At 44.7% G+C, this 576716-nt stretch overlaps 2 protein-coding genes across 3 annotated transcripts; one reads left to right on the top strand and one right to left on the bottom strand.

The window, feature by feature from the left end:
• Positions 1-214031: 214031 nt before the first annotated feature.
• HESX1 (HESX homeobox 1) lies at positions 214032-219374 on the bottom strand. The gene is made up of 4 exons (XM_086936853.1): positions 219075-219374; positions 217798-217994; positions 217127-217228; positions 214032-214518 (listed from the first exon to the last, which is right to left on the bottom strand). Exons 1-4 carry the CDS (start codon positions 219328-219330, stop codon positions 214420-214422), a joined length of 654 nt encoding a protein of 217 aa, XP_086792979.1. The 5' UTR covers positions 219331-219374; the 3' UTR covers positions 214032-214419.
• Positions 219375-280527: 61153 nt separating this feature from the next.
• On the top strand, positions 280528-530220 carry APPL1 (adaptor protein, phosphotyrosine interacting with PH domain and leucine zipper 1). Of its 2 annotated transcripts, XM_086939118.1 has the most exons (22): positions 280528-280715; positions 339824-339922; positions 346774-346833; positions 351798-351869; positions 375050-375137; positions 380185-380226; positions 386450-386508; positions 398398-398544; positions 400086-400168; positions 406155-406313; positions 407480-407668; positions 408131-408173; positions 422487-422543; positions 422814-422905; positions 424028-424210; positions 426627-426676; positions 441907-442081; positions 442170-442206; positions 443310-443456; positions 462936-462986; positions 474830-474919; positions 526753-530220. In XM_086939118.1, the coding sequence occupies exons 1-22, from the start codon at positions 280662-280664 to the stop codon at positions 526900-526902; spliced, it is 2127 nt and encodes a 708-aa protein (XP_086795244.1). In that variant the 5' UTR covers positions 280528-280661; the 3' UTR covers positions 526903-530220. The 2 variants fall into 2 exon arrangements, with proteins under 2 accessions (XP_086795244.1, XP_086795245.1); XM_086939119.1 differs by lacking the exon at positions 474830-474919 and having other exon boundaries at positions 280540-280715.
• The last annotated feature ends 46496 nt before the right edge of the window (positions 530221-576716 follow it).

The following is a 576716-nucleotide window of genomic DNA, read 5'->3' as shown; positions in this document are numbered from 1 at the left end:
TGATCTGACCAGATGCACGGCGAGACAGTGGGGGGAGAGATGTCAACGTGGGTGCTCCAGACTTGGTCCAAAGTGTGCCCTCCAACATGGGTCGCGACATTGATATGAGGCAGAAAGTTGAGTCCAGCAAGAAGCTCCGTGAGCTCCGTGGCTGCAGGGCCTCCCTTCGTACAGTTGAGCCAGTAATTAAAGTCGCCAATGTGCAGTATATTGGAGTAGTCAGTGACCAAGGAGGACAATTGATCACATAAGGAAAAAGGAAAAGACGGCATGTTTTGGGGGGGTCTGTATAGCAATATGCATACAAGAGGTCCCGAGCTGGATTCTAGCTTAATGACCAGGTTTTCAACTTCGGTAAAATCAAGCGGTGCCATCTTAAAAAAGGTAAGATCCTTATTAATAATCGCAGCGACTTCCCCACCTGCTTTCCCTGTTGCACGGTCTGCCTGGAGGATGTAATAATTGTCGGGTAAGGCAGCTAGAACATCAGGAGAGGAGCCGGTGTTGAGCCACGTTTCCGTTAGGAAAAAGATGTCCGGTTTATGATCAGTAAGAAAAAGGAAAATGTCCAGGTGATGTTTGGGGAGTGACCTCGTGTTCAGATAGGCGATGTTGAGGTGTCGAGTAGTGGTGGAGATAGGCTTCAGAGATAAGGTTTGGTGACACTGGGGGGACGAAGATGGATGAGTGCTGGTTGAGGAGAGAGAAATACCTAATGAGTTCAGCATCCCTTGGGTTGCCAGGGGCAGACAGCAGGCAGACCCGCGAAGACTCAGCAAGTTTTCAGAGGAGTAGGCGATGCGGACAGCGGATGGCCTGGGCCCTGGGCCCGTCCCGGCGCGGACGGGCGCAGACGGGCTTGCCTTAGGCGCGCCTTCGGCGCGCCAGCGGCGCGTCCGCTGCGCGGCCGGGGGGGGGGGCACATTATATACAGTCAGGCGAGCGAGTTAAAAAAGAACTACAGCGCCGACCCTGGGCTACTCCCAAGATGGCTGCTGCCCTCCCAGTCCCTATCCCTGTCACAGCGTTCAATCGGCTGCAGCGAGGGAGAGACAGTAAGAGAGAGGAAAAGTCGGGGAAGGCGGGCAGATTCAAAGAAATAGAAGCGCAGTGCAGATAATGTGCAATAACACTGTCAGAGCGGTAAAATGCGGGTAAGTCCGCCGAAATACAAAACCAAAGTTAAAAAGTACAGCAGTAATTTTTTAAAACATAAAACAGGCAGAGACACACAAATGCTCCCGGCTTTCCACCTCAGGAGTGAAGAAAGTAGCCTACTAGTGCATACCCATGCCATCCACATTTGCCACCATCCCCTTGGCCCTTTCGACATGGTCGCCTTTCGCTACCCCTACCAATGCACTTCCAACAATGGTGCAGACCACAAGCCTGCCTTTGAAAGCTAAGGCAACACACTGGCTAAGCTGGCCACAAATTCTGGTTGCCCTGCCAAGCCCTCTGGTGCTGCCTCACTTGAAATAAGACATTTCCCAGTCTGTACGCTGTTGCCGTTCGCTCGCGACACTGCAACTGTAGGAGCGCTGACGTGCCCTTCAGTACCACTCCCTCTACCCACTGGCACCACCTCTATTAGAGCATTTCCCCTGTTGTGTGGATGGCCCCCGTCTCCCCGCCATATCGTCAGCTCTCCCGAGGAGGAGAGAGCCTCTGTCAGTGTATCGCTATACAAGATTTTGCCAACAAAAGGCCCAGGGTTGCAATTCTGTGTTTTTTTTCCCTGTTTGGGCTTGGGTACAATGCTGAGTAGTTAGTGTTGTAATGTTAAGTGTAAGGGACCTTTGATTCTTGTTTGAGTTTAGACACCACCTCCTTCCAGTATCTCATGAACTTGTTCCATGTCCAGACTACGTGCAGGAAGGTGGCCTCACGCGCTTCACATTTAAGGCAATCCGATGTATTCTATTAGGGGCCAAATATATGTGATGCAAATAATTGAAATCTGTGATTTTTTAATCTATCCTTGCTAACCACCACTTGAACTGTTGCGTGCACGTCCTAGGCCATTCTGCGACAGGGGGGTCTGCAGCCCTCTGTCCTAGGCCACCATGTCCTAAAAGACACAGGTGGTTAATAGTTTTCAAGCACTTAGTATATATGGAGCTTTTTCCAAAGTAGCACCAGCTTAAGGAGATACTCAACCTTTCATCTGCATATTAAGTGGAAGGCAGCAGCTTGGCTATAGAAAGGATTTTTTTACGCACTTACAAAAGAAATGAGAATTATTCACTGCATCTAGTCCAAAACAGATTACAAAGTCAAAAAATTATAAGATCTTCTTGCGCCATTAATCGGGGAGGATACAGTTTTAAAATAGACTTTAGCATTAAAGTCTACAGATAACCCTGTAGTCTCTTACGTCGTTCCATTTTTGCTGGAGATCCCAGGATAATTGAGGGAGAATTTGAATTCCCCAACAGTGCATTTTGTTTTCACCCTGCACAGTTTTTTATGTTCAGGCCAAAGTTGGATACGTTATTAACAGTCATACTTTACGTAGTTTTGCTTGGGTTTTTAACTTTAGCAACAGATTCTGTTCTCTATCTGGAGAGTTACACTGCATTTATACCTGCTTTCAAGAAGATGAGCATCCTGGTATTGAGTGATCCGCTCAGGAGATAATATTCATCAAGTAATTATGGCTGTACTGACTTATGGGACTCCTTTTCACCACTTGGCTACTGAGACTACTTGGACTTGAGAGGACCAAAATGACATTATTTTGATGTGGGGTAGAAGAAAAGATGAAGAATGAAATATTTCTTACTTATCGTTGTAAGAAGGTGAGTTTCTGTTGCAGTACCCCCCACTTTTTGCCTGATACCTGATGCACTTTTTCCTTGGTGCGCCCTGGGTCCCTGCCAATCAGGTACCCAGGGCCTGTGTTCCTTCCCTAAAACTGTGTTAAAACTAAAACCCGATTGGCATCTCTGGCCACCTGTCTGCCCCTAGTAAATGGTACCATAGGTACCCAGGGCAAGGGGACCAGAGAAGACCAGTACGGACTGCAGCACTTATTGTGCCACCCTTAGGAGCCCTGTACCCTGGCACCCACACCCTGCCTTTGCAGGCTGAGTGCCTAAGTACAGAACTAAACAAAGAGTCGACATGGCACACATCCCAGTGTGCCATGCCCACAAACCCACTGCCCTGGCATACACCAGTCACCCCTGTGCCAGTGGTGGGGGCACAGGTGCATGAGCCCTGTGCCCCTACAGTACCCAGGGCCATTCCTAGGTACTGTAAGTGTAGTGGTACCATTAAGAGTATATGGTGCTGGGGGGTCGACATTACGAACTCCACAACACCATAATGGCTACACTGAAGACTGAAAAGTTTGGTATCAAACTTCTCAGCACATCAAATCAACACTGATGCCAGTGTGGGATTTAATGAAAAATGCACCACCGAGGGCATCTTAGAGACGCCCCCTGAAACCTAACCACAATCCACTTCTGGACTGAGAGGCTGCCTAGGCTGCCTAGGCTGCCACACAGTAGACATGTTGCTGGACCCCTGGGTGGAGAGCCCCCGCTCTCCGGTCCTGCAACGGTGCACATCCTGGGCGAGGTGCTAGGTCTCCTCCCCCAGGATGGGCAGGGGGAAGCTTCAAAGGCCTGCCGCCTCTGTGAGCTTCTCCAGACCATTTGCTGTACCCAGCAACTGGCCCCCACCAGTCCTGACCCCCACTCTGGTTGGAAGACTGGCGGGAAAATCTATGTCAGCCTGTGCCAACCCCACCCCTCAGGTGGGGGAGACGAGGTGAAGCACGACCCCGGGATTCGGCAATCTTGAAGATGGGGAGCCCTGCCCAATCACAGCTAGGCTCCTGCCCCCCTCCCACAGGATAGAAGCAGGCTAGGTGGTGTACCCACCCCAGGACAGGGACCCATTGGTCTTTGCCCTTGTTGCCCTACCTGTAACGCCCCTAAATTTAGTATTTAGGGGCACCCTGAACCTTTTTCCACAGATCCAGATTATGAACAAGAAAGAAGATCAAGGAACACAAAGACCTGCAGTGCAGCTGCTAAAAAGAGGAAGACACCAACTGATTTGGCCCCAGCCTTACCGGCCTGTCGACCCCCGAACCTGCTCCTGTTAAACCCCAGCATCTTCAGTGGTCAGCAACCTCAAAAACCCCAGAGGACCTGACTTCCTTGTGACTCTGACTACCTGGGTCTCCCACGAGCAATGGTACTGCTCAAAGCAAGTATCAAGCCCTGACATCAGCCCGGAACCGCAAATCCTGCACATTCTGCATTCGCCACACTGGCCTGTGCTGGAGTGAATCAAGATCCTGAGGACGTCTCCCCGGCGATATTGACCTGGAATCCAGTGCCCAATGACCGTCCTCGATGACTCCGACGACGCCTGCAGCCTCAGGACAAAGGACCCCTCCTCCGACTGCGACCAGCAGGGGGTAAGATTTCCCAACCTCAAAAGACACCCCTGCACCCGGCGCCCCGCGGACCCCTGTGCGGTGTGTACAACAAATGCTTTACACTGTCCTCTGGTACTGCCTTACTGCTCGACCAAGCTACCACTTTAGAGAGTAAGGTCAGACCTGACTTTAATCTCTGTTATACCTCTGGGGTTTGTGGACTCTGTACGCACTGTACCTAATTCTGGTCCAGTGTATATAGAGCCACTTTCTCACAATCGTCCTACCTCATTGTCTGAACTTATTGATATCGTTTTTTATTTTAATTTGCACCTTAAGAAAGACATAAAGAAAGAAATAAGCCTTACTTTGGGGTTTCAAACATTCCAAGAGTTTATAATTCTCTAAAATTAGAAAGCAACGGTGACCCTTCCCTTTCAGAGGAACTAATGCAAGTAGAGATGGCCAGGGCACCTTTGACAGAGAATGAAAAGAAAATGATGACAGGTTGTGACCCAGCAACAATGGGAACAGTCTAGCCCCGAACTGTCGGGCCAGGTCCACCCTGAATTGGGGCACAAACAACCCAGGAACTGTTTTGCTCTTATCAGTGCTCATCAGCCAGGTGTATGCCCAGATGTGGGTCCCATACACATTCTGTCACTGGAACCAAACTATACCTGGCTGATGAGCCCTAACTAGGTGAAAACGGTCCTGGGTTGCTTGTGTTCCGGTTCAGGGAGCTCATAACCTGGCAGTTCGGGCTGCGCTGTTCCCAATGGAGCAAGGTCAAGACTGATTTGCATGTGGCTGTGTCCAAACTGGGGTGGCATGGTGGGCAAAATAAGAATGGACTGGGATGCGGCCCCTAGTGGTTACCACTGGCTGAGATTAATTTAAGCATTCCATCCATCACTTTTTTGTATACTTTCGTGTATCGCCCTTAGTTGGACGAGTAATAATAATAATAATAATCCACATTTGCAAAGCGCACAATCACCCGTAAGGGTCTCTAGGCGCTGGGGGCCGTCGGGAAGAATAAGCAAGCTATTGCCCAGAGTCACATGGTGCTGGGCTAATCTGCCGCTGGTGCCGGGGATAGAACCGTGATCCCCAGGTTCCGGAGTCAGTCGCCCTAGCCACGGCGCCACACCTCTCGGCCCTGTGCACACTGTGTGACTGAAACCAAACTATACCTGACTGATAAGCCCTCAAATAGCACTAAACAGATCCTGGTTTTGTCTCTATTTTGGTTAGGGGGAGACCTGGCCTCGCAGTTTGGGTTGAACTGTTTCTAATGGAGCAGAGTCAAGATGATTTGCATATGGCTAAGGCCAAACTTAGGTGGCACGATGTGCAAAATAACAATGGACAGGGTTGCAACTCTAAGGGATTACTCTTGGCTGAGATTGATTAAAGCATTCCATCCATCCCTTTTTTGTATATTTTTGTGTATCGCCCTTAGTGGGACGAGTATGCCCAGATATGGGCCCTGTGCACACTGTGTGACTGGAAACTATACCTGACTGATAAGCTCTCAAATAGGACTAAACAGGTCATGGTTTTGTCTCTATTTTCGGTAGGCTGAGACCTGGCCTAGCAGTTCGGGTTGAACTGATCCTAATGGAGCAGAGTCAAGATGATTTGCATATGGCTAAGGCCAAACTTAGGTGGTACGATGTGCAAAATAACGAGGGACAGGGATGCGACTCTGAGTGATTACTCTTGGCTGGGATTGATTAAAGCATCCTATCCATTACTTTTTTGTATACTTTATTGTGTTGCCCTATATGGACGTGTGTCCATATATGGGTCCTGCGCACACTGTGTTACTAGAACCAAACTACACCTGGCTGGTGAGCACTAGATAGGGCAAACGGTTCTGAGCTGTGTTCAGGTTGAGGAAGACCTGACCTGGCCTGGCAGTTCGTAATGGACTGTTCCCAATGGAGCAGGGTCAAGATTGATTTGCAAATGCCTGGGTCCCAACTCAGGTGGCATAGTGTGTAAAATAACGTTCTTTAGCTCACCTTGCCACCCCAAACCGAACTGCCAAGCCATGACCGTAAATAAGCATCCTGGGACCGGTTTCAGGCTAACAACCCTCATCAGCCAGGCTAGCTTGAATCCAGTGGCAAAGTGAGCAAGGGACCCACGTCTGGGCATATCCTGACACCTTATCGCAAACAAAGAAAACACAAGAAGATGATGGACGGAGCGCTGAAACTTTTCATACACTTAATGCTTCCACATTAATTACTGCATTCAGATACTAATTGCATAACATCAGCAAATTTTACCTCAAACTCAACATGAATTATCACTCAAACATCAACTTTACCTATTCTATGGAAACAGAGTATTTTACAAGTGTTGCTCCCAAACACTAGCTTTCTAGTTTAAGCAAATAAACTATTCCCAAAAGCAAAAGCCTGGCATGGTCTCTTAACAACCTTTTGCCTCCAAATACCAGGGTTAATTTGAGTAAATCAATCAATCAATCAATCAATCAATCAATCAATCAATCATAGCATTTGTAAAGCCCGCTACTCACCCGTGAGGGTCTCAAGGCGCTGGGGGGGAGGGAGGTGCTGCTACTGCTTGAACAGCCAGGTCTTGAGGTGTCTTCTGAAGGTGAGGTGGTCCTGGGTCAATCAAAGTTGGACGGGGAGGGAGTTCCAAGTCTTGACGGCCAGGTAGGAGAACGATCTTCCTCCGGTGGTGGTTCTGCGAATCCGTGGGATGGTGGCGAGGGCGAGGCTGGTGGAGCGGAGCTGGCGGGACGGAGTGTAGAATGTGAGGCGTCTGTTGAGGTAGTCGGGGCCTATGTCGTGGAGAGCGTTGTGTGCGTGGGTGAGGAGCCTGAACGTGATTCTCTTGCTGACTGGAAGCCAGTGCAGGTCTCTCAGGTAGGCGGATATGTGGCTGTGGTGAGGGATGTCGAGGATGAGGCGAGCGGAGGCGTTCTGTATGCGCTGGAGACTTCTCTGAAGTTTTGCTGTGGTTCCTGCGTAGAGGGCGTTCCCGTAGTCCAACCGGCTGGTGGCGAGGGCTTGGGTGACGGTTCTTCTCTTTTCTGTGGGGATCCATCTGAATATCTGTCGGAGCATGCGCAGGGTGTTGAAGCATGAGGATGAGATGGCGTTGACTTTTTTGGACAGTGTGAGCGTGGAGTCCAAGATGAATCCCAGGCTGCGTGCATGGTCCGTGGGTGTCGGTGCAGTGCCCAGAGCGGTGGGCCACCAGGAGTCGTTCCAGGCGGACGGGGATGGTCCCAGGATGAGGACTTCCATCTTGTCTGAGTTCAGTTTCAGGCGGCAGAGCTTCATCCAGTTTGCGACGTCCCTCATTCCTTCCTGGAGGTTGGTCCTGGCGATGGCTGGGTCTTTGGTGCGGGAGAGGATCAGCTGGGTGTCGTCGGCGTAGGAGATGATGTTGATGTTGAGGTTGTGTGCGCGGACGAAGGCGGCGAGGGGACTCATGTAGACATTGAAGAGAGTCGGGCTGATTGAGGAGCCTTGGGGTATGCGGCAGATGATCTCTGTGGACGCGGAGTGGAAGGGTGGGAGGCGGACTCTCTGGGTTCTGCCGGAGAGGAATGATGTGATCCAGTCCAGGGCTCTTCCTTGGATCCTTGTGTTGTGGAGGCGAGATCTTAGGGTGCGGTGGCAGACGGTGTCGAAGGTGGCTGGGAGGTCAAGGAGGATGAGGGCGGCTGTTTTCCCTTTGTCGAGCAGGGTCCTGATGTCGTCGGTGGCTGCGATTAGTGTGGTCTCGGTGCTGTAGTTTACGCGGAATCCGGACTGGGATGGGTCGAGGGAGCCATTTGCCTCAAGGAAGACGGTCAGCTGTTTGTTGACAGTCTTCTTGATGACTTTCGCCGGGAAGGGAAGAAGGGAGATGGGCCGGAAGTTCTTGAGGTCCTTAGGGTCCGGTGTGGGTTTCTTCAGTAGAGCGTTGATCTCTGCGTGTTTCCTTCTCTCTGGGAAGGTGATGGTCGAGAAGGAGTTGTTGATGATGTTCCGGAGCTGGGGTGCGATGACGGCGTCTGCTTTGTTGAAGATGTGGTGGGGACATGGATTGGACGGTGAGCCGGAGTGGATGGTGTTCATGACGTGGGTGGTGTCTTCAATGCTGATGGGGTTCCAGGTGTTGAGGGTGGCGGCTGGGTTTGATGGTTCTGTGGCTGATGGCAGAGTCTGGGCACCGAAGCTGTCGTGTATGTCAGCGATCTTGCGGTGAAAGAAGGTGGCGAGGGCGTCGCAGAGGTCTTGCGATGGTGGGATGTCATTGAGTTCGCGCTGGGGTTGGAGAGTTCTTTCACGATGCTGAAGAGCTCCTTGCTGTTGTGTACTTTGTTGTCTAGGCACTCCTTGAAAGAAGTCCTCTTGGTGGTGCGGATCAGTTGGTGGTGTATGCGGGTGGCGTTCTTGAGAGCTGCAAGGTTTTCTGCCGTCTGTTTACGGCGCCAGGTCTTCTCGAGGGCTCGGCAGGATTTCTTAGAGTCCTTGAGTTTGTCGGTGAAACAGGTGGCTATTCTGTTGCCGGGCTTGCCAGGAGGGTTCTTCAGTGGTGCGAGGGTGTTGGCGCAGTTGCTCAGGATTTGTTCCTCATTTCATCTAGTACCTGCAAGTACTGTTAAGTTATATTGATGTATTATGTCTCACAAGCCCATTACATGCCTAAATGGCCTAAAATATCTACAAAGAAAGAGGAGTTTCTAGCACCTAAAATAAAATTAGTACATTAGAAAACATATTTTGAAGGTTGCAAACCCTGAATTGGAGCATCTGCCACTGTAAAAATGCTTAGTACATCTGGCCCATTACCCCTGATTAGAAACCTACATTAGGATAAACCATGCATCCTACAACAGTGTTGAAATCCATAGCACTGCTGGTAACCTCCAATGTTGCTTTGCATGAAGTGCAAAAAGGTGTGCAGTGCTATATTGACTATGAATTGCTTGGTGATGCGGCCAGTGGCTACACTCCTGCTGAAAATGTTGTTTTCAATCAAAATTACCCTAAATGATGCTTTGTAATGGAGTGCAGAGGCAAGCGAGTACTGTCCTGCACAAGATTTGTACTTGACGCACACCATCCAGTACAATTATCCATGTGCAAACGGGGTTGGGGATGTGGACTTGGGGGGTCAGGGCATGAGCTTGCTGCTGACCAAGATGGCTGCTTAGCACAGAACTCTTCTCCTTCGCTCCAAAATACTCACTTTCTCACACGGTGTTCGTGCCTGCTGTTTTGAAAGTTGGTGTTCCTATTAACTGGACAGTGTGCTACTTTTAGGAAATTGCCTTTTGGACAGTTGTGTACATTACAGTGTGTATTTAGTTATTTGTGATTGCAAATCATTTACTCACTGCATACATTAGCGCCGGGACACCCCTTCGGGGGTAGCTGCGCGCTTTACAAATTCCATAAAATAAAAAAATAAAATAAATAAATAATTAGCGGCATGCGTTTGCGCACAGTGGAAGGATTTTCGCAATGGTTAACCGGTCATCTTCCAGTTGCCTATTTCTGTATTTGGTTGCTAAACTGGTATTTATTAGGTGAAATCTTTACCCAGACAAGATGAGTACAAAGTAAAAAAGAATGAATTAATACTATAATAAACGTGCCACATTATACTGCATAATTTGCCTTTTCTTGCCACATAATTTAGTCAACCCTGCTGCATAATTTGGTGCTCCTCTGCCGCATGATTTCAGTAGCTCTGGGTATAGGGAATAAGGACAGCATAAATAACAATGTACACATATACTTAGTTTATAGGACACAGAAATTGAAACATACCTGGGAAATATATGAGACTGTATGAGAGACAGTGCAGAGTAGAGTTAAGACATTCACAGAAACACTATCAGTGACGGTGAGTAATGTTGGGTGCACATACTAAATTCAGCATGTATTATATTAGTATTTTTATTTGTAAACATGAAAACAATACTTTTATAACTTTGTTAGCACATAAATGTTTGATGTAAAATAAGGAGTTCTTTTGTTCAGGCAATTCAGAAGATATTCCAAGTCACAGAACGTTGATGTTGTTTAGTAAATCCATCATGAATTATAGCAGAATTCTGGTAATATTCAATGATATTCAGTCTAAGAACCATGTGGTAAATATTCTCCTGTACTTTATAATTTTTTTAATCCACCATAGCCCATACAGACATATCCAACATGTATTTCGCGGTGATAAAATGCTTCTTCAGGGCTTGATAATGATACAAGTAATTTCTATCTGAGATATTTCACAAATCTCATTTGGGTGTCATTTATACCCTTATTATTGTTATTACTTAAGGCTTTGTAAAGTGCAACAGCTGCTCAATAGAGTGCCTGGCACTAAATTATAAGTCTGATGCCTAAATACCCAAGGTACTAAAATGTTAATGTTAATGTTAATGTTAATGTTATATGTGCTTATATAGCGCTCGGCTGCCCCAGCGAAGGGGCGTCCCGGCGCTTTCTGTATGAGTCATTGAGCGGGGCAGAGTGAAAGAGCCAGGTCTTAAGTCTCTTAAAGGTCAGAATGTCCCTGGAAGCACGGAGCAGAACTAGGAGGGCATTCCACTCCCTGGTGGCCAGATAAGACGAGGAGCTACCACCCCACTTTTTTGGTCTGAAATGAGGAACCGCTACCAGCAAGGAGTTGGATGATTCAAGAGACCGAGCGGACTGATATGGAGTGAATCTGTTTGACAAAGGGTCTTTGCAGTACAAAGCTCTGTGTGTAGGACCACACCTTTCAGTCTCAATCGATCTGTTATAGGCAACCAGTGCAGTTCCTTTACACCTGGTTGAATCTGGGCTCTTCGGGGGCGGGGGGGGGGGGGGGGGGGGCGTTGTAAGAGCCTGGCAGCATCATTATGCACCAGCTGTAATCTTTTCGGGGGACACACAAGTAGGCCCCAGCACAGAGCAATAGCATAATCTCACCTCGATGTAATCAAGGCCTGGATCACTGTTTTCTTCTGTGAGAGGGGAGGGATGTAGAGGAACTTTTTAAACGTTTTTAGCATGCCAAATCAGGTACCTACTACCCTGGCACCTGGGTCAGGAGGGGGGGGGGCACTAGCATAGAATTTATACACATCCAATATCTTTCTCCCTGTACCTCTTTAGAGGATACACGGTTTACCCCGTTCAAAGTGCATGTTATGCCCCATTCTGGGGACATGAACGTAGAACAGCAGGATTTAAGTATGGAGATACTGCCCTGTCCGGAATGGCAATTCCTGCCACATGATGGCGCCGCACCTAAATCTTCCCCACTCATAATAGGGTCTCGGAGTATAGCATTAGCTTTGGACAATATTGATGCGTACACACACACACACACACACACCCACAGGTTTTTAGGTCTCGACCTAAAGCATTGCTTTTAGCAATGCATGTTGTCGGGATTTCTAGTAAGCAGTCCGAAAAGTCTGCCACGGCGGATTAGCCACAGTTCATGTGATCTATGCGTGTGCACAAACCAGCCACGTCACAAACCACCATTTGTCTGTGCCTCGCATCAGACTTCAAAGCTGCCGCTCCCCCACTCCCTCCCCATCAGACTTCAAAGGAATGCGCTCCCGCCCGCCCCCTCCACAGCAATGCCGAGAGCTTGTTTACCATCCTTTTACCAAGCTGCCTTTTCTCCTACTGCTGCTTACATTCAGGAAATTGTTAACACTGTGAGATTGCATGCTTTTTCTTTCTCTCTCCCCGCGCACCCATGCCTCTTACCACCCACACTCTCCATGTTGCTCTCACCCCATGTTAGACGGGACCTGGAGGGTCGGCCGAGGACAAGGGGAGAGGTCTCCGGGGAGAGACGTCTCCAGCGATCGTACAGACAAGTAACTTCCCCCCCCACAGATGGACACTACACAAGGCTAAGATTTCACGTTCTTTATAAGCAATCGTAAGGTACGGTAGAATGGTACAAGGAGGTCTGGACTCAGGGGTCCCCTCGATATTAGTCTCTTGGATGGGAAAGGGGGTAGCGGGACAGTCTTATTACCAATGTGGTAGATGCGATGAGATGATGGATAGCTCACAATCCTCGAGCTCGGCGTTCTTAGGAGGATGGGCCGCGGCAGCGCCAGCAGGTCCCGGGTAGATCGAGGTGGTAACGGTCCGCGGCAGCGCCAGCAGGTCCCGACGAAGATGGTAGTTACAACGGGCCGCGGCAGCGCCAGCAGGTCCCGACGAGGATGAAGGTTGCAGAGGGCCGCGGCAGCGCCAGCGGCAGGACGATAGTTCACAAGGCAGGGCTGCGGCAGCGCCAGCAGTCCGTCAAGGATGAGTTCTTCACGGTGTCTCTCGACTCCAAGATACAACTGCCTTCCTGCTCTGGAGCTGCCTCAGTTATAGGTCTGGCGCCCTTTGATGTCCGGACCCTCGCACTTGGAGGTCGGGAGGTCCGGGATGAGGGAGTCCAGACACCCAGCAGGGGGGTGGAGCCAGCGCCCGGGGAGGCTGGGGGCGATCGGCACCTGGCGGGGGAGAGCCATCGACACTTCTTCTCTCCCATTGACCTGCCGAGTGGGCCGTTCACCTCCTGGGTGGATGGTGGTGCCGAGATGTCGGGGCCTGGCCAGGCCCAGGGTTGGGGTCGAGCTGAGGCCATGCGGCCTCGTGGTGCAGTATCCAAGATGGCGGCCGGGCTGGGCAATGGTGCTGATGGTGGCCCGGGCCCGGGACACCGAGATGTCCGGGGGTAGGCGTCCCGTAGGGGACGGAGTGTGGGTTGCTTCTGGGGGTAGCATCTGAGGCGCCGGGTCCTGGCTCCGTCATGCGGGGGGGGAGCGAGCCCTTCATGTGGCCTGTCCAACATGCGTCCCCCCCAGCTGAAGGCGGGGAGAGTCACCCATCCTCTTGGGGACTCTCCTCGGCGAGGCGGAAAAAGCGTGACAGGCCATCCGCGTTGGCGTGATCCTGGCCAGGGCGGTGCTCCACAGTGAAGTCCATCCCCTGCAGGGAGATGGACCATCACAAGAGCTTGGGATTTTCCCCCCGCATCTGCATTAGCCATTGCAGGGGGCGATGATCTGTTTGCACCCGAAAGTGGGTACCGAAGAGGTAGGGCCGGAGCTTCTTAAGGGCCCATACGACTGCAAAGGCCTCCCGCTCGATGGTGCTCCAGCGCTGTTCTCGGGCCAGTAGGCGTCTGCTGATGAAGGCTACTGGTCGGTCGACTCCCTCGGGGTTCAGCTGGGAGAGGACGGCCCCAATGCCGTGGTCGGAGGCATCAGTCTGGACAATGAATTCCCGGCTGTAGTCGGGAGCCTGGAGCACGGGGGCGGTGCACATGGCGGCCTTCAGCTTCTCGAAGGCCGCTTGACAGTCGGGAGTCCAGTCGATTCTTTTCGGCTGGTTCTTAGATGCAAGTGCCGTGAGTGGCCCCACAATGCTGCCATAGTCCTTCACAAACCGTCGGTAGTACCCGGTGAGCCCCAGGAAGGCCCGGACCTCGGTTTGCGTTACGGGGGGCTGCCAGGACTGGATAGCAGCGATCTTGAGTTGGAGGGGGGCCACCAGACCGCTCCCCACTTGGTGTCCGAGGTAGGTCACCGACCCCTGGCCAATTTGGCATTTGCTGGCCTTGATTGTGAGGCCGGCCTGTTGGAGGGCCTGCAGGACCTCTCGGAGGTGGCGGAGGTGGTCTGACCAGTGGCGGCTGTATACCGCGATATCGTCCAGGTAGGCGGCGCTGAATTCTTCGAGGCCCGCCAATACCTGGTTCACCAGGCGTTGAAAGGTTGCTGGAGCGTTTTTCATGCCGAATGGCATCACTTTGAAATGGTAGTGGCCATCCGGGGTGGAGAAAGCGGATCGTTCTTGGGCCCTGGGGGTGAGGCCGATCTGCCAGTAGCCCGCTGTCAGGTCGAAGATGCTGAGGTAGCGGGCAGCCCCCATGCGGTCGATCAGTTCATCGGCTCGGGGAATGGGGTGAGCGTCGGTTCGGGTGACAGCGTTCAGACCCCTATAGTCAACGCAGAATCGGAGCTCAGGGGTGGTGCCGGGGGCAGCAGCTTTGGGGACCAGCACGACTGGGCTGGCCCAGGGGCTGTCCGAGGGTTCGATGACTCCGAGTGTGAGCATTTTTGATACTTCCTCTTGGATGCAGGCACGTACCCGATCTGGCACGCGGTACACCCGATGTCTGATGGGGGGACTGTCCCCAGTGTCCACATCGTGCAAGCACCAGGGGGTGACCCCTGGGGTGAGGGAAAATAGGGCTGCAAATTGCAGCAGGAGGGCCCGACAGTCTTGGCGCTGCTCCGAGGTTAGTGCATCTGACAGCCGGACCCCGTCTACTGAACCATCTTTTTCCCCGGTCCTCAGTAGGTCAGGGAGGGGCTCGGAGTCTTCTTCCGCCCCACTGTCTGTAGCCATCAGTAGGCTGAGCTCTGAGCGCACAAAGTGGGGTTTGAGTCTGTTGGCGTGGAGGACCCGGAGGGGGTTCCGGGGAGATTCCATGTCGATGAGATAGGTGACGGGGCTCTTGCGCTCGATCACCTTGAAGGGCCCCGTCCACTTATCCTGCAAGGCACAAGGTTCGGTGGGGGACATCACCCATACTTGCTGGCCAGGTACGAACTCTATGGAGGAGGCGTTCTGATCGTACCATTTCTTCATGTCCTCCTGACTGGCTTCAAGATTGGCTTTGGCGGTTTCTCGGAATCGTCTGGTCTGATTGCGGAGGGTCAGGAGGTACTTGTAGACGTCTGGAGGGGTTTTCAGGGGGGCCATCTCCCAACCTTCCTTCACTAGGCTGAGGGGCCCTCGAACCGGGTGTCCGTACAAGAGTTCGAAGGGGCTGAAGCCGAGGGACTTCTGAGGGACTTCTCGGTAGGCGAAGAGGAGGCACGGGAGTAGCACATCCCACTGGCGGCGGAGGGGCTCTTCCAACCCCATAATCATTCCCTTGAGTGTGCGGTTGAACCGCTCAACCAGTCCGTTTCCTTGCGGGTGATAGGGGGTTGTGAATCGGTAGGTGACCCCGCACTGCTGCCAGAGGGATTTCATGTATTTTGAAATAAAGTTCGTGCCTCGGTCGCTGACGACTTCCCGGGGGAAGCCCACCCGGGAGAAGATCCCCATTAAGGCTGGGCCGACCACCGGGGCGGTCACAGTTCGAAGGGGGATGACCTCGGGATAGCGGGTGGCATGGTCCACCAGTACCAGGATGAATTGATGCCCTTGCGCTGTCCGGGGATCCAGGGGCCCCACAATGTCTATTCCCACCTTTTCGAATGGGGTGGTAACCACCGGGAAGGGTTGCAGGGGTGCCTTGAGTTTGCGGTCGCTCTTCCCGCTGGCTTGACAAGTGGGGCAGGACCGGCAGTGATTGAGGACATCATTTCTCATTTTGGGCCAGTAAAAGTGGGTCACTAGGCGTTGATAGGTTTTGTCCTGACCCAAGTGTCCGGCCAGGGGGACGTCGTGGGCCAAGTTCAACAGGAAGTCTCTAAAACGGAGGGGCACCACCAACACTCGGCTGGCCCCCAGCTCGGCGATTCTTTGTTCGCTATACAATAGACCATTGTCCCAATAGATCCAGTGGGCTCCGGAGGTATCTCCCATGCTCTGGGCGAGTGCTTGCTGTCGTAGTCCCTCGAGGGAGGGACATGTCTCTTGCTCTTGACGGAATTGTTCTGGAGTGGGTCCCCCTTCTTGTCGCCACTGAGCCAGGTCTGGGAGGTCCTGGGGCTGAGCGAGTTTCTCTTGTGTTGGTTCCGGGGGGGTCGGCGTCCCCCCCTGGAGCGATCGGGGGAGGAGGTGCTGGCCATTCTGGTTCTTCTGGTCGGGGGAGGGCGCGGGCCGCCATGGACCGGGTGGTTACGCACGCCCAGTCCGGGAGGCCCAACATCCCCAGGTGCTCTTTTCTTTCCACGGCGGCCCACGGGGAACTCTCGAGATCGTTCCCCAGGAGACAGTCCACGGGGGCATCATCGCGGACCGTCACTTTCAGCATGCCGGATACTCCTCCCCACTCGAAGGGGACGCAGGCCATCCGACACATGCTTTTCGAATTGTCGGCTGAACGGACGGGGCAGAGAATTTTCGGTATTATTTGATCTGGGGTCACCAGGTGACAGCGGACGGCCGTCACACTGGCCCCCGTGTCACTTAGGGCTTCAGCCTTGCGCCCATTTATGTTCACCCACTGACTGTATTTTCTGGTGTTGGCGGGTAGGGGAGCCCGCGGGATCATGTCTCTTCCCTCTAGGCACGCCAGGACCATGGCGGCCGGTTCCCACTCTTGTTGCTCTTGTTCGTATTCCTTCTGTTCTTCGGAGACTTGCTCTTCTCCTAGGGCGGCGGCAGCTACTTGGCGGGGCCTTGGAGTCTGGTTCTGTGGGCAGTTCGGGTCATTGGCGTAGTGACCGACTCGCTGGCACCGATGACACGTGACGTTGGCTCTGAACCCCGGGCGCATCGGGGGGTTGCCCCGACCGGCCGGGGGCGGGGTGCTGGTAGCGGGAGCGGCCGGGACGGTGTCTTTCCCCCGGCCCTGGCCTCCTCCTCCTCCTCGGGGACGGTGATGGCCTTGGTTGTTCCTGTTCTGCTCGTTTGGGCCACCCCGGCCCACTCGGGTGCTTTCCCATCGGTCAGCCTCGGCGGCGAGCTGTCGTGGATCAGTCAATTTACTGTCGAGGAGGTGCTGCCTGAGCTCGACGAAGCAGTTGTTGGAGAGGTGCTCCCACACAACGAGGTTAAAAAGCTGCTCGTAGGTTGTTACGTTGCTCCCCTTGATCCATCCCTCAAGGGCTCGGCTGAAATAGTTCACATATTCCACCCAAGTTGTACCCGGGATTCGGGTGCAGTCGCGGAACCTCTGGCGGTACATCTCGGGTGTCAGCCCATATCGAGTGAGGAGGGCGGCCTTCATGTGATCATAGGATGTCATTTGATGATCCGGGAGCTGTAACAAGGCATCACGGCCCTCATTGACGAACCTCCCCCATAGGCCCGCTCCCCAGTCACTTCAATCGATCCGGTGAGAGGACATGGCGATCTCATAGGCCTTGAACCACTGCTGTATGTCGTCGTTCCGGTAGTATTCTCGGACGACATCTTTGGGGATGTGGACCTTTGGTTCTGTAGCTCCTGGGGTGCGTGGTTGCTTGGGCACCCCCAGGTCTTTGCCTTGCTTACGTAGTTCTATTTCTGCTAGTTTGCGCTCGTGTTCGTATGCCAGTCTTTTTTCTTCGAGCTCTCTTTGTCTTTGTTTTTCTTCCCGCTCTTCTCGGAGCCGTAAGTGTTCTAGGTTCAATTGTTGTTCCGCTAGTTTTAGTTCTCCATCCATTTTGAGCCGTGCCAACTCTAATTCATGCAGTCTGTTTTTTTCTCGCTCTTGGATCTCTTCCCGGGAGAGACCCGTTCTCCTTTCTTCGGAAGGAGTGGTGCTAGTCTCTGGTGTTTCGATGCGTTGGTCCCGGGGACCAGCGGTATTTGCTTCTGTCCACGATTCCAGGGCATGTTTAAAGTCATCTTTTGTGCTCAGACCGGTGGTAGCAATGCCCAGTTCCATACAAAATTGTTTTAATTCTCGATGGTTGTACTCCTCCAGCTTGTCCATTTGGAATTTCTCCGTAGACCCGCTCTCTTGGGTCGACATTGTGGTTTAGTCGTGGGGTGAGTTGCTTTCTGTACGATTACGCGTTGGTTCGGATCGCGCTGCTGGCCACCAATGTTAGACGGGACCTGGAGGGTCGGCCGAGGACAAGGGGAGAGGTCTCGGGGGAGAGCCGTCTCCAGCGATCGTACAGACAAGTAACTTCCCCCCCACAGATGGACACCACACAAGGCTAAGATTTAACGTTCTTTATAAGCAATCGTAAGGTACGGTAGAATGGTACAAGGAGGTCTGGACTCAGGGGTCCCCTCGATATTAGTCTCTTGGATGGGAAAGGGGGTAGCGGGACAGTCTTATTACCAATGTGGTAGATGCAATGAGATGATGGATAGCTCACAATCCTCGAGCTCGGCGTTCTTAGGAGGACGGGCCGCGGCAGCGCCAGCAGGTCCCGGGTAGATCGAGGTGGTAACGGTCCCCGGCAGCGCCAGCAGGTCCCGACGAAGATGGTAGTTACAACGGGCCGCGGCAGCGCCAGCAGGTCCCGACGAGGATGAAGGTTGCAGAGGGCCGCGGCAGCGCCAGCGGCAGGACGATAGTTTACAAGGCAGGGCTGCGGCAGCGCCAGCAGTCCGTCAAGGATGAGTTCTTCACGGTGTCTCTCGACTCCAAGATACAACTGCCTTCCTGCTCTGGAGCTGCCTCAGTTATAGGTCTGGCGCCCTTTGATGTCCGGACCCTCGCACTTGGAGGTCGGGAGGTCCGGGATGAAGGAGTCCAGACACCCAGCAGGGGGGTGGAGCCAGCGCCCGGGGAGGCTGGGGGCGATCGGCACCTGGCGGGGGAGAGCCATCGACACTTCTTCTCTCCCATTGACCTGCCGAGTGGGCCGTTCACCTCCTGGGTGGATGGTGGTGCCGAGATGTCGGGGCCTGGCCAGGCCCAGGGTTGGGGTCGAGCTGAGGCCATGCGGCCTCGTGGTGCAGTATCCAAGATGGCGGCCGGGCTGGGCAATGGTGCTGATGGTGGCCCGGGCCCGGGACACCGAGATGTCCGGGGGTAGGCGTCCCGTAGGGGACAGAGTGTGGGTTGCTTCTGGGGGTAGCATCTGAGGCGCCGGGTCCTGGCTCTGTCATGCGGGGGGGGAGCGAGCCCTTCATGTGGCCTGTCCAACACCCCACCAAACTAGTCTGTTTATTCCTCTACCCATTCCCGCACTGCTTGGCTTTTTTTTATTTAAATAAACCAACCTACTCTTGTTTTCCCCCATTCCTATTTGCCAACCCTTGCTGCACTGCCCTTCCCATTTTTTTAATTCACACTTTTTAAAAACTTCTTTGGAGTGCTCGTCCGTTTAATTTTGCTACCATGATACTTTTTTTTCTGTATCTGCCCTTTCACATACCTTTTATCTATATTTTTTAATTACCACTCCAAGCGCATACACCATCTTGGTAACCCATTCACACCTATAGGTCACCATGCTGGGGTCACCATAGCAAGTGAGCTGACTGCCCGCTCACTCCGGTGCACTTCGCTGCACCACGGAACAGCACTCTTGAGTTCCCCCCATGCTCGGGACCAAGTTGTAATTTCGGGCTAGTCCCGCCTTGCCTGTATTCTTAACTTCCACAGCTTTCATTAGTTCTTGAATGGCCTTAATGGGTATGAGCCAGCATGCCCTTGCTTAAGAAGTTTGAACACCAGACCTCACACACCCCTCACCCTCACACCCCCCCTCACCCTCCCTCTCACCCACCCTCACCCACCCTTTCACCCTCACACACCCTTTCACCCTCACATACCCACTCACCCACACACCCCCTCACCCTGGCACACCCCCTCACCCTCACACCTCACACTGCTGCATGCCTCACACTGCTGCACACCTCAAACTGCTGCATGCCTCACAATGCTGCATGCCTCAGAATGCTGCATGCATCACACTGCTGCACGCATCACACTGCTGCACGCTGCACAATTCTGCATTACTCATAATGCTGCATGCTGCACGCTGATTAACGACACAATGCTGCACGCCTCACACTGCTGCACGCCTCACACTGCTGCATGCCACACACTGCTGCACACCACACACTGCTGTACGCCACACACTGCTGCACGCCTCACACTGCTGCACACCGCACACTGCAGTGCGCCACACACTGCTGCATTCTGCACACTGCTGCATGCTACACACTGCTGCATTACTCACACTGCTGCATGCTGCACACTACCGCACACCTCACACTGCTGCACACCTCACACTGCTGCGCACCTCAAATTGCTGCATGCTGGACACTGCTTCAATACTCACACTGCTGCACGCCACACACTGCTGCATGCCATACACTGCTGCACACCACACACTGCTGCACGCCACACACTGCTGCACACCTCACACTGCTGCACGCCTCACACTGCTGCATGCTGCACACTGCTGCATTACTCATACTGCTGCATGCTGCACACTGCCCCATGCCTCACACTGCTGCACGCCTCACACTGCTGCACACTGCTGCATTACTTACACTGCTGCATGCTGCACACTGCTGCACGCCACACACTGCTGCACGCCTCACACTGCTGCACGCCTCACACTGCTGCACGCGGCACACTGCTGCATTACTAACACCGCTGCATACTGCTGCATGCTGCACACTGCTGCACGCCTCAGACTGCTGCACGCCTCACACTGCTGCATGCCACACACTGCTGCATGCCTCACACTGCTGCATGCTGCACACTGCTGCATTACTCATACTGCTGCATGCTGCACACTGCCAAACGCCTCGCACTGCTGCCTGCCTCACACTGCTGCATGCCTCACACTGCTGCATTATTCACACTGCTGCATGCTGCACACCACACACTGCTGCACGCCTCACACTGCTGCAGGCCTCACACTGCTGCATGCCTCATACTGCTGCACGCCTCACACTGCTGCACGCCACACACTGCTGCATGCCATACACTGCTGCACGCCTCACACTGCTGCATGCCTCACACTTCTGCACACCTCACACTGCTGCATTACTCACACTGCTGCATGCTGCACACTGCTGCACAACACACTGCTGCATGCCTCACACTGCTGCATGCCTCACACTGCTGCACGCCTCACACTGCTGCACGCTCCACACTGCTGCATGCTCCACACTGCTGCACTACTCACACTGCTGCATGCTGCACACTGCTGCATGCTGCACACTGCTGCACGCCTCACAATGCTGCACACATAACACTGCTGCACGCATCACACACCTGCACGCTGCACACTGCTGCATGCATCACACACCTGCACGCTGCACACTGATGCACGCATCACACACCTGCACGCTGCACACTGCTGCATTACTCACACTGCTGCACACCACACACTGCTGCACGCCACACACTGCTGCACGCCTCACACTGCTGCATGCTGCACACTGCTGCATTACTCATACTGCTGCATGCTGCACACTGCCCATGCCTCACACTGCTGCACGCCTCACACTGCTGCACACTGCTGCATTACTCACACTGCTGCATGCTGCACACTGCTGTACGCCACACACTGCTGCATGCCTCACACTGCTGAACGCCTCACACTGCTGCACGCCTCACACTGCTGCACGCAGCACACTGCTGCATTACTAACACTGCTGCATGCTGCACACTGCTGCATGCTGCACACTGCTGCATTACTCACACTGCTGCATGCTGCACACTGCTGCACAACACACTGCTGCATGTCTCACACTGCTGCACGCCTCACACTGCTGCACGCTCCACACTGCTGCATGCTCCACACTGCTGCACTACTCACACTGCTGCATGCTGCACACTGCTGCATGCTGCTCTCTGCTGCACGCCTCACACTGCTGCATGCTGCGTACTGCTGCACGCCTCACACTGCTGCATGCCTCACACTGCTGCACGCCTCACAATGCTGCACACATCACACTGCTGCACGCATCACACACCTGCACGCTGCACACTGCTGCATGCATTACACACCTGCATGCTGCACACTGATGCACGCATCACACACCTGCACGCTGTACACTGCTGCATTACTCACACTGCTGCACGCCACACACTGCTGCACGCCACACACTGCTGCACGCCTCACACTGCTGCACACCGCACACTGCAGCACGCCGCACACTGCTCCATGCTGCACACTGCTGCATGCTACACACTGCTGCATTACTCACACTGCTGCATGCTGCACACTACCACACACCTCACACTGCTGCACACCTCACACTGCTGCGCACCTCAAATTGCTGCATGCTGGACACTGCTTCAATACTCACACTGCTGCATGCAACACACTGCTGCATGCCACACACTGCTGCACACCACACACTGCTGCACGCCACACACTGCTGCACATTTCACACTGCTGCACGCCTCACACTGCTGCACGCTGCACACTGCTGCATTACTCATACTGCTGCATGCTGCACACTGCCCCATGCCTCACACTGCTGCATTACTCACACTGCTGCACGCCACACACTGCTGCACGCCACACACTGCTGCACGCCTCACACTGCTGCACACCGCACACTGCAGCACGCCGCACACTGCTCCATGCTGCACACTGCTGCATGCTACACACTGCTGCATTACTCACACTGCTGCATGCTGCACACTACCACACACCTCACACTGCTGCACACCTCACACTGCTGCGCACCTCAAATTGCTGCATGCTGGACACTGCTTCAATACTCACACTGCTGCATGCAACACACTGCTGCATGCCACACACTGCTGCACACCACACACTGCTGCACGCCACACACTGCTGCACATTTCACACTGCTGCACGCCTCACACTGCTGCACGCTGCACACTGCTGCATTACTCATACTGCTGCATGCTGCACACTGCCCCATGCCTCACACTGCTGCACGCCTCACACTGCTGCACACTGCTGCATTACTCACACTGCTGCATGCTGCACACTGCTGCACGCCACACACTGCTGCACGCCTCACACTGCTGCACACCTCACACTGCTGCACGCCTCACACTGCTGCACGCCGCACACTGCTGCATTGCTCGCACTGCTGCATGCTGCACACTGCTGCATGCTGCACACTGCTGCAAGCCTCACACTGCTGCACGCCTCATACTGCTACACATCTCACACAGCTGCACGATACACTGCTGCTCGCCTCAAACTGCTGCACGCCTCACACTGCTGCATGCCATGCACTGCTGCCCGCCTCACACTGCTGCATGCCTCACACTTCTGCACACCTTACACTGCTGCATTACTCACACTGCTGCATGCTGCACACTGCTGCACAACACACTGCTGCATGCCTCACACTGCTGCATGCCTCACACTGCTGCACGCCTCACACTGCTGCACGCTCCACACTGCTGCATGCTCCACACTGCTGCACTACTCACACTGCTGCATGCTGCACACTGCTGCATGCTGCACACTGCTGCACGCCTCACACTGCTGCATGCTGCGTACTACTGCATGCCTCACACTGCTGCATGCCTCACACTGCTGCACGCCTCACAATGCTGCACACATCACACTGCTGCACGCATGCATCACACACCTGCACGCTGCACACTGCTGCATGCATCACACACCTGCACGCTGCACACTGATGCACGCATCACACACCTGCATGCTGCACACTGCTGCATTACTCACACTGCTGCACGCCACACACTGCTGCACGCCACACACTGCTGCACGCCTCACACTGCTGCATGCTGCACACTCCTGCATTACTCATACTGCTGCATGCTGCACACTGCCCATGCCTCACACTGCTGCACGCCTCACACTGCTGCACACTGCTGCATTACTCACACTGCTGCATGCTGCACACTGCTGCATGCCACACACTGCTGCACGCCTCACACTGCTGCACGCCTCACACTGCTGCATGCCTCACACTGCTGCACGCCTCACACTGCTGCACGCGGCACACTGCTGCATTACTAACACTGCTGCATGCTGCACACTGCTGCATTACTTACACTGCTGCATGCTGCACACTGCTGCACAACACACTGCTGCATGCCTCACACTGCTGCATGTCTCACACTGCTGCATGCCTCACACTGCTGCATGCTCCACACTGCTGCATGCTCCACACTGCTGCACTACTCACACTGCTGCATGCTGCATACTGCTGCATGCTGCACACTGCTGCACGTCTCACACTGCTGCATGCTGCGTACTGCTGCACGCCTCACACTGCTGCATGCCTCACACTGCTGCACGCCTCACAATGCTGCACGCATCACACTGCTGCACGCATCACACACCTGCACGCTGCACACTGCTGCATGCATCACACACCTGCACGCTGCACACTGATGCACGCATCACACACCTGCACGCTGCACACTGCTGCATTACTCACACTGCTGCACGCCACACACTGCTGCACGCCACACACTGCTGCACGCCTCACACTGCTGCGCACCGCACACTGCAGCACGCCGCACACTGCTGCATGCTGCACACTGCTGCATGCTACACACTGCTGCATTACTCACACTGCTGCATGCTGCACAACTCACACTGCTGCATGCTGCACACTACCACACACCTCACACTGCTGCACACCTCACACTGCTGCGCACCTCAAATTGCTGCATGCTGGACACTGCTTCAGTACTCACACTGCTGCACGCCACACACTGCTGCATGCCACACACTGCTGCACACCACACACTGCTGCACGCCACACACTGCTGCACACCTCACACTGCTGCACGCCACACACTGCTGCACACCTCACACTGCTGCACGCCTCACACTGCTGCACGCTGCACACTGCTGCATTACTCATACTGCTGCATGCTGCACACTGCCCCATGCCTCTCACTGCTGCACGCCTCACACTGCTGCACACTGCTGCATTACTCACACTGCTGCATGCTGCACACTGCTGCACGCCACACACTGCTGCACGCCTCACACTGCTGCACGCCTCACACTGCTGCACGCCGCACACTGCTGCATTACTCACACTGCTGCATGCTGCACACTGCTGCACGCCTCACACTGTTGCACGCCTCATACTGCTACACATCTCACACTGCTGCACGATACACTGCTGCTCGCCTCAAACTGCTGCACGCCTCACACTGCTGCACGCCTCAAACTGCTGCACGCCTCAAACTGCTGCACGCCTCACTCTGCTGCATGCCTCACACTGCTGCATGCCACACACTGCTGCATGCCTCACACTGCTGCACGCTGCACACTGCTGCATTATCATACTGCTGCATGCTGCACACTGCCAAATGCCTCACACTGCTGCCCGCCTCACATGGCTGCATGCCTCACACTGCTGCATTACTCACACTGCTGCATGCTGCACACCACACACTGCTGCACGCCTCACACTGCTGCACGCCTCACACTGCTGCAGGCCTCACACTGCTGCACGCCTCACACTGCTGCACGCCACACACTGCTGCATGCCATACTCCGCTGCACGCCTCACACTGCTGCACGCCTCACACTTCTGCACGCCTCACACTGCTGCATTACTCACACTGCTGCATGCTGCACACTGCTGCACAACACACTGCTGAATGCCTCACACTGCTGCATGCCTCACACTGCTGCACGCCTTACACTGCTGCACGCGTCACACTGCTGCATGCTGCACACTGCTGCACGCCTCACACTGCTGCATGCTGCGTACTGCTGCACGCCTCACACTGCTGCATGCCTCACACTGCTGCAGGCCTCACAATGCTGCACACATCACACTGCTGCACGCATCACACACCTGCACGCTGCACACTGCTGCACGCATCACACACCTGCACGCTGCACACTGCTGCATTACTCACTCTGCTGCACACCAGACACTGCTGCACGCCACACACTGCTGCACGCCTCGCACTGCTGCACGCCTCACACTGTTGCATGCCTCACACTGCTGCACGCCACATACTGCTGCTGGCCACACACTGCTGCTGGCCACACACTGCTGCTGGCCACACACTGCTGCTGGCCACACACTGATGCTGGCCACACACTGCTGCACGCTACACACTGCTGCACGCCTCACACTGCTGCACGCTGCACACTGCTGCATTACTCACACTGCTGCATGCTGCACACTGCCGCACGCCTCACACTGCCGCACGCCTCACACTGCCGCACGCCTCACACTGCTGCACGCTGCACATTGCTGCAGTACTCACACTGCTGCACCCCACACACTGCTGCATGCCACACACTGCTGCACACCACACACTGTTGCACGCTACACACTGCTGCACGCCTCACACTGCTGCACGCCTCACACTGCTGAACGACACACAACACCACCACATCACTCAGGGACACCACCATATCACTCTAGGACACAACCACATCACTATAGGACACCACCACATCACTATAGGACACTATCGCATCACTATAGGACACCATCGCATTACTCTGGGACACCACCATATCACACTGGGACACCACCACATCACTCACAGACACCACCACATCACTCACAGACACCACCACATCACTCAGGAACACCACCGCATCACTCAAGGACACCACCACATCACTCAGGGACACCACCACATCACTCTGGGACACCACCACATCACTAATACACCACCACATCACTCTAATACACCACCACATCACTCTAATACACCACCACATCACTCAGCCCAACCACATTATCACTCAGCATCACTCAGCACCACAACAGCATCACTCAGCACCACAACAGCACTGTCCTTGTTTTCATGAGTGTCCGTGTGGGTAGCCCCCTTGTATGGCCCTCATCCATCCCCTCGGTGATCCATTCTAGACAGCTAGTATTGTTCGTCCTATAGCCTACAACCGGCTTTTATGCGGTATTTTGCATTTTGCAAAAGCCAGATTACGTTTTTGGAACCCTTGACTAATTTAAAAAGAAGGCAACAATTGCGGCTCCTACTCTGTTAACAATCCATACCCCTGATTGTGTAAGCTCCAAGTGGTTCAATGTGAATTTAGGAGATTGTAAACAGATTTGATAGAAATGACATATATATTTGCAATTTGCACTTTATTGGCATATGTGCACAATCATCGATAAATCTGTCAATTCAATTAATTAATATACATCAGTCAGTCTATGTGGCTTCACGCGATAAATTCTTCGGAATTCTTTATTTTATTTTCACCAAACTGCCGCTAGATGGCAGCAACAATCTTTTGAAATACTAACTAATTTTCCAAAGTTAATTTACTTAAACTAAATCACAACGGAATTATTTAAAAAGTGTTAAGAAATTTGTATGGGGTCACATAATTAATGTAGAAACATATTTTCATCACTAACCTTGTAGTTAGAAAGATTTGAAAAACAGATGTTTAAATGTAACAGGTTTTGTATTGAATAACAATTGGGTCAATACCCACGGATGTCATGTTTAGTCAGTAAGATTGGAAGGCGGGGGCTTTCAGATTTCCCAACAATGATGGGGGCATATCATATAAAAATGTATTATATTAGATGCAGGGAATGAGTCGGACTTAAGCAGCAGGGGAGAAGGAGAGGAGTGCATATTGTTAGGGGTATTTAAAACACAATATCTTGCAAAAGAAGCAAAATTTAGGGAGTTAAGAAGTTGGGGGGGAGATGGGGTTTGGGGTGGGGGACAAAAAAGTAAAAGCGGACTGAAGAAATCCTGGCATGAAGATTACTAATGTTTAAAGGTTGCTGGGAATGGTGATCCATCGCTTGACGCCGCCCAACCTCCGGTTTGTGGGCTTACAGGCCGTGTACGAAGATCATTTGAACAAGAAATACGCACTAGCGTTGGCAGTGCAGGGTCTTTATGAAAGTATGCTGTATATCTTGGTTCTGCAATAAAAACGGTTAAAAAAAAAGCAATGTTTTTTAAAACCTTCAAAACAGAGAGCAAAGAGAGAGTCCCACGTGTTTGTTTTTGTCTGAGGGTGTATGTAAAAATCCTATGTGAAATCGACCGACATCACACAATACCCGACTGAGAGCACATGTACCCAACTACTTACTAGATAACATATTTATTAGGAGGGTGCACCCCAAACTCAGCGCCCCACCCCCGTTAACCCCCAAAGCTACGCCCCTGTCAATATCATAGACAGAGCTGTCATCCGCATTGTACAGAATTCCAAATTTGCTTTTCCCTTGCTTGATGCCATGCATGTTTTTTATCAGTTCTTATAACAGCAGAAATGTTTCTTGTTAGAGATTTAACATCATAAGTGAAAGAGGGTATCCTTGCTATGCCCCGTTATACATCAAAGCATTATCATAAGCCCCACAATGGTTTACATTTTTCATACGACCCTGTTCAGATTTTGTTAATACTTTAGCAGAAGTTGTGTCTGAATTACATAGAGTCGAACTGCATAAAAAAGTTCCAATTTACGTGGTCAAAAGCCTTCCCTGCACCCAAGCTAATGAATGATTTTAGGTAAATATGACTTTTTCATGTAATGAAATACTTATGAGCTGATGAATATTGTTGTTGCCATAGCCACCTTTTACAAAGCCTGATGTTTTTTTCCCCTAATATCTGTTTGGCAATAAACATCATCCTCTAGGCCAAGGTTTTTGGCTTAGAAGGGTAAACAGCCTTTACAACGAAACTTTTACAATGCACTACCATTACGACGCAACCATTACAACGCAAACCATTACAACGCATTGCGCTGGGGGGCGCTCTAGGATAGGGAATAGATTTAATTTACTATCCAACACCTTCCCTACTATCCACGGGGACTGGAGTTGGAATAGTAAATTAAACTATTCTCTATCCAGCACCCCAAAGCGCTATGCGTTGTAATGGTATGCGTTATGAAAACTGTGTTGTAACGGCATGCGTGGTAAAAGCATGCGTTGTAACGTCATACATCCGCTTAGAAGTTATGTTAATCCGAGATATTGGTCTGTAACTTTTGCAAACATGATGGTATATTTCTGGTTTTGGGGTAACAATTTTACCTTACTTCAGACAGACAGGAGATAGCCTTCATTTTTCATGCCTTTAAATGGAGTTGTAAAAAGAAGTATCTGGCGAAAATGTGATCTTTGTCTAGAGATTTCACATCTTTTAAAGAACCATTTGTAATCTAATTTTCTCCTCTTGGTCTTGATTTCACTGGGGCTTTTTTGCTATTGAACAAATTATGATAACATCACATAAACTAAGGAGTGCCGAGCCTGGCCACACAAGAAGGCTGCTCTTTCAATGAGTTCTGGGGTCTGGTACCTGCCTATTGTAACTCTCTCATGACTGCTCTCCCCAACACCACCCTAAAATCGATTTACACTTGCCAGTACTCTTCATCTACGGGGTCAAAAGGAATGACCATATTACACATATGCTAGTCTTGGGAAACATCACTTACAATGCAACTTTTACCACGCAGTGCCTTTACGACGCAACTTTTACAACGCAAACCATTACAACGCATTGCGCTGGGGGGCGCTCTAGGATAGGGAATAGGTTTAATTTACTGCCCTACACCATCCCTACTATCCACGGGGACTGGAGTTGGAATAGTAAATTAAACTATTCACTATCCAGTGCCCCAAAGCACTATGCGTTATCCCTAGTCTTGCTCCGCTGGTTGCTCATCGAAGCCAGGTTCATATCCAAGACTGCTTGCATGACTAATAAAGCCCCACACACACCCACGCCGCATTACGTGGTGGGCAAACTTAAGCTTTCAGGGAGTTCTAGACCATCGTGAAATACTGAAGCGTTTTTGCTAGAACTTGTAACCTTTAAAAAAGAATGACTCTTGGCGCAATCCTTTTGGGTAGCGCAACCAGAGTTTGGATCCCACTACCTCCGAACCTTTGCACTACCACCTCACTGTGACCTTCAAAATGGAACTGAAAGCCCTTTTTTCTCAAAGAGACTTTAGCTAAGACATTGCAGCCAATTCCCTTCCATTGAAAACATGTCCACTCACCTCTTGGAATCGAACTACACTACCTCTACTTCATCAGGTGCTTGCAAATGTTTCACCGCTGTGTACACCTACTATATATCTTGCTTCCTTTTTCTATTATGATTTGCCGTTTTGTGATTCTAAAGCTTATGTAACGATATCCTTGAACCCCTGTAACTGTACATGTAAGAAGATATGTCCGCTGTAAAGCATCCTGGCACCTTTGGGTACTGCTGATTAAAAATGTGATATAAATAAACTTTGCACAGCCACCGATACTCATGAGATGAATCAGTGCCTGAGATTGGCATGCCATGGAGAGACCAAACTACCATCAAACTTAACCACAAGGATTGACCAAGATCGATCCTAGAGCTAGCAGCAAACCGAGATTGTGTCCCATCCCCTCCCCGCTGACAAGCCCTGTTAACTAGGGGCAATGTTCACACAGTGGTGTGAAAACAGGAAACGGAGAGATGTGCTCAAAAGACCACACAATACAGGCGGTCCACACCCAATTCAGTGTGGCAAAATTACAGGGTTTTAAGCGGGATGAAAAAAGTGTGGGGGTGACTCTAAAAGGGGCGTGGCCTATGTTATTAGGTGCATAACTTAAACACGTAAAATAAATTGCTATGATTCCCATGGTGCGCAATCAGACTGGTATTTTGGTGCCTCTCTGAGCTTTTTGTTATTGCATCCAGATATATAACGCAACAACTGGCTTACACCTAAAACCATTTAACAACAAGGGGTGGTGATGGACAGAGTCTCCGAACCAAGCAGAATACTCTCACCCAGTCAAGAGATCAGGGCTAGATCCAACATCGTTTTTTAGCTCACTGCACCATCCCAGCTCAGAACCTGGCTATATGCAAATTAGTCTGTTCCTGTCCCAGTGCATGATGGGAACAGGGCAAACCAAACTACCAAGCCCATTCTTACACTGGGAAGGAAACAAGCTTCCGGGGACCGGTTTCTGGCATTTCAGCCGTCGTCGGCCCGGCTTGCTTGAATCCTGATGGTGCAATGAGCAAGGGACTCACGTCTGAGTATACCCTTCCACGCTTAGGGTGGACAAAATATTTAACAACAAGGGGTGGTGATGGACAGAGTCTCCGAACCAAGCAGAATACTCTCACCCAGTCAAGAGATCAGGGCTAGATCCAACACCGTTTTTTAGCTCACTGCACCATCCCAGCTCAGAACCTGGCTATATGCAAATTAGTCTGTTCCTGTCCCAGTGCATGATGGGAACAGGGCAAACCAAACTACCAAGCCAATTCTTGCACTGGGAAGGAAACAAGCTTCCGGGGACCGGTTTCTGGCATTTCAGCCGTCGTCGGCCCGGCTTGCTTGAATCCTGATGGTGCAATGAGCAAGGGACTCACGTCTGAGTATATCCTTCCACGCTTAGGGTGGACAAAATATTTAACAACAAGGGGTGGTGATGGACAGAGTCTCCGAACCAAGCAGAATACTCTCACCCAGTCAAGAGATCAGGGCTAGATCCAACACCGTTTTTTAGCTCACTGCACCATCCCAGCTCAGAACCTGGCTATATGCAAATTAGTCTGTTCCTGTCCCAGTGTATGATGGGAACAGGGCAAACCAAACTACCAAGCCAATTCTTACACTGGGAAGGAAACAAGCTTCCGGGGACCGGTTTCTGGCATTTCAGCCGTCGTCGGCCCGGCTTGCTTGAATCCTGATGGTGCAATGAGCAAGGGACTCATGTCTGAGTATACCCTTCCACGCTTAGGGTGGACAAAATATTTAACAACAAGGGGTGGTGATGGACAGAGTCTCCGAACCAAGCAGAATACTCTCACCCAGTCAAGAGATCAGGGCTAGATCCAACACCGTTTTTTAGCTCACTGCACCATCCCAGCTCAGAACCTGGCTATATGCAAATTAGTCTGTTCCTGTCCCAGTGCATGATGGGAACAGGGCAAACCAAACTACCAAGCCAATTCTTACACTGGGAAGGAAACAAGCTTCCGGGGACCGGTTTCTGGCATTTCAGCCGTCGTCGGCCCGACTTGCTTGAATCCTGATGGTGCAATGAGCAAGGGACTCACGTCTGAGTATACCCTTCCACGCTTAGGGTGGACAAAATATTTAACAACAAGGGGTGGTGATGGACAGAGTCTCCGAACCAAGCAGAATACTCTCACCCAGTCAAGAGATCAGGGCTAGATCCAACACCGTTTTTTAGCTCACTGCACCATCCCAGCTCAGAACCTGGCTATATGAAAATTAGTCTGTTCCTGTCCCAGTGCATGATGGGAACAGGGCAAACCAAACTACCAAGCCAATTTTTACACTGGGAAGGAAACAAGCTTCCGGGGACCGGTTTCTGGCATTTCAGCCGTCGTCGGCCCAGCTTGCTTGAATCCGGATGGTGCAATGAGCAAGGGACTCACGTCTGAGTATACCCTTCCACGCTTAGGGTGGACAAAATATTTAACAACAAGGGGTGGTGATGGACAGAGTCTCTGAACCAAGCAGAATACTCTCACCCAGTCAAGAGATCAGGGCTAGATCCTACACCGTTTTTTAGCTCACTGCACCATCCCAGCTCAGAACCTGGCTATATGCAAATTAGTCTGTTCCTGTCCCAGTGCATGATGGGAACAGGGCAAACCAAACTACCAAGCCAATTCTTACACTGGGAAGGTAACAAGCTTCAGGGGACCGGTTTCTGGCATTTCAGCCGTCGTCGGCCCGGCTTGCTTGAATCCTGATGGTGCAATGAGCAAGGGACTCACGTCTGAGTATACCCTTCCACGCTTAGGGTGGACAAAATATTTAACAACAAGGGGTGGTGATGGACAGAGTCTCCGAACCAAGCAGAATACTCTCACCCAGTCAAGAGATCAGGGCTAGATCCAACACCGTTTTTTAACTCACTGCACCATCCCAGCTCAGAACCTGGCTATATGCAAATTAGTCTGTTCCTGTCCCAGTGCATGATGGGAACAGGGCAAACCAAACTACCAAGCCAATTCTTACACTGGGAAGGAAACAAGCTTCCGGGGACCGGTTTCTGGCATTTCAGCCGTCGTCGGCCCGGCTTGCTTGAATCCTGATGGTGCAATGAGCAAGGGACTCACGTCTGAGTATACCCTTCCACGCTTAGGGTGGACAAAATATTTAACAACAAGGGGTGGTGATGGACAGAGTCTCCGAACCAAGCAGAATACTCTCACCCAGTCAAGAGATCAGGGCTAGATCCAACACCGTTTTTTAGCTCACTGCACCATCCCAGCTCAGAACCTGGCTATATGCAAATTAGTCTGTTCCTGTCCCAGTGCATGATGGGAACAGGGCAAACCAAACTACCAAGCCAATTCTTACACTGGGAAGGAAACAAGCTTCCGGGGACCGGTTTCTGGCATTTCAGCCGTCGTCGGCCCGGCTTGCTTGAATCCTGATGGTGCAATGAGCAAGGGACTCACGTCTGAGTATACCCTTCCACGCTTAGGGTGGACAAAATATTTAACAACAAGGGGTGGTAAATAAAGTTTTTTCTTTCTTTTTTCTCCCTTTCCCTTTATCTCTCTATATATATGTTAAATATCTTTTTTTTTTCTCCCTTCTCTTCTTTCCTTTCCCCTTTCTTCCTTCTTCCCTCTTTCTCTTTTCCCTTCCTTTTTGTTTTTTTTTGTACTCCTCTTTTCTTTTTTCAGACATGAGTCCCTTTCTCACTGCACCATCAGGATTCAAGCAAGCGGGGCCGAAGACGGCTGAAATGCCAGAAACCGGTCCCCGGTAGCTTTTCTCCTTTCTGGTGAAGAATTGGCTTGGTAGTTTAGTCTGCCCTGTTCCCATGATGCACTGGGCCAGGGACAGACTGATTTGCATATAGCCAGGTTCTGAGCTGGGAGGGTGCAGTGAGATAAATAATGGTGATGGATCAAGCCCTGATCTTTGGACTGGGTAAGAGTGGTCTGCTTAATTCAGACACTCTGTTCATCACCACCCCCTTTTCTGAATCGTACACCTAAAACCAGCCAGGACAGCTGACTTTGTCAATGGTTGTTAGCTCTTTAACCCTTTAACCGCGGCGGAAATTCCACTGCGATGCGGGCGAAATAAAAGGTGGGCGAGGTTCGGGCGGGCTTCGCCCGTCCTCCGCCCGTCCTCCGCCCGTCCTCCGCCCGTCCTCCGCCCGTCCTCCGCACACGCCCACCGTAACGTCGCGACGCATCCAAAGGGTTGAGACAATTGAGTAACAACAATGATTTTGTTGTAAATAATTAATATTGAAAATGTTTCAATTGTGAGAATGATCTAAACATTATTGATGCCTGTGCAAGGGGTAGTAGTCTTCAGAGTGTCTCAGTCTCTCAAGTTATGGTCACTCCATGTTAGATGTGTCCGTCCATTTAGGTCGAGCCTAGGCAGCGCGCATGCGCTGTGTGCAAGACCTGTTGTTATCTCCTCTATCAGTGTTTGGCATGCCCATGAATTGCCATTTGCTCGTTGTTCTGCCATTTAGAAATACGCCTTTATTTATTATTTATTTATTTCTTTATTTAGAAGTTTTATATAGTGCTGGCTAGACCCGGAGGTATCAGAGTGCTTTACATAGATAATTGCACAGATTACATACGCGAAGATGCAAATAGCAATGAACAAAGAAGAACATTGATAATGCGGCGGAGCAAGGGATAAACAATTGGTAAAAAGTAAACAGATGAGTAGGGGGAGGGGAAAAGGGCAGAGACGATCTTAGATGAAGTTAATTTCAAATTTAGCAGAAATCGGCACCAACATGAGGAGGTATCCGGGGCCAGTCCAACCCACCGGGCCGGTAATAAAGGCAGTCCTGATTCAAGTCCAGTGAAGAACTGCAGATGGGAAAGAGGTCACAGCACCGAAGCACTGCGGGACAGCATTCAATCCCCGAGTCGAGACTAGAGAATCCCCGAGAAGGCCAACCGATGGGGGAAACATGGCCGCATTGCACCCACCAATTTCACTGACGGGATGTAGAGAACCGAAAGGGGATCAAGATAGAGATCGCAGCAGTCCCTCCCAGGGACCCGGCAAGGACGCCGATGCCCAAAGTCAAACGGATGAGGCAAGTTGCAAACGGCGATTCTCACAGAAGCAACGTCGTTGCTGGAAGTGCACGGGGCTGCCACCTCGAAGGCAGGCCAAAAACAGCCATACACTATTTTCTGAGGTAGTAGATCACAACAGGAAGCAGGGCAACGACTGCAGTGTCCGGAAGGTAGGTGATGATCAAGGATCAACCCCCAAAAGGGTGATCCTGAACCCATCTCCTCCCAGCTGCATTCAGCAGCTCAACTGTACACTCGGCCATTACCCAGGGATTCCACTGGCGATGGTTCATTCATGTTGGTATGGGTGGCTTCCTCTCCTTCAGCCAATGCCTCAGAAAAGCCCAGGGGGTTCGTCGAACGAGGCCTTCAATCACTTGGGGGGAGATGGTTCAGAGGGAGGACAAACTCCGGGACCAAAGCCAAAAGGCGATATCTAGCTCGTAAGCTCCCGGCCGGAGCTCCTTACTCGTCGGCCATCTTTGCATGCCTTGGTCACACCCAGGCGATTTCACTCATTGTTTGCTTACCTTGGCCATCCCAATACGTCCACGGTTCCTCCAGGTCATCCTTATCTGCCTTTTTATTTTGTAGGCTTTCAACATCATTTTAGGCTTTTAGACTGTATCACGGAGCAATGCTCTGTTCAGCACCTGCAAAGTGGCAATTTCTGTCTGGTAGCTGTTGAGCTATGCCATTAGCTCTACTCAAATACATGCGAGACCTATTGCATTTCTAATGTTTGTTTCCTTTACTTCTCCTTCATCTGGATATCTTGCACCTCATCTCTTTCCACTTCAGCGCCCTATTTCACTCTCTTGCGAATGCACTTCCTCCCATCTTTCACTTCACAACCCTCAAACATGCAACGCACCCATTCACCTGTAAGCGTTGCATTTTATTTGATATTCGCTTGCGAATATTTTGGCAACTGTGTACCTCCGTCACAGAATCAATGTAGCAACTGGAGTATATGACCTTTGCTCTGTGGGTTTTGCAGAGAGGCCAAGGATTGGATTAAACATTTAGTTAATAATGCTGTAGCATTTTTTATTCTTCTCTAAATTTAAACCAAATATTTTAAATAATTAACATTAATATTTAACATTAACATATCTTACTATTTAATAGGTTTAATAAGTGTTTTAACTTTTCCCTATATTTTACGATAGGTGGTGGAAACCTCTGCCTATATGACAAAATTTACAAGCAGTGACATTACTAGCAAATTAGACACCACTCTTTTACGCTCATAAATGGTGAATAGCCAAACATACATGTGTAGATTTACTCACGTGTAAGTTTCCCATTGTCAATAGCCCCCTCAGCGTTTGGATGAAATAGGGAATCTCATCTGCCCACTTCAAAGTGCCAGAGAAAGCCAACTCAGTATCTGATTGTCACAAGCTCCCACTGCCCAATAGTAAAATTCTTCTTCGCAAAAAATGTAAGGGCCTCTCTGTGTTTATCCGTGTTGTGTATTATCTTTTTTTTTTTTTTTTTTTGTGTCCTCATTTTCGCCCTTGGTAATCAACTAGTAGCATGTGGAAACGATCTTACTGTCTCAGATATACTGGAAGGAGCTCCGGGGTATGCCGCTCTAATTACTCCACAGCAAGTAGAATCATAATCCAACATAGCCACATTGAATAACCATATGGGACCCATGCTGCGTTCATATACCCATCGTGCTGGGATATATCGGGTATAGTCAAATGGAAAAAGAAGAGGATGCCAAGCAGCGTAATCATTGGACCTTGGGGAAAAAAACAAAAACAAAAAAAAAAAACCAAGATCAACCATAGCTCTTTACCAACCATAGCTCTTTACCAATTTAGCAGACTCCAAAATTTTCTCTTGTTTTGATTTCCTGATCTTAAGAGGTCCATCTTTGATGTTTGTAGAACTGACCTTTTCCAATCCAGCAAAGTTGGAGGTGAGGGATCCTTCCATTTTTTACATATTTCCCTTCTTGCCAACAAAATACAAAAAAAAAGAAAAATTTTTTGCTGGACCAGTAAACTCTGGTGAAATTCCAAAAATAACAAGAGCAGGTGTCAAAATTAGTGGAGATCTCAACGAGGTAGATATTGAACTCGAGACGGAGTCCCAAAATGATGTTAGCAATGGGCATTCCAAGAACATGTGTAAGTCCGAGGCCTCTGCCAAACTGCATTTAGGGCATAAAACCTGCGTGTTGTCTATAAACTTTGACAGGCGTTGGGGCGAATAGTAGGCCCTATGCAGTGTGAACAGATGATTCCGGCGTAACCACGAGGGTTTTACTATGTTCCACAGGATTTTAAATGATTCATGCCACATATTCTCAACACTAATACCAGTCATATGTGTGGACCATAACTGATCTGGTAATAGGAACTCACCCTCTACTTCATCTAGTAACATATTATACCATGATGAGACTTCTTTCTGAAATGGGGGTTTATCCGTTAGTAGTGACACTAATGTACTATCATTTCCTATTACAAATCTACCTTTAACACGGGACCTTGCATTTGCCCAACCTTGGATTTGAAGATATTTGAACCTAGAGAGCCTAGGCCCCACTTTTGAACATAGAATCTCCCATGGTAGTAAACTTCCTTCAATAAAGATGTCCCCCCAAGTTATCAAGCCCGCCTCACGTAATGGTATTGCAAGACTATCCAGTAGACAGCTCGGAGAGCCAGGAGAGTTCCAAAGTGGGGCTTTAGCAGAATAATAGTCAATTTTAAGGGTACATCTAAGTTTAGTCCATGTTCTGCATGCATCCCTAAGCACCTTTAATTTTATTTTCTTAAAAAACTTGGGATCCCCAAATTTAAACAAAAATTCATGGTCAGCCACTTTTTCTCCTCTAAGTAGTGCAGCGAACATGTGTCCACAGGCCAAGTTTATATGGGATTTTAATAGCATCCTAAGATGGGACATTTGAAAAGCCCACCCATAAAGTTGTAAATCGGGTGCAGCTAAACCTCCCTTCTCTCTACGGCGCCTGATCTTTTTCCATGAGATTCTTGGGTTATGGTTATTCCAAATAAAAGAACGTATATCACTTTGTAATTTAGTTATCATTTTGGAATCAAAAAAAGGGGGGATGGTATTAAATAAAAAAGTGATCTTAGGTAAGATCGTCATTTTCACTAAATTGGATCTACCCAATAAAGATAACGGTAGGTTGGACCATGATTTCATTTGCCTATGACATTCTTTAGATATAAGCGAAAAATTTGCTGGAACAATCTCGTCTATGTTTTGGTAAATATTCAATCCTAAGTATCGAAGAACTGAACTTGTCTGGGCCCCTACTACAGGTACAGGGTCATTCCAGTACACAAAAATGGGAGTCAAGAGGGAAAGACAGAAGAGACTAGGATGCCCTCCACTCAGTAAGCTTATCAACAAAAAATCCTAGCTCTTATGGCAATATGTAATTAAAAGTCTGTAAACAGTAGCGGCGGCCATTCATCGCCCGAAGGTATCCTTTCAATGTTAGGATCAACCTATGTTTCAGTCTATTGCCTCTTTAAAACAACAACCTCTCTGATCTAAACATATAAGACAGCACAAACAAAAAAATGTGAGAAAAGCGAGATGGCACCTCACGGGCGAACCACCAATGGGACCCCTGGCTGGTATTCACCAGGTTGGCCCTGTTCTCATCATTGGTGCCATCAAGCTAAAACGTAAACGTGTCTCAAACCCCAAAAAAATAAAAAGACAGTGGGTGGTGCAGTGAACACAACTTATATGTAACAAAACTCACAGCATTAGACATTTAACATATAAGACACTGTACAACTAGGACTATCAACTTTACTTATGTTCCTATCTTTGTTGTAAACAGTGAACACACAAATAGTAAAAAAGGAGGGTGTGGATACTCCCTATCGATTCACACCCTACTTACAGCCGACATGTTTCATTGCCTTGGTGTTTATCAGGCAATTTCTTCAGGGCAACTTATTTTTAATGCCACTGCAAGAGACACTGATTCTCGAATGCTGTAATATAAACAAACAAACATATATGAGGTCACCTGGTGTTCCCCCCATTTATGCACATCAAAATCTATGTGTTGTCAAACAACCACGCTGTATGGGTAAATTTCATAATTACCCCTCAAGCAGTTATGCCTCTCATACCAGGACGGAGGACTTTTTAACAAAACGGAATCCAGCTCCCATTGGTGAGCGTGGTCCTATCTCCCCATAGTGAAGTAGCTAAAAATGAAAGACCAGAAGAAGATTAAGAATACTTAGGTCCCAGATCGCCTCTCACCTTGTTATAAGTGTGCTGTCAAGGGGCAAAGAGAATATCACATTACCAGTTGCAGAGTATGGGTCGGCGTCCTCTCAACACTCGAACGCCGCCGAGTGCAACCCTTTTCTTTTACCGGCAGCAGTGCCGGTATTCAGATGCTCTGATTGGTCCGCGGTGTCAGCTGACTCCCGCGCATCCCGGCCGCTGATAGGCTAGCGCGGACCGGTGACTCTCGTGTGGCTAGATGCCGGTATCTACAGTGAAGGAAACTGTAGCGGCCATTATTAAACGGACCCCCAGCCAAAGCCCGGATCTGTGTAAATAAACGTGATTTGTGCAATCCTGACGGGTAGACAGATGCAAAAACGTACCCGTATAAGAGCGGGTTCAAGAATGGAGTATCTAGTAATTCCGCACATTTCATGGCTCTCAACAATAATTGTAATTGTGTGTACAACGTGAGCCATTAAATGTACTGGGTATTACCACTACTACCTCTGTAGGCGGCTAAGGCTTCTTGCTTATTGACGGTGTTGGTAACGAGACGCCCTATTTGTAACAGTGTGTTGTAAAACTCAAGTCCAGCGGCAGACATATTTGTAAAGTATGAGGCTGGAGTGGCCCTTTCTTGCTCACAATTCTAGTCCTGGATTTTAATCTTCTATGGTATATATAGAATGTTAGGGTGATTTACTGCTGTAAATCAAATTCATAGGTTGTTAGTCATATGGGTCCCTGGGACATAGGATTGACTTCTATTAAGTTTAAGAAGACTGAGCGTTCAATCCACAGCTGACTTCTGCTAGGCCATTACCAAGATACAAAAAGACTCAATCTACAGAAAATGTATTTAAATTGAGTACAAATCTGTCGATTTCATAGTATTGTGTGTGCCTTCATTAACTGAGCTACCAAAAGGGGTACCAATTAGATTGAGTACAAGTCTGTTGATTTCATAGTATTGTGTGTAACTAAGCTCTCGGAAGAGGTACCAAATATAGAGGGACAGTAGTATACTGCGCACAGCAACAGCCACTGGAATCGGTCATCGCGGCTTATTCCACTCTAGGAGTTCGTTCAAGCCTTTCTGTTCACTTTGTTCTTGGTAGATCCAACGTGCCTCCCTAGTGATCAAGCGTCTCTCCACAGATTGTACGTCACCCGTCACCTTCTCCAACACCACCCACGTGAAAGTGTGTTTATTGCGGTGGCAGTGTTCCACTAATTTAGTAGTCAGTTTTCCAATCCTTATTGTGCTAAGATGCTCTTGAATGCGGAGTTTAATTTTCCGTGTGGTGAGTCCGATGTATTCTAAACCACATTCGCATTTTAGTCTATACACCACGTTGGTAGTGTTACAGTTGCTGAAATGGTTCAATGACCAAGTTTTTCCAGAACGGAGAGTCACAGATGTTGTTTTGCTTGTCAGTGGACACACTGAGCAACTTCCACATGGGAAATGTCCTTTTGGAATGGTGGTATTCTCCGCTTCTGGTCGACCGATATGTCTGGTGTGAACCAGTTTATCTTTCAAGTTACTTGCTCTACGGAAAGCGAAACGAGGAGGAGGCATCTTGAAATCCGCTGTTGAGAGTAGGTTCCAATGTTTCCTGATAGACTGGCGGATCTTTGTAGCCATTGGGTCATAAGTCATGACTACAGGTAGACAGTCTGCTTTCTCCTTGGTTCGTGTCTCTAATAAGACAGCTCTTGGTGTATTAAGGGCTCTCTTTTGAGCATGTTTGACAATTGTCTGAGGATAATCACGGGCTTCCAGTTTCGAACTCAGAACTTTTGCTTGTTCATTGTACAATTCAGTCGATGAGCAGTTTCGCCTGTATCTAAGGAATTGTCCCACAGGGAGATTGTCCCTTAATGCTCTTGGATGGTATGACCGATACGATAGCAGTGAGTTTCTATCTGTGGGCTTTTGATGCACACTGGTTCGGAAACCCCCTCCAAATGCCTCGATGTCCAGATCAAGATAAACTGCGCTTGTGTGATGATATTTCCAGGTGAAGCGGAGGCTCATATCTTGGGTGTTTAACCAGTTTAGAAATTGGATCAGGGATGTTTCCTCTCCTGTCCACAGGAGGAGCACATCATCAATATATCTCTTCCAGAGGCGCATGTGTCCTCTGAAGGGATTGTTGTCAGACTCGATGATGTGCTCCTCAAATTGGCCTACATAAATACAGGCCAGGCTAGGCGCCATCGTTGCTCCCATTGATGTGCCTGTCACCTGTAAGAACAGGTCATCTTTATAGCAAAAAAAGTTTCGTGTGAGGGCAATTTCCACACATTGTAACATGAAACTTTGGGGGGCATCGTAGAACCACTCTTGTGTGGCCAGTGCTCTTGAAGCCGCTACCAATGCGGCGTCCTGAGGAATACAGGAGTACAAGGACTCGATGTCGATAGTCACAATATATTCCTTCACAGGGTCATTCCAGACCATAATGTCTGTCTTGGCTGCATTAACCTCATATCCTGATACTGCTCCAAACTCTTCGGCCAAGGTAATTAGTGTTGGAAAAGCTGATCTTAACTCAGATGTAAAAATGAGAAGGTCATCTGCATATAAAGCGACCTTCCTCTCCCACCCTTCAAACACAAAGGACTTAATATTACTATTATCTCGAATCTTTTGTGCAAAAGGTTCTATATAAAGATCAAATAGGAGGGGGGAAAGGGGACATCCTTGTCGGGTTCCCCGAGTGATATTAAAAGGGTCCGATAGTTCACCATTGACAAGTAAGGATGCTGATGGGTTCTTATACAAGAGTTTGATTGTGCGTCTAAATTTGCTACCTAAATTAAATTTTTCCAGTACTTTTGATAGATAAACCCAATTTACTCTATCAAATGCCTTAGTGGCATCTAAGGTCATTACAGCTAGAGGTAGTGATGTCACTGTCGCCATATCGATAGCACCTATAAGGTCATATGTCAGTTCATATAGCTGACGCCCCTTTACAAATCCTTTTTGATCTGTGTGCAAGATGTTTGTTGCAGCTGCACCCAACCTGTTCGCAAGTACAGAGGTAAATATTTTGTAATCTGTATTTAGAATGGAAATTGGTCTATAAGACCCACAGTTCAACGCTGATTTGCCTGGTTTTAATATCAATGTAATTGATGCACTATCCCATGATTTAGGGGGGGCATCCCTTCAAGGAGGATTTTATTGAAGAGCTCAGTCAAAAAAGGAATAATGACTGAAGATAGGGCTTTATAAATTTCAGATGGCAAACCATCAGGGCCTGATGCTTTACCCTTTTTACTACTGGCCATGACTCGCTTAACTTCCTCTTGTGAGATCGGGTCATCTAATTTATTACTTTGTTCTGATGTCAGGACGGGGAGAGACACTTCCGCTAGCCAATCTTTGACCTGCTTTGGCTCCACCTGAATATCCTCACAATAAATGTTACTAAAAAAGTCGCGGAGCGTTCTCCTAATATCCACATCAGTAGAAACTATGATGCCGTCAGTCATGATAGAGTTAATGTTATTACGGACTAGCTCAGTCTTTGTTTTCCATGCGAGCAATTTACTGGCACCTTCGCCATATTCGAAGTGTGCCAGTTTGCTGGCTTCCCATCTCTCTTGAACCCTGGTATTTAATATCGAGCTTAATTCTCCTTTCAAAACGGTCATTTTGTTCTGCTTTTCCTGGGCCGTAGGCGAGCTGGGATCGGAGTGACTCATTAAATCTGCTTGAAGATTAGCTAACTCTGATTCCAGTGAATTTACTGCTTCCCTATAGATTTTGTTCTTATAGGATACTTTATTTTTTATCTGGCCCCTTAAGAACGCCTTAAGTGCATCCCATGTAACGTCTGGAGATGCTGATCCTATATTATCGTCCAGAAAAAGCTGGACCTCAATCTTTAGGGCATCAATAATGTTAGATGATGAGAGTAATGAACGGTCAAACGACCAATTGCCTGCTCGTTTCATTGGAAATCCTTCCAGATCTAAAAGAATTGCTGCATGATCTGAGAGATGAAAGGGTAAGTGGGATACTGATTTAACCTGGTGTACTAATGATTGGCTAATCAGGATAAAATCGATACGAGATTGGTGATGGTGCCTGTAGTTCCGAAAAGTGACTCCTCTTTGTTGACCATGCATTGTTCTCCAGATATCATTATAACCTAACTGCTTCATATTGTCCTGCAAGTATGCCCTTGTTTTGGACAAAACTTTGGCTCTGTTAGATGGAGATTTATCCAATACAGGATCTAGAACTATATTAAAGTCTCCTGCTAGGATAATTGGATCAGGGTATGAATATAGATGTGAAAAAAGAGCTCTCAATGCCGATGGATCATCCTGGTTAGGACCATAGTATCCTGTAATAGTTATTGGAGCTCCAAATATTATGGCTGACACTATTGCCCATCGTCCCCCTGGGTCTACTATTTTTGAAATCAGTCTTGCTTTAATAAACTTTCTAAATAGGATTGCTACACCTCTAGTATGTGTTGTTTGTGTCGTGTTTATGCAGGCATCAATCCATCTATTTCTCTTAACCAATATCTGTATTTCTGAGTCGGTCAAATGTGTCTCCTGAATTACCATGATCTGTGCGGTCGAGTCCCGAAGATATTGCATGATGTTATTTTTCCTGGGGCAAGTCCGCAGACCATTAGTATTCCAGGAGAGAATAGATAGTTTACTCATAATTACTCATTAAGATAGTAAATCCATTTCTTCATACCGCTCCCCTCCAAAAAGCAAGCTCTGTCGTGCATATACCCCTGCTAGAAACAGTTATAACTAGGACAGCTCTTGTCCGTGACCATATTAAACAAAAAACCAAAATACCACGAAAAAAAGGACTCTTTTTTGATTTTCTCCCCTGCAACCCCCCCCCCCCCCCCCCCAGTGCCCCTGACTCCCCCCCCCACCCCCTGGGAAACCCTTGTTTTATCTATCTGGAAAAAACCAGAAGATAGCACTCTGTTGTGAACTCCCTATCTAGTAGTGGTCGAAAGAAAAAAGAAAAAGATACGGGGGAAAAAAACCAAACAAAAAAAAAAACCAACAGGACGGATAGATGGATGGAGTAGTCACCCCTAAGGAATATGTTAAACTAACATATATACTCTTTACCAGAAGTTTTCGCTATGTTCATATGTGTGGTGTACTACTTTATTGTGTGTTTTAGCAACTAACCTTAAAACTCCCCTTTTTTTTTTTTCCTTCTCTTTACCTATCACATCCTATATACCTTTTTTCCTTTCTTTCTTTTTTGGAACTGTTTTTTTTCTTTTTTTTTCTTTTTTCCCTTTTTATTTATGTGTAAGACTTTTTTTTTTCCTCCCTTCCCTCCCCTCACCTCCCTCACCTCCGTCTTTTCTTTTCTCGACTTTTCTATGTCTAGTTAAGATTTCTTTTTTTTTGTTATCCTACCTCTATTTTCTTGCTCCCCTTTCTCCTTTTTCTCTACCTATAGTGAGAAGTAACTCATCCGCTGCTTGCACCGATCTTATATTGTGCATAGTATTGTTGTGCATTACTCTCAGTGCGGCGGGGAAAACCAATTGAGCCGTTGCACCATAACTTCTGAAAGCCTCTAACCTTTTTCCAAACTCCCATTGTTTGTCTAGTGTGATCCTAGACAGATCCGATCTTACTTGAAAGCTGAAACCTTTTGCAGTGACAGTTTTCTGTTTTAAGGCCAGATTAAGAATAGTTTCTTTAAGGGAGTATGTAAGGAAATTAACCAGAATTTTCCTGGGCTTAGTTCTTTGAGGGTTTTTCTTAAAAGGCTCTCTGTGTATACGCTGAATATCTAACGATAGTTCTTCTTCAGATTGGTCAAGTCTTAACGCCTCCTTCAGTAGCGAGATAACAAACTGCTTGATGTCTGAACCTTCTTTATCTTCTGGAATATTCAGTAGACGAAGGTTATTTCTGCGAGCATTATTCTCAAGCGTCTCCATCCGCTCTGAGAGAATTTGATCTTCCTTCCTAAGCGTGATGATGTTGGATTTAGCCTCATCTAAATGAATGGACAGGCCTGTCACTCTGTCCTCCAATGTCTCTGTTCTCATTGATAGATCGCTTAATTTTTTGTCTAGGCTTTCACAGTAACACCTAATGTCTGCTTGGTTAGCTGCTGAGGTTTCAAATCCCTTTTTAATATCCACTGATAGAGAAGTAAACATCTCCTCAAAAGACGCCTGCAAAGTAGTGATCAATTCTGCATTAGTAGCTGTAATTCCTTGTGTAGAACCCTGCAGGCCTGTGGAATCCTGTAGACTTAAGCCTGCTAATGAGGTCAGCGCAAGAGGGGGAGCCAATGGGGGTGCCAAAACCAAGGCCAGAGGTGGCAGTTGTCTTGATGGGTTCTCTGAATTATTACCATCTACCCCCCCTGCTCCAGGGTTCGTGGAGACATCAGAGCCCCCCGTCGCCATTTCTAATGGAGAGACGTTTTTATTAATCAAATCTTCGGAGTTTATTGGACCCTCAAGTTCCATCTTGTCTTCTGGGATCTTTTCTAATTTGTCTGACAGTAGTACTACTTGTGGTACTACCTTAAAGTAAGACCTCAAAGATGGTGTGATTCTAGAAACAGAGGTAGCGTTCTGACTCTTAGATGTTTTCGACCCCTTGGCTGATTTGCGCGTGTATACACGTTTTGCTTTAACCTGCCCGGTTAGATATGAGGAGGGCTCTTTTTTGTCAGTGGAAAAATGGTCTGCTGGAGAACTATGCTCTCTTTTAGTTTCCCCTGTTACTCCTGTTTTAATTATCGGTCCACCATCATGTCCTAAACTGGCTTCAAAATCGGCTATAGGTAAGCTCGAGTCGCTCAATGGAGCCGTGGTATCCCGTGACCACGTTATTTTATTTTTATCTCTGCTTTTACATTTCCTTAATGCTCCCTTGCTGACCTTGGTTTTACACAGATCGCCTCTCAAGTGATCAGCTGTTACCCTCTCGGTATCGCTGCCACTACCTCCGCTTCCCCTTAGCTCCCTCTGCTCCTGGTGACACGCTGCTTCCCCTACCTTCGTCGTCTTCTCGTCCGGTGATATGGGCGTCTCCACTTCAGTGACTGCAGCTGCAACTAACCCCCGGCGTCCGGGAAGCAAGCCACGAATTCGGCGCCCCCGTCTTAACTCTAGGGCGGCCAAACTCCACAGCAGGTCGCCTCTCCACGGTAACGTACGCCCACAGCCTGCGGACCCTGCAGAGATTAGCTTCTTGTAACAGACAAGGCGAGCCGGGTAAGCGTTCTTCACCTCCACAGCACTTGCACTTGCATTCGCATTTGCGAAGGAACACGCCCTCTTCTCAAATCCCATCGGGCAGGTAGTATGTACCGCGCTGATCCGCTGATCCGCTTTCACCAGAAATTACACCAGAGGTGTCGGGGGCCCGTAGTATAGATTTACCACGTAATAAACCGCATTAAAAAGCCGACCATAATCAATGCGAGCACATCAAGCCGGGAGAACACACACAGAGCGCTGCAGCGGCTCAAGCGGCCGCCGCCATGTTTCCCTCCGTGTTGTGTATTATCAGGGTATGACTCCTGCTGCAACACCCCGACCCCTTCAATTTCAGTACTTTAATATAGTGTAATGATTGGCATCCAGTTTGGACGTGCTATAGGAGAAATAGACTGCTGAGAAAAGATGGGCAGGTGTAAAGAAGTTACTCAATATACATACACCTCAAGCAGGAACTATTGCCATTTCCCTAAAAGGACAGGAAGGAACTGATCAAGGGAAGCAGAGGCAGTGCCTGTACAGGACACAAACAAAATAGAGGGTTATTGGGCGTCACAACAAGTAGAATTGAATAAAACTCTTTTTATTTGATCTCTCCAATATTCAGTCCCTCCTTCCCTCGCTCCATTCTCCTGTCCCCTCTTACAAGTAGACAAGCAATCTACCTATGGAATAGGATACGGACAGATCATGACACTAACAACCCAGCCCACCACTGGGCATGCGTAGGTAAGGTACTGCACTCCTACAGATAATACTACTAACCAATCCACCATGCTGCAACCTACCAACAATTGACACATTGCAGAAAACACTAAAGACCAAACCATTGATACTGACCTCTCCAAAATGTCGATTGATTGACACATTTCATCAAGCACTAAAAAAGTTTTAATTACTGGAAATCCAACCACACTGATATTGCCCTTCTCCAAGAAACACACTTGAGTGAACCAGAATGAGCCATACTAAACATGACTGGGTAGGGACGGTAATAAAAAGTAGTTGTATTACCAAAGTCAGGAAAGAGACTACAGACAAAACCAGAGGAAGCTGTGGAGTGAATGAATAAATCGCTCCTGCACAAAATGTTTAACAAAATGACCAATCCCTAGGACAGGTATGTGTTAGTCAAAGTTAAAATATTAGACACGTTCCTGATTGCTGGATCCATAGACATCCCCAGAACTGACAAAATATCTTTTTTCCCAAGTTTCAAGATTATTCAAGGAGGTTGGACTCTCATGAGTAATAGTCGGAGTAGACTGGACCCTGACACTGGGCCCCATACCAGAATAAACTGGATAAAAAGAAAGGAATGATGATAATGAAGGCGGTGCTTAAAGATGTGCTAGGTGACTATTGGTTCATAGATACATGGCGACTGTTATCCCCAACCAATCGTAAATCCACATTGATTTTGAAGGCCCATGAAATCTCGCCACGCATAGATTATTTCTGACCTGTGCATCCAAATTTGTTAGTTAGAATAGCCTTTTGTTTATGCTGAGAAACTGTTAGAAAATACTATGTTGAGGTGTACTTTAAAACTTTTCTCATATGTGTGCTGCACAGTGTACCACACATGCAATGTAGGAAAAGTTTGGAGAAATAACATGTTTTCTCCGTTATAATGCCTGCCTCGAGATAGTGTAATTTTTAGGCACAAGCCCCTTACTACCATTTTTAGTAGATAGGTCATTGCATCAAAAACCATGGGTGTTAGCATGGCAAAGCTCATGTACCATCCATGGGATGCCAGCTTTAAACAAAGCAGCACAAGCACTACTCTGCATAACTTTACGGCTACTTCCTAGAGGAGATAACGTTTTGCACTGGAAAGTAAATCCCATTTCTAAACTTTGCACAGGACGATTTAGTAAATCTGCCTATTTAGGGGCCCATTATGATGTCGGGCGGATTGCCCCCGCCAGGCTGGCGGTGGCAATCCGCCCGACATCTGCATTTGTTTTCCCTCGCCATATTAGTATGGTGGGGGGACCTCGGCGGACGGAAAGACCGTTTGCCGCTTTTCCGCCCCGGTCACCTTGCGGCCAGGGCGGAAAAGGAATAATATGGTGGAGGTGTCTATCAGACACCGCCAGCCATATTATGATGAGCAATTCTGGATGCCTTTCCGTCCATCACAACCCCCTTTTGTACCGCCTTTCCGTGGCGGCAATGCCGCCACAGAAAGGCATGTGGGGAATCCCTGCGGGGGCCCATTGCGGGCACCCAGGGACTTCGAGGGGGTGGTGGGTGCACATGGGGGATACCTATGGTACCCCCCAGCAGTTCCATGCACAGCATGGCAGGCACCGCGCAGTGCCTGCCATGCTGTGCATGGAAGTGCACAGCATGCTTTCCTGTCATTGTGGCGGGTGGTGCTAAGTGCACCGCCCGCCACAATGGTAGGAATGTGGGATGCGCCCGCCACTGTGGCGGGTGCATCCTAATGCTGCCGACGGGACCCCCGCCCTTATGGCGGGCGGTCCCTACTACCGCAAGGATTACGGGCTGGCAAAGCCCGCCCACCATCCTAATGCACATCCTAATGCACAGAGAAGACACTGCTTTGTGGCCTGCTTCTTATAGTGTTACTGTGGCAAACTTGTAAGTGTGTTCTCAGCGTGTTGCCTCTCTTGTGCCCCTTTCTGAACCCAAGTCAGTTTAATTTCTATGATTAACATAATTAAAGAACAACCATTATAGAGAATATAATCAATCTTCACAAAGGAGTCTAGGAGAAATTCATAAGAAATGTCAAATTTTTTAAAGCACATTGACACTACAGGATTTAAAACAACATTGATATTTTAGCGTATTTGGCGCTTTATGTGCAGTTGGCTTCCAAACAAAAGTGAAAGCTGTTTGTTGTTATGATCACATATGCTATTAAGAGGCACTGTTTCTGTTTCTGTTGAAGTCGCCTCTTTGCAGGACACTGCCCATCACATTCTGTGTGTTCTGGATTTTGAGGTATCATTTGTATTCGTTGCCTGCTAGAACACCATTCACCGCAAAGGAATTTCAAGGCAGCTACCTTGGTTGCCTATCCTTTAGGCCAGGTGGCTTCCTGTATTTACGTGTCTCGGTCATCTAATTTGAGAACTGCTCAATGTGGGGCAGGTGGTAATATTGCCAACTGATTGGCACCCACTTATTCAATCTTATGAGGAATGCAAGATGCTTTAGGATCAGACTTGAGACTTGCCAGTCACCCATTCCCAAATCAGGTACTTTTACCCACTAAGCTCAATATTGTGGGACATGTACACAAGTGTAGCCTCAAACAAGCATGTGTTGCAGCTTCCTGATGAGGAGAATGAAAAAGTACCTTTGGGCAACAGTCAGACAGGAGCATTTTTCTGGAGTTGGAATCAAAAATATTTAATGAGATCATCGTCATTTCACATAAGTAATTTTGTGAGAATTGGCAACAAGAGTTGTCATCTTGAAACAACTTTGGAAAATTGGTTGTTGAATGCTTTGTACTGAAATTTGTAGAAGCTGCATTTGAATGGTCAAGTCACCCATTCCCCCTTTTAAAGATCTGTCAGTAGCCTAACTGCATTGTCAAATTCACAAAAACAAGCTTCTTGTAAATAGTATTGGGCTTGACCAATATGTTTAAAATGTACAAATTATTCTTGTATTGGCTTCAGGGATAACTCCGCCCCATTAGTTAAAGTGTCAACCCCACCTCTAGTCGTTGATCTGATAGCCCCTCGCAAAGTTCGAGTCTAGTTGCGCCCCCGACACCTAGGGGCGTAACTCAGGACCCTGCAGCCCCCGCTGTGCGGTGGGCCCTCACCCTCCAGGGGGCCCCGTCAGCACCGCACTTCTGCTGGGGAGCTCTAGATTGAGTCCGGAGGGGGCCCCTTCACGTACCCTGCAGGGGGGCCCCCTCAAGGTTCGTTACGCCACTGCCGACACTATGCATCCTCCGTCACTGCAGACCTCAAACTGTACCAACAGCAGGCGAATGGCACTCTGAGATCACGAGGATCACACGTTGCATGCAAGTGATATACTAACTCAGTGAAATATGGAGCAATCCTTCACAGACAATGAAAACCCGAACACAACAGTGGGTAGGAAATATTAGAAAACTCGATTACATCATATTTAATTTAATTTAATTGCAGGTTTCTAACACGCTAGAATCGACTCCCGAAGGAGTATCTCTGCGCAATAGACCGCTGGGGAACCCGTCCTGGCTTTCCCAGTGAGATGGTCCCTACTGGGTATCTCCAAGGTGAAACCAGGCATCCCCGGCGTATGTGGGGGGGCCATTGTGGAAATGAGGCAAGCTAATGCCCAGAGTTGCCGAGTGTGATCTCTGGTTAGTGTAGGCACCGAGGTGAGAATTATCGAGTCCGCTGACCTATTAAGTACGCTGCACCCAAGGGGGAAGTAGGATGGAAAGATGGGCGACTTATTCATACAAAGTATTACTATCAAATTAAGAATTATTGTAAGATCGAAAATCGGCTGCCTAGTCTTTAATGCTCAATTTTTAACATATAATGCTGAATAGTAACATTAGCATTAATGTTACACTTACATTGCTGCAATTTCACTCAAAAGAAACACTTGGAATGTACCTTTCTGGTTTAAGGAATATTAGGTTCACTGTTAACTATAGTGCAAGTCAGGAGGAGTATGCAATGTAAATTGTAAGGTAAGGTAGTCAATTACAGTTTTGTATATGTGATGGTGAGTGAGATTTGCTTGTCACATTAATCATTCATGGAATGTTATTTACAATACTTTTAGAATAAACGAAATAAAAAAAATGATGCATGAAATGCACACTTAAACCAGGAATGTCTATCGTAATTCTAAGAGAGATGAATTAATTCTGCACTTATTAAAATATTCATGAGCGGTACATTTGCATTCAAGTAATTTAAAAGTGAACTTGTTTGCATGGTTTGTTTTTATCCTATCAAACTGACACGGGTCCAGCCCTCCTGGACCTACAAAGGAGAAACTTGATCCAAGCAGAACTTATTTTCTACCTGCTTTTCCTCTCAAAATCTCTTATGCCATGTACAAATAAATTGTTTTACATCGTCCTCAACCTATATTCCAGTCTATCTACACTTCTCTTTATTTCGCAATGTATGACTTCGACAAATACGTAAGATGTTGTCTGTTTATTATAATGTTTGTATATTGTGTCCTTTGTATTTTTAAAGGATACAATTTTTGTCCCCGACATTTCTTCCATTCCTGTTGTTGATGCTCGTTCTCATGAACGCCTATGTCTGCTATCCTGCTACATTGCTCTTGCTTCTCTTCATTGGGATATTTGTAAAGTGTAACACACACTTTACGAAATATCACAAAGAGGAGAAAAAAAACACACTATTTACAAAATATCCCAATGAGGAGAAAAAAAAACAATGTAGTAGGATTGCAGACAGAGGAGTCCATGAGAACAAGCATCAAACAACATTTTATGTGATGGTGGCCTCTGGCTTTTTCCCAAACTGGTGATCCCTTCCAGGAGGCATGTGTGAGGACACTTGTCTCTTCTGTGTCCCATTGTCCGCTAAATACCTTACAGGACGTGCCCTGAAATTCAACCACTGTGTAATAAGAATGCTGCTTTATGTACTGCTGCAGATATTCCTGGTATATCCATGGGGGAGCTTCATATTTGTGGGCGTCCTGTAGAGATGTAGAAGTTTCTAAATCCATGTGTAAGTAGATCATTTTACATCATTTCACAATTTCTATTTTAAGGATACAAAATCCAGACTCCAACACAGAGAATCTAGAATTGCACACATTATGAAACAATAAAGGTTCATGTTGGGACTTTAACAAACAATCCTGTTCCTGGCCCCCGAGGACCTGCAAGTTCAAACATTGTTGCTCATTCTGTGGTCTGCCATTACACCCAGAGTTAAAGTGTTTCAGAAAGTCCAAGGACATGGGTGCTCAGAAACAGGAATGACCACCCCCTGTTGGTCAAAACCCCCTCCCCGCTCAATTGGTTGGCAATGGTCCCATGGCTCAAAGTATATAATAATCCCACAGCACCACAGGTATTGTATCAGGGTTTCAAAGAGGCTTTTGAATCCCAGCTGAGGGGTATGTTGGCAGAAATCAGCAGTCACTGAGGTCCAATCATGGGTTGGCAAGGGCAAAGATCCTTAAGGAGTTGAATCTTTGGAGTGTGACAGGCCCTTCCGAGTCCGTCCTGTTAAACTACTTTGTCTGGTTCTTCCCTGGGGGTAGTTGCCAAAAAAGAGCCTGGGGAATGCAGATTGAGACACAACCTGTCAGTGCATAGGGACCAGTCAGTAAATGAGGCTATTGATGGGGGCTTATACTTGGTCAAGTATGCTTCTTTGGATCAGGTCATTCAGTTACTGTAGAAGGTGGGACCAGGGCCTTTCTAGAGAAATTAGACATAGAGCCAGCTTTCCCACTTGCTCCCGGAACATCAGGAGGATTTCCATCTTCTGGCTTCCAGTTTGAAGGCTCATTTTATTAAGACAAATGCATACCCATGGGCTGTATGGTCTCATGTTCCTATTTTGAGAAGTTTAGCACTTTTCTGTAGTGGGTCTTTAGGAGGAAGTGGGGTCATCAATGGGTGTTGCACTACTTAGATGATTTCTTGTTTCTGGGTCCCCCCAGTTTGCCCTAGTGTGCTGAGGCCTTGCAGACTTTCCAGGAACTAATGGAGATTTGTGGGGTGCTCCTAGCTCAGGATAAGACTTTTGGGCATTTGACTACCATTGAATTCTTAGGGATTGAGTTAGACTCTGCCGCTGGGGGCTCCATGGCTCCTCTTGGAAAAGTTTTACGCTTTTTCCCTATCCCTGAGAACATATCTTGGAGCTAGGAAGGTCATATTGCACCAATTGCAGATGGTGGTTGGCCAACTGAATTTCTCTTAACACATTATTTTCAGGGGTCATCCCTTATCAGTTATGACATTCTTGGGGTTTCTGAGGGACGAGGGACTGTCAGTTGCATGTGCCAGACGCCACACCGCGGTGATATCCTTCTTTGCGAGGATGTTGGGCTGCACAGACGGGACAACAACTTTCCTGGTCCAGAAGGCTTGAGGGGTTGGAAGCATCTGGAGGGGGCCAAGCCTGAGGTCAGATGCCCCATTGACGCAGCAAAACTAGCAGAAATCATGGCCCCCCTTGGGAACATTTGCAGGTCACCCGCTGAGGTCCATCTCCTTAGGGCAGCATTAGCCCTAGCCTTCTATCGGGCCCTCATGGTAGGCGAATTGGTGGCCAAAAGCAAAAGGGACATTGAGGGGGGGCTTGCAGTATAGTGACATCCAGTGAATTAATGTCGTCCAACAATTACTATTTCCCGCTCCAAGACAGATGAGGCTGGCAGGGGCAATCACATCCTTTTGCATAGCGTGCCTGTCACTTCATGCTGTCTGCTGGGCAACCTCAAGGTTTTGCCAGCACATCGAGCCCGGGGAAATGGGGTTCCCTCCAGGTGCATACGGTTGGGACACCTCTGACCAGGTTTTAGTTCAGTAAAATACTTAATTAGGCCTTGAGGACAGCTGGGTTTTACCCTACTGAATTTGAGTTGCAGGCACTATGTAAGACTGACCATGTTGTAGAGCCTACTGCTAATCCCCTTTTTTCTCCTTTTCTGTTCTCCAGTGGATGCAGGTATAAAACGTGTGGATTGGAGTCAGCCGCTGGGTTCCTTGACAACCACTGTTAACGCAGAGGCGACTGATCACAGAAGTGCTGGTACTGGAACATACTTTAAAAAAAAATTGTATTCATCATCATAAAGGGCATATTTTGTACAATATACATAAACTAAACATTAGTATAATTTTGAGTATCAAGCAAAAATTCACATTAATATACATCAAAGCTAAATAATATACATAAATGTAAAGAGTGTTTAGATATAAATACATTGAGCAAAGTAGAAAACCTTAAAGTAACACGATGTGTACAAGGAAATGTTTGAGGAGGGCATTTTACTACATTTAAGTCAGCCTACTATATTCCATCCAAAGCCAATGGTCCCCATAGTGTCTCTAGCTTGACCATTGATCTGATTCCCCTTGCCTTTGCTAGGGCTGCTTCTAAGCCATAAATATCCCTAATAATCGCCCACCAATCTTCTCCACAGGAGGTGTATCAGAGATCCACACCCTAGCAATAACCAGCCTGGCAGCAGCCATCAAGATTGTAAAAAGGCGTGCTATTGCTGGAGCATTATTTTTATATCCTAACATAGTTTCGAGATCTGTGAGCGGTTGATCCAGTCCTAGTTTAGAATAAAGTATTTGCTCAATGTTATTCCAATATCCCCTTAATTTTGGACATTCCATAAACATATGTTTCAAATTGGCCGGCATATAACCTGCCTTTTGGGCAATTTACCCTATCCCCCGTCTTGTTTCCCTGGGCCCATTTAGCTATTCTTGCTGGGGTATAATATTACATACAAGTAGTGCGTAATTGCTGGAGCTGCAAACGAACAGAGTGAACCGAGTCCTTAACATTAGATAAAACCTGTTCGATCATTTTCGGTGTAACAATTGTTCCCAATGTTTGTGTCCAATGTTCCGCCAGTTTTTCACTACCATCTGGCCTAAAACTATGTAGATGAGCATACATTAAACCGATAATAGTTTTAGATTCCCCCCCCCCAATAAATGCAATCCCAGATATCTGATTGTTTAATTTCATTTGCTCCCACATTGGACGTAAGATAGTCTTTAATTTGCATAGATTTAAACAAAAAGTAATCCGGGAGTTTATAACTGTAAATATTTGAATAGCTTGAGCCCTCTATCGTTATATAGATCGCCCAGACTAGTTATTCCAAAAGTCGCCCAGGATTTACCTGCTCAATCGTGAAACACAACAGGAAAGAAAGGATTGCCCCATATAGGGTAATTTTTGTGAAATGTCGGTAAATTGCACCTTGTAGCCATTGCCTACCAAATATGTACAATATCTTTAATGGTCTTAAATTTTACCCTTTTGTAAAAGTTTGGATCTCTGATTCCATATAGTAATTTTTCTCTCTGTTTTCCTAGCATAAGTGTAAATATAGAGTAATTCTGGCCTAAACCGAGCAAACTCCGAAACCGACTCGTAAAAGATGCCCAAAAGTAAAGCTTAAAATCTGGAAGACCCAGTCCACCTTGTTCAAATCCAGCTTCAAGCAACTCAATCGCCATCCTTTTGTTTTTTGTAACCCCAAATAAAGCTACTGAAAGCGCCTTCAAGTTTTTTGAAGAATACATTAGGGATTTTCAGAGGGACAGAGCGGAATGAAAATAGGAATTTGGGTAAGATTTTCATTTTTAGCAAATTGCATCTACCTATCAATCCTATAAGGAGCTTGTGCCAAATTTTTAGCAATTTAATAGTTTCTTTTAGAAGAGGTTCATAATTTAAATCGATGATCTGGTTATTCTTCGCTGCTAGCTTTACCCCCAGATAAGTCACAGTTCACAAAAGCCAATGTTAGAATAATGGAGCCCAGCAGTTGTGAGCACCTGGGTTTTATCTGCATTTAATTTGTAACATGCAACTTTACCACATTTTTCTGCTTCTTCCTCAATACTTATTACGGCCTCATCCAGATTAACTGCATAGACCGCAATGTCGTCGGCATAAGCCGTGATTTTAAGATGAATAATATCCGCTTCCAATGGTTTAATCTGTATGCAGTTTTTTATTTGGCATAGAAATGGCTCCGTATACAGAGCGAATAGCAGTGGGGACAGAGGACATCCCTGCCTTGTCCCACACAGAATCTGAAATAAAGGTGAGCATAGTCCCCCATAGGATAGCTTAGCCTGCGGATTGCAATATAAAGCCTTTACACAGGTCAAAAACCGAATTCCAAAACCAGTTTTAGCCATAAAAAATCCCATCAAACACGATCAAATACCTTTTCAGCGTCTAAAAATAGCATCCCAAATTCAACCCCCTTCTTATCTGCAGAGTCAAACGCTGCTATAGCCGTATTTACGTGAGTAGTGGTGTCCCTTCCCATAATAAAACCATGCTGCATATCTGAAACTAAATGAGGCATAAGTGGAGCTAATCGAGTAGGCAACATTTTTTAGAAGATCTTAGACTCAGTGTTAATAAGAGAAATTGGTCGATATGATCCGCATTCTGTTGGTGATTTACCCTTTTTCAAAAAAATATGATTTGTGTTATGTTCCACAATTTTGGTATTTGTCCATTACTTGCCACTGCTTGGATCACTCTACACATAGGCACCAACAATACCTTTTTAAATGATTTATAGAATTCTAAAGGTAGTGAGTCATCTCTCGCCGCCTTTCCCGTTGGCAGTGTCATTATCGCCAATTCCACCTCTTCCACTGATACTATATCCTCTATTGTAATTGCCTCATCCACATCTAGTACTGGTATGTTACTATCCTCAATATAACCATCAATTTCTTCCTGGTTTGGGGCCCATGCAAGTCAATAAAGCTTCTGGTAGAACATATGGATTTGCTCTAAAATTGTCGATGTTTCGGTATGCAGATTTCCATCCGTCCCCCCTTATAGCGCTTATTCTTGTTTTTGCTTTTGCCTTTGAGGTTTGATAGGCCAATACCTGCCCTATATGTTCCCCCTATTCATATTTTTCAAGTCGACATTTGGTATAGCTTATGGCCATTTTATCTCTTAGGAACCTCTTTACTAACACTCTAGCATCAATTAGTGCTTGGGGTAGAGTCTCCTGATTTATCTGGCCCTTATTCACTGCTTCTACATGCTGCAACTCAAGATTTCTTAAAGTGCTCAACCGAAGCTCCATTTCATTTTTGCGTTTCTTATTCTGGAGAAAAAATATATTTTTGTGTAATACCCCGGGCAAATGCTTTTATTGTATCCCACACAATTATTGGTGATGCTGTCCCTATATTCATTCTAAAAAATTCTTCTAAGTCTTGCGCCATATTATCTAAGTAATCATCATCTGTCAACAAGTATCTTGGGAAAGAGAACGGTCTAATCTCCCTCCTTACTGTATCGACCTTAAATAATAAAATAATAGGATTATGATCAGATGTTACATGGGGGCAGATTTTTGTTGTTCTAATTAGACCCTCTGATACCCATGCCATATCTATCCTTGAGTAGGATTTATGAGGAGCTGGAAAAAATGTGTATCCTGGTATTGTCGTACAGGACCATACCTACATTCAGCGCACAAAGGCATTTTTTTTTATTTGGTAGGTGGCTTTGCTGACAGGGCAATGCAGGCAGGATACCGGCTGACTTTTTGTGGACATGGAAGGCTTTGTTTTGGCCCATTTGCGGAGTACATTCGATACTCTAGTCCCACAGGGGTATATGCCTCCAGGGGTAATCATAGTTGTCGTGATGGGAGCACAAAGCCATGATGGAGTTGAAAAACCAATTTAAAACAATGTTTACAGTTGACAAAACAATCAATCTTATATTGTTAAAAAAACATTCCATCAAAACAAATAATAAGGTCATTACTTGAACAATAGAAGAATATCTCCTTCATATAAGATGTAAATGCCAATATATAAAACATTTAAGAATCTATCATTATAATGATGTAATATTGAAATATTGAACACCTTAAAAATAGTGAAGGATTAATTAGGAAGAATGATTAAATGTTAGGGTTGTTACGTCACACACCAATAACAAGGTATTTTTAACTAATCGTATTATATATAGATTGTAATGTATATATTTATGATAATTTTTTCATTTCCTTTTGATATAATTAAAGTATTGATTTTCATTTGTGATCTGGGCTTTGATAATTAAGTTTTGCGGACCACGTTCATTGTAGTTACTTGTATTTTCTCAAACAATTGTCATCGTGGTTCATCTCAGCGGCAATGACTTGGAGGGACGTGTGTGAACTGGTGAGGTCCGATTCGGTTGACTGGGGAGAAAATATCCACAGGCTGTGCTTGCATGGTCCAACATCATTCCCGGTTTGCAGTGGAGGCGTGGTAAGTCGGTCAAGGCCCTTAACGATTAGGTGAAGTGAGTAAATAATAAAATTGGTAAGTTATTCACATCGTTCAGGCTGTCGGCCATAACTCATGGTTGCTTGAAGAGTAAGCGTTTGTTCTTACAGGACAGGGTTCACTTGTCAAAGGTTGACACTGAGATGTTTCTGAGAAGTTGCCGGCTTGGTTGATTCACCGCCCACGGTAGGCTAGTTGGGGGCGGGGGGCAGATAGTAGGTGACTTTGCTGTCCTGTGGCTGATGAGATCATGATTGGTGGGACATTTTTGGGTTCATATAGGGCATCATTTTCCTTTTAGACAAAGATAAGCTAGGTGATCTCAACTTCCATCTGGATTGTGTGGAGTATAAGGATACTGAGTTTATACTTCATATCATGAATGCTTTCAATCTTCCTCAATTACTACATCAGCCCACCCACCATGCTGGTCATATATTAGACTCCATTTTTTAGAATAACTGGTTTATTTCTGTCAAAGAGTTTCTTCGTCTTACATGGTCCGATCATAAAGCTATTGTCTTTGAACTAACTGTTCCCTTCCCTACTCAAAACAGAACAGTAGACTCTAATCCCACTTCAGATCAACTCTGGATGAAAACCAACTATGATATAATGCAGCAACATGATATAATGTGCTACAGCCAACTATACAGATTGGCTAAACTCTGCTATATCCAAAGCAGTCCCTAATACATTTTTTCCCAAAACAGATCGAATCAATCTGCACCTTGGTTCAAAGAAACACTTTGCCTTGAAAAATAAATATGTAGAAGGCTCGAAAGAAAATGGAGATCTAATTACCACTCCTACGACAAAGAAATCTATAAACTTTCCCTTGCCAAGTATAAGGCAGCCATTATCAATGACAAATCTACCCTATTCACACAACAAATTGAAGCCTCCAAGCATTCTACAACAGAACTCTTCCAGGTCATAATTAAACTTATCAAGGCACCAGAGGCTAAAGGATTTATTAATAGCAAATCTTTCTGTGAAAAAATAGCTTCTGATTTCTTTGACAAAGTTGGTCAAATGTATAATTAATTCACTTCCTTCAGCACTGGTGACTCTAGCTTTAGCCCCCCCCCCATAGCTCAATCTCCTACTCATGACCTTCTTGTTAGTAGCTCCCTATCTAATTTCAGTCACCTTTTTTTTACCAAGGTATCTGAAGTGCTTAATTTGATCAATTACACCAAATCAGGGTCGCCCTATGACCCACACCCCTCCCCTCCATTCTTAAACAGATCCCCGTTCCTATTACCTCATATCTACCAACATTTTTAATGAGATGTTTAGTTGTGGGATCTTTCCTAATATATGGGAAAAGGGTTCTATTCTGCCACTTCTTAAGAAGCCTAACCTAGATCCAGATAACCCAGCAAACTATCGTCCCATTTTCAGGTTACCATTTCCTGCAAAAATAGTGGAAAAACTACTAAATACTCAACTGACACACTTTATTCATTTAAATCATTTATTGGACCTTACACAATTCAGCTTCAAAGCCGAGCATAGTACAGAAACGGCAATAATAAAGATCACAGATGAGTTAAGAAGTGTCTTGGACAGAGGAGGCTCTTCTGCACTTATTCTACTCGACTTGTCGGCAGCCTTCAACACAGTTGATCATGCCACTCTCATTGCTCACCTCAAAAAACTTGGCATTACCAACAAAGCTCTTGCTTTGCTTCAGTTTTTTTGATGGGCAGTCATGCTGGAGAATTTTTCATCTAGGTCTTTTTCTCTTCCTTCCGGGATCCCTCAGGAATCCTCATTAAGCCCATTACTCTTCAATATTTATGTCACCAAATTGGGTTCCCTGATTAGATCATTTGTTTTTTTTCCCACTTCTTACGCTGACGATACGCAGATCAATGTGTCCGCCACCGACAACGTAAATGTCACTATCTCCCAGTTTGTTAATGTTAATGTTAACTGTCATTTATTGAGCGCTCGTACGCCCGGAGGCTTCATGGCGCTGTAGGAAGGAACAGGGCGCGTCAGTCGTTAGATAGAAGGAAGCAGCTCAATGATGTGCCTGAGAAAAGAGCCAGGTCTTCAGAAGATGTCTGAAACTAAGGAGATTGTCACTTAGTTTTAGATGAGGGGGGAGAGAGTTCCAGAAGGCAGCTGCAAGATGGTCAAAGCAGCTGCCTCCGAGACGTTTCCTTTTGTACGGAGGAACAATCAAAAGGGATTTATGGGTGAACCGGAGATAGCAGGGGGGGCTGTTTCATAACTGTATGAGAGCTGTTAGAAATTGGATGGGCAAACACTGCCTTAAGTTGAACTCAGATAAAACTGGAGTCATTCTTTTCGGGAATAGACCACATTTCTGGAACCTGTCGTGTTGGCCATTGGAGCTAGGAACACTACCTAGTCTGGTTCAAAAAGTGAAAACTTTAGGACTCCTAAACTGAGAAAAATCCTAACTTTAAGACTTTCGGTATTCACAGAAGGCATTTAGGAGTCCTAAAGTTAGGAGTCCTAACTTTATTACTCCTAAACTGAGAAAAATCCTAACTTTAAGACTTTCGGTATTCACAGAAGGCAGAGGAGTCCTAAAGTTAGGAGTCCTAACTTCATTACTCCTAAACTGAGAAAAATCCTACCTTTAAGACATTCGGTATTCACAGAAGGTATTTAGGAGTACTAAAGTTAGGACTCCTAACTTCTATGAATACTGAAATGAGTACGTGCCTTCTATGAATACCAAAATGAGTAAGTGCCTTCTGTGAATACCAAAATGGTAGTAAGTTTAGGATTTTGTCCTACATTTGTTCTGTGAATCGGGCCCTTTGGCCGGGGGACAACTATGGGTGGCGGGGGGGGGGGGGGGGGGGGGGGAGGGGGTTGTAAAGGTCAAAACTATCCTGGCGATATCAGCGATACCTGGCTAGATGTAAAATTCTGATGTGATGTCACCGTTAAAAAACTCTAAGAAAGAAAACATTCCAAAATCTCAATACAAAATCCTAACACTAGCAGATAGCATGCAAGCCTCACAACTAATTCCTTCTCCAACCACCTGATGGCAGTACTGTGCAACGTATGAGAGCGTCTTCTACAGATTCACTTTGTACAACTTACTTATCTCTGTGGCAGTATTGAAATGGTTCGTCATCTGTTTTTCACCAATTCCTCTGTTTGTTACCACTCACATGTAATCGTCTTCCAAGGTGATATATTTGTTAACATCTTTATCATTGTACTCCCAGAGTTTTCCCTTTAGCTTATCAAAAGTAACATAATGCTGCAAGTGGAACATATTTCCAGAGAATTGTCAACATCAATAATCATATTTGAAGAATTTACAGTAATTTGGACGCCTAATTAGTTTGAACAGACTGCACGATAGTATAATTGGAGATTAGCGCCTCGAATTAACTTGGTGCAGGAATTTAGGCACAATAGCCTTGAGGATATACTGAAAGAGGAGTTGACTCTTAAACATGCACCAGACACCGGCTCGATCCCACAACAGCCCATAATAATTTCCGGGGAGAATGTTGCTTTCGCTGCTTAAGACCCTTTCTGGATTCAGTCTGAGGTTAGATCGAGGGGCTGGTAGGCAAAGGTTTCAGCAGAAAGACTTCCAAGTCTATTCAGGCCCATGCTTAAAATACAATGTCTGGTCTAGTGCCACACCACCGGAGCAAGGCGCTCATCGAGTGATGATCTGTCCTGCGCACAGGAGACCAGTGATGCAGCACCCTCAGATACTAGGAAAGCAATTTTTTTTAAATACGTAATTTAAGTCGTTTTTATTGATTTCAAAATTGATCAAACATATTAAGAAAATCAGCATATCAGAGGGCATTTCAGATGGGAGATGGCGGGTTACAATTCATTTTCTGGAGAATTGTTGGTTGTGTATAGGGGGTCAGCTCCAAAGTGTGGGCATGACATAGTTTGCATCAGATAAGTTATGTTGGTTTGAATGATCACAGGCACAAATATGGTGACAATCACATAGAGATGCTGCAACATGCACCTCCAGACAACAAGTGGTTTCTCAGGGGCCGGGTGACCGGTTTATCACAACCTTTGATAAATGCTTGTCTACAATAGCGCATAATGGAGAAAAACTATTTACCAGCGATGCATGCAGCCGTTCACTTTCAGCCAGCTTGGTTGCAGTCCTGTGTGTGTTGATAAACTGTGAGTATGGTGCTGGTGCCAGATCTTTCCATCTGGTAGTGATTTGTGGGAGCACCGCTGCTGTCAGTAGGTCAAGCACTTGAATTTGTTCCTATCTAAATTCCTGCAAGGGGTAGCGTGCTACTCAAATAGACAAGGGTTTCATGGGAGTAGTAAGCACAATATAAATGTTGCAATACAATTTAAGAGACAGGAGAAGGGGATTTTTTAGTGGTATTCTGGACTTTATGGGGCATATTTACTGAGGTTTTGCGTTGGGGGTTCCGTCACTTTTGTGGCGCAGCTTCGACTCAAAATCATTTTTGTTATTTACTAAGCTATGCAAAGCCACTTTGCATTGCTTTGTGTGGTTTAGTAAATACAAAGTAACGTAAGGCAGCACCGTGCGCTACCTTGTATTGGGAAGATGTTTCATGGGTGGAGTATGGGCGTTCTCACACATCCAGCCAGGGATTTTGGTGCATTCTCTGATTTAAAACGACTTGTGAGTCTGGAAATGCTTCAAAATGCTACGCCTTCGCCAGTGAGGCATAACAAGGAGAAATATTTTTATTTCACCTCATTAGTTCCTCTTTGCACATGTGCTGCATTTTGCACAGGAAGATTAAAACACTTTTAAGGATTGTCAAAAACAATCCTGCCTGTAGCTAAGGCGCCCTCGCACCATGGTGCAGGGAGGCCTGCATTGGTGCTATGCAGCACACAGTGAACCCAGGGGCGTAACACAGGCCCACGCAGCCCCCGCGGTGCGGGGGGGGCCTCTAGGTCCAAGGGGCCCCCTCGGCACTGCACTGTGGCCGGAGAGCTCCTGATTGAGCCCGGAGGGGGCCCCTTTAAGTACCGTGCAGGGAGGCCCCTCACTGTTCATTATGCCAGTGCCTGCACTTCGAGGCAACAGAAATGTGCCTAAGTTGATATGGCGCATTTCTGTTGTCTCCCTTTCACTCAACACAGTGCAGCATCTTTGCTTGCTACCCTGCCCTGGGTGAAAAATTAGTAAATGTGCCTCATAGTCTTTTGTGATTTGTAGCCAAAAGTTTCGCAGCTTAGAGCAGAAGACAACATTGCAGTGTCACTTGAAAGGCCAGCTTTGAAGAGTTTGCTATGGGACCAAAGGGCTCCGGGAAAATTCAGGATATCAGTTTTGGAGTCCAAAAGTGGTGTCAGAAAAAAATTAACAATTATGAGCAGGCTCAAATGTACATGCATGCGCATGCTCATAGCTTAAGATTGGAGAGTGGTGTTATATTTGGATTGAAGTCGTTTTTGGATGTCAAGAAGAGATTTGATATTATGACGGTTTACATCCACAATATAGCTAATTAATAAGCTGGGTGCGAAGGCTCAGTGGTCCATGTGGTCCAGTGCACCCAGCTGAAGAGATCTGTGTTTGACCCCGCAATCACGTGTACGAATGAAGGGGATCCTCTTTGCCTTAAATCTCTTCCCTCGCCGCACGTCTGTTAAGGTCTATAAAACAAGGACCATTAAGATGGTTAACCATAATCATAAACATCTGTTATATAGTGCCAAGAAGTCATAGAGCTGTATGTGTGCTTACAAGACATAAGTAGCCAGCAACTCCCTCTCCCATGGTTCTGTCAGTGGTGTTGAGAGTGAACTAGTTCTCAAGTTATGTAGTTGAAATGAGCAGTTTTTACCACTACCAATCTGGATTTGAATTGCAATTTCTTTATCCAGGCTTCTCAGGACAGCTCAGAAGGAGGTAACTGTACCAATGAGGATTTATTCAGCCACCCGAATATATTATCCCTGATTAATCAATCCTGATAATGCTGATGGTACCTTTCTTTTACACAATGGTTCCCACTTGCTTACCCTCGGTGGCTTTATTGGGGCGGGTGTTGCTATGAGGCACCCTTCCTGTTATCATTCTCCTATGGTTGATCACCTGTTATACCCCTCAGTTTCTAATACTTCTGAGCATGATTGGTGTACTGTCTACATGCTTGAACTTGAATTCTTCTTTCTCAATGCTTATTTTTGTGTATCTCTAACTTCAGTAAAGAAATTTGAAGAAAATGTATTTCATTGACAAAAAATGACCTTGAAGAGGTAATGCAGTTTCTTGTGCAGTATATGTGTACATGGAATGTACCTAACAAAAATCTTTCATTTGCAGGTTAGTGATATATTGTATTGCACAACTTTAAAAGATAATTAAGACCAAGATTTACTAACATATTGACTGCGCAACTGCATCACTTGTTTGGCGCAGCCTCGATGCAAAATGCTAGTCGAGATTTACAAGGACACATAAGTGCCTATTTACAACGCCATGTGTGTCTCTGTCAAAAAAAAGAATTGTCACACTGCATTGGCTAGGTGTTGCATGGGTAGAGCATGTGTGTTCCCGTGCATTCAGACTTATGGTTAGTGACACCTAGGGTAGGTGCCAGCTCTCTGAGCACAACCTCAGTGAAACAAACAAGTTTCTTTAACAAGTGCTTCAAATGTCGCAATAAATTAAACCAGTTTTGTGTTCATATTCTTCATGTTTAATTCACATGAATCTCTCATCAAAATCCATGACGTTCCATTTCATATGTAAATCCAAATTCATTGTGTACATAATGACATCATATCCCAATGCATTTCGGACACATGGTCCTTCGTCAGGGGAATCCTGAAAAAAATAATGATACAATCTAAGTATGATCCACCGAGCAAAAATTAAATGTACAAATACATTGCCTTAATCATACATGTGTCTAATGAATAGTAGCAGATAGTGAGCATATCGTGAAAATGAAAGGCACCCGAAAACGTGCTTGTCCAAAGATCAACGGTTGTGTAGTGAACTCAAAACGAACCCAAACTGTGAGTAAATACTAATGTCTAAACAAAACCAGATAAACCAAGTGTCATGGGAGAAAATATCCCAACTAGTTAAGCAATCACCGTGAACAAATAAACAAAACACGTTACATTCAAAGACAAAACCGCAAGTTAAGAACCAAGTCAAACGCGTAGCGTGGTGTATCAACACTTACGGAGAGAATGAAGCAAGATCACGCGTCCTGCTAATGCGCCCTTCGCCATTGAGTGTGAACCAGGCGTTCCGCATAGACGGAAGTGGGTTAGATGATGCAGTGTGTATGGAAAGAGGACTACAGGTGTGGTGGCCATGTTGGAATGGTGACAAGAAGTAACGAAAGGAAACAAGCATTAATGGACAGTATATCGTGTATAAAAAAGAAAGAGAGTGATCACAAGAAAGAAAAATTAAGTAAAACAAACATTAAATAGAATAAGACATCATGGTTAAGAGCAAAATTCGTAATGAAACAAAAGAAACAGTACATGTCAAAGTCACTTCTCTACAGATAACATTGAAATTCCATCCGATCATTGAGACCAGATGGTTTCATAGACTGAAGAAATTTAATCCAATGGTTTTCACGCTGCAATAAAAAGTTATTGTTGTCTCTGTCGTCTCGCTTATTGACCACTTCCACAGCAGCGAACCTGAGCTGACTGATATTATGTCTGCTGTCTTTGAAGTGTAGAGCCAAGTTGGATTTCATATTAACAGTTCTTATATTGCTCTTATGTTCGTTTATTCTCAGTTTTAATTTGCGTGTGGTTTTCCCAGTGTATATCAATCCACACGGGCATTTGATAATGTACACGACATTTTCAGTGTCACATGTAGCGTTCAGTTTAAATTTGACATCGGTGCCCTTCATAGGATGTTTGATCACAGGTCCTTTGATCATGTTATTGCAGTTCTGGCAATTGAGGCAAGGTTGATTCCCTTTATATTTAACTGTAGATGTAGGTTTAGGGTTTTTGATGAGTTCTTTGAGATTGTTGCCTCTTTTGTAGGCAAACAGTGGTTGTTCACAAAAGATACCATTAAAATCCTGTTCTCGACTGATGATCGGCCAGTGTCTCAAAATTGCAGTTTTGTATGCCCTTGAGGCCTCAGAGTATTTGGATACGACCACAGGTCTTTTCTTATTGTCCTTGGGTTGTATAACCAATGCGTCTTGTCGTTTGATCTTGTCACAACGTTCTTTGGCGTGAGCCAAGATAGTTTGAGGATATCCTCTTTTCGCAAAACGTTCCAGCATATTGGATGCTTGTTCCTCATATTTGGTAGTGTCAGATGCAATCCGACATGTTATTGCCAGACCTGCAATAACGGCCTGTGGTGCCCCAGGTGACCCAGGTTGTGGAGTCACAAGCCTCCATTCTGAGGTAATATGAATTTTCATGGTCAGTTATGTCCCCTATCGTAGACCCCAACGGCTCCATGTACATGCTTCTAGTACATGTAAGTTCCCTCCACAACTAGCTATGAAGACGCAAATACATTTGCGTCCAACGTTAACATGTCCTCTTTCAGATCCACCATGAATGGGTCGGATATTCCGTTCCTAAGTGTGCCTTGCCAACGCCTTTATATGGTGCACTTTCACGTTTTCTAGCTCTGGCGAGTTAGGCCCTGATTTCTGCCATCGAGCCTTTTCTGCCTTCTGTCTCTGGAATATTTACAACAAGGGGTGGTGAGGGACAGAGTCTCTGAATTAAACAGAATACTCTCACCCAGTCAAGAGATCAGGGCTAGATCCAACACCGTTTTTTAGCTCACTGCACCATCCCAGTTTCAGAACCTGGCTGTATGCAAATTAGTCTGTTCCTGTCCCAGTGCATGATGGGAACAGGGCAAACCAAACTACAAAAGCCAATTCTTACACTGGGAAGGAAACAAGCTACCGGGGACCGGTTTCTGGCATTTCAGCCTCTTCGGCCCGGCTTGCTTGAATCCTGATGGTGCAATGAGCAAGGGACTCACATCTGAGTATACCCTTCCACGCTTAGGGTGGACAAAAATATTTACAACAAGGGGTGGTGAGGGACAGAGTCTCTGAATTAAACAGAATACTCTCACCCAGTCAAGAGATCAGGGCTAGATCCAACACCGTTTTTTAGCTCACTGCACCATCCCAGTTTCAGAACCTGGCTGTATGCAAATTAGTCTGTTCCTGTCCCAGTGCATGATGGGAACAGGGCAAACCAAACTACAAAAGCCAATTCTTACACTGGGAAGGAAACAAGCTACCGGGGACCGGTTTCTGGCATTTCAGCCTCTTCGGCCCGGCTTGCTTGAATCCTGATGGTGCAATGAGCAAGGGACTCACATCTGAGTATACCCTTCCACGCTTAGGGTGGACAAAAATATTTACAACAAGGGGTGGTGAGGGACAGAGTCTCTGAATTAAACAGAATACTCTCACCCAGTCAAGAGATCAGGGCTAGATCCAACACCGTTTTTTAGCTCACTGCACCATCCCAGTTTCAGAACCTGGCTGTATGCAAATTAGTCTGTTCCTGTCCCAGTGCATGATGGGAACAGGGCAAACCAAACTACAAAAGCCAATTCTTACACTGGGAAGGAAACAAGCTACCGGGGACCGGTTTCTGGCATTTCAGCCTCTTCGGCCCGGCTTGCTTGAATCCTGATGGTGCAATGAGCAAGGGACTCACATCTGAGTATACCCTTCCACGCTTAGGGTGGACAAAAATATTTACAACAAGGGGTGGTGAGGGACAGAGTCTCTGAATTAAACAGAATACTCTCACCCAGTCAAGAGATCAGGGCTAGATCCAACACCGTTTTTTAGCTCACTGCACCATCCCAGTTTCAGAACCTGGCTGTATGCAAATTAGTCTGTTCCTGTCCCAGTGCATGATGGGAACAGGGCAAACCAAACTACAAAAGCCAATTCTTACACTGGGAAGGAAACAAGCTACCGGGGACCGGTTTCTGGCATTTCAGCCTCTTCGGCCCGGCTTGCTTGAATCCTGATGGTGCAATGAGCAAGGGACTCACATCTGAGTATACCCTTCCACGCTTAGGGTGGACAAAAATATTTACAACAAGGGGTGGTGAGGGACAGAGTCTCTGAATTAAACAGAATACTCTCACCCAGTCAAGAGATCAGGGCTAGATCCAACACCGTTTTTTAGCTCACTGCACCATCCCAGTTTCAGAACCTGGCTGTATGCAAATTAGTCTGTTCCTGTCCCAGTGCATGATGGGAACAGGGCAAACCAAACTACAAAAGCCAATTCTTACACTGGGAAGGAAACAAGCTACCGGGGACCGGTTTCTGGCATTTCAGCCTCTTCGGCCCGGCTTGCTTGAATCCTGATGGTGCAATGAGCAAGGGACTCACATCTGAGTATACCCTTCCACGCTTAGGGTGGACAAAAATATTTACAACAAGGGGTGGTGAGGGACAGAGTCTCTGAATTAAACAGAATACTCTCACCCAGTCAAGAGATCAGGGCTAGATCCAACACCGTTTTTTAGCTCACTGCACCATCCCAGTTTCAGAACCTGGCTGTATGCAAATTAGTCTGTTCCTGTCCCAGTGCATGATGGGAACAGGGCAAACCAAACAACAAAAGCCAATTCTTACACTGGGAAGGAAACAAGCTACCGGGGACCGGTTTCTGGCATTTCAGCCTCTTCGGCCCGGCTTGCTTGAATCCTGATGGTGCAATGAGCAAGGGACTCACATCTGAGTATACCCTTCCACGCTTAGGGTGGACAAAAATATTTACAACAAGGGGTGGTGAGGGACAGAGTCTCTGAATTAAACAGAATACTCTCACCCAGTCAAGAGATCAGGGCTAGATCCAACACCGTTTTTTAGCTCACTGCACCATCCCAGTTTCAGAACCTGGCTGTATGCAAATTAGTCTGCTCCTGTCCCAGTGCATGATGGGAACAGGGCAAACCAAACTACAAAAGCCAATTCTTACACTGGGAAGGAAACAAGCTACCGGGGACCGGTTTCTGGCATTTCAGCCTCTTCGGCCCGGCTTGCTTGAATCCTGATGGTGCAATGAGCAAGGGACTCACATCTGAGTATACCCTTCCACGCTTAGGGTGGACAAAAATCCCCGGTAGCTTGTCTCCTTTCTGGTAAAGAATTGGCTTGGTAGTTTAGTCTGCCCTGTTCCCATGATGCACTGGGCCAGGGACAGACTGATTTGCATATAGCCATGTTCTGAGCTGGGATGGGGCAGTGAGATAAATAACGGTGATGGATCAAGCCCTGATCTTTGGACTGGGTAAGAGTGGTCTGCTCAATTCAGACACTCTGTTCATCACCACCCCCTTTTGTAAATCGATTTTGGCCACTATAGGTGTGGCAGGGTATACTCAGACATGAGTCCCTTTCTCACTGCTCCATCAGGACTCAAGCAAGCCGGGCCGAAGAGGCTGAAATGCCAGAAACCGGTCCCCGGTAGCTTGTCTCCTTTCTGGTAAAGAATTGGCTTGGTAGTTTAGTCTGCCCTGTTCCCATGATGCACTGGGCCAGGGACAGACTGATTTGCATATAGCCATGTTCTGAGCTGGGATGGGGCAGTGAGATAAATAACGGTGATGGATCAAGCCCTGATCTTTGGACTGGGTAAGAGTGGTCTGCTCAATTCAGACACTCTGTTCATCACCACCCCCTTTTGTAAATCGATTTTGGCCACTATAGGTGTGGCAGGGTATACTCAGACATGAGTCCCTTTCTCACTGCTCCATCAGGACTCAAGCAAGCCGGGCCGAAGAGGCTGAAATGCCAGAAACCGGTCCCCGGTAGCTTGTCTCCTTTCTGGTAAAGAATTGGCTTGGTAGTTTAGTCTGCCCTGTTCCCATGATGCACTGGGCCAGGGACAGACTGATTTGCATATAGCCATGTTCTGAGCTGGGATGGGGCAGTGAGATAAATAACGGTGATGGATCAAGCCCTGATCTTTGGACTGGGTAAGAGTGGTCTGCTCAATTCAGACACTCTGTTCATCACCACCCCCTTTTGTAAATCGATTTTGGCCACTATAGGTGTGGCAGGGTATACTCAGACATGAGTCCCTTTCTCACTGCTCCATCAGGACTCAAGCAAGCCGGGCCGAAGAGGCTGAAATGCCAGAAACCGGTCCCCGGTAGCTTGTCTCCTTTCTGGTAAAGAATTGGCTTGGTAGTTTAGTCTGCCCTGTTCCCATGATGCACTGGGCCAGGGACAGACTGATTTGCATATAGCCATGTTCTGAGCTGGGATGGGGCAGTGAGATAAATAACGGTGATGGATCAAGCCCTGATCTTTGGACTGGGTAAGAGTGGTCTGCTCAATTCAGACACTCTGTTCATCACCACCCCCTTTTGTAAATCGATTTTGGCCACTATAGGTGTGGCAGGGTATACTCAGACATGAGTCCCTTTCTCACTGCTCCATCAGGACTCAAGCAAGCCGGGCCGAAGAGGCTGAAATGCCAGAAACCGGTCCCCGGTAGCTTGTCTCCTTTCTGGTAAAGAATTGGCTTGGTAGTTTAGTCTGCCCTGTTCCCATGATGCACTGGGCCAGGGACAGACTGATTTGCATATAGCCATGTTCTGAGCTGGGATGGGGCAGTGAGATAAATAACGGTGATGGATCAAGCCCTGATCTTTGGACTGGGTAAGAGTGGTCTGCTCAATTCAGACACTCTGTTCATCACCACCCCCTTTTGTAAATCGATTTTGGCCACTATAGGTGTGGCAGGGTATACTCAGACATGAGTCCCTTTCTCACTGCTCCATCAGGACTCAAGCAAGCCGGGCCGAAGAGGCTGAAATGCCAGAAACCGGTCCCCGGTAGCTTGTCTCCTTTCTGGTAAAGAATTGGCTTGGTAGTTTAGTCTGCCCTGTTCCCATGATGCACTGGGCCAGGGACAGACTGATTTGCATATAGCCATGTTCTGAGCTGGGATGGGGCAGTGAGATAAATAACGGTGATGGATCAAGCCCTGATCTTTGGACTGGGTAAGAGTGGTCTGCTCAATTCAGACACTCTGTTCATCACCACCCCCTTTTGTAAATCGATTTTGGCCACTATAGGTGTGGCAGGGTATACTCAGACATGAGTCCCTTTCTCACTGCTCCATCAGGACTCAAGCAAGCCGGGCCGAAGAGGCTGAAATGCCAGAAACCGGTCCCCGGTAGCTTGTCTCCTTTCTGGTAAAGAATTGGCTTGGTAGTTTAGTCTGCCCTGTTCCCATGATGCACTGGGCCAGGGACAGACTGATTTGCATATAGCCATGTTCTGAGCTGGGATGGGGCAGTGAGATAAATAACGGTGATGGATCAAGCCCTGATCTTTGGACTGGGTAAGAGTGGTCTGCTCAATTCAGACACTCTGTTCATCACCACCCCCTTTTGTAAATCGATTCTGTCTCTGGAAGCCGCAGCCTGCTGCTTCCTGACCCTTGACTTACTCCCTGTGTGGCGAGCGGTGCCTAGCTCGGCCTGCCTTGCCTGCCAAGACTGTATTCAACCTTCAAGTTATCTGCTCCGCTCCTCGAAAATACATTCCTGTCTAGTAGTTTAGGAAAACATCCTTCCCAGCTGCAGAGCAAAGGGCCCGGCCTCACTGTCTCCATGCAAGTAATTCATAGCTTCCGTTACCATGGTAGGGCCATGGCCCCCTTGCCTTACACGTAGACACGTAGTTGCATATGCACGCACTAGCAGTCAGTGTAGAATAGCCTCTGCCCGAGAGACCTTTCCTTCTAGATAATACAGTTCCTTAAACACAAGATATAGATATGATTTGGGTTTAGGTTGTTCTGACACTCCAGACTTCTGTCTCCTCATGTAGGGCTAAATGTCAAGTCCCCTTCACCCTCCAGTTTCACGTCAGTCACACGTCATACTGCTGCGCGCGCATCTCTGCCACATGTTTTTGCTGACACTGCAGGATTCTTCTAGGGATCCACCTACTTGCGTTACGTTTTCAGTGACGTTGTCTAGCATACACCTTCGTGTACGCCCTTGTGCACGCCTTCTGTTACGAACCCATGTTCTTATCTCGTTTCTCTCAGCTGTTACGCCTCCTGCATCAATTTCTATTGTAAATGCATTTACTATATAAATAATACTCTGTTAATAAATCATTGTACATGTCCTATCCGTTCCCTTGCACATGCTACCTGGTTCGAACCAATAACCAATTCCTTTTTAAGGAATAAAACCCCTTTAAAACCTCAACTACCCCGGATTCTGTCTCTTATTTTTGACTGAGTTATTCTTATTGATATTTACCGCATAAATTCCGCATAGGTAATTAAAATTTACCACATAATTGGCGCCCGAACAGGGACCCCTCCCCCACCCCACGCGCCGGAGGTGCGTTGCAGGCCCGGTCCCCTGCCACAGCCGTGAAGGACAATTACGCGTACCCGCAGGATTTCCTGTATCTCCCTCAGGCCAACGGAGGTGACTGAGGCTGCGATCGACACCCAGACGAGGCGGTGAGGAGTGCGGAGGATCCCGACCAGAGCCTAGCTGAGAGAGCAAAGTCCGAGGTATTTGGAGGCCCACCAATTCCGAAGTTCCGAAGTACCTGCGTCACGAACCGAGTCGAGTCCAGTCCAGTATCGAGTTTCCGAGGCCTTCTGTTCCGTGCTTCCCGGTGAGTACCGTTGCTGGGGACGCATCTAGACGAGTGCATTAATTTGTGCCCGGTCAAGACGGGGTTGGGTACACAGCCACGGTCTGCACTGTTTAGCAGTGTATCTGTACTGTTTAGCAGTATATCAAGTATGGAGGTAGCTAGTTTCATTTTAATTATTGTTGTTCGTTTTCAAAATGTTTAAATGTGTTTTAATGTCGTGGTATGAGTGATTGTTCGATCTATATTACTGTGCTTATCGTATTAATTGTGTTCAAATTCAAGTAAGTATCAAGTATCAAGTAGTACGGCTGAGACATGCCGCTATTCTCTAAACTGAGACAGATAGGAACTAGAAAAGGGATACTAGAGGAAGCTGTTCCCATTCCACCCAGGGACACTCCAGGGTACTTTATGTACCACAAGCACGGCTTAGACGCTGTATTATATCTCGATTTGTGGGTAGATTACACCAAAGATTTAGCAGAGAATCAGAGATGGCCCGCTGCAGGGACATGGGATGCCGAGTGCATCATGAGAGTAGAAGAAGCATTATGGAAAAAGAAAGCCAGACAGTCACAGAAAGATGCCATTGAACTATGGCGGAAAGAATCGCATAGACGCACAGAAAAAGAACTCAGAAAAGCAGAGAAAAGTAGAGAGGATTCAGACAAAGCCCGTGAAAATGTATTAGTTGAAGAGGGGATACGAGTAAAAACAGAACAAGTAGATCGGCAACGAAACGCTCTTATGAATGGTATGTATCCTCTTCTGGCCGAGGGTTTACCTAAGGCCACTTCAGAAATACCGTAGAATTTGCCACCTCCATTGGTCCCGACTAAAGTACGTCACAAGGCCACAAAAGACATATTCCTTTCTTCCTATTTAGACGATGTAGCCCCCGAATATGTTAATGTTCCGCCACCACGCACACCACCTGCTGATGGCACTCCACCGCGAGATAACCTACCACCACTTCCGCAACATCAGATTCCCCCACCCCTTCCGGCACCTATTCTCCCTACTATTAATCCACTCAATCCTTTTGGTCCTGGCACCTCGGGAGGTGCGACAGGTTTTCAAACACCGCCACAATCACACCGATTGACTTATAGGGATCTAGCACAACAACGTACACCTCAATCAATCGATTATGACATATTCAAAGAACGTCTCTCAGACTGTCGATATGATCCAGTACCCGGTAAAAATGACGACAGAATGATGCTCGCATCAGTACGATTACGACGAGTTACCAACTTTTTACTGCTACTACCAGGAATGGTTGAACATCTAGACAGAATATATCATTTCGTTCAAACGGGGGAAGGCCCTGAAAGTATTGGCGAGGCCATGGCTTTCCAGAAAGTTGACACTCAAGCCAAGATATTACGGTTTTTCATAAACTGCCTAATAAGAGAACAAGATAGGCCTGGTGTAGACCAGGAAGAAATGAAAGCACTCAATAAATGGGGTCAGAATATAGCCGATGGGAAACATGATAAACAGAGTTGTATAAAGAACATGTACCAAAGAATCAGAAATGCAGTAATAAAAATACATGAAAGAAGATCGCAAGAATCAGAAATAGATTCAGACAAGGTTGAATCCTCAGGGGAGGAGGAAACACCAGAAACTGCAACAGGACAATCACAATTACCAACTAGAGAAACGATAGCATATGTAGGTAAGGGAAGACCTTTTAATAATGCAATGCGCCCGGTACGCCCAGAAAGTAAGAGACTTTTTCAAGCAGCCATGTCAAATCCAAAAACTCCTGAACACTTATTTCAGGCTACTGATAAAATACTTCAAGAACGAATGGGGTACCATGTACTAAATTCCATGGATGAACAAGAATTAGCCAGGTCAGCAGTCCAATGGGCTGACAGTTCTGACACATATAATGATGACGGCTTGGCACAAACATTTTTAAATCTTTCCCCTGATGAACAGAAATTAGCCGGAATATACATGATTCAGCATCTCCTTATATTGTATAAAAGCCAACATTCTGATCCAGGTCCCCTACCTGATATTTTGATAGAACTACTCTCGAACAGATGGAGAGGTCTAGGTACCGACTTAATTAAAATAATTCTAGAGCATCGGCACAGATACAGTACTTTTCTGACCACACAGTCTGTTCCAGCTCCACCTCCAGAAAGACAAATGTATTACATAGACAGACAGAATCCCTTGCGAGAAGTACATCCAGTCAAGAATGATGATAATACTTTTAGACGTGTGTTTGTGTACACACCCATAACTAAAATGGAACTGTTAGAAATGAAGAAGTTAGTGCCTAGTCATGACAAAGATCCCGCAGGTTTCCACCGTGAAATAAAAGATATGTTACTCATGGGTGATTATACCTACCCCGACATCATGAAAATATTGAAAGTATTATTGCCTGCGGGTATTTACGAGAAACTCAAGGAAAAAGAATGGGAGGTGGGAGAGGCAAAGATTGATTGGGCTGTATTAGAGAACGAAGAAAATACTCGTACCCCAGGTCTAGGGCTTGGGGACAAAACTAAAGCATTACCAGGATTGTTAGTACAAGTCTTGCCACGTTTGTTAGCAACGAAAAAGGAGGACTGGGATGCAATCTCAGCCTGTAAACAGAAACCCGATGAAGACACTAGTGATTTTTATTCCCGATTTGAGAAATGTTTTGTTATTAATAGTGGCCTGAAACCAAGTAGCGAGTCATATCCACATCTTTTTGTATCTAAATTGGTCGAAAATTCCCTGCCCCAAGTTAAGAATCGTGTCCTGAAAGTCGAGAGCACATGGCAAGCTAACACGCCTTCACAAATGTTACAAATGTTACAGTACCACCAGAATAGAATTAGAGAAGAACATGAACACGAACAAAGACGTATGAAAGACACAAAAATGAAAATGTTAGTTGCTCAGTCAGTCCCAGCTGACGGTCAGAAAAAGGGTATGACACAGTCCAATAATTCAGCAGCTCCTGTTAAAGGGATATGCAACTATTGTAAACAGCCAGGTCATTATGTAAACGATTGTGCAGTTTTGAAACATAATATATCAACAGGTAAAACTAAAGAAAGGCCGCGTCCTCCTAGACAGGACCAGGCCCAACAACAAGTACCACAGAATATCCAGCCTATGCAAGCTTCACAACAGACAGTACAGACCGTAGCCGTGTCACAGCCACAGCCCCTTGCCGCAACACAACATGCAACACAACAGATGTACCAGTATGCGCAAACTGATTATCCCGATTATCAGCGATACACATGAAACAGCCTAGAGAGGGAAGTCGGCTTGCCTCTTATTGAGGTTCCTGTAGATCAAGAGGGTCCTTATGTACACAGCCAAGTGTTAGGAAAAGATAGAAAGTTTTTAATTGATACAGGGGCAAGCCGTACAACGATAAGTCATGACGAGGATCCAGGGGCACCCCTCTCAGGCTCACAGAATGTTTCCCTTGGATTTTCAGGCAAACCTATTGTAAACGAAGTATCACAACCAGTACCACTTTTAGTTGGTCCATTGTCTCGCACGACAGATTTATTGTTAACGAAATCATGTCCAGAAAACTTGTTAGGCATCAAGACACTGAAAGCTCTAGGAGCTGTGATATGTTGCTCTCCGGAAGGAGTGAGACTGTTTCTACGTGACTTTAAGGGTCACTATGTGTTGAGAGATATTGATCCCAGACTACAGAACGTTCCTGCACATTTATGGGCACAAGGCCCCACTGATGTAGGTTGTATGCACATTACACCATATCGAGTCACACTTAGACCAGGAGTAGTCTTACCACGAATCCGACAATACAAGTTACCACCAGATGCTATAGCGGCTTTACTGAAAATCATTGACGAGCTCATTGCACAAGGAGTGGTTGTAGAAACCGACTCGAATTTATGTAACTCCCCCATCATCCCAATTCTTAAACGTACTGATCCAAATGCACCCCCAGTTTATCGATTAGTTATCGATCTGCGCGAATTGAATAAATGCATCGTACCACAGTATCCTGTGGTCCCAGATATCTCGTCTCTATTGACTGCCATTGATTCCGAAGCCACGTTCTTTACTGTAATAGACCTGAAGAACGCCTTCTTTAGCGTCCCCATTGATCCGGAAAGCCAATACCTTTTCGGATTCTGTCTAAATGGACGAAGCTTCAAATTTGCACGCGCACCTCAAGGATTCACAGAAAGCCCCAGCATCTATAGTCAAGCACTGAAAAGACAACTAGACAGTATACACATGCCTGACAGCACTGCTCTGTTACAGTATGTCGATGATCTACTGATCACCGCCCGCAGCGAACCCGAATGTGAGCAAGCGTCACTGACGGTTTTGCATTTCCTGGCTGACCAGGGACACAAGGTGTCCCCTTCGAAGCTACAATTCTGTGTTCAGCAAGTTGTTTACCTTGGGCACTTGCTGACCAAAGGGGGGAGACAGCTAACACCTGACCGCATTCAGTTAATTGTAAACATGTCACAACCCAAGACACAAAAGGAGGTACGAGCCTTTATAGGCCTCACTTCTTACTGTAGACAATGGATCCCTCAGTATGCATTTCTAGCCAAACCTCTCATACAGTTGACAACCCAGGAGGCAGCGACATCGACTGTCCTCCCTTGGACTCAGGAACACACACAAGCTTTTGAGGACTTAAAGAAAGCCTTATGTCAAGCACCAGTTTTAGCGACACCATGTTATAGCAAGCCTTTTACACTTTTTGTCACAGAACGTGAAGGTACTGCATTGTCGGTCCTCACTCAAGACCAAGCAGGTTCACACAAACCGTGTGCTTATTTTTCTAGTACATTGGATCCAGTAGCCCAGGCTCTGCCTGCGTGCTTGAAATCAGTAGCAGCAACAGCCCTAGCAATCAGACAAAGTGATTCCATAGTGTTAGGACATCCATTGACAGTACAAGTTCCACACTCCGTGGAAGTTCTTTTAAACCGAACACAGACTCAGCATTTGACTATAGCAAGACTGACAGGTTATGAATTGACATTGTTTCAGCCACACATAGAAATCAGACGCTGCAACACATTGAACCCTGCTACACTTTTGCCATTAAGTGAGACAGACCCATTGGCACATGATTGTATTGAGGTCATTACCATTACGACGAAACCCAGACAAGACTTGACAGACACCGCATTACCAGATCCAGACCTGACACTTTATGTGGATGGTTCATGCATGAGAACAAGTACAGGGGACTTAGTGGCAGCCTACGCAGTCACGACAGAAACTGAAGTCATAGAAACAAATTGTATTGACACCTTGTCAGCTCAAGCAGCAGAGCTCATTGCTCTGACCCAAGCCTGTATTCTAGCCAAGAATAAGAAAGTTAACATATACACAGATTCCCGTTATGCATTCGGAGTCGTACATGACTTTGGTGTCCTGTGGCGAGAGAGAGGTTTTTTGACCTCTCACGGAGCCAAAATTCAGCACGGTTCCCTCATTCGTACTCTGTTAGATGCAATACATCTGCCTACAGCGATATCCGTCATGAAGTGCAAGGCACATACCAAAGTCACAGATATCATTTCCCAGGGTAACGACTTAGCAGACCGCACAGCCAAGCATACAGCTCAGACTCGGACTCACACAACTGACTCGACAAAGACAATAGTCCAGACACCGACACATTGTATGACAGTTAAGGATCCCGCCCTAGATGTAATTGATATACAGACACATGCTACACCGGACGAAATCAAGAAATGGACTGAACTAGGAGGGGTCCAGACAGATCAAGGATGGATGACGAAGGGGAAATCTACATGGTTTCTCCCCGACTCTATGGTCCAAGTAATCATTAACACAGTACACAGTCCTGCACATTTAGGAGAAAAAGCTATGTTAGACAGTATTCAACATCTCTGGTTCAATAAACACTTACGAGCAGCAGCCAAACAGAAAGTGCGTACTTGCATGATATGTTGTCAGTTCAACCCTGGTAAAAGCATTCCCGTAGAGCAAGGTGGATTTCATCCTCCCGATCACCCTTTTGAAGTCCTCCAGATGGATTATATCCAGATGGAACGTTGTCGAGGTTTCAAATATGTCCTCGTAGTTGCATGTGCACTTTCCCGTTGGACAGAAGCATATCCAGTCCCAGATTACACTGCTCCGACCACTGCCAAACAGCTGGTTCGTGAATTTTTCCCCAGATATGGTTTGCCCCGTGTCGTGTACTCAGACAACGGTCAGCCATTCTCGTCCGAGCTTATGAAACAGGTATCACTCCTGCTCGGCTACCAGTGGAAGTTCCACTGTGTCCGACATCCCGAAGCAGCAGGTCTCGTAGAGAGACACAATCAGACCCTGAAAACTCGTCTTGCAAAAATCTGTAAGGAGAAGGGTGTCGACTGGATCGTAGCTTTGCCGGTTGCCCTTTTTTACATGAGGATGGTCGCCCATTCCAGAACAGGGCTATCCCCGTATGAGGTGGTCTTTGGTAGACCACCGAATATGTGGGGGACGCCTTTGCCGAGAAAAATTACCGATGTCGATTGTAATATGTTGACAGATTACCTTGCCTCCTTGATGTCTGCGCTCCAATCATGTCGTTCACAGGTTGCTGCAGCCTTTCCCGACAACACCGATGTAAAGCCACATGGGATCATTCCGGGGGACCATATTCTCGTCAGGAACTTCGATCGGAGGAGTCCGCTGGAGCCCCGTTGGCAGGGGCCGAAACTTGTTCTGCTAACCACGAGTACTGCAATCAAGGTCGAGGGCCGCAAAGGGTGGCTCCACTCCAGCCACGTAAAGATATTTCATGGACTGCTTCCAGTTACAGACTCTCAGCCCTCCCCCTCTAAGGACTGCCCAGATTTCAGTGACTCTAAACTTCCCCTGATAGAGAAAACTCCGTCCGAGGAGTATAAATCCAAATTAAGGTCTAGCAAGTCAGACAGTTTAATTGTTTAAGTCCTCCCCTAGGTGAATCGGTTAAACCTGATTCTGACATGTATCCCCTAGACCCCAACAGAGAGAGAGATAGACAGAAACAGCTCAAGAAACATGAATATTGCAAATCTCTTCGCAGCCACTGTATTGTGACTCTATTGATTATGTTTTTTCTAAGTCTTATGATTATTGCTGCGAGTGTACTGCTACATGTATACTACCCTATTTTCATACATGCACATTCCTCTTCAAATGACACTGTCGAGCACTCTTTCAGTGAATTACCCCCGCATGAATTGTCATACAGACTTGCGCTGCGCAACAACACATTCATTAGCATGTTACATCATTCCCATCAGACCAGCAATGCTACCAATTGTTGGATATGTTGCCGACTCCCTCCCTATCAGAAATACAAGGGAGTTCTGCCTCTTTTTCCGTACCCGTTCACACATAATGGTTCATGTGGTGCATGGTTTAGTTTAATTAATTCCTTAGATTCAGATTCCGTAGTTTACCAGGGCAACTGGGTATGGGGAAATCTGAACACAGTTCTACATAGAGTATGTTTCCCTGACAAGGAGGGTCTTCCCAAAAGAACAGGAACTGATCTAGAAAATGAAGTATATGGATTAGGTAATTTTACACTTAACCTCATGATTCTGAATGTTGAATCCGAATCCGAACCAGTCTTGCCTGCAATGTCCGTACTACCAGTCAAAGGTGAATTATGTGTCAGAAAGAATGGTTCAGTACACCTGGGTCATAGTAAATGTACTACTGTGATCGAATTTAGTGATAAGGGCAAGTCTACATTTAAAGCTTCATGTCATTCCTACTTCGTTTGTGGTCTTACCGCATATATACGTTTACCTCTAGAATGGGATGGTACCTGTTACATTGCATTCCTTCTGCCACCCGTTTTCTTAGCCCCTCCTGATTATCATAGAGACATCCATCTAGTACACAATAGACCACAGAGAGATCTCCCGATTGTCGACTATACTGAAACGGCATGGGAGCAGTACACAGATTTCAATAAAGGTTTCTTTCCCTACATAGGTACTGTCTTTAATAGTAAACTGATACGAAAATTAACTAGAACCCTTGAAGCAGTAGTGAATGAAACTACATCCGCCCTAGGTAACTTAACAGAGGAGCAGTCTGCAATGCGGATTGTTGTTCTTCAAAATCGTCTCGTCCTTGACGTCATCCTGGCCGATAGGGGCGGAGCCTGTAGAGTCATCGGATCGAGCTGCTGTGTTTTCATTCCACAAAACGCACCTTCAGTATATAAAGCCATTACTCGTCTTCACAAGATTGCAAGTCAGATACACCAGAATCCAGGCACCTGGACTTGGTCCGGTTGGTTCTGGAGCGTGTTATCAGCCTGGGGATGGAAGATCCTATCCTTCCTAGGTATTGCCCTTCTCATAGTATTCAGTTGTTGCCTATGTTTGCAATGTGGGCCAGCGATTTGCGGCTTGTGCGCCACATCATGTATTCCTCATTCAAGTCCTCATTCAAAACGCCGTAAGAGGAAAGAAGAGCAAATGATGTTACATGAACAGATTGATAGATTAATGAGGATTGATATATCATGAAGGGTCCGTAGGGGACAAGGAGGGAATGAGGTAATATGAATTTTCATGGTCAGTTATGTCCCCTATCGTAGACCCCAACGGCTCCATGTACATGCTTCTAGTACATGTAAGTTCCCTCCACAACCAGCTATGAAGACGCAAATACATTTGCGTCCAACGTTAACATGTCCTCTTTCAGATCCACCATGAGTGGGTCGGATATTCCGTTCCTAAGTGTGCCTTGCCAACGCCTTTATATGGTGCACTTTCACGTTTTCTAGCTCTGGCGAGTTAGGCCCTGATTTCTGCCATCGAGCCTTTTCTGCCTTCTGTCTCTGGAAGCCGCAGCCTGCGGCTTCCTGACCCTTGACTTACTCCCTGTGTGGCGAGCGGTGCCTAGCTCGGCCTGCCTTGCCTGCCAAGACTGTATTCAACCTTCAAGTTATCTGCTCCGCTCCTCGAAAATACATTCCTGTCTAGTAGTTTAGGAAAACATCCTTCCCAGCTGCAGAGCAAAGGGCCCGGCCTCACTGTCTCCATGCAAGTAATTCATAGCTTCCGTTACCATGGTAGGGCCATGGCCCCCTTGCCTTACACGTAGACACGTAGTTGCATATGCACGCACTAGCAGTCAGTGTAGAATAGCCTCTGCCCGAGAGACCTTTCCTTCTAGATAATACAGTTCCTTAAACACAAGATATAGATATGATTTGGGTTTAGGTTGTTCTGACACTCCAGACTTCTGTCTCCTCATGTAGGGCTAAATGTCAAGTCCCCTTCACCCTCCAGTTTCACGTCAGTCACACGTCATACTGCTGCGCGCGCATCTCTGCCACATGTTTTTGCTGACACTGCAGGATTCTTCTAGGGATCCACCTACTTGCGTTACGTTTTCAGTGACGTTGTCTAGCATACACCTTCGTGTACGCCCTTGTGCACGCCTTCTGTTACGAACCCATGTTCTTATCTCGTTTCTCTCAGCTGTTACGCCTCCTGCATCAATTTCTATTGTAAATGCATTTACTATATAAATGATACTCTGTTAATAAATCATTGTACATGTCCTATCCGTTCCCTTGCACATGCTACCTGGTTCGAACCAATAACCAATTCCTTTTTAAGGAATAAAACCCCTTTAAAACCTCAACTACCCCGGATTCTGTCTCTTATTTTTGACTGAGTTATTCTTATTGATATTTACCGCATAAATTCCGCATAGGTAATTAAAATTTACCACAATTCAACAGACAATCAAGACTCTCACTCCTCCCTGGAAGGAAAAATCAAGGAGTTGAGCCTGGATATTGCGCTTCTTAGGCAGGATCTATGCGATACTACAGCTAGAGTCACGGAGGCAGAGGTGCAGATCTCGGGAGCTGAGAACACCATCCGGGATCTCCAAACCAAAATGACGTACCTGCAGAGAGTGGTCAGCAGCTGGAGGCAATGTAATTACATTGGAATGGTGCAGATCCCAGAGGGGCCAGAAGGAGTCTAGGGGCCTGACCCCATGACATTTATTATGAACTGGCTTAAAACCTGGGTCTGAACTAATGAAGGTTTCCCCTAGCTTCCTGGTGGAGTGCCCACCTGGATCCCTGGCCGCTCAACCGCCGCTGGGGGCACCACCAAGACCATTCATTGCCCACTATGCAGACAGGGGCTCTATGCTATGAGCTTGTTGGCAGCTGGGGGTCTTGACCGGTGGAACAGCTATGGTAATGGTGATTCCTGTTTACAAACTTAAGGTGCAATACCAAAGATGCTTGTTTTTAGAGATGAAACAGAAGGTCCGAGCCTTGAAACTTAAGTACATTCTACTGTACCTGGCTCAGCTCACAGTGATTTTTACATCCCAAAGACTGCATGGAACTGGGTGGAAGGGAGGCTGCGCCTGCGGCAACCGTCTCTATCCGGGGGACCATCTGATGACCATGGGGGGCCTGGCACGTGGCATCAGGCGACAAGATGGAACCGACGAGTTAGGCTCCTCTATCAATTGGAGGTGAGGTCCACCCAGGGCTCCAAGCAGAAGTGCCCACTCTAGGCGGAGCCCTCCTTGGGGTGAAGGGACCTTAGGACTGATAGGACCACACCTGATCTTAACACCTTGCTTACCAGTGACATGGAGCCCCTATGGCAATACGATCCTGTAGGGAGAAGGGTTACTCTGCTGTAGGTTGTCCCACCTCACAGGGACTATCAGAAAAAGTAAGGTCAGTTATGATTTTCAGTTGGAGGGGTGACATGCTTTTTTAGAATTGGGGAGCAGTCTGTTTTAAAACTACAGTGCATTGTGGTGGGGAGGGGAGTCAGGCTGGTTCACAGGGAAAGTTTGACATTTTGTACATGACCACACAATAGACCTAACTGCAGAACCATGCTGCAATACGTTAGGGCACATGCAGGAATCACATAATCTACCATATGCATGTCAGTCAGTAGTCATACGGTCAAGAAACAGTAATGGGGTGGGTAACAAGATCAAGAGAGGATTGGTCCTGGGCTACATAGAAAGGCAAGGGCCAGACGTGGTGGCCTTGAGGGTGACACACCTTCAGGGGACCTCCTACAAAATAAATAAAAGAGGGGGCTATAGAGTACTCAAACGTGACGGGTTCACATCCGACTCGAGGGGCGTAGCTGTTTAAATCCAAGAGACAGTTCCATTTCAGGAGTACGGAGCATGGGCGGACCCTCAGGAACATGGCAAACTACCAGAATCAATATCAATTCAGTATATCTGCCCCTACACCTTCAAGGTCCAACCTTAGATGTACCTTGGGGTGCAATTATTTAGCCTCCAGGAAAGGACTTTGCATCTGGCTGGTGATTTGAATCTACCGCTGTCAACCAAACTAGACAGGTCACATCCTAGCGACAAAGGGGCTAGGGGGGAAAAATCTAGTGTCTTTTATGACGGCTATGGGATTGGTGGAGATATGGTGGCTCCATCATCCATCGAATAAACAGTGCTCTTTCGTATTGGGAGCCCATCGGAGAGTCTCGCGCTTTGACCAGTATCTTACACACAGACACTCCATCTCCTGATTCCGTAATGCCAGATACCTAGCTAGGGGGATATCTCATCACTCCCATCTGTGGATGGATCTGTTAGGTGGAAAGACACAGACCCCACACCCCTGGCACATGGATCGTTGGATCTTAAAAAATAGGGAGGTGACGACGCAGCTCAGAGATTGTACTGAACACTGTTTTCTGGATTATGTAGCATCGGCGGTGTCATTATAGAAGGCCTAAAGGGTCAGGTTATATCCCGGACAGTGGCACTGTAAGGCAAGTTCATGACAGTGACTGCCCAGCTTGTGGCAGATATTCTCCGTCTAGAACAGATGTACTCCACTAACCAGGATGAGTGCAGTGCACATGCCCTTCACCTCAAGCAAACAGAATTTAAAGATCTATTACATGACAAGGCCAGCACCTAGTACAAGATCTCGCAGCAATCTTTGTACAAAGTTGGGGATAAGGGGCGCAAGCTGCTGGTTTGGTTGTGCAGACGTGAGAGGGGGCACAATGGGTGGTGTCCCTAAGGGGGTTGGATGGGGTCTGTATGGCGGACAACACTGTGATTGCAGAAGTGTCGCGAAGTACTAAAGAACCCTTTACGGTTCCGCAACAACTTTCTTACAACATATAACAATACCTCGGTTATTCAATCTCAATAGAGGGGGAACTTGATGCCCTTCGGACCGAGAAAGAAGTGGCTGATGCCATCCTGGCGCTGCAGCCGGGCAAAGCGGCTGGCCCAAATGGGTCTTTGGCAGAATCTTACAAGGGTATGGCAAGCAGGCTCACAACTGTTCTACTTGCTATGTTTGAGGGTTCTCAGGAGGTGTGAACACTGACATACGACCTACGCATTGCCACAATCGTGCTGATCGCCAAGAAGAGCTAGCAAACCGACGAGTTTGAGTCTTACTGGTCAATATCACTCCTCAACATTGAGACGAAAATACTAGCTAAAATACTGGCTCTACAACTTAGGCAAGCTATCACAACTCTAATACATTCGGATCAAACAGACTTTATGCTTGACTGGAGCACATGCCTCAGGTTGTACAGCTGTATGGCCTGCACCGAAAATGTAGGTATGCCAATGGCGGCTCAGTCCCTGGACGCTGCAAAGCCATTTGATACGCTCGAATGGGTGTACATATGGAGGTGTTGGGGAGCAAGGGTTTTCTGCCCTAAGTTTTGTCCTGGGTGGACCTGCAGTATGCAGAACCCCTTGCCAGAGTAAGGGTAAATGGAACATTCTCCAAGCCTTTCTGCTTAGAGTAAAGAACCCAACAGGGGTACCCACTGTCCCCAATGCTATTTGCCCTGGTGATTGATCCGTTTGCTTGCTGGGTGAGGGGCAATCCACTGGTCCGTGGGCTCAACTGGCACGACTCATGGCAGGAGCGCAAATCCCTGCATGCCAACGATGTACTATTGTATATAGCGGATCCTGAGCAGACTATAGACCGACTACTTCACATGTTGGACCTGTTTGGATCTTACTCTGGTTTATGCATTACCTGGAAGAGGTCGGTGCTGTATCCACTTTCGGGGCGTTCAATTTCAGAACTTTAACGCTGCTGATCTTCATGATGACTTGGGAATTCAAATACTTGGGGATATTTATCACAAGCGACTGAGGCAAATTCTTCCGATGGAGCTAAAAATTATCCTGCTCCTGTAATTCACCCATGTACACCAAACTACCCTCTACTGGGTACCGGAAGACTTCTTGCAATGGGTATAGGCCAAAATTCAGACAACTTTGTGGGATGGAAAGCCAGCCAAAATAGCCCTGGAGAAATTGACCAACGGAGTATATGAGGGAGGGATTGCACTCCCTGACATACAAGTGTACTATTGGGCCTACCAACTAACTGTCCTTAATGAATGGGCTTTTGCCCCCAGGAGGAACCTTCCATACGAATAGACAGACATGCAAAGGGAAATCGAGGATACCCATCTGCCATTTAAAAAAACGGAGGCTGAGCTTCACTCACTCAACATCGCTGCCTCCGGTGAAACGGGATCCTCATGAAAGAAACTCCCATCTGGGACAGTGACTTCCTCTGGGAGGTGGGGACTTAGTGGGGATTTCAGCCCTGGGATTTGCAAATTGGGAGACGTGTGGGGTACGGACGGACCAAAGACAACGGGTGAACTACAGGATGAGTTAATTTTATCACACTACGAGGCATTTAAGCTCCTGCAATTGAGTGAAGCACTGAGAGCACATGTCCCCTAAAACTCCCCACTTAAGGACAGACCTTTTGTACGTGGAATCCCGCAGAAAGCTATCCTCCTTATACAGCGCACCATTATTGTTCATACCCCATCCCTCTTGACAGACCCTAGGGTGAAATGGGAGTAGGACATGGGGCCCTTTGACGGCGGGGAGTGGGTGGAAGCTGTAGCCGCTGTCACTGACCTTGTCATGAGTGATTTGATATTTGAGGTCAAAAGCAGTGCATTGCGGGCGTAAGTTATATTTCACTAAGCTAACTATAACTTCTGAATTTCACTGGTTTTGTACAAGGGAATTCAGAGCCTAAATATAACGGCCCTGTAACCTTTGTTTTTTTCAGTGAATTTCTATGGTTTTTCAAACTCTATTTCCTAACTATAACTACCTTTTAACCTTTCGTTTTTTAAGTGAATGTCTATAATTTTTTAAGTAGTAGTCGCGTTTGCAGAGTGTTGGAGAAAGGGGGCAAGGCCTCCAAACAGCTCTCTGGAATCCTACTGTATAGGACTTACTGGATCAAAGAGGACTTCATCCTCCAATCAAGAGTGCTCCAGGAGTTGCGTTTGCAGAGTGGTGGAGAAACGGGGCGTGGCCTCCGAAGACATCTTAGCAATGCCGCTTTGTGGGACTTACTGGAAGCAACAGGAGGCATAGTTCATCCCCAAGTACCCTCTGAGTCAAGGGGACTTCACCCCACAACTAGTAGGAGGTCCCTCTGGAGAGCGGTGTAGAAAGGAGGTGTGACCACCAACAACCATTCGGTAATCCCGCTGTGTGGGACTTACTGGAGGTAACAGAAGGGTAGTTGTCCTCCAAGGACCATTAGGAGTAAAGTGGAATCATTCCCCAACCAGTAGTGTGCCAGGAGGCTCGTTTGTAGAGTGGTGGAGAAAGGGGGCATAGCCTCAAAAGACCTCTCAGCAATCCCGCTGTGTGATTTTTTTTTATTTGTGTCACGATTCACTCCCTGTGCTCTCAGGCCCACCACCAGGTGGCCATATTGTGGGGCTTTCCAGTGTTCTAATAAGCTTCCAGACCCTCCCCTGCATGCATATCCTGACTTCCAGCCATTTGGACACTTATTGTGAACTGACATCCATTCCCAATCCATGCCCGGTTTTGTGAAAGCCAGCCTGCTTATACTTGAAGCCAGCCTACTCGTGCCTGAAACTCCATTACCCAGAATTCCCTGCTCACTGCTTTGTCTCCACCCCTGCAGGCCAAGGATGGGTGGAGGAATTCAGCTCACCTGTGGCTGGCTGCTGCTAGCCTGCTCACACCTGATGCATATGATCACTGTGAGCTCTTTTAAGCCCCAGTTCCCTTCAAGCCAAGGTTGGTCATTGTAGCTGTTTACTGGTGAGACCGATCCTTGTTTCCAGTTTTGCTATTCTTGTTTCCAGTCTTTCTTGAGCTTTAGTTATGCCTTGTTCGTGACCTGCTGCTATTTTCCTTGTTCCTGATTTGCATTGCTTGCAGTGCTCTCTTGACTCTGTGTTTCCTGAGCTGTAGCTAATTCCCTGTTCCTGAATTAGCACTGCTGGCAGTGCTACCTTGACTCCTAAAGCCTTAGTAATTCTCTATTCCTGTACTAGCACTGCCTGAAGTGCTACCTAGACTCCTGAGCTTTAGCTCAATTCTTGTTCCTGCCCCAACTCTGCCTTCTTTGCTACTTTATTTTATTGATTCCTTAACCGGCACTATTCCAGTATACCTTGTAGTCTCCCCTTCTGTATATCCTTCTCCAGTCCCCGCCTTTCCTCCAATTTCCTTGGTTCCAGTTCCTAGTTGGCGGTCTTTATATTCTGCTGCCTTGCTTCTTTTGCCTTGCATGTTTGTTACCTGCTTCCTGCCAAGTGTGCACTGTGATTTCCTTCCTTTCCCGTTAAGCACTCCTCCTTGCTAGCTCCTTGTCTATTGTGCTTGTTTTTAGTTTTACCCCCTTGCTGTTACTTCCTTGCGTGTTCCTGTTTGATTGCCAGGATCTGTGGGCACAGCTGACTACCTAGGTGGTGTTTCTTGTTCACTGAGAGTATTGTCTTTGAGTTGCATTTATAACATCACCATAGGTATAAGCTCCACAGACCCTGCCTTTGCATGTATATTCTTTATGTGGGTATTTGCAGTCAGTATCTGTAACAGCAATTGTGGGTAAGAAACTTACTGAGCTTCAGTCTTACTGTGTGGAGCTCCTGAGTGCTTTACCCCACACGCCCCTTTATTGTTAATGTTGTTTCATATATATGTCTTGCACATGTGTCCTGGGTGTAGTTATTCTGAATACTAAATTGCCTAGTGAGTGCCCTTCCTTTCTGTGTTTTATCCATCTCGTTCACTTGTACAGGCTTCCCCTTTGGATCCCTTTTTCTCCTCTGACTCCCTGTATGATCCTGGGCAGCTCTGTACTCCTCTTCCTGTGTAGGTTGTCTACCCAGTTCCCAGTCCTTGCCCAAGTCCCTGACTGTGTTCCCCACATAGTCCCGGACAGTCCCTGACAATTTGTATTTATTTGTGTTTTATAGAGTGCGGACTTGACCCTTTAGGGTATCAGAGCACTTTACAGGCTTAACAGGTTGTATACAAAAAGACTTAGGTAGGGGGTTGTGTAGCATCCTGCTACAATAAATACAGACACTTCTTGTTATGTAACTCAGAGCTTTATTCACTGCTTCTTGCTCCTGCCCTGTCCCTACTCTGACTGCCCTCATCCTGTACTGACCCCTCCTCTTCCTCTCAGCCCACCTAGCTCCGCCCACCCCAGCTACTAGACTGTCAACTATATTACATCTCCCCCTTTCTTAACAAAATGAGCTTAATGTCTTCAGTGTTCGCAATTCTTCAATCCACCACACTGGTCGGCGGACAGTCTGTTCTTCAAACCTCAGTAGTGTCGAATCAGTGGTGGGCTTGGCTTTGGTCAGTCTTTCTGTTGTCTGGATCAGGGTATTCTTGACCACGTTGCGTTTGAACTGTTTACTCTCACACTCCGCAGTCATCATGTTTCCTTCCTGCGGTGTAACGGTTGGTTCAGATGCTCGATCTCTTTCATGAGTGGATAATGTTCGGGTCCTCTTCTGAGCACCAGCATCTACTTTTACTTCCTTTTGTCTTGTCCAGTCGAGGGCAACACTGCTCTCCAATCCAGGGTCATGCATACCAGACAGTACGGTGTGGCTCGATAACTCATTCACGGCCTCGGGTTGTCTGGCGAGCTCGTGGGCTATCTGTGCATAGGCATGTTTCTCTCTCATCTGATGATCTCTCTCTGCTGACATGTCCGGTTTTCCTTGCGGAGTGGATGGCTGGTCCCTTCCCGTCTGGTGATTAAGGTCCAGTGTCTCTGTTTTCTTTTTGTAGGTCCTTTGAGTCAGCCTCGCGGACCCTTTCAGGGGTGACGGTGTCTGATCTATGTCCAGATATACTTGTGACTGACATGACAGGTTGTCTTGTGGCATGACTGAGTATTCAGAGTCCTTAGTGTGTGACGTGTTGCTCTTGACGTGAAGGGTGTCCTGTGGTTCCATGGTGCGTTTGGGTGGTTGACGCCATGACTGTTGTCGGGACCATGACTCGGTCAACTCACGGGATTGAACAGACGAGCCCTCTGGGTCAGAGAAGTCTCTTGTCGACTTCCAGGATCGGACAGACGTGCTCTCTGAACCAGAGGAGTTCCTGGCCATAGACGTGCTTTCTGGGTCAGAGAAGTCTTTTGTCGACTTCCAGGATCGAACAAACGCGCTCTCTGAATCAGAGGAGTTCCTGGCCGTACTCCTTTTGAAGCGTTCCTTTGAGGGTGTATCGGGTAATGGATGTCTGAAATGAGTGGGCCGTGACACGTTGTTCGTTGACTCAGGGTTGTCTTTAAAATGATTCTCCGGGCGCCTTCGTCGACTTGTCTTTGGCATTGTTTCATTTGAGAAGTTGCTCAACAACCACGTGCTTGTTCTTTGTGTTTGCTCTTGAGATTTTCCATCTTTGCCTTTCTCACATGTCAACGGCGTCTTCTCAGTTTCTTCGTTGTCCCCGGTGTCATTGATGCGTTGGTCTTTTCCTGTTCGTTGTTGGGGAGGGTCAGTTCGTCTTATGCGACCTATTTCTTCTTCCCACTTATTTGGTGCTCGGATACACATGATGTGGGTGTGATGTGTTCTCCTGCTGGATGATGTTCCTTCAGACTCATCTTCACAACTTGACGAAGAGTGTTCCTGCGCCGACTTCCAGTTTTGACCATTTTGAGCTCTCCTTCTATAGTTTGTCTTCCTTACTCTCTTGTTGTGTAAGTTGCCATCTTGTCCAGGGGTGCGATCTGTCCCACTTGACGCTCCCTCCTCGTCAGACTTTGAATGACATCTTGAGGGTGAAGAACTCCTTGAGGTTGTCCTTTGACTGATTGACTCGGAGTATTCCTTGTCACTGTGTCTCTCCCATTGGTCAGCCTTTGAATGATACCTTGAGGGTGAAGAACTCCTTGAAGTTGTCCTTTGACTGATTGACTCAGAGTACTCCTTGTCACTGTGTCTCTCCCGTTGTCTTTTCATTGGTCTGCCTTCCCTCTCTCTCTTTTTTGTTTTGTCTGTTTTCCGAGTTTCATCTGTCCAGGCATCTTGATAATTTGCCTTCAGATTCGGGTCCTTTGAACTGTCTCTTGCCTTGACGTGCATTCCAATTTCAGCCTTCCTGATGATTTCTTCTAGCGACCACTTTCCTCGCAAGATCTTGAGCTTTGTGTCGGGGTTTGCGCAGCCTTCAATTATCCGGAGTCGAACTGCGTCCTCATTCGTAAAGGTGTTGAAGTGGCAGCCTTGTACCAGGTTTTGCAACCGAGTGATGAAAGTTGGCAATGGTTCACCTGGTTCCTGCCGAGCTGTGTTGAAAGCGATGCGCTCTTGATCCACTTCCGCTTGTGCGGAGAGACGGGCACATAGCTTTTCTTGGAGTCTTTTATAGATTTCTGTGTCTTCTTTGGAAAATGTTTCGATTGGGCATCGGCCCTCTGGACCCACCAAATGGAGGAGCAGCATTAGACATTTCCTCTCTCTTTGTTCACCATTGGCGTCCAGGAAGTCACCCAATGTCGCCAGCCATTGGTTCCGTTCAAGACACAGACTCCAGGTATCATACTGCATTCCTGGGGGTGGTGCTCTGATGCAAGGGTTGCGTTGTTGTGCTACTTCTTCCCTCGCCATGAGAAGAGGATTCTGATTGATTGTATTCGGGCGGGTTGTTCACTCGGCTTCTCGTAGTTTTAGTTAATCCTCTTTGGTCGAGGCGTTGGGTCTGGTCATCTGCTGGGGCGTTACTAATCCTTGCAACCACCACCGTATGCGCCAGTGACTAGAACTTGGATTTCCTGCGTTCCGAGATGTCCACTATCCAGCCGCACTGTGTTAGTCACAGGGCTCCTTCTCTTTTCGAATCGCATGCTAGTGGCAGGTGGTTATTGACTCTTCCGCGGTGAGGCTAGTGCAAGTCCTTTAGTCACCTCCGTGTATGTTGTGCTTGTTTCTGGGACCGTCCTTCGCAGTCTTGCCTTCATCTGAACCTCGTGCGGTTCTGTCCAGCAGCTCCTCCCCTTTACGCTCTTCGGTATGTGTTCACCATCACCTTTGTAGGTGCTCGTGATGGTTCGCTGTTTCTCGCCAATGTTTGTTTATTTGCTTTTCCAGTGCTTGTTGGTTTCTACTCGCCACTGCTTGTTTGTTGGTTCTTGACAGTGCTTGTTTCTTTCTATTAGCCAATGCTTGTTTGGTCTTCGCCAACGCTTGTTTGGTCTTCGCCACCGCTTGCTTGGTCTTCGCCAACGCTTGCTTGGTCTTCGCCAACGCTTGTTTGGTCTTCGCCAACGCTTGTTTGGTCTTCCGGTGTCAATGCTTGTTTGTTTGCCGATGCTTGTTCCTTTGCCAGTGCTTGTTTTATTTCTATCGCCAATGCTTGTTTGTTACCAATGCTTGTTTCTTTCTGCTGCCAGTGCTTGTTCACTTTGCTCAATGCCTGACTTCAAAATGGCCGCCTATGGACCACACAGGGTATGTCCTTAAAGCCTGCCTGACTCAAAGATGGCCGCCGTAGTTGTCTGCAGGCACTACTTTCTTTCACTGCATTCAGCCCTTTTTCTTCACCCAGGACTCACCGGCAGTCGTCTTCAGGAGCAGCACCCTCCAGATGTAGCTCCCTCTGGTCACCACTACAGTCAGGTGAGGTTGGGGTGGGCTCCCGCCTCACTTTGCAGGGTCCTTCGGCGGCGGCGTGCCAAAACCCACGCATTCGGAGTGAGGTTTTCCCGACGCCGGGCTCCAGATTTACCGCGCTCAGCAGCGCTTGACAGTGGACCTTCGCAGGGGCAGTCCACACCAGGAGGCACTCTCTTTCGGCCACAGCAGGCCACAGCAGTCTTCAGGTGAGCTTGGGGTGGGCTCCCAGCTCACTATTACAGTTCCCGCTCTCACTTATGCCGACAGCATGCCAAACCTCACGCATCGGGCGTGAGGTTTTCCGATGCCGGGATTCTTCGAGCTCCGTTCTGAGCTCAACTTACGTTGCGTTCGTTGGCGCCTGCCAGCGGATCCTCCAAGGGCACTTCCTTGTACCTTGGGTCCCTCTTCTTCACTGTGGGGTGCAGAGCAGAGTCGGGGTGGGCACCCGACCTCTGTTTCACTTGGGACACGCCAAATTACACGCATCAGGCGTGGGTCCCGTTTTTGGCGCGATGAAGCGTTTCTTTCCTGCCGACGCTCTGGCACTCGTTTTTCAGTCCCTTCAGACCTCTGGCAATCCCCTGGCTCTGGGGAGAGGGTCACTCACTGCTGGCCTTTCTTCTTTAGGCGGCAGCACGTCTCCACACAGCAGCGTTCTTCGTCCTTAAACACTGCACAGGACAGGGTGCTCTTGATAGGGTTCTGGGGCACTGGACATGCCTATCCCACCCTCGTCGCCAGTTGTAGCATCCTGCTACAATAAATACAGACACTTCTTGTTATGTAACTCAGAGCTTTATTCACTGCTTCTTGCTCCTGCCCTGTCCCTACTCTGACTGCCCTCATCCTGTACTGACCCCTCCTCTTCCTCTCAGCCCACCTAGCTCCGCCCACCCCAGCTACTAGACTGTCAACTATATTACAGGTTGGAACATTTGGGAAAAAAACAAGTACAAACATTTTTACAAGAACGAAGGTCCAAGAGTCTAAGGGTGGGGTGCCCGGAGGTGCCGGGTGGATAGCATCTGGTCAGTCCAAGGTGTGGTAGTAATTGAATAGAAACAAGGTTGCTGAGGTGAGCGCAATGCAAGAATTAGGAGAGGAATTTGCCCATTAGGAAGGTTTTGGCTTCCTTTTTACAATGTGCCAGAGATGGAATTCTTCTAATGGCAGGCGGTAATACTTACTAGAGGTAACAGGAGGGGTAGTTGGCCTAGCCTTTTAAAAAACAAATTCTTTTTTAAATTAAAGGGAGGGTGTCCACCCCCCTCCCTGGCTGATTTTGGCCCTTGGTAACCCCATTCCCGGGGGCCCGGCCTCTTTTCTGGGTATTTTGCTCCACTCAGGGCATCCAGTTTTTTGGGGGGGGTCACAGGGGGAGCCTAAAGGCCCCCGCGGTCCCTGCCAGCTTCCCGCCTCCTGCGGGAGTCACCATTGCTTTAACAGAGAGGGAGCTGCTGTACATGCATCTCCCTTTCTGTCAATACAATTGTGCTCCTCTTTGAGCTGGCGAGAGCAAAATACTCTTGCTTACGCAAATCAGAGCGCAGTTTGCTATGGCTTGTGGGGAACGCTAAAGCTCCCGCCAAGCCATAGCAAACAGCTGTGTCCTGGGGTGGACCCCCAGGGACATAGCAGGAGTCGGCCCGGGAAGGGGTGGTGTCGATCCCCAGTGAATGTATGGCTCCAAGAGGGGGTTGCACGGGCCCATCACCAATCTTTACTTTAGCCCCAGGGAGATGGCAGTCCCTTGGGTCGGGGGGCCGCAATGGAGCCACTTCAATATATTGTTTGAGCCCCGGGAAGGTGGCGGTCCTCAGGCTGCGGGGGCCAGTGTGGGCCCCCTGAATTTATATAACTTATTTGCCCTGGGGTGGTGGGGCTCCCCGGGGCTGCGGAGTGTCCACATGCACCCCCTACATCAATAATTTGTTGCCCCCGGGAGGTCGTGGTCCCGGGGCTGCGGTGGAGCTGCACAGCCCCGACATTTCAATAATTTATGGCCTCGGGGAGGTGGTCGTCCCCGGGGCTGTGGGGGGCCTGCACAGGACACCCTGAATTTCTATAATTAATTGCCATGGGGAAGTGGCACTCCCCAGCGCTGCGGGTGGGCCTTTCGAGGGCCCCTCTCAATTTCTATATCATACAATTACATATGCCCCTGGGACTTGGCCCACCCGTGGGCTTTTTTAAACACATGCACGGGAGCCCGCACTTGTGGGTGGGGGTTCGTGGTTTTGTCACAACCTCATTGTAATTTTGTTTTTTTTAATGCTAATTCTGCATGGTGGGGTTCCAGAGAGACCCCAAGATCTTAGCTTGCGGGTCAAGGTATTCCTACCCTGCTCCAATTTCTTTATTTTCATTTTATGTTTTTGGGACTTGGTGAAGCCAGGTCACAAGATGGCTACCAGCACTTCCTGGTTGAGGTGTTGGCAGACAAACAGAGCTGTGCATTTCCCTGCCTGAGCTCTTTTTTTTCACGAAGGCTTCGCGGCCACAGATATCACTATATTTTTCAACTTAAACTTCTCACGAACTACTGAACCGATTTCCACCAAATAAAAAAAGCACAATCTGCATAACATCTACCTTTCTGCCAAATTCAGTGCAGTCGTCCAGTGGTTCAGGCAGTAGGCTCGACGACGTGTCCTATTGGGAATTATCATGGGAAAAAAACGTTTTTTAGTCCCCTTTATCTAAGCGCCCGCTTGATGAATCACCCCAAAACTTACCATGCACAACAAGAGCTACTGTGACACTTCTTATTGACAATTTCATGAAGATTAGATATTTGCAAGTCAAAAACGTTTTTCCTATGGAAACTAGGTCCTAACCATAACTACCTACTGGTGACCACCATTATATATCTACTGGCAGTCATCAGTATGTAGTTATAGTTGGGACCTATTTTCCAAGTTTATATGTATAATATATATATATCTATATATATATTCACTGAAAAAACCATAGGTTATAGACCATATATAGTTAGGAATTAGCATTTACAAAACCTTGAAAATTCACTGAAAAAACCATAGGTTATAGACCATATATAGTTAGGAATTAGCATTTACAAAACCTTGAAAATTCACTGAAAAAACCATAGGTTATAGACCATATATAGTTAGGAATTAGCATTTACAAAACCTTATTTTACTCACACAAAACCATTGAAATTCGCATATATAGTTAGTTGCACTAACTATATATCGCGCACCCGCAATCCACTGCTGATGATGTCACATATTACATCATTCATTACATGGTCAGTGACATCACTGATGACATCACTGATGACAACTCAAATGACATCACTGACAACATCACTGATGACATCATTCATGTGATAATACGATGAACCTCTTCATACTCTAATATAACCTTAGATACACTCAGTGTAAACAGACACTCACAGATTGTCACTTATCCATGGAGTTAGCGCAACTGCTGCGTTCGAAAACAACATCGTGACGCGTCGCGTAAGCGCGACGTATCGCGTTGCCGCATAATGCGTCTTATGACGCGCCGCGTTAGAGCACTCGGAAGTGCTCCGGAGCACGAACCGAGGCGCGAAGCGCAGCACCCCGGAAGCGCTCCGGGTACGTAGCGGGACGCGTAACGTAAGCGTAAAAGGTCATGTGACCTGAAAATAACACTTTTCGTTGGTTTAGAACATTTTTTTTCGCCAAATGATGAAAGCCCCCACCTTTTTTCTCACTCTGACTTTCAACTTTGTGAGAGGAAGACCTGTTTCTCATTATTTAGTGATGGCATCAGTAGTAGCTGCAGCTGGTGGACCCCCACCACCACCACAACCACCTAGGAAGGAAGGACCACCTACACAGTTCCTTCCAAATCCAGAGGAAGAGGAGGAAGAAGAGGAAGAGGAGGTACAGCAGAGACAATTCTTGCCTGAACAGCCCCGGCAATCCCACCACAAAGACAATTTTATTTGGCAATTTTTTTCTTTCCCTTAAGGCCAAAAAAAGGTCAATGCCCGACATTTAACATGCCTCATTTGCAAAGGAGTTCTGTCCCGAGGCACAGACAAAAAGTATAGTTTCGGAAACTATACTATGCACTGCCACATGCAGAGGTGGCATCCAATTAATTACAGCGTGGCTGAGGTGCGTCACCTCCAAGAAAACCCACCAACTCCTGTGGCCAGCACCTCGACACAGGAAAGTCTATCGGGACCAGAGGCGAGGGAGACGGTCCCCAGTATTCAGAACAATTTTGCACACATAAAGCTAGTGTGTATTTATTGTGGGGCACTACTTTGTTATGGGGAGAGGAGTGTCAATTTAATGAACAGAGCATATGAAAACCACAAGTGCTCAAAACGCTCCTGTTGAGCCCTTTCTAATGCCTGTTTTTCGTTGTTCCCCCTCAAAGAAAAAACAAAAAAAATGTAAAATTGTTCAAAAAATACAAAAAAAAATGTTCAGAAAAATAATAAAAATAATATAAAACAACAAAAACAATAAAAAAAAGTTCTTTTCAGAACTACCTCCCATTTAAAAAAAATTGCTAAAATGTTTAGCACTCTGGCAATCTCTTTTTTTTTTGTTCGCTTCCTGGTTCGCGCGCCGGTGCGCGAACCGGAAGCGAACAAAAAAAATAAATAAATAAATAAAGAGTGAATATAAGGGAAGGAGACAGAGAGAATAATGTTAAAAGAAAGACAACTAGAGGGAGTAACACAGAGATACTGTATAATAGATAATTATACAAAGAAAAGATGTAAGAGGAAAAAATTGAGAAAAAGAAAATAGAAAAGGAAGTGAAAGAAAAAAAGAGAGTTGAAGAATAATAAACAAGAGTTACTTGGAGAATGTGAATGAATCTTCAAATTAAAAAGAAAGAGAGTAAAGGATGTGGAGTAAGAGGTAGGGATAGAACCGGACTAAAACAACAACCCTGAGGGAAGGTGTTAAAAAACACAGTGAGTGGAAGTAAATAGGATTAAAACAAGGTGTACGATAGTGAATAAGGTTAAAACATGTGGAATGACAGAGAGAAAAAACAGAAAGAAGAAAATAAGAAGTGATAGAAAAAGAATATTTGAAGCAGCAAAAAAATGTAAATAAGATAGTGTGCTTGAACTACAGGGAGAAAGCATAATGAACAACTAGTAAAAGAGTGAAGAGACAGAGACAGTGAGAGTAAGAGAGACGGACTGAGTGAAAAGGAGTGAGGAACTGTGAGAACAGAGGGACTGACAAATGGAGTGGAAGGAGTGAAGTAAGTAAGTAATTGAAAAGGAATGAGGGAAAAAGCAAAGGAAGGAAACTGAGGGTTAAGGAAATAAAGCAGTGGAAGTAATAGAAGTTGAATGTGATAGGGATGTAAGGGAAAAAGTACTAAATACTTACTTTATAGTTGTTGTTAACTCCATCACTTATCATTTTTTTACTATCAATCTGTGAAAGAAAGAACAAAAATTTGAAAAATATTAAAGCATGTATTTAAAAAATAGAAAAGACAAGGCATAAGGTTGAAAATCATACAATTTTACAAAGAAATAAAGTTAGAGATAAACATTCAGAAAGGAAAATAAAGTAACGGTGAAAGACAGACGGAGTCAAAAAGAAATAGAAATAGAGTAAATTACTAAGAGAATAAAAAGGAGGATAGATTCAGTGACAGAAAAGAAGGATAGAATAGAAAAATAAACTGAAGATGTGTAAGATACTAAAAGAATGTGAGTAAAGTAAACTAAATAAGGAAAGGGTGAATAAAGAAAAGAGAGTGAGGGAGAGAGGGGACAGAGAAAGTGAAGGAAAGAGTGTCAGATACAGACTGAGTGAAGCAACAAAGAAAGATAAATGAGTGAACGTGAGTTATACTAACTGATTGCAACAAAAAAGGAGAACCCCCAAAAATTTAATTTCTTAAACAAAGGGAGAAAAGATGGAAAAGAGAAGCAAAGCAGAGGGTCTAAAAGCTAGAAATGGTGCATGAGAGAAAAGAAAAAAGCAGAGTTGGAATAAGGAAACAAAGGTTGAAAGATAAGTGGAGTTAGAGAATAAGGGTCAAAGAGAATAAAACAAAAGGCAATGTGAGTATGTAAAGAGAATTGATATAAGGTAGTAAAAGACAAGTGAGCATGAGACACGATGAGTACAAATTAAAAATCACAATACAAAATATAGAAGTAATTATACATGTTAAATGGTTTATTTTTGCTGTTCTCAGAATATATCAAATTTCACTAAAAACAGTGAGTTGAAGGTATTCATCATATAACAGCGGGGAAAAAAAACACAATCAAAATGATTGTGTTTAAAAAACCCATATAATATAACAAATCAGAAATCAGAACTCATCAAAAGTACACTTACATTCCATGACGTCGAATGATATGCTATGAACAGCTTATACTCTGTTGTGCTCTAAAAAATCCGTGCCCGCCACTTTCTGAAAGAAAAGCTCTTTCTTTTTGAGTAATATGTTAGAAACAATAAATGACTTTTCGCTCTCTACCACACTTCTCCTCAAGGCCAAATAGTGTAAGAGCCATTTTAAACTCTTCGAATTCCTCAAAGCAAATCCCGTCATTTTCTTTTTCCCCGACTTTCAGAAAGAAAACGTCCAAAATCACTTTCACAATCTTGTACTAATAATATCTCCCCTTCTAGTTTACTCATGTTTCGCATTTCCTATAACATTGATACCACTTACTATGAGGTACACTTACACTACCTCTATGACTTTTCCAATTTTTTCATTCTCTCGATCTCAGTTACTAACAAAGCAATTTAAAACAACAGAGTAAATCATATCAACTCTTTGAATCATTATAGGCCAGTTATGTACCTCTATGACTACTTTACATTTTTATTTATTATGTTCACTCTAATTCACAAAGCAATTTAAAACAGCAGACTAAAATTTATCAACTGCTCCAATCTTCGTAGGCCACTTTCCTTCCCTAAAATTTTGGTTGTAAAAACACTAGGTAAGAATTTTTTAAGTCAAATGGTAAACGTTTTTTGAAAGTTAAAACAGAACCATTGCAGAATGACCAGCCGTTTCCAGATTTTAAATAAGCTGTGTAATGTCCTGAAGTTGTTGAAGGACCATCATGATATATAATTGCTGCAGTTACAAAAGTCCTTCCTGATATTTAATTAAAGTTGTCAATTTAGTTCCATCAGACCTACATCGTTGGAACATTAAAATGACATACTGGCCATAACTTTGTATAAATAATGTGGACAGCATTGGAGACTTACATTGGCTACACTCCATGTTTTGATCGGCTGCTTTTACTAGCTTATTAAAGGATACTGATTTACTGTCAGGCAAAGTTAAATATATAAATCTTTCTGAGTCTACACTAGTAGTACTTGATAGCTTACAGTTCTCGCAGTCATGCTGCCATTGATAAGAAAGGCCAAACAGATAATCTACATCTACACCTTCATCTTGCAATACATCAAGCATATACATTAAAAACTCCTGACAATCCTGCTGAATATTTTGAGAGAATTGCGTTTGACCTGAACATTTGTCTAAGAAATTTCGAATTTCAGAGACACTTTCTATTTTTCTTCTATCAGTGCTACATTTCTCTAACACAGAATTTAACAAACAGCAAAATCTTTGATCCGAATTGACCACAATCTGTTCTTTTAATGTTTCTAGAGAAAAGACAACATTAACCACTACATTAGCATAGCAGTTGACACCAGAACTATTTTCAAATTGAAAACCAGCAACATCTTGAGCAGCATCCATTTTCTTTCTGCTTACAATTTCAGGTTCATCGACTTTTCATGTTTTTGCTACAACCTCCCTACTATTGGTTACATTTCTTTGTTTCCGGCCTACCACACGTTTTTCAAACAAAGGATATTGAGGCAAATGTGGCGCATACTCTCTTCTTAACCTATTGTATTCCTTAACACAATCTAGATCTGCACAAATGTTTGTCTCATCACACTCAATCAAGTACAATCCAGATAAAGTTCTGACTCGTGATAATGCCACATAAGCCATACCCTCCTTGAACACAGAACTGCCAATATTCACCAAAGCACTGTCTACACTTAAACCTTGCGATTTATGGATTGTCACCGCATATGCCAAGCAAACAGGAAACTGCTTACAGCGAGCATATAAGTCTTTAACAAGCAAAAACCTAGCAGAGCAACGACCAATTTGCTGTACATCCTCAATTCCATCAAATTTAATTTTTATAAATTCAATTCCATCTCTATTTCTGTATTTCTCAAAATCAACAACATTACCCATTGATCCATTTACCAGACCTCTTTCAACATTTAAATTCCTTCTCAAAATGATACAGCAATTTAAGCACACATTCAGAGTCTTTTCAAAACCCGCAGTTTTAGATATAGTCTTCTCTAATGAATCCAATTTAGATTTCAAATTTTCAGACAAAATAATTGTTGCTCCCATATGCTCAATTCTGTCAATAGCTTCCAGTTTCACTATGTCTTGGTTTTCTAAATTCAACATTTTGTTGTTGAAGATGGAACATTCTTGCAGAGTTGGCATCAAACATATCCCAGATTTCTTCTCAGCAATTTTCTGAAAAATATTCTCTGGCAGAATGTCTTCATCTGGATACAAATTTGACAATAATCGTGCATGTAAAGCTTCCTTCCCATGCTCGTTCACTTTTCCGATTCTAACATCTTGTAGAATATTCTTATAATCTTCATCCTTCGCCTGACGCATATTTTCACGCAGTTCAGCATAATTGAAGTTTAACCATATATTAACGTTGCCAATGCTCCCTAGGCACTTCCTGGTATCTTCATGCGTAAGTAGTTTAAACACTGGTTGTCCTTTCACTGGTGTCAGCTGCAGAAGATCACCGAAAACAATGATGTGTTTGCCACCAAATAACACATAATACTCTGTTTTAAGAACTTCTTGCATTCTCAAATGCACAAAGGCAAGCATGACATTGGAAACCATGCTTACTTCGTCAATGATAAGAAGTTTCATCTTCTTTAGGACTCTTGAAACTTCACAACAAGCATCTCCAGATAACTTGTGGTATTGTAATTTGTTATCATGCTCCACTGGCAGCATCAGTAGACGATGCAAAGTAATACCTTTAATGTTATGTGCTGCCAGTCCAGTTGGAGCGGCGACAACACAAGACAGCGATGACTCAGTCCTTTTCTGCAAATAACATGAAATTGCTTTAATGAGAAAACTTTTTCCAGTTCCTGCTTCTCCACTCAGGTACAGTCGGACAGGCTTCAACGACGTACATGAGCACTCTTTCTTCTCATGACTTAATCCATAATCAATTTGGTTGGTAACTTCGTCATATATTTTCCTCTGCTCAATGTTGAGTTGTCTTTCCAAATCTTCTAAGTTAACCGCATCCTACTGAGCATGTGCCATGGCCCTTTCCACTTCAATCATGGCAGTGGCAGCTTCATTTTCGATAACTGGTCCTCCTAGTGGATCCTGACTCAATGAAGTGGAACTCTGACTGTCCTGAGAACTGTCTCTAGCAATCTCGGCTGCAATTGTTGCTTCCTGCTCGATTTCTGCATTCAACATTTCTAGATATTTTGGAAAAACAGGACATTCTATGGACTCCTTGGTTGCATTGAAAGAATCTTCATAACAGAGGAAATCACCAAGCAGTTCCTCTTCTGCACGCCAAGGCTTGAAAAGTTGCAAAAGAGCTAAATAGAAAAACTCTTTTCTTTCAGGAGATTCACAACTCAATTTTCGATGATTTACCAATTGGCATTTTCTTTGCTTGACCAGACATCCCTCTCTTCCAATTACAGCATACACTCCTTTATCAATATCTTCTTTGATGTTCCTCCTGAATATGTAATTTTGTAGAACCTCATACAGACAAACATTCTCGAGGTGACTGCTTCTATTTGGATAATATGTATCCAACATGTTGGTCTTCAAAATATCTGTACTGTTTGGCTCCTTCTCCGCCAAATACTCAATTTCTCGTACAGGTTTCAGAACTCGATTACGTGTTGCAGCAAGACCAAGACTCACCCAAATTATACTCCTAGATTTGGCATAGAGACTTGCTAAAGATAACCGATCAGAACATTCGTATGCTCCGATTTCTCGATGCGACAACATCTTTAGACTGAAACTGTACAACTTCTTACTGAGGCTCTTTTCATGTGAAATGTCATCCCACATATCCTTCAGTTCTGTCTTTTCTTTTTTTGTGATATAAGACGTCACATACCGAGCCACAGCCATACAGTTGTCAGCCACAAACTGTATATCCATGTTAGCATTCCACATGGACAAAATCACTGGGTTGTAGTAGTTGGTGTACCTGGACTCTTCGTTTCTTTTTAAATTGTATGTATTTTTGGGTGATTTCCTCGTCACATTATGTCGCAGCGAAGACATCAAATTGTTCACTCTTCCTTTAGATATCACTGATCGTGGAAACCCAAAACGACATTTTGTATAGAACTTGTTCTTGTTTCTGAATTTACAACGACAGTACTTTCCACAACGATGGTTTTGAAGGCGTAAAACTTGTTCTCTTAAACTTTTGTCTTCCTTTGTGTTTGGAACAGCACATGTAGAATACTGTTCTATGAAACTCATCACTAAGTCATCCGGATCTGTTCCAAATTTGGGTGCATCTTTGATCCATAGCAGCATATGTATATGAGGAGCACCTCTTGCTTGATACTCCTTTCTCCAGAAGAAATCCAACACCTCTCCAAGAGGTGGATTTTTCTTGTTCGTAATGAAAGACATCATAGCTTCAAATCTATGATTGAAGTACCTGCATACATTGACTGGATCCAAAGAGCACAGTTCTCCGGGTGTCTTGAATTCGATATTTTCAATGTTTCCATTTGCCTCTCGTAGAAATTCAAGTAAGTCTTCCCAGCCATACTCGGCACAGCTGAGAGTGAGGAACCATGTGGGAGTTCCTAAGTTCCTCAACATACATTTTAAGTCACCATGACGACGGTACCAATACTCATTAGTACCACGCTGACATGCCATGAGATTAATCAGGTGAGAATCCAAAATACTGTCTTGCACGTTGACTTTATCCATAAACTCCCTTGCCGAGATATTTTGCAGCTGTACACCACTTTTCAGGATGTGGTTCACTGCATAAGACAGTCCAGACAGGTCACTTTCGTACAGTAGATGAAACAAATAGGGAATGCATTCACGAAACCTAGGATCTTCTGCATACAATCTTAAAGTCCGGTATTCAGAAGCAGGAATTTGATCAGGGCGCTCATCATATCTTCCTCCTCGACCTGTTGGAAATAACTGTGGGAAACACTGAGCTTCCAAACTTTCCTCCCAAAAACTAATGGGACTCCCTTTGGCTTGTTTCATTTGAAACAACTCAATAGCATTCCCCATGACTTCTTTAGAATGCAAAGGATGAACACTATAATGTTCATATATTTCTTCATTTTTAGAGGCATCTACTTTCTCTATTTGTCCAGCACACAAATCACTGTCCTCTTCTTCACTTAGTTCGTCTTCTGCAACACATACATTCTTGTAGTACTCATTGTTTTTCATCAAATACAACGTTGCCTTTTTGACTTTCCTAACATCCACTAAATCTTGCCTGATTTTCTTACTCTTTGTCGGAACCCCATTAACTAGGATAACCAGAGGTTCCTCTTCCACTTTGTCTACACCAATTGTATCAATATTTTTCTTATAATCCAGAGGCAAATAAACAACTCTTCCCTTTAATCCTCTCTGTAAATCTGAAGGAGGCAATTTCCCTGTTTTAGGCTCCATTCGAACAATAGCCTGAAAAGGATGGACACTTTGAATCAAAATAGATTCATAAGTATTTAAATCCTTCAGTTCAGAAGGAATGTCAACCAATTCCAGATTATTATGAACCGCTCTAGCAGGCATCCGGTTTTGATTTAATTTGTTAAAACAATAAGTACACATACGTTGATCTGATCCCAAATCAAAACAATTTTCTACCATCAAGTATGTTGCAAAATCCTTCCATTTACTATTGTTTTCCATTTCACTTTTTGCATATAAATCCACTAACTTAGTCTGATTCTTTTAATAAGTCCGTCGACAACACACACAAGTGAAATTAGGCCTCTCACTTGATTTCACCGTAAACGTGGAAATTTCCTTGTGAAACTTATCTGTACTGGAAATCTGTACACTCTCTTCCACATTACCTTCTTCTACTGGATCAATTTCAACATTGTTCTCTTTACTAGCAAAGTAACAAAACTCAAATTCTTCACAAATATTCTTCACATCTACTTCAGAACCATGCAAAAGAGCAGTGCTTAATTGTTTAAGCATAATTGCTGGACTCTTAGCATAATACAACATTCTAACTAATTTCCTCACTTTATTATGATGCACTGCTAGCATCCTGAAATGATGAAAAACACTCTGGCATACTCTCCTGGAAAGACAAGCCAGTGAATGACCATGCAAACCTGTCACTTCTCTCACTCTGCAAGGATCTAATTCTTGCAACAACTTCATTTTCTGTTTTAAACTTTTCTTATTAAATGTCCGTACAAAATCACAAAGCAAATTGATGGAATCCTGTCGCACACTGCAAATACTACTACACTTCCAGGTGTACACTGGTCCCTTAGGATGTCTTCCTAAAACTTCATTACCTAACACCTCTTCTGCCTCTGTTGACACAAGTTTTTCTTTTTCAACCGGACAACCGTCTTTCACCTCATATGCTCGACCACTGGTGTCAACTGCATGCACCAAATCATTGTCCTGGAAATAACTCTCCTCATTAAAAAATGCCTCACAACTTGAACTATGCATCCATTCTCCTGAAAAAACTTCACAAAAATTAGTACGATTAACTGTTCTCCTCCATCTACTATTTGATTTGAAATCATAAATTGCCTTGTTTAGTTTCCTAATTCTATTGATTATCAAAATAAATAACTTTTGCTTAATTTCGAAAGCCTGATCAATCATTTTCTCTACATTTTCTTTCTCTTATAAAAAGCCACTTTCTGTTGACCTTTCTTAATATTTTTTAACAAATTGTCAATTATCCTGTTGCGGAACATTCGTCTACGAATGTCCCTAAACAGATTTTTCCTTCTACTACCATGCACAGAGTTATCTCCTACTCTAGCAGTAACATTTTTGAGGGGCCTTTCCTTCCCGTTTAAATTGGCTCTCTTCTTCTGGACTAAAACATGTTCTGTAGTGATACTTTTTCGTCTGCAAATGTTTCTTAAAAAAGATTTTGTTGTCTTACCCGGAGTTTTTTTTAGTGACTTGACAAGTTTTTATTGTAGAGGACTGCTGCAAAGGTTTACCAAGGTGGGGTGTAAGTCGCTTTGCTTCTTTTCTTTTTATTTGCCTTGAGGGCATTTTTGAATTTTTCAAAAGATCTTGAGTTGAATCTGTGGTAAATTTAAAAAAAAAAAATTATTAACCACTATTACCAAACAGTAAACCAATAACAGTAGGCAAACAATTAACACACTAGTTGTCAATTCTACCTACGGTAATTTAGCAGCATAGACAAATTTAAAACCCACAAATAGTAGCAATGGAAAGGAATGCTTCTACAATAATTTGCTTACTGGATGTGTTTAAAATCGTTTCTTGAAGTCACTTAGGTTTCAGAATATGTACTGCTAGAGTTTCATAGCCAGTATGGGGCATATTTACAAAGCCTTTGAGCCATTTTAAGTAAAAAAACACATTTTTAAAACACATCAAGTAAGTACATTATTCTCCCAGATTCATGGGGGAAGTGACTTAAAATGGCCTAACACACATGGGGACGTATTTACAAGGCCCTTGAACCACTTTTGCGTCACTATTAACATGGGGAAAATGACGTGAAAGTGACTCAAAGGCCTTGTAAATATGCCCCATGCTGGCTATGAAACTCTAGCAGTACATATCAAGAAACCTAAATGACTTCAAGAAACGTTTTTAAACATATCAAGTAAGCAAATTATTCTCCCAGATTCATGGGGAAGTGACTTAAAATGCCCTAACACACACGAGGGCGTATTTACAAGGCCCTTGCACCACTATTGCGTCACTTTTAACATGGGGAAAATAACGTGAAAGTGGCTCAAAGGCCTTGTAAATATGCCCCATGCTGGCTATGAAACTCTAGCAGTACATATCAAGAAACCTAAATGACTTCAAGAAACGTTTTAAACACATCAAGTAAGCAAATTATTCTCCCAGATTCATGGGGAAGTGACTTAAAATGCCCTAACACACATGGGGGCGTATTTACAAAGCCCTTGCACCACTTTTGCGTCACTTTTAACATGGGGAAAATAACGTGAAAGTGGCTCAAAGGCCTTGTAAATATGCCCCATGCTGGCTATGAAACTCTAGCAGTACATATCAAGAAACCTAAATGACTTCAAGAAACGTTTTTAAACACATCAAGTAAGCAAATTATTCTCCCGGATTCATGGGGAAGTGACTTAAAATGCCCTAACACACATGGGGGCGTATTTACAAGGCCCTTGCACCACTTTTGCGTCACTTTTAAAATGGGGAAAATAACGTAAAAGTGGCTCAAAGTCCTTGTAAATATGCCCCATGCTGGCTATGAAACTCTAGCAGTACATATCAAGAAACCTAAATGACTTCAAGAAACGTTTTTAAACACATCAAGTAAGCAAATTATTCTCCCAGATTCACAGGGAAGTGACTTAAAATGCCCTAACACACACGAGGGCGTATATACAAGGCCCTTGCACCACTTTTGCGTCACTTTTAACATGGGGAAAATAACGTGAACGTGGCTCAAAGTCCTTGTAAATATGCCCCATGCTGGCTATGAAACTCTAACAGTACATATCAAGAAACCTAAATGACTTCAAGAAACGTTTTTAAACACATCAAGTAAGCAAATTATTCTCCCTGATTCATGGGGCAAGTGACTTAAAATGCCCTAACACACATGGGGGCGTATTTACAAGGCCCTTGCACCACTTTTGCGTCACTTTTAACATGGGGAAAATAATGTGAAAGTGGCTCAAAGGCCTTGTAAATATGCCCCATGCTGGCTATGAAACTCTCGCAGTACATATCAAGAAACCTAAATGACTTCAAGAAACGTTTTTAAACATATAAAGTAAGCAAATTATTCTCCCAGATTCATGGGGGAAGTGACTTAAAATGGCCTAACACACATGGGGGCGTATTTACAAGGCCCTTGCACCACTTTTGCGTCACTTTTAACATGGGGAAAATAACGTGAAAGTAGCACAAAGTCCTTGTAAATATGCCCCATGCTGGCTATGAAACTCTAGCAGTACATATCAAGAAACCTAAATGACTTCAAAAAACGTTTTTAAACACATCAAGCAAGCAAATTATTCTCCCAGATACATGGGGAAGTGACTTTAAATGCCCTAACACACATGAGGTCGTATTTACAAGGCCCTTGCACCACTTTTGCGTCACTTTTAACATGGGGAAAATAACGTGAAAGTGGCTCAAAAGGCTTTGTAAATATGCCCCATGCTGGCTATGAAACTCTAGCAGTACATATCAAGAAACCTAAATGACTTCAAGAAACGTTTTTAAACACATAAAGTAAGCAAATTATTCTCCCTGATTCATGGGGCAAGTGAAATATTTGTTTAAAGAAGCAGACACCATTTTTTCCTTCTCATAAATTTAAAAAGCATTCCTTTTCCTTAAAAACGATTTTCAAGTCATAATTTGAAAACACAGCACAGCTCCTATGTACAAGCACACCCTGTCAGTACTAATACTTCACATTATCTCCAATTACAATTTCTCAAAGAAACAAAATCTTTTTGTAAAACACTTGACACAAAACAACATTATATATACACAACTTTCTTCCTAATTTTCTCCCTAAAGCATACTAGTCTCTATCTAAGTTAAATGAATCTTTTCTCACCTTAGCAAATGCTTTTTGAATTTCAAAACCGTCTCAGACACGCACCAATTTTTCTTTAGCAGAGCAAAGGGTATGCACTCCAGAGGCTGCAACCAACAATGGCACATAAATGCTGTAATTCATCACACATATCTCTCATGTCACCCAATCAAAACTCTTCCCTCACTTTTTTCAAATCAACACCCTTCCCCCCTCTGCCCTTTCTACCTTTTTCCATAGCAACTACCTCCTGACAGACCTCTCATGTTTAAAAGTTCACACAACAATGTTTCAACTGAACTCTGAACTCTCAGTACACCTGCTTATCCAGTGCAATGTTTCTTAAAATGATTTTTTCTTAACCATTCGAATTACATCTTTCAAAGAACACATCCATGCACCCTAACTTTCTGTTTTCAGCAATCAAAATCCACCAATCACTGCTACTGAATCATTAGCACTGAAACTCCACAGTTGTTTTCATTACAAACTCCTACTGTTTCAACTGCCATTTCATTCCCACACTTCATCTGACTGCAGCAGAACCTCCTCTCACCATGTTTTCTGTCTGGATTATTGGACATAGCTACATCCACTGGGCTCAAAGGTATGCTGATAACAGAAATTTACACAACCTCAATGTACAAAATGTGGAAATCAACTGGATTGGCCAGAGGGGATTGAGATGTCACCAATTGATACCATTGGTGAAAACCTTTTTGCATTTGCCAAACCCTGACCTCATAATAGTGCACTGTGGAGGAAATGATTTGGGCACTTTGACTGGGGTAGGTCTGGAAATGCTTTTAAAGGACACCTTTGAGCAATTGATGGCACTTTTTCCTCAAACTGCCTTGGTATATTCAAATATATGCCAAAGACAGAAATGGAGGTGGTCCAATCAATTTTGTCCACAAATTGAGAAAGCGAGGAAGCATGTAAATTAAGCATGGGCAAATTTTGCGAATCTCGCGTTCGCGAATTTTGCGGATTTGCGAACTCGCAATCCGCAAAATCCGCGAATTCTCGCGAATTTGCGGATTTTTTTTTTTTTGTGTTCGCGCGGGTTTCTGCCAGTTCGCGAGGGTTTTGTACAATTTCGCAAAACGCGAACTTACCTGTCGGGTCGCAAGTTTCGCGAACTTGTTGTTTCTACGTGTCCAGCCTGTTTGGGACACTCTTCTTCATCACTGCCACTCTCTGTCACCACTGCCACTCTCTGACTACTCATGCCACCCTCTGGCCCACCCATGCCACCCTCTGTTTCATCACAGCACCCTCTGGTTGTCCAGTCAGTGTACATTATTGTGGCAAAGCAAGCACACCTTCCCTGCCTCAAGTGACCTGAATTAATTTGGGGCTGATTAATGTGTCACAGAATATTTTTTTAGCTGGCACCTGCTTCCTTAGTGCTTCCTGATTAGTGATCTTTTGCACTTGCTAAGTGCTTTCATTGTTGCAAAATTAGTTACAACACCTGCCCTGCCCCAACTGACAATAATGAACTAGGGGCTGATTAATGGATTTGAACTTCCAGCCTGGCTCCTGCTTGTCTCCCTTAGCTGTAATTCAGGACCTTTGTGGCATATGTGTAACTATTCTGAGGTTCAGAGCAGGGTCACATAATAGTTGCAACTGGCAACTGAACTCTGGAGGGGCCCCTCAGGAAGCACTACAGGAAATGGCTACTATTGATGAGCCTGAACTTTTGAACCTGGTAAGTAGTTTCAGTTTTGCTAAGATCGTATTTCTGCAATTTTGCGCTTATTCGCGGGGCGCGAAGTTGTACTGGGAAGCCGCGAACTCACGCGAGCAGTGCGAGCAAGCCATAAAATCCGCTGCTCGCGGATTTGCGGATTTTGCGGGAGATTCGCGAATCTCGCGGATTGCGAATTTACCGAAAATCCGCAAAATCCGCGAGCGAAACGGATTTTCCGCCCATGCTTAATGTAAATAAGTCTGTTTCAGCTTACATGAGAGACCATGGAATGGAATCCATCTACAACAATAACTTGCGTTACTACATGCAATATATCTACAGAGGAGATGGTGTGCACTTCTCAGATGAGGGGAACATAGTTTTCATCCAGAATTTAAGACTGTGTATTGGTACCTACTTATAAGTACCTAAATCTTCCACAGACCCAAAAGCTCTTTTCAGAGCTACCCTAACTATGATCACTCTAAATACATTTTAAATGTAACTTTTTTTTTACTGATTTTCACGATTTACGGTTCCGGAGCGCTACCCGGTTCGCGCACCGGGCGCTAAACGCGCGAAAATTAGAATTTTTTTATTTTTTTTTGGACATATATGGGCCTCCTCATCCACCCTCACAAAACCTAGGGGGTCAGGATATGTCTCCCTTGCCCCCTTTTACACAATCCCAGCATTGTTTATCATCCATCTTGTGTCCAAATTAGACCTTAACGCAAGATGGCGGACTCCCGTTACGCTACCGGTAAGCTACCCGGTTCGAGTACCGGGTAGCGCTTCCACCGCGAAAAATCGAAAAAAACATTTTGCCCCGCAGGGCCCTTTAATAGCCCCCACATCAATCCTAGGGGGTCAGGAGGGGTCTACCTTGCCCCCTTTTATTCATTTCCCCCTTCGTTTATTTCCACCTCTTGTCTCTCGATCCCACCGAGAGACAAGATGGTAGCCGCACCGAACTGTTTAGAATGTTCACAGTCACCGGGGAGCCAATCCGCTTCTCCTCGCGAAGTTCCGTTACGCGTCTGGTACGCGAACCGGGGCGCTAACCGGGACGCAGTCACAGATATATATATTTTTTGGAACCTAAAATACTCAAAATCCACTGGAGCACATATCTTGAGACCTAGCAAAGGCACATCGGACTACCAGTCCCTACAATTTTGCCAAGTTTCATAGAAATCCATTCAGCCGTTCGAGCTAAAAGTGAGTCCAACTGCCCTATGGAAAACTCAATGTTAAAAACACGTTTTGGGACCCCCCTTTTTTCTCGGCCCCCACTTCACGAAACTTTCAGGGGACTCTCAGAAACAAAATGTGCCATTTTCCTGAAAATTTCAGCCGATTCCGTCCTTCAACGCCAAAGTTATTCAACATAGAATTTTCAGAAATCCCTATTCAAAAAAATCCTAACTATATATACCTCTCTCTCTCTCTGTCTCTCTCTATATATATATATATATATATATATATTTTCACGTTCCTGGCGTGTTATCCGTCTCATGAAACACCAGAGTCAAGGCCCAAGTTCAGTATTCAGTGGTAAGGTTTATTTGGCAAAACAAACAGCCCCTACGCGTTTCGAGGTAAGCCTACCTCTTGCTCACGGGTGGAGTACAGGTAAACCCGCCAAACTTTTAAAGCGATACACACATATTTTCTCCATACCACGTGGTAATAGAAATCAAAAACATACTAACAGAGCTACAATGTTGCGACTGCCAGGTGTTGTCGACTGCATTATAAAGATAAATCACAAATAATACAGTCTAAGTTACATGATATCCAAAACTTGATTAGCCAATATTCTGGTTTCCATGCGAATTTGTCTATAATTCTCAAGAAATCAGAAGTATCCCTCACATATGATGGTAAAGACTGGACTAAGGGTTGCAAGAAGTGATCAATATATCTAGAAGTATTTTCTAGAAGACTGCCCACCGATGAGACAATAGGTCTCCCCGGTGGCATTTCAAAGTTTTTATGCAACTTGGGCAGTAAATATAATGCCGGTGTCAATGGGTATCTACATAGGAGATACTTGTACTCCTCATCATTTATCGTGCCCATTTCCTTCCAATAATACAATTTATCAAAATACATTTGTTTCATATCATTGTATTGATGTTTGTTGGCCTTCACATAATTTTCCAGATCAGCCAACTGCCTGTATCCTTCCTTTAAGTACATGTCTAGGGGCCAGATAACAACATTCCCCCCCTTGTCACTGTTTTTTATCACCACATCAGACCAACTTTCCATATCTTTCAATGCAAGAAATTGTCTCCTGTTAAGGTTCATATTAAGCTTGGGTCTTTTCTTATCAATTCTACGCATTTCTTCCAACATCCCCTGTTCAAAGGTGTCAATGTAACTGTTCACGATATTAGGAACAAAGACAGATTTGGGTTTGAACCCACTCATGCTACTCAACTCAATCGCTTCTGTTTCAACCATGTTCAAAATGGGGTCATCTTTAACATTATCACAGCCTGCAAGTTCCTGAAAGGTTTGCAATGTTTCGGCATCATTCAAAGTCAACCCACTCGCTTTGTCATGAGTATCAGCATTTTTCAAGCGTATTTTACTAGCAAACCATTTTCTCAGCTTGAGTTTGCGGGTGAAGCGAAATAGGTCTATGCGTGAGTTAGTAAAATTAAATCTTGTGGTGGGACAAAAAGAAAGACCCCTTGCTAACACTTCCAATTGCTCAGATGTTAAAATGTGTTTAGATAAATTTACCACTGTTCTTGTCATCATTGCTTCGCAGATTTGCCCCTTGTACGCATTCCCACCGGGCTGGCCACATTCTTTGTCATTCCTCTTCCGATTGCTTTGTTTCCTCCTCTGCCGCCTCTTCCACGATTTCTTGGAGGCGTTCCCATTTGGCGTCCTTGTACCATCAGGGCAAATTCGTTTAAAATTCTGTCTTTTGGGGCCACAGTTTCATCTATGTCTGAGATATCACTTTCCACAGATTCACTTTCTGTTTCTACTAGTGCAGTTTCATCCTCCGTAACTGCAGTGGCTTCAGGGAAAGCTGATTTTTTGGCACCCTGTTTGGTTTTACGATCCTTTTTGGCAGAGTTCCTTAGAGCATCAAATCTCTTTGCAAAGGTTAGAATCTGACCTTTCTCATAATCGACCTCGTCACAGTGGAATTTTCTTTGTTTCTTTTCCTTTATTTCTTGTTCTATTTTTTCTAAACGTTTATTCAATTTAGCCATCTCAATTGAAAATTCTTCTTCGGAGTACTTTTCTTTCAATTTATTTATGAGGACTTCACTCTCCTCGCCCAGTTTGGCACACTCTTTTTCTGCATATTTAATCAATGTTTTTAACATGTTATTAGAACATGTGTTATTATTGTCCATCCACTCGTTTATGAGCTCTGGGTCTGGCTGCTGGAAGGTAGGTATGATAAATATGCGTAAACCTCTCGGTACTCGGTTGCATTTAAGATACTTGGTCAGCGCAGCCGCTTCCCACCATTTAGATTGTTCTCGTTTTAATACCTTCCATAGCGTGTCCCATAGTTTCTTCACATAGTCCACTGTTTTAACTGGTGGCATGTTCGCGCTTACATTCTCCTCACTGCTGGTCCCAGCATGAGTAAATAACTTGTCAGCCGCCTCCTTCCTCCTGCTATTTCTCAAATCCGCCATTGTAATCTGTACAGCGGGCTCCCCGGCGTGCCGCTGATAGCACTGAACAGTTCTGTATCGCCTATTTTTTGTGCTGCCGGTTCAGAAGCCGGTCTCCGAGGTATTTCAAACAGCGTGTTGATACTGGTGTGGAAATCCAAAGTCAAATGTTGTTCTTTGAACTCTAGATAACGTTTTCCACACACTGCGGTTACACGATAGTTCTCCGCTTTCGTTGTAAATCCACATACCTTGGTGATTCAGCATTTAAGTTTCAGGCGGGCAGAAGCATTTTACTATCAAATCGAAGACAAACTCAAATGGCGTGCTTCTGCCGCTTTCACAGCGGGCGCTTGACAGGGTCGCCAAACCTTGAAATTTTCACGTTCCTGGCGTGTTATCTGTCTCATGAAACACCAGAGTCAAGGCCCAAGTTCAGTATTCAGTGCTAAGGTTTATTTGGCAAAACAAACAGCCCCTACGCGTTTCGAGGTAAGCCTACCTCTTGCTCACGGGTGGAGTACAGGTAAACCCGCCAAACTTTTAAAGTGATACACACATATTTTCTCCATACCACGTGGTAATAGAAATCAAAAACATACTAACAGAGCTACAATGTTGCGACTGCCAGGTGTTGTCGACTGCATTATAAAGATAAATCACAAATAATACAGTCTAAGTTACATGATATCCAAAACATGATAATTGAAAATTAAGAAAAAACGCCACGTATTTATATACAATGAAGAAACATTTTCTCCAGCCTGAATCGGCATCAAAGGTATTGCCCGAGTGGGCATATAAACATACACCAAGTCACAGTATTTACTCAATACTATGTTGTATCATCAAACCTTAGTGATGTTCATTTAAAACAATATTGCAGTGGGGCTGCATATAAACACCTGCATCCACATGCAACCGAGTACCGAGAGGTTTACGCATATTTATCATACCTACCTTCCAGCAGCCAGACCCAGAGCTCATAAACGAGTGGATGGACAATAATAACACATGTTCTAATAACATGTTAAAAACATTGATTAAATATGCAGAAAAAGAGTGTGCCAAACTGGGCGAGGAGAGTGAAGTCCTCATAAATAAATTGAAAGAAAAGTACTCCGAAGAAGAATTTTCAATTGAGATGGCTAAATTGAATAAACGTTTAGAAAAAATAGAACAAGAAATAAAGGAAAAGAAACAGAGAAAATTCCACCGTGACGAGGTCGATTATAAGAAAGGTCACATTCTAACCTTTGCAAAGAGATTTGATGCTCTAAGGAACTCTGCCAAAAAGGATATTAAAACCAAACAGGGTGCCAAAAAACCAGCTGTCCCTGAAGCCACTGCAGTTACGGAGGATGAAACTGCACTAGTAGAAACAGAAAGTGAATCTGTGGAAAGTGATATCTCAGACATAGATGAAACTGTGGCCCCAAAAGACAGAATTTTAAACGAATTTGCCCTGATGGTACAAGGACGCCAAATGGGAACGCCTCCAAGAAATCGTGGAAGAGGCGGCAGAGGAGGAAACAAAGCAATCGGAAGAGGAATGACAAAGAATGTGGCCAGCCCGGTGGGAATGCGAACAAGAAGCAAATCTGCGAAGCAATGATGACAAGAACAGTGGTAAATTTATCTAAACACATTTTAACATCTGAGCAATTGGAAGTGTTAGCAAGGGGTCTTTCTTTTTGTCCCACCACGAGATTTAATTTTACTAACTCACGCATAGACCTATTTCGCTTCACCCGCAAACTCAAGCTGAGAAAATGGTTTGCTAGTAAAATACGCTTGAAAAATGCTGATACTCATGACAAAGCGAGTGGGTTGACTTTGAATGATGCCGAAACATTGCAAACCTTTCAGGAACTTGCAGGCTGTGATAATGTTAAAGATGACCCCATTTTGAACATGGTTGAAACAGAAGCGATTGAGTTGAGTAGCATGAGTGGGTTCAAACCCAAATCTGTCTTTGTTCCTAATATCGTGAACAGTTACATTGACACCTTTGAACAGGGGATGTTGGAAGAAATGCGTAGAATTGATAAGAAAAGACCCAAGCTTAATATGAACCTTAACAGGAGACAATTTCTTGCATTGAAAGATATGGAAAGTTGGTCTGATGTGGTGATAAAAAACAGTGACAAGGGGGGGAATGTTGTTATCTGGCCCCTAGACATGTACTTAAAGGAAGGATACAGGCAGTTGGCTGATCTGGAAAATTATGTGAAGGCCAACAAACATCAATACAATGATATGAAACAAATGTATTTTGATAAATTGTATTATTGGAAGGAAATGGGCACGATAAATGATGAGGAGTACAAGTATCTCCTATGTAGATACCCATTGACACCGGCATTATATTTACTGCCCAAGTTGCATAAAAACTTTGAAATGCCACCGGGGAGACCTATCGTCTCATCGGTGGGCAGTCTTCTAGAAAATACTTCTAGATATATTGATCACTTCTTGCAACCCTTAGTCCAGCCTTTACCATCATATGTGAGGGATACTTCTGATTTCTTGAGAATTATAGACAAATTCGCATGGAAACCAGAATATTGGCTAATCAGCTTTGACGTAGTGAGCTTATACACAAGCATACCACAAAATCTGGGTATCGATGCATGCAAGCATTTTCTAAAGAATCGGTCTATCTCTCACTTGGTACATACCAATATGTTACTCGAAATGATGTGGATCTGCCTCACAAACAACTTTTTCATTTTCAATAAAGACATGTACAAGCAAATCCGCGGGACGGCGATGGGTACTTGCTTTGCCCCCAGTTTCGCGGGGTTATACCTGGGCTGGTGGGAGGAGCTAGTAGTGAGTAACATCTCCTACTTTAGTACCCACGCCGTCCTGTGGCTAAGATACATAGACGACATCTTCTGTGTCTGGAATGGTACACTTAATCAAGCCAAGGAATTTGAGACAATTATCAATGATAACGGTCTCAACCTTAAATTCACTAGTCAAATGAGCCAAACACAACTTGAATTCTTGGATGTAAACTTAACAGTTAAGGATGGGACCCTTACAAGTTCTCTGTTCCGCAAGAAGACTGCTGGGAATAGTCTCTTATATGCTGAGAGTTGTCACCCAGCCATACTCATAGGCAGTATTCCTTTGGGGGAGCTCATTAGGGCCAAAATAAACTGCAGTACTGTGGACAGTTATGAGAAAGAAAAACAGGTGATGATCAAAAGGTTTACTGAAAGGGGATACTCCAAAAAAAACATTAAGCAGGCAGTAGCTAAGGTCACCCAAATGGACAGGGGGGATCTCCTGATCCCAAAAGAACGTCAGAAAGTGGACACTATTCGCTTTATAACCCACTATGATTGCCAAGCATGGGATATAAGACGTAGCATGAAAAAATTCTGGGACGTCCTTAGATTGGACAAAGATTTGCAGGAAATAATTGGTGACACCCCATCAGTAACATATAAAAAAGCTAAATCACTCAGAGACATGTTAAGTACCACACTAATTAAAGAAAGCTCCAAATCGAATGCGATACAAGGATTTTTTCCTTGTAAGAAATGCAAAGCTTGTAGATTTAGTAAAAGTTGTAAATCTATCAAACTTTCATCAGATCAAGAGGAACACAAAATTATCAAACATCTGAGTTGCACAACAGAATACGCTATATATGCGTTACATTGTCCCTGTGAGAAATTTTACATCGGTTGTACCACCAAACAAGCTAAACTTAGAGTCCTTGAACATCTCAGGGCCATTAAAAATGTCAATCAGCAGTACCCAGTGGCCAGGCATTTTGCCCTGGAACATAACCAAAATCCTAATTTGTTAAAATTTGTAGTACTGGACTGTGTAGGAAACAAGGAAAGAGGTGGCAACCATTGGCTTGAATTAAGAAAACTGGAATCCAGATACATAATTAAATACAACACAATTCACCCCGTTGGTCACAACCTCGGGGAGGAATTAGCAATCCATCTTCGCAATGAATATAGAAATCTTGCATCTGTGTACACCAATTTGTCGATAGCGCATTCATGTTTAATGTATTATACATTTTGTAACTTGTTGCCGTTTCTACTGTAGTATTGCTTAAACTTTTGATAGTATCTATCATTTTTAACGTGCACGTTCACAGTATTTATTAGTTGTCAGAAACATACGAGCTGAAAATACAGAATGTCAAATTTATTGTTGCAGGTGTTGGACGCTTTTGCCCACTTGGGCGGAATTGTGAAAATGGAGGAACTTTCTTCACATTATACAGGATACCGTACACCTAAGACACAAATTACCATGCAATGACTTGAAAATTGCAGGACTTTTGTTTAATGAGACATAGGGACATATGATACCCAACATGACTTTTGTCTAAGCATGCGCGTGTGGATGCAGGTGTTTATATGCAGCCCCACTGCAATATTGTTTTAAATGAACATCACTAAGGTTTGATGATACAACATAGTATTGAGTAAATACTGTGACTTGGTATATGTTTATATGCCCACTCGGGCAATACCTTTGATGCCGATTCAGGCTGGAGAAAATGTTTCTTCATTGTATATAAATACGTGGCGTTTTTTCTTAATTTTCAATTATCATGTTTTGGATATCATGTAACTTAGACTGTATTATTTGTGATTTATCTTTATAATGCAGTCGACAACACCTGGCAGTCGCAACATTGTAGCTCTGTTAGTATGTTTTTGATTTCTATTACCACGTGGTATGGAGAAAATATGTGTGTATCACTTTAAAAGTTTGGCGGGTTTACCTGTACTCTACTCGTGAGCAAGAGGTAGGCTTACCTTGAAAAGCGTAGGGGCTGTTTGTTTTGCCAAATAAACCTTAGCACTGAATACTGAACTTGGGCCTTGACTCTGGTGTTTCATGAGACGGATAACACGCCAGGAACGTGAAAATATATATATATATATATATATATATATATATATATATATATATATATATATATATATATATATATATATATATATATATATATATACCCCTTCTGCTTGACAGATCCCCCCAAAACTTTCCACGTTTTGTGGAGAGTCATCAAACGGGGCCAAAGTTATTTGCAAAACAAAAAAGGCATTTCCTATGCAAATTCTGACCTAACAATAAACTACCCAGTGGTGATGGCCAATGGATAATACGTATATAAATGTATGTGGGTGGGTGCAAGTTTGTGTGTTTGTGGGATTGTGACGCACACACAGACTTATTTCAGTTAGGCTTGTTACTGCTTCTGTTGTGTAACATTCTCCCTTCTGCATTAGGCAGGTATAGCACCAGGTTTGAATATTTGACAGGCTTCTGTTTATACTGCTTATGAATTAAGTGTGCTTTTCTACTGTTTAACTGTTCTACTTATGAGTGTGATTAGTTTAATATTTTTCTTTTGTATTTTGATTAAATGTTAGTATGTAGACCTTCTTTTTAAAATAATACGTTTTAAACTTTGTTTTAAGATTTTGGAATGCACATATTTTTAGGAGAATTGTACATCTATCAGTAATTTTTATTTGTTGTAATATTTTTATTGACATTTTTGCTGAGGGTATTTAAGTTTTTGATATTTTTGAATTTTACACACAATGCTTAAAAAGTTGCTATTTTGGTAGTCGATGTTTAGGTAATGATATTGTCATAAAGGGGGTATTTTGGTTGTTGATATTGTTACATACTACCACATTCATCTCAATTACAGTCACACATAAGAAATGGATTCTCTCATAGAGGAAATGACACCTGTCCCATCTCTTTCATGCAATTCAGGAAAATTTGCACAGATGAGTTGAAGACATCCCACCTGGCTGGCAATACCATTCATAGTGAAGTAAAAGATCAGTGCTCCAGAGATAACCAAGATGAGCATCAAAAAAGCCAACAAGTCGCCCATAGGTAACTTGCTAATATGAAATGGAGCAATCATAACTTGTGAAATAGCACAAATCGTAGGTCGTAGAGGACAAATCGGGCTGTAAAAGAAACAAGAGAGGCATTCATAAGGCTATTAACAGCAACAAAAAAGTATCTTTGCTTACTGCATCAGCAAAGCTTCAAATCAAATGAAGAAAATCTTCAATATCTATCGGGAACTATCTAACCCAGATGCTCTGTAAACCAATCAATGTGCGTTCCATCAACTTTGTGAAGATCTACTGGTGTTCTTCAACTTCAGAATCACCAAGATCTGGTACTCCATCGCGAATACACTGGTAAACCTCGCTGGATCCCCACTTTGCAACTTCCATTACTATCTTGTTTTACACCATTCAACCCGCTGGAGAGTCTTGAGGTCCTAAGATTAGTCCACAAGATTAAAGTGATCAAGTCACCCATGGATCCTTCGTCAGCTGCATGCTTCAAGAAATTATTTTCTTTGCTTGAAACTGAGAGAGCCAACATGATAATGCCATCTTTCTTTCCCAAGTAATTGATAGCCCTCTGAAATACGATATCATCACACCTCCTGAAAAAGGCATCTGCTGACTTGCTGAAGCTTAAGAACTCCCGACCTATATTCAACACTTTTACCATTGCACAAACATGAAAAGGGAGCTAAAGAGGACTCAGGGAATAAACGTAACACCATTTTCTACATAACCACCATTCAGGGTTCAGACCTACAATAGCCAATGTTACTATTGACATTTCTGTTTTTCAACACATATTGTAACTCCATTTCCAATAACTAGGACCACAACCAAGCAGTGCACAGGTTGCATCACTTTTTTCATCCAACTAGGAAATGATATGACAGCATACTAATACATTAACATACACCTTGACATGCACATGCATATATTATGTGGCTCCAAGAACCAATGTATAGTGTACATTCCTCGGAAAAAAACAAAATGCCTACCATACTTAAAATAGTCACATGCCCATTTCACACCACAAACCAGCTGACATTGGCGTAATGTACACATGCATTAGTATAACATGCATGCATGCATAATTATGTCACACATTCACATGCATGCAAAAGTGAGTGTTAGAAATTGAAGTTATTGGTTGAGGGGGTGAAGCCCTACTCAAACAGAAACTACACTCTAATGGTTGTCCGCTACAATGGCCTGGTGAAATGCATTAGGGACTACCTGCTCTGCTGTCACCAGATGACATCTGACAGTTGTCATGCTGGCTCCATTGTCTCTCAGAGCCTCCACAATCTACCCTTGATGGTGACCTACTGCCTGTATTACCTAGTATTACTAGGCATATGAGCCCATGGAACCATCTCTCCCTCACCCAGGGACACTAGGGTAACCTCAACACTACCCTCCATATTATTTGCGGCAATCTCCTTCCCAAGCTCTACACTACCCAGCCCCAGGGTCTTCCCACCAGTGGGGGGTGTGCCCGCTTGGGACACTTGGCATCCCTCTTGTTGTGCCCTACCTGTTGGCCCTCATACCACTTAGGGGGTGCTTTCCCTGAGGACTTATTATCAGGGAACAACTTATTGTTCCGCTCAGGTGGAGATTGAGAGTCGTGACCTTTAGAACTAGTTTTGGGACCTCTAGACAATTCTCTGTTTTTATGTTTGTCTCTCCCTCCTTCTTCTGGTGAGGACCCTGCCTACCCTTGTGTTGATCCCCCCCCAGATTCATTCCTGCAGACCCTGCTGCTGAGCCAACAGGCTGCCCCCTTAGCCAGCTCATTGGGGGCAGTGAGTTTACTGGTGTAGATCTGCAAAACAAAGACTGAACATGTGCTTTCCATCAATCAAGTTACACAGCCCCTGACAATCCTTTACTTAACTGCCCTTCAACCAACCATCCAGTGCCTTGCAAAAGGAATCCACACAATTCTCCCAGGATTGCCGGTCCAGCTTCCGACTGTCCCTAACCGTCTGCCTGTACTTTTCAGGGGAGGGGCCATATTTCCTGTCAAGGGCTTAATTCATGGTGGAATACCTCATCCTATCTCTCTTCTCTTGGGCCAGTAGGGAATCCCTCCCCTGACTAGGGATATTCTTTCCAGAGGCTAGCCCCCAATCCTCCTAAGGGATCCTTTGTAAAGCAACCTCATGGGCTTCAAACCACTTGTCTATGTCATCCGCCACAACAAAGTCAGGCACCAGACCGTAAAGAATTTGGGACCAGATGTATGACCCTTTTTTGCTGCCGCAAATGGGAGATCTTACCATTTGCGACCGCAACAAAGGGTAATACCATGTACAAATGCTATTTTGCAAGTCACTGACTCGCAAAATAGGATTTACGACTCTCATTATTTGGAAGGGGGGTCCCTTCCTAATAGCTGGTCACCATGCTATGTACTAATGTTTTGTGAGTGCATTTGAGCCGCAAAACACTCGCAGTTTACCACCTACTCCAAGTAGATGTTAAACCACTCGCAAAGGGGAAGGGTTCCCGGGGGCCCCTTCCCCTTTGTGAGTATATGAGAAAATATTTTTTAAGAGCAGGCAGTGGTCCCAGAGACCCCTGCCCGTCCTTAAAAAAATGAACCAGAAAAGTTTCATTTTTTCATTTTTAAATGCATCCCGTTTTCCTTTAAGGAAAACGGGCTGCATTTTAAAAAAAACTGCTTTATTAAAAAAGCATTCTATTTTAAAGGACAAGGGAACCCGCTAGGTAACCAAGGACCTGGGGTATCAATTGCAAGAAAAACAATGGTCCTTGACAAGGAAATTGACAACCATATTAATTATAGGCCACAATATGCACTATAATAACAAAAAAAGTCTAGCCGGACTCGCAAATTTATTCAATAGTTAAATAATTTGATTTAGAAGGAAACAATGAAACAGTGGGACACAATCCTGCATCCACAATGCTATACGTACATTAAGACAATACAAACATATAAGGTATTTCAGGCATGGAAGGAAAAACTGAGCAAAAAGGGCAGTATTTACAATGTATTTGCTTCACATATGTGGGGAACAGAACATTTTAGGCACATAATAGTGAACTAGTGTTAAGCCCACATATCATGTCGACGGCGTTTCGATCCAGTCAAAGATAGTGGATCATCATCAGGACAACCATTGCCTGCCTGAATTAGAGCATGAGCGCGAAGAGCGGTGTGTCTACCGCGCTGTCCAAAATTGGTCTGTTAAGGGGCTGGGTCCGATCTGATTGTCGACAATCAGATCGGACCCAGCCCCTTAACAGACCAATAATGGACAGCGCGGTAGACACACCGTTCTTCGCGCTCATGCTCTACTTCAGGCAGGCAATGGTTGTCCTGATGATGATCCACTATCTTTGACTGGATCGAAACGCCGTCGACATGATATGTGGGCTTAACACTAGTTCACTATTATGTGCCTAAAATGTTCTGTTCCCCACATATGTGAAGCAAATACATTGTAAATACTGCCCTTTTTGCTCCGTTTTTCCTTCCATGCCTGAAATACCTTATATGTTTGTATTGTCTTAATGTACGTATAGCATTGTGGATGCAGGATTGTGTCCCACTGTTTCATTGTTTCCTTCTAAATCAAATTATTTAACTATTGAATAAATTTGCGAGTCCGGCTGGACTTTTTTGGTTATTATGGTGCATATTGTGGCCTATAATTATTATGGTTGTCAATTTCCTTGTCAAGGACCATTGTTTTTCTTGCAGCTGTTATTAAAAAAGCAGTCACCGACATGGTGGTCTGCTGACCCAAGCAGGCCACCATCCCTGTGAATGCTAGCCATTCCTAATGGGGTCGCAAATTGCGCCTGTCTCATTAATCATTGATGAGGCATGCAATTTGCAATCCCATTAGGAATCACAGTGTCTTAGACACTGTTGCGCATTCCAAGTAGCGAGTGGCAAATGCGAAGCAATTTGCGACTCGCTGATTGGCGGGTTGTACATCTGGCCCATGGACCATCTTGTCGCCAGAGGACACTGTAGGTACGCTGCCATCATAACTGCTGGACGCGGCCAGCTCCTTCAGTCTCAGTTTATGAGCTAGTAACATATTTCTCTCTTACAAGGCTCTTTCAGCCTCCATGGTCAGTTTCTATCAATCCATGGCCAGTTTCTTTTGCTCTGCCTCCATGACCAGATCATTTCACTCTAATGCAAATTTTAACTGGGTCATCTGCAGCTTAAACTCCCTCTCTGCCTTTCTGTCTCTCAGCTCCTCTGGGGAAAGGCCTCTAAAAGACACACTGCTCTCTGCTCTGGCAGAAAGTTCCAATTCAGGGTCAAGTAATTCTCTTCAGGTGAATGATGCATCTCAGGACTGGTATCCAATCCCTGCTCTGGCTCCTCCACATCATCCTCTCCCGCCTGGTCCTCATTAGTGACTAGCAACTGGTGGGCCTCCGCCCATGCTCTCATAGCCTTTTGGAGCACCACTTTCTTGGTGCTCCTAACGGGGGGGGCAGGCCCTTCTCTGCAAATTACTAGAGCTCAGTCGCAGTGTAGCTCTCCAGATTAAAGAGCTCAAATTCCATCTTTGCAGATGAAGCCACAAGCACAGACTGTCAGGTAAAGTAAGAATGAATTCGGAGAAAAAGCAAAAAGGCCAATCAATAAAAATGTAAAATTCACATTTATCAAAAAGGAAAATTTAAAACATGAATTGGTCTCCGATAATTTCCTGAGATATTCTGTGTAACACAAAATCACTGTTTGACACTGCACAAGCACAAGTCCTGATCCTCACTGCTGATCACCAAAGTAAGAAACTGGTTTACTGGTTGAGGGTGGTAAAACTCTACTCAAGCAGAAATCACAGTTCTTGTCAAGGTGAAGTCACACGCTAAGCCCAAATTAACCTGTGCTCAACCCTCTGTTAATTTGGCACAGAGCAGTCAGACTTCACTTACAGGCATTGAATAAATTATTTATGTAGCACTTCAAACAGTATAAAAGTGAAAACTCAATGCAAGAAAAATCCCAAATCAATTGAGAAAAATATAGTAAATTGTAATAAATAAAACAAGGCCAAAATGGCAATACTCTAATCAGTAGAACAAGAGATATGCAACTTCAAAGATTTCAGTGAAGATAGCACCAAAAAGCAAAAAGCGCCAACTGTGGATATCTGGTCGTGCTATACTGGAATAAAGTCATAAATTCAGGCTGACGCAGTGGAGCGCTGGCTGGCTACAGTTAGGCTTGCTGAATAGATTATCTTCAATCTTAGTTGCAAAGAGTTGCGGAGTCTCTTGTCTAGGATGTGTCGCCAGCCGAGGTAATGCTTCAGGCCCCAGGAGCTGCGAGGCTGCAGTGCAAGATCCTGTGGTGTCGTCAACAAGCCTGTCAATGATGGCTTGTGATGCATAGTCCAGTGTTGAGGATGCGTCGAACAACCGAGGCAAGGCTTTGGTTCCGAGGAGCTGTGGGACTGCAATACGAGGTCCTGCTTTTCAACTAGGATCCCGTCCATAAGAGGCTTGCAATGCGAGTGCCTGTGTAGGAAGTGAGTTGCTCCGCGGCGGTGCAGATGGAGCTGCAGACTGCGATATGAAGTCCTTCAGTTGGAAAAGTCCACGCAGCAGAGGAGATACGTTGATTCTGCTGGGTCCACAGATGGGCTGGCAGAGCACCTTCAGGCCACTTCCAAGGGTCCAGGACTGGGGTGACACCACTTGGCTGGGTATGACTTACAGATGGCAGAATCCAGGTGCTGGGTTCAGGGTTGTTGGAACCTTATGTCCCTGAGGCTCTAGTCAGGGGGTCCAGCTAACTAGCTCTTGGAGTCCCTCTGGGGTCCTGGGTTCAACAGATGCAGGTCCAGTCCTTCTAACCCAGGCATGAGGTGATCAGGTCAGCAGTACTTAAGAGCAGCAGTCCTGCAGAGTGGCAGTCCTTTCAGCAGCACAGCAGTCCTCATTCTGGACAGAGTCCACAGGTGCAAAAGTGTACTGAAGATTTGATGTCTGAGGTCCAATATGTATACCAGGTGCCTCCTTTGAAGTGGATGAAGCTTCTAGAGCAGTGTTTCCCAAACTGTGGTCCGCGGACCCCCAGGGGTCCGTGACACATTCCCAGGGGGTCCGTAGTCAACAGTTTTAAAAGCACAGAAACATTTCTTGTATAATTAGCAGCTTTCCAGCAACAATAAAAGTGTCAAGACAATGCCAGTGATTAATGTACCTGCTGGAGCTGAAGAGAGTTGTGTTCAGTTGCAGCTTTGATTGAACTAATGTAGCACAGAGGGTTAATGTGCCTACTGCAAAGAACGTGTATCATGCATCTTAAAAAGCCGTATTTTTTGTGCGTAGGTTTGTGGTTACTGCTTTTGTCACAGAGATTATTTTGTTACTGTGTACTTCGTAAGTGACAATCGTAATCTAGCAGAGGGACCTATAGACTGTCATCAAAGAGCTGCTTGCAAACTGGATGGTACCAGTTAGTAACTTATATTTTTTCCCAGGTATTCATTATCCTGATGCTGCTGAAAAGATTTATTTGGGTCGAAATACATTATTAATGTTAAAGTCAGTGCTAGCCACTGTTTTATGTTCTGAATCCTTAGTTTGTGTTTTTCCAGACCGGGCACTCTTTAAACATTTTATATACACACTGATTTTTACATGTATGATTCAATGTCTGTATATTTGTGTGATGTAAAGTGCTCTGACATCCTACAATGGTATGAGAGATGCTATAAAACAAATGAAATACATGTGACAGAGGGGCTATTACTTCAATATAAAATACTTAGCGCCAGATGTACGATCTGTTTTTATATGTGCGAACAGGTTCACAAACCCGTTTATGCATGCAAAAACCTATTGAGCCATGTACATAGTCGTTTTGCGAGTCGCAATTTGTTTGCGACTCGCTAAACAGGTTTTGCAACTTGCTATTTGGAAGGGGCATTCCCTTCCAAATAAGGAGTCTCCAAACCATGTACAAATGTTTTGCGGTTGCAAACCAGTCGCAATTACCACCTACTTCAAGTAGATGGTAATGCATTCGCAAATGGGAAGGGGTCCCCAGGGGACCCTTTGCAAATGCATGCAAGATTATTTTTTATGGGCAGGCAGTGGTCCCAGGGACCTCTGCCTGCCCTTAGAAAATGAAACGAAAACGTTTCATATTCTTCTTTTTTTTTTTAAATGCATGGTAAACAGAGTGCATTTATTTATTTATTTATTTATTTTGGTGTTCAACTGTTTATTACATGTTGCATACAGTACACTGCTTTTGCGCCTACAATCCGGAGGCCGGCAGCATGATAGAACTGACACCGAGCAGATGTGCGATGAGATGACACAGCCTTGTGACCGACAGCCCGGAGGCCCGGTGGCGTTTGGCAGTAATGTATATATTGCAGTGTGCACCGTGTGCAATACAGATGTGATGTATCAGTACAGAAGAACCTTTTCTTTTTCAGGAACGTCATGAATAAACATACTTGTGAAATAGGTACATTTTTCCAAAAAGAAAAACCAAATAAAGAGAAGCAGACAGATGCAATATGAATTGATGATTCAAAAGGTGTCACTTCAGTCACAGTAATTAATTGTATCATTAACCAATCATACTCCAATTGTACAGCCAATATAGGAAGAAATAACCCACGTCAGGGGACTATATCTACTTTGAACACTCAGGGCAGCAGACCCACTCAGCGCTACCAATCGAGCGAGCACGCAGAGCAGTTTCCCAATCAACAAGGCACCCAATCAAAAGGGGGTCAGGGGCGCTCCCCCACAAAGTGTGCACATAACAAGTGGCCAGCAACAGTGCATATCCCTACCCTTCAAACAATACCCTCCGGGGCCATCTCGGGAGCTGATGCATTTTGAGTACTCTCAATGGTGCTCGCTATGTAGGCACGGTATGGGCCCCAGATGTCGACCGGTCTGGATGCCGAGGGGACCATTTCTGAGTATTCAGTGCTGTTGAGGTTGCAATGTGCCATGCTCCGGAGCCTGGAGCTGTGAAGAGGGGGACGCCGGTCGCACCATCTCCGCGCAACTTCTCGTTTGGCCAGAAGAAAGCCCAGCGCCGCTAGTCTGTGCACTGCTTTCGGAAACTCCGCCACATAACCCAGCAGAGCGATTTCCGGTATTAGGGCCAGGGTTAAGTTGAGCATGGTACCAAGGGTAGTGTGTACAGTGGACCAATAGTCATGAAGCTTAGGACAGGTCCAAGAAAGGTGAGCAAAATCAGCGAATTGCCCACCGCATTTGGGACAGTTATGAGAGCGTGTTGAGTCTATTCTGTGGAGGCGCGCTGGTGTAAAGTACAGCCTACGCAGGAATTTGAAATGTAAAAGTTTGTGTTTGCTATTGATAGATACGTTTTTGGTCGTTCTGCAGCACCACAGCCATTGGTCGTCAGAAATAGAGTATCCCAAATCGGCCTCCCAAGCAACACATACAACCTGATCTCGGGAGGGAAGGAGATCGCAGCACATTCGGTACAATTTGGAGACCAGGTGCGCACTTGAAGGGTGCTGAATGATAAAAGTGAGGGGTGTCATCTCCTCAGGGGGGAGGGGAAACGATGAGAAGGAAGGGCGTAGTAGGGAGCGTAGACTGGTAAGGACAAAAGAGTCCATGAATGTCCTCTCAGCAAATCTGTTATCCTCCATCAGTGTGAAAGCGTGCCCTTCCGGGAACAAATCTCTGATCGTGACTATGTGGAACTTGGTCAACGTTTGACGCACCACCGATTCCCCAGTAATCGGGAGCCAAGTGGCGTTCGCCAGTGGAAGAGCCTGGGAATATAGTTGTGGGAGGTCGACCAGACGGCACAGTCTCCCCCACGCCCAGCACGTAGACGAAACCGTTTGGATGTCAGTCGGATCCCTCGGGAAGCCCAACGGGAGTGTGGTAGATAATGAACCCGGCAACACCAAGTCGGCCTCTGGCTTCAGATATTGGATCCTGGCATCAGGGTGAAACCATGGGTATGCGTACGAGCACTGTGCCACCAGAAAGTAAAGGTAAAAGTCAGGGACGCCCAGTCCACCCCGTTCATATGGGAGCGTCAGCACTCGCCAGGCCACCCGTGGGATTTTGTTGCCCCACACCAGTGACAGGAGCAAGGAGCGAAGCTGCGTGAAGAAAACCTTGGTGAGGGGTATGGGTATATTGTTGAACAGGTATAGGAACCTAGGTAGTACTATCATTTTGATGATAGAGACGCAACCAGCCATGGACAGTGGGAGTCTATTCCATATTTCAATCTGCCCCTCCAGGGCCGTCAGTGCAGTGCCGTAATTCAATCTAAGAATGGAGTCCGTCTCCAAATGTATATGTATACCTAAAAATTTCACGGAGTCACGGCGCCATGTAAGGGGGAAAGAGTTGGGCCATTCAACAGTACTGGGCGTGAGAGGGAATATGACCTATTTGTGCCAGTTAATACGGAGGCCAGAGTATTTGCCAAATCTGGTAATTTCTAGGAGTAATGGCTCTAGGTTGGTTTGTGGTTGCCTGACATAGAGGATAGTGTCGTCCGCATATAGCGAGACCAGGAGTGGGCCCGTGCGGAATTGGAGGCCACGATGTAAGTGCCTCTCCTGGAAATGACGGACCAGCGGGTCCATTGCTAAAATGTATAATAGGGGGGATAGGGGGCAGCCCTGTCTCGTACCGCGCGCCAGCCGGAACTGGGCAGTGAGGGTACAATTGAGGCGGAGGCGGGCGTCGGGCAGAGTATACAACAATTCAACTGTGTTGACCAAGCATTCCGGGATGCCCATGCGGCGCATCACAGACATCAGAAAAGGCCACTCTAAGGAGTCAAATGCCTTTTCGGCATCCAATAATATCGCCGCCGCTGGCGTGTCGGGGTCCACCCGGTGCAGGACAGAAAACAGGGTACGGAGGTTGGGGGAAGTGGAGCAGTGAGGGATAAAGCCCGACTGGGCAGGCGAGATTATGGCTTCCATCAAGAGGGAGAGGCGCATGGCAAGAACTTTCGCTAGGATCTTATAATCAAGATTCAATAGGGACAGGGGGCGGTAGGATTCACAGAGCGTAGTGTCTTTGCCCGGCTTAGGTAACAGCACAATGACTGCCTCCCTCAGAGTCGGGGGTAGGCAACCAGTTTCGAGCGCCTCCGCGTACATTTCCACCAATTGGGGAACTAGGAGGTTCTTGTAGGCCTTGTAGAAATCTGCTGAAAACCCATCCAGCCCCGGGGCCGATGAGCTTTTCAGAGAGTCTATGGCCTCCTCAACACTATCCGCTGTTATGGGGTCTGCCAAGAAATCAATCATCCATCTTTCTAGGAACACCATGGCAATCTCATTCAGATAATCCCCTCTCTCAACGGCATCGTCAGTCAGGGTGGAGGTGTAGAGGTTGGTGTAGTAGGATAGGAAGGCGGCACAGATCTCAGGTGTGGTGCGTACCATGTCTCCCGTCGGTCCCCTAAGCTCAGTAATGTAGGAGGAGGAGCGGGGGGGACTGAGTAGGTGTGCTAGTAGTTTGCCAGGTCTATCCCCCTCCCCATATTGTCTGGCCGTATACGATCTGGACAAGAAACGGAGCTCCCCCTCAGCCTCTTCCCGAAAGTCCACCATTAATTGTAAGCACCTGCGCTCCCTGTCCTCCGTGTGTTGAAGCAGTTGTGCCGTGTCCAGCGCCGCTATGTTGCGCTCTATGCGTGAGAGGGCAGCCCTGACGTCACGAAGCATTCCAGTGTGTTTAGTAATGCATACACCTCTGATGGTTGCCATAAACCCCTCCCAGAGAACAGCCTGGGTGTCAACCGAGCCCGTGTTTAAGTCAAAGTAATCAACTATGGCCTCCCTGAGTTCCTCTGCGAAAACCCGATCCTGTAAAGCCTTCCCAGGGAAGCGCCATCTCCTCTCATAACCCCCCTCCCGAGGGATCCTCAACCGAAGCACTATGGGAGAATGATCGGACAGTGTGCGTGGGAGTGTAAGGAGGTCCGTCACCCACCCAACAACCTCTGGGGATAACAGCCAATAATCGATTCTGGTCCAGGTGTCGTGAAATCCCGAATAGTGGGAATAAGCAGGAGTAGAAGTGTGTAGTAGTGCTTCAATGTCCACCAGGGAGAAGCGCGTGCAGTTGTCACGAAGGGCTGGGCGTGAATGGGGTCGCGTGTCTGGGGTAGTCGCCGTGCTGTCCCTATGTGGGTCGAGGAGCAGATTGAAATCCCCGCCCATCAGTAGCAGGCCAGGGTCCGAGTGTAACAAGTGTACCAGAATGTCATGGAAGAAAGCGGGAGTGTCAGTATTAGGGCCATATATCCCAATGAGTGTGACCCTATGTCCCATCAGGGTTCCCGTAACTATTACATATCTGCCATCCTTGTTGAGGATGGTGTGATGTGGTTGAAATGGGAGCCGTTTGTGGACGCAGATCGCTACCCCCCGGGAGTGTCTGTTGTAGTTAGCGAAGAAGCGATGTGTGCCCCAACTCCTGGCCACCCTAGTAGCAGAATCAGCGGTCAGGTGGGTCGTCTGTAGGAAGACAATATCGATTTTGTGCCTGGCTATATAGTTTAGCACCTGTTTGCATTTTCTGTCATTGTTCAGACCTCTAACATTCCAGGTCATTTGCGACAGTTCCGAGGGGCCCGGTTGCAGTCCTAACGTGGCCATAGGGGCGGAGTAGGGTTAAATGACCTGTAGCATGAACCGGTAAATATCGAAACAGTATCAGAGAAAGAACAGGCATTGATCAGGCACCCTCACAAGATATGTAGTCATCCAAATGATTATTCAGAGTTTATAACAAACAGTTCATTGTTAGGAAAAAGGCTTCCAAAACACGGATCCAGAGCCAGGTGTTAGACTTCAAATCTTTTATTTCAAAATTATTAAAAATTGTTTCCAGCTTGTCCTGCCGACACGTGTTTCGTCTCTTTGGAGACTTTTTCAAAGCCAAGAAGACCGAAATATAACACTGGTAATAAACACCACGAATCTCGTTGTTAAGCGCAGATGAAGTCAACTTCTATGGTCACACCAGAAGTGTCAGTCCTAGAATAGATATTTCTCGTGGACACAATCTTTATGGTTCGAATTACTGGTGTACGGTCTTGAGGAGCATATAATAATATCCCAAGTTGTAGTAGTGAGTGATATAGAAAAAACTTAGTCAATTATAAATCCTGCTTCGTGGAGGTGAATTCAACTATTCCTATTTTTGACAGGATGACCATGATAAGTCACTCCTGAGACACAGCGTCACCCTGGCACCTCCACTGCTGTCAGCAGTGGAGGTGCCAGGGTGACGCTATCTATATATCTATATCACTCACTACTACAACTTGGGATATTATTATATGCTCCTCAAGACCGTACACCAGTAATTCGAACCATAAAGATTGTGTCCACGAGAAATATCTATTCTAGGACTGACACTTCTGGTGTGACCATAGAAGTTGACTTCATCTGCGCTTAACAACGAGATTCGTGGTGTTTATTACCAGTGTTATATTTCGGTCTTCTTGGCCTTGAAAAAGTCTCCAAAGAGACGAAACACGTGTCGGCAGGACAAGCTGGAAACAATTTTTAATAATTTTGAAATAAAAGATTTGAAGTCTAACACCTGGCTCTGGATCCGTGTTTTGGAAGCCTTTTTCCTAACAATGAACTGTTTGTTATAAACTCTGAATAATCATTTGGATGACTACATATCTTGTGAGGGTGCCTGATCAATGCATGTTCTTTCTCTGATACTTTACATTAGCAAAAAAATATTTTTGCTAATTTAACACTCCAGGTGGTGGGTGTTTGACAGGTTAACAGTGCACCTCACATTAGGAACTATATACTAGTGACAATACACGTATACGTGCTTAGGGAACTGTACCACTTATATGTGCGGACGTTTTCTCATCTACGAGAAACACTACCACCATATTCCTGTACTAAATATCGAAACAGTGACTGTATAGACTTTGGGACACCTGTAAACAAACAGGCTGCATTTTTTTTTAAACTGCTTTATTTAAAAGCAGTCCGAGACATGGTGGCCTGCTGAGCCCAGCCGGCCACCATCCCTGGGAGAGCTGGCATTCCCAATGGGCTTGAAAATTGCGAGAGGCTCATTAATATTAATGAACCTCGCAATTTGCGACCCCATTGGGAATCTCAAACAGTGTTAAAGACACTGTCGTACACTTCCTTTAGCGACTCGCAATTTACCACTCACAATGTGTCGCCAATTGCGAGGCGCTAAATTAAATGGTCGTACATCTGGCCCCAAAATTCTTAGTACTTTGAGTATTTGTTTTGTGTGCACACGTGTGTATTTTTTTTAATTACTGTTTTAATTTTGAAATTTAACTCATACAAATTGCTTGGGGGTCCCCGGCTTCCAGTGGTGACTCATTGGGGGTCCTCAGGAGTCAAAAGTTTGGGAACCACTGTTCTAGAGTCTTCCTTTGAATTTCACAGGTTTCCTGCTACCCAGTGCTTAATTTGAGCTGGTGGTTTCTGATTCTCGCCACCAGCACTTAATTGCCTGAACCTGCATGTATGCCAGCTGCCACATGGTGTCACTGTTTATGTAGTTTAAAGATGAGTACAAAAACTGTTGTTTGTTAATTCAATATACTTTAACAACAATGAATACCTGCCATCTAAGCCAGTCCTAAAGCACTGGCAGCCTAAACAGTTTGAGATATCACACTTCAGCGTGATGGTTAGTGTGTGGTGCAAAATGCAGTGGGCTTCTGACAAGGTCACCAGCACTTGTTTTTTTTTAACAAATTCAGCAATGTTGCCGCCCCTGCCCTGGTTCCAGACTATCAACAGGGGGTATGAAGACCTGTGTGTGAAGGCAGGACACAATCTATTCACGTGGAAGTAGGGCTGTGCCCAGCTCCGCCCTCTCATCCAGCCAGTGATGGCCATCTAGGCACACCTAAGCTCTCTATTGTGTGTGGCTGTCTAGGAGGAATACACAAAGCCCAATTGTCAGCTACACCCAGTCATGTGACCCAGAGATAGGCACTATATTCCTAAGGCAGGAAAATGCCAACTTTCTAACATTGGCATTTTCAAAAGTGTAAAATTTGACTTTACCATAAGAGGATTTTTTAATTCCAAAGACACCAAACATGATCTGTGATTACCTGTTCCCATTTAGAAGTTACAGTCTATTAAATGTAAACAAGGTAACTCCAATGTTATCCTCTGTGCGAGGTAAGCCTTGCAGTAGTGAAAAACTAATTTAAGAGTTTTTCACTACCAGGACATGTAAAACCTTAAGGTATATGTCCTACTTTTTTAATACATTGCACCCTTCCCTCTAGGCTGTCCGGGGCCTACCCTTGGGGTGACTTAAATGTATCAAAAAGGAAGGTTTGGCCCTGGCAAAAGGTTTTTTTTTGCCAGGCCAAAGTGGCAGTATACAATTGCTCACACAAGCTGTAATGGAAGACCTGAGACATGCTTGTAAGGGCTACATATGTTAGTGGCACAATCAGTGCTGAAGGCCCACTAGTAGCATTTAATTTACAGGCCCTAGGCACTTGTAGTATCACTTTACTAGGGACGTACAAGTGAATTAAATATACCAATTGGGTATAAGCCAATTCCACCATGTTTTAAGAGGAGAGCACAAGTGTTTTAGAACTGGTGAGCAGTGGTAAAGTGCGCAGAGTCCCAAGGCCTACAAATTCGGATTCAGAAAACATAAGGATTGAAGACAAAGAGTTAGTGGGAAAACCATGCCAAGGATGATAGATTTAACAGTGAGCATGAACACATTTCATAACTCCATTCTAGGACATCCAGGTGCTATCACCACAATCAGTTATGCAAAACACAAGATAGAATATTATCCCAAGTCTAAACAAGAAGCAGAGGGCCTCGAAGCTGCTTCTACCCAGGCGAAGGTTGAGGTGGGCACAAAAGTTCATAAAGGTGCCACCCTCGTAGTACTTACCAACTATGGACCGTTATTTTGTTTTCAGAGATTGGTGGGAATTTGGCACAAGTCGGCATCTGATTTGTCCAAAAGATGCCTGAAGTGTCCTTTACAAGAACATGCAAAGAAATTTAGAAATACTGGGATGGCCTCAAGCGGCAATCGCTCCAGTATGCTGAAAGTCCTTTGGGAAAGAGGACCACATCCACAGCTTCAATGCAGGGTCTGAAGTCAGACAGCTGACTGTATGCACAAACCCTGCATATCACGGCTCCTAACTATCCTTTATGCAAAGCTAGAGGAAATAAACCTCTTACCATTAATGTCATATGAGTACCTCAAGATTCTCTCTGTCATGGCATGCTTATATTTGTCAGACTATGCAGTGGTTACTTACGCAATGCATATGTACTCTGAACTCTCTACGGAAGGCTAACATTTAATTAAGAATATCATGTGCCTGTCAATATAATAACAAGACACAAGCAGGGACATATTCATGTTTCATTCAATGTCAGAATAAAGGACCCCCTGCTACTTATATAGATTCCTATGGCAGGGAAAATTCAACAAATGGAAAAAACATCCCTAGGCAACAAATGGCCTAAACAATAATAAGACCTAATCTAACACATACATGATGTCAAAGACTCAGTGTACACAAAATTTCATTAAAACTTCATTTTATTAATATAAATTCATTCGATCTGATCATAGAAAATGTATAATTAGTTCCACAAATATAGGCTCAGAAGAAGACCACCGTGTCTGCAGAGCATGACCAACAGCAGATGGAAGTGGTACACAAACTTGTCCCAACATAGAAAGAAAATGTGTGGCCACCACCCAGCCCGCTGACCCCTAGCAGTCACACATGCACAGCCAGAAGACATCATGCCCCTATCTAGCATGGAGGTGACAGTACCCTTCAGTCCTGTCAAGCGGGAGGATATCAACACAGTGGTGGCTGAAGGAGAGCCCTAGATATATACACCAATGCATGGAGCTGAACACAGAGGCAGGTCTTTATGAGGAGAGCAAACAGGAAGGGAGACAGACTGGACATATGAGAGGAGGCAGAGGTTACAGCATAAAGATCCCTAGGTACCAGGAGGAATAATTGTGTCACACAAAAAAGGAGTTCACCTTTATCTTCTATGTTGCTTTTTATTATTGTCATGTAATATTTTGAGTTTGGATAACTTATTTGCATGTTACATTAACACTTAGGACAGAATTCAGTGGTGTTGAAAATAATAATAATGGATCACAATCTCAGTCATTTATAAAGGTTTTTTCATATAAAAAGTATCCACTGTAAAGTACAAGGTAACATTCATTATGTCACATCATCCACATTAATGCATGTCACAGATGTTTAGCGTGCTATGCGAACATATGTACTTATTCTATGTATGAATGTGTAAGTTAGGTGATCAAACTTGTACTTTATTTTTAGTTAGATGCAAATGAACCATAACAAGGGGTGTTCTCCAACATGGTTCAGTGCTCTCAAAGTTATTACCCACTATTCATGAGAAGTGCTGGTCATTTGGATGAGAGGGGGTAGCTGGTGATTTCAAATTATTGGGATACACCCCAAGTTCTCAATTTTAAGAACATTTAAAAAGGTTTTACAGCACTTATTCTGGTGACCCTATCAAGCACAAGTTGGTTGACTGAGCGCGGGTGACCATGTATGAAGAAATTTCAATCACCCACATTTTGACAGGGTGGGATGAGAAAGAGACGCTATGCTATGGAAAAATATTTTGAAGTCAGAGAAAAATGTGTGCTTGTTTTTTATTTAGATAATTTTCATGTTTTTGTTTTTATGCCACTGGTCATGTATGGCCTGAGATAGCACTTTTCATGCACTGCAATTAATTAAATACAAGGAGATATGTGTCACCAAATCAGTGGCTAGGTCTGTCGATCTTGAATCTGGGGAACCGGGTTCGAGTCTCAGCAATGATGTTGAACATCCTGTGATTCTGGGCAAATCACTTAATCTCCCTGTGCCTAACAAAAATGAATGTGTCCTCATGTAACGCAACTGGTGCTATGTAAAGCGCTCTGATACCCGATACCTTCGGGTCCAGTTCGCGCTATATGAAACTCCATTAAAAAAAAAAGAAAATGCAGTGAGAACGTGTCTGTATCCTTCATGGAGAATCGTGCTACTGGGAATATGAATTGCTCACCACTCCTTTAAAAAAGACTAAATGCACACTCGCTCTACGCTCACGGCCGTGCCGTGGTGATGCTGTATACCTGCTGCTGAATCCTTGTGGCAGTGAGCTCTGCTCTTGTCAATCACTGGCTCGAGTTCCTCTCCTGCCGGTTTGATAGGCATTCGTTCTCTCAAAGGCACTGCTCGTTTAATCTGTGCACTGATGTTGTGTTGTCCAGTGATTTGACATCTGGCCTCGCGTCCTTCCGCGAGCGCCCTGCAGTCTCACAGATTAGGCAGCAACTCCGAGCTTCTGCGTCAAGAATTCGAGTTTGTACATTTGCCAAATACTATAATTGCTTTTCTTTTCGTTCACAATCTTCACCTTCGAGGGAATCAAGTTGAACAGTTAACTTTCTCCTTAAATCATCCTTCTCAGCCAAACATAGGGGCAGATTTACAAGCCCCTTGCGCCACTTTTGCGTCACTTTTAACATGGGAAAAGTGAAGCAAAAGTGGCGCAAGGGGCTTGTAAATCTGCACCATAGAGTGTTTGTACTGCTGCGCTCTCTGTATGCAGGTTGTCAATGGAGAGTGCACGCGCTTGAACAACGAAAGAATATTTCACAGTTCACCAGGGTCGTCTGACTTATCGGGCTATCGGGCAATGCCCGACGGGTTGGTCTGACAGGGCAGTGAGTGGGTCAGTTTTAGGGTTTCGCGTGCACAGCGCTGGTGCTGGGCTTGTGAAATCTCTTGCATTTAATATAAGTTAAAAGTGGGGGGGCTCTTATCAGTTCCCATAGCTGAATTACTGTGGTCAGTTGCTTTTGTATAGAACTTTTTTTTTGTTAACTTCTCTAGGCTGCACGCATTTACCATACTTCTAAAGCTGTTCACACTGTTTAAGCCCCATTTGCTGTCAAGATAAAATCTCTTCCCACTGGAGAAGACAGATGCTGGAATGCTTGCTTTTCATTACTTAGTTGTATAAAGTAGATGCTTTACCTTAGAACATTTGTGGCATATCCTATTCATGCCGCGGTTCCTCTCTTTGCACTTTGTAGGCATTATCAGATTGTTTTTTTCAACTTAGGGGCCTATTATGATGTCGTTCGGAAAGGCTCCGAATGGGATTCGGAATCTCAGAATTCGATTCAGATCCTATGTTTCCGACAGAATCATATACATTTCCATCTGACCGATTACGATGCACGGAAACCGTTCGGGCTGTCCGAATCAGTTCCGAAAGCCATTCGGATGGCCCTAGTCTTTCGGAGCCAATTTGTACAGCTCTATGGACACGGTTTCCGAGCGAGCGAATATGATGACCAATTTGGACTGCCGTTCCGATTCAGTCTGCCCGAAACGAAACGGCAGTTGGAATCCCTAGACTCTGAGGACTCCGGTCGGGGCCCGAGGGGGTACCCAAGGGACCCCCCTGGTAAACCATGCACAGTGTGTCAGGCACCATGGGGTGCCCGCCACAGGGTGCAAGGTTTTCAACCACCACTTTTATCAATGGGAGTCTGTGTTCTCATCGGAACACAGGCAATGCGAATCTGACTGAACTATGTCCGGAAGCATCGTAATCAGTCGGTTGGACTCGCAGAACCCGATTTGGTCGGAAACGATTCAGAAACCGATTCGGTCGGAAGAGTTTCTAAACAAAATTGTAATCATCCCCTTACTCTATTTGGCCATTATGATCAAATCTAAATGTTGTAAAAAAGAGTGCACATTAAAAATAAAGTTAATATACAAGAGATAAGCTATATTTTACTACTACACAAACAGCCACAAGTGCAGTAACCTTGCAAACAATAGGATCATGATTTGAATGGTGCAGCAGGTGCAGTATCACCAGGCCTAAAAGTTGGCAGAACTCCTCTAAACACATAATACTGCTATATTTAACTACTAAACAGGCAGTCACAATTGCAGTTACCTTGAAATTAAAAGGGACTTGATTTGAATAGTGCAGCAGGTGCAGTGGCACTGGGGCCAAACACTCTAGAGACCCCATTAAACCCAGATTATTGCTAAAATATCAAACTAAACGGGCAGTCACAAGTGCAGTTACCTTACAGTCAACAGGGTCATGCTTTCAATGGTGCAGCAGGTCCAGTGACACCAGGACCTAAAGCAATGGGCACCCCACTAAACACCTAAAACTGCTATATTTTATACTAAATAGGCAATCACAAGTGCAGTTACATTGCACACAATAGGACATGATTTGAATGGGGCAGAAGATGCTGAGGGACCGGTGCCAAAAGTTGTCATAACTCCACTAAACACCTTATATTGCTAAATTTTCCAAATAAACATGTAGTCATAATTGCAGTTATCTAGCAAGCACTAGTGTCATGATTTCAATAGTGCAGCAGGAGCAGTGCCACCAAGAATAAAAGCTCAAGGCACCCCACTAAACACAATTATCCCTACATTTTACAACTAAACAGACAGGCAAAGTGCAGTTATCTTTCAGGCATTCGGGTCATGATTTGAATGGTGCAACAGGTGTAGTGGCACCAGCCCAAAAAGCTCTCAGAACTCCTCTAAACACCTTTTATTGCTATATTTTACAACTAAACAAGCGCTCATAAATGCAGCTATCTAGCAGGCATTAGGATCATGATTTCAATAGTGCAGTAGGTAAAGTGGCACTGGGCCCAAAATTTGTCAGAACTCCTCTAAACACATAATATTGCTATATTTGACAACTAAACAGCAGTCACAATTGCAGTTACCAAGAAGTTAAAAGGGACTTGATTTAAATGGTGCAGCAGGTGCATTGGCAATTGGGCCAAAAGCTCCAGCGACCCAACTGAACCCAGATTATTGCTAACGTTTACTACTAATCAAGACTGTTACAGTGCATGTATCTAGCAGGCAATAGGATCATCATTTCTATGGTGGAGCAAGTGCAGTAGCACCAGGACCAAATGGTCTAGGCACCCTACTAAACGCCTAGTATTGCTATATTTTACTACTAAACAGGCTGTCACAAGTGCCACACCTTGCAGACAACAGGGTCATGATTTGAATGGTGCAGCAGGTGCAGTGGCACTGGACCCACAAGTTGTAAGCACATCTCTAAAGACCTAATATTGCTATATTTTACTACAATACAGGCAGACACAATTGCAGTTAGCTTGCTGCTAAAAGGGGCCTGATTTGAATGGAGCAACAGGTGCAGTAGCACCAGTGCCAAAAGTTCTAGGCACCCCACTAAACACAAAATATTGCTATATTTTACTACTAAACAGGCAGTCATAAGTGCAGTTATCTAGCAGGCACGAGGGCGAATCATTTCAATGATGCTACAAGTGAATTGGCATCTGAGCCAAAAGTTGTCAGAACTCCTCTAAACACCAAATATTGCTATATCAAATACTAAATAAGCAGTCACAAGTGCAGTTATCTTGCAGGCATTGGGGTCAATGTTTCAATGGTGCTGCAAAACCGGGGCCCAAAGCTCTAGGAACCCCTCTAAACACCAAATACTGCAATATTTTACTACTAAACAGGCAGTTATGTTATGTTAATTGCATTTTTAGGGCGCACAGTTGCCCCAGGGTGTCCTGGCACTGGCTACTGTCTTTTTGAATTACAGTGTGTGTATTGACCCAAGGAGCAAACAGCCAAGTTTTCAGCCCTTTCCTGAAAGTCAGCAGCTCCGGGGCGTTCCTGAGATGGAACGGAAGCTCATTCCATGCCCAAGCGGTGCATGTGACAAAGCTTCTGCTGCCCCAGCTAGCTTTTTTTGCTGGATGTAGAACCACCCTTTTTGCTTTGGCAGAGCAAATAGCTCTTCTGTGGATCTGCCATTGGAAACGCCGTTTCAGGTAGTCTGGGCCAATTCCTTGAAGGGCCTTGAAGACAGTACACAGTGATTTGAAATGAACCTGTTATTTCACTGGGAGCGAATGTAGTTTTTTTATATCTTTTTTGACAGAAACAAACTTTGGTGTTCCAGTCAGCAGTCTGGCTGCTGCGTTTTGCACTAGTTGAAGCTTGTTTAGGCGTTTCTTTCCGATATTAAGGTAAAGGCTATTGCAGTTGTCCACACGCGATAGGAACAGAGCTTATATCACTATCCTTTGACAGTCCTCTGGTAAGAATGATTTAATTTTTCTTATCATTCTCAGGAGATGGAAACTAGCTGATGTTACCGCGTTTACCTTGTCTCCAAAGGTGAGTTCATTGTCAACTATGACACCCAAGTTTTTTGCTTTCCTGGTTGGTTCTGGGAGAGTCCCTAGTTCGTCCGGCCACCAGTCTGAGGCCCATAAGTTGGTACTATTGCCAAAGTTGAGGACCTCTGTTTTGCTGGAATTTAACTTGAAACATGTGGTCATCATCCATGACTTGATTGCTGTCATGAAATCATGGAACATTCCCCTTTCTCTGCCTCCTGTATCGGGTGCAATGACACCACTATTTGTGTGTCGTCAGCGTGTCATCAGCTGAAATCTAAAGTATCTAATCACCGCTTCCAAAGGAGCCACATAAACATTAAAAAGGGTAGGACTAAGGGAGGAGCCTTGTGGTACTCCACAAGGTAGGGAGGCAGTCACAAGTGCAGTTACCTTATAGACAATAGGTTAATGATGTGGATGGTGCAGCAGGTGCAGTTTAAAAAGTAAAGGAGGACCCCGCACAGACTAATAGGGGACTGGGGGGATAGTGAACCTTAAAAATGAGAGACAAGGGTGTCCCCACGTGAAGACAGTCTAGGACTGTGTTACACACCTAGTGCTTGAGTTCTAGGGTGAATGATCCATTATAAGGGGAACAAATTTATAAAGCATGCCAATGATATGGCGGGAAAGGTAAAGTTACAGAGGTTTGTACTTTGTCCCTGTCCGTGTATGTTCAGAATAATATCTACTATTCTATTTTCTTAAACCCGTGAAGGTGCCAAAAAGATTATAGCCTCACTGTATCGTCAATTCATACACGCACATTGAAACAACAGTTTTTTAGTGATACCCACAATGGATCATAGAGGAGAAGAATATACAATATCAATATTTTTAAAAAAAGGAAAATTTACCACACCACGAGTTACTCTGTTACACATTTATTATACATACACATTTTAAAATATCATCATTACAAAATAAACAGTTAATTTAAGATACAATGTTAATACATTTGCATAAAAGACATTTTTTTAAAAAACAAAGAATCTCAGGTCGACGCGGCGTTTCGGTTTCTTGTATTTCTACCTTCTTCAGGACAGATTCTATATCAAATTTAAAAAACACAGAGTTACTCTAAATTGCATTGGTGTGGGTTATTCTGTATTTATAGCTATAAATAGGTACAAATGTGGTAGCTAGAACTTCATTCTTTGGCATCTTAAGTACACAGGGCATCATTTTTGGCACAGACCTATTCTGGTAATACTTTTCACACACTCAAGTTTGAAAAAATCTATTATAAAAAAAATTTTTATTATAAAATTTTTTTATGCATATTTGTTTTGAAGCCATTACTTTAAGAGAAACATATTGACCATATATTCGCTATCTATACACTTCGAACAAAACTAGTGATGTTTACCTTTCCCATGGACAATATGGTCCAATGCTTATCGAGCCCCAATGGAGGACTCCTATCAATACAACCGGGTTAATTCTAAATATTCTGCATACCTTAAAATAGGTGGAGTGACATCCCCACCAAACAGTGCTTTCTGCTCAGGACCTTGTTGCCATCTGGTTTTTGACTTATATTCAATTTCTGTTTGGTGTATTACCTCTGAATAGGATAAAAATATATAGGGATAGCACATTGGTAATTTATATAATTATGTCGCAATGGACGTTTCTTAAAGACTAGGTGGGAGGTAGAAATAAATCCAATCTCCAAAACAGTGTATAATTATTATTTTATACCTTATGATCACACTTCGTGCGCTTGGTCTTGGACTACCAGGAGGAGCCACCGAGTTATTCGTTATGGGTTTCTTCAATGGCCCTAGGGAATATTTAATTGTTTGATTATAGGTTCTTTTCTTGTTACCCCATGTCCAAGTAGTAGGTTCTGGACTCTATTTGTTTAACACAGTAACTCAAATATCACTCACCATTAACAATTATTGCTTGGTTCAGTTCTTTGGGTTGGATTCTGAATTCCAGGTCCCCCGTTGTGGATATCAGGGTTTATGCTGTATTAAGTGATAAAATAAATATTGTCTGTATTTAGCTGAGTTCTAGCAGATGTTTCCTAGTTACTACAGCCTTTAACTCTATTCTTACAAGAACTGTTAGATTTGTTTAAATTAAAGATAAAGAGATTGTTAGGTATTCCTGCTAAGGTCATTTTAAGCTGTCATAAATTTAAAACCTCTCTGTTGGCAGTCTTTACCTTCTAATTTGCAAACGGCCTCCCTGCTCCTGGATCCTGGTAGCCTTTCACAGCGTCTCTTCACCGGTCTGAATACGATCCGTCATGCGAGCTGCGTGATGGTTCTCATTGTGATGTTCTTATACTAACCGCGCATTGATTGGGTTAGTGTATCTACATTCCTGATTGGTTCTTTATGGACCAATCGGAGTGCGGTTACCTTGGTAACCGAATGCTTTTCGCCGTGGTATGGGGCCGGTGCTCAATTCGCCTTGCTCTTTGTTATTCAAGCCTTCTAATTGGACCGGGGGTTACTTAGTAACCTAACGCGTTTCTCGTACTGCACCCTTTATTGTTTCATGCTTTGCCAAATAGAGCCTTGCCTAGGTAGCTGATTGTTTACCGCAATATTGTGGAACCGGCGTTCGATTTATCTATTTCTTTTATTATAAACATCTCCGGTTATCTAATGCTTTTTACCGTGAGGCGGAGTGGGTGCACAATTCGCCTTACTTTTCCGTTTATAACTTTTCCGATCTAAAGCGAAGCCGGCGTACACTTCGCCTTCCTCTTTGTTTACAACTTCTCTGATTGGACCAGGGGTAACTAAGTAACCGAACGCTTACCGCGTTCGTCACTTATGACTGGTACTTACTGTGCCATTCACAAACGGGTTGCCTTGGTAGCCGAATATTCACCACCGTGTTACGGAACCTGCGCTCGATTAACCCTACCCCTTCTTCTAAGTTTAACCGGTTAAGCAGGAGGGTGACCTAACGCATTTCTCTTCCCATGTATGCACGTGATATGCTAGTGATATGATGTTCGTACCATTCAATTAGGGGCTAAGGGAAGGTTCACGAGAGGGGCATGAAGGATGTGCCTCCCGTTTTTTTAAAAAACCACGCCTATTTGGTAGTATTGCTCTTTTTACCTTCCAGTATTTCAAGTCACTTTCTTACTTTAACATACTCACTAAAGAAAAAGTTCTAACTGAATAAAACCATATTATTATTAAAAAGCATTATTGTTTTTGGAAAAATCCCTTGATTACTCCTAAACACCTATTTGATAATATTGCTATTTTTTACCTTCCAGTGTTTCAAGTCCCTTCCTTACTTTAACATACTCACTCAAAGAAAAAGTTCTAACTGAATAAAAGATTTTTTCTCATACTCCTGTGTTAGATGGTGAATTCACAGGTACACAAGTTTTGTACAGATCTTGTGTATATTTGCCTCATTGATCCTTATTATCCTTGAATGATCCTCTCCCAGTCTTCCTTGGAGTTTAAGCCACATCATTTAAGCCATGAACAGTGTCAGATGTGGCTTAAACTCCAAGGAAGACTGGGAGAGGATCATCCAAGGATAATAAGGATCAATGAGGCAAATATACACAAGATCTGTACAAAACTTGTGTACCTGTGAATTCACCATCTAACACAGGAGTATGAGAAAAAATCTTTTATTCAGTTAGAACTTTTTCTTTGAGTGAGTATGTTAAAGTAAGGAAGGGACTTGAAACACTGGAAGGTAAAAAATAGCAATATTATCAAATAGGTGTTTAGGAGTAATCAAGGGATTTTTCCAAAAACAATAATGCTTTTTAATAATAATATGGTTTTATTCTGTTAGAACTTTTTCTTTAGTGAGTATGTTAAAGTAAGAAAGTGACTTGAAATACTGGAAGGTAAAAAGAGCAATACTACCAAATAGGCGTGGTTTTTTAAAAAAACGGGAGGCACATCCTTCATGCCCCTCTCGTGAACCTTCCCTTAGCCCCTAATTGAATGGTACGAACATCATATCACTAGCATATCACGTGCATACATGGGAAGAGAAATGCGTTAGGTCACCCTCCTGCTTAACCGGTTAAACTTAGAAGAAGGGGTAGGGTTAATCGAGCGCAGGTTCCGTAACACGGTGGTGAATATTCGGCTACCAAGGCAACCCGTTTGTGAATGGCACAGTAAGTACCAGTCATAAGTGACGAACGCGGTAAGCGTTCGGTTACTTAGTTACCCCTGGTCCAATCAGAGAAGTTGTAAACAAAGAGGAAGGCGAAGTGTACGCCGGCTTCGCTTTCGATCGGAAAAGTTATAAACGGAAAAGTAAGGCGCATTGTGCACCCACTCCGCCTCACGGTAAAAAGCATTAGATAACCGGAGATGTTTATAATAAAAGAAATAGATAAATCGAACGCCGGTTCCACAATATTGCGGTAAACAATCAGCTACCTAGGCAATCCGACTCTATTTGGCAAAGCATGAACCAATAAAGGGTGCAGTACGAGAAACGCGTTAGGTTACTAAGTAACCCCCGGTCCAATTAGAAGGCTTGAATAACAAAGAGCAAGGCGAATTGAGCACCGGCCCCATACCACGGCGAAAAGCATTCGGTTACCAAGGTAACCGCACTCCGATTGGTCCATAAAGAACCAATCAGGAATGTAGATACACTAACCCAATCAATGCGCGGTTAGTATAAGAACATCACAATGAGAACCATCACGCAGCTCGCATGACGGATCGTATTCAGACCGGTGAAGAGACGCTGTGAAAGGCTACCAGGATCCAGGAGCAGGGAGGCCGTTTGCAAATTAGAAGGTAAAGACTGCCAACAGAGAGGTTTTAAATTTATGACAGCTTAAAATGACCTTAGCAGGAATACCTAACAATCTCTTTATCTTTAATTTAAACAAATCTAACAGTTCTTGTAAGAATAGAGTTAAAGGCTGTAGTAACTAGGAAACATCTGCTAGAACTCAGCTAAATACAGACAATATTTATTTTATCACTTAATACAGCATAAACCCTGATATCCACAACGGGGGACCTGGAATTCAGAATCCAACCCAAAGAACTGAACCAAGCAATAATTGTTAATGGTGAGTGATATTTGAGTTACTGTGTTAAACAAATAGAGTCCAGAACCTACTACTTGGACATGGGGTAACAAGAAAAGAACCTATAATCAAACAATTAAATATTCCCTAGGGCCATTGAAGAAACCCATAACGAATAACTCGGTGGCTCCTCCTGGTAGTCCAAGACCAAGCGCACGAAGTGTGATCATAAGGTATAAAATAATAATTATACACTGTTTTGGAGATTGGATTTATTTCTACCTCCCACCTAGTCTTTAAGAAACGTCCATTGCGACATAATTATATAAATTACCAATGTGCTATCCCTATATATTTTTATCCTATTCAGAGGTAATACACCAAACAGAAATTGAATATAAGTCAAAAACCAGATGGCAACAAGGTCCTGAGCAGAAAGCACTGTTTGGTGGGGATGTCACTCCACCTATTTTAAGGTATGCAGAATATTTAGAATTAACCCGGTTGTATTGATAGGAGTCCTCCATTGGGGCTCGATAAGCATTGGACCATATTGTCCATGGGAAAGGTAAACATCACTAGTTTTGTTCGAAGTGTATAGATAGCGAATATATGGTCAATATGTTTCTCTTAAAGTAATGGCTTCAAAACAAATATGCATAAAAAAAAATTTATAATAAAAATTTTTTTTATAATTGATTTTTTCAAACTTGAGTGTGTGAAAAGTATTACCAGAATAGGTCTGTGCCAAAAATGATGCCCTGTGTACTTAAGATGCCAAAGAATGAAGTTCTAGCTACCACATTTGTACCTATTTATAGCTATAAATACAGAATAACCCACACCAATGCAATTAAGAGTAACTCTGTGTTTTTTAAATTTGATATAGAATCTGTCCTGAAGAAGGTAGAAATACAAGAAACCGAAACGCCGCGTCGACCTGAGATTCTTTGTTTTTTTTAAAAATGTCTTTTATGCAAATGTATTAACATTGTATCTTAAATTAACTGTTTATTTTGTAATGATGATATTTTAAAATTTGTATGTATAATAAATGTGTAACAGAGTAACTCGTGGTGTGGTAAATTTTCCTTTTTTAAAAATATTGATATTGTATATTCTTCTCCTCTATGATCCATTGTGGGTATCACTAAAAAACTGTTGTTTCAATGTGTGTGTATGAATTGACGATACAGTGAGGCTATAATCTTTTTGGCACCTTCACGGGTTTAAGAAAATAGAATAGTAGATATTATTCTGAACATACACGGACAGGGACAAAGTACAAACCTCTGTAACTTTACCTTTCCCGCCATATCATTGGCATGCTTTATAAATTTGTTCCCCTTATAATGGATCATTCACCCTAGAACTCAAGCACTAGGTGTGTAACACAGTCCTAGACTGTCTTCACGTGGGGACACCCTTGTCTCTCATTTTTAAGCAGCAGGTGCAGTGGCACCGGCTCTAAAGTTGTCATAACTCCTCTAAACACAAAATATTGCTATATTTTACTACTAAACAGGCAGTCGCAAATGCAGATTTGAATGGTGCAGCAGGTGCAGTGGCACCAGGCCCAAAAGTTGTCAGAATCCTCAAGCACAAAATATTGCTTTTACTTCAATTAATTGTATTATTTCCCTCCTTCCTTTTTCAAATATTTTCTATTACTTACCTGCAATATACCATTAGTAACAGCACAATCTATTGCCTTGTTGTACACAAACAAGCAATAACACTTTAACAGACTCTCTGCAAATCATATTGTATAACTACTCAGCAAGCTACAACATACAAGAAAAAAGAGCTTATTATTAATCACATAGGCAAAACATAATGCATTTACCAATGTTTGTTTAGGTTGAAGCCAGCCAGACAATGTTGAAACCTACCTGGCTTCCTAAAGACATATTGGGGACATTCAAAAAGCTGATCTAGGAATGCATTCCACCTGTTGCTTACCATTGGTTTTGTGGTTTGTAACTCACATTTATTGCTTTCTATTTGCTGCCTTTATTTGCTTCAGACTGTCCAGCTTGAGTTTGTCCCTCCTGGTGCCCAAACTTTGTTTACTGTATTCTTCCATGAACTTGCTTTCTGTGAACAGTCCTTTAACCCCTTCCCTGCTGGGTACATTCCCCCGCTGTGCTGGGGGAGGGGGGGCGCGCGCAGCGCTCCCATGCTCATGACGCGCTCAGCTCGTCACGAGCTACAGTGCTCCTGTGCTCATGACGAGCTGAGCTCGTCACGGCCGCACCCGTTTCTTTAGAACGCTCAGCACAGCAGGGGAATTAGCCCAGCGTGCGAGCTTTCTAAAGGCCATGACGAGCTCAGCTCGTCATGAGCAGCACAGGAGCACTGTAGCTCATGACGAGCTGAGCTCGTCATGAGCATGCAAGGGGTTAAATCTTGTTCTTCTCTTGGCACATTTGCTGTGCATTCAAAGACAGATGTCAAATGTCACGCTCTCTCTTCCAAAGGAGCTTGGTGTTTACTTTCTTTTCGTTCCCTGACTTCAAAGTAGAGAATTTGTGTGGCAATGTTGCTAAGTAGCCGTGTAAGAAAATGCTTTTATTTCTAGCACAGAAAACAAATGAACGGTGCTGATGTTTCAGAATATTTCGGAATCAGTGTAAATGAAGCATCTTTTTTGTTAATTCTGAAGTGTGATGAAAAGAAATATTTGAATACGCTCAAAACATATCCATACACTAGGTGATGACATTTGCACACATTATTGTTTGTGTGCAGTAAAACCATATTTTGGTGCAGATGTAATGATCATTGCAATGAAAATGTGTTGTTTGTAATGGCAGTGCACTACCATACCATGCATATTTCACTCCACTCTATGGCACGCTACTCCATTCTACGACACTCCACTCTAAGACACTCTACGACACACCACTCAACTCCACGCCACTCCAATCAACAACACTCACTCCACTCTATGCCCCTCTACTCCACTATACCCCACTTAAATCTACCCCACTTCACTCCAGTCTATTCCACTCCACTCCAAAATACCCCAATCTACCCCACTTCACTCCACCCCACCCAATGTTCACCACTCCACTTAAATGTACCCCACCCCAATTTACCCACCCCACTCTACCCCAATCTTCCCCACCCCACTCTAATTTAACCCATTTTAATATACCCCACTCAAATGCAATCTACCCCACACCAATCTATCCCAGTGCACCCCACTACGATCCAATCTACCCCACTCCAATCTACCCCACTCATCTCCAATCCATTTCACTCCAATCTACCCCACTCCACTCATTCTTTCCCAACCAATCACACCCCACTCCAACCTACCCGACTCCATTCCAAGCTACCACACTCCACTCAAATCTACCCCACTCTGCTCCAATGTACCCCACTCCAATGTACGCCAAACCAACCCACTCCATTCTACCCCTATCCACTCCACTCCACTCCAGTCCTATTTACCCCACTCCATTCTAATTTACCCCACTCCACTCCAAACTCCACTACAATCTATTCAACTCCTCTCCACTCTAATCTACCAACGTTACTCCAATCTACCCCACTCCACTGCAATCTACCCTACTCAAATCTCCAACAACCTACCCCACTCCAATCTACCACAATCTACCCTACTCCACTCCACTCTACCACTCTCCATTCTACCCAAATCCACCTTACATCACTTCAATCCAATCTACCCCACTCCAATCTATCCCACTCCACTCCAATCTAACCCACTCCACCCTAATACACCCCATTCCAATCTACCCCACCCCACCCCAATCTACCCTACTCCAAATCTACCCCTCTCCAATCTACCCCATTCCAGTCTACCCCACTCCATCTACTCCTATCTACTCCACTCCACCCTACCCCAATCTATCACACTCCAAGGTACCCCAACTCAGTCGGCTCCACTCCCCCCCACCCCAATCATTACCCTACTATAATCTACCCCATCCCATCCACCTCATTCTAATCTAACCCACTCCAATCTACCCCACTCTACTCCCCTCCAATCTAGCCATTCCAACCCAATCTACCCCACTCTAATCTTTCCTACACCAATCTACCCCAGACCTCTCTAGCCAACTCAACTCCAATCTACCACTCTATCACACTCCAAACTACCCCACTCTTATCTATATTATTCCAATCTACCCCAGTCCACTCAAATGTAACCCATTTCACTCCAATGTACCCTCCCATAATCCATCCAATCTACCCCACTCCACTCTAATCGACGTCACTCCAATCTACTCTTCTCCACTCCAATCTACTCCACTCCAATCTACCCCACTCCACTCCAATCTACCCCACTCCACTCCAATCTACCCCAATCAACTGCACTCCACTCTTTACCAATCTATCCGACTCCACTTCAATCTACCCCAATATATCTCACAACACACTACCCAATCTACCCCGATCTACCCCTCTCCAATCTACACCACTCCAATGCAATCTACCTCATGCCACCCCAGTCTACCCCAAGTTCTAAACTGCCCCAGTTTGCAAACATGGGCCAATCTGTTAGCTATCTAATTCACTAATGTTTACCAATGGTTGGCTTTAATGTTACTCTTATTTGCTTAGTTCTTATTCTATGGCTTTCCTTGTCCCAGCTAGTCCACCTTGTGTTTGTCACTCTCCATAACCTCTTTAACATATCTCTGATTGGCTGGCGTCCACGCTTCCACTGCTCACTTTCAGGGAACTTCGGGTTTTTTTTGGTTAAGTGCTCCATGAGAAGGCATGTGTTTTCCGGCTCTTTCCTTCTCTCCACTGTGTGCTCCCCACAAATGCTCACCCCCAGGGCTTTAAGTGGGATGAAAGAACTGGGGGTTCTCTCAAAGAGTTGTGGCCAATGAAATTAAGGGCGTGGCCTAAAAACACCTAAAGATCTGTGCTTAGCATAGTGTGCTGCCCCACTTGTTTTTTGCTGTTTCTATCATTGCATCCAGATATATGATACAAGTAACATCATACCTATAGCATTGTGATTCATCCCCTGAAGCAAGGCTCACTGATAGCCTATGACAGATACGACCGCTGAGCGCCGATGTCAGAGCAGAGAGTGGAGCACGGTGCGCGGTGAGCGAGAAGCGAGAAGTGGTGAGAACAAACGGCGAGAGAAAACGCCGCAGCGGAGAGGCCACCGCCCGCTTGCCTGCCGTGCCCTCTTGTCCCACTATGTCAGACAACCCCTGAAGGCGAAGAAGGGGTCGCGTATTACCGCTGTTGCTGCCGTCGTTCTGTTGCTGCCTCCGCCGGTCCGCCGCTCGACTGGCGGCTTGACTGGCTTTACCGGCTTTCCTGGCGGCTGACCACACTTAGGGGGGAGCCGCGAACTACTAGGCAGCGAGCTCGAGGGGCTGAACCCTGATTTGAAGTGGGGAGAAGAGTTGAGTGGGCGAGTTCTGTGTGACCGTCATTCTCGTTCTCTTGTCTCGGTCCCGGCGGCACGCCCGCCCCGTTCAAGTCTCCAGAAACCTGTGCGAGGACGCAACAAGGACGCAGACGGAGTGAGTAACCAAGCCCCTGCCTTCTTGAGCTACTCAGGGTGTTGCTTCGGGGGTTGCTCCACAGCCCAGCGGGGCTCTGCTGCCTCTGTTTCCCCCCCTCCTACCTCCTACCTTTTACCTACCTACCTACCCATAAACAAATTGACTCACCCCAAACCTCTACCTGTTACCGCCTGTAATCGCCCGGTTTCTGACTCTGGACTCTGCATAGTCTCGTTTTCCCCTGCTCCTTGCCCTCTGTCCCCTCCATCCTGTCCACAAGCGTGGGGTTGCATCGTGCACTGACCCCCCCCCCCCCCACTGCGAGAGCCAGCGGAGAGGTGGATGTGGGGGGGCAGGGGCCACGAACCACGGTCCAAGGCAGCCTGAGCAACCAGGCCAATCGGGCCGCGTAAAAGCATCGGAGCCCAGAACCCGAGTTGTGGCTGAGGCACCAGAAAGGGAGAAAGAAAGACCCAGCAAGGGTCAGCAAAGCAACCAGCATTGTGTATTGTGTAACTCAAGGGGGAGGAAGACCTCCGGAACTCAAACAACCTAGCCCACCAAGCCACAGCGTCAAAAAAGGCAAATCAGCAAAAAACAATTACTCTAATCAAAATTTAAAAATCAGATCTTCTTAGCCGTCACCACTAGGCACGGCAAAAACCCCTGTTGCACCAGAAGAGCACCAAAGGGCAACAACAACGTTCAAAAAGGCCCTACAAACAACAAAGGGCGCCAAAATTCTGGGGGAAAAGGGAGAAAAAAAAGAAAAGGCAATCTATCAAACAAGTGCTATTATGGAGTAAGCCCCTCCAACAACTAACAGCCATCAACAATTAAATCAAATAATCGTCATCATCCCTGCTATCAAGCTACTATTAATCAGGAGCAGAATTGACCCAGTGCTGTAAAGACACCACTAACAGTTGAGAAAAAATGTTTTTTTAAAAGAAACAAAAACTAAAAGCAAAAACAGCAAAAATAGCTAAGGACAACTTGCCGATCTTCTCAGCCCAATCCATCGCAGGAGGCATCAAGCCGACAATGAGGTCTGGCAAGAAGAGGCGAGTTATAACAGCCGCTACTAATTCCAGGAAAAAGAAAAGCAAAAATACCAAGGGCCCAATAGTGTCAACCAACAGCAATCGCCAAATACCAACCACTCCGACAGTAAGGGAAAAGACTGCCTACAAGGACCCTGTAACACCCGGGAATAAGCTAGTAGATCTAGATTTGGACCAAGGAGAAGAAGTATTAATAAATACCCTGAAGCAATTAGCATCTCGGGGAAAAACAACACCAACCTAAAATTTACTCAAAATTTTCCTTTATCAAGATGCAGGAGCACTACTAAACTTTAACATCAATTATCAACTGAATCTCCCCTCTCCATTACATCCTCAGAACCAAGAAAATGTATTTGTCCTATCAACCTCGCCAGCATCTGGCCTGCTGACCAGGGGGGGGGGGAGGGGGGGGCGACACTCAGCCCGATAAACATTAAGCCTCTCCCAAGTTACAGTTCCCCCTGCTTTCTCTGTCCCAATGTCAGAGGTTTTTCACTATACAGGTCTCACAACCACCCTCCACAAGGTACAACTGACATAAAACTACCAAGTGCAGCAGCCATTCAACTACAACTGAACCCCAGCTCCACCAACTGCTATCATGAGTTTAACAATTACAAACCCAATCTGGAATGCAAAGACAATAAGAAGGAAACCACAGTCATCCAGAGGATATCAGATGACTCAGTTACCTCCAACAGAATAATCCACAAGCATTCAAATCCAACCTTGACAGAAATGTATTCAGTAGCTCCTCTACCCAAGCCAACTAGCAGAGCGTTAACCGTGGAGGGTGAACCCGACGATATAATCCTAGGAGGCAACAATATCTCGGTCCTCATAAAGCAAGAATGGGAAAAACTGGTCACCACATACACATCCGAGGATCAAAAAGAAACTGTCCTCCAAGGTGTGGGAATTACCCCCAAAAAGGCCGACGCCAGCACCCAGCCAAGTGTAACAGGAATATGGGCCTCCCTTTTAAACACCATGCAACTCTCTACCAAAGCTCTGGAATACCACTCTGAAAAAATGGACATCCAGCTCACCCTTCTCAACTGTCTGGCGCTACACGTCACCAGCATCGACAGCAAGCTCTCAGACATGAACAACTTCATAGAAAGAGCGCAACGTGAAGTGGCTATACTCCCACTGAGCTGTACCTGCCACCTAATAGTGGACAAAATTGCAACACTACCGACAGTGATGAATGATCTCCTCATCGACCTGAAAAATATAGTCAAAAATTCCAAATTAGATGGAGACAACCTAAACTCTAGTATTAGAGGTCCAGCAACTGACTGGCCAATCGCCTTAAATAAGTGTGCACATATGGAGATGCAAGAACCGGCTGCTCATGACACCAATCCAACTACCACCCCTAATCCATCTGGTAACGGCAAAGGGTCAGCTAAAAGAATAAATCATGAAGCAACCCACTCTACGGCCCCAAACCCTCACGAGGCAGGCCGAGACATGAAAGCCGGCCCCAAAGGTTCTCCCGGAACACCCAATTTGCCACTCTCCAATTCTGCAGGGGGTGTGGAGTCCACGAATCTCGAACTAAAGGCAGTGACCACCAGCAGCCCTAAAACACAAGAAGAAACTTTCAAAGAAGCAAAGGCTGCGCAGAACAATGGGCAAAACTCCAAGCAGCGAAGGAAACAAAGGAGGAAAGGGAGTCAAAAGAGCTCACTCATAAAATCATGTCACAAATCCAACAATTGGACCAGAACTCAACTAATGTTCGGATCCAAACAAGTCCAGTAGGAATAGTAGAGGACCACCCAACCGATCATAACCAGTACCTAATTAACCACCAAGACAAAGTGACCTGCAGTCATTGGTTTAACACTCATGGAAAGGAGGACCCCATAACGGGCGGACACCCAGCAGCCCGCGATATTAATCTAGCACCTACCCTTGGTTGTCAAATCCAACTTAGAAACAAAAAACAAAACGATCACCCCCCAACAACCAAGTACCGGAGAATACCCTAATCCCAAAGAGCAAAGACCCAGCAAGGGTAATGAGGCGGAAAAAATACAAACAATATCTTCAAGTGAAGAGTGAGGCTGCAAGTGCCTATGTAGCAGAAACCCAGTGAACAATTGTCAACCAGCAACTTCAAAATAATCCTATTCGTCCCAGAGTACAAGTCAAAAGGACGAAGGGATACCCTAAACCGTGGTAATATTCTCCAAATATTAAATGCAATCAGAAGTTTGGCCGGGATCAGAACCCAAGATCTGCTGTCAGTAGAATTTGAAACCTTCAAACATCTCTCGGACCAAGAGACAACTAGGACAGAATGGGCATCACTAGAACTAGCAGAGAGAATTCTTAGGGAAGAATCCCAGTTAGAAGCTTGGGGGATCCGAGTGTATCAACACCGACCAGTTGGCTACCCGGACCCACTGCTCCAACATCATTTAGACTCTAACAAGAGGTCACCCAACAGCTCGAGAGTGCGCAGTCAAGTCATCTCAGTCCTCAAGGGAGCCAGCAGCACCTTGGTAGCAGGTCCAGAAGCATCTAGCCACACAATTGGGGGTCGTCGGAGTCAAGAACAAAGCCATCCACCAACTGATTGGTCCTGGATATCAAAAAACATAAATCTAAGAACAGAGATCCCATGACCCAGTATTGAACAGGGAAACAAGCACAGGAACTTAAAACTCTGCTCATGGAACATAAACGGTCTTGGGACCAAAATCAGCGACAACTCACTACAGTCATATTTTCAAAAATTCGCCCTAGTACTCCCACAGGAAACCTGGTTGGAGGAGCCTCTACATCTCCAAGGTTATAAGACCTACCACCTCCCTGCAGTTCGTAATTCAAACCACGGCCACTGTAAAGGAGGTCTAACCATCTTTGCTTCAATCAAAGTTATATCTACAGGTAAAGAGCTAATAAGCAAAAAATGTACATCCCTTGAAATAATGGCAATTTGGTTTGAAACGCAGGGCCAAGGCAATCCACTGCATCTACTTTTGGTAAACATCTATATTCACCCTCAGAGTAAGAAGAACGGCGCGAAGCAGTTAATAGTCGAATTGACAAAGCTAATAACGGAGGAAGAAGACTCGAGCTACATTATAACAGGGGACTTTAACATGTTTCTTGCCGATGGCCCAGATCAAAACAGCCCAGAAGACGACAACCATTGAGCATGGGGGATCTTCTCACAGGATAAATACAAGTGGGGCAAACCAACTAAGACCTCGAAGGACTTGTTGAGAGAGCTGGAAAGTCTATCGCTGGTAGCGCTAAATGTACGCATGCAAGGGGATAGTCCCCAAGCTCCAACTTTTCCCAGCAACCTAGTTAACACTGCAATAGACTACACCTTCCTCGCCCTACCATTTTTTGGCTTAACAAAGGACTTTAGGAATGGGGTGTCAGATTATAGCGACCATCAACCGCAAGAGCTCATTCTTGGAATCCAGGGAACCGCCTTAACATATGCAAACCCGGACTCCCATTTAATGACGAGACACCAGCACAGAAGAATCAAATGCAAAATACATGAGCCAGAAAAGCTATCTGCCGCCGCAAAAACCCTGTGGGAGGAAACCAAACCCTCTCAAGGAAATATTGTCCCCTTCTGGGAAATCTTCACTAAATCCTTAGGTCAATCAGCTCCTTCAGTCGACTCACAACAACCTAAAAGTGAACACCACCAAAAACAACGTGTTGAGATCGAAACACGCCAATGTATCCTCCTTTCGTCAAGTGAGCATGTCGAACTAAGACAAATCAGGGGAGATATAAACAGAGCAATACGCTGGGGTGAACCATTCAAGAACTCCATGTACCAGAGTCCCTAGGGGCAATCCGGAGGAGGGGCTAGAGGTGTGCTGTCCATTTCGATTGTTTCTACAAATTGGCTCCCTTGAGCTTTGAGCTGACGAGCTCCTGCACGACGCACCTGCGTGCCGGTTCGGACATTGAGGCCTTTGACGGTTGCTTGGCGGCCTTCTCTTCCACCCCTAACTATTTTCTCTACTGATGAGGGAAGTTATCCCGAAACCCGAGCCATGTCTCGGGCGATATCCAAAAACCCGGGACATGTATCGGGTCTAGAGATCATCAGTTCAACAAGTACCTACTTGCACCCACTGGGGTGAACCACTCAAGAACTCCATGTACCAGAGTCCCTAGGGGCGATCCGGAGGAGGGGCTAGCGGTGTGCGGTCCATTGCGATTGTTAGAGCAATCCGCTCCCTCCGCCAAAACAACTTGATCGACGGAACCGTAGAGGCATTAAGAAAGCTTGGGATCAGGAAAAACAAAATCATTTGGGGGTCAAAAAAGGACAACGCAGAATCACTATGGGCAAAACTATTGTATGACGCTAAAATGAACAGCGCGAGATTCTGCCAAACGGTTAAGAGCATTGAGAACCCATTGGCATCTGGGATTAATTCACACATAATGGAGGATGTTTGGGCAAAACACTTACACACCTATTTCAACTCTGAACCACATAGCAATCTGCAAAAGCGAGCTGAGTACCACGCTGCCCAAGCACCCCATTCCTTCGAAGAGTATGGGTTGCCACTCAGTTTCTCTCCGAAAATGATTGAGAGCAGAATCAAGCAAAGCCACCAAGAGGGAACGCCCGGGCCCAACGGCTTGCCACCAATATTACACAAACAAGATCCAAAATATTGGTTCAGCGCATTACTTTCACTCTTTGACAACATCGCCGACACAAGAACAATCCCAGAATCATGGAAAGGCTCAATTATCTCCCCATCTATAAAAAAGGCTGTAAGAGCAACCCAAAAAATTACAGACTTATAGCTCTTATTGACATTGAGGCCAAATATTACACAGGCCTCATACTGGCCGAATTACAGGAATGGGCCAGCGAAAAAAACACTAATCCCAATCACTCAAACAGGGTTCCAGAAAAACGTGGGAACTACCACAAATATTCTGGCCCTCTCTCTCCTAGCTGACTCCACAAAAGAAACGAGACAACCACTATTTGTTTGCTTTATTAATTACAAAGCCGCTTTTGACAGCATTGACAGAGGGAAACTATGGTCAAAGTTAGCTGGATGGGAAATCCGGCCCGCTCTCCTGAATCAACTCATTCTATTACACACCGAGACATGGGTTCAAATAAAACTGGGGAGTGGCTCCACCGTGTCCAGGCGAATTCCAACTACCAGAGGGTTAAAGCAGGGCTGCGTACTTGCCCCAACTCTCTTTAACCTCTTTGTGGCCGACCACTCAATTGAGCTAGACAACTGTAATCATCAAGCACCAAATTTGGGCGGCCTCCCCCTTTCAAATTTATGGTACGCTGACGATCTGATACTAATCAGTCAAACCCAAGTTGGCTTACAGCATTTACTCAACACCACTAACAACTTCGCCTCAAACAATAGGTTGGAAATAAACCTAGAAAAGTCTAAAATGAAGATACTAAACCAGCGAAGCGCAAAAGAGCGACCGAAGTGGCAGCTGGGCGAGCGTGAACTCGAAGTGGTCAAAGAGTACAAATACCTGGGAATAATCTTTGACAATAAGGGGACATACGACCAACAAAAATAGACAATTCAAAGGCGAGGGACACTCCTAGCGATCACCTTAAAAAATCTTAAAAATAAAATAACTGGTCCAAACCTGCTCCCACTGCTCGAAGTATTCCGAGCAAAACTCTTACCAACGATAACCTACGGCAGCGAGGCCATGCGAGGGAGGGATGAAACAACCCTGGAAAAAACGGTCTCCAAAGCTCTAAGAATAATATTCAAGCTCCCAAAATACACTTCCCCAGCGCAACTAAGGCTTGAATTCGGATTACCAAACCAGGCAATCAAACGGAAAGGCGCATACGTTAAAAGCTGGTATAAAATAAGGAGCGCCGTTGCCGGATAATTAAACTCATTTCTAGGGAAAGAAATTTCAAGGAAAAACAACTCCCCCGCCATGGGTTATCTCCAATCAGGGCTCAGCGTGCTAGCTCTACAGAACATCTGGGAATCTGGCCTTTCTTTTAACAACGTTAAAGCGCTGGTCAATAAGTCGATAAAACTCTTCTCCACTGAAAAGACCAAGGAGACTTAACTAAGATGGCACATGGCTGGTTTGTGATCCAAAGTTACTCAAAATGCTCCCCACAATTGTACCTATGGTCCAGGTTCTCCAGAATGCTAAAGGAAAGTTTCTTGGCAATGAGAATGGGGATTTTTCCTGTTAAAACCCACATGCCCCCCCGAAAACGCTCATTTCCAACTACCCTGTGCAGATTGTGTAGAGAAAACAAAGAAGATGTGCTGCACTTTCTGTGTATCTGCAAGGCTCTAGACTGGGAGAGGAGAAAGCTGTTAAAGCCACAAATAAATGAAATGCAGATCCGGTCCTGCAGACAGGCAGTGAAGGCGTGCTTTGACGGGGCCAATATCAGACTAGTTTGCAGCTTTGTCCGTTTTATGAAAGAAGTACAAACAAAATTAGGCGCAGAAACCTGAGCCAACCACGCACGCCCATGTCCTCCTGCCAGGCGACTGTACTTGATTCCTAACCTGCATAGACAATAAAACTGGCGGGCCACGACCCAGCAATCAACCATTTGATCTATAGCCACAAGCGATGATCTAAGCCCGGGCTTCACAAACAGACTTTGCCTATACTAAGAAGTTTATTTCAACTTTATCACATGTATTTTTAACCAATTTAAACCCTTCTTTTTAGAATATAGTAACCTCGTTTTTAAGGAAATATGAAATTGTATTATATACGTGTTTTTTATAACTGTATGGACTGCTAAGATTTTAATTAATCAAGCAATAAAGACTTACCTTACCTTACCATACCTATAGCAAGTCAGGACAATTGGCTTTGTCAGTGGTTGCTAGTTGCATACGATAAATAGGCGGCAACTATGGCTTGTATATTAATATTGAAAAAGCTTCCACTTAAAGCCCTGGTGACAGACACTATGACAATGTTGCTGCTCCTGAGTTTCAAAAGGAGAAGGGAAATCCAGAGAGAAAATGATTCACTTTAAAGGATTTCCTTTCCCCTTCAACGCTCACCTGGCATGACTTCATGCCGTAACTTCTCCACTAGTGAGAAGTGAGCAGTGTGAGCACACGCATAGCATATGCCTGCTGTCTCGAAACGGGTCTCTAACAGGCTCTGTTTTGTGACCTGGCACTGTCACCGCAGTCCGGGGAAAAAACACACCACCTGTGCCAGCGAGCAAAACAGAGCCCGATAGAAACCCGTTTCGAGGCCTCCTTTAAAAACTGCTGGTGCTCAGACCAGGTGAGACCCGGCCCACTTAAAGCCCTGTTCATCCCCCTATGCTCCTTGTTTCTCCCTCATGTACTTCTCCTCTCCCCCTCCCTCGAGCTCTGTGTTGTGCTCTTCCTCTTGTGCTTCACCCCTGTTGCTGTCACTTTTGAGTGCTTCTTGCTCTCCTGTATGCTTCTCTCCCCCACCACTCGCATTCTGTGTTCCTTTCTCCTTGTGTTGTTCTCGCTCCAACCCTGTGTTGCGTTCTCCCTTGTGCAATGCTTTTCCCATCCTCAACCCGACCCACTGCCCTCATTCCCTTCTCTGTTACCCCTCTCACCACAAAGTTCTTTTTTTCAAATATGCGCTTCCGTGCTAAAAAAAAACATATTTTTTGCTATTTACTAACCTAAGTGGCATTGGCCATCTTGGATCTGTAAATATTAAATTAAATCTAATTGCACCCACATCATTCTGCTGGTGGGTAGTTTGACCTGGACTGTTCCCATGGACTGATTTGCATATGGCTGGGTCTAAACTGGAATTGCGTGGCGTGCAAAAAAACGATGGATTTAACCCAGATCTGTGACTGGGGCTGAATGTTTGATTTATTCAGCATCAGTCCATCATCTGTTCTTTTTGCGTTTGTTGCCCTAAGTGGGAATGGTATGCCCAGACATGGGTGCTGTGCTCGCTACGCCACCAGATTCAAGCTAACCTGGCTGATGAGGGTTGATACCCCGAAACCGGTCCCAGGATGCTTGTTTCTGGTCCACTGAGGACCTGGCCTGGCAGTTTGGGCTGAACTGTTACAGTGGGGAGCTGTGTCAAGACTGATTTGCATATGGCTGGGTGTAAACTGGAATGGCTTGGTGTGCAAAAAAACGATGGATTTAAACCAGATCTGTGACCGGGGGTGAATGTTTGATTTGCTCAGCAATCCGTTCTTTTGGCGCGTGCATACTGATACAAGCACAAGCATTTGTCATTATGCAGGCCCCAGTGGAATAGTGTGACTGCTACAGCAGTCCCATAAATGCACCTTTTTATCCTTTTTTTTAACAATGCTGCACAGCATCGGGAAAAAGTCCGAAACTGAGTGTAGAGAATCGCCAAAAGGCATTTCCAAAGCCAATAGGTCCCAAAGGCGAGACCTATCGGCTTTGCCAATGATTGTTTTGACTATTGCGGTTGCCACCGTTAGCATAAGATCACCCTTTATCCAATATTGCCCCGCTTGATTTAAAATACATGAACAAAGGGAGAAAATAAGTCCTACTACTGATTTTTGGACACCTCTAGGCTCTACGTGACCCGCGGAATGGTTGACAGGTATATGGAGAAAAGACAAAACGATACGGCAGTAGCTTTAATAGGTGGATAGAGCTGGGGCGGAGTCAGTGACATGTCTAGCCTATATACAAAACTCTCTCAATATTTATACAGAATCGTCTAACTTAATTTTTCTCAGCAAGAATGATCCAGTCCTACAGTTACATGCTCGAGGGTGGTGTGCGATCCTACCCGGAAGTCTCCCTGCCTAAAGGGGGGCTTTCGCAACGGTGAAACGCCCAGACCCCTTACCTCTTCTTCCTGTGAATGTCACCGCACGCCGTGAGCTGAGCCACTTAACCAATGAACCGCACCCCTCCCCCCGCCCCCCTTCAAACTGGGGGGCCACACTCTAATGAGGTAATGCAAATTAAAACAGCACTAATTACGGTGCCTACATGACAAAAACCCTTTGTCCGCCGATTTATGAATTGGCGGAAACGTGACTCCTTTTCAGAACGACCGAGTTTATTTAACTAGATAAACAGCAGATACATAGAGGTGGCGTCGAGGCTGAGCCCCGCACTCCGCTCCTTTGTAAAAGGCAGTCCCAGCCGACCCTCGCGACGGGCTCACGGTGGTAAACAATCAGGAAATGGGGGACGCTTAAGAGGTCCGTTGTGTCCGTATTTAGGTGCTCACTGAGAGGATAAACAATTCTGCCACCGTAATTATCCTTTTGTGTGGGCTTTTTAGCGACAATGAAGTGAAATTGCAATTAGAACGCCCAACGCAAACAATTTGGTTTTGTTCATATTACATTTCTAGTAGTTGTTGGTGCACAACTCTCTTTGTGGGCGGGGCCACTTTTCAGGATACACCGGAAGGAAGCATGCACATCTCGTAGCTCCCCTGGTGTTGGTGCCCTTATGAGTGATTATGGAGAAGGTGGTTTTGTTATTTGGCACATGGACTAGGCCTATGAGACTACACATTGGTGTCACACAATTCAACTAGACACGATTGACCTAAAAGATATTGGATTTATATTTAGATCATCAATTTTCAGCAAAAAGATTGATCAGACATTTACAGCAACATATGAACGCCATAGTTGACAAGACATCAAATAAAACATTGTAGGAAATCAAGGATTAACCCATGCAAGTACACTTCAGCATCTTCATCACCTCAGCCCTGCGGTTGAAGGAACGGTGGGCCTCCACAGAATGCAAGTGCCAGCCCTCTCCCACCTCAGCACTGCCAGGTTCATCGCATAGTAGTCAGAGGCTAATGCTTCGTGGCTATCCACAACATTGTCTCGGCAACCGTATACCTGTAGGAAAAAACACAGAGAGAAAAAGCCCAAAGGTGTTCACTCAACAGTAATATGTAGGGGAATATTTTGGCAATGGTTCAATCAAAGTGATCATAACCCACCACCTGATAAATACGGCCAAGAAGAAACAAAGAAGGTACATACACTGATAGTTCCATAAGAGGGGCCACAACACACTCCTTCCCAATAGAAAATACCAACATAAGGCTACTTAGGAGAAGATTAAGAAGATTGTAGAGTAAGGAGGAAGGATAAAAAAGATGGATGTCATCCTCATGCCGAAGACGTGTTGGTGCTGCAGTGGAGCGTGGGAAGGAATAAAAAGAAAGATCAAGGTCATCGGACCTTAAATACTTTACTTGTCTTTTGGCGGTCCAGTCTGGCCCTGATGTCACAATGCCCTAAAGAGCATTTCTAGGGCACTGATTTGGAACTAAACTGGTTCAAAGATGATGACTCAGGCACTAAGTCAGACTGGAAGGGTGAATCCATCCTTTCCACCTAATTTCACTGCCCTGCCCAAGCGGGTTGCACACTCCCCTGAATGCCACAGAGTAGGCATGATTGTTCTTCAATGTGGTGAATACCCGGTGCACCCCAATATATCAAAGCTGAATGGCAAATGTTTTGTCAAGATATTGCATTGAGTCTTGTTGATAACTAAAATAAATTACATCTGCAACTTTTTCAAATGAAGATTACTTGCAGTATTCTTAGGAGGTACAGCTAGGGCTTACTGGTGTAATTAACATTTTAGCACGTTTGCAACTGAATGAGTGGTGTAGCATTTGAATAGCATTTGAGTGGCTGAGTAACAATGCGGGAAAGTAATTGTTTTTAGTAGTGGTTATGTGGGAGACTGAGATTTTGGATAGGACATTCTTTAGGGGACAAGAAGGCTTTCGAGGCATTATAAATGAACTGTATTAAATTGTAATTTGTGGAGCTTTATCTTACCACTTACCAGGTCCAAATAGCTTAATCATTAGAAACCAACGGCATAACTTCAGATATTTTCCCAATTGCACATGCATAGAAAAACCTATCAGTAGCCCAAATCCTCAAGAGACAACCTATTCTAACATACTAACAGGGCCACCCATAATACCTCCCGTCTCTCCGCAACCCAGTCTGGAGTTCGAAAATTTCAGCTCTCCTCATCCCAATAATGAGTATGACAATATTAGCTCCCAATCGTGCAAAACATACAAAGCCATGCAACTGGCTATCAGAGACATGAAGAACCTACTACTCTTATCAGAAAAATGTCCATCAAAACTGGAGCGCCTACAGAAACTTGCTCACGATACCCATAATAAACTAAAGTCTATCCCAATGGCAACAACAAACCGATTATACTGCCCTCACAATCAACTCAGATATCTGACAGACATCGAGTTGCAAACACCTGTGCTATCATATGATCCTTCCTCCAATCTTCCCACTAAGTTAGACGAACATATCATTCAGTCAGTCCCAATTAACGAAGCAGAATTGCAAAGACTAGCCTTATAAGGCTAAACTTCAATAACCTAAAAAATGTGACTCTAATTCCCAAAAAGCAAGAATCATTAGCGATCAAACCACAGAATCCCATTCGGTGTCTACTACTCTACTGTCGGTCAGAAAAGAAACATGCCACTGACTTTGCAGACCTTATCTTAAAGCAGGAAATAGATGTAACTATCCTAACAGAATCATGGCTCTCCGATTAATCTTCCCCATGCCTAGATCTATTAGTCACCCTCAAACTATTGTATCGTGAGACTAGACAGACAAAACAAAAAGGGTGGAGATATCGCCTGTATACATAAATCTGACATTGCCATTACCAAAATACAATCAGACCCCTTGGAGTCTGTTGCAAGGATTCCGCTCCTACACAGAACTGTGCACAGAGACCCAGGACCTCAGTGAATTATGGTGAACCAAAAAACTCACCTCAGTACCTAGAAACCCTAACCAGCTAGCATCAGTGTCACATTAGCTCTTTGTCCTGTAGCAAAGGAACCAATGATTAGACAACCTAGAACATGCAACTTAGGTTATACTCAGGAATGGTGAGAAGCAAGAACACTCTTTCGTTGGTTATTCTCATACCAGTCCACAACAGTAGTAAAAAAGAGACACGGGAAAGGTTAAAATATTTATTTTAACGACGTGCTCTAAGATGCAGTATTTCTGCTAACATAAGCAGACATATGATTAGAAAAAGTATGATCAGCATTGTTACAAGTCCATAAAACACAAAAGGAGTAATCATATTACAATGATGGTGAAAATCGGTCTTATAGTTCCTAGTATAACACCCTCCCTAGATAGGAACTATGTTTTATAAAATATAGAAGGTCTCTTAGGTTTGTGTGGGGGACCCCATACCTCAAAGATCAGCAGGAGTAACACATCACAATCTGCAAAAGCTCTCTGGAAACGGAATTCTTCCAATTGCCTGAAATCATGCCTACAGTGCAATATTAAAGGCACCAGAATCTCAGTTGGCTTGCAGCTGAACGTACGTTATGTCTAAAACGTGAGCCGATCAGCCCGAACAACAGCTACCTTCTTATGATAACCTTGGAGGCTTTAGCACTCACTGTGCAGACTAGGGTCACAATGAAAGTCTAGGGATGGCGAAAACAATCCATTCTCATGTTAAGTAATTGACGCAGCCTAACTTACAACAACAGCTATATACAGTGTTGTGTGCAAAAGCAGCAAAAGGTAAAATGGCGTTTAAACTTTTAATAAGCCTATGCTAACATAGCAATGTGTGCAAACGAGGCCCAGTACTCACTACAAGTTTTGTGAATATCTTGGCCTGTCATTAAGATTCGTAGACAATCAAACCTGCAAACATCACACTTTTTACCACCCTCTAGGTAAAAACACCAAGTTCATAGACCAACTGATAGATATCATCACTGCAAACAATACACCTCATTCCAATTATATTTTCCTAGGAGATTTCAATCTCCACTGGGAGGATAATGCTGACAACCAGATCAATCTACTCAAAGCCTTCCTGGTAGATCAATTGCTGATGCAAGAATGCCATCTACCAACCCATTTGAAAGGCTCTACTTTAGATTGGATCATCTCTAAAGAAAAAGCTGTCGATAAAATCGAGATAACCCCCTGAGACCGTCCAAATATACCACATAAAAACGAAAACCTCTTTACAATCAATAAAACCCAGAAAACAGATCCACAACACCAGAGGGCTTAATATGGAAACTCACTGCACGATGTGAGAAAGAACTGCAACCTCCCAATAAACTGGTAGACGTTAATGACCTCATGGATTATTACAATAATACGATGACGAGCACAATATAGGTCATAGCCCCATTAAAACTCAAAAGGGTCCAAGACAAAGATAAAAACCCTTGGTTTAACGGATCCCTCAATGAAGAAAGACACTCACTCAGACTCACAGAGCGGAAATGGTGACAAAACCCTTCCTCACCCCATTTAATCCAACTAAAACAGCTCAGAAAGGTCTACAATAAAAGCATTCTAAACTCAAAAAAAGACTTTGTTGAGAACAGAACTGGATAATGCATCATTCTTGACATTATCTGAGAATCTTCTAATTTCAATATACATGCTACCACACATCGACCATGAACATCATTCTGGTCTTGTAAATATGATTGTTAAGCACAAATGTCTCACTCACAAATCAATGTACAATTAATTTATGACTTTGTAACATAACTGTTTTTAGTAACTTGCTGTACACTGTTCAGGTTCACTGAAACTGCATGACGCTCGTGGTGTTCTAAGCTGAAAGTAATGCAAATGTAGAGCGCTCTGATATCCTATTAGGGTCATATTTGCGCTATATAAAACACCAAATAAATAAATAAATAAACTTGTAAAAATTGGGTTGTTGGTTGAGCGTGGGTGAAACCCTTCTCAGAAGCGTAAAGTATCTAGAGAGGGAGGTGTGGCACTCTGTTATGTTAAATCAAAGTTTAATGCACTTCTGGTGGCTTAGGTGCTGACCGGTTAGCTCCCTCTGGCCTTAGGGGAGATCTCGATAACAAATGGAAGCTGTCAGGCTTGACAGGTTAGCCAGTCGCACTCTTTTGGGGAAATCAATCCCTTCTGTGTTCATACAGTTCAAACGTGATGGGTAATAATAACAATATACCAAGATAAACTGTTAATTGCACAGGTTTATTCTTCTGTTTCAATATTCAATCACTTCTCTTAAGGTTGAGCTGTTACATCACAGCTATGTATCGTTTCATCATTATTCCAATAAACAATTGTTTGTCCATAAATCAACCTTGGACCCAATGCATTTCGTGCCGTTTAGCACTTCATCAGGGGAAATACATTTCTGCAGGATAAAACCAAAGATGAAATGAAATCAATGACGAGGAAGCAGGCCACAGTCTTGTTCAAAATATTAAAGCTACATAATCAGGGAGTGTCGAGGGTCTATTTACAAGTGTAGTGAAATTATAAAAACGTGATGTAAAAGAAGTACATGCCCCAAGTGTTGTTAGGAAAAAGAAAAGAGAGTGGATGCGTTTTAAGGTTGGTCTAACCTGATGAAGACAATGATAAGATGTTAAAGTGCTGGCAGCGTGTATGCCATTAGCGGGTCAATGCGGAAAAGCGTCACAGTGGCGTGTGTCTCAACACTCGTATACATCGAGTGCAGGGTACGGGTGCAAAAAGTGCTCAGTGTCCGTTAAATACAAAAAGAACCTTGTGTACATGCAATATGGGTCTGTGCACGCTGAGTGTAACTCACCGGTCGATCGAACGGGTACAACGCGTCGCTGCTCTACCTTCGGAAAGGATTCTACTCGCGCATGCGCACCGGGCGCGATATAAGGAATTACTCTCTTTCCCGGAGGGGAACGGAATGTGGGAAAATTAATCGGAATACGTAAAATAAACGTGTGTCACATAGGTGAATGCAAAAGGAATGAGTAAACGATCTATTCAGAGTATAATACAATTGGTTCAACAGAGTTATTGGTGCAAATACGTGAATCGTCCAGATCGCGGCCATCTTGGAACGGTCAATAACATATCAACAAATGCATGAAACCACATAGAATTAAGCATTCATGATGTGAAAAAAACATAACCACAATTTGATACAAACGTCAAACAAAAACATTGCTCTTTAAAGTGAATTATATGTGTATCTAAGGCATGATTTTTAAGTAAAAGAAGGTGATGACCATAAACTTCATAATATAGTGGATTAGGTAGCCAAAGGCAACTGAGCAAATTACAAGAAGCTACTAAGTTCAAGACGTTCATTTAACCCTGTGGGGTTGCAGGAATTCAGTTTTTTGATCCAGAATATCTCCCTTTGGAGCAGTCTTTTTTTATTATCACAGCCTTGCTTCACAGGAACACACTCCAAAACCAGAAAACGGATCTGACTGATGTTGTGACAATTTGAGATGTAATGGGCGGCTACTGGGGCCTTGGTGGATCTGTTTCTAATTGTACTTTTGTGCTCTGTCAAGCGAGTCTTAATTTTTCTCTCTGTCTTCCCCACATAAGGGAGTCCACACGGACACTTCAGTAGGTAAACAACATTTTTGGTGTCGCATGTGGCGTTGGTGAAGAGGGTGATGGGTTTTCCTGTGGTTGGATGATTGATGCTGGTGCCACGTATGATATTGTTGTAGTGGCCACAGTTCGCACATGGGATTGTTCCTGTGTATTTATCAGATTTGTTACGTGCCTCCCTTTCTATTAGGTCCTTTAAGTTTTTGGATCTTTGGTAAGCAAACAGCGGTTTGCTAAACAGTCCTTTGAAGTCTGGTTCCTTCTCAACCATTTCCCAATTTTTTAGAACAATTTTCTTCATTTGGAAGCTTAAGGTGGAGTATTTGGATACAAAAACAGGCCTATTCTGAGTCATCTCCTTTGTGTGTTTTTTCAGTAATTCTTCTCTGGGGATAGTTTGTGTTCTTGTCTTAGCTTCTTCTAGAATGTTATCAGGATATTTTCGTTCTCGAAATTTAGTGATCATGAGATTTGCATTCTTTTCGTAAGTTTGGTCACTAGATGATATTCTTTTCATCCTTAATAACTGTGAGTATGGTAAGTGCCGCTTTAATGACATAGGGTGGCACATCAAGGTAAGGGATAGACCCATCGAAGAGTTTATCAAAGACATCAACAACATTGATGACCACATTCAATTTACCCATTCCATCAACACTGGGTCTATCCCTTACCTTGATGTGTTAGTTTCCTTGCAAAATAATCGGTTCGAGACTGACGTATATTCTAAAAAGACGGATAGGAACAACATGCTGATCTTCGACAGTTGCCACCCTATGTCATTAAAGCGGCACTTACCATACTCACAGTTATTAAGGATGAAAAGAATATCATCTAGTGACCAAACTTACGAAAAGAATGCAAATCTCATGATCACTAAATTTCGAGAACGAAAATATCCTGATAACATTCTAGAAGAAGCTAAGACAAGAACACAAACTATCCCCAGAGAAGAATTACTGAAAAAACACACTAAGGAGATGACTCAGAATAGGCCTGTTTTTGTATCCAAATACTCCACCTTAAGCTTCCAAATGAAGAAAATTGTTCTAAAAAATTGGGAAATGGTTGAGAAGGAACCAGACTTCAAAGGACTGTTTAGCAAACCGCTGTTTGCTTACCAAAGATCCAAAAACTTAAAGGACCTAATAGAAAGGGAGGCACGTAACAAATCTGATAAATACACAGGAACAATCCCATGTGCGAACTGTGGCCACTGCAACAATATCATACGTGGCACCAGCATCAATCATCCAACCACAGGAAAACCCATCACCCTCTTCACCAACGCCACATGCGACACCAAAAATGTTGTTTACCTACTGAAGTGTCCGTGTGGACTCCCTTATGTGGGGAAGACAGAGAGAAAAATTAAGACTCGCTTGACAGAGCACAAAAGTACAATTAGAAACAGATCCACCAAGGCCCCAGTAGCCGCCCATTACATCTCAAATTGTCACAACATCAGTCAGATCCGTTTTCTGGTTTTGGAGTGTGTTCCTGTGAAGCAAGGCTGTGATAATAAAAAAAGACTGCTCCAAAGGGAGATATTCTGGATCAAAAAACTGAATTCCTGCAACCCCACAGGGTTAAATGAACGTCTTGAACTTAGTAGCTTCTTGTAATTTGCTCAGTTGCCTTTGGCTACCTAATCCACTATATTATGAAGTTTATGGTCATCACCTTCTTTTACTTAAAAATCATGCCTTAGATACACATATAATTCACTTTAAAGAGCAATGTTTTTGTTTGACGTTTGTATCAAATAGTAGTTATGTTTTTTTCACATCATGAATGTTTAATTCAATGTGGTTTCATGCATTTGTTGATATGTTATTGACCGTTCCAAGATGGCCGCGATCTGGACGATTCACGTATTTGCACCAATAACTCTGTTGAACCAATTGTATTATACTCTGAATAGATCGTTTACTCATTCCTTTTGCATTCACCTATGTGACACATGTTTATTTTACGTATTCCGATGAATTTTCCCACATTCCGTTCCCCTCCGGGAAAGAGAGTAATTCCTTATATCTCGCCCGGTGCGCATGCGCGAGTAGAATCCTTTCCGAAGGTAGAGCAGCGACGCGTTGTACCCGTTCGATCGACCGGTGAGTTACACTCAGCGTGCACAGACCCATATTGCATGTACACAAGGTTCTTTTTGTATTTAACGGACACTGAGCACTTTTTGCACCCGTACCCTGCACTCGATGTATACGAGCGTTGAGACACACGCCTCTGTGACGCTTTTCCGCATTGACCCGCTAATGGCATACGCGCTGCCAGCACTTTAACATCTTATCATTGTCTTCACCAGGTTAGACCAACCTTAAAACGCGTCCACTCTCTTTTCTTTTTCCTAACAACACTTGGGGCATGTACTTCTTTTACATCACGTTTTTATAATTTCACTACACTTGTAAATAGACCCTCGACACTCCCTGATTATGTAGCTTTAATATTTTGAACAAGACTGTGGCCTGCTTCCTCGTCATTGATTTCATTTCATCTTTGGTTTTATCCCGCAGAAATGTATTTCCCCTGATGAAGTGCTAAACGGCACGAAATGCATTGGGTCCAAGGTTGATTTATGGACAAACAATTGTTTATTGGAATAATGATGAAACGATACATAGCTGTGATGTAACAGCTCAACCTTAAGAGAAGTGATTGAATCATTGAAACAGAAGAATAAACCTGTGCAATTAACAGTTTATCTTGGTATATTGTTATTATTACCCATCACGTTTGAACTGTATGAACACAGAAGGGATTAATTTCCCCAAAAGAGTGCGACTGGCTAACCTGTCAAGCCTGACAGCTTCCATTTGAAACCCTTCTCAAGCAGCAATAACAATTCTTCTCAGGGTGAAGTCACAAGCAACCCTAAATTAACTTGTGCTCAACCCTCAGTTAGGTTGGCACAGAGCAGCCAGGCCTAACTCAGACGCAATGTGTAAAGTATTTGTGCAGCACTTCAAACAGTAGCACAGTGAAAGCACGCCACAGAAACAGCCTACAACAGATTAGAAAAATAGCATTTTTTTATAAATAAACCAAAATGACAAAAATCTAATTTGCAGAAACAGAGATATTCAATTTTAAAGATTGTAGCAAAAATTATACCAAAATGTGTTAAGTGCCAGCTGTGAGTGTCTGGTTGTGCCAGACTGGGACAAAATCATAAGTTCAGGCCGACTGTGATGGAGCACGGACCGGCTACTAGGACCCTGTTACGCCTGCTTAAAAGAACATTTAATCCTGGTTTGTGGAGCATTGCATAGATCTGCGTTGAAGATGCGCCACGCCGAAGCAATGTATCAGTTCCAAGATGTGGCAAGGCTGCAGTGCGAGGTCCTGTTGTGTCATTTTCAAAGAACCCATCAATAAGGGCTTGTGATGTAAAGTCTGGAGTCGGGGATGTGACTCGCAGTCGGGGCGATGTGCCGGGTCGTAGGAGCTGCGAGACTGTGATGCAGAGTCCAGCATCAACATAGAACCTACCGTCGATGAGCAATGTGAGGGTCTGCACCGAGGATGCGTTGCACAGCAGCGGTTCAGAAGGCAATGTGGGCTGCGGTGGTGATGCTGGTCTTTGCAAAGGGTCTATTCCACGTAGCAGTGGAGATGCATGTTTGTGCTCAGGGTTGTGCCGGTCAGAAGAGGAGATGCGCTGATTCTGTTGGGTCCACAGAAGCTAGAAAAGAACCTTACACCCACTTCTAAGGGTCCAGTACTGGGGTGGCACCACTTATCAGGGTAGACTTACAGATGGCAGAGTCCAGAGGCAGAAGCGAGGTAGTTGGCACCTTCTGTCTCTGAGACTCAAGTCAGGGGGATGGTCAACTAGCCCTTGGAGTCTTTCTGGGGTTCTTTGTTCAAGAGATGTACGTCCAGTTCTTCTCATCCTGGCAGGAGGGCAGCAGGTCCGCACAGCAAGGCAGTCCAGCAGAGTGGCAGTCTTTCATCAGCACAACAGTCCTTCTTCCTGACAGAGTATCCACAAGTCCAGAAGTGTACTAAAGTGGTGTTGTCTGAGGTCTAATATATATATATTCCCAATTGTGCCTTTGAAGTGGGGGAGAAGCTTCTAGAGTTTTCCCTTTAAAGTCCCAAAGTATCTTGCCTCCTCTGGCTGGCTCCAGACTAACTACAGGGGTTATGCAGCCTGCTGTGTGTACAGCTCCTCCCTCCCATCATGCCAGTGAAGGCCGAACCAGTCACACCTAAGCTCCTTATTATGGATGGCTGTCTAGGAGGAATATACAAAGCTCAACTGTGACCGAGTCATGTGAACAGACACAGGCTGCAGGTACCAAATGGCTAAGGCAAAAAAAAAAAAACTTTCTAAAAGTGCCATTTTCAAATTGTAATTTAGAATCCAATGTCATCATATGTTAGAATTATAAATTAGGATTCCAGAGACACCAAACATGAACTGGTTACCTATTTCCATTCCACTTGTAAAATTTAATAAGGAAACTCTAATGTTATCCTATGGGAGAGGTAGGCCTTGCAGTAGTAAACAACTTCATTAAGACATTTTTAATACTAGTAAATGCAAAATGAAAAGCACGTTTTACTTTTTAAATACATGGCACTCTGCCCTTTGGACTGTCCATGGCCTTTCATAGGGATGACTTATATGTATTAAAATGGAAGATTTGGACCTGGCAAAAGTTTTATTTTGCCAGGTCGAAATAGCAGTTTAAACTGGACACACAGGCTACCATTGCAGGCTAGATAGACGTTTTAAAGGGTTACTTATGTGGATGGCACAATCAGTGCTGCAGGCCCACTAGTGGCATTTAATTTACAGGACCTGTGCACAGGTAGTAGCACTGCACTAGGGTATTACAAGTAAATTAAATATGCCAACTGGGGATACGCCTATGCTATCATGTTTTAAGGGGTGAGCACATGTACTTTAGCAGTTGTTAGCAGTGGTAAAGTGTGCAGAGTCCTAAGGCCAGTAGAAAAGAGATCAGAAAATGGACGAGGAAGGCAAAACATTTGAGGGAATCCCACCCTATGGCTGACAGGTCTAACATCACTTTTATGTTCAGTGAAATCACTGATGCTGTTATTTGTGATGCCATTTATTAAGTTATCTGTGATGCAATAGGATAGATCTTGAGCACTGCACGAAGATTAGGGTGCTGGGCATGCACACTTATTTTAACGAGCACATTCCTGGGTATGTGAAGTTAATGAACATAACCTTCTAATGCAGTCTTTTTTAAATTAATTTGTAAAGCTCTTCTATTAATAATGCTATGTTATTGTGATATGTAGTTATCTGAACAGTATCCTCACTCAAGGTTTTGTTAAGAGAATTACATGGATTTGGTATATGATGTACACCAAATTACATGGCAACACTGTCCCAGATAACATAGACTGTCATCCACAGCTGTTGGCTATGTTTGCTGTACCTTAGTTGTACACACAGTGCATGATCGCAAGATGTAAACTTGGTGTACCCTTCAAATTCAGATATTTGTTTTTCATTTGGAGTTTCTGTAAAGGGCTTCTAACCACCTTGTGGTGACCTCAGTCTTTGGTTGCATCCATGTTTGGTTGCCACCAGTTTTTATTTGCATACCTTACACAAGTGCATCAACTATGACCTGCAGGATTTGCTGAAATGTTCCTGAATGACCAACTACGGTTCTGGTGGTGGATACATATGCTACAGTTAGCAAAATTATTTTTTAGCACAGGAAACTATTTGGAACCAAATGTATTCAATGTGGTTATTTACACCAAAAGACTATCAGAAAGAGGCTCTCATATCAGTTCATAAAAATAATAGTCTCAATGGCTTTGCAGAATTGTTAGCAATTAATGACCCATCTTAAGTTCTTTGAAAACATTCTATTCAATAACAAATCTTACAATGGTCACCCAGTCGAAATTGGCTAAGCTGGCCTACTGTCACAAAATAACGTCCCCTTTGGACCAATTTCAAGCAGGCAAAAAAACTTGCATATATACCACACACTAATCAGTTCAAACTTTCATTGTAAGCAGCAAACAAGATGATGCAAAAATAGTCAAAAATTATAAAAAGTACACAATTTATTATACCATTAAAAATTCACAATAAAAAGGGATAAACAATATATCGTGATATAATACATGCAGACAATAATCACACAGTGGGAACAAAACAACACATTGGTTAAAAGATAGGACGGGATACTGTGGTCCGAATGGAGACGTTGTATAGTCCAATGATTTAGTGTATCCCAATACACAAGAGCATCGACGCGTTTCGGTTTTGGCAGCTTGATTTATAAGCCAACACCTTCATCTGGATACATTTTTTTAAAACATTCCCACAATACAAGGACAATCTCGTTTTATAGTGTCAGGCCTATTTAGGTCCTTCCAATATTTGATCTCGAGTTTAAGTGAGCAAATGACACACCTCCCACTGCTGTCGCCCGTTGGAACTTTAGTTCGGTTTCCGTTTCTCTGGGCTTTGTCACGGGTAGATATGCAGATACTTTATTGGAGGTCTTAATTTATTCGTGATTGTACGTAAAATAATGTTTCACGAGATAGCTTTTCTTTTCCGATAAAGCTTTCATCCAAAGTGCAAGACCGCCTGCAGTCTGCTCGTAGATAGCACACCTCCGTCGATATGGGGTTCTGTAAGGTCGACCGAGGACTGTTTTTGATGTGAACATGAATATTTGGACTGTGGTAACCTAAATAATTTCCTCCTTTCAGGAAGGTCTATCTATTTCAAATGAACTAACTACTACTAAAAAATTATTTAAGAAAGGTATCATAAATTCTTGCTGGTGAAGCAGATGCTGTGATGATGCCAAATCACCTGGAGGGGAATCAGAAAGCTTATGAACTGGCTATGGAGTAAGTAATGGTGCTGATGAAGAAAATCAAAAATAGCGGGGTACGGCACAGAATGTGGATCTTAGTAGGATCTATTTCATGTCAAGTCATTGCCTTTTATCGTTTGCTAACGGTCTCATTCTGCGTAGTGTATAAAGTAGAAAATTGGAAGCGAATAGCTTTTGCCCATGGTTTTACACTGTGTGTCCACTGTGGGACAAGTATGTATATATATATATATAATTCGCTCCTGAGGGTTGCACATGCAGTTTCCTTCAGTTTCTACCTGGAGAAAATGAAGAATGCAAAATGGTGCCACAGGGTCAAAGTCAAGTGTAAAAATGACAGCATTTTCCCTCTCATTACTGCTGATTTTGTAATTGGGTGCAACTGTACAGAAAAAGTATTTCACCCGTTGTTCTTGCACCCGTTGTTCTTGCACCCGTTATAACCTCCACACTTGGAATTTTGCCACAAAACTTCTCTTTGTATTTGTGGTATAGCAGTCAGATTTCAAGATTATGTGGGGAATAATTTGAAGATTCTCCATGTAATATCAAGAGATAAGGTTGAGGAGAATGTCTACTAGAAGTGGGATGTACTTTAACTACAGTCCTTCTGTCTAGCATCACCTGGAAAAGGTTGAAAATGTTGCTTTGAAAAATATTGATATATTATGCAGTGTCCTTCAGTGTCCTTCAAGGACTGATCCTAGCACCAACATTTTTCATTCTGTATCTGGAGTATCTGAGGTCTCTACTTCAGTGTACTTTAATGTACATACGTATGAAATACAAGTCATTCACCTTGATCAACGTTAAAGTTCAGTTGAATCTCTTAACTACTCTGTTAGTTTGTGAATGATACAAATGAACACCTCCTGTGTGTCATCCCAAGACTCTACAAGAATCAACACAACTGAGTCCCATTGTCTGTTAAATTCTTGGGTAGGCCCTCTCTCCCAAACACCACCTCCATAAACCGTCACCACATTTCAAGAGGTGGTCTCATTTACTAACTGCGCTTCAGACCACCTAGAAAACAAATCCACCGCACCAACAGATAAGGGGTGGCAGATTCTCATTTCAATAGACCAAGGCTATTGAAAGCTACCTCCTCCCAAGGACGACTCAGTTTGTTTGGTACCACCATGTGAAGAACTGTAAGTTTCACCACTTTGTCACTGTTTGCAAGCAATCCGCAATCCCTCACTGCCCTTTCCACCTCTAGATCTGATCCTGACCACTAAAATTCCGACTGTACTCTCTTTGACCATCACAATCCCCAAATGTCCCTCACACTGTCCGGATCAACTTGGTTCCTAACAGCTTTGGAGGAGTCTGGTGTGTACTCCAGAAAACTTCACCACACTTAGTTCCACCTTGATGCCCCAAAACAGCTTCACATCTTCCTGAACACTACTGTTCCCAGGCCAACCTTGCGTTACGTAATTCATTACTTCCATCTTCGTCCAACACCTTCCTCCACCTTTCCTCTAAGATCACACCAGCAGTGATCATGCACATATTCTCACTAAAAACATCCTTTACCCTCTCTCTTTATTCCTTTTATTTGCCCTCAACCAACCTGGAAAGACAGTCCGCAGTTACATTACTACTACCTGGAATATACTGAGCCTCAATTTGATATTCCCGTAGAGACAGTGCCCAACTTTTTATCTTTCCCAAAATCACATCCAACCTTCTTTTTCCACAAATCTCCTTCAGTAATTTGTGGTCAGTGTGTACTACAAACCTTGCCCTCACACAAAACATCTGAAATTTACAACTGGCCAAGTCACTGCCAAAGCCTAATTTTCTACAACCAAGTAATTTAACTCTGCTACTTTCAAAGCCCGAGATGCAAAAGCAATAGTTACACCCTCCTTGCCCTCCTCCTGCAATAGAACTGTCCCCAGTCCCTTTGAACTGGCATCTGGAAGAGTATTTCCAAAGATCTCTTTTTGCCTGCTAAAACTGCTCGTCACACTCCTTAATCCATTCAAACACCACCTTCTTCCTCAACATCTCTCGCAACACCACCATTGTACTTGCTAGCTGTGTACAAACCTAAAATAATACTCAGATGTGCCTAGAAAAGTGTACAGCTCCTCCCTGCACAGCGTTAAGTGCGAGTGCACTGGCAGGCAAGATCCTTCATGGCGCGGACTGAAGGTCAGACCATTCAGAAATGTAAGTGTCATGCAATAGTGTCCTAGAAGAAAGAGACTCTTGTCAGACACCAAGGTCGATACCTCGAAAGAGGCTGCCAAGGAGTGGACCAGGGACTTGTGAGTATCACATGCACATAAACAAACGTGCACAGTACCCTGCACACAACTGCACATTATCAAGTACGCATCATAACACACTAAATCAGTCCGACACATGATCACACGAGGTTCTCACCAGCATACATCTTTGCACACACAGAATCCTACATGCACCACCAAAATCTCTCACACCTATCTTCACACTGTCACTTGAACATGCAAAGAGCTGGATACAGACAAGCACACCAGGTCACACACATCTCATACTAAACACAGATAGTTTTGGACACCATCTCACACGTCATAACACCAAAATAGCACATCACACCAACACACACATCATCCTACCAACACAAACCTTCTCTCTCTCTTAAAACACACATACATCACAAAGGTTATCACATACATACAATCACACAGACACATAAACACACACACATACACACATCATGATACATATGACACCAACATACACAGTATCACATATGCACAATATTTTACACAAACACAGCCCAAGCATATGCACACTCAGCAAAAATGCAAACCATTTAACACGCCCCCAAACATTACACATTTTGCAGATACCATCACACATACACTCACAAATGACTCTATCACTTCATCGCACACTGCCACACAAACACAGATCATGACACACCACTAAAAACATGCAAGTTCACACAAGCCTTCTAATACCAAAAAACAGATGAAATGACAAACCATCTCCCACCAACAGACATATTCCATCACACACCCCATTTCCACACACACATTCATACACCATAACATTGTATGTGAAGAATAAGGCATGCCAAAATTCACCGGTCCTTTTGACCCAATATTATGAGCCAAAACAGAAAAAAGGCAACTGTACCACCAATCTTATTAGAGGTTTAGTGAAGTGAGAAGTTTCTCACTCACTGAGATGTTTTTTCATGGGTTTTACCTCTTCAAATTGTTAAAGATACAGTATGCCCAAGGAACCAAATCAACAGTCTACTTACACTATAATGAAACATAAAGATAGTGTGTTAGATTCAACATAGATTGGTTTGACTTTTTATAATTTATAAGCTAAAATATTTAAAAAGTAATACATGACACCAACGTTGGCACAACAGCACTCATCTTAAAACCTACATCTTCCTCTGTGACCTGAATTTTCACCTCGACAACCCTAATGCCACTAACACAGCCAACCTCCTCTAAAGCATAAACAACATTGTCCTCACCGAACTAGTCACAGACTCTATGCACAGCGCAGGTCACAACTAAACACCATCATCACAGCAAGCAACAGAGTCAAGTACAGTCATATCCCCGAGATCACCTGGACAGTGCATGCTTTAGTCCACTTCAGCATCGCAGGACCAAACGGCACCACCACCAAGCTGGCAAGCACCTCACACCGCAGATGGAACAAAGAGACAGATCAATCTATCAATCAATCACATGTTTGTTAAGCGTTACTACTCACCTGTGAGGGTCTCAAGGCGCTGGGGGGTGGGGGGGTTCGCAGGTTCCAGTCCATCAAGGAGGGGGTCTGTCGAAGAGCCAGGTTTTGCGGTTTCTTGTGAAGATGGGGATAGATGTTGTCTGTCTGAGGTGGAGAGGGAGGGCGTTCCAGGCTCTGGCCGCAAGGAAGGAGAAGGAGCGGCCACCTGATCTGGTCTTTCTGGTGTGGGGGACCAGGGCGTAGGAGAGCTGGGCTGATTGTAGGGTCCTTTGCGGTGCGTGGAATTTGAGTCCGCTGTTCAAGTATGCTGGTCCGGTGTTGTGGTGGGCCTTGTGAGTGTGGGTGAGCATTTTGAAGGTGACTCTAGCTTCGATGGGGAGCCAGTGGAGTGTGCGTAGATGCTGGGAGATGTGGCAGTGTCTTGGCAGGTTGAGGACCAGTCTTGCGCCGGTGTTCTGAATGTTCTGTAGCTTGTGTGTGAGGTCTTTGTTTATTCCGGCGTAGAGTGCATTGCCATAGTCGAGTCGGCTGGTGACCAGGGCGTAAGTGACGGTCTTTCTGTGTTCGAGGGAGATCCATTTGAAGGTCTTGCGTAGGAGGCTGAGGGTATGGAAGCAGAAGGACGAGACAGCATTGATCTGGCTGTCCATTTTGAGTTTGGAGTCCAGGATGATTCCCAGGTTGCGTGCGTGGTCCTTGGGGGTGTGTGGACTTCTGAGGGCAGGGGGGCACCAGGTGTTGTTCCAGGCATCGGGTGTGGGCCCATGATGAGTATTTCTGTTTTGTTGGTGTTTAGTTGAAGGCAGCTGTTTGTCATCCATTTGGCAACAGCTTCCATGCCTTCTCGAAAATTGTGTCTGGCGGTGTTCGGTTCTTTGGATAGGGAGAGCCCTCAACACCTCCCAACCAGACACCGCAACCAACATAGAACTGGCTGTCAAGAACTTTTCCACCTGGATCACTAATTGCGCCAACAGAGTCTCCTCAATCAAGCCCTCCAAACTCAAGAGATCCTGCTAACAGATCAGCTGGTACAACGCAGAAAATGGAATGGACAAAAGCAACTGCAAGAGGCTAGCACTCAAATGGCACTCCAGCAAGGAGCCCGCAGACCAGGCCACGTTCAAGACATCCCTCAACTAATACCATCTACTCCTGAAAAAGACGAAAAGGAGCACCCTTGCAGACCACATCGAAGCCAGTTCCAACAACAGCAAAGAACTCTTCAACATTGTCAGTGAGTTCTGCAACATCTCGGCCCTCGAAAACATCACCACCTCTTCACAAGAACTCTGCGACACCCTAGTGGACTTCTTCTTCCACAAGACCTCAGCCCACAGCAGCTGATTCCGAGCCTCCCCGTGCCTACAACAGACCCAAACCACAGCCACCTGCTCACCACCTGGGACCAGCTCACCACATGACACCATGGCCATCATGAACCCCATCCACTCAGAAGCACCCAGGGAACCCAGGCCACTCCACATCTTCAACTTCGGGAGCAAAATGATAAGGAAGATGCTCACCACCATTTTCGACTCATCCTTCACCACAGCCACCTTCTTCTCAAGAAACTGTCCACCGACACCAGCGATCTCAAGGACTACTGTCCCATCTCTCTGCTCCCCTTTCCCCCCAAAGTCCTCAAAAAGGCTATCAACCACCAACTCATGGAACACCTGGAGAACAACAAACTTCTAGACACCTTCCAATCCTGATTCAGCACCAACCGCAGCACAGAAACCGCCCTGATTGCTACCACCGATTACATCAGAACACTCCTTGACTGGGGAGAAACAGTTGCCCTGGTCCTCCTCGACCTCTCAGCAGCATTTGACATGGTATCCCAGTGCACCCTCATCAAGAGGCTTCACCACATTGGAATTCCAGAAGAAGCCCTCAGATTGATTGCCTCCTTCCTCACCAGAAGAACACAGAGGATCCGTCTACCCCCTTTCACCTCAGAACCCAAGAAGATCATCAGCAGCATCCCGACCCATGGATTAAACATCATATCTTACACCGACGACTCCCAGCTCATCCGCTCGCTAGCAAAGACCCCTCCACAGTGATGTCCAATTTCTGCATGTGCATGACAAACATCACCAACTGCATGAAAGACAACTGCCTACAGCTCAACACAGGCAAAACAGATATGCGGATCTTCTGGGAACAACATCTCCCCATGGAACCACTCCTGATGGCCTTCCGAGCTAGGATCCTCACCCACTCTGACATACCTAGCCCGCAACCTTGGCATCATCCTGGACAGCTAGCTTACCATGAAAAGCCATATAAAAGCAGTCTACACCTCCTGCTTCCTTACTCTTTACATGCTCTGTAAGATGTTTAAATGGCCTCCGGTCGACACCAGGCGTAGCGTCACTCAAGCCCTCGTCACCAGCCGCCTGGACTACAGCAACACATCTATGTAGGAATACCCTCGAACCTACAGAAGAGGCATCAGGCCATATGGAACTCAGCAGCTAGACTCATCCTCAACCTCCCTAAACAAATTTACATCAACCCCCCATAATAAACTCCACTGGCTCCCCATTGAGAAGAGATGTCAATTCAAGATGCTGATCCACACCTATAAGGCCCTTCACAGTTAAGAACCAGCATACACCAGCTACTGCCTGAACTTCCGCCCACCCTCCAGATACTCCCCTCCTGCATCCGCCAGGGCATCAGTGGAGGTCGCTCCTTCTCCTACCTCGGCACCAAATCTTGAAATGACCTCCCCCTCCACCTCCAGACATGCTACTCCTTGCTTGAATTTAGGAAAGGCCTTAAGACCTGGTTGGTCGAATGATCACTCCTGAAGCAGGAGGGTGCCCAGCACCTGGGTTCCCTCACAGGTGATTAGCCACACTCTACAAGTCCTGTTTGATTGATTGTTTGAATGAAAACCTTTCATAATATATAGTTTTGTCAACAGTAGAATATATGCCAAACGGGATTACATAGGTCTGATGAAAAATCATCATGAAAAAATATAATCACCGTTCTTAAGATGTTGTCATGAATGATGATAGTCTAGTAAATGACTAGTATTCTGATTCCTGCTGCAAAAGTGGCAGTGAATATAAGCATAACTTAATATATTAAGCACACAACACCAGTTCTGGTCAAAGCTCCTTGCTGTGTGGGCCAGGTTCAACCATGTCCCCTTTCCCCAACAAAGAATGGAACTAGAAATGGTCCTGATGCTGCATAGGCCAGGAACAGAAGGGGAAAATACTAAAACAATTTGCAATGTCATAAAAATATACTATCAGAATATACGTATTCTTAAGATGTATATATTTAAAGTACATAGATGTGAGTTTAGAATAGTAGATCTATACTTGCCACTATATACCTACCTTCACAATGTCTTGGCCGTCAATATTCTGCCTTCGATATTTTGGTGCAAAAATAACAATTGATGGACACAATGAATAACAATGTCATACATTCACCCGAGTACAGAGATCTTTTCCTAAATCCATCATTTTTTTGCTCACCATACCATTCCAGTTTGGACCCAGCCATATGCAAATCAGTCTTGACCCTGCCCCCAATGTTAACAGTCCAGCCCGAACTGCCAGGCCAGGTCCTCCCTGTACTGGAGACAAGCATCCTAGGACCGGTTTTGGGATTTCACTCATCATCAGCCAGGATAGCTTGACTCCAGTGGCATAGAGAGCAAGGGACCCACGTCTGTCTGGGCATACCCGTCCCACTCAAGTGACAAATCAAAAAAAAAACTCAATGGATGGACAGAATGCAGAGCAATGTCATTCATTCACCCCAGTGCAGAGATCTGGGCCTAAATCCATCGTTATTTTGCCCCACATGCTATTCCAGTTTGAACCCAGTCATATGCAAATCAGTCTTGGCCCTGCGCCCAATGGAAACAGTCCAGCCGGAACTGCCAGGCCAGGTCCTCCCTGGACTGGAAACAAACATCCTGGGACCGGTTTCAGGGTTTCACCACTCATCAGCCAGGATAGCTTGACTCCAGCGGCATGGAGAGCATGTCTGGGCATACCCTTCCCACTCAGGGTGACAAATGCAAAAAGGACAATTGATGGACAGAATGCAGAACAATGTCAGACATTCACCCCAGTATAGAGATCTGGGCCTAAATCCATTGTTTTTTTGCTCACCATGCCATTCCAGTTTGGACCCAGCCATATGCATATCAGTCTTGACCCTGCGCCCAATGGGAACAGTCCAGCCCGAACTGCCAGGTCAGCTCCTCCCTGGACTGGAAACAAGCATCCTAGGCCCGGTTTCGGGGTTTCACCCCTCATCCGCCAGGATAGCTTGACTCCAGCGGCATAGAGAGCATGAGACCCACATCTGGGCATACCCATCTCACTTGGGGTGACAAATGCATAAAGAACAATTGATGGACAGAATGCCGAACAATGTCATACATTCACCCCAGTACAGAGATCTGGGCCTAAATCCATTGTTTTTTTGCTCACCATGCCATTCCAGTTCGGACTCACCCATATACAAATCAGTCTTGACCCTGCGCCCAATGGGAACAGTCCAGCCCGAACTGCCAGGCCAGGTCCTCCCTGGACTGGAAACAAGTATCCTAGCACCGGTTTCAGGGTTTCACCCCTCATCAGCCAGGATAGGTTGACTCTAGTGGCATGAAGAGCACGGGACCCACGTCTGGGCATACCCTTCCCAACCGGGGTGAGAAATGCAAAAAAAAACAATTGATGGACAAAATGCAGAGCAATGTCATACATTCATGCCAGTACAGAGTTCTAGGCCGCAATCCAACGTTTTTTTGCTCCCCATGCCATACCAGTTTGAACCCAGCCATATGCAAATCAGTCTTGACCCTGCGCCCAAGGGGAACAGTCCAGCCCGAAATGCCAGGCCAGGTCCTCCCCGGACTGCAAACAAGAATCCTAGGACCGGTTTCGGGGTTTCACCCCTCATCAGCCAGGATATCTTGGCTCCAGTGGCATGGAGAGCACTGGACCCACGTCTGGGCATACCCGTCCCACTCGGGGTGACAAATGCAAAAAAAACACTGGATGGACAGAATGCAGCACAGTGTCATACATTCAACCCAGTACAGAGATCGGGACCTAAATACGTTGTTTGTTTGCTCCGCGTGCCATTCCAGTTTGAACTCAGCTATATGCAAATCAGTCTTGACCCTGCGCCCAATGGGAACAGTCCAGCCCAAACTGCCAAGCCAGGTCCTCCGTGGACTGGAAACAAGCATCCTAGGACTGGTTTGATTTGTTCTGCAATCCATTTATCAATTGTGTGTCTTTTGCTTTCTTTCCCTAAGTGCGCCAGGTCTGCCCAGACGTGTGTTCTGGTCTTACTGTGCCACTGGATTCAAGCTATCCTGGTTGATAAGGGGTGAAACCCCAAAACCGGTCTTTGGATGAATGTTTCCGGTCCAGGGAGGACCTGGTTTGGCAGTTCAGGCTGGACCGTTCCCATGAGGCACAGAGTCAAGATTGATTTGAATATGGCCAGGTCTGAACTGGGGTGATATGGTGTGCAAAAGAATGATGGATTTAGCCCAGATCTCTTGACTGGGGGTGAATTTTTTGATTTGTTCTACATTCCGTCCATCAATTGTGTGTCTTATGCTTTCTCGCCCTAAGTGCGCTGGGTATACCCAGGCGTGGGTCCCTGGCTCACTGTGCCACTAGATTCAAGCTATCCTGGCTGATGAGGGGTGAAACCCCAAAACTGGTCCTAGGATACTTGTTTCCGGTCCAGGGAGGACCTGGCTTGGCAGTTCGGGCTGGACTGTTTCCATGAGGCACAGGGTCAAGACTGAATTGCATATGGCCAGGTCTAAACTGGGGTGGCATGGTGAGCAAAAGAATGATGGATTTAACCCAGAACTCTTGACTGGGGGGTGAATGTTTTGATTTGTTCTGCATTCCGTCCATCAATTGTGTGTCTTTTATGTTAGAGGTAAACCAGAGCAAAGGTAAAGAGATGCCAGAGGACAGCTTCCTCTTTGCAAATGATTTCCACATGTGAGAAATATTTTGGTATTTACATTTTACTTCTTTGTATTGTGGCCACGCCCTATTCATTCACAAGGTACAAAGGTTTTGAAAAGCTTCTTTTAAATCTCACAATTAGGATTGCTAATAGGTACGTCTCAATTGCAAGTGAACAAAGACTGCTGATTGGCTACCGCCAGCTGTACCCATTGTATACCTGTTCCTTATATCCTGTACCTCTTACTTCCAGCTCTGCTAATCTTTGTATTGTTTACCCTTATTTTGTTATCTACAGCGATGCAATAATTTCAAGACTGTGCTACACATAGCAGTATAAATATCATGGTATCACAGTATAAATATATTTTGAAAACCGACCGCCTCAATGAATCAGATAATGAGCATTTATGTAGTGGAGGTCAGCCTCCCCTTCCTCTTTCCACGTGAGGGGAGACAATGCCTCAAACACCTACATAACAGAATCTCTGCTCCCTTGACGTTTACACCGGTAAAGAACCAAAAGCGGCATTAATTCTTCTGAGGAAAGCTTTGCCATCAAACTGTACTCGGTGGGACAGGTTATTACATATTCCTCATAATTATATTTATGAACCTGACAGATCATGTCTCCTGGCTGTGCTGTGCCGCTTCAGTAATTAAACACATACACTAAAAATAGGAAATATATGTAAAAATGCAAATAATCGTCGAACAACAGACAGCGTCAGTAGGCAGCGGTGGGAGAGGAGGTTTAGAATCTCGGAGTGGGGATGTGCGCGCAGTGCATGACGGGCCGCGGCGCGCATCATTAGCTGCGCAGATACACTCCCAATAACAGTAAGTAGCAGAGCTGCCCACGAGAATTAGAGGAGGCAGACAAAGGCAGGGTGAGGGGGGACGCGAACTAATCCCAAATAGCCTGTGAATGTGTGCAGCAGCGGCAGAGTGGATACATTGTGACGGGATTTAAAGATTGGGTAAAGAGTATTGAGAAAGCGCCGAGCCCTGAGAAGAACCAAGGTGGTATTACACACGCCCAGGGAATCCCCCTGACCCTCGAGACATGTATGATTCCATCCGTAGGTTAGCCCTTCTGCAGGTAAATCCCGTCCATTGTCCACCCTAATGCAATGAACACGCCCCACAATAGCAACAGATCGCACTAATCCAGTCAGGTTAATTCTTCTTCAGCCCCCCTCTATTATTTGGCACCGGCCAAAATACAGCTAATTTGTCCCCGATAATCGCAGGATGACAAAGCGTCGTGCACAGCGGGGTTAGTAACATAATAGCGCCATCTCCGGTGGGCAGCTGCTGTTTAATGAGATGTCGCAGTGGGAGACTGGCCCGTCCACTCCAGTGTGCGGCCAGACAGGGGAGGCCTTTCTATCAGACGCTCATGCCTTTTGCAGAAGAGCGGGGTGGTTTTAGGCTGGGAACCAGTTGCCTTGTGCTGCTTGGCACAGGTGATCAGGAGCTAAAAGCTCTGTGACTCTTAAGGTCGGTGTGGGTGGGGATGCTAAATCGCTGTGTGCTTCACCTGATGTCTATATGTTCCTTGGTTCAGTGTTTCCATTTTAAGGAGAACCAAAGGGGGTGATGGCATACAAACACTCACCCCCAGTCAAACAGATCTGGGTTTAATCCATCACCGTTCTTTACCCCACTCTGCCACCCCAGTTCAGACATGGCCATATGCAAATCAGCCTGACCCTGTGCCTCATGGGAACAGTCCAGCCCGAACTGCCAAGCCATGTCTTCCCTGGACCGGAAACAAGCTTCCCAGGACCGGTACCTGGCATTCCAGCCGTCTTCAGCCCGGCTTGCTTGAATCCAGTGGCAAAGTGAGCAAGGGACTCACGTCTGAGCATACCCTGCCAACTTAGGGCGAACAAAGAAAAAACATTTTAAGGAGACCATCAGTTATCTCTCTCTCTCACCCGATGGCTGTACGTTCCTTAGTTCAGCCTCAGAGGCTTATTTTTGAGAGCCCTGCGTCTCTTTTGCACCACGTAAAGTGGTACATCGGCAACGGAAAGCTCTCAATCCGATTTACGAAGCAACGCAAAGCCGCCCCGCGTGGCATTGAGTGGCCTCATAAATCTCGAGTAAGGCAACCCAGCGCAAATTGCTGCGTCGCCTTACTCTGCGCCTGTGATGCGTTCCACGGGCGTTGCAGTGGGTTTTCACGCGCAACACCTATGGATTTTGACACTACCCCAGATTTACAAAATCATGTAAACCTACGGAAGCGCCAAATCCATACACCTCGTGAGGTGAGGTACAATGAGGAGAAATTTAATTATTTCTCATCAGTCTCCTCTTTCTATGTGTACTGCATTCTGTAGCACACGAAGAGGAAAACGCCTCCTAGGATTGTTTTTGTGACCCTTCCTGCACAAAAAAAATCCTGCATGCAACAGAGGCACTGGTGCCTACATTGGCACTAGGCTGCCGAAATGGCGCAAGCGCTGGGAGAAAGGACAGGAATGCACCGTATTGCATAAATACAGTGCATTCCTACTCTTTCACTTTGGCATAGGGCAGAGCAGCAAGGTGCCTTGCTGCGCTGCCCTAACCAAAATCCTATAAATGAGGGCCTCTAATTTGAGAGCCATGCATCACTTTTGGACAACGTAAATTGGCATCTGCATCACGCAGGGCTCTCAATCCAATTTATGAAGCCATGCAAAGTCACCCTGCGTGGCTTCGAGTGGCCCCATACACCTTGAGTAAGGCAACACAGCGCAAATTGCCATATCACCTTATTCCGCGCTCGGAAGGCGATCCATGGGCATTTCAGTGGGTTTTCCCATGGATTTTGAGGCTGCCCCAGCTTTACAAAATCATGTAAACCTGGGGAAAGCGCCAAATCCGTAGCCTTCCAAGGTGCGACATAATAAGGAGAACTATATCGATTGTTTTTCCATATTCTATATGTGCTGCATTCTGCAGCACACATATAAAGAGGAAAACGCCTCTTAGGATTGTATTTGTGTAGGAAGGTGTCCCTTCCTGCACAAAAAAAAACCTGTATACAATGGAGGCATCCTTGCACCATTGTGCAAGAGTGCCTACATTGGTGCTAGGCTGTCGAAACGGCACCAGTGCAGGGAGCAAGGACAGAAATGTACTGTATTACATAAATACGGTACAAAAGGGGGTGGTGAGTGACAGAGTATCTGAATCAATCAAACACTCACACCCAGTCAAAAGATCTGTGTTTGATCCATCACCGTTCTTTAGCCCACTCTGCCACCCCAGTTCAGACATGGCTATATGCAAATCACCACCCCCCTTTTGTACCGCTTTTGGCCGCCATAAGTGTGGCAGGGTATGCTCAGACGTGAGTCCCTTGCTCACTTTGCCACTGGCTTCAAGCAAGCCGGCCTGAAGACGGCTGGAATGCCAGAAACCGGTCCTAGGATGCTTGATTCCGGTCCAGGGAAGACATGGCTTGGCAGTTCGGGCTGGACTGGTCCCATGAGGCACAGGGTCAGACTGATTTGCATATAGCCATATCTGAACTGGGGTGGCAGAGTGGGCTAAAGAACGGTGATGGATTAAAACCAGATCTTTTGACTGGGTGTGAGTGTTTGATTGATTCAGATGCTCCGTCCATCACCACCCCCTTTTGTACCGTATTACATAAATACAGTACATTCCTGCACTTTCACTATGGCGAAGGACAGCGCAGCAAGGTGCCTTGGTACGCTGCCCTATGCCAAAATACCATAAATGAGGGCCTAACAGTCGGAGCCTCACCTGAGATCATATTTAAGGCAGCCTTGCATCACATTTGCACCTCGCAAGGTGATACATGCATGTCACAAGGCTCCTAATCAGATTTATGAAGCCACGCAAAGCCACATTGTGTGGCTTTGAGTGCCCTTAAAAATCTTGAGTAAGGCAATGCAGCACCTAACGCTGCATCACCTTACTCTGCATAAGGGAGGAGTTCCATGGGTGTTGCCGTGTGTGTTCCTGCCCAACTCCCATGGATTTTGATGCATTTCCAGATTCAAAAGGATTTGTAAACCTGGGAATGCGTCAAAATCTTATGCTTCCCCAGGGCCGGCGTAACAAGATGAAATATGTTCAATTCTCCTTGTTTTTCCCTCTTTCTATGTGTGCTGCATTCTGCAGTACACATAGAAGGAGGGAAATGCCTCTATGGATTGTTTTTATGCAGGAAGGTGCCCCTCATGCACAAAAACAACCCTGCCTACAACTCAGGCCCCTTTGCACCATGAAGGAAGAGTGCCTGCATTGGCACTAGGCTGCCGAAACGGCGCCGGCACAAGGGGAAAGGACAGGAATGCGCCGTATTGGATAAATACGATGCATTCCTGCCCTCTCAGTTTGACATAGGGCAGCGCAGCAAGGTGACTTGCTGTGCCGCCCTATGCCAAAACCCCATAAATGAGGTTCCTGATATTAGTATGTCTCTTAGTTCAGACACTCCAAGCAATGAAACAAACAGTTCTGGGCTTCACCATGTCTGTACGATCCTTCGTTCACACTCTCCGTGCATGGGGACTAACATTCTGAGTCTTACCTGGGCCCAGATTTACAAAGGGCTTGCGGTGTCCTTGTGTTATGCAAAGGGATGCAAGGCACCACAAGCCCTTTAGTGAGATTTACCAAGCCACGCAAAACCGCCTTGCGTGGCCTGCATGGCTTAGTGAATCCAGAGTGATGCAAGATAGCAAAAATCGCTGCCTTGCTCAGAGAGGCGTTCCATGAGTGGAGCATGGGCGTTCTCATACATCCACCCATGGATTTTGATGCAATCCCAGATAACTAAGGTTAGTAAAGCTGAGATTGCATTAAAATGGTTCGACTTGTCAACAAAAGGCTTACGAGGAGAAATATCTATATTTTTCCTCGTTATTTCCTCTTTCTAAATGTGCTGAATTCTGAAACCCACGTAGATAAAGGAAAATGCCTCAAATTATTTTGTTTGTGCAGGAAGGTGTGCCTTTGTGCACAAAAACCATCCTGCATGTAACGCAGGCAGCCTTGTACCATGGCGCAAGGGTGCCTGTGTTGGCGCTAGGCAGCAATCACTGTGCCAGTGCAGGGAGGGGGCAGGAATGCATCATATCTTAGTAGCAAATCTGCTTGCTCTCTGTAATGCAACGCATGCAACGCAGCACAGCAACTTGTCTTGCTGTGCTGCGTGACGTTTTGATAAATCTGCCCCCTGGTGTCAGTTTGTTCCTTAGTTCAGACTCTCTGTGCAAGTGGTCAAACAGCCTGAACCTCACCTGGGCCCTGTATTGGCTGACCTTTTCTGGCTCCTTTAAGAGGGAGAATGATGGAGAGTGACTCCAGCCTATCACCCCTATAGCATAGGGATTAGGACTATAGATAGGATCCCTGCCTTTCATATAGTAGAATATTTTCGTGTCACTTTCTTTAGAGTAGGGTTTACGAAATTAAGCTAGGGGATAGATACATAAGTATTAATCATGATTTGCCTATTTGCTAACGTGTTAGGATATTTTCCATGGAGTTATGCATATTGCGGGCCCCGTAGGCCTTAAACGAGACAGACTCCATCTTGCTCTCTGCCTGGTAGCTCGAGAGGCCTTCTAGGTCAAGTGTAATGTTTTAGTTTCAAGCTGTTGTTCGCTTGGAGAGAACCGGCTCAGGCTGGCCCTTATCGAAGGAATGTATTTTTCTCCACTCCGAAGACAAAACTTCAGGCCGGCCGGCTGGGAACGTGTCCTTGGTACGGGGAGGTACAAGAATTTGGTGGGCGGCAGGTTGCTGGCCGTAGCTTTCCATGAAGGAACAGGCTTTGATATTAGCGAAGGTGTTAGTTAGTCGACAGTCATTCCGTAGGCGGCATCTAGCCGTTAGCATCTCTGCCATTAATTATTTCATGGCGGACAGTCGCAATCTTTGAAGTCCGAGAAAGATTTAAGACCGAAACTCTCTGAGAAAGACTGAAGGAGAATTAGCGTGGAGCGCACTGAAGCAGAGAGAGAGAGAGACGGTAGCTAATAACCAGCAAGGTTCCAGTGGCCTGGAGGGAAGCAGACGAGGTTAAGCCTAGCAGTGCAGACGTGTACTTGTGACGGCTGGGGTGTGACTGCAGAGCGAGCCAGGACACAGAGACGAGAAGGGAACCTAGATGACTGCCGAGTCCCGACTTCACATTAACAAGGTGACATCCGCCCTCTTTACAATAAGCGCGCATTCTAATCTTTACCTTTTCTTTGCATAATCCATGTGGCATAGTATTGTGTTGTGTGTGTTTATTGACAATAAATACCATAGTTCTTAGTGAACGGATGTGTGCCGAGTATTCTTGTTCAATCTTGGTAAACGTGGCTTCTAGGTGATCGGTGTTTATGTGAGTGGATGAGTAACCCCAATCAGGTAAGTGGTGATCACATAAATAGGGAGCGAAGTGGACCTCTGATGCCAAGGATAAGGGGCACATTATATTATGTGGAAACCGTACTAAATTCTATTATCATAGTTTTATCCCAGGTAGACAAAGGAGAAATTGTTCCGATAGGTACTCATAGGAATGTGGTCGTCGTTGATATACGACGTTAGTGAGAGCGCTGGGGTGGACTACCAGCGTGGATACCCACAGGATTGTGGCTTGTGTAAGTGAGAGCGTCAGGGGGGATACTGGCGTGTAGGTTTGCCGGATTGTAAACCGTTTGGAAAAGAGAGCATTGGGTTCTGCAGGCCCATGTGTAGACGCACCGGATTGTGTGTCATGTCTGCCCTGGGGTAGATCAGTCTGGGTCGGAGTGGCCGCGAGACTAACTGATGTGAATAAGATATAGTAGAAAACTTATGCATGTGTATTGCTATTTCCCCATCCTCAGGTACGACTTGTACATACATATATATATATATATAGATATATATCTATATCCATTGTGAATACGTTCTAAGGTGAGTACGTTTTGGCTGGGTTACAGGGGCCCCTAGGGGCTGATTCCATCTAAGCGGAAAATCCGGCCATTACAGGCCCCCATTAGGATGGCGGGCGGTCTTTGCCCGCCCGCCATCCTCGTGGAAAACGGGACCGCCCGCGAGCTGAGCGGCGGTCCCGCCATGCATATTATGATGCGCCCACCACAGTGGCGGGCACATCATGCATTTATAACATTGCGACGGGCGGTGTTTAGACCAGCACCCGCCGCAATGCTATAAATGCATGCCATGCATTTGCATACACAAAGCGGCAGGCACCGCCCCGTGCCTGCCGCATTGTGTATGCAAATGCAGGGGGGTACCACAGGTACCCCCCATGTGCACCCCACCTCGCCTTCACCATGGGGGCCCACAGGGGGCCCCCAAAGTAAAGACCGCCTGCCTTTCTGTGGCGGCATTGCCGCCAAGGAAAGGCATCTCCCAAAGCCCATGCTAATATGGCTGGCGGTGTCTGATAGACACCGCCACCATATAAACCCTTTTCCGCTCCGGCCGCAAGGTGACCAGGCGGAAAAGCGTCGGACGGTGTTTCCGTCTGCCGCGGTCCCCCCTGCCATAGTAATATGGCTGGGGGGGGGAAACGGGTGGCAGGCGGACAAGGATGTCGGGCGGATCGCCACCGTCCGCATGGCGGTTGCGATCCGCCCAACATCCTAATGGGCCCCTTAGTTTCTATAAGTTCTTTAGTTCAGACCCTCAAAGCAATGGCACTAACGGGAAAACACCTTTACAACACGCCCGAAATCGCACAGTACCATTACCACCCATGCATTAAAAGGCATGCATTTTTACACACATGCCTTTACCATGCAAATGCCTTTACTAAGAAAATTTGAGTATTTTACCCGTAGGTATATATACACGCAGCCATGCAGTGACAGTCTTGCATGTGCTTGGTGAGGGGTCCATTAGGGTGGCACAACCTGTGCTGCAGCCCTTAGAGACCCTCTTTAGTACCACAGGTCCCAGGTACCATTTGCTACAGACTTACAGAGGGTGCTAAAGGTTTTGCCAATTGGGGGGGGGGGTGCAATTATAACATTTTGGGAAAGAGCTCTGGCACTGGGAACTTGGTTAGCATGAACATAGTGCACTTTCAGTCTAAATCACATCATTTACAATGCCAAAATTGTGGGGTGACCATGTCAGAAAAGGGCACTTTCGTACAGGGTGACAAGGATATTTTTAGGGTTTAGGGTGGGTAGGGATATTTGGGTGGCAGAGGTATTTTTAGGCTTTAGGGTGGGTAATTTGGGTGACAAGGGGATTTTTAGGGTTTGGGGTGGTAAGTGGATTTGGGTGGCAAGTGGATTTTTAAGGTTAAAGCAGGTACTGGTATTTGTTTGGATTGGGTAATTTTAGGTTTTAGGGTGGGTAGGGTATCTGAGTGGCAAGGGGATTTTTAGGGTTTAGGGTGGGTAAGGGTATTTGTGTGACAAGGGTGTTTTTAGGGTTTAGGGTGGGTAGGGGTATTTGGGTGGGTAAGGATATCTGTGTGGCAAGGGGATTTTTAGGGTAGGTATAGGTATTTGGGTGGCAAGGGAATTTTAGTGTGTATTGTGTGGGGTGTTTGAGTGACTGGGGTAATTTTAGGGTTTATGGAGGATAGGGGTATTTGGGTGGAAAGGATATTTTTTGGGTTTAGGGAGGGTAAGAAAATTTGGGTGGCAAGGGTATTTTTAGGGTTTAGGGTGGGTAGGGGTATTTCAGTGGCAAAGGGTATTTTATGGTTTAGGGTGGATAGGGGTATTTGGGTGGCAAGGGTATTTTTCGGGTTTAGGGTTGGTAATGGTATTTCGGTTCCGATGGGATTTTTAGGGTTTAGGGTGGCTAAGGGTATTTGTGTGGGAAGGGGATTTTGATGGTGGGTAGGGTTAAGGGGTTAAGTCTGATAAGTTAAAAAAAGATATATGTATTTTTACATATTAAACGATATATATGTATATGTATATATATATATACTTTTTTCTCGGCCCCCCCTTGACGAACCCCCCCCCCCAAATTTTCAGGGGCTGCTCAGAAACAAAATGTTCCATTTTCCTGAAAATTTCAGCCAATTCCGTCCACAAACGCCAAAGTTATTAGACATAGAATTTTCAAAAATCCCATAGAGAAAAAATCCTAACTATATATACCTACTGGCGACCGCCAGTAGGTAATATATATATATATATACTTACATACATATATCAGTATGTGTGTGTGAAAAGGCAACAATGGCTGTGAAATTGAGAGCCAGTTGGAGGTGCAATGTCCAAATGACATAACAAACACAATTAATGAATTGCCTGTTAGAGTTGTTTACTGTTAAGCTCCTTCCCTGGGAGAATTAAGTTGAAATGGGTAGATACGATCATTCAAATATGCCAAAAAAAAACATTACTCACATGGAATATTTTTGCTCTGGCACATTTACAGTGGGCATATTGGTTGAAGTTTCGTTGTACATACCAGTAGCCAACACAATTATGAAGTTCATATATTTTTTTAATGGACAGACTGCAAAGCAATGAAGTGTATCTTCAATGTTGTTGAATTTGAGTATTTAAATGCAGCATCAACATGCGGCTGTTAGATTGACAAGGGCAGTTGATCTATCGAAACCTATCTCCTTTTTATTGCTGGGTCATGGGAGGCCCATCACATTAAAGACATGGAAGATATTACCTGGATTCTGCGTGTGTGCCCTCTTCTTTCAGGGAAGAAGGTGTGTTGGGAAATATACATATATACAACAAATCCACATCCGGATGCTAATGGATGCTATGGAGACATATTCATTTCGAAGAAATATGGCCTGGTATTGCCGAGTCCCCTCCCAGTTATCCCCTACCCTGAACCCTCTCTCCCCGAGGTATTGATAGTAAAGCATTCAACACAGTTATTTTTGGATTAGGGGTCGTATAACCCCGGCCGTATTTTATTAAAAATATTAAAACAACATTTTTTATAACAAATCACAATTTTGAATACAGTTATTGAACATGATTTTATGGCTAACCTTAACATGAATCTAATACATTGCCATACCTAACTTAAAACTGGAATATGTACATTTGTTTTCTGCGAATCCTGGATGAGCCTACGTGCAAGGTCATGACTGTTCCCCACTAATTGCCAGGTCCCATCTTTACCGGAGTGACCTTGCGCAGGAGGCCCATGTGCCCAGCAGATTCTTTTCACTGACACCCCCTACGCCCTTCCATCCTACCTCCCAGGGGCTGATGTTATACCACGTTGGCGCCCAATGCGCCTGCGCAGGAGTTGTCCCAAGTGCTCTACTGGAAGTGGAACTCCCTACCCCTGCGCCCACAGCCTACCGACAGCCCCCTGGAGTGTGATGAGGGACCACTGTCCCTCCCCCAGGGTTCCTTATTAAACAATGGGATGCCTACTAAGAGATGTAAAATATTGACATAGGAATCATGACCTTACCGCAGACCAAGGATACTCAGACATAAAATACGACAAGGGAAAATTGACCGTAACCTGTCAAGTAAGACACATTGAAATGGAATTTCTTAACAAATATTGACAACACATTTACAGACCTTAAACCTTATGAGCAAACAACCCATTAACACAAGCCTGACAGAAGCACTTTCTCGAAACTCGTTATCTCTCGGGATGGTGGGCGAGGAAACAAAAAAGGAGGCTTGAAGCGCCTTCCGCATGTGCAGGTGAGGTGCTGTGCTCGGGGGAGGAGTCAGAGTGGCGAAGTAGAGACTCTCCTGCTGCTCTGCTGCTTTTTAAAAAGCGCTTCCCCCAGAACAGGCTTGAACAACTCCCGGCTAGATCCGCCGTTAGGTTACCCCAGAAGCGCAGGTAACTGCTTCCGGGGCATGTCTGAACTTAGCCAATAGATGAGGGCGGGGAGGGCGGGCCTGGCACGCGTTACCAGCGCTGGCCCCACCCCTCCCTGCTGTGAAGAGGGCTCCGGGGACCGGCACAACCGCCATATTGGCGGCGTGACAGAGTTCCAGGTTGCGCCTATGAAGGAGTAACCCAAATTTTTAATTTGTGAACTTTATTGCCATAATAGATGATTAAACCAAGGCGTTATTGTGGTAACTGTATGTTTTCCAATTATGTATTTTATCGAAAGAGCAATGTATATGGTTTTAATAGATTTATTCTATGTTTGTATTTTTATATTCACATAGGGCCTGCCGTCACGTGATATTCAAGAAGCTGTCCACATAAAGAAAGGATAGGAGCAACCTTTAGGTTCTGGACACTTCTTTTCCCTTCTTCTCGGGGGCCTGAAGAATTATCTACAGACAGTATGACAATACATAAGTGATTTCACCATTCTTATTATATAATTGTCTCCTGTACATAGCATAATCTGAAAAGTACCTTATTACTTCATTATCAGTTTGGATACTATGTCTGGTTGGGCGTACACCAACATCACAGTAAAACATGGTATGTTAGTTACTGCCCACTGGGGCCAAATTGTACAGGCGCCCTCTGGATAAGTTTGTTCACTATTAGGATACATATCTATCGGGAGACCTGACTGATATGATTCATATTACTTTATGTTTCAATTATATCAAGCGATATAGGATGTACGAACACCCTGCCCACTCGGGTTTGATTGGATTCTAGCAGTCTCCCTGGATAAATAATTGTGTGATGATTCTCAGGATATAATTGTGCCAACCCATACAGTCTACTCATGCTGTTATCTCTCTCTAGTATGAATTTATATGTATAGGTAGCGCTGAGTATTTTTTCATTTAAATTGAAGATTATGTGCTTTGGGTCAATATGACAATTACATTTGTCTCTACACATACAGTATTACATAATGCGATTTGAACATAATATGTCCCAATACATCAGAGATTGATTAACTGATTGTAGGACTATACACATGCTGGCATTTTTTAACAGTTAACAATGCACATTTTATGTTATTTTGTGAATTTCTATGTAATCTACTCTCATGTATTCATGTTCCATGATGGCCGAAGTGTTTTCCCAGCGCCTCACACCACAGGATAGCAGTTGTCTGTAATTTATGTTTATGTATCACCAGTGCACTTTAAATATATGCCGGGAACAAATCTCCCCAACCCCTGATCAAGGCGTGTTCCACACCAAAACGCATTGGGTTAATGGACTATTATGGCAATAAACTTCACAAATTGAAAATTTGGATTACTCCTATCTTCAAGGCAAGTGCACAACCCCATACTCTTTTAGTGTCCCCGGATGTGGATTTGTATATGTTTAGGGCTCCTCAACCCTGATGTGCAGCGGTGCCGCTCCTGGTCCCGGCTTCATCGAGGATTCTGTGGCAAAACAAAAAACATATACATATATATATATATATATATATATATATATATATATATATATATATATATATATATATATATATTACATTTCACAAAGCACAGTGCAAGCTGTGCCGATGCACTCCGCTTCAGGTGGCACATAAATCACTAGGACAGTCGGGTGTGCTCATCAAAGTGATATTTTAATTCATATTGGTTCCACACACAGGCACATGGAAACAGCCCAAAGCGTTTCAGCGAACCAGTCGCCTTGATCAAAAAAAAAAAATATATATATATATATATATTATACGCTCAAAACCTCGACAAACTTTTCGAAGAGAAGACGACACAGCGTGGTGGAAAACCTTCTTTTATTCTTTAGTCGCTGTCAACGCGTTTCGCCTGACCCAGCAGGCTTGGTCACGATAAAGTTTTACAAACACATACAAACATTTAAAGTGCACTAGTGTCACGTGATGCATCACGTGACAACCGAAATCATAGAACTGAAAGAAAGATTCACATTGGTTTCCATGATTCTAGTTTCCATAAGGTGTGTATAACCATAAATTTCATTACGGGGTTAATTGGTACATAAACTTTCACCAAATATTAAATAAGGAACCTTAAAGTTAGTAGTCACAACGGTGTAAATTTAACAAAAATGCGCTAAAAATTCGCGCTCATTTGTTAAGATCTTAGTAGTGATTAAAGGTGCTTTCACAATTATTTTACATAAATTCAGCCCAAGTGGGCAAATTTACTGCCAAGACTACATAAGGCGGTTTATATTCAATGATTGCAATCATGTCCAATAATCCCCAAATATTTACACGGACACACTTAGGTAAACAAACCAAAGGGTTTTTCCAAATAAAGCCCTAGTGGGCAAATCTCATCAGTTCTATTACTCATATGTGAAAACAAAAAATTTCTAAAACCAATAACACAACATTTTTATAAACTCTAACCCGAGAAAATGACTCTCGCTATACAGGAAGCTAAATATACCACAAAATAATATCCTTACTACAGTTAAGTCAAAATTCATAGGTGTGTGTACAGATCTTCTTCGATATTCAATCCGTACGGGCTTTTTGTATTCAGTTCAACTATGTACCATGACTCCAGTTTGCGTAGTTTTTTAACCCTATCCCCCCCTCTTTCATTATATATATATGAAAAAGCAATCCCAGCCCGTCAGTGGATGACAGGCAACATCAGGGTGCAGACCTCATTACGCCACAGCAAACAGTCAAAGCGAAGCTCACAAAGGATCCAACTCGAGTGAGTAGCAGGAATAAACGTTTATTAGAAAATGACGCGTTTCACTCCACTAGGGAGCTTGTTACATACATATATAGGCGTTATACTTAGCCACAAAATACTTACATGTTTGTGGTAAAGGCAAGCGTGATAAAAGCATATGCGTTGTAAAAGTTTGTGGGGTAAAGGCGCATGCGTTGTAATGCTTGTGTTAAGGCATGTGTGGTTCTGTCTTATCCTCTTGTCACAATGTAGAGAGCAAAAGACAGTGAAACCAGTTGCACTCTCCCAGCATCAGTAGTTACAAACAATAGCAATTGGAATTATCAATGAGATAGGATGAGGAAAGAAATGATTCCTTCCAGAAGTGGAGATGTTCTGTCTTAACCTCTTGAATATCCAGAGAATTTAGATTAGAACATCTACCAAATGCTGTGCCCGGAGGTTCTGGACATTAATCAAAAACCAGAACTCACAGCACGGCATCTGGCGGGAGCCTTTTTGAAAAATCATGTGGCTAAAAAGACATCTAAATAAATGAGTATACAGATACCAAATTATGACTGAGGCCAGAGAGCGACATAGTACCATCCCTCATGTTCTTTATTATCTATGGAGAGTAGCTCCGACGGGAGATGAAAAACATGACCTTTAGAAACGTATTAAACTTTGCCGAGTATAAATCATACATATGTTCCAAAATCACAACATAAACTTAAACACCATCAAAAATGCATGATCGCTGAGTAACAGAATGTACGGCCCCTTTACCATAGTGAATGACCTGACTGAATGCATTTGAATCTAATCTAATAATCTAATAGGAAATATGTAACAACAAATGAAGAAATATGTAACAACGAATCATACCCAGTGACAAGTATGTGTATGCGACCCTTGACCCTGTTCCAGGCAGGTCACTCCCCACGCTGCAACAGCACCACCTGTGTGCCTGTTTTCCCCTGCTCGCTGCCAGTGGTTGGCCATAGGTTTGTTGCACTACATTGCTCCTGTTGTATTGTTTAATTTTCTGGTTTCTCTCCTCCTCTGTTTACTGTCATTTTGTTTCACTCGCTTTCCTTCCCGTTGTATTCTGTGACCCGAGCCCTCTTTTGCCTTCTGTTCCCTAGCCGTTCCTGTCCCTGTTTTTCCCGCTGCTGTGTCCCCTGCGACCCCGCCCCCGCTCTGTACTGTATTGCCTCTGTTTATAACTGTCAAGTGCCTCGTTTTTCCTCCTTCCCTGTTGTTTTTTGTGTCCTGTGCCCTCTTTTTGCCTTCTGTTCCCTCGCCCCCTGTTTTCCCGATGCTGTTTTATTGAAATAAACGTTAAGATATACATAGCGCTGAGATCATTAGAAACCTGCCTTGAGAAAGCCCGGAGAGGGCGAAACGCGCGTCGGCTGTGAAGCACTTGATTTTAAAAGAAAGAAAGTAAAGTATTTTGTCTACACTACGTGATTTCTTTGGATTGAGAAGGAGTGGATGGAAAAAGAATTTGCCTTGAAGTCTTGTGCAAAAGGCCAAAAGGCATTGGGATAAAAGTGACTTGATATGATGTGCACAGGTGTTTTTTGTACTTTATGGATGAGCTATTCTGTTACACCATTGGTGGGCAGATTATCTAATTGTCAATGCTTTAGGTGGATAAGCATTCCACACCCAGTTTGCACTCAATAGTGGGATGATATGATAGATTGTTTTGGATACATGAAAAGAGACTAAGAGCCAGATGTAGGTGGCCGTTTCAGGCCATTCACCGATCGGTAACGGCCGATTTTGGCCGTTACCGATCGGTAAATGGGTGACAGGTATGTAGGGGGCCTTTTTTTACCGATTCAGTAAAATTACCGAATCGGTAATTTTACCGAATCGGTAAAATAAAAATTCGGTAAATTTGCCGAATCTGAGGCTCCCAGATGTAGGTGGGACTCTTCTGAGTCCCAGAGGCTTTACAGAATCGGTATTTTACCATCAAATCCAATTTGATGGTAAAATACCGATTCCGGTGTGCATGCACATGTGTGCATGCACACCTATGCCATGTGACAGGCAGACCTGCCCTTAGGGCATGTATGCCTGCCACATGGCACCCGAGCCTGTTTTGGGGGTGCCAGAGGGTGTCAAAGTGACACCCCCTGCACCCTTGTGGAAATCGGTATTTACCGATTCGGTAAATACCGAATCGGTAATGCCCATTCATTCCTATGGGCTTCAAAGCCCATAGGAATGAATGGGCATTACCGATTCGGTATTTACCGAATCGATAAATACCGAATACTTCCGATTCGGTATTCCAGCACATCTGGAATACCTACATGTCCACAGCTTAGATTTAACAATTTTTAATTACCGAATCGGTAAAATTGGGTAATTAAAAATCGATAAATCTATTTTCCCTACATCTAGCCCCTAGTGTGATGTGCAGATCACATATAGCAAATCCGCCTTTTTGTGTGTTCATGTAACACATTCACTGGTACTCTCGCTCACCCTCACTCAATCTCATTCATTCGCACATCAACCAAGCTGTGGAATTCTCTTCCTCTTCCGCTTCGAGCAGAACCCAACCTACTGTCTTTCCGCAAACTTCTAAAAACTTTCCTTTTTCATTAATTCCTCTAACTTGGCCTCTCCTCTCCATTTACACGCTCTGTCTATAGTCCTGGGACGCCTTAGGGTAGCCATCGCGCTCTACAAATGTCATTTTAATTTCATTTCATTTTTTTCAGAAACACACTCATAAACATGCAGTCACTCACACATTCCCATCGAAGCAAAACTGGATTTTTACCTTGCTTCCTTTGCTGACAACTCTGAACGGAGTCTGGATTTCAAGCAGGTCTCATTTGGTTCTGATGGAGTGCTGTCTCTGAGTGCTCTAATTCATTGCAAGGTACAGAGTCACACTTAAAGAGTGATTGACAGTGACATTGAGCCATGAGCTGCATTCATGTTGTATTTGTGACTGGAGGTCTTCCTTACATGCAACACAGAAATTCAAACAGGTTCATGGACTAGGCTTTGGTGGCTTAAAAGTCCATGAAGCAGAATGCTGTCATATGGTACATAAAATAAAAAACAAATATCAAATTGAGTGTTTGATTAAGCGTGTGTGTTTGATAGCGAGTGACTTTGAGTGACCAGTTACAGAATATCAAGAGAGTGAGTGAATGATGGCGATAGAGAGTGACTTTGAGGGTTGTATGTCGTTACAACGCATTCCGTTGCAACGCATGCCTTTACCACGCATGCGTTACAATGGAATGCTTTTTGTTTGCATAACCTTTTCCACGAATATTACTTTACCATGCATAGATTTACACCGATTTTCGTTGTAAATGTATGTTTGTTAAAGGCATACTCGTGCTAAAGGTTATACCCCTCCCCTGTACCCTTACATGACCCCCCCAACCCCCAATCCTTCTTATATTTACCCCTGCCCTTAACCCGCAATCTTTTTTTAAACTAAAATTCCCCTTACCTCTTCACGTCGTCTCCTGTCTTTCATCTTCCTTTTTGATGTCAGACGTCGTAAAGAGGAATCAGAAGTTTCTTTCCGTTTCCTCTCAAACAACGCTGATTGCCTCCACTTCGCTTCACATCATTTTTTGGGGGGGGGAGAACCCCAAACCCTCCCAACCCTCTTTTTTATTCCCTCGCTTTTTTTTATTTTTGGGGGGAGACCCCCCAAGCCACCTTTTTCAAATCTTCACCTTTACCACACATGCCTTTGCTACGTATCTCGTAGTAAAGGTATGTGTGGTAAAGGCTTTCGTGGCATGCACGCGTTGTAATGCATGCATGGTAAAGGTTTGCGCCGAAACGGCCGCGGTGTAGTGGCCGTTTCCCGACTTTGAGTGACCAGTTATAGAGTATCAGAGAGTGAGTGAATGATGGAGAGTGACTTATGTTTAAATGTTTTTATTAGTTTTCAACCACATGAAAAAAACAAGAAGCATAGAATTTACAAAAGTGGAGATCATTTTGTAGGCACCGCATTTCGCTCCCACAGGTGGGCCCGCATTTATCAAGGATCAGCCATAGCTGCTAACTGTTGCCCCTTAACATGAAACAGAACCCCCCCCCCCTCCCTTCTCTATCGAATGTAACTTTGTCCCGTTTTTATTGAACCATGTCAGTATATACAGCATTCAACAATTGACACATCACATTAGTTCATGGTAAATCCTGTGTATATGCTACTTTAGTTTGCAGCCTAAAGCCTTGTAGTGACCATTGCTTCATATAGCAACCTGTCATTCTAGACAATATTATAACAACGCTGAATAATCAAACCGTGCCCATAGCCCTTCGGCCTCCCCCTCCCCCTCACCACTGTTACTCTTCGTCTTCCAACCACTATACAATTAGTCCTCATGATTGCAACCTACTCCTTCTGCACTGGATCTGTCTCCGCCCTTTCTTTAGGATTCGTCAACCTGAGAAGGCGAAGGTGTTTTGGATATATGATTTAATGGAATTCCGCAGATAACAACTCAATGAGCGGTTTCCACACATCCTTAAATGGGTCCTCAGAGTTTGTGAGGGAAGCGTGGGTTCATTCCATCCCCATGATGCACCACAGTCTCTGGAGCCAACCATTTAACCTCTTCGATGCTGATGACGGTTGGGAGCCGTCATGGCACACAGTGCTCGTGTGCTGATGACGGCTCCCAGCCGTCATGACCACGCCCACGATCGGAATGTGCCGCACAGGAATGGAATTCCGGCTGCGGCACCAGGGGTTAATGTGGGGATAATCTGCGTCTCCCAGTGAGTTAAGATGTTCTGGAGTGCAGCTCCAAGGACCAGACCCATCTGCTTCCTCTTTCTAGATTTCAGTGGGAACAATAAGGCATTAAGCAGAACCAGGACTAAGTTAGCCTGGAGTCTCGGGATCTGTGTGTCAAATCTTAGGTCAACCTTGTGTAAAAAGTTTTGCCAATATGTTTTCAAAAGTGGACAGTCCCACAGTAGATGTACTAATGTACCCTCTTCTTCACAACCACGCCAGCAGGTGGGACTGCGGTTCGGATTCCCTTTATTGAGGCGTACTGGGGTGAGATACCAATAAGTAGCTATCGTCATAGCTGTTTCCTTGCTGTGTGCTTGGCCCTATAATATATTTCCCCCATTCCTTTTTGAACAGTGTCCGACCCAGATCTTTAGCCCAGCGTGCCTGGCCTGCAGTGGGTGTTGGGAGGGGTTTTAGGCGTATCATGTTAAAGAGTTCCGAGATCAATCTCTTATCATGCTTTTTAGTCACTAGCCCTTTTTCGTAGCCCGTTAATTTCTGGCTAGCTTGTGGGTGCATATCAGGTTTGAGGACCCAGTCTCTTATTTGCGTATATCTAAAACGCTCTGTCTCGGCAATGCGTAGACTATTCCCAGCTGTGTAAACAGTATCATCCCCTCTGGGTCAAATAAGTGTCCTACTGCTTTGCAGGGTGTTTTATGCCACTCCGCGAAAGCTTTACTATCCACTCCTGGAGTGAACTCCTTGTTATCTAATATTGGGGTCATGGGAGAGGGAAATGTCGTCAGTTGTGCCTTAGTAGCTACCTTATCCCACACCTCCATAACGGACCTCGTTAGGTGACCACCATAGACTCTGCGGCCTATCTGCCTTCCCTAAAGGAATCTTTCATAAGGCCTGACCTGATAAAGCTCTATCTTGGAAGAGCCATCGTTTTTCGGACTCTTCTCTGCTCCACTCTATGAGGTATCTCAGCTGGGCTGCTCAATAGTAATATAATAGATTCTGGATCCCCAGACCTCCCTCCTCCAGTTTCATGTGTCCCAATTCTCTACGCATGTGGGGCCTTGCTCCCGCCCAGACGAATTGGGTGATTTCCGTCTGTAGTTGAGCTAGGGCCCGCAACTGGTAGTGTTTCAAAGAGGAACAATGCTTTGGGTAATACTGAAATCTTAACAGCCGCCATCGGCCTAACAATGATAGGCGATGATGTTTCCAGTAGCCCAAGTTTTTCCTAATTTGATGGTAGAGTTTTGCGGAGTTTAGTTTAACAATTCTTTGCACCATCAGAGCCAATTCAAGACCGGGATAAGGAATAGTCTCTGTCACTTGAATCATTGAAGCCCCATGACCCCACATTTCCGGGTCCAGTACCATCCCTGCCAAGGAAAGAATCTGGGATCTCCCCACGTTCACTTTGAAACCCGACACCCATCCAAAGTAGTCCAGTTCCTGCATAAAAGCCGGCAGCGGTCTCCTCTGTGCATGCAGGAAGGCTAGGATATCATTATCATAAAGGCTTGTGATATGTTGTTCCCCTCCAAATGGCACGCCCTCGATTTCAGGATTATCTCTTACTTTTTAGGCTAGTGGTTCTATACATAGGGAGAACAGCACGAGTGACAATGGGCACCCCTGCCTTGTGCCCCTTTGAATAGCAAAGGGGCGCGAGGATACCCCATTAACCCTGACTGTATCTGTGGGGGAACTATAGCCCCCAGTCATCCAAGATCGAAATCGGCGACCACCCCAAAGTGGAGCAGCGTGCGTTCCAGATAACCCCAGTCAACACAGTTGATTGCCTTTTCAGCATTCACCGTTAAGAGTATGGAGAGTGACTTAGAGTGAGTGAGAGTGGGTAACACAGTGAGAGATTGTGAAAGTGAGTGAGGAAGAGTGTGTGTGACTCAGAGTAAGTGACCGAGAGTGTCACTGTGAAGGAATGAGTGAGTGACTAGGAATGATTGAGAAATTGGGTGAAAGAGTGATTGAGAGTGCGTGAGAGCATGGCTAACACAGTGACAGACTAAGAGAGAGATATTTATGGCAGAAAGTGTGACATAGAGTGACTGAAAGACAGACCGAGGAATAGGAAGAGAGTGTGGCTGAGAGAGTGGAGTAACTGAGAGAGATGTGACAAAACATTGAGAGTGTGACAGGGAGATATAGTTACTGAGAGACTCAGGGAGGATCGGGCCTGGATGATACACAGAATAACAAGCATTGGTAGAACCAATAGTTCTGGCTTTATTATATCCACAAACGTAAACACAGCCATTCAAGAAAAAATTCTTTGCTTGATCTGTATGCACAAATGTTGCTTATCACACTGAAGTCTGTCCCGCTAGCTTTGCCAATGTCGAGAAAAAATAGCAAATACTATTGCTATGTTTGTGGAATGCATATAGGAGAAAAAGAAGTGAAGGTGACAAACAGCATAGTTGAGTTTGTTTTTAAGATTTATAAATAATCCTTTGTGCATTCTAATGCTAACTGCATCTGGAAAGTGGAATGATACATCGACAGCTGATAGCATCAGGTGAGAGAGTAGTACGCCTCTATATGAACCACGCTATGCATATTTTAAAGAATTGCTAAAAATATGTCATCCAGACAGCCGTGCTGTGAAGATAAACCTAACAGGGAATTTTAATTTAACTAGATAGGCTTAACATCTACATCGAACCACTTACCACTCTACTCAGGAAAGCCAACATCCCCTCCCACCTATATGCGGACGACACACAACTCTATCTGGAAACCTCCTCCATTGCTGACCTCCAGAGACTCAACGCCACTCTCAGGGAGGTACAAGACTGGCTCTCAAACAATCACTTAAAACTCAGTCAAGAGAAAACGGAAATACTCCTCATCTCCAACAAAAACGAAAACCCACAAATCGCGGAATGGCTCAAAGCCATCGAGGCCCTCAATAGCAACCTCATCCTGGCGGATTCGGTAAAATCTCTAGGTATCATCTTAGACCCGAAACTGAACATGAAAAAACACTTCGCAAGATCCGCAAAAAGTGCCTTCCTCAATATGAAAATACTGTATAAAATAAAACCCTCCTCACACCCAGAGACCTTCAATAAGCCACCTAAGCACTAGTGCTCTCTAGAATCGATTACGGGTTGCAGCCCTGACTGGGACATCAAAATCTCACCTCGCCCCCCTGAAAACAACCTTGAATGCAGCAGCTAGAATGGTCACTGGTACTAAGAAATTTGATCACATCTCCCCTGCACTCAAAGAACTCAAATGGCTGCCAATTGAATTGAGAGCCATATTCAGAACAGCCTGCCTCACCCACAAAGCCCTGCACACAGACAAACCAGAATACCTGGCTGCCAAACTCAAAAAGGCCGGCCAGTCCAGAAACCTCAGGAGCTCCAAGACTCTGCTACTCATCCCGCTGAAATCTCGTAAAAACAGAAAAACGGGACAAAATCGTTTGCCGGAAATGCCCCCAAAATCTGGAACTCCATCCCCCCCACATCAGAACGATCCCCTAATTTCCCAAATTCAAAAATCTGCTCAAAATACTCTTTCTTGACCGCTCTTCAACGAACCGATATAAGCCAAGGACACCCCCCAGCCTGCACTCTTTCTAACTTTACATTTTGACCAGTGACACGAACTCGGACCATGAAAATCTTTCTGGACATTTGTCCTGTGTGAACAAAGCATCTTTAGGGGGGCACGCCTTGTTTGAACTTCATCCTCCATGCCTGTTCACGTTACTGCGCCTCTGTCCATCCTTTACTTGGTTTGATCTTCATGTTTGACCATACTCTGTACTGCCTATTTGCACATAATTTACTTGTTGTAAAGCGCTCTGATACCCTCAGGTCCAGCTAGCGCTATATAAAACTCCTAAAATAAATAAATAAAAATAAGTATTTTGTCATTCACAGAAATAATACTTAGGGCAACATTTAGAATATGTGGTAAGCTTAAAAGAATCTGGTGAAATTCGTTTTTTGTGCATTTAACGCTATTTTATATTTAGAGAAAAGTACTCCAATCTTTGTTTAACAGTACTAGAGCACAAGTAAAAAGCTGGTGCTAATTTTGCATCAATATTTGTTGAAAAAGAGACAGAGAAAATGCTTGCACTTTTATATCTAAAATGATAGCAGGTTGGGGTACTGCTATTGCCAAATTGTGGTATAACAGCAAACCATCCAACATTCTGTGAATGGCTCCATTAGGGGGACAGTGTTCATTTCTCCCAAGTGGCAATCCAGCACAGCCTCAATGTACACAAACAGTAGCATGTAGTCCTGAAAGTGCTTACATTGTGTCCTAAAAATGTTCTTCTTGTTAAAGAAGTAGGCTTTTTCGTGTTTAATGCCATTAGGGTCCCAGACTTTTCCTGGTAGCTTCAACTTCAGAGTTTCTGATACTGGGGCATTTCATATATGCGGGAGGGAGTTGGCAGTAGAAATAACATGGATCACAAGTGGGACCCTGTGGATCTCCTTAGCAATGTGGAACTGCTAAGCAATCAGCAATTTGATTTCGGTAGGTCGGTCGAAAACTTTATTTCGGCCACTCGAGCCATAAAAGTACATTAATAGATAAAAATCTTCAGACGTTTACACAAACTAATCAATATTTACAATCCCATACATTTGTGCAAGACTAAATGACTGAAAGCCACACAAGAATTTTACATTCATAAAAACAGTCATTAAAATACAATGAACAAAGTTTACAAGAGTTGTGCTTCATTTTGAAAGCGCACAGAATATGACTTATAATGATTTTTTTCTGAATGATCCCCCCTATAATTACTTTAAAAGCCCTCTCCTAATGTGCCACATAGCATTTAAACAACGAGATACAGCAAATACAATTGGAGGATCGTATTATATTATTAAACTCAGTAGGCCTCTAAACAAGCAACAAGCCATACGTTTTTACATAGTTGGATTATCCAGTGTTTATGAAGCAGAACATATGCAGGGCAGAAAAACAGTACGTGGATTTCAGACTCGGCCGTGGGATTACATGCAGGACACACACTCGAGTTCTCTGGAGCCCATAAGTGGGTATGCGCTGCCAGTGGTAGATTCCCCAATCTGAACTGCAGATACAATTTCCTAGCGATAGGAGGGTAAATTACATCCAGAAAGAGTTCTGTATACCTCTTTTATTTGTAGAAACTCCATCGCCAGCCTGCCCTCTTTGGCATTTTCCTGGAGGAACAGCAGGTTGGATTGCCTATAGTGTTTTACAAGGTCCGACCTGGATTTCAAGGCACAGGATAGCTCTGGGGATGACCATAGCTCTGACATGCCAAGCCTAGCGGAGAGATTCCTTATATAGGCCAGCCACAGTATCTTACTGGGATTTAATCTTGGGAGGAACTCCTTTGGTTCGACTTTGTAGGAGGACAGCTCTGGAGCTACACATACCCGGTGCCAAAAAGTCTGAGGCCTAAGGGCAATCCCTTCATCAATTGGCCTTATGCCCAGATCCATACGGAGGGGAACTAATGAGGTGCTGCATGGAAGGCCTATAAGCTGTCTCATAAAGCTGTTTTCCAGCTTGACTAGATCAGAGATAGAACAATGCTCCCTAAGCTCCGTCCCATATAGTGTAGCCCCCCTTGCTTGGGCCTTGAATATCTCCACCACAGGAGCTGCTGGCTTATATACAGATGTTCTAAACAATATCATGATCCCGCCCACTGTCTGGGTTAGCCAAAGTCTTTTATGTTGTTAAGAAATTCAATAAGCCCATTAATGTAAAGACAAAATAGAGTGGGGGCTAGAACGCATTCCTGCCTCACCCCTTTTTTGACAGGAAAGCGTGTAGAGATCTCCCCGTATTTTCCACATCTTACCTGGGCATAGTTGCCAGTATGTAACCTCACTAACACATTGAGGAGGTAAGGAGGAATCCCAAGTCGCTAAGCACTTCCCAAAGCTTCTTCCTGGGTACAAGATAAAAGGCCGACTTCAGATCAACAAATATGAGATAGAGGCTGCCACCCTCCATCTTTACAGTTTTCCAGAAAAGTAGCTGTAATCTAAATATCTGGTCTACGGTTGACATGTTTGATCTGAAGCCGGCCTGATAGGGACTCAAAATCTCCTCCTCCTCAATACCCTCCTGTATCTGGGTCAAGAGGACCCTGCCCATCAGTTTTTAAGTGATGTCAATTAAGCTGATGGGTCTGTAATTAGAGGGTGGTAGAGGGCAGCCTTTTTTTAATATGGGTACTATCTCAGCGCCATTCCAAGTATCGGGGATATTCATGCCCTTCAGAATAGCATTGAACAGGGCACACAAATATGGGACCCATATGTTGGGTTCCTCCCGAAAGAGGTCCCCCAGGAGTTTGTTAAGACCAGGGGCTTTGGTGGGGTGCAGGCTGTTAATAGAATTTCCCACTTCCATCATAGATATATCCCAGCCCCACGCCTGATGATGCTCCGTAGTTATACTCTGGATGTCTGGGCTGGTGGGACCATCAACCTCACAGTCATACAGAGACCCAAAATGTGACCAAAACTTTGGGTGCTATGTTGGGCTCTATAGCCGAACGTCCTTCCCCATCTTCGGTGCTCACTAGCCCCCAAAACAATTTCAGATCGTTATACTTCAAAGCAATCCTGAGGGCATCCCACCTCTGTTTTCCATCTTTTCTTTTCCTGCTGTATAATTCTCCTATACCTAACTCTGGCTAATTTAATGTTTGGCCTGTCTTTAGCCTTCACCGCATGCACTAGCTCATGTTTTGCTTTGCAGCACTTGTTGTTAAACCATGAGCGTTTGGGTCCGTTAGTTTCCCTTTTTAGTATCACCGGATAGAATACATCGGTCATTTTTACAATTAGCTCCTCATGAATTTTCTTGACTTTGTCTATATCCCCTGCAGGAGCCTCTACTTGTCCCACCTCCCACATTCTGGTTATCATAGGTATTGCTAGTTGGTAAACTTTAGCCAATTTAAGGGGAGAGTGTTGGATACCGCTCCATCTAACTTTCCTTCTGTTGTTGGTAGTCTTTAGAGCGCTAGACCCGGTTGCTGGGTAGGGACAAATGGTGGACACACCAAGATTCCCCAGCTTCAGGATTGCTATCAAGGCGTGGTCACTGTCCTGCCTCTGCTGAACGTAGAAATCTAGAACTTTTTCCCAGGTTCTAGGATCCACCATGATGTAATCAATTAGCGAGGCCTGGCCATCTCTACTGAATGTAAATTGACCGGGGAGGTCAGACTTGGTCTTTCCATTGCATGCCCTCAGAGAGTGGGACAACGTGAGTGAATGGAGTTGCATGGCCAGAGGGGACCAAACTTTGATTGAAGTAATCTGAGGATCAGGAATTGACCAGTATAGATCTTCTTCTGAGGGAGCCTCGTGGGTTTGGTCAGTTAGTGGCTCAAATTGGCAATTAAAATCACCTCCTATGATCAGCAAGGTTCCAAGGTTGGAATAAAATTACCTAAATGGTCTATGGTGGAGGATTCTTGTCTATTGATCACGGGTCGTGAATAGACATTGATTAGGGCTATTTCATCTTAGCAGGGAATGACAACAAAATGCATTGGCTTTCATTAGTGGGAGTTATCACCTGCTCAGCTCTGCCCCCAAGATGCGTGCCTACCCAGATCGTGAGTCCGCCAAACGGGCGCCCCCTCCCCCCCTTGGTAGCCAGGATGTTGAATGGCGCAAAGCCTACCCTTTGATGTTCTTCCCAGGCCCAAGTCTCTTGAAATAAACAAATATCCTGGTTGTCCACAAAAGACCCCCCAGTCTGGACATGCTAGTTTGCTTTTTAGTCCTGCTAGATTCTGTGATAGAATCCGTAGTTCTTTGCTCTTGGGTCCTAGTCCTCTTAAAGCCTCCAGAGAGATTGTGCGAAATTTGATTTCTAATTCTTCAAGGTATTGCACCCTTAAGCTTGTGCTGTTTCAGCAGGCAAAATCCCTAAGTGAGCGTTAAGGGGTAGTAAGGAGTTTGCACAGTTCAAGAAAGGTTAAGGGGTAGCAAGGTGCTTTTAGGGTTCAGGGAAAGGTAGCATTAAGGGGTAGTAAGGGTTTTGAGTGGGGAGATGGCCATTGGTAAGGAGAGGTGATGGGTTTTTAGGGGTAAGGGAAGGGCAGCATTAAGGGGTACTTAGGGTTATGGGTGGGTAGCATTAAAGGATAGTAATGGATAGGTATGGTTCAGGGAAGGGTAGTGTTAAGGGGTAGTGAGGTGGTTATAGAGTTTGTTGATGGGTAAAGTAGTGGTGGAAGGGAATTTTTAGAGTTCGGGAAGAGTAGTTTTAAGTGCTAGTAAAGGAGTTTATGGTTCACGAAAGGGTAGCAATATTGGGAGTAAAGTTTTTTTGTTGTTTTTCTTAGAGTTCAAAGAAGAGTAGCGTGAAGGTGAGCAGGAGTTTGTAGGGCTAAGGAAAGGGTAGCATTATGGGGTAGAAAGATTTCAGGGATATGTACAGGTAATGGAGAGAAAGGTCTTTTAGGGTTCAAAGAAGAGTTGCACTAAAGGGTAGTTAGGGGTTTTACGGTTCAGGGATGGGTAGCATTAAGATGTAGTGAGGACTTTAGCGTCCTCAGAAGGGTAGCATTAAGGTTTGTGTAGGGTTCAGGGAAAGAAAAAGTTAAGGGGATTTAAGAATTCAAGGAAGAGTAGAATTAAGGAGTAGTAAGGAGATTGTGAGGGCCTTTACGATTCTTCTACTGGTGTCCCCTAGAGAGTCGTGTAGTTTGTCCTATTTTGCAGGGGAGACTCATAGTTGGCCATGAAATAGGTAGAAACCATGGCATCAGGCATAAAAAAGGCATGTGAATCCTGGATTGATTTGGCTTTAAATCTTAACTCAAGCAAGGACAGTGGTATTATGGTTTTTAAGGTGGGGCAAGGAGTGGGTGCTACATTGATCGTCCATAGCCCTTCATGGGCACACAAAAGCACTGCCCTGGGGATATTGGTGCTTGGATATGTGAGTAAAACCTAGGCCGTGGACAAATGAGGTGAACAATAAACCTGTACCAGTCGTATAGGGAACGATCAAGGGAATACAAAGTTATATAAAAAACATGTTTTTAATAGTCATATTTAAAAATCATATAGAAACTGAACAAAAATCAGACTATATGATAACACATATATACACAAAATTAGACCTATACATAAATAAATAACGGCATGTATACACAGGTTATATAATCTAATTACAAATATATAAAATCAATGCCAAAATTACTGAAACACATTAGGTTTTACTCACATATGTTTTCACCCTGCCCTAGGAGTTTGGATTACTACCCAGGGGGTCCTTGTTTGCTTCAGATATTGGTGCTTGGCCCATGCGACTAAGCTATGGCTTGGATGACCAGGCCTGTCTTCCGAAGTGTGCAATGGGGGACCCTTCTTATGGGTTTAATAATATAATTTTTGGTTAGGGGCTCAGCTTACATATTGATCTGGACTCCCTTGGTATTAAGAAAGCGGGTGAGTTCATCCTGTGAAAAGATACTTCTGGGTGACCCTGAGATTCACGAGGACCTGACAGTTCAACTGATGCTAGACAGGCCAGCTAGGTTGTCAACGATGACTCCAAGGAAATCTTGATTAGGGTATTCAGTATCTAGATTGCTGTCAAATTAAATCTGTAACAAGGTTGTGGGCATGTTCTATAAATATGAAGGAAAACATTGAGCACATTTTTTCTTTCTTGATGTATAATAAATATGGCCTGAGAATTTGTTATTCTCAAACACAAGAATAAATAGGTCTCAGGCTAACCACTTTTGTGTAATACTGGCTTAAATGTTTATTTTCTAGTGTTACGTAACCCCTTGGGCCTTCCTCCGACCTGTTGTGGGGTGCCCTGCTTGTATGGTGGCAAAAGGAGTTGGTAGTGTTTATACCGGACTAGCAATTTCCACTATATTTTGCAGGAAGTTCTATGCTGGGAGTCCTGTAGAAAGACCACTTGAAGTAAATGCTGTGAGAAACCACATTGGTGGAAAGTGAGCACAGCTGACCACCACACCAAATTTGTTCAAAAAAATTAGATACATTATCCACAGATGGTAACCACTGGTTTATTTTTGAAGTGGCAAGCTACAAGTATAGTGTCAGATATAGTTCAGAGCTCGTTCTGGCGTCTCGAATGGTCATTTACATTATATATGTTTACCCTTCTCTGTATCCACTAGGATTTGGGGGAGAGCCTTTCAGCAAACCACGCGGAATAGCCTCTTATGTATAAACAAGCTGGTGCAAATGCAACTGATTTTTTCACTTGTGGAAGTATTTGTATGAAATGTGTAACGTGCATTCCTGCCACAATTATGGCATTGTACTGTTGCACTGTATGTGGGTTATTTGTGCAAAGCACATGGAAATGCTGTGCTACCGGTGGAATGGCTGTTATGTCTGAGCCTGTACAGAACACTTATGTTTCTTCTGAGATATATACTGTCTACCCAATTAACCTTACGGGCAGAGTCTCTCTTTTGTCATAGTAAATGTTTTGTCAAACGAAAACAAATGTTACAATAGTCTACCTGTACCCCCTGATGCTCTTTAGATAAAAATAATCATTGTGGAGATTGAAAAAATATCCAGGCTGCCATATAAACGTGTTTTTATTCAGACAATGCACGTTAGGGATGGACATCACATTAAGAAGCTTTCCCAAGAAACTCTTCGTGTTTGGTTTTACTACACATTTCAAGTGTACATTTGGGATTCTCTAAACAGCAAATGCATAAGTCTTGCTTCATTAAAAATAGCAATTTCTCTGCAAACCTATAACAAAATATATAGAAAAAAATATGCTTTGTACAAAAGTGCATTTCCATGTAACATAGATAAAGTATTTACATTTTTACAGCGGCTTTAATGAAACGCAACAATCTTTCAAAACTATTGCATCAATTCAGAAGTCAGATTCTTAGATGAGCATCATGGGAGGGTGTATTCCATATTATGTGGGATGGCAGCTGTCTGCTGCGGTCTACTCCTGCAGTTCTGTGGAAAATGTGTTTTTCGCCATTAGGAACTGAGACTCGCGGTGGGACCGTTTAAGCTTTGCACGCCGGTTTTGGAACCAAATCTAAAAAGAAGCAAAAAAAGTTTAATGAAACTGATCATGATTCTGCCCATCTTGCTGCATATACAGGTTTCACAGAACAGAAAATACCACCCACAAATATGTACTTTGTGGGCGGGGAAGGAGGGTTGCAAGCACATGGAGACTGCAGCGAATGCTTTCACATACATGGAGTGGACCTCTACATAACAGTGCTGGAGGTGGGTATGCGTTCACCCAAAGGAGCCATGTGAACATGGCGATGGGGTCTGGTTCTCTAAGCAGGCTTCACCTCCAAACTCAGATCACCCTGGGAGCAGAAATGAGATATGTGTCTTCAAGGGACGTTGTTGTAAATTCTTAGCTATATGTTCTCATCCCATGTTAGAGCAGGGAATGCAGTTCAGTTCTCTAACACTCATGTAGAACAATAGAAGTGGAGCATGCAGGGACACTCCTCCGCTAAGGCAGAGGAGCGTCGCCCCACTAAGTGTAAAAGGGAAAAGAAAATGATAATAACGCATTGTTAATAACATTGCGTTATCATTGTCTTCTTCTGGAAGGAGCAAGCCAGGTTGGGGCGGGGCAGGGCTTGTCACAGGGAGAGAGAAGAAGAGTGGTTGCTGCTGCACCAAGCACGCATGACGGTTTGGCCGGCCATCTTGGGCCGGCCAAACCATCATGCGCACTTCGCTTTTTCTCCACCTGCTGTATTGTTCAGCCTGGGTGGAGAACAAGCACAGTCTCCCAGTCCCCGTCTAAGCACCAAACCACAGCACTCAGACCAATCATGACGCTGCTTGTCATGATGACAGCAGTGTCCTGATTGGCTTAGGAGAGTCTGGGAGTTGCCAGGAAACAGCACGAAAAGAGAAGAGGCTGCGGCCAGTGACCGGCGAAGACAAGGTAAGCCTTCTTTTTTTTCAAAAGCCCCCGTCCCCCTGCCACCTTTCCCTACCAGCTGCCACTGGGAGTATGTCCCTGGCCTCCACTGCACAGAACTATCACAGGAGAACCAAAGATGAAACCGGGGCATCTGAGGGCCAGAGTTACTATCATGTAATCACGTATCATGTATCACGCAAATGCAGTGCAGCACCCAAAGTTGCTGTGTTGCATGACAGGGAGAGAAAAGTAAAGCACCATATCTACAGAGATGTGGCACTCTCCCCCCTCTACCTTGCGCTGACAATCTGGCTGCCGACCGCTTCGCACACACCTTTGTACCATAGTGCAAAGGTGTCTGCGTAGGTTTACTATGCCTAGACATGCTGTAAAATCTTTCCTACTTTGTATGTGTAATGAACAGGCAGTAATCATGCAAATTCAGAAAAGAAAAAGAAAATTATTTCTCCTTTTAATGCCTGCTTCAAAGTGGCATTTTTTAATGCAAATCTCTGTCTACTATTGTTAGTAGATAGGATTTTGCATTAAAATACCTGGGTGGTAAAATGAAAACACCCATGTGCTACCCATTTAACACCCCTCTGGCGCAGGGTAAAGCAACGCAGCGCTTTCCAGCGCAAAAGATGTGTAAATCTGACCCTTAGAGATTTTGGGATGTGCTAGAATCAGCACTTCATTAAACGCCTCACGACTTAAGACAAGAGGCGTGTGCGCGCCTTATCTCACCGTATGAATGTACACAAGTTCCCTTTAACTTGGCGTACGGCGCCCACGTTGCGCTGTGTGGTAGCACCCCTGATTGCGTGAAATAGGTTTAAATGTGGTCTCATGGTGTTCATCCAGTGCAGTGTCGTAAAATCATAGAGGACATTTGCAGAGTGGCCGTCCTCTGAAAAGTCAGTGTAACGCGCAGTATTCGAGGGAGTCACCGCTTATCGCCGCTAGGCTGCACTATAAACAACTACATTGAAATCGCCCTTTATACTGCAATGATAAATGGGTGATTGCGGGCTAATTAGTAAAACATTTCAAAATAACGTTCTGTTTGGCCACTTTTAATGCTATTGACGTGGCGCACATGTATACAATAAATACACTTAAGCATCAGGGACGGGACAGCAAACAAACGAACTGACTGCTGATTTGGAAAAGGAGAGCAGCGGGTGCTGATTAATGAGAAGGACAAATGAACTCTAAATACCTATATATTTAAAACAATTGTGAATACCACATACAACTAGCTTTATATTCTTAAATGTGTCTATTTTTTATAACAAATATATTTTTGTTATTACATGGAAAAAACTTTCACATATATCAATTTTCATATACAAATTCCATTAATACGCATTCCCTTTATATTGGAATTTGTATATGAAAATTGATAATTCGCCGATTTCTCCAGTAATTCCACATTGCTAAGGAGACCCGCAGGACCCCTCTTGTGATCCTTTAAGTTAAACTACCACGTGAGTACAAAATGTGGGGGCAGCACGGTCTCTTTCAACACCACGCACGGAGCCTGAAGACAAATATAGCGATAAGGTATCCTACGCTATTGTACAATAGCGTCGTTATAACCGCGGCCTTCGCTACTAACTACAGTACAACGTAAAGACATTGCCAGCCTCGAGCGCGGGTGTGGGAAAGCAGAGCGCGCGCCAGTGACCTGCACCATCACAACAACCACTGCATAACGCTGCGGAGAGAGAGAGGATGGTTTTACCTGGATTCGGTCCTCGTCCAAATCTAGCTTTTCGGCCAGCTCCTCTCGGATGTCAATGCCGGGATACGAGTTCAGTCTGAAAATGTTCTCCAGAGTTTCAATCTGCAGAAGAGGAATCAATGTGTTACCTTCAATTCTGCCGCATAATGTAATTTCGAATTATTGAAGAATGGCGCAGAGGTGAAAGGCTTCAGTGACCCAAAAGATAGAGAGTGCAGCGCGAGGCATCTGTTCCCACCAAGTTATAAACATTTGTAAACACTGCACATTGTAAATGGTATAGGATGTTTTTAAAAGATGTCCAGATTTTGAACTACAGTTACATGGACTCTTACATGTCACCGGCTTTGGAGTCTAGTGGGCCGAAGTCATGATCAAGCAGCTACATTTCAGATTTAATGCTAGGGGACTCCTTTTTGTTCCCCATCTGACCACAGCACGTGGTCTCCATGTGATTCGACAGTCAAAATTCGGTAGCGCCTAGCGGCGATACAGTTCGTGGTGGGCGCTATTCAGACCATCATTCTTATGGAATCCATTTGTGGGTATACCATTTACGCGCGTTATGCTGTACAATATGCACGTCCAGTTTACTGTAATAAATACTACTAGTCAGACATCACCCCACTCACTGCCACCCCTTGCTCCTGGCGGACACCGGCGTCACCCACCTGGCTTCTGCTGAAGGCTGTCCGCGGCCTCCGGCCTCGGTACCAGCTGAGATCCCTGCGGCAAGACCCCCTCTCTGGGGCTGGGCTCTGCATCTCGTCGCCCGCACTCCTTTCCTTGGGCTCCGTGCGACCCCCGCCCTGCAGGGGGCTTTCACAGGACATCTCGAGAAGGCGGGTGTAGGGACTGCCCAATGCCACTGAGGGAACAGAATAAGACACCCAATGTAAGTAACAGACCAACAATACAGAGGAGGAAGGGGACTCGAATACTCCCGAGAAGTCAGACAAGATAACGATAATAACACACAAATCGAATACACAAGAGTATGGCTCTAGGTAACACGATAACAAATCAATAAAACAGCCCAACAGGCAATTCTTGTAATCAATTTCAAGTTTCACTGCTTTGGAGCCAATCGCCCCCTAGTGCATTAGATGAAATGGGAAGGGTGTTATCTTAATTATAGGCACATCGTCAGACAAAACGCACTTATGCCCTACACGCGGTCTTTAATATTGGCCATATACCAGTTTGTATCGCCTCCTGGTGCAAATAGAATAGAAGCCATGTTTCCCAGCACCTCAGTGAGCATTACACAATCTGTTATCATATACTAGAAAACATGAAGGCCTTGTGCAATGCCCACTGTTGAGCTTTCTTATCTCAAGTTCTGGCACACATACACAATACACGCTGCACGTTGTTTCTATGCTTCCAGTATTGCCCTGAACCAGGTCAGATGCTAAGGGTGACACCGGAAGTGATTGGGAAAAGGAACATCTGATAATAGGACCTGCACTCTAGCACACAACTCACGGCCACAATTTCAACGCTCAACTAGAAAAAGACTACCCATGTTGGCTGGGTAAACATTGTGTAATCACAATGTAATTCCAGGCCCTCTGGATAAATAATAATACAATTTAAAAAAAACACACTGTATGTGGCCCATTAATAGCGAAACCTCAACATTACTCACACACAATTAACTCATGATTATTCACATACCGGCAACACCCCGGGAATAAAAAGCAAAGTTTAAAATTGCATATTTAAACAGCAGCAGATTTTGAATTTACATTACTTCTTTTACTTAAGTCAAGATTTGACAGCCAGTATGTTATTCTGACTGGCTCGCTTTCTGCTATCAACACGAGTCTGAAGGCAGAGAGCAGTTAGTTGAAAAGTGCAGATCTCGACACAGGTGCTGATAGGGCCAGGCTCGACGTCTGTACAGAAGATAGACCACAATGCATGAGAGCATGAACTGACATACCAGGGCTGCTGCCAGGATCCAGCCAGGGCCGATGAGGCTTGAGGACAGCCGCAGGCTCCTTGTCAAGTCCTAGAATCCTCTCTATGGTGAAGGTGCAGCCGGGTGGCTTGGGACCTTCTATGCTCTTCTGCAGCGCGGGACGGAAGCCGCCATGCACCGCAAAGCCTGCCGGGCCGGGCGGGCTTCCGGCTGCTCGGCACCCGAGGCCGTTCTGAAGCGAGGACGAGAAGCCGCCGTAAGCTGCGCACAGGGCCATGCTCCCGCTCCGCCGCACCTGCTGGGCCTGACAGCAGACACACACACACCAAGGCCTTCCTGCAGGCCCGCCTTATAGCCATGTTGACAAGAAGCAGGGGCTGGGTTTACAACGTCATTAATTACAGCCCCCATTAGAAAGTTTTAGCATCTGAATGAGGACTCTCCCACCGAGGGGCGAGGGGGCTTAATTGTTTATTTGTTTGCAAGTAATTAGCAACTAATGGGGACACGAGGGGGCGGCGAGTGGGACATGGAGTGTTATCTCTGCCGACCAGAATATCTACTTAACTTTCCCAGGGCGACCCGGCGCAAACATCGCACCTCTCCATTATTCGAAATCATTAATGTATAAAATAATGCCCTTTCCAAAGTTATACCCTAATGGGCGCGTAAGCCACCTAAACATTCTAATATAATAGGAAATCAGTCAAGTCATAAGTAATCTCGTTTAAGTGAATTTTCTTCCAATGAAATAAAAAAAATAATCTCTTAATGCTATTAGGGTAATCCTCCTGAAAATGCCTCCTTTTTTCTTATGCATATGAGGAGCTGAATGTGGGTAATCAGGAAGCAATGGTGTTTGGCATAAGGCACGCTGCAGTGAGCTCCCAGTGTTGTCCAACCCCAGTATAATTGACTTCCAAGTGCTTGGATTAGTAGCAGAAACAGAAGCAGTCAGTAGCTAAATAAATAAGGCACATGTTTATTTGCATGATGACTGAAAACCGTTCTACCGACGGAAGGAAATAAATAGTTGTTAGTATTGTTAAAAGTCATTTGAATGCCGTCCATTTTTTTTACTCTAATCGTACGCCATTACATTTCATACATTTGGCATACTTATATGTTTATTACTGTTAAGAGTTGTCAACGCAAGCAAATCTATAGAACACACGATAATGTATGCTAATGGGCAGAAGAGGTTATAGAATATGATTCACAAATCAAACACCTTAGAAAGATGGACAGGAAATCATTTGATGTTACTAAATAATATTTTTCATAGCAATAAGAATAATCACATGTTGTGATCTTGGCCACAATACTTTATAACTTTGTATCCTGGGTCTGCAAATTGTAAAAACTCTATTTTTGGATACAGGCCAATGCCGAGTTGTGAATTTAAAAAACATGCAATGGCGATGCCAAGAGGTCTGGCTTACAAATGAAAAGGCCTTTTGTGTATTGCTGGGTTTAGGCCCTCTATAAGTCATCATAAATGTACTCAGTTACTCATCTTTGCAGTCATGCCTTCTTTCCCCATACACTGACTCATTCTTGTATTCACCCCTGACACAACTGAAAAAACACACACAAACTCGACAAGATAAATTAAAAGAATACAAGTTTGCAAAAGAAAACACACTTCCTTCTAACCATGAAGGGCATATGTTTGCAATAAGAAATCAAAGTATAGCAGGAGGTGTCCGTCATCCATCCATAGTGAATAGTTTATCATTGTTTTAAAGTTCCAGTAAGGCGACCAACATCTAGAACCAATGTTTTTTCAGAATTTTAGAATGGTAAAACAATGATACTCTATGTACAACAGCATTCTATAGTGGACTCCTTGTTTAGAGAAGTGGCCACATGGGATGCAGCACACTGCTGGTCAAATGAGCAGCAAGCAAGCAATCTGTTAGGGCTGCCTAGAAAGCCGGGGTATCCACTGAAAGAGCAATAAAATAAAGAGGCGAAACAAAGAAATAAAGGAACTATAAAAGAAGAACACTGAAAAGGAAAGGATTGGCTGACCAGTCTTTTTTTTTGTTGTCAAATCTGTTTATTGGCATTTTAGGGTTACATATTACCATAGGAACATCATCCGCATCAGCACAGCTATCTGGCACGTCAATCAAATATTCACAAACGTAGTAACATTGCATGTTGAGACCACAATGACTAAGTTGTGCAACCACTGAACCAGAGGGTATTCGCCCAAAGCTGGCTAGATCATGGGGTTCCTGATCAGGCAAAGACTCCGGAATTGTCCATGAAAGTCCGCGCGCTGGACCCTGTACAACTAGCAGGGTTGTGGGTAGGTCCCTCAACTTGGACTTACATACAGAAGAAATATTTATAATACAACAAGAAAAGAAAACTTTAACAACAGAGGCAAAACCACAGTCACATGCTAACCCTCTTCCTACCCCCCCCCCCCTTCCCCCCGCGCATGCGCGCAACCCCGGCCACAACTGCGCCTGCACTTTTAACCTTTATGCCCCATTGGAGCAGTAATTGTATATAGCAAACTCTTGTGGCAGAAGAACAGCCTGCGATATGCTCCCACCCACGGGGGCGCCCACCTGATCCTCTGCGCCGCTCGCGCCTCCCTCCCCGTCCGACAGCTGTAAGGTATTAAGCATGTGCTCCCTGCGCTCCGTTATAGATTCTTTTCGAAGCCCCAGTGTTTCCTCTCTTCGTATGGCGGTCCACTCCGCCCGGACCCATGCCTGAAGGGAAGAGGTCCACGCCCGCACACCAGGTGAGTCGCACACCTTCCACCTCCTCGTGAAGAGGCGCTTCGCCACCACTAGCCCCAGGTCCAAGAAACTGGACGACACCTTATCTTTGGGGGTTTCTCCTGAAATGGTGTAAAATGTACTCGGGCCAATCAAAGGGTATAGTGCGACCAGTGCATTTCCGGAGCAGCTCACTGATTGCATTCCATTAAGTGCCCAGGCCAGGGCATCTCCACAGGGAAAGGAGGAGTCCCTCACCCACCTCACATCACCTGGGGCAGGACGCGTCGGAGCGTCGGAAATACTTGTTGATTAGTTCAGGCGTGAGATAGGCTCTATGAACAACGTAAAGTTGTATCTGACGAAAGGGCATGTTCCTGGGAATGCGCACCAGACTTCTAAGGACTCTCTCCCACTCTTTGTCAGAGAGCGGCCTTCCTAGGTCTCGCTCCCATTTCCCTCTGAGAGGGGCTAAACTAGTCGCCGTGTGCGTCCGTAGTGACGCAGCAAACCAGCAAACCAGGTGTTTGCCTCTACCCATGACATGGAGGTACTGCATGGTTAAATGCTGTTCAGGCTCCTTTGCTACGTTTTCCCATCTGGCCATCAGCTTTGCTATCAAGGAGCGATGCAACAAGAACCCCCCAGGAGGGAGTCTGTCCTCAGTGACCAGCGTCTCATATGCCACGAGTGCCCCATCTCTATAGAGATCGCCAAGCGTCTGGACGTCAGCTTCCCTCCACTCCGCTAGCATGGAGCATGTGAGTACCCCCTCACCACCTGGGGAACCCTCCAAAGGTATGGCAGGCGCATATGGAATCACCCTACGTGTGAGGAACAAGGCCCTTCGGTAGCACTTATATGCCACTGCCAGCAGTAGCGAAGTGGGACGCTCAGGCGCTGCCAGTGGGTGAAAGAGCTTAGTTACCCGTTCTAGAGAGTATGGCGGCATGTCTGTGGCTGTATCGTCTCTACCCTTGTCTGCCAACCAGCGAGCGACCCATTGTAGCTGCGCGGCCAAGTAGTAATGCTCAAAGCAGGGGCCAGCCAGTCCCCCCTATCAGTTGGCAGGAATAGTTTCACCAGCTCCAGCCTGTGCCGAGACGCACCCCAGATAAAGTCCCGCAGCATCGTATTGAGCATAGAGAAGAAAGAGGCCGGGATAAATAAAGGCAGATTAACAAAATAGTACAGGAGTCGGGGGAGCATGACTATTTTAGCAAGGGCCACTTTGCCCGTGGTCATCAGCGGGAGTGTGGACCAAAAGCATATCTGAGACCTGAGTGCCGCAACCGCCCTTCCCAAATTCCCGTCAAATAGGTCAGCTGGCTGGCGGTAGATCTGGATGCCCAGGTACCTAAAGGTGTCAGATTTCCATTGGACTCTCGTGCCCTCGAGGCAGTACCCCAAATCCACTACTCCTTCGTTGAACGCATAAAGGCAGGATTTGCCTGCATTCACCCGAGTCCTGAGACATCCGTGAACCTACGTAGCAGCTGGGCTAGTTGTTCCGGTATGCATCCCCCATCCCTCACAAACACCAACAGGTCATCTGCATAAAGCGATACCTGATGGGTTGCATCGCCCAACGGAATTCTGTCACCAAGGGTCTGCCTCATGGCCGCAGCCAGGGGTTCGATAGCCAGCGCGAACAGTAGCGGGGACAGAGGGCATCCCAGCTGGATGCCCCGGCCCACCGCCACCGCCTCTGAGATGTAGGGGCCCAGCCACACACGGACCACCAGATTTTTGTAGAGGAGATCGACCATCTGCAGGAATTCTATGTCAAGCTCATAGCGCGCTAGTACAGCAGACAGGTAACCCCACTCCAGGCAATCAAAGGCCTTCTCTAGATCTAATATCATGCACCCTGCCCTGGGCCACTCCCGCGCTGCCACGGCCACCACCCTGAAGTACCTCCTGAGGTGCAAGGACGTGGATCTCGCTGGCACAAACCCGCTTTGATCAGAGTGTATTAAGTGAGGGACCACCGGTGCCAGTCGTTCGTAAGTATTTTTGCGAAGACCTTATAGTCCACGATAAGCATCGCCAACGGCCGATATGAGCCCAAGGCTGTGGGGTCTCTGTCCGGCTTAGGCAAGGAAACCAGGAATGCTTCCCGTATGGAGGGAGGTAACGAGCCCTCGTCTATTGCTATATTCTATAGCTTAAGAAGTAAGGGTGTGAGGGTGTCCCTGTTCGCTTTATAGTATTCGGCGGGCAGGCCATCCGGCCCTGGAGTTCTTCCAGATGCCATAGCCTGAATCGCATCTCCTACTTCTTTCAGCGTGAGAGGGGCACTTAGCGCGTCCCTCTGTTCTTCAGAGGCCACAGGCAATAGAACAGAATCTAGTAACCCTTCCAGCACGTGTCTGGGGCGAGTACCTCGAGCTTTGTAGAGCTGCGTATAATGACCAGTCAGGGCACGATGTATCTTGCGCTGCGTGTACACCATCTCCCCCTCTGCTGTGCAAAAAGCTCCGATCGGAGCACCACGCCCTTCCCGCTGTACCAACCAGGCTAATAGCCGGCCCAATCCATCCGCCCTAGCGGGCGTTCTGGCAGTGTGCGCCGCATAGTTATGGCACCTCAGCTGCTCCAAAAGAACCGCCTGCCTAGCGCGGAGGTCCCCTAGACTGCGCGAATGCTCGCCTACCCCTTCGCTCTCCCGCTCATCCTGTAAGAGCTCAGCCTCCAGATGCGTCAGGGAAGCAGAAAGTGTTTTGCGTATATTCCATGGGGCCCCATGCAGTGCCCCCGGATAGCTACTTTGTGTGCGTCCCACTCCACCGTGGCGCTACTCGCAGTCCCCTCGTTGACCTCAAAATAGGCAAGGATGGCCGTGCCCAGCGAGGAGCGGAACTCTGCATTCTCTAGTGCGGTAGGCTGTAGCCTCCACGTGGGAACAGGTGAGCGGTCCGCCTCCCGGCTAATCTCGAACCACAGGGGGTTATGATCAGAATGGGTTCTCCCCAGATACTCTGATTTTGCAAGGAGTGGGAGCAGGGACTGGGTGCCAACCATCCTATCTAACCGTACATGCAGGTCGTGGACTGATGAGTAATAGGAGTGGACCCTGTCTGTTGGATATTGCACTCGCCATAGGTCGTGTATCTCCCAGTGTGATAGCCAGCTCTGGAACGCTTGCGCATTGGACATCACCGCTGCAGCTCGGTGGGGAGGGAAAGAGCGACCTAGATGCACGTCCAGCACCATATTGAAGTCCCCGCCAAGTAGCCAGGGTAGGCCAGCATATGGGTGAAGGACCTGGTTCAAGTGTGCTAGAAAGGAGGGTTGGTCTGTGTTCGGGGCATAAAGGGACCCTAAGAGGACTTCCTGACCATTCAGCCGCCCCGCACTAGGGAGTACCTGCCTTCCAGATCCACCTTTGTTTCCTTGCAAATGAAGGGGACTTCTGCTCTTACCCATACCAGGGTGCTGCATTCATGCGCAGAAAAGGCCGTGCCATAGATCTGTCCCCTCCAGCGCCTGCGGAGTTTGTCGAGCTCTATTTGGGTCATGTGGGTTTCCTGGAGGAAGGCAATCCCAACCGCATGCCGCTGTAGATAGGAGAAGACAGAGTAACATATATAATCAAATGGGGTCAAGAGGGAATATTTATTGACCATTCATTGCTATCATCCCTAATGTGTTGCAAACTAATTAATAAAATAACAATGCGTCAGAAGAAATAGAACTATCTAGAAAAACTGTGTTATCTGAACAGGGGTACAATCACGAAATCCACAGAGAGTAATTTGTGGTGAAAAATAATGTTTCCCATCAGATTCCCATCCTGTACCGGCCTACATCATTTGGGATCCTTCACCCGAAGGAAGTGGTAAACATCCACTATGGATTAGGTAGACTGTAGCCTAATCTGGTAAAAGGAAACTCAAGTGTAGTGGCGAAATTGAGTGGCATCAGGGGGTAACCTGACTAGCAGTGCAAGAAATTGTGATAAAGTAACAGTGCTGTGTGCAAAGTGAATAGTTAAGATTGGGTTGTGGAAGTGGAAAAGAACAATTGTAATAGGATCCTATCCACACCCAAAGATAAAAACAGTGCAAAGTAGTGTTAAACAAATAACTACTGAGATGGATTGTAGGTCAGGACCTTAATACAATGCTACTGCGTAATGTAAATAAGTGAAGTAAAAATAGTTTATATCACCTGGAATTCGCCTTTGCAGATGATCCATATGGTCACACAATAACAGTGAACGAACAAACAGAAAAAGACACACAATTATTGGCAATAGTCTATGAAACACGCACTTTTCGTGATAGATTACGTTTGCCAATGGTTTTTTGGTCATTGGTTTCTTTTTAGTAAACAATCCTACATTTATCATCATGTTAGGATAAAGGACAACGGATATAGTTATATCCACTCACCCAAATTGTGGGGAATAAACACCCCACCTCACCTGGCTACAGCTCAGAGAAGAAGAAAGAAAAATGAAGGAAGGACTAGGAAGCTGTATTCATTACATAATATTATTCAATGGAGTTATGTATATATCCGGTCTTTTATGTTAAGCATGTGCTCCCTTGTGATATGGTGACAAACATTCAAACAATTCTGAGCTTTCAAAATATATATATTTTGCCTTGTTCGTTTAAGCGATATCGTAGGGCAGAATGTAAGAAACCCTAGGATAGTCACAGACACAAACCAGCCGGTTGTTCGTGTGGGGCGTGTTTTTATGGTTGATTTCTTCTCTTGTTTAAGCGCCAACTTTAACTAGGAAAGTGAGGCTCAATCGTGGAAAAAAGGGCACCAAGAGCGCCTAAAAGCAGTTGCTTAGTTCTAGCAATTAAGCATACCCGGACCGACCAGTTGTTCGTGTGAGGCGTTTTGTTACGATTGGATATTTCTTATATCAAAATGCCAATTTTAGCTTAGAAACTAAAATATTCACAGCAGTGAAATGTTGTTAGGCGTTCCCCACGGCTTGCTTACCTGTCCGACGGATGTCCGGAGTACCGACGGACAGGTAAGCAAGCCGTGGGGAACGCCTAACAACATTTCACAGCAGTGAATATTTTTTCCGGTAATACGCTTTTAACAGTGTCTCGTCTAATGCCTCTCAGCCCGTCTGTAACAAAAGACAAGGGGTAGAACTGAGTAATGGCTTCAGGCGTTTTTCGTGCCCCCTTTGTTTCCATCACTGAGCATTAGTTTCTAAGCTAAAGACTCAGCCCCTTTCCACTCTAATCTAGGAATCATATTGGAATACACTATCATTGACTCGGGCATCTCTTTGCCAACCACTCTACCTCAGTCAGCAGTGCCTTAATGATGCCGCTCCGCCCCAGGTGCACTAGGTCGTTATCCCCTAAATGCAAAATCCAAACCGCAGGAGGCCCCTCACATTTTTCCAGGGTGCGTGCCACCAGGGCCTGAACTGGCTTAGTTGCAGGCCACCCTGCCCGTGAAATGAGATTTTTGCACCTGCCTGACGTGCACTAGCCTCATAGGAACCTGCAACAAAAAACAGTTTTAACCTCCTTACATATGAGTGGCCAATTATCCACACCTGTTCCCTGCGGTCCCAGGCATGCACCTGGTCTGTAACATGCGCTGCTTGATGATGACCCGCTGACCATTGTCTTCCTGCCTGACAGGATGTTGCCGCCTTTGTTGGACGGTGGACCAATGCATGCTTACCCCCTGCGTCACAGGATGTAGAAACTGCAAGAACCATGAAAGAAAACTAACAGTCAGTGGTTAATTTCAACACTTCTAAAGCATGTGTAGGCGCACATAGTGTTTATAACAATTTGAGAACCATCTCCCACTCCTTTGTACCTCACTCCCGGAGAATACCCTGGCCACTGCTTCGGTGGTGGCCCCTATCCTGAAAGAGTGAGCCCCAAAAATCCCTGGGTCTAAACCGGCTTTCTGCTTGGTTAGGCCCATGATCCTCTTAAACTGGAAGATAGTGAGCGGAGTCCCATCTGCGTGCACCAGTAGTGGCCCCCCGCGCCCCTTGGACGTTGTGCCAGAAATTTCTCCAACCTGGCAACAGGGCAGCAAGTGATCCCTTAAGTCCTACACAATACCACTCCTTCACCCCTGCCTTCTGGATCAGTTTTGGGCCTGGGTATAGATATCAATAGGGTGTCCCCCTGAACCAGCATGTGCACCAACTGGAGCTCCCGCCAATCCATCTTGTTTTTTGCTTCCAATTCCCCTATTCTGAAAGGGCCATAGAAAGCTATACAGAAAGCTGTCTGGAACAAAAGTGTTTCCCCAGCTGAAGTACGCACTTGGTGTGAAGCATCCATCAATGCGGCCAATGTCTGAATATCTATTGGTCTCCTTACGTCGGGCTGCCTCCCCTGTAGGCGCTGCCACCCCCTCAATGCTTTCCGCACTATCAAATTGCTAGTGGGATCCCCTCTTTCCCTAGTTTTTGCAAAGAAGTAAATGGCAGACCTATGCTGCCTTTCAGATGCTATTGAACACCCCTCCTCTCTCACAGCCCTCAAATAAGAAATGACAGACTCAGTGTCGTGCCATTTTTCCCACCAACTGTCTCCCAGGAAATAGCAGTAAGCCCCAGACGCCCCTTCGTGTGCCCTCCTGGGCCTGGGTGCTAGGCTAGCTGCCACGATGTCCGATAAGTGGGGGCACCAAGTTGCCAAAGCTGTTCTGGGAAGGGCGATGGGTTCTCTGCTGCCTCTGGGTCATTAGGACACGGACCCCCCCAGGTTGCCCCGCCCCCATCAGAACCCATAAATCAAGAGTTGACGACCAGCGCTGTGGGTAAAAGAGGCCATGTTTATTAAACACAAACACATATAAACATGACAGTATATCATCAATAATATTAAAATTTTATACAACATATATTTATCAACTTTGATCACTGAACGATATTTTATTGCTGTTGATCATATCTTCATAATCTATCAGCAGACATGACAGGACTTAATTTATCGACAAAGAATGTTCTCTACCGCTCCAGCACTCTGGCTCGCGACCTCCAACCAACTGAGAACCACGCAAGGCGCAACCCACCTGCGTCCTTGAGAGGTGAGACCCTCCCCATCTGGTCCTAGTCCGCCACCTGAAGGGGCTCACCCCTCCACCACCAGGCTGCCCATCGAGGCTCGTAGGGAATAACCAGGGGCGGATGCCCCATGCCCTAGTTTGTAAACTGGAGCCCTTGCCTCCAGCCGGTGTTTCCATTCTCCCTGGGGTGAGCTTACCGTATTTCCCCCTCAGTGCTGGCCTAGGGAGTATGCAGGAGGACTCCCCTTAACAAAGTAAGGCAATTTATGTGGCCTCTTTACCGCCACTCTTAATTCAACTTCCAACACCCTCCCAAGCAACTCCAGGGATGGGTGGGTGGGAGATTCACAGAGTTCCCAGCACTCGGGGCCGGCGCTGGAAGGAAGAGAGGACGAGGGCCTGGGCAGCATGCCCTAAATAGGCCCCCAGTCCCCCCCCCACCAATTACCGGCCCCAGCCGGAAGGGACGTCACTATGCCCCGGAAGTGCTTCACACCACTGTCTGCAGCGCCCAATGCTTCAGTCAGGAGCCACGAGGGGGTGGCCGGGATCCCGGGGGCCTGCGTCCTAAGGGCACGCTGCCTTATAGTCTCCGCTTTTCATAGGACACGGACCCCCCAGGTTGTCCCCGGCCCCGCCCCCATCAGAACCCACAAATCAAAACTTGACGACCAGTGCTGTGGTTAAAAGAGGCCATGCTTATTAAACACAAACACATATGAGGGGGGGCGGGGGCGCTAGAGGGCGCACAGCGGAATGGCTGCAATGTGAGGCAGCTCCGCCGGTCGGGGAAAAAGATCCGAAGATTTCCAGCGACAGGCGGATGATTCAGGGACCACAAATGTCGGTATTGTGCATCGGAAAATGCCTGTAGCGGTAAAAAGTGAAAAGCAGGCTGAGGAGTTGGAGCGAACAGCCGAAAATCTGAGACAAATACTGCCTCGGTAAGAAGCTCCGGGCTTGCTAAGATGGCGGCGCCCCACAATGACTGAAAATCGGACTGAGCGCGGTTGGCATAAAAACAAAAGCACAGCGCATACAAGTAAGGAGGCAACACAACTGGCATGAATGTGGGGTAACTGAGCTAACGAACAGTGAAACAGAGGCACGGGTCCGTTCGCGGGGAGACACTAGGTTACGGGGGCGAAATACACACTGGCTCCTAATGTAAAATGGCGGGCGGTGCCAAAGCGATCGGCGGCTAAGATGAGCCGCGAACAAGATGGGGAAGAAATGAGCAGAAATGTATAATGTGCCACAAAGAACATAAAATCTGTAACGATTGCCTCAATGCAGTATACTCCACATAGCGCCACCATTAACTAGGAGGCCATCTAACATGCCCATAGTGTGTAGCTGGTGGTTACCGGTATTGTGAGTTGCGAGCCGTGTCAGAACTCCCCATACACGGAGGAAGAAGAAGCGCAGCGCAACAGAAACAAAAGAGCGGCGCATACTGGTACGGAAATACTAAAACTGACCTGCACGAGAGGTTGCTGAGTTGCCAAGCAGTGGAGCAGAGTCACAGGCGCTATTGTGGGGAAAGTCCGGGGTACGGCGGCGAAATGCACTTGCAAAATGGCGGACGGCGGCAAACTGATCTGTGGCTAAGACGGGCCGCGAAAAAGATCATCACAGGGCTTATAAAATACATAGCGTTTGGCTTCGAAAAGTAAACTCCTCACAGTAATCTTATAGACTAGGAGGCCGTGTGACCTGCCAATTGTATATGTATGCTGGCTGCTGGTGTTGTACATTGGGCGCATTTGAAGGAATCCCCATACATGGAGCCCACAAAATAGCTGAAGCGATGGAAGGGGACCGACTGTGAAGGGAGATGGCAGACCTTCCGACCCAATGGCATAAAATACTAGAAATCGAGCAAAATGTGGATTTAGAGCAAATCACGAGGAAGTTGAACATACCACCTTAGTGTGACTGGCTGTGACGCTGGGCAAAGGAAGACAAATTAAGGATGGCACTGTGACCTTCAGTGATTGTAGCGCTGGTGCATTGCTGTTGATGAACATTTCCACATGGGAAGATTGTCAATCATCAACAGAGGCATAGTGGTAGACTGACTGTCTGGTAAGGGGCAAGAGGAGTGACACATTACGCATGCAACGGGCTGGACTGCAGCGTTGCAAATTCCATAATAAGAAGCGTGAACTAAGCGAAGATAGGGAAACCCGACAGGCAACAATCCAAATTACCATTTGAAGCCAAAAAGAGCAGTAAAGGGGCAACGGTAAACTCAGATACTGAACTAGACACTAAACAGACCCCTAGTGCGAACATGGAAGGAGTATTGCAAGCCATCCAGTAGAGCCTGCAGGACACCAACCGGAAATTAGATACCATCACATTGCGGGTTGATAACATGGCGGCTAAGTTGGATAAACATGGAGAGAGATTAGTTGAGGCGGAAACATGACTATCGGCGGTGGAAGAAGAATCGCATAATACAACGCGAAAATGCGCTGAGATGGACAAGCTATTGGACACCATCAGAAAGAAAGTGGAAGATTTGGAAGCGAGATCTCGCCGCAATAATATTAGAATCGCGGGAGTTCCGGAGTCAACGAATACTGGGAAGATGGAAACGTATGTAGAGGAACTGATTCGAAACATCTTTGGTGCGGAGCATCTGTCCACGGTCTTTTTGGTGGAGAGGGCACATCAATCTTTAGCTCCGAGACCGAAACCAGGCGCCACTCCCTGTATCATAATAGCCAGAGCCCTCAATTATAGAGATCGTAATGTGATTTTATGAATGGCTCGAGAAAAGAAACAGATTAGTTATCAGGGGAATGAGTTGGAGTTTTATCCGTATTTCACAATGTCGGTTCAGCTTGCATGAAAAGAATTCACTCCAGCGAAGAAGAAGCTCAGTGAATTGGAGATCGACTACGCAATGCTATACCCGGCTCGACTCAGGGTTACGCACAAAGGCCGAGCTACAGTCCTCCAGACACCGGCAGCAGCACAAGATTTTCTAAAGAAACTCACTCTGAGGCGAAAGGAGCAGCAAAGACAAGAGCAAAATCAGGACTCGGACTAATTAGTTGCAGAGGAGTTAACTTTCGCTGATTGAACATGGTGGAAGATGGTAAAGTATAAGATTGTATTAGGGTGAAAGACAGTAATGCCACGTGAAAAGTGGGGGAGTGAGAAACTTGAACATGAACATACTGCACGGTTAATGGCAAGTGAAGGAGGTTAACTTTGGGGGTAGACTGAGTTAAAACTAGATAGAACATCCTCATGATTACAGTTGCCAGTGAATTCCTGCCGTGCCTCTAAACATGAACGGAACAGACATTTTATATGAGAGGAATTGTGCTGTAATCTAAAGGTGTTGTCTTTCCTTTGCAATGACATGAAAGGGGTGGTATGCACTCCGTGTTTATCAAAAGTTAATCCATTATTGTCAACCTCCTTTGCATATTGCGTGCAGAGCTAGGTAGTGCCTTGCCCTAAATGCACTGTATATAATACACTGTAGTGGGGAGCGCAGAATCCACGCTCCACTCCCAGATGCACTGCATTACATGGATACTAGATCCAACCTTCTATTCACCATTAAACATTACTCAAAATTAATCCAATTTAATCCTTATTGGGAAACAATAAGGATTAAATGTACCAAAATGTACTACGACTGTGGACTTAGAAGGACTATATATGAGATATAACACTGTGAGCATGACATATTTGTGGACGAATAACTTCATTTAACGGTGCATTTTCAAAATGGTTCAACTGAGGTCCTCACCATGGTATGCAGTGTGGAAAATGGGGTGCTAACAAGAATATCAGAAATCATCAGCCTTGACAGGACTACATGCCTAATGGTTACTATGCAAAATGTTTATAATGGTCAATGTAGAGTCTGCAATTCTAAAGTATACCCGACCTCATCCATTAAGTTGGATGGAGTTGTGTGCATCTGGTGGACCCCCTAGGCGGTTGCTCCCCACCCAAAGTTGGGTTGTGTTGTTTGTTGATATAAGGGACTGTCTTTGGCATAATTGGGAAGCTGAAGTGGGGGGGGGGAAGGGAGTTATGAACCGTTTAACAGACCAATGCATTTAAGAGACATCGCTGAAATCCAGAAAATGCTGAAGCGTACTACGTGTATCAGATATATTTGCAAAATGACAAGGCTATATGTTGTAAGTTATACAGGACACTGATTAGGAATTAAAGCGATGGAAATGTCAAATGAGAAATTACAATCTGTACAATTGAATCTCTTAACTTGGAAAGTAAGAGGGTTGAACAACCCAAAAAAGATAAGGCAGGTGTTTGCTTATTTTGACAGATTGCGGGTAGATGTCGCTCTTCTTCAAGAGACGCACATTGCACCGCACTCGCCAATGCACATTGGAAAACGTTGGGCGGAGTCAATACATCACTCAACTTACTCATCATACTCTCGGGGGGTTATGATATTAATAAGGAAAGGTTTAAACTTCCATATAGACACTTACATGAATGATGACCTAGGGCGCTATGTACTACTGACGGGCACACGGAGGGGGCAAAAACTGGCCATACTAAATACGTATGGACCAAATGTGGACGGCCCTGATTTTTACCACACAATATGGCACACAATTCATGATCTACCAGACATTACCATATTATGGGGGGGAAATTTTAACATTGCACTAAACGATGATTTGGACAGATCTGGGGCATCCACAGAACACCACAAGCGGGCCAGCGGTAAATTACACGATATTATGACGGACATGCCGCTTACTGACATTTGGAGGGCACAAAATCTGGACATCTAGAGGCAACACATGTTTCAGCAGCGAACCAAAGCTGGTCTCGCATAGATTACTGGTTAGGGTCAGATGATATACTACTCTGGACACATTCAGTGAAGCATATGCCCAAGACTCTAACCAATCATAACCCTGTGTTCATGTCCCTAAACGTGCCACATTATACACCACCACCGTATAGCTGGAGGTTTAATGCAAAAGCATTATTAGACACAGTGTATGTTGACACTATCCATCATGCTATCACAGATTACTTTGGTTTGAACAAATCCGCTACTGAAGATCTCAGGCTCCTATGGGAAGCATTTAAAGCTACTATTCGAGGGATTTGTATCAGTACCACAGAGGGTAATCTTAAAGACATCAGTAACCAGATCGCTGAACGAGAGACTAAATTACGTACACTAGAGCAGGAATATGACAGTACACAGAATACACGGATATTAGGTGAGATCAGAAATGTATTATCGGAATACCAAAGTTATGCAGAAGATGAGCTAAAATAGCTTGGTTGGCAGGCGGGCAGCGACAATATTTATCCCTGCCGATTACAGTTGAAGAGGTAACAGAAGTTATCAAATCATTACCCAATGGCAAGTCACAGGCCCTGATGGGTGAGTTTTATAAGGCCTTCGTAGACCAGCTGGCACCACATTTGGTAGAACTGTTTGGTGATGCCTATGAAAAAAACATTTTGCCTACAACGATGCGAGAGGCACGACTAATTGCTCTCTTAAAGCCTAATAAAGACCCGGAATATTGTGATTCATATAGACCACTGTCTTTGATTAATGTGGACACTGAAATATTGGCAAAGTTACTTGCTGTTCGGCTGAAACCTCTGATGACCAATCTGATACGACCGGACCAATCAGGGTTTATTCCCTCAAGATCAACAGCGCATAACACCAGAACACTCTTTGCACTATCACACTACCTAGCCCTAGTACAAAAGCTGCTGCTAAAGCATTTGATTCCCTTGAATGGACATATTTGCATACTGTGCTGCAGCGAATGGGATTCCCACCTAGTTTTACACAATGGATACGATTGATCTATGCAGCCCCAACAGCATGTATAAGAGTTAACAAATATATATCGGAGGACATCCTAATTGCTAGGGGGACGAGACAAGGTTGTCCTCTGTCCCCAATATTATTCGCGATTGCACTGGAACCCTTAGCGTGCAAGATTAGAAAGGGACATCACTACTCAGCACTTCAATTTCCGCAGCGGACGCTGCATATATCATTATATGCGGATGATATGATGCTATATGTAAGAGACCCCGAACAATATCTAAACCCCTTACTTAGAGAATATATAAAATTTGGACAACAATCAGGGTTAACAATAAATTGGTCTAAATCAATAATCATACCCTTAACAGACACAACATGTCCTTACACTACAGACTATCCACTGGAATGGCAATCAGAGCCTGTGAGATATTTGGGGGTTTGGTTCCACAGGGACCCAGAAGTAGTAATTCGCACTAATTATGGTAGAGCAATTGATGTTCTGGAAGATAAAATTGGGAGATGGATCCAGTTACCATCATCATTGGCGGACAGACTGGCCATTGTGAAGATGGTAATATTACCAAAATTGCTTTATTTATTTAATAATATCCCCATACAACCCCCAGCAAAAGTATTCCGTAGGATAGCAACTATGGTGCTCCGGTTAATATGGGCTGGTAATCAAGCTCCTATCCAATTGGGCATTCTTACCCTACCATATTCGAAGGGCGGTTTTAAAGTTCCAGATTTCTTCCAATATTATTTATGAGCGCAGGCGCAATATGCACACTTTTTGTATCACAGAATCTCTTTTTTGACTCATGTGGCGATTGAAGAGGGAGATGCAAGGCCAATTTCACTAGATGCTATATTACCACACAGTAGGCCCCTGCTGCATAATCGAGACATAAATACAATAGATACGACTAACAAAGTCTGGCGGATAATGGGTCGAAAAGCAAATTGCCACTTTATGCACCTGCACTACCACTGTATCACCATCCTGAACTATCAGTCACACAGGAGGAGGTGGGAATGGGTCTCTTGCGTCAAGTGGGGATGGATATCATGGGAGACTTGTATTGTGATGGGGCTTTTAGGCCACTTACTGAACTCTCATGCATAAGTAATCAGACGTTACTGTTCCACTTCACGTATCATCGATTACAGGGGGTGATAAAGAAACTGTACACGTCTTATCCTGCGGAACCGCCACAGCTATCAGCATTGCAGCTTTTACTCACTGCGCCTACAGGTGCACACATGGTATCTAGGCTTTATGCTACACTGCAGGAAGACATAGGGGACGCGGCACAGGAAGCATGGGGTAAATGGAATGATGGACTGGATGGGCCATAGACGGAGAAGGAATGGGCTAATACCTGTTCACTAACAGAGTTTTCTAACACCAAACGGTAATTTGCGTATGTTGCACTATAAATATTTACATCAAACCTATTATACCCCGGAATGGATGTGTAGGTATGGATTGCGTACAGATGCTAGGTGCAAGAGGTGTGGTGTAGAAGTAGCGGATCTTTTGCACCTTGCATGGTATTGTGAAGCAGTGGCAAAATATTGGAAAGAAGTTGTAGAGGTGGTGGGCACTATGCTGGGTGTTACTGTGACCTGCTCAATTCGAACTTGCTTGTTGGGACTTGTACCTGAACTAAGGGCCACTAAGCGCACATTTTGTGTGGTTGCCTTACTTATGGCAAAACGAAGAGTTTCACTAAGTTGGGGGAGTAGGAAGATTCCGAAAGTTAAACAATGGATTAATGATCTAACTCATTGTAAAGAATCCTTACAAAGTATGAAGAAGAACTGCCAAAGGGAACAAAACCTAGAGACTATTGAAAATATTTGGGCGCATATCTAGACCTACACCAAATTGACTACGAATATGATGTATAACTGTACTGTAAGTCTGTAATAATGGTCAATAATGTCATGATGTATTTGTTGGATGATGGATGTTGTAGTGCAAAGGTCTGTAAGTTAAATACTAGTTGGACATTGTATGTCTTTTTCTTCAAAATGCTAATATACATATAAACATGACAGTATATCATGACAGTATATCATCAATAATATAAAAATGTTATACAACATATATTTATCAACTTTGATCTCTGAACGTTATTTTATTGCTGTTGATCATATCTTCATAATCTATCAGCAGACATGACAGGACTTAATATATCGACAAAGAATGTTCTCTATCGCTCCAGCACTAAGGGGTCTTCTGGCTCGTGTTCCCCAACCAACTGAGAACCACACAAGGCGCAACCCACCTGGGTCCTTGAGAAGTGAGCCCCTCCCCATCTTGTCCTTGTCCGCCACCTGAAGGGGCCCACCCCTCCACCACCAGGCTGCCCATTGAGGCTCGTAGGGAATAACTAGGGGCGGATGCCCCGTGCCCTAGTTTGTAAACTGGCGCCTTTGCCCCCAGCCGGTGTCTCCATTCTCTCTGGGGTGAGCTTACCGTATTTCCCCCTCAGTGCTGGCCTAGGGAGTATGAGGGAGGACTCCCCTTAACAATGTAAGGCAATTTATGTGGCCTCCTTACCACCACAAGGGCGGTCGGAGCCAAAGGCCCTTCGCCCTCCCCACCACCCGGCAACTCCTGAACCATGAAGTCCCATCAATCCCCGGGCTCGGGGCTATGTCAGATTTGAATGCCCGGATTCACCAGACTGGGTCCAGGGTACACCTGTGTTCACCATTGCAGTGCACCGTATGATCCCCATGCCTACATTTTTTGTGGTACATTACCAAGCAGGTCCTTGCCCCAGGCACCGCTAGGCCATATCGGCCTTCAAGGCGCTCGCCCAAAACATTAAAAGGTACTTGACCGTATTCCTGGCCCTGACTTTTTTCAAGGCGCAATGAAACCAACTATCTTGGGAACGTCCTATCCCAATCAGGCGAATCCAGACCACAGAGCCTCCCCCGTGGGCCTGTGTCCTAGCTTAAACATATTATTACCTCCTAAATGTAGGATAAACAACTCCAAGGACTGCAGTCCCCCATGACAGATGGAATCTTCCACCAGCTGTGCATTTCTGCGATCAGAAGTTCCCCCCACGTCAGTCACATAAACGGGACACTTTCCCAGCCTTGTGTTTCACTCATGCTACAGCTGCCAACGAGCGATAAGTGGCCCATCGCATGGGCAAGTGACCCAGCACCCACACCACTTTGGAAGACATACTACATTACTCTCATCTGGTGAAATGTCCGGCTTGCTGCGCATGTCGCAGTCCCAATTCTGATTTAAGTACACCACTCCATCAATCCCCCCACTTGCGATATGTCATCCCTTTCCCAGTAGGATCAGGCTATAACCCCCCCATATGGAGTGAGCCTGACTGCCTAAAAACCCAGTGCCCCACAATGTTTTGCTCCTTCAGAGGGCCCCCTCAACTGCCCCTGCTGCATGAAATAAAAGGAACTTCGTCAAAGTACTGCCCCCTACGTGGGGTCACCCTAGATGTCTCCTGCTACGGTCCTACTCCTCCAGAAGGAATCAGCCCCATTCTGTCTCCCCAAGTGAAGAAAACGAACACAGTTCATTGGGTTCTTGCGTAAGATACCAGCCCGCCTGCTTCTAGGGGATCACTCCTAGAGTTTCCCCTTAAGCATAACATCAGAGTCTGTAGGCACGGTAGGCTCGGTGAACACCCCTACATGTGCCAGGAAAAGGCCCGGACATGGTTCCCCCGCCCCAAATTCGGCCGCTCTGGCTGCGAGACCACCAGTTCTCTAGAACCTGAAGAAGGCTAAATAAGTACTGTATCAATAATACTAGCTCCGCTATCAGCCCCACAGGGGAGCCGCCTAACCAGGAAAGGTAGATGAAAGAATCTTCAAGTGCGCGGGGACATCCTTCTTTGACAAATTAAGACTACGGAAAAACCCTGATAACTGACCCAAGTAAATTAAGCTGATTCGTTTTATTCCATAACTGACGAACCCCCACAGTAGCACTAAATACCCCTGTCAATAGGATATTGTTTCTGTACGAGAGCAGTCTAACGGGGATGGGCCTACCCTGACATTTCAACAAACCCATGACTTTGCAGCAACGCCCATTGATACCCCAACAAGCTACCCACGTAGGGGCCCTAGTGCTAAATTGTCGTGGGAACTGGAGTACCATCCTCCGCTACCGAACCCGGCAGCGCCTAATACACATGGACAGTCCCGCACCGCAGCACAGGCACCACGCCTTAATGCCTACTCCAGCGATCCCCAAGGGCTCTCAAGCGAGTCAAAGCCCGACCCTATGGGTGAAAAGTGATCATACACCCGGCAACAAATGGACAACCCCCACACAGAGTGTGACCGCCAAAGACCCTCCCATACTGAGCAAGACCCTCCCATACTGAGCACCGACGACAGACCTCACCTGCTTCCCACAGCAACCGCTGCGAACTCACCAGTGCATGTGCGATCCGCACAGCGCCTGGGTGGGGGCAACTGCCCCATCCTGCCCTCATTCCAACACCTGCCTGTCGCAATTTTCCCCAAGAGACCTCTGAACACTGTGCCCCTGGCACACATATGTATATCTACACGTGATACAGAGAGGCCGCCCTGGCCGCGCGCCTTCTACAAGGGATATCCTGGGCTGCGTGCATGAAAGCACGGCCTGCCTCGTGCGTGGGTCATCTGACCGTGCGCCCGCATGCATCGTATGAATCTACCTACATAAAAAAGATGGAGGCAACTGCTCCTGACGCTCTCATTCCAACACCTAACTGCCGCAAATGCCTCCAGGTGACCTCCGAACACCTCGCCCCTCGTTCGCATCCCCTCTGCTCCCAGCCTCAGAGCCAACTGCAACATTCCGCTACCGGAGGGCCAGACCCCGCAACCAGGCAACGCAACTGGCACACCCTCCCATTACGCGAATGCCGAGGGTCGACGTGCACTCCGCACCAGCGCCGCTGCCACAATGCCCGCCACCGCCCCAGAACTTAGCAGGCTTCCCTTTGAGAATCACCTCAAACACGAACCTGGCTTCATGAACCCAGGTAGAAACAATGGACACAGTATCAAAAGGTCAATTCTACAACTCATATCCCCAGAATCTGAATCTTTTGATGAGAGGAATTACAGATCTGTGTGAATATGCCCAGTGACAATATAGATGCACCTCTGTCTGGACAGATGTAGGCTTGCTCGTATGAACTAAGACGATCTGCTTCATAACACCTGGGTGAACTGCCCAGGCTAGGCATGGCGCCGTGAGGACTAAACCATCCACCACCCACCGAAATGGGCTCCAAGACGAAAACACGAATACACCTGATTCACATCATCGATCCCTTTGCTCCAGACAACCAGGAGAAAGAACGGGGGGCACCGCGCCCGGCCAGCCACCAACCCCACTTGGCCACCCATGCCCACCCGGAACACGAGGCACGATGGTAGCAACCATTTCGATAGAGAATAGAAGCAGGCCTGAAACAGCCAGGAGGCAGCAACACTGAGTCAGCCGCATGCAGGGGCCGCAAACACCGCACTCAACTCCACCCACACAACAGTTCGATCAACCACGACGGTAAACCAGGCCAACCAGCCCTAGCATGGTGCCTCCAGCTGTCCTCAGTCGGCACAACGCCGCCCTATGAATTTGTCGTCTTTGTTCCGTCGCGCAACTCCTCCCATATTAACAGGAGATCTCATTGTATTTCATGTTCCTTGCTTATTGAGTCTGCTGGCAAGAGTAGTGTAGCACCCAGAATACTTGCGGTTTGAACAGTGAGCCCCCAGCGCCAAGAGCAGCCAGTGCCTGCAACCGATCGCCAGTCTACCACTCAAACTAACCCCCATGTTCAAAGCCCACAATTCGGCGCCTGCAGCAAGCCCGGGTTCAACACGGTATCCCCCATATAGTGCCCCAGATCAGCAACTAGGTTAGAAAATGCACCACATAACGTACATCTTTGTATAGAAAGTTGCGGGACTGTGGCTCAAACCAACCACCGTGTTAAAAGCCCACAATTCTGCGCCAGTAACCCGCCCGGACTCAACACGGTATCCCCAATATAGTGCACCAGATCAGCAACTAGGTTAAAGAAGGCACAACATACGAACATACATTGCATAGAAAACTGAGGGTCTGTGGCTCACACCAACCCCCATGTTAAAAAACACACAATTCGGCGCCAGTAGCAGTCCTGGGCTCAACACGGTACCCCCAATATAGTGCACAAGATTGGCAACTAGGTTAAAAACGCACCACATACGTAAATCCATTGTATAGAAAATCGAGGAACTGTGGCTCAAACCAACCACCACGTTAACAAACACCCAATTCGGTGCCAGTAGCAGGCCCAGGTTCAACACGGTACCCCCAATATAGTGCACAAGATCGGCAACTAGGTTAAAAACGCACCATGTACGTACATCCATGGAATAGAAAATTGAGAGACTGTGGATCAAACCAACCACCCTGTTAACAAACACACAATTCGGCGCCAGTAGCAGGACCGAGCACAACACGGTACCCCCAATATAGTGCACAAGATCAGCAACTAGGTTAAAAAACGCACCACATACGCACATCCATTTGTATAGAAAATTGAGGGACTGTGGCTTTATTAGCAAAAAACGAGTACAATACCGCCCAATAGCCTTCGCACTTAAACACCGACTAAACACCGCAATGCATTAGAATTTGGTGTCCACTATTGTAAGGGAAACACCCCTACTGCCAGGCTAGCTACCCTCTGTACCCATAGGCAGCTTATTCCTAAACCAGCGCCATGGATTAATACAGACTAAAGTTTGGGAGGGAGCGTCCGAAACTTCACTCATTTCTTCCTATTCCCAAAACGTGCCCGCCATATATTTTGGGGAAGGAAAGGGGTCTGTTTCTTCCCGCGCAATCTGCGATTATGTGCCCCAGGCAGCCGCAGGGACCGTAGGCGTGGGGGTCACAAGATACAGTCTCCCCACTTGGCTATAACTAACCAATATACAAAGCCTCCACCACGACTGCCCCTTGCAACAATCAAAGGCCCCCCTCCCTTCACCTCTGTGTACCGAAAGTACACTCAACTGCCAGCTAACTGTATTCTAACACTGTCGCTCCTCCTCCAGAGGAATAAAGTCTTTCTCCAACTTCCGACACCACTGCGATGCGCGCTGACGACGGCCACCAGGAAGAACCGGCCCGCCAACGTTGGGACATGCAGAAGAACTAGAAAGAAAGGCCTGCGACGATCCTCGATCCCGAAGATTCACTGAGTCCCCTGCACTCGGGGCCGGCGCTGGAAGGAAGAGAGGACGAGGGCCTGGGCAGCATGCCTTAAATAGACCCCATTACCGGCCCTGGCTGGAAGTGACGTCACTTTGCCCCGGAAGTGCTTCACACCACCGTCTGCTGCGACCAATGCTTCAGTCAGGAGCCACAAGGGTGTGGCCGGGATCACGGGGGCCCGCGTCCTAAGCCTAAGGGCGTGCTGCCTTATAGTCCGTGCTTTTCAGAAACCTGAATACCTGCATCTTAAAGCAAGAGAGTCCATCAGTGGCGTGGTTTAAAACTCCTGGCACATGCTTGGCTCTAAACAGCAAATTCATTCTCATGCACAACTATATTATCTCCTTCAGTAAACGCAGGATCATTTTACATTTTGCTTATTTATGCATTCTACCACCGTCATGTTATTGGACCAGAACACCACTGATTGATTCCTTAGTTGTTCTGGCCAAACCGTCAATGCGACCAGGATGGGGAACAGTTCAAGCAAGCTTATGTTCAATGCAAGTCCAGTGTCCACTCATGCTGTACCTAGAATGGCGTCAAAACCCTCGCTACCTGCTGAGTCGGTCATCAGACCCATCTCTGGGCTGGAACTGGGAGCACTGGGCCACACAACCCTACCATTGAAATCCCACAGAAATGCTTTCCAGATCTGCATGTCCTGCCTGACCTCACTGGACAGTCTGGGGTGATGGTGTTTCTCCCTGAGTCCTGACATGGCCTGTGCGATGGTGCGTGAGAAAGGTCGTGCCATAGGAATTATTCTCAAAGCAAAATTCAATTGTCTGACGACCTGCTATAACTGATGAAGTGTAACTTTTGTACTTTGCCAAGCAATGCTGCAAGGCAGCCTCAAAAGCCGCTATTTTTACCTGAGGTAGACGTGACACTCCCTGTACTGAATCCAACTCAATCCCCATTGCTGTGAATAATTAGGAATTAAATAGTTTGAATTCTGAAAATATGAGACTGAGTTAAACATCACTGAAGCCTGTAGAAAGGGTAGTGGCCGTTTTGAGTGCCGTAATAATTCCTATTTTCCCCCTCACACCACTTTCCTCTGCCACTTTTCTGTGATACACTGTTGAGAGCAAATAATTCAATATATATGTAAATAAGAGACACTTACACTCTTTTCCACCCACACCTTTCTGAAATCTTCCATCTACATATTTCAGACCTCATCTCTTTTCTTTCCAAATCCCATTTTTGCTTTCTCCTTCTGCACATATTTTCTTGCATTTGCTTCAATTTATCATTCTCCACCTCACACAACACAGCCATTCGCTATGAATACTGTATTTCCATATGTCCTGTCAATATTTCAACAGGAGGTTTGTACCTCCTTCACGCTTTTGCACATAATTACAAGTACAATTAGCACATGCCACCATTGCTCCCTGCCCTCCACAGAGGGGCCAAGCAAGATTGTTTAAGCAGGTATTCTAAGCACATATGTGACCCACTGGCAGCCAGTGTGAGAACCTCGCACTACCTTAAGACTCAACTCCAGCGCTCTCAACCATGGCCCATTTTACTCACCCACTCACAACCAGAACTCACGCAAACACCTATAGGGGAGTCGATCCTCAGTATGCAGAATAATAGGTTGATATTTTGCATGCAAAAATAAATAAAAAGAAAATCCAGGAAAAATGAACACTCAGAGAAGTAACTTAGGCAAGACATTTCAAATGTAAATAGGAGCAACCTTACTGTCATGACAGACATGGATCACTGTAATGTTATTTTACATCGTTGAGATATCTATCAGTGTTTTGCACAGTAAATGATAAAACAATAGAGCACAATATAGACTCCTTTCAAAGTCCTGCCTTCTAATTCATACTCTTACCTGCCCTGGAACAGCATGATGTAGTGCTCCGAGGCCCAGGGCAGGGACCACCTCCCATGAGCTTCACAGCACTGCATAATGGTGCCAAGACTCGAAGAGCCTTCCACCCCACACTAGGCCTCATGGCAACAAAGATCCAGTGCTGAGTGGCCTAGGCTGGGTGGCCCCTCTCGTGGGCCTCGTCGCACTATGCTGTAGATTCGAAGCCCAGGGTAGGGAAAACTATTTGTTAAAAGGCAGAGCTAAGCTAAAGCATGGTGGGTAGTGTAAACCTAGTCTCAAGCCCCGCAGTAATTTGGATCGGTCTGTATTGACATCCTTTATGGTGTAAAACACTGGTTGATATCTCAACAATGACTGTCCACAAAATTAAGCTACTACACGAGCTGTGAGGCCCAGAGGTTTTTTTTTAGCCCCTGGGCTTTGCAGCTATAATGTAGTTCTGTGCGTCCCCGGAGAAGGTGGATGCCTGCCCTTGGCCCCACACCACTAGATAATGGCTGCATTGCTCAGTCAAGGGGGCCCAACACCTGGACCTTTGCAGCTATGATCCAACGCTTCGAGGCCCAATAAAGTGGGGGCTACCTCCACTGGGGTTAGAAGGGGTGTGGCGCGGCTCATAAACATCTCCCAGCCATGGATTCTCCCTCCTCCATTGACCCATCTCACCTCACCCGTTAATGTTATGCTGATCCTGGAAGCAAAGGGGCCATTTGTTGCACGGAAATGCAAAGCAAAAAACAATGCTACATGACCCAACACAATTGTGAAAGAACAATTGATGGACAGAATGGAACTTCTCCTTAGACAAGGGGAGTACCGGTACTCATGGGGGCATTGTCTTGACACAGGTTATGCTCCTCTCATTTTCTCATGCCACGATGGTACTTTTCACACAACCTGCACTGATTTATTGTGCAATCCTGGGCTGAACTTGCCCCGGATTGCCGGAACAGTAGCCCTTGTCACCAGGACACAGCAATCTTGTTGTGCACCTCTGTAAGTCTTTCAGCAGTGGTGTGGAAGCAGGGTGTTTTTTTTTTCCCCTTTGATCTTGCACAGTGGGAGTTGAGAGTCCACCATAAAACTAATGAAGGGTGGGGGCGTGGCTTCGAGGGCGACGATGGCGGACGTGGCTCCTTAGAGCTCCCGCCGGCCCGCAACTTATCCTGCTAAATTATCCTCACCCCGAACCTGCAACCATCTCTACAGCGACGGTGGCGACTGCTGGGGACAGGGGGCACCCTCCGGTGCTGCATCCGAGGCCCCCGATCAACGGCTGGGGAAATTATCAGTGGCGGTGCCCGCCGGGCCTACTCGCCGCGTGGAGAGCCGGGGCCTCGATTTCTGCCGGACCCCGCCTGCTGGCGCTGAACACCGGGCGGCCTGCTTGCTGGCGGGCCCCAGGGGTCCCGGACAGCTGGTTCCTGGCTGCCGGAGGGGAGGCGGCGGAGTCTCCTGCCGTTTGCAGGACTGAGGACATTGCTGGTGGCTGTGAGGAGGCGGCGCTGCAGGAGGGCTCCGCGGACCCCAGGACCGGTCGGGTCCCCCGGGGCTGCCGAGGACGGCGCTGTGGCGGGGCTGGCACCAGACTACCGGCGGAGGAGGGGGAGCGTCCTGCCCGTTTGGCGGGCGGCTGTGGGCCCTGTGGTGTAGCCCCGAGAGTGGCCGGTCCGGTGTTCTGGTTTGTGCCATTATTGGAGGCGCCTCATATTCCCGCAGTGCCGGCAGAGCGGACTGCGGCGCATCGGCGCCTTTCTCGCCCCCCCCGGCTCTGGGGCCAGATTTGGTGGCTGGCGCGGCCCGGAGGAACAGCGTCGCCCGGTCACCTCGGTCCCGGCGCCCAGCTGTGCCTGCCTTACCCACGGCGGTGAAGTGCCCCTTGGACTGGGGAGAGCGGTGGTGGCCGGTGCAGACCCGCGGAACCCCGTGACGGTGAGGGCAGGGATTGCCGCTACATTTGCTGCTGGGGCCCTGAGTACCATTTGGAGCCATTGATCATTGGTGTCTGGCACAGTAGTGGCGAGCGGGTGTGGCGAAGCGCCCTGCAGGACTCCAAAACCCCGGTCTCACCCCGAGTGGTAGCTAGTCTTGGGAGACAGTGAGAGGAAGGCCTGCCACGGACCCGGGTCGGCCCGCTACAACTATCCGGACCATGACCAGAGGCGGGGGTGGCACGGGCTCCGCCAAGCAGGGGCCCATTGTTAAATTCACCGGTCCCAGTGGGGGATTGGGGGCTGCCGGAGGTGGCCAGGGCACCGGGCCGGACAACGCGGCTCTGATGGCGGCCATCACGCAGTCAAGAGACATGTTGGATGCCAAAATTGGCGCGGTGGGTGCCGATGTAATGCTGTTGCGCCAAGACCTCCGCAACGCTGTCGCCCGCATTGCGGAGACCGAGACCAGGGTCACAGGAGTGGAGGGAGACGTCAGCGCTCTGAAACAGAAAGTGGCAGAGATGGAGAGGATCCAGAAGGGACTGGCTCTTCGCGTGGAAGACGCAGAAGGGCGAGCGCGAAGAAATAATCTGCGTATCGTAGGCTTTCTGGAAGATTGCGAGAAGGGGCCCATGGATACCTTCCTGACAAGGTGGTTGGAGAGCTGGCTTCCCCCGGACACTTTGTCACGTTGCTTCGTGGTGGAGCGCGCACATAGAGCCTTAACGCAGAAACCGCCGGTGGGGGAACGGCCTCGGCCAGTCATAGCAAAAATCCTGAACTTCCACGACAGGGACACCATACTCCGGGAAGCAAGGGCCAAAGAGACTTTGCTGTTCGACAGTCACAGGATCATGATCTTCCCGGACTACACCAGGCAGGTCCAGCAGCAGCGACATTCCTTCCTGACGGCAAAGGCCAAACTGCGCGGCCTAAAGATCCAATATTCACTGCTGTATCCGGCCCGTCTGCGGGTTGTTTTCAACTCCAAAACCCACTTCTTCGACTCCCCGGAAGACGTATTCAGGTGGACGGATGAGACGGTCAGGATCCGACCGAACGCCCAACCGGGACTGGGCTCTGGACCTTCGCGTGGATCATCACAGGAGAGGAGTGACTCCGCCAGCAAGGGTAAACGACATCGGAAGTCCCGTTCACGACGACGTTCCCTGTCCCGGGAGGGCCTTCTAGGTGGAACGCAACCTGACACTGATCAATCAGGCAAAGAAAACTGAGCATCGTGTAAATTCGGCCCTCGTCGCTTAACCCTGGTCCATTGGTGGACTCCATGGAGGACCTGGTTCCGGGGCTCTGGTGGTGGAGCGGACGACGACTGGTGCAGTATGACCTGGGCCTTGGTGGGGCTTGGGGGCCTTCAGCTGGGTGGCACTTGATTGCTACGCTCTTCTTGTGAACCGGATACTTGGTACAATGGGGTTCGGGGTACTGTTTGTGGACCGCCTGATCCTCCCATGGCTGGGGGGTGGCCCTGAGGGTAAGCCCTGTTAGTTGGGGGGAGTAGTTGGGATCCATTGGTATGGTGGGTTTTAGGCGCTCTGTTTTGGGCCTGAAGCTCCCCATGCCGCGACAGGTACTTCAATGTTTCATGAGGTATAGGGGTGGGGGGTGGGGACCTGGAGTTGGGTTGTTGGGGGGGTCGGGGCTGGTGGAAGGGGACAGGGGGGGTTGTGGGTGTTCTGAAGGGGGTGCACGTGACTTCTGCTATCTTGGCTTGTATGGTGTTGGAGGCCTGGGTCGGGCCCTGGAGGTCTCAGAGACTTGTTCATCGAGACCATGGTTGACACCTCAGGGCAGGAACTTACTAGTGACTCTATGCGAACATTGAGCTGGAATGTCCGGGGAATGTTGGACAAAATCAAGCGCGGGCAGTATTGCGCTGGGGTAAAAGGGACTCGGCTGATGTGATGCTCCTCCAAGAAACGCATATGTTAGGTACAAAGGCACTGAGTTTGCAGCGATTTGGCTTCCACCAGGTATTTCATGCACGGTTTTCCAGGGGCTCGAGGGGGTGGCCATTCTTGTCCACAGACGGCTGTCCTATACCCACGAGCGTCACTGGCTTGATCCTCAGGGTCGGTATGTGTTTGTGAAAGGGAGGATTGGCGCGGAACCGGTGGTATTTGGCAGTGTGTATGCCCCCCCCCCGCTTCAATGGTCCTTGGCTGAGAAACTGTTTGACCTATGGGCCGAGATCCCAAACTCCTTGGCAGTGATTGGTGGTGACTGGAACAATGTGGTGGATGTAAGTCTGGACAGGCAGAGGTCGCAGGGGGTCGCGGCTGCGGCCTCTCCTACGCGGCTGAAGGCGATGATTGATGGGCTGATGCCTGGAGACACTTGCATGCCAGGGCGCGTGAGTATACGTATGTGTCAGCGGTGCACGGCTCCTTCTCACGATTGGATTGTGTATTTGTGCCAGGGGCTTTCCTTGACAGGGTAAAATGGGCTGCAATTCAGCCTCGGGGGCTGTCCGATCACTCCCCTGTTGTGATACTGATTGACTTGCGCAAGGCACGCCAACCATTTCGGTGGCGGATGTCCTCATGGCATCTACAGCAAGCGGACTACACACAGCATATGCGCAGTGCGATCGCCCACTATTAGCAGGAGAATCTGGCGGAAGGGGTTGACGCTGTGACTGTGTGGGAAGCCATGAAACCCACTATGAGAAGCATTGACATTGCATGGTGCGCTGCTGCCCGTCGTACTCGGCAGGAGACCATTGTTGCAGCTGCAGAGCGGGTGGAGGTGCTGGAGAGACGATGCCGGGGAGAGGGGGATGAAATGGCGCTACGACTACTTCTACAGGCGCAGCACTCCTACGCCTCGGTGTTGCTAGATGAGGCTCGTCAAGCGTGGCTGGCCACGCGGAGCAGGGTCTACCAATGGGGGGATAAGTCCGGCACCATGCTTCATAGGCTCTGTCAACAAACGCTACAACCGATCACCTTACCAGGCCTCACTGACGGGGAGGGGACCGCGATAACCGACCCTGCGACTCTTGCGGCGAGCTTTGCACGCTACTATGCGGAGCAGTATGCTCCTCGGGAATGCCTCCCACCGGAAGCAATTGATGGGTTCCTCGCAGATGTTCCCCCTCGTGCAGTCTCGGACGAGGTGAGGGAGGCCCTGAACCTTCCCTTGACGGCGGAGGAGCTGGGTGATGCACTAGGCCAGCTCAATGTGGGCAAAGCACCGGGACCGAGTGGGTTCCCCAGTGAATTTTACAAGAAATTCCACTTGCAGCTTGGGCCACACTATAGGCAGGCATTGGAATTGGCACGGGAGCATGGTAGCCTGCCGTCGGACTGGCGTCAGGCGGAAATTGTGGTATTCCAGAAACCAGGTAGACCCCGCGATCGACACGAGTCCTATCGCCCCATATCCTTGATCAATTTCGAGGCCAAACTCCTAGCCAAGGCACTGGCGAACCGCCTGCTCCCACATATTGCAGACCTGGTCCACCCGGATGAGGCAGGCTTTATGCCGCACCGGGCGACGCGACACAACATTAGGCGTGCACAGGCAGCGGTAGATGCGGTGGGGGCGACCGGGGATCGGGCAGCGTTGTTGCTAGCAGACATCGACAGGGCATTTGACTCGGTCAGCTGGACCTACCTCTTTGCCCTCCTGCCGCTCCTCAACTTGGGACCGGTGTTCATCTCCTACGTGAGGCTGCTGTACACGGACATCACCGCCTCGGTGCGTATCTCTGGAGCGATCTCGGAGAAGTTCCCAATTGCCAGGGGAACCCGACAGGGATGCCCCCTCTCCCCCTACCTCTTCGCACTGGCCATGGAACCATTGGCCGCACGGGTACGTCTCGATGCACAGTATCGTGGCTTTGTGTGGGGGGCGGAACTCTCAGACCGAATCGCATTGTATGCGGACGATGTCCTTTTCTTTATGACCGACCTTCACCGCTCTGGCCCTCGCATACTGGATATAATGCAAGTGTTTGGAGAGGTTTCAGGACTCTTCCTCAATCCGCGCAAATCGACCCTGTGGGTGCTAGGTGACGAGCCAGAGACATACCCCTGGGCCTTGGCTCTACAGGTAGCGGTCGGTGGTCTAAAATACCTGGGTGTCTTCCTGTCGGAGTCTGCTGCGGTCGCATGGGAGCGCAATATGCTGCCGGTGTGGGACAAAGTCCAATCGGACGTCAAGACCTGGTCTCGCATGCCCCTTAATATCTATGGCAGATCTGCCATCTTCAAGATGGTCGCCCTGCCACGGCTCCTCTACCAACTACAGAACCACCCGTACAGGATTGACCCACAGTGGTTCCGTTGTGTGAACTCAGTGCTTGGCCGTTTTCTGTGGGCCGGGGGTGCCTCTAGAGTGGCACTGCGGACTTGCTTTCTATCCACGTACTGTGGAGGTCTGGCTACCTCTGACCTCCTGTCCTACTACCAGGCCTCTCATCTACTGGTTCTCAATGAGTGGTGGTATGGTGACCACAGCGACCCGGCATATGCGCTGGAACACTTCTTGATGGGCGATGCCACGCTACATACGCTGCTGTACTCGGCCAGGCGGCGGAGGGTGCTGCCGCGGGTCACCCAGGTGGTCTTCGTGATCTGGAGACAGGCGCTCGCCGTATGGGTTGGTGGGGCAGACTGACAGCCGAAACTCCGCTGTGGAATAACGGACAGCTTCCTGCGCTGGCCTCCCTATCGGGGTTTGGAGGCTGGGACGCCATCGGGATTTCCTCACTCGGCCATGTCCTCACGGGGACTACCCTCAAATCCTTTCAGGACCTCAGCTCCGAATTCAATATGCCCAAGACCCAATTTTTCAAATATCTACAATTCCGCCATGCACTCGCGCCGAGTCTGGTGGGGATGGACCAGCTTCCCGAATTCAGCCCATTGGAGGCCAAGCTCTTCATGGGGGACCTGGGAGATAAGAAAGTTTCCAAAATATATCAAACGCTGGTTACTCACTGCTCTTCTTCTCTCCTGTCACTGAAGGCCTCCTGGGAGACAGATATTGGCCCGTTGGATGAGGATGACTGGAGGGAGGCCCTTGAGTCCCCCCGCGGGGCTGCCATTGCTGTGCGCCTCAGGTTCATACAGTTTAAATACCTACATAGGGCATACTACACTAGGGAGAGACTGTGGAGAGCGGGCCTCATTGCCGCTCCGGAATGCTTGCGTTGTGGAACTGAAAGAGGAACGCTGCTGCATACAGTGTGGTCTTGTGTGGGTCTGACCCGATTTTGGAATGGGGTGTGGAATTGTTTGTCGGAGGAGCTGGGGTGGGACCTCCCTCGTACACCCATGTCCTGGAGAATGTAGGAGGCAACATCTACAAACGCCACCTCCTGTTATTGGGTTTGGTTGTAGCTAAGCGAGATCTGGCGAGAGCCTGGAAGAGCGACCGTGCCCCCCCACTTAGCGCCTGGAAGGCGGGATTAGACTTTCTTATGGGGCTAGAATGACCTGTGTTTGAGGCCAGGGGGTGCCCCCGGAAACACTATAAGATCTGGAAGCGGTGGGCGGACTACAGGGGGCTGACTTTGGAACCCCCAGTTGATATAGATGATGTGCCACCTCCGGATGGGGACCTTGGGACCTAGGACGATATCTGATGCCTACTTTGCCTTACCTATATATCTGGTGAAATGTGAACACGTGCACTGGGTTAGGTGGGATAAGGGGTGGGTAGCCGGGGGAGGGAGTTGGGGTATGTTTCTTGGGGGTTGGTGGGACATGGGACGGGGAGGGGGGTGATTTCAAGTTTAGGTCTTCTATTCATCCTGCTATATGTTTACTGTAGACAGTATCCTCCTGATTGTGGAGAACTGTACCTATGCTTTGCCTAAACTTTCAATAAAAGCGGTTGTGAAAAAAAAACTAATGAAGGGTGTGGGGTACATTCTTCAGGGCAGTACCGCCTTTTCCCACGTGGGTCCCTTGCTCACTTTGCAACAGGATTCAAGCTAGCCTGGCTGATGAGGGGTGTTAACCCGAAACCGGTCCCAGGATGCTTGTTTCCGGTTCAGGGAAGAACCGGCTTGACGGTTCGGTCTGGACTGTTCCCATGAGGCACAGGGTCAAGGCTAATTTGCATATAGCTGGGTCTGAACTGAGGTGGCGAACTGAGCTAAAGAACGATGATGGATCCAACCCAGATCTGTGACTGGGGGTGAGTGTTTGAAAAGTTTCAGCGCTCTGTCCATCATATCCTTGTGTTTGCTTTGTTCGTCCTAAGTTGGCTGGGTATGCCCAGACGCAGGTCCCTTGCTCACTTTGTCACTGGATTCAAGCTAGCCTGGCTGATGAGGGGTGTTACCCCGAAACCGGTCCCAGAATGCTTGTTTCCGGTTAAGGGAAGACCTGGCTTGGCAGTTCGGTCTGGACTGTTCTCATGAGGCACAGGGTCAAGATTAATTTGCATATAGATGGGTCTGAACTGAGGTGGCGAACTGAGCCGATTATGGATTCAACCCAGATCTGTGACTGGGGGCGAGTCTTTAAAAATTTTCAGCACTCCATTCAACATCTCCTTGTGTTTGCTCAGTACCGCTTTTTAGCATACTCATTGATTTAAATGACTGAAAATGTAAGTTCATCAGCAATTTAAAATAAATGTTTTTTACTTTACTGCAAATCCCTGCCCTTCCACCAATTTAATGATAACCTTCAAACAAGAAAAGACCTAAAAGGCAACACAATTTGTTTTTACTTTTTACAAAGTGGTTTGGTGCATTTAAACCCCTTGTTTTGGACAGGAAATCAGGCATAACCCAAATGCGACAGGAGGCTGAATGGAATGTCCCTTAAACTTTTAGACAGGTCTGGATTTTAGCTGGCAATGCTTTTGAATTATGGGACTTGTAGTTTCCCTTTCTCATTATAAGTAAGGGTTTCTAAAAATTCCAGCATGCAAAGCTTTGACGGCAAAATTCAGAGACTGGTTTGAACATACATGTCGCAAAAAATGGAATTATTTGGGAGCTCCCAAGCCCCTGTCCATATATTTTGTGGATGTACACACACATCATCCATATAACCACAATAGTTTTGGTGCTTTTTTTAATAGAGAATATGGGAATCCTTTCAGGGCACTGGCTCTGGCATCTGCTCTATTCATTCACCTGGGCTAGCAGTGAATCCTTCTATCTTTTGGCATGTGTTTAGATAATGGATAAGATCTATCCCTTCAAAGTATGGATCTTCCACACTAGAGACCCTTCTGATGCCTGAAGTGCACATATGCAGGAGGCGGTTAATGCACTTGTTAGAAAGATCTGAGCCCATTCTAATCAAAGGTTCAACTCACCATAAAATTGCCTTGAAGGTTAATGTGCTAGTTGGAAAGCATGACTTTCAAAAGATGTACATAGCTTAGTTGGTTAGGGTTTTTGTTTCAGAGATCCTTGTATTACCTGCAAGTCACACGTTAAATTCATTGTCATATAGCTTAATAAGTTATCACAATCCCTCAAGGAGCTACATGCAAAGGACAAGACAAACATTTGGAACCTTAATGTTTTTTCCTCAATGTTTTGTGATACTAAGGTTGCTATAAAAGAGGGTTACTTTGGGTAGCAATAAACACTTATATGCTGTATGAAGGACTATTACTTCCATACCTATTGGACAGATACTTCTGACTTTCTTAGATGCATGCAGGTGAATTTCCTGCCTAGAAAGCTTGGAAAGCTTGAAAACCTAGCCTCACCCCCTTGCGCCCACCCCACACTCTGTAGTGAGCCACCCAGCTTGTACTCCACAATGTATCCACTGCAACTCCCTGGGCCGGGCGCGTACCGAGGAGTATATAATAGACATGACGTCAGCGCTCGTGGCGGACGGTACACTGGTGTGTCCATGTGCTTTAGTGTGCCCGTCCAAGTGTAGCCCCAGCTGCCATGCCCCTAGTTATGTGTCCCTAAGATCGCCCGTTACCTCCCCCATGACACTGGCGATAAGGGGAGGACTTCGCAACGTGCCATCGCAACGCAGATTCAGGGTTGACAGCAGCTGCATCTGTGGCCGTGAGTTGGGTGGTGCGGAAGACGGCGCGAGGCAGGGCGGTTGTGAGGAGCAGCTGGCGGATCCATGTCTGGTGGTGTGTGCCTGCATACTGTCGATGAGGCACGCAGCAGTGTGTGGTGCGAGGCACACTGAAGAGGCTGCCCCAGTGTGTGTGTGAGGGGCCGCACACGTTCTGAGAGCAGGAGTCAGCAGGGGCTTGCTGCAGGCCGCCGTGTCACGCAATGCGCTCCTGTGGCCCGAATGATGAAGAGACGGCAGTGGCAGGGCGCAGCCCTAGGAGGAGTCGCAGGACTCGTGGGTGACAGTGAGGCCGGGTGAAGGCCAGAACAGTGCTGGCATTGGTAAAGAAAGCTGCAGCTGGTGGCAGTTGCTTCCAAACCACCTACTAACATAAGAATAGACACAAAAGAAAGGACATCTATCCAGCAAGATTGCAGCACAAGTTCACTGCAGCATGGGGGGAGCAGAAAGAACTGATCCACTGTGGAAGTGGTGAAGTCAGGAGCGCCCTTCCTAGAACCTCAGAGGATTACTGTTATGTTGTATATTCCTTTAATATGTATTCCTTTAATACCGCGAGTTAGGAATGTAGAGTGTAGAGTGTACATGTGTTCTATGGTGTCACTGTTGTAGGCTGAGCTGCTGAGAGGAAGACATCGCTTCCTTGGCTCTCACCTGTTAGTCACTTTACTTGAATAAATACTTATTCTACAACTTGCTACGTCTGGATTACCTTACTACAAATTGGCGACGAGGGAAACTGGAGTTAAAGCATTCTTACGAGATTTATTCTATCAAGAAAAATACATCGAAGAAAATTCTCGTTAAAAAAAAAAAAAAAAGAGAGAAGAAGAAAAGCGGACCGGAGCAAAAGACCTTCTGTGAGTTATATTTACTTTTCTGCTACCGCTTGCCGACTGCGTTTTAACTTATATAATGCGGGATTATTTATAATCAAGGCCTCTACGAACAACCGTTAGTGGTCATCGCCTACCGGCATCCTTTCAACTGCGCTCGCCATTCCACTGCATGCGCTGACTTCAGAGGAACCCCGCGCGTCATTCATCAGCGCGTCTTCAACTCAGGAACTGACGTCAGACGCAGGTCACGCAGCGTGACCCCAACGTGGCGGCCATTTTAGCAAGTTTTGTTTACTACTCGCATTATAGATCGGCATATCGAGGAGAGGTTTTGACACATCGTAAAGAGACCACGGAAAAAAAAAAGAAGGCAGAATCTACAAAGTGTACATTCCGGACATTACAGTAAGGTCAAGTTTACATATATATAAAAAAATATATATATATTTTTTTTTTGTTGTTTTGATATTGTGACATTATACAGGTGAGAAAGTCGAGTGAAGGTTGTTTATATTTTCCAGTTGTATTTTTACCTTCCAGTGCATGGAAGAAGGTGATTCCAGTGTTACTACTGTTAATAAGGACACGAATATGGCACAACAAAATTTTTCCATTAGTCCTCCTGAACCATTTTGGGTCAAAGGTACCCAACCAAGTATAAAATGGTTAGAATGGGAAGAGTATTTCATTAACTATTTGGAAGCTGTTGATGAAACCAAAAAAATGAAACCTGAACAGAAAAAGAGACTACTACTACATTCCCTAGGACCCATAGGATTAAAAACATTTTCAAGAATGAGTAAAACTGATGACTCTGATCTCGATTAATTTGAGAATGCCATCAAGAACATGGATAAATACTTTGCTCCCAAAGTATGTATCGGGGTCATAAGACACAATTTTTTTCAAAGGAGGCAAACTAAAGAGGAAACTGTAGATGAGTGGATGGACGATCTTAAAAAACTTGCCATTGATTGTAAATTTGATAATTTACATGATGACTTAATACGTGATCAACTTGTGATGCACAATAACAACTCTGGTTTGCAAGATCGTCTTTGGGTCAATGGAGATGCACCTCTTGACGATGTGGTAGCTATCATGAGAAAATCTGAAATGTCGGGAAGGTGTGCCACTGTGGTGAAGGAGACCGAGAAAGATGTGTCCAAGACTTCTGGAACTGTTTGTAAGATTCAGGCCCCCAATAGAAATTTTCGTCAACAGCAGCAACAACGGAGATGGACTGGTCAGCCTACAAGAGTTCAAAACAAGAACACGGAAGATAGGAGATGCTATAGATGTGACAGTAAAGAACATCTAGCATTTAGTAGACTATGTCCAGCGTTAAAGAAGAAGTGTGGTATTTGTGGACTTTTAGGTCACTTTAGTAAGATGTGTCGCAGACGCAGTAACGTGAAATATGTGTATGAGGATGAGGGTGAGAGTGTGGAAGAAGCAGATGATGAGGACGAATGTTGCATAAAGAGTGTTCGTGGGAACTATGTGATTAACATTTCAGAGGATTCCCTTAAAGGGAAACCAATTTGTGAGATATCTCTTGGTGGAGTGGTGATAAGTGTGTATGCGGATTCTGGTTCCCCATATACGATTATAAATGAAGAGGTTTGGAGGAAGAAATTTGTAAAGAAGATTGGTGAGCAATTGTACCCATCAGATGTTTGCCCAATCAGCTTTACAGGCAACAGAATTGGAATGATTGGTTTTAGGTGGCTTACATTTTTATTTAAAGGCAGGTCCACAAGAGCGAAGTTATATGTGGCAAAGGTGGGACCATCAGTTTTAGGGTGGTTCGACCAGAAGAAATTACACATCATCTTAGATCCTAACTCTAAAGATAAAGTATTAATTTTAGATGACTGTAGTAGAATGGAAGAAACACTGTCTGAAAAGTTTCCCAAAGTGTTTAGTAAAGAGCTAGGTGCCCTGAAGGGATTTGAACATAGGATAATTTTAAAAGCTGACGCACAACCCAAGGTTCACAAAGTAAGACCGATACCAATACTGATAAGAGAGGAAGTTAAAAAGGAAATTCAGGGACTACTTGCCAAAGGCATTATAGAAGAGATTGAAACATCAGAATGGATTTCTCCGATTGTGGTTGCCCGGAAACCCAACGGAAAAATTCGTTTATGCATCGATTTGCGCCACTTGAACAACAATATCGTGATCGAATATTTCCCCTTCCAAGAATCAATGAGATGGTATCTTCCCTTAAAGGTGCTACATGGTTCTCCACGGTTGATCTCTCTGCCGCTTACCACCAGGTAATGTTAGATCCCGACTCTAAGAACCTAACGGCGTTCATTACACCGTTTGGTTGTTACCAGTTCAGGCGCATGCCTTTTGGGTTGGCCTCAGCCGCTGCTGTTTTTCAGCGGCTGATGCACAAGCTCTTTGGAGACATGGAGAATATCTCATTTTTTCAAGATGATATCCTGGTTGCGGCAAAAGACAAAGAGAGCCACGATTCAAAACTCAAACAGGTTTTGGAAACCTTACAGTCAGCTGGCCTGACTGTAGAGTTATCCAAATGTAAGTTCAGTCAAAGGAGTGTTGCGTATTTGGGACATATCATAAGCGAAGAAGGTGTTGAACCCAAACCGACTTTAGTTGAGAATATTGTTAAGTTCTCTGCTCCTGTTTCCAAAGATGAGGTGAGAGCATTTCTTGGCATGGCCGAGTACTGTGCCAAGTTTATAAAAAATTTTGCTGCGAAGGTTTACAATTTGCGAGCACTGTTGAAGAAGAACACTAAGTTCATTTGGAGTGAGTTGTGTGAAGAAGAGTTTAAATTGATCAAGAACGAGCTACAAAATGTGAGTGCACTTGCCAGTTTTGACCCCAATATCGACTGTTTGTTAACCACTGACGCAAGTGACAAGGGTTTAGGTGCCGTATTGTCACAACATGATGAGGAGGGTAAGGAAAAGATCATTTTGTTTGCTTCTAGGGCCCTTTCCCCTGCTGAAAGTAGGTATCCCATCATTGAAAGAGAAGCCCTTGCATGTGCATGGGCATTAGAACATTTTCGAGCATTTGTTTGGGGCAAGCCTGTGACCATTCGTACAGATCACAAACCTTTGATCCGTATATTGTCGTGTGAAGGCATCTCTGGTGCGTCTGCGAGATTAGCCAGGTTGTCTATTCGGATGAAGGAATACATCTATAAAATGGTTTACCTACCTGGGAGGGATAACCGTATCGCTGATTGCCTATCAAGACTTCCACCTCCTCTCGAAGTATGTGAAGACGACCCTTGGAGCGAGTATTGTGTGGCTTTAGTACATGACTGTGGTGAGCCTGCTATAAGTAAAACTGAATGGTTGGCTGAACAAGAAAAAGATACTGTTTTAAAAAATGTTTTAGAATACATCTGCAAGGGCTGGCCCAAAAAGAAGAGTATTCCTGGATTGGACGCCTTTTGGCAAATCCGTATGGAATTGTCCTCTGAAAATGACATACTTTTTAGGGGTGATAGAATTGTTCCACCCGTATCTTTGAGGAAGAACATTTTGCAACTTTGTCATGAGGGGCATTTTGGTATTATGAGAACCAAGTCTACTGTCAAAGGAATGTTTTGGTGGCCAGGAATTGACGGTGAAACCGAGGTTTTTGTTAAGAAATGTATAGTTTGCGGGTCCGCTGACAAGACCCTTAGAACGTTTAAGCCCAAGATGAGTGATGGTTTGATTCCTGACTTCCCTTGGGACACTATTGCAATTGACATTATTGGACCTATTGGGGATTCTAAAGAGTATGGGTTAGTTGCCATTGACCTTTTTTCCAAATGGCCTATTGTAAAATTTGTAGACAAAGTGGACACTCTGACAGTGCTTAGTTTCTTAGATAAAATATTCATGATGGAGGGTTTGCCAGCTTGTGTGCTATCTGACAATGGTGTCCAATTTACGTCCAAGCAGGCTAAGGAGTATTTTGACAGGTGTGGTGTCAAACACAAGACTACCGCACTATACAACCCTAGTGGGAACGGCACTGTTGAAAGGTTTAACAGAGTAATTAAGGATGTCATTCAGGCTTCAGTGCATAGCAAACTTGACTGGAAAGTACAGGTACAGAAAGCAGTCTGGTCATATAGGGTCACTGTGCAAAACAGCACTGGCACTTCCCCGTTCACCATGATGAGAGGCAGAACAGCAAGGTGTAAATTTAATCCTGCATGGCTTTTTGATGGAAAAATAGCTTGTTGGTCTCCTGTTGAGGTCAAAGATAAATTACTGTCCAGTCCCGACAAGAGCAGAGAGTTTTATGACTCTCATCATAACACCAAAGATGTCTTTGTCAAGGTTGGAGATTGGGTAAGGGTTAAGAAACCTTTCAAGGTACCAAAGGGGGAAAGTCGCTTTGAACCACCATGTAAGGGTGCGGAGATCTTGAGGAATTCTGTGAGATTAGATGACGGAAGGGTGTGGAATCTTAAAAACATTGCTTTAAATCCTGATCAGAATTATATTGAGATACTTCCAAATTCCGATGTCAATAATTTTGATTGGGTGGAAGATCATTTTGAGAATAGTCAGGTTCAGTCTCAACTTGGCAATGATTCTGTATCTGTTGATAAACAAATGCGATCCAACCTTCCTCCGCATATTGAGGGGGGAGTGGGCGAGGGTTGCAGTCATGATTTTCAGACTAACACCAATGCCTCTACCTCCACGAGTCTGGGCATATCTGGTACTCAGGATAAGGTCAGTGTCTTGCCTGACAAAAGAGTAAGAGTTGTCCCCAGATGGCTCAAAGATTTCACTGTATAACATATTGTTCTTTTTTTTCTTTCTTGTTTTTTTTCCCATTCCTTTTATTTCCCCTTCCACGTTTTCCCCTTTCTTTCCTTTCATTGTGTGGGGGGGGGGGATGTGTTATGTTGTATATTCCTTTAATATGTATTCCTTTAATACCGCGAGTTAGGAATGTAGAGTGTAGAGTGTACATGTGTTCTATGGTGTCACTGTTGTAGGCTGAGCTGCTGAGAGGAAGACATCGCTTCCTTGGCTCTCACCTGTTAGTCACTTTACTTGAATAAATACTTATTCTACAACTTGCTACGTCTGGATTACCTTACTACAATTACAGTGCACAGCTTAATGTCGATGCCCGCAGAGGGTGGTGATCCAGGACCTAGAGAATCGAGCTCACGCACGTTCCTCAGTGCGTTCGTTCCCACCGTTCAGCCAACTGGCTGATCCGGTGACTGCAGCGCTGGCACAAATGGATTGGCCAGCTAGAAAATTGTTAAAAGCTCTACGATGTTACACATGGGAGGAGAGGAGTTGTATGAACTATTCCTAGATCTACTGGACACCGGAGATAGAAATGATTATAACAAAGCTGTAAGAGCTCCAGATCGCTATTTTGACCCGCAGGTCAACACTGATTTCGAGCATTTTAAATTGAGACAGGCAATGCAAAAAGAGGAGACTGTGGACATGTTTTTCGCGCGCCTAAGGAAACTAGCGAGCTCCAATACAGGAATTGACAAGCAACTCGAGATTAGGGCACAACTGATCAAAGGCTGCAAGTCCGCTACGCAAACTGATCTTGTGTCAGCCAGGTATCTCACTAGATGACATCTTGGTACTGGGGAGATCCCATGAATTGGCGAAAGCCAGAGCGGGGGAGATGGAATCAACTCTGGTGAGAATATCGGCAGGGCCTCACGTGTCACTACCTGGTGCAGTCAAAGAAGAGCGAGTCGAGGTCATAAGAAAAGGAGTAGGTCGAGGACAAGGAGGCACAAGTGGACGAGCAAGCAGGAAAGGATGTGGCAACTGTGGCCAGGCTAGCCATCCAATGAGGGGATGTATGGCACAAGGCAAGCCGTGCTAGCGGTGCGGAAAGTTCAGACATTCGCAAAGGTATGCGTGAGCACGACACAGTCGCCAGCTGGAGGCGGCAGACAGAAACTGCAAGGGCCCAACAAACAAGTAGTACACGCTGAGGAGGCTCTGGAAGAAGTAGAGAGTATGTGTCAGAGGATGAACGTAACAGAAGATGACGAAGAGGACAACGTGTTCGTGTTATCATACACGGGGAGAGTGAATACGAAAAAGAGACCACCACCAATGTACCAAATCAACATCGGATAGAATAGAATCATGGCGTTGATCAACACTGGAGCTTCACTGAATATTTTAGATGCAGGACAATATGAGCAACTAGTCCCCAAACCACCTCTTCTCAGCACGAACACACGAATCTTCACCTACAGAGGAGATAACCCCATTCCACTCCAGGGTGTGATAGAAGTCAAGGCCTCCCACGGGGACACATCGGCAGTCACACAATTCCACGTGACCAAGGACAGTGCTGGGACACTGTTGGGCTGCCACTCGGCGGAAGATCTGGGTTTGGTCATGTTTGAGAAACAAATTCACCAGTCACATGCCAAAAATATCATGGCAGAGTTTCCAGACTTGTTCAAAGGACTGGGATGTCTAAGAGGTGTCAAGGTAAAACTCCACATTGAGGACACGATCAAACCAGTGGCATTACAGCACCGAAGAGTGCCTTTTCTTCTATGTCCCCTAGTGGAGGCAGAATTGGACTGCCTGGAAAAAGCAGGAATAATTGAAAAGGTATCTGGTCCCACTCCATGGGTATCCCCGCTGGTAATAGCGCCAAAACCGAAGCAGCCAGGAGCCATCCGGCTGCGTAGATATCCGCTTTCCAAATAGGGCGATCAAAAGGGAACGACATACAACACCTACCATTGACAAAATAGTTGCTGATATCAACAGTGCTAAATGGTTTTTAGAGGTGGATCTGAACTCAGGGAGCTAACAACTGCTACTGGATGAAGACAGTAGATACATAACCACGTTTTCCACCCACCTGGGGCTGAGAAGATTCAAGCGACTCAGATTTGGGGTATCGTCAGCAGCCAAGGTATTCCAGGATGCCATTAGGGAAGCCCTGTCGGGTCTAGTTGGTGTAATTAACCTCAGTGACGACGTGCTAATCTCAAAGACTCTGGAGGGACACCATGTACGCCTGAGAGACACCATGAAGAGACTTGTGTATCAAGACCTTACCTTGCACAAAGAGAAATGCACATTTTACATGAAGGAAGTCGAGTTTTTCGGATACAGGTTTTCGACACATAGATTGCAAGTGGATCCAACAAAAGTGTAAGCTATCCGTGCGGCTGCGACACCCCAAAATCCAACTGAAGTGTGAAGCTTCCTGGGGATGGCGAACTACTGAAACCGCTTTATCCAGCATTTGGCCACTATTTCAAAGCAGCTGAGAGCACTCACGAAGAAGGACATGAAGTGGCAGTGGTCCAGCGCAGAAGCCAATGCATTCATGGAAATCAAAAGTGCGCTCCTGAAGGGGGCGACTGTGAAGTATTTCAAACCTGGGAATCCAACTGAGCTTATGGTCGATGCCAGCCCGGTAGGGCTAGGAGCGGTACTCTAACAGCAGGATGGTAGCGAGGAGTGGGTGCCCATCGCATATGCCAGCCGAGACCTCACGGCTGTGGAAACCTGGTATGCCCAGATTGAAAGAGAGGCGTTGGCCATCCGGTGGGCTTGTCAACACTTCGATATTTATCTCTGTGGACACAAGTTTAAGGTGGTTACCGACCATAAACCACTTGTCCCACTGTTTAGAGGAACCTCACAGAGTGGGCCGCCACGCATAGAACAATCGGCAGTGCAGATTCAGCATTATAATTTTGAAGTTCTGAACAGGCAGGAAGGGAACAATCCGGCGTACTATCTGTCGCGGCATCCAATGGCCCTCAATCCTGCAGTTCACACTGAGGTAGACGAGGGTGCTGAGCCGTTCATCAAGCAGCTTGTCGTCACTGCCTGCCCAAAAGCTATATCATTGGAGGAAATTGTAACGGCCACGAGTGAAGATGCCTGCCTGCTGGCCATCAGAGAATCTTCAAGCCCACCAATGGAATACTTTCCTAGATGGATCCAGCTGCCTGCGGACGACAAACAAGAAGCACGGTTAGGGATGTGGAAGTGCAGAGATGAACTGAGTGAGATTTGTGAAGGAGTGATCCTACGGGGAACAAAGATAGTGGTGCCTTCCAAGTTGTGGAAGAGGACGGTGGACCTAGCTCACCATGGACACCAAGGAACCAAGAAGACCAAAGCTCGCATCAGATCAAAGGTGTGGTTCCCAAGGATCGATCGAATATTGGAGGAGAAGGTACGGGGCTGCCACGTGTGTCTGATAACCGGAGTGGATCCCCCAGTTACACCTGTGATCACAGAACCGCCCAGCACCAAGCCATAGATGACCATTAGCATTGACTTTTTTCAGTTTCCCGGACGGGAGATACACACTGGTAATGGTGGACAGCTACTCGAAGTTTCGTGTGGTTGAGCTGGTGAGATCTACATCATTTGAAATTATTAAGCCAATTCTAGAGAAGAAGTTTGCATTATTGGGAGTGCAAGAAGAAATATGCACAGATAATGGGCTTCCCTTCCAAGGACATGAATTTTGCAAATACACAGAGCACTACAACATACAGCACCGGAATATAACACCTCAATGGCCCCAGGCTAATGGCGACGTTGAGAGGTTCATGCGAACCAGCAATAAAGCATTGCGGATTGGGGTCGACCAGCGAGAAGACCTGGAAGGGTGCCTGTTCAGATTCTTGAGTGCGTATCGCCAAACAACACACAGCATGATGGGATGCGTCCCAAGTGACCTGCTAATATAGAGAGCAGTGCGAGATGTCGTGCCTGTGAGTGAACAGTGGGTGCCTGGAAAGTTGAACAGTGCAAGAGCACAGGCCAAACGAAAATACAACAACGAGAAGGCCAGCCACAAAAGAAGCGCCAGAGACACAGCCACCCAGAGCCGAGATCACGTGGTGGTGAAGGACCGACATCCGGGGTGGAAATTCAGGACGCCCATTGAGAGAGAGCCTTGGGAAGTGGTCCAGGTGAGAGGAACCATGGTCACAGCGAAAAGAGGGGAACGACAGATAGCAAGAAACACTTCCTAGTTCAAGAAGGTCACGTCACCACTACCGGAAACTGAAAGAGAGGAAGAACAGATGAGCCACACACATATGCAGGATGTGGTTAATGATACCGAGGCGCAAGCCAGAGACGAATTTGTAAAGAAATGAAGTAAGCGGTATCATCAAAAAAATCACAAGGAGATGTTTCCCTGTAGAAGAGAGGTTTATTGCATCCTTTCAAGTCATAGGTTAACATCACACTGATCTTTCCCATTCGCCCGTTAACCACCCTCCCAGAACGACACTTAAACCTAAACAAAAGCATAGAGCGTGACAGCCAGCCACGAGCAGGAAGGAAACACACTTGTGACTGCCATGTCAGTTTGTGACAGCCACGAGCAGGTAGAACACGCTCGTGACTGTCATAAAAATATACAAGAGAATGTAGATTTTCCTAGTTGTTATGACGGAAAGGACTAATTTTATTAAAGACACAGAGGAGAGTGTTATGCTTATCTTATCTTGCTTTTATTCAATAGCAGCCAAGATAAGTGAAAACTACAGTTCCCAGGGGCCCAGGTAAACAGGCTGGCCAATGGGAACAAAGAAAAACGATCCATGTTAACCAATCATGACATAGCATTGTATATTACGTCACATGTGACTGCGTAGCTTCCTCTTTTCGCTGACGAGCAGGTCAGATAAACTCAGTGAATATTGGAATAATTGCCAAAACAATGGAAAGAGCCAGAGTCCAGGAACAAACTTCTTGAGCTACAGGAATCCAGGAGAAACGAGCCGCAGGAACCACCGCACACGCCTTTGAGCAGGAAGGAGAGGTGATCTGACTGCCTGAAAATCAAAAACGATGGTGAACAGGATCATCACGAAGATGCAGGTGGCAAGACCGGATTTGCTGAAGGGAGGGAGAACACAAATTAGTAGAGAAGAGGTGGGATAATACTCGCCTCCGTGTCTTTAATAAAATTAAGACTTTCCGTCATAACAACTAGGAAAATCTACATTTTATGGCAAAACCGGAGGCTCCTATTATGCTTGTTCATAGCATATCAATCACCACAGAAGCCACAGTATTAATTGGTTTACAATAAAACATACGAAAAACGTTATCATTAATCCAATCTGCTGATCTCAGAATGTCCTCAAGGCGGGAGCCTGCCCAATAGGCTTTAGAAGCCATAGCTCCCCGAGTGGAGTGAGCTCTGAAAACTGAGACATAAATGCCCGCAAGGGATATAACCCAGCACACCCAACGCGCCAAGGTGGCGGAGGAGACAGGAAGGTGAGGCTTGCGGAAGAAGATAAGGAGCTGAGACTGAGAGGGCGCTCTGAGATCAGAAGTCCTTTGCTCATACACTTTTAAACATTGCCCTACGAATAACTTAGGATGAGAGGGAAAATAAGGATAGAACACAGAATTCAAGTTAGTTTTGGTCCGTCTATGGATCTGGAACACAACACCTGTGGGAGAAAACTGTCGAGAAGAAACATCCAATGCTTTGAAATCAGAGACACTTTTTATGGAAACCAGGCATAGAAGCATAGTGAGTTTAGCCGATAACATTTTCAATTAAAATGCCGCATTGTGTGGCCAATCGGAAAACAACTTAAGAACAACTGAAACATCCCATAAAGAGGAATACTTAGCCAATGGAGGTTTAGAACAGTGAACTCCTTTCAGTAGGTGACAGATCAATGGGTGAGTGCCTACTGCATTGCCTTTGATGGGAGCATGGTTAAGGTAAATAGCAGACCTGTACAAGTTGACCGTCCTGTAGGACTTACCTGCGCTTTTAATCACGAAATTCAGAGGGGCTGAAAGGGGATCGATATGCCTTTCCATACACCAACCAGCTTGCCCAAAGAGACCAGGCGGATTTGTAAGCTTTGGATGTCCCAGGGGCACAGGCTTTGCTGATAAAGAGAGAAGCTCTTGTGAAATGAGGATTTCAGGAGGGGAAGGCCGGAAACTTTCCAGGCTGACAGGACTAGGGAGTTGTTCAGAATGAGATTGTGTCGAAATCCCAGAGGACTCAAGAGCAGGTCCTCACATGCTGATAGGAGAACTGGAAAATCTACTGTCATTTCCAACAAAGAGGGAAACCAAATCTGAGATTGCCAGAAGGGGGCTACTAGAACCAGAGAAGTCGACTGGCGACGAACCTGGGCAAGAACTCTGCTGATCATGAGGAAAGGAGGTAACGCATAATTGAGATGGAGAGACCAATCCTGAAGGAAAGCGTCTGTGGCAAGTGCTGAAGGATCTGGACGCCAGCTGAAGAAACGGGGCAACTGGGAGTTGAGATGGGAAGCAAAAAGGTCTAAATAAAAAGGACCCAATTTTTGAGAAAGAGATAGCAAAACGGATGAAAGCAGCTTCCAGTCGCTGGAGTCCCGAAGGTATCGAGAGTGCCAATCTGCCACAGAGTTGAGATCTCCCAAAAGACACTCCGCTGTCAGAGAGAGTTGATTGGACAGACAATGTTCCCAAAGGCTCTTTGCTAGCTCTGTCAAAGGTTTGGACTTGGTACCGCCGAGATGGTTGATATAGCGAACCGCAGAAACATTGTCCATGCGGAGAAGAATGGAACAGCGAACCCTGTTTTTTTAAAGGCTTTGGATTGCATAGGAGCCTGCAAGCATCTCTAAACAATTGATGTGCAATCTGGACTCCTCGCAAGACCATGTACTGCCAGTCGATATTGGACCACAGCGGGCGCCCCAACCCGACAGGCTGGCATCTGATTCCAACACAAGATCTGGGGCCGTAGCGCAGAAGGTTTGCCCATTCCACGCATCTAAATGGTCGATCCACCATTGCAGTTCCTCGCATGAATGCTGGTCCAAAGTGATAAGGATACCTTTCTTACCGGAGTTTGTTCCTGCCTTTATTGCCCACATCTGGCGGCCCCCGCTCCGCGGGAGCCGCTCGTGACTAAGCCCGTGGGGAGTGCTGCTTTTTCAGGGCACACGGAGCGGCGCTGGGACTTGCACCTTGACTTTATTTGTCTCCAGGCTGAGGCGGGACTGCGAGGACCGGCCTGCTGAGCGGCGCTGATCGGCCGCAGCTGGTCCTCTTCCCGCCCCCTTCCACGTCGGTGACTATTTCTTTAAGTGGCTTCCACACGCACGCGGGATGCGCGCGGGCGAAGCCCGGGCAAAGGGCGGGCCGTCTTAGGCCGTCCGAGGCCGGTTGAGGCTGGGCTGGGCCATCCCCCTTAATTTTATTTTTTGCTTGCATTGTAATTGTGATCTCTAAGGGTTTTGTATTGTGGTTTCTGTTTTATTAATCAATCCATACAGTTTATTAGGTGCCATGGTGGCACAGCCGGCTAAGGGGGGGGAAGGAGGGTGAGAAACCTATCACCGGAAGTATCTTGGGTACACTTGATAATTACTTCACGCGGGTCTCAGTGGCACTGGAACATCAGATAAGTGTAGTTGAGAAAAGATTATCATCTGAATTGTTTTCCAAATGGTCCTCTCTGGGGGCGATTCAGCATTGTACCACTCCTGAGAATCGCATTAGCCAACGGTTAAGTGATCTGGGTCTCCCTGAGTCCAGTATCGAAGTGGACTCTCTTGCGAATATTCTTGAGGAAAACAATTCATACATACAGCCAGTTAGTGCCGTCCTAGCGGAAAATCCCACTTGTATATCTTCGCCCCAAAGTATTCCTGTCTGTTTCATAGACGATTCATCGCCCACATGTAATAGAATGACAGGCAAAAGGAAAAGAAGAGGGGGAGGGCTAAAATGTAAAAGAGCTAAGTTCTCAAAGCCAGTCAAAAAAGGGTCCAAATCCATGGGTGTGGGGACTTACACTGAGACCGACAACCCACTGCATTCCAATTCCAATTCCACACTAAAACCTCCTTCTGTTACACATGGTGATGGGTCTCTAGTGGGGTAGGTTGAACATTTGACCAGATCTTTATTACTCCCAATTATAGAGAGACTGAGATTAGTCACTGTTAGTTTGGATAAATTGGAAATAGCCGTCAAGGATAATTCTAACATACTACACTCTTTAGTTGGTGAAAAGAGGAAGGGTCTAGATCAAATTCACACTCCTAAACAGGTAGCTACTAGCGGTGAAAAACTACCCATTATATGTAAATCTTCACTGCAGAATGGGGAAAAAACTAGTGGCACACAATGATGCAAACCCGACTGATTGTGGGGGAAAAAACGCATGCAATGAGATTAACGAGGGCTATAACGGGGCTTTGCAATTACACCAGGAGGCTCATGTAGAACCATCGCGACTGGCAACTGGGCAATTGCCCCCCAAAAAACTGGCCTTAGCTATAGGAAACCAATTTATACTAGACTTACCCACCCAAAGTGCTCCTCTGGTGGTGGTTATGGCTAATGTTCCCCCTCGCCGTGCTGGTTTAACAGAGGGATACTACCAACTAAAGTCTAAGGTCACTCACTGGTTCTCAAAGAACCTGGAAGACGGCCTTGAAGTAGGACGCGATATCCTCATGGCCCGAAGAGTAGCATGGGTGGGTCGTTCAAGGAAGACTAGAGAGGGCGACTGTATAGTCATACATTTTAATAATTCAAATACAGTTGCCAGGATTCTCTGGGAGACTGAACAAAACTCACTAGCGAGGGGGCAGGGCATTGAAATTTTGCCCCTCGGGTTCTTTTATAGACCTGGTACTCAGGGAGCACCCATATTTAGTGGAGAAGTGTGGCTCAGGGGTTAGAGGCGGCAGACCTGGAGCTTGAGTTCGGCCTTGGACCAGGGTTCAATTCCCCGCCTCGGCGGGTCTTGGGCTCAAAAATTCCACGGACTCGTTAATTCTCGCTCCGGTGCCTTCTCGACTCACGGGTTCACACTCTGCGACTCTGGGCAATAGCTTGCTTAATCTCCACAACGGCCCCTCGCGGTGGGATGCCTGGCTTTCACCTTGTGGATACCCTGCCAGGGTTATCTCACAGGGGAATACCAGGACGGGTTCCCTAAGCAAGCGCGGAGATGCTCCAGGGTAAGTCGTGCGCTATATAAGTTTCATTCATTTCATCATTCATTTAATTTCATTTAGGATCCCCGTACCGTGGAATTCGAACAACCAAACTCGCCAAATGGGAGGACAGGGGATGCGATATACAACTCATTTGACATCAACTGGGCCCTGGACTAAGGGAGATTTAAGGGCCAGAGGTGAAGTTGAAACTACAAATAGATTCAATGCCCTGTCTGGCTCAACGATTGCGACTGACTTGGTTCTAAACAAGTTGGCTGTAATTTGGTGCATGACTTTATTCCCCCCCCCACAACCACCTTTTTAATGGGGTGCCTATGATGAAGTCTAATATTAACCCAGTAGATGTCGTTGGCAATACTATTGACCCAGATGCTCCCCTGGCAGGTACTCCTGGGGATCCAGTAAATAATGACATGGAGGGTGTGGGAAGTTTGGTGTCTTGGAATATAGCTGGCATGCGTCATAAACAGGAGTCACAGGAGTGGGTTGATTTTGTTACCAGCTTTGATGTGTGCATGTTCCAAGAGACATGGTTGTGTGAACCCTCCTTTCTCCAAGGGTATTTGAACTACTCGATCCCTGCAACCAAAGGCCAAAATGGGTCGGCCAAAGGGAGGTTTGACTATTTGGGTGCGGCAATGCTTGCGCTTTTCTGTCAAAGTGGTAGATTCTGGTAGCAAGGACATCCAACTTATAAAAATGGATATTGGTCTATCAGGGTGTCTTGAAATATATAATGTATATGCCAGGGGCAATAAGGGAGGGAAGTCAGAAGTTCTATCTGCTTTGATTACCTTACTTGAAACCCATTCCCTGGATAATAATATCATAATTGCCGGTGATTTCAACCGCACGTTTGAACCCCTGGATAATTATGATGAGCTTGTTGGGGCAGAAGAGGATAGGCAGTGGGGAGTTCCCAAAATAAATTTAGATCCTGTCAAACGTTGGTCTGAGGACATTATTTGTTTAAATGCCATCTGTCTTGAAAGGGGCCTTAGGGCTCTAAATGGGCGAACAAAGAATGACAAGGGGGGGGCTAGTACCTTTGACAATGGACAAAATAGGAGTAGGATAGACTATGTTCTGTGTAGCCTTAAACTATGGAAGCTGGTCGGTGATATGGAAGTCAAGCGTAGGCTTGAAAGTGACCATGATCCTCTGTGCGTAGTGCACAAATGGTGGTCTTTTTTAAAAGGGAATCCTACTATAGAGTGGGATGGTGTCTCCTTGCCCGTCCCTTCTAACGACATGCGTCGGCTAAAATGGCCTTGTGTTTTGGCTAACCCACAGTCTATGGCCAGTATAAACACAGAGGTGGACAAAGCGATAAAAGCCCTGGAACAGGTTAACATAGTCACGCCAGGGTCAAATGAGATAACAGCTATCCACGATGATCTCTTTTCTGCTATTAAATCCCACTTTCAGAAACCAGTCAGGAGAACTAATTAGGCCTGTGAAGTGGTACAATGTGCAGTGTAGGAAAGCCAGGCTAGCTCTGGGCACTGCTATAAAGAGCAGGGATCAGGTGGCTATTTGCAGTGCCAGAAAGAACTATAAAGATAGTATAGTCAAAGCAAAAAAAATGTGCGACGAGCGGCACTGGAGTGAACTAAGGGATGCATGTAGGACTAAAGACTCCAGGCTTTTCTGGAACATTGTTAAATGGGGTAGAGGTGGTCCACCCGATTGCCCCGACAACAATGTCCCGGAGGAGGACTGGATCAATTATTTTAAGCTTCAATATGCTGAAACTCTCCCTGGAACTGATAAGATAACTTTTTTAGTCACAGAGAGGTGCTGTTGGCCCTAAGTGTAGTGTCTAGAGGCAGAGCACCTGGCTTGGATGGGGTCGCGGCGGATCTTTTTATTAATGATAGGGAACGCTGGGGTAAATATATTTTTCTTTTTGTCAACGCTGTTGCCCAGGGAGCATTGGTACCGTCATCCTGGAAGGGTGCAATTATCATTCCCGTATATAAGAAAGGCGATCGGGGATTGCCGGGTAACTACAGACCCATAAGCTTGATTGCCACCATCCAAAAGGTGGTGGGGAGGATGGTGGTGAACAAGCTTATGGACTGGGTTGATGAACATAATGCATTATCCCCCTATCAAGCTGGGTTTCGGAAGGCCACTAGTACGGTGGACCAGGTGTTCCGCTTCACTTTATTACGGTGGCGAACGGTGGTGCTTGGCGAGGGCAGCCTGTATGCAGCCTTTGTGGATCTGCGGGCTGCCTTCGACCTGGTCCCCAGGACTAAGCTGTGGTCACTGCTGAGGAGCCTGGGACTCCGGGAGGAAATACTGACTTTGGTTATGAGGTTGCACGAGGCAAACTTTGCTAAAATTCAGTGGGGTAGGCAGGGTGAGGTCACCCCTGACTTCCCGGTCAAGCGGGGAGTACGGCAGGGGTGTGCGATGGCCCCCTTGCTCTTTTCATTATTTATTAACGGGGTAGTAGCAAGAATGCTGTCTGTTAATGTAGATGCTCCCTCGCTGGCGGACATTAAGGTACCAATTTTAATGTTCGCAGATGATACCCTTATTTTATCAAAGACCCCGAGTGGCCTGCAAAGTGCTCTCTATATTTTTGATGAATTTTGTGGGGAGCATGGTTTAGAAGTTAATGTGGCTAAAACCAAGCTAATGACTTTTAACCCCCATCGTAGTTTTCGATCTAAGGTGCTCTTGAACCAACATCCTTTGGAGGTAGTCAAAGCTTTTACCTATCTTGGCATTTATATAACTAATGATCTAAGTTGGTCCCAGCATATTGATCTTGCGTATTAAGGCATAGACAACTAGCTGGAACCCTTGGGGCAGAGCATAGAAAATCCAAGTCTAAACCAATTATGCCAGCACTACAGGTATACGAAGCAAAAGCCCTCGGCTCAGCTTTGTATGGGGCTGAGCTGTGGGGTTTTGGGAAGCTTCATTCAATGCAGAAGTCCGAAAATAAGTTTTTCAGGGCAATTACTGGTCTTCCCAAAAGAACACCATTGCTCCCCCTTAGATATGAGTTGGGCAGAAAGGATGTAGAAGATTCGGCCAAAGTTCGCCCGATTTTATATTGGAGGCGGCTCTGGAATACCCCAGAACTCAAACACTATGCAGAGGGCTTTTCAGCAATGATTAATGCAGATGTATTCCACAGGATAAAATGGTTAAAAGATCTCAGAACCATGTTATGTGTGCTTGGCCTGAAATTCCTTTGGGATAACCCGTCAGGTGTACTTTTTCCTAGTAAAAAAACAATAAAGGAACTATATTGGGATTCTGTGGCCAAGCGGGATTGGAGAAGAACTGATGCTGGATCTATGACAGGCCGTTTTTTGGAAGCTAAAATCTCCCCTAATCGAGAACTCTATTGGGATAACATAACCAAGCCAGGCGACAGGAAGCTTCTTTTTCAAATGAGGATAGGTTCTCTTCCTCTCAGGTCCCTAACTGGCAAGTGGAGGGGTTCATCCAATACTACCTGCCCTGCCTGTGGTATTCCAAAGGAAACTATTGGGCATTTTTTATTTTCCTGTCGAGCCTATGTTGTCCCAAGGCGAATTTGGCTAATACCTGTCTGTAAAATCTTAGGCACCTCTAGTGGCTCAGTAGCTCTGAGAATTATCTGCACCAGCACTTGTTTGCCACTAGTTATAGCAATAGCCAAATTTTTGGGGTGGGCTTGGTCTATTAGGCAGAAATCTATAGCCGAGTGACTTCCTATATAGGGATTGGTTTTTAGTATCTATCTGATGTAGTGTGTAATTTTAATTATTGTATTTATTCCATGTTTCTTATGTATTGTAATTGATCCTTATCTGAACGAGGCATTTATTTAATCATGTTTTAAATTATGTATGTATTGTGCTTTTATGAGATTTTCTCGAATAAAGCCTCTTTGAACAAGGTCGGCGTAGGCCAAGCCTTGATGCAGGTGTCTGATTTTTAGGCATTGAAGAGCCCGGTAGTGTAGAGGACCCGGAAAAATGGCCTGAATTTATGAGGAGAGAAGGCCGACTAATCTCGCAAGAGATCTCAGAGAAATGAGGGAGGTCCGAAGGATGCCCGAAATCTCCGCTTTGATCGTGGAGACCTTTAACTGAGGACGACGAAGGGAGGCTGCGGCGGAATCTACGAGAAAGCCCAAAAACTCCATGGTCTGAGACGGAATCAGCATTGATTTGTCGATATTGATGAGGAACCCCCGATCCAGGAGAAGAGACTTGGTGGTACCCAGTTCGTACAGTAGGAGTTGTCTGTCTGCATTCATGATCAGAATGTCGTCCAAACAGATTATCAGCCTGATCCCCAGAGATCGTAGGAAGGCGACCACCTGTTTTAACAGTTTGGTAAAGCACCAGGGTGCTGAGGAAAGGCCGAAGGGGAGAGAAGAGAAGAGGTAATTCACGCCCGACCACTGGAATTTAAAGTATTTGGAATGGGAGGGATGAATGGGAACCGTGAGATAAGCGTCCTGTAAGTCCAATCGAACCATCCAGTCGTGTGGACGAAGGGTATCTCTTAAGTGGAGAATAGTCTCCATTTTGAAGCGGCGGTACACCACAAACTGATTGAACCATTTCAGATTGATCACTGGACGCAGTTTTTTGTTCTTTTTCTGGACAAGGAAGATGGAGCTTATGTCATGACCGTCGGATTCCTACCCAAGATGGCGGCGTCCCATTGCGTATGTGCGCGAACTTCAGGCAGGCAACAAAAGCCTGACTCTCGGCATAGACTGTGCTTCGCGTTCTAGTGACAGCCTCATGACGGAATTCTGTTTCGGATTTCTCCGTCCTTTGGTTCTACCCGGAACTTTGTGCTTAGCATCTGGAGTCCAGACGCTCTTACCGGCATTGGTGCCCCTAATCTCCCCTGGAGGATTCAGCCTTTTGGAGCTCATTAGCGTCTGAAGTCAAGACGCGCTCACCGGCATTTTGTGCCCCTACCTTTGTTCGTGGTTCCCTACCATTGGGATACTAGGAACCTCACCTTCGTGGTTCTTGGTTGCTTGGCCGAGTGTGGTGTTCCGCCCGTCGGCCAGAGTTTCTCCCGCCGGCCGGCCGGACACGGCCTGTTCCGTTCTGCCAGCAGCAGGACCTCGATAGCGTTGGGGTTTCACTTCCCTCCTCCTTTTGTAAGTACTTACCCTCACTTGACCCCTTATCCATTCGGAACCAGCTTACCTGACCCCTTTATCAGTTCGGAATCAGCTTTCCTTCACCAAGAACTTGGATCTGCTTGTCAGTGAACAGCGCCACACTCTCCTGGGTCCCGGTAACAGCACGCAGCGATGCATTTATGTATTACCTTGCTATTTGATATTGCTCATTACTAAGACTGTCTTGTATATGTTCCTAGGCATATTATTCCCCTCTTGCGGACTATCTGCCTCTCCTGACATAGGATCCCTAATCCCTATCAAAGAATATATATGGGTAAGATAGCATTACATACCTCCTTATTCCTGTATTTTATCGGGTTGTTGTTTACTGAATGTGTTTGTATTACCTTTTTCCAGACATTAGATTTCATGGCTCTTGTTTTCCTCCCACGTCAAGAGAGACCTAGTTACACAGAATAATAGGTGAATATGTACAGATATTGAGACATTACTATACCAGTCTAAATGTTGTTGCAAGGCGTATAACATATTCTTCCTTTACAGTATCCGAGTACATCCAGAAGGTTGAAGAGAGGTGCAGAAAGCCAAGATTCCATCCCCTTCTTTCCTTGTTTTGTTTCCCTTCTTTCCCCTATGTACCTTTTGCTCTCTAGTGTCTGATAGAGGCAGAAGGCCGTAGCGGAAGGTTGAAGACTTGTCTTTGGATTCCTGGCGCTCCTGCAGAATAGACCTGGTGAACCCTTACAGCTTAGGAAACCTGAAGGATCGAAGGGATCTATTTGAAAGGCCTGTTTTTGGATAAGGGACTGGATCTCGGACGAGATTAGAAGATCCATGTAGTTGGAAAAAACAAGAGGAGGGGGGGAACATAGTCTGGGAAGGCTGAGAATAGAGCTCTATACGATAGCCTTTAACTGTGTCTAGTACCCAAGGGTCTGAAGTGATAGTTTGCCATTTTGACAGCAACAGTTTTAAACGCCCTCCCACAGGAGGAGGGGAAGAAATACCTACCTTGTTGACTGTTGTTGTTGGTACAATAGTTCTTCTGGCCTCGACCTCGGAAGCCCCTGTCCCGCTGCGGGTAGAATTGAGGCTTGTAGTCTTGGGAGGAATTGTTGAAGGACCCCCTGGAGCCTTGGTTGTTGCAGGGACGGCTGGAAGAGCGGCCCCTGCCTCTGCCGGCCCGTCCAAAAACCCGGGGGAAAAAACCTTTTTGATGGACTGCTTAGCCTTATCCAAAGATGCAAAGGTGGATACGAATCTGCTGAGATCCCTGACTAAATTTTCTCCGAAGAGAAGACCATTAGCCTTACTGCCTGGATCCTGGGGAGCTAGGTTGGCCAGTTTAGGATCCAGCTTGATGAGAAGGCCCTTATGGCTTTCGTGTGTAATAGCGGCATTGGCGTTGCCCAGTAAACAAAACGCTCGTTGGAGCCACATGGTGACGTCTTCTGCCGACAACTCAGTCATGTCAAAGATGTGTGCCAAAGGACCCACGACATCAAGTAATTTATCCTGGCAGGTGGACCAGGCCTTGTTCACCCCCTTACGAGGATCTTTGCCAAATTTGGAGAAGAAGGTCAGAAGGGGCTGGTCAATGGCAGGGACTAAAGTAACCTTGTCCGTCAAAGAGGGCTTGGGACACTCCGATTTCAATCTGGACCTAACAGAGGTCTCCAAAGGTAGCCAAAGCCGAGCCGAGATGTACTCTCCCACATGGGCAGTTGGTGACCATTCTGTCGAATTGGGATGCCGAATGGGAGACAGGTCAAATATAGGCAACCCTTCGGAGTCAAGGACTGGGTCACAAGTGAAAGAATAGGACTTGGCTTTTTTATAAGGGGATGAGGGTGGGTCAGAATCATCAAAAATGTCAAAGAGGTCCTCTGCGTCATTCATGTTGTCATCCGTGTCCAAGATGGTGGAAATGACCAGTTTCTTTGGTAACTGCGTGCTTCACTTTTTGTTTAAGTTTGCCCTCTGTACCTAAAAACCCCTCCTTTGAAGGAGGCCTGGGAGACACATAGTCCTCAGTCATGCGTGAGGAGGTCTCGCTGTTCAACAAAGAGGCAGTTTTGGAAGCATGTAATGAAGCAGAGGAAACCACCTTTCTTTTTCTGCTATCCCCCACAGACTGGGCCAGAGCCTTGGACAGGAAACTTAACATAGAATTCTCCATACCTTTGGACATGCGTTTCATGAAAACCTCCACTGCATTCTCTACAGAGGAATTAATAAACTTATTGAGGTCGTGTTTGAAGGCTTCGCCTTCCTCATTGGCCTGAATAGGCTCTCAAGAGCGGTCTAATTCCATTAATAGGCAAATGAGGCCAAGAGAAGCAACCAGGGGTTACTAGAAAGAGGAGAGGGAGGGCCGTGGAGGGAAAAACACACCCAGTGGCGTGTCTTGAATTGCAAACGCACCGGAGACCAGAAGGAGCCTGGGGCAGGCGAAGACCGGTAGCGCTGGGATTTGTGAGGCGACAGGAATAGAAAAACCGTCAGCGCTTCACCATCAGATGGGAAGGTGAGCGCGAGAAGCCTCTGAGTGGAGCGCGAAGGCCGAAACCACTCGAGAGGCACCAGCGTGGGGGGGGGGGGGGGGGGGGGGGCAGAAGCGTAATGATGGGAGCAGAGCAGAGAGACGGGTTACGCTAGAGCGTGGAAGCGCTTGCAACGAGCGCAACAATAACGGAGCAATAGGCTAAGACAGTGGTTCCCAATTTTTTTTACCTGTGGCTCCCCTGACCTAATCGGCAGTTGGCCGTGGCTCCCCATCATTTTTTTACCGGTGGGTGGGTGGGTGGTGTGTACCTCCTGTTATCTTCCTTTAAGTATTTGGGACACAATGAAGGTATTATATTGGTTGGAATGCTTGGATTATTAATCTCATCCACTGGCAATCACTGTGGCTGCATCCCAATCCATCGTTTTTTTCCCCAACAGAGTGCCTGGTCCCAAACCCTTATTTATGCCAGCTGCTGCTTTCAGTACCTTTTGGTACTGAGACCCGCTCTGAGAAAATGGAACATTGAGTTTGGTCTGTCGTAATCAGTATCCCCAGCCTTATTTTTACACAAAAAAAGTTCTGTCCTTCCATCTGTGTGCCCATCTATATCCAAACATATTCAACCATTTGCTCACCTATCCACCATATATCCTTCCGTCCATCATTTCACTCATCCACCCCTCCATCCACCCTTTCACTCATCCATCCATTATTCATCTACCCACCCTTTCACCCCATCCATCTGTACAATCATCCATGCATCCACTCTTCCACCCAGCCATCCATTCACTTACTCATCCATCCACCCATTCACTTACTCATCCATTCACCCAGTCATTTATCCTTCCACCCATTCACCCTTTCAGTCATTCATCCTCCCTTTCTCTCTCCATCCCCCTTTCACTTATCCCTCCATCTACCCACCCATTTACTCATCCATTCATGAATCCATCCATTGATCCTATTACTCATCCATTCTTTCACTCATCCAACCATCCGTTCACTCATCCAGCCATCCGTTCTCTCATCCATCCACCCTTTCACTTCACTCATCTATCCATTCTTTTGTCCATCTACCCCCTTTCACTAACTCATCAATCCTTACATCCACCCTTTCACTCATCCATCTATTCACCATTTCACTTATCAATTCATCCATCCACCCATTCACTTGCCCATCATCTACCCTTTCATTCATCCACCCATCCACCAATTTACTCGCCCATCAGCTGCCCTTTCACTCATCCATCCATCCTTTCACACACCCATCCACACTTTTACCCATCCATCTACCCTTCCACCCATACATCTACCCTTCCACCCATACATCCATCTATTTACCTTTTCTCTCATCCATACTTCCATTCATTCACTCATCCATCCATCCTTTCTTTCATTATCTATCCATTCCCCCTTTCATTCATGCATTCATCCTTTTAGTAATCCATCCAGCCATTCAGACATTCCTTCACTTATTTACTCACCCACCTTTTCACATTATGAGCTGAGCCTTTGTTTGTAGAGTTGCAGGCAGAAGAGTCCCATCAAGAATGAACTACAGCAAGGGGTGGGCTGGTGGAGAGTTCACTATGCCCCTGCACATAAGCAGACTGAAAACGTAGAAGTTATGCATGATGCACAGTGCCAGGATGTGAGGTTACTGTAAAATGGTGTTGTTTCCAGGGCTTTAAGCGGTGTAAAAAAACTGGGGGGGGGGGGTCTCTTCAAAGGGGGTGTTTGACGTAATTTAGAGCGCAGCTTAAAACACCTAGGCTAAAAATCTGCGCTTAGCATAGTGTTCCGCCTCACTGGTATTATGTTGTCTCTGTCATTGCATCCAGATATATAATACAGCAAGTATCATTACACCTCAACAAGCCAGGACTATTGGCTTTGTCAAAGGTTGCCAGTTCTTTTAAAAAAAAAAAAAAAAGGAGCAACCATGGCTTTGTTGAATACAATATTGAAAATACTTAAGTTCTAAAATGACAGGACATTGAGAGAACGATAACCTGTTCTTTTAAACTTATTTTACAGGCTTCTTTGAATGAAGTGTTTTCTAACGTTGCAGCGTGGGCATTTTACTTTTTATCGTACAGAATGCCCTTCTGTACACTGAGGCAGGAGGAGGCCGCCACACGGTGTCACTCCCCCAGACTGCCCCATTGTCATTCAGTAAGTGGCAATCAGCGGCATACTGGATGACAATGTGCGGGAGGAGCTGCTCTTGTGCTCCTGGAGGAGTGCGAGGCGCCTCCAGCAGCAGGGGGTGAGGCCTCTCACAGGGGAGCAGCGCTGCTCCCTGTGATGGCCAAAATTACAGATAAAAGGCCCGTGGAATTTACGGACGGTTGGTCACCCTAGTGTGCGCAGCGCCCCTGGCACCTCATTACGGCGCGCCGCGGCGCACAGTTTGGGAACCACAGGGCTAAAACATAGGCAGTTAAAGCATGAAATACGTGCATATAAATCACTTAAAACAGTGAAAGCAATAGATAATGTCACGTATCTGACTGCGAGCAGCAAAAAAAGAGGAAGCTACACAGTCAGATGTGACGTTATATACACTGCTATGTCATGATTGGTTAACATGCATCGTTTTTTCTTTGTTCCCATTGGCCAGCCTGTTTACCTGGGCCCCTGGGATCTGTAGTTTTCACTTATCTTGGCTGCTATTGAATAAAAGCAAGATAAGCATAATAGGAGCCTCTGGTCTTGCCATAACATTGGCAGAGGAAATGGAAGAAAGTAGAGAACAGGAACAACTGCGAGCTGAGAACCCCATAATACCTGTAGGCCAGACATAGGAGAGGTCACCCGTACAGGTTGAGAGACAATCCAAAGCCTAGTCAGAGGCTGAAAGACTATGTGTTGAAGAGCTGATAAAAGAAACTTTGCAACATTTTTGGTGGGTTTTGTTATGTTAATTTGCTCTGTTGCCTTTACTGTTTTAGTTATTTGTTTGACCACATGTTGGTGGGAAGGGATGTAGTGAGCCACCTGGCTCGTACTTCACAATGTATCCACTGCCACTCCCTGGGCTGGGCGCGGACCGGGGAGTATATAATAAAAGTGACATCAGCGCTTGTGGCTGACAGCACAGACTGACACTGGTGTGTGCGTGTGCTTTAGTGTTCCTGTCCAAGTGTAGGCCCTCCCATCTGCCATGCCCCTAGTTATGTGTCCTTAAATGTGCCCGTTACCTCTCCCATGACACACGCCACCCCCCAGTCCACCGCTCCTTTAGGCTAGTACTTGCACTTCTTTTTTCTGTTTAAAGCACTGGTGAAAACAATGTGAGAAATACATTGAAATTAAGTCCAATGCTCTAGTATTCACCTGGGGGTAAGAAGTCTACTCTAGTCTGGAAAAAAATGTATCACTGCAATGTTTTGTGGTGTTAGCAGAACTACTGCTGCTTCTCAGATAATCCCAACCAATGCTGCCATCTCTTGGTTACAGCCCTTCTCTGCACCTGGTGGCCCTTGATTCATAGTCTGTGTAGACATTTCCAGACTATAACTAAATAAATACATTTCAGCATGGGGGTTAACGTCTGAATAAGCATGCAAATTGAAACTCCTTGCACTACTAATAAGACTGCATATGGCCTGATAATGTCCCCCTCAGTTTGGTACCCTCTCCGCGCGCGATTGGAGGAACGATTTTGTCTCTTCGCCCTTGTATGTGCGCGATCTCACGGGAACTGTCATTCACATGATGGTTGCGGTGATATTTGCAGCGTTCGCGAAGCTGTCTTACCTTTCGAATAAACCGTAGAAGCTATTTCCACGACTCGTTAGTGCACTCGGGTCTTTATTTCTATCGCTAATGTTGCCATGTACGCGTTCTTGCCTTTTTTTCGGCTCAGAAGAAACTGGGCGGATAAGCATTCAGGAATAGAAGCTTTTCCCATCAGCGCATGAGGAACGCTGTCTTTTTTTTAACAATTCTATGTATCTATCCGCCAATACGATAATCAAGCGACACGAGGACAAGACTCCTCAAACTATCACCATTAATATGTAACAGCCGACACGAACGTCGTAGACGCTACGCTATACTGCGCATGCCAGCAGGTCTTCGGCGGGCTGTGTCCACAAAGGCGGCCATGTTTGGGTCAGGCCAGCCTTCCCTGCGATGTAAGTGGTGCACAGAAGGTAACAGCGGAGACGTTTATGCCTGACCATCGCTCAGAATAGCGCCTCCTACTTACAGTAAAAGGGTCACAGAAGTTATGTGTATACGTGCACAGACAGGCGGGCTATTCAGCCAAAGGCAGTACTCTGCGCTTCTGACTAGCCAACGAAAACCGAAAGGGGCGGGACTTCCGGGGCCGAGAATTCCAGGGCTGGGTGTTGTGGCTGAAGCTGGGTTGGGTGGGTGTATAGTGTTAGACTGAGGTTTACGTTCTCGAGGCTGTATTTTAAGAAGTGTAACCATGCCCGGAGTGGATAAGCTGCCCATCGAAGAAACGCTGGAAGATAGCCCACAGGTGAGGAGCGCCTCCGGGTATTGCAATCCTCCTCATTTGTTGATTTGGAGGCGATAGACTGCAGCACTCTCAGCTAGCCAGTGCACGCTTATCACACCTGATCAAATGCATGCAACGGGGATATTCAAGACTCCTCCATGCAGCAGGGCCAGGGCTCACAGTCACTATAATCTCCTGGTCGAGGATCCAGGGGCATAACAACCTGACATTGCAACATCATTGTACTGTAGGCTCTGTCACTTCCTGATCCGTAGCAAGAACTGTCACTAGATGCCACAGCCGTATGGGTCTGAAGGTGGCAAAAACGCATGAACTGTCAGCCAGTGCCACACGACCGGTCATTCCCCAATTGCCAGCTACTGTTGCCACATTATTAAGGTCAGAATATTTAGGCACCGTCACTGCATAATCCAACAATAGACCTTTTAGGCATGTTGACTGCCTGATGTAAAGATGTCACAAACTCATACGAAAAACAGACTAATTGTACTGTAGATTGACCATGCACTGTCACAAACTGATCCATAGAGTAGCACTTCTATCAACTTCTGTAACCTGGCCTAGAGCTAGACCTTCAATGCAGGGACCCCCTTTATCAGGGGCTGAATTGCCAATTTTACCCAGATGAATCAGTTAACAGGAACCAGTCTGTCAACTCCCAGATAAGATGTACCATTCTGTAAGACCCAACCCAGGCTTATGGAATGTTATAAAATATCTTCTTGTCTTGCCAGGATGCTTCAGAAATCAACTTGTCCTGTAAAAATAATAATCCACTAGTGTCCTGTGGTGCCATGCAGCAAAGTGACAAATTGTTTCAGCATGTCATTATATCAGCGCTTTGATATGTATCTGATCAACAAGAGACAGGCTCCGATTGACTTAATCACTAGCCTCTTTGATTATGTTTGAGCTCTTTCCAGAGTCTGGATTCCAGCTAGGTTCTGATTTTGCCTCCTTCTGCAAATTTATCTACAAGAGTTGGAAGTAGGCAAGAAGCAGACCTTCGAGCGTTGATGTATCTTGTAAGTCTCTGCTCACCCACAAATTGACATGTTTATGGTACTCACCAAGTCCTCTGCAATCTCTATCCACACTAGAAAAGGTTATTTGTTTATTTATTTATTTGCATAAGTTAATTAAAACCATTGCATTACAATAAAATTTAAAAATAAGCCATTATTTGTAAGCCTTAAAAGTTCTCATAAAGTGCAAGTGTTATGTGCCATCATGTGGCTCAGGGCTTTTTTTGTGTTTACATTGCTCTGTTGCTTTTGACCGGCCCCGGTGTAGAGTGTCCTGTCTGGCTCATCAGTTTTCCTGATCTTCCTTACTCTCCGTTCTCCTTGAACACCTCCTATTCTAATGTTAGTCCCAGTTGTCATGTGAAGTCCTTGTGCTTTGCGACTTTGGATGTAACTCTGCGTTCAGCCCTGAAGGGGAATGTCGCCCATCTGGCTCATCAGTTGTCTTCTTTCCTTAAAGTTCTCCTCAGGCGCAGCTTGTTCTTGTCATTGGTCCTAGTTCTCTTGTAGAGTGCTTGTGCTTTGCGATTTAATAGCATTTTAAGCCAGACTGTTATTTGAATGAAACCGTTGAAGGTCTCAGGGCTCGATTTTTAATTTTTTGTCTTCAAGACAAAGTCTGCGTTCTTTCGGGGGTCTCATGTTTAAAATAATCCAGGATCAGCTTTTGGACTATACATGGGCGAAGTCAGGGACCAGAACAGGGCTGGAGATTGTCCCTGATAGATTGTATAAATCTTCCACAGCGCACCAGGATGTACGGTTCGTTTTGTGAGAACATATTGCTGAAGCCTCAAGGCTGGTGTTTGCTCTGGTATAATTCCCTAAGAAGAATTCTTCTTTCGTTTTCTAATCTCGGGCAGCAGCACAGGAGGTGTAGCCAAGATTCTCGTTTGTAGTCGCACAGTCAACCTGCTCCTCCTGTATGTTGATTTTCCCAGCTAAATTCCGCTATTGGCAATGCCAGCAGTCGCATGTAGATGATATTTCTTAATTTTTTTGGATTCAGCGAGGCGGAGAGGTATGGCTGGGGTTTGATTACCAACGATGAGGTTTTCAGCGGGGCCAGGAAGGGTAATATTTTTAGTGTTGCCTGGTCTTGCAGAAACGATGCTAGTTGAACTTGTTTATTGATGCGCTTTTTCCAGATAGTATATGAAATGAAAGACAGTGTGAGTGCTGGTTTATTAATATCTGTGGCGGCAATGACTCGCTCAAGCTGCGTGTTCCACGGGGAGCCAGATTTTTCAAATATGTCTCTGAGGCAGCTCTTTAGGTATTGCTCCGGGGATTTCAGAATTCAAATATAATATTTTAAGAGGTCAGCATCAAGGGTTAGTGTTTGTTTGACTAATCCGAACTCCAGCATGAGTCTCATCCTGGAGAGGTATTTTGGGAGTTGGAAGATCTTTTTGTAGCCCATGCACTGTGCCCGCTCTAGGATTTCCGAGCAGGCACCCGTTAACTCATGTTGCCCATATGAGAGTGCGGGGAGGAGGGAAGCTTGGATGACTTTCTTTATACCCTCTGCTGAAGGACTTTTTAACTTGTTGTTAAGTTTACTTATACAGTAGGTAGTAACGTCGATTTCTTAATCAGATCTTTTTTGTGGGCTGACGGTTGAGCAGATTCAGTAAACCAGACCCCCAGGTACTTATATTTCTGCGCTGTTGATTGTCGTAGAGCCTAGGATACATATGGTTTGTTTTTTTGTACTTTTGCCATCCAAGAAGAAGGCTCTTGAAAAGGCTGGAAATTTACTCCTGACAAGCACAGAAGTAAAACCTTCTGGCTGGTGGGATATAAAGGGACTATAGGAAAGGCAAATTTGGAGTCGCCCAGGAGTTTTTCGCTTCAGAAAATATATGCATGCCTATTTGTTCAATCAAAAATGCTATTCACAAATGTTTGTTAGAAGTACACTTTCCGTTCCTGCTTCTTTAAACTCTTGTGAATTAATAAAAAAAAATCTTAAATCTGCAGCAGTGCAATAACACGTACCTGTGGTTGCACTTTTGGGACTATTTAAGAATCAGGACCCTAATTTATTTCCATGTGGCCCATAATATTGCGTACAATGGTTTTACATTGATTCTTGCTCATTCATCTTTTAAAAAAAAATATTTGCATACATCCATCATGTTTGCGAAATGATGCCTCAGAGAATTTGTATTCAAAGTTTCACAGTAGATGAGCAAAAGTTTTTACCAAGTTTCAGTTTTTTTGAATGGATTTTTATTTTAAAAGCAACACATCACCAATCTTGCAATAATACTTTTGCATGTATGTTACATTTAACTTAAAGAAATTGGGACCCCTATAAATAGCCTCAATTGTTACATTTGGCATTATACTGGAACCACTATCACCAATTCAAGCGTAGCTCACAGCTTCCGGCATTTCCTGAGAGTGCTGAAGGCTCTAGTATTAATGAATTATATATAGTTTGAACAGCTTACACATAGATTTTAATCTTACCTTTAGTGGCATACAATCTTCTTTCATAGGTCCACTCTGTGTGGTACTGTAAACTGGCATCAAGAGGGTTTGTGCTGCAGGGGTTCGGGCCTAATGGTCCAGTGGGCAAATAAACGTGAAACTTGCTATACTTGGCACCACATAATATGTCCTGGGCATTGCACAGGCACTGTCATACCCTGATTGTCCGCAGGATCCATGTGGAATCCAAGATTGCAGGAAAGAGGCACAGCATTTGCTTCCCAGTTTTCTGGTAGACCAAGTATTCTAAGATTTCCATGCCTATTTCTTTCTTCTAATTCTGTGAGTTATTTCCTTAGTTTCTACTGAAAAGGGAGGTTCTCTTTTCTTGTTGAGGTTCACAGTCTTCAGTTTTATTTATTCTCGATTCTGCTTTTTCAAGGTGATTAGTCAGTGCTTTAACGTCATTTCAAAAGCCTGTTATCTCCGATTGTAATGAATCAGTGTTTGTTTTGGTAGTTAACGTTAGATCGTGAAGTGAGCTGTAGAATGATTTCAGTATTTTCCGCCATGCCTTGTTTCCCTTTCACAGGTGAATCTGGTAGAGGCGGACAAGAACCGCCCCCCTGGGGGCCTCACGATTTGGGTTAGGACCACAATGAGGGGCACAATAAAAGAAATCATGGTTGAGTCCCCCGATTTAATGTGTATTTGCCTTAAGGCCCCACAGGGTGAAAACGAAATATTATACAATGTGTAGTGTAGACTGGCTGGAAGGAATCGGGGAAACAATGGTTCTAGATCAACTGAATGCACACATATCCCTCCAGTCCCCAAACGCAAGAGTAATGGGGGGTGGGGTGACTTCAATTGTCAGTTCAAGCCTTTTGGGTCTCGATAGCCTGTCCTGTTCAGTGGAAGAGGATGATTTATGACCAGTTCCTGCCTTTGAAATATCCCCCCTGGAAATATGGTCTCCGACGGCAATAAAGATTATCGCCCTTACCTTAAATCGAGGGTTGAAAGCCTGTAATGGCAGAACAAGTTCTTATCGACTAGGGGCTCAATCATTTAAATGCCCCAACTCAACCATCTTGACTGATTTCATTTTAGAATCTGACTGGTTCAGGTATGCAGGAATTTGCGCTTCTAGAATCCCTTCCACCTCCACATAGTTTGATCCTATTCGCCATGTATTTAGGACCAGAATTGTGTAGAACTTTGTGTTTTTTGCATGCAACCTTCAGTTGGATTCTAGCCTCGACTAGGAGCCAGATGAGGGCTCTGAATGATGGGTAAATGCGATCATAATGCTGTGTGCCTGTTACAAGTCTTGCTGCTGCATTTATTGTCGCTTTCATTGTGTCCAGGCTAGCTTTAGGAAGACCTATGAGTGTGGCAAACCCATAGTCCAACCTTAAGAGCACTAGAGATTGAACTTCCGTTTTGGGGTCTCAAGAGTTATGAAGGGTTTAATTTTCCTAGTAGGTACAGATGTAGGTTAGCACATCTGGTTGAAGCTTATATATGAGCGTGCATGTTTAGATTAGAGTCTAGTTTGAGGCATAATGATTTTACAGAGTCGCAGATGGTTGGGGTCCAGTGTAGCAAGTTGAGGCTATAAGATCATAGTTGGGGTTGTTTTGACCTAAGGGGTGGGGAGAAAGACTGAATTCGGTTTTCAGCAGATTTAGTTTTAGATGGTTTTGTGCCAGCCAGCCCTGTGTTTTCCTCGGCGTGTCATCCAGTCTCCGGATATCCTTTTGAGAGCAGAGTTTGATGTATAGTTGCATATCATCTGCATACATGTGGGACAAGATTTCTAAGTGTTTGAGGATTTCAGTGTGTAGTTCCATGTGTAGATTGAAGAGGGTAGGTGACATTTTGGATCCTTGTGGAAGTCTCCTGTCGATATCTGCTATGTCGGATAGTGTGTTGCCAATGGCTGGTGGGGGCTGCTTGAGACCGACTGAACAGAATTTTTTTTTTTCTAGCACACATCAAAATTGAAATGTCTGTAAATGAACTCTGATGACGATCAAATCAGTACAATGGGTAATGGCATTTCCACATATTATCTTTTGTGCCTTGTATGCTTTTATCAGTAAAACTGCATGTTAGTGCAAATGTAGTGGTCATTTCAATTGAAGATGTGTTGTCTGTAAAGGCAGTACATTACCACACCATGCATACTCCATGTTACCCCAGTCCTTTCTAGTCTGCACTACTCCACCCTACCCCACCCTACTCCACTCCACACTGCTTCACTGCACTCTTCTTGGCACCACTCCACTCCATGCCTCTCTACTCAACACCACTCCACTCTACTCGATGCCAGTGCACTGTACCCCACACTACTCTACTATGCTCTACGGCACTTATCACCACTGCACTCTACACAACTCCACTCCACTCTTTGCCACCCTACTCTGCAATACTGCACCCTATGTCACTAAACTCTACTCGAATCTACTGTACACCACTTTACTCAAAATGAGTGCACTCTATGCCAGTCTACTCTGACCAAATCACTCTATACTTCTATACTTTATGCCACTGCACTCTACCCACCATGTTCAACTCTGCACCACTGTACTCTATGCCACTCTACTCTTCTGCTCTGTATGCCACTCCACTACATGCCCCTGCGTTCTATGCCACTCAACTCTGCACCACTGCACTTTATGCCAATGCACTTCACTCTACTATACACCACTGCACTCTGACAGTATACTATTGAACACTACACTCTCTGCCACTCTACTTTATGCCGCTCTATGCCACTGAAATCTACGCCAGTCTATGCCACTGATTTCTACTCCACTGAACTCTACACCACTGAACTCCATGCCAATCCACTCTAAGCCATTGCACTCTACAACACTCTACGCTGTACCACTTTACTCTACTATGCACTCTATACCACTTTACTCTACTCTGAAACAATCTACTCTGCCACTTTATTGTACTCTGTGCCACGCCACTCCCCACCATGCCACTGCACTCTACGCCAATGTATTCTACACCACTTTACTCAAATCCAATACATTCAACACCACTGCACTCTATGCCAATGTACTCTGTACTACTGCACTATACACCACTATACTCTACGCCACTGCACCCTGTGCCACTCTACACCATTGCACTTTACATCACTTTACTCTGCACGCCAATGCACTCTACGCCACTCTACTCTATACCACTACAGTCTATGACACTCTGCTCAGAAAAGGGGTGGTGATGAACAGAGTGTCTGAATTAAGCAGACCACGCTTACCCAGTCAAGAGATCAGGGCTGAATCCATCACCGTTATTTAGCTCACTGCATCACCCCAGTTCAGAACCTGGCCATATGCAAATTAGTCTGACCCCGTGCCTCATGGGAACAGGGCAGACCAAACTACCAAGCCAATTCTTCACTGGAAAGGAGACAAGCTTCCGGGGACCGGTTTCTGGCATTTCAGCCGTCGTCGGCCCGGCTTGCTTGAATCCTGGTGGTGCAGTGAGCAAGGGACTCATGTCTGAGTATACCCTGCCACACCTGTAGTGGCCAAAAACGATTCAGAAAAGGGGGTGGTGATGAACAGAGTGTCTGAATTAAGCAGACCACTCTGCAGCACTGCACTCTCTGCCACTAAATTCTATGGCACTCTGCTTTGTGCCATTCTACTCTGCACCACTTTACTCTATGCCACTTCACTCTACTTTGCACCACTCTAAGTCTCTGTTCTGCATTCTACACCAATGCACTCTAAGCCACTCTAATCTACTGTGCACCACTTTACTCTGACATTGAAATCTACGCCCATTCACTCTATGCCTCTGTACTGTATGCAGGTTCACTCTACCCCACTCTACTACACACCCCTGCAATCTTGCCACTGCACTCTACACTACTCCACTCTGCAACACTGCACTCTACACCACTTCTCTATAGCACTCCACTCTGCACCGCTACACTCTACGCCACTTCACTCTACTCTGAAACAATCTACTCTTTGCCACTGCTTTCTATGCCACTGCACTTTATGCCACTCTACTCCACTTTGCACCACTCCACGCCACTGCAATAAACGCTGCACCACTCTACTCAATGCCAATCTGCTCTGCGCCACTACTCTATGTAACTGCACTCCACCCTGCAGCACTTCACAACCTTCTACTCTGAAACAGTCTACTGCACTCTAAGCCACTGCACTCAAAGCTACTCTGCGCCACTTCACTCTATGCCACTGCACTCTACGCAACTGCACTGTTCTACACCACTTAACTCAAAACCAATGCACCCTACGCCACTGCACCTATGCCAATTACTTTGCACCACTGCACTTTACATTTATGCCACTATATTCTACAACATTCTACTTTACAACACTGCACGCTGCACCACTTTACACCATTGCGCTCCACGTCACTGCACTATACGCCACTCCATTCTACTTTGAACCATTGTACTCTCACTGCTCTCTGCACCACTCTACGACCCTGCATCTATGCCACTGCAATCTACACCACTACACTGTACCCCACTTTACTCTACACCTTTGCACGCTACGCTGCACCACTCCACGCCTCTTCACTCTGCCATGCTACTCCACTCTACGCTACTGTACTCTACCACACGCTAATCCACTACAGTCTACTCTGCACTGCTCTACTCTATGCTACTGTACTCTAAACTACTCTACTCCAATACACTCAAAAGCAGTGCACTGTACACCAATCTATTCTGCACCACTGTACTTTACTCTATTTCACTCTAGGCCACTCTACTCCCTCTTCAACTCTCAACTCCACGACACGATACTCCACTCTATGATGCTCTACACCATTAAACTCTGCTCCACTGACCCTGTAGTTCACTGTATGCCACTCCACTCTACAGCATTCTACTCTATGCCATTCTATGCCACTACTCCACTCTATGCAACTCCCTCTATGCCACACCATGCCACTCTACTCCTTTTCATTCTATGACACACTACTACACCCCACCCCACTCTGTGCTACTCCTCTATGACAATGTACTCTTCTGTTAACCACTCAACTCTTCAACACTCTACTCAACACCCTATGCCACTCCACTCTGCATCACCCCACGACACTCTATGCCGCTCCACTCTATGCCACTCTACTCTACGACACTCTGCTGAACTCTGTCACTGTGCTCCACTCAACTCTATGTCACTGCACTCTACAACACTCTACTCCCTCCACGACACTCCACAACACTGTATGATACTCAATGACACTCCACTTCACTCATCTCCACACCCCTCAACTCTTCTTTACGCCACTCCACACCACTCCATAACACTCCACTTTATGCCACTCACATCATTCTCCTTTGCCCTACTTACTTTTAGCCATGCTGAACAACAGCCAATCTAGTGAACAACATTGCTAATACATATTGGCAAAGCCAATAGTTCCTGCATAGGTGAGATATATTGACTCTGCCAATGCTGATTGGACCGTTTCCTTACAGTGTTTATAATGTTTAAACCAGGAATCTCCAACCTTTTCTACAATAAGAGCTACCAATGTTCAGTAAAAATGATCTGTAGAAACTAACACAAATGATCAGGGTTACGTTGGTGGCCTCTTCAGACAAGATTCCATTAGTGGCCATTGCAAGCAGTGTTGCTACCTATGACTACCTCAGTGCATCGGGCAAGGTCCCCAGCAGTATGTCAAGAAAAACGTTATCAATTTCAATTTTAAATGCCTCTTCGTGTCCTAGCAGTGATATATGCAGTGGCCCCTGCCACCTAACAAGGAGCTTCAGTAATAAGACTCCACAGTGCAGCATGAATTACCGTTTAAATCAGTCTTAAATATATGTTTATGGAAACATCAGTTCTGAAAATACCCATTTTTTTTAGGTACATCCTTTTTAATTTTGGAAAGGTACCTAATTCAATCAAACAAAAGCTTTTTATTTATATAGTTGGGCTATCCATTAGGGACCTCCTCACTGGTAATTGAATAGCTACCAGTAGCTCCTGATCTACCCACTGGAGTATCCTGGTTTAAACTTGACCAGCTTTGGTTTTCTTTTCAGCAGTATTTCAGTCTAAGCCTGGACATAACTTTGTTGCAGGTGTTGTACCTAAAACGACATTTCCTCCAAGTAGAGGAGCATTACAGGAGATACCCTATCAATAGTGCTCTATTCCCCAGGTAAGGAGCTGTAGTAGGAAAACTAAAGGAATGCAGAGTACTTCTATTGCAGATATACTTGTTATAGGACTGCCGACAGTAGAGGAACACATTTTCAACTATTGGAATGTAAGAAGTCATCCTGTGCTGATATAGATCAGTCAGAAATCCCCAAGAACCAGGAAATAAAAATCACATTACTCGTTTACAGAAAACGTCTGCTAGGTTAAGGCTACAAAACTGAGTAGTTGAAATTGCTTGTGAATGCGGCTAAGTGGAAAGTTAATCATTAAGAAGAGGGCTGGATTGCCAGCGCAAATGACTTTACATCTTCCCTGTAGACCAAGGCATGCATGCTGGGTGCTCAATGAGTCGGAGCACTTTGGTGGCCTCCTTCTGGTGTCATCAGACTCTGAGTACCGGAGTGTGACGTGGCGTTGTCAGGAGGTGGCAATTCAACCAAGCAATGTTTGTGCGCTGCAAATACACAAATAGATGTTTACTTAATATTATCATGATTCCTATGGGGTGTTGGGTGGTAGCGCGTAGATGCTGAGACTGGAATTTCCTCCCCTCCTATAATACCACCATCATAATGTTATTCTTAAAAGTAGCACATTTATTGAAAGCCCCTTCATTTTATTTCTATTCAGAACCTTATTAATGTTTTTTGTACGTGGGGAAGGGTTTTATGTCAGTTTGAGAATTTCAGTTTTTTTTCTCCAGATAAAGGCATTGAATTAAAAATGTGTTTTTATTGTCACTCCTGAAAAGTTACTGTAAATGTTGCAGTGTGTAGTTTTTCTATCTATGAACATTATTTGCATTGCCCAGACCTAGCTGCATAAATAGAGTCATCAGTAGAGTGCTTCATTTCTAGCTTATATTTATTCGTGTAGTGGAGGAAATAGCAATTGCGGTCTAGAGGGGTGGGGGGTGTGGGGGGGGGGGGGGGGGTCTGAACATCATGTGAAATACTCGGTTTTTAGATGCGTATTGAGAAAGTAATTTGGCTCTTCAGGTCTTTCCGGAAGGAGAGTAGATTTGGATTAAGTCAGAGTTCTTTGGAAGGGTGATTTCTACTCCATTTAACTTTGTGAGTGAGTGCTTGAATAATGCTGTCTGTCAACCTAAAACGTGGCCATGTTTAAATTGCTCATTTGGGTCTTTTTAAGTTCGTCATGGCATATCCTTTCCATGCCCTTGTGAAAGCCTTAAATAATATTGCTTCTCCCACAGCCTGCACTCTGGTGACCCTTACCCACTTGGAGTACTCCTACTGCCCCATGTTTCCTCTCACCTACTACTTTGACCTGCTAGCAACCCTGTCCTGGAATATGTGCCTCGTCTACATGTACTCACTTATTTCCGTACCTGTGGTTAAGACTGCAGTGAAAAGCCATTTGATCGAGCTGGTGGTTCAGCATACCTTACAGATGTGTACCCTCAAAAGCACTCACCTACCTGATAATCTCACTGGCACTCCTTGTCAATATTCCCCTAGATATTCGTCTTTGCACCTCATGTAATGTCATTATACATATCTTATCTACCACCCTCTACAAAGATACCCATGAAAATATGAAATTGTTTTGATGCACTTCATGTGTTGCTCTGTAAGTCTTTCTAGTTGAAATGTTCAAAATTAATAAAACAGATAAATGGTTCTATTAGATACTGCTTCCGAAACCAAAATCTGCTGCCTGTTATTTCTTACTGTAACGGCACAATTGTCAAACACTAAACGTGCGTTTTACACCTGTGGCATGCCAGTGCCAGGAAGCAATACATGGGCCACGTCTCTTATTGTCCTCCTTCTCTCACTGGACAGGAGGATTCTAATGTGCTGCCCCTGGAGGTCAACACATCTGATGGAATTTGTGGACACTTGAATCTTGTCCCGATTCCTCCTACTGGTCTTCAGAGTTATGAGAGGTGTGGGAACTTAGAGGTGCGCAGTGTGTCATCCTCACCTTTCAGCTTAGGGCCTAAACAGAAGGCTTCTGCCGTGCACTGCAATTGCTTTGTCTCACAGCCTGAGTTTCATGACACCTGCTCTCCTCACTCTTCATGAGAGAATAGAGCAGCACACTCAAGAACCGGTGCCTAAGCTATTGGCATACTTAATTAGAACTTAGATGTTCGAATAGCTCGGTTTAGTAGTGTGAGTTACAGTCTTGTATTAAAAAACATGAATTTTACAATTGTAAATACATTTGGGAACATAAAATATAACTATAGTTAGGTATAATAGTACTTTGAGGAAACTTACTCCAAGTGGTGTGTTGTGGGCATTCCTAGGCAGGGATACCTGTCTAGTTATGTAAGCATTTACACACTTGCAAGTTTCCACCTCCTCCTGAAAACCACAAAGAAAACGGCACTCCAAGATAGAATCAACGCCCACAACAGCAGAGAACTTTTTGCCATCTTCAAGTAATTCGGCAGGCCCTACAGTAACACCACAGACGTCCCCCCTCCCAATGCCTCTGCAACAAACTGGGCACCTTCTTCCACCACAAGGTTAGGAAGATCCAGGACAGCTTCAACACCCTAGACCCGGTCAATACACCTGCCACCATCGCATACAACCGAGCCACACCCCAACAGACGTGCTCTGCTGGACCCCTCTCACAACAGAAGACACGCTCAAGACCATGAAGAGCATCCACTCAGGAGCCCTGGCGGATCCTTGCCCGTACCTCATCTTCCATAGAGCAGCCGCCGCCATCGCCCTGCAGCATCGCTGCACCATCATCTGCTCCATCAAAACCTCCACCTTCCCCGATGATTGGAAACACGCGGAGATCAACCCCCTCCTAAAGAAGCCGTCCTCAGACCCGACAGACCTCAAGAACGTCAGACAAATCTCCCTCTTCTCCTTCCCAGTCAAGTTCAACGAGAAGGCCATCAACTCCCAACTCTCTGAGTTAATCTAAATTAACCAAGTCCTGGACACCTCCCAATCCGGTTTCCAAAGCAACCGCAGGATGGAGACCACACTCCTCGCCGCTACCGATGACATACGCTCCCTCCTCGACCAGGGCGAGACCGCAGCTCCCATCCTACTAGACCACTTGGCCGCATTCAACACCTTCTCCCACCAGACCTTAATCATGAGACTCCACGACACCGGCATCTGCGACAAGGCTCTGTACTGGATCTACTCCTTCCCTTACCTGCCGGACCCAGCGAGTCAGACTACCACAGTTCATCTCAGAACTGACAGAGATTAGCTGTGGAGTGCCCCAGGGTTCATCCCTAGGCCCCACTCTCTTCAAACGTCTACATGGCCCACCTCGCACCCATCGTCAGAAGCCACACTATACATAATCTCATACGCCAAAGACACCCAGCTGATCCTCTTTCTCATCAAGGAAACTACAACCGCGAGAACCAACTTCCACAGTGGAATGAAGATGTTGCTACATGGATGAAAGACAGCTGCCTCAAACTCAACTTGGACAAGACCGAAGTGCTCATCCTAGGACCCACCCCTTCAACTTGGGGTGACCACTGGTGGCCTGCCACTCTGGGATCTCCCCCCACCCGACGAACCACTCACGCAACCTCTGCATCATACTGGACTCATCGCTGACTATGAACCGCTAAATCGACACAGTTTCCTTAGCCTGCTTCCACATTCTCTACCTGCTTCGGAAGACGTTCAGAGGGATCCCCACAGAATCCAGAAAGACAGTCACCCACACCGTTATCACCAGCAGACTGGAGTACAGCAACACACTCTACACCAGTGTTACCCAGAAAAACTCAAGAAACTTTTTTCTATTTTTATTTCTTTTTATTGATTAAATAACATAGAGGGTACAGGTACAACAGCAGTGCATTACGATAAATGGTGTACACATCAAGATAAAGTCAACAATTCGGATCAACTCGGTCGACCACCTGCATCATATCCTTACATCTTCTTGATCAAGAAGGGTGCACCAGATGTCTAATCCCTGTGTCCCATGAACAGTCCCTGCGCCAAGGCAGGGGAAGAGAAGAAGATGGAAGAAGGAAGCAACAACAAGTGAGATGGGGGAATAAGGGATGCTGGCCTCCAAAAGGAGATTTAACATTAGAAGCCCACTAACCGCCATTCTCCATCTGTGTGCGAGCAAATTGTTTCTTTCATGCAGCATTCATTAATTGCGATAGGGGAGTCTCGTTGGAGACCTGTAGGTGGGATTTTAGACCTACCTGCAATGGTTCCTAGATGTCCCTGGGGCGGGTTTGTGCAGGCATTATTTCCAGGTACCCAGTCAGTTGTCCCTGACAGAACGACGCATCCCTCAACCAATTAGTACGAGGGCTGTGCCATCTTCCCCAGCACATCGCTATCCACCTCTTCGCAAGAAGCAGGAGTAAAGCCGCTAGCTTCCTCTATGGCGCAGACACAGGTCGCACAGATCCCAGCAGCGCTGTCAAGGGGGAGCACTCCAAGTCATACTCAAGCATTTCGTCCAGCACTTCAAAAATGTTCTCCCAATAGCATGCAACTTACAGGCAAGTCCAGGCCAGATGCATAAAATCTGCTTCTGAGGCCCGACATCGCCCACACCTCACATCCTTGCTCAAGCCAGCTCTCTGTAGCCATACCGGAGTCATGTAAATTCAGTGGGGAAACTTGAAGTGAATCAACCTCAGTCTATAGTTAGGGGATTGATCTCTAGCCTGGGCCCAACAGTATGCCAATTGCTCATCCTTCTTGGGGGTGCCCAATATCTTCTCCCACCCCTTACATGCCGCCAGGTACACGCATTAATGCCTCACGCTGTATACCTGCGTACAGGCGAGCAATGAGTTTACGTGGTGATGGGTTATTTAGGAAGTCCTCGAGGACCTGGAACTTGGGAGGTGCAGCCGGGAATGAGGCATATCTCACTTGCAACGCCGCACCTATCTGGAAGTATGTCATTCTGTCAAGCTGTGTGCGCCTACAAGTATGTTATTAGGCGGTGCAAATACCCCCACCGTGGGGAACACGCCCCCCATTGTGTGGAAACGGAGCTTGCCAAGTCTCTGACATGCTCACGTGTCCTCCAGAAACTGCAGATCCGGGTGACACGGCAGGGGCATGGAGGAAGCATACATCTCCTCCAGATGTGCCCTGCAACCGTGTTCTCCCCAAACTCGCACCATGCAGCCAACACAGTCCACTGCGGAGCGCGGCCTGGTCAGTAATTTATATTGGGTCATATGCAGTGGCGTAGGGACCACTTGGTCATGCTCCGGCGCTGTGTGTGCTTTGAAATGGGTTGGAAAGATCCAGTGGAAACCCAATTTGGCTTGGGTGCAGTTGTAGTAAAGCTCCATATCTAGGGGCTCCCAATCTCCATTGTTCGAAGGGCAATATTAAGGTCTTCCATGATACTCTGGGTTGTTTACCTGCGAGCAATACCAAGTTGGAGCACAATTGGTGCTTGAATGCTGCGGTGAGAGGGAGTGGTAGATTAGTGAAAACATACATAACTTAGGGAGAACTATCATTTTAGCTATTGCCAATCGCCCCGGAAGGGACAGAGGCAGGGAGATCCACCGCCCCGCCCGGCTCTCAAGCCAGTCCATGAGTCTCCCATAGTGGCATTGACAACATTCCTCGATATTTCGGCTGAGCAAAGATCCCAAGATACTTCACTGGGCTCTCGGCCTATCCCAGGGGATATTCTGACTGAAACCGTTCTCTGGCTGGCGTTAGCGGAAAGATGATCGATTTCCCCCACTTGATGGTTACCCCTGAAAGGCCACCAAATTGTGTAATTTTCCTGATTAGGGGGTCTAGGTTTTCCGCTGGGCGTTTGGCATATAGAGTCACGTCATCTGCATACAGAGATACCAAAACTACCCCAGAACCGAATGCCAGGCTTCGACGTGCATGGTGCTGTCTCAGCCGGGCGACAGCGGCTCCATAGCAATAGCAAAAAAGAGAGGGGTCAATGGGCATCCCTGTCTGGTGCCCCGGGACACTGGTAAAGGGGGAGGGACTATGCCATTTATACGGAGATGTGGCATCGGGGAAATATACAGGAGGGCGATCAGTTTCAAGAATTTAGGGGTGGCTCCTAATCGAGCTAGCAAGGCAAACATATACGGCCACTCCAAAGTGTAAAAGGCCTTGGTAGCGTCAAGGAGCACTGCCGCCGCTGAGATTGAGGAGACCTATTTCTTGCGTAGTCGAAAAAAAGGTGCACAAGTTGTGTGACTTGGCTCTTTCTTGTACGAAGCCGCACTGGTTGGGTGTCAGCACCAGAGACAAGACGTGAGCAGTGAGTTTAGCCAGAATTTTATCATCCAAATAGATCGTCGACTGCGGTTTGTAGGAGTCGCATATTAATAGGTCTTTTTCTGGTTTCAGAATTGTGACGATAAGCGCCTCCCGTAATTGAGGGGGGAGTACTCCCCACTCAGGGGATTCATCATACATGTTTATGAGATGTGGCGTTAGTAATGGTGCAAATTCTTTGTAAAAAGTATCCATAAAGCCATCCAATCTGCGAGCAATGTCCCCTGGTTCATCCAGATAGTTCCAGTGGCTGCCTTCTAGCCAGAGCAGCTGGATAGAATCACAGAAGGTGGTCAGATCAGGGTGGGGTGAGTTTTGTCTATCTGCGTACAAGGGCGAGTAGAAGGACATAATTTCTGCCTGCACAGCGGTCTGGCCGATTGCCATCTCATTGTCCATTTTGCATCATTCACTAATGTAATCACTGGCCCACGGCTCCTTATGGAGGCCAGCAAGCGTTTTACCAGCCCAGTCTCGCTCTCCATACTGCGTAGCACTGGTTACTTCCCCAGATAGTGAGTCTCTCGTTATGGCAGCTTCCACAAACTCGGCAACCTTGCTCCTAATCGTCCCTAAAATCTCATTTTTTGTGTTGGTGAAAAATTGTTTTTCCAGCTTTCGTATCTCCACCTCAAGGTGCCAAAGATCGCCTTGGAGCAATCACAGAATTCCTACATGTTTCGCAATGCACCTCCCCCCCACTAATTACAGACTTGAATGCCTCCCAGAGTGTGGAAGAGGAGTCCACTGTGCCTTCATTCTGTGCAAAGTATTCTAGTATCGAATTGCCTCACGAAACACCTGATCGTGCAGAGCGCCCGAGGGGAGTCGCCAGCTGAATGTCCTACTAGGGGCACCCGGCAGAGCAAACCTAACCAGAACCCGGGTGTGGTCAGACAAGGTTCTTGCAAAATGGGAAATCTCTGAGACCCCTGCCAGGATACCTTTCGTAATCAGCCAGAAGTCTATCCTGTTGTGTAGTTCCTATAGAAAATATACAGCATCTGCGCGTTTAGACAACGTACACTATACGATTGGTGTCAGATGAACTCTGATCACCCCCACCGGGTATGTTGGCCATTTTTGTACCAACTAGCTCACAGTGCTACTAGAATCTCCTCTTACCAAGGAGAGAATTGTTCTTGGAAACAATATACTACCTTTCGCTCAGTCACTCTTACTTACTTAGTCAGTCTCAGAGAGATACACCGAATAAAACAAGCTGAACGTTTTCAATAATCATTTATTGAAGAGTTGTTATTCTGGTGTAGAATAGATGCGCTGCAACCACCGTTAGACAGTATAAGATATAAATGATTAACAGTACTCTAAAGGTAAATGGATGGTATAGATCTACCATCTTACTAAAATCATGAATACATTCAAGTATATAAAACACACGATAAAAGATGCATACTCCTACGATGCCTCCCTATCTAGAGGTACCTATGTGTACCTAGCATGGGTGTTAAGCCAAGAATTTCTCTAGGATTCAGTCAACCTCATTACCTGAAGTTAAACTATGAGACCCTGCCCTGGTCTCGAGCTGAATACCCCACGAGGGATGTTAGACCACTGTGAGCTGAGGTTTCTGCATGCAGGAACCTCTGCTTCTCTGGTCAGTGTGTCGGCTGGGAAGTCTCGATCTCCTCTAGCTATCTTAGCACAGATGTGATTTATATATACCCATAGGTCTCCCCAGGGGTCCTACTTTGCTGTATTACTGTGTCGGCCTAAGGATGACGTCGGGCATGTACTTTGTACATAGATTTTATATAGGAGATGCAGTCTTGCTGTGCTTCGAAGAACCCTCATGCATAATGTATGAGATTACGGACTAGAGAAAACCTGTGTTGTGAATGCAGTGTAATATCTAGGTAAAAGGTCAGTCCCTGTAAACCGTGATAAGTGTAATATAGGGGGAGAATATAGGTGAAGGGTAACAAGTTTACAGAAGCCTATATTATAGTACCTATATGGAATATAACACCTACTCCTCTTCCGAATGGACGACATAGTTTTAAATTCTACACGTGCTACTAGGTGTTCTAGATACTCGTACGCAATATATAAAAACATTAGTTTCTTATTGTGTTAAAAAAATTCTTAAAAAATGTTTTTCTATAAAATCTAAAAAAAATTGTTAAAAAGGGAAAGTATTATAAATTGACAGATAGGCTACTTACTCTAATATGTCCGTATGTATAGTCCGAACTACTACACGCATTCCGAAAGCAATAAATGCGTGCAAGGAATTGTCAATTTTGATATGGAGTTTACATTTTCTGAATTGTTTTCCAAAAGCCTAATTTCCTCCCAGCACACGACGGGCCAAATAAGTCAAATGTTTGTGTCCTGGCTGGTAGAAGCAGCATTCTCGTTGCTTGCTTCCGCAGTTGGCGGTCCCTGTAACACCTCTCAGATTATGTCCATTAAGCACAGATGATTTTCCGTATTGTCCACAGCCGGTGCTGGGGCAGCCTGTGCGCCATCCGAGGCCTGGGTGTCAGAGGAGGGACCGGTGTCTGTACCAACAGGCGCTGATGTTTCCTGCGGTGGTTCTAAGAATGCGGACATCAACATGGGAATATGCTGGGGATAATACAAAACATGGGCCGTTATCGGGTCCAGTAAAGCATCAGCGTCCTGTTGCGCACATGATGGGAGTGTCAGACAGAGATCCAATATGCATTCTTCTCCGCAAAACAGGCATCGGAGGACAGGTAAGATGCAGTCCATCCAGACTGGTCTAAACGACAAGAACCAAGAAGCACTTAGTTCCCTTAGGCGAGGTGTGCCTAGAAGTTGTTCCATGCGATCACAGTATTTTCTCTCCAGGAGTACTCTTTTTTAATCTCCTTGGTGACTGGGACGTCCATTGCGTAGCAGAAACACGACAATCAGGATACTTGCTATTAGAAACGAGATCAGCGGCAGTCCTCCAAAAATACTTCCAAATACGGAGTGTATAAAGTTTGGTATAACTCCGAGGACCGTCTGAAAGGTGCTTAACAGTCCAGAGCCTATGTTCTTAAATAGGTGGACAATGCATGTCATATCAGACATGTTAAAGATACGATTTACCATTTCTGCGAAATGGAAAGGGCAATTTGTGCGTATAAGTGCCTGTATCTCAGCTGAAGACCTTAATACTCTGATCAAAAGTCTCTTGAGCGGAGGTTAAGGGTACAGATTTCTGTGTAAGCATGGCTTTCATTCTGCTCAAAGTATCAAACCGTAATAGTGAAATATTTAATGAAGGCCATAGCGGCGCCTCCCTGACTGTATATGTCGGGGGAAACAATACTTGCATACAGCAAGTAACCCTGGAACTTACAGTTACCAGATATGTGATGCCCGGAAGCATCCCACAACAACCTTGATCGTTCAGCATCAAGTAACTCCCATTTGAAAGTAGTCTGAATACTGGAGTGATTACGGCAGCGGGGCACCCTCTAAGTGACAGGACAAGTTTGCTATTGAACCATTACAGGCCCCATGAAGCATGATATCCTGTCTTATAGGTGATCCACTTAAGGTAGCCTCGTAGTTAGTACAGTTTAGAAACACTTCTTTTTCCCCACTCCAGCATCAACATCTGTACAGCAATTTTCAAGATTCCTTGATGAATTCCCTACCCATTTCTTCATATCTGCCTTCCTGCATTTGTTCTAGGCAATATTGGACTTAAAAGGTTGTGACCGGAAGAGTTATGTAGCCGTGGATTAACCATTCTGTGGACTGTGATTCTGCCACTGGGTAGGCTAATCTGTCCAGCTTTTCAATGTTTTTCGGCTGTGTCTGTCAATGTTCCCATTGATGATATGTGAAAACATTCCTAGGGTTAGCAGATTTATGCAGAAAGTGATGATCATAATGTTGATAGCTATATATTTTCTCAAAGTCTGATGGGTCTTCTAACATTTCATCATTAGAAAAAGCTGCAGATTTCTCTAAATTAGACAACATATTATTTACAGTTTCATAATCCCAATCATCAGAAAATGTACTGGAGGTAATGATATCACTCAATGATATTTTAAATAAATGTGGTATTTTTAAACGTTCAGTCAGGCCAAATATATCGTAATCAACCTCGTCCCATATTATACCATCAGGTATAGGAACTGCTGTAATGTTCACTGATGACAGGTCTCTTCTTTCACAATGTGATGATAAGTGTGGTTTCAGGATCACATTCACTGTTTGTGCCGCAGAGCTTTCTCGAAGATAAGTTATAATTACTAGGCCTATCCAGAAGAAAAAGAAAAGTATTTTTGCAGATACCCAGAGTTCCACCCAAGGTGATACCACGTAAGTCTTTTGAAGAAAGTTCAGAAAATCTTGAAATCGATGTAGACACATTTTTTGGACTGGCGTTGTTTCAGGTTCGCTTGGATCTAACGAAAAGGTATCAAAGTCAATGAAATATCCAGATGCAGTTTGATACATTTTCGGTAATTCTGCAGGTTTTGTGGAAACCGTGGCTTGCACTTGTTGGGGCATGTTGACGTAGATATCCGTGTTTGGTCAAATAGAAATTTGTCTTTCAGTTGAGTTCTCATTTTAAACTTCAGTATCAAGAGGAACGAGTTCCATTCCATTGTTGCTTAGTCCTTCATTCCGTGCAGGTGACCCTTCAAACGTGATGAGTCTTTCTGTTTGAACTTCTTGTATAGTTGTGAGAGGAGGGTGTCTGTTACTTCGGAGTCCACGTGGCGTACTACTCAGTATCAGCCACATAGTGTGGTTTGATTAGGTCAATTGAGACAAATCTTTTCTCCTTTTACCGGCAAGAGGTGGCAGAAGTACTGTTCCTGTTCCTTCAACTGCCAGCACAGGTAAGGCTTGCTGTATGATGGTACAAATTCTTTTTTGTCTGCTATTTTTTCTCTGACCAGATCCCCGACTTTAGGGATCCAGACAGGTCTTGCCGTGACATTTTTTACTTCCCCAGTGGTGTTCTTCTTTGTATTGACATTACTCTGTAATGCCCTGGTTTCGTTCAGGTCCTGTAAAACAGCCAAACGTTTATAGATGTCAAAAGGTTTGTCATCCGCCACTGTGCCTTCATAATCAAGATCCGGTACCCACATTCCCGTCCCAAATAGGACCTCATAAGGAGTGACCCCCAAAGAGGTTCTTGGCTGATTGTTTAATGCCTGCTGGACTCCATACAGATGTTTTACCCAATTCCCACCTGAGCCTAATACTCTAGCTGTTAAAGATTGCTTTAAGTCCAGTTTTTTCTTCTCCATAACCGAATTCCCCTCAGGATGGTACTGAGAGGAGTACCGCAATGCTGCACCCAGACTTCCCATTGCTTCCTTGTAAGCCCTAGAGCTAAACGTTGAGCCACGGTCAGAATGAAGTGTGCCAATTTCGTATGTCCCTATAAGGACTCGCAAAACTGTTATAACAGTTCGAGCACCAGCCGAGCGCTGGGGCCACACCCACAGGAACCTAGAGCAGGAATCCACTGTAACCATGATATACTTGTAAGCCCCATCAGATTGTAAGAGGCCGCAGTGGTATAAATAAACACACGCAAGTGGTTTGTCTGATATTAGTAATGGTGTATGCACTGGACGTGGTATGGTGGAGCCTTTCATCTGTTGACAGATGTCACATTTCAAGACATAGTCTTTAGTCTGCCTTTTTATCCCTGGCCACCAGTAGTGTTGTCTCAATAGAGAAACTGTAGCAGAAACTCCTGCGTGTGCATAACCTATACACTTGTGTGCTACTAGAATTAATCCTAACCTTCGATCCATATTTGGTATTATTCTATCCCCCACTCCTGGAATTCAAGCAAATTGAACATTTTTTGCATCTAACTTGTAGCAGTACTTGAGTGGAAATCTTTTTGGTACTGTTGTGTTATTGCGTGTGGCAATAATTGCAACCATTATCTTACCGTCTATCCTCGTTTTTGAACGAGTGATTGCAGCTATGGAAGCCTTGCGTACAACCCCATTTGCAGCTTTGTCAGCTAATGAATTCCTTTCAACGTGAACGCCATCACGTTAATGACTCAATGTGTGTATCACGTGAGCCCTTGGTAGCTCGTTCTTCAACTACACTACCAGTTCCCATAGCATTTTATGCTTAATTGGGCCACCATTTGCATGTTTAAGCCCATTCTGCCCCCAGTGATGTAAATATTCATTAGACTGTACACAGTAAAAGGAATCACACACGATTAGCGTGGGGAATTCTTGATCTGTATTAGCCAGTACCAGTATTAGTGCTTTTAGTTCTGTCAGCTGTGCCGTGCAGTCTTAAAGAGACTATGTTTTTGTGCAATTTGGACGAAACTTTCCATCCCGCATTCGTCCTTTAACTATAGCACACGCGGCGCTGTATTGCGGTTTACTCTCTATCGCCGGTTGCACAGAACCATCAGTGTAAATAATGTATCCATACAGATCTAGAGGTCCTATTTCATTTGGCAGAGGATATTCTTGTTCGTATTGCAGGAATGCTTGTGTTTTGAGATTTAGGTCATACCTGTATTCTACATCTGTTGCAGTGAGAGAATTAGGCCATTGTATCTATCTTGGATGTGAGGCTTTAGCATTGGAAACGCTTGCCTTCGTTGCATCCGCTAAGGCTGGAACTCGGTTAATGACTATTATATGTTTCCCTTGATCTAGGGCTCTTTCTCTAACTCCAGCAGTCTGTACTGATGTTAGAATTTTTTCTGTTGTTGCAAAACGCTTCTCAGCATTTGTGTACAAATGTGATTTATATGCTATTGGTACTGTTTCACCTTCATTATATGTTAAATAGGTGTTCCCAGATTGACCCGCAACTATTCGAATCACCAGGTTGCGTATGTTTACGTGTGTCTGTAAGTGTTTTGAAGCTATCATGTCAGCTTGTAAGGAACAAAGGGTATCTGTGTGTTCCTGTGTCCATTGTCTAACTGAAAAATCTGATTTTATTAAATCGTAGAAAGGTTTTACTCTTTCTACATAATCCAAAATGTATGTTCTGCCAAAATTGAAGAATCCCAAGATTGATTGTACGTTTTTGAATGATTTTAGAGGTTGGAGCAGCACACACTTTTCTAAAAAGTTAGCTGCCAGGCTTTTCCCTTCGCTTGAAAGCTCATATCCTAGAAAAAGGACGTTAAGGTGAGCTATTTTCGATTTTTTTTTTTAAGTTGAATTTGTAACCCTCAGAGGCGAATCCCAAAATTATGGTATTCACTCTGTTCAAGTGTTCCTCCAGGTCATCGTCTGTTAGATAAATATCATCCACATAGGACAATGCCTCTTCAACCAGATTTTGAAGTAATTCAGTTATTTTTTCTGAAACCAACACCGGGCTGTTCTTATACTCCTGGAGGAGTCAACAAAATTGCTGCAGGGACTCTAGCACTGAGAATGCTGTCAAATATCTGCTCTCAGGCGCTATATTTTGGCAAAAGAATCCATTTGAGATATCTTTTTTTGTTTTGTATTTTTTCCCCACAAAGTTGTTCATTAATGCGGCACTGTCTGCATTTTAGACTACAAACGCCTGAGTGAAAATGTTTAAATATCTGTAATCTAAAACGAAACAATATGAATTGTCTGGTTTTGATACTGGAAACAAAGGGTTATTCATTTGAGAGGTGCAAGTTTCAATCACCCCTTGATATTCAAGTTTATCTAAGATCTCCTTGACTTGTTTTTTAACTTCTTGCTTTATAGGATACTGCCTTTGTGCGGTTGGAGTATTTTTTAGTGGAATAATGTGGGGGGTTGAATCTTCATCCCATCCAACATAGTTTTTGTATAATGCTTCCTGTTGCTGAATCAGACTCTGGGGTTGACTGCCGACTCCGCTGCACTTGCTGACTCCTGACCCGCGGCCGGGCTTGGCTCCGCCCCCCTTGCTCCTGGAACGACCGGCCGGGCTTTGCTCCGCCAGTCCAACGAACGGACAAACCACAACCCCCAGGATCCCTTGGGGCAAACGCCCACACCATCACCGACCGCGCCTGGAGGCGCATAAAGCCCTGTCAGGTCCCTTGTCCCGCGAGGACGCACGCGGGACGTGCCGGGCAAAGGGCGGGCCATCTGTGGCCGTCCGAGGCCGACTGAGGATGGGACCGGCCACCCACCTAGGCCCTGAAACATTGACCTCTACTGTTACTGCAACCTCAGGTGATTAAGACATTGTAAGAACCTTTTGGAAGACTGAGAGGGTTTTAAGCTTTACGTTTTCTATTCTCCCCTGTTTTTCTTCATCTCTGGTTACTTAGCCTGTGCTTGTACCTTACACCTAGTCATGCCCACAAAATCAGCCAAAGGGGGGAACCTACATTTGAAAGCTAACGGGGGGAGTATTGTAGGAACTCTAGATAACTTTATTATTAGGGCAGCTGCAGCCCTTGAAAGAGAGATCGACCTCACTGTTAAAAGGCTCTCAACTGGATCGCTTAGCTCAAAAAGATCCTCATTGGGCGCCATACAGAGTTGCATCACCCCCGAAAATAGAACCAGCCAGTGCCTCGTTGACCTAGGACTACCAGAGAGTAGTATTGAATCAGGCAGACAAAGTACCATCTCCCTCGAAAATTACACTCATGACAGCATAGATACTCACGAGGAAAGTGACAATCCTGACCCAAAGACTGCTATAAATAACTCCACAGCTACAAGGGCAGCCTCTAGCACAAAATGTACTGGGAAACGGAAGCGGCGTGGGGGAGGGAAAAACGGGAGGCGGTCAAAGATGCCCAAATTTGGGAGCAATACCACACACCCCCAGGGTACTCCCAGCAATTTTCAACCCCGAGACCCGGTCATGGTAAAAAGGATGCAATCCCCTCCAATGAAGGGTCATCAGTCCGCTACAATCCTAGTGCCTGAACAGGGAATGGGTGGCCTAATAGCACAGATAGAACAGATTGTTAAGTCATTAGTGTTGCCCCTTGTCGAGAGACTCAAATTAATTAATCACACTTTAGATAGGTTGCAACAGGCCACATCAGATAATACTCTCTTGCTTAATTCCCTAGCAGATAGTAAGTTGACAGGGGATCAAGTTAATCAGCAATGTAAACAGACTGTCCCTGAGCATCCCCCGGTCCCCACGGCTGGACAAATTGGCACAGTAAAGGAGAGAGGGCCACGAACAGCTGTAGATACCAGATTAACACAGATGAGGGTTACACCCAAGGAAATTGAGGGATGTCACAAGCAACCAGGGAACTTAGGATTAACTCAGAAAGAGGGGAATCAAATAAGTCTAAAAGCTGATAGACTTAATCAGACCAATCATCGGACATAAGACGAGGGTAGTGGCTCTTTCTTACATCTACCACCACAGAGCACCCCTTTAGTAATAGTTCTGGTAAACGTCCCACCCTTTCTTCCAGGAGTGGTGGAGGACTTCACGCAGATCAAAAACAAGGTCTCACACTGGCTATCTAAGAACACAGAGGCAGGCCAAACGGTTGGGCACAACATAATCATGGCCAGGAGAGTAGCCTGGCTGGGTCGCTCTAGGAAAACTTTAACTGGAGACTGCATTGTATTAAATTTTAACAGTCCAGTCCCAGTAGAAAGAATCCTCAGGGAGGTGGCGGTGGATACTTCACGTAGGGGGCAGGGTATAGAGATATTACCACTTGGGTTCTTCTACAAACCTGGACAGTGGGGTGCCACTGACTATAGCACAAATAGAAATAGGCTGCCCCATCCTATGAGACCTTTTGGGTGGGAATCTATTCCAGTGAGACATACTAGAGCCCCTATAAGGGACGGCCCCGGTTATCTCTGGCACCTGGATGTCACCAACAGATTCAATGCTCTATCGGGTCTCAATGATTGCGACTGACTGTACGATTACTCACATAGTCTATTGCCATCATTTGGACTCTGGCATACGTCGATATGCTCCCCAGTGGAGACTAGTGTGAAGAAAGCTTCCTTTAATCAAGCGTCGAATCCAGGACTCAAGGCCAGAACGGTAAAAGAAGGCTCCAGGGAGGGTTACCAGTTGGGAACATCATCCCCTGTTTCCAATGTAGAGAGAGCTCCCATAGGTACCGTAGTAAACTCAGATTTCAATGTTCTATCTTGGAACATTGCAGGACTAATGGGAAAGGTCTCCGACCCTCTATGGATTCAGTTTATCAGTCACTATTCCATTATCTGTCTTCAGGAGACATGATTTACAAAAAGGGGGGAGACATGGGCAACTAATGGTAACATTACATTAAATGGATATAGATCTTTCTGGGTTCCGGCTATTAGTTTTAAAAGCGGTCGAGCTTCAGGAGGACTGGCCATTTTTACCTCCCTTGCTTTGAAATGTAGCATAAGGGACTTTCCTTCACGTAGCAATAATCATCAGGCCATTGTCTTAGGGGATAAGGAAAACAGCCTGTGTGTGATTAATTATTATAATGACACCCACGGTAAGGGATGTGGCATCTCTGACCTGCATAATTTTATTATTCAGTGTCGTGGTTCCATAAGAAGGAACCTGCTACTCGCAGGGGACTTCAATGTCCATCTTTGTGGTGATCCTATGTTAAACACCCTAACGACCATGGGATTCCCGTTGATAAAGGGCTTACATTTTGAACACACATCTCAGGGTAACGCCCTAAACCTTATGTTAGATGAGCTTGACCTAATGTTCGCCTTGAGTGTGGCTCCACCGTTATCCAAACAAAAAGAACCGACCTTCAAGGGCAGAAACCGTGGAACCTTCATAGATTTTATCCTGGTTACCAGAAATATCATGCCCCTGCTCCTGGGTTTCTGCATAACTCCGAGTGCATACAGCAACCATAATCCAGTCTGTGTGCTGTTGGGAGGGAACCTTATAAACAAAAATGATAAATCAGTGGGAAAAAATGCGTTACTACCTGTTAATAGTGGACAGCGTATTAAATGGAACCAGGTCATACCATCAGCCTTTCTCGATAAACTAAAACTGAATTGTGCCACCAAACTCTCACTGTGCCTAAGCGAGGACTCAACGGGTGAGGGAATCCTCAAAGCTTTTGAGAGTTTGGCTTCTACGGTGGGAAATATGCTACAGGCCCCAGGGGGTAAGACCACACATGGGGAGCACAAATGGTTCTGCTCTAACTGTTCTAAAGCTGCCAGAAACGTGAAGAGGGCTCTTAAACTATCTCCCCAGAATAGACCTCTTATTCGCTCATTGCGAACTATCTATAAGAAAGCAATGGCAAAAAGGGAAAAGGAGCTGAAAGAAGAGCTCTGGAGGGAACTATTAGACCCGGAAACCTTAGCCAGCAGCTCCAGATTTTGGGCCACTATCAACCGTTCCCCTTTAACAGCTTCAGGGGGTCAGGAAGCGGGTTCTAACATCACGGAGGGTGGCCCACTTCTCTGGAATTTTTAAGGGCACAGATATATCCTCTGTTACACCTGAAGAAAGATTGGGTTTAGACGCTATGATGTTCTCAGAAATAGAAATGGTGGAGGCAATTAACAAATTTACCAATAAAAAGGCGCCTGGCCCAGATGGCATCCCTCCCGATTTGATTTAAATCCAGCCCGCTATTTTGGGCCCCATTTTGACCGCAGTGGGTAACGCTGCGGCCGAAAAGGGTTGCCCAACCTCTTGGGGAGTATCAACTATTGAGAAGGCTGACCGCGGTTGTACATTAAACTATAGGCCCATCTCCCTAATCGATTCTATCGTCAAAGTTTTAGGGGGAGTAATATGGAAGAGGCTGACGACCTGGGCTGAGGCCAACGAGATTATCTCTGATACCCAATACGGATTTCGGTCAGGACACTCAACCACGGCCCAATGCCTTAACCTCTATATGATCCTGAGTAAGTACACAATTTCACGCCCAGGGACCATCTATATGGCCTTCATGGATCTTTCCTCGGCTTTTGACTGTGTCAACCGGGGAAAGTTGTGGCAGTCCATGGAGGCCATAGGGGTGGATCAACATCTGGTGAACTTTCTTAAGGATCTCCACAGAGATACAAAGGCAAATGTTAGATATTCTATGGACCTCAAGGTTACAAGAAATTTCAATACTAGACTGGGGGTCAGGCAAGGGTACATCCTGGCCCCCTTTCTATTTAACTTATAAATTAATGGCCTCGAAAGTCACTTGGTTGGGACAGGGACCGACTATCCGTACGTGGGCCAGCGAGGACTGCCCGTCCTGCTGTATGCGGACGACGCAGTCCTCCTGGCCCGCACCTCGAAAGGGCTTCAGAATCTGCTAAAAGCCTTCAATGAGTACATGATCAGCCGAGACCTGCACATAAATAATACAAAATCGTACGTAATGCAGGTGGGGAAAGGAGCAAAAAAACACCACCCCTTCTTGGTAAATGAGAACAGGGTACCCACTTGCACCTCCTTTTCATACTTAGGTGTTCTTTTTGATAATCAGTTAAATTGGAACACCTTGCTGGCCAGAAAAAAGGGAGAAGCCACCAGGGCCAATGCAGCATTATTTGATGTTGCCTCAAGATTGGGTAACAGACCAGTGGCTCCTATGCTGAAAGTATACCGTGCCAAGAGCATTGTGATAGCCAGCCATGGTAGCGAGCTATGGGGACACTGTAATCTAGAGGTTCTTCAAGTGGCCGAAAATACATTTTTAAAACAGCTTCTGTGTGTCCCACAGGGGACCCCAAATATGGCGGTGCACGAAGAAACTGGCACGTCATTCATTAGTGACTCACTGCCCTTACGGCCGCTTCTATTTTGGCTGCAATGCTGGCTCAACAAACAGCTTGGTCTAACCCATAGCCTTCTTAGAGAGGCATTGAGCCTGGATTATATGATCAAAAATCCCTGGATGAAATATCTTAAGACCAGTTTTAGCAAGGAGGGACGCCCGGATTTGTTCTCAAACCCGGCAGGAATCACCAGGAAGGATGTTGTGTACATTAAACAGTCCTTCACCACACGAAAAAGACTGGAAAGGGAGGAAAAGGAACTGTGTAAGCCCAACGCACGCCTTCAGTTAATGCTTAAAACTATGCCTAGTGTAGAACCTTACTTGCTCTGGCCATTAACCTCACACAAGCGTTTTTTACTAATCAGGTTCCGGTTTAACCTGTTCCACCTACTTTTAGCAGTCCCGAGGGGATGTCACAAAGGGACAGTGTTAGCTACCTGTGGCTGCGACAACTTGTCTCCACAGGATTTGCTGCACTTTGTATTTTTTTGTAAATTTTATGAATTCCCCAGGGCTTTTTATCTTAAACCCCTTTTAAAAAGGCTAAATTTTGTTCAAGCCTGTCCCGCCTTATTTTACTTACAATTGTTAAAACCTGACTGTATAACTCTTGTGATTGGATTTTTAAAGTGTTCAATGAAATATAGGAAATGCCTGGACCTTCAGCCTGTATAAAATTAATCCCTGGAACAAGGTTCATGTAAAGTGCAATAATAGTTATACGAGTATTGACGACAATATTTGTTTTGTTTTAGCTGACGTGTATCGTGGATTTTTAAATTGCAAATTCTTAATGTTTTAATTATGAACTTTTATGGTTTTGTATCAAATAAACCGAATACAGTTATTTGAAATTGAATTGTATAATTCTGGAGCGTGCATATGTATATATTAAATATTTTGGAAATGCTGGTAAAATTACCTTTTCTCCCCCAGGGCAATCCATGACGAATGCTGGTTGGCAGTCTTGTTCAGCTAACAAAATGTCATAGCCAAACATCAGGTTCTCCCAAAAGAGACCTCTAGCTGTCCTGCATTTGACCCCCTCCATTGTAGTGTAGTTCCTATATTCCAATAGGCTCTGCGCATTGGAATAATATATCCTATAGATTTGACGTAGGACTGAGGTTGACTAGGTCTCTATCGAATATATTAAACTTAATTGTGAGTGCCAACTAGCTCAGAGATCACTAGAAACTTTCTTGAATACACAAGAAGGGATTAGTTTCTGATAACCGCAAAAACATGACAACTTTGTTTACCCAAGATAATACGTATCTTCAGAGTCGTGGAAACAATAGATAGATATTCTACTCAGTCAATCGTGCATGCTTCGTTTCGACAGAGGTGCAGAGAAATAGAGAGACGGGCGTTTTCAATAACAGTCTTCTTTCTCATGCAAGTAAAGTGAACTGCTACAATCGTAATACTGGCTGTAAAGTATAATGCGTACAGCAAGAAGAGTATTATAAAATAATACTGTAAAAGCATGGTATGGTTTCTAAGCCATATAAAAATACATGCATAAATAACAAAGCTAAAAGTACTCAACTGGTGCTTCTAAAATACGCCTACCCCAATGTACCTAACCTAAGTCTAGTACGAGGGAAAAAGTAAGGGTGGTGTAGCATAGGTTTAGTTTCTTTGCCAAGAATCTGTCCAAGATTTCTCATAGAGTCTAATCCGCTCCATACCTTGGCTTTAGAATGAAGGAGGTCTGGTATCTCTGTCTCGGGACTCGATTTCCCAACACCCCACAAGGGGAGCTTGGAAACACTGGAGCTGGATTCTCAGCGAGAATAAGGACAGCTTCTCGATCAGTGTGTCAGCTGCCTCGGCACTTGCTGTAGCGAGCTGCTTCGGGCAAGTAGATAGTCGAGCTGCTCCGAACCACTGTGTGTATGCTAGGGCAAGTGTTGGCATATTTATAACTTGAAGGTGCCTAGTTTGACGTAAAGTCGGACATAATAACGTCATCAAAGAACCCCAAGGGAATGGTAGTTCTTTGAAAACTCCATGATTTCTAGGACAAATCAATATTAAAGCAAGCGGCTGTCCCTGACTGCTGAAGCCGAGTTTTCCAAGAAATCGTTGTGGCTTTTTGGAATGAGTGGAAGTAGCCATGCCTGTATTTGGACTGCATGGGTTATGTCTAAATATGATTATGATTTCTATGCCTATATAAGGGCAATGTGAATTGTATCTATATAAGGGCATGAATCAGTAAATTTTGCTCGGATCCTAAAACGCTATACAACACCCACTCCACTTTATTATGTTCGATATTACTAAATTCTAAGCCTTTAAAACCTATCTAAAGCATGGTGTGTTAATAACCCCACCCAAAATACCTAAAATGCATTCGAAATGGTTGCACACAAAAATGAACATTTGTGCTGTACGTATTTTTAAAAGCAATATTTTCATTCAAAGCATTAGTATGACATTGGAAATGCTATCCGAATGAATCATGAAAGTACATTTATGAAACGGATCTTAAATACAGAAAAAAAGGTCTAGACCATCCCATGACAGAATATATATACTGTTTAGGTTGTGGACAAGGCCAAATATTGTCACTTGGAAGTGTTTCAAAGAATTCTTGTTCTCTAAGAATAGTTCTACGGTAAGCAGATTTACTGTTGTGCCCCCCAAAAAAATGACATTTGGGAAAAGTCAAAATCTTAGAAAAAAATAGAGTTCTAAAGTTAGAAGTTTTGTTTTGAGAAGTGAAGGTCGAATACAGAGCCCCATAGAACACTGTGTGCTAATTTCAAAAGTCATTCTCGTTGCTCAGAGAAAACATCAAATCTTCTAAGCTGGTAAAGAATTTGTCTACCACAGTAGGTGAAAGTTGGACCACTTCATTAAGTAGACCGATTGCACAAAAATGTGAATCATCACCGTCAGCCGCATTAGCAATGTTCAATGGAGATGGAGATGGTACCTGTGTGCGCCTGTCGATCCACGTATCTCACCATCAGCATTTTGCGTTTGTGAGACCTCAACGAATGCCGTCATCAGGATTGGTAGCCGCTGGGCACAACACAATGCATGGGCCGTTACCGAACCAAGCAAAGTATCAACATCTGTTGGCAGTGCTGATGGAAGTGTTAGACAGATGTCCGACACCCATTCTTCTCCACATAGCAGGCATCGTAGAACAGGTAAGAAGCAATCTTGCCAGATTGGTCGGAATGATAGAAACCACGTGGTATTCAGATCTCTTAAATGAGCCAAGCCCAAAATCCGTACCATGCGCTCAGGACACTTCATTGCCAGGAGAGTGTTCTCTATGGTAATCTGGGTGTCGCTCTTAACCGACTTGCCATATCGGAGCAGAAGGAACAAAAATAGGCTTCCTGCTACGAGTCCCAAAATGAGAGGAAGGCCGCAGAACACAGAGTGCACGAAGTTTGGAAAAATGCTGAGGACTGCTTCAAAGGTTGCTAACAGTCCCAAAAAAACTGTCTTAAATACATGTACAATACCACTGGTATCAGACCTGTTTAAGATCCGACCTAACATTTCTGCTAAATGTATAGGGCAGTTTGTGGATAAAAGGGCATGTATCTCTGCAGAGGACCTTGCAAATTGTGGTTCATACGTCTCTTTGGACGAGGTCAGTGGGACAGTTTTTTGTAAAAGAATGGCTTCCATTCTACTTAAAGTATCAATTCGTATAGAAGAGCTGTTCAGTGAAGGCCATAACGGTGACTCCCCGTCTGTCTTGGCTTTAGGAAACAATACTTGCAAACAACAAGTGACCCTGGCTGACACAGTTACGAGATAGGCTATTCCTGGCAACATTCCACAACATCGATGATCATTCAACATTCTATAGCTCCCGTTAGAAAGCTGCCTAAAAATTGGATCTATCACTGCAGCTGGAGAACCTTGCAGGTGGCCGGATAAGTTGGTTGAAGAACCTTCACAGGCTCCATGTAAATTAATACCCTAACATAAAAGTGTACCGCTTAGTGCGCTTTTGCAGTTTGTACCACTAAGAAATGCATATTTTCCCCCACTCCAACATCTGTGTGTGTATGGTAATTCCCAGGTTGACTTTAAGTATTCTTTACCCAACCTTTCATATACAGCAACTGGTATATGTTTCAAACAGTATTGAAAATTGAAAATTGTGACGGGCAGAGTGATCGTTCCATGTATTAGCCATTCTATTGCCGTTTTCTCCGAAACAGTTAATGGTAATCTTTCTAGTTTTTCAATGCTCAGCACCGTATAGTCTGCTCCTCTTTGTGCCAAACTGATTTGTTTATCTGTAAGGTTAAATACAGAAAACAATGACGTGGTGTTGATTAAATGCCATGGCACATATCCAGAACGAAGATTTTGTAACGTCCAGCCTAAAAGCGTTATAGAACGCAATTGTGACTGACCATGCTGTAGCATGAGCAAGTCCTGTTCCATTATGTCTATGGCAGAGGATACTATGCTGTCCAAAGAATAAATTCTGGATGACAGAGTCAACTACAGAGAGAGGTTTCCCTAAATTAATGAATTTCTCGTATTCGTTCTGCAGTCTGCATGTGTCGCTTTCCAAGCTTCATTATAAATGGCGTATATACCTGCGTATATGAAACGTTTATGACGTCGTTTTGCAGGACCTTGTAAGAAGTCCCTTAAATCAATGCCATCTTTAAGTAAAGATAAGTGTAGTTTAACCTCTGTTAGTATGGACTTCTGTAGCCACTGAAGGCACAGTTTTCCTACACTGTATGTTGTTACTATCCCTGGATGTTGTCTCTGGACATGTCTTGGATCTGACCTACTGAATGTGAACCCTTGTGTCTGATTCAGGAATCTATCTTGACAGATGTTTGTGTCTGTGGGCCAGATGAACCATTTTTTCCAATCAGGATTAGTTCTGATTTTAAGTAAAATTGTGTTTAAGTCGACCCCTCCTTCTGAAGTGTAGGTGTAGGTATGGACGGTTTGTTTTAATCTCTTATCTTGGCTAAGCCAAGGCAGGATGTCTGTTGCATAGTGTCGTTCAAAAACATTAGTTGTTCAGGGATGATGCAGACTCTAAATAAAGCTTCTATTCCCTGCACCTGCCAGTCTTTTGTGCCGAAGACAGTTTTTGTCTCAATGTTGTCTTTCCAAAAGTCAAACCCTAATGTGGACAGCTGAGCATAAAGGCCGCAGAATAAATTTGCTTAGTATTAGTCAACATAATAATAATAATATTAATCCTGAGCTTATACAGCGCCTGGTTACACTAGCCAGTGGGTCCCCGCGCTAGTCATCGGGTAGGGCTCAGGCTGGAACCTTGTGGAACCCCTTGATCCAGGTTAATAGCCTTAGACCTGTGGGACCCTTGCTCGACACGAAAACTAAGCTTGTGGAGAAATGATTCCAGCCAATCCCATGCCTTCCCTACCACTCCACCCTTCCTCAGACACTGCAGCAAGGTGTGATGCGCCACAGTGTCGAACGCGGCGCTGAGATCAAGGAGAATCAGTGCCGCGGTATGACCTTCGTCCACATGTCTCCGTAAGGCCTCTGTGGAGAAGAGCAAAGCTGACTACGTAGAGTGGCAGGCTCGGAAACCCGACTGTGATGGATGTAAGAGCTTATGGGTTTTAATGTGAGCTGTCAGTTGCTGATTAATCAACTTTTCGGCTATTTTAGCAAAGTATGGAAGGAGTGATATGGGTCGCAGATTACTCCGCTGATCCATACTAATCTGTGGCTTTTTCTTTAGTGGAAGAACCACCGCTTCTTTCCAGGTTATCGGCACCGTACCAGATCCAAAAGACAGCTCTAACAGGTATCTAATGTAAGGTGCTAAGGTCTCAATATTTCCTCTCAGGATTTTAGCTGGAGCGGGGTCTTTAGGTGAGCCCGATTTCACACCCCTAACTACTTTATGCAGCATATCATCATCTGGAACCCTGAACACCTTCAGGCAGTCTTCTTCCGTTAACCCACCCATGGGTGTCTCCTCACTACCTGATCGGACCCTAGCCTCCCTCGGGAAGGTTGAGTAAATATTCTTCACTTTGCTGGCAAAATTCTGCTATCTGATTACAAGATTTCGCAGAGCCAGCCTCCGGTTCCCCAATAGAGGCCTGTGAGGATAACTCTCTATATAACAGGAACAGTTCTTTGGCTGAACAGTCCGCCTTATCAATCCGCTCTGCATAATAGGCTGAGCGAGTTTTCCTTATCAAGGCGTGGTACATCTTGAGGCTAGATTTATATACCCTTTCTGGGGCTGGCAGGTAACCATTTCTCCAGCTTCTCTCAAGTCGCTTACAAGCAGTCTTAGCCTCCCTTAATTCAGCATTATACCATGCGGCAGATTTGGTTCGCCATGTGGGGCCCGTACTAGACCAAGGAGCTGTCCTGTCCAAAGCGAGCTGAATGCGATGGTCCAGAGCCTCACAGGCACCATCAATCTCAGAGCCTAATCCTCCCGGGGGCCCACCCTGAGCCAGGGCGGTGTGAAAGTTCTCAGAGGAGAACTTAGCCCATTTCCTCTGCCTTTTGTTAATGCCTCCCGATTTCCCAGAGGTATTACCCGGGATATAATTAATTTTGAATGGAAGCAAAAAATGGTCCGTCCAAACCATCGGCATTGGAGGTTCAATTTCAAGAGCTTCCCAATTGCAAAAAATTGGATCCAAAAGATGTCCCAACCCGTGTGTAGGAAGCTCAGATTTTAGTAATAATTGCAGAGTTAACAAGTCCTGTCGAAGCTCTTGGGCAGGTGCATTAGAGGCATCCTCATAGTGCAGATTCAAATCCCCTAACAGAATGAACTTCTCATATCGCATAGCGGGGGGCATTAAATTATGAATGAGGCTCGCGATGAATTGAGTGCTTCCTCCCGGCGGTCTATAGACTAAAAGACCCTTGATTATATAATTATTCGACACTGTTATAGAAAAGGAGACTGCTTCACTGTCCGATATTATCACTGGCTCTAGAGTACACTTTATGTTGCCCTTATGGATCACACTGATCCCTCCCCCCCTCCCGCAGGGTCTATCCAACCTACATATCCCGTACACAAGAGGCAATGCATCCAATATTTCTGGAGCCGAATCCTCATCCAGCCAGGTTTCAGTAATAAAAAATATGTCCAGCTGAGTATCAACCAAGTAGTCTCGTATTTCCACACTATGCTTCTTAAGAGACCTACAGTTGATCAAGACGCATCTGAGCTCCTTATTAGTCTCACTCCTCCCTAAAAAAGGATTAGTAGAAAACCCGCAGTACCTACAATTCTTAGTTTGGTCTGCCCCGTTAGGGTCCATACTATGTCTGCAATTGACCATTGCACCAGTGCGGAGAACCAGCAGCTCCTGCTGCGTATAGGTTTGGCCTACCTGAACTCCTCCAGGGGTCCTGGCCCCGTGCCCCGACCTGGCACGGACGGGCACAGACGGGCTTGCCTTTGGCGTGCCTTGGGCACGCCGGCGGCGCACCCGCTGCGCGGACGCTTGGGCATGTGGAATTTATGTAGGATTCTCCCCTGCAACTAGACCGCTAAACTGCTAAAGCGGAAGTGCCTGACTCTACCTACCACCCCCTCCGCGTAACGGTACTAGCTACCACGTCGGACCAGGGCGGATAGGACAGGTCAACGAGAACAGGCCTTCGTTCCTCCCAGGTAAGTGCTGAGTGAGCCCAGTTAGCGCGTGTGCAGCAGGCTAAGTATTCCCCGCAAATAGCAGAGTGTCCCCTTCACGCGTAAAAACACAGAGTGCGCAAATGATTTAAAATTCAATCAGATTAGAGTAAAAGAAGCGTAAAGTAGGATCACCATAGGCCAACAAACGATTCAGGAGGGAGCTGCCACATCCCACTTCCTTGCCTAATTTTCATTTCTGGCTTATTAACATTTTTAAAGTAAAATGTTTCTGGATTTGAGACATTAAAACCTGAGAAGTATGGAAATTTTTCATAAAATGTTTTTGAGCTACCTTTTGGTGGCGTTGGACAATGTTCCCATTGATTATAAGTATAAACATTTCTAGGGTTTGCAGATTTGTGCAAATAATGATGACCATAGTGATTATAACAGTACATTTGTTCATAATCTGATGGACCTTCTAAGTATTCATGTTTTGTAAATTTAGCAGAATTTTCTCTATGTCTGACATCATATTATTAACAGTCTCAAAGTCCCAATCAGAAAATGTGCTGGGTGAAATAAAGTCACTCACGGAAACCTTGAATTGATGTGGAATCTTCAACAGCTCTGCGGGGCCAAAGATGTCATAATCAGATCTAGCCCATGCTATTCCACCAGGTATAGGAACGGGTGTGATGTTCACTGATGTCAAGTCTCTTTGTTCACGATGAGATGATTTGTGTAGCTTCAGGAGCAAGTTGATGTTCTTACTTGCTTTGTCCATTTTGGTATATCTTCCATTTATTAGCATTCCCAAAGTTAATACAAGAGTTAGCCAAAGTAGGAGAAAAAACACGCCTAGCACAATCCAAAGTTCAACCCATGGTGAAACCAGATAAGTCTTTTCCAGTTGATGAAAAAGTTCAGTTACTTTTTCTTTAAAAGTTCTTTTTGCTGGCGTCGTTTCAGGCTCACTGGGATCCTCGGAAAACGTATCAAAGTTGATGAAATAGCCAGAGGCAGTTCTGTCAATGGTAGGGATTGCATCAGCATTATTTGAAATCGCTAGAGCTACCTGATCCCTTGTCATATTAGTATAGTCAGATGCTATATCATTGTAGGCAGGAGTGTCTTGACAAACTGTTGTTTGGGTCTCAAGAGGTACTAGTTCCATGGCTTTGTTGCATAGTCCTTCTTTCCGCACTGCAGATTCTTCAAAGGTGATGAGTCTCTCAGTTTGAACCTCTTGGATAGTAGCCAGATTTGGTCTTCTGCTGCATCTTTGGAGTCCACTTGGCCTACTACTTATGATTGGCCACATAATGTGGTTTTACCAGGTCGACGGACACAAACTTGGTCTCCTTTCTTCCAGCAAGGGGCGGCAGTAACAATGTTCTCGATCCGTGGATTGCTAGCACAGGTACTGGTTTTCAGTAAGAAGGCCCAAATTCCTTCTTATCTGCGATCTTTTCTCTGACTAGATCCCCAATCTTAGGAATCCAGACAGGCCTTGCTGGGACGGGTGGTTCTCCTTCAGTGGTTGTTGGCTTCTGCAATGTGTTGTTTAGACTGCTCCTAGTTTCATTTAAGTCCTGCAAAACAGCTAAACTGGCTTTGATATCAAAGGGTTTTTGTTCCATCACTGAAGTGTGAAAAAGGATTTCATATGGAGTGATTCCACCCAGAGAATTTCTTGGCAGATTATTTAAACTACGTTGGACACTTATTAGCTGTTTGACTCACCCGTCACCCGAGCCTAATACCCTAGCTGTTATATATTGCTTTATGTCCCGTTTTTTTCTTACCACAACAGAATTTCCCTCAGGATGGAATGGACTCGAATACCGCAATGCAACGCCCAGATTGGCCATGGCCTCTTTGTAAGCTCGAGAGCTAAACGCAGGACCCTGGTCAGAACGTAGCGTGCCAACTGCGTATGTGCCGATAAAGACTCACAAATCTTTTATAACAGTTTGGGCATCAGCCGAGCGCTGAGGCCACATCCAAATGAATCTGTCCTAATAGTTGTGGGACCGCATTTGTCCATAGGGACGTCTGCGTGTAGATAGTCTAATGCTATCTAACAATGGTGTCTGTACTGGGCTGGCTATACTGTAGTCCGGTATCTGGCGGCGTTCTCTGCTGCGATCTCTGTTGCAGTCAGGGCAATTCATTGCAAATTCGTGAATGTGGGCATTCATCCCTGGCCACCAGTAGGTCTCATTTAATTCTAGTATAGATTTAGAGATCCCTTGATGTATCAGACCCTCTCCCATATGTGCTTCCTGTATCAAAGCACCTCTCCGTCTCCTGTTTGGAATTCCCCTATCCCCCACTCGAGGGATTCGCGCAAAAGGAACGGAGTTGACGTCAATTATGTATGAATTTTTGAGTGGATATTTTAGCGGTAACGTTGCACTGCTGCCTTTGCTTGTAACATTGACAGCTAGCATTTAGAAAGAGTGATTGTAGCTACGGAAGCCGTTTGCACAGCTGCCTTCGCGGCTTCATCAGCCAATAAATTCCCGGCAACTTGAACGCCATCACACTGATGACTCAGTGTATGGATCACGTAAGTCTTTTGTAGTTCTTTTTGTAACTGAACTACTTGTTCCCAAAGCAACTTATGCTTGATTGTCCACCTTTTGCATCTTTGGAACCGTTTTGAACCCAATTCTGCAAGTATTCATTGTAAGATTGAACGCAGTAATACGAATCGCACACTATGAGTGTGGGGAATTCGCGATCGGTATTTTCAAGTGCCATCAGTCTCAGAGAGATTGAGTTTTTCCGACCATAGGTCGGAATTTACCATTGCGCCAGCGACCTTTAACAATCGCGCACGCAGCACTATAAGCTTGTTTACTCCCAATTGCGGGCTGTTCTGAACCGTCTGTATAAATTATACATTTGTACTGTTCTAGTCTCAGAATCTCAGTGGGCAGAGGACATTCTTGTTCATATTGTAGAAATTCTTGAGTTTTCAAATAGGGGTCAAAAACGCATTCAACGTCTGTTGCAGCAAGAGAGTTAACCCATTGTATCCATCTTGGATGTAAAGCCTTTGCATTTGGAATGCTCGCTTTTGTCACTGCTTCTAGAGCAGGTACAGGAGTAACGACCATTATGCGTTTTCCCTGTGCGAGGGCTCTCTCTTTTGCTACGGCAGTTTGAACCTCTGTCAGAATTTTTTCTGTAGAAGTGAATTTCATTTCAGCTTGTATGTACAAGTGTGATTTATAAGCTATTGGTACTTTTTCCCCTTCATTAAAGGTTAAGTATGTGAATCTGCATCTTCCTGGGAGAATTCGGATTACAAGGTTGGTTTACGCGTGTCATTAAATGTGTTGTTGCTAACATGTCTATTTGCACTGAACGCAAAATTTCTGTCTGTTTTTGAGTCCAATTATTTGTTTTGAAATCATGTTTGATCAATTCGTAGAGAGGTTTAACCCTTTCTGCATAGTTTAGTATGTAAGTTCTTCCGAATTTTAGGAAACCTAGAATTGACTGTTACTTTTTCAGCGTTTTTGGAATTTGGAGCAGCGCACACTTTTCTAAAAAGTTGGCTGCCAGGCTCTTGCCTTCACTTGATAACTCGTATCCCAGAAAAAGGAAGTTGAGGTGGGCATTTCTTGATTTCTTAAAATTGAATTTGTACTCTTCAGAGGCAAAGCCAAGTATTATGGTATTCACTCTGTTCAAGTGCCTATCCAAGTCATCGTCTGTTAGATAGATGTCATCGACATAAGATAATGCATCATCATCATACGTTCGTAGTAACTCTGTTACTCTGGCTGAAAATAACCCTAGACTATTCTTGAACCCCTGGGGGAGACGACAGAAGTGACGCTGTGTCCCCATAATTGAGAAAACGCTCAAGTACCGGCTTTCAGGTGCAATGTTTTGACACAAGAAACATCTAATGTGATTTTATATTTTTTACGCACAATGTTATTCATTAGTGCTGCACTGTGTGCATTTTGTACTGCAAAGGTTTTGCAGGAAGAGTTTAAATGTCTGTAGTCCAAAACTAGATGATATGTATTGTCTGGTTTGGAGACAGGAAACAAAGGATTGTTCATTGATGAAGTGCATGGGGGTGATTAAAACATGCAAACATGCAACATAGCTTGGCAGTTCAGGCTGGACTGTTCCCATGAAGCACAGGGTCAGACTGATTTGCATATGGCCATGTCTGAACTGGGGTTGCAGAGTGGGCTAAAGAATGGTGATGGATTAAACCCAGATCTGATGACTGGGTGTGAGTATTTGATTGGTTCAGATGCTCGATCCATCACCACCCCCTTTTGTACCGCTTTGTTCGCCATAAGTTGGCAGGGTATGCTCAGACGTGAGTCCCTTGCTCACTTTGCCACTGAATTCAAGCAAGCCTGGCTGAAGACGGCTGTAATGCCAGAAACCAGTCCTAGGAGGCTTGTTTCCGGTCCAGGGAAGGCATAGCTTGGCAGTTCGGGCTGGACTGTTCCCATGAGGCACAGGGTCAGACTGATTTGCATATGGCCATGTCTGAACTGGGGTGGCAGAGTGGGCTAAAGAACGGTAATGGATTAAACCCAGATCTGTTGACTGGGTGTGAGTATTTGATTGGTTCAGATGCTCCATCATTCACCACCCCCTTTTGTACCGCTTAGTTTGACGTAAAGTCGGACATAATAACGTCATCAAAGAACCCCAAGGGAATGGTAGTTCTTTGAAAACTCCATGATTTCTAGGACAAATCAATTTTCAGGCAAGAGGATGTCCCTGACTGCTGAAGCCGAGTTTTCCAAGAAATCGTTGTGGCTTTTTGGAACAAGTGGAAGTAGCCATGGCTGTATTTAGACTGCATGGGTTATGTCTAAATATGGTTATGATTTATATGCCTATATAAGGGCAATGTGAATTGTATCTATATAAGGGCATGAATCTGTAAATTTCGCTCGGATCCTAAAACGCTATACAACACCATTTGGAGTGTTATTTAATGCAATGTATGGGGGACGCTTACCCTAGTATCAGGTGTTTCCACCATGATATAATCATTCAAATCCGCTGTCACAAGACATTCCATCAGGTTCTGGCGAGGTATTGTTACTTCTGCCATACTGTCTAGCATCGTCAGAGCCCATTCCCCGTTCAGTAGTCGAGTCCTCTGAATTCTGGGCATGTCTGATCTTTAGACCTGCAACATTCTTCTTTTTGAACTGTGGTTTTGGTTTTTTATCTTCTTTTTTGGGAGTATAGTCTTGAGCGTTCTACTTGTCTCTGGACTTTGTACGATTTTCTTGTCTGTCTGACCGTCCTTCCCTTTCTGAGTTTTTTGATGTAACCTAAAAGGAAACGAGAGGAACGTGTATCAGTGTCCTGATACCTGTCAGGTTTCCTAATGTTATCCCTATTCCTAAGATTATACCTCCTTTCGGAGGGCTCCTGTGGAGGAGATCTACCTCTAGATTCAGATCTGTTTTGTTTAACATTTTGTTTTTTGTTATTGTCTCACTTCTTTTTTGAAGAAGTAGGTGTCTGCTGAAAGTCTCCTTCTCTGGACTATCCATCAAGTTGTGGTTTTAACGCTTTTCAACCCAAACTATCCCTGCCTAACTCTACATACACAGTTTCAATTATCTTTGGTAGTCTGTGCTCCTGTTGTAAAGGATTGAACTCCCTTAGGCCTTTGCGGATGGCCACTGATGCTGCCTCCCCTTTAATATTTGCTAATATTATCACTGATACCTGAGCATAGTTACTTAATAACTTCATCCCCAAGTTTAGAGCAGGCTCTGCTCCGTACTTATTTTGTATTTGTCTTAATACGTCTAGTATTACTGCTAATGACGGGATACCATGAGTTCTGGTATATATGGCAGCAAACCTGTACCCCACTAGGTACAATCCTCTTTTTGTGGTGTTATCCCCATGGGCATGCAGATTGTCAGCATTCTGTGTTTTTCATAAGGGCTAGTATTTGGGAATACTGATTCTAGCTGTGTTATTTTCTGAGCTATCCAGAATGGCATTTGATCACGTTTTGCAGATATTTTACCCATCACTGCGTGTAACTTTTGTGGTGTAATTTTAGTCGCTGTATTTTGAACTTGAGCTGTATTTGTTGTTGCCATTGCTGTCTGGACTGTAATTGTCCTCGTGACGTATTTTGTCATGTTTCTGTAAAGTTTTAATAATTCTTTGTGAAGACTGAGTAAGTCTGATCCTGGCATTGTTTCAATGTCAGGATTTGGTGTGTTGGCTGCTAATATTGGCCAAGTCACTCCTTCTCTTCCGAGCGGATTGAGTCTTACTCTTCTTCTTATATGGGGTAGGGCACCTTTAAACCACTATAAGTGTTCCTGGTATATGAGCGGAACCCCAATGCCCTCAAACAGACAGTATTCCGCCTGTACATCTCATTATTATTATTATTATTATTATTATTATTATTATTATTATTATTCCACATTTATAGAGCGCACTGCAACCTCACTGGCATCCTGGTGCTGAGACACAGTAAAATTGTAATGATCCGCAAAGGCTGACTGCCGATTACCCTCTGGGGAACAACCAGGTCTTAACTTTCCTCCGAAACAACAGCAGCTCCTTCGTTTGCCTCAGTTCCAAAGGGAGACTGTTCCACAGGCGAGCAGCTGCCACTCCAAACGCTCGCCCACCCATTGAGGTTCGTGTGAACCTCGGGATGGTTGCCAGGCTAGCTACCGAGAATCGCAAGTTGCGTACAGGGGCATACCAGCCAAACCTACTCTGAAGTGGCTTAGGTCCGGTAACGTGAAATGCCTTAAAGGCAATACACAGCGACTTGAACAATATCCTTTGGCTCACCGGGAGCCAATGTAGCTTAGCTAATGCCTGGGAATTTGATGATCCCTGTGGTCTCCTCAAAACCAGTTTTGCTGCTGCCGCCTGGATACTCTGAAGCCGCGATATTAGATACCTAGGGAATTCCAGCAGCAAGGCATTACAGTAATCCAGGCGGCTAAGGATGACACTCCTAACCACTGTCCATCAGGCCTGATGAGGTAGGAGTGGTAGAGCCTTCCGGAATCCTTTGATGACCATGTAGCTGTTCTTGGCTACCTTATTAACATGCTATTCCAGGTTAAGCTTATCGTTAAAGCTAACCTCCAGATTATGCACCGTGCTCGCAGGTACCATAGGGCCATCCGTGGGGAAAGGCCAGAAATTCGATGGTAAAACTGCCCACCGCACAGTGCAGAATCTCTGTTTTGTCGCTGATGAACTGCAAAGCATTGTCTCTTAACCACAACACCATCTCGCGCATACACTTGTGGAAAATATCCTGTGAGTCTGCCTGATCACCATCCAGGGACACTATCTATTGGGTGTCATCAGCATAGTTAACCATACTAATTTTGTGGGTTTTGATGACATCCATAAGCGGCCGCATATACACATTAAATAGTATTGGGCTGATAGATAACCCCTGCGGTACCCCATGCCTGTTGTTAGTAAAGTCTGACTAAAAGGGAGGAAGGGCAACGGCCTGCCGTCTATCTGCAAAGTAAGACTGGAACCAGCTCAGAGCCGTGTTAGTCACCCCCACCTCCTCCAGTCTCGACAGCAGTGTGACGTGGTTTACCGTGTCGAACGCGGCGGACAGGTCTAACAAGATCAAAGTCGCATAATGTCCCCTGTACGCTCGCATCCGAAGATTGTCCAGCACGGTAACCAGTGCTGTCTCAGTCCCATGTCCTGGTCTGAAACCAAACTGTTCATCCCCCAGCTTATTATTGCCTTCCAGGAAGCCGGAGAATGCGCAGCGTACCAGGCTCCCCACTATCTTCATTGGATATGGCAATAGGGAGATTGACCTATAGTTCTTAAGACAGTTGGGATCCAATTAAGGTTTTTTCAGGAGGGGTGAGACCAACGCCATCTTCCATCAGGGAGGCACCACTCCACTGCTAAGTAATTGATTATATAGCTGGTGAAACAGTGGAAAGACCTCTGGACCAAGCTCTTTCCAGAGTTTTGGGGGGATTGGGTCCAGTGGTGAGCCAGAGGAGATCCCCATAGCCACCTTAATAAACTCTTCTTCCAAAGGCAGTTCCCAATGGTCAAGGGTTATTTCCTTCCTCCGTGACTCAGCCCCGTATCCCTGATTTCACATAAATTAGGTGTTCGTAATTCAGCACTTTCAGTTGTGACCAAAGGGATATCAGGTTTAAGGCCTTCAACGATCCTCTCTATCTTTTCCTGAAAGAATGCTGCCAATCCGTTACAAAGCTCTTGTGATGGCACGATCTTTTTTACTTGTGCACTCAGGGTTGGTCAGCTCTTTCAGTATGTTGAAGACGCATTTGGTACTATTGGAGGACTTGAGAAGAAGGTCTGCATAATATGCGCCTTAGTCATGGCTATAGATTTTTTGTACTCAGCTAGACGTCACCTCCATCTGATTTTAGCCTCACTAGCGTACAGACTTCGCAATTTCCTTTCGGCATGCTTACATTCCAGCTTACTTTGCCACTGGATTCAAGCAGGCCGAGCTGAAGACGGCTGGAATGCCAGAAACCGGTCCTCGGAAGCTTGTTTCCGGTCCAGGGAAGACATGGCTTGGCAGTTCGGGCTGGACTGTACCCATGAGGCACGGGGTCAGACTGATTTGCATATAGCCATGTCTGAACTGGGGTGGCAGAGTGGGCTAAAGAACGGTGATGGATTAAACCCAGATCTTTTGACTGGGTGTGAGGGTTTGATTGATTCGGATGCTCCGTCCATCACCACCCCCTTTTGTACCGCTTTTGGCCGCCATAAGTGTGGCAGGGTATGCTCAGACGTGAGTCCCTTGCTCACTTTGCCACTGGATTCAAGCAAGCCGGGCTGAAGACGGCTGGAATGCCAGAAACTGGTCCTCGGAAGCTTGTTTCCGGTCCAGGGAAGACATGGCTTGGCAGTTCGGGCTGGACTGTTCCCATGAGGCACGGGGTCAGACTGATTTGCATATAGCCATGTCTGAACTGGGGTTGCAGAGTGGGCTAAAGAACGGTGATGGATTAAACCCAGATCTTTTGACTGGGTGTGAGGGTTTGATTGATTCGGATGCTCCGTCCATCCCCACCCCCTTTTGTACCGCTTTTGGCCGCCATAAGTGTGGCAGGGTATGCGCAGACGTGAGTCCCTTGCTCACTTTGCCACTGGATTCAAGCAAGCCGGGCTGAAGACGGCTGGAATGCCAGAAACCGGTCCTCGGAAGCTTGTTTCTGGTCCAGGGAAGACATGGCTTGGCAGTTCAGGCTGGACTGTTCCCATGAGGCACGGGGTCAGACTGATTTGCATATAGCCATGTCTGAACTGGGGTGGCAGAGTGGGCTAAAGAACGGTGATGGATTAAACCCAGATCTTTTGACTGGGTGTGAGGGTTTGATTGATTCGGATGCTCCGTCCATCACCACCCCCTTTTGTACCGCTTTTGGCCGCCATAAGTGTGGCAGGGTATGCTCGCTCAGACGTGAGTCCCTTGCTCACTTTGCCACTGGATTCAAGCAAGCCGGGCTGAAGACGACTGGAATGCCAGAAACCGGTCCTCGGAAGCTTGTTTCCGGTCCAGGAAAGACATGGCTTGGCAGTTCGGGCTGGACTGTTCCCATGAGGCTTGGGGTCAGTCTGATTTGCATATAGCCATTTCTGAACTGGGGTGGCAGAGTGGGCTAAAGAACGGTGATGGATTAAACCCAGATCTTTTGACTGGGTGTGAGGGTTTGATTGATTCGGATGCTCCGTCCATCACTACCCCCATTTGTACCGCTTTTGGCCGCCATAAGTGTGGCAGGGTATGCTCAGACGTGAGTCCCTTGCTCACTTTGCCACTGGATTCAAGCAAGCCGGGCTGAAGACGGCTGGAATGCCAGAAACCGGTCCTCGGAATCTTGTTTCCGGTCCAGGGAAGACATGGCTTGGCAGTTCAGGCTGGACTGTTCCCATGAGGCACGGGGTCAGACTGATTTGCATATAGTCATGTCTGAACTGGGGTGGCAGAGTGGGCTAAAGAACGGTGATGGATTAAACCCAGATCTTTTGACTGGGTGTGAGGGTTTGATTGATTCGGATGCTCCGTCCATCACCACCCCCTTTTGTACCGCTACAATCCAGCTTAAGCATCCTCGATTCGTTAGTGTACCACGGGGTGGATGGTTTTCCCCGCAGCCTAATGTTTTTCTGAGGAGCAAACTGATCAGCCAGACGGGTTAAGTGATCGCAGAAATCAGAATAGTTCTCTGTGACCAACTTCCCAGGGTCGAAAAGAGACTTTAACTGAAGTGCCCGAGCTGAAATTGCCCTCCTTAAAAAGGCCTTCCAGTCCCTGCCTAGGACATGCCTAACCTCACTAGATGTGTTTCTGGTCCTTGTAGCGTGGGTAACTCTAAATTCGACCAAATGGTGATCTGACCAGCCCACTGGTAGTACTCTGTCCATTATTATTGAGTTTTCACCATCAAATACCAGATCTAACACATGCCCCTTCATATAAGTAACATCTTGGACCCATTGTAGAAGGTTCAGGTTGGCACAAGATTGGATGAAGTTAAAGTAGGCGGTGTCCATCCTCCCGTTGGGCCACAGATTGAAATCGCCCTGTATCAACAATCTGAGTATGGGCCATGTTGCTAATCACGTCAGCAAACTGCTGCTGCTGTTGAACCGTGACAGTACCCGGGGGTCTGTAACAGACCATACCAGTCAAGATGTGCCCAGATGGGTCTTTCAAAGAGAACCCTAAAGTTTCTATGTGAGCAACCTCATCAATATCTCGAGGGGTGATATCCCAGGAATCTGTAAAAATTACCCCTGTCCCGCCGCCTCTACCACTCTGCCTTGGCTTGTGAAATGCTTTAAACCCTACTGGGCAGACTAGCCCTAGCTCGAGCTCCGTCTCTGTCCATGTTTCCGTCATGAACAGAGCATCAAGTTTATGTGAGTCAAACAGGAGTTGGATCTCCATGGCGTGTTTGGGGAGGGACCTTACATTAAGGAGACCACACTTCATTACCCCCCACCCCCTGTATATGAGATGTGCAAATTTGTCCCCTCTAAGAGATCCAAAACTAATGGGTTAACACAGTTTGTCTGCTTGCCTATGTCGCACAACTGTTCCTTAGTAAAACTATATCTTGGAATCTCTCCATCTATATGGTGTAATCCGGCATAGTGGCTGGCGCTCGTCGCGGCCGGAGCCCGGACGGGCGCAGACGGGCTTGCCTTTGGTGCGCCGTCGGCGGGCCCGCTGCGCTCATCTACTGCGCGGTCGGGCGTTCATCCTGTTTTAATGCCTGTCGTCATCGGAAGTGACCGAGGCAGGGGGAGGAGCCGCGTCCCTCCACTACAATCGGTCACTAAGAGACCGTGGTGGACCGGGGACCGGCTCTGAAGTGCCACAAGCAACGCAGGTTAAAACACAGAAGGAAAGTTCCCCCCCAAATAGAATTCCCATTAAAAAGTAAGTGAAATTGAAAATGCCAAATGCTGCACAAAAGATCGTGGGGCGAAAGCTACAGCTGCCTAGCATTCTGCTTACTGTCTATGCGCCGCCAGACTTCCACCCTGTTTTAATGCCTATCGTCGTCGGAAGTGACGGAGGCAGGGTTGGAGCCGCGTCCCTCCACTACAATCGGTCACTAAGAGACCGTGGTGGACCGGGGACCGGCTCTGAAGTGCAACAAGCAACACAGGTTAAAACACAGAAGGAATGTTCCCCCCAAATAGAATTCCCATTAAAAAGTAAGTAAAATTGAAAATGCCAAATGCTGCACAAAAGACTGTGGGGGCGCGCACTACAGCCGCCTAGCAATCTGCTTACTGTCTACTGTCCTTCTGTGTAGGAGTGAAAAGTTTTTGTTCTTGCATTTGCTACTGGGAATGTAACCCACGAATAAAATACCTCTGTTCTGTTTGATTCATGTGTCTCAATCACGAAAGCTACTAAGCCACCCCTAGGTGTTAGACCGTGCGCAAGCAGTTTCTAATATTTGCCGCAATTTGTATTGCGTTTGCATCTTTCTCGTCTATTGGGTCTATGTCCTGGTTAGTCATTGTGTTTAGAACACAAAGTAACTTTTCAGGGAAACTAAGATGTGGTGTTTTGTAAAATATTAGAAACTTTGTGTCCTTCAAGCTTGATTACCCACAGCTAATAAATGGGATTTTTCACCTACTCAGCTGCGGCAGAATTTAGCCTATTCACTCCAGACGTTTCTGGTGTTTTGTGAATAGGGATTTCTGAGAATAGAACAACTGAACAACTCAGATTCTACTGTTAAATAAGTAACCAACCAACGTTGGCGGCGCCATGTCATGTTGTTTGTATAGAAAATATACAGGATCTGCGCATTTAGACAACATACACTATAGGATTGGTGTCAGACGAACTCTGATCACCCCCATGCTGGCCCTTTTTGTACCACTAGAATCTCCTCTTACCAAGGAGAGAATAGTTTTTGGCAACCATTGAACGTGACAACCCTGATCCCTCTGGACCGTGGAAACAATATACTACCTTTCGCTCAGTCACTCGTGCTTTCTTAGTCTGTCTCAGAGAGATACATTGAATAAAACAAGCTGGGCATTTTCAATAATCATTTATTGAACATTTGTTATTCTTGTGTAGAATAGATGCGCTGCAACAATCGCTGGACAATATAAGATATAAATGATTAACAGTACTATGAAGGTAAAAGGATGGTATAGTTCTACCATCTTACTAAAATCATGAATACATTCAAGTATATAAAACACATGATAAAAGATGCATAGTTCTCCGATGCCTCACTATATAGATGCACCTAAGTGTACCTAGCATGGATGTAGGTGTTAGGCAACCCCATTAACTGAAGTGAGAATATAGGACCCCATCCTGGTCTCGAGCTGGACACCACGCGTAGGATGATAGACCACTGCGAGCTTGATTGTCTGCATGCAGGGACCTCAGCGTCTCTGGTCAGTGTGTGGGCCGGGAAGTCTTGTTCTCCTCTAGTTATCTTAGCAAGATGTGATTTATATATACCCAGGGGTCCTACCTTGCTGTATTACTGTGTCGGCCTAAGGATGACGCTGGGCATGAACTTTGTACATAGGTTTTATACCAGAGATTGCAGTCTTGCTGTGCTTTCAAGAACCCTCATTCATAATGTATGAGATTTCAGACTAGGGAAAACCCGTGTTCTGAATGCAGTGTAATATCTAGCTACAAGGTCAGTCCCTGTAACCGTGACAAGTGTAATGTAGGGAGAGAATATAGGTGAAGTGTAACGAGTTTACCGAGGCCTTTATTATAGTACCTATATGGAATATATCAATCCTGGACCCCGTGGGGCCAACTGAGGAAACACAAGTGCCCTCTCCACTGTAAGCGTGTCGATAGCCTCACACATCAACCAGATCGCAGTCCTCCATGATAGTTTGTAGCTGTGCTGCAGCCCTGGAGTGGGGTCGTAGAGCGCTGCCCGATCTGGCCCTGTCTGGGTCTAAGATAATATTAAAGTCCCCTCCCCAAAGGATTGCACCCAGTCCCAGTGTGTCCGCCATCTGCCAGATCTTCCCCCCAAAAATCTGGGTCATCTACATTAGGGCCGTTAACCGATAGTCTGAACGGGTGACCTCCTAATGTGCCCACAAGCATTACATACCACCATTGCAGGTTGCACAAGGCTTTACGCTTGCGCTACAGCAGTCCTTTTCTTATGAGGATCGCCACTCCTCTTGCATAATTAGAATAGCATGCTATATGTTTCTCCCCGATCCACCCTGCAAGCAGACGTGCTTGGCTACACTTGGTCAAGTGCACTTCTTGCAGGAAGCAGATGTCCGCTCCCTGTCGGTTCAGATATGCCGCTTCCAGTCTCGCTTTCCTTCTGTCATCCAGAGCCCGGACATTCCAGGTAATTGCTTTCAATGTGGTCGCATTCACCTAAGGAGCACCCATAATGGTCTCGCATGCACACAGCTGGCATACCATTCAAATGCGTGTAAAATGGGGAGACCAGCAGGGAAAGGAAGGGAGCAAGGAGAGAATGAAGAGAAAAAAAACATGTAAAGATCACAGATACCCCGAATACTGCCATCCCCCACTACAGCCGTCAACTAGGCTGGTATGCAACCCCGCTCCCAAACAAGGCCCCTCTGAACTCTGCGAACATTCTATATCACCTATATGCGTATGACACCCAGCTATACCTTAAAATCACCTCGCCAGATGACTTCGTTGCTCTTAATACTACGCTTCTGAACACGCAAAGCTAGCTCACCAACAACCATCTCATGCTAAACACCAAAAAAACGGAATTCATTCTCATCTCACCACCAAACTACACCCCAAAGATAGACCTCTGGTTAAAACACCTAACCTCCTTTAACTGTGTCCCCCTCATCATAGACTCGGCTAAATCCCTAGGTGTCACCATTGACAAACACTTGAATATGCAGTCGCACATCTCTACTGCCACCAAGAGAGCTAATCACAAAATGAGTATATTAAGAAAACTTAAACCCTTCCTCCCTCAGGCTGACTTAAAAGTTGCTGTACAAGGTCTTGTACTACCAAGACTAGACTACGGAAGTACCACCCTCGCTGGCCTCCCGAAATACAGGCTTGCACCGTTGAGAGCAGCTCTGAATGCTGCGGCTAGACTGGTATCAGGAACCAAAAGAAACAATCACATCTCACCAACCTTGAAAGCACTGAACTGGTTGCCTTAAGAAGCAAGAATACACCTTAAAGTGGTGTGCATGACGCACAAAGCAATTCACAACAAAACACCCAGCTACTTGGCGCTAAAGTTGGAAAAATCAGCAGGCTGCAGACAACTATGAAGTGCAAGCACTCTACTTCTAAAACCCCAATCCTTCAGGAAGAAGAGAACAGGCTGTAGAGCTTTCTCAGGGATTGCTCCAAAGATTTGGAACTCTCTACCACCCCGAGTGTGTGGAATCACTTCCCTTACTGTATTCAAAAAGGAAGTAAAAAGTCTATTAATGAACAAATTCATGTCCTAAATCTAAGTATGGGACGTATTTGACTGTTTGTCTTTTTATCACATCCCCTGTTGCTCCACAATTGTTTGCTGATTAATGTTTTTCGTTGGATGTAGATCTGTGTGGCTGATAGCTCAATGTCTAATGTAAGTTGTTCAGCATATGCTATTGCTCTATTATGACAAATTGACATTTTGTTGTTGTTGACTACCTCTTCCACTGTTTATTCTTCTATTGTAAAGCGCTCTGATACCCTTGTGGGTCACGTTCGCGCTATATAAGACTTTATAAATAAATAAATAAATAAATAAAAAGAAACTTTGCCGGAATCATCCATGCGGGGAAACCGCTAGAGGCCCTGCTATTCCCAGTGGGTGGAAGCTGGGTGGCCGGACGAGGAAGAAGCTAGGAGAATCATGGCTTCCGGTACAACAGACAAAACTGATCAGTGCATTACAGGATAGTCCAAATAAACCCAGTAGTGTGAGCCAAGCTGCTTTGGTAGCAGGGAGGCAAGACACAATTAGCTCAGTTCATTAGTAGGAGTTCTCTGAATCAGCTATGCGCATTACTTCAATCGTTTTCACTGAGGCAGTCCTCTCCTCTCACTGCACTATCTGAGCCTGGGGACGATTTGGCAGGGTGAGGCTGTGTACAAATTTGGCCGCTGATTTAGGATCCGTGAAATATGTGGTTTTCCCTGCGTAGAACATGCGTAGTTTTGCTGGATAGAGAAGGTAGTACTTAATGTCCTGTTCCCGGAGCATCCGTTTAATCGGTACAAATTCTCTTCGCGCCACATGAACTGCTAGAGTAAATTCCGGATAGAATGATATAGCATTTCCTTGAAACATGGTTTCTTGTTGGTCTCTGGCTTTCCGCAATTCAGTGTCCCTGTAGCAGTAATAAAGCAAGCAAGCAAGCAATTATTGGCCTGGCAGGAGCTCCCGGCGGGGGCCTCGAGCTGTACGCCCTGTGAGTTCTTTCCAGTATGCAAACCGCAGACAGGGATTCTCTGTAGAGAGACATCAGCATCTCCTCAACATAGTCCTCAACACAGGACATTGCAGTGGATTCCAGAATGCCAACGATACGCGTTCCTAGAACATCATACGAGGATCTCCAGCTGAAGGGCCCCACCGTGTGTTGCCAGTGCGCGGGCCCTGATTCCAGGGGTCAGTCTCCTCACTGAGCCGGCTGCTACTCCGAGTTCGGGACCTCTGCCTCCCTACAGCTCCCTAGTCTTGGTCACGCCCTGCGCGGCTCCACCTGCACTTCAATAGGCCAGAGGTCCCTGTTACATCTTGCTCATGCTTTACATTTCCCTTACTTAGATTTCCCCATTGCTTAGCCACTGCATGTAATAGAATGTTTGATGTCATACTAGAATGTTAAGTACCTGACTGCTCTAGGTAGAGACAGTTGATGGCAGACAGGCTGAGCGAGAGAAGATCTGCTCCTGGTGGGACTTTTATCATTATATCTATTGATCATTTAACTTGGATTAATCTACAATAAATTATATTTACTTTACATACTGGATTCAAGAACTTTATTTGCTACAAATTGGCGACGAGGTACGGAACTGAACTTATGCGTGGAAGGAAGACGGATTTAATGTACTACTACTGCAACTAAGGAACTTTTCAAAGCTGAAAAGAAAAGGTAAATTAATTGAAACGCCCTGGTTAGCCCCACCAGTGTCCCCAGTCATCTGGACAGCCTCCCATCCCAGGGTGTTTGATTTCTGACTGCGTTACGTGACCTGAATTTGGAAAACCTGAAGAAAATTATTAATATTTAATTCATTTTGCCCTGATTTGCCAAAAACTTTTAAAAGGAACTTGTGTGCCAAGTTTTGAAAATACGTCTTTGCCAGCTACTATGTGAATGCAAGTGCAACATTCCGTTGTATTAAACGTTTTTAAAAGTTGAGCAGCGTGAAAATGGACTTAATGTTTTGTTTTGGCCAAAGAAAATGCTGGATTGGCATCTTTAAGCAGAGCACTGTGTACAGTGTCTACTCTGACTTCGGCAAGTGTTCTTCAAACGTTTCAAGCCTGTATACTGTTTTAAGGCTCTGTACTGATTTTTACACGTTTCTTCCTTTTCATTTATTCTTGTTTTTAAATATGATTAACAATGACTTGTGTGAGCAATGGCTTGAGCGCTTACAAAGATTATTGTGCCTTGTGCAGAGTAACTCTCTTTACCTAATATTGTACACTCACCGTCTTGTGTGGAGATGACGGTTGGTCGTCGAGTGGACGGCGGCGATCTTCTCTCGGTCCCTGCTGCTGTGCGTTTGATGACGTATTTGGAAAGCATCAGGGAGCTGGTGATTCTTTCACCTCACGTTCTGCCTTACGTTCCCTTCCTGCTGTGACGTCAAATTTGCCGATGTTGCCACTGTCCGTGGTTTCTTGTCAGCACGCTTTCACCGTGAACCATACGGCAGATACGTGACAACGCGACGGCCATTTTAATTTGTTATTTAGGTTGCCATAACAACGTGCACCGACGGACTTCAAATAATGTGGCATTACGATCTACAAATATTGAGTTTTCGAAGTTTTTGCTAGTGAGGAATTTGTTTTTCTGCTCCTTGATGATGAGTTCGAGTGAAGGATCACACTATCGGCAGCATTTCAACAATAAGACTTCGGAGTTTGGGTGAGAGATCACCCTGTCAGTACTTCAACAGTCAGACTTCGGTGACTACTTTTGTTATTTTGATTTATTATTTTGGGAAATTTTCAATATGCTTTACCATTCATATTTACCAACTTGCCTATTTCATTCTGTTTAACATAACTCACAGTGTATTGATGTTTATATTATTTTAATGTATTATTGCTTCTTATTTCGTATAGAGTTATGTGTTTACTTTGTTAATTCTCGTGCTCATTTTTTGACATGTTTGATATCGATATGCTGTTTTGAACCACCATTTAGGTGCTCAATTTCCATTGAGGTGTTCAATATTGTTCTTTCTTGTTTTTGATGTACCAGGTTAATTAGTGCTCTAAAATATTAGAGGAGTTCACATGTGTTATTGAGTAGAGTCTTGCATTTTCTTTTATTGTTGTGAACCACTGTGTGCTCAAATTATTTTGAGGTTTTCTTTTCAGAGGATTAGTTGTCCTAGTGTTGGATTTATTAAATATGTAATTTGCGGAGTCACATCTGTGCTCATTTTGAGGCGCTCCATTTTCTTTTATGAACTCTGAGGAGTTGGGATTTATTAGATGTGTAGTTGAGGAGCCACATCAGTGCTCATTTTGAGGTGCTCCATTTGTTTGATATGAACTCTGAGGAGTTCAATGGTTCTATTGTTATGGAGAGCAATAAGTTGCTCAATTTGCTTGTATGGACTCTGAGGGGTTCAGTTGCTGATGTTTAGAAGAGCCGTAGTTGCTAAATTTTCTGGTTATGGACTCTGAGGAGTTCCATTTTGCAATGTTGTTAAAAGCCACAAGTTATTCTATTGGCTATTATGAACCACGCAAGTGCTCTATGTTTAGAGGTGTTCATATTGTACTTATTTTGTTTTGAGAAGCCGCAGGTTACTCTATCTGGCTTATATTTATTTATTTATTTGACCCATCCATTCTCATTCCTATGGATGTTATTGTGTATTTAATCCATATTTTCCATTCTAGTGGATTTTATTTAGTTATACTTGTGATCCATATTTTCATTCTAGTGGATAATTTTTTTTTTTTTTTTTCTCTTTGGAAAGGGGATGTGGCCTTTAGATTTGAAAGGTCATTAAATATGAAAATGGAATCCTTCTTGCATTTCAACTGTTAATTAAGAATGCTATGTAATGTGTTCCTTTAGTCATTATATTTTAAAATGAAAATGCAATCCATCTTATTGTTCAATTATTATATTTTTATGAATGCAATGCAATTTATTCTATTATCTTTATTTGTTGTTTTATAAGGAAGGGGGATGTGTTACATCTTGCTCATGCTTTACATTTCCCTTACTTAGATTTCCCCATTGCTTAGCCACTGCATGTAATAGAATGTTTGATGTCATACTAGAATGTTAAGTACCTGACTGCTCTAGGTAGAGACAGTTGATGGCAGACAGGCTGAGCGAGAGAAGATCTGCTCCTGGTGGGACTTTTATCATTATATCTATTGATCATTTAACTTGGATTAATCTACAATAAATTATATTTACTTTACATACTGGATTCAAGAACTTTATTTGCTACAGTCCCTCTCACATGTACCCAGTTTCAGGGTCCCCGGAGTCAATCTTCCCGCTGAGCCCTCCAATGTTCTGGGCTGGGTCACGCTGTCGCCCTACGGCCCACAGGCCCAGGCTGCGCTGCTGATTTGCTGACCTCTAATGCTGCCAGTCGAGGGGGGGGGGGACGATCTCCTCCCACAGCAGTGCTTCTAACTGTCCCCACTGTGCTCCGCTTTCGCGGGGGGTGCACACTGTCCAGCTCCCCCCCCCCGCTGCTCCCCTTACCTGATATGTTGGGGGATTCCAATTTCTGTGGTAATACAGCAGGGTCCTCTACCCCTCCCACGGGGTTGTTCTTCTTACATGGGCGCTGCAGACCAGCCGGCCTGCCCTGCCTCTCTGCGGTGTGAGTTTGTCGGCGCTCATGTGTCCTGGGCAGCACCTCCTGTATCTCCCTCAAAGCCACACAACTCGTTGCAGGCTCGCTTCAGGGCCACGCAGCTGACCACCCAGCTGCCACAGGGCGACAGGCCGCAGCCTCGCCCTGTGCGCCTCTCCTTACTCACCTGTGCAGCCAATACGCCTGTGTTTTTCTGGTCCGTCACAGGGGCACTCCACAGCAGCAGCCATGATGTGGCGCACTACTCCACAGCTCTCCAGCACCAGGGCCAATACAGTCAGGCCGGCCATGAGGGAAGCAGCAGTCTAGGTTCCACAATTCACCGGGCCGCCGTCTTGGCCTCAGCTCGAATCTCACCTGGGACACTCAGCCCAGAGATGTGTCTCGCCTCCCAGGCTAGCAGGTGCGTGCCTCGGTGAGAGCAAAGCACCTTTCCATCAATTTTAGTTACCTATGTCTGCTGCAGCTGCCGGATTATGATGGATTGTCCGACCGATCTGCAGAACCTCACAAAGTGTCATCCATGTTGCAGCCGGGCTCGCTAGCGCCCCCCCAGAAACAGCTCAAGAAACCTCAGTACATCCAAAACACTGCAGCAAGACTGGTAATCGACAGCCCCTGACACAGCCACATCACGCAACACCCTGACAACTCCACAGGCTCCCAGGCAACAAGAGAATCACTTTCAAGCTCCTCATTCAAGCCTACAAAGCTCTACACGACGATGGACCAGCATACCTGTACCATCGCCTCGCATTCTACCTACCCGCCAAACAACTGCAACTCTCCCAACTCGCCCATGCCTCAGCCCCCAGGATCCACAAGACCAGAACCGGAGGAAGGTCTTTCTCCCACCTCGCCGCCAAGACCTGGAACACCCTGCTCCTCCACCTCAGGCAATCTGCATCGCTGACCAATTCAGGAAGGACCTGACTCTTCGAATAATCTTCCACCAAGTCCTACAAGCATCCCCCCTCTCCCAGCTCCTTGAGGCCCTCTTGGGTGAGTACTCACGCTATACAAGGCCCTGATTGAGTTTGTGGTTATTCACACATCTTGCTATGCACATTCGTATCATGGTTAGGGTTGGAGATTTACTATTATTAAAGATGGGAGGAAATCTAAGGTAACACAACAAAAATTGGCGTGGGAGAAAGGTTTGGGTGACATCACAGGCAAAGATAGCATAAATCCAGTTCACTTTTGTGTCATATTTACACTTATTCAAATATATATATGCTTAAAATCATTTCACATGTTGGTAACTTGGACTTCACATAGAATTCCACCACTAATACTGGGAAACTGCAACTGTCACAGATTTACTGCAGTACTCCTGATATTCATTGTGAATTTGAACAATAATCTAAAAGAAATTACACCCCTTTGCATAAGCCTTTAAAAAGAATGACGTATTCAGAGAGAAAACGAGGGAGAAAGGAATGTGAGGGATAGGTAACAACATGCCAGATAGGTTACATTTATGGGCAAGGGAAAGTATGTATGATGGTTTTGTGGAGGGTGGTATTTCTGTTGTTCTAGCGTTTGAAAGGAAATGGGGTAAATGGGGTAGCAATGCAACTGGTGACGAAGGTGGCAGATCTTCAGGTAACTTTTAAGCTTGGATAGTAGAAAGGTAACTATTTTTTGAGAGAGGGGTCAACTCTGTATTTCATGAGACACCATAGCAACTTCAAGCTTTCCCCTTAGCCTCAGTGGAAGACAGACATCCTGGAAACTGAGTTACAGCAGGTTTCTGTAAATCATTGACATCCCAGCGTCATTATCATAAACGGCAGCTTAACAAGCCTTTTAATGGGTTTTAAAAAACGCGCAAGCAGTTAATTTCCTTCTAAGAGACGAATGTTTAACCGAGTCAGAGCAAAATCAGTATGTTGACATAGTACAGTGACTTTAGAAAAAACACTGAGGTGAGGGCCTGATTCACAAAGGCAAAGTTAGACATTTGTGTAAGTTTACTACTTTTTGGTATTCACAAAATGCGAGCAGTGTTTTGACTCCACGCTCCCTATACTTGGGTATGTGCTCTTCTCCGTCCCAGTTGTGGAGTCTCCGTGTGCAGAGAATTCTGCACTCACAAGTATAAGGAGTACTGAGTCACAAGACTCCACATACAGTTTGTGGATACTGAAAAGTAGTAAACTTGCACAAGAGTATAAGTTTACCTTCCTGATCAGGCCCTGAATGCCTGAACTCGGAAGATACTGTGACATTGTCAGATGTTTTCTGTCATGTTTACAAGATATTCACTAACTTACTATTGTTGGGCTAACACCTGCTTGGGCAGGGATCGCAATTATACATGGTGAAATGATTATTGCAACTTGTAATTAGAGTTAGATAAAGAGTACCCACTCAAATATTTTCCCTGATAAATTTTCAAAGATCAATCCTGTTGGAATTTAATTAGGGCTCCCGGTTTTATGGTATTTATTTTTTTGACATTTCCGTCTGTATTTATCCATATTTATTTTTTGTTAACTTTATCTGTATTTATCCATATTTATTTTTGGTTTTGTTGAAAAATGAAGCTGACATTAGTATGTTTCCACATTTATTTAACCGGAAAATATGCACTCATGCTTGAATGCCTACTAGGTTTCAATGCTGTAAGCACCCTCAGAAGATAAATCAATGTACTTATAAGAAAATATGCAAATTTCAGTACCAGCCATGGGCATATCTACTTCTGTTAAAGCCTCTTTACTAAAAGTCCTTTCTTTTTTATTCCCCTTACGTTTCAATCCACACAGCTATTGGTCTGGCAGTCATGGCAGACAGTATTTAGAATGACTTAAAAAGCACCCCGATTTCCGTTTTTATACACATTTAAAAATAAATACACACAAAAAATAAATGTTTTCTGTCTTTATCTGTAAAAATCAGTAAAAACGGAAAACGGGTAGCCTTAAATGTAATGAGAAATGGCTCGGTAACTACTGGGGCATGCCATTTTTAGGGAGAAAAGCCTGCATGTTGAGCTCCAACTTGAGGGCATAATTTATAGTTGGTGCTATTTATCCCACCCATTAAATTTGAAATCCTGAAGTGTTACATTTTAAAACATGCGCTAAACGTCCATGCCCTTCTGGGGCTCTCATAAACAAAGCTTTAGTGTCTTTTTAATCCTGTTTTTCATTTGGCAAATTTCATCAAAATTGTCTGTTTTAATATGTGCTTCTAACATATTTCCATTACATTATGCTTTGATTCTTTTGTTGTCAGAGCTTACTTTTGTCTAATTATCACTGTTGCTTTTTTTGTAGACAAGATCTTTGTTGGGTGTATTTGAAGAGGATGCTGCTGCAATATCCAACTATGTCAACCAGTTGTTTAATGCCATGCAGAGAATTTATGATGCTCAAGTAAGTTAAGAAACATTTGTCATGCTTCTATATTGATGCTCTGCTCAAATGAATCTCTGGTTTGCATCGCTGCTTCATTGAATGAATACCCTGCAATATGTGAAATGGATGGGTGATGTAGCACAGTTTTTCCATAGTCTTTTATATTTTTTACAACTGGTATCTTGTTGTACAGGTAGTACAAATCCATTTTTAAATAGTCAGAACATGCACAATCGCCCATTTATTGAGAAAACGTATAAAGTGAATTAATAAGGTGACAAAATTGAAGTAACTTAGCAGGTAGGAATCTGCAGAGTTGGAGTGGCGTAAGGGTCTATTAGATTGGCACAAGATATTTTTGGGGTGCTTGCATATCATTGATTTGAATTTCATATGCTTTCTATAGCAGTGTTGTCAAATAATGGTGTTGCCGTTCTGCTTCACACCAAGGTGATTGATTATGTGTGCTAATAGTAAATGTGTACATTTTCTAATGGAGCACGCTCTTAGCTGAAGTGACTGTGCGCTTCATATTTAGTGCCCATGAAAACTCATAGCACCTTTGAAGGTGCTGGCAGCTCTCATTACCTCCTGGGGCCCCAGACTTGTTGTCACATTAAGTAAAGCAGTCCCCTTATGCCAGAAAACATGGCTAAGCGGGTTAGTCATGAACAGTATAAAACAGCATTCGAAAAGCAACTGTACTCCTAGCAATTGAATAAGCTAATTGCCACTAAAGAATTCTTAAGTGATAATTCATACTTTCTACAAAGAGGTTGTTAAGAGTTATTCTGAAAAGTGAACCCTGTAAAAGAAAGGGAGAGCATTCCCCAGAAAACAAGAAGGACCTTCAAACATCAATTTAACGTCTCAAGAGAATAGGTTCTACTGGCAAAAATCTGTTTTGAGACAAGTATAAAAACTCCAGGATCCTTGTTTTTTATGCACTGAACCCTAATTCATCTAGATGTTGTCCTTAGTCTATTGATCCTTAGCTTGTGACACAGTGATCATAGACACCTGTCAATTTACATTCTGCTTCAATAAAAACATTTGGAATTTGACAAGAGTTCAAGCCTATTTTACTTGGATCTCTTGAAAGAGACCTTAATTCTTCAATTGGAAAAGGAAAGGCAAGCATGTCTTTTATCTTGAAAATACTACTAAAAAGGCACGGGTATCGGGTAAACTTCTTGAGAAAGTGAATTTTCTAGTCCAAGGGTTACAGTGTTTAGTAGAAACTATTTCCTCCTCTTACCATAATTCTCCTTTTGAGAATTCATCAAAAAGCTTGACTATGAGTCTGACGGTAAGCCTTGTAGGAAATGTATCAGAAAAAAGACCGCAGGTTGGTTTAGGTGCTGTCCCAACATTAACATTTTTCCTCCCGTTACTGACCCTAAGTAATCTAAACTGACCTAGATGAATGCATATATTCTGAGCTAGCTTGTGTGATGCAGCCATGTGAATTGTTAAGATGCATCATGTTGTGAAGATCATACCTTTAAGAAAAGTTCAGAATTTAATCGTAGTAGGAACTACCCTTGAGCAAACTTGGCCTCCACTGAAAATAATCATTAAATGTTTTCCTATCATCTTAAAATATTGGGAAATTATGTATTACCATGGTGCTCCAGAACACCCAGTGTAGGATCAATACTAATGTGTTACACCAAATAGCTGGAAAGAAAAAGCATTGTTAAGACACCCACTCTTATAGAGGTAAAAAATGGGGTGGGCTGCTTGTTAATGAAAGATTATACATCGTGAGCGATGCTTTGCCAAGAGTGCCATGATGAATCTCAGGTACTCCCTTAAACCTCAGTTGAATGGAAAAATATAAACATGTATCAGAAGTATGGAATGGTTTTTCAGTTGTGAAAGAGGATTTTCTGGATGTGAACTCAAGGCCAAAAGGAGAATAGGGGGGAGTCCAGGGGCCCTCTCTCTGCTTCCCCTGATGAGTTTCCAAACAGAAAACCTTATTATTATTTTTTAAGGCAGTACTGGTTCCCTTAAGGAAGACAGGCTGATTAAAAATAATAATAAACTGATTGGCAATGTATACAGTGGGTCAGCTATTCCTTACAGGCCACTTTCTTGTGTTTGTGGCCATTACAGTGGGTCAAAAATTACGACCAGATTTATTAATATTAATTCAGAAAGTCGTTCCAACCGCACACAAATTGGGATTTTGAGAACCGGCCTATCCATTCATAGTTTAGTTTGCAATGTCAAAGTCCATTTGCAAAAAGTTGGTGCGCAGTTGGCGAACACTTTGTGGGAATGGACTCTGTACATTCGGCCCTTGGTTTCTGCTCCTGCCCTCCTTTAAGGCTCCACTACATACTTGATTGAAGTGAAAAGCACCAATTTATGAAGGGCCTCAAGGAGGGTGTTGATAACATACTACAAAGCTATGCAACATGTAATACTTTTAAAGAACGCAGGGGGCTTTTACAATGTATTCACCCCCTTTCACAGTGTTTATCTTGGAACTAAGTACTTTTAAAACGTATCTTTAAATACAACGTCCAAGACAAAAGATATGTCTAGAAAGTGTTATAGAATAAATGTAACTTAAAAACTGAACAATAATTTACCTGCAGGTGTAACCATTTACATTTGAAAACGACATGCCAAGTTAGTCGGTCTTAAACTATGTTAAAGAAAAGTGATTTACTTGATTTTTTTTTTTTAAATAAATATTTTCTAGTCCTCATAAGTGCAATATTAAAAGTAAGGAGTTGTCGGGCCCCAAGCTCTCTTTGGTTCTTTTACTTCACTGTCCTGAGATAGGTTGTGTGTAGCTGGACAGTTCCCCTGGAGCGTCATTAGGAGAGAGAAGGGTCCCCTTATTTCCATTACTTTGTAGAAGGATTGAATACGGGGGGTGGAGCTAGCCATTATGGCTACTCATGCAGGCCTTCTCCTGCCTTTCCATTGCTTACACATAATCATTGGACTTTTGTGAACGTTCGTCATGCCAATCACTAGGACAATATCATTTCTAGAATACCTCCAAGGTTTAATTTACATCTTGCTGGTAGTTTTCCCAGATTTCCCAGAACTTAAGTTTTTTTCTGATTTACTTGATTTCAGGATACATTCAGTACTTCATGTAGGTTCCCTGAGCAGGCAAGTGCAGGACACAGCAAAGACCCAGCCGTGAGCACCAGCTAGCATTCAGAATAACTCCAGAACAAAGCTTTTGAAAGGCACAGATCACTAGAAAAATATGTACACATTTCAGTCATTAATTGTCTACTGAAGCACTGGTAAGATGATTATTAGAAAGTCAAAGTTATACAGCGCCTCGGGGGCCCCACCTGGTTCATTCAGTCCTTCCAAAGTGGATAACAGAGCATGAAGGAAACTGATTACAAGGGCTTCTGAGATGATACTGGCAATTGGAACGAGCGAAGGATTTGTATAGCCATGACTACTTAAAGTATGCATTTGATAATAATGTCCTATGCACTCTGCATACCTGAAGGCAAGCGGTTAATCAAGAAACGCCACCATGAATCCCATTTGAGATGTGGTCACAACATGTAGCAGATTTCATGGCCGCACCTTTGTGGTAAAAGGTTTTGCGCTCTGTAGACTATAAATAGATTATGTTCTAAACGCAAACTGTTCGGACTGGAGCAAACCTCCCACTACACATCAGTCGGGAACACCATCCCTTACCTTGGAACAATTTTACTTTTCAAAATGGAATGGACAGAAGTACAGCCAAGTCCTTGCAGAAAGCCTGATGACTCTGCGAGAATGCCACAACTAAGTCCGAAGTTAACTTTCAGCATGAAAAAGACTTTTAGCAAATACTAATAGCTACCTCTAATTTGGCCAGTGAGATCCTTATATCTGCGGCATGACTTGACTGATTTTGTCCCCCAAAGCTCTTTAACAAAATCGACAGAGCCTGAGCTGAATTATTAACAATAGTCAGATATTTCCACATCTAGTTGTGCAAATCTGATAGAGAAGTATCCCAACATAGTCACAGCAGTCGTTGCTGCCAAAGGTGCTACCAATAAGTAGTAACTCGGGGGTAGAGACTATTTTAGATATTTCAGTTTTGTCTTTTCATCTATGCTTTTCTTTGCACACAACATTTTTCCCTCAGAAGTTTGCAATGCGTGTCATATAAGAAAACAATGGAACCTACACTCAAAATCTAAAAGGCATTTTGCTTTGAAGGCCATTTTTCTTTGCTATCCATTTTTTGATAAGTGCAAGTAGCATTAGTCATATATTGGTTGTATGTAGTGCAGAAGAACTGTCATTATTTTAATTGTCCAAATCATTGGTTGCATTATGAGCACAGATCCCACATGAAACTCCTGGACATGAATAGAATTTTATAAAGTGTGTCAAGTACCTTTAAGGTGTCTTGTCACTAGAACTGACACTGATGACATTTAACAAAACCAAGTTGTGAGAGATCTTTATGGAGGGATAGTCACTGGTCATGAACGTGTATGGTCATGGGTAGGAAGTTCCAGATTTTGGTTTTGGTTTTGGTTGCCACAAAAGAAAAAGAGCGACCATCTACCCATGAGCTGTAATATCTTGGCACCAGTAAGAGTTTGGCTGTATTTGATCTCTGGGTCCTGACTGCATGGTATTGATAAAGTTGTATGTACCTAGGACCAAGGCCATGAAGAGCGCGAAACACCATGAAAAGTGATAAGAAAAGATTTTAAGCTAATATTGTGAGTAAAGTGTTTTAAATGTGTTGCAAGAAGAGTGAGTGTTTGTGCTCTGTATCCTCTCTTGACGGAGTAGGATATATAAGTTGGGGAGTTCAAAAACATACTCTTGCAATAATTCAGTTGACTCAATACTGTGACTTCAGTTACCAAGTGCCTGGCTTGATAGGGAAGGAATGGTAAGATTTTTCTTAAAGTCTTGAGTAAATAAAATCAAGACAAAGAGAGTTGGTTCTTGTGAGTAGAAAGGAATAGATCTTAATTGTGAACAACACTAAATTACTGACTTCAGGAGCCAGCACTGGTAGTGCACTGAGAACACAAGGCCAAACATTCTTAAGTCTTGATTGAGAGGTTATGCTGAAAGAGAATACAAGAATGTTGGTCCTGTATGTGTGTAGCTTTAAATCCCATCCAATCCATTAAGCTAAAAACACAATTTTGAAAAGTTGAGACCAAGTGACCTGAGTTTTCCTGGAGGAAAAAAAGAATCTGGGTATCAACTGTATAACATGTGTAAGTGAGATCTACAAGAAGCGAATAGAGAAATGTATGACTTGTGCGAGAATACTCAGGCTTGCTAAATAAACAAATGGTTCAATGTTTACTATAGGAACAGGCAGTCCTGAGAAGCAGAACATTATCCTGTACATTAAATCTGAAGCTCTAAAAATGGTTTGTTCAAGAACATGAGGCTCAAGGTTATCCAAAGTTTGCTTAGAGGTAGAATATTGAAGAGTATGTGCAGAAACATTTTCGTTTGGAACCCGTTGGATAGCACAGGGCATTTACAACAGCTTAAGTCTTTTAAATGTCCCAGCTTGGATTAATTCACATAAACATTTTTTTAAAGGTGTGATAGAAAAATAAATCAGATCCACTCATTAGTAAATTTACGGAGACTGGGGTATTCATATGAAGCCTTTAATGAAAGCTACAAGGATCACTGGGAGCTTAGGCAATCAGCATATCGGACAAGCTCCCCAATTGCACACTTGATTACATTCTTATGCTGTTCCTACAGACTTTACGCAATTTAACACATCCAGTAGGCCGCATAATGTGCCAAACAAAAGAAATAAACATAAGTGCAACAGATGCTGATCACAAGTGACATCAAAAGTAATTGGTTATTGAATATCCTTATCTACATAGCAACGGCATTTTTTCCATATATTGTTGTCAAAATGTATGTTGTGAGCATGTCGTCTCTACTAGCAAGATTCGGTAAAGTCGTTCTTATCCCTTGTTTTAGGTCTTGGCCCTACTAACAGAAAAGGACTGCTTGTTAAATCTCACCCACACATACTTCTGAACTTGTCCCAGAGCTATTGTTCTACCTCTAAACTCAACCCTGCCCATCCTTACATGATGGCACCTCTATAGTGAGCAAAGCTACATGTCCTATTTGTACCTTCAGACTACATCTTATCTCTTTCTGCACATTCTGTTGCTCTTAGGCCTTTCACGTCAGCTAATGCCATGGTGCTGCCAATGTAATTTTCACCTCCATAGAAGCTATAGCCATTCATGCTGCAGTGAACAACTGGAATTTTTAACAACTTTGCCGCTACTGCAAAAGTGACACCAAAGGTGGGAAAGGACCCAACCAACTCATTTCTTTATTGAGTGTTGCAGTACAGGTCTTCACTAAGGTCTTGGCTCCCTGGTTGAAGGCCATTGTCCCATTTGGTTAATCAAATTAGACAGGATTAATTGCCAAAAGACTCATAGGGGAAAATACTAAGAAGATGGTGCCAAACATTGATCTTTGTGCTTGCATTGTACACAGTATACAAAAAGTATTCACTTTCTGAATTTGCTAAGTATTTGTTATGAAGCGAATAGTGAGAAATGGCTTCTAAAACTGGCAAATGTCCTGCTCGGAAATGCTAGGCACATTTCTGCCCACAGGGAGCTAGTGCTTGGGAGAAGAGTGTAAAACACATCAAAAAAGGAGGGAGTGTGTGCAAAGTTGTGGGAACAAAAGGGAATACTTGATTTAGAAGCTTGTCCAGGAAGAAAGATAGTTTTTTAATAGGTAATTCATACCTTTACCACACAACCAACCTATTATCATGTTCTCTGTGAAGTAAAAGCAGCATATACTGTAGTAATGTTTCTTTCTTTGCTTCTTTTTGTTTTTATTAGAATGAATTAAGTGCGGCAACTCACCTCACATCGAAACTGTTAAAGGAGTATGAGAAGCAGGTAGAGTAAAATGCATTTTTTTCTGTTGAGTGGCATCAAAACTAGCTTTTGCAGGTGCATCTTGTACACATACGGCCTTCTTCTTTATTGGCTTCCATTAACAGTCCTCAGTGGTCTCTCTAAACCCATTTCCTCTCCTTTTCTCATTTCTTCTTTGCAAGCTGTTTCTCATCTGTATTACTGTCTTCACCCGCTTCTTAGTTCTTTGAATTTATGCACCATATTCTGTCATGTTTCAGTCCAGAAATTGCCTTTGTGAACAAATTGGGTTGCTCTCTTTAGAAAATATTTTTCCTGCAGTTGGCAGTGCTTTTGGGCCTATGGGGTTTGCATGGGTTTATGAAGATTACATTCCCTCTGATGTACATGTTTAGGACCTTTCCTGTTTTTTAGTTCTCGCCTAAGTCTGCCTGCGAAAGACCACTGTAAGTTTCCAGTGAAGTTACAGTGGGATTAGAACCCGCCCATTGATTATCATTGGTTGTTTTTATTTTTTCCCTCTTTTGCTTACTTCTGATTCATTGACTTGCCTTCCTTTTCATGAGTTTGTCCCTCCCCACGTTGCCATCCTTTTTACGACGGCATACTACTTCTTATGTTTAGGGAGCTACTTTTTTACTTTTGGGTTAAGAATTAATTGAAAATGCATTTGTGTTCCAGCTCTGTTACTCTCCTTCCATCCCCAGCGATGCTTTTTGCTCTCTGCCTTGGGTGCTGACGCTGTGCTTCTCCTCTAACTCCCCCATGTTGCTCGTTTCCTTTTGGGCTCCTCCCCCATCTTGTTTATCTCACGTTTGTTGCTTTTCCCCTCCCCAGCACCAAATAGCTTTATTTTTGTTTTATTCCCCCTGACCTGCTTCTCTGGATCACTCTTTCATTGCCCCCCCCACCATGCAGTCCTTTTTGTTGGTTTCAAAAAAAAATATGTATTAGATTTTTTTAGTTTTTTGGAGCTGCATGCAACAGAGTGCTCCCAGCCCCTCAACTTACCCCCCCAAAATCTTTTGTACTACTTAAAGTAAATTTCTTTTTACTTGCCTATCCATCTTGGGTTTCTAAATAAACAAAATATAATTGGCATCCCTGTGCACTTGTGTGATAACGCTTGTGTGGTCGTGCAACATCACGCTTACGTGCTCTTACAAAATGATGTGGCTGCTACTCACAGTAGATAGCCAACTAGAAAACAGGACTGTATCTTAACAATCATTGACTTTTACCAATGGTGGAGAACACACCTAGTCTCCTAGTCCTCTAAATAAAATTCGCTATATTGAGCAAGATATGGACCTTGAAATAAGGAGTCGCGCTATGCAGTGGTGAAACCATCTTGGTCAGATCATGCCCATCATATCTTATTTGCCGTTATGTGAGAACATTTAAACAGCTGTAATGCAGAAAATGTGCGCCCATGTCATAAACAATTTTAATAATATTCTATAGAAAGGCCCCTAGTGTGATTTTATTCATACATATTTTTATTGTTTTCTGGCAAACGAATTAACCACCTGGACCTCCACTGCTCTTGATTATTTAAATTCTATAATTCACCGCTTAGTCCTAAATTCTGTCTATGCCATTGCATTATAAAGACTAAGAAGTGGTGTGAAAAGTGCAAACTTCTAATATCTCTTATTTGTGAAAAAGATGCCAACCCCTTTTACTCATACAATGCAGTTGTTGACGCTCTGATTACAATTTAGAGGGTCGATGATTAGGATCAGGACAGTGTTAGTCATCATAATACACAGGGCCATATGTATCAAAATCCGCATTTGCGATTCTCAAAATAGCGTTTTTTTGCGAATCGCTATTTGAGAATCGCAAAATGCTATGTATGTAGGATCTGCAATAAATTTTGCAAATCCTACATATTCCTTAATTGCTAATCTCAAATTGCTATTCGCAATTAAGGAATACCTCCCCATTTATTCCTATGGGCCTAGAGGCCCATAGGAATGAATGGGAAGACATTCTCAATTTGCGATTAGCAATTAGCGAAGGGCAAATTGAGAATGCGATTTGAAGGGTGCAAAGGTGTCAAAAGGACACCCTGTTGCACCCCTGAAATAAGCATGGGTGCACAAGTGGCGCACACATGCCCTAAGGGCATGTATGTGCTTCATATTGCACTTTGAAAAATGCAAAAAGGTTAATTTTTCAAAGAAATCGCAACTTACCACCAACTTGAAGTTGGTGGTAATTTGCGATTCTTTAAGGCCAAATTGCACTTTTTTGGTGCTTCTTACATTGCATTTAAGGAATCGCAAAATTTGAGATTCCTTAAATGCAATCGCAAAATAAGGAATCGCAAATTAACGATTCCTTATTTTGCACACAGATTTGCCTCACACATACCACAAAGCAAAATTGCGATTGCAAACGCCAAAATTCTGTGAATTTCGGCATTTGCGATCTCAGATTTGCTTAATACATATGGCCCATGGTCACGGTGCCAATTTGCAAGCCTTCCCAAGACAACAATTCAAGCCAAAACCAGAAAGTTTTTTTTAAAGTATAAGTTCATTGCAGAACAGTCTCTAGTCAAGTCAGTGCTATCAATCAATAGAATGTCATAGTCATAAAGTAAGATTAAAATACGTCAGACTCTAAATAAGTAAGAGCCAGAAACAAAATATAGTTCAGCAAGAGTACTGACATATAGTCTGCCTGCAAAGAAAGAGTTAAAAAGACTGACACACATAGCCAAAATAAAGCATTTTATAGGGGTTTAGGCACTCACACACAACATGGTGTGAAATGGGCTGGATTAACAAAGACATGTGAACTTGAATTACCCAATGATTCTTCGAATATACAAGATACATCAAATAAGTTGCATCTAGTAAACACCTAATTTGCTGCATGTTAATATGTTTTGCGTGCTTCGAAAATGAAGGAAATGTCAGTACCTATGAAATGTAACTAACAGTTACACGTTTATGGCATGAATGGCTCTTTCCTTGCCTAGGCAAAGGACCTTGAATTCTGCTACAACAGGAACATCCTGGACATGACTTCCTATAAAGAATGCAAATTAATACAATCGTGATTTGATCAGCAAACAGACACAGTGGAAAGAGCTTCTATTTTGCTTATTTTTCTAAAACGGGAAACGGGGAAAGCATACAGGGAGACATCCACGGAGGAAGGTGTGTTCATGTAAAAGAGAAGTGCACATTTCTTTCTACGAATATGAATAGATGTCAGTGCAAGCTGGCTGGGGCCTTGTCATGACAACTTATGCACACCTGAATTAAGCATTTTTTCTCAGTGTTTTATATAGCGGGAACTTGACCCGAAGGTATCGGGTATCTGAGCGCTTTACATGAGCACCAGTTGCGTTACACAAGCAGGCATTTATGTTTGTTAGGCACGGAGAGATTACGTGATTTGCCCAGAATAAAGATTACAGATGTTTTGCGTCGTTACCGAGACTCCAACCCGGTTCCCCAGATTTGAGGGCGAACGCCCTAGCCATTAGGCCACACCCTCTCCCCTAATTACTTTCAAATGATTAAAAACGCTCCTACAGTCTCTAATTTATTTGCTTCACAAGTCCCCAGCATCTTCATACCTGTTTGCCTTAAGTTGATATTTTATGGCTGCCCCCAGCAGGTTTAGGGTCAGTGCATTGCTGGCGTAGTCCCCATTCACAGTGTCAGTCTGCATCTGAATTTGTAATGCCTGCAGCCTTCAAGAGTAAGCTTTCAAGTCAGGTGCCTAAAGGGATTCACTTAGTTATCACTTTGAAGTGCAGGTTTCTTTTTTTTATTCTTTATTATTGAACAGTTGCTCAGCATACACAGACAGGTTATTTATGCAATATTACCATTAAAACAGCAAGAAAAGGAGCATAACACGTTTCTGACATCCGTTCAAATCAAAGCATCATTGTTTGCATACATGTGTACAATAGTCACTGCAGGGCATGGTTCAGAGAATGTTCTAGCCCCTTGCACTTGCCGAGCACTAAGGTCTCTACGGCACCCATGTATAGTCCTCTGTATTCTGCTCACGGGTCCCAGACCATCTCCCACTTTTTAGGGTAGCCCCGACTCTGGTAGATCACCCTCTCCGCCTGCTGTAGAGTGCAGTTTTTATCCTAAAGACTGAGAAGTAAGTGGCCCAACTCAAACAGTGCATTCTACAAAGCTCTTATTTCGCCTCTAGTGAAAAAACGTAAACAATAAATAGATTGAATGCACCTCCTAATAATCTATATTATTGTTTTCAGTCTTTAAGCATAATTGAACAAAAAAGCAAACACATGAAAGATATCCTAGGGATCACTTTCATTCAAAATGACAATATATCCAGACATCCTTTCCATACTTCAATGCATACCCAAAATTATGGGTCTATGTCATGAAAAGTCTTCTGATGTGAATAGATAATGGGAATAATCAGAAATTGAACAGTCAATTTGCTGTACACATCCTCAACTAAAGTATGTGCACGTGCAAGTAGGTAAAGAGCGCAGGCTGAGTCTTTGTGGGTATTTTCAAACTGCTCACTGACCCTTTCCAACCCTGAAAATGGTCAGATTTATTTCTACCAAAGACAGCAACTGAACACCTCAAATTTGGTGACATGTAGAGGATATAGTTCCTTGACGGGAGTGGGGGGCAATTATTTTCCACATGAAGCGAAAAATTAAAAATGATCTAATTATGCTGTTGTTCAAAGGTGGAAACATTTCACCTAGGCTAACTGTACAACGTGTGTCAAGTTACCCAAGTGGAAATGCCTCTGTATTGTCACATACAGAAATTCTCAAGGGTTTTCCAGGAATTTTCCGAGAATTCTGTGACTGCTGTACTTTTTGAAAGATTTGTGATTTCCAGAAAGTCATATTTCTATATGAATGTAAGATCCTGGACTTTGAATGTAGATTTACGACTTGAACATAGTAGTTATTATTGCTAACTATATATATATATTTTTTTTTTTATTATTTGCAGCGTTTTCCTTTAGGGGGTGATGATGAAGTTATGAGTTCCACCCTTCAACAATTTGCAAAAGTGATTGATGAGGCAAGTGCTGAGTGTTCCAATGATTTTGTAAAGTATTTGTTCAAAGCTGCTCATTAAAAGTTGTTTATTTTGTTCTTGTGTTTTATTGTACCTTCATTACCTCCTTTTTTGGCTTCCAGGAGTTGCTTACCAGCGCCTATATTAAGGAACTATTATCCATGAAAGTTAATGGACTTACTGAGCTGTTGTATGGTCATTAATTAGATAAACATGATCATCAGTAAGTTACAACGCTCTCAAATAAAACCATCCCTTTACATAATGTAGTAGGTTACATGTATGAAAAAACAACAAGTGATGGACTGAATGTGGATCAATGTCACACACTCCCCCAGTCAAAAGATCTGGGCCCAAATCCATCGTTTTTTTGCACTCCACACCACCCTGGGTTAGACAATGGCGATATGCAAATCAGCTCTGACCCTGTTGCCCCATGGGAACAGTCCAGTCCGAACTACAAAAGCCATGTCCTTCCCAGAACGGAATCAAGCATCCGAGGACCGGACCGGTTTCGAGGTAACACCTCTCATCAGCCCGGCTAGCTTGACTCCAAGTGGTGTGGAGTGCCTGGGACCCACGTCTGGGCATCCCCAGCGCACTTAGGGCGGCAATTGCAAAAACAACAAGTGATGGACTGAATGTGGATCAATGTCACACACTCCCCCAGTCAAAAGATCTGGGCCCAAATCCATCGTTTTTTTGCACTCCACACCACCCTGGGTTAGACAATGGCGATATGCAAATCAGCTCTGACCCTGTTGCCCCATGGGAACAGTCCAGTCCGAACTACAAAAGCCATGTCCTTCCCAGAACGGAATCAAGCATCCGAGGACCGGACCGGTTTCGAGGTAACACCTCTCATCAGCCCGGCTAGCTTGACTCCAAGTGGTGTGGAGTGCCTGGGACCCACGTCTGGGCATCCCCAGCGCACTTAGGGCGGCAATTGCAAAAACAACAAGTGATGGACTGAATGTGGATCAATGTCACACACTCCCCCAGTCAAAAGATCTGGGCCCAAATCCATCGTTTTTTTGCACTCCACACCACCCTGGGTTAGACAATGGCGATATGCAAATCAGCTCTGACCCTGTTGCCCCATGGGAACAGTCCAGTCCGAACTACAAAAGCCATGTCCTTCCCAGAACGGAATCAAGCATCCGAGGACCGGACCGGTTTCGAGGTAACACCTCTCATCAGCCCGGCTAGCTTGACTCCAAGTGGTGTGGAGTGCCTGGGACCCACGTCTGGGCATCCCCAGCGCACTTAGGGCGGCAATTGCAAAAACAACAAGTGATGGACTGAATGTGGATCAATGTCACACACTCCCCCAGTCAAAAGATCTGGGCCCAAATCCATCGTTTTTTTGCACTCCACACCACCCTGGGTTAGACAATGGCGATATGCAAATCAGCTCTGACCCTGTTGCCCCATGGGAACAGTCCAGTCCGAACTACAAAAGCCATGTCCTTCCCAGAACGGAATCAAGCATCCGAGGACCGGACCGGTTTCGAGGTAACACCTCTCATCAGCCCGGCTAGCTTGACTCCAAGTGGTGTGGAGTGCCTGGGACCCACGTCTGGGCATCCCCAGCGCACTTAGGGCGGCAATTGCAAAAACAACAAGTGATGGACTGAATGTGGATCAATGTCACACACTCCCCCAGTCAAAAGATCTGGGCCCAAATCCATCGTTTTTTTGCACTCCACACCACCCTGGGTTAGACAATGGCGATATGCAAATCAGCTCTGACCCTGTTGCCCCATGGGAACAGTCCAGTCCGAACTACAAAAGCCATGTCCTTCCCAGAACGGAATCAAGCATCCGAGGACCGGACCGGTTTCGAGGTAACACCTCTCATCAGCCCGGCTAGCTTGACTCCAAGTGGTGTGGAGTGCCTGGGACCCACGTCTGGGCATCCCCAGCGCACTTAGGGCGGCAATTGCAAAAACAACAAGTGATGGACTGAATGTGGATCAATGTCACACACTCCCCCAGTCAAAAGATCTGGGCCCAAATCCATCGTTTTTTTGCACTCCACACCACCCTGGGTTAGACAATGGCGATATGCAAATCAGCTCTGACCCTGTTGCCCCATGGGAACAGTCCAGTCCGAACTACAAAAGCCATGTCCTTCCCAGAACGGAATCAAGCATCCGAGGACCGGACCGGTTTCGAGGTAACACCTCTCATCAGCCCGGCTAGCTTGACTCCAAGTGGTGTGGAGTGCCTGGGACCCACGTCTGGGCATCCCCAGCGCACTTAGGGCGGCAATTGCAAAAACAACAAGTGATGGACTGAATGTGGATCAATGTCACACACTCCCCCAGTCAAAAGATCTGGGCCCAAATCCATCGTTTTTTTGCACTCCACACCACCCTGGGTTAGACAATGGCGATATGCAAATCAGCTCTGACCCTGTTGCCCCATGGGAACAGTCCAGTCCGAACTACAAAAGCCATGTCCTTCCCAGAACGGAATCAAGCATCCGAGGACCGGACCGGTTTCGAGGTAACACCTCTCATCAGCCCGGCTAGCTTGACTCCAAGTGGTGTGGAGTGCCTGGGACCCACGTCTGGGCATCCCCAGCGCACTTAGGGCGGCAATTGCAAAAACAACAAGTGATGGACTGAATGTGGATCAATGTCACACACTCCCCCAGTCAAAAGATCTGGGCCCAAATCCATCGTTTTTTTGCACTCCACACCACCCTGGGTTAGACAATGGCGATATGCAAATCAGCTCTGACCCTGTTGCCCCATGGGAACAGTCCAGTCCGAACTACAAAAGCCATGTCCTTCCCAGAACGGAATCAAGCGTCCGAGGACCGGACCGGTTTCGAGGTAACACCTCTCATCAGCCCGGCTAGCTTGACTCCAAGTGGTGTGGAGTGCCTGGGACCCACGTCTGGGCATCCCCAGCGCACTTAGGGCGGCAATTGCAAAAACAACAAGTGATGGACTGAATGTGTAGTTCGGACTGGACTGTTCCCATGGGGCACAGGGTCAGAGCTGATTTGCATAAAGCCATTATCTAACCCAGGGTGGTGTGGAGTGCAAAAAACGATGGATTTAGGCCCAGATCCTTGTACTGGGGTGAATGTAAGACATTGATCTACATTCTGTCCATCAAATTGTTTTTTGTAATTTTCTCCCTGAGTGTACTGGGGTAGCCCAGACGTGGGTCCCAGAGCCTCCACACCACTGGAGTCAAGCTAGCCGGGCTGATGAGAGGTGTTACCTCGAAACCGGTCCGGTCCTCGGATGCTTGATTCCGGTCTGGGAAAGATATGGCTGTGTAGTTCGGACTGGACTGTTCCCATGGGGCACAGGGTCAGAGCTGATTTGCATAAAGCCATTATCTAACCCAGGGTGGTGTGGAGTGCAAAAAACTATGGATTTAGGCCCAGATCCTTGTACTGGGGTGAATGTAAGACATTGATCTACATTCTGTCCATCAAATTGTTTTTTGTAATTTTCTCCCTGAGTGTACTGGGGTAGCCCAGACGTGGGTCCCAGAGCCTCCACACCACTGGAGTCAAGCTAGCCGGGCTGATGAGAGGTGTTACCTCGAAACCGGTCCGGTCCTCGGATGCTTGATTCCGGTCTGGGAAAGATATGGCTGTGTAGTTCGGACTGGACTGTTCCCATGGGGCACAGGGTCAGAGCTGATTTGCATAAAGCCATTATCTAACCCAGGGTGGTGTGGAGTGCAAAAAACGATGGATTTAGGCCCAGATCCTTGTACTGGGGTGAATGTAAGACATTGATCTACATTCTGTCCATCAAATTGTTTTTTGTAATTTTCTCCCTGAGTGTACTGGGGTAGCCCAGACGTGGGTCCCAGAGCCTCCACACCACTGGAGTCAAGCTAGCCGGGCTGATGAGAGGTGTTACCTCGAAACCGGTCCGGTCCTCGGATGCTTGATTCCGGTCTGGGAAAGATATGGCTGTGTAGTTCGGACTGGACTGTTCCCATGGGGCACAGGGTCAGAGCTGATTTGCATAAAGCCATTATCTAACCCAGGGTGGTGTGGAGTGCAAAAAACGATGGATTTAGGCCCAGATCCTTGTACTGGGGTGAATGTAAGACATTGATCTACATTCTGTCCATCAAATTGTTTTTTGTAATTTTCTCCCTGAGTGTACTGGGGTAGCCCAGACGTGGGTCCCAGAGCCTCCACACCACTGGAGTCAAGCTAGCCGGGCTGATGAGAGGTGTTACCTCGAAACCGGTCCGGTCCTCGGATGCTTGATTCCGGTCTGGGAAAGATATGGCTGTGTAGTTCGGACTGGACTGTTCCCATGGGGCACAGGGTCAGAGCTGATTTGCATAAAGCCATTATCTAACCCAGGGTGGTGTGGAGTGCAAAAAACGATGGATTTAGGCCCAGATCCTTGTACTGGGGTGAATGTAAGACATTGATCTACATTCTGTCCATCAAATTGTTTTTTGTAATTTTCTCCCTGAGTGTACTGGGGTAGCCCAGACGTGGGTCCCAGAGCCTCCACACCACTGGAGTCAAGCTAGCCGGGCTGATGAGAGGTGTTACCTCGAAACCGGTCCGGTCCTCGGATGCTTGATTCCGGTCTGGGAAAGATATGGCTGTGTAGTTCGGACTGGACTGTTCCCATGGGGCACAGGGTCAGAGCTGATTTGCATAAAGCCATTATCTAACCCAGGGTGGTGTGGAGTGCAAAAAACGATGGATTTAGGCCCAGATCCTTGTACTGGGGTGAATGTAAGACATTGATCTACATTCTGTCCATCAAATTGTTTTTTGTAATTTTCTCCCTGAGTGTACTGGGGTAGCCCAGACGTGGGTCCCAGAGCCTCCACACCACTGGAGTCAAGCTAGCCGGGCTGATGAGAGGTGTTACCTCGAAACCGGTCCGGTCCTCGGATGCTTGATTCCGGTCTGGGAAAGATATGGCTGTGTAGTTCGGACTGGACTGTTCCCATGGGGCACAGGGTCAGAGCTGATTTGCATAAAGCCATTATCTAACCCAGGGTGGTGTGGAGTGCAAAAAACGATGGATTTAGGCCCAGATCCTTGTACTGGGGTGAATGTAAGACATTGATCTACATTCTGTCCATCAAATTGTTTTTTGTAATTTTCTCCCTGAGTGTACTGGGGTAGCCCAGACGTGGGTCCCAGAGCCTCCACACCACTGGAGTCAAGCTAGCCGGGCTGATGAGAGGTGTTACCTCGAAACCGGTCCGGTCCTCGGATGCTTGATTCCGGTCTGGGAAAGATATGGCTGTGTAGTTCGGACTGGACTGTTCCCATGGGGCACAGGGTCAGAGCTGATTTGCATAAAGCCATTATCTAACCCAGGGTGGTGTGGAGTGCAAAAAACGATGGATTTAGGCCCAGATCCTTGTACTGGGGTGAATGTAAGACATTGATCTACATTCTGTCCATCAAATTGTTTTTTGTAATTTTCTCCCTGAGTGTACTGGGGTAGCCCAGACGTGGGTCCCAGAGCCTCCACACCACTGGAGTCAAGCTAGCCGGGCTGATGAGAGGTGTTACCTCGAAACCGGTCCGGTCCTCGGATGCTTGATTCCGGTCTGGGAAAGATATGGCTGTGTAGTTCGGACTGGACTGTTCCCATGGGGCACAGGGTCAGAGCTGATTTGCATAAAGCCATTATCTAACCCAGGGTGGTGTGGAGTGCAAAAAACGATGGATTTAGGCCCAGATCCTTGTACTGGGGTGAATGTAAGACATTGATCTACATTCTGTCCATCAAATTGTTTTTTGTAATTTTCTCCCTGAGTGTACTGGGGTAGCCCAGACGTGGGTCCCAGAGCCTCCACACCACTGGAGTCAAGCTAGCCGGGCTGATGAGAGGTGTTACCTCGAAACCGGTCCGGTCCTCGGATGCTTGATTCCGGTCTGGGAAAGATATGGCTGTGTAGTTCGGACTGGACTGTTCCCATGGGGCACAGGGTCAGAGCTGATTTGCATAAAGCCATTATCTAACCCAGGGTGGTGTGGAGTGCAAAAAACGATGGATTTAGGCCCAGATCCTTGTACTGGGGTGAATGTAAGACATTGATCTACATTCTGTCCATCAAATTGTTTTTTGTAATTTTCTCCCTGAGTGTACTGAGGTAGCCCAGACGTGGGTCCCAGAGCCTCCACACCACTGGAGTCAAGCTAGCCGGGCTGATGAGAGGTGTTACCTCGAAACCGGTCCGGTCCTCGGATGCTTGATTCCGGTCTGGGAAAGATATGGCTGTGTAGTTCGGACTGGACTGTTCCCATGGGGCACAGGGTCAGAGCTGATTTGCATAAAGCCATTATCTAACCCAGGGTGGTGTGGAGTGCAAAAAACGATGGATTTAGGCCCAGATCCTTGTACTGGGGTGAATGTAAGACATTGATCTACATTCTGTCCATCAAATTGTTTTTTGTAATTTTCTCCCTGAGTGTACTGGGGTAGCCCAGACGTGGGTCCCAGAGCCTCCACACCACTGGAGTCAAGCTAGCCGGGCTGATGAGAGGTGTTACCTCGAAACCGGTCCGGTCCTCGGATGCTTGATTCCGGTCTGGGAAAGATATGGCTGTGTAGTTCGGACTGGACTGTTCCCATGGGGCACAGGGTCAGAGCTGATTTGCATAAAGCCATTATCTAACCCAGGGTGGTGTGGAGTGCAAAAAACGATGGATTTAGGCCCAGATCCTTGTACTGGGGTGAATGTAAGACATTGATCTACATTCTGTCCATCAAATTGTTTTTTGTAATTTTCTCCCTGAGTGTACTGGGGTAGCCCAGACGTGGGTCCCAGAGCCTCCACACCACTGGAGTCAAGCTAGCCGGGCTGATGAGAGGTGTTACCTCGAAACCGGTCCGGTCCTCGGATGCTTGATTCCGGTCTGGGAAAGATATGGCTGTGTAGTTCGGACTGGACTGTTCCCATGGGGCACAGGGTCAGAGCTGATTTGCATAAAGCCATTATCTAACCCAGGGTGGTGTGGAGTGCAAAAAACGATGGATTTAGGCCCAGATCCTTGTACTGGGGTGAATGTAAGACATTGATCTACATTCTGTCCATCAAATTGTTTTTTGTAATTTTCTCCCTGAGTGTACTGGGGTAGCCCAGACGTGGGTCCCAGAGCCTCCACACCACTGGAGTCAAGCTAGCCGGGCTGATGAGAGGTGTTACCTCGAAACCGGTCCGGTCCTCGGATGCTTGATTCCGGTCTGGGAAAGATATGGCTGTGTAGTTCGGACTGGACTGTTCCCATGGGGCACAGGGTCAGAGCTGATTTGCATAAAGCCATTATCTAACCCAGGGTGGTGTGGAGTGCAAAAAACGATGGATTTAGGCCCAGATCCTTGTACTGGGGTGAATGTAAGACATTGATCTACATTCTGTCCATCAAATTGTTTTTTGTAATTTTCTCCCTGAGTGTACTGGGGTAGCCCAGACGTGGGTCCCAGAGCCTCCACACCACTGGAGTCAAGCTAGCCGGGCTGATGAGAGGTGTTACCTCGAAACCGGTCCGGTCCTCGGATGCTTGATTCCGGTCTGGGAAAGATATGGCTGTGTAGTTCGGACTGGACTGTTCCCATGGGGCACAGGGTCAGAGCTGATTTGCATAAAGCCATTATCTAACCCAGGGTGGTGTGGAGTGCAAAAAACGATGGATTTAGGCCCAGATCCTTGTACTGGGGTGAATGTAAGACATTGATCTACATTCTGTCCATCAAATTGTTTTTTGTAATTTTCTCCCTGAGTGTACTGGGGTAGCCCAGACGTGGGTCCCAGAGCCTCCACACCACTGGAGTCAAGCTAGCCGGGCTGATGAGAGGTGTTACCTCGAAACCGGTCCGGTCCTCGGATGCTTGATTCCGGTCTGGGAAAGATATGGCTGTGTAGTTCGGACTGGACTGTTCCCATGGGGCACAGGGTCAGAGCTGATTTGCATAAAGCCATTATCTAACCCAGGGTGGTGTGGAGTGCAAAAAACGATGGATTTAGGCCCAGATCCTTGTACTGGGGTGAATGTAAGACATTGATCTACATTCTGTCCATCAAATTGTTTTTTGTAATTTTCTCCCTGAGTGTACTGGGGTAGCCCAGACGTGGGTCCCAGAGCCTCCACACCACTGGAGTCAAGCTAGCCGGGCTGATGAGAGGTGTTACCTCGAAACCGGTCCGGTCCTCGGATGCTTGATTCCGGTCTGGGAAAGATATGGCTGTGTAGTTCGGACTGGACTGTTCCCATGGGGCACAGGGTCAGAGCTGATTTGCATAAAGCCATTATCTAACCCAGGGTGGTGTGGAGTGCAAAAAACGATGGATTTAGGCCCAGATCCTTGTACTGGGGTGAATGTAAGACATTGATCTACATTCTGTCCATCAAATTGTTTTTTGTAATTTTCTCCCTGAGTGTACTGGGGTAGCCCAGACGTGGGTCCCAGAGCCTCCACACCACTGGAGTCAAGCTAGCCGGGCTGATGAGAGGTGTTACCTCGAAACCGGTCCGGTCCTCGGATGCTTGATTCCGGTCTGGGAAAGATATGGCTGTGTAGTTCGGACTGGACTGTTCCCATGGGGCACAGGGTCAGAGCTGATTTGCATAAAGCCATTATCTAACCCAGGGTGGTGTGGAGTGCAAAAAACGATGGATTTAGGCCCAGATCCTTGTACTGGGGTGAATGTAAGACATTGATCTACATTCTGTCCATCAAATTGTTTTTTGTAATTTTCTCCCTGAGTGTACTGGGGTAGCCCAGACGTGGGTCCCAGAGCCTCCACACCACTGGAGTCAAGCTAGCCGGGCTGATGAGAGGTGTTACCTCGAAACCGGTCCGGTCCTCGGATGCTTGATTCCGGTCTGGGAAAGATATGGCTGTGTAGTTCGGACTGGACTGTTCCCATGGGGCACAGGGTCAGAGCTGATTTGCATAAAGCCATTATCTAACCCAGGGTGGTGTGGAGTGCAAAAAACGATGGATTTAGGCCCAGATCCTTGTACTGGGGTGAATGTAAGACATTGATCTACATTCTGTCCATCAAATTGTTTTTTGTAATTTTCTCCCTGAGTGTACTGGGGTAGCCCAGACGTGGGTCCCAGAGCCTCCACACCACTGGAGTCAAGCTAGCCGGGCTGATGAGAGGTGTTACCTCGAAACCGGTCCGGTCCTCGGATGCTTGATTCCGGTCTGGGAAAGATATGGCTGTGTAGTTCGGACTGGACTGTTCCCATGGGGCACAGGGTCAGAGCTGATTTGCATAAAGCCATTATCTAACCCAGGGTGGTGTGGAGTGCAAAAAACGATGGATTTAGGCCCAGATCCTTGTACTGGGGTGAATGTAAGACATTGATCTACATTCTGTCCATCAAATTGTTTTTTGTAATTTTCTCCCTGTAGGTTACATGTATGACACAAATAGTGCTTCCTAAACTCAGCTATCAATAAATGGTGCCCATATACCGCCATATGGTAGAGCTTGATACTCTTTTTTTTTTTTACATTGTTCACCTAATTACAGAGATTGCCAATAGCTGCCAAGGGTTACACATTTACCTCTTTTTGTCTATTACTTGAGTGTTCTCCCTATGCTTCAGAATTTGTTTAAAATCACAGTTCTTAAATTAACCAAGGTTCTGTCCATTGTTGAATCAAAGTATGTCTTTATTATATTTGTAGTGTATTGTTTGATCCTTTTTAGACTTTAAGATTATGGTCCTTAAATAATTACACTTATACAAGTGTCCCATTATGCATGATTATGTAGGAATGACTGAAAGATAACACTTGGGGATCAGAAAAGGTTCTTTACCTTCAGACGTTTTTCTTTTTTAAAATTCTTACAGTATTTCCTGTGGGTTATTTCATTGTTCAGTTCTCCAGTTTGAAGAGTGGCTTTGTGGATCAGGAGACCTGGCCATGCACCTTCACCCGCTTTCACATGTATCCCAGCCCATCACAGCCTCACCTGAGCCAACCATGGGAGGTCACTCGACATCCATGAGTTTCTTTGAAGGAGGCCATCCCTTCCTGGTGTGACTTTGACTAACGTTTCCCACTTGACTCTCTGTAAGGGCCAAACAACTCACATGCCTGTGGGATGTGGACCCCGTTTGAGGCATGAATAGCCCCACTGGCCTGAGCACGTAACAAACTTCAAGGCCCCTACAATGGACCTGTGGTGTCCTTCCCAGGTCACTAGTGTCACTTCAGACTTCCCACAGACTCAGCTGGCCCAGAGTGGCTACTTTGCACCCAAAGGATCCGGGAATCCATAGTTCACTGGGAATCAGGAATTTGGTAGAGTATATCAAGGACTGCATTACTGTTGTATGTGTAATAAGGGAAAGATGAAAACTTAGAAACCACATTGGAGCAAAGTAGGAAACCAAATCATGGAAAAACTATTTTAAGGAAAGACAATTTTAAAGAAATACAAATAAATTGAAAATCACAGGAAAGATTTTAAAGGAAATATAATTTTAAGGAACGTCCAAATCCACACAACTGGGAGAAGATTAGGGATAGTGAGGGCTTTTTGGGTTCATGGATGGGTGATGTTTAGAAACAATGAGAGGTTTTTAGGGTTCATAAATGGGCGGAGTTTAGAGGTGTGAGGGCTTTTTAGGGATCAGGCATGGGTAAAGTTTAGAGTGGTGAGGGTTTTTTTAGGATTCAGGGATGGGTGACCTGTAGGGGTGGATGTTAGGATTTTTTAGGTTTTACAGACAGGTAGAGTTTAGGACAGGGTAGTGTTTTTAAGGTTCACTAATGAGTAGAGTTTTCGGGTGTTGAAGGGTTTTTAGTGTTTTGGGAATGGGTGGAGTTTTGGGTGGTGTGGGCTTCTAAGGGTTCAGGGATCGGTGGAGTTTTTATGTAGAAAGGGTTTTCAGGGCTCAGGAATACAGGATTTAAAAGATGGTGAGGGGGTTTAGGGTCATTAATGGGTGGCTTTCAGGGGTGGGGAGGGTTTTTAGGTTTCAGAGATGAGTGGAGTTTAGAGGGGTGGTGCAGGAATTTAAGGGATCAGGGATTTGGTGGTGTTTAAGCGTAGAAAGGGTTTTTGGGGGTCAGGAAAGGGTGAAGTATAGCGGTAGTGAAGGAGTTCTAGGTTAAGAGATGAGTAGAAAGGATCTTAAGGGTTCAAGGGTGGTTGCAGTTTAGGGCTTATCAAAGTTTATACACGGGGATGCATTTTAGGGCGCAGAGATGGATGGGGTTTATGGTTGGTGAGGGTTCAGCTTTTGATACACTTGCACCCTATAAACTTTTTAAACAAACCTCATCTTGGCCTCACACCCCCTGGTTTGACAATGGCCTGCGCCTGCTGAAAGCAGGTTGTAGGTATTTGGAAAGACTGTGGCGATGGTCAAAGGCTTTAAATGACAAAGAAGCTATTAAAGTCGCTCTCAAAGAATACCATGCTCTTATTAGAAAGCCTAGATGGAGTTTTATCTGAATCCAAACGAATAATGTGGGTAACACCTCTAGAGCACTGTGTTAAGTGATCAATATGTTTACTCATCCCAATGCATGTGGTTCTGAAATACCTGCCTCTCAATTACTTTGTAATTCGTTAGCTGACTTTTTCAAGGACAAAGTTGAGACCATTGATAGAAAATGCCCTATGAATCAGAGTCTTTCTATTGTTAGCCCCCCAATACTGCTTGAGGACAATCTTTTTTCATATTTGGATAGATTTATAACTTTGACATAAGAACAAATTATATCTGCTTTTCGGATCGCCAAGTCAGCCTCTCTGACGAAAGTTGTGGCCTCTCTAGCAGCTGAGTTAGCTCCAGCGGCTCTGGCTCTGCTCTATCTGTCACTTGAATTGGCCAAGGTACCGATAGTTTGGAAGACTGCTTTAGTAGTTCCCATACAAAAAAACCTAATATAGACACTAATAACTTGAGTAACTACTACCCGGTTTCTTTTCTTCCTCTATTGGGAAAAGTTCTTGAAACAGTTTATGGCGTTCCTGGAAGAGCTTGCAATTCTAGACCCCTCTCTAGTCGGGTTTCCGAGCTGCCCGTAGTACGGAGACGGCTTTGGTAGCAGTTACTGATTCCATCTGGATTTCTGTGATTGCCCGTTCTCCAGCTATGCTGATCTTTCTAGATCACTGTGCGGCATTTGACACTGTGTCCCATACAGTTCTGATTAGCAAACTGCATGGGATCGGGGTCAGAGGTACTCTCCTGCAGTGGTTAGTCAATTTTCTAAAAGATCGATCCCAAATCACCACCTAGGGCTCTTCTAAATCTCGGCAGGTACCTCTTTCTAAAGGGTGTGCCCCAAGGCTTATCTTTGAGCCCAACGTTGTTTAACATCTACGTTACTCCCTTAGCTCTGGTTGTTAGAACCTAAGGTTTCGAAATAATCTCGTATGGTGACGATACACAGGTGATCATCTCTATAAAACAGGGCTTTGAGAGCACTAAGCTTCATTTCCAAAACTGTATGAGAGACATTGCCGCTTGGATGTCCAGGAACTGTCTCCAGCTGAATAGTGAAAAGACGAAAGTATTACTGTTTGGTAAGGCACAACATTTATGATCTTCCAACTGGTGGCCTGCGGAATGAGACACCGCCCCATGCCCTAATCATACATCAAAAAATGTAGGGGTAAAAATGTATCCTAACTTGTCTATGAAAAATCTTTCCGTGGCTCCCGGCTTCGGTGAGGTGAACGTTGATCCAGGTGCTGATTATCAGTTGCCTGGATTATTGCAATGCCTTGCTTATGGCAGCTAACAACACTCTCTTAACAAAACTTCAAGTTGTTCAAAATACTGCTGCCCCATTTGTCTTGTGACAAGGCTTTTTAGTAACCCCTCGGATTCGTGCCTCAAGGTATGGAGGCAGGGCTTTTTCTAATACTGTTCCGAGAGACTGAAATCAACTACCTAAAGTTCTGTGATATTGTACGGACTTCACCCGATGTAAGAGATTATTGAAAACCTGGCTATTTTATGAATGGGCTGCATTACCCGGCTCAGCGCAGAGATATACCTTCAGGTATGATTCGTTGCGCTTTATAAGTGGATATAACATAATATTAGGTGGTGAGGGTTCAGGGTTTTAAAAACAGCCAAAGTAATCGGTTGAAAATATAAAAACTATAAATCCGAAATATTATCCCTCGATGTAAATGATTGAAATAAATACCTTCAACAAAAATTTTATTGAAAGTAAGACATGCAACCATTTCATTTACATCTTAAAAAGAAGTATGCAGAAGCCAATTTAAAAACTTTCTATAAATTCGTTTCGATGAATTGGTAAATAACATTCATCCTGAAATTTTCTATTAAACTGTTCAGATGAAATGATTTCTCAGTAATGATATTGCATTAAATCATTTTTCTATGAAATCACATACAAGACTGCATTACGCAAGAAGTGGAGGTATGCAGTGAGTGTAGGAGGAACTTCCCCAGGGACATGAAGGATAGGTGGGACTTCGCTATGGACATGGAGGGCAGGCCACCGGGACACTGTCACAGAGAAATGCAGAACAAGACCTGGGTAGATTTCCTAAGGATCACGGGGGACGGGCCCTGGGACATTTTTTTTCAGACAGGAACATAGGCCCTGGGGAGGTACCCCAGGAGACATGGGGGAGATCTAAGGGTGACTTCCAAAGAGAGATGGAAGGAAGGCCACGAGGAAGTTACAAGAAAAAAAGCCTAGTTTAAACAATGAGTTACTGTATTCTTCATGCGTTTTATTGCCAACCCACTTGAGTAAATATAAAGTTGGTTAACCCCCTCTCAGCAATGAAACTTGTAAAAGCATTCAATTTTATGAACAGAATGATCAATTGTAGTTTATTATTAATGTGCAGAAAACCATCTAAACTCATTAATTAAGAAATGTGTATTGCAAAAATATTACAGTTACAAACATCTCAATTGTTTTTTAAATATGTTAAAAAACAGTCTCTAAACATTGCATCAGTTCATCAGGATCCCAAATAAAACCAGGCAAAATACAATTTTATGACGATAATATTACCTATTAAACTTTGCCAGATGCAGCAATTACATGTTTTAGGTGAATTAAATGTTTGGGGTTGTTCTTGGGGGCGGTAGATGGAAAGGAGTCATTTCATTTAATTTCAAAATCTTTATTCGGATACAATGAATATCCATAAAAGCACAAATCCAAAAACCAAAACATATAATAAAAGTACATAGGTCCGATAAAAGAGTTATGTATTATACTTCCAACCTATTGACAATGATGCTGTATGATATTCCCTCACTGTAAAATGTTACATTTTCATAATAATGGAAATGTCCACCTATAAGATTTTATGCCACATTGAGGAGAAGCAAATGCTTAGAGGCTAGCTACCTGTTTCTGCAGATTAGCTGGACAACTGGATATTGGCAGGGGTTGGCTTATGGGCACTGCTTTGTAGTGTCTCTAGGGAGGCTGTGGAGAGGGCAAAAGGGACATGCTCAGGAAACCTTAAAGAGATTGTGTGGGGAAGTGTTTCTCTTTGCCACAGAAGCTATAATTGTTTCTGCCCAAGCTGTACTTGTCTGTGTTTGGGGGAAACCAACATTACTATTGCTCATGCTATACCTGATAAATATGTGAGTGTCAGAGGTTTGCTGTCCTGCTACCAAGGGTGTACTTACTGCTTGTGTGTGTGTACGTGTATGTGTGTGTTTGTGCGTATGTAACAGGGTCATCTTAAGGGAGGGTCTGTTGAGACTCTGCACTGGACTTCACTTCTTTCAGTGCTCCAATAGCCTGCATCAACATGTATATATTTCTTTAAAAATCCTGCCATAAATGTATAATGAGGTAGCTAAGGACAGACATTCACCACTAGTTGGTGCCAGATGCTGGAGCTGCCTTGAAAGTATGTGTGAGCATGTCGGTGCCATAAGCAGGGGTAGATGGGGCAGTTTACTGTGGCCCTACTTTTTCAAGGCCCTGTGTACCTGCCACAGGTACCTGCTATGGAATGAAAACAATGATTGTCTGGTTAATAGGTAATGAGGGAACCAAAGGCGTCCATATCACTAGGTAGCAACAAATGCAGGAGCTGATTTGTTAAGGAAATGTGGGGGTTCCGCAGACAGGGATTGAGGAATTTGATGCTTGCCCTGGTCCTGCTCATGTTGTATAATTTGGAATACCACTGGAGTAGCCCAAATGACAATCAAGAGGCTTGCCTCTTAAATTGGATAACATTAACAATACAGTATTGACTGCCAGAGAAATTCAAAAGAGCACTATGGGGTTGACTCTACCCTTCACTGTAAACACAAGTCACTGACTAAGACCCATACAAACTGGTAAGTAAGTATATGCAGTTGGGGTCCTTTCAGGAGTGGCTGGGCAGTTAAAAACCCAATAGTTCCCTAAAAGAAACTCATGGCAGCCATACTTGCTGAATGAAGACAGGCACACAATAAGCCATAAGTGTTGGAAGTCAAATAAGCGCAGGTTTTGTTCTCCCCAATGACATCTATTATGTAATATTAACCTTCAAATACTACGATATTCACCTCCTACACAAGTATCTCAAAACTAAGAGCAGACAGTCCCAGAAAATGCAAAGCGGGTTAGAGGTGATTTGATTTTTTTTTTCACCCTTTTAATGCAGCATTACATCCTTCTGTGCAAACAAAAATCGAAAAGTTAGAGTAATGTTACAATACCCTTAAAGTGTTTTAGTGGTGGTTTAATTCAATGGACATTTGTTTTTTTTTGCAACCACCTAACCACTCTCTAACTTTCCTGAGACAATGACTCCTCTGAATGTGAATATGAGTTTCTGTACTTCCAGTTGTGAGATGGTTTTAGTAACCAGAACATACATAGCTTCGTTATAAAAACAAACATGGACAAAAGGAACTCATAAGTGGGACAAAAATAGGATAGAGGCAGTCAACAAGATGAGAGAAATTAATAAACCCTCTGATATGAGTCTGTCATTTCTTCCAAATCCATTCTGATAAACAATGGTTAGACAAATCATTTTTTGTTGAAAACCTTATTGTACAATCATATTACCTAGGTTTTGGGGGTTATTTGTTGGCGTTCCCATTTTGAATGGAATAGCTCTCAGTCCACTCTGTCCGACTTCTTTTTTACTCATCCACGTCTGGATGTGGTGTGTGACTCCACCGCCATTTGTTGCCATGCCAGTTTTCTATTTAGACCTGGATTGACTGCACAGATATCACATTTCCTTACAATATATTTAGAGTGGGTTTTGGGTATGTCCCTTCAATCATTGGCTTTTTGAACCAGTCATTGGCTTGAGACTGGTCAGTTACATCTTGGCTCAGCCCAGAGGAGTAATCCTCTGTCACTGGATGCTTCTGTCTGTTACAGTATCTTTCTGCCTCAAGTTCAGTGCTTGCATTGCTCTATTCTACAACTAAATACTTCTCTGTTTTTTTCTGTTGGCTTCTTCCCGACCCTCCTCTGTGTCCTTCTCTTCGTTTTACTCCTGCACCACCCCCTCTACATCTTCCCCTACCATCCTTCCTTCATGTGCCCCCCCCTCTTTTCTCTGTGCGCATCCAGCTCCTTCTTGTTTCTCCCATCTGCTCCTCCTCCTGTGTGATCCTCCTTGTTGCCCTGTCCACCCTTTTTTCAGGCAGCTTTCTCTAAGAGTTTCAGCACTCAAGTAGATTTTCTATACTGAAGGTTCCCTTGCCTTCACTATGGTCCTGTTGTATTTCTTGTTGAAAGACAGTTGGTCACAGGGAGCCTTCATTATAGGCCTTCTTTTCTTCTGCATCATACACTTGCAGCCCTTGGTCCACTGTTTCAAATGTATGAAGTCTCCACACAAATTCAAGTGGATCTAGATGGTATTTCATCTGACCAACATTCTATCACTGCTTATCCCACTGTTGTAAAGTCTTTTGTGATCATTATTTATTTTTGTCATAAATTCCTATAAGCGGGACCTCTTTATAATAGGTATGTAGCTTCCTGTACTGCTGTTTTTTTGTTTGCCCTTGTGAATTGAATACTCCTCCATCCCCAGGTCAGTCTTCGAAATCTGGTTGTTACTTTACCACTAAGCTATATTTCGTCCTCCAAGTCTAGGCAACAGCTAAGGCAGCATATTGCTATCTCTATAATATATCAAAAATTGACCTCTTCTCAAATTCATTATCTTCAATTCAACTGGTTAATGGTAATGTTTTTTCAGGACTTTGTGCTGCACTATATTTTTGATTCTCCATCAGAAACAGATTGATATTCTTCTGGCAGTGCAAAATTGCGCTTGTTGACTCATTTTAGGTCCTGGAAAAAGGATCAGGTTTCTTGTCATTTGTCTCAGTTAAGCAGACGTTTGGCTGGAACATTAAAGGACCATGCTTAGGGAGACCAATTTCATTTTATGATGTTCAAATCGTACACGATTGTCCCAGTGATTGGATCAGTGAGATGCGCTTTTGTGGAGTTATAATTATGCTGGAAAGTAAGACATTTATTTGAATTAAGAAAGCCTCTTCCTGCCTGTGGTCTTTATTTTATCCATGGCAGTATGCTATAGTCTCTTAATATTTGCCTAATTTTTTAGCATAAAGATTGATTTCTGCACAGCTTTGTTCAACAACACTCTTATTCACCTAGAAGAAGCCCACTACCTCTAAATTCATAATTTAATTACGCTAACCAGTCTGCAGGAGCTGTCTCACTGTAAACATAGGATAAGGTTAAGCTGCTTTGTCTATAGATAGCAGGCCGCCTTTCTGTTTAGTTAATGTAGAAAAATGAGTTCTTTCTATCTATGTACGTTGGCACATCAGATCATAGTCTTTCTACCCAGCGGTGGTAGAATGTTCTGAAGCTCTTCTGCTTCCTTGGAAGAGGGCATCTTGGAGAAGTAGCATCAAAAAGGAGAAGCACACAGCAGACCAATCATATGGGCACCATGTTATTAAAATGGCCCGTTTTTTCATTCCTTTTCTAAACAAAAAAAAAGAATGGGATGCCTTTAGATAGGTGGGAAGAGAGTTTGAGACAGACCTGGTAGATGAGAAATAAGAGAGAACTTCAGCCAAGGTAGGCCTTCTTGACCAAGGCAATAGATATAAGATTACCAGAGTAGGAACAGAGTGTACAAACCAAGAAAATGATGGGGGAGGAAGGTAGGATTGCAGTCATTCAGCTCTCTGAAACAGAGGCTTAAACATTTAAATGGAGAATGTTTCCTGATGGGTAGCCAGTGAGGAGCTACCTAATATGAGGACATGCTCTTTTTTTCTGTCTTGCCTAATTATCAACCTGACTTCTTAAGTTTGCACAACATGGGGAAGGGACAAGGGCTATCTTGGAAGACACAAGAGAAAAGAATTTGATTTTCCGGACATGTCGATATTGAGGTACGAAGGAAAACAATATTTAGGAAGACCTAAGAAAAATTAATTACAATAGTCCAGATGTGCTCATATTAAGGTCTGACAAATCTCAGTGTAGAAGAATGAAGTAGAAGAAGATTTATTTCTCTGAGAATTTGGAGGTTAAAGAAGCAGGTAGAAAATCTTATTGATGGGATTCATAAAGGATAACGAGTAGTTAATATATTACGACCGGTCTCAAATGGGCAGGCAAAAGGTCACATATTGTTTGCTGACAGTTTTGGCAGTGGAGCCGTTTTTAAAGTTGGAACAATATGTGTTAGTGTCACTGATTGTGTGGCTGATGAGTTGTGTGCCATCAGTAGAAGTATAAATGCTCAAATTAGCACCTCGAATATTGAATTGTGAAGCTCAAGCTGAAAATTGGCCCATCCCCACCCCGCAGAAGAGATTTAAAGGAAGAGGAGTGTGGATGGAGAGAGATGACTTGAACACTTTTTGCTAGAAAGAAACACAGCTAATCCAGAGCACAGCCTCTGTTACTAAACTTAAAGGGACATTGTTGAGGGCCGCAGAGAGGTCAACAGGTATGAGGGATGCTGTTTTGCTTCTCTACAGCCCTGCAGTGCTAAGACCACTGTAGCATGACTAAGATGAATATCACCTTGGGCAAAATTCAAAATAGACTTTGATAAAGTAAGAGAGCTAGCCAGTGACCTCAATTCTAGTCTTCTTGTCTGGGAAAGGCAGGACCGATATCATTGTCTGATTTCAGAGGGTGGTGAGACCAGTAGCAATGCTGTCTATATCCAGTTTAGTAATGCACATGGGGCAAGAACATAAAGTGTATCCTGAGTTAATAGAGAATAGCGTAGCAGAAACTGAAGTTTTGTCTACACGACTAAAGATAGAGAGCATTTTAGTGAGATTCTCCTTTGAGGATTAAGAATCTTAGCATTGTCTTTGTTCACAATGCCTAAAGACCCACTGGAGGAGGCAGTAATAGTTTGCTAAGTCGTAAGAGGAATGTCAGGGTAGTTCAGATAAAAAAAACAGAGACCCCCCACAACTAGAAGCACATCTGGGATTGGAGAGTCTTTAGAATCATTAGGAGCAGATAAAATACACTATTTGTAGAATGATCTGGCAAACTCTTTTTTTTTAAAAAAAAAATTTAATTTTTTTTTATTGAACATAGCAATGGATGATCAATGGTACAACGCATCTTTACAATTTTCTTTTTCAATAATCATTTCAATGGTTAAACAGACTTAAAAAAAAACATTAACAAATAAAAAAAAAGAAAAGAATAAAAAAAGAAAGACATCTATATACATATATATATCAGACATGAGAATTAGGAAAAGGGGAAGATATTCATCAAGCACGACTAAAAAGGAATACAAACAACAATTTTATCAAGAAGGGTCTGTGCAAAATCCGCAATTTATAAAGTGGCATTGCAAAAAAGTGCAAAAACCTGCAATAAAGTGCTACTGCATGTGCAAAGAACTATGATAAAGTGGTATCTAAAAGAAGTGCTGGTGCAGTTAAATGTATTGACCCTTTCTTTATCTTTATCCTTCTTTTGCTGCTCATCCCTCCTTCAGTTGTTCCAAATCCCCAAAATATTTCCAATTCCTTTCAAATCTCTTAATAGAACCTACTCCGCCCGCATATGCTTTTTCAAAGAGACAGGTTCTCCTCGTCTTATTAAACCATTTTATTAGTGATGGAATTTCCCTTGATTTCCAGTTTTGTAATATTAAAGAGCGAGCAATCGCACATGATATAAATATAAATACCTCGTCCGATTTCTTGATATTGCTTCTATCCTTGCTTATGCCAAACAAGGCCATTTCTACCGTAGGCGGAAATGATTTTCCAATGGCCAATTCAATTTGCGCGAATATCTCTTTCCAGAAAGACTCCAACATCGGGCAGGCAAAAATAATATGATACCATCCTCCCTGGCCGTGTGCTAAACATCTAAAACACTTGTTTTCTGTTCCAGGAAACATTCTTGCCATAGCCTCAGGCGTATAATAGGCTAACCAACGAGACAGAAAGGCCATCCTCTTATAGTTGGCAGCGCGCAAGGATTTGTTTCCCAGTAAACAGAGAGCCTCCCAATCTTTCAAGGAAAAAAAGCACTGGGTCGAGAGACTTACTTTATTCAGATGTTTAACAATGAGTGGGGATTGACCAGAGCAATGGAGCAATTTATACCACTGCCCTATCCCGCTGCTCTTCCTACCATAAAGGTTATTTAGTAAGTTATTAGGGGTGGGTTTAAAGCAGCAGCACGGGGCAAGATAATCGCGTTCACAAGCGCTCAGGCGAAGGAAAGGAAACTAAAAATAGCAAAACTACAATCTACTGTCGAGGAGCAGTATTTATTACAGCTTCAGTCTCAACCAAACCATTTGGAGCAAGCTAAAGCATGCTTAAGGGATTTTTTTATTCTCGAAGAAATAAATAACTCAAAAACTTTCCAGCAAAAAATCTATGAAGACAGTCAGATGGTTGGGAAATTACTAGCCAATTCTGCAAGAAAAAAACAGGAGTCTTCTCATATACTGAAAATTCAGGACCCTCTGAGTGGGATCGAAGTGGTGGAAAATGAGAAGATCTCTGGGATTTTTCTAGACCACTTTTAAGAGAATCTATTCCACAAACTATCAGGTAGAGGAAGAAAAGATTCATGAGTATTTTGCGAATTTAGAGATTCCTAAAATCTCGGAATTTCGGAAGGTACAAATAGATAGGGAATTAACTGTTTCAGAGATTCGTACAAGTGTTAAGGCGACCGCTGGGGCAAAGGCTTGTGGCCAGGATGGGTACCCTATAGAATTTTATAAAGTATTTCTTGCGGAATTAGAACAACCTCTATTAAAATTATTTAACCATATTAAATTAGGAGGTACCGTCCCTGGGGTTTTCAAAGAATCGACAATTATATGCTTTTTAAAAAAAGATTAAAAAAAAGGATGATGTAAATTCTTACAGGCCAATCAGCCTTTTGAACTCCGATTATAAAAATTTTATGAAAATATGGGCAGAAAGATTTGTCCTGGCAGCTCAGGAAGTAATCCATTATGACCAGACCGGGTTTATTGCAGGACGTTATATGGCCACAAATACGGAATATCTAATTCAGGCATTGGACTATCTGAACACCAATTCGGTACCAGCTTGTATTTTAATGGTCGATGCCGAAAAGGCATTCGACTTGGTGAACTGGGACGCCCTATTTTATTCCCTCGGCCAATTTGGATTCCCGGTTCAAATAATTAAGATGTTACATAATATATATTCTGGAGCCTCTGCTCAGGTAATAATTAACGCACAACAGGCCGGTAGGATTAATGTAACTAGAGGCACTAGGCAGGGCTGCCCCTTGCTTTTTACTTTTTTTATTGAGCCCTTGGTGGCAAGGATCAGGGATAATGTAGCTATCATGCCCCCCATCATCGGCATGTCTAAATTAAAACTATTTGCCGACGACATTATTCTTTATCTTGCTCCTGAAAAGAAGGTAGTTGAGAACTTATTGAAAGAGTTTAAAGCCTATGAAAAGATTGGGGGATATAAGATAAATGCTAAAAAAACTGAAGTCCTTGCTTTAAATACAGATACAGGATTTCTCCCTAATTTCTTGCAAGTTCAAGCTGCGAGAAGAGACCCAATAAGATATCTGGGCATTTTTGTAACTGCAGAGTATGATATGCTTTTAGAACTAAATTACATTAGAATGAAAAATAAAATCAAGCATATGTTAGATAAATGGCTCTTGCTACCTCTGACAGTGATTGGTAGGGTGTCAATGGTTAAAATGTCAGTTTTGCCTTTACTTATATTTTTGTTCACTAATGTACCGTTAAAAATTAATCTGTCTTTTTTTAAAGAATTAGAAACAATGTTAAGGAGGATTCATCTGGGGTAATAAAACTCCTAGAGTTAAACTCCCGGCGGTGCAACTCTCAATAGACCAAGGAGGGTTAGCGTTACCCCACTTAAAAACATACTACGAAGCTGCTTTTTTTGATATAGTGGCAGGTCTTTTGAGGGTGTATCAGACAAGAGACAATTTTTTTTTGGAGAAGATGGTTCAAGAAGCAGGCTCTCAAATCCCAATTTTTTTAAAGACCGCAAAACTCCCCAAAAATCGAGGTATAAGACATTGAAAGAATATACAACGCGCTTATTGCTGCTTTTTAAAAAACATGGTTCTGATGGTTTCCAATATCTAAGTTTGTTTGAATGTAGTAAAATAGGCCTTCCGTTAAGCTTGTCGAAGATTAAAAAATGGGATTTGTGTGGGTTTCGGGAATTGAGAGACTTGTTAGTCCAAAATAGGGTTATTAGTTGGCAAGAGGTGATAACTAGAACCAACATTTTAAGGCGACCGTCCTTTTTTGAATATCTTCAGACTACTCATTTTATTAAAAAGGAAGGAAGTGGTTTGTTGAATACCCCTAATAACTTAATGATCTGGCAAACTCGTAAGGGACAGTCACATCATGAAAAAGACTGCTGCTCAGGAATTAGTCCTCCCCTGCATGTTTACAAGATAGGAAAATTAGAAGCTCTGCCCTGTGGCACCTGTCTTCTTCTGCACAGTTTTAAATCGGTTCATTACACTTCACCTTAATTTCAACTCCAGCTTACCTGAAAAGACCCAGTTATAACTGTGATTTTCAGTTAGTCATAATATTATTGCCCAAGCCTACTTTGTGGTCCCTACAAACATGAACCTGTGTCTTTCTATTTTAAAATCACCATTGGGATTCAGTTTTGGCATTGCTAAAGTAATATCTTTTTAATTGTTTTTCTGCAGCTCAGCTCATGTCATGCTGTCCTCTCAACTCAGTTAGCTGATGCCATGATGTTTCCAATTAGTCAATTTAAAGAAAGAGATTTAAAAGGTATTGTATAACATTTGTTTAGCTTGAATTTTAATTAATTTTAAATTACTAACTTGTTACATGCCTCATGTAATCATAAACCTGTATTACAAAGGCTTGAAGAGATGATTTATCTCCCAATGAGATCAGAAAAGGGTTCTGGATATGAGCATATGTATGGAATGGGGTCATGTGCTTCTTAACCCAAGGACTTACATGTGCCTGGTCTATGAGCGGAACCCCTCTCAGGTGCATCTAAGGCTCTCGCTTTGCCTCACACCACCTAGTTCTCATCTTTCACTCCCTCTCCCTCCCCTACTTCTTTCTGTTCTGTCTTTCATGTTTCCTTTTAGCCTATTGCCATGGTTCCTTTGCTGCCTTTCCTGTTTTATTGCCTCTCCTGTTAATATCAGCTTGGTTTCGATTTGCCACTGTCACTCGTTTCTGCTTGTTCTCTGTTTACCAGTTTCACTCATTTTTGCTTGTTGTCTGTTTGCCACTTTCAATCATTTCTTCCTATGTTCCATCTGACACTTTTATTCCTTTTTGGCTGATTTCTATTTGCCAGTTTCACTCATTTGTCCTTGTTTCCTATTTGCCACTTTTGCTCTTTTCTCGCTCACCAATCATTTTCATCCCATTCTTTGGCATTTTCCTGCTCTTTTGCCTCCCTGGGAGTTCCTTACCTCTTTTGCCATCTTCTCTGCTCTCCCACTTCTCATCCCCAGCGCCGCTCATAGGCCTGCACACCACCCCCACCCTCCTTTCCTCCTCCCAGGACCTATTTGATGGCGGACGCGGCACTGGTGTGCCTAGGTCATGCCAAAGACTAGCCCATCCGTGCCCTGTGCCAGGAACCTTGGTCCTCTTTCCCCACTGCTACCCCACTGCAACCCTCTGTGCGTGCTATCAACCCCAGTCCCTGCCCTGTATCACACAACTCCAAAAGAGGCATTCTCCTGTACTATCTGCAAGTTCTCCTGCACTTTCTCACATCCAGTACACATCACCCAGCACCTAACTCCTGAGCATCTCACTCCCACACCTACCAACCAACCATACACAACACAACACTTCTCTCGCTTCAGCATACTCCTTAAAACCCACTCTCTCACCAAACGCACCACAGAGATCTAGGACCTACTAAATGACCACGTACCAGAAGTGCCATTCCACCTGAAAACCTGGATGAACCTCGCATCTGCCCCCGATGATGCCACATTCATCCTTGTCGGTTACAAGATCACAGAGCAGGACAGACCACACAAGCCTGGCAGCGGTATTGCCATCAAGGACTCCATCACTAGCACAACCCCCAGAAAAATGGACCACCTGGCATTTAAGCTCCACATCACAGCCAACTTCACCCAGAGAGACATCCTCATCACACAACCAGGCCCTTGCACCAACTTCGCTGACACAATCACAGACCTAATCGCTTCCACATCCTCGATTCTTATACCTTCATCCTCCTTGGACACCGGAATTTACACCTGGAAGACCGCTCTGACCCGTGCACAACAGCCGTTTTTGACGTCCTAGGAACCGTGGCCTTTCTCAACATATGAAAGGACCCCCACACCCAACCAGACACCTTTTGGAACTGATCTTCACCACCTTCAACATATCAGTCAAGCCCAATCCAGTGACCTATGCTGTCACACCAGTAAGACGAATCATCAACAATTCCTTAACTACGGGAATCTTTCCAGAAGAACGAAAAAATTCATACACACGCCCATTACTAAAGAAAACAAACCTGGACCCGTTTAACCCCGGCAACTACAGATCGATTACAAGTGGACCTTTTCTGGGCAAACTGATAGAAAGAGCAGCATTGGCCCAGATCTCACTATTCATTGAAGATAATTCCATACTTTCAGACTTCTAAACAGGATTTCATCCAGGAAGTAGCACTGAATCTGCCCTCATTGCCAACTGGGGTGACCTTAAGAACTCCGTTGACTGGAACGGGGTTGCTGCATTTCTTCTCTTGGACCTCTCAAAGGCCTTTGACATGGCATGGTTGACCATGACACTCTAATATAAAGACTCTACGAAGCCAGTATAGAGGGGACTGCTCAAGACTGGATCACATCCTACCTTCACAACAGAACTAATGTCATCCATACCCCTCTTTTCTCTTGCAAACCGTACTTCACAAAAGCAGGGGTCCCTCAAGGCTCTATCATCTCAGCCATGCTTTTCAACATTTACATGACGTCGTTACTGGCACTGATCAATCAATTTCACCTCACTAACTATCAAGATGACACACAAATATTCCTTAAACTGCAAAGCTCCAAAGACATGAAAACTCCAATATTCAGTTGTCTCAGAGCCATGGAGCAGTGGATGACATGGAGCCATCTCAAAGTGAATGCTTCCAAAACAGAAATACCCACGTGTGGCGATTAGAAAAACCATGATCCCTAAAGTATCAAAGGAAGTAAGAAACCTTGGAATTACCATGGACTCCAAGTTATCAATGAATGCCCAAGTGAACAAACTAGCAAGATCTAGCGTTGATAATATAAAAACTCTGATGCATATTCAACCACCTGGGATTTCCACACAAGTTTCAGGCTACTATCACTATTCCAAACTCGATTAAGCCAATAGTCTCTACCATGGATCACTTTAAACAACTATAAGAAGACTACAACGGATTCAGAACTCAGCTACCAGACTATTACATATAAAGCCATAGCCCACATCTCCCCTGCCTTGAAGGCCCTACATTGGCTACTGGTTGCCAGAAGATCCACATTCAAGCTGCATACTATCACCCACAAAGCGATACATGGAGCAGGACCGCTCTTCATCAGGAATAAAATCACCAAATACATTCAACAAAGGAACCTCCGCTCTAGATTGGCACCTCACCTCAAAATTCCTCCATACAAGAAAAAACATAGGTGGCACAACCTTCTCTGTTCAAGCAGCCAAATTATGGAACCCTACCCCCAAACATAAGATCCACAGATAACTACCTCATTTTCAGAAGACTACTCAAGAGGTGCCTCTTCCCCACATAACCACCATACTCAAACATAAATATACAACATAGCCCTCTGTATATAAGAATTTATTTGAACTATTGATGTGTACCTATATATGTGTTTTTTCATTTGTATAAACGTGTATAATGATTGTTTTTAAATATATAGGTATTTGTTAGTTCTGCTTAACAAATGTACATATTACTTATATTATTCTATGTTTAACATGTATATAGGTGACTGCATAAATAAGTAAATCTTTTATCATTACTATTTATCTACAATTGCTTTACTATTGAATTACAATTTTTTTTAACTCAAAGTACAGCAAAACGTAAGTCTGAGTTTATTAAATACAACTTAAATCAATATATAGTACCTTTCTTATACACATATACCTTCCATGCAATATGTATCTTTATATTTATTGCTTTGCTTCTAATTCAGGATTTCCAAAGCACTACTCCGTTTCTCACCCTATACCTCTCGCAAGATATCCTCTACCTCTACCTTCACTCTGACTCATCTCAAACCACATTCTACTACTCTCTCCAATACACTACACTATTTCTCACCCTTTGCCTCTCAATATATCCTCTACTTCAACTCACTGACTCATCTCCAACCTCATTCTCCTATTTGTTCCAATGCACTGCCCTATTTCTCACCCTGTACCTCTCTCAATATATCCTCTACCCTCTCAGTCATCCCAAACCTCATTCCCCTACTATGAGCCTCAAAATAACCCTTTCTAGACTCTTCCCTCCTCTACCCCTCCTTGCATCATCTCATACATATTGTACTATTCTGATCTCCCAAACAAGCCTTCTCCCTGACTCTTCCCTCTCCACCTCCTTTTACTCATCCCAAACGGTTGTGTGATGGTACAATGCTAGTAAAAACATTGCATGCCTTTAAAATGCATTTCTCACCCTGCATTTGTTTAGCACGCATGTGCTTTTACCTCGCATGCTATTACCATGCATTACTAAGGTAAGTTAAAATATATATGTATGTGTATCAAAATATACATATATATTTTTAATATTTTTTGGGGGGGGGGCCACCAATTCCTCCATACACCCTAAATGTGTTGTAAAGGCATCCATGGTAAAGGCAGATAAGTGCTAAACAAATGCAATGTAAAAATCTCTTTGCAAAGACTGTTTTCCATCCCAAACCTCCTCCTACTGCTTTGAACTCCAAAAAACAAAAAAATTCTTTCCAGACCCTTCCCACTTCTAATTCGCTACTATCCTTTTCAATCCAAATAACTGACTAACATGTCCACCGCTCAAATTCATTTCATATTTCACTATACTAATAATCACTCATTCTTTTTGGGTTCCTGAGTAGCGGGCTACTGACCGAAAAAGCGCTTTGCCGCCTCGTCGGGGGTAATAAGCGCTATATAAATTCAATTACAATATTATTGCATACAATACATTCCATCTTATACATGCTGTCTTCACATTTTCTTACCTAAAACGTTAAAGGTGGTGTCTGTGTCTCGCCATCTGTTTTATGTACGGAGAAGCCTGCGTGCCGGCCACTTGATACTTTTGATGCTTCTTCCTAGGGTTGCCCCTAGCTTTTTGTGGTACAAGCTCCTTTGAGTTTGCAGCCGTGGTCTTTTCTGTTAGGCCAACGCTCTTCTTAACAATTCTATTTGGTTGAATAGAAGCACACCAAGATTACAACTCCAAAAAGTCATTAGCCTGCCAAATGAAAGCCCAGCCCTGGAAATGTAAATTTATGACACATAGGAGTAAGGTGGCTGCTCTACCTTTCCCTTGAGTGTTTGTCCTGATCCTGTGAATTCAGATTTGGTGCCATAACCTTAGAGCACAAGTATCTTCTTTGTTTTCAAACGTTTTCATGTTATGATCACCATTTGAATATTAATGGTGCTTTCTAATTGAACTCATAGTTTTGAAACCCTTGAATGGAGGTAATCACTCACTACTTATATGTGGTTTTAGGCAAATTATCATAGTTAAACTTACTTGCGAATATAAGTCTTAACTACTTTTTACTGATGACTTTGTTTCAACATTTTTTTACAGAAATATTGACTCTAAAAGAGGTTTTCCAGATTGCAAGTTATGGTAAGTATATTACAAATTCTAATTAATGGTGTGAGAAGTTGCAAAGTTTTTTTCACCCTTTCTGGTGTTATTTGCTAAACTTCACAAAGGTTATGGTGTTTTATTCTATGCTTCATTTGTATGAAATTCTAAACATTTGCGACAATTTATTTGATGCAGTTTTCATGCACTTACCATAGAGCATAGAAAAACTGCGAGATTTGAACTTGCCGACCAAAATTCTGCATGCAATTTTAGTTTTGTCAACAATTGATCTAAGTGAAAATTGTCTTGCAATGTTTTGAAAATTATGCAGCAGTATGTACCCCTCTCCATTGTTCCCTCCAAGAACCTATGCTGTTCTCCGTTGTGTTTCCTAAACTAAACAGCAAGTTCCATATTATGAGAGTAATGTTGCATTCAAGCAAGTGGGATTACACTTAAATCCGAATAATCAGAATGGCAAGTCAAAAGAGGTATAATTTAGCAGTGCATAGTTTTTTTATTTTTTTATATCCTCATCTGCCCGAAACTTGTTCCATAGATGCAAAAAAAAACACACCAACCACCTCACTGCCATTGGGAGCAAGGCCCTGATAATTGGGCCGCTTCGCGAACTAGGCAGAACTTATTACGAGTTGGCGGGAGATATGTTGCACCTTGTTAACGCTCCTCTAGGCAACTTCATGCCTGTTTGGCCAGTAGGTAAATAACGGAGTCGGGGCAGACCACAATACTAAGCCATGGAGTATAAGGGCATAATCATCGGATCTTTGGGGGGGGGGGGGGGGGGGGGGGGGGGGGGGGGGGGGGAGGAACCCCCAACGAGCCGAAGAAAGCTTCACTTCCAATCTATCAAAAGTTTCCAAAATGTGAGGCACTGGGTTCTACAGGATCTATTCAAATCTATCTTGGAGGTTTCATAGAGTGACGATAACCAAGCGGAGTATGCGGGGGGGATGGTATCCACCCAATGTATACATATCTGCCGTCTTGCCAAAAGGATGGCATAGAATAGGAAGAACCGCGCTGCCCCGATGATGTTCTGATCAAAGCCAAAGATGACTAATGATAGCGTTAGAGGGATGTTGGTCTTGAGAATTGAATCTAGAGTGACTTTAACCTCTTTCCAATAAGCGATTATGTGGGGGCATTCCCAAAACATGTGGGTATCTGAGGCTGCTGGAAGTTGACATTTGTTACAGCATTTCCCAGCCTGATATTTAGATAGACGTAAAGGGGAGAGATATGCCCGGTGTAGAGTAAACAGATGGTTTCGTCTCAACCAGGCGGGTTTAACAAGTTTATACAAAAGAGAGAAGGATTTTATCCACAAGTCCTCGTCTAATGACACGATTTCACTTCCCCATAGCTCCATTGAGAGGTTGAAATCCCCATCTATCTCTTCCAATATGGACCAGTACCAAAAAGCAACCTCCTTACCTCCTGTCTGTTTTTCGACTAGGTGCTGTTCTAGGGGGCTCAGTCTCCCAGTATTAGAATTTTTCCTAATTACTTCTCTGGCCCAACTGCTAATTTGGATGTATTTATATCTTGACATTGTTGGCCCTACTTTCTCCCTAAGCTCCTCCCACTCTATCAAGATACCTCCAGATACCAGTTCACCCCATCTTGAGATCCCAGCTTCAATTAGGGGGGCTGCCAGGGAGTCTTGCAGACACGGTGGGAGCCCAGGAGAGTCCCAAATCTGAGCATAGTTGGAAAAATATGCCAGCCCCATCCTACGTTTAATTTTCCCCCATGACTTCAGTTGTGTTAGCAGAGTCTTAAGCCTCACCTTTTTAAAAAACTTTTGATCTCCAAACTTAAACAGAAACCCGTCTAGCATGAGGTTTGCCCCCACCAGCATTGCCTTAAACAATCTCCCATTTGAAGAGATATCTGGTGACTTCAAGAGCATTCTTGAGTGGGAAAGCTGAAATGCCCAAGAATAGTACTGCAGGTCTGGCAGGGCAAGCCCTCCTTTTTCCCTCCTCCTCCTTAGTTTTTTCCAGGCCAACCTTGTAGCCTTATTGCCCCAAATGAAAGAATTAATTTCTTGCTGACACTTGTGAAGTTGCTTAGAGTCGAAAGCCAAGGGGATAGAATTAAAAATAAAAGTCAGTTTCGGAAGGATAGACATTTTCACGATGTTGACTTTCCCAAAAATTGACAATCGAAGACCCGCCCAGGATTTCAGTAGGGCCCTACATTCTCGGAAGACCAGATCTAAATTAGCCTTAGCTAGGGTGTCAATGTCTTGCGTAATTTTAACTCCGAGGTAACGGATTGAGGGTGTCACCACAACGCTTGGATTTGCAATGTTCCACGTCATTAGCTCCGTCTTCTCAGCATTGATATCATAACCTGATATATTTCCAAATTCTTTGGCCTTTTCAACCACTATGGGGAAGGCAATTGCTGGATCACTGGTGTAAATTACTATATCGTCGGCGTAAAGCCCTACCCTTCTTTCCCTACCACCATATTCAAATGAGGAGATTCTTGGATCATCCCTAAAAGATTGTGCAAGTGGTTCAATATAAATGTTAAAAAGTAAGGGGGATAGGGGGCACCCCTGTCTTGTTCCCCTACTAATCTGAAAGGGCTGGGTACATGAACCATTTACCAAGATGCTCGCCCTGGGATTGGCATACAGTAGACCAATAGCCCTCCGAAAGTTAGGCCCAATTGCGAATTTCCTCATGACCTCAGCTAAATATGACCAGTTTACTCGGTCAAACGCTTTTGTTGCGTCGAGGGTCATAATGGCCAAAGGAAGAGAGAAAGTTGAGGCAATATCCACTGCCCCAATTAGGTCATAAGTAAGGTCTGAGAGCTGTCTACCTCGAATGAAGCCCTTCTGGTCAGTGTGGATTATTGAGCCAACTTCGCGTCCCAGCCGAGTCACCAACACACCCGCAAAGAGCTTATAATCGCTATTTAAAAGCGAAATTGGCCTTTAAGAGCCACATTTGGCCGGATCTTTCCCGGGTTTCGGAATCAGGACGATAGTTGCCTCTCCCCATGATTTAGGTGGGGTGGCTCCTTTGGTTAGGATATCATTAAAGAGTCTAGTGAGTACTGAAACTATTTTGGGTGCCAAGACCCGAAGTAACTCACCGGGAAGACCGTCGGGGCCTGCCGCCTTGCCCCGCTTCACCTTTTTAATAGCTTCACTCACCTCTTCTTCCGAGATTGGTCTATCAAGCCGGTCGCTTTGTTCCGGGGTGAGAGTGGGAAGAATTATCTTCTCTAACCATCTGAGCTTAGACATCGGGTCGTCCGAGATCTCCTCCTTATAAATTTGTTGAAAGAACTCGAGAAATGCTTCCCCGATGTCTCTGGTAGAAGATCTTTCATACGTCTCCCCCTCTACACTAATATGTTTGATGTGTTTTTTGGCCTGGTCAGATTTAATTTTCCAGGCAAGGATCTTGCCCGAGGATTCACCATATTCAAAGTTTGAGAGCTTGCTTGCTGCCCATCTCATTGCGACCCTCTCTTGGAGGATACTTTCTAGCTTCTCCTTTATTTCCTTTCGTTGTTTCTGCTCTTCATTGGTCCCAAGTCCGGGACCGATACGTTGATCAGGGAGGGCAATCTCCTGTTCTATATTAGCGATCTTTGCCCTGTATACTTTCCCTCGATGAGAGACCCTGTTGGTTATGTGACCTCGTAAATTTGCTTTATAAGCCTCCCATACTATATCCAACTGACAAAAACTAGCAGTGCATAGTTTTTGTCTTACTCAGCATCCTGTGACCTATATTAACCCTTCAACTGTGAGGTTTTTCCGCCCCAGTGCTGAGCCATTTGTTTGGCCATGTGGTGTACTTTACGCTTGGCCCTCCGTAACTTTTATATTCACACAAGGTATCCACACCAAAGTAGCATCTTTTTTTATCCAAGATCGCGGGGTTTCAAAAGTCACCCAGGGATTGTGGATTTGCCTGTAATGGACAAAAAAACAGCCAAAATATAGATACATTTAGGGTTTGGGGGAAAATGGGGAAAACGTGCTCCTCCAAAAAGTGTTTGGGTTTCCGCCCACCCCTTCAAATGGTATCATTGAAAGGTTTGCTGTGCTAAAATCCCCATCTTCTCAGCTTTCAGGGACATTAAGAGCTGTATCCAAAAACATTTTTTTACCATGGTATTGGCATTTTTCGAAGTAGACAATTTTTCCTAATTTTTGTGCTATTAACCTATTTCCAGCTTGTTGAGCAAACAGGAGTGAAACACAGAAAGTTAAACATTTCTGAAAAGTAGGCAAAATTCATGTTTCAGCAAAGGGTCATTTGTGTCGATCTTTCAAGGTTTTCCCCAACAAAGTATTGAACTAAATATTATGAAAAATATTTAGGAAAGAACAGCCTTTTGTAGCAAACTTTTTATTTGATACTTCTCTCGATGGCCGATTTACAAAATTAATATTCTGGTACGTCTGCTCCACCTTTTGGTTGCAGAGATGTGTAATATTAGTAGGTTGTCCAAGCACCTGGGGTACCCAGAGCCAACTACTGAGCTGCACCTTAGAGTAGTTTATCATTTTGTACCAATTATAGAGCAATTCATATGGTAAAATATAAAGACAAATACATTGGTTTTAAGGTAACCTATGTATTTCTGAAGATGCTGAGGTTAGGAGCAGTAGTTATTTCCACATTTATGAATTTGTGGGTACCCACACTAGCTTGTGATTCTGACGGCATTTTGCCAAGTATCTTCTTTCTTACACACTGGTTTAGATATGGAAGGCACAAATCCAATTGGTAATAACATATGCTCTACTATCCTATATTCTCATGTCTCCCAATAAAAATGGTACCTCGCATGTGTGGCTGAGCCTAGAATCTGCGAAAAATACATCCCAACATGCAACAGTGAGTAATTATATTTTACCCGTCAGAATCCATGTTTTTTTACAACGCTGCCACATAGTTCACCTCTCATACCCAGACGTTTCTGAAAACTAGACACCTGGGGTATGTCCAAGGTGGTGTGACTTTTGTGGGTCTGACGAGTTGTTTCTAGCCTGAAACCCTTGCAAACCTCAAACTGCTTAAAACCCACATTTTACTCATATTTCTATGAGGATAAGTTTGGGAATCTGCAGTTATCCACAAATTTTATACCACCCAACATTCACCCACGTTTCCCAATAAAATGGTGCCTTACTTGTGTGGGCTGGCCTAGGTTCCGCAAGGGTCCTAAACCCAACATGGACATATCAACTTTTCCCACCGAAAGGAAGTCCTTTTTTGCAACATGGCCCTAGCTCAGCAGGCACCTAGGGAAATCCACCAAACCTGCACATTTCTGAACATTAGACACACAGGAGATTCCAAGGTGGTGTCACTTGCATAGCTCTCATCAGGTTGTTTTCTCCAAGAAGCCTTTGTAAATCTCAAACTTTGGCTAAAAAACGCACATTTTCCTCTCATTTGTGTGACGGAAAGTTCAGAAATCTGCAAGGAGCCACACATTTCCAACCACCCAGCTTTCTAACATGTCACCTGATAAAATAGGTACCTCACTTGTGTGGGTGGGCCTAGCACCCACCACAGGAAATGGTACAGAAGGCAACATGGACACAAAAACTTTTTTCCAGTGCAAAACGACCCTTTTTTTTGCAATTTAATTAGCTGTGTATCTTGGGCCCTAGCTCAACTGCACCTAGGAAACCTAACAAACCTGCACATTTCTGAAACCTAGATACCTAGGGGAATCTGGGATGGGGTACCTTGCGTGGCTCTCACCAGGTTGTTTTACCCAGAATCCCTTGCTTACTTCAAACCTCCACTAAAAAACACTGGATTCTGATGCGAGCCACAAACCTCCTTCCACCCAGCGTTCCCTGAATTCTTCTGATAGAAACGGTAGCATACTTGTGTGCAAACACTGGAGATTTCCTTTAAACCCTGCCCAATGTTTGCCAATGGCCAAAGACCCACTGAGGACAGAGTGTGGGTGCCGGCTGGTGAGTGAAGCCCACACTTGTAGGGTTAAAAAAAGACCAACACACCCTTTATTTTTAGTTTTTCTAGTTGTTATTGAAGTAAGTTGTTCTCATTAGAGCATAGCAAAACCAAGAAACACACCTGACCACAAGCATTTGTCTGTAGCAGTCACTGGAGAATTGGCACAATATATATACAGAAGGTTAAGAATTGTTTTTCCAAATTCCATTGAGCCAGTGATACTTTGAACATTATTTCCAATGTTTTTTTATTTTTTTCAGATCATGATATTGCCATCAACAGATACAGCCGACTGTCAAAAAAAAGAGAAAATGAAAAGGTATTTTTGACGCTTAACCTTTTAACAATGGGAAGATCATTTGCCCCTGTGAAAAATAAAGATCACTACAAGGACACCAAAAGGCTAACCATGTGTTGTGTTTTTTCAGTATCTTGGGTTCTCTGTTGCTTACACTTTACTTTTATCATTAATTATTGTTTACGAATCATTCTTCTGTGCTAGATATTCGCAGACAACCTATCAGTACCAGTGGAAACAGAAAAGGTTCTTAGTATGAATATAAAGCATATTGCAGCATAAACATTAATTTAAAAAAGCATGTGCAGAGTAGAAATGATGGCGGTTTTGGGAAATTGTGGTTATTAGTAATTTCAGGAAGTATCTCCCAACCCTAAATTTAAATTTATACAGCTTATGCTTGTGCATAGGGCTTACCTGACCCCGCGCAGGTTGAGCACCATGTTCCCGGATATGGTGGATAACTGCCCGCGCTGTTGGTCCCCTGATGCAGGACTAATACATATGCTGTGGGATTGCCCGAGACTGGGATATTACTGGGCGTCTGTATGTAAGATACTGAAGGATATCGCTCCAGCACGGAATAATGACTCACTGGAATATTGTCTACTGGGATTGGGGCCACGGGGGAAAACGGGTAACCCAATTTATAAATTTGCACATCTTTCCCTTTTACTGGCTAAAAGGAACGTTACAATGAGATGGAAAGCTACTAAAGCGCCATCTTTACAGGAATCGGTACAAAAGGGGGTGGTGATGGACGGAGCATCTGAATCAATCAAACACTCGCACCTAGTCAAAAGATCTGGGTTTAATCCATCACCGTTCTTTAGCCCACTCTACCACCCCAGTTCAGACATGGCTATATGCAAATCAGTCTGACCCTGTGCCTCATGGGAACAGTCCAGCCCGAACTGCCAAGCCATGTCTTCCCTGGACCGTAAACAAGCTTCCGAGGACCGGTTTCTGGCATTCCAGCCGCCTTCAGCCGGCTTGCTTGAATCCAGTGGCAAAGTGAGCAAGGGACTCACGTCCGAGCATACCCTGCCACACTTAATGGCGGCCAAAAGTGGTACAAAAGGGGGTGGTGATGGACGGAGCATCTGAATCAATCAAACACTCACACCCAGTCAAAAGATCTGGGTTTAATCCATCACTGTTCTTTAGCCCACTCTGCCACCCCAGTTCAGACATGGCTATATGCAAATCAGTCTGACCCTGTGCCTCATGGGAACAGTCCAGCCCGAACTGCCAAGCCATGTCTTCCCTGGACCGGAAACAAGCTTCCGAGGACCGGATCCTGGCATTCCAGCCATCTTCAGCCCGGCTTGCTTGAATCCAGTGGCAAAGTGAGCAAGGGACTCACGTCTGAGGATACCCTGCCAAACTTATGGCGGCCAAAACCGGTACAAAAAGGGGGTGGTGATGGACTGAGCATCTGAATCAATCAAACACTCACACCCAGTCAAAAGATCTGGGTTTAATCCATCACCGTTCTTTACAGGAATGGCATACAGTAATGATTAGATGGGGCAGAGTGGAAGGTGCTGAGCTACAGAGAGAAAAACACAGGGGGTTGCTCAAAAAGCCAATTTCCATGGACTGGAATGCACTTATGGACGAATTTGTTGCAGTCGATATACACTTGTATTAATGGATTGTGGTTATGTCTCCTCTCACCCTGGTTGAAAATCAGAAAGCTAATTGAGATGTGTTTGGTTTATATGGGAGTATATGATTTATTGTTGCTGTGCCTGGTTCCAGGGTTTCCATTATCATGTGGTAACCATGTGAGCATACTGGAAGTGGGATGTGGCAGCTGAGCATGCGGGGAGGGGGAGGAGGGAGTGTATAGTTGTAGTTAGTAAGTTGGGTAGTACAAAAGAGACGTGAATACCAGAAACTGTTTATTTTTACATTGGCATATATAGAAGTTGACCTACAAGGGTAGAGAGCGACAGAATATTGCAAGGGCAGGCAAGCAGGATTAAACATTCCATATTGCGTCTTTGATGTTGTAGAATGCTAATTCAATAAATATATGAGAAACGTTAATTTATATGTAAGTAATGCCGGATTCACAGACATGTATATGATGATTTGCATGAATACAATGTAACATCTTATGATTTGGTAACATTTTGCCATGTTATATAACATCAATAAAATATGTTTTAAAAAAAAAGATTAGTCATTTCAGGAAGTTGATGGCTTTCTTTGAAAATAACATCACTTTTCTAGTCTTGTTCCATGCTGGGGATAGTCCAGCTACTTGCAGCTGACTTAACAAGGGGGCTGATGGCAGTGGTTGAATTTGGTGCTTAGGAAAAGGGAACTGGTACTGCTGTAGTCTGTATGGACACTGCAATGTATAGGATGTAATTATATTGACTTTGGGGGAGGCCGTTGTTTGTAGGTGGTTTGGAGAAAATGAGCTCTGTTTAGCTGTTAAATTCTAATTGCACGCGTTTAGGGCCATTTAGAGGTGTTACATAGTTATATCAATAGTATTTGTCCTCCGTGTTGTGTGTCAGTTGGTGAGGGAACCGAAGAAGAAGAAAGATAAAGCTATTGGCTAAGAATAACAAGGTGAAACATAAAGTTTCTCAATATTGCACCTTATGAAAGTCCTCAGCAGTGTACTAAAGCATTTACAAATGTAGAGCGAATACGTATGACACTTTAAACTGTACCGACCAGCAAATGCAGTTCAGTGTGCAAAATGTCCAGATTACAAAAAAAATATGACATTTTCACATTCAAGGGAGCGATGCAAACTGTACAAATTTCAAAAGAGACTTGTATCACGATTCATAATCAGTATGATAAGACACATTTGTTCAAGTATGAGATCAGGGCGAGGGAAAGACTTTAGGAGTGAAATCACTGCACAATTCTAGTTGTATACTTTGATCATTTTTATAAAATGGTAATGTCGGCAAGCTAGGCAAAAGTACAATTTAATTTAGAGTAGAATTCTACGACATTAAAATTAATAACTTATGGCCTTATAACTTCTATCACTTGAGGAAGAAAATACAAGTCATAAGTGTACCTCACATGAATTACTGTCTATGAAAATTTCAAACAGTTTTGTAAATGGTCATTAGTCTCTTCATGCAGACATATGGAACTGAATTGTGCATATTTTGCGCTCTTACACTCATGGGAATTCTGTCTGAGCCCTCTAAAGATACGGGGGCCCTATGTGGACGGTCTTTTACTTCTGATTACTATGATGTTTATTGAAGGTGTAGTCCATGTTCTTTGCTTTGGACATACTCGATTCAACAATTGTCTTTCCTTTTAATATTTGTGATCTCTGTTTATTAAAATGTGTAAATACTCTTTCAACAAATGACATTTTATCATTGCTAATTTGACATATAGCACACACGTAGCTACTAAGCAGCGGAGTGATATATAGTATGGCCGCGATTATATTGAAGGGATGGGCCCAGGTGCTGGGTCACGGTAAGGATGTCAGGGTGGTGGGGAGAGAGTGGCAAAGGACGGGTTATGGGGGAGAGGGTTACATTATGGAAGGATTAAATGGTTAAGTTTGAAGACGGGGGAAATAGGAGTATATACTGAGGAATTGGAGTTGATGCTGCTGATTATGGAAGAGAGAGAAGCTGGAGGAATTGCAGGGGGCGGGCAACAGTGTGTGAAAGCAGTGGAGTAAGCAGGTGGGGAAATAAAAGGCAGTGGCAGTAAGTTATCTCTTTAGGTGGGTGTGTTAGTAAAGACATTATAACTCAACAAAGTGGTACTTTAAGAAATGAGTCTTCAACTGTTTCCTAAATATGGAAGGGTGAGCCAGGCTTGGATGAAAACTCACAAACGTGGTACTCTGCAGGAAGACCTAACAATTGCATTGCATCTCTCCTCCTGCCTGCATTTCCTTATTTCTTGTCTGATGAGACTGCTGTGGTGTGATTTACTCATTTATCGAAATCTGAATATTTTGCTCAGCGAAATGAATTTGGTTTGGGGGCAGAGCATAATTTTGCAAATATTTACTATTCATTTACCTGATGCTTTGGCACATGACTTATTTACAAAAAGCCTTCCACACAATAACAAAAGCATAGTACATGGTGTGCGCAAGAGAGCGAGGAATCTAGATCTTAGAAAGGTTACTTCATAGACGGTACTTGGAGCTAACCGTTGAAGAGGTTTTAATTACATTTCCATATTGAAGATGGTAACATGCCGGGTGGCAAATCACAGGCTTGATCTAAAATGTTAAAAGCGGGGGCGTGGCCAAGATGGCGACGGAGTAAGACGTGCCTGCGAGCTCCTCCGGCACCCCGAGCCCTTCATAGCTTTGTTTAACAGCGTTGGGGCGATTCCAGCCCCGGCTTTTGACTCTCCTGGGTTCGCTGAGGCGTCCTGCATTGGTCTGTCCCTTCTCCCGTCGAGCTACGACGCGGGACGGCGGACTTAGCCGAGGTGTTACTTTGGTGACGCACGAGCACCGGAGCGGCCTACGGGGCCTTGTTTGGGTGACATTGAGTCTTCTCAAGAGGTGATTCGGGACTCGATCGAGTGAAGCACTTCTGTGCGAGTCCCCCCCACTGGGAATGTGACGAGCCTGCCTGTGATTCCGGCGTCCTAGCTGGCGGTCGTCGCCGAGCAGGGGTGACGAGGAGGCGCCGGCCTGTCTGGAGTTTTGCTGGACAGTGCAGACGACGAACGGGCGGAGAGGAGGTGCCATCTTGCCTCTCACCATCTGAGCTGAGGCGTCGCATCATGTCGACGAGGAATCGCCTGAATAAACCGGGGAAGGATGGTCCCGGTAAGGGGGCATCTGGATCGCCCCCCGGTCCTAGCAAGTCGCCGACCAAAGATGACGCTGATGGCCCGGTCACGAAGGCCTTCCTGATTGTGCTTTTTTCCTCCATCAAGGAGGATATCACAGAGCTGAAAGCACAACTACCTCCGACCTCCGTGAGGTCCGCCGCGATGTAGACGGCATCGGCGCGCGTGTAGTGACCTTGGAGGACCACGACTTGGGCCTCAGTGGGGATGTCCATCAGCTACAGCAAGACTTGCTCCAGCTTCGCGAGCAGAATCTGGACCTCCAGACCCACTGCGAGGACTTGGAAAACCGGTCCCGTCGTAATAACATCCGAATACGAGCGGTGCCGTGGGATGGAGACGGTGGAAACCTGCGGGAATATGTGGAGGCTCTCTTTTTGCACATATTGGCGGAGGACGATCGCAATGAAGTCAAGATGGACAGAGTACATTGGGTGGGCCTGCCGCGCGGCGCGCGCTCGCCGCCTCCCGACATCTTGGTTTGTGTCCACGACTTTCAGCTGAAGGAGATGATCTTGCGGAAGGCGAGAGACACTAACAATTTGCTTTTTCGTGGGCACAGCCCTCAACTTTTCCAAGACCTGGCGGCCTCCACCCTGCAAAAGCGACGGGACTTTCGCCCGATCACGGCCTTCCTGAGGGAGTGCGGGGTGTCCTACTCCTGGGGTCACCCCTTTCGGCTTATCTTCCGGTGGCAAAATAGGCTGGTGCAAGTGCGAACAGTAGCAGCCGCCAGGGACTTGCTCGGAATGGAGGAAACATCTGCGTCGGCGGACGCCAGCGCCTCACCAAGAAGACGTCGCCGTTCCCGATCCCCGGCTTGGCAGAGAGTGGGCCGACATGGCGCAGCAGAGGGACCATCCCCATCGGCGAGCCAGAGTGAAAGGGGAGATGCTTTGGCCTCGGTGGCCCAGGTGACTGAATCAAGCCGAGTGGACAGCTCTTCGGCGGCTTAGGCCCCCTCAACAGCGGCCCGTGGGAGCCGGGGGGCTCTACCACCTCAGGTACTCTGTGGGACAGTTCTCCGATGGAGGGTTACCCCGACCCTGGATTCGGGGGGGGGGCATTACCAGGGTCTTCTACCCCCGACCCTTACGGTCATGTCCGGCTTTCATTGTTCTCTTTCTACTTTTTGCTTTCCCTTTTTTATGGTTTGTTTCTGAGGCTCCTGTGGGTTTAGGTAGGCTTGTTGGGGATGGATCCCGGTGGTGGTGGATGGGGACCTGGTATGGCTGTGGTATGTCTTGTTTGTGTTTAGCGGTGGGCTGCATTGTTTGGAGCGCTGGGGGGGGAGTTGGTCTCGATGTTGCCTGTTACGATAGGCTCCTGGAACGTTAAAGGCCTTAACTCTCCTCAAAAGCGCCAGAAAGTTTGGAAGTATGTCTTAGATCATCAGCTAGATGTGGTGGGCCTGCAGAAGACTCATTTGGCCCGCAAAGATGAATCCAGGCTTAAGCACAGGAAGTATCCCCTGATCTATAAATCCTCAGCCACTACTAAGCACCGTGGGGTTGCGCTTTTGTTCCGATCTGCCCTTCAATTTCAGCCTGTGGGGGTGCGGGGGGACAAGGAGGGGCGGTGGTTGATGGTGAAGGGAATGCTCATGGGTAAGCTTTGCACCTGGGTGGTGGTTTATGCTCCAAATACAGGGCAACATGGGTTCCTTGAGACTCTTCTGAGTGTGATTGGGGACTTTGGGGAGGGGGCGTTGATTGTGATGGGGGATTTCAATTTGGTTTGGGATAAAAGTCTTGACTGTTCACATCAACAGAGGACGGAGACGGGTCTCTTTTCCCCGGAGCTGCGCGATACTTTGTTAAGTCTGGGCCTTATTGATAGCTGGCGCTCCCTCCACCCCCGCACTAGGGACTACACGTTCTATTCACATGTTCACCACACATATTCCCGTCTCGACCATATTTTTGTGCATCAATCTTTACAGGGCGACCTGCGCGATAGCAACATTTTTCCACTTTCAGTTTCGGATCATAGCCTTTTGGCGACGTGCTTGAACTGGGCCCCAGAGTCGTCCCCCCATCGCAAATGGTACTTCCCAGCATCCCTTACGCGAGATGAGGTATTCTGCAAGAAGCTTAGGGCGGCCATTGGTGAGTTCTTTGAGCTGAATAAGATGGGTGACACCTTGATCTTTACCCAATGGGACGCCTTCAAGGCGACGACACGGGGCACGTGCATTGCATTGAACTCCGCCCTGAACAGGCTTCGTCGTGAGGAGAGGGAGACGCTGGAGGCGGAACTGACGTCGTTGGAAACTGCGCATAAGCAGAATCCTTCTAGAAAGACCCTTCGCCCTCTTGCTGCGGTGCGAGGGAAGCTCAGGGCGCACTATAATAATCGAGCTGAATACACCCTCCTGCGCGTACGGCGCCTCTCCTACGCTCAGGGCAACAAAGTGGGGAAGCACTTAGCACGGCAGCTCCGTGATAAACGAGAGAGGGAATATGTGGGTGGCATTCGGACCCCCTCCGGGGTAGTGGAACACAGGGATGCGGTTAAGGCAGAGCTCTTCGGCGACTTCTATGCCGCACTATACTCGGCGGACCGCCTGGTGCCGGCCGCTCAACAAGCATACTTGGAGGGTCTGTCGCTGCCGCAAGTCTCCAAGGAATGGAACGAGCTCTTGGAGGCCCCGTTTACTAGGGAGGAGGTGCTTTCAGCCATTCGGTCCCTCAAACCGCAAAAGGCCCCGGGCCCGGACGGCTATACGGCCTCCTTTTACCAGACGTTTGCGTCCGAGTTGGGAGACCACCTGGTGCTCCTTTTCAACAACATGAGGGAGGCGGGCCACACTTCGGGCACTATGGCGGAGGCTATGATTTCGATTATTCCCAAGGCGGGGAAAGACCCCTCCAAATGTGCATCGTACCGGCCCATAGCCCTCCTGAATGTTGATGCCAAATTGTATTCTTCTATTTTAGCCACCCGGCTCAAGGACCTTATGCCTGCTCTCATCCATCCGGATCAATCAGGCTTTATAAAGGGCCGTCAGACTCATGATAATACCAGACGGCTGATTCACCTGATTGAGAAAGCCGAGCGCTTTAGGATTCCAGCTGTTCTGTTAGGCCTTGACGCTGAAAAGGCGTTTGATCGGGTGGACTGGAACTTTCTCTTTAGTACTCTTCATGCTTTTGGCTTTTCTCCCAAATTTGTAGATATGCTTCGGGCCAACTATCATGGCCCGCGTTCGAGAGTTATGGTGAATGGTCATGTCTCACCATTTTTTGCTCATTCCCGGGGCACAAGGCAGGGCTGCCCCCTATCTCCCTTACTTTTTGCGCTTAGCATTGAGCCTCTTGCCATTCGGGTGCGAGAGGACCCAGATATTGTGGGTCTCCCCTTTTCGGGGAAACAGCACAAAATATCTTTGTTTGCTGATGATGTCCTCTTGTCGCTAGCTGACCCCGGGACTTCCCTTCCGCGGGTGCAGGACGTGCTGTCCCAGTTCGAAGCAGTAGCGGGATTCCGGGTGAACCCCGGCAAATCGTACATACTCAATCTCACGCTTCCGCCCTGTGAGGTAGAGCGCATTCGACCGCTTACGCCCCTGGCCTGGTCTAGCTCCTCCATTCAATATCTCGGGGTCAAGCTGACCTCCTCCATCGCCACCTTGTATGCAGCTAACTTCCCTCCTCTGCTGACTCAGATACAGGCTGAGCTGAATCGCTGGAAGCCTCTGTTTATCTCTTGGCTTGGACGCGTGCATGCTGTCAAGATGACGCTGCTCCCCAAGCTTCTATATCTGTTCCAAGCCCTCCCCATTCCCTTGGACGGGGTTTTTTTCGACGTCTGAAGACTATGGTCCTGCGTTACGTCTGGCAGGGGGGCCGTGCTAGACTCTCCTTTCTTGCGCTTCGCCGGCCTTTGAGGAAGGGCGGGGCTGGCCTTCCAGACATGCTTCTTTACTACAAGGCGGCTCAACTCCGGGTGTTGGCTGAATGGACCCAAATGGAGTCAGAGAAGCATTGGCTGCATATGGACAGGAGTGTGGCGGGGCGCTCTGTTTGGGACCTGGTTTGGAAGGCGAAGGGGGATCGGTCTCGCAACGCATACATTAGCACCCCTACGAGCACCACTCTGAAGGTCTGGGACTCGGTCTCTAATGAAGAAAGATGGACCTCCTTTCCTTCCCCCTTCACACCTATTCACTTTAATCCAGCGTTCCCGCCGGCTCTTGTTGAGGGGCCCTTTGATGGGTGGAAGGCGGGGGGCTGCCACGCTCTTACACATTTGTTTCATGGCTATGAGCCGCTCACCTTCCACAATTGCATGCGTGACTATGGTGTGCCACCTACTGAGCGCTACCGGCACGCCCAGCTGCTACATTGGGCATTGTCTCCTGAGGTGCGGGACGCTGCGACGAGGCCTCCCACGGATTTCGAATCTTACATTACTCGCGCATCATCTATGAAGGGGGTGATTTCCTTCCTCTATGATTTACTGTTAACCACGGCTATCTCCCCTCGCCCTAGATACATGGGTTTGTGGGAGGAGCACCTGGGGCGGGACATCTCCGACGAAGAGTGGTCCCATCTTTGGCGAGATCTACACACATTCAATCATTCGATCGATCTGAGAGAAGCACATATGAAGACCATGTTAGATTGGTATCTGTATCCGACCCGGTTGAAAAAGATTTTTCCCTCAGCGTCTGACAGATGTTGGCGGGGCTGTGGTCTCCTGGGGGACTTTCGCCATATCTGGTGGGATTGCCCCATCATACGCCCTTATTGGGAGGAGATACTGTCTCATATTAGGGAGATCCTGGGCTACCCGATTCCAGATTCCATTGGCTTCGTGCTCCTGGGCCTTCGGGACCCGCTTCTGGAGCACCAAACCAGGGCTGACAAGCACATCCTTTGGCTCTGTTTGGGAGCGGCCAAACTGACTCTGGCTGCTGCATGGAAAAAGAGGGAGGCCCCAGCTCTTTCCCTTTGGTTTGCTAGGTTGTGGAGGCTGCTGAGTATGGAGCGTATGGTGGACATTTTCAGAAATAACTTTAAGAACTTTACTTTCAGATGGGGCCCACTGGTCCGCTTTCTCTCTCGGGGGTTGCCGTCAGCGGTTTGCCCGCCCACTATACGTGCCTTACATCTGTTTCAGGTGTGAACTGTGCTTGTGTGAATGGTTGTTGTCCTGCTGCCACCATCCGGGGGGGATGGATGCACTGGGGAGGTTGGAGCCTCTGGGGGGGGGGGGGGGGTTTAGTTTGTTTTTCTTTTCTGAAGGGGGATGTGGACGATTTGCTTTTTATGATCCTCCGTGCCGCGTTGTTTTTCTTATGGCCGAACTGCTTGGAGGCCTACATGGACTTGGTCGACTAAGCATCTGACTTGGATAGCCTTGCCCGATACCAAGACGGGCTTTCCCCTCCGGATTTCACGGGGGGCTTGACATTGTCCCGGGCAGATTTCTGAACTATTATGTCCTGCCCTGAGTGATGACGCTGCTCAGCCCTTCGTAAATGTTACTGCTGCTCGGCCTTTTGCATTGGCCCCTGCGTGGGCACTTCTTTGATTTGCAATTCATGTGCTTTCATCCCCTTTCTCTTCTGTTGTTTCTATCTTTCTATTCTCTCAATAAAAATATCTTTAACAAAAAATGTTAAAAGCAAACATAGCCTCTTTTTGATGGAGTTGTTGCCTTTCCAGCAATGGAAAGAAAATAATTTGAAGTACCATTAAGATACCAACTATGTTTAAATGTCAAGTTTCCTTTACAGTCCTTACATTTGTAGTTTATCCTGTTTTAAGCTATTCCAGTTTTTGTACTGGTGCATGATTTAATGTAGGAAATGATGTGCGCGGGATCTCATATTTTGCCGAGTGGAGTAAGGAATCACCAGTCCCACTAGTTCAAATAGGACAGAAGACATAATGGTAGTTAAGTAGCCTGTAATGCCTGTATTTTCAGTATACGGTTTAAATAAGTAAAACAAAAACTGAAAAATCAAGTCTTGCTTGTGTTGTTCTTTCACATGTTGAACTGCGCTGAATCCATGGATTTGAAAGTGTTTTAGGGAAAAAATGGTCAAGAATGATTAAATTCTGTCCGCCGCTCCTCCAAATTCACCCTTTCGCTCAGGAGAGCATTTTTGATCTTGCTAGTTGGATGCGAGGGTTCTACAGAACATCATTCCAGGCTGTATTTTTTCCTTCTGTCGGACATCCTAAGTTTGTCTAGGCAGAACATTTAGTTGACACAAATAGTCATAAACGTGCTTCACTTTTATTATGTTTGGTGGGATTTGTTGCATGTGAGTCCTGCGCGGCGAGTGCTTACTTGAGGTACAGTTATTAGGTGCATAATTTTATTTGATGTTATTAGCTGGAATTATAATCTATGTCCATTGAGGTGCAACAAATAAAAGGCACTAATGCAAACATTACAAGATTAACAAACTAATTCCATACAGACAAATCTGTTGCTGGTGATACAGTACATCTGCCAAAGAAGTCCACCATGGTCTGGAAATGACATGATATTTCCTTTTGTGCAGTGCAGTAATGTCTCTGTTGATTATCGATATAGATCGTAATGAGGTTGCGGTTGTGGAGAGGGCACCATGAGTGATGATTTTCACCTACACAGAAACAATTGCATTTAATTCACTCTGATTGTGTAACTTTCCTTGTTAATTTTATTAGTATTTTATTTTAACCAGTAGCGTTTCTCCTGCTTGTTCCACTGGTCCTTTAAAGTCCAGTGTCTGTGTCACTGTAGGATTCAGTAGAGTCCAGGTATAAGTTGTCAAGTGTAATTTCAACAAATTTGGTCAGATTTGTTAAAGAATGTCTGACTTCATTTTAACAATGCGCCGCTGTGCTCTAGCTTTTTTTACTCTTTACAAATACTCATGCGTACATATAGATCTCAAAGATCATCTGATGAATTGTTACAGAGAATATTTGCTAACTTCCAACTCACAGGAGTCCTGATATGTGCATTAAACATGAGTGTTCTTAGCCATTGTATGTTGTAATTGTTTTGTTAAGTCTGCAGTTAGATGTATGGAACCATGCTGATTGACAACCAAGTAAAACAATGTTATGTTTTCTTAAATAGATCAAGGCTGAGGTTATGGAGGATGTCTACACATCTAGAAAGAAGCAACATCAGACGATGATGCATTATTTCTGTGCTCTAAATACTCTACAATACAAGAAGAAAATTGCAATTCTGGAGCCTTTGTTGGGATATATGCAAGCAGAGGTAATTGCTCTGTCTTTTCGTAGTCTGAGTAAAGGTCTTCCTTTTTGTTAAATCATGTTGTTATCAATGGGTATTATTTCAACCACTCTGTTTTTTAGAGGTAATTCCTCACATGATAAACACTGTTGCCATTGGGTGTGTTATCAGATACAATATTTATTTACTGCATTTTATATGCCGTTCAGACCCGAGAGTGTCTGCAGACCATACATATAAACAATATCGATGGAGAGCATTGATACATGGAACATAATTGTGAACATTTGTTTTATAGACTGTAGCAACAGACTAATCAGCATTTCAATCACAAAAAAACAGCAAGTGTATAAATATTTAAACAAATCAGAAAAGTAGAGAGCAGTAAAGAAAAGAGGGTCAGGAAAGAGAGGCGGGAGCTGTAGGAAAAAAGACAAAGATGCCATGGAGGTGAGAGTTGAGCAAGAGGGGGCAGAGAGGAAGTGGAATCCGGTATGAGGTGGAGATTAATTTAACTAGCACTGCGAGGCATGGCAGGCTATAGTAGTAGGAGGAAAGGCAATGTGGACACTAGTGTGGAGAAAGGCAATGAGGGTAAAAGATGAAAGTCAGCCAGATTGTAGTGATACAATTGCCAGAGAAACAGTATTACATTATTGAGGGACACTGGCTGTTTTTTTGTTCAGCTATTGATTGAACAGATTGGTTTTCATCTTTTCTTGGGAAAATGAACAGTGTTTCACATGCCACAGATTGCCAGTAAAGAGCTCCTAATTGATCTGTCTCCAAGAAGGCATTTCAAAGTTGTGAAAATTATCAAGGCTTCTTAGCTTCAAGGTATCACAGGCTACCTTAATGCAAAATCGTGGATATTCCAGTTCTAGTAAGGGGATTTCTTTATATATGAAACAAGCCAATGTAAGTGTTATTCTGTCTACCACTCTGAGTTTCTCACCTCTGGATTGGGGGTAAAATAATAATACTGCAGATTTTGCCCTTTCGAAGATGCAAAACTTTGAATATGGTATATTTCTCCTCGTACAAATTTTGCCACAGTTTACCTGATGAATTTGTGCCAGGAAAAAAGTTCAGTTTTACCAAACCAGTAATCCGGATTCATATTCAAACGTGGCACCGAATCACAATTACTGACACATTTGTTATGATGGCCTATGTGTTGAAGGATACTGTGCGCTACTGTTCCATCATTTCAGCAAGTTTAGCATAGATTACTAAAAGAATTACAGTTTCCAGTCTCTGTAATGCAGTTTACTTAGATGAATTCGTCATCTTTATTGACTTTCTAGTTACTTACAAAAGGTATGCTGTATATGGCTTTTTATGTTAATCCTCTGTGGTTGTACTAAGTAAGTTAAAATATCTGTAGATGATGTCAGAATGGATCCAGCACTAATCTAGCCTACTTTCGAATAATTCTTAGGAACTAACTGTAATGATTTGTTTTGTATTTATCTAATCATAGGTGATTGTGACCAAAAAGTAGAAATTTACCCTGAAGATTTTTTCAATAAATGTCTCTTTTCTATATTCTTTCTTTCTTTAAGATAAACTTCTTTAAATTGGGTACAGATAATCTTAATGCTCCTCTTGAAGAATTCCTTGGTAACATTGGAACAAGTGTTCAGAAGTAAGTAGTAATATTTTCCATTTTACTCACACACTGAATGTTAATGTACTTGTTTCTGAAACATTTAAAAATTAGTAGTTTCTTCAGGCTATTCACTGGCTAGGTGCTATTGTCAGCGGGCCCGATAAATCTCGCCTCGGTGCCACTCTAACCATGGGGTCCCACGCTGCAACTCTGGGCAACAGCTTGCTTAATCTGCACTCCGGCCCCATCACCGCCGGGGATGCCTGGCTGCACCTTGGAGATGCCCAGTAAAGGGACCATCTGACAGGGAAAGCCAGGATGGGTTCCCCAGTGGTACAGCGCTGGGACGCTTCCGGGTAACCACGCGCTCTATAAATCCATCATTCATTCATTCATTCATTCATTCATATTTTTGAAAGTATTATGCATTTCCCACACCACTTACGACATATCTGGGCCTCAGTATGTCCAAGTCAAAATTAATCGTCATAAACCTATTGTGTACATCAGATCCAAAAATAAAACACTTTTGAAAATCGCCCAAATACAAAATGTAGAATTTGGGAGTCATATGGAAATTGTTCTTTTCTGTCCACTATGTCTTGATAAGATACTAACTAGTTGCCACCAAATGGTTTTGATGATATTAAGAGCACTACAGTCTGGGAAACTCTTTGATTGTTAATCCTGCTTTGACTAACTTATTGTTTTACTAGGAATATATTGATTTGGTGTACTCATTTTTTTCCCTTGCCCTTATTCCATGTTTTCTCGCTTTATCTCTTAACTACCCCTGCTTCTTCCTTTTCTACCTTTCACCTTTTTTTATTACCTATCTCCACTTTTGTTGACTTGGAAGTGTTTCAAAGGCTTATAGTATTGAACATTAAATATGTTTAACTGTGCTTCGCTGTTAAGGTGTACTTTGGCTAATATTTTTCATATGGTTGACATTTTCGCTGTGTTGCAACGAAGTTATTTCTTTACCTGCCCTTATTCATGTTGATATTGAATTCCTTACAAATGTACGTTGGTGAAGTGAAATTGGTAGTTAACCTTGTGAACACTGGGAGGTCTTAATGGCATGTAATGCTATTGACAAGATGTTTATAATGATTGTAACAACAACAATGTGTGAAATTTCTACCAAATAATTGAGAACATTTCGTATAATTTAATCTGTCAACATGGTGCCAAGTAGTTAAATTTGTAAGCAAGCAAGAGAACATTTGGACTGTGAATTTCAGATGTGTGTTGTTAATTAATATAGATATTAAAGTGCTGGTAAATATATTGGGATTATTAAAACCTTATCTGCCCTCTCAGAGCAGTTTCATTAAAGGGGTGTTTGGAATTAACGATGTAAGTACATTGATGAAATTGCTGATAGAATGTAATAATAGTGCTGATGTATGTGCTGCTATTTTATTGACTGTGTAAAAGTTCATATATAGAATTAATGAAGGTTAGTGGAACTATATCCTAGAACAGTTTGAAGCTTGTTGGGGCTTAGGACATGTAAGGCGTTATATTTGGATAACAAAACTCCTATCCTAGAACTAAACATTTTACTTTGCGGCTTGATTCAACATGGCTGACCTGTTCCCATTTTGTGTGCAATTAGGAGTGGTAATTTAACAATTCTTTGGAAAGCATAGATTTATCTATTCTGATGTGGCAGCTAAAATGTTTTGTTTTTATGTCGGGGATTTTGGACCAGTCACTTCAGATCCAGAGATTACAAGGGGTCCCTCTTTCAGTTATTGAAAAAGATATGGAAAAAAATGAGCTTTTAAAGTGAAATCCAAAAAATGTGCATTTCCCCCCTCATCCTGTTACTGTTTTAAGAAATTTTATAGGATTAAATGTGGGAGGGTAGTGAATTGTGTTGCATATTTGGGTGTAAAAGTATTTCGGGGTAATGGGTTTTCTCTAGTGTCGAGAAATGTTGAAAAGGAGCATCAATTGTTTCTAAAGCAATTTTTCATATTCCATTGCAAGTACCAATTATATAACAAAAACAACAAAAGATCCAGAAATCTATCCAATATGCGCAATTAGACAACATTCATTTTCCAGGAGTTTTGCGAATGTCCAACCTTTATTTATGTTCAAGTTAAACTGCTTTTTCAATCAGCCCAGCCATCGTATTTCGTCCCTTAGAACTTCATCAGGGTTGTGTTTTTCATGACATTTTATAATGGCATAAAGTAGAGCTTCAGCTTCAATTTCTTTAATTGTCTTCTATTTCTCCCATGTGGTAGAGTGCCCCCTAATCCATCTTAGCCCTTCGTGTCCTAGAGCCAAGTGTGACCGGAGAAGCACGCTTTTCCGGTCACACATGGCTCGACAACTACCATTCTTCAATACATGATTATATGCGATATATAGCTTTTCTATTGCAGGCAGGTAATAGAACTAAGTCAAGTTGGATCTAACTTTTAAGTGATGTGGGTAGTGGTTACTAAGACTGACCAAATTCAACATAATATTAGAATGCAGTTTGCTCTTTCCAACATACTGTTGGATCAAGAAAGGTGATACGAGTGATTTGGAGTACCTGCACATAGGAAGGGAAGTGGTGAAAGCCTGTACTTCTGTTCATGGAGTGGTCCTTATAATGTGGTGTGGTGACTCCTGTGCTAGGAAAAAAATGAAAAGTATTTGTAACAACGCTGGAATGCAGCTACTCTCTGCATCCCATTTCCAATTCTCGCCCTCTTAGACTTTGGCTACTTACAGCTTCAGACTTCAAAAAGCATGTATGCCCACTCTGAAGGAAGTATGTTACCCCTCAACCACAGCTGGTTGCACAGCTTAAGTGTTTTGTGCCTTGGTGCAAATATCTCATTGTGGACTCTTTGAAACCATTGGTCCAATACATTGTACGTTTTGTTTTCTGTCACTACAAAAATAAATCTTGGCTAATACATCCAGATTTCTTACAGAGTGCCTAGTTCTAATCTGTATTTACAATTCCATTCATAAAGCCTTTTAAGGAAGAGTTGAAGAGGTTTATACCACCTAGAATCACCCTAGCACCAACTTGGGAACTAGATGCAGTGTAAAGGAGTAAAGGCCTTACCATTTAAACTATTAGATTCATGTTTCCTGCAGAACCACACGTAGAAGGGGGTGTTCCTAGTGGCATTAAGTTTGTTACATAGGTAGTGAACTCCTAGCGTTGTCTATGAAGGAACCTTTTAGGTACACTATGACAGGCACTCTATTGTTGTCCAGGTAAGATCCTCAGTCTCTCTTCCCCAGCTAAGGACTTAGGTTATTACCCATTTACATGACGTGGTATTCAGTCTAGGCTCTGCTAGTGAGTACAAGTCTTAAAAGTTCCGCAAGGATTTTTTAAAATCAAATTATCTCAGCGCTGTAGCACTTTAGTCAGAGGAGGTTACTCCAGGGACCTGGCAGCTCAGTAATCAATTGTACCTGCTCCCGCTAGAGTTTTGATACTAAACTCAGGCATGTGTCAGCATCCCGATGCTGAGCAGAAGTCTATATCCTGCGGGTGAAGCTGCAGGCATCCATGGTGCTCCGGTCGGTCAATAAGTCTGCCTGAGTCTGGTGACAGCTCAGGTGCTTCTGTGTTTGGGTTGTTGTCAATGATCTGCTTCCACGAACCATATCCTGCTACGCTTAAGTGTGCTATGCTGCTTAAGAGCAACACCCCTCTATCTTCACCTGAACCCCACCTTGACATGTGGCGGTCGCACGCAGTGGCACACAGGGAGACAGTCCTTATTCTCACAGTGACCCCCACCTGGCATATAGGATTGCAAACAGTGGCGCACAAGGTGATGGCCCTCTTCAGTTGCAACTGTGCACCACAGCAGTGGCTCTTACTCTTCACTAAGGCCTCCACCTGGCATACGGGGTTTGCAAACAATGGCACACAGGGCGACAGCCTTCCTGGGAAACAACACTGCACAGGGAGATGGTCGTCTTCAGCCCCAGAACGATGACTCTTACTTTTCACCGCCCCCCTCCCCCCACCACCAGGCATTCAGGGTCGCAAATAGGGACACATGGGCAGACAGCCAGGTCGAGGCAGAGTCCCTAAGTGGACTAGAAACTTATACTCTGCTTCACGGATCAACAAGACAGGATCACCACTGGTCCTCACTCCCTCTAGGCACTCACCTTCTCCTCACAGGGTCTTCTTATCTCGGCTGGCAGGCAGAGGGTGGTGCTCTAGGCACCAAGGCAAGTGGTCTTGATTATCTTGGGTGATTCCCCTTTACCTAGCAAGGAAGACTAGCAGCCCTGGGTTCCTAGTCCTGGTCACAACAGGCAGAAGTGGCAATTTTGGGAGGCTCCATTTTTTCTTTTTATAATCCGTTTCTAGAGACCAATTTGATTTAGCGTCTTAGTCTTGAAGTTCGAGTTGTGGACGTTGCCCATCTTTAAGTATTCTGCCCTTTCCTTTGTCCAGTAAGCAGTGTGGCATAGTAGGAGCAACTCTATCTTCGTAGGTCACGGGTGAGTTAAGAAAACAGCAGCAGAACTTTATCTGAGTGGGCCAGTATGCCTCATTCCAGTGACACAGGTTAAAAGACCTGTTTACTCTACTGATCAATTTTACAAAAATGATATGCTGCGACCACTGCACTTGTGCTACTTAACTCCTTGTAAGGTCAGGAGCCCTTTACCATTACTGGGGTAATTCTTTGTGCGCAACCCCCAGTCTAACAAGACTGCAATCTGGTGACCGCCCTAAGTCATGGTTCACGCGCATGATCCGTGTACGCCCATGATGAAAAGTCAGTATCAAGGATCCAGATTTCACGGAAGCTTGGGCACTAGGGCAGAGGTGCGAGTTCTTCACCATACAGGGTACTGTTCCGCCCCTTACTTATGTTAGTCCAAAACACAGGCTTCAAGTTACTGAATGAGCAACATGTCGCTTGTAAACAGGGAGCCATAACGGATTTTTTGGCTAGTATGTCATTAGTTGACACCTGCTAAGCAACAAAATGAACATCTCTTCACATATTCTCAAAACACTACTGTTTTGATATACAGGCCTGGAAAGACGAACAAGTTGATCAAGGAATCCTTACTAAAGCTTTTTCACACTACCCCCACTTTCTGAAACCCATTGCTTTACAGGATGAAAGATGCAGCTATGCAGTCTCTGCACACTATGTTATCTACACTCTGCAATGGAAACATTTATCACCTGTGACAATCCAGTTGTTAATGTTGTTGATTCACATTAAATACTCCTGCCTCATTGCATTAAATATTCCAAAATCTACGAAGGAAACTGTGCCCTGGAAGAATATGGATTTAGGGACATGATCAAGGAATTCGCTGCAAGAAACCAAAAGAAAGACTTTGAAAAAAACAAAGCATAGTATTCCCAACCTACACTTGATGGCAAGAGAGTGCACAGCAGGTGAATCTACAGCAATGCAAGTGCAAACAATTCGGTGTCCCAGCTTGTCTCTTTCAGCTCCATACTAGCAATGTGTGTTTTAAAAACAAAATGGGCTTGCATGAGTGTGAGGATGTTTCCTCTTTGTTACACAAGAACGGGACTCTGAAACAAAGCTTAGAGCTATGTCAGAAGATATTTTAGGTTGCATTATTATTCTGTTGTTTACGGTCGTGTGCCAATATATGTTGTCTGCGTTGGTCACCTATATTGGTCTGTGGTGTTTCATGTGTAGTCTGTTTTTCCCCTTGCATTCTTTGAATGTAAACAAAAAAAAGGAAAGCATTGTTGAATGAGTAAAAGCATGTAACTTGGCATTGTGCTTTTATGCTCAGATATTGTAAAATTGGCTGGCTCATCTGCATGCATTTCTGTGCGTTTTTGTATCTTCGGTTTAATTACGACGTATTGTTTGCATGAAGAAATGTGAAGTGTAAAACCTATACTTGCGATTTAAAATAAGCCTGAGGTTTGTGAAACTCAACATCCAGACAACGTATGGATGCATACATCAAAAGTGGAAATTTGTACTCGGTTAGTGATACAGACACCTTATGTTTCATCCTGTAGCGTGCGCAGAGAAATGGATGGTGACCTTGAAACCATGCAACAAACTATAGAAGACTTGGAAGTAGCCAGTGACCCATTATATTTACCTGATCCTGACCCTACTAAACTTCCTGTCAATCGTAATTTAACGAGGAAAGCTGGCTATCTGAATACTCGCAAGTAAGTGAGAGTGACACTTGTCTCTGCTGATGTGATGATGCTTTCAGAACTTTACCATGAAGGTGAAAATACTTTAATCATATATTGGTATGTTGCAATTGTAATCCTGACACGCAGTCATAACAATCTGGGAAGGTCTTCGCTTTGGTTAATCGTCTACATGTTTAGGTAGGTATCCATGTAATTCCCAACCAGGAGCATAAGTCCTTTTTAGGTTGAGCATTTGAGACCTCTTGTATATTCTTTAGTATATACTTATATGTGTATGTATTTTGTGGGCTCTGGAGATCAGCCCTAGGGGACTTTTCTGCTTCCGCTTAGACACTTTTTTTTCCTGTTTAACTGCCTCTATTTAACTTTCTTGATAGAAAACGAACAGTAGAGGTCAGTAAAATACCAGAATTGCTTTCTGCTGAGGGACTTTCAGTTTTTTAATTTTTCTGGCAACTGCTTCTATTTAACTTTCTTGATAGAAAACGACCAGCAGAGGTCAGTAAAATACCTGAATCACTTTAGCATTCTCTAGATTCCAGTCCATAAAAATTGTCTTCCATGAGCACCCGTGGTCAATAATATTTTTTCAAAACTTGTATTTTCAGTGATATGACCACCGAAGGCCCTGATTTTATATTAAAAACGGAGCTTTGGACTAAACCATTTCCCACTGAAAGGCAATATTTCTCTCCATGTTTCTCCATACCAGGCGAGTCACGCAGTTTGGTGCTTACTTTCCCTCCATGTTAAAGAACAGTAGATGTTTTAGCACCCAGGCTAATGTGCTGCATAGCTAAATACATATAAGGTCCCAAAGGTGAGACTGATTGCATTGCAAATGCTTGTTCTGTTTAGCTCTCAAGATCTTCACCCCTCCCATCTTTATTGGTGGAACTCGGCTTACAAACCTCTCTTAATCGCATATTCTGACAATAAAGTGTCCAGAATATTGAACACAGTGCACAACACAGGGCATCACACACTCCTCCTTCCTTATAGTGGAGATTCCATATCATTTGTTTTTTTCCTATGATGCAAAAAATGATATGTATAATGAATGGCCTCAGAGTGTTCTTTAAATTGACGCCCTGGAGGACATACTTTGTGTTATATTCAATAAGGAATAAGCATGGTAGAAAATTCAAAAAAGCTACTTTTTTATTATTTTTCAGTAAGACTGGACTAGTGTCATCGTCATGGGAGAGGCAGTACTACTTCACCCAGGGAGGTAACCTGATGAGCCAGGCTAGAGGTGATGTGGCAGGAGGACTGGTCATGGATATCGACAACTGCTCAGTGATGGCTGTGGATAGCGAAGATAGACGATACTGCTTTCAGATTACATCCTTCGATGGCAAAAAGTTTGTATTGAACTTTTATTTTTGCTTCTACCTTCCATCAATATCAATACTAAACATAAATTATTTTTTCAATTAAAAATTATGCAGTTGACACATTCTGGACTGTTTATTTTTAAATATTTTAACCTGCTGCAGGTATAGTTTGTAAAACCATTGCTTTGTAAATTGGCCCCAAAAGAATATATCCTGACAGCTATTCTACAAAACTTGAAACATAAAGAACAACTAATAATTAATGTATTTCTTAGCTGCCCTTTCATACTATGTCATGGTGGCTTCCTTGCTGTTCTCATCTTTTAATTACATAGTGACTGTGATACAACAGTCACACATTATTTATGGTTTTATTTCATTTCTTGGGCAGTGGAACACTTTCATGCCGATGTTGGTTGAGCTATAAAAATGAGAATTTAGATAAAAATTTAAAAATAAAGATTTTACATGAGTGTGCTTTGTTTTTAGGTCTGTTATTTTACAGGCTGAAAGCAAAAAGGACAGTCAAGAGGTAAGGCTGCTTACTTACAATTTGCTTTCCTTTTACTGTTTTGCATTTTCTCAAAGTTATCTGCAGTAACATTAACATGCTCAGGCTACACTTTGAAATGTGCAAAAATTTGATAGATTGTGAATAATCTAGTTTATGACTAAAAACATGCGTTTGTAAACTTTTGCGAATCCATTGAAAATGAATACCGATATTTAAAACAACTAAAAGTAAATATTGCTGCGAATTTTAGGTTTCCAATAAAGACGAGTAGCATATAGCGCAGCTTATGGCAAGCATACAATTCTTCTTTCTAAATTAAATCATTTAATTTATTAGCAGGCTCTTTCATTTGGAAGATTTGTGCTAGGCAATGGATTTTTTGCGAAGACCTACTAAATATGTTTGGTTACCATTTAAATGTTTTTAAGCTTTGCCCAGATTCATAATCTTCAACACCACCATGACTCTAATGGCACATTTGTCCAAGAAGGTATCAATTTTCAATTTCTTTGCTTGAGACAGAACAGACATTTTGTTAGCTTAAAGTGGGCTTAGAGTCTGCCAATTGCTTACCATTGGCATCATTGTCGCTCACATTTGCTTCTTTCTCATTTGTCTCAGTGTGCTGGCTTCACTTCTTTTTGCGTTTGTTCCTTCCCTGGAGCATGGCCAAAGTACATGTGTCCTTTCAAATTTCGTTTTTTCGGGAGCTACTTTTTCTTTTTGTTGAAGCACTCCAAGAAAGTGCGTGTCTTTTCAAGCTGTCTCATTCATGCTTCTCTCTTCCCCACTCCCTCGTGTTGCCCTCTCACCCATATGGTTCTGGCCCCCACCCTTACTCATTTTTGTGCTCTTCCGTGATTTTTATTTCTTCACCTTGTTGCTTTTGTTTGTCACCACGCTCCTGTGCCAACCCCCTGTTTACCCTCGTGTTTTTTGCCCCACGGCTCGGCTCTCCTCCATGCCATTCTTCTTAATTCATGTGCTTCTTCCCCATCCCCGTCCCACGTCGTGTCCCCCTGCACTCCTGATCCTGCTGCACGGCATTGTTTTATAGGTGCGTGCATGTGTGTTTAACAAGTGCATCTGCAAAGTGGCATGGCCCATCAGCCACATCATCATGAAAATTAGTTTTGGCAACACACTTCAATAAAGTTATACGACTCTTAATCATTCCTCTCAGGTAGCCTTTGTTCCTAGACGCGCCTCAACCAATCACTTACGCACTCTCACATATTATTTGGCAAGTGAGGGACTAGTTGAAAGAGGGGGTCCTCCTCTCTTTGGATTACCTCTTTCGGACCATGGAGAGGATGGGAATAGGTCACAACTTTCTTTACATTAACCAGGGGCATGCATTGTGAACCCACTACATCAGTCACTTGTGGAGTTTTCTCAACTCTGCATTTTAAAATCCATTGAGGCACTAGACAGGGTTGCCCCATGTCCCTGTTGTTGTTTTTTTTGGCTCTGGAGCCTCTAGCAATTACAATTTGAACTAACGACAACATTAAGGGTATCCTCACATCAGTGGGGAAGGTAAGACCTTCTACTCTGTGGATGACATCCTCATGACACTATCAAATCCTTCTGCCTTTGCTGCCGCTTTGATTTCTAAACTGGATTCTTTTTCCCAGTGTTTGGGCTATAAAGTAAATTGGCTGAAAATGTAGGCCCTGCCTTTATCGCCCTCCATTTGAAATAACTTGGTCTGTATCAATTGGGGCCTAGAAAACATGGTACAAATCAATGTGCAACCCATTGTGGCTCATATGGAGCGCAATTTTTAAAGGTGGTGTGCTCCGAACCTATCTCTGTGGGGTAGGGTCCAGGTTATCCAGATGAATGTCCTCCCCAAATTTAATTACATCTTTGGAATGTTGCCTCCAGTTGGATCAGTCTCCTGTCTGCAGAGTGTACAGCGCTCCATCTCTTGATTCATTTTGTGCTCGGAAAGACTGAGATTACAGGATGCTAAGCTCTACCCACATCGGAGAAGAGTGGTTTACGTCTTCCACATTTGAAGGGTTATTGGCTGATGCAGCAGCTGGCCCATATTGTGTATTCGGTTGCCTACGTCTAGGGCCACACCCTTATGGGTAGTGATGGAGTGTCATATATTGCAGTCTTCTGGAGATCTGGCTATCTATTACACTTCCAGACCTTCAATTACTCCCCTCAGTAATCCGATCATTCACACTTCCCAGTTCGATTGCCAGCGGGCTCATAGGCTGGCGCAAGTGCTGAGCTTTATTCATGCTAAAGACCAATTGTGGTACATTGCGGTCATTACGGTTGTTGGAAAGGAAATTTACTGGTCTATCTGGATTCCTCATGGTATCCGTCACTTTCAGAACCTTGACTCTAATGGTTTTAAGTCGTTTCCAGACCTCAGACGGCAATTTGCAATCCCCTCCTCCCAACACTGGATATACATTTGTTCCATGCCCAATCACATGTCCTGGTGAACGTGCATATTGACCCCCTCTAGCCCACCCATTATTCAATATATGCACCTGGAAAAACTTTGGGGGGGTTGGAACTATTTCAGGATTGTACACCACATTGTTAGACCCCTGTTTCTCTGTTCTCACATCCCCAAAATTGTGTGTCTAGTGGAAAACTCGTCTTAACACCCAATTCTTGGATGATGACTGGGATACTGCACTAGCGGATTATAATAAATAATTTTAGAAGATAAAAGGACCAGTGACTCCTGTCAGTAATACTGCGTTGTATAAGGTATGGGAAGAGTACACTGCCACAGTAATTGACATAAAGTTATTGATGTGATATCCATGTAGCTGACATAATGTTTAATCTCAATTAAATTAGTTAAAAAAAAATAAAGGATTACGGGAATTGCGCCTTAAGTATACCTTTTAAGATCCTGCACAGCCGGCAATGGTCCCCCGTAAGGTTACACAATGCCCACCCTAATGTGGATTCACGCTGTTGGAGATGTGGCTTACCGTACTGCGATATAGCCCATATTTTATGGGAATGTGACTGACTGAAGGCCTTCTGGTTGCAGGTTTGGGGTCATATGAGAAGGGGCCTCTGGGTAGACAGACCTTTGACTGTTTGGCTAGTGCTCCTACATGATAGTTCTGACCACCCTTCAGTGAACCAACAAGTTAATAGATGGCTCTCCACCGCTCTAGGGGTTGCTAACATGGTGATTCTGCGTCTTTGAAAGTCCACTCTAATAACCACTCTACAGACCTGGTTGGATAACGTGTGATATGGCATGCTTTGAGCACCTTAATTATAAGTTACATTACAAATTGAAGACTTTTGAATAGGTTTGGGGCTCTTTTCTTAATGATTGAAGTGTGAAGCTCGCCTATTCATTCATGGTGTCTACAGTGAACACATCCTGCTTCATATTTCATACCTACCTCTCTTCCCTGGCCCCTTACTCTTGAGATTGACCAGTTTTCGACCCCTATCATTGTATATGTTGGCTTTTATTAAAAAACGAAGATGTGGACAGAAGGTCATCTTATTTTATTTACTCCCATTTGGGTGTCAACTCCTACCATCTTTCCTCCCTATTGCAGGTGCGTTTCCTTTTCCTTTTCTTCCTTGTGTTCTTTTTTCCTTGTTTCACTTATCAATTAGTAATTGCTTTAATGAAGATATGGACTACAGCTGGATTTTGGATTAGCATTTTACTTTGTTGGTGTTGTCGCCCTGCGTGGTGACTGGTCAGTGAATTTATATTGTGCCACTCTTGTTACAGTAATGAGAAAAACTCATTAACGAATTGAACTACCATGATTATTTTTTATTGCTTTTTTGTAACTTTACTTCATGCTGTACAACAGCTGTTTTCTGATGCTGGGTGCCATCAAGGAGAGACATTGGCAGAGCTAATAGTTCTCTAAGGTGAGACCTATTGGCTCTGCTAATTCTTGTTTATTTTAGGACAGAAGTAATGCTTAGCCTTATATTTTAACTACAGTGATGCACTTTTCTGATCCTTCCTTATTGTTTGAGAGAGCAACGAGACAAAGATTAAGATGCAAACCAAGACCATTACTGTGTGAATATTGGAAACATTTATTTCAAGCACAATACAACATGCAAGGCATCTCTAGGAATGCCTAGAGGACCAGCGTAGAAAATGCTCTGGATATTTGAACAAGATTTCTCTCCGCTCTCACATAGCTCAACCTCTAGTTCAAAAAGAAAACTATTGATGACATCCTGTTCCAGCAGTTAAGACGGATCAGCCATTACTCATTGACTCCTATCTGAAGGGGTAAAGAGTGTATTTGAATACTCTGACGACCCAAGGAAAATGGTCTCTAGAAGGAAAAAACATAAATATATTCTAACTCAGGGTGGTATTTCTATTTCTGAAATCATTCTTTCAAGCAAAAAAGAATCTTCTCCAGGCAGACAATAAAGTCATAATATATTAAATTAAAAAACAAGTAGGCACAATGCAAAGAGAATCTCAGATGTTATAAAACTGACTTTTACCAAGGAGTGTATAGATGAAATAATGATCCATCACCCACACCTGCAGACTTGAAAGCAACCATTATATCAGGCATCTTCTAGAGCAGCATGAATGAGTGCTACAAGACCAGGTCAACCACAAGGTCTTCAGTATGTGGAGGCCTTCTAACATTGACCTCTTCACCACAGAAGAAAGTGCTACTCTTCCTTTTTACAATAGCCTTGATCCAAAGAGAATGCCATTTTTTTTATAGATCTGTCAAGAACATTTGTTTATGCTTTACAACCAATTTGTCTCCTGCTGAAATTGACCTCTATATTCAAAAGCCAAGGTGATTCTCATTGCACTGAACTGGCCTTATCAGTTGAGGTTCAGAGATGCCTTCCGAATAGTGATATATGTAATGTAAGATGGATTTGTAGAGCACTGCTTGTTTGTAGAGTGCTGCTTGTCAGTAGAGCGCTGCTTGTCACCCGTGAGGTTATCCGGGCTCTGAATAGGTGAGAGTAGGCAAGTGGCGAGGGCGGGCATGAGTACAGGCAGTCTCAATGGTCCTGCAAGAATACGAATTGAAAAGTCAAGTCTTCAGCCTCTGGCAGAATTCAATAAGTGAGGAGGAGTCCCTGATGTGATGGGGAGGACGTTCCAGGATTTGGCAGCTTGGTAGGAGAATGATCGTCCTCCTGTTCTGCTTCTTTGGTTGTGGGGTGTGTGTGAGTGAGAATGATACTGGGCGAAGTTGTCTGGTTGGTTGGTGGAAGTGAAGCCGTTGATTTAGTTAATGGGGTCCTGTGTTGTGTAGTAACTTGAATGTGTGTGTTTAAAGTTTGAAATGGCAGTGATTTTGGATGGGTAGCCAGTGCAGCTCTCTGAGGAGTGATGTGGTGTCAGATCATCACAGGAGGTCGAGGACAGGTCTGGTTGGGGCTTTTTGGGTGCTTTGAAACCTGTGAGGAGATGGGTTGGGATGCCGGTGTAGAGTGCGTTGCCGAAGTCCAATCTGCTTGTGAATAGTGCCTGTGTGAGGATACAGATAGAGTCCAGGGGGAGCCACTAAAAGATTTTACATAACATGCAGAGCATGTGGACTTCATGGTGAGATTGGTGACGAGGATGAGACCTAGGTTCCTAGCGTGGTCGGTTAGCGGTGGGTGGGAGTCCGAGTTTGGCAGTCCTCCAGGTTTAGTCCCAAGGTGTGGGGCTGAGTGCTGATCCCTGTAAGACTCCGCAGATGAGGTCCTTGAGTTGTGATGTGACCGACATGAGCCTGAATCTCTGTGTTCTTCCGGAGAGGAAAGAAGCTATCAATTTAAGTGCTGCGCGGTGGGAGAAGTGTGGCGAAAGCGGCTTAGAGGTCAAAAAGGATGAGGGCTTCGTCCTGTCCACGGTAGTGGATGGTGCGTATGCTGTCTGTGGCAGCAATGAGAACTGTTTCGGTGCTGTGGTTGTTTCGGAATCCATATTGCAAATTGTCCAGGGGTTTGTGGCATTCTAGGCGTTGACTGTCCTGCCTATCCTCTAGGCGATGCTTTTTTACACGCTAGAGCTACTCCAGCGTATGTCAGGCAAGATCCCTTATTTCAAACTTCCATTGCTGAGCTTGACTACCTGGCTCTTGAGCGCTTACAATGTAGACTCCTGAAGCTACCAGGCAACTATTTAAACATGGTAGATTCTACTTATGTTGTCTGGAGAGACTGGCAAATAAGAGAAATTGCTAGGAAGAAACTATAATAACTTCACCTCCTTACCAGGATAAATCTAGTTTGCAGGTTTATTGCTTAAATCACATTAGACTACCAATATCACATGCTAAAAATAGCCTCCCTTGGCACATTTTTTATGGTTTCTCTGATAAAAGGTATCATAGAAGGTCTAATATGTTTTCAACCTGTAAGGAGCCCATCACCACCGTTGCAGTTAAGTTATAGTCCTTTCGCAGTGAATAAGTCCAGCTTTTGATCAGATGCATAAAGCAGATCTATAGCATTGTATTTGGAATGTTGTCTTCTTAGTGACCTTGACCTCGTCTATTAAGTAAAGTGAGATTCAGGCTCTTTATACTCAGGAACTTTACAGACTTTGATATCGCAACAAGGTGTCTTTTATGAGTCATCCTTTTTTCTTACCTAAGTTAATTTTAATCTTCGCAGTAATGAACCAATATCCACAAGGGTTCAGTTACAGTTTCTTTCTGAATCAGATTTCTCTCACTTAGAGGTACCTGCAAATATTATATTAAATAAAAAGGCTTTCACTTGTTACCTAGATCAGACCAAACATACGCCTGGACTAACATAAAAAAACACTATTTGGCTATTCATACATGGTTATCATTGTTAAAGCAAATCATGCCCAGATAAGTATTTGTTGTATCATGAACTTTTTACCAGAAAGAACAGACCCGGTATCTCATTTGACCACTGGGAAAGTAACTACTGTTGCTCTGATGAGAAACATCCTCTAAGACTGATATTTACAGAGCTTCTAGTTCACACATTTGCAAAACTATTTTTAATTGATTGCGACTCCAAAGTCGTTGCTGTTTAGAGGTTCTTTGTTTCTGTACCATTTTCTCTTGCGCTCTCTCTTTCTCTCGCACCCTATCCCCACTTTCACCTCTCGCTCTTCTCCCTGTTCTAGAGTTCCCAACAAGTGAAAACTAAATATTTCTTTCTTACCCCTTGACTGCCAAGATGTCTGAATTCTCCTGTGCCCGATATTTCCCCCAGTGTACACATACAGCTTGTACAAGCATTGGAAAGGCACTACAGGAAATGAAGTAAACCAGTTCTGTGAGTAATCCCCAGCTTACCCTTAATAGCTTGATACAAGCAGCAAGGCATCCTTGAGAAACTGCTTTTGAATCTCGAACAGCAACACCAAACATTTCAGTTAAGAAATAAAAATTCAAAAGCCAACTTAGTTGAAAAGAATAAAGGGTAATAATTATATCAAAGCAAATAATAACATAATAAGTAAGGCTCAAGAGTTCTAAAATGATTTAAAAAATGTTGCATAGAAAACAATGCTCTACAAATGCAATTAAAGTCAGTGGTGTGCTCTTTACCCAGACCTAGCCACTGCATGAGCCTGATCAGTAATAGAGAGAGGTCAGGTACAGGTTTGCATTGTTCAAGTTTTCTGAAGTGTCGGGACATGGGCATTCTTCATAGACAATCGGCAGTGAAGCAGATTTGGTAGGGCTGGTGTTTTTAAATCTAACCTTCATGCTTAGAAAGTTTTTGGTTGCTCTGAACTCTAGCATTGCAAGCTTGGAGACTGTTGCCAAGCTGGCTCAATTAGGTCAGATACATATTTAACAGTACCAAGGTAGCCTCAAGCTATGTGCTCAAATATGCTGAGTGGGACAACCCTGCAAACTATAGCTGCAAATGGTACATTTTGATCAGGTAGGCTTGCCTTATTGTTCTTGTTCTTCTGAGGTGTAAAATACTTGTGTCTCAACTTCTAGCAAACCTTTCAAGAAGGTTTGTTGGACATGTGGCTTGGGTAAGCAAAGGCCAGCTTCTTTGACCCTAGAGCAGCTTTCCAGGTTCAGAGATTTAATGTAAATCATGAGATTCGACTCCTTACTCTTTCGCTCCTCTGACTCAAACTCTTTGCCTTGAGAGTGGTTATATCATTTGTTGTAGAATTTCCTCGGCTGTATTTGGCAAAACTTCCTACATGAACCCAGCCAAAGTCCTTGCATGCTTTTCTTCTGTCTTTGCGGGACTCTGACCCAGTTCTTTTCCAAAGCTTATTTGTTGCTAAGTCAAGCCCACAATGATTTGTCCAGTACTGCAAAAATTAGCAGTACTGAGCCTGATTTAGAATTCCTCTTTTTCTCTTGCTCACGGTCTCCCTTCAACCCCCCTCTGTCCAAGAGCCAACCTAGCCATGTACCAACAGGAAAAAAAGAAAAATACCACCCCTCCTAAGTACTTCTGCTTTCCCCATGTGGCAAGAAAGGCTTTCCCGGATCTGCAATGCCTCTTTCCTTCTACGAAGAGAAGTCTCATCAGGCCTTTTGGCAAACAGATGTCATTCCAGAAGAGAACGAAAGAGCAGGAACATCTCTGTACAGCGAAGACTTAATCTGTGTAATTTAGTTACATCTTTTGCTAAGTATCAAATCAGAAAGATTTAATCATGAGGTAACCACTTGCAAGTTCTGTGAAGTTTTACAGGGATTCTCTCTTTTAAACCTTAGATGTTTTCAATGCTTTAAAATTAAATTGCCACTTTTTGTTGATTTCATATTAGTAGCTAAAGCTAATTAACCACGTGTGTAAGAATTCATTTCTATTCGTGCGTGTACTGTGAGTTGGTGTGATCTTTAGAGCTATTTCTCAAAACTTTGCCTTTACACCACTTCTTTGTCTTAATTACTTCTTAATTTGTTTTCGATTTTTCATTAGATTTTCTCCAAACTACTACTTCAGTTAACTGAGCGAAAATGGTAGCCAGTGGAATGTTAGGGCTTGTGTCAGAATTAGTTGTGGCTGAACTTTGACCCTGAATGTCCCTCATCTAAAATGAGGCAGTTTTAGGGTGGAAAGCTTATTTGCTGTCCGCACCAGGGGAAAGGTTGTCAGTATGTAATTGAGCCTTTGTCCCCACAGATAGCCAATCGGTCCACCCTGCACTCCACTGCAGCAGTCTCTTCGGTTCATCTTAAAGAAAGAATCAATTGTGAGTGTGAGCTCAGAGAAATAACCTTAACCGTTAAATAGGAGGATGGATTTTTGCACATGGTTCAGACAACCAGACTGAAAGTGCCTCTGTTATGCCAATTACATTAGGATGTTTCTGCCTTGATTTGTGAAGTTCAGCTTGATAACTGTGTCTGCCCATTTGCATTGTTCTGCAGTGGCCACTATGACATTTTTCTCCCAAAACATCCAAAGTGTTATCATTATGCAAATGCTCACTTGAGGTATCTCTATAGTTAAAAAATAAATCTCTAATTTGATCAACAGTTTAGGGTGTAATTTTACCTTAGGTAACACTTAGGTTACATCGCCATCTTCCATCTTGGCTCTGTAGGTCTCCTTGTGCCTGCTAATTCAGGTCAATTATAGTTTGGTAGATAGGTTGGAGAGATGGTCTCCTTTTGCTTTTCATAGAACTATTTTTCCCAAAGTGGTGCCCTCTGAACATATTCCTTTGTTGCAAGCCAAATACTGGAATCAAGTAATAGGTTCTTTGCTTGCTGTAGTTTGCTTGCACTGGCATCCCACAACTGGAACACTCTAAAAGGCTTATGCAGAGTTATTTTCTTCATGGTCGTGGTTTAATGTCTTGACTTGATAGAAGTAAGTAAAACTCCACCATTTTGGCCCTTAGATACTGTTTTTTTTAACTATGACCACCTTAATGACCAAGTATAAAAGCTTCCACAACTCAATTCTAGTAGCTATGTCCACATTTCCAGCTGTCAGCATCACACAGCCAAGTTGCGCCTGTTGACAAATATGGTGCCGGTGACTTCACCAGCAGAGATACATTTTCCGTATTCATAAGTTCCAAAATTCTGTCTGATGCTGGTGCTGCCAGCCACAGCCAGTAAAAAAATAATCAGTACCTGTGCAACAGAGAGCTCACTCTCTCTGGCAGCCTCCACCTCACTGGGGAAAAAGGCCCGACCAGCAACTCTTGCTATCAGTTTAGTGACCGAGTATTCAAATACCAGTAAGAGAAAAACTGATGCCTACCCAATGAGCCGATAACAGCACCTATGATGGCTTCTGTCAAAAAAGGGAATACTGAGAAAATGAGAGAAAAACTGACTGTTCAAAAAAAACCTTGGAGCTCAGTTTTTAGCTAGTTATCATCTTTCCTCAAATGGACATTTCACTGCATATAACTGGCTAGACAAGGTTCACAGTGGTACCTTGGCTCTGAACCTATCCAGCTGTGGAACAGAATTTTCCATTTGTATTGATGTTGCATGTGTATGATACATTGGTGAAACTGACTATCTTATGATAATTGCTGTTTAAAATGTTATGCTACTATATCCACAGTCGTTATGTGCCCATCAGAGGCATTTTTGTACAAGGAGGTATTGTATTATTAAGCACCAAAAGTCACCATAGCTCCAAACCCCCCTCTTCCACTCTGGGAGACTAGTTCACCTCTTCCAGCTGCTCTTTCCTGTCTCTCGGTTGCCACTCCCCAGATCCCAGCATTTATCATAGTTGACCTATTGTGCTCAAGGGAGATCACCTGCTTTTCCAGATCTGCAAGTTCCAAAGGGGTTGCATATTGCCAGACTTCATTCTTATCCCAATCAGAATTTGGCCTCTTGCCTATCCTCAATCACCCAGGAACACAACTGAACTTAAATATGGACCATAAATATAACCTATTCTCCAGTTTTAGTGACCCAGACAAAGCTACTTTCTCCTTTATAGAACCCTATTGTCTCCCAAGAAATCTTCCACATTCAGACTACAGACCTATAATTATTCTCTCTGTTGGGGTTGAGATCCCATTTTGGGATGTCTGCATTCATCAATCCCTTTATATCATTGGATCTGTTCAGTAAGAACATGTATCTTGAAAGTGTTTCATCCACTGTCTTACTTAGTCGTCATTTCCTAGTCCTCTTTTTGGAGTGTGATTTTTCATTTGAGCATTGCTGACTATTACAGACTGCGAAGGGTTCTGGGATGAAACGCGTTGCGTCTAATCAGAAAACTACTCTTCCCATTGTAACTCATGAATGGAGTGAATAGGCATAATTACCAATGAGGTACAGTAACCACTCAAACCCCATCCAGAATTAGTTTGATTTGGATCAGTGGCTTGATCATTTTTCATGGACTTCGAAGTCTTGGCTCACATACATTAGATGGCTTATGTTGCACCTTCTCTGATCTCACTGTGCTTCTTTGTTCAAAGCAAAACAGCCTTAACTTTGATTCTTTCCTTTAATGGCTTGAGAATACTCAGCATTATTACAGTGTTAGTTTGCTGATTATGTGTAGAGATGTACTACCCTACAGAATGGACTGTCAGTCCAGTGGCCCCTGAGTATTTTTCTTACGTCCCCTCTTCACACGGTCCTAGTTCCTAGGCACCTATTTATCATGCATATCTGTAAACTCTGTCAATTTAACAGAAATTAACCATTATGTCTGTTTGTAGGTAACAGAACTTTTTAATGTATCTGAACTATATTTGACCTACAGATGCAAAGCCTTTTCTTGGGGGCCTCTGAGTAATTCAAGACTATAGGTCAACTTGTTCTATATTAAGCAATATGGTATGCAGGTGAAACCAGAACTGGGTAGCACCATCAGAGATGAGAACTAAGTCCACCAGTATTTGTACCACCAGCAAGCTAAGCGATATTCATTTAGTTAACTTTGAGCCCTACAGGTGATGGTCACCACTTGTGAAACATTTGCAAGGGCTATGGTAACTTTAAAAGCATCTGAGCTGCAATATTTGTCAGTGTACCAGTGATGGCAGACAGAAAGACACAATATATATCTATTTGTAACTGATACCTGTGGATTTTGTGAGTCTGTAGCTTAGATTGTTGATAATGGTCCTTCTTAGGAATGCAATCATCTTTCAGAATGAAAACACGACCACCCAAACAAACAGGATGCCACTATTGTAGGAAGGGTTCATAATATGCTTTGAGTAGATCCTTGAGGCAAGGAGAGTTGCGCCTCAGGTCCCCAACATCTCATGGTGAGGCTTGGTTCCAGTTTATTGGAGACCAGTGCCCACTGGACTCTTTAAGTTGAGGACAATGCTGGCGTGTACACCAGTACATAGAAAGGTAATGTTTACCTGTATCTTGCGAACTACCGATCACTGTTGAGAATTCCTGGTAGCAAGTGCATACATGGCCCAGGGGCTGCCACAGTGGTACCCACCATAGACCCCTGTGGCCCACTGGCTACTAGTCAGAGAACAACAGGAATCTTGACCATAGGGATATCTACTGAACTGGAAACTACAAAGCAGATTCCAATGATCCCAGAATCAGGAGGATCTCCTCTATGCAATGACACTGGCCAGGGCTCGAAGCCCAGATTATAAATACCTCAAAGGAGGCAGGTAATCCCACTATGCGGCTTCGAGGAACACAGTGGGTGATGCAGACTGACCCTTCTCAGTTATGAAAATGATGGACATGGGCAGCTATCTGGGGTGACCTTGGGATTCGTAGGTAGTCTTGGTCTGTCGAGACAGCTTCCGCACAGTTGCTTCCCTTTGCTGGCCCATGGCTCTTTTCTTTGCATTGGCTCACTCCTCCAGGCATAGGCAAGTTCTTTCTCACAGGCAGGCTTTCTTACTGTGCAGGGCCCGCAGCAAGGTGGTTCTGCAGGCTTTCCACTGTGGGGGTAGAGTGGCATTATTTAGGTGCTCCGAACCTAAATAATTGAGATGTACTTTAAACCAGGTACTAGGTTAGATACCTCAGCATCTACTTCTTTCTGGTGGCAAGGCTTGGCCAATCAGGAAAGGCAACATCTTCAGAAAGCAGTGGTACTCCTCCAAGCCTCTGGAGCGTTTCTTCTAGTCCTGGAGCCGAGGTTTGTTCGCACTCTGCTCTGTTGTTCCTCATGAGACTGGTTTAGGCTGGCTCAGACTCATGAGAGAGAGGCTTAGACCCAAGTGAGAGAGGAAGAGAGAGAGCGCAATTACAAGGGGAAGCTTTGGTCACAGGTAGGAAAGGGTTGGTGTGCCTTCTGGAATGGGAAAACCTGCCTACCGCAAAGTGAAATTGGCTGGATGTCTTGTTATCTCGTCCACACCTCAGGCACACCTACTATCGGGAAGATTTATACATTCAGGCTGGCATGTCCGAGAGCACACCATCCCTGAAAATCACTAGCTACCATCCAATGCAGCACTTCAGCACTCCCCAGGCCATTCGCCCACAGTAAGCCCACACACACTCAGGATTCAGCACATGTTTCCTTCTAGCATTTTCCAATCATTATACTCACAAGGGACCCCAGTTTTCAGAGACCAAGCATAGCTTAACATAGAGCAGCCAGGAGACAGTCCCTGCACATGCATAAAGGTAAAAAAAATCTTCACCCCTGACTACAAATTACGTTGTCAACAATGTCAGTCTTACACTGTAGTTAATCTTCAGAACAGTGGGTTACATTGGGTATCTCCCTGAAATCAGAGCCCAGTTGGGATATCTCAGCATCGAGCCAACTGGCGGACCCAAAGAGAACTCTTACCATTGTCGATCTGGTTAGAAGACAAACATGCAGGGCAGTCCAGAAACATACAAGGTCAGGTTGACACAGCTTCACAAACCTTGCAGAGGCTTTTAGTCCCACCAGTAACTAACTGGTTCTTACTCTTAACTGTCACAGTCTGATTCCATTCGGTAAGTTTGGGTACTTACAATAGATTTAACAAAATGTTCAATCCTTGATTCGAAGGTAAAAGACATAGGAACTGTGGAATAATCCTTGCTGCATATGTGGCAATTACATGCTTAAATAGAAATGTGTTCACAAAGGCCTTGGCATACAGATCTCATTCCTATTTGAAATGAGATGCAGGGGGCAGTGATGAGAACTTCTCTGCAGCTATTTACCAGCTCGTTATACCAGATCCTGGCACAATGAGCAGAATGCTTTTTAAAGTTTCAGCTCACCAATGTAATCACTAAAAAGTGTACTTTTTAAGCCAGTTTATGAAGCGTGTTACATATAAACCTATATATTTGTAAAGTAACAATAAAACTGTGTAATACATTACAAAGCACATATACATATCTATGGGTGCAAGAAAACAGAACACAATGTAAAGTCTGATTGAATTTTCAAGTAATGATCATTAACTTTTTCCTATTTCTCTTTTAGTGGATTTGTACGATAAATAACATCTCAAAACGGATATATCTAAGTGAAAATCCTGAGGTAATGTTTTAGAGTTTTTTAGAGCAAGTGAAATAAAAAACAATTTGAAATTCTGGTGATCAACCGAAAAAATATTACCTTATAACACAATGTAGTAATGCCTTACAGAAAGGTGTCATTTTACCGTCTGTGAATATAAAATGTCTTGTATGCAAATAAAAACCAGAGTTTCTGACCTAGGTACTCTATTGTGTTCTTGTGCTTTGTTGTCTTGAAAGTACATACAAGCAGCATATTAAAAAACCTGCTTTTTAAAACATTTTCAAACAGGAAATTGCTGCCAGAGTGAACCAATCAGCCCTGGAGGCAGTTACTCCATCTCCATCATTCCAGCAGAGACATGAGAGCATGCGACCAGCAGTGTAAGTGGTGTAGTATGTTATGTTATGCTAGGCATTAGTACACTACTGCTTATTCAGAAGTCGTCCTTAAATATTGGTAGTTATGCTCAGTTTGCTAGCCCTTCTTGCGTATCCACAATGAGTTGCACATTGTATACAGTGTTAGGGTTAAAAAAATAATAGGAATGGGGGAATTGTGCTGAACCAGTTTTTTTCCAAATGAAAACATTTACTGACATCTGATGTGAACTGAAGACTCAGATGCGCTTTGTTGCCACCCATCCCCACCATTTGCACCTGGACCATTAGAACTAATAAGTGTAGGATAAACATTTGTGAATCACCTCAAAGTTAAAACTGGGTGGGTCTTTGCCACATTTGCATTGGATTTCCGGGTCCATTCTGCTGACAAGCTCTTGACAATGCTCGTTGATGTAAACTAATTTGATAACTCTGTGTGAGGAGTGTATGCATGAGTGAGCCTGTACTGTCAAATGTTGAATACATTAATATATATAGTACACTTCATATATTGTGTGTACGAGACATGTTATGATTTTCCGAGGTGCAAGTCAGACTTGCACCTGGAAAAGGTTGCATAAAATAGACTCTATGTGCTTAAGTGTTTTGAAGTAATTTTTGCAGTCTAAAACTAAGGCTATAGAAATAAGGCCTTTCTAAGTATTCAGTAATTGTGTATGTTAAGGCAAACCCAATGCATGTTGTTGTTGCCTGCCTGCCATCCTTTACTCAGAATTTTGACTTTTTGACTTCGGATTTTAATAAATAACTTAATATTGAGATAACGTTTTTAAATTGGTAGATACAAATCTGTTTCACTTTTCAAGCATTACTCTTTTTGAACATGTTTGAGTAGAAAGTATTGCATGATCTGAAATAAATATGAATCATTGCTAGTGTATTATTGTTCCTGTCTCCGCACCAATACAAACTTTTGTAACTATTGCGGGTTACTGGAATATATTAGTGTGTGATCAGAATATAGTAGTAAACAATTTCTGTGTACTTGTATTGTGGAAAGTATAAGAATGGCTAATTTGAGACTGGAATTAGGAAGTCAAAATATCTATGAAGTATGTATTTCACTTTAGCATTGATTATTTTTTCCTGTTTACTCTTTAGCCAAGTTCGGCCGCATACAACGCGCACTAACAGTACTGGCTCAATAGGATCAGATTCTTCAGCTCTAACAACTCTTTCCTTGGATTCCATTGTTGCTCCTGATACACCTATACAATTTGATATAATTTCTCCAGTCAGTGAAGACATTTCTGGTCAGGCCAGAACCCCAGGACAGTCTGGCAGGTAAGTGAAGTATTGAAATACTTATGATTGATATAAAAGCTGCTCAGGGAAATGTTGGGACAATAGATCTTTGTAGTAGTTTTCGATGGCTCTTTCACGTTCCCAACTTATAAGTAAAGTGGAATTACTTTAAGATCTAATTTTAATTTATTTAGATTTTGAAATCTTGTAAGATTACATTTTACCTTAGTCATAGGTGTCAGTAGACCTAAAAATTCTCCTGAATAAGGCACTAAAAGGAACTTGTTATTAAAGGATTTAGTTCTTTAGATGCATCAGTTGTTAAGAGTGCGTGTGCTATAACATTAAGCTCAATATCTTGAGTGCAGATTCTGTAATAATGTTAAATACAAATTAGGATTTATTGGGCTTAATATGGTCTTTAAGTTGATTGATCTCTTATTATAAGTCTCTACACCTTGTAACCTGACTTTTCCTTAACAAGGCTTTAGAAACCAGAGTTGATCACTTAAGGTAATAGTGCTCACATACTCTGATACAATGTAGTCCTTTTAGATCCTGCTTTTAGTGTTTGTGTCTAGGGCTGAGTGTAACCAATGAATCATCATTGTTTTGGTACGTTTTTACAAGGGTCATAAACCAGTTTCCCTTACTTGGGCATTATGCTTAGGAATTAGCTTCGCTGTGAGTAAATGACAGTGCCTTAAAGGGAACTGAACTGATACTCACATTCCTTATTGGATCACTGTGCAAACCAATGAATGCATGTCACCCAAACGTTTTGATCTGGAAGACCGTCTTTTTGGTGGGTGTGGCTTCAGCAACAGGGTAAATTAACTGCAGACCCTCTTAGCTTGTCCTCTCTTCACAGTGTTTTGAAATTATAATGTGTCCTAGTGGGTGAAACTCTTCCCCCCAAATGTATACCTGATTTCTACCTCTTATGGTTTTTTTGTGAAACCTTATCCTTCAAAAGAAGAAGAAAGAATGCATAGACAGGACAATTATTCACTGAATTGTCAGATTTGCTGAATTCCGATTGGAACACAACATATACATCTTCTTGCAAATTCCTTGTGTTAAAAACTTTTTCTAGTTCAAGACTGGATCTGGAAACTTTTCCTCTCTAGAAATATCTCTCCAGTTCAGCCAGGTGGTGACACACAACTTCACTCATGGCTCTTCACACCCATGAATTTACAAAGCTGGTCTCTATACAGCAGGGACCCTGTGTCATGTCCTTACTTTTTCCCACACCTAACCGAGACATACATGAAGGAACCAAACAGCTTAATGACACCAGACATTAATACAACATCAGTATCAAATTGAGTATGTTGGAATCTTAGCGGGAAAGCCGTATTTCAGAAGGAAAGAGGGGGGAATGTGCCTTGTAGATGATTCCCAAAGGAGTTCCCAATGCAGCGCAGGACTGAGAAGTGCTTATTAATCAAAGAAATCATGCAGCATAGCCCTAGCAAAATATCCACTACTTCAAGCCTGAGCTGCCATCCAGTCATTCTCGGCACAGGTTGCATACCTATGGGAAGTTTCTTTCTGATGGATATGGCAACTCCCACAGATTCCTCATCACTCGCTGTCCTCCTCTCTTGAGCATAATAATGGTTTCGTTTTTTTGTCTCTCTTGTTCCACTCACCATAACCTCTTTGAGGGCTTGCTGAAAAACTGACCACACTGGCTTCAGTGACACCACATATGGGACTTTGACATCACTTAGTCTTATTTATTAACATTGTCTAGTGGCAGCTAATGTTGCTGAAAACATTTTAGTGTTAGCCCGGAGCCTTAAAATAAAGATTTTCTAATCTGTTGTACCCATTAGAAAGAACATTACTGAAGGTAAGTAACCTGTCATTACATTTATGAGAGGGCTTTTGTTTGTCCTTCCTCCCCATTCTGCAACCATCAAGTCTCCAGTTTTTATAGGACTTCTCATCCAGCACCAGTAAAAGGGGAAGGAAAAGAGGCCAAACCAGCATTTAGCAAGTTGTTATACCATACCTTCTGCATCATTCTTGTGATGGATAGTTTGTAACTTAAGCTTGTTCATACGTGGTGCATGTGGGCCAATACCTTTCCTTTATTTTAGTATCATCCAGTCATAGAGAAACCTGAGTTGAATCACATGGTAGTACTTAAAAAACATTTGGACAGCCAAGGCCTGCTTTCTGTTTGTGCAACATCAAAAGATAACTTAAACTTAAGTATTTGAAGTATTTGTGTGATGTGGGAGGTTTAGTGTGTGGGGATGGTTTTGTATTAATGGTGAACAATCAGTTTCGTATTTTACCTTTCTGCCAATTCCTTAAATGCAATGTAATTGTTTCAAAACATAAGCAAAAAACAGCGATGTCCTTTTGTTGTAGATGCTTTCTAGCAAATATTCCAATATTGGCATTAATTTTCTTTTAAAAACTGTACATTTTTTATCAGAAGAACGAACCCCTTTGGTGAATCAGGAGAGACAAAGCCTGAATCTGAGGGTAAGGTCTGAGGATTGACTGTAAGATATAAACATGTACCTATAAATAAATGTTGTCTCATCTGCATTTAATTAAATTAATTAAATGTAATAATTCCAGCAAGCTACGTATTTCTTTAAAAAGATACCTTTGTGTTTATTTTGTCGTTAAAACATGCTCAGATCACCCATGTATGTGGAAATGAGTGAAACGGAAACATGATGTTTTTTGCCTGGATACGGCAGAGGAAAATTTAAGTACTTGTTTTTTCTAGTCTCTTTATTTTGTGCCCCATTTTTATTGATGTAGGTTATCATTTCACAAAGCAGGTGATGGCAAAGCCAATGGATTTTAGAAAGTGGTGTCAGTTGATGTTCTCAGAAAATCTGTATACTAAGTCCATGAACTGGTAGCTACAATCTTGATAACTTGTGTTCTCCAGACGTATGTACATTCAAAGTTTTGGAATCACATACTTTTGCATTTGTCTACAATTAGGAAGCACATGCAGACAAACTGTTGCTCATTGGAGGAGTTGACTTCGGATTGTTCTTTATTAGTTTTTGAATTAATAATCATTAATCAGCAATGCCTGATGGAGCTATGGTATGTTTGCAAGATTCTGTATTGAACTTGTAATTAGCGATGTACTTAGTAAACATTTAATTGTTTAACATGTAAGTGTTAGTTTTAGCATTGATTTATTGTAGTCAGATTTCCTGTTGGGGTTGCAGTGTGCCTGTTGTAGCATAGCGGGAAAAACAACTGGAGTAACCCCGTAGACCAGACTGAGATCTGGGTGTACATAAGTATGAGGCAACAATATCTCAATCGGATTCAATTGGGCAGCAGATATATTTGCATGTACAGTACATTACAAAAGATCTGGACAAGGAAAGAGAGACTCGCAAATTTCGATTTTCAAAAGTGCATATAGCATCATATATTTGGAATGAAATATAGGCAAAACAATCAGGGAAAATAAAGTAAAGTAGTAAACAGCACTTATGGCAAGTAATGCGGTGGCAACCCAAGGGGGCTTTGTGCACTACGTGATAGTGAGACAAACAGTGGCGGCGCAAGTGACATGAGGGTGAAAAACAGCGAATCTGAGCAGACAAGAAAATTAGAACCAATATATTCAGATTATAGGTTCCTCCTTGGTGAATGGATTATGGTAGTTAGTTTTGGAACCAAAGTCGGTAATGCGCCATGAGTTGCGCTGCAGTGCGGGTCCACGGCGTTGCCGAATGAAGGAAGGGCTGTGGGGAAAGGAAGCAGTAGGTAAGGGGTCTGGAGGGGAACCGGGTACGCGTGGGCGGAGCAACGGTGGTAGCGGGGGGGTGTAGAGTAGAGTTGGTGTGCTGGTAAGTGCGAAAGGGCAGAAAAGGGGGTGGAAAAAAAAGGGGGGAGAAGGGTGGGTCGTGAAGAAAAATATGGGGGCCGGGGTTGGAAAGGATAACAGAGGATAAGGGAGGTGGGAAGAGAGGTGGCTGGGAAGGAAGGGTGGGTAGAAAAGGTGCGAGTGCGGTACTTACAGTGTGCATTCAAGTCCAGAAACGGAGCCCCGTTCTGGTGGGAGGCGGAAGAGAGAGGATCATATGGAGGTTACAGTGATCCAGGGGTAGTGAAAACTGAAAGGAGGAGGGAAAGGACTATGGCAGTTGCAGTTCCTAAAAGGAATCTGGCGTCAGGGCCCCGCCCTATCCGGCTCGCATAAAGTGAATGTGGCTCGTTGGGAATCACGGAAAGGAATCCGAACGGGAGGAGAGACTTAACGCTGGAGTGGCTAACACAACCAGTTTGTAGAGGATACGGAACCTGTGGTGGAGAACCTGGGATTTCGTTTGGCAAACTGTGCATGTGTGGCAAGGATTTTATTACTGTATGAATATAATTATACAGAACGTGGATGCCTCCTAAACAACGGGTGTGCTCTGTGCACACAGGACAGAGCAGCTTCGTTTGCAGTGCAGCAAGAAGGGTAGACAAACCAGTAATTCAGACAAAAATAGCTTATGACCCTGGTGCAACAGTGAGTGGTAGATTGACATATGTATATAGAACCCAATCAACGGTAAAAGAGATAGACACACATGTTTTCAATATCAGGCATCTAGATGAATGGAAACCTACAGATAAATTAAAAGACCAACATAACAACATGCAAGAAATTACACCAAGGCTCTGAGGCAGAGTCCCAGTACAGTGTGTCACATTGTGTGGGAGGTAGGATCAGGCAGAGAACATTGTATTGGGCATAAAAATTTCAAGGAAGAGGAAAATAAGGAATTCTAGGTGTACAGGTGTAGTACGGTAATCTGAGCATGGTAAGGAAGCAATTGAGTCCAGGGGTATCAGAATTATATGGTACTGTTCCACTCGTCGAGTGTATTCAAGCCCTGATTTACAGAGTTACATATAGTTCTCCACTTGCACTCTCTACAATTCAGGAGGCTTTGGAGGTTCCCGCCTCTTAGTGGTAGGGTGGGTTGTTCAATCACTTGCCAGGTCATATGCAGTTCCGTGTGGTTTTTTTCAACAAAGTGTGTGACAAGTGGTGCTGTCAGGATTTTGCAGTGGATGCGACTTTCATGCTGTATAATCCTTTGTTTGATCATTTGGGTCATTTGCCCAATGTAAACCAGGTCACATGGGCAACGGATGGAGTATATAACATTTTGTGACCTGCAATTGGTAAAGGATTTCAAAGGGTAAGTCTTTGTCCCATGTCGGAATTCTTTCGTGTTCTGGGTCAGGTTACACACGATGCAGGATTGGCAGCGGTAGTGTCCAGTTACTGTTGGGAGACCCCAGGCGCTGGTTAAAGAGTCTGAGCCCTTAGGTCTAGTGGGCCATGTGATGGCATGTACCAGTTGGTTAGCAAGGTTTTGTCCGCGTTGGCATGAGAATAGAGGAGGTTGATGAAAGATACCTTGTGAACGCAGGATGGGCCAGTTGGGGGTAATGATTTTCTTGACCTTGTTTCTGCTAGGGTTGAATTTAGTGACAAATGGGATGCGGCTGTTGGTTCTCTTGGGTTGTGGAGTCAGCAGAAGATCGCGGTGGCAGTACCAAGCCCTTTTGCGAGCCCGTTTGATGAGTCGTGTTGGGTAGCCCCTGGCAATGAGTTTGTCTTGTAAAATTTCAGATTCCCTGAAGTAATCTTTGGGCCCTTTGCAATTGCGCCTAATGCGTAAAAATTGACCAAAGGGCAAACCATCCTTACCTCCACGTGGATGGAGCTGGAGTAATGGAGCAATGTGTTCCTATCAGTAGGCTTTCGATACAGGGAGGTTCAATCAGGCCCTCCTCTTTGTGGATGGTAATGTCAAGGAATGAGAGGTCATTGATTTTGCATTCCATGGTGAATTGGAGGTGTGGTTGGGAATTGTTGAGCCAGTTGACAAAGAAATTCAGGGTAGGTTAGTCTCCAAACCCTAGGAGCAAAATGTCATCTATGTATCGTCGCCAAAATTTAATCTGGGTGCGGAAAGGGTTGGTGGGAGTGAGGATATGTGTCACCTCCAAGTGGTAAACAAAGAGGATAGCGAAATTTGGGGCTAAACAAGCACCCATAGAGACACCCTTGATTTGAAGGTAGTAGTTTTCTTGATGGAGGAAATAATTATTCTCCAAGGCTATGCGTAGGAGGCTCAAGACAAATGGTGTGGGGATGGCAGTAGGTTGTGGTCTTGCTTCAAGCAGGTTTTCAATGACTTGGAATCCCTCATGGTGGGGGATATTGGTATAAAGGGACTCGATGTCTAGACCCACCATAAGTTCGGTCTCAGGGTTGAAAGGTCGGTCCTCGATATTTTCGATGAGGTCCATGCTGTCTCTGATATATGTCTCTGTCTGAGGGACGAATTGTTTGATGACAGAGTCAATATATTTTCCCAATGGTTCCAGTATAGACCCGCATCCAGACACGATTGGTCGTCCAGGTGGATTTGTGCTGTGCTACACTGTAACTGTAAAAACAACAAGTGATGGACCGAATGTGGATCAATGTCACACATTCCGTTCTGGGAAGGACATGGCTTTTGTAGTTCGGACTGGACTGTTCCCATGGGGCACAGGGTCAGAGCTGATTTGCATATCGCCATTGTCTAACCCAGGGTGGTGTGGAGTGCAAAAAAACGATGGATTAGGACCCAGATCTTTTGACTGGGTTAAATGTGTGACAATGATCCTCATTCGGTCCATCACCTGTTGTTTTTGCAATTCCGCTATAAGTGTACTGGGGATGCCCAGACGTGGGTCCCAGGCACTCCACACCACTGGAGTCAAGCTAGCCGGGCTGATGAGAGGTGTTACCTCAAAACCGGTCCGGTCCTCGGATGCTTGATTCCGTTCTGGGAAGGACATGGCTTTTGTAGTTCGGACTGGACTGTTCCCATGGGGCACAGGGTCAGAGCTGATTTGCATATCGCCATTGTCTAACCCAGGGTGGTGTGGAGTGCAAAAAAACGATGGATTAGGACCCAGATCTTTTGACTGGGTTGAATGTGTGACATTGATCCTCATTCGGTCCATCACCTGTTGTTTTTGCAATTCCGCTATAAGTGTACTGGGGATGCCCAGACGTGGGTCCCAGGCACTCCACACCACTGGAGTCAAGCTAGCCGGGCTGATGAGAGGTGTTACCTCGAAACCGGTCCGGTCCTCGGATGCTTGATTCCGTTCTGGGAAGGACATGGCTTTTGTAGTTCGGACTGGACTGTTCCCATGGGGCACAGGGTCAGAGCTGATTTGCATATCGCCATTGTCTAACCCAGGGTGGTGTGGAGTGCAAAAAAACGATGGATTAGGACTCAGATCTTTTGACTGGGTTGAATGTGTGACATTGATCCTCATTCGGTCCATCACCTGTTGTTTTTGCAATTCCGCTATAAGTGTACTGGGGATGCCCAGACGTGGGTCCCAGGCACTCCAAACCACTGGAGTCAAGCTAGCCGGGCTGATGAGAGGTGTTACCTCGAAACCGGTCCGGTCCTCGGATGCTTGATTCCGTTCTGGGAAGGACATGGCTTTTGTAGTTCGGACTGGACTGTTCCCATGGGGCACAGGGTCAGAGCTGATTTGCATATCGCCATTGTCTAACCCAGGGTGGTGTGGAGTGCAAAAAAACGATGGATTAGGACCCAGATCTTTTGACTGGGGTGAATGTGTGACATTGATCCTCATTCGGTCCATCACCTGTTGTTTTTGCAATTCCGCTATAAGTGTACTGGGGATGCCCAGACGTGGGTCCCAGGCACTCCACACCACTGGAGTCAAGCTAGCCGGGCTGATGAGAGGTGTTACCTCGAAACCGGTCCGGTCCTCGGATGCTTGATTCCGTTCTGGGAAGGACATGGCTTTTGTAGTTCGGACTGGACTGTTCCCATGGGGCACAGGGTCAGAGCTGATTTGCATATCGCCATTGTCTAACCCAGGGTGGTGTGGAGTGCAAAAAAACGATGGATTAGGACCCAGATCTTTTGACTGGGTTGAATGTGTGACATTGATCCTCATTCGGTCCATCACCTGTTGTTTTTGCAATTGTGCTACACAGTAACTACACAACCTTTTCTTCACCCCAATTACATTCTAGCTTGAAATTTACCATAGGGCTTACCTTTCTCAGAATTACAAGCTTGACCAATGATTCAACAAACAAATGTTATTTGGGTGTTGGCCCTGTAGTAGTACATTCAGCAATAATTATGTAGACAAAAAAGCTCACCATAAAAGGGTCTTCAATTAGCCCATAAATGTCAACTATTACTACCTTTCCAAGACCACAGAATACGATCTGAAACAAAGCCATTTTGACTTCAAAGAAGGCGTACATTAATGAGCACAAGAGGCAGAAATTGTGCATCCTTTCATAGACCATCTCTGCAAGATTATTAAAGACTTGGGTCTTGTAGACTTATGCTTGAGTTTTGATCTGTGCTTATATGCTTCATATACCTCACTAAGCAAGCTTGCACTTCCAGGATAGTGTAACCATTGCAGCGGCATCATGTGGTACAATCAGCAAAGGTCATGTGAAGGGTTGTGGTTTGGACTTGAACTCTCTCCACCCTTCCCAGTTGTCTTTTTTCCTTCTCCGTCGTAAAGGTTTGCTCAAGGTAGTTTCCTCTCCAGGCGGTAAACTCAACAGCCAGGTTTTTTGGCACCAATATCTTACCTACCTGTCCACCATTTTGTTCCCTCTAAATAGATGGATCCCATATCTTAAAATGGTGCCCTAGGTTGCAAGCTGAAAGTAGAAAACAGTCTGAGCTGGGATTATACTCACCTGAGTGAAACTCGGTCATAAACACAGAAGAGGGACTAACTGTCTCATTTGCTCATGATCTGGACAAATATGGGATCTCTAATTTACAACTCCCAACCCCCCAGCCTCTCCAACCCACCGCCCTCCCCCTCAGAAATATATCTTGTAAAAGCAGTGTGATACTCAGCCGAATATGAGCCCGTCCCTCTTCCTTTATATCATCAACAGCAGGGTTACGATGCTACTTCGCATATTTTTATGTTCACTTCAAGTGTTCTGTGAATCCACTGACTCTGAAGATAGAATAAAACTAAGTGGCCATCCTTCTTTGGAAATGTGTTTTGTCTACCATCTGGTAATCTTTGACATTTTCTTTTTTTATTTTCGGTGAAATCATACCTTTACTGTACAGAAAGGGGTGGGAGCACACTGCTGACCTCCCAGCACAGTTCACCCCATTAGCATTATGGTAAATGCAGTTTCTAGTGCATGCTTACTTGGTATTTTGCAGGAGTGTTCCACCAAAGTTGGTGCAGATTAGTGTTATCATCTCTAGACACATGTGTTTCTGGATTTTATCCGTCATCAGTAGAGATCAAAAAAACATTTTCTTCTGGGGTTGCGGAGCAGGCTGCCACAATTCTTGCAGGTCTCAGTACCTCTCACAGGCGCATCTCCACTAGGGCGAACTGTGCTGGGAGGTCAGCAGTGTGCTCCAAAACACAGGTTTTTTGTCATTTTTTTCCTTTTCCAGCCCTCCAGTGGGCTTCAGGCCTGATGTGCAGCTTTCCCCAATTTGAAACTGTCCACGCTGTTTTCACTGCCACACAGTTGTAACCGTGCAGTCCTGCCACCACATTCCAGGCAGGCGGTGACTCCTCCGCGCCTTTGACCGCCAAGCATTACATTTCCAAAAGGTGCCTCTTCAGACAAGGACGCTACTCCGTAGGCAGTGAGTACACTCAAAACCTTTACTTTTGAAAAGCTGCAAATCACAGCTGTTTTACCAGTCCCCGGCGCGTTTCAAAGCTAAAAGCCTCTTCGTCATGGAGCTGCAAATAGCAAAACATGGTACTGCCACAACTGTTTATTCCCAATGTGCATGCGATTCAGTGATGCATGCTGGTAGTTGTAAGCCAATTCTTCCCCACCATTGGGGTCCGTGTACATTTGCCAAACACAGTTTCTTTTGTCGTCATTTTAATTTTCCAGCCCTCCAGGCTCCAGGTGTGATGTTCAGCTTTCCCCAATTTGAAACTGTCCACGCTGTTTTCACGGCCACACAGTTGGAGTTGCGAGTGGTATATATTACTTTGAAGATTTTTCTTCATTTTCCCAGTAGAGGCACTCGTCGCAGGCATCCTCAACATGAGATCAGATGCTGAGTCACCACTGTATAGAGGACAACTGATAGAAATTATCTGCTCTGCATGGAAGCATCTGTGCTGTGCCTGGTCTTAGAGTTTGTCCATTTCAACCTCCCCCTGGAATACATCACCATTCTGTCAGAAGGACACAGGCCCACTACATGGGCTTGCTACACTGCAAGGTAAAACATGTTTGGTCACTACAGCATTTCCAAAAACTTGGACCCCTCAAAGCCTAATGTCCAGGACATTATCTGCTATACTTCTGCAGAATCAGGCGTCACCTACTCCTCAGTATGTTTACACCTAACTGCAAAATTTGCACAACCTAACTCGCAAACATCCAAGCTCAACACTAGATGGCATGAGTATGCAGATCATACGAATCTACAGCACTAGACGCTACAATCCAATGGTTACTGGGTAAGTAACCTTTTCCTTCCACAATCTTTAGCTTGGCATTTGTTGCCCCATTACGTGTGTCTACTTTATTTCATTATAATATCCCTTTCCTTCCATCTAAATGGTACAGAAATGCAGTTGTGCAAAGGAATTCTGTATTTAAAGGTATTTAGGAATTAGTGTAGAACTTTAAAGAGAAACGGTAATTCACAAGACAGGTGTTTAAAAGTTAAAACTAGGCTATCTGTTACATCTGCAGCGATCAGGCCTCACCTACACCCATCTGCTGTTGCAGCCTATATGCAAAACAGAGAGCATTCCTCCTTACGATTCCAATATAAAGGCTTTCAATGAGGGTCTCAGTAGATTTATACTTGAATTTGAATTTAAAAACATTTGTATAGCGCGCTTATACCACACGGTTTCTTGGCGCTTTTTAGATTGCGAGGAGACAGCGGGAGCAGAGGGAGTTAGACAGCGAGAGCTCGGGAGAAGAGCAGGGTTTTAAGACCTTTCCGGAACTCTGTGTAAGAAGGTGTCATGCGGAGTTCCACAGGGAGGGAGTTCCAAAACACAGGAGCGAGAACCGCACATTTTGTTCCGCCAGCCTTTTTCTTTCTGAATCGGGGGGGTGATTAGGAGTGCCAGATGGGTGGAGCGAAGCTCTCTGCCCGGTGTGTAAGGCTTAATGGCGGAGCAAATGAACTCCGGAGCGGTGCCCATTTTGGCCTGGAAAGTGAGGCAGCCAAGCTTGAACAAGGCTCGCTCTTTCACCGGCAGCCAGTGCAGTGCCTGTAGTAGAGGAGTGGCACGATGGAATTTAGGCAGGCCATGGATCAGGCGGGCAGCCTGGTTCTGCACTAGCTGCAAACGGTGAATGGCATAGGCCGGTGCGCCGTTATAGATAATGTTGCCGTAATCAAGGCGCGAGAGCACCATTGCCATCACTATAATCTTTAGGGCAGGAAGGGAAAAGAAACGAGAGACCTTCCTAATGGTTCTGAGGGAGAAAAAACAAGAGGAAACAACAGAATCAACCTGTGAGTGGACAGAGAGTGAGGGATTAAGAAAGATACCGAGAGTTTTGACTTTGGGAGCAGGGAGCGGGGGGACACCAAGTGAGAGAGGCCAGTGAGACGGGGACCAAGGACTGCAACCACCTCCGGTCAAGACTAGCTCTGTCTTGTCCGGATTGAGTTTGAGGTGGTTGCAGTTCATCCAATCCTGGATGAACGACATAACAGATTGAACGTTCTGGAAGGATGAGGGTGAGTGAGAAAGGTTGAAAATTAGCTGGAGGTCATCGGCGTAATTAAACACCGTGACCTCAAGCTGCTGCAACATAAAAATGAGGGAGTAGATGTATAAATTAAACACAAGAGTACCTCCAGCCCTTGTGTGGAAGCTTAACATGGTCCACTAGGCTTGTGGGGCCACCCTTGGAACCTTTATATTCATGCTTCATTTCCTTTCTTGGAAGGTGGCATTCCTTCCCTCAGGCGTATTAGTGAACTTTAGGCACTTGCCTTACAAGAACCTTTCATCAGGTTCTCAACTAAAGGGTTGTCTCATCTTCAACCCTAAATTCCTCCTGAAGGTTAACATCACTCTTTTACCTTTACCGTAATCAGACCATAGAGCTCAAGTTTTTTCTGCAGTGGAAATGTAATAGATGTCAAAAGAGTTCTTATGTATTGCATCAATAAAACCAAACCCTCATGAAAGTCTGGCCAGCTCTTTTTAGCCTTTGCAAAGCCTAACATGGTCCTTCCTGTTTCTAATTCAGGTATAGGATAGTCAAGTGCTTTCCGACATGCTACCATAAAGCGAAGAGTCCTATGGCACCTCAAGCCCACTCCACCCATATAACGGATTTTTTCATGACTTTCTTTGGAACATCCCACAGACATTTGCAAAGCATCCACCTGGTAAACCACGCATACATTTACAAAGCAAGGCACTCTGGACGTCCTAGGCCTCCAATAGGCTATGGTTGGCCAGATAGTATTGAAGAATTTGTTCCAGGCATCTGTATCAGCCACATGCCTGCCCCGCTTTACAGATGTTCTGCTAAAAAATTAACATTTTACTTCCAGTGTTACCATCTGTTCATAGCGTGTTGTAGATTCACATGTGCCAATTCTCTTCTCCATAAGATTGGGATGATTTCTTCTTTTGTTACCTTGACACTGCACAATGTGCACAGTGACCATGCTACACTCACTCAACACTCCACAAACTTTCTCACCAGCTTTGTGAAAAAAAATCTAATCCTTCCTTCTAAGGAACTCAGTTATTATCAATAATATTAATATTGGGACATGTCAGGTTAATAGAGGCACGCGTCAAGGCTGCCCTCTATCGCCAATTTTATTCGCCCTATTTATTGAACCTTTGGCGATTGCAATCAGGGGTATAATGACCGACACAGTACCCGTAGCCGGAATGACAAATATAAAATTGTATGCCGATGACATTGCTCTATTTTTAAATTCCAAGCCCACAAGTCAAGTCAAAATTTTAAAAATCTTCTCGGACTTTCAAAACTTAGGGGGCTATAAGATAAATGTTAATAAAACGGAAATAATCTTAGCTAACTGCACTGTAGACAATTTACTGCCGGAATTTAGGCAGATTTACAACACGTGCCCAAAGAGATATCTGGGAATATTTATCTCGGAAAATTTAGAAGATCTGTATTCGTTAAATTATATACCTCTGTTAAAAAAAGTTGGCTCTCAATTAGATCACTGTAATCTACTGTTGTTATCTATAATGGGACGGGCTGCCTGAATTCGTATGTCTATTTTACCTCTTTTTAATTTCCTTTTTAGTGCAGCCCCTTGCGCAATCCAGGTCTCATTTTTTTTAAAAGTGGATGCCATGATTTCCTCCTTTCTATGGGAAAAAAAATTCCGAGACTTGCACTTAGCACTTTGTATCCCCCAGCCGCACAAGGAGGGTTGTCCCTCCCAAACATTAGAGAATATTATTTTGCTACTTTTGCACATCCCAGTTTTAGGTTCCTTTTTTTAGATGATCATGAGACAGACAATTTCTTTATGAGGAAGATGTTGTTGGAATCTAAAATTACAGATCCCATAAGAATTACGAAATATCCAAATAAGGTCCGCTATAAGTCCCTACAGTGGCTATCCAAGCAGAAAACCCAGCTCCTGAAATACTATGGTATTTTTAGAATAAGCAGTTCAACTGATTCAATCAATTTTAGTTTTGGAGAGGGGGGTTGCCTGGATAAAAATATAGCAAGATTATGGAAGGAGAATGGCTTTGAGAAGATCGAGGACTTCCTTTTAGGGAATAGATGGAAATCCTGGGAGGAAATTACTAGCCAGATCCACCACTCGAACACAATATTGAAATGGTCTTTTTTTATGCTCCACGCGGAGTTTAGAGAGCTAGATATATGTAATCTATTCCACAAAAGCGATATATCGATAGCATTAAATAATCCAACGCAAAAGAAGATCAGCATTTGGGTTAAAACACTAAAAGAAGACAATTCAATTGAATTTTATAATAAGGTTAGAGAAAGGTGGAAAAAGAGGGAAGACATCGAAATTCATAAATTAACGTGGGATAAAATTTATAAATTCAACAAATCTATCTTCCGTGGTGCTAATTTCAAACGTATGCAATTTTTTAGCAAATGGTTAATTTACAGAACTCCCTCGTTCCTACACAGTATATATCCCCAAGTAGACAATAAGTGTTTCCGTTGTGAAGAAAAGGGGACTTGGAAACACATTGTCTGGGAGTGCCCTAAAATACAGGAATTTTGGAAGGAAGTAGAAAAATCCCTCAGTACCACGACCAAAGCCAATATTTTATTTGATGAATTTACCTCTGTCCCAGGCTGTTCCCGAGCCCCACTCCCCATGATGAGTTCCTGTTTATAGCATCACTGATAGCTAAATCGCTTATCTTGCAGTGCTGGAAATCAGAGGTAGTACCAACCCTACAAGTGTGGAAGGCAAAATTACTAAGGATTCAGGGAAGGGAAAGAAAATATGCACTGAGATCAGGGGCTCTCAGGAATTATGATAAGTATTGGAGTGTGTTCGAATGCTAGACTGCCTTTGTTGAATATTGATTTATACCACTTCCTCTTTTGTTACTCTGCTGGATCGATAAGATAAATGCACTATGCACATTGCACTTTATGAGTAGCTTTTAAACTGTCGAAATTTGAATATGTTTTTATATTTAAATGAAGTCAGTGTAAGTTGTTATTGGTTTTTGATTTCTTTTCTGTTTTGTATACATACTCTACCTCGCACTCTATTAATCCTGCTGTGGACGTGCCATGTAATTTTTATTCTGTGTTTATGAACTCTCAATAAAAAAATTTAAAAAAGGAATTATGTTTTTGGTTTTGCATGGAATTAAGGTTTTTGTGTGCGAGCTTTCAAGAGAAACAGGGTATTTCACAAGGGATGTGTTGGGAAGTTAAAACTGGTCCATTGTCAAGAAGGACAATTTAGTAATTTTAACACTGTGTTTGGTTAATTAAAACAATTAGAGACCGTTATATTTAGAGCAAGATATCAAAAGATGTACCAGACAGAGGGAGGCTATTGTATCAGTAACTTTTAAACTAAATTTACAGTAAATGAAATATTGGATTATGGCTGTAAGGTGTACACTAGGGTGTTCAATTGATTATAGTATTTTTTTTATAATCTAGCATAACAAACTTAAATAATGAGTCAAAACTGCAGTTAGAGGAAGGTGATTGAAACTAAAGCTGAGCTTTATCTTCCACTAATTCTAAAATGAATTTGGTGTAGACTATGCGACGGGCAGTTGACATTAGTGAGGCAATAGACATGCAGGTGGAGCAGAAAACATGAAGGAAGGACATTTGACACAGGATTGCAGTAAAGTAAAGGAGATTCAAGATGAATATATCGTTAAATGCTGATTAAAAGCAGTTTGCCAGATCAATGGTGAGTGTAGAGCTTACGAAACTGAGTGGGATAATTGAGCGATAAAGGAATGCAAAGTTTGTAATTAACTGGACATCTGATAGGAAACTAAATGAAATGAAATGTGAGAAAATTCATTCACAATAGGCAAGCATCCGATAAGGCAGTGCAGGAGAATGTAGCCCAAACTTCCCTGTTCAGAAGTGGCTCAGGCATGGTTGTGTACTAGCCCCCTTCCTTTTCAACTTGTATATAAATGGCTTTGGTGTTACACTATCCAGGGAATGCCGGGATCTACCCTGCATTGGTAAATGACCTATAGGAGCTTTACTATATGCGGATGACGCTGTTCTTTTATCCTGCATGCAAATTGGATTGCAAAAAAGTGTCACAAACTTTGTAACATACAGGTCTAGCTTAGAACTTAATGTCAATATACCAAAAGCGTATGTCATGAAATGTAGTAAGCCGAGTGTTAAGTGTCGCAACATTGCTATTGACAACAAGACACTGGAATTTGTTAGCCATTTTTCAAACCTTGTTGTTGTTTTCGATAAAGGAGGGGCATGGGCATACGCCATTAGAGCAAGAAAGTTGCAATTCGTCAAAGCCATAGGAGCTCTGACAAATTTTGCCAGAAAGCTAAGTAAGCATCCCATTGCCGAATTGCTCATAATTTATAAAGCTAGATGCATTTCAACTGCCGTGTATGGAGCCGGTATATGGAGACATGTAAATGTTGATTCATTGCAGACAATTGAGAATAGATTTTTTAGATATCTTTTAGCTACCACAAACAGCACGGCTACGTGCATTGTCCATGCCTAGTTGGGAATGCCATATCTGACCGACCTGATAAAAATGCAGCCGGTCCTATTGTGGCGCAAAATCTGGTCAAGCGTGGCCACAGGTCTTAAAAGGGACGTGATTGAAGATTGCCTGAGACTACAGCGTGTTTCAAGTATCCCATGGCTTAACTATGTCAAGCATTTCGTGGCCACCTTGGGACACCCTGAATACTTCTACAACCCTGTTAGCATCTCTACCATCCAAAGGCAAGAACTAAAGACCATCTGCATGAACATTTTAGAGAATTTGAGATTCTCGCTTAATAATGACAAACCGACTGTTAGAGAGAACCAGTTGCTACTGAAAAAACAAGGGATATAACCATATCTCTTAAATACAAAGGGAAGTTATGACAGGATGTTATTAACACGCTTACGCTTAGGTAATTTTCATAACACTGTTACATTTCCAAACATGAACGATTGGTCACGCCCCCTAGACCCATGCCCATTTGACGATATATCCCCACAGACCACGATTCACATTATGTTTTTCTGTACTTTTTATACATTGTTAAGGAAAAGATGGACTTTGCCAATTTTAAAAGAGCTAGGACTGAGACAATGCCGTCCCGCATTTATTAAATTACAACTTTTAGAAAATGAAATTTGGAACAATTGTATAGCTAAATATACGAAAGGGGTTGTAAGATGTAGAAAAAACAATGTAATATCCCATCCCCACATTGTGAGCAACTGGACGATGAAGCACGATGCTGAAGTCTTTTTAATAATGTTTTTTAATTGTTTTTCTTGTATTATACTCTTATGATTTAATATTTGAATTGAATAAAGCGAATTCTGATTTGATTTGATTCACAATAGGGGGATAGATTCCAGAATCTGTTGAGATATTTAAATGATCTATGGGGCAATTGAGAGAAAAACTTGGAAATCTTGGAAGCTCTGTGAGTTAAGTTGCCTGTACCCTACACATGTTCAAATATTAAAATACTATTTCATGTCATTAGAATGTTGATGGTACCAGCAGTAGTTTTATGAGTGTGCTAATTTACTAAAAACAAAACATATTTGTACTGAATTTCATGACACAGTTGAGCCAAAAATACATTTGTTGTTATGAACTCAGAAACCTTATCATTAAAAAAAATATACATATTTAATGATATATGTAAATCATTGTTCATATCTGTTTCAAACTTCATTGTAGCAAGGCCAAATTTAATCAGTGCTTACTACCCTGACAGTGCGTTGATGGATAGATGTCTTGCGGGAAACTGTACACTTCCAGTTTCTTAATGCATTAAAAATAAGACACTATTATTACAATAAGCAGAGAATGTGGTTGGCAAACTTTTTAGAAACAAACTATCTAGTGTAAAGTATGCATCAACATCTTTCTAACAACTTTTACAAAATAGTTTTATTTGTGCAATTCATTTGTGTGTTTTAGATTCTATTCTGCACCAGTTGTTTGTTGTAAGATTTCTTGGATCAATGGAAGTGAAAGCAGAAGAAAATTCCGACATTGTTTATGAAACCATGCGCCAAATTCTAGCTGCCAGAGCCATACACAATATTTTCAGGATGACAGAATCACATTTAGTTGTTACATGTGACTGTCTAAAGTAAGTTGCATGCTACTATTCTCTCACTGTGTTTTGCCTGTTTGTTCACGTTCTTTGCATACTCTGATAATTTTTTTTTAATATACAGGTTAATTGATCCCCAAACACAAGTCACAAGGCTGAGGGTAAGTGGGCACTACTTTAAACCGTACTGATAGATGAACCGTACCTATCGTTGAAGTTATTAAACGCGTTTTGTGTCTAGCCCAGTTGCAAAGACTTTTGTTTGGGTCTTTACCACTAATTGGCAATCATAGTTTTTTGAGTGTGAGTCTTAACATATCTTAGCGTAGTAGTTCCTTAAGTTAGCATGTATCAAAAAGCAAAAGTACGTATTCATGTTTATCTTTCCAAATATTCGTAGAACAGATCGCCATTTAGACTAAATAGTTATATTGTTCATAGATTTTGTTTGACATATAAATGATGGAAACATCTCTACTTTCACAGTTACTTTGAATATATATATATATATATTTTTTAACCCTGGTGAATGTTTTAAAATTTGACCATAAGTTAGTGAAATTACAAGATGGCCATCCTATTTTCAAACAAGAAGTGCAAAATCTAGTTGTAGTTCTGGGTCACTTATCAAATTCATGCCTCGTACACCTACTGCAGACATTACCTGGTCTTCTGCAGGCTCTTGTACCTTGGGCACTAATTGAGCATGTTGTGTTGCAATACATTTCAATTTGAATGAGCTTTCCTTTTTACAAGCCGATAATGCATTGATCCATCATTTTTGAGAAACCGCTTTACTGTATGGCCTTCTCATCCATCCATGCTATACCAGAGACATGAAGCAGGAACACACTTTCATAAGCAGCACCCCTGCATGGAGACAGCAGAGTTGCAAAAATACTACAGCATGACCACTTTAGTCTGCATTATGGGGAAGCCAGACCTACATGGTTCATTCCTTAAATAAAATGCACATCTTTATAGTGTCTATGCCGCATACCTCTAGCACGAATGCTACGTGCATATCCACATCATCGCCTCATTTAACTGCCATGTGGGCAGATATTGCATGGCGCATTCCAGATGTGTGTTGTATCGCTTATTGATATCAGCACACCATTTAGAGAGCAGAAAAATGCATCAGTATTGAAAGAAACAAATTGTTTATTTTTTCTATATTTCAACTATAAAGGTCAGTATAAAGACATACATTTGTAGCACAGTTATTTAGAAGTGATTTAATACTCTAAACTTACATTTGCAGTTCCCGTTGCCAAATGTAGTCTTGTGTGCCACACACCAGGAAAATAAACGCCTTTTTGGATTCGTACTTCGTACAGCAGGTGGAAGAGTTGAGGGTCGGCCAATATCAGTCTGCTATATATTTGAATCTAACAATGAAGGAGAAAAGGTACTTTTTTCAATATTCTATGGTTCTTCAAACACATTTTAAGCAGTTTTATATCAAGATGAGGTTTTGCTTCTGGAGAAAGGTCTAGGAACATAGGCTATTGTAGATGAAGCTCTGATGTTTTTTTCTTTTCATTGTGCACATCCCAGTCTCACACTTGCTGATAAATCTTTTGTGGCTGTTGTGAAGGCCACCAGCAAAATTGATCTTTTAGACAACTTGAAATCTTGCTTTCTGTGTGTTACAATGTGACTTGAAACGAGATTGGTAGTATTGTAAAAGAGATTATCTCTTGTGTTTATCATGAAGCTGGATGTCAATGACATTCTCAATTGGCTTGCCCATGGATGGATGGTGAAGCATTATGAAGATAGTCTGGGACCAGGTTGGGTGTCTTCAGCAATTACTGGAACTGGCCATTCTTGGCAGAGTTACTGAGGATACCTTGGCTGAGGGATGTGCTGATTATATTTCGTATTAAATTGGGATGTGAGAAACTGGGTTGTTGGCTGAGGGGGGTGAAACTCTACTTGATCAACAGCCACAATCCTTATCGAGGTCAATCACAAAAAGTCACTAAATAAGCCTGTGCCTAAACCTTTGGTACCTTGGCACAAAATAAATCAGTTAACTCTGAGGCGATGTGTGAAGTATTTATGCAGTACACAAACAGTTATATAGTGAAAACACACCGCAAAAAAAATTCCATACCAATTCAGAAAAAAAAGAATAACATTTCATCAATTACTTGAGACCACAACAACAAAAATTCAATCAGTAGAATTGAAGTTAGGCAATTTTAAAGACCTAGATAAAAGTAGCGCCTTAAGGCGCAAAGTGCCAACTGAGGGTATCCACCTGTACAGAATAGCCCCACTACCATCATCGCCCCAAATCAGGAGACAGGATGGGGCCATAAGGGCCCTTCTGCTGGGATACTTTTACCCTCCAGGGAGACCCCCAACAAATTACAAGGCAGAATGGTTGGGAGGAGAGAACTTTGAATCAGAACTAACAACTTAGATTGCGATCGGCCCAGGCAGCTACTCCTTAATATTCCAACAATAAATAGATTTGGTGGTCTAGACGGAGTAGATTGACTTCAGCCCAAGAGATATGGGCTGAAGGAATACCATCACCAGAGAGAGCTAAGGTGAAAACTGTCCAAACAGGGTAGGTCATAGGCCAGGGTATGTCATCACGGGTGTGTGAAACTTGTGGGACAGCAAGGGACGAAACTTATAGATGTAATATGGCTACAACTAACAGTCAATCTCGTATTCCACCCAATGAGATACTCAGAAGTCACATTTGTGTACTGGTGGGACCCCGCACTCACCCTCCCCTGTACTTGCTGTCATAGATAGCGGGCCGGATCCATTGAGGCTGCGAGTTCTATCTTGGAACGTAGCTGGACTAGTTCCCAAGACGGATAATCCCGAATGGGGAAGATTTATTGAACAACATGAGATCTGCATGTTTCAAGAGACTTGGGCAAGGGGGGACATCCCCAAATCAGGCTACGCTTAGCACAGCGTAGCTGCAACATTGGGGGAAAGGGGAGGCCTTCAGGGGGGATTTTTATCTGGGTGGGTGTACATTTGGGCTGTCCTGCTAAACAGTTAGAAACATCCTCAAATGATATTCTGTGTGTCCTCCTTAACTTTCCATCAAGGATCACAATCACCCTAATAAATGTCTACTCAAGACCAGTTAGCCAAAGTCAAGAGTCCAGGACACTTGATGAGCTAACGACTTTTCTCGCTACTTTCCCTGATGAAAAATTGGTTATCTTTGATCATACCATCTTAGGTCTCATACTGGCCGTTGCCTGGTGATTTTAGGAGGGGACTTCAACGGTCAGTATGAGCCCTTAGATGGATGATCAAAGATAACCCATGTGAATAAGATCAACATTGGGCTAGCCCAGAGACTACTAGTCCACTAGTAGGAATCTGGACACCTTTGGTGCTCCAGATGAAATCTCTTGCATTAAAACATTCACTGAGGGTATGCAATGGTAGAACAAAGTCCGACACACCAGGCAAATAAACCTTTAATAGACATGGCTCCATACTAGATTGTATTCTGATTGATATAAAATCTTGGCATAGGGTAGAAGACTTTAAGATCGAGCCATGTCATGATAGTGACCACAATGCCTTAATTCTAGAGTTGTTCACGCCAAGCACTAGGAGTGCTACAGGTCTGACTGTGCCAGCTGATGGTAGATTGGCCCTTACCAACTGCAGGAAGAGAGTCCGATGGGCGGACATAAGTCAATCCCATGAAAAGGTAGTCTCCCTGTATCAAACCGTTATTCTGATTCTTGTGAAATCGATGCAGTCTGTCTCAGCTGACGGCACTTCAATTAAACTTTTGAAGTTTGCCCATAACCATACTAGACTAACGACTACTATGGTTGACTTCCTCTTTCCGACCCAACAAATCGGAGCCAATAGAAAACCTCAACATCCCTGGTATAATGAAAGATGCTGAAAGGCCAAAATAGCTTTGATTTCTGCCATTAAGGCCAATGATAGACCATTGATTAAAATCAATAGAGTGGCCTATCGAAATAATATTGATGAGGCTAAAAAAGGGTGGGAAACTCTGAGAAGCTCCTTGGGCACCCGTGATATGAGGACATTCTGCAACATGGTAAACACAGGTAGTTCCAAAGGAAAATCAGCTGTAGAATCAAATCTAGGGGCAGATGTGTGGAAGAACCATTTCGAGTCCCTCTACTCGAGGGTAGAGATAGAGGACGACGCAGTGGATAATGAACGTTGTCCTCTACATGCCGAATGTCCCAATGCACTCATGACTTCCCTTAGAGAGAAAGATGATACCCGATGATAATACTCAAAGAGTTAACCGGTGCTTTAAGCAAAATAGCACCAGCAAAGGCACCATGGGATTTGTTCCGAAGTGAACCTACCATCTGGGCACCATATTTCTGTATCTTATTTAACGCCGTCCTGCAAGGTATGGCAATTCCCGCTATTTGGACTGAAATCATACCAGTCTACAAAAAGGGATCTCCGTGGCTTCCCACAAACTACAGGCCCATAAGCCTTATCGACATTAGCCAAAAAATCTTTGCACTTGTTCTTTTGTGTTGCCTACAGGGCTGGATGGAGGAGCATAACATTCTTGGCCCGTTCCAAGCAGGGTTCAGAAAAAAAAGAAATTCACACTGGATCAGATTTTCAGGCTACAATTATTACACTGGAAGACCGTTTTTATGAAGGGTGGCAGCCTCTATCTAATATTTGTGGACCTGAAATCTGCATTCAATTTGGTGCCAGGAGATACGTTGTGGACAACCCTGCTAGAGATGGGGGTCCCAGTGTATTTGTGCCAAATCCTGAGACGGTTACATGAAGGAAACTACGCGCAAATAAGTTTTGGCAAACACGGAGAACTCACCATACCCATTCCTGTAAGCAGAGGTGTCCGTCAGGGATGTGTCTTTGCCCAGACCCTTTTTAGTCTTTTCATAAATGGGCTCGTTGATTTCTTAATTATAATAACAGGGACCCCCTGATTCCACATAGAGTTCCTAGGACAGGGCAACAACAAATATAATAAAACTTCTTCCTAGGCAACCGCTAATCTGTTGAAAGTCAGGTTTAACATAAACTTATAATTGAACAAAAGCCTTAATATATTGACAAACAAAGAAATTATTAAACATATATATATATATTTATTTGGTTGTTATACATAAAACAACATACAATTGAAGAAAACAACATACAATTAAAAGAGGTAGTAGCAGAAATCTTATAACATAACCACCTTTACTTACTAAATGCAAATCATAAAAATTATCTATGTCTTTTCGGCGATGAACCGCCTTCTTCAGGAGAACACTTGATTTTCTAAATAAAAACAATATATATTTCAAACATTAAAAAATACAGTACATTGAGGCTAAAGGTTGTACAAAGATGAGAGGTACAAGAAAAACATGCTAGAGCTAACCATGTGATTTCACTATACATAAGTGCAGATTCTCGAAAATAAGAAATAGAACAAGCATGAAATATCAAGTTGATAAGTGCGTAGAAAAGTCACCAGAACCTGAGAGAATCATGTTAAAAGATAGTTTAACCATGGTGCTAACATAAACAGAAAGAGTGCAGCCAAAAGTTCAAAAATGGGCAGATAAGGAAGAGGATATAAATTCTTACCCATACAGACCGCAGAGTCTGTACCCCAAATGATGAAAAAAGCAAGCTATAACTGATGTGCTGCTATAAACGCATGAAAGACAAAAAGAGAATGTAAGAAAGATGTAAAATGAAGGAAATTACACTACCCCTGACATCAGATGATGACTAACATATAAAACATCCGAGGTAATTCCTGGTTGAATATTACAAAACTTGCATAACAGATGAAGAACAGCGTGATACCAGATTGTAGTGGACTGAGCCACACAAGGCAAGTCTACCAAGAATGACGACAAAATATCCGGCAAAAAAGATTTTAATAAAGGCTATGTTACTTCAAGGTAAAGTACACACCCATAAATATTGTTAGTACCTGATAGAGGTCAAAAACCTAATACGAAGGTATAGAACGATGAATATAGGTAGAAGTACTTGCTGAACCAACCCAGCGTATCAGTAAGTCTGTAATAAAAAGGCAGACATACTAGCGATAAATCACCTAATAGTAATATACATAGCCTATGTCCCAAAAGATGTAAACTAGGACGATAAGTACCTGTTTTATTGTTTACTTATAGAGACACCGGGAGACGGAAGATATATAGTCCACTCAATGGCTGCTATTTAATGGAAGCATTGGCCTGCGGAGGACCTAAAGGGGGAGATGCCACATAATACTAGATTAAAACATGTGTTATATATCTTTACTAGAGAATTAAGGCCCACACAAAGATAAATCTGTAGTTACCTGTATTGTAATAAATTAGGGGTATTCAAGGATAATTGAAACCCTCTACGGTTCCCAAGATAATGGGGCCACCGGCGCTGGAGATATTTATTTTTGATAATCTGCAAGAAAAAAAAAACGGATATACTTGACTAACGTTAGCTAGTACATAACGTCCTGCGGTACGTACACTATAATCAAACCAAAACATTATCTGTTCTGAACTAATTAAAGACTAGCAGCGAATAAAACGCCTATTGAGTTACTTACTGGGCATATGCGCATCTACAGTCCTCTGAGGAAACGGTCCGGCATAAACGTTCAGTAATGGTAAAGGCGCCATTTATAAAACCGATTGTAGTTACTGACTTACCGTAATTACGTCAGAGAGACTCACGTGATCAGGAAGTGACTTCGCTTCGAGTCATGAGAACAGGACATAGAGTGCAAACACTAGAAGGCTAACCAAGATTCCATTAAGATGACGTAAAGAGACAATGTAGCGATCGTCGACAATCTCTATGATTGATGACTAAAGTCCTGATAATAGATGGAACAACAGTGCTATCAATATCGAGATTTCACAAATAGGGGTATAAATTGCTGTAGCATAATAATGTAGCTAAACCTCCTGCATTTTAAAGGGGACCGACCGAACCAGTTCCTAAAATTATATTACTGAATATAAAACCCCTATTTTATGATGGCCAGAATTTATTTTGTGGCTCTAGAGAAGTGGACTAATAGAAGATACATTCACTAATAAATCTGGCCAGTGGGAGATCTAAACAAGAAGAAAAGATAAAGGAAAAATCTAATTTATTTTAGGACCTCATTATCTAGTATTGCATTTGATAGCATTTTCCCACGGAATCTCGTTGTTTAAACCCTTGATATTAGCTGACAAAGTAAAGATCCAAAACACTTCCTGTTTTTTACGGTAGTCATCTGTGTTGTTATAGAGATCGTTGTCCAGATTCTCAACAATGTACCAACGAATATCGTTTGGTTTATGTTGAAAGTCCATGCAGTGGCTCACTAAGGGGGCATTGACTTTGGTGGTGTGAATGGCCGACCGGTGTCCTGTGAGACGAGTGCAGAAGGGTCTTACTGTTTCGCCCACATATCCGAGGCCACAAGGGCAAATCAGCAAATAAATAACATTTTTAGTTTTACAATTGGAGAATTTACGAGGGCGGATTGTGAATCCCTGATATGTGTAGCTGGTGCCCACAATAGCTATATCACAGGCTTTACAAGTGTTACATTTGTACGTGCCTATAATTGGCGTGGCACAGCCGATGGTTTTTTGCACAAACGGGGTGCCCTCAAAGAATCTAGAACGGGTGATATGATCTTTAAGATTCTTATTTCTTTTATGGGCAAAGATAGGTTTGGGAATTTTCTCATTTTCCTCCAGGTTGCTATTAAGAATGTGCCAGTTTGAATTAACAATCTGGCGCACTTGTTTGTTCATCGTTGAAATTGCTAATCGCAATTAAGGAATAATTTCCCATTCATTTCTATGGGCCAAGTGCACACCCCCTGCCTGCTCCTCCTTACCTGCTGCCAGACACCGAAGCCGAGCCGACGCCCCAGCCGCCGCAGGGCCGCCCCAGCCGCCGCAGGGCCGCCAGCCGAGCCCCCAGCTTCTCCCGCCGCAGCTGCTCCGAACCCGCCCCCCCGCCTGCCGATTGGTCCCTGCGCTACCCGCCTCCCAGCGGACCCTCCCTCACCGCTCCCTTCTTATGACGCCCCCAGAGCGACAGCGCAGCGGACGCGCGCAGCGGGAGCACCGATTGAGCGCCGAAGGTGCGCCAAAGGTAAGCCCGTCTACGCCCGTCCGCGCCTAGACCGCGCCCAGTGCCAGGACCCCTGGACCTTGAGGACCCCAGCCCGTCCGCCGGATGTACGACGCCGCCACCATCAACGTGCTCAACACCGGCCGAATCCCGGGATGCTACCGTGCCACCCCGAGACGCACCCACGGACCCTTCAGCTGCCACGCCTGCAAGTTCTCCTGCATCCGGACCTGCCTCGCACCAGCACCCGCCAAGCCGAACACCAGCAGCAACCACCTCAAGTGCATCCTGCTCAACACCCGCTCCGTCCACAGACACGCCATCGAACTCTGGAACCTCCTCGACACCACAGCTCCTGACGTTGCCTTCCTCACGGAAACCTGGATGAACGACTCCTCAGCGCCCGACATCGCCATCCCAGAGGGCTACAAGATCACCCGGAGGGACCGCACCGCCAACCAGATGGGAGGAGGCATCGCCATCATCCACAGAGACACCATCCACATCACGACCAACACCGACGACACCCTGACTACCGCCGAACACCTACACTTCCAGATCCACACCGACCCGAAGACCACCCTCAGAGGCACCCTGATCTACCGACCCCCGGGACCTCGCACACAATTCAGCGAGGACATCGCCGACTTCGTCAGCCCGCATGCCCTCCCCTCCGCTGACTACATCCTCCTGGGGGACATCAACTTCCACCTGGAGAACAACAACGACCGCAACACCATCACCCTGCTCGACAACCTCGCCAACCTCGGACTCAAGCAGCTGGTGCCCACCCCCACCCACCTCGCTGGACACACACTCGATGCCATCTTCTCATCCAGCAAAGACATCGCCTTCAGCCACGCCACAGGACTCCACTGGTTGGACCACAGCTGCGTCCACTTCACCTTCAGAAGAACGACGATCCACCACCACCAGCAACAGGTTGCTCGAAGAAGCTGGAACAAGATCACAGCCGACCAGCTCGCCGCTTCCCTGAGCCAGCACCCTCCCGCCAGCTCAGCGAACCCCAGCCAGGCCGCCGACAACCTCACGAAGTGGATCAGCAACTGCGCGGACGAACTCGCCCCACTGAGGACCCCGCCCAGCAGACCCGGCAGCAAGAAGGCCCCATGGTTCACCGACGAACTCAAGAGCTCCAAGAAGAACTGCTGAGCCCTCGAGAAAGCCTGGAGAAGGGAACCAACACCGGACAACATGACCACCCTCAAGCTTGCCACCCGGAAGCACCACCAACTGATCCGCTCCACCAAGAAAACTGTATTCAAGGACAGGCTGGACAACAACGCACACAACTGCAAGGAACTCTTCAACATCGTGAAAGAGCTCTCCAACCCCAACGCCGGAAACAACGACATCACCCCTTCGCAAGACCTCTGCAACTCCCTCGCCTCCTACTTCCACAACAAGATCGCGGACATACACAGCAGCTTCAGCACTCAACCGACGCACGCCACGACCGCACCAACGCCCCCCACCACCACCCTCCGCGCCTGGACTCCGATCAGCATCGAAGACACCGTCCGCATGATGAACTCCATCCACTCCGGATCTCCGACCGACCCCTGCCCTCACCACGTCTTCAACAAGGCCGACGCTGTCATCGAACCCCACTTGCGGGACATCATCAACAACTCCTTCGACACCGCCACCTTCCCGGAGAGCTGGAAGCACGCCGAACTCAGCGCTCTACTAAAGAAACCAACAGCGGACCCCACCGAACTCAAGAATTACCGCCCCATCTCGCTCCTCCGGTTTCCAGCCAAAGTCATCGAGAAGACCGTCAACAAACAGCTGGCCGCCTTCCTCGAGACGAATGGATCCCTCGACCCCTCACAGTCTGGCTTCCGAGCCAACCACAGCACCGAGACCGCCCTCATCGCTGCCACCGACGACATCCGAGCCCTGATGGACAACGGAGAAACAGCGGCCCTCATCCTCCTAGACCTCTCCGCGGCATTCGACACTGTCTGCCACCGCACCCTAGTGCAGCGCCTCAGCAACGTCGGAATCCAGGAGAAGGCACTGGAATGGATCATCTCCTTCCTCGACGGAAGAACACAGAGAGTCCGACTACCACCGTACAAGTCAGAGGCCACCAAAATCATCTGCGGCGTCCCTCAAGGATCTTCGCTGAGCCCCACCCTCTTCAACGTCTACATGAGCCCCCTCGCGGCCATCGCACGCCAACACAACCTCAACATCATCTCCTACGCCGACGACACCCAGCTGATCCTCTCCCTGACCAACGACCACCCCGCCGCCGCCAGAGCCAACCTTCACGAAGGGATGAAAGACGTAGCCGAGTGGATGACAACCAGCCGCCTGAAACTGAACTCGGACAAGACGGAAGTCCTCATCCTGGGCTCCTCGCCCTCCGCCTGGGACGACTCCTGGTGGCTTCCCGCCCTGGGCACCGCACCCAAACCGACAGACCACGCACGCAACCTGGGCTTCATCCTGGACTCCTCCCTCTCCATGACCAGACAGGTCAACGCCGTCTCCTCGTCGTGCTTCAACACCCTGCGCATGCTACGGAAGATCTTCCGGTGGATCCCCACCGAGACCAGGAAGACGGTCACCCAGGCCCTCGTCACCAGCCGACTGGACTACGGCAACGCCCTCTACGCCGGATCCACCGCCAAGCTCCAGAAGAGACTCCAGCGGATCCAGAACGCCTCGGCCAGACTCATCCTCGACATCCCACGACACAGCCACATCTCCGGACATCTGAGAGACCTGCATTGGCTCCCCGTCAACAAAAGAATCACCTTCCGTCTCCTCACCCACGCACACAAAGCCCTACACGATCAAGGCCCGAGCTACCTCAACAACCGCATCAACTTCTACGCTCCCAAACGCCACCTCCGATCAGCCAGTCACGCCCTCGCCGCCGTCCCCCGCATCCAAAGAACGACAACAGGAGGAAGGTCCTTCTCCTACCTGGCCGCCAAGACCTGGAACTCCCTCCCGACCGACCTGCGCCTGACCCAAGACCACCTCTCCTTCAGGAAGAAGCTCAAGACCTGGCTGTTCGAGCAGTAGCAGCACCCCCCCCCCCCCCCCCCCCGCCCCCCCAAGCGCCTTGAGACCCTCCGGGTAAGTAGTGCGCTCTATAAATGTCTTTGATTGATTGATTGATTGATTGATACTTAGCATAGTATTAAGGAGGTCCATAGATTATTTTATTGCACCTAATTTACTTCTTACTTTAATTTGGGCTATGTCAATATCTAGAAGTGTGCAGTCCATTTGACCAATCATATTTTTAATTGACTCTTCCCTATTTCCACCCCCCTTCCCTCCCCCCCCCAATAGTTGCCATATTTTGCTTGCTGTGGTTATCAGTTCCAGAGCTGATGTCAAATTTAAGTCCTTTTTGGATTTCACAATAAGCTCAAGATTTTCATGGTTTTCTGTATTTTCATAATTTCTATGTTCCATTAGTGGTCTTGCATCAAAATTGTAATTTACAGGATTACAGGATTAGATAAGCTTCGTCTTTAGGAATTATTGTCTTATTTCGCAATGAATCTATGCTCATTTCCCAGCTAGAATGGTAAATCAACGCACTATAATATGGAACGAGGAGGAATGCTTCCTGACTCAAGTCTGGTGGTTTTTATGCCAATTTCAAGAAATAAGGGTCCAGGCAAATCTAAAATTTGTCTGCTAACAATGAACTGTAACTAAGTTGCGCTTGCGTAAATTTCAAATAGAGAGCTGCACCAGTGCTTGATGGAAACTTAATGAAATCAACACTAGAGCAGCAAACACTTTTTGTCTTCGCTATACCCCCGAACTCTGAACCATGGATCACCACAGGTAATTTGACAGGCAAGGTGAATTCATAAAACGTTCTAAAAGCTCAAAGGCCATTGGTAGGCCCTAATGAATAGTTCCTTGCAGGAGCCATTCCTGCAGCCTTTTAAACTATTTGAATTTTCTTTAAAGCCTTTTCAGCACCATGGATCCCCCCCCCCCCTTCCCTCATTAAATTGACCCCTTTATGCAGTAATGACACTACACAGCTAGTGGCTCAACCACATCTACTTCACCTGGCATGTTTGGGTTCCTAAACTTTGCCAATGAGCAATCCATTACCCACAAAACATGTGTAGCGGAAACAACAGATAACTTTGTACTAGTTTGAGAGCATTGACGTTATGACTTTTGCTGCTCTCAACTTGCCTGCTCCTACCCAAAAAGCAGCTCTCCCCTGGCCTCCAACTACCATCTTAATATCATTTTACTTTGTCAGGTGATTTAACTCCTTTTCAAAGGAGCAGTAGATTACCTGCCACAGATGTAGAATGGGAAGCGTTTGAATTTTTGCAATGTCCTAGTGAAGAATGATGTTGGCTTGCAGCCCATCTTTGATCTATTGCATTTAATGAAGGTGATTTGAACGCATCTATTAAAATGTCTACTTAGGCACATATGTTAAATGTTCTGGTAGAGGAAAGCTAGCTGGTGTGCAGCAAACATTTCTCCTCCTTTTTAAAGGGAGATTATATTTTCAAATGATCTATTAAGCTATTTTGCCACATTTCTGTTCATCACTTCTTAGTGATCCGTGTTTTCCTCTGCTTTGATGCTATGTTACAAAATGCATGCTCTGTCCAGCAGTCTGTCTAACCTGGATGAGGTATGCAACCGTATAATTTTCTTGAATTTTAGGAAGTTACCTATTTTCACTTTTTGGGGAATTCAGGCATCTGAACAATGAAGGGCACTCAGGGAATTCAACCTTTCACGGTGCCAGAGGGATATTTCAGGGCCTTTTTAGGTCTCGCTCGAGACCTATTGTGATTAAGTCGGCTCTCAAGGGACTTAGACAGGGGCACGCGCGGCGATTTCACAGCGTTGACGCGCATGCCCCGCCCCCCGGAGCCGTGCACATCTCAGTCAGTCAGCCATGCCTCTCTCTCAGTCGCGCGCACACACACGCAGGCACACACACACACACACGCACGCACGCACGCACGCACACACACACGTGCCAAGCCCCCCAAGCCCCACTTACCGCATCAGCGGCCTCAGCCGCCACTCCTTCTGCTGCCACCAGTCCCCTGGGCCATCCACTCCGTGGGCGCGGGCTTCTCCGAAAGACACAAGTCCCGCCCCACGACAGCCGTGAGCGTTCACATCCCGAAACCGGAAGTTCGGGAGAGTGCACGCTCACGGCTTGTTACCTCTTGCAAGCATTCGCCGCCGGAGCCGTAGCGCATTTTTTAACCTCCCACTTTTCTGTTGAAATGTTTTATGTAATGCCGATAACATCACATAATATGACGTGACATAGACAGGTTTTAAACTTCAGAAAATATACCAGCATTCACAACCCTCTTCGCGTGAGGGCGATGATGGCGTGCACCCGGAGGAGAAGCGCTGCGTGCATGATTTCTGCTCAGCTGAAAGGAAGATAAAACAGGACAGTCGTCAAAAAACACAAGTGAAGAGAAATGAGGTAAGAGGGGCCTCTGTCCTCATCAGCGCCAACCCTCCCAGCTGCAGCCTTCCTGAAACATCCTCCTATTCCCTTTAATTACTTCTGCCATTATTACTGTTTTTCACGGAAGCGGCAGCCGAGACGCTGTCATTCGGAGCGCACATGCCACTGTGTGATTGTTTTCTCCTGTTGATTCCCATTATATGAAAAGGCAGTATTGTCCTGTGCTAATTCACTTCATCCACAAGAGCGCTGCAGACAGCAGTAGCTCGATGTTTATTTAAAAGGGAATTCTAATGCCGCCTGTTAACTGAAAAAAACCCCGCCTTAGCCTATCCCACAGTGAATATGTTCTGCAACTGTAAGCATTACTACAGTGCTTTCTACTGCTATGATTCTTCATCAGGGTCGGACTAGGACGAAAAATAGGCGCTGTCAGCATGTCCTGGTACTTAACCTTATATTTTTGTCTACCCATGCCTCTTCCTGTGCCATGCACTTTATTCTGCCACCTATCCTGGTGTTATTCCCTGCCCTTCCTTTCACTCTGCCACGCAGTCTCTCCTGCCACTTAAACATATGCGCACGCTTTACAGTTGCTCCCGCCGCACTTTTCGTGCCAATACCTCGCTTAATTTACAAGGACTAACAGCAAAACATAAGGATATCACTTGTCAGCTGTCTGCATGACTCAAACTCTTTCTAAGAAACTGAGATCTCCAGTGTCAGAGATGCTTCCAGAAACGATGGAAGCATGTACGGCGCTCCAGGCAAAATTGCACTTTCCCAGCTGGAGCGCTTCTAGTGCCCTGGAAAAAAGGGATAGATTTTGAAATTGGAATAGTAGAAAGTTAGCAGGGGGTGCGGCATTTGCCACCGCTGGTCCTACGCGAATGGATGAGGAGGGGTAAAGTGTAACTTGCAATGATTTTTTTGTTTATATCTACTGAATATAGTGTGTACCTTAGGCATGTGGTGACTTTAAAGTGCATGAACTTGCAGGAGAGATACGGTATTCCCTCATGTGACATCATAAGCATCGGGAAATGTACACATGAAACAAACAAAGCCTTAGCCTAAGGGAACACAAATAGATTACACTTTGCTGGCTATTTGGTACAAAGCGAAACGAGAACACGTGGATAAATCACTGCTTCCCCTCGTAAATTGTTTGATTTTAGGTAACATTTTTTTTCACCAAAAATGATTTTCTTTCATTATCGGTTATAAAAGAACTCTAAAAAATGTGCGTTCAGAAGGCCCAGGCCCGGCCCACGCACGTCCCGCACTACAGGACACCTTGAACACTTTGTAACACGGGGCAGATTATGGGCAGCTGTACAATCAATCAACCAGCCTCCAGGTTCGCGGTATGATGGGGCACGCAGTCCTTGCCCCAGAGTTTCTCCTTTCCTCCGCGCATTTTGGTCTTTAATTGACTTATGTGAAGTGACCACTGGTTTTGTCTGTTTTCGGTGCCAATTAAAGGTTTCTTTTTGTTACAATGCCTCAGATTTAATTATGACATCAGGAGATGAACCTGTACGTCCATTTAATTTTTCTGCACTGATGAGGCTTACCCATCCTTGGATGCCAGCTCCAAAGCTGTGTGTCACTTGAACATTGTCCAAACACCTTGGGTGAAATCAGATGTTTCTGATGATGGTGTTTTATGAGAAACTGGAGCAAGCCCGACACCCAGCTATTTGTGTGTAATGTGTCTCTCGGTTGAGACCAGAGCGTGCAAACTTACTCATGGTTGTTACTGATGTGGACCTTCAAGAAATAGCACACATTTTGAAATCGTCCTACATGACATGTTCGACAGCAGATTGTATGCTTGTTTCTACTTAGCTCATCCTGTACCTTTCCAGCAGCTGGTCGTACCTGCTCACTGCTAGCCCGAGTGCTCAGCGCCTTCTAACTTGCCTGCACTCTAGGTTAATGTGCTTCTAAATGTGATTCTATAAAGCAGCTGTATAGCGCTTTGAAGCCGCTGCCTTTTATTGGAAATTCGGCTCATGTGTGGATCCTATTTATATTCCATCCCTGCTGCTTCCACTATGATTGTACAGAGCTCTGAAACCCATTTTGGGGTGGGTTTTCATGATATAGGCCATACATATATACGCAAATCAAAGTTTTCCTTTTTAAAAAGCTGCCAATAACTGCGTAATACAGAAAGAAGGCTAGATGTGATCCTGTGTTTTTTGTCTTTTTCTCGATAAAAGGTTTCACTCTGGCTGCTCTCTCTGCAAGTTCAGCCAAAGTGCTTGAAGTGTAGTCATAACTGACCTAAGTACTGTCTTGTCCTTATGCCCCCATTAATTCAGGCGATCCCTCTGTGGCAACCCAAAAGTAGGTTGTGAAGCTGCCCACAAAGCTAGCCCAGAGCTGGCTGATGTATGGATGTGAAAAAGTTATCATCCATATGGCAAGGGAAGAAATCGAGGCTTACTTCAGTGATGCATCACTGTGTACCTCTCCCCTATGCCAAGGATATTTAGAGGAAATTATTGGTTTAGATACAGATACCTGGGCAATGGAGAAGAAGGGCTATGGACGCATGGAGGATTATGAATATGATTTATAAGTTGATCTGCCCGCCTCTTCTACAGTTTCTGTGAAGCCCTATTTTCTTTTAATAAGGTATGCCAAGACACTATAATTGTAGCACAGGAGAAATCTTTTTAGGCCCAGCAGCCCAAAGGCTGATAGCCAGGTGCTATAGCTTTACCTCCTGGTGGCAAATAGGTTTAGTCCTCCCATCCATCACCTGAAATTCTGGGCGTTTGATGTCTTTGAAGCAGAATACAAATTCCTTTCCTACAGCCTCTATAGACAGTCCAAGAAACTTGACACTTTGGCTCACACAGTTTTCCCTCTGGCAACTTGGCTGTTACACACTGCTACTGCTTCCTGTCTTTAGGACCTTTATATCCATGCTTTATGAGGACTAGCAAAACGTTGTGGACAGTATGCCAGAGCACAAGAGGCTATATCCATACCTGGTGAGTGATGCACTTGTTGCACCCAAACGCAAACTAAAATGTGGCTTTAACTGTAGAGACTGTGGCCCATTCTATGGGGTGCAGTTATCATGCAATGGTAACAGATGTGGGGCATTCCACAGCTTTTAAGTCGGCCTGGGCAGCGCATGCGCTGCTCTGCAAGGCTTGCTGTATCCGTGTATGGAGGTGAAGCCACGCTCACTCTCAGCCCATATCTGTCATTGGCTTGTGTCATTGTCTTTTGTAAACGCTGTTTTCTGATTCGTGAATAGGCTTGTCAGTCCCTCCTTAACCGCCTTGTCTTCATTTGTAACCTCCCATGAGGATTCAACCTCTTACTTCTGTTGTTACACAGTAGGTCTTATTTAGGCTGTAAGCACTATTTTCTTTAATGAGTTTCTCTTACTGCAGGCACCACATGCTTTACTGCAACATTCAGCACGCCATGCGCACTTTCACTTTCCAAGCAGTCCGGGTCAATGACACCCACTTCTTTGAATAAGTCTCGCATTTACAAGAGTTTGAGCTATTGGCATTGTAAATGACAGTGCCTTTTTATTTATGTGTTAATTATCAAAACAGATAAATAAAAGGCATTGTCATTTACAATGCCAATAGCTTAAACTCTCGCAAATGCGAGACCTATAGCATTGCAAATGCTTGTTTCCACGTTGGTACTGCTTGTGCTTTCAAGACTTTTAAGTTTGATTGTGTTCTGCTTATTTGTTGTGCTTCCTGATGCTCCTCCTCCTACAAGAACATCTCCTGGAAAATACCTGGTATTGTTCCAGTTGTTAGCGTATCTGTGAGAAATTGTTAGTCCTGGTCTGTGTAGGAGCATCTCATCAACCCGACCAGTAATGCCCCATTGGCAAGCAATTCCCTTCAGTGGTGGGTGTGCATTTAACAAACTTATCAGTGACCGATAAATGGCCTCCAGAGGGTAGCAGAAGCTATATCAGTTTTCTTATACTAGGAATCATCAGATTACAGTTTTGTAGGTCCGAATGGAATTTGCCACTTTGAAGCACTACTCGGAAAGGAAGAAGGATTGGGTTCTCTTTATTTGGCCTATGACATTCTTATGCTTTCTGGATTTTCTTTCCAGAACACAGCCTGGTGATAGGCTTTCTAGACCCGCAGGCACTAAGGACTTTCTTAATATGTTAACCCAAGGCAGAAAGCCAGAGCAACTGTAACAACCACTCAACTCACTGAGCATTACTTGACTGCAATGCATATTAGGAAGAGATCAGTCTTGTGAAAAATTACAGAGATAATTAGTGGAATCCTATTTCACTATGGAAAGGCACACTGAAGAACACTAGGAAACCAGGAATATATTTTTAACATTTAAAATCAAAACCTTATCCTGGGCATTCAATGTGGGTAGTAACTATTGTAAAACGAGCAACATAGTGGCAATGCTACTCATCAGGAGGGTAAACAATACAGAATATTGTAAAATTATCATAAGATTTATATACATTGATATTTCCCACCCTGCTTTACTGTCTTGGAACTTTTGTCTAAGGGAAGAACTTCACTGGACATATGTGTTATCTGGGGAGGTGTTGTACTAGAATTGATATCTCAGAACCCACCTCTTCCCAGACAGTGATTTAGTGATAGGTGGAGGTGGTTGGCTTCATCTGGACTCACCTTAAACACCATATACCTTTCTGAAATGCCAACACAACGGTGACATTTCACTCCTTGTCAGAGACTTGGTAACAGTTATGGAAACAGCACCGTCAGCAGGGGAAGTAGGGAGACACCACTTGCTCCGAGTTAGATAGGAGCAGTTTAGCTAGACTGACAGATAACCAGGTGATTGAGCAAGTACTCAAACCACAAAGATGATGAAGTGAAGACATGGAGGAAAAGTGGGGGGTGCCAGGAAGATGGGGAAAAGCAACACACTGACAGAGAGGGCAATATTTACCATTTAGCAAGAAAGAACACATTTTGCAAAATGCCCTCTGAATCCCATAATAGTTTGGCTAACCTTGAATTCATAATTGTACAAATAGCCACTTTTCCTAAACTGAGTCCCTTAGACACATTTTAAAAAGGCATATGGTTTTCATTCATTATATTTTCACCGTATCAATTACTGCCTGGTGAGTACACAGTAAAATATCTTTATATGCTGCAGCTCAGTTGTTGGCTCTGGGGTTTGCATGCTTTTTGACAACTAGTGAATTCTATATGTCCCTGCAAACTGAAGGGTTTGATGAACGTAAAGGCATATTACTTTTGTAAAACAACTGTTGCGGCAAAAAATTTGAGATGCAAAAGTTGTCACCTCTTCATATTTTTTCCTATTTCTTTACATTATTTTTTGATTCAATAATTAGTTTCTTTTAGGAAATCATAAGCATCATAAGCTACCTATACAAATTTTCCCTTGCTGAATTTGTTAATTAGTCTACGTGTCGTAAACTTACAGCTTTCACTCCTGTTTCTACCACAAATAGCAATTGTGTTTGTTTCTGTAAGTTGAACAGCAAAGCTTTTGGTGAATGCATTTTTGAAAAAAGTATGCTTTCTTGCCCAGCACTTTTTTCCACATTTTTCAAAAAAGAAATTTCTTTGTTGTTGCTATACTCTGAAGATCCACAAACTCTGGTAATAATCGGAATTTGCAACATGTGGGGGAAAAGGATGCAAATTTGACCTGGATTCCTTTTGTGGAAATACGTTATGAAGGCTTAAGCTCAAATGGTGCCAAATAACAAAAAATGGTTCAGTACGGAGCTGGTTAAAGAATAGGGTAGGGGAAGCCTCACCAGCTTAGGGGTTAACCTGAAACGTGAATGTTTTAGTATAAGCAGCACTTTGTAAATTCCCTGCTTATTTATTATTTTTTGCTTTATAATGTGATATATGGTTAATGTGGTCTTCTTGTCCGAATGGTATTTTTGGAACACAGTTACTGCTGATGCATAAATTCGAACATCCTTCGGGTTCAGGCTTTCCATATCTCTTCTCTCAGCCAGATGTTCTGTTGCAGACATTCAAGTTGAAAAGATTTTTCAGCTGTTGCGTTTTTTGTGTTGTCTCACTTTGGTGGCTTGCTTTCTGCAAGACATCTTTAGGTCCAAGACTGTTGAGTCACAATATGCTACTGCCGCCCTCTCTACACACTGAAAACTATGTCACAAATATCTATTGGTTCCAAGGACCACTGAGCTACTGTTGGCCAGTGTCTCAACATTGAAAAGATTTGCTTCTCGGTGAATGGATTAGCATGTTTTTCATTGTTTCTCTATGGAACCTAATGATCAATCCAGATGCCCTGTTCTCAGTAACTTTCTGAATCCATTTTGTTATTCTAGTGAGTATCTGCCAATGAACAGTTTGGTATGAGAGATGGGTCTCTTAAATTATCCTATGATACAGCCTTAGCCAAAGAGATTCAGCTTTTTTGACAGCTGATGCTCTTCTGCCTACCCAAGATAGTCATCGTTTACGTGGGGTTGAACATCTCTGACCTTACTTTGCTTAACCTACATCAGAGCAGCAACAAATAAGCTCCTTGAAGCACACTTAACGTTAAGCACCAACTTTCACATGCCTCAGTTGTAGGCATCATTTGAGTACAGTGAGTGATGAGCCTCTTTCCACCCATGTCGCCACCCACATGACAAGCTCAGCTGTCGACTTCCTCTTGTTTTTATTACCTCCTGATTTATGGTATGCCCACCCATTTTTACATGGAATGCTACAGTGTTTTATGATTGTTAATAACAGTTCCGTTTAACATCCAGTTTATATTTTCACTTCTCACCTTATTTTTTGTAGTGTTTTTTAGTGTTTTGTTACAGTGGAAGAGGAACACCTTAAAATAAATGTTTATTAGATATCATGTTGTTTGTTATCAGAAATAGTGTACATTATCTAGGCTGTGTGGTGTCGTACATATCCTGGAAAAATAAGCCTTTTTCAACTTTTCCTCAGAGTATTATTATTGCATTTTCTTATGCGTGTAGCCTCTTGGTGTTGACAATAACTTGTTAAAATGACTATTGGGATTCTATTCTCCCACATGATTTGTTCCTCCTATGAAAGTTTGCAAGCTATTTTACTCCTGCTGCAGATTGTTTCCAGGTGGGAGCTGGTTTTAAAAGAATCTTCTAAAAGGCATTCTGAATGGCTTTTGTCCTTTTAATGAATCCATGTGCATTCAATTCCTATTGAAATACTTAATTGCAAATATCAAATAAGTCTACTGAGTTATTCTAATGATTTGATTATGTCTTTGCTTTCAATGTGTATGTTTTAGATTTGTGACTCTGTTGGACTGGCAAAGCAGATCGCTTTTCATTCAGAACTGGTAAGAAAATGGAAATACTGTTTGGCAGCCTAATGGGCTAAGTGAACAATTCAAGAAAAAACCTATTGTATTACTGTGCTATAAAAATATGCAAAAGTTTTACTGCCTTCTAAAATAAAATTGCAAATGATACCGATTTGGTATGTGGAAGTGGAGTGTCGCTAAGCATCCCTTACAGATATCGAATCTAATGTATCAGTGTTTTGCATCTGAAATCCGGTTGCAGTATATTGATATTTTACTATAGATCAAAGGTGGTCTTAATGCATTTGCAAAAAAGCAGGGGCTCACTTGAGGTCCCTTTCTTAACACATAAAAAAAGTTTGTCGAAAAGTAAGCAGTGGTCACATTTCCTTTAAGGACCGCAGGCTGCATTTAGAAAAAAACGTTTACCTTTTAGAAAGCCAATCACAATCATGGAGGTTGCCTGCCGTAGCAAGCCACCATCTTGGTGATGACCTGCTATCATAGTCAGTCGCACTTTGTAACTTACCATATCAAAATACAGGATGTAGGTTGGATTACGTCTTACTACAATTCTGATTTTTAAGAACCTACGTATTAATAGATAGGTTGGTTCTTAAATGTCTTTACTGGTTGCAAAAATATTGTTTGCAATTTGCTACCAGTTTTTTGTGACTAGGCTTTCGAACATCTGGCCCTTGATTTTCCAGAAGGACAATGTCAAACATGGGCTGCTGCATGTAGAGCATTATTGTGCGTCTGAGTGCTATTTAAACCTACATCGAGAAAGCAGGATGTAATATGACTCTCCTCTCCAGGAAGCAAGGTTAGCAACTATGCCACTAGAACCAAATTCTCCTGTCTGGGCCAGCTTCAGTGTCCACTCTGAATAGGAAACTTCCTTCTCTCCTTAGGTTATTTATTTCCAAACCCAAGGGACTGAAAGACTGGTTATCTCTTCGCACTGCTCTAGTTTGAGTTTCAAGCCCTAAAGACAGCTGACCAACAAGACTCATGACTCAAGTAACTCAGAGTCCACCAGGCTAAAAAGCCTTCGAGCACTGTGCAAAGTTGGGAATACAGTGTAGAAGTGTAGAGAAGGAGAATGCAAGAGGAATGCAGATGTGACAAGCGGGATTGTCATCAGGGGTTTATGAAGCTGAGGGTTGTACTTTGACCAGGTGCTGCTTTGCAATGCTTGACAAGGAGAAGCTCCTTACTGAAGGGAAGAAGTGAGGGATCTTGCCGAATGACTGTGAGAGAAGAATTGCTGATCCTAGAAGTGTAGGAAGAGAGTGCTTTGTGTCTTCTCCTTCTTGCATTTTTGTGTCTCAAGCCTGATCAAGTTGCTGCTGCTAATGTTACGTACTTCACCACTGATCTTACCACATACTGTGGAGTACTCAAGTTTACCGCTTTGTAAGTGATGGTAGATATTTTAGGTAATGTGGACTTGTATAGGAAACCACTGGGGTTTTTGGAGGATGGGTGAGATTCTGTCAGATTTCCAGAGAACTTTGATAGATGCCTCCTCTAGTCGAGGGCAGGGAGCAGGGAAGGGTCTAAATGTGATTTTGGTGATGAAGGCTTTGCTATCATTGAGGTGTGATCAGAGCAGGGTTTGTTAGTCTGTTCAGAAGTCTGCTTCAGGAAGATTTCAATATGTGGCATAAGATAATTTAGTGCCAGACGGTTTATGTCTTTTTTTTAGCAGTTTTTTTCTGAAGTTGAGAATGGGATCAAATTACAATCTTAGGGATTTGGGTATTTTGAATAAACTATTGAATTACATTGATTACAATTTAGAATTTGTGAGAAATATAATACATTCTGTTAAATGTTTTAGAGAACTTTTCGCATACAGAATGGTAATTTATCATTACATTTTGAATTACATTAATACAGTTTGTGGTTTAGATAGAAATCCACTCAGGCAACTCTGTAGAAATGTATGGAATGTTTTCAGACTTTATAACACACACACGCACTATCTCTCGCTCTTTTAGAAAAGTGGACTCATTGGTTATTCACTGAAAGACATTCCTACCTACGTGGTTGTTGCTGAAGAGTAGCACAAACTCTGTTTCAGAGGCATTATTTTCAAGAACTAGTTAAACATCCTGGCCTAGATGGTAATAAAAATATTGGAGACAGGTGATTTTGTTGCTTTATGAAGGAGTTTGTTGTTCTTGTCACCTAGGAGTACTCTTAGGATTTGTATGTGAGGTTAAAGGTTACTATAGATAGGATGCATCATTGGTGGGCTCTGCATGTTCCAGTTGGGTGTGCAGGTGCTTATCTATGCAAAGTGGGATTAGTTAATTGGGTAGGATGTGATTTCTTGAAAGGCCCTCCTTTTTAAGCTCATTTTTGTGGAGAGTGTACAAGTTAGTTTGAATATGAGCGTGTTGAAGAGTGCAGGCATCCCAAAGAATGAGAAAACATCAATTGCCATCATATGTATTTTCAGTGATGTGCAGTATATTGTCACCTACATGGATAGTGCTGGTTCCTGTGTGCCTCTTTGGATTTTAAATACCGGCTGGTAGTGTTGGAGGAGATAGTTGCTTCTGATTTTAATTTGGAGTTGAGATGCAATTGCCCTTTGAGTGATCTTGTTGTTGAATAACTTTATTCAGTTGTTTTGCTTAAAACCATCAAGATATACAAATAAATCCAAGATTTTTAAAATCTAAAACAAGAGAAGGATTCTTGAATTGCTTATAAAATGTACAGTCAAAAAGAACAACAATAAAACGTTAAAAACGTTCAAATTGGCCGGCTACCAGTTAACAGCCTTACAGTTAAGAGACACACCACTTAAAAAGTATCGGAGTAAAATCTTATATACAATACACAATTCATTTAGTCCAATAACTAACGTTTCATAATCACAAAAATTCAGCTCTAATAGTAACAGCCAGCACAGCCTAAGATAAAAACTTCTGCCGATTGATCCAAAAGGAGAATAAAAAGCAACTGACTGCAAAAACTATTGGCCCGGATGTGTCTGTTTTTAGATTTCTGTAGGCAACCTTATGTTGCCTGGCTCCAAGGTTTATACAGATCGGTCGTATCCACCTCCTGTGGATCAGTTGATATTTAATGCAGAAAAAGAGTATGTTTTCTTCTGTCTCTTGTGCTCTAGCACGGTCAGGGCATAGTTCTAGTAATAGCCAAGCTGTCTGATTGCTAGGAAACCTCAGTAAGAGGTTGCCAGACCTAAATCTGACATATAGACTTTTGGCAAGGGGGTGTGTGATTTGATCCAGGAAAGTTTCAAAACTGGGGCATGGCTTGGCACTTAAAAATTGTATTGTTAATTGGCCATTTGCTGATCTGGTGACATAGCGCTCTCCCAAAACCACCCAATATCTGGCCTTAAGCTTCAATAACTCTTCTTGAGTTGCCCTCTCTGGGTGTTCCCATAAATCCGACATACCAAGTTATTTATACCAGCTTGCAACATGTTTGAACCAGGGTAGTTTTTTGCTACCACTGATCATCAAAATCTGTCCACAAGCCAGTACATTAGGGGTTTCAGTGAGGCCATATCACCTATTCTTTTTATCCCCAGACCTAAAAACAATGGGATCAGAGGGGTATTGATTGGTACCGAGATAAGGGATCTGGCAAAGATGTTTTCGGATGTCGTCAATTTATTTGTATTAGTATGCCCCCATATCTCTGCTCCGTACAAAGCTTCACTGTAGGCTTTAGCTTAATACACTTCTAGTGCTGGGGTTAGCGATCGGATGTATGAATATTTCAGTATTGACATTGACCTGTGGCAAATGATGAGGTAACTCTTACCTAATTGTTGTTCCCAGCCAAGTGTGTTGCTTAATCTTATCCCAAGGTAGTCATGTTTTTTCAACCTCTCCTGCTGTTCGCATGCAATCCTGACCTCACGTAATTTCCCGTTCACTTTTCCGAACACCATAAATTTGGTTTTGGCAACAATTAGTTCTGTCCTTGCAGAAATCTAGAAACTTGTCCACTAGCGTTTGTAGGCCCATTGGAGATGCGGAAATAAGTAAAGAATTGTCTGCAAAAAGCAGGATTGGGACTTTCGTGCCATTCATAACGTGAGAGTCATTCCTGCAGTCCAATAATCTTTTGGCTGCATCATTAATGAAGAAGGAAAATAGTGTGGGAGCGAGCATGCCCCCCTGGCGCACCCCACACTGTATGGGTATCATGTTAGTTCACCATTTCTTCCCCATCTAACCTGGGCATAGTTGTCCTCTTGAAGTCTACCTTTCAGGGTCACCAAACCAATAGGAGTCCCTGGATCGAGCATAGTTCTCCCAAGCATTTCGCGCAGTACTAAGTCTAACGTGGATCTTAATTCGACAAATGCTACGTAAAGTTATTGTTCTTCAGTAGTAGATATTTCCAAGTTGATAGGGTAAATCTAAAAGCCTGGTCGCATGTGCTTGTTTTGGAGCGAAAGCCTGCTTTGTACGGAGGCAGTATCACCTTCTCTTCTATCAAGAATTGAAGTTTGTCTAGAACGTGTCTTGCAAAGATCTTTTGTAGATTATCAATCAGGCTGATGGGTCTATAATTGGAGGGCAGGGAAGCGAGTGAGTGCCCATCATTTTTAGCAGCAAGGGGCTGTGATTGTTCTCGGGGCAAATTACATATCCACAACTTGTGACCAGATTCTAACGTCAACTAGAATATAATCGATGACACTAGTGCTGGCACCCCATTTGAAAGTGGCTTGCCTATTTATGTCTGATGCTGTCCTCCCGTTGCATGCACTCAAGCTCCTTCCTGTAACCAGTGATACAATCTGCAGGGAAACGGAGCTTAGACCATGGCATCATTTAGTCGTTCCGAGATTAGGAATGCCCTATGTCTCATTTTCCTACTCTAGTTAGGTACTTAGTAGGGGAGAAGGTTCAAAAGCAGCATTGAAGTCCCCAGCTACTAGGATTTTAGAGTTGCTTTGATGCACTCCCACCAAATCATCTCACAACGATAATACTGGGGACTCACAACTATAAGGTTCAGACCTAGCGTAGACATTAAACACAGTCAAGTTCAGGCCTGTTGGAAAAGTAAGCTGGATCCCCAGTATATCTTGTGAATTTATTGCCAACCATTTGTACTTGCAAGCTAGAGTATTTCTCACAAGAGTTATCTGTCCCCGCTGGCGCTACCTGATTTTTTTGGCACATTAACTTCCACACTATAAGTCGTGTAGCCATTTAAATGTACCCTGACCACAGCCGAAGTCTCCTGGAAAATGCAGATATCATTATTGCCTATAAAGGAATGCCATTCAGGGTCTTGTAATTTTGAGTGTATCCACGCCAGGTTCCAGGAGATTAGGGTTAGTCTATTATTTGCCTCATTACTGGGTATGGGCAAACGTCTATGGGTCTATAAATCAATAGACCACATATTATCAGTGATTGAATCAGTAGATCGGGTATGTGAAGCATGATGGATTTAACCCAGATCTCTTGACTGGGGGTGAATGTTTTGATTTGTTCTGCATTCTGTCCATCAATCGTGTGTCCTTTGCTTTCTCGCCCTAAGTCCGCCAGGTATGCCTAGTTGTGGGTCCTGGGCTCACTGTGCCACTGGAATCAAGCTATCCTGGCTGAAGAGGGGTGAAACTCCGAAACCATTCCTAGGATGCTTGTTTCCGGTCCAGGAAGAACTTAGCTTGGCAGTTTGGGCTGGACTGTTCCCATGAGGCACAGTGTCAAGACTGATTTGAATATGGCCTGGTCTAAACTGGGGTGGCATGGTGAGAAAAAGAATGATGGATTTAACTCAGTTGCCCCAGTATTGGAACTTTCATAGATTGCCATGCTTTTGTATCATTTCCCGTCGTCGGAATGGGAGTCTCGGTAACAAAAATAACATAGCAGTAGGTACAAAAGAGAAAGAAAAAGGCCTAGGCCTCATTCCGTTTTGTAGCATATCACCCTTTTTTTGTAAAAGAGACCAAACTTAGGCGTCAGCCAATCAGAAGAGCCTCACCCCATAGAACCCTCCTGAAGGAACCTTAGAGCCTCAGATTTTCTACAGCACGTTGTGCTAGGGAGTCTCCTTTGAGCTCTGCTCAACTTCTACTCTTCAGAGAGTTTCTTCAAGGTTTTTTCTTCAAATTCTTTTCAGATTCACTTCAGGTTGTTAGCTGATCCTTCCAGGATGTCTGACAAGGAGAAGAAGAAGGCCCTTTTCAAGCCATGCTCCACCTGTGGCAAGAAAAGGCTTTTAATTGAGGATAAGCATAAAGACTGCAGCATCTATTGCCTCTATCCTGACCACAAGGCTGCGGACTGTAAGATCTGTTGCACCTTTTCAACCAAGACTCTCCGGGACCGTGAGGGTAGGCTTCTGACATGGCTCCAGAATTTGAAGTCCAGGAAGGATACTGTCTCCAGTGACAGTGAGGACTCTGCGTCTAAGTCTTCATCAAGAAGCTCAGTCAAAAGGGGTAGGGGTTCCCATTCTCCTTTTGTGAAGGCCTCAAAAAAGACCCCCAGAGAGTATGAGAGCCAAGGTCCAGGCGAATCTCCTCACCGTGGTGAAAAGGAGAGGGTGGGACCATCTACGCCTTCTAAGGGTTTGAAGACTGATCTTGCCTTCAGAAAACCCTCTTCCCCATCTTCGGGAAAGTCTGACAGGAGTTCCAGGTCGTCGTCGATGAAGGCGTCGTCGACGGAGGCTCCGTCGACGAAGAAAAAGAAGCTTAAGCTGACACTGGTTCCGTCAAGTCTGACAGGAGTTCCAGGTCGTCGTCGACGGAGGCTCCGTCGACGAAGAAAAAGAAGCTTAAGCTGACACTGGTTCCGTCGACGGGCTTGTCGGCGGGACAACCGACGACGACAGGATCGTCGACGAAGGCAGGATCGTCGACGACGGCTACAACAGCGTTGACGAAGGAGTCGTCGACGAGGATACCGTCGACGACAACGTCGACGATGAAGTCGACGACCACGTCGACGATGATGGCGGCGACGAGAAGTTCGTCGACTGTGGCGACGACGACAGTGTCGTCGACGAGAGCGTCGGCGACAACAACATTGACAACGTCAACGGCGGGGATGTCGACAGTCTCGTCGACGGCAGCGACGACGACACCTATCTTGTCGTCGAGTGTTTTAGTGTCGACGAAGCGTATTCCGTCGATGAAGCCGACGGCGGCTGCGCTTTCAGTTCCATCGTCGACGGGACCGTCGACGATTTTGGCATTGGGGAAGAGAATCACTATCTCAATGACCAGAATTACGCCGGACATGACTTCTCCGAGAAGGGTAACCCCCTTTCTGCCAGCGCTACTGTTGGATGAGGATGAGTCAGGGGAGTAGGATCAGGACTCATATGACTATGCTGACAGTCCTTCTCAACTTCTGGTAAAATGGTAGGAAACGGATTCAGAAGAAGGTTATGACCAAGAGGGTGATTATCATAATCACCATCATTCTGCCCAACCACATCAGTATTCAGATCAGGGCATGGTTTTGCTTCCGTCTTCTTTCTTGCAAGATCTACACAAGATGCTACAGGATTACAAATATAGAGCAGCAAAGCCTGCTCCGGCTCCAGTTGTGCAAGCCGTTCCTGTCACGGCATCCACCTCAACAGCTGTTCCTGAGGTACCAGCTCAGGTGTCTCCTCAATTACAGACATCAATGCCAGAAGAGCCTTTCAGGCCAGTAGACACCCTTGATTATTCCTCGGATGAGGATCATGATTCAGGCGATGGTGCTCAAGCTACGGAATGGGATGAATACATCATTCCGGACCCTCCATCTCCATGTCCGGACACTGTGGATTCCCCTCCGGCGGATATAGGCGGATTCCATCAGTTAATGGAAAGAGCTACTGGCAGATTTAAGTTGGCAATGCCAGCGGTGGCCACTGAGTGTTTCTTGTACGATTTCAAGGAACCTTATAGGAAGTCTACAAGATCCATTCCGATAGTGCAGCATGTGTGGGAGGAAGACTTTAAGGCGATGAAGAATCCAGCAACGGTGGCCCCTGTACTACCGCGTCATGATAAGAAATACAATGCGCCTGACGATCCAGCTGCCTTGACGGGTCACCCAAAACCGGACTCTGTGATCTCTTGACTGGGGGTGAATGTTTTGATTTTTTTCTGCATTCCGTCCATCAATTTTGTGTCTTTTGCAATTGGCAGTGGGAGCACAGCCGTTGCTGCGCCAATAATGCTTACTTATTTTTACTACAGGATACAAGTTAGTAGTGGATAGCTCAACAGTATGACTGACTTTCAAAAGTTTTACATGGAGCGATTCAGGGATGGGGAGGGAAGAACTATTAATATTACTGAGTCAATCCACATCTCGCAATGGGGATAAGGGCCCCTTCCTTAGTATAGAACCCCGTAATATGTCAGTTCCTCGTCTGCAATACTTAAATCTGATGTGGGAGTTATTTAAAGGATTTGTCCTAATATATAGTGCCACTAAATCATCCACCATCCTAGCGTCTTTTAAGGTTAGTTCTGTTGTGTCGAACATTGAGTTCTTGGGGGCGCTCCTTTGGGCACAGAGGATGTCCTCTCTGATAATCGAGCAGCAACCTCTAGTATGCCAGATCCAGTGGGTGGTTTTATTTATAAGGGAATCTTCAGATTCAAACTTTACATAGGGCTGCAATTTGGGTACCACTATCAAAGCAAACTTGTTTTTTAAATCAGTTGGCCTGCTTCTAGAGCAATAGGTAGGCATGTAATTCCACCCTCTGCTGGTAGTAGCGTGCAGAGGGTTAGGAATCCTTAAAGAATTTGGGGCCTGCATCTGGTGAAAGTTAGGCAATATAAAGTTGCTCTGGGTACTGTTACTCCGCTGTTGCAAGGTGTTAACTCTAGTATTGTGCTGGGAGTACAGGGGATACTGAGGGTTTGACTGGCATTTTAGGGACCTGCAATTCCTACTTTCTGCCTCTTTTGCTCCATAGGTCCCCTGTGGGTAGGAGGCAAGAGGTGGGGATACAGACTGTTGTGCTTCAAACTTTTGGATGGTCTGTGTAGTCTCTGTAGGTTGGCTGTTTAGCATAGTAGAGGTGTCTGTATCTTGTTCACACTTTAACTTACTTATTGTAAAAACCAGCCTAGATATGACAGGTTTGAACTCTCCCACCTCGGTTCTTAACTAATTGATTAAAACAATACATTCCCTACTTGATTGAGGCGAGGGTTCAGGTAGCATAATCTCCAGGGTGGGATTAGGAGGTGGAACAGGAATTATTAGAACATCAGTAAGGTCATCAGTTATGTTCGATAATGGAGAGAATCGATTGCTGCAATGGACAATGTCAGCTATGGTAGGTGAGTGAGATCATGCTGTTGCTTCTGGACTAATAGATTTTCTCTGTGTTACAACCATGTTTGTAGGCTGTGTCACTGCCTTTTCGAACATGCTGGGTATATGCGGTTGTAAAGTGGGAGTACCCAGTGAGGTAGATTCCAAAGTAGTTGAAGTGACCCGCAATACCGGTGAGTCAGAATGTAGCAGGTCCACACACTCAACAATAAGATTTTCAATACAGCAATTACACTATTCCCACCAGCAGATTTGGCTATTCTTTTTGAATTTTTGGTTTTTAGCTGTGACAGAGGACCCCTCAGTAGCCTTCCTCTTTCCCATGATTATGATTATGACAAAATACTGCTGGGATATACTAGTGCAATAAACAAAGAACCCAAAGTATACATGTAAAAAGATTGAAACATATTATCAGTGGTACCCCCCCGAATACAGTCCCTGGGTTCCATCAGTCATACAGTCAAAGAGGGCTCAGCTATAGCACCCAACAGCAATAAAGGGTAAGTGAAATAAAGGCAAGGAAAAGTTTTGATAGTGTACCTCCTGGAAGTCAAATGGTAGGGAGATGGCCCAGCCCAGGATCCTCCGGGCTCCCACAGGCCTGGCCCGGGCACACCCGCACGCGTCTCTCACTGGGGGCCCAACCGTCAGCTTTATGCGCCTCCGGGCGCTGGATGGTAGCGGCTACATCCGCAAGGGCTGCTGGGGCTTGTGGTCTTGGCTGTCCCCCCTCCTTGCCTCGATAACAGGCTCCTGCGCTGCGGGGCCCGACCGTCAGCTTTATGCACCTCCGGGCGCCAGAAGGTGGTGGCTACAGCTGCTGGGGATTGTGGTCCTGGCTGGCCCCCCTCAATGCCCCAAAAGCGGGCTGCCACACTACGGGCCCAACCATCAGCTTTATGCATTTCTGAGCGCCGAATTGTAGTGGCTACGGCCGCAAGGGCTACTGGAGCTTGTGGTCCTGGCTGGCCCCCTCCTTGCCTCGATACCGGGCTCCGAATGATATTACTCTAGGATATTAGATGTGTGATTTTGCAGTAATTGGCCATGTTGGTAAAGTCTATTCTGGTTTCTTTTGGAGCCACAATGTTTGTTGAGTCTTGAGTAGGTTGGAGAAGATGCCTTGAATGTAGTTTAGTTTGTAGTTTTAAAGTTTATTGATGATTATGTTGATCCTGTTGAGGAGAGGTTTTGTTCTGGCCATAAATGGATTTCACTATTGATGTTGGTATAATGTTGCCTTTATATACTCTGAGTTTCTTGAGCTGAGGTGGTTGAGAGATTCACCGTGGAGAGAGGTGTCTAAGATGGCCTGCTGTGGTCTGTCGCACAGTTGTGTTGTTTAGGAGTTGGCAAAGACATCTTTGCTATCAATGTTGTGTCCAATGTTGCCTTTATTCTCCTTAATGAAGTTTTAACTTGCATTTATCCAAACCCTGTTTAATAGGAACTTTGTTGTGTTTAGGAGGTGCCTGCTTTTTTTTAGTGCTTCCTTCACAATTGTTATATACGGAGTAGTCTTGGTTTTTGTCCTAGGCTTACTACAGGATACATGGATTTTCTTGAACAAAGTAACTTCCTCCTGCAACTGGGAGCAACACTATAGCTTCTTCTGCCTTATTATTTGATGTCTGCTGTTTGAATTTTGTGTTCCATGGTGTGGATAGCATGGCATAGACGAGCAGGTTTTCACTTGAGTTTGCACATCAACTGTGGTCTGCAACGTGTGTCCTAGCCTGGGTGTTGGCCATCTCTGCTTAACCCCTTCGATGCTCATGACGAGCTGAGCTCGTCATGAGGTACACCTCTCGTACGCTCATGACGAGCTTAGCTCGCCATGATTGCATTGTTTTCTGAGTTCTTCAGCACAGCAGGGGAATTGCTGCAGCAATGATGGTGTTAATGTCATTCTCTTATTGCCTCCTTTTGCCATCTGTACCCAGCCACCTCCTCTTTTCCTAACAGATATACCTATTTTTTACATACATGCAGTGGAACACTTTAGGCCCTACCCTGTTTGCACCACTACCAAATTCTAAATACCGTCCACTTCCAGTGGCTGCAGGTCATGCTTTGTGTATTAAACTGGTAGACCTATTAACTGTATACCAAACACAGTCAAAGTTGTGTCCGAGTGTTGCTTGAATGCAATGTCTGCAGGCCATGTTCTCTGTCCCATACAGATGAAGTAAACATGGGCCAAAGTCTATCTAACTGCCACTTACAAATGCAATAAGCAACCCATTAGCACAATATTAATTGTGGAATTGGACATCATTTGAGGCATATGCACTTCACAAGAGTATAAGAAGAGCGATGACCATTCTACACATTTTAAGTTAAACAAACCTGTCTTATTTTGGAAAACAACCTTTTAATGCACCCAAGAAGCATGGTATGTACAGCTAATGTTTCTCTATTGGCTGATGATCTTAGAGAAATGCAATATGTTGCCTGTTTGCAGCTAACTATCCAAGTATCAGTATATAGGTTAGTCTGTTGTAAGGTCTCCCTTGTCAAACAAATTCTGATTCATTCTTTTTGTATATTTTTGTGTAGGACCGTAAGGCATCAGAAAAACAAAAGGAAATTGAGAGGGTAAAGGAAAAGCAGCAAAAAGAGATCAGCAAACAGAAACAAATTGAAAAGGTATTGAATTGAGTCTCATGTACTCATGTTTAAACCCAAGTTTGTTTTATAGCCAGGTCTTACAGGTCTTGAAGTGTTTCTTTACAGACACTAGTTGTTGCTCTTAGATCCAAGCAGGAGAAAGAAATTGGGTGGCTTTGGAATGGACAGTCCGCCTGGTCCATCAAGTTTGTTTAGTGAAGACTTATTGGGCAAAGTAGGAAATTTGGCTGATAAGGCGGCAAATTTTACCATTCTTGGCTACCTGAATCTTCACCTAGAGAATGGGGGGAAAGCGGAGATCGCCAGTTTTCTGGCAGATCTGGAGGCCTTCCAGCTGCTGCAGCATGTGCTCGAAGGTACTCATGTGGCAGGCCACTTGCTGGACCCTATCTTTTCCAACTTGAGTCCTCTTTTAGTCCATCTGCCAATGCCACTAGCCTGGACCGATCATTTTATGGTGTCATTTGTTTGCAGCTACAAGGCAAAGCCGATGTGATCTGTCCAGCCAAGGTCCTTAAACGCCCATGGCATAAGTTGGATCCGGATCTCTTTTCTGCTTGGCTTGTCAAGCATAGGCCCCAGCTTCCATCTGATGTAGATGCAGCTAATCTGTGTGTCCAGAAATGGCTGACGGCAGGCCTGGATAGCTGTATCCCGGCCAAATGGGGAGGCAAGGGGCGAGGACCCTCCAACCTGTGGTTCAATGAGTCACTCACACAAGCAAAGAAGGGCTGCAAGCGGCTAGAGCGTGCCTGGCGACGCTGTTATGATGTGTCTGCTAAATTAGAATATCGGGAGGCCGTCAAACAATATCACAAAGGTATTCAGAGAGCAAGGGCGGGGTTTGTGGCCAGTAAAATCTTAGCCAGTTCAAACCCCGCAAGGACTATCTTCTCCCTTCTCAAAGGTATGAAGAACGCAGGGGTGGCCAGTGTCTCTCCTATTGCCTCCAACATCAATGGCTTGGCAGTGCGGGCTGGACTGTTCCCATGAGGCACAGGGTCAGACTGATTTGCATATGGTCAAGTCTGAACTGGGGTGGTGGAGTGAGCTAAAGAATGGTGATGGATTAAACCCAGATCAGTTGACTGGGGGTGAGTGTTTGCTTTGTTCAAGCGCTCCGTCCATCATCCCCTTTGGTATCACAGCAGCGGGACAGGCAGTCCCGACAAACCTGTTTCATTAAAGGTTACCCTGCCTCTCGCCTTGTTCTACTCTATTATGTGTACTGGTTACTTCTGATTCAAGCATGTGAATATATAAAAGATCCAGTATTGGAGAAGAAATGAGTTACTTACCTGTAACCCAAGTTCTCCAACATTAGTATCTTTTATATATTCACATGCTGCCCTCCTTCCTTCCCGGTCAGAGGTTCATTGTATTCTATTCGCAAACTTGTGTTTTGAAATATGAGCTATGGTGCCCTCTAGGTAGGGTAACCGTAGGGTTTCAGTAACAGCCAACATTGAGTAGTATCAAAAATATATTTATTCTTTTTTAGTTTTCAATTATAAACTTTTTTATGTATTGCAACTTGATCCAAGAATCAGAAATCCGGCAACATTAAACCACCAGAAACATATCTCACAAATCATATGGTGGCATATAAACACCTTTACCACAAAGTGTGGACACAATGAAGGACCACATGCACGTTATTACATATGCAGCCTAATTCACAAATTATTATTTCACGTGAATTATACAATGTGATTATGTAAAAGGTGTTAGGCGTCGACGTTTCGGTCCATGTAGGCCAAAAAGATCCGGAGGACCATCTTCAGGACAAAAGGTTGCACAGGGGTATCTAATACAAACATAACAACATCAGAAATATATAATCAGTGAAACCCTAGGGTACACGGAGATTATTTTTCAGCTCAAAGTAAAGAACAAAGTGACAATGCACTAGTGACAATACATTTAACTAGGTGTGGCATGCACCTTTGAACAACCACCACGTGTATGTAAAACTCATACGAAAGTGCCACGGAAGGGGGAAATGCCAAAAACAAGACCAATGGACCAGTGCCTGAAAAACCTTATTATCAAGCCAAAGAGATTCAGAGCATTAACCACTGTGAGTACATACACTGACAAAATACCTGTGTACTGTATATTATAAAGCCAACAACCAAAAACGCCTCACAGGTCGTTCTGTAAACCAAGACATAACTAGGTCAGGGGCGCTATGTGGGTTAACATGACGTTATAACAATAAGCATGCATCAGCTGTAACTTACATCTGGCGGCCACCCACAATTCTGAAAGACAGGCAAATACGTGTTAGGAACCTGCGTGTGCCCGGGCTATTTTAGATCAACCACTATCCAGCTATTCACTTACTTGGCTGATCGAAAGACGCCGGCTCTAAGGAGTCCGGATGTCTTCTCCGTGATAGAACGCGGAAGCGGGCTGTTTCCGAAACTGACGTATTTAACGTTCAGCGCCCGGACGTAACACGGTGGACTTGGCGGCCATCTTAGAGTGTACTGGGAGGCTTATGGGTTGCAATATAAACATTACGAAAGCCTACCATAGTGAGTGACAATAAATATACAGGTCGACAAATCCAAAGCTACCTACTCTAAATAATTAATATTTACATAACAACTAAATAACAATCGAACTTGAGCTAGCATAGGAAACTTGCTAGTTCGGAATAACAATGAACAATATAACATTAAAACAATAATACAAATCTCGAGTCCAATAGATCGATATCCTACACCTCAGTAAACTACAGGGCCTATAGGGAACCCAAGATCAATACCCTAAGTAGCATGTGGGGCATGGCACCCATTGTCGGACACTTCCCATGCGGTGGATGCACAGCTTGTGCGACCACTCAAACAATAAAAACCTGTTGTATTAATGGAAGACAAATGACGCTGAAACAACATTCTAATTGCATGACTAAGAATGTGATTTATTGTATCCAATGTCCTTGTGGATTGAATTATCTAGGAAAAACTACGCAGGAAATAAGGAAACGGATAACCCAACATCAATCACGCATTAGATGCAAAATTCACACAGCACCTTTAGTTGAACATTTTATCAACATGTCACATGCTCCCACGGATATGAAATGGTTTGTTGTAGAGTGTGTAAAGGGTACAAGGAGACGACCGAATGTGGAGAAACTTCTGACTCAGAGAGAGAACAAACTGATTTGGCTATGTGATACTGTAGATAATGGGCTGAACACGTTTATTGAATGGCACTCCCTGGCTACCCTATCATAATGGTCCTTGACTGACACATACGGCTGTATGTGAGACATTACCCTCCTATTGCTCCCTCGAGTGTAGGACGTCAGTTAGATATAGTCACCCTGTAGTTTACTGAGGTGTAGGATATCGATCTATTGGACTCGAGATTAAATATTAATTATTTAGAGTAGGTAGCTTTGGATTTGTCGACCTGTATATTTATTGTCACTCACTATGGTAGGCTTTCGTAATGTTTATATTGCAACCCATAAGCCTCCCAGTACACTCTAAGATGGCCGCCAAGTCCACCGTGTTACGTCCGGGCGCTGAACGTTAAATACGTCAGTTTCGGAAACAGCCCGCTTCCGCGTTCTATCACGGAGAAGACATCCGGACTCCTTAGAGCCGGCGTCTTTCGATCAGCCAAGTAAGTGAATAGCTGGATAGTGGTTGATCTAAAATAGCCCGGGCACACGCAGGTTCCTAACACGTATTTGCCTGTCTTTCAGAATTGTGGGCGGCCGCCAGATGTAAGTTACAGCTGATGCATGCTTATTGTTATAACGTCATATTAACCCACATAGCGCCCCTGACCTAGTTATGTCTTGGTTTACAGAACGACCTGTGAGGCGTTTTTGGTTGTTGGCTTTATAATATACAGTACACAGGTATTTTGTCAGTGTATGTACTCACAGTGGTTAATGCTCTGAATCTCTTTGGCTTGATAATAAGGTTTTTCAGGCACTGGTCCATTGGTCTTGTTTTTGGTCTTGTTTTTGGCATTTCCCCCTTCCGTGGCACTTTCGTATGAGTTTTACATACACGTGGTGGTTGTTCAAAGGTGCATGCCACACCTAGTTAAATGTATTGTCACTAGTGCATTGTCACTTTGTTCTTTACTTTGAGCTGAAAAATAATCTCCGTGTACCCTAGGGTTTCACTGATTATATATTTCTGATGTTGTTATGTTTGTATTAGATACCCCTGTGCAACCTTTTGTCCTGAAGATGGTCCTCCGGATCTTTTTGGCCTACATGGACCGAAACGTCGACGCCTAACACCTTTTACATAATCACATTGTATAATTCACGTGAAATAATAATTTGTGAATTAGGCTGCATATGTAATAGCGTGCATGTGGTCCTTCATTGTGTCCACACTTTGTGGTAAAGGTGTTTATATGCCACCATATTGAGGTTCCGTGACGATTGTAAGTGGTGTTTTCGACTCACACAAATATGGTCGAGTCTAGTATCTATGAACCGCAAATGACGAGTTTAGTAAGTGTGCGCAGTTTCGCTGTGCTAACTTAAACCGTTCGTTTGTTATGTGGGCTTTTCATCTGTACCCACGGGTTCCATCTTAGATACGGCATCCATTTTGTCTCTTGCCCTCAAGTAGTCAGCGAACGGACGCTGTCCGCTTCGCGACCCTGGGACTTCCAAGATATTTGCGGAAGACACATGTCCTTTGAAAGTGTCTTTATGACGAGGGGGTTGCTACTGTAAGGCAGGTGGCGCCGCTCAAGGCTCATCTTGCCGCACGGACTTATTGTCTCAGCCGTGCATCTCATTAGGCACGTCCCTTTGATGCCTGTATCTCGTGCTTCCCGGCACCTCCCCTTTTACACCCTTTCCGATCTCCCCACTGTCTCCGTCTTCCTCTGCACCTGTCTTCGTTCCTGTTTCAATCCACTTTACTGCTGATTGGAATTTGCTAAATGGTGGGAAGAAGGGTTTTTACAGTTGGGAACCGCCAAATGTTTCCGCACTTATGTTCCGGACCTTGTATGTTTGAAAGCGACCAAAGCGACCCCTCTGGGAGCTTGATGTGGGAACTGAGTTGTAAACCTTTGTGTTCAATGTTAGCCCATGGGTAAAAACTGTATAAAAGGAGCGATCCACAAAACCAATTTGAAGCAGTCTCCCCAAGTTGCACGTGGTGTACTTGCCGTGACATCTGTGTTCCCTGCAGTAAATAAACCTTGACTCTTTGACGCCGAAGGAAGTGTCCCGTGTCTCTGTGACTTGTACGCCGGAGCAGGTTACCCACGAAGGTTTCAGGTGTTGTGCCCTGGCACCGCTGGGTCCAAAAGAACCCAGTCCTTCAGTTGGCGCCCAACGTGGGGCTGCATCAGTGGTACCGGTCCAAGCCCGACGATCGTGAGGAACTTCGTGTGAAATCTCCGAGGGAAGGTGCACCCCGCTTCATCGATCCTGTTGTCGAAATAAGTGGCCCGAAGACTTTTCCCGCGAAGATTCCCGCCTCCTAACGGCTGCGACGGACTGCTGCCCTGACTGTAGACCTGTTTTGGCGCCTGGCGTAGACCTTGGTATAGCGAGACGATTGACGGGCCTTCCTGAGGACGCCATTGATCTTTGAGTTAAGTATTTGTGGGTCGCTCCCAGAATCCTTGGTTGTAGACACTTTAGCGAGTGTCTTTGTTGTAAACACTAGTGGTTTGTTGTTGTTGTACACGCTGTGTGAGTGTTTTTGTCGGTGACACTTTGCTAGCGTAACTTTGTTGTTGTATTTGTTTGACGACTGCAGCCGCCAAAGACCGAGGGTTTTGTTTTTGCTGGGACTTGGTAAATCCCGTAACCCTTGAAGTTTGTGAAACTCGGCTAGCGTGCAAGATGCCTGGTCGCAGTACTTTGTTCAGTTGCTTTAGACCTTGTGGTGCGGATTCCCTGTTGGAGGACTCGTGTCCGATACCTCCGGTAGGAACTCCTACTTATGACCTATATAGCAAACATGGGCTAGGCCCGATTGCTTTTAACGATTATTGGATAAAATATACAAAGAAAGACGGCGATCTTCGTTGGCCACCTCACGGTAGCTTCGAAGCGTCGATCTTAGATAATTTGGAGATTAAGTTGTTCGAACGTAAATCTAGGCCGGCCATGTTTGATGCCTTTCGGTTGTGGCGCAAAGAAGCCCGACAGAAAGAGATCAGACAGAATAAACGTAGTGAGCGAGATAATGTTGCTACTATTGTAAAGAAAGCTGAGCAGTTTCAGCGTGATAAGGAAGATAAGGATAAGGAAGTGTTTGAGAGGTTGCAGCGTATGACCATAGATAAATGCTATCCTGCTTTGCCTACGGAGTCGGATAAGAAGGAAGAGGCAGTTGAGGATCCTTTAATGTCCTATCTTATGAAGTCGCCACCTCCGTACGTACAGGGTACCGCAGCTCCTGTGGTCCCTGCCGTACCTGTTCCCCCACTTGTTATTCCTCCACCTATTCCTCAACCTGCACCCGCTCTTCCGACTGTTCCTGCTCCTGTGCCTGTGTCTATTCCTACTGCTCCTCCGCTTCCACATACTCCTGCTCACACTACTGCTCCTGTGTTGTTAACCCCTGTCGTTGCTAATGTCTCTACTCCTTCTCTTGTTAGTCCTGTGTCTTACTCTTGTCCCTCTACTCGTAATCGTAATTCTCCCATTGCGGCTAGCTTCTTTCAGTCGCTCGGACCTGTTTTCGGGTCCGCTGGTTCTGCTGGCCCACCGCAGAGACGTAGTCAGCTTCCTGGTAATAGAGAACGTGTTGCGCTATACAATATGGCGATGAGTTGGATAGACAATCCACAGAGAAATCCATCCCGTGTTGTTCTTGAAACATTTAGTCAATTCAACATACCGACTCAGAGATATGTGTTTGACGAAATGTGTAAACTTTTACATGATCAGATAGCGGCAGTTGCGCCTGACGAGGTGCTGACCGCCCTGTCTAATCTTCGGCTTCAGTTCGCAACTGGACTGATAGTCGATACTAATGTTCGACGTGCTATCGAGCAGTTGTTGTCTTTCCGTCTAGCTCCCATTCCTCACGCACTGTTTGTAGAGGATCTTGAACGCCAACAAGCTGAGTCTGGTCAATATCCTATGCGTGAAGTTCCGCCGGTTTGGGTACCTGCTGATAATACCGATGTTAATAACATAATACCGGCGCATTTCCAGAGAATATGGATACATCTCCCGTGGAAACGATCGGAAGTGCTTCAGGTGAAACAAACTTTGCCCGACCCTCGCAAAAATCCTGCTGGGTATTACAAGGAATTATCGCAGCTCGTAGATGCTACGGTAATGAATCTTGCCGATATCGACATGTTGTTTGGCAATGTCGTACCGCAACCGGTATGGGCCAAGATTCGTCACCAAGATCACGCAAATGAATTAGGTGGTGATTGGAATGCCATTACAGCGGCAGACGCTGGACAAGCGGCTGCTACTAAACCCGATCAGTTGATTGAACTTCTTCCCCAGCGAATCATTGCGTTAATGAAAACGCTCATGCCAGCTGTGAAGGTAAATTGGGATAAGTTGTCAGCCTGTAAGCAAAAGAAAGATGAGAGTGTTTCAGACTTCTTTACGAGGTTTGAGGAAACATTCGTTGATCATAGCGGACAGGATATGGGTACTGAGGGTGGACAAAGGTTGTTTGTTGATAAATTTGTATCGAACTTATTGCCCGACTTGTGCAATAAATTGAAGAATTCAGAAAGTGCGTGGGCCGTTTCTACCTCAGCTCAGATTCTGGCTACGGCACAGTATTACGAAAATAGAGAAAAAGAGGAAAATGACCGTGCTGATAAAAAGACAAAAGAGCTGAAAACTAAAGTGTTGCTGCAACAAGCATATCCGCCGCGTTCTAATCAGAATGCGTCTCAACAGAATAGATCACAATCGAATCGGTCGCAATCGCGTAACGATTCCTCTTTCAACAGATCTTCCCTAGGGTACAACCAATGTGCTTATTGTAGACAGGAGGGACACATTAAATTTGATTGTCCTGCTTTAAATGATCGTAATAGTGGTAATTCGTCTAGAGGAGGCCGTGGTGGTTCGCAGAATGCATCACGTGGTAGAGGTCGTGGTGCTCAGAACGACCGATCTGACAACTCATCAAATTCTAATAATTGTTTCGATCAACGTGGATCATCACAAGGACGATCTGCGCAGTACAATGTAGACGATTATTACGTCGATCAGGGAACTGACGACAGTAATTACTAGGACAGCCAAAGACAAGGAGAGGGAGTGGTATCAGTTCCGGTTGATCAGAGAGGGCCTTACGTCGCAGTTGCTACATCGGGCGTCGTTGAGCCTTTTCTGTTGGACACTGGTGCAGCGAAAAGTTCTATCATGCATTCGAAACTCCCTGGCGCACCTTTGTCTGGCTTAACAAATGTATCCGTTGGATTCTCTGGCGCCCCCGTTAGCAATCCAGTTTCGCGCCCTTTGCCCCTTAAAATTGGGCCTCGTGAGCTCGAAGCTCCGTTGATTTTAACCACTGGTTGTGGTGAAAATCTTTTGGGTCTGGATTTGCTTAAACGTTTGTATGCAACTTTGTATTGTTCTCCTGCAGGTGTAAAGCTTACGTTCGGAGAGAAAGTAGTCTCTCCCATGTATTTGTCCCTCGATAAGCTTCCACCGGAATTGGATTCTCTTCCTGCGTCTTTGTGGGCGACGGGTCCGAACGATGTGGGCCTGCTTGATATCTCCCCTTATGTTGTTCAGTTGAAATCGAATGTGCGATTGCCACGTATTCCCCAGTACCGTATCTCCCTTGATGGTGAACGAGCTTTGTTAGCGATCATCTATGATTTGATCGAGAAAGATGTTATTGAGGAGACTCGGGGAAACGTGTGCAATAGCCCTGTACTGCCCATTCTTAAACGTACTGATCCTACCAAACCGCCTGTTTATCGTTTTGTTATCGATTTACGGGAGGTAAATAAAATTGTGGTTCCTCAATTCCCTGTTGTGCCTGACATCACGGCGCTACTGACTCTGATTCCAGCTACTGCTTCATGGTTTTCGGTGATTGATTTGAAAAATGCGTTTTTCAGCATCCCGATTGCCGAAGAGAGCAGAGACCTTTTCGGTTTCTCTCTTGGAGGACGTAGCTTCCGCTTCAAACGCGCTCCTCAAGGCTACTGTGAAAGTCCATCGATTTACAGTCAAGCTTTGAAGGGTCAACTGGATGCGTTTAGGTTGCCGGTTGGTGCGGCTTTAATCCAATATGTCGACGACTTATTGGTGGCTGCTGATACTCAGGACATTTGCAAAATTGCTACGGTATCGTTGCTGCAACATCTCTGTGAGTTAAATCACAAGGTGTCACCTTCTAAACTCCAATATTGTTGTCAAGAAGTAACCTATCTAGGTCACTTATTGTCAAAGGAGGGAAGGAGATTGACCCCAGAGAGAATTGCAGCGATTGCGCGAATGGCTGTGCCACAAACCCAAAGAGATGTGCGTGCCTTTCTAGGTATCACGTCGTACTGCAGGCAGTGGATTCCAAATTTTTCATTGCTAGCGAAACCATTGGTGGCTCTTACGTGCAAGGATGTTCCAACTCCTTTACCATGGACGGAAGAATGTCAGAAAAGTTTTTCTGAATTACGTGATTCATTGTGTTCGGCTCCTGTGTTAGGTACCCCTGATTACAGCAAGCCGTTCACGTTATATGTTCACGAGAAGGAAGGTTGTGCGTTGAGTGTCTTAACGCAACCTTTTGGTGGTAGGCAACGTCCATGTGCATATTTTTCCTCGACCTTAGACCCAGTAGCTAGAGCATTGCCGAGTTGTTTGAGAGCAACTGCGGCAGCTGCGGTCTCCATCCGACAATCAGCAGGATTGGTCATGGATAATATGCTTACGGTGATGGTTCCGCATGCAGTCGACACTCTTTTGAACCGCACGAAAACTCAGCACTTGACGAGTGCAAGGTTGTCTGGGTACGAATTGACGCTTTTGGCAAGCCATATTCAGATAAAACGTTGTAATGTCCTAAATCCGGCAACTTTGTTACCAATTAGTGCAGAGTCAGATGAAGTAGCAGAACATGACTGCTACTTGCGTACAGAAGAGGAAACAAAAGGTCGAGTGGACCTTAAAAACACCCCATTGGAAGACCCTGACGGCACCCTGTATGTGGATGGGTCATGTTTTAAATTGCCGAATGGTGATGTGACTACTGCTTATGCTGTTGTAACGTTGAATACTGTTGTCGAGACTGCGAGATTGAATCAGAATTCTGCCCAAGCTGCAGAGCTGATTGCTCTTACTAGAGCATGTGTATTAGCAAAAGATAAACGTGTGAATGTGTACACCGATAGTCAGTATGCTTTCGGTGTAGCTCATAGCTTTGGACGGTTGTGGCGAGAGCGTGGTTTCTTCACGTCGCATGGCACGAAAATACAGCATGGCCAGCTCGTGAACGATCTTTTGGATGCATTGACTTTGCCTGCTCAAGTTGCGATTGTTAAGTGTAGTGCACATCGAAAGGTGACGGATGATGTTGGTCGTGGTAACGCGTTTGCAGACGAGATTGCTAAGGAGACTGCCCGGAACCTTAGCACTCGAATGTATGTGACGAGTTCGGTTAGGTGGCCTACAGAATCGAGTATGTGTGAGAATACTATAGAGAGCGTGAAAGCAATTCAGAATGAGGCCACCGACACTGAAAAGACGAAATGGAAAGAAAGTACGGGAAGGTTGGATGCGAATGGTTGCTGGATTGATTTGTCGGATCAGAAAAGATGGATGTTACCGGATGCGTATGTACTAGCCGTTGTGACAATGGCACATGGGTTAGCACATATTAGCGCGAAAGGTATTTGCAAGTTGTTGGCTGATGTGTGGAAGAATGATGGTATTACGAAGTGTGCTGAACGTCTGGTGAAGAATTGTATGGTGTGTATAATGTACAACCCTGGCAAAGGAACCCCAACTCCCCCTGGCAGTTTTGCTCCTCCTTCGTATCCCTTTGAGGTGATTCAATTGGACTTCATCCATATGGAGCGATGCAATAACCTGAAATATGTTTTGGTTGTGGTTTGCGCATTCTCCCGATGGATCGAGGCCTATCCCCTCAAAGATAATACTGCTTTGTCTACTGCGAAAATCCTACTGAAGGAATACTTTCCTCGGTACGGAATGCCTAGAGTCGTGTGGTCAGATAACGGAAGTGAGTTTGTTGGAAGTGTGATGAAGAGTGTGTGTAAGGGCCTTGGAATTAATCAGAAATTCCATAGCGCCAATCATCCCCAGTCAGCTGGATTGGTTGAAGGTTACAATGGTACCCTTAAGCTAAAATTAGCGAAGATTCAGGCTACGACTGGACTTTCGTGGCCTGACGCTTTGCCTCTAGCATTACTGTCAACTAGGGCGACTGTACACTCCCGAATAGGGCTTAGTCCCTATGAAATAGTGTTCGGCCGTCCTGCGAATGTGTGGGGGGTTCCTAGGCCAGGTATGTTCATTGATCTTGAGTATCCGATGCTGATTGACTACTTACATGACTTGACTGCTAAACTGAGGTTAATTCATCAACAGGTTTACGACGCCTTGCCGACGCAGACGGAGGGTCCAGGCCACCAGCTCCAGCCTGGTGATTGGGTTGTCACCCGAAATTTTTCGCGCAAGAAGAATCTGGACCCCCGCTTTGTTGGACCTCACCAGGTGCTCTTGGCCACGAGGACTGCCGTTCGTCTTGAGGGGCGGAAGAACTGGGTACATGCTACCCATTGTAAGCGAGTCCCTCTTCCTTTGCCGGCAGACCCGTGGGTGAGGAAAGGCATTGCGTCAACAGAAGCAGAGACATTGCCGGCGTTTGTACCCTTCAGCGACGCACAACTTGTTGGTGAACACTCAGCGCAGCAGAAAGCCACTGTTGGAACATTGTCAGCAAAAGACTCGAGACCAAATCAACAAACTGATCAGCAGGACGCTGTCTCTTCAACGGATCCTTTATTTGACGAGCAGACACGTCCCGGGAAACATCGATATTCTTTGCGTTCTCATAATAAGGACAAATAAAAATTGTTTTCTTGCTTTGCTGAAACTGATAACTGCAATATCCTCGTTTCCCCTGATCAACTCTGAACATTTCGTATGATTGAAAATTGTTTGTACATGTATTGAGATTTTTGTATCTTTTTCCTTCCACAGCTGATTTTTTTGTGCTAAATAAAATACATATTGTGTATTGAGGGCCGTAGGGCCGCGCGCGTACTTCCTTCTGGACAGTAGGTCTTGACGCTAGGTTAAAGGCCGTCGGTTCCTAGGAACTCCTGGGGATTGACTATTGCTGCACAGAACGAAGTGCGTCAAGAAACGTTGCGGACGGTCGTAGGGAAATGGCATTTTCAAAGCTGAACGATTTGGAAGGAGCTCAGGCGTATCGAGTTAAACTGCAGAAACTTAGTCGTACTAAATGTTTTGTATTCCAGTTGTTTATACTGTTTTTAACCGCTTCTGCATTCTTGGTGGGTGGGGTGTACTATGCTATGTCTTACTTTTTACTTCCTACCCCTGCTCCTACTCCTTGCTCTAACGTTACTTCTACTGCTACTACTGCTTCTCCCCATTCCTTTCATATTCTACCGGAACACGAACAGGCTAGACGTGTAGAATTCCGCAACAATTCCTTTATCCAGCTCCTCCATCAGCATCAGTTAGTGGTTAACACTACTAATTGTTGGGTGTGTGGGTTGATGCCACATACTACGGGTAAGGGAATTCCATATCTGGTGTTACCGTATAGTTCCCAAGGGTCAGCTCGAGCATACCAAACAATGCTTCGAAGCGCACTAGGTTTCCACCCCTCTTTAGAACGTTCCCCCAAACCGGGTCCTACCTCGTGGCAGTGGGTGGTATCGATGATAATACAGGATTTGGAAGATGAGATCTATGATGCTTTTCTCATCCCTAAGGCAGAGGTACAAGCCTATAGGGCCCCGGATAGAGTGGAATATACTGCGTTCACTAATGAAAAGCAGCTTAAAAGCTCGCCTCCATTCGAGCTGTTGCATTTTCATACCTGATAATGCTCCTACTGTCTATCAAGCCATCTCGAAGTTGCATAAGATCTCCGAATCCATACACGTGGATGTAGGGGATTGGACGCTACTCGGTTGGTTTTGGGGCCTGATGTCGACTTGGGGTTGGAAGATTCTGACGATCATCGGGGTTGTGGTAGTGTTCCTGTTCACGTGTTGCCTTTGTGTGCAGTGTGGTCCTGCCTTATGTGGCCTCTGTGCTACAACGTGTATGAGACAGCCACCTGTTACCGAGGGGACTCGGTTGGACAGAGCTATGCTACAGCGACATCTTGATGGTCTGATGAATATCGAATATGATTCCGACTAGTGCTTGCCTACATGAGGGCAAAAGGAGCGTCTGAGGTTCCGTGACGATTGTAAGTGGTGTTTTCGACTCACACAAATATGGTCGAGTCTAGTATCTATGAACCGCAAATGACGAGTTTAGTAAGTGTGCGCAGTTTCGCTGTGCTAACTTAAACCGTTCGTTTGTTATGTGGGCTTTTCATCTGTACCCACGGGTTCCATCTTAGATACGGCATCCATTTTGTCTCTTGCCCTCAAGTAGTCAGCGAACGGACGCTGTCCGCTTCGCGACCCTGGGACTTCCAAGATATTTGCGGAAGACACATGTCCTTTGAAAGTGTCTTTATGACGAGGGGGTTGCTACTGTAAGGCAGGTGGCGCCGCTCAAGGCTCATCTTGCCGCACGGACTTATTGTCTCAGCCGTGCATCTCATTAGGCACGTCCCTTTGATGCCTGTATCTCGTGCTTCCCGGCACCTCCCCTTTTACACCCTTTCCGATCTCCCCACTGTCTCCGTCTTCCTCTGCACCTGTCTTCGTTCCTGTTTCAATCCACTTTACTGCTGATTGGAATTTGCTAAATGGTGGGAAGAAGGGTTTTTGCAGTTGGGAACCGCCAAATGTTTCCGCACTTATGTTCCGGACCTTGTATGTTTGAAAGCGACCAAAGCGACCCCTCTGGGAGCTTGATGTGGGAACTGAGTTGTAAACCTTTGTGTTCAATGTTAGCCCATGGGTAAAAACTGTATAAAAGGAGCGATCCACAAAACCAATTTGAAGCAGTCTCCCCAAGTTGCACGTGGTGTACTTGCCGTGACATCTGTGTTCCCTGCAGTAAATAAACCTTGACTCTTTGACGCCGAAGGAAGTGTCCCGTGTCTCTGTGACTTGTACGCCGGAGCAGGTTACCCACGAAGGTTTCAGGTGTTGTGCCCTGGCACCGCTGGGTCCAAAAGAACCCAGTCCTTCAATATGATTTGTGAGATATGTTTCTGGTGGTTTAATGTTGCCGGATTTCTGATTCTTGGATCAAGTTGCAATACATAAAAAAGTTTATAATTGAAAACTAAAAAAGAATAAATATATTTTTGATACTACTCAATGTTGGCTGTTACTGAATCCCTACGGTTACTCAATTTTGTGATCATAGCTATGACACTGTTGAATGTTAAATTGACATTATAAATGATTCCTACCCGGACATTTAGCTTATACGATTTATATTACCCAGTCCCGGTGGGATTATTGGGTGGCTTTGTTCTAATACTCTAGGTAGGGTAGCAGTGCTTAAGCTGCCACCTCATTGGCTGAAGTTTGGATACTTTCAAATGAGGTCGATGTGTTACTAAATATGCTATGTAGCTTCAGGCTTATGGCCTTTTTACATTATATATTGTACATTTTTACACTGTATACTGATATTTTAATTTAGCGGGGATTCCCAGCCTGACGACAGTGAATGATTCAAGGTTGATAACCTATAAAGATACCAATATTGGAGAACTGGAGTTACAGGTAAGTAACTCATTTCTTATCAGGTCGTCGAAGGTGGCCTTCAGAAAACATGGATGCAGGAGAGCAATTTGACTGGTCTCACCGCACTGTGGATGAGTAATGAACTGAGGGACCAGGTTGTCACAGTTGTGACGCAGCAAGGATGTCAATCTTTATAGATATTTGGGGCTCAGTGAGGCTCCAATCATCTGATAGAGACTACTAGCCGCAGATTCCATAACGTAGAATTATCCCCAGGCGTAAAACTGGATCTGGAAAACTTTTTTGCCACAGCAACCCTGCGCGCCGGGGTGACGACACCACGTGACTCCGCCCTGACGTCTTCCGCGTCCGTGACGTCAGCGAGGATACATAAGTCCCACCCCGGCGCGCCTACATCAGTTTTTTCTCTTTTCCGCATGCAACGCGGATCCCGATTGTGTACTGGCCTGTTTTCGAGCCCTCTATTCTTTTACACGCTTTGGTGTTAAGTGGAACAGTGTGCGAATGCCTTCCGGCTTTAAAACATGTACCTCCTGTGCAAGTCCCATGCCGGCGACGGACCCTCACCCAATTTGCATGTGGTGCCTGGGTGAGTACCACAACTCGGAGAGCTGCGACGCCTGCCAGCACCTTAAGCCTAAGTCACGGCGGGAGCGCCGGATGAAGTTGCTGTTGGCGCGCTTGTCCAGGTCAGGGTCATCCTAGCGTTCGTCCCCTACCTCTGTAGCAAGGAACCGCCATTTTCGTCTGCGACATGGTCTTTCGCCGCTGCCCGAGGGCATGGCTCGCCGGCTGGTAGGTCCTTCAGTTTATCTCTGAGGCCTTGTCCTCCTTTTGCGTTGGGCGCCTGCTCCCCCCTGAACATGCGCCCCCGCCTGTTGCCTTCCTACCCGCCGTTTCCCGGCGTAGAGGCGACTAGGGCCCAAATGACAGCCTACGTGGTGGCGCTGCAGGCTTCTTTGGCCCTTCCTCCACCTCCTGTGACGACCGCGGATCCCATGCCTCGTGCGGTCCTCCCTGGAGTCGCCGGCGGCTTCGGAATTTTCGGCTCCAGGTCGTAGGAGAGTGGTGCTGTCGAGGTGCGGTCCTTCGGGGCTCCCCTCTTCGACGCCTGGCATCCCTGCCTCCCCGCAAATCCCTACGGTGCTCCCTCTGGCGTCACAAGAGACCGCTGGGACTCCGGGCTTGCCCCGAGTCCCCCTCGGTCCTCTGAGCAGGCAGCTGCCTCACCAGAGGTCGAGCTGGCGCCACTTTGGCCCAGGAGCCTTCCTCCCAGGCTCTGGTGGAGTCACAGGTAGAGGCAGGGACCTGGGGTGCTTTCCCGAGTCCTCCTCGGCACGGGCAGCTGCCACATCTGATGCCTAGCCGGCGCCTTTTTGGTGCCGTTCCCTCGCTGTTCTGGAGTCGACCCCGCCCCACCCTCATGGTGAACACGTGGTGGCAGGAGTCTGGCCGGCGCCACGAGTGCCCACTCCAGAGCCTATTGACGCCGATCAGGCGCCAGTGGCGGACTTCACGGAGCCGCGCCGGCGTCGGGTTCTGGATTCGTCCCCTGAGGTCCCTTCTTCTCCAGAGGTCGGCATCCGTTGGAGTGTTCTTCCCCGGAGACAGCGCGCAGTATTGTTGCCTTTTCACCGGCATCTTCTAGGGAGGGCTCCTCACCGTCTCCACGGCCTAAATCCTCGAACCTTTCTTTCTGTGGCTGGCGAATGGCTTTTTCCCCGGCCTCTCCGCCTTCTGGGGCTCCTCAGTTTCCTCATTCATCTGTGGATCCCCAACTACTCCGGGGCTGGCCGCTTCCCCATGGACATGGAGACGGGCAGCTCAGCCTGCATCCGTCGCCCACGGAGGAATTACTTTCTCCTCCGCAGTGCCCTATGGAGACTAGTGTTGCCTCTGTTCGGGCCATTTCCACAGCCGTTAGTATTCTGCGGATGGGTGAACGTGTCACTCCATTTCCTATGGACAACCTTTTGGAAGTTCTCCTTCCTTTTGAAGCGTCACTCCATAATTCTCTTATGGGGGCTTGGGGGCACCCTGCCATGGGTGATCCGGTGCCTCAGGCACTTCTCCATCATCACCGCCCTGCTCCGCAGGACCCTGTTTGTCTTTCTTTCCACCCTTCTACTCCAGGCTCTCTTCTGCAGAATGCCTTTCCGTGTTTGCCTGTGGTGTTGTTTCCTCCTTCTCGGGGTGCCCGGTGGTTGGATTTATAGGGGCGTAATGTCTTCGCTTCTTCTAGCGCTGCCTTGTGGGCTCTTAACACTTTGTGTGTCTTGACCAAAGCTACTTCCAGTCTCTGTGACTCTGTGGAGCCCCTTCGTTCTCATGTCTCTCATTAGGGTGCTCATGCTGATCTACGTAGCCATGTGTTTGATATTAGGGAGTTTGCCGCATTTACTCTTCGAGCAGCCTTTGATGTTGCCGGTGCTCTAGGCCGAGCTATGGCCACTTTTGTGGCTCTACGTCGTCATGCCTGGCTTCGTGATGCTGTTTTTCCTGAAAATATCAGGGAAAAGTTGGTTGATCTACCCTTTGACGGGGTCCTTCTGTTTAACACTCATGCGGACTCCGCCATTCAGCGTCTTCTTGCGGGGCTACTTCCTCCTCCTCCTCCTCCTCCTCCTCCTCCTCCTCCTCCTCCTCAGTAGGTAGTTTTGTTGATCTTCCGGGTCTTAGTGGGAAGTGTTATCCCACTGCTCCTGGAATCTGGTGTTGGGGTGAACGTTACACTTTCTGTGAGAGATACTGTACCTACGGGGTCCTGAGTGGGCCTACGTCTTCAGTTGGCGCTGGTTCAGCCCCTTTTGGCAAAGAGTGCTCTTTTTGGCTGCTTACTAAGCCTTTGTGGTTTCTGCCGCAGGTTTTCTAATTTGTTCTCTGATGCGGGATTTCTTCCCTAAGAGTGGTTCCATACTTCTTGGGCCTTGCCCTACCCTATGTGAGGCTTTTGTAGCTATTGCATAGCCCTGCCTTACTCTGGGAAGGTATGGACTCCCCCTTGCGGATTCCTTGCCTTCCTGGTGTTGTTGTATGACGCTGGTGCGTTTTCTTGGGCAGCTGCAGCGTTGTGCTTCAGTGTTTTTGCCTTTTGCCTTCTGTTTAGCCTGGTCCTCTGTCTAGGGTCCAGAAGGGTTATTTTCCTGTGTTTACGACTTGGTTCGTCCTATTTGTTTCTCCTCTTGTTTTCCGGCTGGTTGCTGGTTGGCATCCAGCTGCGCCCGCCGGTTTTTTTGGGCCATGGGCCTTGGAGGGAGGCCTGGCGCCCCTGCTTATGGTTTTTCAGGAGCCTTCTCGGGCAATGTTTTTCTCATCCACCTGCCTTATTACTGAGGCGCTGTTCTGTCTGGCCTGTTTACGTCAAGCTGTGATGAGTTTGGCTGCCTTCTTCACTGCCTTCTTCACTGGGTGTGTTCCCGGTGGAGGGCTCCTGCCCTCGTTTCTGCTCTTCTCCTTGGAGTCTCTGGGTTGCTCTTCTTCCTTTGTACTCCCTGCGTTGCTTGTACCTGGGCTTTCGGGAGAAGTCCCTGGTCCTTTAGCTGCTGGCCTCCTTTTGCATTTCCTGTACCTGGGACTTCCGGTGGAGGTCCCAGGTAGAAAGCCCAGCCATCGAGCCCGGCACCGAAGAAAATAATGAAGCCGTCCGGTAGCTCCATACCGAGCAAACCGCATGTGCCAATACCACCTGCTCCCTTGGCACTGAAACAAAAAGAAGTCCCGGTTCCGAAAGACACTCCGAAACTGTCGACTTCGAGAGACAAAACGGCTCCTAAAACAACTAAGCCTGTTTCCGATACACCGAAAACAGCTTCCACTCCGAAGCCGAAACCCTTGATGCCGAAACAGACAAAGCCTCATTCCGATGCTTCCAAGTCCACGAAACAGGCTTCAGCTCCAAAGACAATATCTTCAGTGCTGAAATCTACGCCAAAGGACTCAACATCAGCTCCTAAGGCTAAAGACAAACAACAAAAGGGTTCGGAACCGAAAAAATCGGCGCCGAAGACTGTTCCTCAAGAAGAGGAGCTTTTCCAACCAGATCCTTTACAAAAAAGGATCTACATTGATCCAGAAACAGGACATGTTTCCACTACACCACACAGAAATAGGAAGTCAGATACAGCATCTACACCTCCAGTGCCTGTCAAGAAGAAGGACTCTGCCACATCTCCTATGCACCCTTCTTCTCCTGTATCTCCTGCTCCTCCTCTTCCTTTAAACATTTCACCACAAAATTCTCCTCCTCATTCTTCACCACATACACCTCCTTAGGATGTTGATGATAATGAGTATAGCACAGAGGGAGGGAGAGACCCAGATGACCCTTTTCCCTACCCAACAGGTTCACCAGACTGGGAATACCCAAACCCACAGGATGTACCAGATATTCCTGACCCACATCCTTATCCGTCTAAACCTTGTATTCCAGAAGACAATATTGAGTTTGACACTTAATTGATAGGGCTGACATCTATCATAATGTCGCCATGCATTTAGATGAGGCAGAGGAAGATTTTTTATTAGACACTTTTGAACACTCCCAAAAAGTCTGTGCAAATGCTGCCAATGATTAAAGGAGTCATTAAGTATGCACCAGAAGTGTTTAAAGATCCTGTATGAGCTAGAATCATAAACCCAAGGATAGAGAAAAGGTACAGACCAGCTCCTGGGGACCCTGCCTACATTAAGCACAGCTACCCTTAGACTCCCTAGTAGTTTCAAATGCTGGGAAACCACCAAATTCCCAAACATCAGGCGAAGCACCACCTCCTGATAAAGATTCAAAGATCATAGACGCTTCAGGGAAAAGAATAGCTGCCCAATCTACCAATACATGGCGCATCGCTAACACACAGGCCCTCCTCGCAAGATACGACAGGGCTCACTATGATCAGTTAGAGAAGCTCTTACAACATCTACCTGACCAATATAAGGCACAAGCAAATGACCTCATACAAGAGGGTACGCTTACATCAAATGCCTCCATTAAATGCGCACTTGATGTAGCAGATACTGCATCCAGAGCAATAAACACCAGTGTCCTCCTTAGACGTCACGCATGGCTACGCATTTCAGGATTTAAGCAAGAAGTGTAAACTACTATCTTAATCAACCATTCAACCAACAATTGTTTGGTCCAGAAGTAGACACAGCACTTGAACAAATGAAGAAATACACTGATACAGCCAAATCTATGGGAGCTCTGCAGTCCACCCAAGCACAAGGCTCCTTTCGTAGCTCCTTTTACAGAGGAGGCTTCAAACAAGCTGGAGCAGACAATTCAGCGTCCTTTAAAACAAATACACAAACATCCGCCAATAGAGTATACTTTAGAGGAGGCTACAGAGGCAACAACAATAAGCGAAGAGGTTGAGGTAATAACAACAATCGAACCTCATCCACCACTAAACAGTGACTTCCTTCAGCTCCCCCCACACCATTCTACTCCTATAGGGGGGAGATTAAAACAGTTCCTACCTGTCTGGAATTCCATTACAACAGACAAATTATCCAGTATGGTTACTGCCTAGAGCTACCCCACCACCCAGACAGCGTCCGATGTCCACAGAACATCTAACACTGCTCCAACAAGGGTTCTCTCATTGCTGCAAAAAGACGCAATAGAGTTAGTTCTGTTGCAACATCAAGGAACAGGGGTTTACTCACTCTATTTCCTCATACACAAAAAGGACGGGACACTAAGACCAATTCTAGACCTAAGGCCTCTCAATCTGTATATACACTCAGATCATTTTCACATGATCACTTTACAACAAGTGCTCCCACTGTTGCAACAAGGCGATTTCCTCACCACACTAGACCTCAAAGACGCCTACTTCCACATTCCCATACATCCTTCTCACAGGAAGTTTCTCAGATTTGTACTACAAGGACAACACTATCAGTTCAAAGTCCTTCCTTTCGGGGTCACAACTGCACCACAAGTGTTTACAAAGTGCCTAGCAGTAGTAGCAGCACATCTCAGAAGACAGCATATCTACGTCTTCCCATACTTAGACGATTGGCTCAATAAAGCCAAGTCATTCAGTCAGTGTGTCCAACACACATCTCAAACAGTTCAAACACTGCACAACTTGGGGTTTACAATCAACTACACCCAAGTCACATCTCCAGCCCTCTGATGTACAGCAATACCTTTGGGCTACCATAAACACCGATACATCTCTAGCTTATCCCAGTCCAGCCAGGATACAGAGCATTCAAGCCTTAGTCACAAAGTTTCACAACCAACACTCTCTCCCAGCGAGAGTGTTCATGCAACTAATAGGCATGATGGCATCTTGCATTTTTATTGTACCATATGCAAGACTGCAAATGCGCCCATTGCAGGAATGCCTAGCACATCAGTGGAAACAGGCTCAAGGACAACTTACAAACCTGGTGTTGGTGGACAGCTGCACACATCGCTCTCAGCAGTGGTGGAAAACCAAAAACTTGTCCAGAGGGCGGCCGTTCCTCGAACTTGTTCCACAGATAGTACTGACAACAGACGCATCCCTCACAGGATGGGGAGCCCATCTGCTCCACCATACAACTCGGAAAAAAGAACCGCTCAACAAAAGGTGCTTCACATCAATCAACTAGAGCTGCTAGCAATATTCCTAGCACTAAAATCCTTCCAAGTACATGTACAGAACAAAGATGTCTTAATCCGGACGGACAACATGACAGCCATGTACTACATTCAAAAACAAGGGGGCACACATTCCCTGCAACCGTCCCAGCTCGCTCAGAACATTTGGAGATGGGTCATTCCACAAAAGATATATCTGCTTGCAGAACACCTTCCAGGAGTTCACAATCAGATAGCAGATCTGTTAAGTCGACAGACACAACAGATTCACAAATGGGAACTACATCTGCAAGTTCTTCTACCATTCTTTCACAAGTGGAGTCATCCAGACATAGATCTGTTTGCCACACACGAAAACGCAAAATGCCCAACCTTCGTCGCCAGGTTTCCACACCAGCTGTCCAAGGGCAATCCCATATGGATGATCTGGTCAGGCAGATTTGCATACGCTTTCCCGCCAATGCCACTAATACCATTAGTAGTACGCAAGCTGAGACAATAGTCTCTCAAACTCATCCTAGTGGCTCCCACATGGGCACGCCAACCGTGGTTCACCACACTGCTAGAACTCTCTCTAGTTCCACACCAAAGACTGTGTCTGATACCATCCATGCTAACGCAGAACCATGGAAACATCAGACATCCAGATCCGTGTCAACTGAATCTGGCGATCTGGCTCCTGAAGTCTTAGAATGTTGTTACCTTAACCTGCCACCAGACTGAATGAATATCATTAAAGAAGCCAGAAGGCCTACTACTAGAGCTTGCTATGCTGCAAAATGGAAGAGATTTACCATTTACTGCACTAATAATCAAATTGATCCTCTAGATGCTTCTATCCAGAATATCATCTGCTACCTTCTCCATCTACAAAGATGTAATCTAGCATATTCATCCATACGTTTACATCTTGCAGCAATTGCAGCATATTTACAAAATAGACAACATATGTCGTTATTGAAGGTACCTGCAATCAAAGCTTTTATGGAGGGATTAAAACGAATCATTCCTCCTAGGTTACCACCCTCTCCAGTGTGGAATCTAAACATTGTTCTTACCAGGCTCATGGGGCCCCCTTTTGAACCTTTACATAAGTGTGAACAGCAGTTCCTTACATGGAAAACAGCTTTCCTTATCGCTATTACCTCTCTTAGAAGAGTTAGTGAGATTCAAGCTTTCACTATACAAAAACCATTTTTACAATTACACCGTAACAAGGGGGTTCTACGGACTAATACAAAATTCCTTCCTAAAGTAATTACTCCTTTTCATCTAAATCAATCAGTAGAGTTATCAGTGTTTTTTCAAAACCCAGACTCTGTAGCAGAAAGAGCTCTACACACACTAGATGTGAAAAGAGCTCTTCTCTATTACATTGATAGGACCAAATCCTTTCGTAAAACAAAGCAACTATGTGTAGCTTTCTCTCCACCACATGAAGACAGCCCCATCTCTAAAGCTGGAATTGCAAGGTGGATTGTAAAATGTATACAAATATGCTACCACAAACCAAAACGTACATTAACAGTTCCTCCTAGAGCGCACTCCACACGCAAATTAGGAGCCTCCATGGCTTTCTTAGGGAACATTTCCCTAGAAGACATCTAAGGCAGCAACATGGTCTACAACACACACATTCACTAAACATTATTGTGTTGATGTGCATGCCAAGCAGCAAGCTGCAGTAGGCCAAGCTGTCCTCAAAACTCTCTTTCAAACTACTGCAACAGATACAGGTGACCACCGCTAAGGGAGACACTGCTGTACAATTGATGCACAGTGTGAGATCTGCAGCTCATATGCCTCAAACGGAAAATTATACTTACCAGTATGCATCTGTTCTTGGCATGTAGAGCTGCAGAGTCTCACACGCCCACCCGCCTCCCCGGGACCTGTTTCTGTTCCAGTTGTATCATAATTAGATATACACACATGTACATCCCGTGAGAAAGTGCCATCTTTGTTGCATTGGTATGCCCCCACTTTTTTCTGAACTGCTGATGTGCTTTGACTGAGTGTGCCCTGGGTTCCTGCCAACCAGGTACCCAGGACCTGTGTTCCTTCCCTAAAACTGTGTTACAACTAAAACCCCATTGGCATCTCTGGCCAGCTGTCAGCCCCTAATAAATGGTACCCTAGGTACCATGGGGATGGTGACCAGAGAAGACCCCCGAGGGCTGCAGCACTTATTGTGCCACCCTCATGGGCCCTGTACCCTGACACCCATATGCTGCCTTTGCAGGCTGAGTGTCTAAGTACAGAACTAAGCAAAGAGTCGACATGGCACACATCCCTGGGTGCCATGCCCACAGAACCCACAGCCCTGGCATACCTCAGTCACCTCTCTAGCTGGGTGCCTTATGCCAGAGGTGTGGGCACAGGTGCATGAGGCTTGTGCCCCTACAGTACCCAGGGCCATTCATGGGCACTGTAAGTGCAGTGCTGCCATTAAAAGTATATGGTGCTGGGAGGTGTCATTACAAACTCCACAGAACCATAACGGCTACACTGAAGACTGAAAAGTTTGGTACCAATCTTCTCAGCACATTAAACCCGCACTGATGCCAGTGTGAGATTTAATGTAAACTGCACCAGAGGGCATCTTAGAGATGCCCCCTGAAAACCTAACCTACAATCCACGTCTGGGCTGAGTGGCTGCAGAGGCTGCTACACAGCAGACATGTTGCTAGACCCCTGGGTGGAGAGCCCCCACTCTCCTGGGCCTGCAACAATACACATCCAGGGTGAGGTGCTAGGTCTCCTCCCTAGGATGGGCAGGGGAAGCTTCAAAGGCTTGCCGCCTCTGTGAGCTTCTCCAGACCATTTGCTGTACTCAGCAACTGGCCCCCACCAGTTCTAACCCCCGCTCTGGCAGGAAGACTGCGGGAAACCCTACGTCAAGAAGGGGGGGGGGGTGCCAGCCTGTGCCAACCCCACCCCTCAGGTGGGAGAGGTGAGGTGAAGCACGACCCGGGCTCCGGCCATCTTGAAGATGGGGAGCCCTGTCCAATCACAGCTAGACTCCTGCCCCCCTCCCACAGGAGAGAAGCAGGCTAGGGGGTGTACCCACCCCAGGACAGGAACCTATTAGTCCCTGCCCTTGCCCACCTGTAATGCCCCTACATTCAGTATTTAGGGGCTCCCTGAACCTTCCTTCCTCAGATCCAGATAAGAAAAGAAGAAAGAAGATCAGGAAGAAGAAGACACGCCATGCAGCTGCTAACAACAGGACGACAACAACTGAATTGGCCCCAGTCCTACCGGCCTGTCGATCCTGGAACCTGCTCCTGCCTAAACCCAGGCGACTCCAGCGGACAGCAACCTTGGGACACCCAGAGGACCTGCCTGCTTTGACCCTCTTGAAGATTGGGACTCCCATCAGCAGAGGCTCTGCTGCAACAACCCCCTGGTGCCAGCCAGGAAGCTCCGGACCAGCCCACTCTGCACCCGCCGAGCCCGGCCCGTGCTCAAGTGATCCAAAACCACGAAGACGTCCCCCCGGCAACTGGGACCGGAAGTACAGTGCCCAAAGACCCTCCTCAACTAACCAGACTACGCCTGCAGACTCAGAACCAGGGACCCTCCAACCGTGACCAGCTGAGGGTAAGCTTCCCGACACCTAAAGACACCCCGGCGCCCTACAGCTCCCTGTGCCTTCCTTTGGGGTACCTACCTGTGCTCCAAGATCCCACCTTACTTCCCTAAGTGGTGGTCGCCCCTGAAGAGTCTCCGTCCCAAGCCTGCAGCCTTTGTTAGTTTGTTACCTTTCCCATTGTATAACATTGAATGCCTGTCGGCTCAAAAGCACCGTGCACCCAGCCGCCCGAGTCCCGCTGGCCGTGCCACCTTTGCCCTATCCTACTTCCCCCCTTGCCCTGAGCAAGTGACCAGGAGCCCAGCTCCCACAGCCGCGTGGCCTGCTAGCCAGCAGCCACCAACCGGAGGCCCCTGCCCCTCATTGGATAACATTGGGCCTAACAACCTCTGCACCCGGCCGCCCCTGTGCCGCTGAGGGTGAACCAACTGTATCTCCCTGACCCTGGGGGACCCCGTAGTCCATGCCCAGAACCTTAACTTGTCCAGCCGAGTACTCACCTGGAAACTGGTAACTCACTTACCTGCCATTGGATAACATTGACTGGTTTGACTTGAAAAATCTTCTGTCTACTTTTGAAAACTTAAAATATTCATATAAAATCAACCGAATTCCGAAGTACTCACCTGTGATCAGGAGAGAAGCCAGTACTGTACCTTGTAGCCCAGTACTGAACCGCAAAAGTAATCCTTTTCGGGTTGACTAGTAACCTGTATTTTCTTCATAGGAATCCATTGTCTGCTTTTCTATGAAATGTCTTCTGTCTACTTTTGAAAACTAGAAATATTCTTTAAAAATCATACGAAATACTGAAACATAATTACTTACCTGTTTTAAGTTGAGACCCCAGTGCTGGACCTAGGAGCGCAGTACTGGATTACAAAAGTAACAAGATCGTACTTTACCTGCAACCTGAATTTTCTCCCATTGGATAACATTGCAAGATTTCTGTTGAAAAGTTTATAAGTGTGAACTTTTAAAATAGCTTTATATTTCTGAAAAAACACTGCAATAACTACAACTTTTACTAAATTGTTTTCAGCTTAGACCCCAGGACTGAATCTAGGATCCAGTCCTGGAACTACCAAAGTAATCCACTGTGTTTATATAGGAAAACCCATTGAGCTCAATGCTAAATTGTGTGTAGAATTGTGTTGCCTACTGCAACCCCTGTACCTATTGTGTTTACAAAGTTTATTGCCTTTCTGCAAAGTACTCATCTGAGACCTCTCATATTGAGAACAGTATATTTTGATACCTGTTGGTTCTAGAAAATAAAACATCTACATCTTTAATATGAAAACAATTGGCCTGGAGTTCAGTCTTTGACTGTGTGAAACCTGTTGCTGACTGAGTGTGTACAACAAATGCTTTACACTGTCCTCTGGTACTGCCTTACTGCTCGAGCTACCACTTTAGAGAGTAAGGTCACACCTGGCTTTAACCTCTGTTATACCTCTGGTGTTTGTGGACTCTATACACACTGTGCCTTATTCTGGTCCAGTGTATATATAGAGCCACTTTCTCACAAATCCCTTTTTCTATTTCTACTAACTATCATTTCCCATCATGGCGAAAAAAAATGTAAAGATGGAGTCGATGCCCATGCGCACTATCATCCAAGGGAGGAGTCCCCTATCTCATGACTACAAAGACTTCTTCCAAGAAGACAACAACATGCAATCATCCGAGCCCAACACCAGGTGGCGATCTAATGCACAGTGTGGGACTCTGCAGCTCTACATGCCAAGAACAGATGCATACTGGTAAGTAGCATTTTCCTTTCCTATTGCCTGTACCTGGGGCTTCCGGTGGAGGTCCCTGGTACATTGGCTGCTGGTCTCCTTTTAACTTGCCTGTACCTGGGGCTTCCAATGGAGGTCCCGGGTACATTGGCTACTGGTCCCCTTTCGTATTGCCTGTACCTGGGGCTTCCGGTGGAGGTCCCTGGTACATTGGCTGATGGCCTCCTTTCATATTGCCCTTCCATCTTTTGCTTGGTGAGGGCGGGGCTGCCACTTGTCGTCGTGACGCATCCCCTGTGGGACGGTGTTCTCCGCAACACTGCGGTTCTAGTCTGCTTTGGGGAGTGAGGGGGGACTGGCCTCTTTTTCCTGTCCCTGTAACTCATCCCCTATTGGGGAGGACTGGGTTATTTGCCTGTCCCGGCGAGTGTCCCCTGTCGGGGTCTTGGGTTCACCTGAGCTGAGGCGGTCCTCTCGCAGACCCTCCTTCCCCTTGGGTATGGCTAGGGTATCTATTCTACGTTAAGGAATCTACGGCTAGTAGTCTCTATCTGATGTATGAGTTACTTACCTTCAGTAAGGATGTATCTGGTAGAGACAATTCTAGCTGCAGATTCCTTCACGACCCGCCCTTCCTCCCCGTTCTGCGATGGCCCTCTGGGTCTTCTGCACTCGCCTGCCTTCGGGGGGATACTCGCCTTGTTGTTATTGTTCCATTCTTGACATTATAGGCACTTCTGCGCCCCTGCACCCTGATCTCCAGTGTGGGGTTCGCTCGTGCTTCTTCTTCTTCTTCCCTTTGTTGCTTGCACTTCTGTCTTTGGCAGTTCTTGGGGTTGAGGTGCCCTGGCTGGTCTCGACTTTGGCGTTCGGGAGACTTTCTCCCTGCTGGTGTTATCTGAGGTTGGATGATCATTGCTCTCCATACTGACCTTGGTGGCCCTTTCTGTTCCGGCGCTGTGGCTGCAGACTTCTGGGTCTGCTGTGTTTTTTTCACATGCTTCTGCCCCGGGGAAGCTGTTGTATTTGTTAGCAGGATTGCTTTTCAGTAGCGGTGCCCTGTTCTTTCATTCCAGATCTTGGTGCCTCAGTACCTGGCTCTATTCTGGATGGTTCTGTTCCTCACCATTGTTTCTTCCCGTCTGTTTAGTGGGGCTTTTTCGCACACTGTTCCAGTATTCTCACAGTTTGGTTAATGATGGCTCCACTTTGTGGGCGGAAAAGTTCTCTGAAGAAAACTGACGCAGACGCTCCGGGGTGGGACTTATGTATCCTCGCTGACGTCACGGACGTGGACGACGTCAGGGCGGAGTCACGTGGTGTCGTCCCCCCGGCGCACAGGGATGCTGTGGCAAAAAAGTTTTCTGGATCCAGTCTCACGCTTGGTGATTATTCTACGTTAAGGAATCTGAGGCTAGAATCATGTCTACCATGTACATTGTTACCGAAGGTAAGTAACTCGTACCTTTAAACAACTCACCCCTGAGTATTCCTCGTCAAGCAGAGCTTCTATAAAATGCTAGAGTATAGTACTCTAGGAGAGCTGGGTGGACCAAGATCCAGATGGGTAGCACACCTAGAGGATATGGAAGATTTGGTCAGGTTTAAGACTCATGCAAGTTAATGTTTTAAATAGGGGTGTATTACATCAAAACTGGGTAGAAATGATGGGGAAATTGGACACCCACCTGTCTTTTGGAAGTGCCTGCAAGGGCAATTTCTTGCACACCATATGGCTCTCTCCAGGATGCTGGGATTTTGGGATGGGGTTGGTAACAATCTTAACTCAATAATGGAAAATACACAAACCTGAAAGCTAAACTCATGTAACTGTAAATATAGTATGATGACCCCTGACATGAAATAACAAAGCACTGTGTAGTTTTGGACTAATAGTTGCCTGTCAGGGCATTCCTGGGCTTCTGGGCAGCCCAAGGTTTCAGCTCTAACAAAAATGTAATCCAATATGGACCGGTTCATGCTTTCTCAGAAATCTGTGTTTGAAGGCTGAAGTGGCTCAAGGAAGTGGGAAAAATTATTGCTTGCTTTAACACCTTCACTGCGGCAGCTTTTCGCGCTGTGTGCGGGAAATTTTAAAAAGCAGCTTTACCTGACGAGCTCAGCTCGTCATCAGCACACGACCACCGTGGCTGATGACGAGCTGAGCTCGTCATCAGCAGCAAAGGGGTTAAGTATAGAGATAATTAACAGGAAGGAACTTTTATGTGAACTTGAAGTTCTGGCCCTAGTTGATGAATATCGATGCCATGTGTTTTGATGCATAGAAGGTATTCATAGTTTCTTTCTGGACTGCCAGAAGAAAAGGTGAGTTCTCCCAGTAGCCAAAGAGCCACCTCACACTTGATATACATTTGAATTATATCAAGTGTCTCCTTAAGAGGGTCCCAGTTAGGAGGACAAGACTCAAATGAGCCACAAAAACACATTGTTATGTTGGTATTTCTTGATTGAAGACAACAGACATTGCAGGAGTTGACAAGCAATTACCCAAAGCCACCCTGAAACTTTATAAGAATCCAGCTGCTGAAAAGGAAGCAAACTCAGGAGCAAAAATTAAGTAGAGGTCTATGAACACAATACAAATGGAGTGAACAAATGTTTTGTGACAGTCTTCTTTGTCCAAACCCTCCTTATGTATGTACAAAGTAGGAAATTAGATCCAAGGAAAAAGGATTGACACAATCCTGGATTGACAACTTCAGGCAACCAACACTGGGAAGGCGCCCATCAAATAAGGATAGTTTTAAGACCACTCACCCCACTATCTTCAAGTGAATGAGATTACAGAATTGAGCAGCTTGATAAGAACAGTCATTTGTTGGGCATCTATCCTCTAACCCATGCTTCTGTGCTTCACAAGCTGTTTCTGTAACCCAGCACTCAACACAACACTTGAATCAGCCTTCCTTTTAACCACAGAAATGCAAATGCTTGCTGGGCAGAATGAAAGAAGATTCCTAACTGCATGCCAAGAACAGAGACCTAAAACATGTTGTCTTCTCTTTCTTCGCATGTGGTGTTTCTAGTCCCCAGATGTAACAATTTCCGAAATTGGAGGAGTTTATGTATGTTCTGTGATCTGCAGCAAGGATTTTTAAGGTTTAAATATGTTTATTTGGACAATAAAACCAGCGGAAATCAACACAACATTATTTAATCACCTACACTAAAATATCCATATAATTTCTTGTGCGATTTAATTCATAATAGCCCATATTTCTCATAAAACATATAAAGCATTCTAAACCCATAATTTTTTCAAAAAAAAAATAAACCACGGTTATAATCATCAAATTACATGAAAACAAGTACATTAAAAACTTTAAAATATGAATTCATCCATTTCTTTCAAAGACTGTAAAAAGCCCCCAAAACTCACAATCACATAAAAGAATTCATAAAAAACATCAATTGCAAGAAGGCGAGACAGTGCACCATATTTTAAAGATATTGGTGTTAAAAATCTCTGATGCTTAAGTAAAAAAAGAGGACAATCAATTGTTATTTGAATAATAGTACATTTCTTTTGTAAAGTATCCCTTATTTTGACTCATTTTTTGAGCAAAAATGGGAATAGCGTTAAAAGTTTTAAGACCTATTCTAATTTTAAAAATGTCTAAACTAAGTAAATGATCCTGCATATAACAGAGGTATGGGTACATATCCAAACTATCCATGGAAGACACTGTCATTTAGATTGGGGGTTTCTTAGATAAGTACTCCTTAGCTTTCTGATAAGTCAGAATACAGGCAGCTTTATGAAGTAACTTCTTATGTGGGAAGTGTTCCCAAATAATAAAAGCCTCTGCAGATAACATAGGATCTTTGCCTTTTTGTACGTTTCTCTTGAGAGCCCAATTCCACTTCAACTCACTTGGTTGGGCTTCAATCCAACATACTTGTGATATCCTTTCAGGGCTATCCAACCGAGTGAGATTATTTACAAAATTGCAAAAAAATTATTTTTGTCATATATGCCCAAGAGATTAATTTTACTTCATACCTAATACTCTGTATCGTGGACCCCTTTGGGAGATTTAAAACTCATTTTAAGCTCATATTTTCAAATGGGACTAAAATACCCCCTTTGTCAATACATAATATTTCAGACTGTTAAAGTGCTAAAGGGATTTTGTGCTAAAAGGCCTTTAAAAGTGGTGTACGTGACAAGCCCCCATACATGCTGTTAAACTTCACCAGGGAGCCCATCAGTAATAATGCCCTAGATCATAGTTCCTGCAAATGTTCATTCCATTTCAACTTGACATTGAAGTGCAGCCCGAGAATACTTATAGGGCGGAACTTCTACTATTTTTATAATATTAATATATCAATTGAAATTGAGTACTTTTTCGCCAACAATTAGGCTCTTTGTTATATTTAAATTAATTCTCAAATGATTTAATGTACAGTATGTTGTTAGTGCATCCAGTTTCTGCTGGAGACCTCTTGAGGTATAATTTAGAATGACAAGGTTGTCCGCATCCATCAAACAGGGAATATGAATTGCTCCCATTTATGGGGACAAATAGTTTTTTCATTCAGACTTCTGGGTAGATCAGCTATTGAGGCTAATAAGAATAGGGGATAACACACCACCTTGTCGTAGGCCATTATCATTTATTTTTATTTTTATTTAGTCTGACTGACCGATCTATCTCCACCAGATCCAATTTGTGGTGTGTAACCCCTGAATAAAGGGCAACATGTCCCTCTGGGCCTTCCAAGTGCACAATGTATCCTATAATCATCTCCTCCTCCTGTCCACTGTATCAGAGGCTGACTTGATTTGATTTGATTATCGGATTTGTAGAGCGCACGAATGCCCGGGGGCGTCTTGGCGCTGGAAATGACTGAGACTGTCTGAGCGGGGAGGCGTTGTGCATACACCTGAGCCAGAGCTAAACAGAGAAGAACCAGGTCTTCAGTCTCTTTCTGAAAGCTAGCAAAGATTGGCTGTTTTTTATTTCGACAGGAAGTTTGTTCCCTGTTATCTCTGAGTGCAATAGGAAACCTCTTTGAGCAGTATTTTAGAAAATAGTTTTGCTGGCACATCCAGAAGACTGATTAGCTTATAATTTGATCTACAGCAAGACTAGATGAAACATGGCTCTTTACAGCATGTTTTTATGTATGAAAACCACAACATTTGATTTAAGCCACAATCTATGCCAAAAAAACTGTTGTAGGGCAGCTTGAGTACCTCTTCCAGCTAAATAACTAGAAAAATACATAACGTTTCAGTTAGGGCAGCTGGGAGGATTATTTGTATATTTAGTTTTAATGTGTTCTGAAAGTTGTGTCATTTGGTTTACAGTACTCAGTTAAGGCCGGAACTCTAAGAAGATGATTTCAGGCATTTCAGAGAGGATCTTTTATGGCCTACTGTGAATGACACTTCTGCTATGGAGCATGGACTCTGCTCATCTCAGATCTAAACTGGAGGCGTTCATCCTTTTTAGCAGTGAAGTCCATCTGGGAAATATCCCACTAGCTGAAGGTTCACTGGAAGATTGATTTAGTTAATTCTCACTCATGTGGTGCAAAATAAATGTCTGAATTTTCTGTTAGTGGAAAGTAAAATAAAATTATGTACTCATTTTGGCTCCTTTGATGATATTATTAATGTGCTAACTGCACTAGCCGGTCGCTTGTATTGTAACTTCCGGGTTCAAAGTTTTAGAATAATGCAAAAACATCTGTAGAAAAAGAAGTATGAATCGTAAAATGTAAGAGAGATGGCATGTTTCTGGCAGAGAATCAAACGTCAATTCTAAGAACAATGTCTACTTTTTTTTTTTTTAAGTGCATGTCCCATTTAGTGAAGTGAAAGAATCCTCCTGTCCTCAGTTTTACCAACTATGTGTGTGTCCATAGAAGAGAGCATATATTTTTTTAAAGATGCTTCAAAACACGTAATTCAAAAGTACTATTTCTAATGGACAGAATTTCCTAGACCTATCTTTTTTTTACTGAGTTTTATATAGCACGAACTTGGCCCGAATCGGATATCATAGGCGCTTTACATTGCACCAGTTGCAATACATGAGGACACATTCATTTTTTTGTTAGGCACGGGGAGATTAAGTGATTTGCCCAGAATCACAGGATGTTCAGCGTCCTAGCCGAGTCTGAAACCCAGTGCCCCAGATTCGAGGACGACTGCCCTAGCCATTAGGCCAACTCCTCTCCTCAGGGATTCTTTACTTTTCCAACTTATGACCCACAGGCTCAAACCTAAGAACATATTTTACACACTGTCAAAGTGCATGATGGTTCCACTTCAGTTGCATGTTGTGACATGATTCTAGTCTAGATGAAAGTGAGTGTTTACATTTTGCCACTTGGTTCAAGTTCCTTCAGTTCTTGTTTGCACCTATGCATAGAGGCCCCTTTTAATAAACAAATGCTCATTAGCTCAGCTTTTTGTTACAACATGAACACATGTTTTTCCAAATTTACCACATGGCATGGAGTCAAAAAGAATAGATATTTATGGTTAAGAAAGCTTTTCCCTCTGGTTCTGTGAACGTTGTAATTAATTCAGATAGACAGACTGAAGCATATAGAGAACAAAAAAAGGTGATGGATGGAATGCTTGAATTAATCTAAGTCACTGTTAGTTAATCAAGGCCACATTCCAGTCCATTGTTACTTTTCAGAACATGTCACCTCAATTTGGACCCTGCCATATGCAAATCAGTCTTGAACCTGCTCCATTGGGAATAGTCCAGCCCGAACTGCCATGCCTAGTCCTTCCTGTATATGGGACTTTTCACCAAGGGGAAGTTAGTCAAGCTTTCCATCTTAAGATCTCTTACGGCTCTTGATGCATGGAGATTGGAAGATGTTCCACCCAGATACAGTGTATGTACATTTCTTTCTCCTGGACATTTTTTATTTTATGGTGTATGCCAGATGGTTGAGGCTGCGGAATCTTAACAAACGAAGGTGTATGAACTTTTGTAGGTGGTTTGAACAGAAGTTTCTGGATCCATTTAGAGCCCATTTGTCTGTTGTATTGTTTTTCTTTACAACTTTTTAATGAAGGTTTACAGGTTGCAGCTGCTACTACTTTTCAGGTTGAGCCTAGCGCAGCTCGCATGCGCTGCTCTATGGGTGAGGCTTCTTGTAATCACTCTAAACTTCTTCTTGTAGGTCTGACTCCTCCCACATATTGGATTGGCCTTTGCGTGTGGCTTTCAATAATGAAAGCACGCAAATGGCCAAAGGCGGGCTCATGTCCCACCTCTTTGTTTACTGGTCACTCCCACTGTGTTTAGCTGTCGGTAGCAAGCAGGGGCGCGTGGGTGTCAGCTGCATTCCTCGCATCCCACAACGTTTTGCCTGCGAGAGCGAGCAGCCTCCTTGTTAATTAGACCAGTCATGTGTATCAGATGTGTGGAAAATCGCTATTTTTTGTTTTTACCTCTCCCTCCTCCCCTCAATACGCAGCCTAATCGGTGCTCCCTTCGCACCTCGCCATAGCCTTGTGCCACAAAACACTTGTATTGATCACAGGTTCAAACTGTGTGATCCTGGACAAATCGCCCATCACCCGCCACTTTACGGAACTGGGCCGCTCGCACTACCCTCCAACAACACCGCAGCCTTCATCTCAGGTTTAAGTCTTCAGCGCCCCTATGCCTGCACAGTCATGGATACTTTACATGTCTCTGCCTGTGTATTCACTCCGTAGGGACCCAGGCTCACTTAGCCAACATCTCAGGGCAGGGAATGGATGTGCGCTGCCACCCACTCCCTCCCCCCGCCCACTACTGCTCTCATATAACACATGTAAATACATGACTGCAGATGGCCCTGTCTTTGTATTCCTATTTGCATATGGTGTTCGTGCAAGAACATTTCATACTCCCACAATTTATATCACCCCTTATAGTAGAGCCTTGCAGGTTTATCAGGAGGCCGGGAAAGGGTAACAGAATTCTACAATATAAGTCACACAACTCAGTGGGTCGAATTCTTCCTGTTTCTCTTGTAAGCCATGGGCAGGACATTGTAGGAGGGGCAGGGGTAGAGCCGGCCATAGCATTAGAAACAAGACGAATCTTACCTTCCCCCTGTCTTCATGCATTTACGAATTAACAGGCTGACAGACCAAATGTTGCAAAAATGAAACACTCGCTGAGTAACCAAGTGTCTCAGCCAGCAGGTCTGCTTCTGACATCTCTGGAAACTTTTAAGGCAACTCTAATCTCTGTGCCTCCTGCAGAGCCCAGAACTTGCACAGTAATTATCTGCCGTGTGCAGGTGCAGGAAGGATGTGTCACCCACAAAGCATTGTCAGGAAAGCCATTAACAAAAAGAAACACTCTTAGTGGAGTGCCAGGACAAAAAGTAACAACCTGCATTTGCAATGCAACCGGGTTAGCATTTACACCAGTTTCGGCTGTTGGCATTGTAAATGACAATGACTTTTATTTATGTTTTGTTTTTTGAAACATAAATAAAACGCATTGTCATTTACAATGCCAATAGATTAAACTCGCGTAAATGTGAGACCTATTGCATTGCTGAAAATGCTTGTTTGCCTGTGCCTTCTATTTCTATGGGAAGCTTAAAAGTTAATCTTTTTTTGAGATTCCTGTAATCTCCCCATTTCTTAAGGATATGACTCATAGATTCCCACTTGCATTTTACCACTCAGCCACTATCTTGAGCATTCTTCACTGCTAGAGAAGCCTTCACCTATTGTCTTTTGTGTGTTTTCTGCCGGCACTGGTCAACATCCATGATCTTGATATTTGAGCAAGCTATCCTACGAGCAAGACGCCACTCGCTGCTGCTGAGCCGCCATCCCGCCTCTGGACGTCCTGAGTCCCCTGTCTACATCAAGACAGGGACGCCCTTCTCATTTCATCATTTACAACGCGCCCTGCTGGACTATTTAGACAGGGACGCCGATTTAATTTCATCATTTACTACGCGCCCTGCTGTATTTTTCGGGCAGGGAGATCTTTTAATGTTTCATCGACAGGGACGTTTACCCTACTATCTACAACGAGCCCTGCCGAACCTTTCGGGCAGGGAGATCTTTTAACCATACTACCAATCATCTTTGGAGTATTCAAAAAACCAACCATCTTTATCTGAACATCCCCTTAAAATTTAAGGGAATTTTCCTTATCAATTTTTCACCGCTAAAGAGCTCTGCTAAATAATTTTGGGCAGAGAGATCTTTTAAATACATCGAAAAATCTAGGAATAACGAAGAAAGTTGAAGACCCACCAAATACTGATCTATATGAGCTATCCGGCAGGCGGGATTTATTAACCTATTTCTATAGAATATAAGGATAACATCACCTAACCAGAACTCATCTGGGCATCAACTAAGCGTCTAATCAACTATGATGTCATAATCTTGAATAGTAGTTAGCTTGTGTGGCTACTCCAGAAGAAGGCGCTGGTTCGCCGAAACGCGCGTAGAGACACTAATTGCCACTTCCAGTTTTTTAATTGTTTTCATATGTGTTGTCATTTATTGTCACAAATATATGTGTGTCTTACATTCAATAGATAAGACAAGATTTTACTGATGTTTAATGTTCACCTTGTTTTAAATTATCTGTATGTTGTGTTTTTACATGATTTATAATAAAAAGACATATATTTTCCTAAGTAATTGTAGCCATGTTGTCCATCAATATAATATAATGTTTAGATGCGAGTTGCCTAGGTTGTTTTTTGTCATACAACATCCATGATCTATTCATTGACCGCAAATGCTCAAAAAAGGCTTCCTCTGTAGAGTGAACCAGGCCTTCCTAATCTATGTTCCCATGGGAGTAAAGTGGACAAATAAAGCTCTTGGGGCCAGATGCATCAATACACTGTTTTGCAATTCCCTAATTGCGCATCATTGCGATTCACAATTAGGAAATCGCAATATGGCCTGCATGAAAGAGTTTTGAACACTTTCTGCGATTATTAGGGGATTGCAAATGACCGACCTCATGAATATTAGTGAGGTAGGTCGCAATTTGCGACCCGCTAAGAATCGCAAAAATCACAGGGATGGTGCATGGGGTCAGCAGACCATCATGTCCGTGATTGCTTTTAAATAAAGCAATTTTTGGGGGGGAAAGAAGCCCGTTTTCTTTAAAGGCAAACAAGATGCTTTACAAAACGAAAAATGAAAAGTTTTCTTTAAATTTTTGAAGAGCAGGCAGTGGTCCCCACTGCCTGCTCCTAAAAATGGTTTTACAAACATTCACAAAGGGTAAGTGGTCCCTTAGGTCTGCAAATCTGCCCGTACGCAAAAATGCTTGATACATCTGACTCTGAAATGCTTTTTTTTGCGTTTGCAAACAGGCCGATTCTGCGAATCAGTCCGTTTGCGAAGACACAAATGCTTGATGCATGTGCCCCTAAGAGCCCTGGGTAAACACATTTGCTCTTGACCATTTCCTGTTCAATGTTTCAATTGTAAAACCCTGAAATGAATTTCTCCTCAGCCTAGCTATTGACTGACTGCTGACAAGTCAGATCTCAGTGTACATAAGGGAAATGCAACTAGCCCCAGTGGGCAAATGTATTGTAGTGATTGAAAAATGGAAACTCATTCCATGCAGACGCTCTTCATTTTGTATATAATATACTTCTTGTTGCTTCCCTGACTCCCTAAAAGTGCTTTAGTATTTGGCAGAACGTACTTTCGAAGGACACTATTGTCTTCGTCATATTTTTTTATTTACCTTAATTTGTGGATAGCCTCTCTAAATTGACAAAATCAGTAAGTGTTAGCCAAAATGTACATTAGAAAAGCACAATTTTATCTCCATATTTTCAAAACCAATATAAAATATTGTAGGACGGGGGAAGGATACCAATTACAGTTGTGTTTTAACTAACTGTATACACTGGTACAATTTTCTCCTGACCGTTTTTAAATGAAATCTGTGAATTCCTGTTGACTGTGTGTTGAAGAGGATCTTTCCAGACCGAGGTATTGGTAACCTTTGAGCTGATTTCTGGCTTTTTGTGCTTGAGGAAGATTCCAAAGGCAATCCTAACCCACTAACCGAAGCTCTACAGATTTAGCCTGTGTTGCCTTTGCTTTCCCCTTGTGTATACATAAGGGATGTACTCAACTCATCCTCCAATATCTGGATATGGGACACAGTCATATATGATATAACATCGATACGGAGGAATTTATATATTGCTTTTATTTTCTCTGAGGTAACATGTAATTACCCTAACTTTAGTCTATAGTCCTCCAAAAAATATATTGCCTAAGTTATTACAAGGCACACATACACAATGGGACCAGTCATCAGATAAACCTAATGACATTAAATGACATAAAGACAAACAAAAGTACTATATATATATATATATATATATATATATATATATATATATATATTTTTTTATTTTTTTTTTTTAAAGGGCTCCCGACCAGAGTGTCTTCCCCCAGGAACCACACAAACGACTCGCACTCCAGGGTCTGTGTTTGAATTGCGTTTAATGGTGACGCGTTTCGACCAAACGGTCTTCTTCCAAAGCCAACCACATGTAAACACAATCACCATTTTATACAACAAAAAGTGCTCCATAAGGTAAAGGAAACTGAGGTAGGACTACATTGTCTATCAAGACTACATTTCAAATAAACTACAAATGAGGTAGAAGACAGACTGTGAGGAAAAACAGTCTCAAGTAATGAGTATTTACAAATTATATTAATACATATTAACGCAAATAATATGCTCATTTTTGAGATGAAAATAAATATTTGAAATTAAAGAGCAGCATGATAATTAAATACGATCATTTAGCTTCTCATGTTCAAATAATGCATAATTCATGTGGTCATCCCATTCAATGCTGGCATTAGATATCACATGTATATAGTGGCAATAATTCACCTCAAATTATTTACAACACAAATTCTGAGACCAATAGATTTTATCACAGCTATCTGTCCAACTTGCGCCTACCCCTAAAACTCGTAGGGTGGAGCTGAAATTGACAATTTCATATTAGGTTAACGCATCACGGCCAAGTGGCCAATTCACAGTTCTGCAGATCAATTTCTAGAATGGTAGTCTTGAAGCCATAATGGAAAGGGGCGACCACTCGGTCCCCCCGAACGTATGGCAGAGTGCCTCGATCCCCCCGGGAAGCCATTTTGGGCGGGAGGCGCGTCTCGGCTGGTATGCCCGAAGCGGCGTAGCCGGGGCGCGCTTTTTCCCGCCCTAGAGTGGGCTGGCCTAGACACTGACGCGGCTGGCCACGCCCTCGGGGCAGGCAGGGGCGGGTTTACGCCCGCCCTGAAGATGGATAAAAAGGGACGCAAGACCAGAAGACATCCTCTTGTTCCTGTGCTCTGAAGCTGCACCCCCTCGCTGCACGTGAGCTCGAGACGGAACGAAGAGCCAATTTTGAGCGTTTTAATCGTTCTTGTTTGTTTTACAGTTACTTTGTTGGAGAATGCCGAAGAAGGTGGGAAAGCGCATGACTACTGACCAGATGCTGCGTGTTCTCATGAAGGAGATGTCCGAGCTAAAGAAGCGGGTGGACAAGAATGAGGAAGGGGGTCCAAAACGTCCTTTGGCGGGAGCAGCCCCGGGAGGGAAAAACAAGAGGCCCAGGAGGGGGGCAGCGGGTGAAGACATCCTGGGTCCCAGTGCCCCGCTCGAGGCTCCAACTCCCGTGCCGGAGGAGGGGAATCCAATTCCCGTTGTGGTCACCCCCGTGTCCGAGGATGATATGCCGCCCGAGCTGGCAGCACAATTGGCAGCGTGGTTGGGTAAAGGTAACGAGGGCGCCACGGCTGTCGATGCGCAGGCGCTGATAAAGCAATTGCGTGAGAAACGGGAAGCAGCCAAGGTGCCCGTGCCGGCTGCAGTAGGGGACAAGACACCAGGGACGATTGCGACCACAGAGGCAGCGTCAGGTGCAGGTAAGCGGCCATTGCCGATCGCGAGGGATGAGTCAACACCCTCTCGGAGAGAAAAGTTGGGGCAACATGTTCCTTTGGCAATTAAGGAAAAGATTTGGGCGGGGGAGTATGTGAACATTTTCTCACTGCTTGTTGATCATTATGAGGTAGAGCATGTAAAGAGTCAGAAGGATCTCATGCATCCGAGTGTTTGGCGCGCAAAAATGGCCGCCTTTAAAGTGAATGAGAATATCGGCAATTGGGGCAATGCTTGGGGAATATTTACATCAATCTTGGGGGAACGTAGACCTGAGTTGCTTTCCGAGTTCCCAATCTATCAATCACGAATCATGGGGTACTCGACATCGCACCAGGGTAATCATTGGTTCTGTTACGATAATCTGTTCAGAAAGGAAAAGGAGCATAATAAAAGTTTAACCTGGGATTGTTATGATTCCTTGACTTGGGATAAAATGAAGGAGTCAGGGATGTTGAAAATGCCGTTGGTGGGAAGTAATGTTGGCGAATCCTCCCGGCAATATGCGGGGACGCCCTTTCGATCAGGTACGGGTGCCGACGAGTACTCGAAACCTGCCGGCAGTACCGGAAAAAGGGGTTTCTGCTTTAATTTCAACAGGGGTAAATGTACTAGACCCCAGGGATCGTGTAAATTCAAACATGAATGTAGTGGTTGTGGGTCGTCCCATCCTGAGTCCTCGTGCAGAGCCAGAACGGGTGATAATGGGGGGAGAGGAGGTGCCAAACAGGTCTAATATAGTCCGAGGGGCGCCTTTACCTACCCCGATTGATACCCTGGCGATGATTCCCTGGCTCAGTGAATACCCGGATCGTACTTCTGCTGGGGTGCTGCGGAACGGTTTTTCGTATGGTTTCCGCATCCCGGTAGGGGACTTTCAGGGTGTGGAAAAGTGTAAAAATCAACTTTCCGTCCTGCAGCATACGACCGTGGTACAGGATAAGATCCGAAAAGAGGTGACTCGAGGTCGGGTCGCCGGCCCGTTTAGTGTACCCCCGGTCCAGAATTTTGTTTGTTCTCCCTTAGGGGTAGTCCCCAAGAAAGACCCCGGTGAGTTCCGACTGATTCACAATTTATCAGCTCCGCGAGGTCTTTCCGTAAATGATGCAATCGATCCAGAAGTGTGTTCGGTGCGGTACGCATCCTTCGATGAGGCCGTAGCCATTTTGAATCGCCTGGGGCCCGGGGCGCTGATGGCGAAGTCAGATATCGAGTCAGCGTTCCGATTGCTCCCGGTACACCCAGACGACCAGCGTCTCCTAGGATTCAGGTTTCAGGGTTGTTATTACATGGATAGGTGTATGCCAATGGGGTGCTCTATATCCTGTGCTTATTTCGAGAAATTCAGTAGTTTTCTACAATGGGTCTTCACAAAGAAAACAGGTTTCCAAGATGTAATGCACTACCTTGATGATTTTCTGTTTCTTGGGGCGGCCGGGGATCTTGAATGTGGCCGGGCCTTGGCCGAATTTTGTGTGTTAATGAAACAGTTTGGTGTGCCATTGGCGCCGGGTAAAACAGTGGGTCCTACGACTTGCCTCGAGTTTCTGGGGATCGAGTTGGACTCCATTGAAGGGTGTTTCCGTTTGCCAGCTGAGAAAGTGTTGAAGTTCAGGGCTGCGCTGCAAATGTGTATAAATGCATCAAAAGTTACGCTGCAACAATTACAGCAGTTGGTGGGACAGTTGAATTTTGCCCTGAGGGTAATACCAATGGCCCGCCCCTTTTCCCGTTCAATTGCCCAAGCGATGGTCGGCCTTAAAGAGTGCCATCATCGCACGAGACTATCGGCCGAGATCCGCCAGGACATGCGTATTTGGTTAGCATTTCTGGCGGACTTCAATGGTAGAATCGTCTGGAATGAACCAGCCGTGTCTTCTGAAGAGCTGGGGCTATGGACAGATTCAGCAGGAAGCATAGGTTTTGGCGCCATCTTCGGCACGAAATGGTCGGCACAAAGATGGCCGACATGGTGGCATGAGAATGGTCTGACGAGTAATATTGCTTTCCTGGAACTGTTTCCCATCTTGGTGGCCTTGAGAACATGGCCCGATGGGTTCAAGGATCACTCTGTCATATTTTGGTCTGACAATATGACCGTGGTCGAGTGCATCAATAGTCAGGCAGCACGTTGTAAACTGATTTTAAGACTGCTTAAGGAAATTGTTTTACTATGTATGCAATTGAACGTGCTATTCAGAGCAAAGCATGTTCCAGGGGTGATGAATCAGGCGGCTGACGCACTGTCTCGTTTTCAAATGCAGGCTTTTTCGGGTTTCCTCCCCTCAGCGGACCCAGAGCCGGCACCCTTTCCCGAAGCTCTCTGGTCTCTCGGTGCCCCGAACTTCGTCACCTCGTGGGAGAGAGTCTAGCACCAAGGACGAGGAAGGCATACGAAGGGGCGTTTCGGGCCTATTTAGCCTTTTTGGGGAGTGATAGAGAGCGACTTTGGGGTTACGAGGAATGGGTAGTGAATTTCCTGATGTCCTTACGTAGGGCTGGGAAATCGGTGGCTACGGCCCAGAGGCATCGTGCGGCCATTTCCTTTGTTGCCAGAGCACACGCTATCCAGGACCCAACAGCGTCTTTCGTTGTACAGAAAGCGCTGCGTGGGTGGCAACGCCTTGAGGGTCGCAGAGTAGATGAAAGGCGCCCGATAGGTTTGGATAGATTGTCCCAGTTGTTGGCCACACTCCCGGCCACATGTTCATCTCAGTTTGAGGCGGTGCTGTTCCGAGCCGCTTTTACGCTAGCATTTCACGGAGCAATGCGGGTAAGCGAACTAGTTGCAAGGAACAAACTGGATGTGGCAGGGGGTTTGTGCCAGGAACACGTTCAGATCAGGGGAGAAACAATGACTGTCTCCTTTGTAAAATCCAAGACTGATCAAGATGGGATGGGTGACTGCGTCATCATACGCAGGATTCCTGGGTCCTCCATATGTCCGGTAAAGTGTTTAGAGGATTACCTAGCACGAAGGGTGGCATCATGGGGGGGGACTTTGTTAAGACACGCTGACGCCACCCCACTGACGAAATTTCAGTTTCAGCGGGTGCTTGCGATGTCAATTGCCGCTGCGGGCTTGAACCCGGGCGAATTTGGGACCCATTCCTTTCGGATAGGGGCTGCTACGGAAGCTACAGCCAGGGGTCTTAATGTTGAGCAAGTGAAACGAGTGGGGCGTTGGTCCTCCAATTGTTATAAAAGATACGTGCGGTTGCACATGTTGTGAAGCTGTAATAATGTACTCACGCTTCTTGTTTTTGTTTGGTTTTCAGTTACGCAAGCTTACGAGGCGGGGCGGACTATGCAGTCGACCCTACACCGGGCCAGCGGTCAGACATCACCGGCTGTGAAAAAGGAGGTGTGGGTCGTGGGCCACTCATACGTGAGGCGTGCCGCAGACGTATTCAAAGCAGGTGACATGATTCACGTAGCTGGGGAATACGGGTACAGGATGTCCTTCTACGGAAGGGGCGGTCTCTGTATTGACCAGTTTCAAACATTTTTCGAGGGTTTGTTAGGGCGGACAAGGTCACCGCCGTCTATAGTTATAGTGCATGTTGGGGGCAATGATGTGGTCACCATCGGTAGACGACTACTCCTGGAGGCAATGCTTTCCACTGTAAGTTGGTTGGCGAGGAGAGTTCCGGGGTGCACGATTGCATGGTCCCATTTGATTCCACGAAAAGTGTGGCGGGGGGCTATCTCTATTCCTGCTTTGAACCATTCTGTTAGGAAGCTTAACAATAAAGTGAGTAGGTTGTTCCGTTCCAGGACATTGCATTCTATTTCTCATAGCTGTATTAATGATGACAGTATGTATTTGGGGGATGGTGTGCATTTGTCTTGGGTGGGGAATGAGTTACTCTTAGGAGACTTCTTAGCATGGTTAAAATCGTTGAAACATGACCTTTAGGTAGGAGTTGTGTGGGGGGTCCGGATAGCCGGTCAACTATCCGGCCTGTGGCGGTAAGGTCATGATCGGTGAGCACTAATTGGAAGATCCCTATGAGTGGGCGTCACCCAACACGGATGGGAGCGCTCGGGGGAGGTGGCCTTTGGCCCCTCAACGGGGAGGCGGTCCCTTCTAAGGATGGGTCGCCGAAAGAAGAGGAAAGGCGGTCAAGGCCCCTTCCTGTGTAGGAGGGGTTACAGCCCCCTCCTGGGGAATTTCCCGGGGCCAGTGACATCTGCGACGGCAGATGCGGTAAGTTGTGTGGGGTTGGGGGGAGGTCTACGATACCTTCTAGATACCTCACACGAGTCTTCGAACGACCTTTAACTGGCGTCGAGTTGATAAGTGCCCCCGTCAAGTCAAGGGAAATTGGTAGTAGTTGCACTTGAGTACGCCTCAGTGCTGTCGCCCCTCCAAGTGGGGGGGGTATGTCTGGTTAGGGATCTTGACACCGGTTACGACCTTGCCGTTGGCCCTTAAACGTTAGGATGTACAATTTCAATATTTCAAGTAAATGTTTTGTAGGATGTTAGTTCGGCTAGGAGAACCTCTGTATTAGAGAATCTGTTAAGGTTAGCCAAACATCGCAATGTGGTATGAAATTGTACATTAATGTTTAAATGTTTTTAATTTTTTGTTTTAATAAATACGGCCGGGAGGGTCACTCCCTCCCACTTCCAAAAACTTCAAGAACTGTTTCCGGTTTCCCTTCTTTGGGGATTGTGTTGAGAGGGGGTGGCGGGTATCTCAGCCATAAGACTCAAGCAGTAAATATTCCCCTCCTCTAAGGTGGGGAAGGGGATCACCCCATAGTCCATAACGGGTTTCTCCAACGTTATGTAGGAGCCGTTTCATGCAAACTAAAAGAAGTAAAGAAAAATAGAAGGGTGAGAGGGTACTGAAATACTTCTTTCAGCCCCGTGAACTATAAAAAGTGAACCCTGTGTTGCCTGATATTTGCCTAGCCAGACATGTCAGAGTCCGACACAATGGTGTGATTGTGAAAATTAAAATAAGTGGAATTTGCAAAGGTACCCATATTAGAGCAGGAAAAATCATTTCTCATTGTATTAGTGCAAAATTGTTCACAGTCAAACGTTAGATGGATTTGGCAAAGCTAATAACTCTGATCCAATATTCAAGTTCAAAGGTAATGATGAAGTTAACCCACCTGCGTCAGAGAGAGCCCTCTCTGCGCAGGATACAAGTTAGTGAGGGAAGGGGACAAACACAGACACCCAAAATGAGGGATCTGGGTAAAAGAGCTACATAGGACATGGGTTGAACTGGTGCAGTATAAAGGGAGATCTTTCGGCTCAACATAAGGTTTTAGCCAATGTGCACGTACAGTTCTTCATCCTCGTTCAGGCCAAAGGGGTTCCTCGAATCCAGGCTGATGATATAGCGGGATTCCAGGACACGCAGTTGTTTAAGACGATTGCCCCCTCTGGGGTTTGCTGAGACCCTGTCAATACCAAAAAAGGAAAATTGGTTAACATCACTGTTGTGGACACGCAGCCAATGTCGTGCGGTAGCATAGGACATATCAACATTTTTGATAGCTCTCATGTGTTCAAGGATTCTCTTTTTTATTGGGAAAATGGTACTTCCAATATAGAGCTTTGAGCATGGACACATAATTACATACACACAGTGATCAGTGTTGCAGTTCATGAATTTGCCTATACTTTCAGTCTTTCCCGTGGGGAGTGGATAGGACTTAACATTTTTACTGGTAACACAGGCTTTACATTTGCCACATTTATAGAAGCCTTTTTGTTCTTTAAGCCAGTTCTTTTTCTTCACAGGGCCCTCGAAGTAACTCTTGACAAGCATGTCTTTAAGAGATCGTGCCTTTCTATAAGTAACCTGTGGTGAGCTGTTGACCAGTTTCCCAATAGTAGGATCACTTTTTACAATGTGCCAATGCTTTTTCAAAATTCCTCTTACACTGCCTGCTTCAACATTGTATGTTGTTATCATCCTCACGTTGCTAGACCCCGAATTATTGGGATGTTTAGTAACCCTCTTGTTCAGAAGTGATTCCCTTTTTCTCGATTTCACTTTTTCCTTAGCTGTCAGTAATGTCTGGTCTGAGTAACCCCTGACTCTGAATCTTTGAATCATAGTGTCCTGTGCCTTTTCATAGTTATCATTGGAGCTACAGTTTCTTTTGGCTCTTAAAAATTCTCCATACGGAATGCTGTCCTTTAGGCTGCTTGGGTGGTGGCTTCTGGCATGTAAAATGCTGTTCCCGGAAGTGGGTTTCCTGTATAGGTCTGTTTCAATTACCCCTTCCACTATCCTGACTGTGACATCCAAGAAGTCCATTTCTAAGGGATCTACCTTACTCGTGAATCTAAGATTCACATCATTTTTATTGCTGTTAAGAAGGAATTTGTTCAAATCAGATCTTGTTCCATCCCAAATCAGAAAGATGTCATCTATGTAAATGGTGTAAAATACAATATGGCTGGTTATATCATCATTGTCCTCAGACCATAGAATTTGTTCCTCCCACCATCCCATCAACATGCATGCAAAACTTGGAGCAAAACAACTCCCCATAGCAGTCCCAACTTCCTGCTTGTACCAGATATTCTTAAACAGGAAGAAGTTATTTGCGAGGCAAAATTTCAGCATTTCCAATAGCATTTCCGTCTGGTTAAGGTAGAATATTGATCGGTCCCTCATAAAGTGTCTACAAGCTCTCAGACCATCGATGTGTTTAATGCACGTGTACAGAGAGACCACGTCAATCGTAACCATACAGAAACTGTCCTCCCATCTGATACCCTCAATCTTAGAGATAAAATCAGTGCTGTCTCTACAGTATGAGGGGAGATTCAAAACATATGGAAAGAGAAAGGTGTCCAGAAAAATGGAGGTACTTTCAAGGAGACTACCATTAGCCGAAACAATTGGCCTTCCAGGTGAGTCGTCCCTGTCCTTGTGGACCTTGGGCAGCATATAGAAACAGGGGGAGACCGGGTGTTGTACATGCAGGAACCTGAACTCAGATTCAGCTAACAGATTCTTGCCTCTCCAATTTTTCAACTTATCATGGTAAGTAGAAATACTCATCACATATTCCTCCCTGTTCGCCCTTCTATAGTTGCCTGACAGCTCTAGTTGTTTCCTAGCTTCCTGTCTGTACAGGTTGACATCCCACAAAACAACATTGCCACCCTTGTCTGAGGGTTTGATTATGAAGCTTTGATCAGCATTAAGAGTTTTCAAAGCTTCCCTTTGCTGCGGTGTCAAATATATATATACAACAATAATGCAATCAAATCTATGTTGCCAAAATCCTAAAGTACTTATTCTTTAGCTAGTGTCTTCCCATCTATTCTGGGCGGTACACTCAGAGGTAGTCAAAAGTGCATTTTATATAGCTCTCTTGTGTCACAGACAATTTTTTTTATAAATCACTTATTATTAATTTAGTGAAGACTCATCCAAAGTGAATGTCGTCGACGTGGACGCGTTTCAGCCTTTGGATCTTCTCGGCCTCCTCAGAACAAAGGCAAAGGAACAATGCTAAATCAATTCATACAAATATATATTAATTAATGTACAAATCTCGCCTCTATATTGTAAAAAGCATGCTGGTGAACCGTCTAGGTTCCCACCCTGTGATGTAACCGCAGAGCCACCACGTGAATTAGTCAAGGACAAAGTGCTATCAAATAACACACTGTCATTAAAGTGTCACTAAACCCATCACATTGCTTTCCCCTTGACAAACCTGACGGCACAGAGCACTGTATGATCTGATCCCTTCAGGTTGCGGCATTTACGTAAAACTCTTTCACCGCATGCGCGCTAGCACAATTCCGCTCCTGTGCTGAGTTTTTTCCGCACTTTACGTGACGAGCTGGGCTCGTCATCAGCGTGCGAGGAGGCTACGCCATGACGAGCCCAGCTCGTCATGAGCGTGGAAGGGGTTAACGAGAGGAGATATTGTATTGCACTGGAATGTGCTTAAGGACACTCTGCCCACATTGCTTTTTACAGGACAAAGACATGTGTTTCTCATATGAAGCATGAAATCAAAACCAATTCTCTTGTTTTTAAAGCTAGTGTGGCTGTATTTTCCCTGAGGAATGTACCACAGATGTACATGATGCTGATGGTTTACTTAAAGAGTGCATTTAAACAAGCATATTTCTCAAGACATGATTGGGGTTACACACCATTCTGAGGGAAGGTTAACATATTTTGATGTAGTGGGCAGATTTGTTTGAGTTTTAGTTTGATCAGTACATTTGTCAAGTCTGTATGCCTCTTACCAGAGTAATTTCCATTGCCAGCTTCCACTTTCTTTCCTGGCGTTTCACCTTTACGACAACAGCACAGATGAGGCACTGGAGTTCCTTTTGATATGAGAGACAATATTTGACTGTCTCTATTATTAGTAGCATCTGCTTGGTTTACCTATTCCACACTGTGATTGTTCACTTTTTTCTATTGATCTTTCCAAGAACTAATCTAGCTCCTTAATCTACCGCCGACCTTGTCCGGTTGGATGGACCTCTAGCCCAGCAGAAGCTTTATCATCTTATACTGTCAGTTATGCTAATTCTTTTGCTTTAGGTGAGTTTAATATTTACTTTGATGATGCAAACTGTCAGACAGCTAATTCTGTCTTGGCAAGTCTCAAAGTGCTGGGACTTCACTTGATTGTTAAAGACCATACTCCTGTTTCAGGGCACCTTTTGGACCCTGTTTTTACTAATTTAATTAGATCCACGTGGACCCCTTCCCCCTCATTTGGTCACCAACATTTTTGATCTGCTTTCAGATTTTCGGTTGTATCACAGGAAAAAGGCAGTCCACTCAAAAAGCCTGTCTGAGGGAACGGACATAGTTCAGCTAAACTATATTTTTGTAGAAATTCTCTCAATAATGCTCCTAAACTGGAGGGTACCAAGGATGATTGTGTGGAGTTGGTCATCTCTTGGATCCTTGTGAATCTTGATTCTATCCTCCAGATATAGCACTACCACAAAGAGACATCTTGGTCGCCCGCACACTGGTATACTGAAGCAGTCCTAATGCTAAAGAAGGGCTGCAAACGCCTAGAGAATTTGTGGTAGGAACATTATGCACTAGTTAAGAAGTTAGAATTTAAAGAAGCAACCAGTACTTATCATAGCGCTAGTAGATCTTCTTGTGTATCCTACTATGCCAACAAAATTGAGAGAGCTAGCAATTTTTCCAAAGAAGTCTTCCATTTAGTTAAATCTATCTTAACCCCCTCCCTTACCCCATATAGGAATCTCCATGCATTTCTCTCTCTTAAAAAGACTGCAATGAACAAGCAGAATATTTTTATACTACGGTATCTGATATCAATTCTATTTTGATAATAAAGCTATTGTACAATATGTCACTGCGCTCTTGGAAATTCCATTGAGACATTGACCAATTTTCACCCTCTTGGGTCAGAAACATTTGTTTGCTTTACCTAAAGACATTAAATCGGGTTCCCCTTCTGACTTTTTTCCATCTGATAAGCTTAGCCCTGTGAGTGATGCACTTTCTCCTACCCTCACTGATCTGCTGAATTACTCTTTGGCTCATGGATAGGTACCTATATTATTGAAGCACGCTGTGGTGCTTACTTTGATTAAAACATTTTTTTAAAGCTAACATGGAGCCTACTGATTGGGTCGATTGTTGCCCTATCTCCCTCCTACTATTTTACATGATGGTTCTTGAGAAGCATGTTAACAGTCAGTTTTCTACTTTCATGGATACCCATGAGATACTGCATCGGTCTCATTCTGGGTTCAGTACAGAACACAGAACTGCATCTGCACTGTTAGTTCTTTCTGAAACCTAGAGACATGAATTGGATAGAGGAGGGACAGTTTGTCTGATTTATTGGACCTCATTGCCGCTTTTGATACTGTCTCACTCGCTGTGCTTCTCAAGAGAATAGCAATGGAAGAGTTGCAAGATTGAGCTTTATGCTGGCAGGAATCGTTTCTGTCAGGCTGCACGTTCCAGGTTATTTTTATACCCTTTAAATGAGTAACGTACAGATTGTCTCATGGAGCGCCGCAGTGTTCAGCACTGAGTCCTACACTTTTTAATATTTATGTCTAACCCCTTGCTAAAATAGTGGAAACATTAGGTTTATCCATATATTCGTACGCGTCTGACATTGATTTTGTTTTTGGCGGAGTGGAAGCAACTTAATTGTTTGAAACTGAATGGCAGTAAAAGTGAGATGTTTATTCTAGTCACCCAACCCCACTTGCAGGATCCACACTCTTGGCCATAAATGCTGGGCCTTTGTTCCACTCCCAATGAGTCAATTAAGGACCTGGGTTTCTGGTTAGATAGCAAACTTACTATAGATCAACAGATTACAAAAGTAGCTGCATACTGGTTTGGACTATGAAGATCCTTGAGAAACATTATGTGGTATTTACCTTCTAGTATGCAAAAAAAACGTAGTGCAGCCTTCATAATTTCAAGATGAGACTATGGCAATGTATTAAATTTGGGGGGTCACGCAGTCTCAGCTCAGGCGATTGCCGCCTGTGCAGAATTAGGCAGCTCGTCTGCTGTGCCACATCCCACATTCTGAATCAGCTTAAAACATCTACATAACTTACCCTGGCTCTCAATTGCCAAACATATCAAGTTCAAGATGTTGTGCTACATTTTTAAAGCATGGCATCAATGGACTCTACACATGAATGCGCTCTCATACATGCGTATGTCACCAGGTGAGCATATACTCTGGAAACTCTAATTTAGCCTCTATTTCAAGACTCAAAAGAGCTAGACAGGGTGGCCGTTCCTTTGTTTACTTAGGTTCTAATCTATGGAATAGCTTACCTGTTAAATTGCAATTATGTTTTATTTCGGAAGCTACTTCAAATCTTACTTTTCTGAGCTTGTTTGGGTGTGGTCCTTTCCGCTTTTGCTGGTAAACCCTGCTTGGGTAGCCATGTGCTCTACTAATCTAATTGATTGATGATTGCAAGGTAGCACATTGGTTCTTCATAAAGCTTATAAAGCTTCTTAAGTAAATAAGTCAACATATGTTTGTCCCTGTGTCTACACCAACATCTTAGTGACTCCACTGCCTTCCAACAACTTTGTAATTCCTAATATATTTGTAATCAGCCTCTTTTATACAGCCCAAGCTATACTCCGGTATGCAAGAAAATGTTCCATGATGAATTTCCTGGTATGGTCCTATGTGTTATCTCAGTCACTAAGAAGATAGAGAGGACACGAGAAAGAGAGTAGTTCAGGTTAGCAAAACCACTTATTTCCTGAATCCTTCAGATGTCAAGAGGGCTGTACTCAACCTCCATTTATGTGTTCTCTTTCTTTCTATGTGGACTGCTCAGTCTTTCAAGTCATCAACCTGACTTTTTGTCACCAGAGCACTGACAAATATAAACAGGTTCCAAAATCTTTCTTTTGTTTTAAATGTTTTATGTTACTGTGAATGTGTGCTCACACAGCTAGACTTAAGGCAGCTACTGTGACCTGTCAGCAACACATTCTTCTGAGTGTCATCACCAAAGAAACAAACTTGACTATGTCTGAGGCTTTTTGCATTGGCTATGCATTGGATGCAGACCTAATGCTAATTTGATTTTAAAATGCTAGGGAATATATTTGTCTGAACTTTGAGATTTGTTTGTCTGCTGCCTTCCCTCATTTAAATCTTAATTGGAAATGCTCCTACAAATATAGAGAAAGGAATGCTGAGATGTAGGAGTAGAATCAATGTATTTATTCATAGTGAATTGTGTACTACGAGACCTATTATCCTTTATTCAAAGTGTCTGTATGCATGGTATGAAAAGCAACAAGGAGAAAAGAAGTCAGTGTAAAGTGTGGGGCTTGGGTGTGGCCTTGTATGCATACGGCTTCCAAAGTTTTTTTTAAATGATGTATTGCTGTGCAGAAACCCTTCCTCTATTTTCGTTCACTAGAGAAAAATGTCCCAACAAGTACAAAGGAAGGCCTTTAGGCCCAGGGGTTTAACAGTGTTTAATTATGTTTCCGCTTGCTAGTGCTGAATTGATTGAAACGTTTATGCTTGGACTGACTGATTCACTTATGCGTCTTCTATTGTAATGTGAGTTTGTTTTTGTATTTTTCCTAGGATTTAGAAGAACAGAGTCGCTTGATAGCTGCTTCAAGTCGTCCAAACCAAGGGAGTGGAGAGGGACAGTTTGTAGTGCTTAGCAGTAGTCAATCAGAAGACAGTGACCTGGGTGAAGATGGCAAAAAGAAGAGAGAATCCGAAGCCTGAGTTCACATACTTGAGAAATGCATGAAATCTATTGTCACAGGCTGCAGTGGGAGATGGAATAAAAGGATAGACAATACTCAAGGGACGCAAGGAGAAGTTGATAGTCTACTCTATTTGAAGGTAGACTTTTTAAATGTCCTCAAACTGATATGCTTCGGTTACTTGGGATGATTTAGAAGTATAATTCCTTCCTGCCATCATCTTTTCTTCTCTGTTGGGATCATCAGCAAATGCATGAGAATAACATCAGAACAAGCCACTTGTTGATCTTCAAACTGTCTTACTGGACTCTGGAGCTTGTTGCTGGTGATAAAAAACACTTGAACAGGAGAAAGAAAGAAATCTAAAATATTTTGGGCTACTTAAGGAAGGTTTCTCTGGGACAATAAAGTGGACTAGATATTAAACTACATGCATTTATCAATGCTTCGAGCGCCGTAATACTATCAAAACCTTCAAAATTAGCTGAATCCTCTTCAATGGACTGCATTCTTCTAGTTTTAAACAACCGTTTCACTTTTCACAGCACACAAAGTCGCAGTTGGTCATTGATCGGATCATGCCTAATAAAAGTTTATCATGGTGGTAGCATCTTAGTTTCATAGACAGTTTTGAAATCCAGCTTATTTTAACACGGTTACTTTGTTGAAGTGGAAAAAGTAAAAACAATGTAGCCTAAAGGGTCTTTTTTATTTGCAAATTCAGTTGGGTTTGGTTACATTTTTAAATTGCAGGATGTAATAGTCTTTTGTTTTACCACTTGAATTTGCCTTTGGAATTTTCAGCAAGGGAAGAATGGACAGCGAAAGTAAAAGCTTGTTTTGCTTAATCTTTTTCTTTCAAACACAAACTGGTGAAAGCAATCTATGCAATTTGTTTTCACAAAATGTTTTAGTTGGGGTAGACTTTCAAATGTAATCAACCTACACTAAGCTTATAACTAAATATGTTTATGGCCATGAGAAAACCTGAAGCAGAGTTGTCGAACATTGGCTCACTAGTGTCTAAGCCATTTCAGATTTTCAGGATGACCCATGACTATTTAAATAATTCTTATTTAGATTCATCATACTTACATTTATCACATGTGGGTATCAGGAACATCTGTCAGGGATTAAGCTGTTGTGGACTAGTGATGGATATCTTTGTGCTAAAATATTTTCTAATGTGACTTATTTCTATTTTAACTGAAGCTATTAACTGGTATGAGCTCAGACAATGTGGGTTTAATATGCCTGTGGAGAATGGATTATGCATCCATCGTTATGCCCATAAGACCAATTTTTAAGGTGAATGTAATTATTTTGCACTAATCATTGTAAATAGTGAAGTTTTTAATCAAGTCAGGTTGGAAGACTTTGCATTCAAGTGTCCTATTTTGCCATGCCACATATACTTATTGCACAATATTGGTGTTTCAGTCTAAAGGCTGACAGGAATAAATATTTTATGTTATGCCCAATGTTGTCACAGGAGTAGCGCATTCAGTTATTTTAATCAATGTGGTGTCCCTGTAGGAAATGTATTGTAGCTAGATACCAAGCATTCTATTGTCAGACTGAGATTAACCATAGATGTATAATTTAGAAGTAATGAACTGTTGATCTTGTGAAGTCAGTAACATGGGGTCACCTGCCATTTATTTGAGGGACTTTTTTGCAATTTTGAAATTAGGGATGGTTTGAAAGTACTGAATTATAATTTCTGAATCAAAATACCCTAATAACTTAAGAAACATGGAACACCTGGCTCATCTTACTAATCAACACAACATATTGTTTAATGAGCTAAGAAAATTGTTTGTTTCTAGAGTAATAAAAGAGTATAATGTTTCCAGTGCCAGGTCATGTACCTCAATTGTCTTTTCTATTACTAGGAATTGATAGCTATACAGAGTTGTGGAGGAATGGAAGGACATCACAGCGTAGGATTATAGCAAACTATGTGTGTAGTCTCCAATATTAACACCAAAGGGTCTTTGTGAAAAAGGCTGATCAAAGTTTCGTTATTGTAATTATTATTGCAGTCCTCTAAATCCCTAACCTTTTTCCCTAAATTAATTAGAGCTTTTAAAGTTCAATTAAGTTATGCCATAACAAAATATAAATAATCTTACCACTGTATTTTCAGCTGCACAATTGACAAAGCCTTTCATAAATACAGTTATGGTTTTAGGTCAGCTTGCTAAATTATTTTCAGCATTATGTGGTTCTATTTGCCTAATGGTGTATTTTGTTTATTTTTTTTTAAAAAAAGACATAATGATGTATAATGTTTGTGAAATTAACCTTTTTTGTCCACAATGAACCATGGGAAAACTTTTCTAATTTTGAAACATTGATTAGTCTCAATATACAATGTAGATCGCAAAACATAAGCAAGCAATTCTAGATGTAAACACACTTAATCATTTTACATGGTTGAGCACTGTTATTCTAGGAGATTGAATGTTAGCATTTTATTTCCTTAGTTCATGTAACCACAATCTCTTCAGCCAATTCTGTGCCATTTACATTGTTCCTTTGGATATGTAGCCATCTGTCACTTCACATCAACAGGTATCTTTGTTGGAACTTTTTTCATGCTACATGTTTCTCAACACTTTATTTAGCATTACAGTCTACTTGATCATTCATTATAGGAGGTAGTTAATAATTGTAACCTAAAATGAGGAATGTCATGGATCAGCAATGCAGACCTCTTCAAAGTTCTATAAAATGGTACTTACAAAGTACAGTAAAGAATAGAAATACTCTTCACATTCAGTTAGGAGGTATTACTGATTCTGTGGTCCTCGGGTGATCCATACAACAACAACAATTTTTTATTATTTTTATTTAATTGATAACTTGGGTAAATACAATGTGAATGAAACACATCAGAACAACCTCTGCCTTTATGATAGCAAGGATGTGTAGTTAGGTTTAGTGTTTGCATTCCAAGAGCACTCTTTGGATATGAATTGCAAAGACACACTAAACATTCCAAAGTATTTTCAAGAAATCACTAAATAGAGTTGCACATGTTGATAGTTCATAACATATCCTTTCAGCTCTTTCGTGAGAAAAAAACATTTGTATCCAGTACATTTGTGGTACCATTTCTCTTCTAAATAGATTTGGATGTTATATTTGGCTATAGGAAGAGCTGTGATTTTGTTTGGTTCATTGAACTGATCATATATTGGTAATTTCCCATCCGTGTCTTTTATTTTGTTATAATGTTTCCTTTGCAGTGGTCTGACCCATTGGTTGATTCGTTTTTGTAGTGAAAACCAAAGGAATGGTAGCAGTTTTTCAATAAACGTCTGGCCATGTTCTTTGTTTATTCTTATTTCTGCGTCTTTTTCTCCATTTTCTTTCACAGCTGCCGTTTACAGTTGATTGATATTGTATTGCCTTAGGATGTCTTGTTTATTGCCCTTTAGCAAATACAAAAATACATTTGTGTGAACCATTAAAAGTGTATTCTTCAGCACCCATCTTCTTGCTAAATGCTATTAATCTGAATTTTCAGGACATACTTGTTATTACCTGTTTTTCCAAATTAAGTATTTACCACCAGATCTTACCAATCTTGAAAATGTGCATTCACTACATGTTGTGGGTAATATGTGTGTTTTCTGTTTTACCTACAGTAGTTTCTAATTTTTACATTGGTGCAATTTCAAAGACCTGTTAATCCACACATAACTGAGGTTAGAGTTACAGTTTTGTTGCAATGTAGGCTTTAAGATTGTCATTTGGAATCTTATGCTAGTCTGAACTACACAACACGAATTCTTTCATCTATACCACATTTGTAACCACTCAAATTTCATAGATTTTAATTATTCTAATGGGGTTAAAGAAGTTATTTTAATCAAGCAATTCTAAAACTACCTGTTCAGGTTTTGTGCACATTTAAACTGCAACCTATGGCAAGGGTATGTGTATTTGCTAATACACATTTTCCTGTTGAAGTACCATCATGCTTTAATTACTTTATTTTTCAGAATGTCCTGGGATGAGTGTTTAGCTTTGTATGTCACAAATGAAAACTATTACAATGTGCATTTGAGTGAATTTATAATGTTGCCAATGTTCAAACTGTGTTACTAATGTACTGCAGTGTTTGTTAATGTAAAAGTGCTGTATTCCTCACCCTGTAAAATGCTTTTATTTTTATGCAAAAGTTGCCCGGGAATTGCCTGATGATCACACTTTTAAACTTTCTTACATTTAGATTGGCAGTACTTTGCTACTTGGTGTGTAATAAATATGTTTACAGAGGCTCACTGTTAATATAAAGTCTCTTCGATGATATGGCTATTACTCTACATTCAAATCAACATATGTTATATTAGTTCGTTAGCCGTTAGGATAGATGCTTATGCCTGATCAAGAACCATTACACAAATGAAGTGGTTCAACTTTGTTTTAGACAACAACGTTATAGCTAACCTGTCCAGCCTGGAATGTTATACATTGTAATATTTAGGATCTTCTATTGAATACGTTTCTTTTATGTTCAGGATTTACATCAGGCCGTGCTACATGAGATTTTAGAATTTGGTTTTCTATGATGGTTCCTCCTACACACACATAAAAATTCCTATTTTAACCATTTGAAGCACAATATTTATTTGCAATAGTAATGAACACCAACACATTGTTAACGGGGATATTGTACCAGTGACTTGATTATAAATGTTTTGTTTTTTCGTTTTTGGGACTGTCAACATAAATTGATTCACAGGTGGTCAAGTTGTTCCAGCAACTATGGTGATGACACTTTAGGAAGAAATGCTTAGTAATTCAATTTGTATGTCATTGGTGAGTGACGTGTTATTTAACCAAACATTCACGGTTCTCAGCATGTTTTTAAAATATATGCAGTTTAAGGGTTTTGATTCGTAACTTGGTTGTCAATACTACAGTTTAGTTTAGTTTATCTTTATTCGGTCAAATGACCATTAAAGTGCACAGTAATACATACATTTAAAACATAAAAGGGTTCTTACGGATTACATTAAAACAGCATTGATATGTACAATAGTAAAATATTTTTTTTTTTCTGGAACAGTATCCCCTTAGCAGATAAGCGCTAGGTAACTCATTTCGCACATCAGACCTTCCTATAAGGAGTACATCGGTAAATAACATGTACAATATCATAGGTTCCTTAAAATCAATATGCAGCATATATGCGTCTGCCATGAGATGATATTGGCAATATTCCATCCTGTTCCTTCATGTGTGCAGTGCAAAGCGAACAATTTTGCATCATCAAACCTACAGGGTAATGAATATCAAAATTGTCGTCAGACCATACAGCTAAAACTAAATACAAATATTAAACATTATATCCTCTTACATTCTAACTATGAACCATAAAGTTCTGTGTGTCGCGGGACACTTCCTGTGTAAAATTCCATGGAATGATAATTATTTTAATTTGTTTGTGCTACATTCGCAATTCAGTTGATGATGGAACTTCACGTACAGCCTGGGACATGAGCTTCTGGCACCTAAACCGAAAACTCTGCAAAAGACTGCTCACAGCAAATACAATAGAAGGAGAGGTGTCAGATCTTAGTATCTGAAGATCCACCCTGCATTGCCTGATTCCCAGTCTGCAACAAAAGGGGCGAATCCATTCCTTGCAGGGAAAAGAGTATTCATCAACGTGAAGACTTAAGGCAGCAATCAATTAATATAATCTTTCATTAATATTAATTGGAAAGAGAAAGAACCAAATTGAATACTGGTTTTATCCAAAAATACAAAATATGCTCTTATTAATAATATTTGATACAAAAACAAAGTCCAATAATACTATCTCACTCATGTCATGATGCATACCATCCCACAAATAACTCAATTAAAAAAACATTGTCAAAATGTTGATATTGGACTTGGCTGTCTCTAGTTGGCAGAGGTATACACTTTTGACAAATAGGGGCTCACCTCCTCTAGTCAGGGCAAGGGGATCACACACTTAGATAACCCCTGCTCACCCCCTTGGTAGCTTGGCAAAGCAGACTGGCTTATCTCAGAGGCAGTGCGTTAAGCATTTATGACCACATACAGTAATAAAGTGAATACACTACAAATGGACACGACACAGTAGTATTATAAAAATAAGGATTTCTATATAAGGCTTAGCACAAGACCAAATAACGACAAAAATATACCACAGTCTTAATAAATACTCTTGGAAGGAAAAATAATAGTTCAAGTGTAGTTTCTTCTTAGCACAAAGTCTTTAGTAACAAAAGCAACTCTTCTTCTTTAAATCACAGTTCTTGGCAACAATGTAACCCCCACGGGAGTCACACGACGTCGAGGCAAAGTTAATCCAAAGGTTCGGCGTCGACCGCGAGGAGCGCTACGTTGAGCCTGGAGTCACACGGACCCCCACAACACAGTACCTTGGAAAAGCAAAGCACACAATGATCAGCGGCGTCGATCAAGCTTCTGAGTCGGGGCGATCTGCAGCGGCGTCAACAGATGTCAGGCAGGAGCAGCGCTCACGAGGTGAAGCAGGATACGGCGTCAATGTCGATGATGATGTTGCAAGAGTGAGCAGCGCTCACGGCGTCGAGAGGGCTCGGGTTCGATGCAATCAGCGGTGGCGTCGACACAGGGTCACTTGGAGCTGGAGCCGAACTCGCTACTCACTGGCGTCGCTACTGGCGTTGATCGGGCCCGGCGGCCGGCGTAGAGGAAGCAGGACACTGGAGCCGTTACTCACGATGTCGAGCTGGATTCTGCGGCGTCCATCGGCGTCGAGATTGCTGGATTCTTTCAGAGGTGCTGGATTTTCAGGTCCCAGCAACAAGCCCTTTTAGCAAATAAATGAAGTCCTTTAGCCCTGTGACTGCAACAGGGGGCTGGCACTCTTCCTTGGAGATTTTCTTTAGCAAAGTTTGAGAGTACACACTCAGTTCCTCTCTCCTGGTTCCTTGGCAAAAATAAAGAAGCAACTGCAGGATTCCCCCCAGCAAACAGCACTCTGGCAGAAGGGGTAGGCAAGTCCTTGGATCAGCAGGCTTCTTGTCCTTGGTTCAGGTTTCCTTGTCAGAAGTGATCTAAAGTCTTGGTTCAGGGGTCCTTCTCTTATACCCCTGTTTGGCTTTGATCCCTTTGTCCATGCAGGGGAATTCCCCTCATCCTGGGTTTGTTGTGGGTGTAGCCAGGCAGAGGCACCTGGCCTATTCACTGTGCAGGGCTGGGTCCTCAGACGCCCAGCAGGAGGTGGAGCCAGTATTGTCATTGGCAGGAGCAGAGCTATCAGTCGCCCTGCAGGAGGTGGAGCCAGCATTGTATCAGGCAGGGCAGGCTATCAGGAACTACTCTCCCCCTACTCTCAATGCAAATGCACCACTCACCCCTCACTGACTCATTCAGAACTCTGGAGCCACCCAGCCCCTGTCACACACACACCAAACCAGCAGAAACCAGAAATGGTTAGACAAGAAAATAGTCACTTTCTAAAAGTGCTAATTTCAAACACAGAGTCCAAAAACCATCCACACAAATGGATGCGTTATTAAACCCCGAGTTCAGGGATACCAAACTCGACATTGCACCATGCTCCCCGAGCCAGCTAGGATTATAGCATTAATAATCCTGGCAGCCCACCCATTCTAACTAATGGAGAGCAGGTAACCTCACAATAATGAAAAACGAATATGGCTGTAATTCACTATCAGGACATGCCAACCTAGTCAAGCTTGTCCTACCTTATGCTTACAACGCACCCTGCCCGTGGGCCTACCATAGGGGTGACTAACATGAAGTTAAGGGAAGGTTTAGGGACTGGCAAGTAGGTGTACTTGCGCAGTCAGCGTGACAGTACCAGACTGCACGTAGATCTAGCAATGGCAGACCTTTGGACATACTTTTACTAGGCCGCTCTTGTGGGTGGCACAACATGTGCTGCAAACCCACTAGCAGCATTTGTATTTACAAGCCCTGGCACTCCTGGTGCACTAGACTAGGGACTGACAGTAAACCAAATAAGCCAAACATGGAATTCAATCAATACAGTAATTTTACATAGGGAGCACTTGCACTGTGGCACTGATCAGCAGTGGCACAGTGCCCAAAGCAATATACCAGCAAAAACATCGTAAACAGAGGAGGCAAACAGAAAAAAATGGAGGAGAGACTCCGGCCAATGATGTCAGGTCTAACAGTTGACAATAACTTTGCATGGACACATGGACATAATATATCTATATAAATATATATATATATATATATATATATATATATATATATATATATATATATACACAATTATTAGCTACTTTTTCTTCTCATATGTGTGTATTTTTTCCCACGGATATTAAGGCAAAACACATATGTGCCTTCGTCAGGAGAGGGCCACTGTTAAAACACGATGGATCCTATGTTGTATTGGCAGAAAAAAACGATATCATATCTGTATGCTTGTCAACAGAGACCATAACTGAGGTCAACAACCTCTATTTTCTTATTTTGACATCACTTGATGAATGAAATATTCCCTGGTAAAGAGATAATTGAAATTCTGATGTAGCTGTGGATAGTGGGTTACTCCCTGTTTCAGACAATCTACATCCTAGAGTATTCATTACAGAAAAAAAGGGATGTGTTTCACTGTCTCCAGTGCGTAGCCACAGGCTGGGCATGCAGTTGTAGCTAAGTTTGTTTCCCAGACAGTAAATGACCTTAAAGGTAAGCAACCAAATCTAAAACGCACATAGAGATTTTTCGCATTAGGTGGTGCGATCTGGTCATAAAAAGCTCAAATTCTGCAAAGGGTTTAATGTTTAGTAACTCAGTAGCCAAGCACCCATATGGTCTATTAGTTGCATATCGTTCTTCGACATATGCCCAGTACTTAGCTTTCACAGTGGCAACGTCGCTCTTACTAATGCGTTCCGGGCTATCCCACAGATGAGTCATCGGCAGCAATCTGCACCAGGATTTTATGTCGAAACCAGGGGATCTGTTTGGCATCACTTCAAGATTGCAGTATTGGCCAATCTCTGAAGTGGACCAAATACATAGCCAGTAAGTAAGTGGTTTAATTGCGACCATGTCCCCAATTCACTTCAGCGCAAGGTCAAAGAACAGTGGGGTCAACGGAGGGCTATTTGAAATAGGGATCAGGGCCCTAGCAAAAGTGTTTTTGCTACCTGCTAGTTTATGCAAGTCACCATACCCCCAGAGCTCATCACCGTAAAGTGCAGCATTTTGAGCTTTCATTTTGTAGATCTCCAGGGCAGGAGTAATTGACCTAAACCAATCATTGACTTTTGTCTATTTGGCGATCCCATCTAAGAGTTTCGGATAATCTTACACCCAGATATTCAAATTTAGACAGTCTCTCAAGTGGTTTCCACATTATCTTTACTGTTCTACATTTCCCTTTAGTCATGCCAAATACCATATATGTTGTCTTTTCTGCATTAAATTCCAAGCCCCTGGCCTCACAGAATCCCAGGAATTTATCAATTAACCTCTGGAGTTCCATTGGGGATCTGGATAAAAGGAACGAGTCGCCAGCGAACAGCAGGATCTGTACTTTCCCTCCGTTCAGCATTGTTGTATCGTTTTTACAATCCTGCAGTTCATTGACCACTCCGTTTACATAGAGAGAAAATATTGTGGACGCAAGGACACAGCCTTGGCGTACCCCTCGCCGGATAGGGATTTTAGTGGTTAATTCACCAGATCTCCTCCAGCGGACCTATGCGTAGTTGTCCTTGTGCAACCTTGCAAGCAGAATTACCAAATGTTCCTGGGCTCCTATTTCTTTTTGAACTAGGCAAAGCATTTCCAATGGTACCAAATCAAAGGCGGCACGAAGGTCAGTAAAGGCCACGTACAATTTTTGCTTTTTTCAGTTGCACGTATTTCCAGATCATTAGGATGAGCCTGAACACCTGATTGCATGTACTAGTTTTGGTGCGAAAACATGCAAGGTAGGGCGACACAATCTCATTTTATTTCATCCAATTTAATAAATTATCCAGGACTTGTCTGGAAAAGATTTTTTGCATATTGCTAATCTGCCTCTAGTTCGATGGGATGCAGGTGTCACCTTTCATGTGTATAGTTAATATTTATGCCCCTCTCCAGGTTTCAGGTAATTCTCCCTCCGCGCCCCATTGGAAACTGCATTAGACACAAGATTTAAATAAGGGGCCCAGACAAGTGGTTTATACTAATACAAATCACCCGGTATCCAATCTGGACCGGGACTTTTGCTAGTTTCATCTTCTCTATATATCTGAGAGTGTCATCCAGGCGGAAGAGAAGTCTCTCACTACTGCCCCCCCCCTTATTTCATTGGCTATACAATCAGGCAAGTTATCGTAACCAACCACACAAGGGATTACTTCCTTCTTCTATAGTAAGTGGAAGTGATCGACCCACCCACTTCTCAGACTGGATAAAGTAATCCGGTGTGGTTACCCCTCCTAAGCTACTGTGTGATGCAATGTGCCAGAATTTTCGATTATCGTTACACCTTGCAGCCTTTAGCAGATCCTGCTAATTCTTATCACCCCAGTCATGTTTTGCTTTTTCTAGTGATGTTTTATACCTATTACGTGATTTGGGCGATAACTGTTTTTTTGCCCCCGCAAATTGCTGTTTTTAGCCTGTTTACAATCACAGTTATACCATACACTGTTCTTCCCCACCCTTACTTTCTTCCAAGTGGGTTGTGTTACAGATATTCCTTTCAGCTCCTCAAAAAAACCCTAAATGGGCGGTTAATACTTGGTCAGGCAATATCGTGGCTGCGTCAAGACTGGAGAGATATTGTACAAACAGATCATACATTTTTGCTTGACATCCACTATCATTCTGGATTCTGGGCCACAGAACACTTCTGGTGTTATTAGAAATGAAGGGTTCTTGCTGTATTTTGCAACTTCCCGGCACACATCAATTGTGCCCTCAGATGTCTTGTGATGCTTTGATGAAACACTTTCAGTATATGCCTCACGTCAGTCCACATCCTTTAAATGGGATGGCTGTCTACCCCCAGAAGAGCCCCAGTAATCAGATCACAATCGTAACTTCCATATTTCCTGTTGGGTGGTCAACTTCTAGCATCTAGTGGAACCAAAGTGTCCCCCAGTCTTCCCATCCCTTAGGTTCAGTTCAATGGTATTGTTGGATGAGTGTACTGCCGGACACGTCTGTGCATCAAGGATACAATCTCAAATCGCAGAGCGGCATCCTCTGACGTGCCTAATCCAGTGCGTTACTTTATTAAGGAGGGAATCTTCCGACTCCTACTTCTCATTGGTGGGTTGGGGTTTCAGAACATTTACCATAAAAATTCTGCTCACAGCAGGGTCATGTGATAGTAGATCCTTTCTATTTTGATTAGAGCTAGACCTATACCACCCCACTACAGCCCCGGCAGATCTCCTTAACCCTCCATCACAGGAAGTGAGCTATTTGTCCGCCCCAGCTTTGGTGAGCAAGAATCGCTTTAGTCAATCACCTAGTGATTCTCAAGTTGCTAGGACTGCTCTCACTGGGTTCACGACCAGAGTCCTTAATATTAGAAGTGGGCTGTCGATTGTTGGTCACAGGTATGCTAAGTAGGGGGGAAAGAAAGTGGTGGTGCTGCCATTTGCCCAGTAGCTTGCATTAAAGTTGCCCCTGGATTCATGTTTTTGGGCGATGGAGTTTCTTAACTGTTAGTATTAAGGTGTTCCAGCGCGACGGGCAGCTGTGACCTGACCTGACCCTGGTCGGTGCCCGGTCTCCCTACCTGCTCGCTACCAGTGCTTGTTTTTGTTTCGTTCTCGCCGTCTTTTCTCGCTCCCTGCCGCTGCTTCCCTTTGGCCCGCCCCCCCTTTTGCCTTCTGTACCCCGATCCCCTCCCCGCGCCACCCCGCTCCCGCCTCCCAGCTGCTCCTCCCTCCCTCCGGATACTTAAGGTGTTCCAGCGCGACGGGGAGCTGTGACCTGACCCTGGTCGGTGACGGTCGCTCCACTCGCTGCGCGGCTCTCCGTGAGTGTGCCCGGTCTCCCTACCTGCCTCTACCTGCTCGCTACCAGTGCTTGTTTTTGTTTCATTCTCGCCGTCTTTTCTCGCCCTCCCCGCTCCCTGTCGCTGCTCCCCTGCGGCCCGCCCCCCCTTTTGCCTTCTGTACGCCGATCCCCTCCCCGTGCCACCCCGATCCCGCCTCCCAGCTGCTCCTTCCTCCCTCCGGATACTTAAGGTGTTCCAGCGCGACGTGTCTCGCGTTTCCACTTCTCTTTCTTACGCGCGCTGGCATTTGTCTATCTTACAGACATCAAAGGTTGCTGCTCCCCGTCCGCCCCCCCAGCAATGCCGAGAGCTTGTTGTTTTGTATTCTCTTTAACTGCCTCATGTTTTCGTCACGGTAAATGGAAAATATCTGCCGAGTAACCTTTTCAGTTTAGATTTTGCCTTGTGGGCATCTTGAAATGTCCGTGGACATTTTCCTTACGTCCAATTCCAAATTTGCCCGCACTCCAGAAATTCTATTTATCTTTGGTAAACACGGCGGACAGCAGGGTTCTGCTCAACCCTACTATGGGACGAGAAGGGTTCGAAGCTGCAGCAGGACTGTGTCAGAAGTAAACTGTATGTGAATTCACCTCACAGAATGAAACTTTCCTTTACGTTAATGACCATCGTGTTTTTACCCTCAAATGTACATACGGAATACTGACACGTTAAGTGACCATGCATCCTTGCGCCAGGCTGCTTTCCAAGTGTCATTCCCTGCTCTGCTCTTGCTACCAAGTATTTCTAATTTAACATTAAAATAAATATTTTGGGGGTACGCTTTTAATTCACCCTCCTGATAATTCAACACAACCATCATATTTTCCAATGCCCCATGCTTAACAAATATTACCTTACAATTCCTTATCCTGTATTAGGTTACTATGATCTTAACGTGCCGCTGTGCTTTTGTTGGAAATGCTTGCTTATTTTGCTGCAAAATGCTTTAATTTTTGTCAACATTTTTACTACAAATTGCGTTGCGTTTGGCGATTATTCCAACATTTATGATTTTGTACATTTTATAGCTTCAGTAAGTTAATTTCAAAAACTTTATTTTATGTAGTAGACTTGTGCAAGCAAATAATTTTTTCCCTAAGCGTCGGAAATGGGGAAACACATGTGTATTTTTTGTCTGCGCAGAATGTTTAGTATGGCCGAGGAAACCTGACAGGTTTGAAAATCGTGATTTGCATGCTCTTGGTGCCGGTCTGGCGTTCGTTGCTTCAAATAAATGATTTCCTGGCAGCTTTCCGACTCCTAGTGAGTGCAGCAGGGATCTGTTGTGAGCAGTTAATTGATTTGTATCCAGTGACCACTTCAAATCATCGCTGCTTGTCTTCCTGATAACTGGAAATCAGTGGTAATGATGAACCATGTAGTGTCGGTATAGCGCTAGCCTGCTGTAGGCGCTAGGTTTCTTAGCCTAATTAATCCCAAGTGTTTTTATTAGTACAAAGCTGGCGGCACTCAATTTACCCATTTCAGAAGAATGAAAGGCAGCGTCGGCCCTACATTGTGAGTTAATTTTAGTAACTTTATTTTATGCAGTGGACTTGTGCAAGCAGATTCTTTTTTCCCCCTAAGCGCCTGAGATGCGGAAACAGATTTGAAAGTAGTTATAGGCACGCTCATGGTGCCTGTCTGGCGTTCGTTGCTTTGAATAAATGATTTCCTGGCAGCTTTCCCGCTCCTCGTGCAGCAGGGATTTGTTGTAAGCAGTTAATTGATTTGTTTCCGGTGACAGCTTCAAATCATCGCTCCTTCTCTTCCTGATAACTGGAAATCAGTGGTAATGATGAACCATGTAGTTACTGTCAGTATAGCGCTAGCCTGCTGTAGGAGCTAGGTTTCTTAGCCTAATCAATCCAAAGTGTTTTTATCAGTACGAAGCTGGCGGCACTCATTTTACCCATCTCAGAAGAATGAAGGCAGCGTCGGCCCTGCAAGTATCTTGAACCTGAGACCTGCAGGATGCACACTTCTCTGCATCATATGCTGATTCCAGCGAGCTATCCTGGGGAAATAAACCACGCCAACAGTTGGCCAACTGCTACTACATGGAACGCCCCACGCCTCGCACCAGACTTCATTGGAATGCGCTCCGTGCATTCTCCCCTCCCTTTCAGCCCTTTTAGCCTCTTTCCCAGCTCCCAGCCGGACCCTCCTAATCCAGGCTCAAAATTCTGCACACTGCGCATGTGCACAGATTTTGCATCCTGAACATTTTATACCCTCAGTTCATCAGCACCAATTTGAGTAGCACAAGGCGCTGTGCAACGTAATGCAGTACCTTATCATTGTGTATTATAAATCAATACTCCCATCTTTAAACTACCTACTTTTCATTTAAAATGCATGTTTTTCGTAACAGGCCAGAAGTCGTCAGCTAGGACAGGATTATGTTTCTGGTTGCCACCCTTTTGAACATGGTCTTTATTTCTGTTATTTAATAGATGTAAATCATCTAGCCAGTTATTTTTAATTTAGTTTACTTGTGTTGTAATTGAGTTGGTATAAAGTATCCACACAGCACTTTGAAACGGACATATGAAGACATCATTTTGTGCTTTTAAACATACTACATGAAAGGTATTGAAGATTTAGATGGACAAAGTATTCACAGTGATATACATGTAATACATCTTTAGAGCCTGCGTTTGACTTCTACTCAGCGTACCTGCATTGTTCTGGTATAACACCACTAGACCGTGCATGGGACTGTTTTAATAAGTCATAGAAAAGCAATTAGGTCTTAATCTTTCTTAGCTTAGAGTGGCTGCAGTAGCAATCGCCAGTTAAGCAGCACAGGTTTGCTCATGAAATGTGGAGACTGTGATTTGCAAACTACCTCTGAGGTCGGAGTTAAAAATCGTAATAAGAGCTGGTGTTGTCAGTGCCAACATGTGCGTGTGGATCAAATGTAAACTTCTTTTGAAAGGTGTGGTTTGCTTAGTGTCTTTCCAGGTAACTAACAATGAGTTTGGCTTGATATAATCCACAATGTCAATGAAGGTAGTTAGCCCCTCAAATAAAATGTTTAAAAAAGAAAGTTCCCTTCGCATTCATTTATTTTAAAGTGGCTGAAAATGTTTGGGGGCTGCATTTAAAGCACGGCCATGCTGCTTAAAAAAACAAGGCAACATCGACATTATTTTTAAATGTACTTACAATGTTTAAATGTACTTTTGCTACTTATAAAATGGCTTTTTCCCGAAAGGTTGTGTGAGGACAAGCATTGGCTAGTTTACTAGTAATACTTTTGGTCTACTGAGAGTGGGATTTACAAACAGGTAACATTTTCCTACTCTGCTGAATTGATTAACGTGTTAATTGGCTCACTCTCTTCTCCTCATTGCTGTACTGCTCCCAGGCGCTGCTCTAATCTCTGAGCATTAACAACAACACGGGCGCCACGCTTAATATTTTAGCAGGGGCACCATTTTTGTAATATATTTCTCCTAGACCACGTTGTAAATTTGGCCCGACTCTCTCTCTCTATCTATCTATCTATCTATCTATCTATCTCTCTCTCTCTCTCTCTCTCTCTCTCTCTATCTCTCTCTCTCTATCTCTCTCTCTCTCTCTATCTATCTATCTATCTATCTCTCTCTCTATCTCTCTCTCTCTCTATCTCTCTCTCTCTCTCTATCTCTCTCTACCTATCTCCCTAACTTTATCTATCGCCCTCACTCAGCACCACCACAGCATCACTCGGGGGCACCACAACATCACTATGCGCTACCACAGCATGAAACTGTGCAACCATTCAACAACAACTGGTTCAAATATGTTCTCTCAATGTTTAAAGCTTTATTACAAATGTCAGAAAAAGATGTTAATATTTCACTTTTTTTTTTTTAAACCTTTATTTAACATTTGCAATCAAAGACAGACAAGGGCCTACAACCACCATGGCTGGCCGCTAAGTGTTTCAGTATGGTATTACAGTCCAACTTCAAACCCGCCTCCCTTGGGAGCATAGGACCCCATCCACAAATCGCATCGGTCGCAAAGGCAGTTCAATTCGGAAACAGGATGGGAGGTTTTCATTTTTCAATAGTAAGTAAAAAGGATCAGGTGTCGTACAGTGTCTCGGCTCACAAAGAGGGGCGAGCAAAAGAACAACGTGTCCAAAATAAGCTCGCTATAATATAAGTCTACGGCGTTAAGACATACGACAACAGGATAAACTGGCACCTTATTGTTCATATACGCCATCAGTATTGTCCGCCCCATAGCACCAAAACCTCAGAAAAGTCAAGGTACAGATGTAGAAACAAGGATGCAAGAAAGCCGAACCCGGGGGGAGGAGCCAAGCCAGCAACCGCGATGGCCGCCTGACTCCTCGGCTCCGCCGACCCGCCTGCTTTCTTCCTGAAGCGCACCGGATCCTGAAGCCTATCCTGTCTGGAAGTGGGCGCTTCGGAACCGCGCTGGTCTTCCGACTCGGATGCTGTGTTCCCTGTCGACCGGCTCGCAGTGGATCCGGAGTTCCGTCCTCGTCCTGTCCCTCCGTGGTGCGTGAGGGTCCGGGTCTTTGTTCTCCAGCGGCTGCCCCTGGATTCAACAACAACGACAGCCTGCGGCGGGAGGGATCGGCGGCTGGCGAGATACTGTTGCAATACTTGCTACAGTTTGCCGGCCGACCCTCCGCGCCTCCATGCCTCCGCGTTCGCTTTGGAAACTGTAGCGGGCGCTACATTGTATCCTTCGCCCAGCTCGTGATCGGAGCTGGGCGAGTCCCCGTTCCTTGGCGCTGCGGTAGACGCCATCTTCCTGGACACACTGTGTCTCAGCTCGCAGCCTCTGGAGACCTGCATGGGTCGCTCTCCACTATTTGAGCAGTTTCTGGCGGAATCGGGGCAGCTGGGGTTTGCTTTGTAACGCTGACCCGTGCTAACTGTGCCACCTCCTAGCATCATCGGCTTTCTCATCGGGATGGACTCCTGTGGACGCTCCAGCGGACGACAACATGGCGGTGCCCTTCGGGGACATGACTCTGCTGCCGAGAAACCCAATTTGCTTGCGGAGGTTTTCCGTGCCCTATGCGACCTGAAATCATTCATTAGGGCGAGCGCCCGGGACCTGGGTGACCGTCTGGATGCTGTGCTGCCTGGAGAGCCTTCGGGCGTTAGCGCTGCCTGCTACCCCTCGCCAGCTCTGCTGCACCCGGTGATCGGTGGTGATGTCCTGAGCGCCCTGCCGTGTGTGGCAACGCGGAACCTCCCGGATAAATCGGCTGTCGGGCCCCCCGCCCTGGAAGTGCTGGGGCATGCGGCAATGGAACCTGCCCTTTGGCTGGAGATTTCTTGTGGGTCGACCTGCCTTGTGCCCACCTTGGGGCCCCCCGGAGTGCCCCCCTGTTCTGCTGGAGGATTGTTGCTTTGGCCCTGGCTGGTCGGCCTTCAGGTACTGTTGCTGGGTTTCTATCCTGATTGGATAGCTACTGCCTGTTTGGCGCTACGTGGGACAAGTCTCTTTTTGGGGTTTTTGACTTGGTGGTGGTCCCTACATCTGCGCTTCTCGCCTAAGATGGCCGCTGCCCGCCCGGACTTCACTGATGGGCTAGATCGACGGGGACAGGGCTGACATTGTCTTTATGGTTTCCAGATGGTCGGATGCTTTTATGGTTGACGGAACACTAACATTGCTGAGCTGATGTATGCTACTACGGTGTCGGGTTGGAGTCCGAGGAGGGGTGGCCAGGGGTGGACGCGTTAATCGTAAGCTTTCTTCACCTGGGCCCTCCCCCGGTCTTCTGTGATTTCTTTTCTCTCTTTTCTTTCTTCTGCATTTCGGGTACTCTTTTGGGGCGACAGACACTCTGCTAGGGGGGGGTAGGCCGTAGCCTCTGCATGTGTGTAGGGTGGGTAGGGTAATCTTATGTTTGTTTTTTGTTACTATGGGCCTTGGTTTTATTTCTTCTATTCTTCTTCTTTTCTCCTCCTTTTTCTCGGGGTCATTGGGTGGATTATAGTGGTGTGGGAGGTACCTGCCGACCGCAGTATTGCTTGCTTAAAGTTTCTCCTGTCCAGTTTCCTGCGGTCAATTGCTTCGGATACATTGTTTGCCTGATATTGATGCCGTTGCTTGCCCACTTATGTCCTGGATGATCTATTTTGCCTCTGATCCTCTTTAGTTTCTTTTATGGACATACTAAAAAACTTTAAAATTAAACCTCACTTCTCCTGAATCCCGGTAGCGTGTGGGACTCCAGTGTAACTCAGCTTTATCCTGTTTTGTGCTCTATTGCTCCCGGGTCGCTGTAATGCTTGCTACCTTGCTCGAGATGTTTGCAAGGCCGGCCGGATGGTTGTAGGCCCGTATTTGTATGATTCTAATTTGCAATAAAGGTTTTCAAAAATTAAAAAAAAAAAAAAAAAAAGAAAGCCGAACCCACTACACTAACCCGGAAAAGGAAAAAGAAGAAAAGACAAGGGAAGAGAAGAAAGAAAAGAGGCCATAGAACATAAATAAAAACGAACACCCATCCCCACACCCCCCCACCCTGCACCCCTGCTGATGACTACGGCCACCCTCCTCGCAGCGTGCCTGTCGCCCAGTAACCATAACTCGAAATATAGAAGAAAGGGAAAGAAAGGAAAAGGCAAAGAACCCCACTCGATGAGGGAAATCGGAGGAGGGAAAATTCCTACGGACTCCCGGTCTCCTTCCCCCGTCGTAGCCAGTCCCGCCCCGGACTCCATTAGGTCAATAAAACAATCCCGGTAAACATAGTGCCACAATGAGAGACCCAGATAAAATTCTCAACCCTGGCCCCGTCGATCAAATTCACTGAAGTCGTCAATTAAGGAAAGCCCATTCCACAAAATACTGCAAAAGTCTGCAGAACAGGAGTCCACAGATGAGACAAGAACGGCAGGTCCCAATGTAGATGGCTGGTACCAATGTTGCCCCTCCCTGCCTTTGAAGCCAAGCTTTACCCCATCCGCCATCTTGAAGGACCGACAGGGGAGGGGAGTCGACACTGTCCGGAACAGCCAAAGATAGAAAGTAGAAAGTTCCAAAATGAGGACGACATGTAAATGTTCCGAGGTATACACAATCGGGGGTTCCAACGGTTCCATTGGGTGACCAGGCACAGCACATTCAGGTAGATCCATTACAATAGGGGCAAACCCTGCTTCCAGCGCCGGGTCAAAATACGTCTCCGAGACATCTATTGAGAAGCGGGCTGGTTGCCGGGTAGCGGGTGTTGAGTCAGGATCCGGTCTCAGGCCTGTGAGTCCATTCGTCGCAGACAACAAACTGCAAGTCTGGACTTCAATAGTCCCCTTAAGTGCCCTGAGTGCCTCCAGCACCGTTCGCAATGACGGGCCAGTTCGAGCCTGCTCCGCTAGATGACTTTCGTCCTCCAACATGGTGGTCCCCCCGGAGAGGCGCCTTCTCCGGGGCAAAATTTGAGGGACTGACGGTTAGCGAGCAGCAATACTCAGCGAGGCACCGACCCGGGGGAATCGGCGATGTGAATGCCGAACCCCCGGTCAGGGACCCCCGCGACACAGCACTGTGCGTCACTCGTCACCTCACCTACTGTAGGGCACCAGGCAGCTGTTGGTAGCAGAACAATCAAAAAAGTCCAAGTGCTCCAGAGACCGGACCCAACCACATTCAGCAGTCCGTTGTTATTCAACTCGGACCCGGCAGAGCCAGCACTCGAGACCCCGGCTTCCCTGCTGGGTTAGGCCTCAATGCGACACTCGATGTAGCTCCGCTCCGCAACGGCGGAGAGACTCCGGGATTGCACCCCTGGAATGCGGGTCGGATCACACACACGGATCCGGTGCAGGTAGTCAGGATAAGCAACAGGATAATAAAGCGAAGGACGGAGGTCAGCGGAGCCGGGAGACTATGCGGCCATCTTGGTTGGTGTCGTAGCTCCTCCCCAATATTTCACTTTTATTCTTATAAAATACACTGAACATAATCTTCACAAAAGTGATTTACAAAAGTTTACGCTATTGCCATTATAAATTACAGTAACTTTTATTCATGTATTAATTATTAAAACAATAAAAAGACATTGTTATTTGTAATATCAATACATGTAAGTGACATAAATACAACACATATTGCATTACAAATGCTATAGGTGTCACATTTGCGAAAGTTAAAACTATTGGCATTGTAAATGACAAAGCTATAAATTTAGCTATTTTCATAACCAACACATAAATATAAAGTTTGTCATTTACAATACCAATAGCTCAAACTTTCCTAATGCGAGACCTATTGCATTGCAAATGCTTGTTTAACTCTGTTTTCTTATCCTGTACTGATTTGCTGTTCCCTTCCACCAACTCATCCTCTAACTGCCAGTTCTCTTCTCCCAGGATATCTGAAAATTAAGGTTTTTACTTTTAGCACTTTGTTAGTTCACCTTCTTCTTTTGGATTATAGTTGTGGTTGCTTGTGGGTAATTACTTTTATAGTACCTTGAGTCACTCTTATGTTGTTGTTACTTATTTCTTGGGGAAAAGGACTGACCTTGATACCCTCACTCTCTTGATGTTTAAATATAACTCCAAATATGCCAGCATTTTCATACCTTCCTGTTCTGACTTTGCATCAATATTGACCAACCAGCAGAAATGTTGTTTTTGCACAGGTCGGTCTGTGGAAATGTTTTTCACGTCCTTGTCAATGTTGGGGCAAATTACCCCGGCATGGATTTTAAGCTTTATTCAAAGGTATGTATTTATACTGAAATTTGATATTTTTGCACTGCACCTTATACTTTGTACTTTGATTATTGGCAGGTTCCTTTGAAATTTATATTGGTACGGCCGGCAACACGATCATGAATACAGTACAGGAGCTGATTACAAGGTCATTCCAGGCACGGCCCCTTGAAGAAAAACGACATTTGAAGCAATTAGGACCTCATCAGCCTGACATAAACCTAGCGAAAACTTCCCAGGACAGAGGAAAAATGTCAAAACGTACATTCTCAAATGCCTGGTACACAAAAGCTGATTGGCTTACAGGGTGTCCTATAAGAAATTCTCTGTTCTGCTTCCCCTGCTTGCTGTTTGGTGGTGACTTTTCTTGGACACATCAAGGAATCACAGACTTGAAGCATTTGTCGGAAAAAATAAAGAAGCATGCATACACAAGAAAGCATATGGAAAACCTGACGAGGCTGGGAATGTTGGGGGAAGACGCACCAATTGAGCAGCAGCTAATTGAGGCATACAGAAAAACCATACAGAAACACAATGAAGCCGTTGATAGGAACAGACAAATTCTATCAAAGATAATTGATTGCATTTGTTTCTGTGGTGCTTTTGAACTGGCATTGCGAGGCCATGATGAATCGGAAAGTTCCTCAAAGCCAGGGATCTTCAGAGGCCTAGTGGATTTAATAGCAAGCATAGACAAGGATTTGGAAACCCATTTAGCACGTGCTACAGTCTTTAAGGGCACCTCTAAAACAATACAAAATGAACTCCTTGAGTGTATGCTCGAAATTGTAAGAAGCCATATTGTGCAAGAGTTGCAAAACACAGATTTTGTGGCTATTCAAGCTGATGACACCACTGATGTGGCCACTAAGACACAGTCCGTATTAGTGTTTCGGTACCTTGATAGTGACAGAAACGTTGTGGAGAGGTTCTATGGTTTCACACATTTAAGAGACTCTAGTGCAGCAACCATTACTGAATCTATACTGTGTCAACTGAACTTAATTTTTACGGACCTGCCTCAAAAACAAAAAATTATTGCACAAAGCTATGATGGTGCGTCTGTAATGAGTGGAAGCCTTAGTGGAGTACAGAAACGAATTCGAGATGTGTACCCTAATGCTCATTATGTGCACTGTTACGCCCACCAACTCAATCTTATTATGCAACAGGCAGTATCAAAGATCAGAGAGACACAAATTTTCTTTCAGGATATAGGAGGCATAGCAGCATTTTTCTCACGTTCCCCCAAAAGAACAGAAGCCCTTCATGAGATTGTGGACAAAAGCGTTCCAAGGGGATCCTCAACTCGTTGGAACTTTAACATTCGTACAGTCAACCTAATCTTTGAAAATAGGGAGGGCATTGAGAAATGTTTTGCCGCCATAGAAGCCAATGAAGAGTTTGATTACACAAGTCAGAATGAAGCCCGTGGCTTTATTAGAACATTGCAAGACAGAGAGTTTCAATTCTTTCTGTTTTTATTTCATGAAATAATGCATGCTGTCGATGTGTTATACAATCAGTTACAAGGAAAAGACGTAGATACTGTCTTTGTGAAACAATCTACCACTACATTTGTAGAAAGCATAAGGAAAGTGAGAGATAGGGTTGACAATTTAGAGAGCAAACTGCCGGAGCATTCTGCTTTTGCAAACCGCAGGCAAAACATCACCACTCTGGTTCGGGTTGCAAAGGAGATATGTGACATTGTAATTGTGCAGGCACAAGAACGTTTTTCATTCACTAAACATTTGGTGTGTGCTACATTATTGCAAAGTAAAGAGTTTGCAAAATATGATGAATCTTTCCCGGAGCGTGCTCTGAATGAGGCTGTGGAAGCATATCCTATGCTCAAAAAAGAGCAGCTGAGAACTGAATTGACTGTACTGTACGGAATGCCGGTGTACCGGAAGGCCACAAGTGCCTTGACTTTGCTGGCTTTAATACACAAACTGCATATGGAAAAGTCACTTACAGAGACAGTGACTTTACTAAAAATTGTCATTACCACTCCAATGACAACAGCCGAAGCTGAACGATGTTTCTCAGCCTTAAAGCGCATTAAGACATTTTTCAGGAACACCATGCTAGAGGAAAGACTCAATGCTTTGGCGATGCTTTCTGTAGAGAGCAAGCTAGTCCAAAAAATACCGGACTTCAACAATAAAGTGGTTGACAAGTTTGCTACACTGAAAGAGAGACGTGCCGATTTACTTTACAAAAAGTGAATGCTGCTACTTGTTTGTTAAATAAAAAAAATACTGTGAGTGAGATACTCCGAAAGGCATTGTTATCTCTGTTTTTAAAAGTTTTCTAGTGTTTGTTCTACTTGGGGATTAAACAGATTTTACTGATCAAATGGCATATTAAGTACATCCTGTAGCACCTAAACACTATAAACTGTGTGGAAAGACATGCGTGATAAAGTCACATGCGTTCTAATGGAAACGTGGTAACGGTAATGCGTGGTTCCCAATGCTTTGTAAAGGCTGTTTCCCAACTGCAGTGCAACTTCTTCTACTCTTAGAGCTAAGATTTCCATGAAAGTCCTATATGAATTCCGCAGCGTAATAGGACGGAATGTATGAAGCTCTGTGGTTATACTGAATAAGCAGGTACCTATGTTAGGACAACTATTAATGTAATAACTGCACTTTCACTATTGCTTTATTCAACTTCCTGCTTTCTCAAATTTGCTGGGAAATGCACGATTTTTCTTCTCTTTTTTTCAAAATTTTCTCGGTGGGGGGGAGAACCCCCCCAAACCCACCTTAAGGGGGTTCGGGCTCGCTCGCTCGCTGCGGTGCAATATGCAAATTAGCTTACGCCCACCACTGTCAAATGTCACCAGCCGCCCCTGGATGTAAGATGTTAGAGAGGGGGCCCAGCCTTGCCTCTTCCTGGCGCAGATGGGCCCGTCCTTTGCCTGGGTGCGGCCGCGCGTGTCCTGCGCTGCGGGAGCATCCAGCATTTTTTATGGTGTTGGAAGGACTGGCCACACCTCCAGCACCATCACCGCCAGAAGCACTGGGGTACCGAGTCCCACCCCATCAACCAAGAACAAGTGTGGAGGGAAGTGCTGGTGGGCTCTACTGGCCCGTAAAGCATAGCGTACCGCGCTGCGGATGCGCCCAGCAGTTTTTATGGCATCGGGAGGACTGGCAATGCCTCACGCCGTCGCCCCAAGAAGCGCTGGGGGACCGAGTCCCACCACAGCAACCTGGAACAAGTGTGGAGGAAAGTGCAGGTGGGCCCCACCAGCCCGTAACGGTAAGCGTTCCGTGTCAATACTACAGTTCTAGTACGAATGTGTACGGATTGGCTATTTTTACCGTACAATGTCTATGCACGTTTTCTGTCATTCTACCTCCTCTCCATTGACACACCGGATGTTTATTAACTTAAAATCTTATAAACCAGGACAGTCGGATGGTAAGATTCTTAGGTTGGTAATTCTGCCTGTTCTCACTTAAATACCACACCTTCATCACTAGACTCTGTTCTTGTAGACGGGATAGTGACATTTGTTGCCTCGCACACAAAATGCCCTCAATAGATTCATCTGTCCCAAGGAATATCTGCCACATTTATTTTCAATGTGACTGCCAAACTTTAAAATAATCATGTTGTCTCCATAATTCTGTAATTTTAATCATCCAATTGGGTTGAGCACATCATTTTTGCTCCTTTCTGTTTATGAAGACTTCAAGATGGCAGGTTGTTAGTGACAGATATATCTGGTCTGTCTTTAACTTTGGAAATTATATAAGTAGGCACTCTTGTTTTAGGTGTAAATCGAAGATAACAGATAAAACCCCACTGAAAGGGAAATTACACTCATCAGTGAAAAAATATGAACACTGATAAATATATGCACAATGCCAAACTAAAATATAATTTTCAAAAAAACAAGTGAAAGAGAATGTGTAATTTGTTATTTCTTCCTGAAGGGACCAACACAATGTAAGACAGCAGTAAGAAAGACTGGTCTAAGATCAGTCTGCTTCCATTTTGTTGTTCAGTCGTGTCCCTGAAGCAGGTTTTTGGGTCTGATCTAATGCTTTTATACACTGCAGAGAATCTAGGAATATTACAATAATACTTCATCTTTTGGTATTGTTTAATTTTGTCATCGATTGGTGAAATGACGCTCTCAGGAATCTTGGCCAATGTGTAGTGTCTCATTCAGACACCGGTTGACTAAAACCCTTTGATACATCAGGCCCCTTTGCTCAGAAGTCAGTATTGATAGTAGTTCAACTGCCCAACATCCCAGGCTAACATTCAGTGCAAGGTGTAGTAACTGATGTAAAGTGTGTGGTTACCATCTGCGTGGGACAGTGATGAAAGCTTTTCACAAGACCTTGTACATACCAAACCAACATAACAAGAAACATTTATAGCTGCATGTGGCATGTTCAGCCAATACTGGCTTTTTGCCATATCTACAGCTGGGGTTTTTGAGCCCTGAGAATATTAACAGCAAATCCTCAAGTCCCAGAATACATTATGATGTTGGTTAAAAAGTCCGTACTGAGGAAGAATGACACCTGACATGAAGACACTGTGCAGGTATGAAACGGCAGCCACACAACTTTCAAATAGTCAGGGACAATTTTCAAAAAAAGTAGTGGAAAGCGTACTGAAAGCATCAGGTTTTAGGTGTATTGGAATGCAGGGCAACAAATTATTCAGTGTAATTCAAAAATGTTGAATATTCCGCAAGATACTGTGCTCTTAGAAGGCTTTACCACACATACAATGTCATAATATTTCTTTGCTAACACATTTGTGTTGCCATTTAGTTAATTAAATGATGCATGTTGTTACGTCCATACATGTCTACATTGTGGAACAAACACATGAAACCAACAGCAATATATTTTCTATTTCTTCCCACCTATAATGATCAAGTATTGGCCATGTACCGTACTTTGTTTGAATGTAGCTTTGCACCCCCTTCATACAGCATCATAATATTTATTAAAAGAGTAGGTTAATGACCCCCTGAGCAGTGTAGAGGAATTTGTTTATTAGAAAACATATGAAAATAATGATGTCCTACTTTCTTTATCCACTAATATAGTCCTGTAAAGCAGACAGGGTCCAGAGAGAGTTATTACGATACTGGGATTGTGAGAGAGTCTGTAAGTGTTAGCACAATTACTGAAGTATGTTTGACATACTTCAGTAAGATGAAACTATATACTCTGCAGTACTTCTCCTGCAAATTGAATATGTACGTTCTAACAATCACTGCTAAAAAACAATGTGTTTTGTAAATACTGAAAAAGCGCCGCAGCAGAGTAAGGGTCTGCACCCAGGCCAGCACAATCTACAACTCCATGCGTGGATATTGAACAGTTAACCGTGCTTGATCGCCCTCACCGTTTGTTGGTGTTATCCTTGCTGCACAGTGCCCATCAAGAAGTCCATTTATGCTAGGCACTGGACACATTTGTAGCCTGGTGTGGTGTCACTTGTAAGCAGAGCGTTTTTATACTTATTCCCTGATTGCTGACATTTTCGAATTGCCTGCATTTAAAAAATTTTGAACTGTAATTTTAACTGTTTGGGCTCACCTACCTTCTGTGCTAGACTCCCCGGTCCACCGCGAGCGTGGCTCGAATGTTGTGGAGGGAGTCTTGCAGTATTTTAAATCTTTCTTTGCTGTGAAATTCCCTCATTTCCTGCGGAAGGAGGTTGGCGCTCTAGTGCTCCAACCTCCCCCATATAAAGCGGATGGTGCAAGCGGCGCGCCAAAGGAAAGCCCGTCTGCGCCCGTCCACGCCAGGACAGCGCCAGAGGCCAGGACCCCTGGTCGAGCTGCTACAGGTGTAAATAGTGTAAATAACATAATGTGTTACTTTAGCCAGGAACTGTTAGACCTTAGAAATATTAATTCTTCTGACTGTCATAATCATTCTGTGTCCACAATTGTAGGACCTTTCTCGTGTAGGAATTGGCATTATCAAAGTAATAATGTTCACACCAAATGGATCTGGGTTAACCTACCCCTTCGCAAGGTGAGTTACTTACTATAATCAAAGACCAGCTAGAATGGAAAAACATACTTTGTAATGTGTGTTCCCTCCCCAAACATTCTATTGAAATTTGGGATTTACTTTCTTTAATACAACCAGAACTCTGTTTTCTAACGGAAACCTGGCTTAAACCACACACTATACCTTCTATTGCCTTAGCAGTTCCAGAGGGTTACAGGTTTATCAGAATGGATAGACCAGTTAAGATGGGGGGAAGGGCTTGCTATTGTACATAAAGAGAGTATAAATATCTGTGTCTTGGATAAATATTGAGATTCTAAGATGGAAGTTCTTATTTTTCGTATAGATGTATCCGCCCAATTCAGCTGGAAAAGAGCCTTGATTTATCGCCCACCTGGCCCTCTAACTGAATTCTCAAATTCACTTATTGAACTTTTTGCCCCTCATGTACTTACCAGTACTAATTTTGTGCTATTGGACGATTTTAATGTTCATAGCAAAAGTTCTGATAATGCGGAGTCTTTGGCCTTTCTGGAGAATCTTGCATTACTAAATCTAAATAAATTGAATGAAGATGCTACCCATGTGGCTGGACATACACTGGATATTATTTTTTCTAACTCTTCTAATATACAGTGCGAACAACCAATAAAATTGACATGGCCCGATCAGCTCTAATTGAATTCACCATCAAGAATAACAAAGCTGAACAGAGGGGCATACGTCAAGATTTTTGCATGTCACGTAGGCAATGGCAGAAAGTCTCTCCGGAAACCTTCCAAGCCTCCTTGGAAATGCCTCAAAGGGATCCTTTGGATAACCTAGAGGAAGCACTTTTCAAGTATAATTCTGCACTAATTAAAACTATTGACCATTTAGCACCAGTTAAATGTCTCTCCACTTGCTCAAAACGTCAGCAAGCGGCCTGGTTTACGCCTGAGCTACTTATAAAAAAAAAAGAGTATGTAGAAAACTTGAGAGAAAATGGCGCACCACCTATGAGGAAAACGATAAAATTAAGTTCTTAACCTCTCTGTCTAACTACCACAGTAGTATTAAGCTAACACGTAAGAACTATATTTCCACCCAATAACTGTAGCCGTTAATAAGCCGAAGGTTTTATTTAACATCCTCCAGTCGTTCATAAATCCCAAGGCATGTGAAAATATAGATGGACCATCACAGACACTTTGTAATAACATTGCATCTTATTTTTCCGAAAAAAATTAGTCCATCTATATTAATATTGTTTCTTCGGGGAACTCTTCTTTGATGCAAACTGTGGTAACAGATACAGCAGATTTGACTTCTTCTAAGTTGCTTGGAAATTTTCCATCACTTACTTTCACAGAAGTGAAGACCGGCTCCCCTTGTGACATCATTCCTGCAAAAATAGTTAAGACTCATTCCTCAACTAGCTCCATTGATTGGATACCTTTTGAATCTTTCCTTGGAAGGAGGTCATGTTCCATCTGAATGGAAAGCAGCTCAGATAATGCCTATTCAGAAAAACACGAAAGCCCCTCTGACTGAGCTGACCAATCTTCGGCCCATATCACTTTTGCCATTCCTGAGTAACATACTAGAGAGGCATGTCAACAAACACCTCTCTAGTTATGTCGAATTGTCAGGCAACCCAGACCTCTCTCAATCAGGTTTTAGGCCTAAATATAGCACAGAATCAACCTTGCTAGTGGTCACAGACAACATCAGAATGACCCTAGACAAAGGGCATTCAATGAGTTTGGTGCTATTAGATTTATCCGCCGCATTCAACACTATTTCCCATCAAATATTACTCAGAAGGCTTAAGGAAGTAGGATTAAGAGATTCTGCCTTCCGTTGGATGGCAAGTTTTCTATCTGGTCGCACTCGGACAGTAAATCTGGGCCCGTATCGTTCGGCACCCATTAAACTTACCAAGGGAGTCCCACAGGGCTCCTGTTTGAGCCCTACTCTATTCAATATCTATGTGGCTCCCTTGGCAAATGTTCTAAGGAATTAGGGGTTTATTCCAATATCGTATGCCGACGACACGCAGCTACTCCTCCCTTTTGATAAACTAACTCCTGCTATCCAGGAGACCTTCTCTTCAGGCATGAATGCTATATCACAATGGATGAGGAACAACGTTTTGCAGTATAATGTTGGGAAGACCGAACTTCTTCTCTTTGGAGATGCCCCCAGGCTATGGTTCCCTAATTGGTGGCCTATTAATCTTGGCAAACCTCCCATTCCCACAAATTCAGTCAAAACCTGGAAGTCTGGCTAGATCTTGCTCTCACTCTTAAAGAACATATTGGCCAGACAGCTGGTGTCTGCTTCAACACTTTGGGCTTACTGCGACGTGTCTTTCCTCTTCTTCCAGACTCTGTAAGAAAGACTTTAATTCAAGCTCTTATACTGAGTCGCTTAGACTATTGTAACAGTCTACTGCTCTCGACTAATGAAGCATCAATTAACAAACTACAGGTGATTCAGAACACAGAAGCATGTCTGGTTCTGAATATGCCCCCTAGATCTCCCTCCCGTCCTCTTCTCCTAAACTCCACTGGCTACCAATACGCCAGCGGATAAAATTCAAGATCTGCTGTATCATTCATAAAGCGCTATTTAACCTCGGCCCCGGATATTTGGCAGAAAAATGTACTCCTTATCATCCCTCGAGGTCTCTGAGGTCTAGCACCCACCATCTTCTGACAATCCCTAGAATTAAGAGAGTGAAACTAGGAGGAAAATCTCTATCATACCTCGGACCAAAATATTGGAATGAATTTCCCCTCTCTTTAAGAGAATGTCCTAATCATTTGGCCTTTTGGAAACTGCTTCAAACTACTTTGTTTTGCTTTTAATAAAGATATTCCTTTCTCTCCCCTGCACTGTCACAACGTTTTTTTCCATAAAAGCGCAGAGATACTCCTCGGAGTCGATTCTGGCGCTATACAAACCCTTAAATAAATCAATAGAACACAGAACCGTCACAGGCCAAGCTTTCAGATGTCTTTTTTAATTTTTGGTCGTGCAAGGACTTGCAGTGAGCACCATTAAAGGTTATTTGTGGGCCCTTTCGGCCTATTTGTGTTTGCCGGGTCAGCCATCCTTGTTTATTCACCTGTTGAGGTGAGGTTCTTAAAAGGTTTAACACGTTTTCACCCTAACCTTTTGTGATGCCTCAGTGGGATCTCAATTTTGTCATGGTTTAACTTGTTAATCTCTGCTTTCCTAGGAGGCAATTGGGGTGTTATTGAGGCAGAGAGGGACACAGTCTGTTACTTGTGTTATTTCTTGGTCCCAAGAAAAGACATGGGGGTGGAAACTTATCATGGACCTCAGTTTACTGGATACCTTTCTGAGGAAGGACACGTTCCAGATGCTGATTTTGGTCCGGATTCTTTTGGTCTTGAACCCCGCAGACTGAATGCTGTTTCTAAACTGACAGGGTGTGTACTTTCATGTTCCTATGCTGAAGTCTCACAGACTTTACCTCTAGTGCATGGTTTGTAAACCAAAGCCTTTGCCTATCACATTGTTTTTTCTTTTGGAGAGCGTGCTGTCCCTGCAGTGGGCCACAGTCCTGCACCCAAAACTCCACAATATACAAGTGTGGAGATTGAGCAGATCCAACTAAGTGATTTTGAGCTGCCAACCAAAGTTGTGGATTTGACCCTATCACAAAATCCACCAACTCAAGCCATAGGTCTAAGATTGTGGCATGGTGCAAGGACAACACACTGACCTTCTTAAGGCTAAATTAGCTCATGTTCTTATGTTTGTTTTTTCTTTGGACTGACAATGCCTTCCTGTGAGCACTTAAAAAGGCTTGATTGTATGTTTATGCCTGTTTCTTTGTTATGCCACAGTTGGACTCTGTGGCTGTGGACTCAAGATTGCGTTCCTTGTTGCAATCTCTTCCACTGAGTTTGTCAGTGAGCTGCAGGTGCTTTCAGTGCAACCAACAAAAATTATTTTCTGACTTGACAAATTGGTTTCTTCGGACTCTGGTCCCCTTCCACGTGGAGCAGTCTATCATGCTTCCATATCCATCTAAGGAAGAGCAGAGCCTGTCCTGGTTGTTTCCCAAACAGGCGGTAAGCTTCCATATTGAAGACTAGGGAACACCATCTGGACCATCAATTTTCTGTTGAGTTTATTGGGGTAAAGAAATCAATCAATCAATCAATCATAGGCATTTATATCGCGCACTACTCACCCGGAGGGTCTCAAAGGGAAAGCAATCCAAAACCAGACCTTGCTGAGGTGTATTGTCCTGAAGATGTTATGCTCTGGAGAATGAGGAGCCTCCTGAGGGCCTTCAGATGCACTCAACCTCCTTTAAGTTCCACATGAGAAGCCTCAGTCCTGTAATTCCTCTGCTCCAGAATGAGAGTAAATCCACCTGTGTAGTAACCCTCACAGGTTCAGGAACTCCTAATAGTCTTTATTTGAGCATTAAAGACTCTGCCTACAAACCATTCAAAACCAGATAGCACATGGTAACTCCCCAATCCTCCCAAGCAAGGCACATTCTATGCACTGGCGTTGGCTTCTAATACAACAACTAATCATCTTAAAGGTGGGTAAGTTTATAACAATAATAAAAACGTGAACCATAATGTCTATACACCAAGAGCCCATAGAGGACTGTCTTGAAGGTCTGCATCCACCTATTCACTCCCAACTTTCAATACTATGTCTATTGGGGTGATGTGGGTAGCATCATCCATCATAAGGTCTTTTCTCACTTGAGTGTCCTGTTCTCCAAGAGAGCTCCCCCTCCGACTAGGAGAGGAACTGTCTAGGTGAAGACAGTAGTGAAGTGGTTTTGAAATGATTTCCTATCCTAGAGAAGATGTTTATTGAGAAAATCGATTAAAAGTATAGAGATATGGTTGAAAGTAAAAACGATGTTGTGATAATAAATTATTTGTCCTACACATCTGGTGATGAGGTCAGGATGTTTCAGCCATTTGCAGCGCCTGCGGGTCGAAGGCTTTCGTCAGAACCGTGTGAAATGGATTACCTACAATTTTGAGGTGATCTCCATAAGTACAATAACTTATTAATCCTCATCGAGGTTGTAGTGACCTTATAGGACGCATCAGTGTTAAAGGCACAATTTATAGCCTAAAACGGAAAACGGAAAGAGAACAACATTTTAATTAGAACATGTAGGGATTTAATACTTCTCATACTCCCTTTTAATTGTTCTCCTTAATGCCCAATGAAAATCTTATGATCAATACACCTTATTTATATGTGCACATGTAGAATAAAGTCACCTAATTTGCCTGAATCCCAATGAACTTATGTAGTGAAGATAAAGAAGGTAGACAAAAAGCTAACTCTCCTGACCAATATCGGAGTGTCCTCATGCAAGTAAATATTGATAAAAGTAGAGGTGGAAAAAGGCTAGAAAAGAAGTGCAAAAAATACCTTATTGTGAGTTCGAATGATGCCTCATGGGGTTGGGAAAGACCTGGGACGTCCGTTTACATCTGAATAGACAAATAGAAAAAAGAAATGAAAAGCCAAGGCTGGGTTCACACCGAGTAGATTTTAGTATGAGTGGATCCTGTGGCTTCTGTGCAGAACGTAGTCCCACTTACTTGAGAAACAGGCCTTCTGATGTGGTTCTCCGTATCTCTCCCATCCCGCATGTTAAAGAGTGACGGGGAAGGTGGAGTATTTATTCAGTCACGCTGGCCTTAATTAATAGGGTTATCTTAGTTGTGTGACCCGAAGTCGCATTTCTATTTAGGAGGTGCCTGAAATGCAAAATAAGTATCTGCAATGCAATCGGTCTCACCTTTAGGACCTTATATTTATTTAGCTATGCAGCACATTAGTCTTGGTACTGAAACATCAACTGTTCTTTACCCTGGAAGGAAAGTAAGCACCAAACTGCGTGACATGCCAGGTATGGGAGCACATGGAGAGAAATATTGCCTTTCTGCAGGTATTGGTATCGTCCAAAGTGTTGTTTTTAATGTAAAATCAGGGCCTTCGGTTGTTATGTCACTGAAAATACAAGTTTTGAAAAAAATATTATTGTCTACTGGTGCTTGTGGAAGACAATTTCTGTGGACTGGAATCTAGAGACTGCTAAAGTGATTCTGGAATTTTACTGACCTCTGCTGGTCGTTTTCCATCAAGAATGTTCAATAGAGGCTGTTGCCAGAAGAATAAAAAAAATAAAGTCCCTTAACAGAAAGCAATTCTGTTATTTTACTGACCTCTCCTGGTCGTTTTCCATCAAGACAGTTAAATAGAGGCAGTTAAACAGAAAATAAGTCCCTAAGCGGAAGCAGACCAATCCTAGGGCTGATCTCCAGAGCCCACAAAGTACATACACACATAAGTATATACTTAAGTATACACAAGAGGTCTTGAATGCTCGACCTGGGTGCTCAGAGTGAACAACTTCAAGTCTTTCTCTAAAATTAGTAAAGTAAAACAACAGACTTCAATATCATTAAAATAAACAGACGTCAAAAAAAACGAGAAAGGTTCAAAATTAATCAATCACTGAAGCATGATTTATTAACAAGAACATTATAAGCCATCACTCTCCGGTTATGTTACGGCCAGCAGTGCCTCATCTAAAATTTAGCTCAAAATGTCCTGGAAAAGATGGGACTGGCATTTAAAAAGGCTCCTTCTCTCGTTCTTATGTCCTGTATATCACAGTGCTTTTCTATGATACCCTCTTTCAAAACCATATTCAAACTTGAAAAAAGGAAAAATAAATGAATTTCATGTCCGTCACAGATGGCTCCATGGGCATTTAGGAACAGACCAAGTGGATTCCAGAGGTTTGCTCAATAAGAAATTCAGACAAATTAGCTTCCTTTAACTAAGTTTGGGACATCTATCATGATGACAGTTAGTGGTGTTTTTGTAGTAGTGGCTATATCTATGGCTGTGATTAACTCATGTGTTAAATCCTTCAACTGCCTATTTTTCATAAAGCCCTTTTGGTTCAAATGTATAATACTTCCCAATGTCCTACCCAGCCTTAACGCTAAAATTTGAGTAAAGATTTTATAGTTGCTGTTTAATAGTGAAATTGGCCTGTATGATTCACATCTCGACGAGTCTTTCCCAGGCTTCAATAAGGCTGGAATAGAGGCCTGGTCAATATATATACTATTAAATATCTTGTATAAGTGTGGAATTAAAATCTCCTTTAAGACTTTATAAAGTTCATTAGGGATGCCATCTGGTCCAACCGCCTTCCCCTTCTTTAGATTAGAGATTGCTTTTTCGATCTCATGAGTAGATGCTGCTAAAGCTTTTGACAGAGTAAGTTGGCCGTTCCTGTACAGAGTTATAAAACAAAACGATTTTGGGGACAATTTTTTTAAATACTATAAAAGCAATTTATGAAATACCAACAGCCAGGATAGTGGTAAATGGTTCACTTTCACCGCTGATTAAGATAGGGCATGGAACTCGGCAAGGTTGTCCTCTGTCCCCTTTATTGTTTAATATGTATATAGAACCTCTGGCCAGGAGAATTAGATCAGAAATGGGAATTACTCCTTTTAGACATCTAGATTGGGAGATAAAAACAGCTCTATATGCAGATGACCTGATGATATACACACCGAATCCTAGGATGGCTTTACCACGAATAATGGAAAAATTTGGAACAATATCTGGATACCTTGTGAACAAAGATAAAACGGAAACCATAACGTAGAATGGACCAACAAAATTTCAACTGAAAAAGGCAGAGATTAGATATCTGTGAGTTAGAATAACCAAAGATTTGAATAATATAACCCTTATAAATTTTAAGAGATTGCAGATGGAAACAAACGCTTTATTAGAATCATGGATGCACCTGCCATTATCTATTCTGGGTAGAGCTAATTTGATTAAAATGATGATTCTCCCAAAGTTTACGTTTATCTTCAACGCTTTACCAATACACTTCAAATCAGAATGGTTACAGAAACAGCAAAGTGATTTGTCTAGTTTTGTGTGGAACAACAAAGTGGTAAGAATAGCATGGAAAAAACTACGCAAAAAGAAAGTAGATGGGGGAATTGCCTTGCAAGATTTTAAACTAAATCACTGGGCTTTTTTCTTTAAAAATACCAGGCACCTTCTTATGGACAATGTACAAAATATGCCACCCTACTTATGGGTGTTAAAACTAGATCTCCCGGCAGAAGGAAATGTTTTCTTATTCAAATATGGTCATCCTAAATTCTTTAAAATGATTAGGTTCAAGGTATTGCTAGCTGTTTATGAAGTTTGGGTACAAATTAAACGACTAATGGGTTTACAATATTATAGCAGCAAAGCTCCAATCTGGAAATCTCCAGGTACGCCAGAATGTCTCTTGGACATCCTAGCCCTCCCTTTACTGAGTGCGGGTTTGACAACCTGGGGAGATTTAATTGAAGGAAACTCTCTTATTGCTTGGAATACACTTGCCTCAAAAACGAATTACACCTTGGCAAGACTCAAATATCTTCAATTGTCATGTTGGTTTTGGAACAAACAGCAGTTTAGCTCTTACTCAGAATGGGAGGGAGAATTTATGAAAAATCAAATATTCAAAAAGGAAGTATCGAAGTGGTACTGGATGCTAGTGGAAGTGGAGGACAACAAACTACAGGCACCAGAGGAGATATGGAGAACAGACATACCAGATGCTGACATCCACACCTTATGGCAAGTATCATATGCAGCACTTTGGTCAAATATAAGACCTGCACCTATAAAAAGAAATCATCTTTTCACTCTATATAGAGCTTACTGGTCCCCCCAAAAATTGGCCAAAATGGGAGGAGGCACGCAAAGATACTGTCCTAAGTGCGGGCTGAAAAATGCGGATGACGTACATATGATATGGAGATGTCCGGTAATCCAGATCTTCTGGTGCGAGGTGGGTGAGTTTGTCTCCAAAACACTAGGAATCAAAGTCCAGGTAAGCCTTGAACTTCTTATTTTTTGGATAATGTACAGAGGAAATGAAAATGACCTAGTTAATACATCTCAAGCTCACTTATTATTTGCTTTGATAATTATGGCACGTAGAGCAATATGCACAAAATGGGTGACACAGTCCGCACCATCCTTAAGAATGGATTTTATATGTTAAAAATACTTGTAGGCTAGATTGTGCCAAAGGTTTATCCAGATGGATTAAAATGTGGAGACCAATTTGGGAGATGCTTTTAGATGAAGTCATGTAAATTTATAAAGAGGTCATATAGCAAAGTCCAATGATTAAGGCATTCTAAACTCGACTGGAGGCTTAATCAGATTGCATATAGCTCCAGAAGCATAGTGTAAGAAGGCCTTGGCTTTCCGGGCAGAGGCGAAGTGCGAGACTCCCCAATCAGTACGCATACAGCCTCACCCATATGCCGAATGTCATGTATGAGGACAAAAAAAAAAAAAAGTTTGGGACGACCTTAGATTATATTATGATTTTATGATGGTGATGCATAACACCATACTGGAAAAAGGTGAAACTCAGAATCTATCTGTTAAGATATTAAGTTTTTAACTGATAACTATGGAATGTTGTCCTTGAGTCCCCTATCAAAAATTCTCAAACTTTAGACCCATCATTGTTCTTTTTGAAAAAGAATGTGGTCTGCATCTTTTTTTGTCATCTAATGTCTCCAGAACTACCCTCTCAAGTTTGTTTCCTGTGGTTGCTAATTTTTTGTGGTCTTCTGACATCTGCTATTGCTACGGTTTTCCCCTGTGAGTACTTTTATTTAGCTGCACGTCATGCCTATGTATCAGAGTTGACAGGGTCAGGTGATTGTATGGATCACGTGTTGAGTTACACTTTGATTGTCTTTTCAGAGTCCAACTCGGGTGGTCATTCAGTTGCAAGACTTTTGTTGCCTTAGTCAGATGGCATACCATACAGGACGCCCATGGGTAGGGGCACTCAATTGGTTGTCAGGTAGACAGTACAGTTGTGTTTTTTCTGTACTGTAGATGGGCGTGTGTGGACAAGGTGGTCCTGTATGTTCTTGATGCTTTTGTGAGAGAATCTCGGTTTAGACCAGTTCAGAGTGCCAGATGTTATGATGCTCCAACGTTTTTTGATGGCTTTCATGATGTTTTTGAAGCTGCACAATAGGTAGTGACGCAAGTAAGGATATTGTCATCTTTAATTCTCTCAGACGCTGCTAAAAAGGCCTTCCTGGTTCTGAATACTTGCATTGTATTGGCATTTGTCAGTAATCTGAGTTGGATAATTTCTCTTTGTTAATCTCATTGTGAGGTCCAGTGCCTGAGTTTTGTAATCCTCTATATTGCTACGATTGTTGCAAATCCTTTAGAATTGACTATAAGGGAGATTCTCTCTCAATGGTTGCGGATGAACAGGCAGTTTTCAGTTGTAGGTTTATAGTAATTTTTCATTTTCAGGGTTGTATTTTTGCAAAAAATCGTGATATCCTGAAAATCCAATGTAGTTTAGTGTGTGGTGCAAGTGAACCGTAGGTGATTGTCACAGGTGTTCAACCATTCAAGGAAATCTGGTATTGTGTCTATGATGCCCTTGCAAATATTCAAGATGTCATCTATGTATCGTTTCCAAAGCAGAATCCTATGCTTGTAGGGGTTAGATGTATCCTGCATGTTAGTGTCTTCCAACGAGGTGGTGTATAGGCCTGCCAGACTTCGGTCAAAGCTGCTGCCCATCAAAGTTCCATGGATCTGAAGAGACAATGTACCCTCAAACTCAATTTTCTTTACGGTTAGCTCAATTCTACAATATTTTATCACAAAGTGTCGAGTGAATTAAATTGCTAAATTTCTTTGAGGAGGATTTCCTTCGATGGTTTGTAATGTGGCATCTTGTGGGAGGCTTGTGTACAGGCTTTTGATATCAACTGCGCAGCCATCGCCGACACCCCCATCATGGAACCCCTCAATGTCCAGATCAACACCCACTGCAAGACAGCAGTCAGCGGCACTCTCCCCTACATACTCCCGGGAATGTTCTCATATTAGTATTTTCGATTCTATTATTACCCCCATATCTAGTTCTGAGGCTGCATCTGTCAAGCCTTGGTAGTTCCATTTCTCATCTGACATCCTGCACGCATAAGAAATAATCCCATTCCAATGTTGTTTCAAATTGTTTCAAAGTAAGATTCCCAAGTAATTTTGTGTCCCTTGTATATTACGGATTTCTTAAACACTTACTTATCAATGTTACTATTCAAACTGTAATTTCCATCTAAGCATTTTTTTTATCGATAGAAAATCTGGAGAGAGCATATACTGACCTCAGATAAGTACCACTGAGCTGACTACAATGAGATTAGGGAGTGAGTTTCTGGCCTGAATAAAACTGCTATACTCGGTGTCACCTAAAGGATTTTTGGGGGCTGAGCTAGTCATATTTTGGGGTAGCCTGTTTGGGAAAACTTTGAATACTATTACCTATTTTCTGCTAATTCAGGCCCGCATGATGCCTTCTAGGTAAAGTTTCAGAAACTGGGTAACACAAAAATAGTTGAAATATATCTTTCTGAGAGCCCCAACAATCCTTAAGATGACACTAGGCAAAAGGACAGTGGTAGAGGCAAAAGGAGAAGACACTGATAGAACTCTGTTGCAACAGGGAACTGACGAACATAGAATGGGCAACAACATTGGAACACACCAAGACAGTGTCCAAAAACTCAAGGTTTTACAAATTCTAACTCAATTATCTATACCAATTACCTATCCCCTATAGGCATAGGAATGATATTCCTAGGCACAGATAACACTTGCACTAGATGCAGAGCCTTCAGAGCAGACTTTTTTCCATATGGTGTGGGAGTACCCCAAGATTGAAGACTATTGGGCTAAATAAGTATCTCCAGCCGCGGCCTGTGCAGGTAAAAGCGATGGGTGGAATGAATTTTCCCTCATCATCATCCGCCGAAATCCCGCCCCAAACTGGCCCCAACGCTCTTACCTGCACGGGCAGTTGAGTATCTACATTAGCAAACGTCAAAGAACGACTCTTCATATGTAGACCTAAGCCATGCCTACTGGGTCACCTACCTGTCTCCAAAAAGAAGTTCGCTGACCTAGTATACCTTCTTGACAAACGACAAATTAATGTGGCATGGAGATCACCTGAGACACCTCGCATAGAGGAATGGTTGGAAGATTTACTGAGATGAGCCAGAGAAGAAAACTAAACCTTCACCAAAATACAACAAAGATTAAGTGAACATGTGACTTTTATCACATGGCACACACTCCTATCAGCTTTAGAGGGTCAGAGGGCAAAACAAACAATAGTCCACCCCCAACACTATGACCAATTGATGGGTACAAACTCACTGCTGAATAAATTAGGTAAGTACACACCAGGTGCACACTATTCTCTCCTCAGACCCTATAGCGGTCATAAGAACACAATTGGTGAATGGGCAACAAAGTCGTGCACATCCGCAACAACAAGCAGTCAGCTCTCAAAATTCAAATATCCGGGAAGAACATATAAGGGGGAGGGCAAGCATGAACTGAATGTAAACCCATCCAATCTTTTTATTATAAATAATCAACCAAGACAGACCTGCCTGACGAAGCTTGTTTTGGTTTAGTTCACATGTATTCGTTATTCAGTATGGTCTGAAAACATTAACACCTACACAAAGAGATTTGTTATGATGTATGCTGATGTGTACATCTTTCTCCTGCACAAATACACAAAACCAATACAGAGCATTAATAAAAAAATAACAAAACACTCATTTTTTTAATCCTATTACCACCACCACAGTATATCTTACATACACCAAGCCCTGTATTAAATATTTGTTATCACTTGTGTCAACACTAATTAACTAATTAAGTGCGATGCATAAGACGGAGTTTTGGCCAGGGCCCATACTTTGGAAGAACAAGAGATAATAGCGTCGCTGGATGCAACAATGGCCTTTGATACAATAGAATGGCCCTATTTATGGGCGGTCTTGGCTAAATTTGGATTTGGACCGGAATTTATTGCCTGGGTTAGGCTATTATATAATGAACCTCTTGCGCAAGTGGTAGTCAATAATCGAGTCTCTGTGGCATTTGGATTGGGAAGAGGCATCCGACAGGAATGCCCACTCTCCCCCTTGTTGTTTTCACTTGCGCTCGAGCCGTTGGCAGCCTGGATTAGATGGGAGCCCTCTATCCGAGGTATACGGTGGTCCTCTCAGGTGGAGGACCGGATCTCCTTATATGCTGACGATATTTTACTTTATTTGACATCACCCAGAAAATCCCTAATGGTCGTTTGTGATGTTTTGGCATCCTATGGTAGAAATTCGGGGCTCACTATAAATTGTGGGAGATCCTATATGTATGTTCTAAGTGGTCATACCCCGATTCCCCCGCGAAATTGCCCTATACCAGTGGTAACTGATGGATTTAAATATCTGGGGATTTTTATTTCACTCGATCCTAAAATTCGGTACGAAAGGAATCTACTTCCCCCTCTAGCTAGATTAAAAAGTGATGTAGACAATTGGAGGAGGTTGCCTCTTTCCCTTTTGGGAAGGGCTACACTTTTTAAGATGATGTCCCTACCTCGTTTTCTCTACGTCCTTCAAAACACGTTAGATATAGTTTCAGCCAGCTATTTCCGAGAGGTGGAGGTAGCAGAGCGTAAACTATTATGGGAGGGTAGGCCTCGTATCGCACTGGCTAAGTTAACGTTATCATGGTATGATGGTGGTATCGCCCTTCCGGACATCAGACGATATTATTGGGCTTCTCAATTAGCGGCCATAAATCAAGGCACGTATGGGCCCGGTTCAGACCCGGGCTATGCAATGGATAGGTGGCTACTCCCAGGTGGTAAGCCATATATACCAGATCGGCAAGTAAAAGTTTGACAGGACCCACTAAGGTGGCATTCAGAATATGGTATGATGCCACCAATTCTTTGGGATGGAAGGGCCGCATTACGCTGGCCACTCCGCTATTTGACTCTGAGAAGCTGGGTAAACTCTGGAACTAGGCATGGGCGGAAAATCCGTTCCGCTCGCGGATTTTCGGGAAATCCGCAATCCGCGAGATTTGCGAATTTCCTGAAAAATCCGCAAATCCGCGAGCAGCGGATTTTGCTCGCACTGCTCGCACTGTTCGCGTGAGTTCGCGCCCCGCGAATAAGTGCGAAATTGCAGAAATACGATTTTAGCAAAACTGAAAGTAACTACTTACCAGGTTCAAAAGTTCAGGCTCATCATTAGTAGCCATTTCCTGTAGTGCTTCCTGAGGGGCCCCTCCAGAGTTCAGTTGCCAGTTGCAACTATTATGTGACCCTGCTCTGAACCTCAGAATAGTTACACATATGCCACAAAGGTCCTGAATTACAGCTAAGGGAGACAAGCAGGAGCCAGGCTGGAAGTTAAAATCCATTAATCAGCCCCTAATTCATTATTGTCAGTTGGGGCAGGGCAGGTGTTGTAACTAATTTTGCAACAATGAAAGCACTTAGCAAGTGCAAAAGATCACTAATCAGGGCGCACTAAGGAAGCAGGTGCCAGCTAAAAAAATATTCTGTGACACATTAATCAGCCCCAAATTAATTCAGGTCACTTGAGGCAGGGAAGGTGTGCTTTGCTTTGCCAAAAATAATGTACACTGGACAACCAGAGGGTGTGGTGATGAAACAGAGGGTGGCATGGGTGGGCCAGAGGGTGGCATGAGTAGTCAGAGAGTGGCAGTGGTGACAGAGAGTGGCAGTGATGAAGAAGAGTGTCCCAAACAGGTTGGACACGTAGAAACAACAAGTTCGCAAAACTTGCAACCCGACAGGTAAGTTCGCAAATTGCGAAATTGTAAAAACCCTCGCGAACTGGCAGAAACACGGGCGAACACAAAAAAAAAAAAAATCCGCAAATTCGCGGGAATTCGCGGATTTTGCGGATTGCGAGTTTGCAAATCCGCAAATTCGCGGATTGCCAATCCGCAAAATCCGCTCATGACTATCTGGAACACGAAAGGTTTCGACAAGTGGAATTTGATAGGGATTGCTAGGCTTGGTGATGTTTGGGCTAGGGATAGGATGAAGACGTTCACTGAACTGCAAACTGAGTTTGAGTTGAATGGGGTAGAATACTTCCGCAATGCGCAGGTTCGACATGCGTTGAGATCGGCGATCCCGGTAGGGGAGGATGTACCTGAGGCCTCACCTCTGGAAGATAGAATATTGGATGATCATTTGCCAGAGAAAACTATTTCCCTCATTTATAGGAAGTTGATAAACCATAGAGCAGAATTATTGTTGGAATTGAGAGATAAATGGATGAGGGATGGTATTGAACTTGACAATGAGGACTGGCAATCGGCTGTGTCCTCCCCGAGGGAGGTTGCGATCCCGGCAAGACTGCGGTTAGTCCAGTTAAAAATACTACACCGGGTGTATCTCACAGGCCCACGCTTGGTCCGGATGGGGCTATCTGAAGATGACTTGTGCAGATGTGATTGCAGTCAAGTGGGCACGTTTCTCCACATCCTCTGGGAATGTCCTTATGTGGTGGATTATTGGGGTGCGATACACAGGGTTATGCAAGAGGTATTGGGAGTAACAGTGTCACCGGAGGGTAGAAGATGTCTCCTTAACATTTGGGAACCAACAGATTTGAACATAGCACAGACGAGATGGGCGACTCTAGGGGCTTTGATAGCAAAAAGGAATATAGCGCAGCTATGGGGGGTCCAAAACACCACCTAAGCTAGAGGACTGGAAAGAAAGTGTGGACTGGTGCATGTTTCAGGAGAAAACAGGTTATCTGGCCAGGGGTAAACCCAGCAATTGGGAAACGGACTGGGGCCAATGGAATCGATACATCTGTGTGCCTCCAGTGTACTTAACACCAGATGTGCTCGCATCCCCGTGACACGTGTAAGTAGAGGTTTACAACCTCCCCCCGCTTCTTCTTGTATCCCCCAAAACAGTATTATTGACATGTTGTGATAATTGTGGGAAGATTCACTCTCTGAACTGTACACTGATTGAAATGCCTAATGTTAATAAAAAAGAAATATAAAAAAAAAAGAAGAGCGATGCATAAGATTGGGACTGTCAGTCTTCAAAAGACTTGGTGAGAATACACGAGACAAAGATTCCAGGTTAAAACATCATGGGTTTATTCTAAAATATCAGAAAGCAAAATGTAATTAGTTAGTCATTAAGGAATTGGAATTAAACAAAATAATCAAAGTATAAATCTGCACGTTTAAATTGGGTATTATTTCAAATAATTTAAACTCGCCTGTACTTGTAAGTTTTATTGTATTGTAGCAGACGAAGTGGCAGTCTGAGTTGCCTATGTGATGGCTCGAATAAAAGCTATTGCTGAATAAATATAGGATCCCATCATCTCCAAGACAGTACCAGTGAGATGCCAAGTAACATCTTTTCTTGCTGAAAACACTTTGTAAATTTTACTACTATGTGTCAATGATGGTCCACTGTATTCTGATCAAGTATGATATCTTGTCCATGTAAATGAGTGAGGCGGGGGGATTTCCTGCTCGTAAATCTGTAAACAAAAGTAGCTCGCCCAGCTAAAACTGAGGACAAGTCCGTACAATAGTAGAGTTCATCTGAGAGCTAGTGATATCCTACTACATCCTTGATTTAGTCCATTTCCTGTTAAAAGTTGTTTTCCTATCAACCCCTTCCTCTGAAGTGCAACCGACTGCCATCAAACTGTGTTTATTTTCCAAGTCAAATACAGCTCAGTAGCACAAAAAAAGACTCAAATAGTTGGCCTCTGGGTTATCTGAAACCTGGAAATGGTGTTTATGGGGTTTGTTCTCTTCTCAAGCCAATATAAATGTTTCATAGTCACTGACTCCCCAGTAATTCCTGTTGTATCAATGTAGTTGATTCTTGGCTGAAGCTATTTATTTCTCTATCTCATGTTAATACTAATTGATTTGAAATTCTAACTATGCCTGTCAGTGGTTTGACTGCACCTAAATTGATTTCCCATCGGGTCCATATGTAAGTAAAATGGCAGATCATTAGTCCAAGATGCCATTTTTAAACTGACCTGCCTATTAGTAGTTAGACTTTGGTGGATTATATCAATACGGTATATGGAAAAAAAGTATACAAACTATCTTATTGAGTTGCAGTATCTTTACGCAACAGATGCTTAAATTGCTTTGCCATTCATGTCTAACTATGCTTGACATAGACTGCTTGTCCACAGTTTTGAATATACAGCCCATTTGTAGCCACTTCTAGTGGCATGTGGTTTTCTTGTCATATCACAGCTCCTCACCTGTATTGGTACTTTCACTTTTACATGTTTCCATCTAGATCTTTTTCGCCATTTTTGAGTGTTATGCTTTGGGCAAGTTATTAGAAGAGATGTGTTACATTTCAGGACATTGCTTCTATTGGAAAATCTGTGTAATGTTCATGACATTAGTGAGTTTTTCAAGCTCCTTATTTTTTAACATATTCTGGAGGAAATATTGTCAGTAAACATTCCTTTTTTAGGTTTCGCTGGGGAACGGAGCCTTTAGGCTCTGCCTCCAGAGAAATCTCTTGATTACAGTAAGGACTCTAGAATACGCCCCCCTGTCCCATTGGCTAGCTCCATAAATGGAGGCTAGCCATTGGAACAGCGAGGCGTCCGTCATGGCCGGAGGAGACTCGGGGGCGTTCCCGAGATTCTTTGGCTTTTGGCGACATCACGCGACGCCGGGAACGCCCCCGAATCTGGTCCGGCCGGGCCGTGCTCGCTGCTGTCCTGCCTTCTTCCGTGTCCCTCCTCCCGCCGTCCCCCCTCCCCCCTCCTCGCTGTCCTGTGCACGTTTCCCGCTGTCCGTTCCTCTCCCCCGCCTCCCGAGCCGCAGCTGATCCCGATCCGCTCTCCCCGCCTCCCTCTCCCCTCCCACAGCAGATCCCCGCCTCCCTCTCCCCTCCCACAGCAGATCCCCGCCTACCGGCTGCTGTGCCGTGCTGTGAGGTCGCCGTGTTCATCGACACGTGTTTGGTGCAGACTGAAGGTTTGTGAGCCTTCCCCGAGCAGAGCGCACTAAAATAACCTGTGTGCAGCTTCACCACCGCGACCCGAGATCAGTAAACCCCCGACGAAGGGCCCCGTACCTTGCTGGTACCAACGCGACCGAAAACGAGCCCGCTGCTCTCCGATTGAACGGGAGAGCCGAGCCCCCTCACCAAACGCCGCAACGGGATTGGCCCGTGCGGCGCAGCGTCACCACTGTTGCCGTGTGGTGATTGGCTAGGGCGAGGAGCGTCATCGCAGGCTTGACCCGGGAGCCGCACTGCCATAGGCTGACTCCCGGGTGCTTTGGAGGCTCGCCCGTTCTGCCGTGTCTGGATTGGCCCGCTCGACTGGAGGAGCCGAGAATTCACCGCGATCACCGCCGGGCCCGGGGAAGACTGACCTGACCTCGCCGAGGGACCTGAAAGAGTGCTCCAGCCCCCGGCCTGCCGTCTCTGCCCCCCGCTGCTCCCTGGAGAACCGAGAGCGGGCGGAGGAGCGTCCTGAGACCGGCCGGGCTGGAGCGCTAGTGAGCGCTCGCCGCGGGGTGCGCCTGGAAGGGAATCCCCCCTCCCAACAGCATTGCGGTGAGACGCGCTAGAGGCGCGAAGGGTCCCTGACGCTAGGGGCCGGTTCCCGTTAGCGGTATAAAACATTGGCATGATTCTTGGCTCATTTTGGGAGCGTTTCTAGCATAAAACATTGGCATGGTTCTTGGCTCATTTTGAAGAGCGTTTTCAATCACATAATATTGGCATATTGTGTGCTGATTAAAGAGACTAGAGACATTTGCTTCAAGAACTTCCTGAAATTTAGAAACACCAATTAAGATTAAGTTCATCATTGCTATACTGAAGTGATTATCGTGCAACTGCTTATTTACATTGCTGCAACCAGATAAAAGTTATTTCTATTTTTATAAAATACTTACCTGTGTGGTCTCAGTTTGTGGTGGATTCAAATTGTGAGCGGCCCGGTAATTCTGTTGAGGCTGTTAACAGCCGTTACTTACCCCAGTGAAATTAGAAGTGTGAGGCAACACTGGAGTTCCACGGTGTTTCACCTCCTGCTCGCGCGCAGAGTCTCAATGCAGCACCTGGGCAAAAGCGTAAAATCGGCACAGTAAATCCGATTTCCGTATGTTGTTTCTCCAAAACTCCGAATTGCTGTTACTTTCCTGTCCCCTAATAACCAGGATCCCAGGCAGGTCATGGTAATTCTGGTGCGGGGAAATAAGGAAATGATCACGGGTCACGAGGTCCTCTCTTCTTTCCCTGGTGATCCTTTCCTGCCTGTCTTCACTCCATCTTCATCCTCTGCCCGCCGTTGGCTCTCTTCTCTCGTCCTCTTTCCTATCTGTCCCTCGCATCTTTTTCACCCATAAGACTCCCTCCCCAGCTCCTCCCAATTCATCAGTCCCGTTCACACTTTTTTAAATGTCCCCCTACCTTCCCTCTCTTCTGCCCTCACTCACCCCTCTGCCCCAGCCGTCCCCTCTCGCGTTTCCCCTATATTTCCTTGTTGGTTCCCCGCTCTGCCTTTCCCTCTCTTTCTTCTCCTCGCACCCTACACAGCTCAACCTCCTCCATTCGCCGTCCCTCCTGCCCGCTCACCGTTGTCCTCACACACTCCTCTCCATTTCGGATGCCCCCTCCTTTCCTTTCTCCCTCCCATCCTCTCACATCCTCCATTGATACATTGTACTCGCCCTATCTTTCTTTTGCTTTCCTCTTCCAAATATACCTCTTGCCCTCTCGGCTCATTCCATGACCCGCCGCTACCCCTTTACTCCGTCCCCTTTCCCTCTCTCTCTCTCTCTCTCTCTCTCCCTCTCTCTTGTGCTTTCTCCACATCTTTCCCTCTCAGCTTTCTTTCTTCCCTCTTACAGTTTCGGTTTCTCTCGTTCTCTCACTCTCTCTTCCCTCCTGCCGTCTCTTTTCCTCTCACCCCTCCTCTTTCCTCGCTCAATCTGTGCCCCTCGTGTCTGCTCTCTCTGGTCACCAGAAGAGACAGCGCCTCCCACCGCCGCAAAAACGCCCGCCATAGAAAGAGCGCAAGGGACAGGAAACGAATAAGCAAGGGAAGGAAAGACACACAACCAAGAGTGGAACACTTAAAGCTGCTCCAGAGAGGGGGAGCCGAGCAGGTCCGCCTGGAAATGTACATGTGTAGAGACACTTCCTCGGGAAGGTCCCCCCTCCCCCCGATCAGACCCTTTCAATTATTCAATAGCTAGAGCAGACCAAGTGACTGCCAGGTGCAATACATCAGGCTTAGGAAGGGCTTTCATTAGATTCAGAGAGATTCACGCTGCTCTCTCCCTCCATCCCTCCGCCCTCACTCCTGTGTGGGTGGCTCTGTGTGTGTGTGGGTGGCTCTGTGTGTGTGTGTGTGTGCGTGTGGGTGCAAATGCAATAGGTCTCACATTTGCGAAAGATTAAGCTATTGGCATTGTAAATGACAATGCCATTTATTTATCTGTTTTCAAAACCAACACATAAATAAAAAAAATTGTCATTTACAATGACAATAGCTCTAACTTTTACAAAGGCGAAACCGTTGCATTGTAAATGCTTGTTATTGATTCTTTTTTATCAACAATTTAAGTGAAACAGCCATAGAAAGGTTTTTACTTATTTTACTAAAGCTAACCCTGTGTATTTCCTTTTACATAAAGGTTTTCCAGCAAAATGGGAAGGTTTGACTAAGTTGTCTTAGTTTAATATGATTTTTCAGGTGAAAAAAAAACATTTTAAAATTAATCTAGAGTGATCAATCTCGACTTCCTATTGTTTTATTGTTTTTTAAGTATATGAGGCCCTTTATCAGAAAATGTGAAGTAAACCTTGAATTTTCCTTTTTTCTTTTTATTCCTGGTACCTGGAACTCATGTCTTCTCACTATTAGAACTCAGCTGCTCTCTCCCTGCCTTCAGGTAAAATCCAAGATTCATCTTTTGCACTTCTTACTGAACTATGGTGACCGCCTCCACAAATTCCTTTCATCTAGACAATTATTATGCACACTTCTTATTGGGGTGCTTCTGCTCCATGGGCGTTGTGTGAGTGTTCCCATGCAACTCTCATGTTTTTTGATGCAATCCCGGATTTACAAACCTGGGAATGTGGCAAAAAGAAGCGCCTACCCAGGTGAGGCATAACAAGGAGAAATATGTTTATTTGTCCTCGTTTTCACCTCTTTCTATGTGTGCTGCAGCACACAGCACACATAGAAAGTGGAATTAGCCTCTCAGGATTGTTTTTGTGCAGGAAGGTGACCCATCCTGCACAAAACAATATTGTCTCAAGCACAGGCACCCTTGCATCATGGTGGAAGGGTGCATGCGTTGCTGCGATGCTACAAAAATGGTGCCAGTGCAAGGAGAAAGGACAGGAATGTGTCATATTGGATAAATAAGGCACATTACTGCCCTTGCTCTGTGACACAGGACAGCTTAGCCAGGTGTCTTGCTGCATTGCCCTGCACCACAAAGGTCAGAAATATGACCCATATTCATGTGCTTTTATTCTGTTACTACTACATTGTAGTGTGAAGGCCTGAGTCTTTCTAAAGCACCAAAGTACCTCCAGCTGCAGCAAAACTCCTCATGATGATGATGATTAAACAGGATTTGCAGAGCACACAGCTACTCCGAAGAGTGTCCCGGTGCTGAATCTTCTAGGTGAAGGCAATTAGCTTTGAGAAAAGAGCAAGGTTTTTAACTTCTTTTTGAAGCATTGTTCACATTCAACTAGATGGGGGTCTAGGGGAAGTTCTTTCCAGGCTGAGGGGCTCTAATAATAAAAGTACCAGCTACCTGCTCTGGAGAGGAGAATCCTTGTTACTTTGGCAAGCCCTGAACTTGGGAAATTCAGCTTCCTGGTCGTGTTATAAGCAAGAAGTATTGATGCAAGATATATGGGGCCAGCTAGCGGCAAAGCTCCAGGGGTGTGTACAAGTGTTTTGATCAAGATACGTTTCCTCCAGGGGTGCCAGTGCAAATAATGGAGGTTAGAGGAAACCTGAGCTCTAAGTGGAAGCTTGAGAAGCAGATGACCGGCTGCATTTTGTGCCACCTGTAGCCTGTTGACTAAATACTGATGATGGGGGCGTGGCCAAGATGGCGGTGTGAGCGGACGTGCCTCTCTGAGCTTCCGCCGCCGGTCACTGTAACTAGCATCACCATAGCACTTGCCCGGCCGAGAGTGACCCCAGGGGGCCCCTGGCGCCAGCGCCTAGCCAGCGACGACCTTCAGGTCCGGTGCTGCGACCGGAGGCGGCCTGACCCTTGCGGCGTTCGGCCGCGGACACAGCGGCGGTTGAGGCCTAGCGCGCCCCACGAGACCAGGGCACGACTGAGAGCGAGGCCGAGGAGGGCGGAGCCACGGAGCCGCCAGGGATCGCCTGAGGCAGGCACCAACAGAGGCGGCGGGTCCGGCCCGCACGGAGCCGTGCGAGGCTCCCCACGGTCTCACGTGGGAGCTTCTGCGGACCTGCCGCCCCGTCACAGATCGGCGTGCACACTGCCCGGGCGGCCGCTGGCTCCTGCCGCCGGACCTGGTGGAGCCGCCTGGAGGACCCGCGCGAGCCCCTGAGACCTGCCGCGCAGCCCCTGAAGCCAGCAGCACTACACGGCGGAGGAGAGGTACGGGGGGGGGGGGTGAGACAGTGACACCGGCCCCCCCACTTGCACATCGCCTGCATCCCGGCGCGCCTGGCCGGGGAAGAGTTGGCGCCGCGGCGCGGGTCCCAACGGCGGCCCGCCATTTTAGGCGACCAGTGCCTGGGACCGCGGTGGAACGCCGCCCAGAGGACCCGCGTGAGCCCCTGAGACCCGCAACACAGCCCCTGGGACCCACAGCACGGCGAAGTAGAGGTACGGGGGGGGAGTGACAGTATCGCCGGGCCCCCCCCCTTTGCACAACCGCCAGTTTAGGCGACCAGGCACCGAGGCCGCGGTGGAGCGCGGCTTGGACCTGGTCCGAGCCCTGCAACCGCCGACTTCGCGCGTGGCACCAGGGACCTGCTGCCTCCCTGCCCACCCTCTCGTGCTG

The sequence above is a fragment of the Lissotriton vulgaris genome, chromosome 9 (genome assembly GCF_964263255.1).
Source record: "Lissotriton vulgaris chromosome 9, aLisVul1.2, whole genome shotgun sequence".
Lineage (NCBI taxonomy): Eukaryota > Metazoa > Chordata > Amphibia > Caudata > Salamandridae > Lissotriton > Lissotriton vulgaris.
The sequence above is the reverse complement of the archived record's forward strand: the minus strand, read 5'-3'. Positions and strand labels throughout refer to the sequence as shown.

Bases quoted from the DNA above. Each gene is read 5' to 3' on its own strand.
- HESX1 (XM_086936853.1), bottom strand. From the start codon at position 219,330: ATGGCCCTGTGCGCAGCTTACGGCGGCTTCTCGTCCTCGCTTCAGAAC. The intron at 217,229-217,797 runs GTGGGTGACGCC...CCTCTTCTGCAG, and splicing joins CAGCCTTCAGCAGAAGCCAG to ATTGAAACTCTGGAGAACAT. The intron at 214,519-217,126 runs GTAAAACCATCC...GCTTCTTTTTAG, and splicing joins TGGACGAGGACCGAATCCAG to ATTTGGTTCCAAAACCGGCG.
- APPL1 (XM_086939118.1), top strand. From the start codon at position 280,662: ATGCCCGGAGTGGATAAGCTGCCCATCGAAGAAACGCTGGAAGATAGC. The intron at 407,669-408,130 runs GTTTGTATTGAA...CTTTGTTTTTAG, and splicing joins ACATCCTTCGATGGCAAAAA to GTCTGTTATTTTACAGGCTG. The intron at 426,677-441,906 runs GTAAGGTCTGAG...TGTGTGTTTTAG, and splicing joins GACAAAGCCTGAATCTGAGG to ATTCTATTCTGCACCAGTTG.